Here is a 576,716-nt window from a genome sequence, read left to right as displayed (position 1 = left end):
GACAACTGGCAGTGGATGCACTAATAAAACTGATGATACTATTTATGTAAGGCTTTCTGTCTTCCAAGCTTTGCATAAATTACCTCAGTAATTACTACAACAACCTTGTACAGTAGGGTAGCATCATTCTCTCCATATTGCAAATCAGAATGGGTGGGTGAGGTTTAAACATACTGTCTAACAAACAAACAAAACATACGACCTAAGGCCAGACAGTGTTTTTTTAAAAATTGAGATGAGATTTGTATCAGTAATCTCTGGATTGTAGCTCATTTGTTTAACCCGTCTGCTGTACGACTAGCTGTATGATGAGTTGTTTTCAGGACTGCAACTCTACTTTTCCTTTTGCACACCTATTAATTTAATTTGGATATGCAGGCATTTGATAACGTTATTTCTATAATAATGTTCACTATGCAGATTAAACAATAAAATAGCTGCTCGGTAACATAGTCAATGATTTATGGTTGCATAAATGAGAACCTGATAGCTTGACACATATTGAAATGTTTGGAGTAACCTTGAAGATGTTCAAAAAATTGGACTTCAAAACTAGTAAAGAATGATTTCCAGGAGTCAAATCCTATACACCAATGCCCTGGAGGAGTCACAGTAAAAGTTATTTTCTGTCCTTAACAAGTACAAGCTCACAGGTACAAGATCATGGGGGAAAGGCAGACATCTATTCATGTTTCATGAATCTTAAGTCCAATGATTCTGTTTAATTTTTCCCCACTCTATACATTTGTTTTCAATTGAAAGCAGTCCACTCCATTGTCACAGTAGTAGCTACATGATTTATTGGGGCAGGAGTTACTATAACATCAGCTTGTAATGACATACTGTCATTTAATAATAAATAATAAATAATATTATTTTTTTACTTATACCCCACCCTTCCTGGTTTAAAAACCGGCTCAGGGCAGCTAACAGCAAATGTGAAACATTGATTAAAATGTGACTTAAAAACACCATAAAACAGCATAAAATACAACATAAAATGCTCTCCAGGGCTAACTGGCTAAGGTGGTCCTACTAGGGCCAGCAAGGAGACCAGGGAAGAATTTAAATATGGTGTCCCAGAAAGGGTTTCTTCATAGAAAAGGGAAAAGGGAATAGAAGATCAGGCTAATTCAAATTGAAGGCCAGGCAGAATGGCTCTGTCGTACAGGCCCTGCGAAAGGAGATCAAGTCCTGCAGGGCCCTAGTTTCGTGGGACAGAGCATTCCACCAGGTTGGAGCCATCACTGAAAAAGCCCTGGCCCTGTGGAGGATAGTTTGACCTTTAAGCTATTATTATTCATGGACCTTAGGGTCCTTTGCGGGACATACCAGGAGAGGCGGTCCTGTAAGTACAAGGGTCCTAGGCTGCATAGGGCTTTTTAAGAACCAAAGAGCTTCACCTGAGTGCTTACTCCAACAATCTGTAGCTGCATGAATGTAGCCTAGTTAACAGATCAGTTATTCTAACAATTAAGTAGAATGGAGGAATAGGATGGATGGATGGATGGATTTAGTTCCCTCTACTCTTATTTCCCTCTCAAAGAGATGATTTGCAGCATCCAACCTCATTAGTGGCCACTGTATGCAAAGACTACCTGCATGCTGTGTTGGATCAGTGCCTATGAATATGGTCTCTTATCACAAGAGCTAGCTAACGATACCATCCTAATCCTATTTGTGGACTTTCCTTCATTGGTCAACTGTCATGGTTGCTTTAGTTGAGATTCCCGCATTGCAGGGGATCCCTCCCAACTCTACACTTCTATGATGCTAAGTTAGGAAGATCAGATGTCTTCCAGTGTCCAGGAAATCAAAATCTAAATTTCTACAACTGGAAAACATCAAATTATTAAATTATAATTTTTTTAATCAATTTTTTTATTGATTTTAACAAATAGAACATATAAAACATACAAAAGAGAACACGCTACAGTACTACAAGTAAGAAAGAAAAAACAAAAATAAAAGCACATATTCTTTCTAAAGTTCATTTTAAATTTCATTGTTAACTGACTTCCTCAAATCCCCTCTAACTGAATTTCATCGTATCACCTTGTAACAGTTCTCCAAAATCATCTTTCTACTACAGTTAACTCCTTCAGTTTACTATATTCATTTCTTTTCTTAGAGCCATATTAGTATACAACATTCTTATTCTAATCCTAGACCTCTTTGATACTTTAAAGTATTTTCTAATTATCTTATATTACAATATTTAGCTAAATAATCTTTAAATTTCTTCCAATCTTCTTAGTGTTCCTCTTCTTTCTGATCTTTCTTTTTTTCTTTCTTTTTTTCGGATTCTTCCAGTCAGGTCTGCCAGCTCCAAAAACTCCAACATTTTCATCTGCCATTTTTCTACCGTTGATATTTCTTGAGATTTTTAGCTAATAGTAGTCTTGCCACTGTAGTGGCATATAAAAATAATCTAACATCTTTTGGGGGCAATTCCAATCCTATTATTCCAAGTAAAAAGGCTTCTGGTTTCTTAACAAATGTATTTTTCAACATTTTTTTTAACTCATTATAAATCTTTTCCCAGAAGTCCTTAACTTTAGGACACGTTCACCATATATGATAAAAGGAGCCTTCTTTTTCTTTACACTTCCAACATAAATTATCATTCATATGATAAATCTTTGCTAATTTTACCGGGGTTAATTACCATCTATACATCATTTTCATAATGTTTTATTTTAGTATCGTACATGCAGTAAACTTAACCCCTTTCTTCCACATCTTTCCCAATCTTCCATCATTATATTGTGTCCCAATTAAATTATTAATTATTGACTTTCATATTCACAAAGTGCAGTGCAATCCTATGTGTACTTACTCAAGATTAAGTGCCACTGTATTTAGTGGCACTTCCTCCCAGGTATGCAATGGCAGGCTAGTTATTCAGTAAGTGTGAATAGCAGACTTGCCCAACCTGGTGCACCCCAAGTGTTTTAGTTTGGGAAATGCTGGTGTATTTTATTTTCCACGTGATGTTAGGCTTCCCTCTGGGCCGTCGCCAATGCGGGCATTAAAGTCCCCACGTAGTAGGATTCGGGCACCTGAGTATTTCACCTTTATCTGCTCTATAAGGCTTGTTAGATCGGTCCAAATCTTCACCACCACAGCTAGGGTATGTGCTGGTGGAAGGTAGATGTTGAAGTATTCATAAAGGAGATCTGACTCCACAACACTGATTTCCCCAGCCAAATCCAGTGAGGTAAAGGTGGTCAGCCCCCCCACTTCCTCATCCTTTTTGATGTCTCTTGACAGCAGGGAGGCTATGCTGAGAGTATCACTGCAAGTGTGGAAGGTTAGCATCTTGCAGCCAGGTTTCTTGTAGGCAGATGATGTCAAAATTCTGCAGAAACGTAAGATCTTTATCTCCTTTCTTGCTGTCCCATCCTGCCAAGTTCCAGGTGAGAATGTTGAGATCTTTCTTGGGTCTACTGAGTCAACAGTGAGAGCTCTCAGGTGGTCTCACTGTGGCACGAGCTCCAGTGTGGGTGCCTGTATCACTGACATTTAATCTTGAGGATGTGAGGTTTTTTGATGCTAGGCTCTTACGGAAATGACTAAATGTCAATTCTCCTTCCCTAGGTGGAGGCTTCTTCCATCCAGGGTGGGAAGTCCTGCCATAGGGATTTGGGTACAATGCTGTATATTTTATTTGCTTGTTAAGACCATTTGAAACAGGCCCAAGACAGACCAGTGGCAGTTGCAGAGTTAGAGAATTTTGTGTACAGATCCTTTGCAGTAAATTGAACAGACCTTCATAGTTAGCAGATGATGCCTTTGTATTGCATATGATTGTAAGTTTGCTCTTGCTCATTAGACTTGACTTATTAGCATTTTAAACACTGTAATTCATTGCTCTATATTTTAGTGAAAACAAAGTTTCATTGGCCATTGTTTTTTCTCATTGCTCATGAGGGGGCACTCTTTATGTTGTTGTTTTTCCCCCACCTACGGAATCAGCCATAAATCATAGGTCATTTTGCAAGGGGGACTTGTCAATGATGCAGAACAACTGCAAAGTGAAAACATTCAGTGTAAATTTAGTCCTGGGATGGCATACCTGTATTATTGATTTGAACTTGTGTCAAAGCAGTTGCCAGGTCAATTTAATATCCCATTCCTGTGATGTTAAGAACAAACTCACTCCTTAATAATACAAGGAGTTAAAGAGATGTCAGTTGGAAATAGCAAAAGAATGAAACAATTTAATTAAGCAATAATGGTGCCGGCATTGGGGTATACAAGGCAATAAACAACCCTTGTGGTTGATTAAATGCTGGAGGGAAGCAGAGGGTGAAATTCGGTGTGTATGGAACACAGTCTGTTTCCTGTTTGCTGTGGATTTTCTGCACCGTTGGCTCACTTGATCTTATTTGAAGTTTTCCTTGGCTGGCCTGTTCTTTTCACAGAAAGGTTATAGATAAAAAAATGTAGAAGTTTGTGTTGCTTTCTGTATAGGCTTTGGATTTGTTCAGATGTTCACCACTGGAAGATCCCATATACAATCATCTAGATCTGGCTCATAACTAGGCTGGGATTGGGAGTGGTTCTGTGCTGCCGTTTATGTGATTGCATTGGGTGCAGGTGTCCTACAGATCAGTTCCAAACATTTGATCCTGGGGTGGTTGCAAGTCTAATGGAGACCTTACACTCTATCACAGCCCATCATGTAATCCATAAATATTCTAGGCAGTTTACAGCAAAAAAGAACAACGCAGTAAAATATCCATTTCAGCCCATTGCAGAAAAAACAACACTAAGCCTTCAGACCCCTCAAGGTGATGGACTGAAATGTGACTTTGGCATGACTTTGTCCAATTTGATGACAGTTCCAAAATTTTGATTTAGATCCCTCCGATGATACCATCACCCAGTTTGACATGACTTTACTCAAGTTGCCTTGACAGTTCCAAACTGCCCTGCTTTGAATAACTCTGAAGATATTGTCAGTGAATTTGGCAAGATGGTGTGATGGGTCCAAACTGTGCTGATTTGGACATGACTGATGGCATTGGTGCCCAGCTTGGTGTTGACTGTACCTGAGAGTGAGGAGCATGTTTTGGTTTATGTCTGGATTTTGTAGGAATCTAGATGGCAGACAAAGCTTTCCTAAATTGCATGGATTCAAATCCCTCTGAAGATACCACCACCTAATTGGGTATGACTTCACCAAATTTGAGGTGATAGTTCCAAACCTGCTGATTTTGATATCTCTGAAGATATCATTGCATCATCCAATTTGGTGTGATGGGTCCAATCTGCAATGATTTGGACATCTCTGATAATGCCTTTGCTCAATTTGGCACGATGGTTTCCAGGAGAAAGAGTGAGTTTTGGTCTACATTTGGATACTGTCAGACAGTGTTTTGAATCAAGATGGCTGACCTAACGATTCCAAACTGCACCTGTCTGGATGCCTCTGAAGATACAGTTACAGCATTTTCATTTCTGATGTTCATTTTTTTGTATGCTATATAGTGTTCTGGCTCACATGTTCAGATAAGGGTTAGGATAAATGAATGGCAGCGCTGTGTTGGGTTCCAAATAAACAACCATCTTGTTGGAGAAGTTTCCATCCCTGCTTTGTGTCTCCTATTTCTCCTGGTTGTTGGAATTACTCAGAAGAGTGCTAAAAAAATGCACTCTTGGAAGCTTGACTTTTTATGTTAATAATGGAGCAGAATTTTCATATATATATATATATATGGTTTTTTTAACATATAATTTCCAACAATCACATAACATAACTTCTTATCTTATACAATATTTTAGATTTCTGTCAACACCTCTGATGATTTTTCGTTCTTTATCACTTATTCTGCATTTCTTAATTTCTCTGTTACTCTTAATTATCATTAACCAATAATTCTCCTCATAGTCTTTTTTTCAATATTTCAAATAATCACTCTTACAAAACTTCTTGCAATCCTACCAGCGTAATCTGTTCATTACAATTACTTTTCAAATAGTTCATAAATTTACTCCAGTCTTCTAAGAATCTCTGTTCCTGCAGGTTTTGAATCCTTCCTGTTAATTTATCCAGTTCTGCATAGTCCATCAATTTCATCTTTCATCGGTAATTCTTCTTGTTTCCATTTTTGTGCCAATAATATTCTTGCTGTTGTCATTGCATATAAAAACAACTTACAATCCTGTCTATTAATATCATCTCCTACAATGCCAAGTAAAAATGCTTCTGGTTTCTTAATAAATGTATATTTCAACATCTTTTTCATCTCTTTATATATCATTTCCTAGATGTTTTTCGGAGCAGAATTTTCTCGTTGGTTCCTAGCAGCCAGAGGTCTTCCATGCCTGATGTGGCTCAAGTTTAGAATTGTTGGAGGATTATTTGTTTTAATCAGAAAAATATTGTGAACTGCCCTGGGATTTTATATGAGGTACAACACCTGAAAATTGGAACAAATAAATAAATGATACTCAAAATGGCTTCTCATCAGTCCTCTTACCAACTTTGCCAGAACCAGCGAGTCATTAAGCTGTCGATTCTTTCAAGCTAGCCATGACATTTTTATCACAACATGGTAATGCCTTGACTAACGTTTGTGATTCCAAAATTCCCCCCGCCCCTCTGATATTTTAACTTCATTTGCTTTCTTCTCACAGCATCAAGATTCATATAGATAACCAGAGGGCAAGGTGACCTGTCAGCCAAACTCACACAATGGTTTTAAATCCTGGACAAGCATTTAGTGCTTAATGTAATGTGTAGGGAAAAGGCACATAGTAATTTAGGACTGGAGAGGAAAAGCATTACATTTCTAAAACATTTTCCCTGAATAAAATGATGAAAGAAGGCCAAGAGTATATATATATATACACACAAACATACACACACCTTAATAACACCTTCCTTGCCTAGGAACATGATTTACAATGAGTTTGCGAGAAGAGTCTGCCCCTATTTCATGTTGAGTTACGGTACACCTTTGCGAGTGGCTGCTAAAAAGGGATGCAGTGGCTGTTGTATGTGTGTTGCGCCGCCACCATTTCCTGTACTGCCACTAAAATTTAAAATGCTGTACATACCAAATAGATCTATAAATTTATATAGTAACTATCCCAACAAATGCAAACTCGTTCTTAGTAACCATAAAATTACCTTCTGTTATCTATCACCTGTGAATTACGGTCTCATCACACACCACAGCCAACCACTGAATTATGCTGCTTCCCTGTGCACTATTTCAACATTTCTTCTGCAGAAGAACTGCAATGTTACAGAGAACAGAGCTAAACAAACAAGCCAGGAAAAAAAAAGCTGAATTTGTTGCACGGTAAATCTGCAGCTATTTTATCAGATTTGCATTTAACATTATTTAGAACACAATCCATATACTAAGCATCTTTATAGCCCTAAATGCAAATCTAGGAATAATAGTCTGATCTTCTGGCAATGTATCTAGATTTGGGTATACAAAATATACTTAATACAAGTCATGGCTTATATCTGCACTAGGAAAATCCTCTGATGCTTAATTTCTCTGTGTGGCTTTAAGTAAGCATAAACATGCTCCCAACTTCCTTGAAAGGAGGAGTATTGAATAAATTTTGTAACTCACTGCCACCAACATGTTAACTCTTCTAAATCAGGACTACTAGCTTACTTATGGTGAAGGGAAACATACCCAGTGTTGGCTGTTTCACTTGAGCTACTGGGGCAAAGCCTTCCCAAGGAGGTTTACCAAGGAGAATATCTAGGAATTCTTAAAAATATATAGCCCCATAATCTCAAAACCACATACTTTTTCTTGTCCCACGCCTCTATTTGAACTCAAAGAAGCTCTGCAGAAATTTCTGTCAACTAGCTGTTCACTAACCAGTCAGGTCTCTGCGTCACTCAGCCAATTCTAATCCAAAAACATAGCTCTGGCAAAGAGGTCCCTCCCGTGTGCCACTGGGCAGAAGAAACCATGTGAAAAATAGAGTATTAGGACGCCAGCTTTTCAGTCCCTGTTTTGCGTGTTCAGACCCAGAGACCTCCCCCCTAAATAAAAACACATTTGACTCAAATTTTAGTTTGTTTTTTGGCAGAATTTAGACCACAACTTTATTAATTACAGAAAGTGAATGGTTGCATAGGCTCTGGTTCGACTAGCTCCCTGCACCCTTGCAGGTAGCACTAACCGAGGGCACCAGCATAGGTCAGCCAAGGGTAAACACCTGGGTAGGCGAAAAGCTGGGGACAGGCTCTGTTCACCACCCAGATGCCCCCTGGACTCAGGCACGGGCACAACGCCTTCTCGGGGGTTTACCAACCCGGTTGAGTCCCTGGATTCCTTTAACGGAATACTCTTCACAAAGGTATGGCAAGACCGTTCCGCCATCCCTATCGCATGAACCAGTGCCTATCTGCAACCTTACAAGTTGTGACGATTTGCTATGCGGCAGGAGATAACCCAAATGGCAACAGCCAATCAGCCAAGTGGGGGAAATTCCTGCCATGCCCCTGTCCCAATGACAGTCTACACACAACGGCATAGCAAGGTCAATTGCAAAAGGCCCTAAAAATAGGGAGAGGTGGGCGGATGTTCAGAATGCACAAGCCGAAAGAGGAAGCTCTGGGTCACGTGCATGGATATAAATAGGTCCCTCAATCCATTTGGACTGCGCCCCATTGGTCGGATTGAACCCAGCATCAAGGGACCTACCAATCAGGTGTTGTGGCTGTCCAATCACCCACCCACAACCAGGAGGTCAGTCTCCAGGTCTCACAGCAACATGTGCCCTCTTTTAGGGAGGACACAATTTCCCCTCCCTCCTGTTGTTATGAGGGCAATTCCTATCTCTGTCAAGGGCAAGTAGGGCTGCTTGAAAAGCAGTCCTTCCTGCCTTCTGGGCATGCTCAGAACCATTTCCTTGAAGACCACACCTCCAAACAGCTCAAACCACACTCTTTGTTGCTAGTCAGGAGAAGGGTGTGGTTGCAATCTTGGCCAGCTTTTCTTTTTAGGATTTGTTAAGAGACAATGGTGGTGGACACAGTGTTAATCTCTTTCTACAATGAATATCTTTTTTGCATTCATTTTTGTCAGTGGGGACAAGGACTGAGGAGAGAAATGGTTGGGTTCTGATCCAGGCCTGTACAACTTGTGATCCACTAAACCAGTGGCTGGTGAGGTGGTGTGGTGGCTGTTAACACTGAGCAACAGCCATGGCAGAGGTGACTCCATGATGTTACAGGCACTGGTTTTATGGAGAATCACTGAAAGGGGGAAGCAAAACCAGCACCATGCTGGCATGCAGTGGTTGAATGCGCAACAGTGCTCCACACAGCCTGCTGTCTGACTTCAGAAAATGACAGAAAGAACAGGGAGTGTTATCAAGCAACTCTCAGGCCACAATACATTGCTGATAAGATTATTTCAGCTTGCTTTGTGCCATTTTTGGTGGGCCTGTTTATGTTACCATGCAAGAGTACTCTGAATGTGTATAATGTGTATAATAATTCAGACGAGCCTAAACCAGATTTTCTGTTAGACCTGAAGTTAGGTGGAAATTGTATTTTCCACAGCTACATCTGAATGCCTTCTTATAAGCTTTCCTTACCTGAGTTTTATGATATATGAAAGATAATGACCAGCATCTGATGCCCCTATTTGCAAATTGACAATCTTGTGTGCTCCCAGTCTTGTTACACCCTTGGCTCACTACAACATAAGCAGAATATGATTCCCAGAATATTCTTAATAAGAACTATGAATCACACCCATTGATTTATCCACATAATCATGCACTTTTTTCTGTTGGACCAGCTACAAGAAAAAGAGAAAGAATGAAAAAAAAGGTCGCAAGCCCTTTGACTTAAGTATTTCTGTAATGGCTGTTAAAATCAATTCTAGCATTAAAGTCTCCACGAATGAACAATGCATTGAGTGGAAAATTGATTATATGGTCAAAGAACAGTCCTTTGTGGCCTCGTTTGCTTTTTCGATTAGTACAGCTGTCATGGCTGTTGTAGGTGGTCCTCAGCATTTTTACAGAACGAAAATAATGTCCTTGACATGTTGTGTTTGCCTAAAGATTAAAAGAGAACCAAACATATGAATTACTTTAAAGTTAACACTTTATTTAGTCAATGGAATTTTAAAGCAATGCCCCGGGCAGAAAGGAAGGGGGAGGTGGAATCTTGCTTTAAAGAAAAATCAATAAACAGATGAAAACAAAATGGGTAATACCCAAAGGCTGTTTGATACATTTTTGTATATGTGAGGTGTGTGTTTGTGAATGCTGAACCAGAGAATGAATTTGTCTGTTTTACGCACTCCATGCTTTTCGGTCTTTCGCCCTACTATGTCTTCCATGTTGATGATGATAAGCTACATTGGTTCATGTTGTTTAGCGGTTTAGTCGTGTCTGACTCTTCGTGACCCCATGGACCAGAGCATGCCAGGCACTCCTGTCTTCCACTGCCTCCCGCAGTTTGGTCAAACTCATGCTGGTAGCTTCGAGAACGCTATCCAACCATCTCATCCTCTGTTGTCCCCTTCTCCTTGTGCCCTCCATCTTTCCCAACATCAGGGTCTTTTCCAGGGAGTCTTCTCTTCTTATGAGGTGGCCAAAATATTGGAGCCTCAGCTTCACGATCTGTCCTTCTAGTGAGCACTCAGGGCTGATTTCCTTAAATATGGATAGGTTTGATCTTCTTGCAGTCCATGGGACTCTCAAGAGTTTCCTCCAGCACCATAATTCAAAAGCATCAATTCTTCAGCGATCAGCCTTCTTTATGGTCCAGCACTACTGGGACTTTCATACATCACTACTGGGAAAACCATAGCTTTAACTATACGGACTTTTGTTGGCAAGGTGATGTCTCTGGTTTTTAAGATGCTGTCGCCTTCAAGGATCACTGTCTTGCTGTGGCAAAGGGGCTTGAATAACTCAGAGAAGCTATGAGCTATGCCATGCAAGGCCACCCAAGATGAACAGGTCATAGTGGAGAGTTTTGATCCACCTGGAGCAGGAACTGGCAAGCCACTCCAGTATCCCTGCCAAGAAAACTCCATGGACAAAGACAACAGACATTGGTTCATACAAAGCAACATTTTGGATTTCAGTCAGAGGGCAATGAAACAAAATGAGTGGGAGAAGGAATGCTTTAAAGGCCCACCCTTCGATTCACAGCAGACCTGCAACTTAAGTGTATATATAATAATAAAAAGGGAGTGGGCACCTGGAGGAAATTTCTAGCAATCCCACCTGCTATTGCACCCAATGTGTTTTGATGGTACTCGATTTTTACTTTAGGCACTATCCTAGCAAAGATTGCATGCTACATGCATCATCCTGAGGTTTGTCAATAGGGCTGCAGCACTGTGATTCAATACTTGGAGCTCACCCATGTCAATTTATACCTGCATGTACACAAAGAGGCATGACAAAACTAGCATGGATTACCATTGGTTCTTTGCCGGGTGTGGGTGTGCGTGCAAGAGAATAAAACTCCCTAGAATCTTGCAGGTGTTGAAAGTAGTCAGATTCTTCATTTCCTAATTTCACAGCAATGCTCTGACTGCCACGGAACACTGATAAATGCAAACATTGAAAATGTTTCTTTCTTTCCAGCTATGCAAGCAATTTAGTCATAATTGAAAGCAGATTTCTTTGTTAAGGCTTTAATGTTTTATTAATTTAATTTTCCACAGTCACATCCCCCTTTTTTATTTTGCTGTTTAGCCTAAATTTCCCTTGATATTTGTAATTATAATGTTTGTTTGGGCTGCAGTATATTGTAAGTCTCAGCCAGCACAACTACCAAAGGAACAACTTTCCCCTTCGTGCCTTACAGAATAAAAACAAATAAAATTTCTAATATTGAAATCCTTGGATTCATTCATTTTTTGAGGTACTGTAAGGACAAGAACTGATTTTGTGTAGCACAGTCTTATGCAAATTTACTCATAAATAGGGAGGGGAGAGAACTTAATTTAGTTTGCATTTTAAAGCAGACCTACCTAATTTGTAGTTTTCAAACCTGTAGCAAACCAAAATTGAACTACCTTTTCAAAATGGGACGTTCTCCGAATTGTGCTCCCCAACCAAAACCTGTTTTTTTCTGGGGGGGAATCGAAGAAAAAATGCACGAAAGAATGCTTATATGGGTAGAAATCAGTGTTTCTTTTCCTAAAAAAATGTTTAGGGGTACTCCACTTTTGACTCAAGAAAATCACCATTTTATAGTTCAAATCAGGAAAAATAAATACAGTAAACTGGCAAAAGTACAAAGATTCACAAAATGTTTAGGGGTATGCATACCCCTGTATCCCCCCAGAAAAAAGCACTGGTAGAAATAATATACAAAACTTCATTTAATATAGGGGAAATTGCATGCAGCTCTGGTTATCTCTGGTCAGTTGGGGCTGACGGAAATTGCAGTCCAACATCACCTGCATGAAGTTGACTAATAGGTATATTTGTAGAGATTACAACTCGCTAAACTCTGCTAGACCATTACCTACATGCGCAAGATAGAGCGCTTGAAAATCAGCCTTTAGTTATGCTTGCCTACTGAAGTTTACATGCTGAGTTAAGGTTCACATTAAAAAAATTAGTAACCTTTTGCTCTTTGTTGTACATACGGTACTTGTCACTGAAAATGGCCTTAGTGACATTTTATCCATTATCACAAGATAGTTGGATGACATCTTGTATGCCTCCTTCCTGCAACTGCTGCAGCCAAGCTGGTGCCAACATATAGCTCTGTTTTCCTTTGGACCACATCAGTAAAGATGAGAGGGGGAGTCTTCTTGTTTGGGCAGCCCAGGACCTCCATACACACTGCCCAGGCTTGCATCCCAGAGATGTCACTTCAGTGCTGCTAACACAGCAAAAACACTGCTGCAAGCAGCAGTTACCAGTTACCAGTCTCCACAGCCACAGCAAGCGCTGTGATTCTCTAGATATTTAACTTCACCTCCAGAGGACCACTCCATTGTTCCCCAAGACAGATGGTGCCAACAACCACCATACCATCCTAGAAACAGATGAGGAAAGATGTACACAAGCATTGGTGCCAACTCCCCGGCGCCCTGGGTGCTCAAGCACCCACAGAATTCCCCATGAAGTGGCTGAGCACCCACAAATTTCGGTGTCCACCAGGACCATGCATGTTGCATGACACCCATGTCCCCAGGCACCCACGGTCGTAGAGCCAAGCTGGCACTCCTGTACACCAGCATTGAAAGGAAGAGCAAAATTTTGAATTGTACTCAAGATTAACAGTAGAATCCTACCTATGTATTGTCAGCAGCAAGCCCCATTGAGTTTAGCAGGACCTACTCCAAGGGAAGTGTATATAGGATTGCATTTTAAATGCTTGTTGCTGTAGTTTAAGAGTATTCATTGTGCATTTCTTAAGTAAGGTAAAGGGTAAAGGGACCTCTGACCGTTAGGTCCAGTCGTGGCCGACTCTGGGGTTGCGACACTCATCTCGCTTTATTGGCCGAGGAGCCGGTGTACAGCTTCCAGGTCATGTGGTCAGCATGACTAAGCCGCTTCTGGCAAACCAGAGCAGCGCACGGAAACGCCTTTACCTTCCCGCCGGAGTGGTACCTATTTATCTACTTGCACTTTGACGTGTTTTCAAACTGCTAGGTTGGCAGGAGCAGGGACCGAACAACCGGAGCTCACCCCATCATGGGGATTCGAACCGCCGACCTTCTGATCAGCAAGTCCTAGGCTCTGTGGTTTAACCCACAGTGCCACCCGCGTCCCTTCATTTCTTAAGTACCTCATAATAATTATAGCTATCTTATTCTATTGTTCTTTTAAGAAAAAGGGTTTGTGCCTTTGACATGCATATAAAGCAGGCCTATTTATTCTGGCTGGTCGCATCATTGCTGCTTACAGGAGGTAGAGAGGGAAGAAGAAGAAGAAGAGAAGAGTTTTGATTTCATATCCTGCTTTATCACTACCCTGAGGAGTCTCAAAGCGGCTAACATTCTCCTTTCCCTTCCTCCCCCACAACAAACGCTCTGTGAGGTGAGTGGGGCTGAGAGACTTCAGAGAAGTGTGACTGTCCCAAGGTCACCCAGCAGCTGCATGTGGAGGAGCAGAGATGCAAACCCAGTTCACCAGATTACAAGACTACCACTCTTAACCACTACACCACACTGGGACAATGTGGCGCCAAAGTCAGTGAAGTGAAGTGCAGAGCTAATTCAGTGCTCTTGCCATCCTCTACTTGACAATATATGTTTAGAGTGGAGAACCAAAGAGCTGGCGAAAGATGCAGTTGCTCCTGAGGTGCACTTGTAACCTGAAACATAGGAGATCTGTGGAAATTAGCATACGTATACTAGTCTTGAGTTCTGCACCTTTTTTCAAGAATGTCAACTTGCCACCTTAAGTCTTGTGGCTTGCTTTTCTCCAAGCAGATCCAGGTAACTTTGCATTTTTCAAAATCTGTCTTGAAAACAGCTTTGGATGTGAGATCCAAAAGGGATCCTCCTTGGAGATCTTCTATTCCTGCTAGCTAAGTGTAACTGGGGCTGTAAATTCCGGGCAAATGTATCGGGGGAGAAAAAAAACTAGTTAAAACCACCCATTAGCAGCAACGAGAAACAAATGGTATACCCTATTAACCTTCTTTAATAGATTCCTGACCCTGGAAACAACTTATTATATAAAAAAACTCACACACACAAAGCCCAACAAAATCATTCAAGTTAATTAGAGAGCTGAGGAAGAAAGAGTTAAAAGATTATATCCCTGTTATGTAATTGCCCTCTGATCATAGAAGCTCGCTTAATTACAAGAAGTCAGTTAAATTTTAAATCTGCCATCAGAAACTCTGGCTCTCCATATTATTTGCCAAGTTGTTAGTTGCTACATTTTCCACAGATGGTTTGGTCTATCGTTAGAGGAGAACCATGGTTCTGTGGGGGCAGCTATGAGGAAGCTCTGCCCATGGGAAATTTGGTTCTGGAGGTGGGAGCTGCGGTTGCGTGTCAGGGTCCCCAAGCCATCCCCCAAATAACTCACAACGCACACTTAATTTTTGTTTAAGGTTTTTGGCATAATTTTGGCCACAACTTTATTTAAATACAAAACCGTGAGTGGTTGTTTAGGCATTGGTTAAGACTATCTGTCCCCCCGCCTGGGGACAGAACTGACTTCCGGGCACCACCGAAAGACAGTGCGGGGGAAAGCAAGTCGGGGAAGAATTGGAGCTGAGTCACAGACCCTCAATTCTCATCCGCATGCTCCCCGAAGGCTTGCCGGCCCTAGTCCCATTCCAGGGATTGGACGAAAAGATGGCAAGCCCCAGGATTCCTTTAACGGAATTCCCTTTCCGCAGCAACCATGGAGGGGCAGGCCCAGCCTATCCTAACCCCTCCTCCACCAATTTATAACCAATGCCTAACCGCCACCTTACAAGTTGTGACGATTTGCTACACAGTAGGCAAAAACCAAATGGCCCAGCCAATCAGCCAGATGGACAAAATTCCTACCAGGCCCCTGCCCCAATGGCAGACGACCCCATGACAGGCATAGCAAGGTCAATGCAACAACCCCTTACTCAAGGGCGTGTGGGCAGGTGATCCGTTGCACGTAGCAAAGAGAAAGCTCCAGGCTGCATGCAGAGTATTTAAACATTTTACCCCTCCCACCAAAATTGCAACATAACTTTTACCCCAGCAACCCAGTGAACCAATTGAGGCATCTAGTCATAAGCCTGCATTTTTTATCAGAGCTTCTATATTTTATCAAGGCTTGTATTTAAAAATGAGCTTAAAAAGATTTTCAAATGTTTCATGCCAGGCAGAAAGAACCTTGGCAAGAGGTTTTTCTCCTAAGACAAGGGGGCCCCATTGATTTATAGTAGAAAAACAATTCTCAAAGTCATAAAAAAGGGAGAATTACATATGCTGCCCTTGCAGACTGAGAAAACACAATTAAAGGCAAGGGTAAATAGTAAAATAATACCAATGTGCCTCTCAGTAAAATGAGCCAGATCTTCTTTCCAAGGTTAAAAAGGCCAAGAGCAATGGAGAGGCATCTAGCTGGCAGAAAAAGAGAGCATTTTAAAGAAATCTTTAAAAGCTGTTTCTTTTTCTTAAACTGAGAGAGTTAAAAAGGTTAAATGTTGGGAAAGGCAACTGGCTTGGCTGGAGAAGAAGCATCTAGCTGGCTGGGAAAGGAGGGGGAAAGGGGGGAGGTGTAAACTGAAGAGGCTTCTTTTTAAAAGCTGTTTTTTACTGAGTTCCTTTTTACTTTACAAAGGCTTTATTCTTTTAAAAGGCTACCTATGATAAGTGAATGAAATATATTAGCTTAAATATATTGGCTTAAATGTAATTATGCAAAGGATTTAAGGAATGCTAGATTCTTATTTCATATGGTTGTAAGAGTTGTATTTATCCTGAAATTAAGTCAGCCACCAGCCTAGCCCCCCTGCTAGACAGAAGACGCCATCCAAGCACTCTCGATATATATGGTTGTCAGGCATTTGTTTAGAAACTTTCAAATGAAGGAAATCTTTCAATATTGATGTGAAACTCGAGATCCTTGACATCTGTTGAACATAAAAATGTAAGATTAAACATTTGTTTTAGAAGGCAATAGGGCAAGGAGGGCAAAGAGGTGAGCTGGTAATTAAGATTCCATGTAAGATATATTATTACTTATTTGTCATTTATATATAGCTCTTTGTCTCCCTTATAAGGGCAAGGAAGTGGGTGTATCTTTTGTGGGTGTATCTTTTGTGATTGGTTCTACCAAACAGCCAATAGGAATTTCAACCAGGCTGATTGGACAGAGGCAGCCACAGGAGGAGCAAAGGGGGCTGGATTAAGGGAATATAAGTGCTGGCCAGGATGGCAAGAGGCCAGGCCAGAGCTTGGTAACCATATACCACTGAGCCTCTCATTTATTTGTCTGACAAATAAATTATTATTTTAATTTCTCTATTGCTGCGTTGAATATTTCATTCCAGCTAAGCGTTAACCACAAGCAGGGTGCTACACAATCACTGCCCCAGGCCATCTTTAGAGACCCTGCCTGGTAACAGAGGGGTGGCTCAGCAGACCCCACCGCAACACGTGCTCTCCATGAGGGAGAACACGCTTTCTGTTAAAGTGGTTGTAAGAGTGCTTTGAGTGTATGCTGTGGATGTGACCACCGCTGTCCAGATGCTGATTCTTGATGGGCAATATTTTAATCAGACTTGGGCTGGCCACCCTTCAAACAGAGGACAATTTCAATTCTTTATTTTATGGAAAAGAATCTTTGTAAGCCGGCAACTCATGAAAATAATCAAGGCAGTATACAGTAAAATTAGAGGACGTTCCCCTGACAACCGTTCAAACATAAGACTGTAAGTTAGGACACCACTTGGCCACCCAATACTGAATGGAGTAATATTTGTCATACCAAATAGCATCTCATGACAACAATGAGTAACACCTGCTGCTTCAGCAGGAAGTATGTCTGATCCATTCCATTGACCCAGAAGGACTACAGAAACATTATTATTATTATTATTATTAAGAATTATTTCAGCAGGCCTTTGAACCCGCGCAGAGCCATCATTATGTTTAGATGCAAGCGTTGCACTTTGCAACACTTTGTTGTTGCTGACAGTGCAAGTTTTGCTGTTCTTCATTTTTGCTTTTACGACTGCAACGGACCACTGTAGGAGTACTGTCAAAAATGGATATAAGTTTAGAAATAATTAAAATAATAAATAAGTGCAAGATAATCATATTGGAAAATCAACAAAAACAGCCACAAGCTTCATTAAACAAGGGAATTAAATGAGGCATTTTAGTTCCGTGGGGAAGAACTGGGTCCCCTCACCGTTCTTCATTATTTTCACCAGGGTTACGCTTATCGCTAAAACAAGTTAATGCAATATAGTTGACTGGGGCAAGCAACATAATGTCCTTCAGCCAAATGATAAAGGTGGAGCTGATATTAAGGTTATGTTAGCCATCACACTGGAGTTCTTCCAAATACAAATCCTTGAGAACGGAGAGGGGGGAGCGTAGGAGAGATCCAGCTGCATTCTGTCCAATTTCTAGATCATGAGTCACTATATAAATTTGTTCATAGAGATGACCCTTCATCACCCTGCTTTTAATATCTCATTATTTTGATGCTACATCTGTTGGCTGCTTATATTTTAATCCATGGTCTGACTCCGACTCTTACTCTGTAAGAATTTATGGGCTTTAATCTTCGTTTATGAGGCTCCATTCCTAAAGCATTTTAAAAGATGTGAGTAAGTCATATCCAAAGGCTCACCTTCTTCGGCTGTTCCATTAACAGTTTCAGAAGTTGCAGGGCCCTAGAGAGAGGCAGTGTCTCTTCCTGGGTCCACCCTTGAGTAGGAAACCTGGGCAGACGCTGTAACATGCTGGTTGGATCTAGTCTTGTAACACACGCCTTGAGAATAACAATATAAAACTTGGGCTTTGCTTTACACTCTGTTTTCTCTGGAACTGCCCACAATTTCTAGAAACCAGCAAAATGCCTTGTAAACAATCGGTGCTAGACAAGTTAATTTCCTTTGTCTGGGAAGTGCTGCAATTCATTTTGGACCTAACTACATGCCCTTGTCAGCATCCCCACTATTAACTACTTTATTTGATTCTGAGCCCTCGCATGATATATGGCATTTGAAGATTTGAAGACCTCCAATCTGAGTAACTTCACCAAGCATTTCCCAAAATGATGGATGAAGTTTGATGCCGCAGTTTATGGCACTTGAAAGCTCTCATGTCTGGTCATCCAAAATCAGAGTAAGTTTTGCGTTATCAGTTTGTCAATATTCTATTTTCAAAACCCTGCTTTGTAAATATTTCCCTATGATAATTCAAAACATATCAAAGGTATTTTGTTTTTTCACTCATATGAGTTCAGTCTTCGGGGTGAAATGCAATCACATTTTCTCCTTACTGTTTCTCCCTTACCTTGCTAAACAGTTCCTTTAATGTGATAGCATTGCCTCTACCTCTTGTCAATTATTTCATGATGGCACCAACAATGTTTGAGAAGCCATACTCAGGATCTATTGGTGTTGATTAGTTGGTCCTTAAAACACTTTAATCACCCAAAACAAATTGGGAGGGGGTTTCTTCTTGAATAACATATATGCAGCAGTTCTAGAAATTGTAAATACAGAAACAGGATGTGGTAACTTTTCTGAAATATGTATAATCAGAATTATATCAGAACTAAAAGGTGTGATTTACTGCATTCGTCTCAGATAGCAATCAGATACTAAAATACCAGCATCTTGTGGATTCCTAACAATATCTATCCATTCATCGATCTAAATGATAAAGGTAGGCCTGAAAAAGTTGTAAAAGATTTAAAGAAAGCAATTTAATTTGGAAAGGGGAATGGAATGCAAAGACATTTTTCGTGAAAGGGCCAGGATTCATAAAAACTGCTTAGGCTTAGGCAACAAATGCACACTAGTGCAACTGAATTTTTGAGTCACCCTAAATAGCTGACAACCACGCCCAGCTGTCTCCCGTCATTACTAACTGCTTTTGAAACTTTTGTAGAAGTAGTTTGCTTTGCAGGGAGCAGAGGGAAGCCACTCTAGAGAAAAGGTTTGCGGAACCAGCTGCACAGTTCTTTGGACTGCGACCATAGATTGGTGGCAGGCAGTGGCCTAGCGTGGGGGGGCCGGGGGGGGCGGCTGCACCGGGCGCAACATCTGGGGGTTAGGGTTAGGGGGCGCAAATCCACAGGTTAGGGGGCGCAAATTACTTGCCTTGCCCCGGGTGCTGACAACCCATGCTACGCCACTGGTGGCAGGGACCCTTCACCCCCCCCCCCAGGCCAAATTAAGCCTCCAAGGTGGCAGGCTGGCTCACAAGGTGGTTTTCAGTCGGCCACACCCACCTGTCACTCGCCTGATGCCATATGATGAAATCAGAGCTCCTGAGTAGCTCTGACCCATGTCTAAAGCAGCATAGCTTGCATTTGGTGCTAAATGTAAACAGAACCCAATGCAAGCCTTGCTGCTAAGGAACAATTAGGAACACCCACTGTTTTCAGTAAGAAGGTAAAAGGTAAAGGGACCCCTGACCGTTAAGTCCAGTCGCAGACGACTCTGGGGTTGCGGCGCTCATCTCGCTTTATTGGCCGAGGGAGCCAGCGAACAGCTTCCGAGTCATGAGGCCAGCATGACTAAGCCGCTTCTGGCAAACCAGAGCAGCGCATGGAAACACTGTTTACCTTCCCGCCAGTGCGGTACCTATTTATCTACTTGCACTTTGACGTGCTTTCAAACTGCTAGGTTGGCAGGAGCAGGGACCGAGCAACGGGAGCTCACCCCGTCACGGGGATTCGAACAGCCGACCTTCTGATCGGCAAGTCCTAGGGGCCCCTCAATATGGGAGGGGTGCTTGGCCCACTGCCCACAAATATTGTGGGGGCCATAGCCCCTTCTGCCCCTTATAGTTGGTCCCCTGGTCCTGTTCTTTTGTTGCCACCTTCTGGATCTCTCATTGGAGGGGGCACACGAAAAGGACCTCAGGTCACAATATTGAAGGGTTCCAGGTAATTGAGATCTAATCACTGAATGGATGCCATGGAATGAAATAGAACACATACACTGGCAGCATTGAACATAAGTAATAGCCCTGCTGCATGAGAACGGAAATTATTTAGTCCGACATCTTGTTTCCTGCAGTAGTCAGCCTATGTGGAAGCAGTGGACAAACTACGTTTGCCTGCTTCAGACAGACCCCTGGCAGCTCCCATCGTGTGACTGTCATGATACTGCCTTCTTAAATGCAGTAACTCGATAGTGTGACCTGGGAGTTTGATGGGTGTGGGTGTGGGTGTGGCTGGAATGTGGTTTGTTTGGTTGTTGTTGTTGTTTTGCTTTTGTTGTTTTTAAGGGATGGCATCCAATTTCGTTGCACTTGTGCAATGTTGCACTTGTGTAATGACAATAAAGAATCTATCTATCTATCTATGTGATTGCTTTAGTGTCTGAACCCCCAGCAGGCCCACAAGCCAAGCAGGAATCATGTGACTGAACAGGTTTCTTTACCCAAGAACTATGCAGTCTCTATGGTTTGTGTAACCATCCATGGTGGTCCTTCTTGAAGCCACCACAGCCTTGGTGAGGCCACATCTGAAGGTTCCACATGGAAGCACTGCATTATAGCACCTCCACACCATAAGCTTGTTGGTGGCCCCAGCCACGCCTTTAGGCAACTCTGTACAGGCCGCCAAAAATCTGAAAAAGCCACAGAATCCCTTTTCTTTTTTTGCTGCTATTGTATGTAGCTATAAGCTGGCACAATTACATCCAAACAATATGTAGGAAATAGTTTTTTGCACATTCCTCTTTTGTTGAGAAAAGGTAAGACTTAGGTGCTGTTAGCAGCAATGCACAAAATATAATTCCACTCTTTCAAAAAACTTTAGTTTCCTTAAGTAACTTACTATGATACAAGTTTCAGCAGATCAGCATAAAATTTTCTTAATTTCATTACAGGCTGTAAATTAAAATTAATGAGGCTGACACCGACAATTAACAATGAAAAATGCAGATTGTTATAATTACTTAAGCAATAACATTGCTTTACATAGAAGACTTAAGGTGCTCCACAAATTATTTACAAGTGTTACATAAAACACAAAAAAATGACAATTTCAATTTATTTTGTCAGTATAAAAAACAAAAATCCTTACTAAAACCTTTCTCATTTGGGAATCTCTCGCCATGCATAATTAAGCAAATTTGATTGCAATTAAGCCTGGCTTCTACAGTGGAGTTTTAATTAATGCAAATCTGGCATCTACATCTATAAGATTAATTTTAGTGAATTAAAAGAAAACAACAAAGCACATTTGAAAGTGCAGTTGCATTGTTGAAAAGAAGGGACTGTAAAAAGCTTGTGTTTTGTTTCTTCACCCTTCCATGTAGCTAGCCTTTGACTGAGCCTTTCAGGAAAAATATTTTATTCAGATTTTGTTTTGTTTTGTTTCTCAATGCTTTATTAAAATGGGATCATCACACGTACACAAAAACGTTTGGAGAGACATCTTAAAATGCAATTATATGCCCTTAGAAGAAGAAACCAAGTGTAATATAGGCTAAGAGGGAGGTCAGCGTTCTCCTTTTATAACAGATCCTTTAAATTTATTGTCAACCCCGAATTGTTATGTTGCTACTGTTGTGTCTCTTCTAGCGTTTGGACACAGGAAGCAGCTGTCGGGGGCAGCCCTGGATTTCTGTGCCCTTTAAAAAGAGAAAGAGCCCTCAGATTCCGGCTCTATCCGCTATTAGACATGAATCGCTAAATGGGACAGTATGGATTGTATCCAATGTTAGTCATACTCAAAGTAAACCTATTGAACTTAATGGACACGATTAGCATAGGTTCATTAATTTTGATGGGTCTGTTCTAAGAAGTACTTCGTTTAATGCAACCCTATTACTCTAAATACTAAGCTCTGGGAGAGGCATACAAGATGTTCCCAACTCACTATGACTCTGAACAAATTATCAAAATGAGGGTGTGGTGTGGCCCGATTTGGCCAGATGTCTTATCACCAGCAATACTGTCAATAAAAAAAAATCCCTCTACCTTTACTATACCTTTAGGCTGATGCTTCTAAAAGAGGATGAAACAGCATGTTTGTAACTGATCGTGTTTCACCAGTTTCTAACTTGTCACTCCTGACTCTCTTTCTCCCTCAACCCAGGAAGTTCTGGTTAGCAATTGTCGATTGTTTTTTCTGTTTCAATTATGGTCTTTCAAGAAAAACAAGTATTTTCACATGGACTGCAAAAAAAGAGCTTCACAGAAACAATGAAATCAACCACTCCATTAATAATTATTTGACATCCCCTCTGAACATACACATTATAATGCTTCACTTTGACATTCCCTCTGAACATACGCATTAGAATACATTTGCAAGGTCCAACTGGCAAATGCAGGCAGTCAGGGAATGTTTGCTTTCGTTTGACTGATTCCAGCTGCAGGAGAGCAGGGCAGTTTGGGCAAGCCTCTTCTCCCTTGGCCAAACCAGCTCCACTGTGTTTCAGACTCATCAAAAGGGTCACGTGTATGACAGTTCCCAACAAACGGTCAAGCCAAAACATGGATTCTTCTTACGGTGCTTTATTCAACAACACAGTCTGTTGGAAGCATCTTAAAATACACTGCATGCAATTCATGCTGAGTTTAGCACTATTAAGTCCAAGTGTCCCATGGACTGCAAGAAGATCAAACCTATCCATTTTGAAGGAAATCAGCCCTGAGTGCTCACTGGAAGGACAGATCATAAAGCTGAGGCTCCAGTACTTTGGCCACCTCATGAGAAGAGAAGACTCTCTGGAAAAGACCCTGATGTTGGGAAAGATGGAGGGCACAAGGAGAAGGGGATGACAGAGGACGAGATGGTTGGACAGTGTTCTCGAAGCTACCAGCATGAGTTTGACCAAACTGTAGGAGGCAGAAGAAGACAGGAGTGCCTGGTGTGCTCTGGTCCATGGGGTCACAAAGAGGCGGACACGACTAAACGACTAAACAACAACAACATGTGTCAGTAACCCTTCCCAGACTCTTTTTTTTTTTTTGCTTTTAAAATGCTTTATTGAAATTACATACAAAAATAAAGAAAACAACATGTAACGAAATTATACATAATAAAGAAAAAAATTGTACTTATTACATTACATCGTATTCTTCTCACAGATCCATTTTCCTGCCAACCCCTCATGTTTATAAACGTTATTTAACCTATCGTACAATTTATTTCATTTTTTAAAAATAATATTTATTAAAGGTTTTTTGGTTACAATATAAAAACACAAACAAGAATATTACATATCATAACATATTTTCTTATTTCCTTTGGACTTCCTCACATCTCTCGCTCCTACGTTCCAAGTTATAAAATTACTCCAGCAATTTATCACCTTGTTTCATCCTTACTGTCTAGTTTCCAATGTTATGTCTCAAATTTTAGATACCTTAATCTTACTCCTTAAAAAATTAAACTTATCCAAATAGTTATCTAAAAAATTGTTTTTTCTTGCATTTAACTTATCTTCCTAATTCACTTCATCTATTTTAATGGTGCCAAGTTGTTTATAATCAAGCATCCTGCTTAGCATTCATACAATTTACAATATTTTTGCAAGTAAATCTTGAATTTTTTCCAATCTTCTTCTACCGTCTCCTCTCCCAGGTCTCGGATTCTGCCCGTCATCTCGGCCAATTCCATATAGTCCATCAGTTGCATCTGCCATTCTTCCAGTGTGGGTAGATCTTGAGTTTTCCAGTGCTTAGCGAGAAGTATCCTTGCTGCTGTTGTAGCATACATAAAAAAGTTCGATCCTTCTTTTGCACACTCTGGCCAACAATACCCAAAAGGAAGGCCTCTGGTTTCTTAGGGAAGGTATACTTAAATACCTTTTTCAGCTCGTTATATATCATTTCCCAGAAAGCCTTCATTCTAGGGCAAGTCCACCAAAGGTGAAAGAACGTTCCTTCATTTTCCTTACACTTCCAACATTTATTATCAGACAAGTGGTATATTTTTGCAAGTTTGACTGGGGTCATGTACCATCTGTATATCATTTTCATTACATTTTCTTTCAAAGCATTACAAGCAGTGAAGTTCAGCCCAGTAGTCCACAATCGTACAATTTATTTCAGTCTTATTATTCATTACATTCATATATACTCTCTTTTCTGGTACTCCTCCAGTGTATCACAGGAGCTATTCTAGAGCTGCCACAGACTTCATACTATTACAATAATCCTTAAGATAATTTTTAGACACACTCCAACTTTTTAAATAAAAGTTTGTTCTGTGCGGTCTCTCAATTTTTCTGTTAATTTAGCCAATTCTGCATACTCCAACAATTTATTTTGCCAATCTAATTTTGTCAGTACTTTATCACTCTTCCAGTTCATAGCTATCAATATTCTCACGGCCACAGCAGCATACAAAAATAATTCCCTCATATTTTGGGGAATGTCATGGCCTACTATTCCCAAAAGGAAGGCTCTGGGTTTGTTTTTTGAAATGATATCTTCTTTAAAAAAAAAAAAAAGATATTTATTAAGGTTTCCAATTTAATACAAAAAAAAGACAACAAAAAACAAATAATGCACAAAAAATAACAAAAATACAAAAATACACAGTTAAAACAAAACAAAACAAATATAATTCCCATTACTTATTTCCATTACCTTATATCTCGGACCTCCTTTCACCTCCCCCCTTTGTATTCCAGTTCAAATTCTTAATTCAGCAAATCCTTATTGTAACTTAATATAACTTATTTTAGCTTGTTACTCAACCTTTGCATTACAGCTGGTAACCACTTAATTTCTGTCCAACATCATTCTAACATTCATTAATTTTACAATATTTCTGTAAGTAGTCTTTAAATTTCCTCCAATCCTTGAAATGATATCTTAAACATTCCCTTAAGCTCATTGTAGCTCATTTTCAAACCTGGGACCCAAAACTGCAGCTCAGTTGATTTTTTAATGGTACTGGAAAAGATGGAATATAACTATGAGCAACAGGCAAACAAGTCTGTGAAACGATGGATTTTATATTTAGGCATTGGAACAGTAAATTTCAGGATAACACCCAGTCATAAACTTCTTTTTCTATACTATAAGGACCTGTTTTCTTGACCTCTCTCCCCCTTGTTTTTGTTCTTGTTTACTCTTTCAATTTATTTTAGCCAAGTTTGCACTCAATTATAAAATATTGGGCATCAGCTATCAGAAGTTGGATCCTCCTATCAGAGGGTCCATGTTGTGCTCGGCCCTGGAACTCTTCCCCAACTGGCTTGTGGGTGGAGGTTGCCCCGCTCCAGCCGGTGGTGCCACAGTTATGCCACTGGCCTTTAGCCAATCAGCAGTGTGGCAAGGTTGGGGGTATTTATTCGGCAGTAGGGACCTCCTTTTATATGCCTGTTGTCTTTGTCCATGGAGTTTTCTTGGCAGGGATACTGGAGTGGCTTGCCGGTTCCTCCTCCAGGTGGATCACGTTTGGTCAAAACTCTCCACTATGACCTGTTCATCTTGGGTGCCCTGCTCGGCATAGTTCATAGCTTCTCTGAGTTCTTCAAGCCCCTTCGCCACGGCAAGGCAGTGATCCATGAAATTTAAAAATTTAAAATTTTATTTAAAATTTTATTTAAAATTTAAAATTTTAAAAGATGATGCTGTTAAGGTGCTACACTCAATATGCCAGCATGTTTGGAAAACTCAGCAGTGGCCAGAAGATTGGAGAAGATCAGTCTACATCCCAATCCCAAAGAAGGGCAGTGCCAAAGAATGCTCCAACTACCGCACAATTGCACTCATTTCACACGCTAGCAAAGTTATGCTTAAAATTCTACAAGGAAGGCTCAAGCAGTATGTGGACCGAGAACTCCCAGAAGTGCAAGCTGGATTTAGATGAGGCAGAGGAACCAGAGACCAAATTGCAAACATGCGCTGGATTATGGAGAAAGCTAGAGAGTTCCAGAAAGACATCTACTTCTGCTTCATTGACTATGCAAAAGCCTTTGACTGTGTCGACCACGGCAAACTATGGCAAGTTCTTAAAGAAATGGGAGTGCCAGATCACCTCATCTGTCTCCTGAGAAATCTCTATGTGGGACAAGAAGCTACAGTTAGAACTGGATATGGAACAACTGATTGGTTCAAAATTGGGAAAGGAGTACGACAAGGCTGTATTTTGTCTCCCTGCTTATTTAACTTATATGCAGAATTCATCATGTGAAAGGCTGGGCTGGATGAATCCCTAGCCGGAATTAAGATTGCCGGAAGAAATATCAACAACCTCAGATATGCAGATGACACAACCTTGATGGCAGAAAGTGAGGAAGAATTAAAGAACCTTTTAATGAGGGTGAAAGAGGAGAGCGCAAAATATGGTCTGAAGCTCAACATCAAAAAAACGAAGATCATGGCCACTGGTCCCATCACCTCCTGGCAAATAGAAGGGGAAGAAATGGAGGTAGTGAGAGATTTTACTTTCTTGGGCTCAATGATCACTGCAGATGGTGAAAGCAGCCACGAAATTAAAAGAAGCCTGCTTCTTGGGAGAAGGGCAATGACAGGCCTAGACAGCATCTTGAGAAGTAGAGACATCACCTTGCCAACAAAGGTTCGTATAGTTAAAGCTATGGTTTTCCCAGTAGTGATGTATGGAAGTGAGAGCTGGACCATAAAGAAGGCTGATCGCCGAAGAATTGATGCTTTTGAATTATGGTGCTGGAGGAGACTCTTGAGAGTCCCATGGACTGCAAGAAGATCCAACCTCTCCATTCTGAAGGAAATCAGCCCTGAGTGCTCACTGGAAGGACAGATCGTGAAGCTGAGGCTCCAGTACTTTGGCCACCTCATGAGAAGAGAAGACTCCCTGGAGAAGACCCTGATGTTGGGAAAGATGGAGGGCACAAGGAGAAGGGGACGGCAGAGGACGAGATGGTTGGATAGTGTTTTCGAGGTTACCAGCATGAGTTTGACCAAACTGCGGGAGGCAGTGGAGGACAGAGGTGCCTGGCGTTCTCTGGTCCATGGGGTCACGAAGAGTCGGACACGACTAAACGACTAAACAACAACAAACAACAACAGGGACCTCCTTTTGCTTTGCACCGCCGAACACCCACCCACCCATTAATTAGGTCATGTTTGGCCTTGCTTTGGACTTCACTTGGTCACCTGTTTTGGAACAGGTAGGAATTTTTTCCAATGTGGCAGATTGGCTGTGGCCACTTGGTTTTTGCCTACCTCTTAGCAATCATCACAACTTGGTAAGGTTTGGCGGTTAGGCATTGGTTTAGCAAAATGTGGGGAGGGGAGGGGCAGCCATCACCTGCCCCTCAATTTGATAGGGTATTCCGTTAAAGGAATCTGGGGGTCTGGATATCGCCCGAAACCCGGGGAGGGGCTAGGGCCATACCAGGACCCCTGGGAACCCCAGGGGTGAGCACCAGTCAATATACATTGATGGAGCTCCCCCTGCTGGTTGTTTACCCTTCCAGGCTTCCCGCAGGGTGGGGCAGGAGCCAGATATAGTTTTGATACCAATGCCTAAGTCAATACCAGTCACACTTGTGTATTTAATAAAGCTGTGGCCAAAATTTGCCCATTAATATTTAAACTAAATTCTGTCTCCACAGTGTCTTTATTTCCAGGGGGGATGGGTTTGGGCATGGCAGCTACCCAATACTACAATATATCAGTTGTCAGATAGCCAGTGCTGGGAAGAAAATAACGGGAGTCAAACACAAATATTAAATTTTTGAGAATAATTATCGTGAACATTTGCATAGGGGAATTTTGAGGAGTAAATCACTTTCATCTCTAATCCAATGTCTCAGCCTCCCAGTTAAAATTTCTGAAGAAGAAGTGGGATACAAATGATAGAAGTATGAGTGACGTTGCCCACTTCTCAAAGTTGGCCCATAAGGCGGGATGGGGATACCAGGAAGTGGCCCACCAGGTCACAAAGTCCCCCATCCCCCCCGTGCTAGAGGGCTGCTAGCTGTAATCCTTAGTATTTTTTAATTCTGTGATACAGTGCTACCTTGGGTTACATACGCTTCAGGTTACATACGCTTCAGGTTACAGACTCCGCTAACCCAGAAATAGTGCTTCAGGTTAAGAACTTTGCTTCAGGATAAGAACAGAAATTGGGCTCTGGCGGCACGGCAACAGCAGGAGGCCCCATTAGCTAAAGTGGTGCTTCAGGTTAAGAACAGTTTCAGGATAAGAACGGACCTCCAGAACGAATTAAGTGAGGTACCACTGTACAGGCATATTCTGTGTCTCAGCCATAGATTTGATTGGGACACTCCAGCAGTCTGACTGTCCTTTGGGTTTAATAATCTTCTCTTCCTTTTTCTTGGCTCAACCACCATCAACATTCTATAATCTCACAGTTTCCTCTCAGGCAGTTGTTTTCCCCGAAATGTAATTGTGTTCTGGTTCACAAACTAACGAACTTTTGCATACCTAGGGCATTTCTCAAATACGTAGAAGCCACTTGTGTATTTTTGGAAGGCTCAAATGTTTCCTTCCAAACATTTGAGTTTTCTAGTTTGAGAGAATGACAGGCTAAACATGTTGTATATGTATTTAAGTCAATGGAGATTTCTTGGGAATCTTTTTGCTGTAATTGTAAATTGTCAGGTTTCAGCTTCTTTCAACCTTGGGTCCCCTGATGTTCTTGAACTACAACTCCCACTATCCCCAGCTAGTCAGGGGTGGTGGGAGTTGTAATCCAATAACATCTGGGGACCCAAGATGGAGAAAGGATGCTCTAATGCCTTTAAACTGAAGATATCCCCCCCCCCTGAAAATGGTTTGATTTTTTTTTTATAGCTACTCACATGTAATGGAGGCAGGTTAATTCCCAGAGTGGCTGGGGAAACCCAGCCAGATGGGCGGGGTACAAATAATAAATTATTATTATTATATTGCTCTGTCAGGCTTTTGAAGTTGTTTAACATTATAAGTGTAAGTGATTTTAATACTCTCTGAACCTCTTAAGAAGCCTGTTTTGGCAGTAAGTGCTATATAATTTATTTATTGTAACAACAATAACAACTGCTGTTGTTTTTAAAATGAGTTTTATTCTGAATTTTTTTTATTATGGCTATGATTTGGTTTGTTTGTGTGTTTTTAATGCTTTGAACATAGTTTGTGAGCTTGTGAAAAGGTGTTTTACATATTTAAAAAATGAATAAAATGCCATTATTAGACACGGAATCTTACCATCAGACTATTAATAAGGCACACTCCAACTGGGTCCCATTCCATTGCTTTCAGATGGGACCTAACAGGAACGTATTTTACTTGGATTGTTCAGATGATGTAGAAGAAGAACAAACAGCAAGTATAACACGTGAGACCGTTTGCCTTACTTGCAATGGAGAGAATTCTCTTCACTTTTCAACCTGAAAAAGAAGCACATTATGATTATAAGACTGGCAGGCATCAAAAATACTAGCTATATTCATGGCTTCTCCCTTGTGCAATTCCAGTTGTTGTTGTTGTTTTTGTTGCTTACCACTCTTCATCAAAAGATCATGGTGGGGGGGAGGGGGAGGTTACAACATAAAAATACAAAATGAGAACACAGCATACATAACAAAACACCCCAATAACCATCCTTCCAATTAACACATTTAAAAGGTCATAGATTGTTGAATTAGCTAAAGGCCTGGGAGAAGGAGAATGTTTTTGTCTGGCATCTAAAGGTGTGGGCTAAGATGTCTTGCCTGAGGCACCAAAAGGTGTTGAGTCAGCCCTGGCAAGAGCTCTCTCCCAGGGCCCAGACAGTGTTTTACCCAGGCATGAATACCCATCCCTGAGGGCACTCAGCAGTATCCACCCACCCCAGAGTGAATATCTTTGGGTGAATATCTCCCAGGTACCCCCAATCCTCATTTTCACAATTATCTTAATTTTCTTCACCAGCCTCTACAGCCTATCAAGTAGACCCAACCGGACAAATCAAGAAGAGTAGCCCGCAGTCCGAAGGAGTCCCATCTACCAAAGATGGCTCAAACCGCCCCCACCCTAATACCCAATCCTTCAAAAAAGACAAGTAGCACAAGCCCACACTACAAAAAGGGTGGGACAGAGGGTGTTACACAAAGAGGGCAGAGGGGAAGGGGCAGAAAGGGATTAAATCCAGACCAGTCCACCGCTTCCTGACTGAGCATTAATAGCCCCAGTGAACACTACTTTTCATACCCTATAGCAGACTCTCCCATCCTAACAGCTTCTTGATGTTGTTGGACTCAAACTATTGTCCATCCCATTTAGAATGGCCAATGTACAAGGATGATAGGACTTGTAACTGCTACCCTGAAATTCTTGCTCTCTCTATTTTATTTTCCTCTCTTTTCATTTGCCCCAAGAAACCCACTTTTTCCTCATGTTTGGTTAGAAGTCAAATGGTTGAATTGTTAGTTTACAGAGGGTGCATAAAAATAGTAAGAATTAGAGGTTCATTAATGCAGATATCTCAGGCCATTACCTGGTTATCCTTACTTTGTATTTAGGTAACTTTTTGATTTTGAACACCCCATCTCCAGAGAAACTTGTAAAAAGTACATGAATACATGCAGAATTGCTGACTGAATGTCAATTTTCTAGCACGCGACCTCTATTGATCATTCATTATTGACATGAAGGTCTCGGGCGTCTTTGCTTTTCTCTCTAAGCTCTTTCTCAGCTAAAATTTCCAAGCGAGAGACCAGTAAGGCCTTGAATAACAGAATGATTCAGGTCTCATAGGATGTTTTACAAAGTACATTGACCTCAGGAAAACATCTGAGGGACATTTTTATAAAGGCTCAACAACTGTTTTAAATGAAAATTTAAAGACAACTGGTAGTTAGGGGTAGAGGGAGGGACAGAAAGCATGGAAATGCTTCATCTGAATGGCATAAGAATGAAAAGGAGATTGCACCCTACAACAATAACAAAGGAGGGGGAGTCTCTTCGCCAAATACAATGTGGAGGGAATAAATTTATAAAAGGTCTGGCAAGCACATGTCTCAGTGTGCAAACAGAGAGAACAAGTGGGGTTTTTTTGTCTACCGGCAAGAAAGATAAAGTCTTGAAGTAATGTTTTCTTTGTTAAGAAAATGATTGGAAAATTAATCCAGTTTTGAATTTCAAAAGCAATTGCCCAAGAAAGACATCCCAAAATAGCTCTCTATTTTAATGGGACTTTTACAAGGCTTTATTTGTTTTAACTCGCCTATGTTTTTAAATGATAGCTAATACTGCTGCTATTTGTAAGTTTTTTGTATTGTGTATTTATGCAGCAGAAGCTGTCTTGAATGGGATTTGCCCCCCCCCCCAAAGACAGCCTATAATATAAGATGCTTTTTACAGTAAGAGTTCTCAGTTCCAGTCTCAGAAGTTTAGCTGAACCCCGTTCAGAACGTGTTCACATATATATGGGACATGTTCTTTTGATCCCCCCTCCCCCCCCCGCTTGGGTCATTTGAATGGAACCAACTGACACCTTGAATTCTGTGAAAGTTGCATGATCCCATATTTTTACATGCAGGCTTTGAAATAGTTTATTTGGGTATGGAGGGGTGACAAATAACACAGTGCACAGAGAATTCTTTGGTCGTAGATCTGGGTTTTTATTTCTGTTCGCTTTGTGCGTGTTAATTAAGTATACACATTCAGGGCTAAGTGCAGAGACAGCTAAATAAACAAATGACACTGTGGAAAGGTCTTTCTGCATACTAATCATATCCTACATCTGCAAGCAAAAGCTCTATAAATCGATTTGCTCTTTCACATCAAAAGACAAACAGTGATGCAAGTCAGCAATTCCTTTGTCAAAGTCACAGACACTGCCGTTCCTCACAAATGCATTTCTCCAGAGCTGGATTCAACCATTTGATGATTAGCATTATTGGCAGCTTTTCAAAGAAGATTCATCAAGCAATTTACAATTGGATTGGTTACCCATTTTTATGATGGTCCTCCATAAAATCAAAGTTTTGTGTTTTTTTTAAAAAAAGAAAAATAGATTGACATTTGAATCCCTCCTTCGAGGACAAGGGAGCCTACAAGAAGGGGAAGATGTACAGATTCTAATTCCAGAGTGTTTCTGTGTCTGCAAATATTGCCGAAGTCAGTGGCTCCCATGATAGCGAGATTAGATATGACTGATAAGGGGAACTGATGCAGAACAGGCTAAGGGCATCCCTGCAATGACTTTTAAATGAGCCCACATTACCCCAAAGTAATTCACCTGGACCGCTAAATGCAAGAGTGTGTGTACGGATATAATTGCTCAGTGGTAAAGGAGAGCTACTCTGCACATGCTCAGAAGTACTCAGCTGCCCTTTCACTCTGCAGATATCCATTCAAATGCATTCCACTTTGGTGTTCTGCATCCACTAGCATTAAATAACAGGTTTTTGGCACTGAATTCCGATGAAAGCTTTTGTCTCTAGTGGGGGCAATATTCGTGGGGAAACTGCAAACTCTCAGGCTCATTTTGGAGCTAAGATGTTTGCAGCAAAGCCGAGGGCACTGCTACAAATAGACAATGTATGGGTTAAGCACCCCCTGTTTCCTAATCAGTACCACACGATTGCCTAGATTTCAGGTTTTTATAGCATAAGCCAATTCATGCAGTGAACAAGCCCAAACATGATGGCCTTGGGGACTGTGTGAAGATGCAAGGAAAGGCTGGTGCCTCCATGTGGAGAGATTTCATGCATTTCCTGCAATCTGTACTGTCATAAAGGTAAAGGTAAAGGGACCCCAACCCCTGACCATTAGGTCCAGTCGTGGCCGATTCTGGGGTTGCGGCGCTCATCTCGCTTTATTGGCCGAGAAAGCCGGCGTACAGCTTCCGGGTCATGTGGCCAGCATGACTAAACTGCTTCTGCCAAACCAGAGCAGTGCACGGAAATGCCGATTACCTTCCCGCCAGAGCGGTACCTATTTATCTACTTGTACTTTAACGTGCTTTCGAACTGCTAGGTTGGCAGGAGCAGGGACCGAGCAATGGGAGCTCACCCCATCGCGGGGATTCGAACCGCCAACCCACAGCGCCACCCGCGTACTGTCATACCAGCTCAAAATTTAGCTCAAAAAGAAGCAGTCTCATCCTGAACACACATACACACACACACAGAGAGGCACTGGTTCATACAACAGCCACCTAAATGTGATCCAAGCTGGGCTAGGAGCCTTCTTGTGGCACCACATGCTTCCAAAGGCCATCATGGGAGTTGCCAGCTATATAACTGCTTGGGTTGCCAGACCCCCAGAGCTGACCTGAAGCCATTCGTGGCTGTGCTATGACATCAAAGGTCCCTCTTATGCCAACCAGCTTGTGGCCCACATTAATAGCATTTTGGCATCTGCCAATAACTCGTTTACTGTCAAAGGCTTAGGTGAATCAACGAAAGAGAGAAAGACACCGTTTGTTTGAATGTTTAAGGAAGAAGCTGTTGTCTTCAGCTGAGAAAAACGAAGCCCATTCTTGGATAAGCGTGTGAATGTGAATACTTTGCATATGTTCTTCTTTAGCTATATGTTCTGGGAGTTTGTTACACATTACAGTGGGGTGATTCAGACCCACAGGATTCCAGAAACTGGCAGAGAGGCATTCAAAATACCAGGAGCAACTTGGGAAACAGGACTTGGATAGACACCCACCCCAGATCGCCAGAGCTCTGACCTCTGAAGGCTTCTTGAGGCCTCCAATCACATGTGAAGCATTCCCAGGCCTCTTGCTAAATAGTCTGAATGAATGACCATGCTAGAAACAAATATGAAAGTGAGGCTGAGTCAAGCAGATGTTCAGAGTCAAAAAGTCTGAGCCAAATAAAAGGGCTCAGTATTGGCACTACCTATTGACCTTGTTTGCTCCTTCTGGAAAGTCAACCCCATTATAAACAGTACATGAGCACTATTTTCCAAACAAATGAGTTTACGGAGAGAGAGATTTCCCCCCAACCTTGACAAATGTTTCTAATTAACTAACACTCTACAGCAGTTTCAGCATTCCCTACTTTAAGACTCGTCTCACCTCATCCCCTATTGTACCCATGTTACATCTTCCTCCTTTAATGGTGTTTAAGCGAAAGGACTCCACAATCATAAATCTTAAAGATCTCTAAAAGAGCAAGCAAAAATACATAAATATATGTAACAGATGCACAATTGCTTCTGTTACATATGGATGGATACATTTATGAACATAGTGCAGTCATAACATTCCCTTGAGCAATCAGATGTTTTTTCACCCAGTACACAAAGTACACTGGCTTCCCTCTCCCATAGACCCTCCAAGTATCCCTATTTTCCAGGGACATCCCTGATTTAGAGAAGCTATCCTGGTTTCTGATTTGATCCTGGAATGTCCCACTTTTCTGTATGTCCCTATTTCCATTGGAGAAATGTTGGAGGATATGGAGTTATCCAACCCCTGTGCCATCTGAAGACAATCCTGTACAGGGAAAGTTTTTTTAAAATGTTTAATGTTTTGTTATGTTTTTATATATGTTGGAAGCTGCCCAGAGTGGCTGGGGCAACCCAGTAAGATGTGTGGGGTATAAAGAGTAAAATTGTCATTATGGAATGGGAAGTACCTATTTTCATCAGAGAAATGTTGGAGGGTGTGCTACCATGTTTTAACAATGCACTGGATTCTGGAGGTGAACCCTAAATCAACCTTAAAAATAAGTCCACAAAGGGTTACTAGCCTAAAACAAAGCACATTGCGCCTATATTTCCCCTAAAAGAGGGAGGATGTCCGGAGTCATTTGTGCAAGTGGTTGTTGCACTAAGTGAAAAGCCTTTTTTAAAAAAATATCCCCTCACCTTCTGAAACATTTTTATGTGACATGAATATGGACATGTAGATTGCACAAAGTGCGTGGAACCTTCTTTTTTTAAAAAAAAAAATCTTGCTTTGCTATTAGAGCTGGCCTTGCTGACATATCTAAAATATATGTTATACCAGTCAGAAGGAGGATTTCAGGACAACTGAACAGCAGTCATGTAATCAATGCAAGGCAATTTTATCAAGCTTTTTTCTGAGTCTAGCTTTTCAGTGAAATATGTATGGATTAATCATTAGATAAAGAAAAAAACAGCATTAAGCTTTTCTGTGCAGGGATCCACTTTTTTAGTCAATATATATCTAGCTAAGGTCAGAAGGTAGTATCTGTTTCTATTTTTAAAGGATCATTTTTTGTTGGTTACATATTTACTGTCACCTTCTTGGCTGATGGGTGGGGGTTATGCATGACCCTTGTTAGGGGATTAATTTTAACTAGCGTTAAGAATATACAGAGGGTTGATATTACAAATGTTTCCATTTCTCTCAAGTGCATACCCTTTCAGCAATTTAGGAAAGGGATTTGCGAACAGCGGCCTGAGCACAGATCCTCATAGAATAGCAGGGTTCGAAGGGACTCTTAGAGACATCTGGTCCAACCCCCTGCCATGCAGGAATCTTATCTAATCATACATGACAGGTAGCCATCCAACCTCTGCTTAAAAACCTCACAGTTCTCAGGACTAGGACTCACCTACAATGCCTCTGACTTAGCAGGATTCAGCTTGTTTCTTGGCCCTTATCTAGCCCATCCCTGCATCTCCACACATTGGTTCAGCTTTGGAGGCCTTTCCTGACTCATATGTAGCAGAGAAATAGAGCTGTGTGTCACTTGCACACCGATGACTCTGCGCCCCACATCTCCTGAGGACTGTCCCCAACAGCTTCATATAGATTTCAAAAAGCACAGGGGGCAAAACAGGGCCCTGAGGCACCCCACAACTGAGTTGCTGCGGTGTCAATGCATAGTTCCTCATGCTATTCTCTGAGACCAATCCTGCAGGTAGGAGCAAAACTGCCACAAACTATGCCTCCTACCTCCATTTTCCCCCCAAAATAATATTTATTACTTTTAAAAGGAAAAAAGACAGAAGAGAAAAAACAAAAGAGAAAAAAAAGACAATACAATACAATATATAAACAATACAAAACACAACCTAAACCCATTAAACTAAACACATTAAACTAAACTGAACCAAACCCACTCCCTAACCCTAACCCTAAATAAAACAAAACAAAAACTATTTTAAAATAATAATAATAATAATACATCCCCCCTTTTCGATACTCTTTCTTTCATTCCCTTGTTTCCTCGACCTCCTCTCACCTCCCTTTTTGTATTCCACTTCTACTAGTTATTTCAGCAAATCCTTTCCATCTTTCTCTATTCTCTATCATATTATAAATAACATATTTTTTTAACCTTATTTTAACATTAAAACTAAAATACTTATATATGCTTAACTCCTTATAACATTTCTGCTAAATCCATAAAATATCAATCCACCAATTTTCTATCACTCATTAATTTTGTGATATTTCTATATATAAACTTTAAATTTTCCAATCTTCTTCCCTCAACTTTCGGATTCTGCCAGTCCTTTCCGTCAATTCCATATGCCTACTACCTCCAACTCAGAGATGGTCCCGGAGAATATTGTAGTCAAAAGCCACTAAAAGATCTACCACACTTCCCCTGTTCTCTGGAAGAAGGCCATCAGTCAGAATGGCCAAGTCTGATTCCCTGCTAAAACCAGGCCTGAATCCAGATTGAAAATTCCGCAAGTGTCTACGAAAAAACTGGACATTCTGTTTTCTCGCAGGAGATCATGGCGGCCATTCTGGGTGCCATGATCTCGCACAATTTCATGCCAAGATTTCACCCCAGAAAAGGTGGCTTTTCTGGGGCAACAGTCTGGGGGCACACATGTTTTGTGGTGGCATGCAAGCATGGCCCTAGAAAAAACTGTGTCTCTTGGGCTCCATGATCTCATGCAGGTCACATGACTCATGCGGGAGCACCGGAGTTAAGTTGATGGAGGGAATGAACCCAGATAATGAGCACCCACACTTTACATTGTGGGTGCCCTTTGCGGGATTGCACATGGCGCTACAGTTCCCAGGGAGCTTACTGGCAAACAGGGGCTGGCTTGCCTCTCAGTGTTAATTTTTGGAGGTTCACGCCAGCCTCAGTAATCAAGTTTCTTGTCGACTCTGGAGATTCATCCTCCCTCCCCTCCCTTTGTTTAATGTTTCTTGTTTGCAGGTTAACTTTTTCTTCCTGTTTAGCAGGCTCTGCTACAGTCTTTGACTGGTTGCTATTGAAGGACCGGGAAGAAATTTTCCTGCATTGGCAGGTTTTGTCTTCCCCACAGCAATTTGTCACAACTTTGGCGGTTATGGCCTGGGGTGGAATCCTTTAGCCTTTTCTTCCCTATAGTGGGGGTGGGGTGGTGACTCACCCTCCTGCAGTGGCGATTCCAGGGTCCCCCTCTTAAACGAGATATATAATGGGTGTCCCTGGCCATACACTGAAAGGTCGTCAGTTAACTGCCCTGCGTGCGGGGATATGGGCTGGGCTGCATGCTACACTTACGTCGCACAAAGCACCCCCATATCCCATTTATGCTGATGAGCTGGGGGGCTGGGAGGGATACATTCCCAAGGCCTAAGCCAAGGTCTTCCTATATTCAGAAGTTTAATAAAGTTGTGGCCTAATTTTAATTCCATATAATGTTCTCAGGGTCTTTATTCCTTCCTTATGATCCCTGGGGGCTGGAGCTGTTGCCGCCTGGTTACGCAAAGCGTGCTCTCCAATAAATGAGAGCACATGTTGCGGTGTGGGCCACCGGGCCAGGCCTCTTGTTGCCAGGCAGGTTAATAGTTGTTGCCTGGCATTGTGATTGGATAACCGGGTTGCTGGGGCAAATTGTATGTTGCAAATTGGGTGGGTAGGACCATAGTCTTTAAATATTGGTGCACTCTGGTTTCTCTTTCTCTTTGCAGAGTGTATCGGATCACCCACCCGCCCGCCCTCTTTCCGGTTGACCTTGCTTTGCCTGTCATGGGGTCGTCTGCCTTGGCGCAGGGGCCTAGTAGAAATTTTGCCATTTGGTGATTGGCTGTGCCGTTTGGTTTTTGCCTACTACTCAGCAATTCGTCACAACTTGTAAGGTTGCGGTTAGGCATTGGTTATAATATGCTGGTGGTGGAGGGGTCAGGATAGGCTGGGCCTGCCCCTCCTATTGCGCTGAAGTGAATTCCGTTAAAGGAATCCTGGGGCTTGCTACGATTTCGTCCAATCCCTGTCATGCGACCAGGGCCGCCCAATCCCTGTCATGGGAATCCCTGTCATGGGACCAGGGCCGGCAAGCTTTCGGGGAGCTGCTTGGGTGAGCGGCGTGGGTCCGACGCTTAGCTCAAATGACCCCCAAGTTTGACTTTCCCTTCTACTGGCTACCAATCGGACCTCGGGATGTCAGTTCTGTCCCAGGCGGGGGGACAGATAGTCATAACCAATGTCTAAACAACCACTCACTGATTTTGTATTTTAATAAAGTTGTGGCCAAAATACTGCCCCAAAACCAAAACTAAATTACGTGTTATGTGTGAAGTTATTTGAGGGGTGGCCTGGGGACCTACACACGCAACTAGTTTTCTCCATGTGTGTCTGCAATTGAACCACCAAGTGGCAGTTGTCCAATACCTCGGGACCCAAGAAGGGTGTTATCTTTCCAAATCTTTGGGAATTATACTGACAGAACTACCCAAACTGTACAGAAACTTATTCATGTACACTACTACAGCGGCAAGAATGTTACTTGCCCAGAAACGGAAAGAAGAAGAAATCCCAGCAAAAGAATAATGAATGCAAAAACTTATGGAATATGCAGAAATGGCGAAACTTGCTGGAAAAATAAAAAAATCAAGATAACTTTTTTTTTTTTTACAAAAGAATGGAAATGGTTTATTGAATATTTACAGACAAATTGTAAACAGATAAGAGCATTGCCAGGATTATTGTAACAACCTGCATTTTCATAAGAGTATATATTTAAAGTAGATGAATAAATGAATTAAGTTTATCTGGATATGCAGAAAATATTAAAAATAAATTTAATGAACCGCAAAAAGAGGGGGAAGGAAGTCAAGTTTTGAAATGTGAAAATGAATGTAAAATGATTGAAATTTATAAACCTGAAAATCATAAATATTTTTTTAAAAAGGAGGGTTTTATCTTTCACAGTGGTGGGGGGCTCCCCCTCAGAGATGCGGGGGTACCTGGTCACCCCCTCAACTTGCACAAACAAGCCAAGACTGGCAAGGGCTGAGAGCGCAAGTAGACAGTTATAAGCACACACCTGCGCAAGTTTCAGTTTCCTGCTCAAGTCTTCCATGCGGTGCCATGCCTGGGTCAGGAGGATAGCCTATCTCGATTTCCTATTCATCAAATGCTATGTTAAAATAGAACAAAATGAAATATTTAACTTCCCTTAATCCCTACCTGTGGGAAACTTGTTTTGTCTTTGTTACACCTGGGGAGGCTCGAGCAGCTGGGAAGCAGCAGCTGCACCACCACGAATGTGCCCAGTCAGGTGTTACCTTCTCCACATGGCTGCATGCCTGGGCACTCCATGTGGAATGACTGGTAGAAGTTTGAATCATCCCTCAGAATGACAGCGTCGGAGAGCGCAAACTCCGGAGCTCTCTTTCTAAATCAGCAATGCCAAACATAAGGTCTGGGGCCATGCCAAACTCTTCGGGGGGTTTCCGTATGTGGTCCACAGATCTGTTCCATACAAATTATTGAACCATTTTCAGACCTACTGTGTGTGTTGAGGTAGGCATGCTTGTTTTGATCACGGGCTTTCATGGGAGAAAGGTTGTTCCTGGGACCTCAGGCTTCAGCAAGACAAGTATGTGTGTGCATAAAACCTTTTGTTTACCATATTGTTGAAGCATTTTAAGAACAGACAACACCCCAGGGCTGCAGGGAATATTTATCTTCCACCCAAAATGTGTGTGTGCGTGTGTGTGTGTGTGATAAATTGACAGTTTGATGCTATGCTGACTTGACAATTTTCAGTGAAAAATTCTGGATTTATTTATTTTAAAAGTAAAATAAAATATCTTTAACTCTTTTTTTTTCATTTTGAAGTGAAATTTGCAGGCAAGATAGCCCCTTCCAAAAGTAAGAATCCTCCCACATTTCAGAACAATAGTTGTAGTATTTCTCCCACAAGGGCAGTCGTTACAGTTTCTGAATAAGAACCACTTGATCTCCCTGAATGTTTTGTGGGGAAACTGCAGACATGAGAAGGGCAACTCTGAATGAGAAATCTGTCAGACTGCAGAGAGATAGGTCCAGGGGCTTTGATGCTAGGCACCTTTGAAGTTGATTTTTGGGTGGGAAGAACTAAGGTTTCACTTTCTGGGTAAAATTGTTCCCTTTGGTAACAGGTTTGACCTGCTGGTCACAAATGAAGCTGTTTCTCCACACACTTCCTGTTTCCCTTCCTGCCATCTTGAGGTTTAGCGTAGAAGCCTAAGTTGCAAAGGAGATTCTTCCAATAAAGTTCCAGGATTGGAGAGTGCTTATAAAATAAGGCCTCTGAATGCAAGCTAGACCTGTCAAGCCTACAGCATTCATTCATTCATTCATTCATTCATTCATTCATTCATTCATTCATGATATCTGGATCGCCAAGGTACCTCAGATCACTTCACAGGTTCCTACTTTAATAATAATAATAATAATAATAATAATAATAATAATAATAATCTTTATTGTCATTGCCCCCTCTCAGGGACAACGAAAATTACTTGGCTGCTCCATCCACCCAGGTAGGGCACTCCACACAAAATCAAAACAACTATAAAAACACTAATTAAAACAATACAGTATAATACAGCAAGGAAGATTAGATGACTTTCAAAGTCCAGGTTTCCCATTCAGGGCCGAGATCGCTCTTGAGAAGAAGCTGTTCTTGAGACGGCTCGTTCTTGTCTTCATCGTCCTGTATCTCCGTCCCGACAGCAGGAGCTCGAAGAGACAGTGACCAGGATGCGATGGATCTTTTACTATGTCCAGTGCCTTCCTATGGCACCTTGTGGCATAAATCTGCTCTAAGGTGGAGAGTGGACAGCCAACAATGCTCTCTGCTGCCTTAACAACTCTGCACAACCCCATCCTGTCCTGGGTAGTACAGCTTCTGTACCACACACATAAGCCATAAGTGAGCACGCTCTCAATGGCACAGTGATAGAAGGCAAGCAGCAGTTTCTGCGGCAGATGGTTTTTCCTTAGGATTCTCAGAAAGTACAGTCTCTGCTGCGCCTTCTTCACAAGCCCCCTTGTGTTGACACTCCAGGACAGATCCTCTTGTAATTCAATACCCAAGAATCTGAACGTTGTTACCCTCTCCACACAGACCCCATCAATCAAAAGTGGCTGGACATTGCTCTTCTGTCTCCTGAAGTCCACCACAAGCTCCTTTGTCTTCCTTGTATTTATGAGCAAGTTGTTAGCTCTGCACCACTCTGTCAGCCGCTCCACCTCATCTCTATAGTCCATTTCACCCTCCCTTTCAGAGATTTGACCTCATAGAGATCCTGCTTCACCTCTGGCAAGTCCAAAATACCTCTGAGCAATTCCATTTCAACTCATGATCCATCTGAATCCAATGCACACATCCTACCATGTATGTCAGCCATCACTCAATGCTTCTGGTTCCAAATAAGAAATTGTAAATAAGTCTAAAATTGCTGCACTCTGTTTAAGGGATAACCACATGATCAAAATGAATAGTTTTAAAACAATCGACAGACATGCAATAAAACTGTTTTTTGAAAATTGCAAACATGTTGAAACAGAAAATTAGGATTTTTAATATAACAGCTAAAATAGCATTTATAATACTGAAAGTATAATAATGACATCTAAATTCAACACTGACTTGCACTGCAATACTTCTGAGGCCCTACCTTTCTTTCTGAGTATGTGATATGAACCATGACATTACAATCTTATAGCTGTAGCAAGAATGAGTTATGTTTGTACTATTTCCCATTCTCATTATATTTTTTGTCACAAAATGAATTAATGTTGTGCCATTTTCTATTCTCATTACAATCTTTTCCTTATGAATGGGGTATCAGAATTTTAATGCCTTTTGTAATCTGTGAATTATAGTAGGATGAGATACTACTGTGACCTTGTTTAATATTTTGCATTTTGACTGGCTGGCCATTACTATAAGACATCCAAGGGGTGAGGTAAAATTATCAGCTAATCAGGTTGTTTTGACAATATCTGATCCAAATGGTTTAGGTGAAGTGAAGAACAAGTCAAAAAGATGAATGCTCGCAGCTCTTCAGAAGGGAGGTGGAAACTCTTTCTTGAGTATTGGAGTATTGGAGTATTCTTGAGTATTGGAAAGTGGATTCAGATAGAACTGGCTAGACTTCACTTCAGGTTACAGAAGATGTAGTTTCATATTCTTTAACCCAGAACAGCCAAAATACATAAGTCTTTCATCCTATTAAATCCAAACAGTCAGGAATGGAGCACACATGGCCAGATGTAAGAAATGATAGAGCTCTTAGGACTGACTCACACATTAAACTAGCCATTATGATATAATCCTCTCACTTGGTAGAGGGATTGCAACTGGAATTCCAAGGGCACCCACACCACCATGATTTTAAAAATCGCTGTGGCCCCCCAAAGTACTGAGACCATGGAAGTGTATCTGTGGTTGGGATGGGGGATAAATTCAATTCAGTTAACATTTAAAGGCAAACCTACCAAATTCACACTTTTCAAAACAATATATGGACTGAAGCGCCCGCTATCCTTTGAAATGGGCACTTCTTGAATTTTGCAATGCATCTTTGCAGTGAAATACTGTGTGCAAGAATGCATTCACTAAAGTACACATAAAATGCATGTATTACTGAACATAACACAAAAATGTGTTTTGTTGTTTCTGTTTGAGCTATTTATTTGTGCTTTTATCGTGCATTTTTATCTTGTGGACAGCCCTGAGATCTTTCGATGGTGATATCTATCTATCTAATAAATAAATCTAATAAAAAATAGGAATGCACTATATTAGGGGGAAATGCTTGCAAAAAATGTGTAGGAGACATTTTTACTAAAACACTGGCAAATTTTCATGAGGATTTCTTTTTTTAAAAAATCACAAATCATTGCAGTAATATGAAGAACTGAATGTAAAATTGAAAAATGAGAAATCTGTAGAATCGAAACTGACAGATTTGTCTATCCATAATCTGTGGATTAACATTTTACACCATACCTTTCTCCATGTGATTTCTATATGTAGGGAATGATGGGGATGGATAACACACCTGAGAGACCTTTAGATTTGGGCCTGCATACAGACACAAGATCTACCCACCCTGGAAGAGTGGCAGATGAAGGTGATGGACTATATGGAATTAGCGGAAATGACTGGCAGAATCCGAGACCTGGGAGAAGAGTTGGTGGAAGAAGATTGGAAGAAATTTAAAGACTACCTGCAGAAATACTGTAAAATTAATGAGTGTTAAAATGATGTTGGATTGAAAATAAGTGGCATTAGCAACAAAGTTAAAAAGAGTATGCAAAAATGAATTGATAATGGGCGAAAATATAGAGTTATAATATGTTAAAATATAGAGTTAAGATAAATGAAAAAGGGTAAGGATTTGCTGATTTGATTATATTAATGGGAATACAAAAAGGGGAGGTGTGAGGAAGTCAAAGAAACAAGCTAATGAGTCTAAAGATTTAAAAAATGGATTTGTTTTAACTTTCTTTTTTCTATTTTTCTAGTTCTCTTGTTTTCTGTATCTTGTATTTTTGTTTCAGAGTTTTTTTTGTTTTTTTTACTATGTATTTTTGTATTTATGACTTTGTAAAACCTTAATAAATATTCTTAAAAAAAAATAATGAAATGGCAACAAGATCACATTTATTCTGAATGTTTGCAAGTGAGGCCAATAAAGGTTTGATGATGATAGTGATGATCTACTTTTGTAACCCAATAAATAATTAATAAAAAGCATTTTAAAAAAAAAGATTTGGGCCTGCATAATTCCATTTTATGTTACCCCAATGCTGTTGTGTTGATCATGTGTGCTAGTTTAATTCTTCTAGAAAACATCATAGATACACTACAGTGGTACCTCTGGTTGTGAACAAGATCCATTCCAGAGGCCCATTCACAACATGAAAAGAACGCAACCCGCAGCGGCACGTCTGTGCACATGCAAGTTGCGATTTGCCGCTTCTGCGCATGCGCATTATGTCACTTTGCACGTCTGCGCATGCGCGAGTGGCCAAACCCGGAAGTAACCCTTTCCGGTACTTCCGGGGTGCTGCGGGACGTAACCTGAAAGAACTTACATGAAGCAGACGTAACATGAGGTATGACTATATCAATTAATTCCAGAAATTACTAATTATATAATGACTTTAGAAAGATGAGGATCTATCAACAAAGCACAGAATCCTTATTTCTTTTATTGACTATAGTGAAGAATAAAGAATGGCAAATAAAGACACTTGCTGCATTTCCATATTCGCTATCTCTGAAGCCATTTCAAGTCATCTATCCAATTTGAATTCCTTGTCTTAGAAGTGAAAATATTTGTTTGTTTCTACAATAAAATGAAACATTTGACTAAGTAATAATCAATCAAACTTTTGCTGCATGTTAAAAATAGACATGCAAGGATGATCACCCCCTTTGTACTCCAGTGGTGCTTATGATTGACAAGTAAATTGGCATACGCCAATCAACATAATTTTGGGATAATGCTATTCACTTCAGTCTTTTTAACAGAAGAAATGTAATTTTAACTTGGGCTTCAAGATAAGTATGCACAACAAGTAATGTTTCACTTAGTTGCTAGTGAAACCCATAACTATGGTAAAGAAATCTGTGCACTATTTGAACACTGATAAGATGAATTTATGAGTAAAATTCAGATGTTTAGTGTGATGTTTAGCATGGAAGAGATGGTTTCCATTCCTACTCCCAGAACTTGAACAATGAGGGAGACACACAAAAAATGGACCGTGAATATTTAAGGTACATTGTATTTACAGATTAAAAGCATATCTTCATAACTAAAAGCCTTTCAGTATTCAGAGAACAGAACAACAGAATGAAAAAGAAGCTCATGCTGTTGTTGTTGTTGTTGTTGTTGTTGTTGTTGTTGTTGTTTTGTTGTTTAGTCGTTTAGTCATGTCCGACTCTTCGTGACCCCATGGACCAGAGCATGCCAGGCACTCCTGTTTTCCACTGCCTCCCGCAGTTTGGTCAAACTTATGCTGGTAGCTTCGAGAACACTGTCCAACCATCTCGTCCTCTGCCGTCCCCTTCTCCTTGTGCCCTCCTGCTCAAGCTGAATGTCCCTGACTAGCTGTCTATGGCAGTGTACAAGGGCAACAATGTATAATTTTTTGTCCTCCGGGTCAGCAAAAATAGGACATATGTCTTTGTAAAACACTATGGCTCCTTGCCCACATGCACTGAAATCACTATGATACCACTTTAACACAGTCATGGCTCCCCTCAAAGAATCCTGGGAACTGTAGTTTGTTAAGGGTGCTGAGAATTGTTGTTGTTTAGTCAAATTCAAATTTATTTATTTACGGCTATTAGCCCATAAAATATGTACAAACATAAAAGCACAGAAGCATAAAAACCAATACATCTAACAACAGAAGGGGAACACCACGATGCAAGGGTGGGTCATTGAGCAGTGACAAGTAACAGCTTGGGGCCCGGAAAGATCCAAGGGACGGTTCACAGAAAAAGGAGAACTGGAGACGAGATCCGTCATGCACTCTCATCATGACTGTCCGATTAGTTTTTGTTGTTGCTGTTGTTTTTTGGTGGTTTTTGTGTGAGAGATAACCGCATTCAGGAATCTCGCCACCTGCAGAGTTACAGAAGGATCTGTATCCTGCAAAAGCAGTGCGGCATGTGACTCAACAGGCCTGCCAACCAAGCGCAGTAAAGCAGGACCCAGGAATTTAGTCCTGGCTATGCTATGTAAGGGACAGTTGAACATTATATGTGGAAGAGATTCAACTGTTTTCCCGTCACACTTGCATAGCGGAGACACCAAACCCTTGGAAAATCTGTAGCTCAACAGGTTCGATGGAAAAACATTGAACCTTGCACAAATAAATGCAAGTCGGTGTGGTACAGATGAAAGAGATGACATGTATGATGGAAGGTCAAGTGGTGGGGTTATTCCGTGATACCTGGGGGAGCAGACACCCCCACCCCTGGAGAGGTTGTGTTGATTTTCAATGTCTGCTAATCTTTGCTCGATAAGGCTTTTGGCTGAGCGTAGGTTCATCTTTAAGGAGTCCGCTGGGGAAATTCCGATGCTCAGAAGTTTGGCATGGATTTTTCCTACCCACGGGTTAACAAAGTCATCCTGCCAGAGGCACTGAAAGAGGTAATGGTCGGGAAGCCTATGCCAGCTGGACAGCCAATAGCCAAAGACTCGCTTCCAGATGACCGTCTCCAATGATGCAATCCTTAACTCCAGATGTATGGCTGCATTGCTCACACACATGGGGAGTTTCAGGAGGCGACGGAGAAACTGATTCTGCAATGTCCCCAGCAATGTTAAATTGGACCCTGGGGCCCAGAGCGGGGCAGCATAACAGAGGGTGGAAACCACTTTTGCGTGGTACACCTTCAATGCAGAAGGGATGTGGGAGGCTCCGTCGGCCGCAAAAAATTGGAGTAGAGTGTAAAGTATTGTTTTCCCTTTGTTCAGTAAATACTGTATCTGTGGCTTCCAGCTTAGGTTGTAGTGAAAAAAGACTCCCAGGTATTTAAATTTGAAAACCTGTTCTAATTGGACTCCATCTAACTTCCAGCTGTAAGTTTTCCAAGACCCGGTAAAGACCAGTACTTTAGATTTTCCATGATTAATTGTCAGGTGGTTGAGTTTGCAATAAGCCACAAAAATCTTTAGAGCTCTGCATAAACCGACTCTAGAGTAGGAAAGGATCGCTGCATCGTCAGCATATAAGAGCAGAGGGCAGCGAAAATCAGCTAGGCGGGGGGCATGAATGTTGGCTTGAGACTCACTCAGAAAGAGCTTCATGTCACTAATAAACAAGTTAAAGAGGAGTGGGGCCAAAATGCAGCCTTGGCGCACTCCTCTATTTATTGGGACCTCATTAGATAGGTTTCCCACCGGTGTAAGTCTCACTCTAGCCGACGACCCGTGGTGTAATTGGGTTATAAACCATAACAGCCTTCTATCTATGCCCCATCTCTCTAATTTCTTCCATAGACAATTTCTTGGGATGTTGTTTAGTCATTTAGTCATGTTCGACTCTTTGTGACCCCATGGACCAGAGCACTCCAGGCACTCCAGTCTTCCACTGCCTCCCACAGTTTGGTCAGACTCATGTTTGTAGCTTCGAGAACACCATCCAACCATCTCGTCCTCTGTCGTCCCCTTCTCCTTGTGCCCTCCATCTTTCCCAACATCAGGGTCTTTTCCAGGGAGTCTTCTCTTTTCATGAGGTGGCCAAAATATTGGAGCCTGAGCTTCACGATCTGTCCTTCCAGTGAGCACTCAGGGCTGATTTCCGTCAGAATGGACAGATTTGATCTTCTTGCAGTCCATGGGACTCTCAAGAGTCTCCTCCAGCACCATAATTCAAAAGCATCCATTCTTCAGCCTTCTTTATGGTCCAGCTCTCACTTCCATACATCACTACTGGGAAAACCATAGCTTTAACTATATGGACCTTTGTTGGCAAGGTGATGTCTTTGCTTTTTAAAGAAGTTCATTTGGAACATTTAAAGTTATATGGGATGGGTGTGTCTAGATTGACAGGTAGTAAACCAACACCGAGAGATAGAGATGGGGGGGTGGGATCATGCGTCTAGTGCTGCCTCCAAGTCATGCAGCTCCTGGTAGCCCAACAGAAACCCCATTTAGTAACAGGGAAGGGCTGACTTGGCATACAGTTTGTTGCCTTCTGAGCTGAATACACTTTCATCCTATGACAGCATCAGGCTACCAATGCTATTTCAAAGGGTCCCCTCTCATAGCCTCTTCCAGGCTTAGGAAGAGCAGCAACAGCCCTGCTGCTAAAAGGGGTTTGGATCTGGTGTAACTTTAAGCCAGTTTAGCTTATACTGGCTTGCTTTACAGCAGCTTCTTGTGAACAGGATTGCTCCCTAAGTCTGGACCCAACACATTTATTGCCTTCCGAGTATTTTACTGTACAAGGTGGGGTATAGATATTTTAAATAAATAACAAACACTTATACATTTAGAACTGGTTTGCACAGGTTGGGATTTCACAAGTCAAATGTATATATAGCCATTGAAACATGTATTGTGGAATGCCATTTCTCTCCAGTAACCCCATCTTCCACTAGTTGAATGAACCAAGTATGATCTCCTGCCCCATCCTTCTCCAACTACTCTATAAGGGAAAGTCATTCTCTGGATGGTCCATCTTTCAACCATAATGAGGGTTGTCTTAAATGTGATAAGGGTCACGCACTGTGGCTGCAAACCTATACCTCCTTATAATTTAATACCTATGTTTGCTTTTAAAGTTTCACCGTGTTTTAATGATCATTATTTTAATGTATATTCCTTTTGGGGGCTTTTAGCTATGTTTTATTATGTACAAGGCTTACAAAGCTCTTTGATGAAGAGGTTTATAAATCTTCTTAAATAAATAGAGGTTTGCGGTATACAACTAAAACCATAAGATCTAGACTGCATGCTAAAACCATAATTTATTGCGCTGTAATTTCATGTATTGTCCAGAATGAAACTGGCTTGATCTAGAAGTCAGCAAGTGAGGCTTCAGACACCAGTGAAAATGGCAAATAATCTGTACCTCAAGACTTATAAAAAGAAAAGAAAGTGAAGAACCTGTTACCGGCACACACACACACACACACACACACAAAATATTCAGGCATTACTACAACTTCCTGCGGGTGTGAGTGTGCAACAACATAAAGCTGTTCAAGGAAAAAGATTGGTGCATGAAGTGAAGAAGTAGAAGAACTTCCTCTGTTAAAGCTGCAGGGGGGAATTTAGGTTAGCACAAAGCTATTATACATTCTGGAACTTGGCCAGGTCTGACACCCCCGATCAAGAAATGTGCAATCATCCCAGATGATTCTCTGCCAAAAACACTACAAAGCGCAAGGCTCATTTTCAATGCTCCTGTGAACAGCATTTTGCTACCTATGGTTTTTTTTTTCCTTTCCCTGTTCTTTCCAAGGCTCCTGGAAAATTCTCCGTAACTGCTTTTAAGACATTTCCCCTAGTGCAGATCTTTTTTTTTTTTAAGTACATGTTCTGAACAGCTCTGACAGCCTCTTCAGCAAAAGAGCTCGGATTGTCAGCCATTGATGCAAAAAACCTGAATGTGCTTTGACACCCCGGAATAAGCTTCTGGCAATGTTATGTCTTTCTTTTTTAGATGTTTGGATAAATCACACAGCTCAAAAAACTGCATCATACATTATGCCTAAGTTATAAACAAATGCTGCTGAGGTAAGGATATTTCTCCAGTCCACTGTATTCCGCTCGCTCCTTTGAATTTCTGGATGTCACTCGAATACATCAGTGAAATGTTTGCTCGGGGCTTGGATACGCATTCCAAATGGATGGCTGACGTTCTTCCTTGAGAATCACCAACCTAAAATAAATGTCTACATACCTCCCAGCTGAGTTCTTGAAAACACCTCCATTTTTTGTACACGGTTGGAATTGTTCCATTCCCAAACCCATCAGAAGAAAGTGAAAGAGAAAAAAGAAAAAGAAAAGAAAGATACTCCAACTCACACCACTCAGAGAAACAAAACTTCAACTTTGTGGTAAAGCTAAGAGCCAGCCCACAAATGCATGCTTGCTGTTCGATTACTGCGGCATCAAGGAATTCTTGCAGTATCTTGCATGTGCATGTCAGGCAATCATCACTTTTGTCTCACCACATTTTGCCTCCCACACAAGGTTTTGTAATGTTAACAGTTCACACAATCAGCTGAGCATTGCCAAGTACTGAGTGAGTGGTTTTTCTTTCTTTTTTTATCTCATTGTTATTCCGCTTTGGTATATACTAATAGCAAAGTGCTCTAAATATTTTAAAATAATTATAACATCATCAAAGTCCAAGTCATATGCATGCATGTGTGAAATAGCAACCATCACTCCTTTTGTGATGTACAGGTTAAGATTTTGATTACTACTACTACTACTACTACTAGTGAGAGCTGGACCATAAAGAAGGCTGATCGCTGAAGAATTGATGCTTTTGAATTATGGTGCTGGAGGAGACTCTTGAGAGTCCCATGGACTGCAAGAGGATCAAACCTATCCATTCTGAAGGAAATCAGCCCTGAGTGCTCACTGGAAGGACAGATCCTAAAGCTGAGGCTCCAATACTTTGGCCACCTCATGAGAAGAGAAGACTCCCTGGAAAAGACCCTGATGTTGGGAAAGATGGAGAGCACAAGGAGAAGGGGACGACGGGGGACGAGATGGTTGGACAGTGTTCTCGAAGCTACAAGCATGAGTTTGACCAAGCTGCGGGAGGCAGTGGAAGACAGGAGTGCCTGGCGTGCTCTGGTCCATGGACCCTGGTGGAGGATAATTTGACTTCCTTAGGACCCGGGACCTCTAAACTATGATTAATCATGGACCTTAAGGTCCTCTGTGGGGCAGACCGGGAGAGGTGGTCCCGTAAATACGAGGGTGCTCTGCATTCTTCAGAAGAGCCTAGCGATAAAAAAAGAACAAGCACCAGGTTCCTTCTGAGCATGCGAGGTGACTACAGCACCAACTGACCCCACAATTAGACCTAACAATGATTTCAGTGGTTCTACTGACTTAGTTGAACACCACCCAAGGGTTTTAAAAACACATAGCCATCTGGTTGACCACTATGAGAATTGGATGGTGGAGTATACGAGCCACTAGCCTGATCCCGCAGTCTCTACTTATGTTCTTACACATAGTTTGAGCTGAATATATTGTTACATGCTCTTCATTTCTTGAGTTGGGACCATTATCACGGGCACTGCTTCCTTAAGCTTGGGTCACTCTGGAAGGAAATGTCCCTAGAGATTTGTGCCATTTTTGTCATATTTGGATGAATTCATAAATATACATGTTGAGCATAGATCAGGGGTCAGCAAACTTTTTCAGCAGGGGGCCAGTCCACTGTCCCTCAGACCTTGGGGGGGGGGGCGGACTCTATTTTGAAGGGGGGAGAATGAACAAATTCCTATGTTCGAGAGATAAATAACAAATGAACAAGTTCCTATGCCCCAAATAACCCAGAGGTGCATTTTAAATAAAATGACACATTCTAATGTAAAAACACGCTGATTCCCAGACTGTCCATGGGCCGGATTGAGAAGGCGATTGGGCTGGATCCGGCCCCCAAGTCTTAGTTTGCCCACCCATGGCATAGATGGAAGCAGACAGCACAGCACTCCCAGATCTGCTGCCCAGCACCACACTCCTTCGTCCACAGATGCCTTCGTCCTTTTAGCGCAAAGCTCTGTTCTCTGTTCTCTGTTCTCTGTCCCTGTTTTGCTTAAAACTGCAGCTTATTTGTTCTTTTACACAAAAGCAGATTTAGATTTCACTACCCAACCTTTAGGGGAAAGGAGATCTCACCCCTGAAAGAAAGGCAAGCACCCATCCGAGCAATTACCATATTTTTTGCTCTGTAAGACTCACTTTTCTCCTCCTAAAAAGTAAGGGGAAATGTGTGTGCGTCTTATGGGGCGAATGCAGGCTGCGCAGCTATCCCAGAAGCCAGAACAGCAAGAGGGATTGCTGCTTTCACTGCGCAGCGATTCCTCTTGCTGTTCTGGCTTCTGAGATTCAGAATTTTTTTTTTTTCTTGTTTTCCTCCTCCAAAAACTAGGTGCGTCTTGTGGTCTGGTGCGTCTTATAGAGTGAAAAATACGGTACCTAAAAATCTTCTCAACAGTACCAAAAGGTAGAGTCAATAAACAGGATAGCTGTTTAAAACGGTAAGCATTGTTATTTGGAGGGGGGGAAAGTGCATATACCGAGTTCTATGCTGAAACATTAGAAGTCCTCCCATCATAACCTCTGCTCATTACAGATGCAGACAATGTGCCAAGAACAACTTTGGGAGGTTGCATTCCCCCCCCCCCCCGTCCTGATACCATAACAAGTATGGGAAGGAGTGTGGGTTTTCTCCCCCCCCCCCATAAAAATTACTGGTTTAAAAACAGGTTTTGATTTAATATTTGAAGATAGAGTTAACCTCCTGCTGTGCTTTAAGCATTTGAAAACCCGCTGTAAAGTGGCATTTCAAAGGCAGTCTTATATTGAATTCCGTTTGCAATATTCATATCTAATTGTTGTAGGGCCCGTTGTTCTATTAATAAGTGCCAGAATAACAATGCCATTTGTGTGTGCGTGCACTTTCGTTTGTTTTTAGACTTTCTAAAAGGACATTGTAGCCGCAAAGGCTTTCTTCAAAGGAAGGGGCGAAAATTACATCGGCAGCTGATAAACTCCGACAGCTTTCAAGAAATCCCTGTGTATATCATTACTATGGGCACAATTAATCTGAGTGTTACTCTGCGAAGACATTCCAAGTGTAAATATGTTCTCATTTTAAGATTGTCTGGTTAGATTTTCCAATTCCTGCCTTTATATGGGGAAGAACATTGGCTTTTGAATAGGAAAATAAAATACGTTTTCTTTCTAACAATCTTCAGGGTTCTGTCTCCACACACACACACACACACACACCCGCGCAATTGTCTCTCCGCTCCAGCAGAGGTAATGCAATGAAGTATTTCATATGACTTCAGCTCTGTTGTTGAATGATTTAAAACCATTCTCCCATTGTAACTCTCCTGTTCTGCATTTTTATGTTTAGTGATTGTGTTTAGCAATATTGCTGAAAATATCTGGAGAGCAATCATATGGAAAAGATACTGGCTACTTTCTTTTGTTGGATTGCTTTTATCTGGCATAAAACTATTAGGCATACAGTCATTATGAATCATTAATAGCATGACAGCAAAGTTGACTGCAGTGGGAAATATCAAGTCAGTTTTATTATTCATTAATATATTCCAGAAGGAGCTAACTTTCCAGAGAAAGAACAGACATCCAAATTATAATATTTCATCCTTATGAATGTGAAAGTGTAGTTATGTTTTATCAGCATTTTTGTTGTTATTGTTGTTGGGCAAACTTTTATTGAATTATGTTGTTCCTAGATACTGACTTCTGTATATTTGCTGATTAGGTTCACCCTATTGAAAAATCCTTCATTCATTTTTGCAGATTTGCTGGCAGAATGGTCAAACAAATGCTACTTGAAAGTGGGTTTCACTTGTGGTGATCTTTCTAGAGTTTCCTCAGGCCTCAGTTCTGAACTTGTCCTCAACAAAGGCATGAAACCCCAAAGCTGATTGAGATTATTGTTATATACCTTCAACTGCCACTTTCCTTATCAATACATTGCCTATTGATGTCACTGTTACTGTGTTCTAGATGCAGATGTTCATGAGCTGGCGTGTTCTTTTTTTTTAAGAATGGCTGCCATCTGTAAACAAAATGGCAGCATCCATTGAGGAGCAGGTAATGGAGGTCCTGACCCATGTACCAATGTGCTTTTCTTCCAACTACACATGTTGATCTTGTCACATCCTACCTTCTCAGCTTCATACATGGTCCGTTTAGCAGAGTGGCTGTAACTTTGGGCTGGAAAGGCATCAGGTGGTTGGTTTCCATCCATTGTGTCAACTTATTGCTGTTTTTTTCCTGGCTGGGCTTTCAGTGGTGCTGAAGAAAACAGTGCATCTACATTTGGGAGGGGAGTTTTGTGTCGTCTCCTTCCTGATTCCCTCTTTCTTCTTCCTGTTACCACCCCCTCAGAGCCATCTGGATCACTAAGACTGGATATTGACTGCCATAACTGCAGAGGGTGAGGTTTATCAGTCACAATGAGCTGGAAACAGGTGGTATTAGAAAAAGATTGGGGACTCTGTGCCCCTACTGATAGGTAGTGGAATTTGGGGACAGGGGAGGATGATACTTTGCCACAGTACATGTGACTTCTCATGAACAAACCAAAGCCCAACGCTCCAAGTGCTACAATTCAGTGGTGGTCAAAGTGACTAGAAAGCAGAGGTGGGAAATGGGATTTGTCTGGCAAACTGGATCCTTATCTTTCCTACCTAGGTAAAGGTAAAGGTACCCCTGCCCATACGGGCCAGTCTTGACAGACTCTGGGGTTGTGCGCCCATCTCACTTAGGAGGCCAGGGGCCAGCGCTGTCCGGAGACACTTCCGGGTCACGTGGCCAGCGTGACATCGCTGCTCTGGCGAGCCAGAGCCGCACACGGAAACGCCGTTTACCTTCCCGCTGGTAAGCGGTCCCTATTTATCTACTTGCACCCGGAGGTGCTTTCGAACTGCTAGGTTGGCAGGCGCTGGGACCGAGCAGCGGGAGCGCACCCCGCCGCAGGGATTCGAACCGCCGATCTTTCGATCGGCAAGCCCTAGGCACTGAGGCTTTAACCCACAGCGCCACCTGCGTCTTTCCTACCTACCATGGGCCAATTTGAGAGGTACGTGGGGATGCCCATGTGCCAGTCACCTGACACCACAATGGCATCAGGTGACCTGTTTTGGCTGTGCAGTTTGAAACCAAACTGTGAGGGCAAGGGCACTGTGTTTTGTGTGCCACAACAATCAGGTGGTAGTTTGGTATGTGCAAAGTGGGTCACGCAGCACCATGCAATCGCTGGCGGTCAGCTGGTGGTTGACTCTTGAAAAGCACCGTGCACAGAGCTTTGCAGATACTGCCAGTCAGTTTGTCCACCATCCTCAGAAGTGCAGCAGGTGTCAGTGCAGAAGAAGACATTCTTTCTGGCTGTCCCCAAACTGTGAAATTCCCTCCCCAGAGATGCACCTAGCATCTTCATTATGTCACCTGAGATAGACCAATAGATCGATCAATATATAGTCCCATCCTATATCCTTGATTGTAATTTGTTTTAACTAGGACTTTGTGCTGAAGGGTAGGTAAGAAATCTTAATCAGAATAAATTAAATAAACAAAAACAGGAAGGAAATGCAAGCCAACATATAGAAGGAAAGGGTAAGTGGTTTTTCAGATACACATACTTCAGCTTGGTTTCAGACTTAATTATAGCTGAGCACAGGGACTTGTGGGGTGGAGCCAAAGGCCTTGGGGAGAAAGTGGGGCTTGAGGAAGGATTTGAAAGAAGTAAGAGAAGTGGGACAGTGAGTGAGAAAGGGGGATATCTTGAGAAAGCAGGAAACTGTTGGGTGGCTGTTGTTGGTGGAGTTGAACTAGAGAAGGGTACAAACAGGCATGTATTTTGGAGTATAAGAGTAGAGAGAAAAGGAAGGCAAGGGATGGAGAGTTTTGAATACACAGATGAGGATCATGGGCACAATCTGGGAGCAGAGAAATAGGCTAATGATGACAGTGATAAGTCTAGATAATGATTCACCAGAGTGGTGCATGCTCTGGTTATCTCCCGCTTGGACTGCTGCAACGCGCTCTACGTGGGGCTACCTTTGAAGGTGACCCGGAAACTGCAATTAATCCAGAATGCGGCAGCTAGACTGGTGACTGGGAGTGGCCTCCGGGACCACATAACACTGGTTCGGAGAGATCTGCATTGGCTCCCATTACGTTTCCGAGCACAATTCAAAGTGTTGGTGCTGACCTTTAAAGCCCTAAATGGCCTCGGTCCTGTACACCTGAAGGAGCATCTCCACCCCCATCGTTCAGCCCGGACACTGAGATCCAACGCCGAGGGCCTTCTGGCGGTTCCCTCATTGCGAGAAGTGAGGCTACAGGGAACCAGACAGAGGGCCTTCTCGGTAGTGGCGCCCGCCCTGTGGAATGCCCTCCCATCAGATGTCAAAGAGAATAACAACTACCAGACTTTCAGAAGACATCTTAAGGCAGCCCTATTCAGGAAAGTTTTTAATATTTTACACTGTACTGTTTTTAACACTTGATTGGGAGCCGCCCAGAGTGGCTGGGGAAACTCAGCCAGATGGGCGGGGTATAAATAATATATGATGATGATGATGATGATGATGATGATTGAGAAAGCTTTAGTGGATATTGCCTCATCAGGTCAACTTTAAAAGTAAAAAAGTTTTATTTTTGACTGACAACAAGTGACAATAAAAATACGTAACAAAAAATGCAGATTCAGACACTTGCATAAAATGCAAAGGTTAATTGAGAAAAAAATAGAATATTAAACAGCTGGCTAGCTTGTCTTGTGCCACCAACACACAATATCTTTCCAGACACAATCAGGTAGCAAGCATCATTCTTCACAGCGCTTGAGTATCCAGTACCAATTAATCAGTTCAGAGCTATCCCTTATTACAAATAAGGCCCCAGCCCAGTTCTTGAGATTAATGGTTCCATCTTGTACTGGAACAAACTTATTATAATAAAGTAGATAGAATGAATTAGAACAGATAAAACAGCAGACAAGACATATTTCTGGTGAAGAAGGAAGCTAAAGCAGCTAGTATAATATACTATAATATAATGAGGCAGATTGTAATAGTTCTCATATATATTACATGGGGGTGTACATGAGAAACAAATAAATAAATACCAAATTCTAACACTTGGAAATAAGGCAAGTCTGGAAACCTAAGACGATCTATAGGATCATCTGGCTTACAGATAATGCTAAGTCATGGCTTAAAAACAAAACCATGACTTAACATCTTAAGTAAGATTTGTTTTTGTTTTTGCCAACAGATCATGACCTGAAGCCATGGTTAATTGCTGGTCCCTGATACAACTTGTTTATGTAGCACACACAGTATTACATCTAAATACAGCTAATGACTATGATTATATTAACTGAGATTCCTGTATTGCAGAGGGTTGGACTAGATGACTCTTGTGTCCCTTTAGACTCTACGATTCTATGATTCTATGACTCCCTAGGTTTTCCTTGTTCGTTCATATCCCTCTCTTTTCTGTGCCACTCATCACCATTCTATTGTTGGACCCCATTAATCAGACAACTTAGTTTTCACCCCTTCATGGATCACTGCCTTGCTGTGGTAAAGCGGCTTGAATAACTCAGAGAAGCTATGAGCTATGCCATGCAGGGCCACCCAAGATGGACAGGTCATAGTGGAGAGTTTTGACCAAACGTGATCTACCTGGAGCAGGAACCGGCGAACCACTCCAGTATTCCTGCCAAGAAAACTCCATGGACAAAGACAACAAGCATAAAAAAGTTATGATGCTGGAAGATGAGCCCCTCAGGTCAGAAGGCGTCCAACATGCTACTGAGGAAGAGCGGAGGACAAGTTCAAGTAGATTCAGAGCTGACGAAGCGGCTGGGCCAAAGCCGAAAGGTCACTCAGTTGCAGATATGCCTGGAAGTGAAAGGAGAGTCCAATGCTGTAAAGAAAAATATTGCATAGGAACCTGGAATGTAAGAACCATGAACCTTGGTAAGTTGGATGTGGTCAAAAATGAGATGGCAAGAAAAATTGATGCTTTTGAATTATGGTGCTGGAGGAGACTCTTGAGAGTCCCATGGACTGCAAGAAGATCAAACCTCTCCATTCTGAAGGAAATCAGCCCTGAGTGCTCACTGGAAGGACAGATCGTGAAGCTGAGGCTCCAATACTTTGGCCACCTCATGAGAAGAGAAGACTCCCTGGAAAAGACCCTGATGTTTGGAAAGATGGAGGGCACAAGGAGAAGGGGACAACAGAGGATGAGATGGTTGGACAGTGTTCTTGAAGCTACCAGCATGAGTTTGACCAAACTGTGGGAGGCATTGGAAGACAGGAGTGCCTGGCGTGCACTGGTCCATGGGGTCACAAAGAGTCAGACATGACTAAACGACTAAACAACAACAAGAGTTACCGTATTTTTTGCTCTATAAGACTCACCTTTTCCCTCCTAAAGAGTAAGGGGAAATGTGTGTGCGTCTTATGGAGCGAATGCAGGCTGTGCGGCTATCCCAGAAGCCAGAACAGCAAGAGGGATTGCTGCTTTTACTGCGCAGCGATCCCTCTTGCTGTTCTGGCTTCTGAGATTCAGAATTATTTTTTTCTTGTTTTCCTCCTCCAAAAACTAGGTGCGTCTTATGGTCTGGTGCATCTTATAGAGCGGAAAATACGGTAGTTTTCACAAGGTAGTGAGTGCCATCCAGGTGTTGTTGGATTCCAACACCCAGGACCCCAACCCCTCTTGCCAATCCTCAGGGTGATATGAATTGGAACCCAACAACATCTGGTGTTATGAATCCAAAGGACCAAACTGTGATGTCATTAGCAATATCATTAAGCAAGACTAAGGGTTCAAAGTCGCTAACTGGGCTCTTAGAACATATGACTCATCAAGTCAATACAGCCCACCAGCCAATAAATCAGGGGTGGAGAGCCTGTGTCTTCCAGATGTTGTTGGACGCCAACTGCCATCAGACCCAGACACCATGGCCAATGGCCAGGGATGATGGGAATTGTAGTCCAACAACATCTGGAGGGCTACAAGTTCCCTACCTCTTGCTGCTCTATACATTTGTTTTTGCTGCCTGCTTGGGATTGCAACTACTTGCCAAGCACTAAGCAGGTCACAGTCCATGTCTAGTAAGTTGCATTCATTAGCCGAGCAGGTCTCACCAGTCATCCTTCACCTGTTTCTTCTTAACATTTCCTTCATTGTGCTGCACTAACTGCAAGCATTTCAGCCTTGACAGCTACTTTAATGCTCAACAACAATGGAATATTTCATTTCTGTACGTTTACTTATCTGGTTAAAATTCTTATTTGCTTGTAAAATACTAGAAAAGTCTTTTAATCATTGGCTGTCAAAATGTCACAATGGATTTTTACATCAAAAACAGGTAGTCAAGCTGATTTCTTTTTTTTAAGGAAGGCAAGGTGTGTTTTCAGACTGATGACTCAAGCAACAAAATGTATACTCTGTTCCTGAGAAAACAAGAGTAATTGGTAATATTTAAGTAGACCTTGATTGTTCTCTATGGGTCCAGTGTGCAATTTACAGAGGGAGTTAGGCTAAGCAAAAAAGACAAAAGCTATTTCAAGACCTGAGAGGAAGGTAGACTTGAAGGAGGAGTTGTTTAGGATCATGTCCTGAAGGAAACCCATCAAAAAAGATGAAAGGATGTTTGAGACAGTTGGTGCCATAGGTGCTGGGGAAAGACAGAGATGAAAGATCTGCATGGAGATTGTGTAGGAGAATGAAAAAAAGATACAGAAATCGTGTTTCTTTTTCCACATTAAAATACCCCTCCCCCCAACTAAAACCTTACTTTGAGACAAACTAACTATGTGACTTATTGGTGGGGATTTTTTTGCCTAGATGGTAGTGTGAAATGTTGGGTACATCTTGAAAACAGCCATATCCTAGACACCCCACTAAATATTTAAATTCTTTGTCATTGCTTGAGCAAGTCCTTGAAAAGAGATGATGGCAAATCCCTTCATTTTGTGTGTGTTAAAAGTGTTGGCGTTGCAACAATGCAACTCACCTCTAATGCTGCTATGTTTTCATGGGACTTTTATAGCAAATATATGCAAGTACACTGAAAAGGGACTTTTACAAACAAGAGAGGCCCTTCACAAAAGCAGAAGTGAGAAGGAGAGATTGGGCAATTTACCACTCTCCTGCATTTTATTGCAGCAGATATTTCGCCATAGGCCTGTAATTAAGGAGCAAGCCCTTCAACCATTTACAATATTTGAGTCCATCATAATGGCTGCCAAGGACAGAATGAAAGATCTGGTCTCTCAAATCAATCAAACCAATGCTGGTTGATGAAAAGTGGGGGAACAAAGGAGGTGTCCAACAAGTTGGGGAGAGGGATTGGGGTCAGGTGTAGGGAGGATCAGGACTGGGAAGGTGTAGGGAGGATCAGGACTCACTATTGGTTTCAGCATCAAATCAAATCAAATTAAGGAAGGTAGGCTCAAACTCATTTGAAGATTATGTGAAAGATTATGTCTAAAACAGATCCTGATTTGTCGCCTCATTGCTGGAAAAGTTCCTTAGTGCCTGGTACATACTATCACATGTGGTGGTCCTGTTCATGGGCTCAGACGTTTTGTAATGTTACTTTTGATGAAATTCAGAAAAACCAGCAACCAACTGCTGGACAGGACCCCACAATTAGCCATGATGAATCTTTTCATGAATCAAAACAAGGGCCCTGATGGTGATAATAAATGCATAGCATATTATCTGCTTGTGGCTGCACATCTCACGTTTGCTAAGCACTGGAAAAACCTGCAAGGTTTTGATTCCCTGTTGGTATCAGAAGGTGTGGTACATAGCACACACAGAGAAACTCCTACTTAAAATGAGAGTTATTAAAGATTTTTCCGAGACTGATAAATTTATTAAAACCTGCTTTGTTTAACATCTTATGCATACATAAAGGAGAATAATATCATTCCTCCATCTCTGATCTCTGTCTGCCTCTGTCTGGAATTCATAAAGCATTTTCCTCTTTTGCCTTCTTATATTGTTTATACATTGTCATTTCAACCTTAGGAAGAACAAAGCCTTGAATCCACTACTGCAATCTCTGTTTCTATACTTGAATCCATACTCATATTATTTACACTTTTTTGCTGCTCTTGCTGCTGTCTTGGGATCACTGTTCAGTTTTTTTTGGGGGGGGTGAGGGTTCTGTGTTTTTGTTGATGTTTCCTTTTGTCTGTAACAGGTCATTAAAAAAACACAACTATGAAAACACTCACCTCAACACACAAACTTTCTGGATGTTCCATGAGCCACATGGCTAAATTCCTCAAATTCTATTTTCTCCTAGTATACAAGAAACACCATTGAAATAATTCTCCTCACCCTTTATTATTTGTTTTTATAGGCCACTCATGCCCAGGGGCCCCTGAACATGTAACAAAATATAACTCTAAAATATAGCTCCTGCTATTTTTTTTTTAATAGCAGCATGCCCCAATTAATTCTCCATTTAATTAATTTTATTTTACATAGCTTTGAATCTAGTTTCATGATTTTATGTAGGACAGGTTGTTCCTGAAGAAAATAAAAATGGCATTCTACCAATGAAAAAGCACTTATTTCTGAACTTACTTGTTCTGCAGTAGGAAGATAGCATCCCACCTAGAGGTTTTTCCTACGCAATCCCATTGGAACACAGTGGTACCTCTAGTTATGATCTTAATTCGTTTTGGAGTTTCGTTCTTAACCTGAAACTGTTCTTAATCTGAGGCGTGCTTTTGCTGATGGGGCCTCTTGCTGCCGCTGCAACGCCGGCACACGATTTCCGTTCTCATCCTGGGGCAAAGTTCTCAACTCGGGGTAACTCTTCCAGGTTAGTGGAGTTTGTAACCTGAAGAGTTTGTAACTCGAGGTACCACTGTAAAAGGGACCTGCCAAAGAAAAATAGCACATTCCCATTCATTTCATTCAGGGTTGTGGAAGAAGACATCCCTGTGGATTGTGCTTAAATTGACTGCTTAATTGAGATTTACAGTATTTCCTATCCCAGTGGTTTGAGCGGTAGATGCAAATTCCCTGCTCTGCCTGGCGCCAGTATTGGTGAGCAGGGCAATGGCACTCACCACACACACACACACACACACACACACACACCACAGTGCTGCTGCTGCGTACTGAAGAAGAGGTGTGGGGGGAGTAATGTTGGCATTTCATTATCATTTAATTCCTTTACACTCACATATGTGTTTGTGTCTGCCAACATCTGAAACTTAATGCATCTGATGAAATGGAGTCTCCTCCATGAAAGCTTATGCCGTGATAAAATGTATTTGTCTTTAAGATGTTACAAGACTCTTTGTTGGTTTTGCTGCAACAGTTGAACACCTCCTAACTGCAATGCTATCTGAGACAGTGATGCTGCAGTAATCTATGCTCTGGCAGTTTCAAAACTGGGTTACTGCAATGCACTTTATGTGGGGTGGCCTTTGAAGATGGTTTAGAAACTGTAGCTAGTACAGAATGCAGCTGTGCAATTGGTGATAAGCTTGATCACACAACACCAAACGTTGCACAACTGCACTGGTCCCAATCCAATTCAAAGTGCTGGTTTTGACTGATAATTTTGTTTTTTTTAAAAAAACATTTTTTATTGCTTTTTAGAAATACAGAAAAAAGAATAAAGGGTGGTTATAAGAAGATAGGGTATAAGTAACAAGTTTCCATATTCTTTTTCCATCTATTCTATAGGACTTCCCCACATCCTCCGAACCCTGCGTTCTCTGTCTTATAAAGCATCAGCAATTTGTTAACTTATTTCAAAACTTATTGTAACTTCCATTTTATCATGTTCCCTATTTTCAATTTTACTGTAGCTCAATTCTTATATGTTTTATATTAAACACAATAAAGTTATTTCATTATTTTATCTCTGAATTCTTGTGTCTTAATTTTCATTTCATTAACTTACATTTGCTGAAGCTAGAATTTCCTGAAAGGTGCATTTTTTAACATTCATACAGCTTATAATGTTTTTTCAAATAGTCCTTAAACTTTTCCCAGTCCTCCTCAGTTGTTTCTTCTCCCACGTCTCGGATTCTGCCAGTCATTTCAGCCAGCTCCATATAGTCCATCAACTGCGACTGCCATTCCTCCAGCGTGGGCAAATCTTGTGTCTTCCAATATTTTGCAATCAGGATCCTTGCTGCTGTGGTAGCATACATAAAAAAGGTTCTGTCCTTCTTAAGCACTCTCTGATCCACCATGCCCAGGAGGAAGGCCTCTGGTTTCTTGGGTAAGGTAAATCTAAGTACCTTTTTTAGTTCATTATGGATCATTTCCCAGAAGGCCTTCACTTTCGGGCAGGTCCACCAGAGATGAAAGAATGTCCCTTCCGCCTCTCCACATTTCCAACATTTGTTGTCAGACAGATGATATATCTTGGCTAACTTGACTGGGGTCATGTACCACCGGTATACCATTTTCATAATATTTTCCTTCAAGGCAGTGCAAGCCGTGAATTTCAAACCGGTGTTCCATAACCTTTCCCAGTCTGCAAACATAATGTTATGCCCCACATCCTGAGCCCATTTTATCATGGCGGATTTGACTGTCTCATCCTGTGTATTCCACTTAAGCAGCAAGTTATACATTCTCGAAAGTAGCTTACTTTTTGGCTCTAACAATTCAATCTCCAGTTTCGATTTTTCCACCTGGAATCCAACTTTTTTATCTATTTTAAATACCTCTTGAATTTGCGCATAGTGCAGCCAATCTCGTACCTTAGTTTTCAATTTCTCCAAACTTAGCAGCCTCCAATTGTCTCCAGTTTTTTCAATTATTTCCCAATATTTAGGCCAATGGGCCTCCATGTTGGGTCTCTTACGTGCCTTGGCCTCCACCGGTGAGAGCCACCTCGGAGTTTTACTCTCCAATAAGTCTTTGTATTTTATCCAGACCCTCCAAATTGCTCTTCTAACAATATGGTTTTTAAACAATTTGTGCACTTTAACCTTGTCATACCACAAATATGCATGCCACCCAAACGCATTGTCAAACCCTTCCAGATCCAGGACGTCAGTGTTCTCCAATAAAATCCAATCTTTCAACCAGCAGAAGGCTGCAGATTCATAATATAGCCTCAAGTCTGGCAGGGCAAATCCCCCTCTTTCTTTCGCATCAGTTAATATCTTAAACTTTATTCGGGGCTTTTTGCCCTGCCAAACGAACTTAGAGATATCCTTCTGCCACTTTCCAAAACATTCCACCTTGTCCACGATCTGTAGGGCCTGAAACAAAAATAACATTTTCGGCAATACATTCATCTTTACAGCAGCTATTCGGCCTAACAAGGAGAGTTTCAATCTTGACCATATTTCCAAGTCTCTTTTAATTTCTGACCAACATTTCTCATAGTTATCTTTAAACAAATTCAAATTTTTGGAGGTCAAGTACACCCCTAGGTATTTTACCTTTTTAACCACATTCAGCTCCATTTCTTTGGAGAACTCATCTGTTTCTGTAACTGTCAAATTTTTTGCTAAAACCTTAGTTTTTTGCTTATTTAACTTAAACCCCGCCACCCGACCAAAATCAGAAATTAATTCTAACACTCTTTTAGTGCTGGAGACTGGTTCCTGAAGTGTTAATACCAAGTCGTCTGCAAATGCTTTCAATTTATATTGTTTCACTCCGACCTCGATTCCCTGAACCAACCGGTCCTTTCTAATCATATTTAGCAACACCTCCAGAACCGAAATAAACAATAGGGGGGATAGAGGGCACCCCTGTCGTGTCCCTTTTTCAATATTAAACTCCTCTGTCACCACATTGTTTACTATCAATTTAGCTTTTTGTTCTGTATAGATTGCTTCTATACCATTTTCGAACCCCCGCCCCACTCCCATCCCTTCCAAATTTTTCTTCATAAACATCCAAGAAATATTATCAAAGGCCTTCTCTGCATCAACAAAGATCAAAACCGCTCTCGTGTTCAGATTTGTTTGTAGAAGTTCTAAAATGTCAATGATGTTTCTTGTGTTATCAAACAAATGCCTACCAGGGAGAAAGCCAGCCTGGTCCTTGTGAATCACTTCATTTAGTACTTTTTTAAGTCTATTTGCCAAGATATCAGCAAAAATTTTGTAATCCACATTTAGGAGTGAAATGGGGCGGTAGTTCTTAAGTTGGGTCTTTTCAGTCTCTGATTTAGGTATCAATGTGATGAAAGCTTCTTTCCACGTTTCCGGTGCCCTCCTTCCCTCCATTATCTGGTTACAAACCTCCATCAAAGGTTGTATCAAATCGTCCTTTAAAACTTTATAGTATTTGGAGGTTAAGCCATCCGGGCCTGGAGACTTGCCAAGTTGAAGATTTTGAATGGCACTTTCAATTTCTTGCAGTGTAATGTTACAGTTCAGGTTTGTTCTCATTTCCAGGGGTATTTTTTGTAATCCATTAGTTTTAAGAAATTGATCTACCTCTGGGGCTTTTTGCGGCCCTTGTGTATAAAGTTCTTTGAAGTACCTCTGGAAGCACTTTCTGATTTCCTCGGGTTTCTGAACCATTCTCCCTTCGATCTCTAGATTTGTAACCGTATTAAGCTTTTGTCTCTTTTTCAACTGCCAGGCTAGCAGTTTCCCACACTTATTCGCCGATTCGAAGGATCTTTGTTTCATTTGTTTAATTTTCCATTCCACCTCTTGGTTTATCAATTTTGAATATTGCGCCTGGAAAAATTTCACTTCTCTTAACACATCCTTCGACTTAGGCCTAGATCTTAATTTTTTCTCTCCTTCTCTTATTTTCTCCAATATCTTCTCCTTCTTTTCATTCCAGAGCCTTTTCTTAATTGTGTTTTGTTGTATTAGAAACCCTCTCATAACTGCCTTACTTGCGTCCCAGATTGTTCTTTTTTCCACGGTGGTATTTAAATTTATCTCAAAATAGTCCTTTAAGGTTTTTTGGGCCTTCTTCCCAATCTCCTGATCTCTTAATAAGGTGTCATTCATTTTCCATCTGAAGGTACCGGTTGTGTTAAGTCTCAATTCCACTTTCAAAGCACTATGGTCGGAGCAGGTTTTTGGGCAGATTTCCACTTTTCTAGTCTTAGGTGCCAGTCCTCTAGTTGTCCAGATTTGGTCGATTCGTGTCCATGTCAGATGAGCTTCAGAAAAGAAAGTCCCTTCTTTCCCTAGAGGGTTCTTAACCCTCCAAATGTCCACTAAGTCCATATTGTCTGTCATTTCAAAAAAAGTTTTGGGTAGTCTGCCGTCTTTCGATATGTTAGCACTTTGTGACTTATCCATATGTACAGACACAACCCCATTCATATCACCCAGCATAATGATGTTGCTATAGTCCAAATAATCCAGCATGGTCTCATGCAGCTTCCTGAAGAATTCCGACTTTCCCTCATTTGGAGCATATATTCCTAATATCAAAATTTTTTCTCCTTGTGTCTGTATTTCAATCGCCAAAATTCGGCCATATTCATCTTTGAATAAAAATTTCGGTGACAGGCTCTCCTTTGCGTAAATCACCACTCCTCTCTTCTTAACTTTGTCCGAAGAAATAAATTCTTGGCCTAGTCTTTTGTTAATTAACACTTTTCTATGGAGCCTTGTCACATGTGTTTCCTGTAGGCAGATAACGTCCAATTGTTCCTTTTTCAAAATGTGAAAGACTTTCCTTCTTTTTTCCGGGGAGTTTCCGCCATTTATATTCCAACTAAGAAGCTGCAGAGACATCCTGAATCAGTTGACGGGTTCTACAATGGGGTATCTAAGCTTCCTCCCGATCCCGGGGGAGGTAATGCTGGTCTTGGTCCTGGTGGTATAACTCTTGGAGATGGTCCCGGTGGTGGTGGAGGCCAAGAAGCTGCGGCTCCTTTTTGCAGGTCCTCCTCGTGGTCGTGTAGGAACTTCTGCTGGTCTTCAGGTGATTTAATCTTTATTTTCCTTCCTTTGTAAGTAAATGAAAGTCCTTGTGGAAACTCCCACCTGTAAGGAATTCCGTTGTGTCTCAACAATTTGGTCAAATCTATATAGGTAGTCCTAAGTTCCAAGAGATATTTGGGTATATCTCTGTAAATTTCGGCCCTTTTACCTTCTACCTCCAAAGATTTCTTAAAATGTAGGCCTAGTATCTTATCCCTTTCTTCTCTTGATCTCAGAGCAACCAAACAGTCTCTGGGCTTATCTTTCTTTACTGATTTTCCCAGTCTAAAGGCTGTCACAATTTTAAAGTCCTTTTCTTCCTCAATTTCCCAGAATTTGGTGAACAAAAGTGTCAAAAATCCCTCTAGATTATTTTGTTCCAATTCCGGGATAGCCCTTATCCTGAGATTACTATCTTTGCTCTTCAATTCAACCAATGCCAGGTAGGCTTGTTGTTCCCCTACCTGCCTTCTCAAAGGTCTTACCTCTCCTTTAATTTCATCCACCTTTAAGTTCGCCTGTTCTGCTTTTTGGTTGGCTTCCACAGCTAATTTAAAGTTTTCAGCCGTAGCTCCTTGCAATTTCTCAATTGCCTGAGTGTGCTGCGAAACCTGTTCAGTTAATTTGCCAATAGAGGATGTAGCTTGGTCAATCTTTGATGTTTGATTGTCCACTTTTTGATTTAAGACTGCCAATTGTTCCAAAATTTGTTTTAAAACTGTTTCAGATCCTCCAGTTGCCATGTCTTCTGCAGCAGGCTGCACTAGTTCCACCTCCTGTGCTGTCAGCACAGTTGGGACAGATGATCTGCGATGATGAGTTAAAGTTGTTTGCAAGAGTTGCCCAGATTTTTTCTCTTTTTCTTTATCTTTAGCTTTAGCTGCTCTTGTTCTCCCTGTGCCGCTCATTCCACACCTGCCTCTGTTCAAGGTCAAATGGTCTTTTGTCCCATGAGAAAAACAAGTCCCAAATATAAATAAAAAAACCACAAAAGGTTTCAATAAAGCTCAGTTCCCATGCAACTATGTTTCCACAGTCCTATAGGGGGAGTACTCCAAAGCTTCGAAAAAGAAAGGAACTATTTTCCGCCATTGAAGTTCCTCAATTCCCCATATTGAGATTAGTAATTCCCAAACACGAAAGGAAGGTTTCCAGGACTTCTAGTCTTTTAAAATCCAGCCATAAAGTATCAATACAGGTCCATGTAACAATGTTTAATATTAGTATCTCAGTCTATGCAACAATTTCGATCTCTGCAACAATGTCGTCAGTTTGACAGCAGTTTGACAGTTCTTTTTCTATGCACTGGCAGCCCGGTGACGGGGTTATCTCTTTCAGCCCCGTTTAGCCCAGAAATTGGAGGATAATTCTAACGAATAAAAGTCTATACAACCCACAGTTCTTTCCTTTTTGGCTTCAAAATACAGAGTCTCTCAATGCACCCTTTCTTCCACTTTAACAATCCCTTTTTAAATACTTCAGCTCGTTTCCGAGCCCTTGCTTTGATCTAATTAGCAGAGTCGGGAGGCGGACTTCCTGTTACTCGCCTCCCGCTTTCGGCCGAATTTCTTCAATTAAGTTGGAAAATTTAGGACCCTTACTCACGGGTATGTTGCTCCAATTCCGATAATTTCAAGAAGAAAGGTCAGCGCTCATCAGCAGCAGCAGCGCGGCTTTGCTTCCACGAAAAGAGCGATGAACTCACAGCGCCGCTCCCCCTTTCACGTTCCGGAGCCTCTTACGAGGCTCCTTCCCCGCTTCTGGGGGGGCTCCAGGCGCCCGCCGAGTCCCACGGCCGCAGGCTCACTCTGCCTGCGGTTTTTCTTGATGGGTCTCCGCTTTGCCGCAGCGGACGACCCTTTTTCGCGGAGCCCCTCTTCACAGCGCAAAGAGGACCGCCATTGCTGTTTCGCGCCGCCTCCGGAAGTCTCTTGACTGATAATTTTGAACTGTAACATCCTGAACCGTTCAGGACCCTAATGTTTTTGGAAGCATCTCTTTCGATATGAATCTACTTGGGGCATTTGGTCTTAACTGAGGGAGGCTTGGTGGGTGGGGAAAAGAGGCCTTTTTAAGTGTGGCTCCCCACTTGGAGAATGTTCTTCCCAATGAGGGCCACCTAACGTCATTATTAACATTTCTTCAGCACCAAGTAAAAACCTACCTTGTCTCCCAGGCTTTTGATGGATGGCGTTCTGTTGTTATTGATTAAATGTTTCCCACAGAGGGGATTTTCTGCTGTTTTGTAATAGTTGAATTGTAATGCATTATTGTTTGGTTTCATGCTGTGACTTCGCCTTTCAATTTTCTGTAAGTCGGGGACTCTGCTTCTTTTGCATTAAGCAACTAACAAATTGCATATATAAAATAAGTATAGCGGCAGAAGTAGAAACTGGAAACAGGCCTGAAAATTACCTCTGTCTAGAGGATACAAGAATGAGGGCCCCAGTTTATAAATAAGTGCCATTAAAACTGCTCCTGTTTCAAGATTATTTCGGATGCTGCTTGTGGTAGTTTGTAGGTCAGATCCATGACAAGGTAAAGCAAGCTAATTGTTCTCCTTTTCAGCTTCGACTTAGTCTGGGCACTGACTGGATATCAAGTCCAATTTGGAACACCAGACTTGTCTGCCCTGGGTAGAGAATGGTTTTCTTTTACATAGAATCATAGATTGTAGAGTTGGAAGGGACCACGGGTGTCATATAATAATAATATTATTATTATAATTTATTATTTCTACCCCACCCATCTAACTGGGTTTCCCCAACCGCTCTGGGCAGCTCCCAACAGAATATTAAAAACAGAATAAAACTTCAAACATGAAAAACTTCCCCATACAGGACTGCCTTCAGATGTCCTCTAAAAGTCAGAGAATTATTTATCTCCTTGACATCTGGTGGGAGGGAGTTCCACAGGGCGGGTGCCACTACCGAGAAGGCCCTCTGCCTGGTTCCCTGTAACCTCACTTCTCGCAGTGAGGGAACTGCCAGAAGGCCCTCGGAGCTGGACCTCAGTGTCTGGGCTGAACGTTGGGGGTGGAGACAGGTCATCTAGTCTAACAACCTGCAATGTAAGAACCTTTTACCCAACATGAGTCCTGAACCCACAACCCTGTGATTAAGAGTCTCGTGCTCTACCAACTGAGCTATCCCAGCTTGTTCATGTGTAAAGGTCTATGGGGCCTGGGCCAGAGATTCCTAAGAGACCCACACATATAGCATCATTTTGCATAATAAAAATTGGTCAGCTGTTTAGGGCACATTTCTCCTAATATACACACTTCACATGAACCTTTGCTTCATATAAACATTTTTGCAAGCCATATTTTTTGTATTTTTGTATGCTGTTTTTATTAATATATGCATTTATGTTGAGGGAGCTGCATGACAAAATTCAGAAGAGCAGGGCTCCATTTTGGCCCATAGCACCACCCCTCCCCTGTATGCATGCAAGATGGATTGTACCACCTGTTAAATCAGGGTCAACCAGTTCTGGATGTAAGAAGTTCAAAATGGACATAACTGTTAAGAGCATAATTTTGCCCTAAGTTTAATAGAGCCATCCCCTCTGCCCCCAGTGCCAATCCATGCTGCGGTGAGTGCCTGCAATGTAGAACACACAATGAGGAGTGTATATTGAGCAATGGGTATTATTTTCTTTCTTGCATCTTTTTTTAGTGGCCATGTGTTCTTTAAAGAGCTTCATCGGGATTGTAAAAACAAAAATGAAATTTGCATTCTTTCTCCCTCCCTCTTGCCCCTTTTGCCCTTTCTCTCTCTCACACACACCTTTACGTTCATATGCTTTTATGATCCTGGAGGATTCCTGTTCTTGTTTTTTCAGATCACTGAGGAATGCAGTGCTTCTAAGATCCTCAGAGTGGAGCTCAGCCACAGCCTACCAAAAAATTCCACTCACAGCAACAGCACCTTGGTGCAAGGTCACTCTCCCTCCCTCCCTAGTTCCTCCCCCCCCCCCTGCACTTCTTTTATCCCACTGGGAATTTAACAATACAGTCTTGAGTAGAGTCTTCAGACTATACCATTAGCTTATTGAGTAACTGCACCTGCGTTTAAACTTTAATGATGCATTTTTAATATGATAAATGTATTATACTTCAATGGTTTTATATTCAGGTCGAATAAACTATGAGTTTTTGTTACTCTTCAGAACCTACTTTTCAAAAGACTAGACTTATAATTGTTTAGCATGGATAACCGCAGATGGGGGTCGGTGCTTCTAAGAAAAGCAATAGTTCTGTGCCAGCAGTGCAAGCTACCAGTTGTTGAGGGTGGGTTTAATTGTGTGTTGTTTTCCTTTTAATTTGGCGCTTGTTTTGTCTTCAGTAAAATGCAAACGAGCTTTTTCAACAGAACAGAATTGTAATTGTGGCTGGTAGTAGGAAAATAGCTTGTGGGCTGTAACATGCAGCCGTGCCTTGTGGTTGCTGGGTGTAGTGCAGGGATGGGAATGGTGTTGGACCTCAACTCCCATCAGCCTCAGCCTGGATGGCGATTGATCTGAGATGATGGGAGTTGTAGTCCGTCAACATTGGCAAGACCTCACATTTCCCCATCCCTGGAGTAGCAGAGTCAACTGCTTTGTGGATGAAACTGTTGATGCAATAAGAATTCCTGGATGTCAAATCCAAGTGCTCTTGGGTGACAGAACCCCGGCAGAGATTTAAAGCCGCAAAATATGTAGCAAAGTAATGTGTGGAAATATAAGTGGTTAGAGCTTTAAAATATGTCATTCTAAGTCAGTTCCAGAATTTCCCTCTTCCCTCAGCATAGGTAAAGGCCACATGTTTGGTAAGCTGATAACTGGTTTACTTACAAACTCTAAAAGGTCAGATTCATGTGCTTTTCCATACATCGGTCAGGAAAGTTGCACAGACAGTAAAATGTAGCTTAGTTACAAAGTGGTAAAAGTTCCTAGATTGTTGGTATAGGAACTCAAGAGTGGCTGGTGAGAGCCATGTGGTTGAGCTGGAGCAACCAGCATAAATCTTTTCACATGCTGAGTTTCTCAGGCAGACTGGGAGAAAACAATAGGGTTTGATTACCTATTTCCTCCCAAGGTGAGGAGAAGAGACATAGCTAAGTCTTGCAGGGCAGCTTACTCTATGGTATTAACTCCTTCATGCATTAATTGGACTTAAGCATGTTGCTTATATGAGGCTGGTTATCCCACAGAAACAACGTAGACTAGAGCTAGGGATGGGCAAATCTGCCAATTTTGGTTTCTCTATTTGTCATTTTTCCAATGTTAAATTCAGTTCTTCATATTTCCACACCAGTTTGTGTTTTGGTTTTTAGTCATCGTGAAAATTCACCAGCATTTTAATACAAATTTCTCCTACTATGCACCTGTTTGTGCACAATTTTGCCTAGCATACTAATTTTCATGCCTAAAATTATTCCTGCTTGTATGTTACATTTGCTAATATTTGCATCATTACATGCGTTTTAGCCAAATATAAGCATTTTTGGCTAGAGAACTGCATTACAAAATTCAGAGAAGTACAAATTTGGAAGGATTGCTGTGTTTCAGTTTGCATCTTGTTTCAGAAATCTCAAATTAGGTAGATTCACCTTTAAATGCAAACAGAATTTAATTTCTCCCACACATCTAATTAGAGCAGGAGAGATAATCTGCATCAAACACTGAGGAGGAGAAGCAGAACAACCAAACCTTGTTAAAGTAAGTTTAGGCAGGTCTAACCAAGGAAGCAATGCTATTATTATAATGAATTAAATCTGTATACCACCCTTCATCCAGATCTCAGGATGATTCAGAAGATAAAAACACAAAATACATACAGTGGTACCTCGGGTTACATACGCTTCAGGTTACGTACGCTTCAGGTTACAGACTCTGCTAACCCAGAAATAGTGCTTCAGTTTAAGAACTTTGCTTCAGGATAAGAACAGAAATTGTGCAGCGGCAGTACAGCGGCAGCAGGAGGCCCCATTAGCTAAAGTGGTGCTTCAGGTTAAGAACAGTTTCAGGTTAAGTACAGACATCTGGAATGAATTAAGTACCGTATTTTTCGCACCTAGTTTTTTGGGGGGAGGGAATAAAGGGGGGGAAATTATTTTCCCCCCAGGCACGGGGCTGGGGTGGGGGAGGCCCGCCCGAGCTTCCCCCGACCCCAGCCCCCAAACAGGCAGCTCTCTGCAAGCTGTGGGAGCCCAGCACTGGCTCCCGCTGCTTGCTGAGAGGTCCGCGAAGCCTGGACGCGCTGAGCTCAGCACGCGCAGGCTTCAGCATGCAGGCAACTCTCCGCAAGCAGTGGGAGCGTTCCCGCTGCTTGCAGAGAGGTCTGCGAAGCCTGAAGAGCTAGAGGGGTCGGTGTGCACCGACCCCTCTCGCTCTCCAGGCTTCACTGAAAGCCTGCATTCGCCCCATAGGACGCACACACATTTCCCCTTCATTTTTGGAGGGGAAAAGGTGCGTCCTATAGGGCGAAAAATACGGTACTTAACCTGAGGTACCACTGTAATAGAAACAAGTGCAAGAACAGAACAGAACAAACCATAACCCCGTACCTCACCCCCTCTCACAAACACATTTAAAAGGGTATAGGGTGTTAATCAGCCAAAGGCCTAGTTGAAGATGAACATTTTTGCCTGGCAAATGAAGTTGTATAATGAAGGTGCCAGCTGAGCCTCCCTGAGGAGAGCATTCCACAGATGGGCAGCTGCTGCAAAAAAAGAACCGTTCTCATGTTGCCGCCCTCTGGACCTCTCTTGGAGGAGGCACATGAAGAAGGGCCTCGGAGCATGACCTCAGGGTCCAGGTGAGTTCAGATGAAGGGAAGTGGTCCTTGAGGTATTGCGGTCCTGATCTGTGTAGGTAAAAAAACAGCACTTTGAATTAGGCCCGGAAACTTAATGGCAGCCAATGCAGTTGAGCCAGGATCAGCGTATTAAGTTCAAACTGTCTTGTCCCGATGAGCAACCCGGCTGCCAAATTGTGCACCAGCTGAAGTTTCCAAACCATATTCAGAGACAGCCCTACTTATAATGTGTTATAGTAATCTAACCTGGAGGTTATGAGAGCATAGACAACAGAGGTTAGGCCAGGTATAGGCAAACTCGACCCTCCAGATGTTTGGGGACTACAACTCCCATCATCCCTAGCTAACAGGACCAGTGGTCAGGGATGATGGGAGTTGTAGTCCCAAAACAGCTGGAGGGCCAAGTTTGCCTATGCCTGGGTTAGGCTATCCCTGTCCCAATAGGGGTGCAACTGGGCCATCACTTGGAGCTGATGTAAGGCATTCAGTGCTACTGAGCCACCTGAAGTCTCAAGCAACAGCAAAGGATCCTGGAGTACTCCCAAGCTGCGTACCTGCTGTTTCTTTTTTTTATTATTAATTTTTTAAGAAAGTTTTTCTTTTACAAATTATTTGAACACAATCATATTCCATATGTTACAGATTTTTGACTTCCCCCCGCTCCCCCCGCAATCCTCATACTTTTGTATTTATTCCGCATTTCCTTTATAATTATATTGCCAGTTTATAAATCTTTACAGCTCTTTTCCCTTTTACAATACCCTTTCTCATTCACAAAGCCTCTTTAAATCCAACTAGCGTTGTCTGCTCATCACAAATGTTTTCCAGATAAATCGTAAACTTTCTCCAGTCCTGAGTGAACTTGTGGTCTTTCTGATATCTAATTTTCCCTGTCAATTTATCTAGTTCAGCAAAATCCATCAGTTTCCGCCTCCATTCTTCCAGTGTTGGTAGTTCCTCTTGTTTCCATTTTTGGGCCATTAAAATTCTTGCCGCAGTCACTGCATATTGAAAAAGTTTATAGTCACTTCTATTAATTTCTCTTCCTGTAATTCCTAACAAAAAGGCTTCTGGTTTCTTCACAAACGTATATTTAAACATCTTTTTCAATTCATTATATATCTTTTCCCAGAAACCCTTTACTTTCTTGCACTCCCACCACATATGGTAAAACGACCCTTCCCTTTCTTTACATTTCCAACATTTATTACATGTTTTATACATTTTTGCAAGTTTAACGGGAGTGATATACTATCTATATACCATTTTCATAATGTTTTCCTTTATCGTCATACATGCAGTGAATTTCATATTTTCCTTCCATACTTTCTCCCAATCTGCTAATTGTATATTATAACCAAAGTCTCTGGCCCAATGTATCATAACTGCTTTAACTTCTTCGTCCTTTGTTTACCATTCCAATAGCATTTTATACATTTTTGACAATACCTTATAATCGTTATTTATTATCTCTTTTTGAAATCTAGACTCTCCTTCAATATATCTCCTCTGTTTACAATCCTTTTTAAACATTTCATTTGTTTGAAAATAGTGCAACCAATCATATACATATTTTTTGACTTGTTCATATGGCTTCATTTTCCATTTCCCCCCTTCTTTAATTACAATATCTCCATAAGTCATCCAATCCTCTCTCATATTTGTCTTTTTAACACTCATGACCTCCAGTGGGGATAACCAATGAGGTACATTCGGTTCCAAAATATTTTGGTACCTGTCCCATATTTCTATTAGGGCACCTCTAAAAATATGATTGACAAACCCTTTATGGGCTTTCTTCTTCCCCGACCATAGATAAGCGTGCCAACCAAACCTATTATCAAAGCCTTCAAGATCCAATAACACCCCCAATTCCTCCGAAAAACCCGGGATTCCCCAAGAGGGAAAATCCCCGCTTGCGCTCGGATCACTGTCAACCGGAAGCATGCGTACCTGCTGTTTCAGAGGGAGTATAATCCCATGCAGAGCAGGTGATATCCTACCCATCTGGTCTAGGGAACCACCCACTAACACCCACTAGCTCTGGATGTTGAAAATAATGTAATGCAAGTGAGGTTCTGATGACATTTCAAAACTATCTAGACTGTAGAATTACAATCGGTTCTGAAGAACCCAAGAGTTCTGAATAAATAATATCTGTTATATCTTCTAGCAAGGTTGTGTTCAGGAATAAGAACATTCCATTAAGACTGAGGCGATCTGTACAAAGTTGAAGGCAGCATTTTTACTTTTACTGAGTGCTAGAGTGGGGAAGATTGAAAATGTTGATAGTTGTGTGTTTGTATGTGTGTGAGAGTGTCTGTATGAGTATGTGTTAGAGAGAGGGGGGGATTGCTGCATCTATATGTGTACATGTGTGCCTGTCAAGTTCATGGTGTGTAACATGGTGACATTTCAGTGTGCATGGCAATGCAGTGTGTGTGCAGAATTTCAGCACTGGAGTAGCAAGTAGAAAGGCAGGCCTTGGTCTATGCCGCAGCAGGCCCTCAAACCCTCATGGCCTTATCTAGGTGGTCTGCAAGCCTAGACTGCCTGTGTTAGTTGTGAGATGTGTGTCACAGGCTGGCCGCCTGTGGCCCGTGAAGAGATCCAGAAGGAGGCTGAAAAATCAAAAGCTGTTGTGTTAATGACAGACTCCATGTGTCTGCTGTAAAAGTAAAGTTAACCAGGCAGGACTCCCCGGAAATGTACTTTCTATCCAATTTTTAAAAACCAGTTACTTCTAACTTTATGCAAGTCTCTCCTTGATTAATATAAGTTGCTGTTGTACAAGAGTGTGCATGTTGAGAGAGTGAGCATTTTCTGTTGAACTCAAAGAGTGCTTGATGTCCCACTAAAGACAAACAATTACCTTCAAATTAGGAAAGCTGACAGAGGATCGATACAGTATCTCCTGAATTATCGCCAGGAAACAGCCCACTGCAATCAACTGGCTACTGAGTGCTACCAATTCTACATACCAGTATTTCCTTGACATTAAGACTTTAGTCTTTTTGTTTTCAGAAGTGCGGAAGAAGGATAACAGCTGTAACATGGATTAGGTTTGAAGTGGCATTGGTTCAATGTAGTTTCATGGCTCCCAAACTAAGCTGTGCAGCAACACAGCCTGTGGATTATAAAATAAGGTGGTGGGCAGATGTACAAATTAACAGATGTGCGAGTGTCACTTTTTTAAAAAAACCAAATGGAGAGCAGCCCTCCTGAAGCATTAGAGAAGGATCAAGACTGAAAACAAAACCAGAAACCTATGTTAAGTTATGTAAATTGTGAAACCACAAGGAGTGAAACTCACACCATTGGTGAAGAATTTGTCGTTACTTCTGTTTAAAGCTTGTATCTGTATTCAGCTTAAGACAACGCTGGGATCATCCGCACACACACACTTCATGGAAGTATATCTAATATTCGAGCTGGTATTCCATTCAGGTTCAAACTTTATTAGTTTGAAAATAGAAATCACAGTTTGAAATGGCATATGTTTCTAGAATGGGGCACCTCCAGATGTCATAATCTCCAGCCATGCTAGCTAGGGTTCTGAAAGTGAAAAAGGAGGATATATATATCTATTTGGAAGTATCATTATGCTTTGTGCAAAGCAGTTACTCTTTCCTTGTGCTGATGGGATGGGATGCAACTAAGGTTAGCTCAGAGTAGACCTATTGAAATTAATGGAGCAAACTTAGTCATGTCCATTCATTTCAGTGGATCTACTCTGAGTAAAACCTAGTTAAATGCCACCCATGATTTGTGGTCGTGATGCTATTGCGGAGGGTAATGTGCAATCCAGCTCTCAATATTGTCTGTGCCTGTAAAAGTTTCGGGTCAGACATACAGTCATACCTCATGTTATGGACACTTCATGTTACGTCTTTTCAGGTTGCATCCTGCAGTGACCTGGAAGTACCGGCAAGGGTTACTTCTGGGTTTCGCCACTCATGCATGTGCAGAAGCACTAAATCATGCTTTGCGCATGCACACAAGTGCCAAATCATGCCGCACACCTGCGCAGATACGGCGCTTCAGGTTGCACTCTTTCCAGGTTGTGAACAGGCTTCCAGTACGGATCCTGATCGCAACGAGAGGTACCACTGTATTGCATTGTTTACACTCAGTTTGTGCCCTGTAACTTCCTATTGAAATCCTGTAACTTTTTTTTATCACAATTTTTTGTCATTGTTCTGCATTGCAGAACAACTAACAAAGCAGAATGATGTGTGGACTGTCAAGAGTATATCCACCACTAACACGCTATAGCAATGAATGCCATGTTGCAAAATACACCCACAAATAAAACCTGCAGGGACCTAGTTTTAGACTGGTGTGGCAAGATACGCTATTTATTTTAACTAGTGCAGGAATATAAAACTTTCTGCTGTTCACTCACAGCTGTATCCAGGTACACTGCCCCACCTAGAGAAGGAGGGCTTGGTGGTGGGCTTCTTAATTTGTTAACATGGTAGCTTCCATTTAAAGAATGACTAGCTCAGTCGGTGGAGCATGAGACTCCTAATTTCAGGCTCATGGGTTTGAGCCCCACATTGGGCAAAAGATTCCTGCATTGCAGGGGTTGGACTAGATGACTCTTGTGGTCCCTTGCAAACTTACAATTCTGTGAAAGTTTGATTTAAGGACAGAGACAACACTGGTTAAAAGAAATCCAAGGCGTGCAAAGTGGTAGTAATGCTCCAAACTTCACCCACCATTGATGTTAAGAGAAACTATCCCCTCCCCAATACAATAAGAAAGGGCCAAACCTGGACTAAGACCTCATTGGAAGATGAGTGGTTAAAGTTCGCTGGTTCTGGAAGGATCTTTTGGAAAAGTCCCGTACGCTCAGAGACTTTGCATTAGGGGAAATAGGAAGCCCTGAATACTTATTTTTTAGATGTCCTTTTTATGATGAGGCACATCGAGATACCATCAACCCCCATCTGGTGAGGCTCGCTGACCTTCCGGACAAGCCTAAACCATAGCTGTCAACTTTTCTCTTTTCTTGCGAGGAATCCTATTCGGAATAAGGGAATTTCCCTTTTAAAAGGGCAAACTGTTAAGTTGTGGGTGAACATATCAGACAACACAGCGATTCTTCAAACAGCTCTTGTTTATTCACAGGCCAGGACAGAACTGAACTGAAGGGTTCAGTCAGCCTGCTTATATAGAGCTCCAGTACAATGTAACTGTAACAATTTTGTAAAACTATCCAATCACTGAATGTCACTTTTGATCCCTTATTTGCATAACTATTTACAGTATCCCCCAGCTGGCCCAGGGTGAGAACTTCAGTACATAACAGAAACATTGACAGCTATGGCCTAAACTCAATTTTCTCCTCTTAGGGAAAAATCACAAGATGACCCGAATAGTCGCCAGATTCTGCATGCAGATTTGTAGGCATAGAACACTCCCTGGAACAAATAGATCGCTAGGAAAACTGCCATAGCCGGCCTCCTGGGTGTCCCAGAGGCAATCTGTATATTAGTTTAACCTTAGGTCTTTTTGTGTTCATGCGACTATTTTGATTTTAATCTATAAGCTGTTATTGTATATTGTTTTCTTTTTTTATAATATTTTTATTAAGTTTATGAAATACTGAAAAAAAGAATAGAAGACAGATATAAGAAATAAAATAAAAAAGTTACAAATTTCCATGTTCTTTTTTTCCAGCAAGTCTAGTGGACTTCCCCGCATCCTCCAAACCCTGCATTCTCTGTGATACAGAACATCAGCAATTTGTTAACTTGTTTCAATACTTATTGTATCCTTCATTTTATCATGTTACCTAATTTCAAAGATGTTATAACCCAAATCTTATACATTTTCGTTTAAACACAATAAAGTTATTTCATTATTCTACCTCTGACTTCTTGTACCTTAATTTCCATTTCATTAATTTACAATTGCTGAAGCTAGAGTTTCCTAGAGGGTGCATTTTTTAACATTCGTACAGCTTATAATGTTTTTTCAAATAGTCCTTAAATTTTTTCCAGTCCTCCTCAATTGTTTCTTCTCCCAAGTCTCGGATTCTGCCAGTCATTTCGGCCAGTTCCATGTAGTCCATCAACTGCGTGTGCCATTCCTCCAGCGTGGGTAGATCTTGTGTCTTCCAATACTTTGCAATCAGGATCCTTGCTGCTGTAGTGGCATACATAAAAAAAGTTCTATCTTTCTTAAACACTCTCTGGTCCACCATGCCCAGAAGAAAGGCCTCCGGTTTCTTAGGTAAGGTAAATCTAAGTACCTTTTTTAGTTCATTATGAATCATCTCCCAAAAGGCCTTCACTTTCGGGCAAGTCCACCAGAGGTGAAAGAATGTCCCTTCCGCCTCTTTACATTTCCAACATTTATTGTCAGACAGGTGATATATCTTAGCAAGCTTGACTGGGGTCATGTACCACCGGTATACCATTTTCATAATGTTTTCCTTCAAGGCACTACATGCCGTAAATTTCATTCCGGTGTTCCATAACCTTTCCCAGTCTTCAAACATAATGTTATGCCCCAAATCCTGCGCCCATTTTATCATGGCGGATTTGACTGTCTCATCCTGAGTATTCCATTTAAGCAGCAAGTTATACATTCTCGAAAGTAGTTTATTTTTTGGCTCTAACAGTTCTGTCTCTAGTTTCGATTTTTCCACCTGGAATCCAACCTTCTTGTCCACTTTAAAAACCTCCTGAATTTGTGCATAGTGCAACCAATCTCGCACCTTGTTTTTTAGTTTTTCCAAGCTCTGCAACCTCCAATTGTCTCCAATTTTTTCAATTATTTCCCAATATTTAGGCCAGTAGGCCTCCATGTTAAGTCTCTTACGTGCCTTGGCCTCCACCGGTGAGAGCCACCTCGGAGTCTTACTCTCCAATAAGTCTTTATATTTTGTCCAGACCATCAAAATTGTTCTTCTGACAATGTGGTTTTTAAACAATTTGTGCACTTTAACCTTGTCATACCACAAATATGCATGCCACCCAAAAGCATTGTCAAACCCTTCCAGATCTAGGACATCAGTGTTCTCCAATAAGATCCAATCTTTCAACCAGCAGAAGGCTGCAGATTCATAATATAACCTCAAGTCTGGCAGGGCAAATCCCCCTCTTTCTTTCGCATCAGTTAATATTTTAAACTTTATTCGGGGCTTTTTGCCCTGCCAAACAAACTTGGAAATATCCTTCTGCCACTTTCCAAAACATTCCACCTTGTCCACGATCTGTAGGGCCTGAAACAAAAATAACATTTTCGGCAATACATTCATCTTTATAGCTGCTATTCGGCCCAACAAGGAAAGTTTCAATCTTGACCATGTTTCCAAATCTCTTTTGATTTCTGACCAACATTTCTCGTAATTATCTTTAAACAAATTCAAATTTTTGGAGGTCAGATACACCCCTAGGTATTTTACTTTTTTAACCACATTTAGTTCTGTTTCTTTCAGGAACTCATCTGTTTCTGTAGTTGTCAAATTTTTTGCTAGAACCTTAGTTTTTTGCTTGTTCAGCTTAAATCCCGCCACCCGACCAAAGTCAGAAATTAATTCTAACACTCTTTTAGTACTAGAGACTGGCTCCTGTAATGTTAATACCAAGTCATCTGCAAATGCTTTCAATTTATATTGTTTCACTCCGACCTCAATTCCTTGTACCGACCAGTCCTTTCTAATCATGTTCAATAGCACCTCCAGAACTGAAATAAACAGTAGGGGGGATAGGGGGCACCCCTGCCGTGTCCCTTTTTCAATTTTAAACTCCTCTGTCACCACATTGTTTACTATCAATTTAGCTTTTTGTTCTGAATATATTGCTTCTATTCCATTTTCAAACCCCCGCCCCACTCCCATCCCTTCCAAATTTTTCTTCATAAACATCCAAGAGATATTGTCAAAGGCTTTCTCCGCATCAATAAAGATTAAAACCGCTCTAGTGTTAAGATTTGTTTGTAGAAGTTCCAAAATGTCAATAATGTTTCTTGTGTTGTCAAACAAATGCCTACCGGGGAGAAAGCCGGCCTGGTCCTTATGTATCACTTCATTAAGTACTTTTTTAAACCTACTTGCCAAAATGTCCGCAAAAATTTTATAATCCACATTTAGGAGTGAGATGGGGCGGTAGTTCTTAAGCTGGGTCTTTTCAGTTTCTAGTTTAGGTATCAATGTGATGAAAGCTTCTTTCCACGTTTCCGGTGCCTTCCTCCCCTCCATAATCTGGTTGCAGACCTCCAACAGAGGTTGTATCAAATAGTCTTTCAAAACCTTATAATATTTGGAGGTAAGTCCATCGGGGCCTGGAGATTTGCCTAATTGAAGGTTCTGAATGGCACTTTCAATTTCTTGCTGTGTGATATTACTATTCAGGGTTGTTCTCATTTCCTGAGGTATTTTTTGTAATCCATTAGTTTTGAGGAATTGATCCACCTCCGAATCTTTCTGCGGCCCTTGTAAATAAAGTTCTTTGAAATATCTCTGGAAGCACTTTCTAATTTCCTCGGGTTTCTGAACCATTCTCCCTTCAATCTCTAGATTTGTAACTGTATTAAGTTTTTGTCTCTTTTTCAACTGCCATGCTAGCAGTTTCCCACACTTGTTTGCTGATTCAAAAGATCTTTGTTTCATTTGTTTAATTTTCCATTCCACCTCTTGGTTTATCAATTTCCAATATTGTGCTTGGAAAAATTTCACTTCTCTCAGCACTTCCTTCGACTTGGGCCTAGATCTTAATTTTTTCTCTCCATCTCTTATTTTTTCCAATATCTTCTCCTTCTTTTCATTCCAGAACTTTTTCTTAATCGTGTTTTGTTGTATTAGAAACCCGCTCATAACTGCTTTACTTGCGTCCCAGATTGTTCTTTTTTCCACAGTGGTATTTAAGTTTATCTCAAAATAGTCCTTTAAAGTTTTTTGGGCCTTCTTAACAATCTTCTCGTCCCTTAGTAAGGTGTCATTCATTTTCCATCTAAAGGATCCGGTTGTGTTTAGTCTCAGTTCCACTTTCAGAGCATTATGGTTGGAGCAGGTTTTTGGGCAGATTTCCACCTTTCTAGTCTTGGGTGCCAGTCCTCTAGTTACCCACATTTGGTCGATTCGTGTCCATGTCAGATGAGCTTCAGAAAAGAAAGTTCCTTCTTTTCCTAGGGGGTTCTTAACCCTCCATATGTCAATTAAGTCCATATTGTCAGTCATTTCAAAAAAAGTTTTAGGTAGTCTGCCGTCTTTCGTTATGTTAGCACTTTGCGACTTATCCATATTTACAGACACAACCCCATTCATATCGCCCAACATAATGATGTTGTTATAGTCTAGATAGTCCAGCATAATCTCGTGCAGCTTCCTGAAGAATTCCGATTTTCCTTCATTTGGGGCATATATTCCTAATATCAAAAATTTTTCTCCTTGTATCTGGATTTCAATCGCCAAAATTCTGCCATGTTCATCTTTAAATAAAAATTTCGGTGACAGGCTCTCCTTTGCATATATCACCACTCCTCTTTACTTGACTTTATCCGAAGAAATAAATTCTTGGCCTAATCTTTTGTTAATTAGCACTTTTCTGTGGAGCCTTGTCACATGAGTTTCTTGCAAGCAAATAATGTCAAATTGTTCTTTTTTCAAAATATGAAATACTTTTCTTCTTTTTTCCGGAGAATTTCCGCCATTTATATTCCAACTAAGAAGCTGCAGAGACATCCTGGTCTAATTAGTGGGTCCTACAGTGGGGTGTCTAGGTTTCCCTCCGATCCCGGAGGTGTTAGTGCTGGTCCAGATCCAGACGGTGTAGGTTTTGGTGATGGTCCCGGTGGTGGAGGTGGCCAAGAAGCTGCAGCTCCTTTCTGGAGGTCCTCCTTGTGGTCGTGTAGGAACTTCTGCTGGTCCTCAGGTGTTTTAATTCTTACTTTCCTTCCTTTGTAAGTAAATGATAGTCCTTGCGGAAACTCCCACCTATAAGGGATTGCGTTGTGTCTCAGCAATTTGGTCAGGTCTATATAGGTGGTCCTAAGATCCAAAAGATGTTTGGGTATATCTCTATAAATTTCAGCCTTTTTACCTTCTATCTCCAAAGATTTTTTAAAATGTAGGCCTAATATCTTGTCTCTTTCCTCTCTTGATCTCAAAATAACCAAACAGTCTCTGGACTTATCTTTCTTTATCAATCTTCCCAGTCTAAAAGCCGTCACAATTTTAAAATCCTTGTCTTCCTCAATTCCCCAGAATTTGGAGAACCAAAGTGTCAAAAATCCCTCTAGATTTCCTACCTCCAATTCTGGGATGGCCCTTAACCTGAGATTATTTTCCTTACTTTTCAGTTCAACCAATGACAGGTAGGCTTGTTGTTCCCCTACCTGTCTTTTCAGAGGCCTTACTTCCCCCTTGATCTCATCAACCTTTTTGTTCGCCTGTTCTGCTTTTTGGTTGGCTTCCACAGCTAGTTTATAATTTTCAGCCGTAGCTCCTTGCAGTTTCTCAATTGCCTGAGTATGCTGGGAAACCTGATCAGATAATTTACTAATAGAGGATGTAGCTTGATCAATTTTTGATGATTGATTGTCCACTTTTTGATTTAAAATTGCCAGTTGTTCCAAAATTTGTTTCAGGACTGTTTCAGATCCTCCAGTTGCCATGTCCTCTGCAGCAGGCTGTTCAACTTCCACCTCCTGTGCTGTCAGCACAGTTGGGACAGATGATCTACGTTGATGAGTTAAGGTTGTTTGAACAAGTTGCACAGATTTCTTTTCTTTTTCTTTAGCTTTGGCTGCTCTTGTTCTCCCTGAGCCGCTCATTCCACACCTGCCTCTGTTCAAGGTCAAATTGTCTTTTATTCCATGAGAAAGACAAATCCAGAGTGTAAACAATTAAATCACAGAAAGTCTCAATAAAATACAGTTCCCAGGCCTCTATATCTCCACAATCCTCTGGGGGGGGGGGGTGTTTCAAAGTTTCAAGGAAGGAGAGAACTCTTTTCCGCCATTGAAGTTCCTATATTCCCCATATTAAGTCTTTGTAATTCCAGAGCACAAAAGAAAGGTTCCCCAGGCTTTCTATTTCTTGAAAAAGGGCCACAAGGTGTCAAGAAGGGTCCCAGCAACAATGTTTAAGTGTTAGTATCTCAGTCTATGTAACAGTTTAAACTCCAGCAACAGTATTAGCAGTTTGACAGTTCTCTTTTACGCGCTGACAGTCCGACAACTGGGTTGTCCCTTTTAACTCCGCATAGCTCAAAAATAGGAAGAAAGTTCCAAGAATAGAGTCCACAAGTTTTACTAAAAATTTCCCTCTTGTCTTTTCAATACAAAGTCTATCAATGCACCTTTGTTCTGCTTTTACGATCCCTTTTGAACGCTTCAGCACACTTCTAAGCCGTTGCTTTGATCTAGTTAGCAAGATCGGGAGACGGACTTCCTGTTACTCGCCTCCCGTTTTCAGCCAAATTCCACAAATTTAGTCCAATATTTAGTACCCCTTACTCACGGGTATGTTACAGCCAATTCCGGTGTTTTCAAGAAGAAAGGTCAGCGCTCATCGGCAGCAGCAGCGCGGCTTTGCTTCCACGAAAAGAGCGATGAACTCACAGCGCCGCTCCCCCTTTCACGTTCCGGAGCCCCTTCCGAGGTTCCTTCTTCGTTTCTGGGGGGGCTTTTGGCGCCCGCCGAGTCCCACAGCCACAGGCTCGCTCTGCCTGTGGTTTTTCTTAGTGGGTCTCCGCTTTGCCGCAGCGGACGACCCTTTTTCGCGGAGCCCCTCTTCACAAAGTAAAGAGGACCGCCATTGCCGTTTTGCGCCGCCTCCGGAAGTTTTCAATGTCTATTTCACTCTTGTGAAAGCAGTCTCAGTTGTGCTTCTTGGGCTGGTCTTTGACCGTAATAATAAATTATTACTATATTACTTCCTATGGATGGTTAAAGCCCCTCTACTGTCCACAGCAAGGTCCTGATTCAAATCTCACGACCACCACCTTATGCTGGCTGTTTGTGAAAGAGAAACAGAATTGCTTGTCTACGGAGCAGGTGTACTGGGATTTTGCTCTAATTTTATTAATCTATATGCATCTATTGAAACTGTTGTGTCCTCTTCGGCCACTGCAAACAGCAAACATTGCCTACCAACTTCATCTAAAACATTTGTGAAGAAGCTTATTAAATCTCAAGGGACTAGATAAAATAAGGCTCCAAAGGCAGCGATCTCGCTTCTAGTTTGAAGCTGGTTGTCACAGAGCCAGTGGGATCGCACCTTCACATTCAAGTATAAAAATGCTTGTTTGGTGTTCTGATCAAATGGAGGTGTTTGACTATAAAGTCAGGTGCTGAGCTGAATGTGTAATTCTTGGAACACTGTGTCATAATAGCTTTATGTCGATTAGGTTATTTCTACGTATACTTTTAAAAATATCACTGTCATCGCTCATTGGGCTTCTCGTGCGTCTTTTGGACAGCGAACTGCCAGGCACCTGCAAACGCCAGCAACTTGAGACAATTTGTTTTGGCAAAAGGTCATGATGCAGAAAATTTTCTGTAAGATGTGGCAAGTCCGATTTCATGTATAGCATCCTCACTGGGGGCTGGGGCAAAGGCGGCTGGCTGTTTCTAAGTCACTTGTCAAAGATACAGCAAGAGAGACACATACACACATCAAGTCGTTCCCTTAATCAAAGCGCTCAGACCAATCTCAGACATTTCTTTACAATCATTGAAGCAAATTAAAGTCAGGCTGGAGGCTGGTGTGCTCCTTTTTTAAAAACAACAACAACAACACAGTCACTCTGCATAAGCTTGCAGTCAGATCCCAACGCAGTTAATTAAAATAGTATTTCTCTAAGCTGTTTAAAGCATATTAAAGGACAGCATGCAGTATAGCGTCTTGCTAGAGAATAGCACATGGTTGCCATTTATGGACTCCTTTTCAGAATCTTTAAAACTAAAAATAAAATAAGGAAATATACAAATCAAAGAAAGATATAAGTTACATATTGCTTCACATACTTCACATGCTTTACTAGCCATGTGGCATTCTCCTATTTACTACTGAATAAATGCTGAATATAATAAAACAGTTAACTAATAGCAAGCAGTGCTAAGTCCTGGCCTGTCTTAGGCCTCTGCTGAACTGTAGGGGTAGTTCTGTAAAAACAAGTTAGCATCTTTCTTGACCAGACTGTAGGGATGTGGGACAAATTAAGTTCACATTCAAAGGCGAACCTACCCTGGCTCTTGCTGCCAGATGAAGACCTTGAATTCCTAGCTCAGAACAGCCATTGGAACACTGTGCCATGCCACACTGATGACACACAGCTGCGCAAGTCTTGGACCAGTGCCTGAATTCAGTGGCAGATTCAATGAGGGCCAATAAACTGAGTTTGATTCCGGGGATGGCAGAAGCTCTGTCGATAGGTGGCTCCTGTGTGCTGAAGATAAGGCAATTACCTGTTCTGAACAGGGTTGCACTCCCTCTGAAGGAGCAAGTATGTAACTTGTGCCTTTTACAGAATGCCTTTTACAGCTGGTGCAGAATGCAGTGCCTAGATGGACGACACTATGTGGCACCTCTGCTATAACATCTGCACTGGCCACCCAAAGGCCTCCAGGGCAGGTTCACGGTTCTTTTATTAAAATACAAAGTTGGGTCCTTAACTCTTGTATCCCAGATCAATCACCAAGATCATATAAGGGAGCACTGCCAGTTGCTTCATATATCAAAAGCCTGACTGGCTTCAACTAGACATTAGTCAACAAACAGTGATTTGAATGCATTATAAACATGCAACACCAGATGGTGCTGGAGAGCAAAAAAAATTATTTGTGATTTTCCATAGCGTTTTTTTCTTTTGTTATAACAATTTAATTTCTGACTTGATATGAATGAATGAACTTTATTACGGTCTCAGACCAGGATTAAAAAAATCATATAGATAAAATAGCAGTTAGGATTTTTTAAACCGATAATTGTTAGAGCAAATGAGGACAAGGAAACAGGCATAGGATAAAACATCTGGATAAAATACAAGATTAAACACGGATAATGGATGGATAAAAAACTGATAATTAAAACAGATAAGAACTAAAAACAAACAAGGACATGCGGTTAAAACAACTGTAAGAGCAAAAGAACTAAAAGACTCACAGTTAAAACAACTATAAGAGGCTGCAGAGTAGAAGCCTCTTAAACAGAGGACACTCACAACATTAGAAACTAGTTTCTAATTTCTGACTTATTTATAGTGTGTGTTTTTTCCTCTGTGTAGATCCACCCTTAGAGTCACTGGCCCCATGCTGCAGAATACTATTTCATCAGTGGTTCAGCAGGAATCCTTGCTGCTAACTTTTGGATGTCTCTTGCAGACTTTTTTATACTCATAGGCCTATTCAGTTGTTTAAAGCCTCTCAAGAGAAGCCGGTTGTTCTTATGATTATTTTGAACTGTTTTATTCTACTTGTATATACTGTTGAACATTGCTGTGATATTTTATATGAGTGAGTGATTTATACATATTTTTTATTATAGATAAAAATATACATAGTTATGGAAGATTAGGGAGTAGTTTCCTAAATGGGCAATTGGCTTACTATTGTTATTTATTAAATTTGTATCTCAAAACATAAAGACAATAAAATATGGCTTTTCACTCCGCAAGCTAAATCCTTCCATCAAACATATTGCGAGTCATCCTCCAGAGAACTCCATGTGTCTTTTGACTGCTGATTCTTGCAGTGGTGATATCTACTCCGACCATCAATTGTCCATTCAGCAAAAGGACCTTTATGCCCCTTCCTCTTCTTCCAGACTCTCTGTTTTTCACCATAGTCCCCAAGTGAGTTGGAGAGTTAGCCACAATGTTTGTGGCAGAATATTAACTTTGGGGGGCATAGAAGAAAAGGGGGACTATTTTGCAGTTTGAGTTTTCAGTAGAGGAAGCGGGGAAAGGGCCCGATTCAACTAAATAGCTGTGCTTGCCCCACCCAACTGGCTCGGGGACGTCAGGATCGCACCCAGAAGAGCACACAGGAAGGAGAGGGGAGATCATTCCATCAGGCCAGCAGAAATCTTTATGCTGGTGGAGCAATTTCTTTAGTGCTGCTTTGGTGTAGGACCAGCATCAAATACCACCAAAGGAGTGGAGAAAACTATACATCAGCTGGAGATGCACACCTCAGTATAGAATTGCTCTCTTTCGAAGCAAAACATAATCCTGAGGCAGACTGCACAATCCCCACAACAAGTTCCTTAAGTGCTGTATTTGTATATTTCTAAATGAATAGATGTTGCAGAAAGGAAAACCTTGAGTCTCCAGGGATCACTTGTTAAAAGGAAAGAAACCCATTAAGTGCTGCCCCTATAGGTCTCACTACTCAGAGAAGCAGTAGGCTCCATTACCAAATGAAGCTGGCTTTCCCAAGTCAGACCACCAATCTCTTTAGCTCATGGGTAGGCAAACTAAGGCCCAGGGGCCGGATCCGGCCCAATCATCTTCTCAATCTGGCCTATGGACAGTCCAGGAATCAGTGTGTTTTTATATGATTAGAATGTGTCCTTTTGTTTAAAATGCACCTCTGGGTTATTTGTGAGGCCTGCCAAGTGTTTTTACATGAGTAGAACGTGTGATGTTGTTGTTTAGTCATTTAGTCGTGTCCGACTCTTCGTGACCCCATGGACCAGAGAATGCCAGGCACTCCTGTCTTCTACTGCCTCCTGCAGTTTGATCAAACTCATGCTGGTAGCTTCAAGAACACTGTCCAACCATCTCGTCCTCTGTCGTCCCCTTCTCCTTGTGCCGTCCATCTTTCCCAACATCAGAGTCTTTTCCAGGGAGTCTTCTCTTCTCATGAGGTGGCCAAAGTACTGTAGCCTCAGCTTCACAATCTGTCCTTCCAGTGAGCGTAGAATGTGTGCTTTCATTTAAAATGCATCTCTGGATTATTTGTGGGGCATAGGCATTCATTCATTCCCCCCCCCAAAAAAAAAATTTTTAAAAATAGTCCAGCACCCCACAAGGTCTGAGGGACAGTGGACCGGCCCCCTGCTGAAAAAGTTTGCTGACCCCTGCTTTAGCTCAGTATTGCCTAGTAATAGCTGTAGTTTTCCTGGCTACCTCAAGTCCTTTGAAGAGGTCAGGGACTGAACCCAGAGCCTAATGCAAGTAAGGTATGTACTCCACCACTAAACTACAGCTGTTCCAGCAACACACACACCCCAGTCATGCAGCTAATGTGTCCTTACTTGGGTACAAGGCTTTGTCAGTAAACCAAACTCGTAAGTACAACAAATGTGTGTGTTAACAGCTCCCCTTTCTTCCTTACAGCAGAGCTGAAGGCTAAAGTTTGTCTCCTTGGTGCTCTGATAGTTGTTTCGTTCAAGGGCAGTTGCATTAGGCTTCTCTCACCTTAATGCTGTTCCACAGACAGCAGCTATAGCGTGATGGAAAATTCCACACAAGTTTAGTCTCAAATCTAATAATATATAATAGAGCAAGCAGTTATTGGCAGGAAGGAGAAACACACAGGAGATTCTGCAATACAAGGTTGAACTGCATGAACATTTCAAGGGGAAGCAACTTCACTTCACTAAGGTTTTCATACTGGTCATTTTAAGGGAACTGTCAAGACCACACACTTTTTGTCCGGGTTCCTTTATAGGAAATAAATATCACGACAAGTCTTGCTCTCAAGGGAACTAAATAAGATACAAAATACCAATCTTATGCTTTAGCAGTAGGCTCTTCATATCATTTACTGTCTTCAGACACTGTTTGTTTATTTTTATTTTTTATACTGCTCTTCCTCTAACCAGGAGTATACAACAATAAAGTCCTAATTCATACCATCTAATCAGCAGCAACAACATATACAGTGGTACCTCAGGTTAAGTACTTAATTCGTTCCAGAGGTCCGTACTTAACCTAAAACTGTTCTTAACCTGAAGCACCACTTTAGCTAACCACAAGCAGCTCAATGAGGACTGAGTAGGCTCTGTAGTTGTGGAATGCTGACTGGCGGCTGCAGAAGCAGAAAATGGCTGGAAAGAGAAATGAAATGGGAGTTGTGGTTCGAGGACCCGACCCCCGCAATGTGGAAAGAATACACACGGACACGTGATATAAGGTTAATGGGCAAGGAAAGGCCACAACTTTATTGATTACCGCAGTGAAAAGGTATTGGCTTAGGCATTGGATTTGAACAAGTGGGTTTATTCACCAGGGGGTGGAGCCAGTTGATGCCGATCCAACTATAGGCTCACCCCTAATGTCACCGAGGGTCGTGCCATGGCCTCCTGCCAAGCAGGCATCGGACAGAATACACGACCGCCAGATTCCTTTAACGGAATACCCCTAAAAATTGAAGGCATAGGCGATGGCCACACCTAGCTCTTCGACACAGCACAACACATTATTCCAATGCCTAACCTACCCACCAATACCACAAAAAGTTGTGACGATTGCTACGAGGTAGGCGAAAAAACCAAAAAGGCCTAATGCCAAATGGAAAAACTCCTACCAGGCCCCCTAGACAACCAGGGCGACCAACCTAAGGTCCATAGCAAGGCCAGTGACCAAGCCCTAACTAAAAGGGAGTGGAGGGTGGGTGACTCGTGGTGAGAGGACGAAGAATGAGGCCGGGCGAAGGCTGCCGCCACAGCAAAAGGCTGCTGAACACGCCCCCCCCCCCAGGCACCTGGTTGGATGCCTGCTGAGGGGCGTGGGCGCCAGCCAGGTGAGGTGAAGGCAGGGGGCTAACGCCCCCTGCTAGGGGCGGAGCTCGGGCTCCCGCCCACAACCACTCCCCTCTCTTGCAGGGAGGAGAGTCTTTGCTGGAATGGAATTCCCAACAGGCAGCACTTTATACTGCAACATTGTGTTGCAAGTCCCTCTTGTTTGCTAATATACAGTAAGCCTGGAACTTAGGTGCATTTAACCTGTGTGCATTCAGCTTCACACACATAGCAAAAACATTAAAAAGGGGGCAAAGTTCTGTGAAAAATGACTTCGGCAGTTCCACTCGCCATTGAACACAACGTGTTTTGCCTACAGCGGTACCTCAGGTTAAATACTTCATTCATTCCAGAGGTCCATTCTTTTTTTTATTTATTTATTTAAAAAAAATATGTATTTATACAACAAGAAAAAACAAGAAAACACACACACACAAACACAAAACACAAGTACCAAATTACACACAAATTACAAAAATAACCATAGACACATAATTTTCTTGGCAAACAATAAAACATCTATTGGTCTTAACACTAAAGACCCAACTTCCCGTCTATTCCATATTTCAAGTTCAAATTACTTATTGCCAATACACATTTTTTTTTTCATAATTAAACTTATTCTCAATAAATCTAATTTCTTCTCTATACCTAGCAACTATTACTGAAGTTCCTCGAACAGAATTTAAACTACTATATTTATTTTTCAGATATTCTTTGAAAACCTCCCATTTAGAAACAAATTCCTGTTTGGATTTATTCTTTATTTTTTCTGATAAACCATCTAATTCAGCATATTCTGTCAGCTTTTGGATCCAATCTTGTATAGAGGGGATTTCATTACTCTTCCATTTTGCTGCGATCAAAACTCTTGCTGTCGCCGTCGCATATAAAAAGATACCCTTCCTCTTTTGTGGAATATCCAAATCTGTTATTCCCAGGAGGTAGGCCTCTGGTTTTTTATTGAATGAGATCTTTAGCATTTTTTGCAGTTCTACATGTATACTCTCCCAGAATACCTGTATTTTCCTACATGTCCACCACATATGGTAGAATGTTCCTGAGTCTCCGCATCTCCAACAATTACTTGACACATTTTTATACATTTTTGAGAGTTTCCATGGTGTTAGATACAATTGATGTTGCATTTTTTGAAAGTTCTCTCTAATCGTGTAACAATTTGTGAATTTCCAATTGATCTTCCATAAATTTTCCCATTGGGCCATGGTTATTGAATGGCCAAAATCCTGAGACCACCTCACCATTGCCACTGTTACCTCCTCCACTTTAGCTAATGGAGCCTCCTGGTGCCGCCGCGCCGCCAGAGCACGATTTCTGTTCTCATCCTGAAGCAAAGTTCTTAACATGAGGTACTATTTCTGGGTTAGCGGAGTCTGTAACCTGAAGCTTATGTAACCTGAAGCATATGTAACCCGAGGTACCACTGTATCTGTAATACCACTCACATAACCAACTTCAGCTACGACCCAAAAGTCTGTAGAAATAGAAATGTTTTCAGCTGTCACCCAAATGTATTAAAGTAAGGTTACCAGATTTTTTTCAAAGAACCCAGGGACACTTTTTAAAAAAAAAGAGGGGGGAAATTTTTTAAAAAGCAGGCTTGGGTCAGGCCTGGGCTCAGCCACGTGTCCTTGCCCTCCCAGTGCTCTGCTACCTCTCCTCCTTGGCGGCAGTGGTGCAGCAAGGTCAGGGCTCCCCTCTTTTTTCTCCTTCCTCTTTCTCTCTCTTCCTTCTCCTTCTCCTCTCCTCCTTACTGCATCAGCTTCAGGGGGTTTACTGGCCCCGGAGCACCGCTGGGCAGTTGGCCGGGTGGCCAGGTGCTCTTGCTCCCGGCTTGATTTGGGTTGCGGGAGGGGGGTCAGTGGTTCCCCTAGTTGACACACTGAGCATCCCTGGATCCCCCTTGGCAGTGGCAGCAGCAGCCTCAGCAGCCCAGAGCCAGCCTGGTAGCACAGTTGGCTCTGGCTGGCTTCAGGAGCTGCTCGCTGCCATGGCACCCGCCATTTTGCCTCACCAGAAGTCCCCATATGATGTGTCTTGTGCCATTGAACCTATCACACAACATTCATTCCCTACTAATAAATCTACAACACTTAAAATATAAATCCGGGGACATTCCGGGGACGGATTTTGTCTGGGGACAGATTTGTAAATCCGGGGACTGTCTGGTAACCGTAATCTAAACTGGGGACCAACAAGCTGTCACCTGGGAGGGTGTCACCAAGAATGCCCCGCCTTGTTCCATAGATGGCTTTCACCCCATAGTAGCAGCAAATCCTGTGGAACAATTGTGTTCTAATAGGCTGCCTGCCACTTGCAATTTAGAAACATTACATTAGGAAAGTTACAACTACACATTCAGTGGGGCCTAAGGTTGCTGCAGTGGAGGAAAAGGATATCGGTGGCTACTAGTCATGATGTCTATGTTCTAACCTTGTCTGTTGAAGGCTAAGACCTCTGAATGTTGCTGGGAATGACAAGTTATGCTCCGTCCAGCTGGTTGGCTAGTGTGAGAAGAGATTGTTGGACTAGATGGACCTTTGGCCTGATCTTGCAGGGATGTTATTATGCTCTTAGTATGGCCCAACATGGCCACTGTGTAAAACTGGCTCCTATAATAATGGGAGATAACCCAAGCTAGTTTGGGTGCCACAGTCCTTCATGGATCAATTCTAATAAATTCATATATGAGAAATCCAGAAGGCATGAAGTAACCAACTGCTCCATAGTAATCACATTTGGAAGGTTCAGTGATTGAATTTGTATAGTCTGAAGAATATAAATACTGTCAACACAAATGCAGCATGATCCATGGAATAATATAAATTAACACTTGGCTTTACATTTGGTTCAGACTCTAGACATGCCTACTCAGAAGTAAATCTCTTTTTTTTGTTTAAAGTAGCAGGACTGCAGCCTTGGCTTTCGGGTGAAAAAGGGGCAAAGCTTAAACTTCAGCGATCCATTATATTTAAAGGTAAAGGGACCCCTGACCATTAGGTCCAGTCGTGGCCGACTCTGGGGTTGCGGCGCTCATCTCGCTTTATTGGCCGAGGGAGCCGGTGTACAGCTTCCGGGGATTTGAACCGCCAACCTTCTGATCAGCAAGTCCTAGGGTCTGTGGTTTAACCCACAGTGCCACCCACGTCCTCCATTATATTTAAAGGTAGTTTATCAGATAATGGTATCAAATCATTTTAACATTGGACCAACTGATAGATGGGAAAGATGAATTTTATACTTTTGCTATTTTAAGACAAAAATATCATCTATCAGATGCAGCCCAATGGCAATATCTTCAATTACAACATTTCCTAACAAGTGTGTTTGGGCCGTCAGCCCTTTCAGCTTCCGAGATACCTGAGATATTGGGGCAATTGAACAACTCATTCAAAAATAAAAAGGGAGCAATTACTTTTTATAGATATCTATTAACAATACACAAGTTCAATATGCAGACTATAAGAGATGATTGGAATAAAGAATTGGAACTTTCATTATTACCCAGACAGTGGGAAAATGCATTAGCTTCAATACCTAAGGTGTCATTAGATTTAAAATAAGGACTAATACAACAGAAAATAATATTTAGAGTTTATTGGACCCATTTACGGTTGTATAAAAAAGGCTTAGCTCAGTGTTGGAGATGTGGCAAGGATAACACCTTTCGGAAACACATGTTTGAACAGTGTTCTTTACTTAACAAGTTTTGAGAGAGAGTGCTGGACTGTGTAACTATGACTGTGCAGAAAAAGTTAAAATCTTTCAGCGGATAGTATTTTATTGAACTATATACCTGCAGTGTGGAAATTATCAACGGGACAACAGGAATGGATTTTCCATGCCCTAATGGTGGCTAAGAGATTGATATTGAGGAATTGGAAAAATAAACATATGATACCCTTCAAATCAATGGACTGGTGATATGACATCACTAGCAATTTATGAACAGACTGCTTACAGGCACAGACTCTGTATGGGTAAATATGATAACATTTGCAATGAGTTTATACAAAATGTAGTAGGCTATTAATATTTACATAAGCACTAGGACAATAACACTATACCAATTTATAAAAGAATGTATAGGAATATCATTGATTATCTTTTTTGCACATTTTCTCTTTATTATTGTTGTTTCCCTCCCTCCCACTTTTCATTCTTTTTTTCCGTATCACTTTATTTCTTTTAACTGAAATCACCTTGACAGTGAGTTTTGAATGTGAAACTGCACATGCTCAACAGCATTTTAATTTTTGTTTATCAAGGTTAGCGCAATGCTTTTTGTGTGCTCTGCAGAAAGTTGTAAAATTCTAAAGGTTCAGAGTAGTTTTTGTAGTCCACAAAAGTTTACGCCACAATAACTTGTATTAGTCTTTAAGACACCTCAAGATTTATTGTGTGGTATCTCACTTCATGTGTTAATTTTTGGGAGAATTTTGGGAATCATACTCCCAAACGCCCTAATCCAGGAGTGGAAGTGTAAGCAGATTTCTCTGTGTGGCAGTAGCCCCCTAAATCATCAGTGATTCGTCGGCTGCTAAGAGAATAATCAGAAAGATGTGGGAGGGGTGTCTTATGGTTTTAAAGGAGAGACCATATGGACGAAAAATGTATACTGGTGCTGCCAGTAACTAACGGAAGAGGCAACTAAAGGAACAGATGGGAAGATAGAGAGGCAATAATAACAAACAATAAAACAGAGAACAGGCATGCTGGAGGGAACATGAGAAGAGAGAAACAGAGAAAACAAACTCCAGTAAATATGGAAATAACAGAAAATAATGAGACACGTCTGGGTATTTCTAGGATATGCAAGGAGTTATGATAAAGATAAAATCACTAGTGAGAGGAAGTTGGACTGGACCTCAAGCTAGCAAGAGTTTATTCTTTCAGCATAGTCTGTGGTTGTACACGAGATAAGATTCCATTCAATCACATCATAGTTACACTTGTTGTATTAGGGCTGATCATTGAAGGATAATATGCCCTAAATGGGAGATTACCAGCAACCACACGTAACCATCTCTGAGCTCTTGGATGGAAGAGCAGAGAGAGAGAAAAAAAAATAAGGAAATGTGTATAGATGGGTATTTATTTGTTAGCATACATGCAAATCGTGTTACTACCAAAACAAAGTGTTGAGAGGAGTAGTCCTGACCATTCAAATCAATGATATTTGCTTCCAAATTCCAATAAAATGTGGTTAGGATCGAGCTGTGATCCCCTGAGTGCTGGAAGCAGCAAAGCCAATCAATTGGATCTCACTGAATATTTATTTTAGCTCTTGCCTTTACATAGTAATAATCAACATAAGAAGATTTCATAAATGCTTTACTGTGACTTTGATGATGGCCGTAAATCATGATAATAGATTCTTACATAGTAACATTCATTGGGATGGGACAGAGGAGTAGTAGTAGTACTACCACTACGACTTGATTTTTCTTATGTTATTATGTAAAGCTTCATGTACACAGACATGCACAGCTTGCGATTTATCCAGCCGATTCAGGCTTGTGGATCGCCCTTAGATCTCCTGCTTTTTACAGTCTGCCTGGGGACGGGGGCTCAAAGAAGCAGGGAAGGTTGGCCAGTATTCAAGCAAGCTACAAAACATGGTTGATGAACTACATTTGACTTGGTTGGTTGCAAGTTGTAGAGGCCCAAGTTGGATCTAGAAAAATATAAATAACAATATTGATGATGTCACGTAGCGTGTGGGAGATAGGGGAGGTTAAATATAGATGACTCTACTCTTGACCTCTCCATCTATCCTAACATATGTAATGTTCATTTAATTCTCATTCCCTTGGATTATATCTAGGGGTTTTAAAATCTTGGCTTGCTTCCAAAGACTCCTGGCTACCAGCATGTCATCTACTGCATTTCTGAGGCAGATGATTACCAGCAGGCAGTGCAGTGAAATTTCAATGTTATCTAATGGACAATGCAATGTCATTAGAAGTGCTGACTGTTTTCCAGTATTTGCAATGCTTCAGTCACAGTTAATACAGAGAGAGCTAACAGCAACTGCAAAATGTTACAAAGAATATCTGTTGGAGACATCAGCTTCTTTTACAAATTGGGCCTGAAACATGTTAAATCACGATTTTTAGAGCTGAAATGGCAAAATGACCCCACTCTGGTGATTACTGAAAATATAACAGAAAGCAAAATGACATATCGTATTAGAGAGGAGGAGGAGATGTGATACTCATGAGTTTTACACTTGTTTAATGTTTTATTCTTGATATCTTTATGTGATCTACACTGCAATTGCTTGATGAAGAAAGGGCTAAAAATTATATTCATATAATAGAAAATATATTGGATTGTATCATGAGTATGTCATACTGAGAGTACAGCTACTGCAATAAAGGTAAAGGTAAAGGTACCCCTGCCCGTACGGGCCAGTCTTGACAGACTCTGGGGTTGTGCGCCCATCTCACTCAAGAGGCCAGGGGCCAGCGCTGTCCGGAGACCCTTCCGGTCACGTGGCCAGCGTGACAAAGCTGCATCTGGCGAGCCAGAGCCGCACACGGAAACGCCGTTTACCTTCCCGCTGGTAAGCGGTCCCTATTTATCTACTTGCACCCGGAGGTGCTTTCGAACTGCTAGGTTGGCAGGCACTGGGACCGAGCAGCGGGAGCGCACCCCGCCGCAGGGATTCGAACCGCCGACCTTTCGATCGGCAAGTCCTAGGCGCTGAGGCTTTAACCCACAGCGCCACCTGCGTCCCACAGCTACTGCAATAGATGGACTTAAATTAGGAATTACTAAAGTTCATTGATTTCAATTTTAGGCTGCAATCCTAACCCTACTTTTATGGGATTAAGCCCCACTGAATTCAATAGGACTGGCTGTTTTGTAGATACAGTATTAGGACTGTGCTGTTAAGTCAGATAAACTCTATATTCTCTGCCTGTATCTCCCTGTCTGTGTATGTATCTGTCTATCAATAGACAGATAATACATTTAACAGCATTCTTAGGAATGTGTGGGTGTGTGCATCTCAAATCCTAAGAGTACAGTTAAACTCATTAAAGAAGAAATGAAGTTAAAGAAACTGGCCTCTCTTTCTCTGTGTGTGTGTCTCTCTCTCTTTTTCTTTTTACATTCCCAGTAGAGTTCATTTCTACTTCAACAACTAAGCCAAGGTCACATTTAACTCACTTCAATTTCACCCAGTGCACAAGCTAATGTCAATAGTACAGCTGCCACGCAGAGCTAAAGACTGATGGTTAGACAAAGCCATTTACACAAGGCTGGGTCTTTCATCTTCTCTCAGCTAGTGACATAAGAAAGCACTGAGGTTATTCTCAACTAGAGACTAAAACTGGCATATTAGAAAAAATGTTATTCTCCTTAGCTGTCACACAAAGGATCTGAAGAAATGTAGAAATGTTTCCCCCCCCCCCTTGGTCATCTAGGGAGATCACAAAGTGACTCTAATAGCCTTCACTCTGAAATTTTCACATGGTTTAAGTGATTGCCAAGTCTGATATTTTCCATTTACACTTCATTGCCATCAGAAAAAGAAAAAAAAATCAATATACCTACCTACTCAAGTGTGTCACAGGATGAGCTTATAAAAGAAGACATCAGTCTTTTTAGGGCATGAAAAATATACTTATTCAAATATATCTTATTTAAAATGACATAAATTGCAGAGGTTAGTCAAGATTCGATTTCCTCTAAAATATAAGGCTTTAAAAGTATTCCCTGACTTGACAAGGAATAAAAATCCTTCATGTTATTGATATATACAAATGCTCTTGTTTTATGCTATTAAGTTAGCCCCTCTATGGTATACACTGTCTAAGTGACTCTTTGCAAATTCCACACGAGAAATGATAACGTAACATATTACCACATATTCAGAATTTGGTGTTCAGCCAAAACATTGAAATAGTGGTGTGTGTCCCCCTATTCCTTATTTTTAATTATATATTTTTTTAAAAAAACATTTTTCTCTCTCTCATTGGTTCTACTAAAATATCAAAAAGGATGTGATATTATATAACTTAAATGATTTTCATCCTATTTTCCTCCAGTAATTACATTTACAGTGGTACCTTGGGTTAAGTACTTAATTCGTTCTGGAGGTCCGTGCTTAACCTGAAACTGTTCTTAACCTGAAGCACCACTTTAGCTAATGGGGCCTCCTGCTGCCACCACACCGCCAGAGCACGATTTCTGTTCCCATCCTGAAACAAAGTTCTTAACCCAAGGTACTATTTCTGGGTTAGCGGAGTCTGTAACCTGAAGCGTCTGTAACCTGAGGTACCACTGTATTACCTATGAATTCAGTGCTCAACACAACTGCATAAATCCCTTTGTCTTAGGCGGAGACTGATAGCAATTAGATGACTATCACAGTTAACAAGAGATTTATGGCAAAATTAATTGGCTTATTGCTTTTATTCTTTTCGTGCCATTCTTCAGATTTCTATAAACCATTTTGCTTGCCCACTTAATTCTTGCCATGATGCAGGGCTTGCTCACCCATGAGGCAAGGTGAGGCAATCGCCTCAGGCGGCAGGATCTATTGGGCAACAGATCCCAATGTCAGTCTGTCTTCCACCTTTGTTCCTGATGTAGATCTTCCCTCACATTCCCAGGAGGGGAGGGGAGAACCATTTTGGGGTCCATCTCAGGTACCAAAATGTGTTGGGGCAGCCCTGTCATGGAGCAAAATCCAACTGCAATAGATTGTGCTTACACAAAATGTGTTTGCAGTTTAAACAGTTACTTATACTAACCAGAATATTGGTAGCCATCAATGGCGGTCAGTAATCATGATTTATATCAGCTCAATGTTGTGAAGGATACTACCAGTTTTTTATAGCTGGCAAGTAACCAGGCTATCACAAAATTAGTTGAGAATAGTTGAAAACATTGCAACTTAAATTAGTCATAACTCCTATTCCATTGTTCTCAATGGGGCTAAGTTGCAACTAAAGATTGCTCATCATGTCCACAATTTTAACCTCTACTCCATTGCAACATGATGCGCCCAACCCAGATAAACTGATCAACCGTCACAGGTACCACAAGCTTCTTTGGTAATAAAAGAACAAAAGGAAAAGAAAATATTAACAATGTTGTTAAAAGGAAACAAAATAAACAGGTGGGAAAGAGTAATTGGAAAACTGTGGGGAAATGGTATTTGATGTGGACTCTACTTCTGAGATTTCACCAGCCATTGCTCACATATTTGCACTCATATATTTGCTACTATAAGAACAACAAACTTTTTTAAAAGATGCAATACTTAGAAAGCTGGATTCTGGTGAATTGTAGAATGTTACCATATCATAAGCGTCTATACATATATGGGACTTAAGAATTTCATGTCAGTAGTCTTGATTGCGATATAGGTAAAGGGTAAAGGCCCCCCTGGCCATTAGGTCCAGTCGTGACCGACTCTGGGGTTGCGGCACTCATCTCGCTTTATTGGCCAAGGGAGCCGGCGTACAGCTTCCGGGTCATGTGGCCAGCATGACTAAGCCGCTTCTGGCGAACCAGAGCAGCGCACGAAAACGCTGTTTACCTTCCCACCAGAGCGGGAATTTATCTACTTGCACTTTGACGTGCTTTCGAACTGCTAGGTTGGCAGGAGCAGGGACTGAGCAATGGGAGCTCACCCCATCGCGGGGATTTGAACCGCCAACCTTCTGATCGGCAAGCCCTAGGCTCTGTGGTTTAACCCACAGCACCACCTGCATCCCAACATTTGCGATATACATGTGTGTATTATATGCATTATACCATACTTGTGCCATCTGGGAGAAATGCTCCCATTTCCCAGTTATACAATGTTGTTCTCTGTCCCTATTTCCATCTGAGGAATGTTGTGGGGTATGGACTAGAGGCACCCAAGCTGTCCATCATACACAAAGGATCATGTCAACTGGGCCTGAAAAGACACATCAACGCATTGTGTTGTTTCCTATATCAGATTCCCAGATACTCATGAAAGGTTCCAGAGTACCATAAATGGTGGGGGAAATAGACCTCTTCTCCCAGGTATTTGATTAATTAAACAATCTGGGCCCTTTTAAACTGGGGAGGGGGTATTGCTTGGTTTGTTGTTATGTTATGTATTTTTCTGTTTTTATACTGTAAATTGCCCTGTGATCCAGAGTATATAAATATTACAAGAATAACAACAACAACCTGGTGAAACTTTTTTTTAATAAAAAAGAAAAACCCTCAAAGTGAAGTGATTCAGTTAGTAGATGGATCAAGTAAAGTCGGTTAATCAGTGGAAGCTAATTTTAATCTGTTAAATGGTGATGCTGTGAGTTAGAAGCACACTTGTTCACTGTTGGGGCTATTTTGATGTAATGACATGAAGAGAAAAATATTAAAGATGATCTTCCCTTCCAACAATGAATGGTAAGGGTTTCTTTATTATTAAATCATAAGGCATCTCAAGTTTCCTTCAGCGTTAAAAGGCAACTCTTTTGTGTATGATAATATGCAAATAGTAGTAGAGTGGCCAATAGACTAAACCACAAATCAGAAAGCTTTTTGTTCAAGCTCTGCTTCTCCATGAATTCACAAGATGGTTTTTGGGAAGCTATTCTCTCTCAGCCCCCAGTCCTGCAATAAGAGGCTAATGATGCTGGCCTACCTGTTCCTTGCTACAATAGTATGTTACCCCAGCAGAGATATAATGTCACAAAACATGCAGCAAAAGAAAGCGTGGAAATACAGACTGTTAGACCTTTAAAATATGCCCTTCCAAATTAGTTCCAAAATTTACCTCTTCCTCAAGGACAGGAAAAGACCACACATTTGGTAAGTTTAAAAAAATGGTTTACTCACAAACTCTTCAAAGGTCAGGTTCATGTGCTTCAGAAAAGTTGCACAGGCAGTAAAACCTATTTACAAAGTAGTGAAAGCTCCAAAATTATTGGTATAGAAACACAAGAGTGGCTGATGAGAACCATGCAGATGAGCTAGAGCGACCTCTTCACACACTGAGCTTCTGAGGTAGACTGGAGGGGAACAATAGGCTTCCTTACCTATTTCCTCCCAAGATTAAAGGAACATGCCTAGGCTAAGCCTGGGAGGACAGCTTACTCTAAGATATTAACGCCTTCATGCATTAATTAAACTTAAGCATGTTGGTTATATGAGGCTGGTTGTCCTACAGTTACTTGGCTGGCAAGGAATTTATTTTTTAAAACACTTATATACCACTCTCCACCTCCTCCCCGACCCCAAAACCCAATGGGAGTTCACAATGCTAAGCACACCGTAAAAACAAAGTAGCAGTGCATATTTTGTGTTTAAGGAATACATCATCTGTCAATCCTGACGCTAGAGCTTTCTTCAGTGAAAGTGGAGAGCGAACTACTCAATACTTCCCTACTAGTATTGCAACTAGCCTGATATTGAGTAGTGCCTCCCCTTTTCTCCTAGAGAAGCTGCTCCATTTATAGATTCTGGGCAGTTAGGGGCTTAGCTTTGGCAGCGGCAGCAGATCTTATGCTAAATGATACCTCCTTCTTTCTCCTCTTGCTTTCCAAAAGTATGATATCTTAATTATGATTTTAGAAGCCTATCTGGACCAGTTGGAGAGGAAAATGGGGGGGGGGGGTAGTTAGTCTTCATGCTCACCCTATCCACATGTTCATGGTGACACACTAACCATACAATGCCTAAGCCATCCCCCCCAGTTACAAGTATTTCAAGGTCAATTTATCAATTTAACAGCTTCATCTTCTTAATCACTAAACTTCTGTCTCTTTGAGCCTGTGCTGAAAGACTCTGGCTGCTAATTAAAATGGAGCTTTACTAGCAAGTACACAAATTAGATCCTGTCAGTAAGTTTATTCTAACTATTGGTCATTTCTAAATGCCTTTTTAATCCCCTAATTTTTACATTAAAATTCAAAAGCCTAACAATCTTAATCACCCCTACATCAAATTCATCATTAAGAACAGGAAGCCAGATGGTATAATTTTGATTTACCGGACTTCAGCGTGAATTAATGTACTGAGTGCCGATAATGAATACATCAAACCTGATATTGCAGAAACCTATGAATCTGGCATGTTAAATTAATAACACACTTTGCACAATGAAAGCATGTAAGCTCATATAAAACTGAGGAGTAATGGTCCCTTTTATTTTAAATGGTCTTTATTAGCCATCCATTTTTAACTCTTAACAAAAAAGAAAAAGAAAAAGAAGAACATTTGTTTAGTTATCTTCTATCCATTTTGCTTTGAGTACAACTTTGAACTGAATGAAGACCGCAAACAAGGAAAGATGAACTTTCAATCTATTGGTGTTTAATGATGGAATGCATGAAGGTCTGGATTGTAAATGAGCGATTTTCCTGCATAAGATGTCATATGACATCAGAGGTGTCAAACTGATTTCTTGGAAGCCTTGAGAGGTTCCTTGGAAACTTAACAAGGGTTCCTCAATGAGATCAGTAATGGAAAAGAGCTTTCTGTGTAAGACATCTTGACTACCACTATCAATCTTCTATTGATCTGCTGGAGATGTGTACAGGGATGCAGTTTCACTTTGTGCAGGGCATCAGTGAAAAATCCAGTGCTGTGGGTGAATTGCTTTTTCATCTTAAAATTTCCTGCAACACACAGTTCCTTAGCAGTAGAGATGGAGAAGAAATCCACGTGGTCTACATGTTAAAGAGCATCTATCAACTGAATTACATACTTCTCTGAATTTTGCAACGCAGATTGGACTCAAAACATTTTATATTACTTATTAAAAAATTATATATAGTGCTTGGTTGTAAAAGCTACAGGGAACCAGGCAGAGGGCCTTCTCGGTAGTGGCGCCCGCCCTGTGGAACGCCCTTCCAGCAGATGTCAAAGCGATAAACAACTACTTGACATTCAGAAGACATCTTAAGGCAGCCCTGTTCAGGGAAGTTTTTAACGTGTGATATTTTACTGTATTTTTGGTTTCTATGGAAGCCGCCCAGGGTGGCTGGGGAGGTCCAGCCAGATGGGCGGGGTATAAATTATTATTATTATTATTATTATTATTATTATTATTATTATAGCAGTGGCCCTCAAAGTAGTTCACAAAAACCCGAAGACAGTACAGGAAAAATAACAATTTGGTAGTGGTTTTAAGTCAGAAAAAGTGTATAGGCGAATTTATAGATTTCACACCTCTCTAGCCTATTTCATTTCATTTTCATTTCACTTTTAATTTGTATACCACCTTTCTCTATTGCTATACACAAGGCAGTTTACAAGCTGAAGAAGCAACAAAATAGACAGCAAAGATCACATACCTAATAACAATCTGATCCAATACAAAAAAAACATAATAGAAACATAACTTTAAAGTAAACAACTTATATCAAATAAAGCACTATTCAATAATCCATTAGAATGTAATAGTAAACAGTAAAATTAAATATCAGCAAATAATAATTAAACAGTTTACACTAAAGTTTACAATAAAGAAGTACTAAGCTATCATCAATAAAAATAACAGTAAGTCACAATGCATAGTGGAAGACAGAAGTGCCTGTCGTGCTCTGGTCCAGGGGGTCACGAAGAGTCGGACATGACTAAACGACTAAACAACAACACAATGCATAAATACCACAAAACATACAAAACCATGTAAAAGGATCAAATTGGGAAACAATTTTTATATATTGCTGAGCTCCTCTTCTCTCTTCGCAGCTGCTTCTGCAGTTATCAAAGTCATGGTCTGGGAAAGGTTCCTAGGGCTGATAGGTGGGGCAAGGCAAGTGGGAAAAGCCATGGCCTGATGGCCAGCACCAAGTTTCTCCCCCCTCACAGGTCTTCCTCTGGAAACAGCTCTCTTATGAAGACTATTCAAAGACTATCCAGAGGCACAGGATCTCCCAATATTACATCTGTTCCACTGAGGGTCAAGGGATGGTACTTGTATAGTTTCGTTCATTTGCTTTTCAGTCACCTGAGCCACTGCTATACATTTCAAGCCCACTCTACTTGGAGCAAGTTCAGGCTTTTCAGTAAGTGGTGAAAGGTGGGGGAATGACTGATATGCATCCTTGTAAGTGTTCATTGAAGCCGAGCTCACAGATATCTCCCGTGGCAGTAAAATTCGTTTTTCTTGCATGTTACATTGAATGCATGGCAGACTGATGCACCTTGACAGTTCTTCCTGGAACATGCAAACCAGTTCTTGGACAATCAGAGACATCAGAGGTTGTTTCAGACACATGATTCATTGGAAGGGTCCCCCCAACCCACGCAACAATATTTATTGACATGGCCGAGAGCCCCGTGGAGGTTTCGACACAGAACTTCACTCACTGCCTTGGTCACTCTCTCTCTCAGCGAGCAAAAAAGATACCTCAGTTGAGAAACTCGTTCCTCCTTTCTTGGATATTATTTGATGCAGTCAGCTGCTCAGAGGTGACAACAGAATTGATGGAAGAGGCCCTGATTAACCAGGGGCACATTTCCCCCTCTAAAGTAAGAGTGGCATTATCCACTTGATCATCAAAGATATATAGGGAGTTGTTATCTCAGGATCACATAAACAAGCTCTAAGCCAAAGTCCTTTCCCAGTGCCACTCTAGGAACTTGAGGAGAATAAGTTGGTCCCAGTTGCAAATATTTTTACTCTGAAATCTCTAGATGTAGCTCATTTGACAAACCTATTATAAAATGAATAAATGTAGCTCTGTGTGATTTGTCCATTGTCAACATGTTAACACACTTTACTTGAAGGTAGATTGATGAAGGGTGCTTGAAGGAGTTTACCCTCCTGATTTAAAGAATAGAAAATCATTTTTTTCCAGCACATTTTTTCTTTTTTCTTTTTTGTCCCCTTTAGAAGTTCACAAGAGTAGATATACAATTATACCCGACTTGCTGATGCAAAGGAACTAAGCATTTAGTTTCTTGTCACTGTCTCTGAAATTCCTAAAGGTACAATTAGCATTTCATTTGACATAATGTTGAAAGGTTCATAGATTGATCTTCCCTAAAATGCAGCAAGAATTTTTTGAAATGCAAATTTTGACATTTATTAACTTTTATTCCAGATCTGTTTATAGACTGTAAAACTGTGCATACATTTAACTCGAAGAAGCTAAAAGGACAATGTTTAGGTGGATACTCTGTGTTATAATAAAAGTCTATTTTATTGTTTCAACAATGAAATTTTTATTATCCGAGATTTATGATATCAGCACAGCAGTTTTTTACTGCATGATTCACAGTGTTTTTATAGATGTATATTCAACAAAACAAGGAAAGAAATTGGACTGCAGTGTTCACTCTCAGGAGTGCTTTTCCCCATTGAAATAATGTCAGCAGTTTTCCACCTTCAAAGCCCTGTGTTTTCAAATCAATTAACAATTCTAATTGTGCAGGAACACTTGTTCACTTCGCTGTGCGAATGGGACAGGAAGCTTTATTTCCATTCTTCGCCTGAAACGAAGACTCTAATCTTCTGAACCACATTTAACATTAAAAAGTGCATACCTTTAAAAGGTTAGACAGCTTTCCAACACTGTCAGTCATAAATATTATTCCCTCTATGTGGTCCACATTCATTTCCTTTCCTAGTTTTCTTTATTTCGGAAGCCTTTTCAGAAAGGTGGAGCAAGAGTAATCCTCTGTGTCAGCAAAGTCCCCTTAGGAGTCAATTGGATTTTTAAAAGAATCCTATTTTTATCTCGCAGGACAGCTATAAAAAGGGCAGCTTTTGTAAAATAGTAAAGCCAACGCTAGCTTTGACTCAACTAGCACATTGTAGAAAATTGTTCTGCAGACCTAGGAATGCAGTCAGTGAGGTGCAGTGGATGGTTTGAAGAGCAAGATTCTCAAACATGGCAGCTTCCAGATGTTACTGGATTGCAAGCCACACCCGCCTTGCCACGCTGGCTGACTTATGGGAGTTGGGAGTCCAACAACAACTGGAGGAAACTGCTATAGAGTATTAGATTTGGATTGGAGATGGCTCAGATGCCTACTAAGGATTTTCACTGTCTGGGCAAGTTCTACTCTTTTTGCCTAACCTACCCCACAAGGATGTTGGGATGATGGAAGCTACACGCCAGTTATTTGAAGGATCAGTGCTATACCAATGGGATAAATAAACCTGGGGTTCTATCTGCTACTGCAACAGATTTCCACTTGCTGAATGGAACTTTCCCCATCTCTTCCCTTCAGCCCCCCATGCTCCCTCCAGATGTACTTAAGGGTGTTGGAGGCCACTGTAAAGGCAGCATTATGGGGAAATATCTGGCCTCCAAGCACCACGACGCAGCTGTTGCTCCCACTGTGGCACCTGCAGTGGTGATGCATTCCTTAGAGGCCAGATCAGCTGCCCCTGTGGATTCCGCCGTCTGAGGCAATTGCTTCACTTTGCCTCATGGGAGGACTGGCTCCGCCAAAAGCATCCACCCAAATGGCAAGCCAGATCCACCCCAATAGCAGGCAGGGCAGATCTTTGCAGGTCTGTAGCAAACGCACTACAGACACATGCATCATTCCTCATCATCATAGTATTAAAATGCAAGTTTGCATTGGGTGTGTTTGTTCTCTTACAGCACGACAGTTACAATCTGTCTGGAAATTCCACAACCTAAATGGTTCTGCAGTAATAAGAAAAAGTCTGAATCAGAAACCCAATGGGCTGAAGCTGTTTGGGTCGTGTCAGGGAACTGCCATCGGAGCCAGAAGTGGAGGGAAGGCTCCAGAGGGATGCCGGAGAGGGTCCCAGTAGGGAGAGAGGCAGCCCATCTGCTGGGGAAGGAAATCAGTGTAGCACCAGTGGAGAAGGGGGGCAGAAGGGGGAATCAGCAAGGAGGCTCCAGGACTCCTCGCCGAAGACCAGCGGGGAGAGCACGGGTCATCCGCTGCCCACACCCTCCCTGCGCAGAAGACTTCCGCGCAGGGAGAGTAGGAGGAGACTTGGCGTCAAAGAACTTCTTTGCTGGAAGAAGTTCAAGAAACTCCCACGGACGGATTCTGCCAGCGATTGAGACAGCCACGGGTGAGTGGCTGTCCAGACAGAAAGGGTTCACCCAGGTAGCCCAGCCAGGTGTGGCGACGATTTACGCATGAGCAACCCCTAGAACCATTACAGGTCGGCTTGAAGTGAGGGAATATGGTGCAGGAATCAGAGTTAAGGTTTAAACATCTCTTCTTTTTCTTGTTATGGCTCTTTCCTAAGTTTCTTCTCCTGAAGCAGCTCGGATTGAAAATATAAAAGGTGCTGGAGCACATGTTCAACATGTAGTAGCTTGTTAGCTTGCAGCTGTTCCTTTCAACTTCTAAAATATTTCTGTTCTAGTAATTGTTATGTGTCTTATGATGAAATGTACAGATAAAGGGCAGCATTATTTTTTACTTTTAAAAATTTATTTTCTTGGGCCTAGTTTCAAGAATGTCAGTCTTTTATAGGTATAAATGATATTTGTTGGAAATAATAACACTTAAAAAAAACTAAACTAAACTACTATTTATTCTTCCAACAGTGATACAGGATTTCAAATGCAATATTTATTCTCCCCCCCGACTCTCTCACACACATTATTTATTATGGTTTCCTGTAACTAAGATGTGGTTTATAATCATAGGATGCACCTTTCCTTATTGAGATTATTTTAATCAAGGAGTTTCATCAGAAAGTCAAGTTTTTCCTCTGTTGCTTCCTGCACAAGAGTTTTTAACATCTGACGTCTGATTTTTCCACAATAGCCATCTCCAACAAAGATTAAAGCAATCTGCCACAAAATTCTCAACAATAGGGAAGAATATTAGATTCTTTCCCGGTGGTTATGTACATTCTTCAGTTCTGTGTGAGCAAAGTCTAAGTGCAGAATTCAGCACTCAGAAGCATCTCAGAAATCCTCCCCCACCCCTGAAACAGAGTTCTAGTCCTGAAACTATACGGGTTAAAATGTGTGACTAACAGCCTGTTGAAATCAACACAGAGCAGAGCACTGTAAGATTTCCAAGGATTGGAGGTGGAGCATCCGTCTTCATTGTCCTTCCTCTTACACACACCCCTATAAATTATTCAAAATTTTAAAAATCCTGATGCTTTGCATATTTATGCAGGTCACTGAATCCTGCATTTCCTTGTGCAGAATTTGGGCTACTAGCAACCAGGTGCTCTTGAACGAAAAACCATGTTGTATTTAGATCAGCACCAGATACAGTAATGTAGTGTTTTCTCTCTCATTATTGGATTACTACTGCATCTTTCCAGAATAACTCTAAATATAATCAGGCTCCGTAATGTATTCAGCCTGGAATTATCATGTGTGTGGCAGAAGTGCAGAATCTTCACACCTGTCATTTCTGGCTGATTTTCAAACATTGCGCCGCAAGTGTCAGGAAATGACCTGCCAGTCTGTGCTGATGATTAAGGTCCCCTTTGGGTTCTTCTGTGGCTTTTTAAAGAGTGTTTATCCTTAAAGTGCTATTGTCTGTATGAATCTGCCCATCTCTTACCATGTGAAAGGCTTGTTTTGTGAATGAGGTATGAAATAAAAAGCTTTGGGGATTATGGCACAGCTTAGTCTGTCTTGTGAATAGTCTCCAAACATCGAGACGTTTGAGTAGACAAAGAAAGCGGCTTAATTACAATCGGATGCTAGCAAGGAGGGTCAAAGCCTTGGACTGGTGCCACCTGTTGTTACCATAAAATATCGTTCACATAAGCAGGCTGTTGATTGCAAAAGAAAGTAACATTTCCCCATTAATGCAGCTGAGTTCCACAAATAATTGACTGGTACTCACTGTGAGATACTGAGGTGGATGTGGCTAAGTTTAAACCTTATTTCTAGTCCTAATTTTATCACATGAATTTCTATCCTCCATTGCTTTGGGGTAGACTCAAATGACCCCCGTTTTCACCACGATGTGATGCTAGCAATAGGGAGCCATATGAAACCTGGTATTGTGAACACTGCCTGTCACAAATGATGTTAAGAGGAACATAAAGCATATGCTGAAACCATTCATATTTGCCAGGGACAACCCCTACTCTCAAGTATCTGTCCTTGGAAATCACTTTCCTTTTTGGCAAACACTGAGGGTGCATTTTAATGTTGTTGTTGTTTTTAAAAGACATGATTACTGAGCACACACACAAATAGTAGTACTGGCCTGTGGGAGCCTGCGTGGTTTTCTACAGTCTTCCATGCTGTTTGGACTCACAGCTGTCCATGGAAGCACAGGTCAAATCTGTGTCCAGGGCAGCTGTTTACCAGCTCCATCTGGTACGTAGGCTGAGACCCTATCTGCCTGCGGACTGTCTCGCCAGAGTGGTGCATGCTCTGGTTATCTCCCGCTTGGACTACTGCAATGCACTCTACGTGGGGCTACCTTTGAAGGTGACTCGGAAACTACAACTAATCCAGAATGCGGCAGCTAGACTGGTGACTGAGAGTGGCCGCTGAGACCATATAACACCGGTCTTGAAAGACCTACATTGGCTCCCAGTACGTTTCCGAGCACAATTCAAAGTGTTGGTGCTGACCTTTAAAGCCCTAAACGGCCTCGGTCCAGTATACCTGAAGGAGCGTCTCCTTCCCCATCATTCTGCCCGGACGCTGAGGTCCAGCGCCGAGGGCCTTCTGGTGGTTCCCTCATTGTGAGAAGCAAAGCTACAGGGAACCAGGCAGAGGGCCTTCTCGGTAGTGGCGCCCGCCCTGTGGAACGCCCTTCCAGCAGATGTCAAAGCGATAAACAACTACCTGACATTCAGAAAACATCTGAAGGCAGCCCTGTTTAGGGAAGTTTTTAACGTGTGATATTTTACTGTATTTTTAGTTTTTATGGAAGCCGCCCAGAGTGGCTGGGGAGGCCCAGCCAGATGGGCGGGGTATAAATAATAAATTATTATTATTATTATTATTATTATTATTATTATTATTATTATTATTATTATTTAGCATCTCCATGAAACCCTTGGAAGAGGCTGTCAAGGTATATAGGCCTGGGTGTTATTAAGATGCAGGTGAACCCTCTGGCCAAGAATATGTTTTGCATGCAAGAGGCTTTGAGTCTGACCTGGTATCTCCAGGTACTGCTGGAAAAGACCCGTTTGAGACCATAGAGCAGTGGAGGGGAACCATTTTCAGCCTGAGAGCTGTATTTCGTCATGGAGAATCATCTGACATCCCATATGCCAGTGGTGGGTTAGATCAGAAGCAAAAGCAGCTGCATAAATGACAAGCAGCCCATGGGGGTTGTTTAACCAGCCCATGGACCCCTGCCGCCCGCTCAGTCGGCTCCTGTGCACCGCGCTAAACAGGCACGGAGCAGAGCAGGGACTGCCTTCCGCGATGCTGGCTGGCTTCCCATTGGCTGCAGGAAGGTCCTGCAGCCAGTGGGAAGCTGCATGCGCCTCCTCTGTGCTGGAAGGAGTGCCAGAAATAGCGTTTGCGCATGTGTGCGCATGCACACTCCAGCCTACCGCGGCATCTGCCGGACCATGAACCAGTCCAAGCCACAAAAACTTTGCCAACCCCTGCCTTTGAACAGTACACAATGTTCCAGCCACAGAAATGTCAGAGGTTTCTGCACAAACCTCCATCCCGGTTAACAAGAGGCATTATTACACCTCAAGGACCCATTCCTGCAGAAGCATCTGAGAAGGGCACAGAGGAGGGGTGGTGAGGGGTGTGGCCTGGGGAAAATGCTAAGGGCCAGACAAAGATGCCTAGAGGGCCGCATTCACTACCCTTGCCCTAGAGAACCATTGCCAGTTACCACAGAGCGAAATGGACTAAGACTCTGTATGGAGCCCGGGTTCACCTGTCTTTGTTCTTTTCATCAAATTTCAAGGAGGCTGGTTAGATAGGGATCCACTAATGTAACTGGAACATAGTTATGGATTAGACATGGGAAAATAAAATGATGCTTAATCCGGTCATGCTGCTATTCAATAGAAAATATAATCTGGGATTAGGAATATATCCTATTCTGAATTGGGTTGCATTCCCCTTAAAGCAGGCATGTCCAAAGTCCATTTGGAGGGCCTAATCCGGCCCGCTGGTCGGTTTGATCTGGCCCTAAAAAAAGTTCAACAAACTTTGGGGTAAAATCATGAAAAAAGCTCAACAACGTCAATCCTCAAAAAGGGTTAACAACTTTGGTTGGCCCTTTGGTTGGCCCTCACGGCCCTTCACTTCATCAAATCTGGCCCTCTTTGAAAAAAGTTTGGACACCACTGCATTTAAAGGATCAGGTCTGGAGTCTGACTCATCTGTCCCCCTGAATGTTCAGGCTGATAGTGAGGCTGGCAGTGAATCTGCACAGCTTTGGCTTGTGCACTAGCTGTGCCCTTTCCTGAAGAAAAAATGAAGATCTAGCCACCATCACACAAGTCTTGGTCAAATCCAGATTGGGTTACTGCAGCGTGATCTACATGGACCAGCCCTTTAAAAAGGATTCAGAAACTTTAGCCAAAGCAAAATGCAATGAGGATGCTATCTGAAATCCACTTCACAGAGCTTATTACTCTGTTATTTGAGCTGCAATGGCTTCTGGTATAATTTAAGGTCCTGCTAATTACCTATTAAGCATTAAATGGTTTGAGGACAGTCAGTTTATCTGGAGGACCATCTTCTCCCACATGAGTTTGCCCTCCCTTTATGGTCATCAGTAGAAGCCTTGCTCCGTGTCCCCTTGCCTACAGAGACACAATTAACCCTCACTGACATTTCAAAGGCACGTAGCAAACTACTCCTGTGTTGAAAGAAGCTGAATGTGGATTGAAAGTGGTAGCACGGGAGCGTACGTGGTGCCAGCCAGTTGTTCTTGGAGTCCAGCTCAAATCAGACCCAGTCACCATGGCTAGCTGACAATCATCATGGATAATGTGTGTTGTGCAATACCTGGAGGACACAGATTGCCCACTTCTGAACTAGCACCATCTGTGGAGTTAATAATGGTCAAGGACCATCATCTACATTTGTGAAATCTATCACAAAATGTTTCCTATATCATACATCTTCTTGGTTGAAAGTAGAATGCTTGAATATCTATAGCTATGTACCTATATATCTATATGGAAGTTATTCATAAATGGGATCTTGTTCTCCCCCAAACCTGGATCCCCATAAGTTTAATAATCTTCTTGTTCCCCTGCCATTGGCCCCATCTGACTCAATGTTTTGACTATATGATCTAGACCATGATTCACTGAACTGAAAATTTCAAGAAAAGATGGCTTTGAATCGTTGTGCATGGGAGTGAAACAGTTGGCTTTTTCTTTTTGTCTAGCAAACAACTTTGTGGGGGTAAGGAAGAATTTCTTTACAGAGAACAAAGAAGGTGCACAATTTTGTTCCCCTTGTAAGCTGTGAATTATAGAGTAGCTGAATAATGTTGCATTTATAGCATTGAGCACTTGAATGATTTTTATATTTCATCTTTGTGACACAAGGAGCATTGTTCTCACGTAAAATTCTTTGTAAAAGACTTCCCCTGGAAGACATTTGGTGATTAGACCCAACTTGTTTTTCTATGTCACTGCAAAGACAAAGCAAATGCTGATTAAAGCAATTAAAAGTTTCCTTTGTTTGCCAAAAGAGATGTACTCAGATAATGCCTTTTTTGTTTGTAGACATCTTAATAAGCACTAGCAGGCTGAAATGAAATCTGTCATCAGTTATATTCATATTTTCCTCCCTTAGACTTAACTGTCTGCTTTACGTACAGATTAAGGGCAAAATGTTTCTCAAAGCTCCTTGAACGGTTCCCATTTCTTCTTGCAAAACTTTAACTTAAGAAATCACATTGACAGGATTGGTGCGACGAGATTATGCACAATATGCAAACCCAGTTCTGAGGGTCAGGATAATGTAACCAAGAAATGGAACCAAGTTACAATTATACAGGTGAAGGGTTTTGCATATGATATGGGGCTGGCTTAGTACTCCAAGGATTGTGGTGAAGTTGAGAGACAGATTCTGGTATGCTCAGTGGCAGGAACACACTTCAGAGGTATCAATAAAAGTGTTCCGTCACTCCTATTTCATAGAATAAGCAAAATTTATTTATTCCTCTGTGTGAGAGACTATTGTAGGCATGAGGTTAAGGGTTAACACACATCCACAAGTGTGGATAACCCAGCAAAGGTTCCTAAACCTCTCAGCAGTACGTATATGAACATACATGAGTTCTGGCTGCATACATGTGAGTCCCGTAGAAGCACACACTTGTAACAACTGGCAGCATCTCTCCAGTTTCCTAGAGAAGCCCTACCCAGCCTTACCTTCAGATGCTGAAGACTGAACCTGGGACCTTTCACAAGCAAAACAGATGCTCTACCACTGACCTACAGCCCTTCCCCAAGCAATCTGTACACCAGAAAAAGAATAATGATTGCTGCTTCGCACATGCGCGCACATGACTTGAATCTTCATTATTTGATGATGTTATCAAACCACAAGCTCAGGTTCAGATATAATACTCAGCCAAACCATGGCTTAGCTTAAGGTAGCATGGCGACCGCAGGGATAAAGCAGTTGTATTTCTTTTTCTGTGGATGTCTGCATATTCATGCACTCCCACTTAGACATGGTTTGGCTTAGTATTACATGTGAATCAGCCAGTGTTTGATAAGAGAAATTAATAGTCAACTGTGTAAAGTTTATATTAATTGATTGATCTAATAAAAACCATCCATTTAAATTTTTGTGAGTAAATTTTGCCAGGAAATAAATAAAATTGAAATGTGATGAAATATGATTTAAACTCTAGTGTGTAACCACTTAATTAAGCTACTGTCTAAGCACAATTTTACTTAGCATCAGATGCAAATGTATGGTTGAATGAACTTTTGTATGGAGCCAACAAAAAGGGCAACCTAGTCAGATGGGCAGGGTATAAATAGTAAAATTATGATTAGTATTATTGTTATTATTGTGGAATAGGACACCCCTATTTTCATTGGGGAAACTTTGGACAGTATGTAGCTTGTGTCCTTGTTTACCTTAACTTAAGAAAAGTATAATTCTTTCAGTGCAGTGCCAGAAAGAGAGGACAATGGGAATAAGATGAATGTTTCAGCTCTCTGATTTTGATAGCGATAATGATGGCAGTGCATAACAGAAAGGAATGTGATCTGGTTCAGTCACCCACACAGTGCTACTTGCACAGAACGGAGAACTCATCCTCTACCTACTGTGATTCACATCTGCACAATAGTCTGTTTCTTTTTATAAGCACCATTTTTTACCTTTTATTATTCAATAAAAAAAGATTTCTCATCTCATTTTACTTGAGAAAGTTAAGGCCAGCCACCAGAAGGTGGGCTGTCTTCTTCCCCCTGACCATGAGATGCGTCATTACCACTGACCTCGCCACTTCTCCTAAATAGCCAGAGAAGGGCAACAAAAATTGTCAATTAGATTTGCAGTCTGCGGGAGTCAGCCTCACTTGCACTTGCCTGCATAATCATGCATATCTTTCTTCTATATCAGGAGTTGTTCAAGCCTATAATAACTAGGGTTCAACAAGTCTGAAATGCTTTCCCTTGCCAATGATATGGAAATTGTTGATTTGCTACAGATTACTCAGGATCCTGGCAGAATGTCACACCTCTGAGAGCTCAAGATGAGTGGCCCGCAAACAGGGAATAGCGGGAAGAATATTAGCATTAAGCAGAGCATAATATTGTAATATTTTCGAAGGTAAGAGCATGGTAATTTATTATCATACACACCACTAACTCATAACCTCTGCTGATGGGAGGCCACTGCCTGGAACAGGAAGTAATCAAAAGGTCAACCTGGGGTCTGTGGGCAGAGCTTTGCAGGGAAACAGCAAGCTAGACTGATCAGGCTTTCAATGGCTTCAAGCTTGCAGTGACAAGCAATGCCCCGCCATTTCTACATATCTCACTGAATTCACCTTTTCACAGCACATACTTCGGAATAGATATATAAATACAGGCATGCAGCCCAGCATGCTCACCTTGGATCAATCATGGCCTCAACTCCTGGAGAAACGAAGACTTGGCTGAAAATTTAACAGACAGTTGTATTTATCTCCATTTTCAGTAAAATCTAACTGTAAACTAACAAGGGACTCAGGAAGCAGCCTTATACAGAGTCAGACCATTGACCCATCCAACTCAACATTGCCAACGCCAAGGACTTGTCTGTGCTTACCATTAATACCAGTATAGCTGCTGTTTGGGTTCAACATTTTTAAAGTGAATTTTGAGATTATTATATTTCTACCGCCCTATACCCAGAGGTCAGAGTTGCGAACATGTGCATGGGGATAGCTCTTTCAGCTGTTTCTATATAACACCCAACTATATTTATGCTTAAACCAAACCAGGAGAGCCACCTGAAGTCTTGCACTAGTGCTTGGGGGCCATCATGGGTTGGGTGCAGGGCCGTACTAGGGGATGGTGAGGTGGGCTCCCACCAGGGGTCCAAAATCAACTTAAAATATATCCATAAATAACGTCTATAAATAAAAATATTGATTATTGCCTCGTAAAAAAAGAGGGTGATTTGAATTGGTGAGGGGGGCTGGAGGAGAGGCGGAAAGAAGAGCCAATTTGTCCCTGGCTAGGGGGCGCAATCTAGACGGTTTTGCCAGGGGCGCAAGATCACCTAGCTATGGCTCTGGTTGGATGTGGACCAATAAGCTGAAGCTGACCCCTGAAAAGACAGAGGCATTATGCATCCAGAGTTCTCTTGTCTGAGAGGTGAGCAGATGCCCTGGATGGGATTGTACTCCCCCAGAAGGAGCAGGCAGGTCTGTAGTTATGGATCGGTAACTCATGAAAGGCTGGGAAGCAAACAGTAGGAATAAACTGATGAACTCACAATGGAGTGGCATAAGAAGAGAGGTCCTGAGGACCTCTGCTTTTAACTTATTCAGAAATGAACTGGAACTACAGGTGAGCAGTGAGTTGGCCAAATTTTCCGACGGCACCAAATTGTTCAGGGTAGTAAAAACAAAAAGTGGTTGTGAGGAGCTCCAAAAGGAACCCTCCAGACTGAGTGAATGGGTATTAAAATGTAGAATGTGCTTCAAGTGTAAAGTCATGCATCCTAACTTCCCATATATGCTAATGGAGTCTGAACTGGCAGTGAGTGACCAGGAAAGAGATCTTGGGGAAACTTGAGGAAAACGTTGGCACAGTGTGCGTCAGCTGTGGATAAAGCAAATTCAATGTTAGGGATCATTAGGAACGGGATTGAAAATAAAGCTGCCAATATCATGCTGCTGCTATACAAATCTATGGTGCGAGCACAATGGAAATACTATTTACGGTTCTGGTCACTGCACCTCAGAAAGGATATTGAACAGCTAGGAAAGGTACAGAAAAAGATCAACCAAAATGATTGAGAAGCTAGAATGATTCCCATATGAATCAAGATTACATTTGGGAATTTTTACTTGAGAAAAAAATGGGTTTAAAAAGGATATTGACAAGCTGGAACATGTGCAGAGGAGAGCAACCAAGATGATCAAGGTGCTGAAAACCAAGCCTTCTGCTTTAGTTGAAATTCCTGCATTGCAGGGGGTTGGACTAGATGACCCTGAGAGTCCCTTCCAACTCTACTATTCTATGACCCTTTCAATTATAGTAGTAATGGCGAACAACTTGGAGAACTTTAAATGGGAAATAGACAAATTCCTGGGGGATAAAACTTTCCATGGTTACTGTAATGGTTATATGGGGTTGCTCGTGCGTAAGTTGCCGCCACTCCTGGCTAGGTGGCCTAGTTAAACCTTTCCTGGCTGGACAGCCCCTCACTTCGTGGCTGTTCAGTCGCTGGCAGAATCCGACAGTGGGTGTTTCTTAAACCTTTTCCAACATAAAAGTTGTTTGACGCCCAGTCTCCTCCTACTCTCCCTGCGCGGAGGTCTTCTGCGCAGGGAGGGCGTGGGTAGCGGAGGACCTGTGCTCTCCCCGCTGGTGTCCAGTGAAGAGTCTCTGAGCCTGCTCTCTGCTTCCCCCATTGGCCCCCCTCCATCCCTGGTGTTGCGCTGATTTTCTTCCCCAAAAAGGAGACCTGCCTCTCTCCCTACTTGGCCCCTCTCCAGCATCGTCGTGGAGCCTCGCCTCCTCCTCTCGTTCCGATGGCAGTTCCCTGACAGTTACTAATCATGAAGCTTGTGTACTACCTCCAGTATTTATTCTAGGTAGCTATTTAAAATATTACCTTTGAAGTATCTATCAAAATACCAGCACTGGAAGAGGTATGCCTGTGAATACCAGTTTCTGGGGAACATGAATGAGGAGAGTGCTGCTCCACTCAGCTCCCACTTGTGGGCTTCCCACAAGCTTGCAGGTGCATACGAAGTGGGGGGCAGAGGGGGCGGTCTGCCCCAGGTGCCACTCTAGGGGGTGACAAGATGGCCCCTACCTCCCCCCAGTTGTAGAGCAGCCAAGGGCGCACAAAGTCCCTAGAGGCTGCCACACATGCACACTCCGTACGGGATGCAGCACATGCACACCCCATACGGGACGCTGCATATGTGCAGTCTGTACAGATGTCACACGTGCATTACTGGGTGGTTCGTCCCACCCTGGGTGCAGGAGAGGGTTCCTCCGCCACTGGCAAGTTGCCCTCTCTTAGAGCTGGACAAGATGGGCGATGCCTCTAGTCTGATCCAGCACTATCCCATGGCTACCCTTGGGTGATTGGCTGTGGTTGGGATTTGTTTTATTTTTGTGCTGATTCTTTGGAATGTTGAAGGGACCTCAAATCTGAACACTGGGTGCCCCTAGGTTGCTGAGGGAGAGCTCTGTGGGCACGACGGGACACCTCAGAGTCACATCTCTGATTCCAGACTGGAGACTTGTCCCTTGTCATCATAGGCCAAGCCTGAATCTAATGTACTTTGATACACAGAATGTTGTTAAAGAATCAGGTGCAAGATGGGGCGGGGAATGGTCTTCCACCATAGCTATCTCAGACATCATTCATGCCTGAGTTTTCAATTTTCCCAAGGGGAACTTCAAAAGCTGCAGGATTACTGGGCTTATAAAACAAAGTTTCATCCTTCGGAGTCTTCTAAGAACCTCATCTAACTTCAGCATATAAAACTCTGGCCCTTGTATTTATACTAAAATGAAAGAATATATTGTCTGCACACATTATTTTATTGTTTAAATGGTTCTCGTTCATGTTTCATTTCAATAATATTTCCCCAGCTTGTAAAGCTTATGTTACGTTGAGCTCCTCTTTAAATTCACAATGCATAAAACTGCCAGGTGGCCTAATAGCAGAGTGCATTAACAGATTGAACTATAAATCAGATGGCTGGGTTCACATACTGTAAAAATACCACAATTTTCTTCCAGATCAAAGTTTGTACACTTATTTTATCAGGCGCTAAGACTGAACTCAAAATATTCCACCCCCCACCTCAAATGCCACAGTCAGAATGCAATCATTTATACAGCAGTTATACCTAGAAGACAAAGAAAAAGAAGCAACTCTTCACATTTTTCTACCATTTTTTTTAAAAATAAGCCATTCATTTTCCATAGGATAGAATACTGATTCAGAGAACCACAGTAGCAATGTAGGTTGTATGCTGATTAATGAATCTTAGTGAAAATATTTAGTGAAAAATATTGAATACCGCCAGCAGTAGTACGTAACCTGTCTATGAGATTATGCACACACATCCTTCCAAAAGGACCAAGCTTCTCAACACCCAAAACAGCAGATCCACATGCAGATATATAATTTAAGGTATGAATTACATTTACTCCACTGACACTAAATCTGAACAAGTAAAATAAGAATAGACATGTAAAAGTCATGGAGAAATGATTAAAAAGATATTACTCTGTTCATCAATTTAGCCTGATTTTGTTCATGATTTAGATTATTGAGCCCAACTGACATCAATGGTATCACAATTCTATGCATGTGATGATTTAGCACTTAAATAACAAAAAGGATATTATTCTGTCATTTTCTGTTTTGTCCTTCTCCCTTTCTCTTCTTTATTCTCAGTTTTCTTCTTATGTCCTTCCCAGCAACTGGTAGTACCTGCACAAGCTGGGCTCACCTGGTGAAAGCGGTGGTTATGCACCATTACTTCCTTCCACAGTTGACATGGAGCATATACTTGTAATTAGGAAATTGGCCTTTTAAAGTGGCAGGTGGCAGAGAGTGTAAGCTGCCTATATTGTTGTACTTCCAGGGAAAACCTCATGTGTGACTCTCATTCTCTGTCCTTCCTGAAGGCAAATGTGTGCTTTGAACTTCTACCTTAACCCTGAAGGCCCTGGTTCAACACAGAATGTGGCCATGGCTTGGGGCCACTTCCTGTGCTCAGCTTTGCCTACGGAAAAAGCACATACAGTGGAACCTCGGATTACAAACACCTCGGGTTACAAACACTTCGGGTTACAGACTCCACCAACCCAGAAGTAGTACCTTACGTTAGGAACCTTACCTCAGGATGAGAACAGAAATTGTGTGCAGCAGGAGGCCCCATTAGCTAAAGAGGACACACATTAGCCTCAAGTTAAGAATGGTCTCAGGTTAAGAACAGACCTCCGGAACGAATTAAGTTCGTAACCAGAGATACCACTGTACAAGACTCAAATCCCTGCCACTACTTGCTTGGTTGACTGGCACAGTTAGTGGATGGCACAGTTATTGAGTTGCAGTTGTTTTATTATGTCCCATTCTAATCAGCTGAGGACAAGCAGTTATGTTTTTCCAGTTGTAGATTACTCCAGAAAATGAATGTTTAATCATTCAGCCTTGGTTCAGCATTTTTGGGAGTCTCACTGTGAGATGCTAACTTCTATAGAGAAGTGACACGCCTTCAAAGCCTTGTCCAGACATTACGTCCTTGTTTTTCATGCCAAAGTGTGTACTAAGTGCCCCAAATAATAGTGCACCCCAGAAGCACAAAGGTCTTGTGTTGAAATGTCTTTGTTTCTTTTTGCTTATTGTTTCAAGCTAATGTCTGCCATTCTGTGTGGGTGTTTATTCAGCTTCATTTAATTTCTTATTATGTCTTGCTTTTTTGTCAATAGTGCATTTGGAAAGCATATTTTCACTGCCTTGCACAATAAGCTTCTTGTTGCTGATGCCCTGACAGAAATTGAGATATTGATGTAAAGCTGTAGCTATTGATCCAACTTTGTTTCTTGGCTGTAGTCAGATGCCGAGCTTAGTAGTTTACAGAATTCTGCTCTTGCCACTGTCTTGCGGGGGAAAGGAGACGGACAGGAGAAACTCTCTGGCGATGCAAAACCAGCCATAAAAAATATACCATATGTCAGGTGTCAAATCAGACTTTGCATCCAGAGTTGCGCAACCATGGCAAAAATGATGAACTATCAGAATGCCAGAAATAATTACTCTGATACAGTAATCATTTCATTGTTGAAGGAAGTCATTTCCTCTGTTTGTGATTTGAGTCTTCCTGTGTTAATGGATCCAGAGCCAAAGCTTGCCACCCATGCACATTAGCAGACCTAGAGTAACCCCATGGGGGGAAATGGCAAGGTTTGGCTGGAAAAGGAGAGGACACACCAGTGGCGTAGCGTGGGGGGTGCAGGGGGGCCGGCCGCACCGGGTGCAACATCTGGGGGTTAGGGGGCGCAAATCCACGGGTTAGGGGGCGCAAATCCACAGATTAGGGGGCGCAAATTACTTGCCTTGCTCCGGGTGCTGACAACCCACACTACGCCACTGGGACACACACACTGATAAGTCTACCACATAGATCGGCAAACTAAGGCCCGGGGGCTGGATCCGGCCCAGTTGCCTTCTGGTTCTGGCCCACAGACGGTCAGGGAATCACCTCGTGGATTGGCGTGGATCTGATCGTTCGGGCTGCGCCAGCACACGCGTTCAGCGGCGCCTCCTTCCTCCCTCCACATGGCTTCTTCTCATCCTGCCTAGAGCCGAGAGAAAGGGGGCTGGGATTTGTTGGTGCCAGTAGCAGTGTTAGCGCTTGAGCGGCCGCCATTGTAAGCAGGCTCAATTTGGGCTTTGTTGCTGCCAGCCCCTCTCCGGAGACCTTTTGCGCACCTCTCAACGTCCTGCTGCTGCCAGCCCCTGCCACTCGCAAGACACAGGTAAGCAGCCACCAGGACTCATCCAGTGCTGTGGAGAAGGGAGGGGAGAGTCGGGGTTGTGGCTTACCTGAGCAGAATGTGTCCTTTTATTTAAAATGCATCTCTGGGTTATTTGTGGGAATTCGTTCATATTTCCCCCCAAAAAATATAGTCCGGCCCCCCACAAGGTCTGAGGGACAGTGGACCGGCCCCCTGCTGAAAAAGTTTGCCGACCCCTGGTCTACCGCATTGGTCTGAACATAAGCCACACCCCTAAAAATCTCTTCAGTCACAGCATCTCTACCTCTAAGAGTGTGATTATAGGCTGCTCTCAGGTTTTATACAAGTCAGATTTGGAAAGATAGTGTGGCCTGAATTCAGACAATACGGTATGCAGAAAGAATCATCACCTTGTCTGGATAGAGAGGCCATTTCCTCATCACTCTAAGAAGCTATTTTAAAATGTCCCCAAGGACAGGACAGGAGAGCTACCCATAAAAATCAATGGAGAAACCCAAGATTTTGATGTAGGTGGACTGGAACACCCCAGGCACCCAAAAATAAAAATGAGGGTTGGGGGTGGAACGATGAAGAAAGCAAGTCAATGAGGACTGAGCATGCCCAACAGGGGAAGAATGGGATATCAGGCGGCCAAAAGAAATTGAATGACTGGAAAACTGAATTAAGTGCTTCATGCTGCAGCAACTTTGTTGCAGGACCCTGCTTGTCTGTCATGGATAACCTTTACATTATTCTACACTATGAGATCCTGACTCAGCAGCAGGCTTATAAACAAAGACTCTCCTCCCTGCAAGAGAGGGGAGTGGTTGTGGCCGGGAGCCGGACTCCGCCTCAAGCAGGGGGCGTTTGCCCCCTGCCTCCCACTCACCTGGCTGGCGCCCACGCCCTCGGCCAGGCATCCAACCAGGTGCCTTCAAGGGGGGGCGTGTACAGCAGCCTAAATTGCTGCAGTGCCAGCCTCCAGCCCTCACTTTTCGTCATCCCGTCGCAAATCACCCACCCTCCACTCCCCTAGAGCAGGGTTCCAGTTTTCTTTTGGCCTTGCTATGGACCTTAGGTTGGTCGCCCTGGTTGTTCGGGGGGCCTGGTAGGAATTTTTCCATTTGGCATTAGGCTTTTTGGTTTTTTCGCCTACCTCGTAGCAATTGTCACAACTTTCGTGGTATTAGTGGGTAAGTTAGGCATTGGAATAATGTGGTGTGGTGTGTCGAAGGGCTAGGTGTGGCCATCGCCTGCGCCTTCAATTTTTGGGTATCCCGTTAAAGGAATCTGGCGGTCGTGTATTCTGTCCGATGCCTGCGTGGCGGGAGGCCATGGCACGACCCTTGGTGACATCAGGGGAGAGCTTATAGTTGGATTAGCATCAACAGGCTCCACCTACTGGTGAATAAACCCCCCCTTGTTTTTTAGACTCACCCCTCTCCGAGTGGGTGGAGTCAGCTGACGTAATCCAATGCCTAAGCCAATACCTTTTCACTTGCTGTAATCAATAAAGTTGTGGCCTTTTCTTGCCCATTAACCTTATATCACGTGTCCTTGTGTTTCATTCCACTGCGCAGGGTACGGGTCCTCGAACCACAATAGCCTCATAGAAGGGCTATACAGGCAAATTATTAAAATAACTGAAAGTTGCCTTGATTTTATGGAGAAGGAAAGAGCAAGGCTATTTTAAATAAATAAACGTTGGTATTCTATTTCTCCAATGAAAATGTTGTTTCGTTTCAGAAAGAAAATCAGGATTTTACAAAACGCACTTACGCTTTTGGAAGGTCAATATAGTGAAAAGTCAAAAGTGCAAAAATGAACCAGGCTGAACTTGCTTTTCAGTCAAACTGGCATCACTCAAACTTTCCTGCTTGCTTGATCATGTTTCAAGTTTTGTTTTATGTAAGAATGCCCTCTATGAGATTTGGGTAGGCCAGTATTGCACAACTTAAGAACACAGACGAGTGTAGTAAGTCATGAAGCTGAAAAGCAGAAACTAAGGATCTAATTTATTCCAAAACATTGCTCAGCAGTTTAACAACCACACTCATTGTTATAATTAGAACATTTGTATAATATTTAAAGGCTCCACTCCAATCCCATTAAAGAGTATTTCCACTGAAATTAGCTGGTCTTTTGAAATAACCAAGACAAATCTAGTAGAGCGGGGGGGGGATTGACTATATTAAATATAACAGAATAAAAATTAAGATTCAGGGCTCCATATACACAGCCAGTTTACATATTAATTATCTGCTTATATATCCTAGTTGTTTTGTCCTGTTAGACTCATGCTCCTATCAAGCCACCTATGAACAAGTTAGTTCTAATGTTGGTAATAATTGTCGTGCTAGATAGCCCCAGATAGAACAGTATCATGCCACTTTAAACAGTTATGGCTTCCCCCAAAGAATTCTGGGAATGGTAGTTTGTTAAGGGTGCTGAGTTGTTAGGAGTTACAATTACCACAGTTTCCTGAGGGAATTACACTGGGAACTATAGCGCTGTAAGGGGATAGGGGTTCCCAGCCAGTGGTGGAAGAACCCTCTCTGGCACCCAGGGCGGGGCAGCCCGTACAGAGTGCGTATGTGCGGCACATGTGCAGTCCAAACAGAATGCCACACATGCACACTCCGTACGGGCTGCCACTTACGCATGGCGGCTGTACGAGCTGCCGCGTGAGCGACATCCCGTACGGAGTGTGCATGTGCGGCAGCCCATACAGATGCCATACAAGTGGACTCCCGTACAGAGTGCACACACGTGGCATCGCATACAGTCGCCATGTGAGAGGTAACCCGTATGGACGCCCATATGGACGGCATGTGAGAGCGGCAGCCCATACGGACACCATGCGAGCAGCACCCTTACAGACTGCGTGCGCCCTTGGCCGCTCTACAGCTGGGGGGAGGCAGGGGCGATCTTGTCAACACCCCCCCCAGAGTGGCACGTGGGGCAGCCTGCCCCCTCCGCTCCCCCTTCCTACACCCCTGTTCCCAGCCACTCTCAGCACCCTTAACTAACTTCTGTTCCCAGTTTGCGTAGCACAGGTTCTGTGGCAGCTCCACATCAAAATGGCCCCCTCTGCAATGCCCTCGCTTCGTTATAGGTTGTGTTTTACCCAACCCCACAAAATGGCAACTGCATGGATATGTAGCAATGGCGACTGCATGGATACATTGTATCAGACTGCATGGATACATTGTATCAGAGATTACAGAAGGGAAGGAATTAAAAAAAAATCAGCTTCATCTAATGATAACTGGGGAATAAATGTGGATTTAAATGAAGTTCGTTCCAGAGGAAATGTGGTGGTATTAATTGCTAGGCATTGTGCAGTTGGGGCCTGCAGACAGATCAAATTTATTTAGTTGGCTTCCCTTTTGTGCTAAAGCCATTTTTTTCTCATCCATGTGTCATAGAGAAGCTACTAATGTCTTGTTTTACCCAAATTCCATAGGGAATAAGCCTTTGGTTGCCTCTGCATTAGCCCTTTTCTCTGAAATTGCCTTTGTTCAGTCACTGTTTGCAGAGCATACAGACAATGCCCTATTAGTAATTTCTTGTCAGTTGTTTTATACGGCAAAACACCAATGCAAATATTGTGATTTTAAAGACAAATTCAAAATATAATGGGTGGAAATCAGTAAGGACTCCCTCTGGAAGCTAGCACAGGACAATTAAAATAAAGGCTGTTGAAGGGAAATCACTCGCTATTCCCACAACTGGGATCAATAGGATGCATAAAACTGGCTGAACCAGGAAGCAATAAACATTTATTTGAACTTGCTGGAGGCCTTTGCTGAATGGAACTTACCTGTGAGTTGACATTATTGAAGGATCTTGATTAGGAGCAGGATCTGGCCCAATTGCCTTCTAAATCCGGCCCGGGGATGGTCCAGGAATCAGCATGTTTTTACATGAGTAGAATGTGTGCTTTTATTTACAATGCATCTCTGGGTTATTTGTGGGACACAGGAATTTGTTCTTTTTTTTTTCTTTCCCAAAATCTAGTCCGGCCCTCCACAAGGTCTGAGGGACTGTGGACCGGCCCCCTGCTGAAAATGTTTGCTGACCCCTGACCTTGATCATCGGCACAGGCACGGCTACTGAACGTAATGCTTTGTTAAATGCTGTGTGGTCATAGCTCAGTGGCAGAGATTCGCATATGTGGTGTCCCTGATCCTACTCTGGCACCTCTGAATAAGGCTGGGACTGTCCCCAACTGATACCTGGTAAACTGCTGCCAGTGAGCATTTTGCACAACTGTGCCGTGGATTCCGGGAACCTGGAAGCAGCGGCCACTTCACCTCACTTTTCCAGCAGGGGGTCCACCATCCAAGTCAGCCGCCTCAGTCCGCCTCATGGACCAGCCGGGCCCAAATTGGACCAATAATATAAACCACCTTCCCAATTCTGCTTCCAGCTCATTGAGGAAGAGTGATTTCAGCAATTCAGGTATGGAGTACTATGTATTATCTACATGACATCTGAGTGAATCTTACTTTTCAGTTCCATGGATTTACTATATTAAGAATGTCCTTCTAAAACTGAAATGGCTAGTATGGCAGCCTCCATGCAAGTAGCACACTCTGATCTGGGAGCCCTCCCATTAATCCCAATTGCACGGGTGATGAATGTGCAGAGCCAAAGTACTATATATGTGACTAAAAGCTTTCTGGCCCTAGTGTTGCTTGACATGAAAAGTAATAGAGTAGTGAATATCCTTGGTTACAATTTTGTTCTTCCATGAAGTTACTAGTTGATATAAAAGCCACTATATAATTTCAGCTTAAGTCCCCCTGCCCCCCCCCCCACAACAATATGCAGAATAATAAAACAAGCCTACGTTAACCTAGCCTGGTAGCAGGGATTGCCAAGTCTGTCAATTTTGCTTTCTTTTGGTTTCTCATTTTTCCAGTTTTCCATGTTTCCACATCAGTTTGCAATTAAAAAAAAAAAAACTCATGAAAATTCATCCGGATTCTCCCAAAATATGCAATTTTATTTTTTATTTTTTACTATTTTTATAGAAATATGCAATTTTCTATGCAATTTTGCCTAGCATGCACGCATCTACAAGCCATTTTCCTAATAAAGTGCATTTTGTATGTTATGTTCACTAATATATCTATTGCAATCACCAGAAGCAGCTGTTGGAGAATTGCACAGCAAACGTCAGAGAAGGGTGGATTGTGAAGAATGACCATAATCTTGTTTCAGATAATGTAACTTAGGTAGATTCAACTTAAGGTGCAAACTGAGCCGAATTTGTCCCCCTCCCCTACCTGCAAGGTTGTTGTAAGAACTGTTGTAAGAACTGAATACTTGAAATGCACTAAATAATAAAGTATCACTACCATCTACAAGAACTAAGCAGTGACTTTGGTTTATATGACTCCATTTTCACTTATATCACACAGAGAGAAAGAGCTCAGTGTAGCTTGCATAGTGCTTCAAAAAGGGATGCTGTTTCTGTTTCCTAGACATATTTTCCTCCCTCAGGTAACAATTTTCCTTTTACCCCAAATTTCTCATCCAATGCCACCTTTGCTTGTAGAACCTGTTATTACGAATTGCTTGACATTTTTTGAAAAAGGAAGCGTTCTACTTCCTTCAAATTTGCCTAGTTAAATATTATCCAGCATTTGACCTCTAAAAGTGAGGTTTCAATTTGCTTAACTGAGATGAAATTGTACATTGCCCTATTTGATTCTTCCATACTGTATATTTATCTATTATTAGCAAGACATTTTACCCACATAATGTGAGCGGCTGTGTCACACAGACCTCATGCTTACGAAAAGTAATTAGCACTTAATGAAAACAACTGGCTTGTTATAGAGAGGAAAGCTCCCAGGAAAGGAGACAGAAAGCACAGCAAAGCCCTAAAGACTTTTATTTCAGTAGTGAGGGTCCCCCCCCTCCCCGCTTTAACAATCTAGTACAATTGTGGAGAGCTGCAGATAAATATTTGAATAAGTGTAGGAGTGTATGTAGCAATTCTAAGTGCATCCATCTTCCTGATATCTGTATCAATCAGTAATTCTACAGATGGATTGTATATAAAAATGTACATGAATTTGATATGCTATCTTTGATCTTGGCCTATTTTAATCTTACCATCGATCCATAAAACTTTTGCTGAAATGCCTCCAAGACAACTCTTGTTAAGCAGTTCTTAAAATATTTGTTTTCTCCATCTATTTCAGGACAGTGTACACATCACACTCTAACCTGTCACATAGCAATGCTCTCCACAAAATGCTTTCATGACTTATTCCGCTGCTGTCAGGCCAAGCGGCTGTTCAACGGAAGGTGACAGTAATCTGTAGCCAGCAAGAACAGGTCACCTGGAAACTTTTATGAGGGGACAGGGACTGTCATCTGACCCACTTTGGTCTATTGGTGATAGCTGAATCCTTGTAGATTTCTCCTTTAGAAAGCTGTACTCCACTACAGCAACTATCATCACAACCAAGTCCTATCTTCCAGGCCCCAAATTAGTAGCATCTTCCAATAGTGTTTTCCTCCACCCATCAACTGCCTTGTGTCATTCTTTCTAGATTGCTCTACTTTTCCTCCCAAACTTTCAGCTTACCTTCCTCAGACAACTCCAATCTCCTACATTACATGCAGTGATGCCTGACAAACTGAATAGTACACATATGTGGCAGGCTGCAAGATCAAAGCATATTTTTCCAGTATTGCCACCCTCTTTATTTGTGATCCATCTCTGTGGTTGTTCACAGGGACCCGGATTCATGAGAGTTCCCATTCATGAGAAGGAACTCTTGCATGCATCTGTAATAATAATAATAATAATAAATTTTATTTATATCCCGCCCTCCCCAGCCGAAGCCGGGCTCAGGGCGGCTAACAACACTAAAACAGTACAACATTATAAAAACATTATAAAAAGTAATTAAAATCAAAATTGATGGCAACCATAAAATAAAGTTTTGTAAAGATTGCCAAAGGAGGGAGTCAGGCTGCGCCCTGACCAAAGGCCAGGTGGAACAGCTCTGTCTTGCAGGCCCTGTGGAAAGATGTCAAGTCCTGCAGGGCCCTTGTCTCTTGTGACAGAGCGTTCCACCAGGTTGGAGCCGCAGCCGAAAAAGCCCTGGCTCTAGTTGAGGCCAGCCTAACCTCTCTGTGGCCTGGGACCTTCAAGGTGTTTTTATTTGAAGACCGTAAGTTCCTCTGTGGGGCATACCAGGAGAGGCGGTCCCGTAGGTACGAGGGTCCTAGGCCATATAGGGCTTTGAAGGTTAAAACCAGCACCTTAAACCTGATCCTGTACTCCACCAGGAGCCAGTGCAGCTGGTATAGCACCGGATGAATGTGATCTCTAAGCAAAGACCCCGTAAGGAGTCTCGCTGAGGCATTCTGCACCCGCTGGAGTTTCTGGGTCAGTCTCAAGGGCAGCCCCACGTAGAGCGAGTTACAATAATCCAGTCTGGAGGTGACCGTCACGTGGATCACAGTGGCTAGGTCAGGGCGAGAGAGGTAAGGAGCCAACTGCTTAGCTTGGCGGAGATGAAAAAATGTCGCCTTTGTTATAGCTGCAATCTGCGCCTCCATGGAGAGGGAGGTATCGAAGATTACACCCAAACTCTTAACAGACGGTGCTGGCACTAATTGCACCCCCGCAAGAGATGGGAGTTGTCCCCTCAATCCCATGTCGTCCCGTCCCAGCCAGAGGACCTCTGTCTTCGAAGGATTTAACTTCAACCGGCTCCCACGAAACCATCCAGCCACAGCCTCCAAGCATCTGATCAGTGTGTCTGGGGCCGAGTCAGGGTGGCCGTCCATCAACAGATAGAGTTGGGTGTCATCAGCATACTGATGGCAGCCCAGCCCAAAACTCCGGACAAGCTGGGCGAGGGGGCGCATAAAGATGTTAAAAAGCATTGGGGAGAGTATTGCACCCTGGGGCACTCCACACACCAAGGAGTGGCGGGATGACAATTCCCCCCCAAGCGCCACCCTCTGTCCCCGACCAGAGAGAAACGAGCGCAGCCATTGAAGGACTGTGCCCTGGATCCCCACGTCGGCAAGGCGGTGGTCCAGGAGTTCGTGATCGACCATATCGAAGGCTGCTGACAGGTCTAGAAGAATCAGCAGCCCCGACCCGCCTCGATCCAGCTGCCTGCGGAGATCATCTGTTAGGGCGACCAGAGCCGTCTCGGTCCCATGACCAGCGCGGAAGCCGGACTGGAATGGATCCTGTACATGCACAGATGACCCTTCAACCTGGTCCTGAACTTTCAGAGGCTGTGCAGGCTGCACATCGCCACTGCCACATTTCCCTGTCATGCTTTTGATAAATTGCAGAAGTGTTGTGTGTATGCTCCTTGTAGCATCACATAACTCCTGAATTAAAACGAGCTTCCACCAACTTATCACCACCAACAGTACTTTTCTATCAGAAACAATTGATGAAAAATCAAGTGATATGCTCTGCAAGTATTGGTCCAGTTGACTATCGTGAAACTAAATATACAGTACATACAGAAATTGAGCAGCCTATGTAATGAAAAGATGTATCCATTTTAGACATTCATTTGTGATCGTACGAGCTGTAGATATGTATCTCATGAATAAAAAAAAGTTGAAGCTATTTTTAAAAGTAAAATCCTATTTGCTCATGTTTAAGATTTTCTGAGCTCCTCGCCTCTCTTTTTAATTAAACTTGTTGGCTCAGAGCCTTACTCATTGTCAAGAAGTACCGTTGATGTGTGAATCGCTAGCTGTTTGCTGTCTGACACATCTGACTCTGTTGAAAAATTAATGCATGCAAGTTGTCAGCAGTGTAGAACTGGACAAATCAAACTAGCAGATGCTCTATCTGGATCCTGAGCTAGATGTTGCATGGAGTAAGTACTGCCTACTCTTATGCACTGTGCTTGCAGACAACTGAGAAATAGTATTTCTCACAAAAAGAGTTGCTATGAGACCCCTATTGCCCTCACAGAACTACAGTTCCCAGAATGGTTTAACAAGCAATCCCTCTCCCCAGGGAACTGTGGGAATTGTAGCTCTGGGATGAAATAAGGATCTGCTATCAACCCTCAGGAACCTTTACAAACTACATCTCCTAGAATTCTTTGGGGTAAGCTGCAACTGTTTAAAGTGGCATGGTGCTGCTTTGCTTGTATAGTGCAGACGGGTCCCAAGAAATCTGTATGAGCAGAAGCACAAAATCATCACTGGATATACAGCCCTATGAAAAGAAACCACGAACAATTCCCTGCTTTTCTATTCCCCATGTAAACAACTGAGCGAGAATGGCTTCCATTTCACTCCTTTCTAATTAAGCCAGTGGCCTGGGTTGCAAGAACATAAGAAGGGTCTTGTGGGATCTGACCAATGGCCCATTTCCTCCAGCATCCTGTTCTCTCAGCGGTCAAGCAGGTGAGGAGCCCGGAAGCAGGACCCGAGAGCAACAGCATTCTTCCCACATACAATTCCCAACAACTGACATTCAGAGCCAACAGTGGCAGCTGAAGCTAGCCATTGTGGTTAGCAACCATGGATAACTTGATTCTTCATGGATAACTTCATCCTCCTTTAAAGCCATTGAAATTGGTGGACCGCTCCTTCTTACAGAAGTGAATTCCATTGTTTAACTATGTGCTGTGTGAGGATGTACTTTATTTTCTCTGTCCTGAATCTTCCAATCTAGGGGGAAAGGTGCTGGTATTCACCATGAAGGGACGCGGGTGGCGCTGGGGGTTAGACCACAGAGCCTAGGACTTGCCGATCAGAAGGTCGGCAGTTCGAATCCCCGCGACAGGGTGAGCTCCCATTGCTCAGTCCCAGCTCCTGCCCACCTAGCAGTTCAAAAGCACATTGTGCAAATAGATAAATAGGTACCGCTCCGGCAGGAAGGTAAACGGCGTTTCCGTGCGCTGCTCTGGTTCGCCAGAAGCGGCTTAGTCATGCTGGCCACATGACCCGGAAGCTGTACGCCGGCTCCCTCGGCCACTAAAGCGAGATCAGCGCCGCAACCCCAGAGTCGGTCATGACTGGACCTAATGGTCAGGGTCCCTTTACCTTTTATTCACCATGAAATACCCTTCTTGGCTGATTGGCTGTGGCGGCTGCCAGGTGGGCAGTACTGTGGGCTGGGCTCAGTGTGAGGCAAGTGCCTGCTGAGCACTCGGAGCTGGGCTCACCACTGTCAGGAAACATGGGCCTCCACCTCTGCATCATCCACGAGTCCTATGAGGAAGCCCAGGCACTGGTGCCACTGCCGCTGCAGACCTGGCCAGCCTGCTGCCCACTGAGCACCTTCCGATGGCCTCGGAGCCTGACAGCTTCCTGCAGCTGCGCCGCCACAAGACGAGGATGGGAATGAAGCGCCACTACCGGGACTGGCAGTGCCCTGGGGCCTGATGCCACGAGCATGAGAGAAAAGGTGAACCCTCCTCACATGCTCACTTTAGAAGCCAAGATGGGGGGTGCCGGTACTGCATTCTGGTGAGTTCCACCAGAAAAAAGCACTGCTTCCAACATTCAGCTTCCTTGGGTGTCCCCTAGTATTATGAGAGGGAGAAAAACTTTTCCCTAGCTTCTTTCTCCATTCCATGCAAACTTTTATACACCCCTACCACATCTCCCCGCCTCGCTTTCTCTAAACTAAAAAGCCCCAAATGTTGTGCCTTTTCCTTATAGGAAAGTTGCCCCATTCTCTTTTCTATATACATACATACATTGTTTTACAATTTAAAATACTTATTTAAACATCCTTAAAATATCAACGACTTCCCTTCTTCTCTTTCCATGGTTCATTTTGCATATAATAAATCCCTTCATATTTTACAAGAAACATTCAGTATTCCATTATTACATCCATCAAAACTCTTGGATTTATCTTAATGCTGCCAATGTTTTCAAGTATACACAGTTTAATCCCATATATTCAATAAACATTTTCCAGTCTTCTCTAAACGTATGTTCTTCTTGTTCTCTTATTCTACTATAGAGAATAAGTAGTAGAACATATTCTACTATATGTTAAGTTTGCAAGCTTATTCTGCGTATTCTGTCAGCTTAAGTTGCCATTCTTTTTTAGTTGGGAACTTGCTTGTTTTCCATTTGGGGGCTGATAAAACACAGGCTGTAGTAGTGGCATACATAAATAACCTTTTTTGACACCTGGGAATTTCAGTCTGAATTATCCCCAACAAAAAGGACTCTCTTTTTTTGGAAAAGTACTTTAAACATTTATTTCCCAATACTCTTTTACCCTTTTATAAGTCCACCAGCTCCATCCCTTTGAACTGCCCTGTGCTGAACTCTTCCCAGCTCTACATGATCCTTTTTGAGGTGAGGGGACCAGAACTGTCTTTCAAGTGCAGCTGCACCACAGATTTGCATAACGGCATTATGATATTGACACTTGTATTTTCCTTTCCTTTCCTAATGATCCCAAGCATGGAACTTGCCTTTTTCACAGCTGCTGCACACTGAGTCAACATCTTCGTGAAGTTAACCACTGCAAATCCAAGTGATCATTCCAGTTCAGTGACTGCCAGTTCAGAACTGACAAATGTATTAAGATTTTTTTCACTGCAATTTGCATCACTTTACACTTATTTTCCATTTTTTTCTGCCTGTTCACGCAGTTTGGAGAGATCCTTTCGGAGATCTTTCCAATCTCTCTGTTCTAACCACCCTGAACAAGTCAGTATCACCAGCACACTTGTCCAGCTCAGCCTTAATTCTAAACAATTTATGAATTAGTTAAAAAGCACAGGCCCCAATCACATTCTCCTTCTTTTCATTTGGAGGACTGTCCACTTATTGCGTGGACAGGCGGAGTCCCCAGATCCCGCGCGGTCCCCCCGTCATGTGGAATAACGACTCAAGACAACGTGCTATGGGATTAAATTGGCCACAACTTTATTAAATTTCAAATGTGGGTAGACCTTGGCTCAGGCATTGGGCGTTCTCCCTCCCCAGTCCCCAGCCGGGGACCTAGGGAGCATCAGGGTTATCCAGTGGGGGGGGGATGGGCCAGCTCTGGAGAACATATGTTCAAGCAGAGATAGCCGCCCCCGTTACGCCGCCGCCGCAGGGGAGAGCAATGACGGCCTTTCAGCGTACGGTCAAAGCCTCCCTTCAGAAAACCCCTTTAACGGGGAACCCTGGTATCGCCACCGCAAAGAGGAAGATGGACTAAAGGATTCCGCCCAAGGCCTGATACCGCCAAAGTTGTGACGTTTTGCTACGGGAAAGGCGAAACCTGCCAATGCAGGGGAATTCCTTTCCGGCCCTTTAACAGCGACCTTAACGTAGCAGTGCCCGCATACCTGTGAAGAAAAGTTAACCTGCAAAACCTGTGAAGAAAAGTTAACCTGCAAAATAAGACATTAACTGAGGGTGGGTAGGGTGGGAGAAGCTCTGGAGCCAAGTCAGGATTCCCAGGTAAGATCCTCCCTCTATTGTGTCCCTCCCCTACCTGGCCTGGTCTCCTTGGCAACGCTTCCCCCAGGTGGGATTGGACAACTGACTGAGGTAGGCGGAGACCTCCAGGTATCCCACCTGAGGGAAGGCAAAGCCAAGCCTATGCTGTTGGAGCCGCTCCTGATCTAGGGGCTGCATGCGTCCACGCAAAGGGCGCCCCCCGTTTTAAGCGGGGAGCGGTCATTCCTACTCTCTGCTTCCTGCTAATTTGCCAGTTACTGATTCACAAGAGGACCTCTCCACTTACTCCATGACTGATAAGCTTACTGAGGAGCCTTTGGTGAGGTACTTTGTCAAAAGCATTTTTGAAAGTCTAAGTACACAGTGTCAACTGGATCAACTCTATCTGTATGATTGTTGACACTCTCAAACTCTAATAGGCTACTAAGTCTCACTGAACACAGTGGCACTTGCTTCCAAATAAACATACAGTGGTACCTCGGGTTAAGAACTTAATTCATTCTGGAGGTCTGTTCTTAACCTGAAGCACCAGTTTAGCTAATGGGGCCTCCCGCTGCCACCGCACTGTCAGAGCACGATTTCTGTTCTCATCCTGAAGCAAAGTTCTTAACCTGAGGCAACATTTCTGGGTTAACGGAGTCTGTAACCTGAAGCGTATGTAACCTGAAGCGTATGTAACCCAAGGTACCACTATATATCACATTGCACCTCGTTTTTTCAAGGCTGCCATCCTATGCTAGGGTTGCCATGTGTCCTCTTTTTCCAGGACACATCCTCTTTTTTAGGGGTAGAAAGTCTGTCCGGGCAGATTTTTTAAATTTGCCAAAATGTCTCTGGCTACACTTTCTGGATGAGGCATTGACATAACTGGTGGTTGAAGACTTGCTTTCCTCTTCTCTCCTCCTGCCCCCCTCAGCAATATATCGCAGCTTCTATAACCTACATATGGTAGGGGTATTTGAAGCAAGAGTCGTCATAGCGTACTGCTTTTTGCTCTTCAAAATATGGCAACTCTATCTATGCACATTTTGTCAAAGTGCAAGTAGATAAATAGATACCACTCCAGCGGGAAGGTAAACGGCGTTACCGTGCACTGCTCTCATTCGCCAGAAGCTGCCTAGTCATGCTGGCCACGTGACCCGGAAGCTGTCTGCAGACAAACACCCGTTCCCTCGGCCTATAGAGTGAGATGAGCGCACAACCCCCGAGTCATTCGCAACTGGACCAAACTGTCAGGGGTACCTTTACCTTTAAGGCTTATTTCAGAGTAAATATGCATAGGTTCGGACCCTCGGTGTTTTTCTTCCTGCTAGATTAAGAAAAGTTTTTTCTTCTGATACGTGCATTGTGATCTACAATATATACAGAACTTACATTCTCGGAGGGTATGTAAAAACCAAATGTGCTATTTTTGTAGTCAGCTTTGTACAATCGTTCTGCAGGTATGGTGAACTGACTTTCTCTGAGGTAGAAGTCATCTCATTGATTGTCTCGAGTAAAAGCAAATGGCTCATGCATCTTTTGTACAATATAACAAATGTCCTTTTGCATTATAATTGAATGGTGATTGTTGTGTTCAATCAATGGGAAAGGTTAAAGGAGCTCCTCTGCCAGCATTTTTAATGGAGAAGTCGATTAAGATTCACTTTAATCATTCTGGCTGCCTTGGAATTAAAGCAACAAAGACCATCAATGGTACTATAATTACCAGGCCTTCTGTAGGTTTACACTGCTCTTTATGCAATAATAAATTTTCCTATAATGCACAATGTGACCAGGTTAACTTGCTTTGTTTGCAAAGCTAAATATTTCCCTTAATTGTATTGTGGATGAGAAAGTCTTGTGATTAAGCTTATATAATTCAGCTGAATTATAAAAAGAAGCCCTCTGCACTGAAGGAATGAGCCGAATCAGCAGGGTACTTGGCGTTAAATAGTTTTAGTGCTGTGGCCTTAACCCTAGGACACCAGTGGCATATTTCACTTTATTGAACAAGGGGGCCAGCATCTCTCTCAGGCAACTCCAAAGGGTCAAATATATTATTCTAATCCCTGTTCAAAACAGAGAAAAGGTTATTGTGCAGAACAGTTTGCCACACTGCGGTGAATGAAAAATTCACATCAGGGAGATGGGTACAAATCTCTTTTAGACATGGCCTTTAAAAAGCTCCCCAAATGGAATACTTAAGTGGCCCCTGGTAATTTTTAAAAACCCCTGAAATTGATCTCATTTATTAATTAGTCTGGACCTTTAAAGGTCTTACCATAAATAGCAGCAACATTTGAAAACATGTATATCAAAGAGTAATTACAACGTGATCCAGACCACATTCATATACAGGTGTTTCAACGCACACCTCAGTTTACAGAAGGCTAATATTTGTAAACAACTCTGTCATTCTTCCAGTCATAGTCTTGTCATATATTGCTTGCATTTGGACGGAAAGGAAACTGGTCCAAATAATATAATTAGGGCAAGTGTATGCATGGTATCTATGGGGGACTTATAAGTTGTTGTAACACACCTTATACAGCCAAAGCACAAATCCCTACTCAAATCCCTACTTATTTTTAGCACTGTAAATTGTAGGACTAGTAATCAGCCACCATTCATGTGTTTGAATGCCATGGTATATTTTTCTCAAATTCTGAACACCCTCCATTTTAATGGGTGCACAGTCCTACCAGCATATTCTTACAATCTAGAAAATCAATCCTCAGTTATAAAAACAAGGCTCCTGGGATTCAACTCCGTTTCACATTTTTCTTTCTTTCTAACACAGAGATCATAACCGTCTATCCTACAGACAGTTGACATGGTCTGCAAATTAAATTCCATGTTTATATGTGGAATAGATTTAGGTTGCTGATCCACTAGTGCAACAGGCATAATTGTTCCATTTTTAGTAGATTTCGGTCTATGGAGTTTGGTAGCAAAGCCCAAATTATTCTTTAAAAAAAGAAGCAGCAGAAGCTTCAAATCTGATATGAAAAGGCCTGATGTCAAGATCCAAAAATTCCAGTTCTGTGTGCCCATGATGGCTCTGTGTGTCTTAGAGGGACAGTCCCCTTCACCATAGGACTAACAAATGTCAAAACACAGGGCACAGTTTGTGATGATTTGCAGTAGTACATTATCACAGTCTACTGTTCAAAGTAAGCAAGGTTTTTTAAAAACTCACCAGTGCAATCAAATCTTTAGGCACTGAAATGGCATTTCAGTGGCTGGGGAAACCCAGCCAGATGGGTGAGGTAATAATAATAATAATAATAATAATAATAATAATAATAATAATGTATAGCCCACAGCTTTTCTTTCAGTCGGAACTCAGTCCCAGCACCCCTCTGGTGGGCACCATTGCCATTATAAGAGAACAAGGAAGACATTCTGGCACCTCCTTTTCTAGAAAAAGAGCATTGGCCTGGAGTGGAGCCATATTTGAGTGTTGATACCTCAGGATATTAGCACTAGTCATAACTGTGTAACACATCTTATTCCTATTAGCACTGGCGGAGGAAAGAGGGAGGGGGGTATCATCGCAGCCGCCCCCCGGACACATGCTGTACACCCCCACCGTGCCGGGCAACATGCATCCGCGGGCAGCATGCCACGCCCCAAGGATGCATGTCACACCCCCGTGGACGGCATGCCATGCCCCCGTCAGTGACATGCCACACCCCCAGGGCATGTGCCATGCCCCGGGATGTGCGCCAGCCATGCCTCCACCTGCTCTCTGCCCCCGGTGCTGGAGCATGCAGCTTCGCCATTGCCTATTAGAAGTGAATCTAGAAATCCACTGCCTATGAAATGTTTTCTAGGGTGGTAGAGAGAATGGAGGCTTATTTTGAGGGCACCTGAGGCACTGACACACCAACTCCAGTCTGCCTTGTATGTTACTTGCAGACAGTCCAGGAGAGTAGCACTGCACCGTCTCGGAACTGCTCTTGTAGGAGTCAGTAGAGAAGAGAATGGGGACAAAACTGCAATCAGTCACCTATGTATCACTTCCTCCAGCTCCACCTACTGTTTGGGCCCCATGCTTTCCGCCCCACCAGCCCCAATGGGCCACCAGCTACCTAAGGACTGAGAAGAGGTGTAATATAATTTCACCTCAGGAATGCTGAAATAAAGCTTTCCAGTAAGATATTGTTATTCTGGCTAGTGTATTATGTAGTGGTTACCATGGACTCAGCTATGCAGCTGCAAATATAATATTTTAAGTGTGTTTTAAGTGCATTGTACAAATGTGACACTAGATGGCGATGGTAAGTTTATGGCAAATTCAATATATTTTTCAAAACTTTTTTTTTAAAGCATTTTCACAGTGTTTTTTAATATGTGTCTAGATTTCACCTATGTTGGACTAGAACTGAGGAGTTCCAGGTTCAAATGAAGCTCACCCCAGCTAGGAGTCATTTTGTCTTTGCCTAAGCCACTTTACAGGATTTGTCTGATGAAAAGATGGAGAGAGATAGAGAACTAGGTATACCAGCCTAAGCTCCTTGGAAAAGGGGCAGGTTGTAAATGTAATATATTAATTATGTGTGGTTATTCAGAAGCATGACTGATAAATTCCCCGAGCGGAAATGTTAGTAGTTGCTGCTATAAGATTAAAAAATAATAATACTACTTTTCAAAGTTATGGGGATCTGGAAAGTTGAAAACCTTGCAATGGAAATGTTGAAGAAAATTCACTGAAACAGCAATATCACCAAATTTGGTCATCACACCTAGTTTGGGAAAATCAGATTATTCTCCCCAGTTGTAGCCACTGAAGTTGTCCTTCACTCCAGTACAAAGTCTGATCAGGATAGATTAAAAAATGATGCAATAACACAATTGCCCACTTGAGAATGGGGGTGACGATCTTTTGAGTTTTAGAAATTACTATGTGAATCCGCCACATTTTGATGCCACTGCAAAATACATAGAGAATTTAGGAATAGTTGTCATCACCACAATGACATATATAAGCAGGAGGAAACTACTATTTCTGCATGGTTATTTGTGAGAAAGGTGTGCCAAAGTCCTGTGGCACGTTAAAAAATGAAGGTTGCATTCCAGGGCAGGCTTACGTGGGAGGAAGACCCATTGCACATAATAGGATTTACTTCTGATCAAGCATGCTTATTATTTTATTTTGGCATGAGCTTTCGTGGACTTTTCATCAGATGCATGAAGTGTTAGCTTCAAATCACACACACACACACACACACACACAGATAGATAGATATAGAGATGTATACAGACACATACATTCAGAGAGATATCGAGGGGGGAAATTAAACACAAGGACTTTTAAATAAATGCAATTAGACTTCAGAGGCTGGATACATGAAGGCCAACTATGAATTACACAGACCAAAGATAACTATTACCAGGGAGTCTTATCTGTGCATATGGCTTAGGGCTGGCCCCACACATGCCTGTACATAGCGTGTTGTCTCATCTCTGCTTGACGTATCTTCTGATGGCTCAGGGGCTAAGTAGACACCACATTTGTCAAACTGGGAAGCAGAGTTGATTGTGCCCTTCTGTGCATGTAGCAAAGGAAAAATAAAGAACAAAAAAAGCCACTCCATATTCGGAGGGGGGGTGAATTAGAGAAAAACATTGTTGAGATTATAATTACCACAAGACAATTTTTAAAAAATGAAAATCACTAAGTTTCTGTCTCCAAAGAGTTAAAGACAAATGTCTAATTAACTATTTATTAAAATTTTATGATTGAATTTCCCAAGTATATCAATACAGAGAGAACATTATTGATATTAGGATCATGTGTTTAGGTTTTTTAAGGGGTTTTTTTGGGGGGGGGACCCTGCATGAACTAAGGAGCTTGACATAGAAGGTTCCGATTTTCCATGTACACATTACTGAGAGAAATCTCTGTGCAATTTAAAAATAAGATAGACTAATCTGTTTGAGTGCCTACTGGCTTGTAAGCAGAAACGAGCTGAGGATGCCAGAATGGAAATCATATGGGCCTAGAATTCCCCTTCTGTTGACCACAGAAGGCATCAGCATAATCTATCAAGAGCAGAATGTGTGCCATACTTTGTTCATTAGCATTTAAAGAGGCTGTTTGGCATGAGACAACAAATACAATTCTTACAAGAAGTTGGCAGCAGCAGGTTTGTCACTTAATGACAATCCACAGCTTTTTCAAATAACACGCTAAGCGCTGCCGGTGCGAAGGCTGGAATCTTTGCAGTATCTTTTCTGCAATCTTACCCTCAGGTCTGCACCAGGTTTTGCGTTGTGGCAACCAACTTATAGAGAAATCAACACAGCCTGCGCGGGAAATAAAAATAGATTTCTTGGCAGCTCGTCAAGTAATTGGAACCAAATTAGAAGCTATGTGGGTGTTATCTAAAATGCCTTCATGTTTCCCCCCAAACACCAGAATGAGCATCATGTCTACAACCTAGAGACCCGAGTGTTGGCAGAGAAGAAGCAGAGCACTGAGACTGTGGCAAGACACAGCAGCAGCCAACATTTTTATAGACTGTGAGCCAAATTTTGGTACTTGGTACCATGTCTGTGTGTATGGGGGTGGGGGGAACAAAGGCTCATTATGATTTCTGACAAGAAGAGATGGAAATAGTGCCTTCCAGTAGGGTTGGAATATTTTTTTTTCAAACCAAAGGCCACTTTACCTTCCGGATAACCTGGGCCACAGGCCTTCTGGTGTGCAAGGCCAGAGGTAAATGTGGGCAGAACAATGAATGCAATGTTTACTTTTGTTCAGTAGAATATTTTTCCACAACCTGGCACACCCCAGGCTGTGGAATGTGTCATGTTGTGGAAAAATAATCTACTGAACAAAAGTAAACATTGCATTCCTTGAGCCAAGGAAGAAAGAGGCATTCTCATAATTCAAGGACACATTCCATAGTGCACCCGTAGCAGCAAAACTAGACATCCTCCTCTGCCCGCCCCCCCCCCCCCCAATGAAACATATCTTTCCTGGTCTCTACAGCACAGCAAGCACTGTAAACTTGCCAACGGTTTTACTTTACTCCCGATGACACACTCACTCTTGCATAGCTGTCAAGTTACAGATTTGAAAATAAGGGACCAGCAGCCTTGAAAATAAGGGACCAGCAGCCAAAATAAGGGACCTGCAGCCTCACCTGTTCCAGGCACTCCAATCTTCCTGTCCTCCTGTAGTCTGGTCAAACTCATGCTGGGTAGCTTCGAGAACACTGTCCAACCAACTTTGTAACCGGAGGTTCAACTGAATAGAATCTGAATCACATGCACCACAAGGCCTATGCAGCCTCAACTTAAGATGGCTCCCCGGCCTGGCTTTGCACTGCAAAGTTTGCAGCAGCACGTGCAACAAAATGGCATCCAGCATTCAAAAACTCCTCAGCTTGCATTAACTAGCAACACACAAGGCATGCAAGCTCCACCCCCAGTCGTTCTTAGACTTCTTATTGGGTGAACAACACAGCCAAGCAACACAGTTGGAGCCTCCCTCCTTCTTGGCTGGCACGGAGGGAGGGGGAGGAGCTGCTTCCTTTGAAATTTAAGGGACATCATTTAAGGGACATTTAAGGGACATCCATCAATAAGGGACAGCAGCGGGACATGGCGCTGGAATAAGGGACTGTCCCTTCAAATAAGGGACACTTGCCAGCTATGCTCTTGCATTGTCTCTCAAGGCAGATGGATGCCATCAGTCTGTGTGTGACTGAGAAGGGGTAGTCTAGGAAGAATTGCAAGCACCAGGCAGAGAGGTGTGGAAAGCTTCATTCGATCCTTGGGCCTGTGGCATCAAAGCTTGCCTTCACTTTGTTTACCATGGTGTTTTCAAGCATGCCCACTGAATTTGCAAACAGCTCAAATTTTACTGGACAATCTCTATATCAATCACCTATAAAACATTATAGGTGATATACAGTAGTCTTGATATTCAAATTAAGAGCTAAGAATCTGTATTGTTCATGCTACTAACGCCCATGTATTTCACCTGAACTTAAATCCACTTTCCAAACAATCATCTGTAAACTAAAATCTAAGCTAAAAATAAACCTATAACATCACAACTCTTCTATAATTTTTTCTTGGTGTTCTTTGTTTACTGAGCAATGTTTCAGAATAAGTACAAAATCTCTGGAAATTTTATCTGCTTACATGTTCTCAGGCTTTAGTCTTATGCTCACTAGGTCAGGCAGGCAGGCAGGGGATGACTCCAAACTTCAGTGTTGCAAAAGCATGGCAAGTTTTCTGGTTCTCCAGAACTCTTCACCAGGCAAGATGTTACACAAAGCTGCAGGGAAGAGGGGCGAGAAAAATAATAATAAGCAAAGAAGTGAAAAATAGTGATTATCTGTTGCTGCAACCAGCTTGTAGGTCATCTAATAGACTCCAGATATCAGGTTATCCACCGAACATTCTGGGATAAAGACGGAATAGCTGCTCTATCCATGAGAAATCTGGCTTGTAACCCAGATCTGAATAAGTTCCATTGAACTCAATGGAGCTTACCTCTGGGTAGCCATGTACAGCATTGCACTGCACATCAGTTTGAGGTATCTCCCTGCTTGTTTTCTTCTCAGTGAAAAAGAGCACAACTAGCCGATTAAAACTGCGTACAAACATCTCTTATGTACAGTCCTCTTGAAAAGGACAGCTCAATTTTGGTATTTTGAAAAGTTGTTTACACCCTACAATATGCACAGGTCAATAATAATTTGTAAATAATATGAAGGGGTGGTGCGATCTGCACAAAGAAGAGACTGGGTCCTTTTTTATTACTTTTTTCTTGCTGTTGTGACGTGGGGTGTGTGATTTCAGCTCTCTTGACATAATATGCTGGAGACAGTTCTCTAGTAACACTTCTTTATTAAAGCAAACAAGACTGAGACCTGAGGAGGGGAGAGCTACATTTATAGAGACAGGGAACTAGCTAGAAAGGATACATTTTGGAGAGAACAATATCAGGCAATCACAGTCCTGCCTTTTGGAGGAAACCAATAAGACAGAGGATCCAAATACAGCAGCTTAAATGAACTAATAGTAGCTGTACCCTCTGGAACCAAAAGGCAGTTACTTTACCCTAATGCAAATACAGACAATAATAATACAGATATAAAATCCTTTGACTCGATACACAACACTTGCTATTATGGTTGCTAGTTTTAATAATTGTAGGGATCCCCAAAGAGCTGAAAGGCAAGATATAAATATATGAAATGAATGAGTAACAAATAATGTTTGGATAAAACAGTTTGCTTCCTTCATTGAGGCAGGTGGAGCTTGCCACAAATTCCAGCAGAGAACAGCCCCTTCATCTATCTACAAAAGTCTAGAGACATGCTATACAAGAGCATGTTCTAGAACAAAAGCTTTCCATTCACAGATGTGCTGTTCCCAATTTAGCAGAAGAACATTGGAAGAAAAACCCAGAATAGCTCCTCTGTTTGCACAAGCGCATCCTCAAGACCTTTTTAAACCATTCCCGCCCCCATTTCCCCTCCAAAGTGTTTCTTTTCTCTTTTTTCCAAAAAATCAGTGAGCAGTGTATGAAAACAAAAAATCCACGTGGGTTCTACTGGTGCTATTTTTCTAGAAAAAGAGGTGCCAAAACTCACCACGAATGCCTCTCTTGTCCTCTTATAATGGCAATGGCATCTACCTGAGTTCCAGTGAGTTCCGGCTGAAAACAAAGCCCTGGCCTCTGTCCTAAGATATGTTGCATTAAATCAGTTCATTTACTCCTCACCTTATAAAGAAAGAATTAGTAGAGTTTTATAGTCCATTCTGATGGCCAGATGGCTACAGAGACCTTCAAAGCTCACCTGAGATCAATCACTCCTTCCTTTTAAATGGAAAACTCGCAGCGTGTTATTCCAGTTCATGTAAGAGATTGGCTGATAACATGGAAGCAGTCGCCCAACATTACTGTGGCCATCAAGTTAGTCGTGGTCATTTTTTGCTAGCTGATCATTCCAAAATAAAATGTGTGTTCATCATGTGCCCCCATGTACCTTTCTGTTTTCAAGAAATGATAAGGATTCATATCCTGAAAACATCATTAAAATGTTGTACTAATGAAATCAAAGTTATAGCATCATTCAGGCATTGGCTCTCTGTTTGTCTGTTGTGGTCTCTGTGGTTCATTTGTTTTTCCAATTAATATTTAATTCAAGTTCATTACCTTGTTTATAGTGTGTTGGTTAAAGGAATTCAGAGAACAGGGGACCATGATGAAATAAAATCCTCACATAAAAAAAAAATTACAGGACCAAACTATGAGGCATAAGCAATAATATTGTGACTTTGTTTATAATAAACACTTTAAAAGACTGATATTTTCTCTCATAAATACTCTAAGTAGGATGATCTATGAGATTCCTAATTTATTCTTGTTTAAAATTTAACCATGCTTTTTTAAAGCATATCAATTTTGTTAATACCATGTAATTAAAACATGTCAGTGCACAGCAAGTTTTAGTCTAAATTAATGACTATGAGAATTATTTTAATTAAATAACCAATTATAGAAAAATCGCAAGCATGAGAGCTGACATTTAAATGAATTTCATTTAAATTGCTTCTTAACATTGTTCTATCTAGGACACTAATGCAAAATGAACTATTGTATCAACATAGATTATCACTATTTTTTGCATGCACATAATGTATTCATAGTCAATCACTGGAACAAAGCAGAATATTTTTGTATTGATCTGAAGCTTCTATTAAGAAAATAAAACAAAATGAGCTCAGCAGAAGCAGAAAAAACATCATAATTCTCCTATCCATCCTTCTGCATCTCCCTTATTTTAATATAATATTTGTTTCCTCTGTTCTGCTTGAATTTGTATCTTCAGGATGTTTCAGAATGAATAGTTAAATGGTCTCTGTTACCTGGAGAGTCTCCAACCTGCTTATTTCATCCATAAAACATCATTGAGAATGGTAGGTTTTTTTTGTTGTTGGCTACTGAAAATAAATGGAGCAACCCAGGGCTGGACTAAGCTGAGTAAATTACACAATGCGGTCTTCATTGTAGGTCCATGCCATGCATCATCCTGAGGCCTAATTATATGAAGCTTTCCTATTCTGATAGATATGCAACTTCTCTTTATGCCTTGCATTATTAAAATGAAATTTAATTGTATTAAAACTATTTCCTAAAGTCCAAGCAATGGGAGCAACATACACGTTGCTCCTGTAAGAAACACAGACAGCACCGTAATCATATTAGAACCCTGGCTCAGCTAACACGTCTCACTAGACCATGGTTTGAGCTAAGCATAATTTAGAACCAAAACCACAGGTTGAGCTTCCCAGGGTACTACAAACATACTATGGCTTAAAGCTGCTTGCCTCTCTTTCCTCAGGAACATGACTCTGCATGGTGCAGCAACCTCTGGAGGTGCTGATGGCTGTGACTATATTTTGTTAATTCAGGTAACATGCCAAAATAAGTTAGTAATCCGTGGCTTGCATTTCCGATTTAAATTATAGTTATTCTTTCTAAATTTGCACCAATACGTTTGCACATGCAGTTTGTTTGTGGATTAAGACCCCTTTAGTTGCCTTTTGGAGCAATGCAGAAGTGGCCAACATAATGAACAGATTCAAAGTACAGTGGTATCTCGGGTTACAGACGCTTCAGGTTACAGACGCTTCAGGTTACAGACACTTCCGCTAACCCGGAAGTAGTACCTCGGGTTAAGAACTTTACCTCAGGATGAGAACAGAAATTGTGTGGCAGCGGCACGGCAGCAGCAGGAGGCCCCATTAGCTAAAGTGGTACCTCAGGTTAAGAACAGTTTCAGGTTAAGAACAGACCGCCAGAACGAATTAACTTGAGGAACCACTGTAATCCTTAGATCTATTGCTGAAACTTTCCCTCGGATTATCCTTCCTGTAGCTTTAAAGCAGAACAGGAAAAAGAGGCTCCTTGCATTTTCTTTTCATTGATTACCCCGTAATGTTATGTATAAATAATGTATCTGACAGTGTGGCAGTCCACTTGGGATATTATGGCATTTACTACAAAATAGAATGCAGAATGCAACTGAGCAGCAACAGCAAATTAAGCATCTTTCCTTGGAAACTTTAGCATTTTTATTAGGCGATAAACATCACAGTGAGGGGATGAGGGAAGCAAATGTAGGTATTTTCAACAATATTAACCTTAATCTAGTGTTATCTAGAGGGACAACATAATATTTTATATTCTTTAAACCACATTGTAAAACTCTCTTCAGAGCAGACTAATACCAATCTTGCACTCTTTCCCTTGAATGTCTCCCCAGAGATGGGCAGCAGCGTAAATCCCTGTGTATAGTAAATATTTTTAAATATTTAATTTTTTATGACTTTTATTGGCTAAATCTGAAACCACTCATATTATTATCAGGAAATATCCCTACAGAGTGGTTTTCTCTTCAATTGCTCAAAATGACTCCATGCTGGGTGCACTGATCAGCTTCAAGCTTACATGATTCAGCCACGCATGCACCCATGTTTGAAGCAAGAATAGCACAAGTGTGGTCATACACACAGGGTCCCTACAATGAAGACTATTCGTATTGAGAGACAGGGTTCAACAGGGGACAGGAACTTGATATGAAGAGCAGTGGGTGCCCAACAGCCTGTCTAGAAAATACTGGCACCATATTCCTGCTACTGCAGAACAACAACAACACACAGGTGGGCAGCTTGCAGCTGCGGGTCAACTTCATTTTATACCAAAACCTCCTCAAGCTGCCCTATTCTTTCATGCTATCAGAATCGTTTCCTTCCTGTTCATTCTTCCTTTCAGCCCCTACACCCAGAAAGACGAAGCAGAACAACTTATTAAGTTGTTTTAAAAAGGTGGTATTTATTAAAATATAATGAATTAGAGGGTCTACGATTAGTCAAATAATTATGTGCAGGCAGGGGGAATCAATGATGACACAAGAGGGAAATGTGCCTCTCACATGCACCCAAACATGTAAGCTAGCAATTTATTTGCTCCCCCGCCAGGGACTGGAAGAAGTCTCCCTCCTTGCTAAAAAGGTAAAAGGTAAAGGACCCCTGACAATTAAGTCCATTCACAAACGACTCTGGGGTTGCAGCGCTCATCTCGCTTTACTGGCTGAGGGAGCCGATGTTCGTCCGCAGACAGTTTTTCCGGGTCATGTGGCCAGCATGACTATCAGCTTCTGGCGAAACCAGAGCAGCACACAGAAACGCTGTTGACCTTCCCGCCAGATTGGTACCTATTTATCTACTTGCACTTTGATGTGCTTTCGAACTGCTAGGTTGGCAGGAGCAGGGACCGAGCAACGGGAGCTCACCCCATCGCGGGGATTCGAACTGCCAACCTTCTGATCAGCAAGCTCTAGGCTCAGTGGTTTAGACCACAGCACCACCCGCTTAGTGAGGGTAATTGACACACAACCTTGGCCCCACAATTTAGCATTTACCATTATACATAGGCCTAAGGGGACCCGCAATTACCTCCAAGCCTCAAGCTATGGTTGGCATCTGAAGAGTGCACCTTACCCCCATAATGCCTTAGGGTGGCAGTGAACTGAGGTATTACCTTTTCCTTACCTTCCCACACTAAATGCCTCAAGAGGCAACCAGCTTGTGCTGGTTCACCTTCGCCAACCAAACCCAAGAGCTCTCTGCAGGAAAGGTGAACCCCACCAGGCTAATTAAGGGTGGTAGTAGTGGTGATATTGTGCTTCATCCTATTATGAGCTTAATCCTGATGCTAAGACATCCCTTCTAATATCAATCTTCTTGGGAGAAGTCTCCCCTTGCCAGCACCATCTCTCCAAAAGTTCAGACCATACAACATCCACCCCTGGAGCCAGTCACAAATCCAGTGAAGGTCTCCCATGAGAGACCACTTGATGAACACATACTTGCCTATTTTGTTTTTTTTACCACAGTAACGCCCTGTCAACTGGGTGCAGAGGGAACACACACTTAAACCTTCATCACATGTGATGGTCCACATATCAGATACTTTGAATATTCGCAAGGGAAGCAGAGGTAAGATCCCTTTACAACAGGCATCCCCAATCTCGGCCCTCCGCTGTTTTGGGACTACAGTTCCTATCATCCCTGACCACTGGTCCTGTTAGTTAGGGATGATGGGAGTTGTAGTCCCAAAATAGCTGGAGGGCCGAGTTTAGAACATTTGTCATGTGTGAGATGTCCCTTTCATCTGGAATGAGTGTTGTTAATACAAGATTGAAAGTGGAAGAGAGTAATTTTCAAATCAGATTTATGTTCTAGTCAATGCAGGTTTTACATTTGAATTACTGGCATGGGAAGTGCAAAACTATCCTCAAAGGCAATTGAATGGAACAAAGGAAGTATATGTGGCAAACAAATGACTCCCAGAGCCACTGGCAAGGGAATATACGTAGCTCTTTGTTTACCACATGGTTATGGCAAATAGCAGAGATTACTGTAGTTTCATCCAAGCACTCACACCAAGGTTTAGATATATAATTGAGCTTTCCCGTGTTGATCTGGTTTTTCTAAACAAACAATGAGAATGTTGGCATTGTGCCCCTGTGTCCTCACAGATGAGGCCTGCTGCAGAGGAGGATAAAAGAGACCATAACTTGCCTCACCAGCGATGGCAAGGCCATCCATGTGTGATGTGTATGTTTTAAGTATATTTTTATGGTCATTTTAAATAAAGAGATCCATTCACAACAAGTGTCATTCTTTACCATAGCAGATTAAAGAAGAAAGGTGGAAATTTAGGGTACCCTCTAGTGTGGCTAGGGACGCGGGTGGCGCTGTGGGTTAAACCACAGAGCCTAGGACTTGCCAATCAGATGGGTGGTAAGCTCCCATTGCTCTGTCCCAGCATCTGTCAACCTAGCAGTTCAAAAGCACACCAGTGCAAGTAGATAAATAGGTACTGTTGTGGCAGGAAGATAAATGGCATTTCCGCGTGCTCTGGTTTCTGTTATGGTGTCCCGTTGCACCAGAAGTGGTTTAGTCATGATGGCCACATGACTCGGAAAACTGTCTGCGGACAAACGCTGGCTCCCTTGAACTGAAAGCGAGATGAGCACCACGCCCCCTAGTTGCCTTTGACTGGACTTAACCATCCATGGGTCCAGTCCAATATACTGCATATTTTATATTACATTGTTTTATAGATAATTGCTTTATTGCACACTGCCTTGGTATAATTTTAATGAGACAATACATTCATATTTTAAATAAACAAACAGCTTTATATTGGACTAAATACATTATCATTTACCTTAAGACCAGTAAGATCTGTAGAACAAAATTACATCATGGATTAGCTCTCTCTGTGTGTGGTTATTAAATGGATTAGGATTCCTTGAAGGGGAATGAGAAGTGTTTTATTTGTTTGTCCGGACATCTAGAATAAATCCTAAAGCCAAAATCCTGCACAGATTGAAGTGTGCTTAATCCCACTGAAAACAGTGGATTTAAGGATTTAACTCCACTTTTGATTGTGGCTGTCACTGTGCTCATGGTAACAATGCATTTTCTGAACCACAGTAAATAACATGCTCTCAAAGGAAATTATTTGTTTACGGTTTCAATAATTTTTGATCTTCAATCTCAGCATCAGCTAGCATGGTGCACCAGTGGAGTCCAAACAGCCACGATGCTTTTGGGAGGTTGCCTCTAAGGCAGTCCACCACTCCAGCTCAATCTACTTGCTGTAGTAACACAGACAAGCCCAGACTGGTATCCTGAAAAAATTTACTCCAGGACACACTCTGAAGACAACGTTACAGAATGCTACTTATTGCCACTTCCAGCTTCCAGATGCATCTACTCCAGCAAAATATCTACAGTCTATCCTGAGCAATCATATACTGTACTTCGCTTTCACATGCCTCAGGGGCTAGGCAAGTCCTTGCTTAAAAATAGTGCCCCAGCCTAAAGCAATTGCTGACCAACAACATCAGCCATATAACAGAAACGTAAATACAGGGCCTTACAACAGACTCAGTTGCCATCCAGACCCCATGCAAGGCCCAACTGTGTCAACAACAACAACAACAACATGAAGGATCAAGTCACCTGCCCGTCTTCCAATGTGATATATGCTATTATCTGCTCCCAATCCCCATCTACATCCTACACAAGGCCTACATAAAAGAATATTCAGACACAAATTTGACATTAGAATTGTGACAGAGTATTTAGAATTAGCCAAATTGACAGATATAATAAGACAAAAACCAAAAAGTGAAATGAAAAAGGAATGGGAATGCCTAAATGAATACCTTCAAAGCCAAGGTTCGAGGACAGAAATCTGGCTGAGTCTGGAATAACCTTGTGAAGTCAAAGGATAAGAAAGAGGGATTTATATCTAGATGCTAGGATAGAGATGATCAGGAAAACAGGAAGAGACAATGAAAGGTAAAGGAGGTGCTGTGGGATTGGTGGAAGTCAATGTTTGTTTTTCTTTTTAGTGTCTATATGATTAACTTGTAATATATGGATTTGGGTTTTTTGTTTGCTGGTTTTTGTGTTTTGTGTATTGTTATTTTTCGATTTTTTGTGTTGTTGTGTGGAAAATACTAATAATTAAAAAAAAATTAAGAAGAATATACAGACACAAATTTGACATTAGAATTGTGACTGAAAAAGAATTCAGCATACTCAGATAGTCTGTTCCTGACCTTAAAGTGGCTATCGTTGAACAAAGAAATTTTGGAGGGAGGCTACAATTTGAAGATAATTTATCAATACATTTTGTTCTATTCATTTGAGTCTGAACTGAGACAATGGTTTCCTATCCCTCTACCGAGGTTAACTGGTAGCATTGCTAAGACAGTGGTATCATCATCTGTTGTGTTTACAATGCATACATTTAAGCACTAATGAAACTGCCATTTAACTCCAACTCTACATTGTTTTTCTTTCACATCCATGTGAAGATTGCACTTCATGAATCTTATGAAGTGGACTCTGGCTAATAAGAACTGTCTCCATCATAAATATGTTGGTCTTTAGGGTACCACAAGGCTCTTGGGTTTTGCTGCAACCGATTAACATAGCTACACTACTGAAAATTCTACACACTGCTGTTTGTTTTTTTCCTCATTGGTAATAAACTATACCTTAAACAAGGGTCTTTTCTCTTTGCTTCTTAGCAAAATTATCTTTTCTGCATCGATAGATTTTCCAGTGGATAGGTCAAGTTCTCTTAAACTCAAATCCACTCCTCAGGAAAATCAGAAATGCTTCTTGGGTGCAAAATAAAAGACTCTGGTACCAAATGGAACTTGTCTGCATGCAGCAAACAGCAGCAGACTCCAACCGTAATAATAATAATAAAAGCTATCAATTAATTTTGTTGTAACTGTATGCACCTGTGAACAACTGCTTAATTAAAGAAGCAAACAGAAATCTCTCACAATAATGCTTCAAATTACTTGCATTTATGTGACTCAATTAGCTGGAGTGGATAAATACAATTGGAAGGCTGCCATGTGGACGTTCAGAAAGAAAGGAAAGGCGCAACTGGGGAGACACAAAAGCAACAAAGAAGATACAGACTGACAAACATGAATAGTTTTCTAACATCTTCCTCCTGTCAGCTGCTCCGCTGGAAAATAAGTAGGAAGGGCGGAGCATGGCTGATGTACCAAGTGCAAAGCTACAACCTGTGGCACTTGCACTGGTAATGTGAATGAATTGTCTAGGAGGCAGGGATGTCGGAGAATTCCAACGAAAACAGAAGCAGAAGTTGCTGGTCTTCGCTTATTTGTCCCATGTCAGGAATGGGAATCAATGCAGCAGATATTATCAGAATTCGCTGTCGCCGTTGCTTTCGGTCTGCAAATGATACATGATTAGTTACATTCCACTCCTCCATTTTCATTGCATATCTCTTTGCCCTGAAATGAACGGGGTGGGATAACATAATGACGACATAATTTAACTAACTACATTGTAAATTGCATAATTTCACAGCAGCAGACAGTGAGGCAGATAGCATCGTTTTCGGTGAAAAGCAAACTGCAGCAGAATAGGAACAGTGCTGCGTTCAGCAAATACAAGGCAGGACAGTAAACAGTGCCTTCTTTCATCCCTGTGAGGAGGAGATTGTACGGGTGAAACACTACAAGTTCATTGCTTTATTTATTTATTTTAAACATTCATACCCCAACCTTCTGGCATAAAAGCACCACTCAGGGGGACATAGCATTTGAAGCTACAGTATCATAAAAAAACAACAAAATATAAAACCATCAGCCAAGAAGGCAGAATCAACTGCTCAAACCAAACATCAAAACGTTACACGCTGTGGAAAACAAGGCTTGTTGCCAGCAAATGTTCCTTAATAATGCCCAGGTGTAACACAGCATACAACAGCAGCAATGCAAAGCTAATAGAAGGTACAGATTTGGGCCCATCAGTCGCTTTCATTACAGCTTGCCTGTACACTGCAGTCATTTGCCAAAGATGATTATGAGGAAAGCTTCACCTATTGACATTCTGCTGGTAAGAGACCCTTCTCTGTGTGCCTCTTCTGTGAGAGGTAACACAATAATGGGATTTTTCTGCAGTGGCTCCCAATACGCAGAATGCTCTCCCCAGGGACGTTCACCTGGCACCTTCATAGGGTTGTAATATTTCAAAAAGTAAAAACCAGGACACCACGAAAGTTTTTTTTAGGAAACCCCCAAAATTGTTGAGCTTTTCTTTACAAAAACACCCCAAAAACCCCTGTGATTTTCCAATTGATTTGCTTAAGATCCAGGAAAGCGCCACTTTTTGGAAATTCCCCATGGATGACTATATTCCACCTTTGAAATCCCGGTATTGTCTGGACATATGGCAGCCCTATTATACATCTTAGGCACCAGGCAAAAATGTTTCTCTTCAACCAGGCCTTTGGCTGACTAACATCCTAAAGGTAAAGGGACCCCTGACCATTAGGTCCAGTCATGGCTGACTCTGGGGTTACGGCGCTCATCTTGCTTTATTGGCCGAGGGAGCCGGCGTACATCTTCCGGGTCATGTGGCCAGCATGACTAAGCCACTTCTGGCGAACCAGAGCGGTGCACGGAAACGCCGTTTACCTTCCTGCCAGATTTATCCTACCTATTTATCTACTTGCACTTTGACGTGCTTTCGAACTGCTAGGTTGGCAGCAGCAGGGACCGAGCAACGGGAGCTCACCCCGTCGCAGGGATTCAAACCGCCAACCTTCTGATCGGCAAGTCCTAGGCTCTGTGGTTGAACCCACAGCGCCACCCACGTCCCATAACTAACAGCCTACAGCCTTTTAAATGTGTTGGGGGGAATTATTAGTCTGTTTAGTTTTGGTCCTGTTTTTATTATGTATTTTGTGTTTTTATCTTGTATTTTTATGCTGTGAACAGCTCTTAGATCTACGAATGAAGGCTAGTATATATATATATATATATATAGTACCAGACCAAGACAGGTGGCCAGATTTTTTTAAAAAAATACATCCTATACTTCAGCATAGCAGCTTGTAAGATCCTTGGGGGGGGGGGATATTGAGGAAGGACTTTTTATGAATGAAAAAGTTTATTTGGATGAACTTGAACTGAGCTAGGTTGTTTTATAAAATGACATTCTGGACCTGGAACTGGCTCCTTTTTGGACAGGATGAGCATGAAATAACTCCTTCTTAAAATGAACTTTCCAAGCACTGGCCCTGAAATAGGACCTTATCTCTCATGAATCAAAGCAATGGATGAGTAGCTCAACCAACAGCGGTTGGGAAACCATAAATCTACCCAGAGCCTCTAGGTGGAGAAGTTGGCCACTCATTTCCAGAGATTTCATCACCATCCCATGATAAATTCCTTCCGTGCTTGACAATGAAAATTGGTCCAGAGCAAGCTGCCTTTGCTAGTTTAGCAACCATTTAACTCGGTTTGAATTAAGACTCTGAGATTACTTGAATGGTGTAGATATGTAGAAATGGGGGAAGAATTGATACTATGTTCTGCCCTTACAATAAAGCCCTGATGGGGCTAAGTGTCTGATGTGGTGTTTCTTGTCTCTCACCCAATCATCTTTTCCTTTCCATTTCTAAAATAATATATATTTTTGCCAATTTTGCTCACCCTGGAATTAATTCCTATTAAGAGTACATAACTCCATTCTGACATCTACAATCGTTAATGGGGCTTTGTCAAAAGGAGAGGTCATCTTGGCTGTTTGAAGGATGTTCTGGTTTCAGAACACATTCCTTCCGCAAAGAAGCTTCCATGCCATTCTTACTGTTCTTTAGATGAACAAAGAAAGAAGAAAACAAAACAAAAAACAAAACAAACAAAAACTTTGATGCCATGTCAAGCTGTGATGGGATAAGTTTTGTGCTTTCTTTTTTTGATGTCTTGCCTTGCCTTCCTGGTCTTTATTATTTAAATGTCTTGTTAGAATTTCTATGAGGAGCTGAAGTACAGGGGAAATACCCAAATTGCTTGTAATACAGCCTGCACTTTGGAGTTTGCTACTCCCAATATTACTTTTTGATTCATGTGGCATATCTTCGGTTTTGAAGTTGTGTTGCAGGTGCTTGAAATTGGACTCGAACGAGCACTGTTATTCTCATTGTTTGGAAAACAAAAATGTACCTCTGATAATTTTTGTCTTTGATTACCACTTCTTCAAAGGGTTTTAAGCAGCATGAAAGCCTTTGAAATTTTTAGAACGAAAGAGACATGAGAGTTATTCTGTATGCACCAGATAAACAGATGTCTCAGCTTTCAAACTAAACGTAGAGGATAGAATCACACGCTTCATCCGAAATAACTAACTAGGCTCACAATGCACTGCATTTGACTAATGTGCAGCGCGAGAAATAATAGTGCCATGCAACTTTCACTTGTCTAAATATCTGTAGAATAACATCTCAGAGAAGATCACAGTAATAGTAAACAAAATATGATAAACTCCCAGAAAGGGGGAGAAGGAGAGAATGCATTCTCAGTTCAGTCTCATTACAGGAACACATAAGTACATTTAGAAATGTGTTTGTAAACAACCAAGACGCACCGAGTTCTTGAGGTCTCATTGTGACTTCCCAGATTAATAATGTCAACCGCCATTCGGGCTTTCAGTGAATCTGATTCCATAATGGATTAGCGCTCAAAAGTTCTAAAAGAAATCCTGCACAAAGACTAATGAGAAGACCGGGGGGCTGGAGAGGAAGACATAACTTGAAAGGGTTGTGAGCAGCAGAGAAAACATCACGGCAAAAACACACACACAGGCAGCTTGCAAATCTGATCTCTTTGTCTTTCTTCCATCGAGTGCTGCTCTCTGATTCGAACACGGAGCACAAAGCAGTGAAAGGAGCAACAACCAAGGACAGAGGAGAAAAGGGACAAGCGGCAGGGAGGTTGACACTGGATTCAGAGAAGGAACCTCCCCCTTTGCTTTCCCCCTCCTCGGTTTAATTCAACGAAAAATAAAGGAATAATAAGAGGGGACCCATGAGATGGTCATGAAGACTACCTGTCCCCTCCTTTCCATCCAAGAAAAGATGCAGCTGTGAACCATAGCTGGAATCAATCCAAATAAGGTATCCCATGGCAGGAAAAACATGAGGCTGTACAACTTTTGGTTCACCAAATCATATAGCACTCAGCAGCTAAGTACGGAGGCCTCCTTTGCAGTTCAATAAACCTGTCTTTGCTGCTCACCTGGGACTGCAAAATATGGGAACAACCAAACACATGACAGCATTTACCGTATTTTTCGCCCTATAGGACACACCGGCCCATAGGACGCACCTAGATTTGCGGGGGGGGGGGAATAAAGGGGGGATTATTATTTTTTCCCAGGTGCGGGGCTTGGGCGGGGGAAGCCTGAGCTTCCCCCGACCCCAGCCCCCAGAATGGGACCCAGAAGGATGCCGAAGCTGCGTGCAGCTTTGGCATCGCTCTGGGAGCTTGCGGGGCTGGCTCTCCCGCTGTCCCCCGAGTTTGCGGGGCTGGCGAAGGGGAGAAGCAGGCTTCTCCCCCCCGCCAGCCTTCTAACCAAGTCGGGGGATAGCAGGATGGTGGTGTTCCGCCTCCCGCTGTCCCCCGAGCTTGTGGGGCTGGCGGTGGGGCTCTCCTGAAGCCTGGAGAGAGAGGGGGATCGGTGCGCACTGACCCCTCTCGCTCTCCAGGCTTCAGCGAAAGCCTGCATTCGCCCCATAGGACACACACACATTTCCCCTTCATTTTTGGAGGGGGAAAAGTGCGTCCTATAGGGCGAAAAATACGGTATATAAACACCTCATATAAAGGCATTTATATGCATGCTTTTCCCTAGTAAAGAGAGACCAATGACCCGAGTCAACAGAAGCTTCAGGTGTTCTCTAGAGTGCTTGTTGTGATGCAGTGTGGTATAGTGGTTTGCATGGTGGACTAGGACCTGGGAGACCAGGGTTCAAATCCTCACTTGGCCATGACACTCACTGGGAGACCTTGGGCCTGTCACTGCTGCTCATCCTAACTTACCTCACAGGGTTATTGTGGGGATTAAATGGTGGGGGGTGGATCTTGAGCTCCTTAGCGGAAAGGGTGAAACTGAAAGGTGATACATAAAATAAAATAATAAAGATTCATTAGGAACTGTGCATTGGGATAGCTCATTAAGCTGTAGAAAAGATATCCTCTCTCACCATAGTGTATCTTCTTACTCATATTGGGGGGGGGGGGGAGTGGCAAAAAAATTAACCAGTTTCTACTGTACTAAATAAGCTTTTGTTGAGCCTGTAGTCCTGGAATCAGCTCAACTGCAGTAGAGATTGTGAGTGACAGACTTGGAAGATAGTAATGTCTCAGTGAGACCATTCAAGATGGAAGACATCATAAAATCCAGCATGGGCTGGAGCCACCATCTGACAAAGGTGCTTCCAGATGGGCGTTCATTGTGGGATGGGTGCTTCTCAAGCATGATCTTTTTCCCCCCACTGCATCCACATGATGTTGATGTCATGAAAATGTCACCCTGTACTTTCTCCCCAATTTAATCTGAGTTTGCTCTTTCAGAAGGCCCCATGTGCACACCTTAGCATCTCCAGGTAGGGGATTGGGCAAGACTCCCTGTCTGAAACCCTGGACACCCACTGCCATTCAATGTAAATCATTCTGAGCTAGGTGGGCCAATAGTCTGGTTATAATATATAATATAATATAATATAATATAATATAATATAATATAATATAATATAATATAATATAATATAATATAATATAATATAATATAATATTTTTACCTCGCCCATCTGGCTGGGTTTCCCCAGCCACTCTGGGCGACTCCCAACAGAATATTAAAAACATGATAAAACATCAAACATTAAAAACTTCCCTAAACAGGGTTGCCTTCAGATGTCTTCTAAAAGTCAGAAAGTTGTTTATTTCCTTGACATCTGATGGGAGGGCGTGCCACAGGGCAGGCGCCAACACCGAGAAGGCCCTTTGCCTGGTTCCCTGTAACCTCACTTCTCACAGTGAGGGAACTGCCAGAAGGCTCAGTGGAGCTCAGTGTCTGGGCTGAACAATGGGGGGTGGAGACGTTCCTTCAGGTATACTGGGCCAAGGCCGTTTAGGGCTTTAAACATCAGCACCAACACTTTGAACACTTTGAATTGTGCTCAGAAACACACTGGGAGTCAATGTAGGTCTTTCAGGACCAATGTTATATGGTCTCAGTGGCCATTCCCAGTCACCAGTCTAGCTGCCGCATTCTGGATTAATTGTAGTTTCTGGGTCACCTTCAAAGGTAGCCCCATGTAGAGTGCATTGTGGGAGATAACCAGAGCATGCACCACTCAGGCAAGACAGTCCATGGGCAGATAGTCTCAGCCTGCGTACCAGATGGAGCTGGTAGACAGCTGCCCTGGACACAGAATTGACCTGCACCTCCATGGACAGCTGTGAGTCCAAAATGACTCCTAGGCTGCACACCTGGTCCTTCAGGGGCACAGTTGCCCCAATCAGGACCAGGGAACCTGCCACACCTGCCCACCCCCTGTCTCCAAAAAGGAGTACTTCTGTCTTGTGAGGATTCAACCTCAATCTGTTAGCTGCCATCCATCCTCCAACCGCCTCCAGACACTCACCCAGGAGTGTGACTTCAGTAAAAGGCAGCTTCCTATGTTCCTAATTGTTGGCAACACGCCATTTGTGATATCTGAGAGATACATTATTAAGTTTCCATCTGGAAGCACCCCACAAGTTGCTATTAACTCCCCTGTGAAATCTGTGGGCCTTAGCTCACTGAACACTGGGCTAGATTGTGGCCTAGCACTGGCTAGCACCCATGAGATGGTTTAGCCAGGCTTCCTTAAACTCGGCCCTCCAGATGTTTTCGGCCTACAACTCCCATGATCCCTAGCTAGCAGGACCAGTGGTCAGGGATGATGGGAATTGTAGTCTCAAAGCATCTGGAGGGCCAAGTTTGAGGAGGCTGAGAGAGTGCTTTGCCTGAGCCTGCTCAAAAGCTTTATGGGTAAGCATGAATTTGAACCCTGGTCTTCCTGATCCAAGTGCAGCATTCTAGCCAATAGGGCACACTACCTTTTATCCTCTTCCAGGATGCCAGCACGTACTTTCAAGAAGCCTTTTAAAAATTAGCAGCAAATCTGCTCTCTCTATGCAAACAGAACTGATAGCAAATAACTGCACATAAATTCCTATTTGTCAAAAATGAAACTGTTATGTTGCCATAAAAATCAATGTTTGTTCAATTATTATCTTTGCGCAGTACAGTACATTGCAGCATAGTTTCTCATTAGATTAAATCAAAACTGCTTTTAAATACCATTTTACCAGCTGTTGCTGGATAAAGGGTGAAATGAACAGTTTGTAGCAGCAAATGTTTCGATTTTTTGGCATGCCTTCTTGCCAATGTTACTACAGCTGTGGCTGATGTTTATAAATACCCTCAGCAGTTATTTTTCTGTTTTATTGAAATCTTGGTTTTCCCCAACTCATCGTCCTGTATCTGCACCAGAATAAATGGTCCCATCGCTAGCAAAAGCAATCAGAAATCAGAAATGAATTCCTAACAATTTCTCAGCCATTTAATTTTCAATGTGGTCAGTTCCAAAAAATCTACCTCAGCTGTCAGGGATGAAAATGTTGATAGAGGATGAGACTCTTGATCTCAGGGCTGTGGGTTCGAGCCCCATGTTGGGCAAAAGATTCCTGGATGGCAGAGGGTTGGACTAGGTGACTCTTGTGGTCCCTTCAACTCTACAATTCTATGATCTTATGATACTATGAACTGTGAGTTTCACAAGTTTTTCTCCACTTTGCATCAATACATGAACATACACTATACAAAAATGCAGAGAAAAATACTGAATGTTGTATTGCATCTGTATGATAGACAGTTTTTTTGTATGGGGAACCTTTTCATTTAGAGCAGCCTTTCTCAACCTGTGCGTCCCCAGATGTTGTTGAACTACAACTCCCATCACCTCTAGCTAGCAAGGCCAGAGCTCAGGGATGATGGGAGTTGTAGTCCAACAACATCTGGGGACCCACAGGTTGAGAACAGCTGATTTAGAACGATGTGATACTTTTCATGTTCTAAATTTCGCTGCTTCTAGGTATAGTTTTTCATGCACACTCAACCATGTATTTGCAAATTACCCAAAGGGATATTTGGGGGGGGGGTTAATTGTATAGTCTAAAAAATTAAAACTTTCCCTCCTTCTGCTGGTGTTTGCCCTGCTTTCTCACAGTGGCTTGTTTGCTGACTAGGGGTGGTTGGAAGACAGAGAAGCTCTGTAGGGAAGGACGGAAAATAGCAGAGGAGACATTGAAGGAAATGAAGAAATGAGATAACAGGCTAATATAGTGTTAACAACAACAATAACAACAACAACAATACCCCGCCCATCTGGCTGGGTTTCCCCAGCCACTCTGGGTGACTTACAGCATATCTAAAAACATAATAAAAACATCAAACATTAATGATAATAATGATCACAATGATGATCATCATCATCAAATTCAAGATAATAAGGAGAAGGAGAAGAGAAAAAAAGCTGTTATAGAAGGAAAACTGAAAGGGAGGAAAGTTTAAAGAAATTGGCTGTTTTGCTGGGAGAGGAATAAGATACAAGCTGAGTGTGAAAGAAGAATGGAGAAAAAAATTACCAGGGATGGATAAACTCTGAAACACATGGGCGTGGGAAAGCAAAAATATAAAAGAAACAAACCTTCCCCACTTAGAGCCTCTGATTGAGCAAATGTCTGTACTTCACATGAGAAAAGCTGAGCTATGGAACACTTTGCCACAAGGAAAGTGCTGTGCCACAGATAGATTAGATATCAGGGAGTGGGAGGGAAATGATGTCAGTAAATGCCAGCTGATTATTACCAAACCCTGATTCCATCTGCCAGCATTTTGTGAATGGCTCTGCCCCTGCACCAGCATTTTGTGACAGGTGAGCCTCAGTAATTTTCAGCCATCTCATGTGGGCCCTGGAGGTAGAAAGCTTGAGAAGCCCTATAATATAGCCTAAAGCCAGAGGCAACTCAAGTCATTTTGTTGTTGTTTAGTTGTTTAGTTGTGTCTGACTCTTCGTGACCCTATGGACCAGAGCACACCAGGCACTCCTGTCTTCCACTGCCTCCCGCAGTTTGATCAGAATCATGTTTGTAGCTTCAAGAACACTGTCCAACCATCTCATCCTCTGTTGTCCTCTTCTCCTTGTGCCCTCCATCTTTCCCAACATCCGGGTCTTTTCCAGGGAGTCTTCTCTTCTCATGAGGTGGCCAAAGTCTTGGAGCCTCAGCTTCACGATCTGTCCTTCCAGTGAGCACTCAGGGCTGATTTCCTTAAGAATGGATACGTTTCATCTTCTTGCAGTCCATGGGACTCTCAAGAGTCTCCTCCAGCACCATAATTCAAAAGCATCAATTCTTCGGCGATCAGCCTTCTTGATGGTCCAGCTCTCACTTCCATACACCACTACTGGGAAAACCATGGCTTTAACTATACGGACCTTTGTTGGCAAGGTGATGTCTCTGCTTTTTAAGATGCTCAAGTCATTTTACTATGTGGTAAACGTCCTCGCTCGAAGGCAAGGTACACATAGTCTAAAAAGAAGCATCCATTTTGCTTTTAAAGCAATTGGTGCTCACAAAGTGGTCCTCGGTTTGAGGAGAGTGTCAGGTGCAGGATTGTCCATCTCTGACAATTAGAGGATCTTGGTTCCCCACTCCTGGTTTAAGATCCATTTTGACAGATCATCATCCTGCATTGGAGAATCAAATAAAATCTTTTAATAGCAAGTTGCAACATTGTACTCCTTAGAGGAAATTTGGCATTTGGAGGGAGCAAATTAATTAATTTAGATTGAGAGGGGAAATGTCGCCTTTCACATTAATATCATATTCTGCACAGCCTAAATGGAAATTGAGATTTGTTTTTCAAGAACAGTGGGTTTCAAACTTCCTGCCGTTAGGGAAGCCTTTCCATGGTGGTTTGTCTGCTGAAGTTCCCCCTGAGCATCTGCTACAGTAACCCAGATCTCCGTAGAGAAGCCTGGTGGTGTGTGGAGTAACTTGTCAAGTCTACTGGATTGCATAGTCCTTCAGTGAAAGCAAGCACTTATGTAGGGGATTGTTTAGAAGTTAGTAAGTTTGTTTTCAGGTTTCATTTCCCAGTCTGCCCTACTTTTCCATATCCCACTTTGCCATTAGTTTGCTGTCGCTACACTTTGTGTTACTGCTTTGTTTACTTCATGCAAAACGCTCCACATTATTTAGCAACTGGATTCAAATCCATTCAGTTCTGCAGCATAGAAGGGATCCCAACCATTTATTTATTATTATTTTTTTATAATATCACACTGTTCTAGTTTCCTGTCTTAAGTCTTGTATTCCTTTTCCTTTCACTTATAAACACCCCTTTTTTCTTGCCCTATTATAAAAGATGCAAAAATAGTCAAATAAAAATTTGTAAAACAAAAAAGGGTAAAAGACTCTAATGATTCCCAGTAGGGTTTTTATATTTAAAAGTTCTGTGCAATTGCCAATAGCATACTTTATTACACTGAATGCTTGTGATTTTGCTAAAAATGTAGGGCCTATATAATGGAGCTAGATTCTGAATGCTGCAATTCATAACTCATGCCCTAGAACTCATGCACTTGTCCATAAGAATGGATGAGGTGAACATTTGGCTTATAGAGTATGGCAGGCAATGATCTTCACTAAAACTGATCACAGACAGGTTGCCAGGAAGGCTCAGGTCTGCATCCTGATTGGGTGACACCAGATGGGCACAAGCTGCTAGAAAGAATGTGTGTATTGCACCATAGAATAATAATAATAATAATAATAATAATAATAATAATAATTTTTATTTATACCCCGCCCTCGCCAGCCAAGGCTGGGCTCAGGGCAGCTAACAAGCAATAATAAAAACAAGTTGAATGAATACAACTTAAAAACAATATTAAAATACAACATTAAAATATTGAAACATTAAAATATTAAAATGCAGCCTCATCACAAGAGGAGAATGGAAAAAGAAAAAAGAAAGAGGGGGAGGTAATCAAATGGGCTCCAAGCCAAAGGCCAGGCGGAACAACTCTGTCTTACAGGCCCTGCGGAAAGAAATTAGATCCTGCAGGGCCCTGGTCTCATGAGGCAGAGTGTTCCACCAGGCCGGAGCCAGAGTTGAAAAGGCCCTGGCTCTGGTTGAGGCCAATCTAACTTCCTTAGGGCCGGGGCCACTAGGGTGTTGCTATTTATGGACCTTGAGGCTCTCCGTGGGGCATACCGGGAGAGGCGGTCCCGTAGGTACGAGGGTCCTAGGCCGTGAAGGACCATATAAGCGAATATGGTCCCACTACTGCATCAAGTATTGGGACAAAACCATTTATTCTATTCTGCTTTCCTATCTTCTCCTGCCCTGCCACTTGGAGAAGGGCTGTAGCAAAGTGGTAGAGCATCTACCTTGCAAGGAAAAGGTTCCAGGTTCAGTCCCCAGCATCTCTAGGTAGGACTGGGAGAGAACCTTGTCTGAAATCTTAGCGAGACACTGCCAGTCAGCTCAGGTGATACAGAGTTAGATAGACCAATAGTCTGACAAGGCACCTTCCTATGTTTCGCTTATTTTATCCACACCTTCTTCTAAAGCCTTATGTCAGCCCATACTAGGGAGCCATTGACTTACTAAGACCCAACTGATTTACTATGGATGCTCACTGTAGGAATTGCGACGAAGGGGAAATGCCATAAAACACTTCTATACTATTCTGGACCGTGACATGAGTTATCTTTGCCCAAGCATCACTGTATATTCAGTAGGCATCTTCCCCACCTCTTTCCTTTAGTCCATTTTCATTCCTGCTCAAAGTCCCATTTTCATTGTTTGCTAAACACACCTGTGCAAATACTCTGACTACACCTATGCAAATATCAAACAGAGCAATGGCAATAACTTAAGGTCATTGGTGTGTGGTACGTTGTTTGTGCAATCATGAGCACAACTTTTGAAAAAAAATGAATCATTTGATTCATGAAAGAAGGAATGCCGGCGAGAAGACTAAATGGTGAAAGTAAAGGAGGCAGCTTTTCAGAAGTTAGAATTACTGAGCAACAGGACTCCTATCAGCTCATAATTACAAGCAGTAGGGAGCCTCCAGACCTGCTGTCCTATCAAAAGGAACAGCTGAAGTCCAGTTGTACCTTGTGTGGACACGGCAGTACAGTACAACGTAGCCTGATATACAGTAACGCAAGCTTTTAACATTTGCTGACAGCAGGCCACAGGAGCGGTGCTGTCCAGGCAGGTGCAGGGAGCAAATCAGCACAAAACAGCGTTAAGCTAAAGTTGTAGATGCATTACTAAGCAGGAGGGGGAATCAAGTCTCAGCAAAAATACTTGCCGTACACTTATTTATAGAGAGTTCCCCCCCCCCCATGATTAAAAAAAGGCTTAGTGTGGTTTACTGACAGGGCCAGTCTTACAATTAGGCAGAGTGAGGCAATTGCTTCAGGCAGCAGATGCTGTAGGGTGGCAGCTTCAGCCCTTCCTGAGCTCTTGGTCATTCTGCTCTGTTGGAAGACAGAGGTATGTAGGCCACATGGCATGGCCTGGGGCCCCCAAACTAGCCTCAGGTCCAGTGGAGGACAGTATCCCCTCACTACTGTTGAGGCAAGTCAGCTTGCGCACATGCAGTGCTGTAGACCAGTGTTTTTCAACCACTGTTCCGCGGCACACTAGTGTGCCATGAGATGTTGCCTGGTGTGCCGTGGGAAAAATTGAAAAATTCGAAAGATTTTTTTAAAAGTCAAATTTTCGCCCACTAGGCGGGCGCCGGACTGTGTCCACCCTATTTTCCATCCGTCCTGGGTGGGGATCAGATCGGATGGGATCGGATGAGAGTGGACAGGCGGTCCGCTCTCATCTGATTCCCCATAGAGAGCAGCAGGGCTCTGACATCTCCCTCTCCGCACACAGTGCGGGGACGGAGCTGTCATCCGCCGGCTCAGCGGGGATCGGTGGATCGATCCCCGCTGAGCAGAGAACAGTCCGCAACGTTTTTGTTTGCCATTAAAGAAAAAAATATTAAACATTTTCTAATGGTGGTGTGCCTTGTGATTTTTTTCATGAAACAAGTGTGCCTTTGCCCAAAAAAGGTTGAAAAACACTGCTGTAGACAGCAAAATGGCTTGGGCCTGCCAGGTCAATAAAAACAAGACTTACTTCAGGCTTACAAGGAAAAAAAGAAATGACAAAAAAGGGAAAACAGATTTAGAGGAAGGAGGAAATAAGCATGTTTATGAGCCAGATTTTAGTAACAAATTCTTCTAATGACCAGCCAGGATGGAAACAAAAGGGAGTCAGCTGCTCTGGTGAATTGTATGGAAGTCCTCAATGTGGTTGTCAAATGGATGAGGGCCCAATCATGGAGGACTTACAAAGAGCCATTCTAAGTTTTGCAGAGAAGAAAGATGCAAAAAAGGGAGAAGTAAACCTGCTCTATCACATAACCATGTTCTTTTATTTCAAGTTATGACTTTTGCAGATGAAAAATGCATATGACTGCCCCCATAGCATCATAGGCACAAATTATTATGCACAATAAAAAGGATGTCTGGAGGGACCCTAACCTTTGCAGTCAAATTTGGGTGGAACAACTAAGATGTTATTCCCAGACAGCATTTGGAAGAGGGAGTGTTTCAGATGTGCAGTCTGTTTAAAACATTTGTACAAAGAAGGCAGCATCTTTCGCTTGGGATCTTTCGCTTGGAATGCACTTTGAGATGATACGCTTAGAAGGACACCTCCACATTCCACATTAGGAAGTCTGGTGCCAGGTTCTATTAGAGCTGAAGCCTTAGAACACGGGCGCTGGAACTGAGTACATAACTAAGACATAACTTCCATCCAGCTCTTCTAAGTGCTTTTCCCAGTACATTGCTCAAGATTTCACTCCATGACTGGCCCTACCTAATCAGGCGATAATAAGACCTTCCAGCTTTTCCATTGCGGCTAAATGCAGATTTTAAAAGTCATTCTTGTGAGTGTGAAATACTTGGTAGGCATGAGGAACAGTGTGCAGAGAAGAGCGTGCATAGCTCTGACATTTCAGACAGTGACTGTGGACTTTCTAGAGGGGAGATACTTCAAAACCAGATGTTAAGGCTCGGCTGGTATTTGTGGCTCTAGTGAAATTGAGGAGCTTCTTCATTACCCACTAGAATACAGTTAGTGAGCGTTAGTGAATCCAGCAAAGAACATCTGTTTTCTGTTGGGAAGTGACAATAAATTTGATGCACAGTCAGTGGCCTCTATTACCACTGCAACAATGAAGTATCATAAGAACTTTATGAAACATCATGGCCCAAGTTAGCATTAGGCAGCTGCAGATGTACTGTATTTTTCGCTCCATAAGATGGACTTTTTTCCTCCTAAAAAGTAAGGGGAAATGTCTGTGCGTCTTATGGAGCGAATGTGTGGTCCCTGGAGCCAAATCGCCCAAGTGTGGCACGCTCCTAGGCTGCTCTTTGGGGCTGGGGGGTGGAGCCACGCTGCTCTGCTGGCAGCCTCCTCTTTCCCCTGAAGCCCCGGGAAGGTTTTGGAGCAGCAGGCAAGCTGTACACCATTGCCCCGTGCTCCTGGGCTGCTCTTTGGGGGCGGGGAGCCATGCTCCTGTCCAGCTTTGCTGCTTTAAAGTGAATTTACCGTCTCTCAGTGCCTCCTAATTCAGCTGCAAAGGCTTGATTGCCTAACTGGATTCCGAGCTCCATTTGAAGTTTAAAAATACTAAGTTTGGGGATTTCTTCAAGTAGCAGTTTTGCGGAACTAGTCATAAATACATGCAAAAAATCTCCGCAAACCAGTAATAGTCAGCTCAGCAAAAACCGAGCAGGCATCTGGTTCAGTAACTGTTTAAACTGCACAACTATACAGTGGTGCCCCGCAAGATGAATGCCTCGCAAGACGAAAAACCCGCTAGACGAAAGGGTTTTCCGTTTTTCGATGCGCTTCGCAAGACGAATTTTCCTATGGGCTTGCTTCGCAAGACGAAAACGTCTTGCGAGTCTTGCGATTTTTTCGCTCCCCCCCCCTTTTTCTAAGCCGCTAAGCCGCTAATAGCCTTTTAGCCGCTAAGCCGCTAAGCCTTTAATAGCCGCTAAGCCGCTAATAGTGCTAATCCACTATGCCGCTAATAGGGTTGCTTCGCAAGACAAAAAAACCGCTAGACGAAGAGACTCGCGGAACGGATTATTATCGTCTTGTGAGGCACCACTGTAACCGGATATCCTGTGTGTTTGTGTGTGGACCATGTTCCTCGCAGCTAATCTTTATTGCGGAAAAGAGGCACTAATTTTCCACTCCAAATCTATAATTCACTATACAAATTCTTACAAGTACAGTCCACCTATACCAAACCAAAACCATTGTGTTCTCTTGGTATTGAATGGAAGCTATTTATCTGCCCTCTTTTCCTCCTCTGCTCTTTGTTCAATCACTCCATTTCCCACTCTTTGAATCTTCCTTTCAAAACAACCATGCCTGTTTTGAGAAAACTTCACAGATTTAGGAACTGGAGCGCAATCATTTGATCTCTTTGCTGTTCCTCCATACTCCAAGCACTTCTCGTTTGCACAGCCCTGCCTGGTTTCTCTCCCTGACTATTACCATTCCTGATTAATAACAGTAAAATGCTCAAATTTTAGTTTATGTGGCCACTGCCAATACTGACTTCCCAGTGATAATGAAAACAGCTACATTGTAATGCAATGTCTATCCTTTTTCCATTCTCTTCATTATATACCGTGGCTCGTTTTAAAGCAGCAAAGCGGACAGGAGCCACCTGCTTTGCTGTTTTAAATAGTTTAATACAACATTTGATTCAGAATTTTTTTCCTTGTTTTCCTGCTCTAAAACCTAGGTGCGTCTTATGGAGAGAAAAATACGGTATATGACAATCTTGCAGAGAAATATGTAAACAAGGCCTCACTGAATGTTGGGTTTACTTGAAGGGCATCCCCACTAAATCCACACATGGAAGCAAAAATTCATTATGTTTATTCACTCAAGGGCAGTAAAAGGAAAGAAGGAAGCTTCATATCACTTATAGTGCATTTAATCCTGGTCAGCATTCCTGGAATGGTCTTGAGTGTAAAGCACTTTAATGGACACTAGTGTAAGCAAAACGTGAGTGTATAAATGGCATCTTAAATGGGCATCCATGGTGGGCAGTAATCTCCTACGTGATGCCCGTATAGACAAAAGGTGGCCTAGAGCAGCGGGGAGACTCTTTGGAAAGGTGTGTCATCTGCTGAAATTGAGATCACAGCCCAAGGGAATTTGCAAAATATCAACATGATATATGTACGTTGTGGATTTTATGCTTCCTGCCTCTAATCAGAGGCATCGTTCGTTTTGCCACAATGGCCCAAAAGGGTAACGAGAGAAATCTGGTAGGTGTATAGCGATGCCCTGCTCAAGTAATAATACAGTTGGGTTTGCCACTTAAGAGTGCTGACTTTCCCTTCTCTTAAAAGCTCCCTGCTAGTGTTTATCATTAGAGCTGCCTTCACCTCCCTCATCTCTACTGACTGAAGCTTCCCCATGACAGTTTCCATACCCAGCATATTGCACTGTCTAGCATAAAGGAGATCTGTCAACAAAGACCTTGTGACTTCTCAAGGCCAGCTTGAAACTGAACTAATAATTTTTTATTGTTATTTCTTGCTGCCCTCTTCTTTTTGTTTGTTGCTCCTCTTAGACCTTCCATTAAGCTTTCATTACACTGGCTGGAGACTCATGAACATAATAAACGGCGATAGTTTGTTTTTTTTAAAAAAAAATCTTTTTAATACAACTTGTGTTCCAGATCATGTTATCCCAGACTTGACAATAACATTTGTTTTTGAACATTTTACATTCCAAGGCAAATTATTTAACATGTACATTCTCACCAAGGATAGTTTTAAGACAACTAAGCCAACAAAGTCATCCAGTTATCCTGCAGTAAAGGGCTATTGGGATGAAAGTGCAAATAAATTTAAGCCAGTGTTATAGACCAGGAAACAGTATTTTGACTGAGGCTAGGAAGTCACTAGGAATAATAGGTGGTATTCAACCCAGTTTTCATCAGAGTAGACCCACTGAAATGAATGAATGCGGCTAAGCTAGGTTCATTAATTTCAGTGGGTCTACTCTGATGCAAGATGTAGTTGAATACCACCGAAAATCTCCTAGGGGGCACATTCAAACTTCCTAGAGAACCATTCATAGTTTAATATGTGTATTGTAACGGGCCATTTTAACCACTTTTTATGTCAGGCCCAAAATCATATCATCAGTGTCAAAGCTCACAAGCGATCTTTGGTTCCTAGGCCACAACTGAAGGAGAGCAAGAGAAAGTAAATGAAACAGCTTCATTAATTAATAAATCGTGTCCTCCCTAAAAGAGGGCATGTATTGTGGTGAGATCTGGAGACTGACCTCTTGGTTGTGGGTGGGTCCATTGGATAGCCACAACACCTGATTGGTAGGTCCCTCAATGCTGGGTGTCAATCTGGCCAATGGAGTTGCAGTCTAAACAGATGGAAGGGCCTATATAAACCTATGCATGTGACCCAGAGCTTCCACTTTCGGCTCGTGCATCAGAACACCCGCCTACCTCTCCCTAATTTTAGGGCCTTTTGCGACTGGCCTTGCTATGCCGTCGTGTGTCGTCTGTCTTTGGGACAGGGGCACGGCAGGAATTTTCCCACTTGGCTGATTGGCTGTTGCCATTTGGGTTTTGCCTGCTGCGTAACAAATCATCACAACTTGTAAGGTTGCGGATAGGCACTGGTTCAGGTGATAGGGATGGGAGAACGGTCTCGCCATCCCTATGTGAAGGGTATTTCATTAAAGGAATATAGGGGCTCAACTTGGTTTGGCCAACCCCCCAAAAGGGGTTGTGCCCCTGCCTGAGTCCGGGGGAGCATCTGGGGAGTGAACAGAGTCTGTTCCCAGGCTTTTCACCTGCCTCAGGTGTTCACCCTTGGCTGACCTATGATAGAGCTCTGGGTCAGCGCTACCTGCAAGGGTGCAGGGAGCTAGTCAAACTAGAGCCTATGCAACCACTCACTTTTCTGTAATCAATATAGTTCTGGCCTAAATTTTGCCAAAAACCAAAACTAAAATGTGAGTCAAATGTGTCTTTATTTAGGAGGGAGGTCTCTGGGTCTGAACACGCAAATGAATCACTTCTCTGACAAAATGATAAAATTTATTCTTAAATATTATCAATTTTTTGAAATCCCTAAACAATCTCTATATTTTGTTCCCTGAAACTGAACTAGGAATCTTGTTGTATATATTCCACATACACATCCTACTTTAAAAGTGAGCATGTAGCATACAGACTACTGTTCTACTATGTTAAATCATGCATTTGGTTGTTTCCATTTGCGCGGCATCAAAGCAGGCTGAAATCCAATTGAAAAGTTTCTTTAGACAGCCATTGTACAGGAACATGATGTCAATATTAATAAAGCCTGAATTTCCCCTTGGCTCACTTCTTACAGATAAGCTTTTCAATAATACACTGCTTGCACCAAAGGTCTGATGGGACTGGGAATAGTAAAAAACACTAATAAAAGAATGTTGAATGTTTTTATATTAAATTTCCCCACAGGCAAACTGAAAAGCCTACTTAGAGGACGCCAATCAACATGGCACTTATTAAATGTAACAAGAGTCCTGTTACAACAGATCTTTAAAGCCCCTAAAAACGAATTGGAAAATAAAGACAAAAGACAATTACAAATGCATTTTTAGTTGCAAGCCCTGGACACCCCACCTGATACCCAATAACGTGAAACTCTGTTCTTTGATCTTCAAAAACAGTGTGAGGTGTGTTTTTTTGTTTTTTGTTGAATCAGCCTACAGCTATATTTGAATTCCGCTTAGCTATATCAGTAGAGAATTTTGCTCCTTGTGTTTCTAGAAGTTATCTTTGAAAGAGAATGTCGGATCCGAGATATATTTATTTAGGATTAATGTAGCTTTCAAAAAGTTGAAAAACACATCGCACAGCATCTTGCAAGGTTTAGGAAATGAATAAAATATCAAACTGTTTCTATCTAAAGGAAAGGAGGGTGGGAAGAATTATCACAATTTTGTTGCCTGTCTCACAAAACATTCCCAACCATCAGATCTACCTTTTCGTGACAAACTACCCATAAGAAGGCTGCTATTCTCTTCCAAAACTTCTAAATCTCATCTATGGCATTATTCTTGTTGCTGCTTTTGCTGTTTTTCTCTGGTCATTATTATTCAAAAGCTAAAATAAAGAATTTATTACTTGTCTCAAGTTTCTGAAATAGTGTTGTTGGCTGTGGCGGCTGGTACTCATCAGGACTGGTAGGGCAAAAGGCAGGAGGACCAACAGTAGGTGGAGCTAGAGCCACTTCCAGACAGAGTCACTTCCTGGGTTGGTTGTAAGGAAGGAGGCAGACAGGTGAGGGCAGACTGAGCCTGGTGGGGCAGCAACCCAAATGGAGCAGCTTCCAGCCGGTTGTAAACATTGAAGTTAAGCTTAGCAAGAACTCAGCCAAGGCTCCCAAGCTCTCCATCTCAGCAAGAAAAATTAAATCAGAATATAATCAAAGGAAAGGAAAGAAAAACCTAATTGTTTTGTTATGGAACTTATTTCCAAGTAGCTACGCTTAGGAGTTTAGTGGAGCTTTTCATCATACATTAAAGAAAATGGCGAACTCAACTTGGGGAGGCACCATAGCTCAGTTGTAAAGCACCTGCCAGTGTACACAGAAGGCCCCAGGTTCAATTCTTGGTAAAAAGGTAAAGGTAAAGGTACCCCTGACAGTTACGTCCAGTCATGAACAACTCTGGGGTTGCGGCGCTCATCTCTCTTTACAGGCCGAGGGAGCCGATGTTTGTCCACAGACAGTTTTTCTGGGTCATGTGGCCAGCATGATTAAGCCACTTCTGGCGAAACCAGAGCAGCGCATGGAAACGCCGTTTACCTTCCCGCCGGAGCAGTACCTATTTATCTACTTGCACTTTGATATGTTTTTGAACTGCTAGGCTGGCAGGAGCAGGGACCGAGCAATGGGAGCTCACCCCATCGTGGGGATTTGAACTACCGACCTTCCAATCGACAAGCCCAAGGCTCAGTGGTTTAGACTACAGCACCACCCGCGTCCCATTCAATTCTTGGTAGCCCCAGTTAAAAAAGGATCAGGGACCAGGTCCAATAACAAGTGGTGTGAAAGACCACACCCTCTAACCCTAGACAGCTACTGTCAGTCAATTTTTGACAGATAGTCTGAAATGATATAAGGCAGCTTGCTAGGTTCTTAGTTATAGTCATTGATCATAAGGTGATCATTCACCAAATGGAAATTTACCATAGTGTTGCACGTGCCCTGCCCCCACCCCGGTGGAAATAATAGTAGCTTTGAGAGAAAGCTTCAGTCGGGAAAACAAAGTGGTAGAAACACGTCCTCCACACAGTGCCACCCCCCTGATAAAATAGCCAGCTTGGATGTTTTTCATTAAAGAGAGGGGGGGGAGACTGGGATCTCCAATCATGGATCTCTGGCATGTATCAAATGAAGCATGGTCCTTTCTTTTTGAATAAAGAGAAAAGTAACAAATATCTCTAGCTTTTACAGCTCTAATTTTAGTGACCCTTTTCCAAACTTAACAACACTGAATTCAAAGGATCATATCAAAGTTTTCAAAGCTCTTAGGAGTATGTTGCATTTTTTAAAAGATCAACGACTTTTCTTGTTGTCTTAGCAGAAAAGGGGGTTAGACGTTAAGATGAGTTTCCTAGGGGGAAGTTGATGAAGTCAACAATCATCGTCACAGCCAGGCAGGCATAGAACTCCTCGCTAATGTCACACAATTAGCATGTTAGTCAATTGCACATAAGCCACAGGGACACATCAGAAGACAATCTGTGAAGTCAAATTAAAAACCCAAAGGTAGGTTTCAGATACGGAATGGGCAAAGGCAGTTTAGTGCCCTTATTTTAGCTGATTTAGTGTTACAACTTTTCTGCTACAGAAAAGTGACTTTATTAATCAGGGAAATGGAACAGATATTAGGCACACCTATCAAGTCCTCGTGGACCACCTAGCCCCATGTTAACAAACCTGGACCCTGCGATCATCACCTGAGGCCCTTCTTGATGTGTCTCCTCTGCAAGAGGCCAAGAGTATGGCAACACAAGAAAGGGCCTTTTCTGCAGTGGCCCCCTGTTTGTGGAACGCTCTCTCCAGGGAGGCTCACCTGGAACCTTCATTACATTACATTACATTACATTACATTACATTACATAGGCGCCACGCAAAAACATTGTTTAATCACAAAGGCCTGGGAGAAGAACAATCTATGGCCTTTCGAACTATGAGGGTGGTTATTGCTTTTGTTTGTTACTCTGTTGTGTATTACACAACATTATCTGTGATCTTCAGATGAAAGGTGGTATAGAATTTTAATAAATAAACCAGGCAGCCCTGTATCGGGGCAGTTTAATGTTTGATATTTTACAGCAGTTTTATTATGTTGGAATAATAATAATAATAATAATAATAATGTTGTACTGTTTTAGTGTTGTTAGCCGCCCTGAGCCCGGCTTCGGCTGGGGAGGGCGGGATATAAATAAAATTTATTATTATTATTATTATTATTATTATTATTATTATTAATAATAATAATAAATGTCAATTATAAGAAAAAATATTTTCTGTTGATTTGCTTTGGTGAAGCTGCCTGATACATGGGATTAGTTATATATGATTATGTATCCCATGCTTTTAAAAAAAAGAAATAAAGAAAATAGCAGAATAGCAGCAGCCATAGACTGGCTGGATTCTGAGGAATGGGGGAGTGCCAGCAGGGGAAACCCCTAGGGATCCCCAGGGGAAGAAGCCTCAGAGCCTGGGGATTGGTGGTGGGACGATGAGTGGTCAGAGGGAGAAGACTGGGAGGAGAAGGTGTCAGAAGCTGAAGAGGTAACAGGGCTTGGTGAGTGGGGAGAGTCTGTGGCAGAGAGAAGTCAGGAACCAGAGGAAGAAGTGGAGGCTGGAGAGGAGAAGGGGCAAGAGGCAGAGATGAGTCAGGCTGGTGAAGAAGCCAGGGGGTCTCCTGCTGCTGCTGCAACAAGCTTCCCTCCTCCTTGGTCTCCCAGAACCCGGAGAGGCATGAAATGAGAGGAGCAAAGGCAGGCACGGTGACTCAATCTCAGATTGCTTGGGAAGAACCCGGGAGAGGAAGAGACTTGGACAACTGTGGGAAGGTGGGGACCTTTGGTCCCTACAACTGCTTCATAAGGGCAAGATCCACCACGGTGAGTTGCTGTGCTCACTAGGCCTGGCCTCCTGGGTCAACCTTGTTTCACTGAATAAAAAGTTAATTTCACTGATGCTGTATGATTTATTGCTTACCTGCTCCTGACACACACTCCTGACAGCAGCTATCCTTGATAGTCCAGGGTTCAGGTTTGTGTGGAGAGCCTACACAAGACCAAACATGTCGGGGGCAGTGAGGTCAGGCACAGAGAGGTGGGGCTAATCTGGAGCAAGGTGTCATCATGTGAATGACCCTTAGTTCTGTTTCTCCATACCATCTGAGTCAGGTGAAGCAATGTTGGCGCTTTATCAGTGTCCGGGAGCAATAACGGGATGCATCAGGACTAATACAGTGAAGGTGAAGCCTGACAAGATGGAGGTGCTGCTGTTTTTTGTTGATTTCTGGGTCTGGGAATTAGGAAGGCAACCTGTTCTGGTTGAGGTTGCCTTCCCAAAAGATCATGTGCATGGATCTTTGGGTACTCTGAGATTTTACTCTGTCTCTAGAAGCCCATGTGGCCTAAGTATCAAGGGGTGCCTTTTTTCCAGCTGCAGCTGCTTTACTCTCTATGTCCATTCTTGAAAAAAATGAAAGCCCGATCCCAGTGATCACACTGGTAGCCTGCTGCTTAAAGGTACCCCTGCCCGTATGGGCCAGTCGTGACCGACTCTAGGGTTGCGTGCTCATCTCGCTCAAGAGGCCGGGAGCCGGCGGCGTCCAAAGACACTTCCGGGTCACGTGGGCAGCGTGACGAAGCTGCAACTGGCGAGCCAGCACCAGTGCCGCACACAGAAACACCGTTTACCTTCCCGCTATAAAGCGGTACCTATTTATCTACTTGCACTTAAGAGTGCTTTCGAACTGCTAGGTGGGCAGGAGCTGGGACCGAACGACGGGAGCTCACCCCGCCGCGGGGATTCAAACCGCCGACCTTACGATCAGCAAGTCCTAGGCACTGAGGTTTTACCCACAGCGCCACCCGCGTCCCTTAGCCTGCTGCTTGGACCACCGCAATTTGCTCTATAAAGGTAAAGGTAAAGGTACCCCTGCCCGTACAAGCCAGTCTTGACAGACTCTAGGGTTGTGCGCTCATCTCACTCTATAGGCCGAGAGCCAGCGCTGTCCGCAGACACTTTCGGGTCACGTGGCCAGCGTGACAAGCTGCATCTGGCGAGCCAGCGCAGCACACAGAACGCCGTTTACCTTCCCACTGGTAAGCGGTCCCTATTTATCTACTTGCACCCGAGGGTGCTTTCGAACTGCTAGGTTGGCAGGCGCTGGGACCAAACGACGGGAGCGCACCCCGCCGCGGGGATTCGAACCGCCGACCATGTGATCGGCAAGTCCTAGGCACTGAGGTTTAACCCACAGTGCCACCCGCGTCCCAATTTGCTCTATAAGAGTCCTCAAATATGGTCTATCTGGAAAACGCAATAGGGTTTTTACTGAATGGAAAAACTCTGAATCCATCCAAATAGCCATGCTGTCTAGTTAACAAAATGCATGATAATTGGTTTAACGTTTCCAGTTGTGTCAATACTAGTCTGGTCTTACATGACCACAAATTGAAAAGATATTCAGTGCATTTTATTTTTCCTATCATCCTTACGTTAATTTCTTTTTAAATTTAAACTCCAATTGTTTAATAGGGAATGAATATAACGGCACATATTTCTTTTGCTAATAAATGGCCAATCATTTGTTCACTCGCTTATTAATTGTTATAAGATTAATCATGATGAACTAATGCAGTATTAATATCCATATAATTTGTGCATCCATAGTCATTTCACTGCAATATGATGATTAACTAATTCAACATTATCTATTTTTGTAAAAAATATGGCTCAGAACGACGGATACCCTGCAAAATGAGGTTAGATTTGTGGGGCGGACTCTTTCCACTTAGTTTTCATTAATTTTTTCCTTTTCCCTGGTTATGGACAAAACCTAGCACTGACTCTAGAGGGCTTACCACTAATTTGACTTACCTGAAAATCCCTTAACTTTTCAAGGGCGACATCCTCTTCAATCAGTGTCTGTGTTTCCTGTAGGTTTCCTCTAGGCTCAACAGAACTCTTATTTCCCCTCTCCTTTGCCCATGTACATGGATGGATGAATGCACATGGAGTTTGTGTAAGGTGCCATTGGGATGAATGGGATACTCACATTTTCCCATCCAGCCTTCCCCTCATGCTCCAGAAAACAGCTTGTTCATTTATTTATTTCAATCATTTATATACTGCTTAATTACAATAGTCTCTAAGCTGTATTAAAGTGAGAAGAAGGGCTTGGCAGAGATACGGGAAGCATTGATAGACTTCCTGGGCTCCCACATATGTAGGAGAGAGCAAGGAAGCTGGGCTGGGCTGAGCTTGTGGTAGTCTCCATGTACTGCTGTAACCCAGCCAATCAATCAGAACGCATGTTTATTGAGCAATAAGTCTGTCTATGTTCAATTGAGCTTACTTCCCAGGTAGTCTTATTGCTAAGTTCTACCACATCCCCAGTTGAATGATCAGATATATTTTTAATCTCTAGAGATGGTTCAACCTGTATACATGTTTCTCTTTCACCTTTTTGATGTTGAACGCCAGCAATCTGGTTCGATTTTGGCTCAAGTGGAGCATGGCCCACCTTGTCTCAAAGCATTCCACAGAGGATCTAACCTCCTCCTCCTGACACCACTGTTCTGTCCTGAGAGTGAAACTCCTCAGCTCTACCTCTCTAGTTGGCTCTGCACATGGAACATTCCGGAGACAGCTACCCTGGAAATCAAGGAGAGCCTCACAAGACTAGAACACAGGGTAACCCAATGAAGCTACATTGTGGGAAATTCAGGATAAATGCTTCCATACATGCTGCACAGTTAAACTATGGAATTCGCTGCACAACATGTAGTATTATTCAAATTCAAGGAGGATGAACCTGGCTGAACATGGTCGTGTGACTTGATCTTAAGAAGCCAAACAGTTCAGTCTGAGTTTGTTATGATATAAACATAACTGGTTTAAAATAAAATAAAAACACACAATAGTGGTCATAGGGAATGGTCACTGCTGTGCACCTGACCTCCCAGCAGTGGAGTCACCACCATTTAACATGCAAGACTGTGGGGTCAACAGCACTGTGCAAGTGCACCATGGGGAGTGTCAGATTGGTTCCACTGGTGGGCCTGCACAGCACCTACATCTCCATTGCTTCCCCTCTCCTCCTCTCCCTCCCAGTAAGTGGCAGAAACTCTACTGCCAGGGGGTCAGCCACACAACACCACCCCTCCCTGCTGCCCACTACTGCTAAAAACCAAAGGCCACCCTAATCCAAATTAAAAGAAACAGCATCCCTTATGCCTGAATTGATATAGGTAAAGGTAAAGGTAAAGGGACCCCTGACCATTAGGTTCAGTCATGGCCAACTCTGGGGTTGCGGTGCTCATCTCGATTTATTGGCCGAGGGAGCCGGCATACAGCTTCCGGGTCATGTGGACAGCATGACTAAGCCGCTTCTGGTGAACCGGAGCAGCACATGGAAACGCCCTTTACCTTCTCGCCGGAGCGATACCTGTTTATCTACTTGCACTTTGACGTACTTTCAAACTGCTAGGTTGGTAGGAGCTGGGACCAAGCAGCGGGAGCTCACTCCATCGCAGGGATTCGAACCGACGACCTTCTGATTGACAAGTCCTAGGCTCTGTGGTTTAACCCACAACGCCCTTTGAATTGATATACTTTAACTACACATTACAACAAACATATGGCTGATACTTTCCCACGAATCCTCCCCAAGTTCTCTTGGTGACATGTAATTGAAAAAGGACATGGGATAGGACATCATCATTCTTGGAGTTCCCACAAGCTAGCGCCATCTCATTGGTGGAGGCCAGAAAACAGAGTGTGATGGTGTCATATCATACATCTTTGTTACCATGGACAAGTGGAGGGGAGACACAGGACAGAAACAGCCATGCATTCTTCACACACACTCTCATACATAGGGCTGATTCTTCTTGAATGTTTGGCTGTTTGGTCATCCTAAAGTGCCTGTTCTTCTGAAGCAGAAGTAAAACATCTTTGTATGCCAATCACTCGAAGGTTGCAGAGGTAATGGAGACATTTGCAGATGTACAAATGAATTTGAAAAAAGCTTCCTAAATATTCCTAGCTGTAACATCACATAAAAACAAGGATGCAGACATAAACTCAGGACTGCAAACCCTCTTATTAAAATAGTCAGACTATCCAAATTCTGAAACAGACTTTTGTTTCTCAACTGACAGCTGCAATGATTCTGATCAGTAATCAAGACTGCAGGCTGTTGGCTGATGCTGAAGTTAAATGTCTGTGACAGCCCTAACAGCAGTGATGGATGGCTCTGGATCTGCTAAGCTGACAAAATGCCAAAAGGCTTAAGACGGTTGGTTGTCACTAAAAATGGGCAACACAGGACATGGCATTTGAAGACTTTACATGACATAACGTGAAGCGATAGTCAGCAGTGAACCCTGGATATGTGATATTAATGGGGTTAAGCTTACCATCTGCCTGCTTCTTTTGTTGAGCTACTATCAATGGAGATGAAAAGTTGATAATAACTACATGGGGTCAGACAAATAACCTAACTAGCTGGATAAACTGCAATACTGGCCAGCACCAGATGCTACAGAGGAAGTCAAAAGCCGCAGGGTCTTTTCACATTTCAACCACAGGACGAAAAGCCACATGACTTAATGACACGGATCCATCTCTTGTCATTCAATCATGATATCAGACTTTAGAAATAAAAGATGGGATTACATTCCATCATCAATTTGGCATTGAGAGACAAATGACCTTTCCATCATGATTTTTTTTTAAAAAAAGCAAACTATCAGTGCATTGTCTAATTTCTCATATTGTAGAGTTCCACATGTTAACTTCAAACACTGTTTCCTCTTTGTTTTTTAAATCATCTACTCCTAGCTAATCTCACCCAGTGTTCTTTAGTTTAGTTAAGAGATGCCAAACTGCCACGCTGTGTATAGAAACATGTTATACAACACTTAGGCTGTGTACACACTACACCTTTAAGTTAAAAGGGTAAAGGACCCCTGGACACTTAAGTCCAGTCAAAGGCGACTATGGGGTGTGGTGCTCATCTCACTTCACCGGGGAAGCCTGTCCACAGAACAGCTTTCCAAGACATGTGGCCAGCATGACTAAACTCCTTCTGATGTAACAGAACACCGTGACAAAACCCAGAGCGCACAGAAACACTGTTTACCTTCCCGCTGCAGCGGTACCTATTTATCTACTTGCACTGGTGTGCTTTCAAACTGCTAGGCTGGCATAAACTGGGACTTCTAGGCACTGTAGTTCCCCCTTCTCAGAATTAGAATTCCCAGCAACCCTTAACAAACTACATTACCTAGATTTTTTTACAGAAAGAATGTGCTTTGAATGAGCTTTAAAGGCATAGAGGGACGCAGGTGGCGCTGTGGGTTAAACCACAGAGCCTAGGACTTGCCGATCAGAAGGTCGGCAGTTTGAATCCCCGCGACGGAATGAGCTCCTGTTGCTCGGTCTCTGCTCCTGCCCACCTAGCAGTTCGAAAGCACGTCAAAGTGCAAGTAGATAAATAGGCACCGCTCCGGCGGGAAGGTAAACGGTGTTTCCATGCACTGCTCTGGTTCACCAGAAGTGGCTTAGTCATGCTGGCCACATGACCCGGAAGCTGAACGCCGGCTCCCTCAGCCAATAAAGTGTCGCAAGCCCAGAGTCGTCCATGACTGGACCTAATGGTCAGGGGTCCCTTTACCCTTTACCTTACTGTATGTACAAAGCCTCACTTGGGTCACACAGATTTCATTCAAGACTTAAACGAAAGCACACCATGAGTAGATGTGCAGGAAAAAGCAAAAGAGCTAGTAGCTCCCCCCAAAAAGGACAAATGTTCTTCACCATGAGCAATGGCTATCAAACGCCCATACCCAGCTGCACATGGCTGGTAGGCAATAAGCAAGTTTAGGATTGGCCACAGGGCAAGTTGGGAAGCCATTCCTACCACTTTCCCCCACAAATACCCTTCAGAACCAACCAGAAGGGACAACTCTAGAAAGTTCTGCCATTTATTCATTTTTATTTTTAGACAAGTTTGCCAGCTTGGTGCTCCAATCACCAGGGTGCCAAGGAAGGCCTTCAGGAATGCCATGGCAATTCCAAATACAGGCCATAGAAAAAACAACAACCAAAGCATGGGCATAGTGAGCATGTGACTCACCTCTGATGATGTCACAGGAACTATCCAATAGATGAAGGGCTGCCCTATTTTGCTGCCTGAGGTGAAAGGCAGATTGAATTTCCCCAATCAATGTACGCAAGTTAACAAGGCATGCAGTTGACTACTTCAGCACTGGCAATGGAACACGATCCTCCGTCACAACTGAGGCAGGAGCAGACCTTGCTAATATGCCACCCTGTGTGAGGCCATTTGATGCTCTCCCCCCAGCCCTCATGGCGCTGGCTTAAGCCGGGCTTTGGGAGGGGGCGCAAGGCTCTGACAGGGTCCTAGAGCCCTGCTACATCCTTCCCAAAACTTTGGAGTTGAAGAAAACGAAGAAGAAAAAAAGAAGAAAAGGATGAGGAAGAGGAAGAGGAAGAGGAGGAGTTTGGATTTGATATCCTGCTTTACCAATACCCTAAGGAGTCTCAAAGTGGCTAAAATTCTCCTTTCCCTTCCTCCCCCACAACAAACACTCTGTGAGGTGAGTGGGGCTGAGAGACTTCAGAGAAGTGTGACTAGCCCAAGATCACCCAGCAGCTGCATGTGGAGGAGCAGGGAAGCGAACCCGGTTCCCCAGATTACGAGTCCACCGCTCTTAACCACTACACCACACTGGCTCTCTAGGACCCTGTCAGAGCCTTCACGCCACCTTCCTGAAACCAGACCTGCGCTTACTAGGCTTTCAGGAGGTGCCCTCCTCAGCTGCTCCTCAGGGTAGGCCATGTGGCTGGTACAGCTCTGTCCACTCTCTGACCCTCACAGTTGCCTCATTCTGCCTAACTTTGAATAAGAGAAATGTCTATACATTTTGTTTCACAACAATACTCTGTGATTGCTTGGAACAAGTCTTGCCACGGTTTTGAATGCAAAATAAAGAAGATAAATCAAGGAGCCATAAGCTACAAACTTAGATTTTTTTAAAAAATGAAAATAGCAGGTAGCATTAAAAGAACTGCAGAAAGGTGATAGCGGCAATGTGTCTGCATTGATTTTTGTGTTTAGTATTTATTAAAACGCTCTGGAGGATACAAATTATCTCCTTCCCAAATACTTGGCATTTATTATTGCTTCATTTACCTCAAAATGATAACTGCAGACACTTAGAGGAACAGATCCATGCGTTGTCTCATTTCATTGCAATCTCCTCATCTGAGGTAAGTGACTCTGTAACATTATTCTGGCACTTCTTTTAAAAGCTGTATATATTGTTAATCACAAGTTCTCAGTGTTCTCATCTTTAACAATCTGTCTTCAGAAGAGAATAATTTCCTAACCCTGGAGAAAGCATATGCAGACCTGCACAGCTTGGGCAACCAAGGAGAACACAGCACACTGCCATGTTGGGTGGCCTCCCAAGGGCTTGACAATTCCACCCCGTGTTTTGCAGTCCCAAGCAGAAAGCAGAAATAGAAGGTATACTGCATTCCTAGCAGGCTAACTATCACACTTAGCTGTGTTTGGTTTGGTAACTCTCAAGTTGTACAGGCCTAGTATTACAGCAGTTCATGCCCAGAGGGCATTTCACAAGGCCATATCCAGCCCTTGCCAAGGATTTGTTGTTGTTGTTTAGTCGTGTCCGACTCTTCGTGACCCCCTGGACCAGAGCACGCCAGGCACTCCTGTCTTCCACTGCCTCCCGCAGTTTGGTCAAACTCATGCTGGTAACCTCGAAAACACTATCCAACCATCTCGTCCTCTGTCGTCCCCTTCTCCTTGTGCTCTCCATCTTTCCCAGCATCAGGGTCTTTTCCAAGGAGTCTTGTCTTCTCATGAGGTGGCCAAAGTATTGGAGCCTCAGCTTCATGATCTGTCCTTCCAGTGAGCACTCAGGGCTGATTTCCTTCAGAATGGATTGGTTTGATCTTCTTGCAGTCCATGGGACTCTCAAGAGTCTCCTCCAGCACCAGAATTCAAAAGCATCAATTCTTCAGCGATCAGCCTTCTTGATGGTCCAGCTCTCACTTCCATACATCACTACTGGGAAAACCATTGCTTTAACTATACGGACCTTTGTTGGCAAAGTGATGTCTCTACTTTTTAAGATTAGGCACTGACATTTAATTATTTTTTCCTTTGACTACCCCATTGCTGCAACTTTCCCCTTACACCCCTACTATTTTTATAGAAAAAGAAGTGCTGGAACTCACCATGAACGCCTCCCTTGTTCTCTTGTAATGGCAATGACGCCCCCCTGAGAGAAGCCAGAATTGAGTTCCAGCTGAAAAAGACCCTTACTACTTACAGATAGGTAGCCGTGTTGGTCTGCCATAGTCAAAATATCTGAAGAAGTGTGCATGCACATGAAAGCTCATACCTAGAACTAACTTAGTTGGTCTTTAAGGTGCTACTAGAAGGAATTTTTTGTTTTGTCCTTACTACTTAGTAACTTTTTGGCTTGTCCTAATAATGGCACTGCTTTGCTATGAGACCAACACAGCTGCAACCATTTTACAAGCAGAGCAACTCACTTTAAATTTTTTTATTTTTCTGGCGCTTTTCATTGCAAAACCATGAATTATCTCTCCAAAACCTATTTGTCCTGTAAGGTCACACATGACAGACAAAATAGCTGTGTGCCTTTCTCCCTCGGCGTGTATGAACTAGAAATTTGCTCACATATATTATGGGCCTATAAATTCTTACTTATCCTCAGCCCTTACTCACTTTCGCCATGGGATCAATGTCCCTGATTATGATCGTGCTTTGCTCCTCCCACCAGCTGTACCTCCCTCTTCCCTGATATTGCTGTATGTAAGTACTTTCTATAAAACATTTTTTATTTGGGGGTAGAATTGAATGAAATTTACAGACAAGGCCAATCCTCTAGTGCAGTGTTGGCCAAACTTGGCCCTCCAGCTGTTTTGGGACTACAACTCCCATCATCCCTAGCTAACAGGACCAGTGGTCAGGGGTGATGGGAATTGTAGTCCCAAAACAGCTGGAGGGCCAAGTTTGGCCATGCCTGGGCTAGATGATCCTAGAGATTCCAGCTCTATGATTCTATGACATTATTTTCTTTTTCATCAGACACTTCTCTGCAGCATCTTTTTGATAGCTGACTCACCAAGGGAAAACAAAGCCACCTCATACAGATCCTGCTTCTCCTCTGACAAGCCAAAAATCCCTCTCTAGTAAGAGGCCACCTTAAGAGGCAGTGTGGTAGAGACAGAATAGTATCAGTGGCAGATTTTGGGCTCTCAAATCTCAGAGGTGGCCTGTGCAATGCTAAAAAATTTGGAGGGGTGCCTCTCATGCTCTGTTCTACAGCATTGGTATAGCGCCCCCTGCAGCATGGTTCTCAATGCAACTGAACCGGTTGTGCTCCCCTAAAACAGCCTCTGATAATATAGACTCACCTATGACCCAGGAAGCCTTTCCTACAAATGTCATGTCAGTCATGGGTTCAGTCAATGGTCTTAGCCACAATATCCTCAGGCTGCCCTGCTCTCCCAGATTACATGAGAAGCACAGTTAACTCTCTCTTTCTCTCCCTCAAAAATGTGGTACCTGAATGCTCACTACTGGTGCTATTAGTGCTGTTATTCCATATGGAGGTCATGCTGAGTGCCAAGAGCATTTTTCAGGCAGGTGAGAGTAGACAAAATGATGCTCAGCTCAATCATTTATTCTAGGATGGTCTGCTAGTTGTGCCAGATCAGGCACAGGAGACTGGGCCTCCCCCAGTGCTCTTACTACTTTCTGGAAAAGTCCCCTTCAGACATGAAGTGACACTGAGCCACAGAAGAATTACAAGAGAAAGGGCAGACTCCATAAGGAGCTTCTCCTGCGTGTGGTGTAATTTTTATTTGTTTGGTTTTGGGGGAATTTGTGTTTGTTTTTAAGCAAGAGAGCAACTGGGCAAATTGGGCCCTCTATTTTTTATTTTTTAAAAATACAAAGTTCTCAGCTTGATCCCTTTCTTCCAATTTTCATTTGTTATCAGTTGAGGCTGAGACTAAGCATTACATACCCGTATTTTTCGCTCCATAAGACGCACCTGACCATAAGACGCACCTAGTTTTTAGAGGAGGAAAACAAGAAAAAATATTCTGAACAAAACAGTGGGTGTATGATTTTTGTGGTTCATGCTGTGGCCACAGACATGTGATCTGATGGTGAATTTGGGGTGACCCAATGCAAAAAATCCTGAGGATGCATGTGGATCCGTGCTTTGTAACCACGTTTTTGCGCCATTGTGGCCCCACATAACAGTGGGTGCGTGATTTTTTTTGGTGCAGGCTGTAGCCATGGACATGCTATGTGATCTGATGGTGAATTTGGGATGACCCAATGCAAAAATCCTGAAGATCTATGGGCTTTTAACTCCCCCCCCCCGGCAGTCTCCGCTAGTGTCCCTTATCTCTCTTTCGATCCCACTGATCAGCTGTTTCCGTTCAACACTCCCTTCCCTCGTTTGCCTTAGTGTCTTTTCCTTAGCTGGAGCAGTTTTTTGCTCCTCCTTTTCTTCTAATTTCTTTCCTTATTGCTTTAGTCTTCCTATTTCCCCCCTTTGTAAGTTTGCTGTCTTTACCTCCCCACTCCAGGCAGCCTCCTTTATCTCTAGCGTCCCTTATCTCTCTCCTTGATTGGCAAATGATCAGCGGCTTTGTTTCAACGCCCACTTCCCTCTTTCAAAAAAAAAAAGCATGATCTGCTTTTTGCCCCTGGACAATTCAGCTCTAGGGACCACGCATTCGCTCCATAAGAAGCACAGACATTTCCCCTTACTTTTTAGGAAGAAAAAAGTGTGTCTTATGGAGCGAAAAATACGGTATGTCACAGCTGCACATTGTATCATCTCATTCTTGAAACTTTTAAGTAACACAAAACGCACATGATCATGTCATCATGCTCCATGTTTCCCTGCTTTCACTCCATTGACTGTGCATTGCCAATGTATAGAATACCAGAGCCCAATCATGTCAAGTCACGCATGCTGTATTCCTAAACATTACCCAGGAGAAGGTGAGCCAAGATGTGAGGTTGCTGCTTTCAGCACTATCAACACATCTTCAATAACATCTCATTCTGGCCTCACTCTAAATAACTTTGCTGTAACCTAATGCTGGCATTTCCAAAACAAACTTTTGATTGGCTTTATTGTACTTTCATATGTTTGCTTTCATTTATTAAAGACTCTAAACTGGATTCCTGATGTCCCAGTGTTGCAAAATCCCTTTAGCTCAGAAAATATTTACCCACCTCATACCAATATTGTGTAAATAATTGTAATAGTTACATATTTAAAGTGTGGAATCTGAGTCCATGTTCTATTGGCTGAGCCAGCCAACATGACCTATTCAAGTAACATTTATATGGAGTGAGAATTCACATCTTACTTGCTCTGTAGAATCAATACAAAGGGGGAATCTTCAACTGGGAACTAACTTGTTCATATTTTAATTGTTTCTTTCCGTTGCAGCATTCATTGGCCATCATTTATCTAATTACCCAGCAGTTTTCTTGATAATCCCATTTTCTCCTCTCTAGAAAAAAAATAGCATATAATTAACATTTCAAGATGCTCTCAGTCAAATGGGGTCATAGCTAAGCATGGCTGTCCTTTCTGTGTACAAGGGTGGGGTTGCTGTGCACAAGAGATACGGTAGTCACAAGCCCCTGGTCACTGGGTGTACTAGGAAGGAGCAGGCCCACCAAACACTGAGACACAACAAAAAGGAGGGAGGAAATGAAGTAGGTAAGGACAAAAAGGTATGCAATGTTCACTACATTGCTGCATCTTTAAGTGAAGGAGCAATGGGGGGGGGGGGTTACAGAATTTGCTAGCATAGGAGCTCCAATCTGGATCAGGACTTTAGCAAGCAGGAGACTTTAATGCTTATTCCTGAGTCAGAATGCAGGGAGGGATGTGCCTGAAATTTGAACTGGGGGAGAGGACTCCCATCTCCTTTGGGGGCTAGAGCAGAAATCCCAGCAAGATAGCAGAGGAACAGATCTCATCAGGATAAAGTGAGATTTCAGCTTGATGTCTTGGCTGTTGGTATACAGAAGGGATGTGGGACCTGTGGCCCTCTATTCAGATGCTCTTGGACTCCCAGTCCCCATGAACCCCAGCCAGCATGGCCAATGGGTCAGAGATGCTGAAAGTTGTCGTCCAGGAACATCTGGAGGGCCACAGGTGATTCACCTCTGTCCTAAACCATAGTTAACTTTTAACCACAGTTCACAGGCCATGTTCTCACCCTTGTGGGTATTCGACAAGAGGATAAAGAAGGGTGACACATAAGCCTGTGGTACATGAATGTAATATAAAAAAATGGTTTAGCTGCTTCAGTTCAGTACTATTTCTGAACCTAGCCATAAACTTCTCTGCCAGTCAACTAGTGTAGAAGATTTGGGAAGTTCTCTAGGGTACACGTATTCCATTGTCATTTTAAATAGTTGCAAACCAACCTGAGTGATGCATAGGCACAAGAAGGGAGGATTTAATTTTTTGTATAAAATTTTATATACATAAAAAAATAGATAAACTGCTAGCGTTCTCCTCCAAAGCATCCTCTGAGCTTGCTTTCTGTTTTCTTTTCTTCCATGCTTGGAAAGCCCCATGGGTTGTTGTTGTTGTTGTTTAGTTGTTTAGTCGTCTCCGATTCTTCGTGACCCCATGGACCAGAGCACGCCAGGCACTCCTGTCTTCCACTGCCTCCCGCAGTTTGGTCAAACTCATGTTGGTAGCTTCAAGAACACTGTCCAACCATCTCGTCCTCTTTTGTCACCTTCTCCTTGTGCCCTCAATCTTTCCCAACATCAGGGTCTTTTCCAGGGAGTCTTCTCTTCTCGTGAGGTGGCCAAAGTACTGGAGCCTCAGCTTCAGGATCTGTCCTTCCAGTGAGCACTCAGGGCTGATTTCCTTAAGAATGGATAGGTTTGATCTTCTTGCAGTCCATGGGACTCTCAAGAGTCTCCTCCAGCACCATAATCCAAAAGCATCAATTCTTCGGCAATCAGCCTTCTTTATGGTCCAACTCTCACTTCCATACATCACTACTGGGAAAACCAGAGCTTTATCTATACGGGGGGACAGCTGGAAAACTGGAAGAGATGGTCTCCCTCCCCACACGCACTGACATGCCCCTGCTTGGGTAGCTGCTTTAGATTTAAATAAGAAGAAAAGAAAACGCCAAGGAAAAGTGGTGACCTTTGCCCTGCATGAGCTGAGAAAGCACCCAAGGACTAGTGGAGGACTTTGGGCTCTCAGATTTCAATGGCACCCTCTCACGCTTCATTCTACAGCATTGTTGTGGTGCTTCCTATAGCACCCAAAACCTGCCTCTGCCTAGGACATACCCAACACTCTGCTGCATGAGAGAGAGCCAACTGCTCCTTTAGCAAAGTTTTGCTGATCTTCTCATTGAGGAACCTCTGAAAAGCTTCTGAGGAGAGGATCCCTCTGGTTCCCTAGAGGGAAGTGTGGTGACTACTCTTGTAGAGTAAATTGTACGAGATCACTGTTAAATTACAGGTAAAATTGGAGCTGCACTGGCTTAATTTCTGCATAAAAATAAATTATAGCATTTTTATACCTTTATAGCTACCCAGAATTGTCTATTTTTCTTTGAATCTGAAATACATGAGGCAGATATCCTTAGAGAGAAATCTGTTATGCTCTGGTAGCGGATTCTGTTTTACAGTGTGCAGACATTCAGACTGAAACACATATATAAAATTTAACTATAAATGTAATTGCTGTAAATAATGTTTTATCAAATTTATAGTTATTAAAGCTTCCCTTAAGATTTAAAGGTTTGGCTAGGATACACTGTTTCTCACTGTTCTCTAGTTAGAATACCACCACCATGAATATTGCAAGGCAAATACTTCATTCTAAGCTTCCTTTTCTATCCTTGGCATGCCTATAAACGTCATCATGTAGAAATATTAGCATCTGTTGGCTCTCAGTATAAAATCTAAAGATACAATGACAATTATATGCAAGCGAGATAGAGCAACTGTAGTGTGGCCATGTGTCCTCTTTTTCCAGGACACGTCCTCTTTTTCAGGGGTAAAATTTCTGTCTGGGTGGATTTTTTAAATTTGCCCTGGCTATAATTTCTGGATGAGACTTAGACACTTAGACCACTTTCCTCCTCTTCTCCTGCCCCCCTCACCAATATATCACAGCTTATATAGCCTAAATATAGGAGGGGTATTTAAAATGAGAGTTGTCATAGTGTCCTCTGTTTTGCTTTTTAGAATATGGCAGCCCTAGTAGGGTGATGGTGAGGAGAATGAGCTGTATGGCAGGAAGTAGTTTCAAATTTCAGCTCAGACTTGACCTGATTAACTGGCCTGAGGAAAGGTACAAGCTCTCAGCCCTTAGCCTTCATCTCTGACTGCCCTGTCCTCCAGAATTGCTAGGATTGCTAAGGGCCAAATGCAATGAGTGGGAACTTTTTTGTTACATGCATATTAGCTGCAGAGAACCATCCACAGCTGGAAGGGGGCATTTAACGCTTTCTCTTCCTGTCCCAACACAAATCAACCCTCTGAAACTGCTATTTCAAGTGAAACCGCCAATGAGAATTTTCCTTATGATGCACAGGGCAGTTTAAGAGATGCAATTTGGCAGCCCAGGGCAGGGGGTGGGGTAGCAGGGCCAGATTAAGGCCAGTGTGGTGTAGTGGTTAAGAGCAGTGGACTTGTAATCTGGTGAACCGGGTTTGATTCCCCGCTGCTCCACCTGCAGCTGCTGGGTGACCTTGGGCCAGTCACACTTCTTTGAAGTCTCTCAGCCTCACTCACCTCACAGAGTGTTTGTTGTTGGGGAGGAAGGGAAAGGAGACTCCTTAGGGTAGTGATAAAGCGGGATATCAAATCCAAACTCTTCTTCTTCTTCTTCTTCAGAAACCCTAAACACTGACATGATTATGGTGCCTCCCATATGTAATTCAAAATAAAAGTAATACTAAACTGTGCAATGAAATTGTGGAGTAGAGTGTAAGGAAGTTGTGGTTTTCCCCCCCATGATGCTTTTTCTTTGAAATATCAAACGGCCAATTCTTTATATATAAAAAAAACCTATTTCTTTTGTGAGGATGCTCATAATTTGCTGCTGCTTAGTCTGCCTATTGGTTAAACCAACATGTGGGGGGGGGAGGCTGTAATGGGGAGGCGGGAAGAGTTGACCCCACCTCCATACCCTAAGGGTGCTCAGGTTTTTCTGGGGCTGCCACTTTCACAACAAAAAATGTGTACGCTAATTGCACTGACACAACAAATGCTATATCTAGTTTGCCCCTGATATAACATATGGATAGAGTTTTGTTTGTAAATTAGTAGATAGGTCGACTGAAAGATTCAATGGGGGACAATTAATACATCATATTGCGGTAGTCTGTGTACATTCTAACATAAGAAAAGTGCTGCTGAATCAGATCAGTACCCCAACTAATCCAACATCCCACAAGCCTTTTCCTCCGTTAATTTATCTAATTTTTAGTCATCCAAGTGAGTGGCCATTATTGCATCTATAGGGAGAGAATGCCATAGTTTAACTATATGTTGTGTGAAGAAATACCTTTTTTGCCTGTCCTGATATGAAATTTCCTTCACTGATTAGCAGAGTATTGCAAGGAGAAATCTAAATGTTGTGGAGTGGTTTTTCTTAATCCATTCTCTCTTGGGCTGGTGCCCAGTCTTTTCAATGCCACAAAACTCTGAATTACTCTGAACTTTGCAAACAGCTTGCCTGTAGTTGCTAAGAGTCTAGCAGTGCATGGATTTGGGGGGGGGGGTCAACCTTTTCCACTTTTTGCTGAGCTCCACTTTGATCTAAATTTCAAATATTGTATAAAATATACTGCTAATGTTTCAGAAACATGTTCTAGGAAGACAAAATGAGCTAGAATACCCTGGACAGCTGGCAATTTCTCTATAATGTTTTTAAAGCTTTTTTAAAAATTTTGAAGACAAAATACTAAAAAATAATGTAACAGCATAAGAAGAGGGGAACAGATGATACATTGAGATAGATGATAGATAGATAGAAAGATGATGATAGATAGATAGATAGATAGATAGATAGATAGATAGATAGATAGATGATAGATGATAGATAGATGATAGATAGATAGATAGATAGATAGATAGATAGATAGATAGATAGATAGATAGATGATAGATAGATGATAGATGATAGATAGATAGATAGATAGATAGATAGAGATGATAGATAGATAGATAGATAGATAGATAGATAGATAGATAGAGATAGATAGATAGATGATAGATAGATAGATGATAGATAGATAGATAGATAGATAGATAGATAGATAGATAGATAGATAGATGATAGATGATAGATAGATAGATGATAGATAGATAGATGATAGATAGATAGATAGATAGATAGATAGATAGATAGATAGATAGATAGATAGATAGATAGAGATAGATAGATAGATATAGATAGATAGATAGATAGATAGATGATAGATAGATAGATAGATGAGAGAGAGAGAGAGAGAGAGAGAGAGAGAGAGAGAGAGAGAGAGAGATCCTACACAGAACCAATTATGTCGCCTGCTGGATTGCCAACTCAGGGCCTAACTGAACATGATGGTAAATGTGTTACTGGCACCACTTTTTTTGTTTATTCAAGAGTAATGGCAAGGACCAATTCCCCGCCCCCATTTCCTTATGGGCTGTAGCACCCACAGAGTGAATTTTGTGAATTGCAACACAAGGGACTGAAATTTTCATTGCGATTATGGCTGGGAAGGGTTACAAATTCCCCACGTGCCATTTCATTAGATCTCATTTTGAGAAAGGTGTGGGTGTGGTTTTTTAAGTATTAAGCTTTTTTGTCTCATCTAGGTCTTTTTTGAATTATAGTAAATATGGCGCCAGAGATCCACAATTAGGATCTTCTGTGCGTTTGGGTTTGGGTTTGGGGGAGTAGGGAAGTGGTGCTCCAGAACAGGGTGTTCAGCCTTTTTTTCTCCCTGATCTAAATTTCAACCACCGGGGCAGGTAGGGGAAACAGGAAGGGCATCATCAATACTATTTATCAGTCTACTTATCAATGCTGGAGGCATTGTTGCGCTAACCTGGTGAGCACGTAAACCTGAGCACTGAGCAGTTTTCTATCTTTCACAGAATTCCAAAACATGTTGAGGGATGCTCAGAAAGTAATAGAAATAGCAATGGCAATAATAATAGTGAGAACTACTCTGAGACTCAATGAACATTGGGCACAACCTAGAAGTCTCTCCTGATGAATTGCCATCAGCTATATATATTGAAAATGCATCACTCTGTTCCAGGACTCTTGCCAGCAACGCAGCAAAGAAGCAGCGTTATGTGCAAATTACTCCTCTTAACCTTGAGGGCTCTCATACAAGTCTTTCTTGTAGGATCAGGGCTATTCATACATGCAAGTTGTTTGTTTGTTTGTTTGTTTGTTTGTTTGTTTGTTTGTTTGTTTGTTTAGAGAGTCCACACCACATTGGGGGCATAAAATTGCCAGCCCATGTCATCCTCACCCATTTAATCCAGATTTGCCCTCTCCTGGGGAAGTCTCTCTCTCTCTCTCTCACCCACACATACACACACACCAATGACCTGTTTGAAATATCTCAGTGACCTCTCCTCTGCTAATTAAGGGCAATAATAATCACTTCCTCTGCCTCCTTGAGTTTCCCATCCTCTATAAACTATGCATATTACTGAGATGCATCATGGAGGCATTGTGGGAGTACACATCATCATCGTCATTTTATTATTTATACCCCACCCATCTGACTGGGTGCCCCGGCCGCTCTGGGAGGCTTCCAACATAATAAAAACACAACAATCAAGACAGGAGGAGCACCACTGGCTAGGTGAATCTTGACCTTAGGTACATTTTTCAGCTCATAGCTGGCAAAAAAACGCTGATCCATTAACTAGACAAAGGCTGAAAGCCAAGCTCATTGTTGTCATTCGTAGCAATCCAGATGTTTTATACTGCTTGCCAATTAAAAGGCAGGCCTTTTGTTGTATGCTTTACACCCAAGTTCCCTCCCATCTCTGATGCAAGCTCTGCGGTGTGACCACATGCTCCAAGGTCACTTACTGAGATAGTTTCATACCCAGAGTGCCTCAAAAATGCTTGTGCACTACTACTTTGGGCCTGAAATGCAACAGAGTAGGAACAGAAATGTAAGGCCAAATTACATGGGTACCTAATACATAGCAGGCCGCTACATATATTGACTTTTCTTAACTACAGTGGTACCTCAGTTTAAGAACAGTCCTGTTTACGAATGATTCAGTTTACAAACAACACTAAACCAGAAGTAGTGTCCCGGTTTGAGAACTTTACCTCAGTCTAAGAACAGAATATGAACGATGACTCAGCCATCCCGGTGATTACCTCTTGATGGTTCCTTTCCCAGGTGGTTTCCTGGACAGGGAAAGCTGAGTCCAGCTATTTAAAGTCTAACTTTCAGGTCAACTCTCCAAGCATTTATTAATTCTAACTTTTATTAGACCCAAGAATTTAGACGGGTCTGCCCCCCCCCCAATTCATAACATCACCCCGCTCTTATAAACAGACATCTGACCACAGATGGCCAATAACAGAAAGAAGAAAAGCAAAACAAATACAGCTCTCCTGTAAAAAGACATAACAGCAAAGTTAGTAAAGAACTCACTGTCATCATCGCCCTTGAGCCAGTGTACCAACTGGACTCATGCACTACAGCCCAGACTGGGCTAGGCGAGCTGGGTAGCACTGCCAGAGACCTCCTTTCCCACAGGAACAGGTCACAGTGCTGTGGACTCACAGCTTGGAGCTGAGAGCACCGGATTCACTGTCTCAATAATACAGTCGTTGCGCAGCAGCGTTTTGCAGAGTCTTGCAGAGTATAAACCACTTGGAGAGCAGCTCTGTAAAATATCCTCCTTTATTCTATAACTACAGCTATAATACAAGACTATATGCAGAGCTAAATATTCTGAGCATAAATCAATGCTATATTCTGAGTGCCTGCAGCTGCTCTTAGCAGCAATCTTATCTATAAACACGATCTCTTGCACTCTCTCTCCGACACACTGACTGACTCTCTCTCACACAGAGATTCACTCACTTGGCTAATTAAGTAGAGAGCAGTACATTGCTCCTCCTCTCTGTAGAGTCAGCAGAGACCTCAGGAGATGATCAGGAGATTCTTGGGTATGGGAGGGGTGAAATAAGGGGTGAAATAATAAGATTAACCCAACTCAATATAATATCAGTTTCTTCCTTTTTAATAATTTCCAGGCGCTGAGGTCTCCCTCTTCTGCTTGCATTCTGCACCCCAAAACAGCTTACGCAGTTACGAGTTTCTGACATGTTTAAGGCAGGGTGCCAGCCCTGGTACCAGAGGTGCATCATCCAATGGCCTTGCGCCCCCTCCCCCTTTTGTTCCTGTAGCACAAAGCAGTTTTTAGAAACACACACAAAACTTTCAGAGTAATTCCCAAGCATCATTAAAAGAGTTCCCATCACTTTTGTTGTTGTTGTTGTTTAGTCGTTTAGTCGCATCCGACTCTTCGTGACCCAATGGACCAGAGCACGCCAGGCACTTCTGTCTTCCACTGCCTCTCACAGTTTGGTCAAACTCATGCTGATAGCTTCGACAAACCTATCCAACCATCTTGTCCTCTGTCGTCCCCTTCTCCTTGTGCCCTCCATCTTTCCCAACATCAGGGTCTTTTCCAGGGAATCTTCTCTTCTCATGAGGTGGCCAAAGTATTGGAGCCTCAGCTTCAGGACCTGTCCTTCCAGTGAGCACGCAGGGCTGATTTCCTTAAGAATGGAGAGGTTTGATCTTCTTGCAGTCCATGGGACTCTCAAGAGTCTCCTCCAGCACCATAATTCAAAAGCATCCATTCTTCGGCGATTAGCCTTCTTTATGTTCCAGCTTTCACTTCCATACATCACTACTGGGAAAACCATGGTTTTAACTATATGGACCTTTGTTGGCAAGGTGATATCTCTGCTTTTTAAGATGCTGTCTAGGTTTGTCATTGCTTTTCTCCCAAGAAGCAGGCGTCTTTTAATTTTGTGGCTGCTGTCACCATCTGCAGTGATCATGGAGCCCAAGAAAGTAAAATCTCTCACTGCCTCCATTTCTTCCCCTTCTATTTGCCATTCCCATCACTAAAAGCATGCAAAAAAGCCCACAGAACAATGGCATAAAAATGACAAAACTTCCAAGAAGGATCCTTATAGTAGATCAGTACACAGTCCCAGAAGGCATAAACACCACACCAGGCAACTGCCTACATAGTCCTTATCTTGGGATTTTCAGAGAATTCTCAGTTCAAGTAAATCAGCAACTGCTTCAGGGCTCCAGACTCACACCCCAGTCCCAAAACAGTTCCTGCAGCTGTTTTTCAAGGCACAATTCCAGGATCAAACTTCTCCTCACTGACACACTGGGGGTCCTCTTCATATGTCTTCCTCTTGGCCCAGTCTACTTCATCTCCTGCCCTGAACTGCCGATCAAAGTCCTGCCACTGGTCTTTGTCTGGGAGAACCCTCTTCAGAACCAACTGGCCCAGCCCACCCAATATGCCCCTTCGATATGAGGTCCGCCTCCTGGGGTATGATAGGTCACCAGACCCCACTGGTTAGCCATAGATTTCATTTGATCCTTGTCTCTGTCCTTCAATCATTTCAGTGCTTGAATTACTTTTTGTGATCGCCACCTAAGCTAACAGAAGGGGGTGATTTGGCTAAGATGTGGGGGGAGGAAACCTCCTTCCTACCCACATAATTTCAATACTCATGTGTTTCATAATCCAGGCAGTTTTCAAACTGCGTGAGAAAAACTGAAGAAAACCACTGTGATATTACTCTGTGATTTCTAAAACGCAGTGGAATTGTTAGCTAATTTGCTTTTTATAAAAAGCTATCAGAGAGGCTTATGTTTTTCTTGGAGCCAACCTGAAAATACTGTGAGTCAATCTTTATTCCAGCCTGACTCAGTGAGCACGGCCCTCCTGACAAAACAATTCTTTGTTTTCTAGCTGTAATAAAGCCTACATTGCATTACTCATTTGTGGTATTAAGAAACACTGATAATTGCCTTTTATAGTTTTTCAAGCTTCACAGTTTGGCAAACCTATAATTGAAAAGCTGGATTTTGCAATCAAAAAGCTTAATGCAGGCAGTGTTGCTATGCAAAAGTAGAAGAATGTACTCCTTCTTTAGCTTATTAATTTTCAAATAATGCTTCGGGGCTTGTTGTGATAGACCTTTACAAAGTAGTAAATACAGAGATATTCAGACTTTCTGGGTTGAAAACTAATTACCATTATAAATTTAAGCATTTTTGCTCATTATTTCTGAAAATCAAACAGCTCCAAATACAATATTTCATATTAAATAAAATGTGCATTCAACCTTGGGATGTCTTACAAACCTCAATGATTCTTAAAAGTGTGTGTGTGTGTGTGTGTGTGTGTGTGTGTGTTGTATTTGTTTGCATGAAACACAAATGGAATAATCAGAAATTGGTGGGTAGAAAGAACAGATAGATAGTACCTTTTTGACAGGCCACACCTCAGCCATCTGAAATTTGAAAGACCAAAGTCTACCCCTGACCTCTGGGAAATGTTGTAGAATGCAAGACGTGTATTTATCATTCTCAGTTAGATGTAGAACGTTCCATCATTAAGCAGACTGATCAGACTGCAGGAGGAGGATAATGGGGACCAGAATGGGAGCTTATGTGAGCATAACCAATAATAGGAAGTGGGGCTTTCAATGGCAGCATGGAACATGACTAAAAAAACCAAAAACAAAATGAACAAGCCATACAGACATGCAGCTTCTTCTTATCATCATCCTCCAACAATACCCATTTGTGGGGCAGGATTTGCAGCGGCAGCCAAGGAACTGTCTATTCCTGCAGGCCCTTCTAAAATAATGTTGACGATGCATCTGTTTTGCTCCTCCTGAACTGTTTTGCTCGCACAGAAAGCGAATGACCAGGATGCTACGAAGGGATGGGAAGCAATCTACTGTGTTTGGGGGACCACATGACCTTTTACCTGAGGGGAGGGGGAGGGAGAGAGAGAGAGAGGCCCTGTTACCCATAGGAAAAACAGTAAGGAAAATAAATGGTCTTATGGTATCAGCAGGCTGTCATTCTGCAGGTATGTCACACAGCTGCTTAGGGTTAGGATGTATTGCCCAGTAACATTTTCCTGGGCCAGCTGGCTTTGCCCCACCTTCCTTCCCTCTTTCTCCCTTCAATTCTTTTTCTCCCTAGCGTTCTCACTCCATGTGTATACTTGCATAGTATACAGTGGTACCTTGGTTTAAGAACAGCTTAGTTTATGAACAACTTGGATTAAGAACTCTGCAAGTAGGTGTTTTGGTTTGTGAACTTTGCCTTGGAATAAGAACATGTTTCACTTCCTGTTGAGTGTGTTCCATTTGTAAATCGAGTCCCCCACTGCTATGGGAAAGGACGTCTTGGTTTAAGAACACTTTCATTTAAGAACAGACTTCTGGAACGGGTTAAGTTCATAAACCAAGGTACCACTGTACTTGCCTCTGTCCTCATCCTCATCTGAATTCTTACCTGAAGACTCTTCCTCTTTTCCATGTTCCCATCAGTATTCATCAGCTATGTGCTATTACTGTGGCTATGTCAGCGAAATGCCCAAGAAAGGGTTTTTTATAACAGCTGTATCCACATTAGGGTTTTCTGCTTCAACTGATGTTTAGGAATCTGGGGTACAATTTGTGCACAAGACCCAAAGAGGGCCAATTTGAATATGATATGCAAATTCAGGGCTCCATCCAGGGCTCCACCAAGCACTTTTCAGCCCCACTGATTAATTGGAGATGGGGAGGGTGATTGAACCATTTGCCTTACTCTCCTCCTGAATGAGAGTCAGCTTTGTGCCCATACCTTTGCATAGTCATCTTTCCTTTACGCAAAGGAATAATTTCTCCCCCCACACACACACTTAGATGACTCATTTAAAAAGCAGGAAAAGGGTATTAACCTCAGCCATTCATTTAGCAAGGCCATTGTGCAGAAGGTTTTAGGCCATGTGATCATGAGTCAACCTGAGTGCATGTTACCACCAAGGGTTGTAATAAATAATAGCTGCCGTTTTGCGGCATCAGATGTAGTTAAGAATGCAAAGCAGTTTAAATTTATAACCCCTTCAAGCCATGTGTGAATATGATGATGATGATGAAGTGTTTGTCTGGCAGCTTCCCCACAGCTTCATCAAGACCGGGGCTTTGTTGAGACCTACCTGGATGAAGTGCACTTTGGAGATGAAACACACAAGGCTCTTTTTTGGCTGGGAAAGGCAGCCGAAAGAGTACTTTCTCATGGAGAAAATATACACCCACCTTTTTGATGTCAGTGGCTGGGAAATGCTTTCTCTTTCCGCCCCCCCTCCCAAATCTCGCTGTTCCTCACCTTCAGTTATTCTGCACACTGTTGAGAGCAATATTCACAGTTCATCAACAACCACAAAGTGTTTTGTTTGCATCCAAACAGCTGGCCACAGGACTGAACTTCAGAAGCGCAACAGGATCCGAAGCATGTTTACTCAGAAGCAACCCTCTTTAAGTTTAGTGGCACATATGTCATAAGAAGGGACGTGGGTGGCACTGTGGGTTAAACCACAGAGCCTAGGACTTGCCGATCAGAAGGTCAACGGTTCAAATACCAGTGACGGGGTGTGCTCCCATTGCTCGGTCCCTGCTCCTGCCAACCTAGCAGTTCAAAAGCACGTCAAAGTGCAAGTAGATAAATAGGTATTGCTCCGGCGGGAAGGTAAACGGTGTTTCTGTGCGCTGCTCTGGTTCGCCAGAAGCGGTTTAGTCATGCTGGCCACAGGACCCGGAAGCTGTATGCCGGCTCCCTTGGCCAATAAAGCAAGATAAGCGCTGGAACCCCAGAGTCGGCCATGACTGGACCTAATGGTCAGGGGTCCCTTTACCCTTTACCTATGTTATAAGAATGCTTAGGATTGCATTTCAGGGTCAGGTGATGTTCAAGTTGCTGCTGTGGAAGTGGTATGAAATCTGGAAACAATGTTGTACAGCCCAATTGCTCACACTTTCTACTTGTAATAGGGTACACAATGCTTGAGCTTCTTCAACCTTAAGGATATTTGAAGGATCCCACAGGACTATTCACCTCAGAGCCATTCCTAAGACATTCTTCTGCTTCCAGCAGAGTACCAAGTGGCATACACTCCTCCAGGGGTGCTAACTTAAATAAAATATGGGGGTCAGGTAAGCCCTGCCCCAAATAATTGATCACAGAGACTGTAATGAGCATCCTTGTGTAAGTATTGGATGCAGTCTCAAGCATCAGTGGAAAACAGGCCCATCAGGCAGTCCTGACTAACATTTCATGCAAACTGAGGGTGGATTCTAAACTTCATCCATGGCAGGCAAAGCCATGTGGAAATAGTTCCCTGCAAAGCAGCAAGTTTGAAAATCAATAAACTGCTGGGTATCTTCTGCAAGGTGTTCTTGACACAATAATAGTGCACCAGTGGAGCACAATTCAAAGTGTTGGTGCTGACCTTTAAAGCCCTGAAAGGCCTTGGTCCAGTATACCTGAAGGAGCGTCTCCACCTCCACCATTCTGCCCGGACACTGAGGTCCAGCGCCGAGGGCCTTCTGGCGGTTCCCTCACCGTGAGAAGCCAAGTTACAGGGAACCAGGCAGAGGGCCTTCTCAGTAGTGGCGCCCGCCCTGTGGAACGCCCTCCCACCAGATGTCAAAGAGAAAAACAACTACCAAACTTTTAGAAGACATCTGAAGGCAGCCCTGTTTAGGGAAGCTTTTAATGTTTAATAGGTTATTGTATTTTAGTGTTTTGTTGGATGCCGCCCAGAGTGGCTGGGGAAACCCAGCCAGATGTGTGGGGTATAAATAAATTATTATTATTATTATTATTATTTCATAGAACTGTAAAGCTGGAAGGCACCCCAAGTGTCATCTAGTCCAGCCCCCCCCCCTGCAAAGCAGAAATCACTACTAAAGGATCCCTGACAGACAGCCATCCAACTTCTGTTTAAGAGCTTCCAATGACTTTTGAATCCTTATTTCATGGGTCAATATTTCTCAGAAGATCTTTCATTAGTAGAACAGATGGATTTGCATTGTCAGAGTTACTCAGTTATGCAGACAATTTTAGATAAAGTGTAGATGCCTCAACAAACACTGTGGCTTCCCTTTATCACATACACAGCCCAACAAGACAATGACAAAAATCCACCAACAACATACAAATCAGTATGGCTAACCTGATCCAAAACACCCATCCACCCCACTCACACATGAAAACAAAGATCACCACAGCTAATCACAAACAAACAACCATACCCTAGGCCAACCCCAACCTCTCTCACCACCAAAGATACAAAGGGAACAGCAGAGAACCAGCACAAGCGACGCTGACACAAAACCCCACATATATTAAGTAAAATCTTTAAGAAAATCTTTAAGAAAAAGAAAGAAAACCAAACAAACACTGTGACAACTCAAGAAAGGTGGCCCTGTATTCAGGAAAACTTGGAAGTGTCTCCATCCTAACAGGAAATGAATTAAGAATAAATATGATCTTCCTTCGCCCGGCCTGCATATATAGTATAAATGTATGTCACACTAACAGTTAATCAAAAACTAAATCTGAGCAAGTCAAGGCACTTTTCATCATTATACAAACTCACACCCGTATATTTAAAATTCAGTTCCAGCTCTCGTGCTCTATGGCTGATAAACTACAATTTATCTTGTATTGGAAATTCATAACATACTTTTCTTAGCTATTGGATTGCAAACAGAGGTCATATAATCTGAAATAGATTTTTTTAATGTAATCAAGAATGTGAAAGTCAGCTTTAGACACATTTACAGGTTGGCTCTTTAGAATCAATTACGCCCTCCAAGGTGCTGCATGAGGTACTAGCACATTCTTTCAGTTGTCATAAAAGTGTGTGCATGGGGGAAAAATAATGATAAAGATTGAAAGAGTTTCTTTTCTTCTTCAAAAGAAATCAGGAGCCAAACATTGACTTGAATCACACAGCTGCTGTTAAAGCTGTGCCTTCATTGTTCTCCCCGTCCACAAGATCTAGGAGAACAGATCTATGTCATGGGGCAATGGTACCCTGTGTTGGTTCCCGTATCTTTTACTGCCAGCGGGAGGGGTGGGGAAACATAGAAGGTCATCATGTCACAACATGAAGCCAGTTATGTTAGATGGTTGTATTTATTTTTTTTAATAATATTTTATTAAGTTTTAGAAATAACAACAAACAGAAAAAAGAAAAAACACATACAGAAAAATATGAAATTACAAAATACAAAAAATACAAACATTTAACTTATAAAAAAATAGAAAAAAGCAGAAAAAAGAAAAAAAACTCACTAAAAAGAAAACACAAAAATCCCTTTTTTTTAATTTCTCCTCTTTGATTCACTTATTTTCCTGACTTCCTCACATCTCCCTTTTTTGTATCCCTTTTAAAAATTATTTCAGCAAATTCAGATCCAATTAATTTATCTATTATCAATCAATCCAATCTTATTTTTAACCTTGTTGCTAGAATTCCTTCAGCTCATTTCAATGTCATCAACATTCAAAAATTTTACAATGTTTCTGTAGATAAATTTTAAATTTCCTCCAATCTTCTTCCACCAACTCTTCTCCCTGGTCTCGGATTCTGCCAGTCATTTCCGCCATTTCCATGTAGTCCATTACTTGCATCTGCCATTCTTCCAGAGTGGGTAGGTCTTGTGTCTTATGTTAGATGGTTGTAAACAGGATGCAGGAGATAGATGCAGACGTGCCTGTTGTTTTGGTAAAAAGCTACTTGTTAAATGTCACAAATTTTAACATGGGAATCTTTAAGTGTGCAACATCCAAGTCTTGAAAATCTGAGCCTTATATATCTCCACCCTTTCACATAGCGCCCTTTAGCCATCCTTTGGACCTCCTGGGAAACTCAACAAACCTGCTGAATCTGGAAATGGGTGTGGAGACTGAATGAACCTGGGCCAGGATGGTTCATCTCTGTGAACAATCCAACATTCTAGTTACTATTTCTCATTATTTGGCCCTCGATAGGCATTCTCGGCCAGGTTGTTGATAATGGGGTAACAGTAAGGACGGATCGACGGTCCACTGGCATTTCATTTGGAAGAGTGAGACTATGTGGCTAGGCAAGAGGTTTAATAAATTTACAGCTCACAAATGGGTGAAATAGCATTTTCTATTTCTCAGTGGACCATGTACATTAATACTTTTGAAGTTATTTAACTCCATCATATGCAGAGAGCCCTATCTAGCAAAGTATATCAGCTGTGTGTTTATGCTGATGTAATGAAATTGTGCCAACTGATTTTTTTAAAAAATTGTTGATGAATAACCTGCCTTTTAATATATTAATCTATTAAATAGTCAGCTTTAAATATATTTACATATTTCCAAAACATCAATATATTCTTTTTTTTTATATGTAAGGTAAAATACAATTTACTAAAATTTTATTAGAAGCAAAGGCCATTTTTAATATATTTTTTATCCCGTTACAGTAACTGAGCAGAATTAGAACAGTACCCTCAACTTTCAGTTCCACCAATTAAAAATGACCTGTACCAATCAATCAACAAAAGCATTAGTTGATTAACCTACCAGTTAAACAGGTTATAGGTTGCAGCCCTGAATTAAATCATTGCTGAAGATCACACAGAGCTGTACTTTGAAAGGCTACCCACTTTTTCCGCTAGGCTCGTTAATAGCTAGCATTATAAATTAAAGGTGGAGAATTCCCAAAATAATTAGCAACATCCCTAGAGACCTTGTGAATTAGCTGGTCTTCTTCTGTGGGCGCGCAAACAAAAGCAATTTCTTAGTGAGCAATACATCTGCCCAGTGGGACTGATAATAAATCCACATTGTGGTAAACTTTTCAAGTGCACAGGCTGAGAACTGACTTCTTGAAACACGTAGCTTTTTGAATTCTCCCCGCAGAAATTATTTTGCTAATGTTCATAATTCTCTCAGGGCTTCTAATCCATTTGCTGCTTCTGAAATCAGCAACGAGTGGCTCTCTAGGAAAAGTACAGAACTTTGGGGCTTTGTTTTTTTGGCTTGACAACATGTCAAATCTAATTTCATTAAGCACTTCTTTGTGCTCAAGGTTGCTTTCTCACAGGTAGAAAAATCATTGGTCTTTGAGCAGTTGACACAGCCATCCTTAAATGTCTAACTAAGAGATATTAAAATATAAAACTTTTCCTGTCTGTTTGGTTTTGTATAAGCCAAATGCTTAAAACCAAGGTAGGAATAGCTGCTACCTGGGAACATTTACATCTGCAGCCCTACAGAGGGCGCCTTTAGCTCATCAGAACTGATGGGCAGTGAATTGATGTTTCTAATCAGACAAATATCTGAATCCTCTCTGCAGTAGTTTCCTAGAAATATTGCGACTACATAACTTTACTTATTTTAAATATATAGAATAATTATTGTCTTTATAATAGGAACCAATGGCAATTTAAGGCTCCATGTTATGTCAGATTATTATTAATGCTTATTTAACTGTCCATAAATGTGGCAATGCCATAATGGCATAGACAATTGCAAATGTGGTTCAAAGACAGAGAGTTAATTATTTTTTAAAAAATTGAAGTATTTATTTATATAAACTATGTTTGGGGCAACAAATAAAGATGTCCGAAAGTTTTCAGTAAAAAAATACAAATGGTGGAAATGGTGGATGCTTGAAAAACCTGTAGCAGAGTAGGAAATCTATGAACAATTTCAATGAGATGAATTCAATTGAACTGAACTTGTTTCTGAACTGCATGCTGAAAAGACAGAGAAATCCAGGTGAATATATAGTATACCTCCAACATTGCCCTACACATTATGCAAACTGCATTCACCTGCATAAAAAGCAAGTCTAAAGCAGAGACATAGTTAAAGCTATGGTTTTCCCAGTAGTGATGTATGGAAGTGAGAGCTGGACCATAAAGAAGGCTGATTGCCAAAGAATTGATGTTTTTGAATTATGGTGCTGGAGGAGACTCTTGAGAGTCCCATGGACTGCAAGAAGATCAAACCTATCCATTCTGAAGGAAATCAGCCCTGAGTGCTCCCTGGAAGGACAGATCCTGAAGCTGAGGCTCCAATACTTTGACCACCTCATGAGAAAAGAAGACTCCCTGGAAAAGACCCTGATGTTGGGAAAGATGGAGGGCACAAGGAGAAGGGGACGACAGAGGACGAGATGGTGGGACAGTGTTATAGAAGCTACTAACATGAGTTTGACCAAACTGTGGGAGGCAGTGGAAGACAGGAGGGCCTGGCGTGCTCTGGCCCAGGGGGTTACAAAGAGTCGGACACGACTCAACGACTAAACAACAAAGAGTGAGAGACTAGGGTTCTAAGAACTTTTCCCATTGTGAGACTTTTGTGGGTGAGCTGAGAATTTGTTCGGCCTCTGGGAGAGAACCCGGAGGCTGAGAGGAAGGGTGTGAAAATGAATTTATATATTGGTTTATCTTTATTAGTAACTTTGTATTAATGTGACTTTTTTACATGTAACTGTGTATTTTTGTAATACTTTCCTTAAGTTGCTTCACTTTTCATACACCACTTAGAGATAGGTCTAATATATTAAGTGGTATGGAAATTAAATCATCAAAATTAATTAACAAATGTAATTTTGGGCACAATCTTCCCACTTTAAAGATACATTTGTTTTAGTGGAGGAGGTAAATACACACTCCGACTGAAAACAGTGAGAATTCAGAGTATATAATTTTGGCTAGAACATACACATCAGTGGTGTGTGGTCAGTGGACTAGGGGGACAAGGCTAGTCTCCTAAATGTTCCTGGTAAATTAGAGTATTAAAGAATTAAAGCTTGGCACCTTCTTCCCAAAGCCCTGAAGGCTTCTGCCCAGCTTAGGAAGGCATGATGCTCATGTGTGTGACGTCGGGGCATCATGACATCACATGTGTGACGTTGTCCCCACCCTAATCGCCATCAGAAACTGGTGCCTCTGGCCCTAACGTTCCCCTACACACACACAAAAATCACAACTAGCCCACTGATACACATTGTTTTCCAATTCTATCATATTTTAATTGTGAGCGCCCCACTTCCAAGACATGTTACTGGAACTGTGAACATTTCATTCTGAGTTTTCAATTAAAATGCCACTTATATGTTTATGTCCTAATTGATGTCTTCACTATACTAATTTTACATCACGTACTGTTCAGAATGAATACTACTCAAAAAGGCATTTGAATGATGCTGTTAGAATTCCTACTCCATTATTGCAGTCATAGGATTGTTCTCTATCACATGACGGTATATGTTTTGACTCCACAGAGTGTGAAGTGACAGAGACAGAATGTTTGTGTTACTGTGTTCCGTGAAGTGGGACTATTGTCCTTTGTTTTTTCTCTTTGCTGCCTGATGCTAGAGAGAGAGGGTACCATGTTGCAGTGCTCCATGTGTGTTTATATGTAAATAAAGTAGACAAGTCAAAATGCTGAGTTGCTGAGGTCTCTTACGCGAACTGCGCAGACTCTGCGGATCCCTAAGTGTGCCGGTGTCCGTTGGCATCGGTCGCTGTGATGTTCGGACAGAAGAAAGCTTTTGAAGCTCCTGAACGAACATCCAGGAGGAAGGGAACATGCCAGTCGGGCATGGGTCTCTGCCAGGGTCCTACTCGAGTGTAGGCTGAGCTCCTGACAGATGCAACGTTAGGTTTATTAGCCAGTACAGATGTAACTTGTGAACAGTGTTTCTTGTGTCTCTGGAAATGATCCCAGCCAGATGACATGGTTCTAGTCTAAGGACGGAGCCCAGGAGCACCAGGTTAAACAAGTGCACTCGTACTAGTTCAGGATTCTGGAAGCAAAGACAGGTCAAGCAGGGATTAAGCTCCAGCAAGGCAAGGTCAAACAAAGTGGAGGGTAGGCTGAGAAAAGAAAAGGCGAGGTTGGACAAACAGACAAGTGAGGTGTGCAGAACTTTGGATAGCTCCAAGCAGAGCCTGTGTTGGAATTCAAACATGGTAGACTTGTTTCTTACACCAAGTCGAGTCTGGTCCTCAAATAGGGCTGAAGCTTCTACTGAGCAATTAGCTCCACCCCTCATTAATAGAGCCTCTACACTTAAAGGAGCCCAGCCTTTTGGGGAGAATTTAGAGTTCTAGTATGACCTCCAAGTTGCAGCCTAAGAAATCAAAAGCAGCTCTTCAGGCTAAGACTACTCAGAAGGCAAGAACCTCGAAGGCTGGCTTTGAGGGAGATTTCCCCCGCCTGCCTGAGTTGTCACTGAATACATGGCCTTTTCCAAAGAACATGGGAATCAGAGCCCTAGATCATGCCAAAATGGACCACAAAACATATAAGTAATGCTCTCATACCCAAGCATATTCACTTGGAAGCAAGTTTAAATGAAAGCAATGGGGGATTACATCTTGTTAAACATGGTTATGATGCTGCTAGCATTTCTGTGAGTCTTCATTACTGCCTGTAACACATTTGCAAGGACATATCAGAATTAAGTTAGGAGTTTGACCTTCACTTCAGATTTTTACCATCTTTTCTGTTAGATATCTGACGTTGACCAGAAGAAAAATACTTAAAAAGAAGAAATTTGCTATTTACTAATGAAGAATCTAAACATCAGTCCTCGGTCAAATGCATATGATCTTAACAGATGCGACAAATTTTCCTGAAGCCATTCAGAACTGTTTATAACAGAGCAATATAGGATTTATGATATACCTTTTTGTGGATTTCCAGTGTTAAAATGTGCCTCAGTAACAGAATAAGAATACTGCTTATGTTAATGTATTCAAATGCCCAAGATACTACAGACCAATTAAGCTGTTTTATTGTCAGTCACCATGTCTGAGATTATGCCACTTCCTTCCACAGTTCCCAATCAATTGTTTTCAGAGTCTATTACTTTCCTTTGGCCTGAAACTTAGCATTCAGTCTCTTTTTCTAATAAACTGTGCTTTCACATTATTTAATGCCTTGTCTGAAATAACCAATCATTAAGCATAAATCTGCAAGAAACTTGGCATAGCCTTTGGGGGCTTAGTGAGAATGACTAGAAAGCAGAAATTGTGTTATAGAAGCAAAAAGCTAACAGCTGATGGCCTCAGAATCTTCTAGGCAGGTGATGGCCTTGAAGATATGTCAGAATTGTGTAAGATGCTTGACTATGAGGGAGGGGGGAGGAAGCCAAACAGAGAAATTTAGGGGAGTAAGAAATTGGGGGTTATATTACTCTCATATTTGTATTACTGAATTATGCTGATGCGAACTGTCTTTCTAAAGAAATAAACAAATGAAGATGGTATATAAGTGTTAAAAATAAGCTGATAAAAGTTACTTTCTTTCCAGAAAGTTAAAGGACCACTGCCAATCTGCCTCATGGTGGTGCTTGATTTAATGTCTTGACTCCACGGGAGGAAGAGTGGGATGTGAGGTTTGTTAATTCATCTTCTGCCCTGCAGTCCTCTGTACCTCCCAAAACTTTGTGTGATGGGTGGCAGATGGGATGGAGGGAAAAGTGGGTGCCAGCAAGCATTGCCTCTTCCTCTGGGAAAATCCTTCACATTCCATTTCACAAATGGAAGGAGCCCTTATGTAAGTGGATGGACAAACCCATTGCCATCCAGTTTTTAGCAATGAAGATCTGATCTAGCTTATGTTAGCTATGTGTATTGTTGCAATTCAATCCTAAACCCACATACTAACTAATGGTGGGTGACTTATGCCAGAGCATGGATGGGGCACAGAGGAGTGCCACCCTCTTTGTTTTTCTGGATCTCTTGGTGGTATTTTGTACCATCAACCATGGTATCCTTCTGGCTCATCTATGGAGGTTGGGTTTGGCACCACTGTTTCAGAGTAGTTCTGACCATTCCTTGCTCAGCATTCTTCGATGATGCTGGGAGACTCTTGCTTTTCCTCATGCCCATTGGCTAGCAGGGTGCCATGGGTCTCTATATTGTCCCTTGTGCTTTCTAACATATATGTAAATAAATCCACATGAAACCACTGGCTCTGTATTTCTGGTATCAGGTAGGCTGTTGAAACACAAAACTGGTACCTTGAAGTAGCTCTGGAATGGATGGAGGCAATTAAGCCTAGACAAGGTGGAGGTGTTAAGGGTTGGGAGGTTCTAGAAGGAAGATTACAACTGGCATTAGATGATGTATCACTCCCCTAAAAGACTAAGACCATAGTCTGGGAGTGCTCCTGGATTCAGCACTGACTAGAAAAAAACCCAGGTGGCAATGATGTTTTCCATCAGCTTTGGCTGGTATGACAACTGTGGTCCTTTCTGGAGAGGGCAGGCCTAGGTGGAATCTACACACATCTAAAAAAAAAACACGCTGTGAATTTTGTTGTGTTATTGAAATACTTAGTTTGTTCTTAAATTAGTGGTTGTTAATTTTCTTGGTTTTAGTAGTAGTTATTCCCCCCCCAAAAAAACTTGTAGCTTTTAATGTTTGTAGGTTGCTTTGAAATGGATTTTGTCTGTAAAAGGAGAATATAAATTCATTAAGATAAAATATTTTATCTTAATGAACTTATATGCTCCTTTTACAGGCAAAATCCATTTAAAGGAAGTGAAACACATTTGGGAGCAGATATCCTTAGGGTTGCATTGCATGTATCACTGAAACTACGGTAACTTTCATTGTAATTCTCCAGGTGCAATGCTTAGTGGAGGCACGCCGTGTACGTACAAAAGAGAAATTGACACCTGAACGATAGCAGTATGGGGAATAGCTGAGTCTCCACCAGGAGGGAATTTCTCATTTGAGGTGCCACCACTAAGAAGGCTATGCTTCATGTCACCACCCCATGGGCCATGCCTGGAGCAAGGGGGTATCATAAGCTGATCCCAAAGCACAGGATAGAAGGTCCTGAGAAGACGCTCTTTTAAGTACTTGGGTCCCAATCCAATCGAAAGGAGAAGTCCTTTTCTACAGCAGTGTCCCAATTATGGAATGCCCTTCACAAAGACATATGCTTGGCACTGACCTTACAATCTTATTGGCAGCAGGTTCAGACATTTTTATGAACTCTGGCATTCTAAAATCTACATTTAGTTTTTATAGCTTTTGCCGCTTCACAGTTGTGATTGCTATATCTATACTTCATGTGAACAAATGCCCATGCCTATTGTTTTTAGCATTATGGGATCCAATGAATGAAGGTGGTTTAGAAATATTTAAAATAAACAAATAAGATAATAAAATAATTTAGTCGTGACTTCCTTAAGTCTCATTGGTTTCTGAATTTTACAGCTGGAATACAGCAAATTACTCAGTCACATTCTGTTCATTTAAAGTCTGTCGTCCAAGCTCCAATAAACTCAGCGATACTTTCTTCTGAATAAGCATGCATAGAATCAGATTACATGTCACAGTGGGAGAGATCAGCACTTGCTTTAAATCTCTCCTATTGAAATCAGTGCAATTCAGAGCGTTTAACTTATTTCTGAAAGTTGCACTCCTAGCTACACATATTGAACAGGAAACAGGCAATAAAAAGAAATGGCAATAAACTGCATTGAACTAGGATTGGGCTCATTGCTCAGAAATACAGCACATTGTTTCCAACGGACTTGCTCTGTTTCCAAGTAATAATCATGCAGCTTAATGTGTGTTTACTCAGAAGCAAGTTGCTTGAAGTCTTAATTTGCATGGCAAATCAAGGAGTTGCTACTAGTATATAAAGCTCTGAATGACTTGAAGCACAAGTACTTAAAAGAGCGCCTTCCCAGGACCTACAGGCTCATGCTTTGATATAAGGATGAGGCCCTGCTTATGGTATCCCCACCCAAGACATGGCCCATGTATTGGTACTTGAAGCAGGGCCTTCTCAGTGGTGGCACCCCAGTTAGGGAATTCCTTCTCCGTGGAGAATTTGCTGTCTCCCACCCTGCTGTCATTCAGTTGATAGCTTATTGTTTTATGTTGATTACCTGTTTATGGTTTTATTTGTTACTGCCTTCAGCTTCTACTGACGGAAGAGTGGGATATAAAAACAAATTAAGAGTAATAATGGTGGTAATAACATCAAGGTCAAAATCTCAAACTACAATCCTGTGCAAAGTTATCTGGGATTAAGCCCCCTGGAGCACAGTGGGATTTACTTCCAAGCAGGGGTGACAACTTGAAAAAAAAATGGGGGTGGGGCAGGTAAACCCTACCCCACATAACTGATCACAGGACATGGTGCACATGCACCATTTGAATGGCAATGCCCATTAACTTTGTGGAGCCTGGCCCCCTCAGATATTTTGCTGGGGGCCTGAATGGACCTTGACCCCTAGCAGTTGGCTACTTTGCTTCCAAGTCAATATGTATAGGATTGCAATGTTATAATGTCTGTGGACAAATGCCGGCTCACTCGACCTGAAAGCGAGATGAGAGCCACACCCCATAGTCACCCTAGACTGGACTTAACCATCCAGGAGTCTTTTACCTAATGCAATCCTATACATTGCTTATTGAGGTCAATGGGTCTTACTCCCAGGTAAATGGGTATAGGATCACAACCTTCATCACTTAAACTCAAGGGAGTTCTGACAAATGGGCTGTTAAGAGCACTACGCCTTTTGGTGAAATTTAGCACACACCAGCCGAAAGTGAAGCATTTTCAAATACAATGCATTTCAGTGAAGAGATTCACAGTGCATTCCTATGCCCCATTGAGTGTAAGGCCCACTGAGCTTTCTTTAGAGGAAACGTGTATATAGAATTGTGCTGGAAATGCTTGCTAGACTCTCTCCCAATTACCTTTTATTTCCTTTAGGCAACTCAACTACATTACTGACAAGATGCAGCACTCTTCATCATGTTCGCTTGCACTGCTTCAGTCTGGCCCCTTGATGCTAACTTCAGAATGAGTACCATTTATTACAGTAGCACCTAGTACTTCCACATACGTGTCCTTTGGATCGCAGCCTCAGTATATATACCCACTGTTAAGCTGCCTTTTGTTTTCTGCCGTTTCTGGAAGAAGCTGAGCGTTATGGGTCACTGGATAAGCAAGCAATCAAACACTTCTCATATAAATTACTGGTCCCTTTCCAAGTGCAACTGTTCAAAGAATAATATACCATTTTACAACTTGAGGTTCGGGGTAGCAAAGTCATTGCATTCCATTGCTTAAAAAAAAAAGAGTGCTCAGGAAATGAGTAAAAAAAGTAAGACAAAACAGTAAGAGGCTTTATGGAGAGACAAGCTGCAATAACTTTTGAAGTTTTTGAACCCATCATCGCCAAATGATTTCAAGTTTGTTTTGCGGAGTTTATTCTGGCAGAGCTTCCTTTTTTCAGCCATCCCAGATGACAAATCCATTCTTTGACATGCAAGAAAGAAACTTTCAATCAAGAGCCCAATTACGTGTGCACAAATCCCATTGATTTCAAATGAGTTTAAAGGCCGGCCCTTGAACAATGAGCTGCAACTGAAGCCACAGTCCAAAGCCATTAGTTTTTAAAGGGAGCTTTCTTGTGTGTGCCTTAAATCAGGTTGGGCTCCAATCAGACTTCAATGTGATGGGTGAATCTAGATTGGCTAGAATGCACACACAATTCTTCTTCCACGTACTGTTCTGCTTTTAAATCCTATTTACGTGTAGCCTAAATTGAGAAAGAAGCTCAAACACACTTTACCTTCCCGTATCTGTATATTCGCTACCTCTGTCTTATGAAGGAGAGTTTTTATGGGACATTAAGCCCCATGGATTCCAGTCTAATTTATTTACAGCTAAGGCTGCAATCCTATGCATCCTAACTTGGGTGTATAAACCCCTCTTGCTTCCAAGTAAATGGGCTGTATCTATTTTACTTAGTGCAGACCCAAAAAAATTAATCAAAACAACTAACTTAGGTCCATTAATTTAAATGGAGTGCTTTGAGTGGTGCTGCATACAACCCAATTAAGGTCCCCCCCCCAGTAGACCCCATTGATAGTCATAGTTGGGTCCATTCATTTCAATAGGCCTACTCTGAGTAAAAACACCCATTATTTTAAAGTATGACCGGCATGTGTGCTTAGGGAGTAATACACATGAAATTTATCCATGAAATGGATATTCAGCCAACAACAGGCCAATTCCATGTATCGGATTAAGCCTATGGAAATTTCTTGTGTGTAAAAGAGAGTTCCCCGTGTTTTGAGATCTGGCTGTTCCTTAAGTGCATGAGTTTGGGTGATTTCAACGGAGCTTGCTCCAAGCAAGTATCTTTGCCTTGGGTGCACCATTATAACTGAGTGGAAATGGCTGGTTAAGCTTCTCTGCAAATCACAAGAAACAATGTAGAGCTGAACATGTCACACTCATATTCTGGGAAGTAACCACACTGACCTCAATGGGACTCACTCCCTTATAAGTGTTCCTAGGGTTGCGGTTCAGACCACAAAGGTACAATGCTGAACACACTACGTGGTGTCCTTTGGACTCCACCGGACTTCCTTGCGAGGAGGCGTGCTTAGGATGGCGTCTCTGCGTGGGTGCTGGGAAATCGCCACCCACCCCCCCACTTAGCAGCAAAAGGGCTTGATTTTCCAAGCTCCCCCCTCCCCCTTCTCTCTCTCTCTCTCTCTCTCTCTCTCTTTCAACTGCAATGGGTATTGTTTTGTGAAACTGATTCTTATCGTCCCATGGGGTATTGTGTTTCCACAGTGGCTCTTTAAAAAAAGAAAAATACAACCCAGCCCAGCGCAGGGACTTGCTTTGAAGTTGAGCTGTGTCACTCCATTTTCATGTGTGAATAACTGCAAAGAATCGAGATGACCCAAAGCCCGGCAGGTTTTACATCATTTGATTCGCCCTCGCCGGGCGGGGTGTTGCAGGAGCAGGGAGAGCATTGGTTCCCCCGGCCGTGGTTGTTAAAAAACTCCTTTTTTAAAAAACTAGAAACGTGCCCATCATCACCAACCTAGTTCCTTAGCTTGCTCTGCCACCTCTTCCCAGCTCTGCCTCACCCTGCAATCACTCCGAGTTACATCATAATTAAATTCCTGCTCCCGGATCCCATGTGAGGCATGCTAAATGAGGAGCAAAATAGAATTTTTAAGTAATTTGTTTGTATTCTCGTCTGGAAAAAAAGAGGAGCTGGGAAAAGGGGGGGAGAGATTGGAAATTAACAGCGTGGCTAGTTTGAGTTTACTGTTAAAGCCTGGAGAGCGAGAGATTGCTTTGCAAACATTACAGTTATTATGTCTGCAGTTGGTACTCTGGGTATAAATTATTGATCAACCATCTTATTTTTCTTTCTACTTAATGGATATTATAGCATAGCCGTTTACAACGCTATGGTTAAGATGGTGTCAGCACTTCCATTACAATACCTCTCATCACCCCCCCCCCCCCGCCACGCTTTGCTTTGCTTTTTTGTTTTTTGCAAAGGGTTTATATAAGTCTCTCATAATATAAATCTCTATCCAGGTCTGAAACTTCTCCAACGAGGTTTTAAAGGGGGGGGGAGAGCAGGAGAAGAAGTGGCGACGAGGAGAAGCACTCTTTTATTAAATAAAACGTTGAGTTAATGTTGGGCATCAGCTGAAAGCCTCCCTCCTCCCGTTTGTCATGTGGCAGCAGCGGCGTTTTGCAAGCCCTGGTGAAAAGCCTCCCCAGTGCGCGTTTTGAGAAGGGAAACAATTAGCTTCGGAGCAGTTCAGTCGTTTGACTGCCAGCCATTCTTCCCCGGCAGAAATCTGGTTTACCTCTGGAGTTCCATAGCACGTTTCTTCCCGCAGATTAAGACACCGCAAACTGTTGCGTCATTTGGGGGGGAGGGGGCGAGCCGTGGAAGTTGATCTGCAAAGCGGTGGGGGTTTTGTTTCCTAAAAAAGACTTTGAGGTTCATTCAAGGGGGAGGGGAGAGGGTGATCCTCGTCGTCAGACAAGGAAGGAGGAAAACAAAAGAGGCAGGAGAGGAGAAAGAGAGGCCTGCCTGGACTGCGATCTTAAATACACTTTCTTGGAAAGCAAATGGAACTGAACTTGCGCAAATGCACCTGCGCGCCGTCGGTACGCAAAGGAGCCCCAACCCCCCCCCCAAAAAAACTATTCTTTATCTTTACTTCTCACCTTTTAGTTTCAAACGTATTAGGGTGCTTTGCAAGAGCTAAATCTTACTAAGATCAATAAACATGAATTAGTTACTCCAAACCACACGTTCTAGATCTGCCCCATGTGCATGAAAATGAGGATTTCTCCCAAGGGTCTTTTGCGTGGAGCGATTACTCGCTTCCACTCCTTACAACCACACTCTTTACTCTGGGAGTTACTCCGGATTTAAAAAGAAGGTGTGCATGTGCGCGTCTCAAGAATCTGGCGCTGCTCTAGGGGCAAACGAGACATCCTTTATAAGGGGACGGGGCAAAAAAAAATGAGGAAAAGATTTGCGTTTGAAAGATTCCCATGGGTAAGGAGAGGCGAGTTTCTTCCCAGATTGAAACGCAACTGGGCACAAATCCGACGGACTTCAAGTGACCCTCGTTCCAAACGAGGTGTGATCCGGATGTCGGGCATTAACTAGCAGGATAAGTGGATTAGAAGCGGGCGCGTCGGGGCCAAGGGTGCGCCGCCCCTGTGGCGAAAGAAACCGCGGACCAGTCCGGATTTCCTCGCACTGGAGCCGCGGCAAACTTCTCAGCCCTGGCGCGCCGAGCGAAGCGCAGGGAGCGAGCCAGAAACGTCGCCCTTGCGCGCTCCCCGGTGCAATCTTTCCTGCTCCATCTCCTGTCCTCGGGGGAGCCGGAGACCGCCTGCCCCTCGTGGCATCCCAGTTGGGCATCCTTGAGTCCGTGGCCATCGCGGAAGAGACGCAGAGCGATGCAAGCCTCGCATCTCTGCCCTCTCCGCTCAGCCTGAACTGATGCCATCTGCCGAACGTGTGCGCTGTGGAGTCGAGGGATGTCCCTTTTACTTTCCCCTTTAAAGAGGCATGTTTAAAAATCCCCACTCGGCTGTAAAGAGCGGCGTCAGGGAGCGCCTTAAGGCACCTCTCCGGTCAGCAGCGAGCAGCTCCGTCCGCGCGCCCTTGCGCGCTCCGGAGAGGTAAAGCTCGCTCGGCGCCTCCGTCGCCCAGCCGCACCGCTTCCCTGCGTGGATGGTCGCATATAGAGATGGTCCCGGGCATGTCCTGCGCCGCAGGAAGGGTGCGGACGCTGCAAGAAGCAGCAGCGTGGTGCGCACCGAGTAGGTTTTTTTGGAGATCAATATATCCGCGCTACTTCCCGCGCGTAAAATAAAGTTCCCTGACATAAAGCGCAGCATCTAAGGTTCGCTCGAGAAAGAAGTTGGGGGGGGGGGGGACAGCAGAATCAGAACTGGGCTGGGGGGAGGCTGGGTGAATAGCCGGAAGCTTAGGGCAAATCCCTTGCAGCATGGAGATTTCCTAAACACGACGCTCAAAAAGTTTCAAGGACCAGAGCCAAAGGAGAGCTCATTCAGACGACCACTTCCAACACGTGCAGGCCATTGATGCGTGGCTGAAAGACTTCTGACGGCTATGTAAGTTAACACAAATGACCCGGGCGAGGATGAACCCCGCGGAATCGTTTGATCGTCTGTATGAGCTCGGAACCAGGGCCTCGACGTGAGGAAGGGTCGTTTCTGAATTGGGCTTCCCCAGATTCGTCCACGCAGCAACCCGCTTCGCACCTAAGGAAAGCTTACTCGCGAGGAAGCCCAACCGAGTTCAAAGGAACTTGCTCCTCGGCAAGAGCTGCGAGCTTTCAAAGGGCCGGGGCTCTAAGCTTCCTGCTACCAAAGGCGCTGAAAAGACTGAACTCCCCTCTGCCACGTCCAATTCGCAGTTTACATCCACTTCGAGGAGCTTCCGGCCTGCCGGAACTTTAACACGACGTGTCTGCTCCAGCTCCTGGAGGCTTTTCCGCCCTGCAAACCATCTCTAAGGCTGCAATCCTAAACAGACATTGAAACCCACCGGGATCCCCTTCAGATTAAACATGGTGTTTAGGATTGCGCTGCGCATTTATTTGGCACCACTTTTCGTTTGAGCCAAGGATCCGCATTTGCGCTGGGGCCTCCGGGCTTGCGTGTGTGTGTGTGTGTGTGTGTGTGTGTGTGTGTGTGTGTGTGTGTTTGCTTGCTTCAAATGATCTATAACGCCGATTGTTCCAAAGCGGATGCTGTTTGTGTCCAGCCTGTTTGTGGCGGGGGTGCTAATGCACTGTTTGATCGACTGACTTCGCAGTCATAACAATCTGGCAGTCTGGCCATAAGGAGTGGGCTTCAATTGATTTGCGTGAAGTCTGGAAACTCCACTGTTACTGGTCTCTCTCTCTCTCTCTCTCTCTCTCTCTCTCTCTCTCTCTCTCCTTTAGCCCTGGGGGCATTATATACGATCTCCGTTGGAGATGTGAGTTTTCCTCCCCAACAGCTCTCTCCCTTTTTAAATAATATACATATATATATATTTATTTTCTCCTTCAGCAGGAGATTGATGGAGACGCTTGCGAAGCACCCTGGGCCCGCTGCCCTTACTAAAAATAATTCCAAAGCAGCCTAAAAGTCGTTTCAGATTCTTCCCCTGGCATCTCTCCTCCGCCAGCCCCCCCACCCCCCCCTGCAAAATCAAACCTTTTTGCTTTCAATTAGAATAAACATAATTAGAGAGCCGCCGTGCCTTGAATGGCAACCAGCCCTTTTGTATTTGTATTAAGCGTGTTATCTAGTCGTCCTGTCAGCGACGAGAAGCCTCGGTGTATTTATAGAAGGGGAAGGCGGGGCTTGGTTCACCACCGCCGTGTTAGAAGTTCGAAGCCCAGCGGCTGCCGCCTCCGCAGAGTCGGGCTCTCCAAAGGAGGCGCACAAAATCACAGGATTGTACAGTTGGAGGGGACTCCCCTGGTCATCTAGTCCAACCCCTTGCGAGGCAGGAATTCGACATATCAGAAGCAAAGAAAATAAAAAACAACAACATGCGTCTATCTTTTAAAATTACAATTTTAAAAAATAAAAATACTACAATTAATTCACAATCCACAGGGTATCTCGTTAAGTCGTTTAAACCGCCCGCCCAGATACTCCCATTTCTCAAGATGGGACACGATCCAGCCCATCCCGCAGAATCCCTGATAATACACAGAAGCAGCATGTGGGAAAGGCAAGTTGCTTTGGCTGGATCGTGCCCACTTGTGGGACAACCCGGAAACTTGCATGCCAACTTTGTCCTGCACTTTGCCCAGTGCAGGGGGTCTACCTTACTGAGGCTACTCTGGAGTAAACGGTGGTTGGCGTTGCATCGCCTCTTTCCTTCCTAACTTCGCACTCCTCTCTGACTCACGAAGGCGCACGATGGGAACGCAGAATAAATACATCCGCTCTCTTTTTAAGGGCTATTGATCACAGGGCAAGATTCATGAGTCCGTCCCCCCAGTTTTGAGAAATGGCTGGGTAAAGATCGGTCAATAGGCAGGAGGAAGGGGGCGAAGCATAATGGGGTCATTGTATTTCTCAGGAAAGGAGGGGAGTCGAAATAAACAGGGAGAGAAAGTATATGGTAATGAATTTAAGATGGGGACCCGTCTTCCCCATCTCTGATGAGCTTAAATATTTCTTTCTCACTAACGACAGAGGAGGAAAGAAAGGAAGAAGTTGGAGAGGCGTGAGGAGGGGTGGGGAAGAGAGAGCCAGGAGGAAATTGCGCCCCCGTTTATCTGCTGTCACTCAGGTGCGGTTAGAGCACTTAACGCGCGTCGTCTAAAGCGCATCTTACGCGTCTCCCCGCGGCCCTGGGCTTCGTAAAGCAGCGCACTCTGGAGCAGGTGTTTTGGAAAGTAATAAATTAGGATCACTATCTATTCATCTGACTGTTTCCAGTGCGCATTGTTTATTCATCGAAAGGGTCAGAGGGAGTGATGGAGGGTGGGGGGGAGAGGGGGGGGAGAGATTCTGCCCTCAACAAGCTGCGAGGAATAGAAGAGAAATCCTGCTTCAAACAATATTCCAGGAAAGAAATTAAAGACTTCTTAATTAGTGCAGCAATTAAGCTTTCTTGGTCGCATTTTAATCAGCAGAGGCCCTATCAAAGGACAAACAGAACGATTTGCAGGTCTTTGAATTTTAAACAGTCTTATTGATTTCAACACCATAAGTCTCCTACTTGACACACACGGAGAAAGTTCCCTTCTCACTTGGGCTACTTGGGAGTAAGGCGGACGCGCGAGGGATGCGCCTGCTGAGGAGGGAGAGAGCAGGGAAGGGGAACCCTATTTTGAAGGGGCCGATGGGTAACAATAATTATAATGATAATAATAAATGAGCCTCGCCATGTTTTAAGGGGCGCCGCATATCCACGCAATGTTCTTGGTGGGTTTTGCGCTGCGTTAGCCTCTTAGTCCTAAACGCGCGCACTTGTGTCGAGACTGGACCAGTTTTGGAAGTCCGTGGACAAAAGGTCGTGGGAATGGCGTTTAGGTCCCGTGTGTCCAAGGCCGACCCTCCCACCCCCGATCCAGTAGTTTGCTGAGGAGTGCAGACTCCACGCATGAAGCTTCAAGAGAGCTTTGTTGGAGCTCTTCCTCCATTTCTTGGTTGTGTTCCCTTGGCAGCTTCAGGACTCTGGAGACCAAAGTTACTCGACTCACTCCGAGAACAGGAAGGTGAAGCGAGAAGAGAAGTCGCCCCTGGAAGAGAAAGAGTTACTGGGCTCGGGACTCGCAATTCACGTGTGTCCACTTTGCGCAGATTAAAAAAGCACCAGTGGTTGCGCGCGAGACAAGCCTTTCACACCAACTGCAGGATACTTTGATGTGCCCGAACCTGTGTAAGAACCATTTATTTCTGCGGCTCTTATTTGCAAGGAACGATGCTCAGGATTGTACCCGCAATCCTATTTATATGCATATTTCGGAATGAGTTGTGTTAAAGTGCCCTTGCTTCCTCATAGGTGTTCAACAACATATGTGCAACCACAATCAACAAAAATTCACGTCTTTAGTCATACTTTAGCATTTATTTATTTATTTGTTCAGGTGGACTCCTTGAGGCAAATACATCTTTTCTTTCCAATGGTTGCACTGGAATCAGAAAGAGGCAAATACAGAGTCTTAATTTTATGAAGGCAGGCTCAGCTATTATAGTTAACAGTCTTGTCATTGCAAAAGCAAGCTTGTTTGGCTTTTCCTTGTGCTTTTGATACCCAATATTCCAGCCTTGAAATTATGACCCATTTCTTCAGTTTAAAGAAAGTTTTAAAAGAGGTGCCTTAGAAACAGCAGGCCATGTTTTAAGAACACACCTTTTATTAATTAACCTGAAAAGCGAAGGTGCCCACTTCACACCACGTGTCTGTCTTGAGACACCTGTCACATGTTTAAATATCTGTTATTTAATATTCCTTTCTAAAGCTTGTTACAAACACTGGTGTTTCCATTCATTGAACAGACCAGGATGTAAATCTTAACTACCACTGATTTTCAGTATTGTGTAGGACAAGTTAATACCTTGTACTTGTGTAGTACTTGGACAGCCTTCACAACTCAAATCCTGTGGCTGCAATCTGTGGCTGTGACTCAGAAGTAAGTCCCCCTGAACACAGGAGGGCTTAGAGTAAACATATATATGACTGAGCTGTACGCCATTAACTTTTACAGCAACCCTGTAAGGTAGGTCAGAATGATTGTTTCAACACTGTAGACCTCCCATAGTGAAATCGGTGAGGCTTATATAAACTGATTGCAGGTTCTCAATTCCACTGGACTTGCTGTCATGCAAAGGTGTAAAGAAAGCAGCCAAAATAATTTAACGCCTACAAAACACCCATGGATTTAAATACTTTATTGCTATTGGTACTCACGTACTTTAAAAGGACCACTCTTCTCCTCTCCAAGATATTTTAATCAATTATTTGTCCTTAAGTGAAGATTATGGAACATACATATGAAATAATACACATAGAAAATGGTTCTGTAATCAGACTGCAGTTGCTGCTTAAGATCTTTTGTACTCCTAAGCCAATTTATCAGCATGACACATTGATTTCAATACAACTTAGTATAAAGAACACATATCTATTTCCTATACAAGTATGACTTCCATGTAGGAAAAGCCATATGCAAATGTATGTGCACTTTTCATTTGTGCTAACATAAATTTGTTATCCGGGGAAACTGTAGTTAGCCACAGAATCTCAAATGTGTGCACAACCCATGCGGCAAAGCGGACATAGGCAGACTGAGGAATATACAGGTATGAACCAGGCACACAGGCCTCGTTCATATTTCCATATTCCTCACAAAATAACTGCAGGCAGCCTCAAGTGGTGCATTGCATGTGTGAATGAGTCTTCACATATCAAGCAACACAGGTAGATCTTTCAAATCATCTCAAATGCAGTGCTTTTCAATGGTATCAGTTCACAATATATTGAGCCAGGAGTCACATAGGGGTGGTTTAGGCTGAGATCCTAAACTCACTTACCTGGGACAGATAGGTAGCCGTGTTGGTCTGCCATAGTCAAAACAAAAAAAATTCCTTCCAGTAGCACCTTAAAGACCAACTAAGTCAGTTCTTTTTGGTATCTGAAGAAGTGTGCATGCACACGAAAGCTCATACCAAGAACTGACTTAGTTGGTCTTTAAGGTGCTACTGGAAGGAATTTTTTTTGTTTTCACTTACCTGGGAGTAAGTCCCATTCAAAACAATAGATTTTACTTCTGAATAAATGCATATGGGTCACCATGCTTATTCAGCCAGCCCTGTTGTAGGATATTTTGTATGATGGGAAGTAGGCCCAAACTTTAGGAATAAGTTGGAATCAGTGCATTTTCAAATGACACATGGTACAACCCAATACTTTATATATGTTCTGCTCCCCAAAGGGGGGGGATCTCAAATATTGGGAAAGTGTACATACACCTATAAATGACATTTATACATGAGTCTGAAATCACCCATGGTGACATTATGTGGTATTGGACATACTCCCCACCAGGAAAAGGATGTTAAATGCTGGTATGAGCCTGAGTTCTCAATATGAGGAAGCATGCAATCTACAGTAGATGCTTTCTGGTGAAGTGAACCAGCCTTCAGCCAAGACATTGCAACCACTGCTTGAACAGTAGTACAGTATTATGCCAATAAGGAAAACAACCTTTCAAGCATCTCTCAATGATTTCAACCTTAGCTGAAAATGGGAAGCCTGAGGGGTGGCTCCTGGCTTTATTTTCCGAATGTTTCCTAGAGATCATCTTCAGCCACACATTTTGCCTTTTAAAATGTGTCATCCAGCTTCAGGAAAATGCTTTTCCCCCCCAGCGGAGTCTCCTTCTCAGTAGGTCCCAAAATTGTTTAGCAGAGAGCAAGCTCTTTACTACGCAGCCTGCTTGTGGCGCTTTTAATAGCCATAAACAATTGGGCCCTAAGAGAAGAATTGATTCTCCTTTCAGACTTGTGAAAGAGAAGGCTCCGAGCGGTGTCACCCCCACTACTTCCCTGCCCTTATTGGCTTCGCCACCCGCGTGGCAAAGCTCCAGCGGACTCCACTAAGCAGAAGAGCGCAGGCCAAGGGCCCCCGTCATTCATCGACTGCAGGTCGGGCGCAAAAGCAGCAGCAGCAGCAGCAGCAGCAGCAGCGCGCTTCCCAAGTGCAGAGCTCTGCCAGATCTGCTTGAGAGTGGAAGAGCGAGAGGTGTGTCCACGAGACCGGGCGCGCGATCCAAGCGAAGCGCAAGGCCCCTTGCCATCCCCGTCGCATCAATGGGGCGAGCGAGATGCAAGCACGTGCGCAGCCTTCCGCTGAGCACCAGCAAGGGCTCACCGGCCAGAGCCTTAGTTTTGAGCGCATCGCACGCCAGATCGTTGACTCCCGTTTGCGCCTGGCAGAGCAAGTCATATAAAACACGCAGGCTTCCTTCTAGTCCGATTCCGCGCAGGTTGACTCCCAAGTAATACACGGCGCCGCTCCTTCCAAAGAGATCTCAGCCCAGATCATGCGGCGGTGCTACCTGTTGATGGCACAGCGCCGTCTGTATAGACTTCGCTCCGCTTAGGAAACGTTTGCAAAGTTACTTCACCTCTAGTTCAAAGCAGCGCTCGGTAATTCCTTTCTGTCCCCCCCCCCCCCCCCGCGGCAATAATAGGGACACAAGACAAACAGAGGAGCCGTCAAAATACAGGCGAAGAAAGAGACAGGCACACATTCAAATCGGAAGTTCTGTACTTCTGAAAACGCCTCGGTTTAAAGGAAGAGGGGGGGATATGGGGGGGGGGAGAGACTCGCTGGTTCAGTTTATTGGCGAACATCTGCCCCCTTCTATATGTCTACCCCGCCAGCTTTTGTGCTTTGAGAATCCCTTCCCACAACATATGTTATTTCTCAACTGCATTAAATGTAAGTACCTTGGGCTCTTTGATCCATAAATGCCTATTATTTCCCGGAAATGCTATATATATATCTGTAGTTCTATCCCCTTCTTTCTTCTCCGTGCGCTTCGCGTTTCATCCCAGCCCTTCGCACAACAAAGCGCTCTAAGGAGCGGTAATTATGACGCTTCCCTTCCCACTCCGTTAATAAACAAATATGCAACTTCCAGCCTCTTCCCCCCCCAACTCGCTCTCTGCAATTGTTTACTATCTTCAAAGGACTGGAGTGTACAAATTAAAGCATGTTATCCCCCCCCCCCACTCCGATCCTTCCACCTCGCTTTTGCAACGGGGTTTTGTTTTTGCAAGTAAGTCCTAAGTGGCACTTAGGGAAACAGGAGCGATGTTGCTTCGCGCGCTACTTTCCCCTTACTTAAAGAAAATTAAAAATCTTTTGGGCCCTTCGTGTCTTGCACCAACCGCTTGTCCCTGGATCAATTTTAGAGCGCGTTCTCCATCAAACTCGTGTTGACAAGCGTGTTGCTTCTCTTTCTCCCACCCCACCCCCCACGTACCGTTGGGGGAGGGGCGGGAGAAAGCGGGGGGGGGGCGAGTGGGAATTGGAAAATTACAGAGCTCACCTCTGATGGGATGAAACGTGAAACATGCAATCTAACGGTTTCTGGAGAGGAGGAGGAGGAGAGATCTCCCCGTGCATCTCGCTTTCCCTCTCCCTTTGGCTCTTGGCTTCCTGGTTGGATAATTTAGGTTAATGCCCGCCGCCGCGCGGGTGCGGGAGAGGCTGGGGCGCGCTTCAAAGGGGCATTTCAAGTTGCCGGAGCTCCGCCCCTTTCCCTGTACCGTGTGACAACAACAACTCGTCCACGTCCAGAGAAGCGAGGAGAAGAGGCTGGCAGCCGCGGGAGCAGCAGCAGCAGCAGCAGCAGCAGCAGCAGCAGCAGCAGCAGCCGGCGCTTCGCTCCAGCCTCCCGCGCGCACCTCCGCCTTCCTCCTCCTTTTGCTCCGCGTCCCGGCGAGAGCGAGCTCACAGCTCCAGCCCCGCACCGGCAGCCCGCCTCCTTCCTCTTTTTAACTAGGTGCTAGTGAGGAAGAGGGGAGGGGGGGGCGGAGAAGAAGAAGAAGAACAAGCAGAAGCAGCAGCAGCGAGAGAAGAGACGCACCACAAACCGAGCCGCCTTCTCCCCTGGCGCGCCTCCTCCTCCTCCTCCTCCTGCGCCACCACTTTCCAAAGCGGACTTCTCCTTCCTTCGCCTCACAGTTGCTGCCGGGACGCTCCCCCCCCGCCGCCGCCTCTTTCCTCTCTCTCTTTCTGCGCCCCCCACGCGCACTTTTCCCGCTCCCCTCCGCCCCCAAACATGGCTTTTTAAACCCTCTCCACGGTGCGCGCGAGGGAGCCAACTTTCCTCCCTTTCCCCCCTCCGCGCACAAACAAGCACAACTGCCGCCTCGTTCTCCTCTCCGTTTATTTTGCGCCCCCTGCCCACTTTTCCGTGAAGGGGGTGGGGTGGGGGTCGGGCTGAGGCTTCTGCTGCTCTCGCCTCGCCGCCTCATGCGGCCATGGCCGCCCCGGCTCCCCTGATCCCGCCGGCGCAGCTGGTGCCCCCTCAGCCGCCCATCTCCACCTCGGCCGCCTGCACCGCCACCACCAGCACCAGCACCTCGTCGGCCGCCTCCCCGCCGGCCGCAGCGGCCTCGGCGGTAGCAGCGGCGGCGGCCTCGTCGGGGGCGGCCAGCCTGTTCCGGACGGAGCCCGTCGCGGCGGCGGCGGCGTCCGCCACAGCCGCCTCCAGCAACGGAGGCGGGGAGAGCAATGGCAGCGCCAGCTTGGGCACCGGCAGCGCTTCCAGCGGAGGAGCCTCCAGCGCAGGCGGAGGCGGCGGCGGCCCCCCGCCTGCGCCCAGCGCGGGCACCTCTGCCGGCGTCGGCGTGCCGGGCAAGCCGGTGTACTCGACCCCTTCCCCGGTGGAGAACACGCCTCAGAACAACGAGTGCAAGATGGTGGACCTCCGGGGCGCCAAGGTGGCCTCGTTCACGGTGGAGGGCTGCGAGCTGATCTGCCTGCCTCAGGCCTTCGACCTCTTCCTCAAGCACCTGGTGGGCGGCTTGCACACCGTCTACACCAAGCTCAAGCGCCTGGAGATCACGCCCGTCGTCTGCAACGTGGAGCAGGTCCGGATCCTCAGGGGCCTGGGCGCCATCCAGCCCGGCGTCAACCGCTGCAAGCTCATCTCCAGGAAGGATTTCGAGACCCTCTACAACGACTGCACCAACGCAAGGTAAGCGCGTGCAGAAAAGGCGGAATAAAAGCGAAAAAGGCGGCGAAAGGGGGGTGGGAAATAGCGTGCGCCCCTCTGGCGCGCTTTGCGCAGCTTCTAAAAACACCCCGCCGAGCTCCTCTCTCTAATAAATACACACACACACTCGTGCTCAGAGCGCCTCTAGGGCGATCTCTGCCTCTTCTGCTGCTGCATGTAAACACGTGCAGCTCAGCCCTGAACATGTTTGGCTCAAAAGTTCAGCGGGACTTACAGACCGGTTTATGTGGAAGTGACCCTCCACTTTAGTTTGCTGGGGCTTGCTCCCAGGTAAGTGGGTGCCGAAGTGCAGTTCTGCTCCCTTGGAAGCAAGCTCAGGATTGGAGCCTTACTAAAATGAAATGGAAACCTGACCCTTTTCTGTTGCCACTTTGAAGTCTCCCGCCCCCCTCTGTCAATCTCCTTTGGAAGGGATGAGACACTTTTTAATATAGAGGTGAGCACACAGGCCCAGTGTTTAGTTGGCAGATGCCCAGGGTTCCAACAGATGCATGGAAGTCCAAGTTCCTTGCCCCCAGATATTGCACAAGTGTTGTCACTGGGTGGGGGAAGCAAGACACCTGCACAAGGGCACCTTTTCAATCCAGTTTGCAGCTGTTGAGGAAGGCACACTCCAAATAAGGCACGCAATAGGACTTGGGAATCTTCACACACTGACAAAAAGTTTCAGAACTGAGTCCTTTAAGCTGTGACAACACTTCATCCCATCCTTATCAGTAAGACATTACTAATCTTCTGACTGTAAAGGCTTTTATTAAAAGCCTCAAATCTTCTTCAATTTTTGCAACCTGATCTTTGCCCATTTTTCTAGTAAAGAAGTAGATTAGCCAGAGAGCAAGGAGAATGGAGCGAGGGGTGGGTGGGTGGGGGGTTTGTTTATTTCAGGGCACCCATATGCACTTTCCCATCCTATGCACCCATGCCTAGAAATATAAGTATCTTTTGAAAAGCACCAGTAGCACTGCTGACAGGCAGTGTAAGCAGGCCTTACTGATGCCAGTGTTTCACAACACAGAGAACCATTTAACTGTGGTGTTGATTTGAGTTAAGGACTGATAGGAGTTAAGTAGTAACTTAGACATAATAAATAACCCTCTCTAGTCAGGTTTTAAAAAGTAGGACTTTGTGTACTGCTTTGATGCATGCTTATGCAGAGTGAAGACTTAATTTTGAGTGACGCTGGACAAACCATCGTTATTAGGATGTGTGATTTATTTATTCAGAATAAGACCCACCAGATAGGCATAGGTTTATGGGAAGCTCTGAGCGAATACCATTTTTTCTGCAGACAATTGCCATCCTATACTTTTTTCAGGTTGCTTTGCTTGTGCAAACATAGCTGATGACACGACACCCTGGGCAGTTGGAAATAGAGAAAGGACCTTTGTAGTAGCAAAGTGGATTTGACTGAAGAGGGAGCTGTAGTGGAAGAACTGAATTTAAAACATGAGGGCAAAAGAATGCTCATAGAGACACCATGATTTGAAAGAAATCAGCAAGAAAAAGTGTGATATAAATCAAGTCTATATTTTTCTAATTTACACATTTTCTCACTAAGCATGCATAGTACCTGGGAGCATGATCCAGAGTCTGATCATACAATTCACATGCCTTTCTCATAATATGTCTCTATTTATAGATGGGGAGCAAGCATGCTATTTATAATTTATAATGGGTTCTCTCTTTACATATGTAAGGATGCTAAGCAAAACCACTTACTTGGAGACTTAAGTGCCAACTACTTTCCACAAGCCAGGTAGTCATTGGGCAGAAAGGTTTCTCCATGAAATAGAAATAAAAGGTTGTTCAGTTCACAGTCTAAATAGTCCTAATTTTCATATTAGTTTCTGCCATATAAAAAGTGGCACATATTTTTGCCCTGATTCAATTTTAAGATAAAGAATGTGCACTTGGAATGTGCATATTGGTATTCAATTCAGATTTGATTTTAAACTAGTTTCAGTATAACTGAATCAAATGAAAAAAGTCAGTTGTGGGTTTCTTGAGTTGGTGATCAGATGAGTTATCCTTCTACAACTAAATGGTCACATGTATGCACACACAACAAAACCTTCTTTCCAAGTTTAACATCTCTAAAACATGCTGAAATTCTGTAGTAAAAAGCAGGAACATTTTGTCCTGATACATCTTTAGCTCTTCTGAATAAAAAGGAAATTTAAAGGTTCTCTTAAAGGAAAGATGCTTGGGAAGGTATATTGTAAAATGGGCCTTGTCTTTTTAGTTCTTCTTAGCAGATTTGTTTTGTTTAATATAGCCCTGTAGTCTTTAGTTAACTTGTGGAAGAAAACAATTGGGAAATATCCATTTCCAGTAGGTGCATTTTTTTGGTCTAATTATTTGAATTGCACGTAAATGAGACAGTTCTCTTTCCTCATTATTTTGCTGGTTAAAACTTCGTATGACTCAAAAGTCGTATGAGCAGAAGTTTGCCCAACACGAACCTACAAGTTTTTTTAAAAGCTTTTCCTATGGAACCTGTGTGTGTGTGTGTGTGTGTGTGTGTAGAGACAGTGCTGTTAAACCAGAAAAAGTTTTCCAAGTGCGAAGTAATTACATAAATTTTGTCTAGAAGTGCACATTTACCTCTTCTCTCGCCACCAGACTTTTCATACCACAGTTGTTCTTTAGACATCTGCAGATAGCCCAGAACCCAACCTTGTTTCAGAGTTTAGGAATTAGGTAGTGAAGAAGATACCCCTCTCCTCCACTGGAGATTATTCTACTGAGGAAAGAAGAGAGGATAGGATTTGCTTGGCACAAGAGGCGAGTGGGTGGGGCTGGGGGAGGAAAGGAAGGGGGATGAAATCTGTCAAAAGAGGACATTCCTATTGTTGAAAATAACAAACCCCTTTAGAACAGAAAGTTCAAGTCTGAGGGCATTAGCACTGATTCTGTTAGTTTTAGGATTCAGGGGTTGGAACTGGGGCGCAGACTCCTGATACGGTTCAAAACAAAAAAAAATAACAATATGGAAACAGTTGTGTGTGAATAGCAGTGTGGTTGGGAGACTTGATTTCTCAGCTGAGAATCCTGAGACTTTTTCAGACAGCTGCGTGTGAAACTTTAGATCAGGTTTTCTAAATCGTTTCCAGTTAACGCTTTCCCCTCTTTGAAGATGTAGAATTTCTACACTTTAATATTTTATTCTTATATTGGGGGTTATTACGATGCAGCAGTACGTTTAGAGTTAACTCCTCTGACTTCTCATCTTGTCATGTTACTGTGCTTCGTATGGCTGTGTTTTCTTCCTCACTGAATTAAGTTAGAATAGTAGAGACACTTTTTAAAGGGAGAGGCAAAGAGCACAGTAGGGAACCCCCTTCCCATTTTTACACTAAAAATTGAGAGGTTAGAATGCTCAGCTGGTTAAATCAAATATCCTAGACATAAGTGAAACATCACAACATTAGCAGTGCAATCCGGGGCATGTCTCCTCAGAAGTAATCTCCATTGGGTTCCAAGACTTCCAGAAAAGTGTGCATAGGATTGTAGCCTAACAGGTGTAAGCAACATTGTTTGTGAGTCTATATATGTTTGTGGGTCAAGTCCCTGGACTTCCACATACCTGCAACATGATTTTGGAACAAGCAGCACAATCCTATGTAAGTTTTCTCCAAGTTCCAGTGAGGTGTTCTGAGGATTGCAGCCAAAAAGGAGGTGGCTTACTGCCTCTTTCTGTGATTTTGAGTGCTTGTTTTATTGTAAGTCAGCATGGCGAAGGATTAATTTCAATAAGAGTGAAGCTGATAAACCGTCGCTTCTGTAAGCTAAGCAAATAAGTTTATTGAAAAACCCTTCCGTAAACATGTACAAATGAAGCAGTATTTTTCAAAACTTCAAGGGCAAACGGTTGCCTCATCAATTTGTGGTACTGTTTTTTTTAAAATTAATTTCTCGCTTTTTGTTACTTTTCATTTGCACACAAACATCCCTGCCTATCTACGTTCCTTTTGGAAACTAGATGTCTCTCATCACTGAGTTATCTAAAATACATTTTTATGTTAAAAAAAAGCATTTATGAGTGAGATAAAATGTAACTTCAAAGCAAATATGTTATTGTTATGTACACATCTCAGCAAGCTGACAACCTTGGTCAACACCTTTTTTGGGTGGCTGTGGTTGGAAGGAGTTGATGATGCTAACCATTTAGTCAAGGCTAATATACTGTTTAATCAAATGATATTTCAAAAAAGCTATTAATTTGTTGTGAATAATAAACCAATTTGGTTTCCCTTAATAAGTTTTGATTCATTAGTCATCAGTTGCTGTGAAGTACTTAAATCAACTTATCTGTATGAAAAGCGACATCTTTTTAAAAAGAGAAGCCATGTGGCTTATAAAGAAAGTGTCTGATTTACAACGTCTTATTTACGCAAAGTGCTTGTACTTCCCTGAATTGTCTGCGCTGTAATATATTGCTTTCTTTTAGAAAGGACATAAGGCTATTTTCTGAATATTATTAACAGATGTGGATTAGAAAAATAATGGCATTTTAACATAGATTTCTGAATTGCAGTGTATTTCCTAGACAAATATTTCCATGATGCCAACTAGGCATTAAGTTTCTTGTCTTAATGTGCCTCTGAACTGTATGCCCTTTGGCTCTAGACACTTGTATGATTCTACGTAGTAGTTTAGTCCCAAAAAATAGTGCAAAGATCATTTTCCGTAGATTAGGTTTCTGTCAGAGGCTGTTGTTAAGGGCAGAACAATTTTTTTTTAATGTAAGCAAGGGATGATGATATGAATGCATATTGTGCATTCCGAATAATATTGGAGCAGAATAGAGTTGGCTTTGGTCAATTAAAAATGTATAGGAACTAAGAAATGACCAGCAACAGAACAGGTAGGAAACAGTGATGAAAAATCAGACTAGAAGGTGGCAAATATCAAATGGTCAGATCAGTCAACAGAGCACACATGGTAAAAGCACTTAGATTTAAGCCAGTTTACAGCCTAGTACTAAGTAGGCTTACTTGGAAACATGTTCCACCGAGTTCAAAAGGGACTTTTACTCTATGTAAGCAAGGGTGCTTAGAATTGTATTCCTAAGGATACCATCAGTCTCCGTACAAGTTAAGTTCCTAAATCCAAATTCTCTGATTTAATTAGTTTGTGGGTTGAGGCTGGCTGTCAGCTTTCATGAGTGATGACTGAAACAAACGCCAATGTTTTGCAGCTAGGCTTAATTCTCTGGCTGCTAGATTTACTAATTCATTTCAGAACTCTTGGTGTTTTCTCCTAAAACATAATCATCTTCATCTTTAGCAACCCTTTGGTTGGCATAGCTTTTGGATGAGGCCCTGTGTGAATATGGATCTGTTCCCTAACCTTTTGCTGATCTTACAAGATGCTATTCAATGGGTACACCGACAGGCAAAGTAAAAGTGAAGAATTGCTAGTGACGTTCGCAAGTTCTTTTTGTAGGAATGAGAACTAATGGCTTTTGGAGTACAGCATACCAGGAGGTCACACACAAATAGGTCTGTCTTCCCAAAGCTTTGCTGGAAAAAAATATGCAAGAGGAGCCAATATTAGATAATATTTCTTTTCTGCATGACACACTTTAGTGAATTTTCCCACTTTTTTATTTAAAAGTTAGATCCCCCCTCTATATAAATAGTACAGTCAAATGTATATAATTCATGGAATGGGCATTTTATCCTGCAGCACACTTGCTTAAAAATTGTGTGTGTTCCAAGATTTACGACGACCTTAAAGGGCAGCATTTAAAGGATAATAATGATTTCAAAACACTTGCTTTCTAAAATATAGAGTATAGAAATGCTTTGTCATCAGAATCACAATTCCTGACAGTACTTGTAGGCTTGGATCCAGACGAGTTTAAAGTAGATCCATTGAAATTATTTTATTCACTTATACTTCATGTTAGATATCAAACTTAAGTCCCATTGATTTCAAGGGTTCTACTCTCAGTATGATGAGAGTCTGGATCCAACTGATAGTACAGTAGGTGCTATATAATTTCCCCCCGTATTGCACAACACTTATGGATGCAGAATACAGAGAAGTGTATGTGATTATAATGTTAATCAAATATTTGATTTTCACGTTGATATTTAGTCTTTTCCTAGTTTGTACTTACCAGATTGCAGTGATGTAAATATTCTTTGTTTGAGAGACTTGGTTGCAGAATTCCTTTTTGACTCACTCAGGTGATTAGCTTAAATTATATGGTTTATAGCCATCATTTTGCAAGTAGAAATAGCTATATTTATTAATAATGACACCAGCTTGTTATACAAATGGGAGTTATTGCTTGCTTATATTTACAGTTATTATTTTTAAAAAGCAAATTTAATTCTGTGAAACTGCTACAACCTAATATATTTACAAGAAATAAGAGACACACAGTTGCTTGTTACTTATAAATTCTTGCTTTAACTTCTCATGCAAATCTCAACGCCACATTGCACTTCATATTTGTAAATCTCATGATATTTTTACAGGGCAAGATATCTACTTGTGTTACTAAAAGTTATTTAATAATACTGACTTCTAATGAATGTAGATTTATTGATATTGAAGGCCATTGATATTTAGGTCAAATATGAAATGCAGTAGACTGCAAATGACAATGCAACAATCTTGTGCATTAAAATGTTGAGGCAAATAATAACACTTCTAGTTCTATTTTTGATTGTGGGAAATCAAAATATTCAGATCTCCGATATGTGGAATTTACCTTGCATAATTTTGCAGTAAATTTTTGCACTACTTGAATGTTTACATAATCAGTGAGGATAAATTGTGTGGCATATATTCTGAAATAGCTGTCAACAGAAGTTTGTTTTCTGCTATTTAATATTGGTCTTGTCCTTTTTTTGTTAGTGCTTTAATATATCACTCAAAATTCCTCTGATTCATTGTCTGAAATGTGTTGCATATGTGTCATGCATGGTTTGTAACGTATGACAGAAGTGGAGAAATTGCATCATCTAAGATTGGTTGCATTTCCTTTGGAGCTATTGTATTGATTTATAAACTTACCATAGCAATGGCTAGGTCAGGTAAGTGTGATTCTTGAACACACATGCAAGACTGGTTTTTTAAAAAAATGCAAATATTTCTCTCTGAAGGTGAGGATGTAGGGGAAATGTTGAATTCCACACAAGAAAATTAGTTAGTTAGAAATAACAGGAACAAGTCAGTCCAAAATCTCAAACATTCAACTGTCAGTTTTAAGCCACAGGGCCGATACAAATGTTATGTTCAAATTGGCTTTGTTCATCATTAGTTATTTAAAGCATATAACTTTTTTCATCTGCTTTACATTGTAATAGTGATTTTAAAATGCTTACATGCATATCTTTGGCCGGCAAGTCCTGTTCATGGACAGATCCTCACCCTCCAAAAATAATCTCTACTTTTCCATACTGAAACAGCAATATAATGTGGGCTGAGAAAACAAAAAAACTGATGACAGGTTTTAAGTTGCCTAAATACATGCCTATGTGACAAAGAGTAATTTACAAAAAGTCAATATCTGCCAGGCAACAAATCTAGATATTTCTTGAGGGCCTATTACAAATAAGCTTCTCTTTCTCCCTCCCTCCCTCCCTCCCTCCCTCCCTCCCTCCCTCCCTCCAGTGTTTTATCAAAGTGAGTTTACGGAACTCGACTATATCCTATGAATGCTCATTTGAGTGTTCTTTTTTTTTAAAATGAATGCTCATATCATAATACTGATACATTTTCTGTTCATAAGCCTGACTCATTCCTGTTAAATTTAGACTTAATTCCTATTTAACTGTACATTGTGTCAACTGTGCTGTAATCTTTGTTATGGATTTTGTGAAGAATGGAGAATATGTGAAAAAGCCTGCTATGCTATAAATGCATATAGTACCTGGAAGTAAGTCCCGTTGCACTCAGTGGAACTTAACTCCTGAATAGACATGTATCGGATTGTACTGTAATCGTGTTTTCTAGGTTAAGTCAGGCTCCATATTTCCAGCCCTGTTAGAAATGACAGGTGTTTTTGTGTGTGTGTGTGTGCTAACAATAGATTTCTACGCATATGTGAAGCATTGCAGAACTGCAGTGATGGTGTAACTTTCATCTGATGATGTGTCTTTAATATTTTCAGAAGTTTTTGAATGGTTTGTTAGCAGGACTGTGATATCCTTTCACTGGCATTGGTCAAACCTAATATTAACTATTCCTTTTTAAATGAGTTTGCTGTAATATAAGCAGATCTTTGGTTCCAAACTTAATGGGACATGGAATGGTCTTCAACTAGATTTCACTCAGAGTAGACCCATTGAAATTCATGAACACAGCTAAGTTGGGTCATTTAATAATATCAGTAGGTCTTCTCTGAGTAAAACTTGACTAGCATGCATGGGTTGAACCTGTCATTTGGGATCCTTGAATTGTTTACTCTCTTACAGTTCTCACTGGTCTTATTTGGGACATTAAATCCCATTGGAGTCCGTGGAATATTTTTCAACACACTGTCTTGAAGGACCACAGTTTTAAGAAGAAGCCTGCTAGATCAGACCCAAGGCCCATCTGGTCCAGCATTCTCTTCTCACAGTGGCTAACCAGATGCCTATGGGAAGTCTGCAAGAAGTGTTTGAGCCCAACAGCCTCAATTGTGCTCCTCAGTAACTGGCATACAGAGGGAGACGGCCTCTCACCCTGGAGGTAGCACAGAGCCATCCTGGATAGCCATGTCTTCCATGAACTTGTCTAAAGCAGGGGTAGTCACTGTGGTTCTCTTCATCTGTGGTGGGGCTACAACTCCCATCAGCCCCAGCATGGCCAGTTGTCTGGGGTGATGGGAGTCGTCCAACAACATCTGGAGGGCACCGCGTTGGCTACTCTTGGCCCACAGCTTTTAAAGGCATCCAAGTTGGCAGCTACCACTGCACAGCAAATTCTGTCGTTTAGCTACTCTCTGTGTGACTCCTTGTTGCTTCTGCTAAACCTTCCAGCACGGGCCATTGTATGATTCTCCATAAAACATTTCCATGGAAATGAGTATTGCAGACTTCATTGCTATGAACTGAAATTTAATAAACAATAACACGGTGGGTAGGGTTGTTGTTGTTTATGCTTGTTATTATGGTATGTATTCTTGAGTTCTTATATTGTAAACTGCCCTGTGATATTTGGATGAAGGGTGATACACAAATTTTTAATAATAATAATAATATCACTTGTTGTTTGTTTCACCTAAGTGCAGTTGCAGTCTGCCTTGGGTGGGGTGTAGTTTGAAGTTAGTGAAAATGAAGAGAGACATAATTTTTGTTGTAGTAAACATAATTTTAAAGTGACAAAAAGTGTTTACCAGTGAAGAAGCTGGATGCAATTTCCCTGTTGCGTTGTACATTGTTGAGAAAACCCATCTCTTTTAGAGAAGTGATGTTATTCTGTTGCAGAACTTATTTCCCCTTTCCACCTTTAAATGCTAATCTGATTTGGCCTGTGGCAGTATCCATGAAACACGGAGGCAGTTCAGCACCTTTTGGGGCAGGTGTGGCTGGTGCTGCTAAAACCAGCATAATAGTTTGAAGGAATGAACGAGGCTCTTTTGCTTTAGTACACCTCTTGCTGCTTAGCCTTTGCCAAGAGTTATGGTTCACTTGTGTATTCACAACAACTCGCTAAGTAATGTGTTAGGAGAAAGAGGAAACCACAACTGCAGCAAACAATTTAACATATCTGGCAAAGGTTGGATACCTCAGAGTCAAAACCAAAGCAGAATTATGTTTGAAGAGAATGCCAGAATACTTGCTTAAAATTATACATTTGTAAAGACAAATGTTACACATATCTTTAAAGATATGCCACTATTTAAAGGCATGGTAATTAGGTATAGCTAAATATCATTCCTGTTTGTTAATATATTTGATTAGCTTCTAATTGAGAAGAATTTAAAAATACTGTTAGAATAGTTTTGCCTACTTACACATTTGAAAGCTTAAAAATATATACACATACATGCATACATTATTTTATTTGTAAGCCGCCTTTCCCCAGTTCAGACTATGCTCAAACGGCTTACAACATGAAAAAACACATCACTACAACATAACAAAGGTAGCCATAAAGAGTAATTGAAATGCATAACCAAACCGAACGATTTCCACATAAACCACAAGATCTAAAAGAAGCATCAACAACAGCAGCAACCCTTGCGCCCCACTACAAACCCTCTCAAACAATACCCCAGCCCAAGAATCTGTTCAGCCTCCGCTTTTGTAGCTGGCGTCATCCAGGCCTCCACCTTCCCTGGCCAGGTGGAGAAAGTCCTACAAGGCAGGTCTTCCAGGGCTCTCAGCCAAGATGGTTCTTACTGCTATAGAGCTGTGTTTCATAACCCAACTATGGATATTTTTTACAATCTGTTTTAAAAGTTGAATCCATGGTTTGTTTATACTTTATAGCAGTCTTACATAGCCATAGGTTGCTTGCCAACCCCAGCCCCTCCAAGCTAGGTGAGAGCAGCTAGAAACAAAAGACATGTTTGGCTTGTTTGCTTGTCTATCAGACAGCTATTGGCTTGTTGAACAAACCATGGTTAAATAGCTTATTGTTATGTGTGGATGCAGCCATTCTTGTCAAAGGCCATGCAGAGACCCTCTGTCCGGTGGTGCCTGGTCTCATGCAAAAAGAAGGATGCTGCTAAGTGTAATTGTTGCCATACAGAGACAGGATATTTTGTCTATACAGTATTTGAGGACCAGGAATCTTTTGCTAGATGTGGACAAAGCATTCACCCAGTGTGATGGGTCATTACTGCTCAGTCCCTGACCTGCCTGTGTTGACCAGGGAATGTCTGTAGGCGAATTTTCTCATGCTTACTTGAATGTAACAGGGTCCCGATCATGCACAAGGTTTTACTCTAATTCATGGTCTGAGCTGACATGCACAGGTCCTGCCCCCATCCCCATATTTAAACATTGCACGTTCAAGCGAATGCCTAAACATGATTTGGTTTTTGAGCCATTGTTGGAATATATAGTTTGGCGTTACTTAGCATACTGTGTTTACATAATATTCAGAATACCACTTTTTTGCTTAACCACCATCTGCCCAAAATAGCTAAAATAACCTTGCTTGTACGTAGTTGATGCTTATTTGATTTGCTTTCCCTCCTTGCTGCCTCAGATATTTATAACTTTAAAACCTGCTTGTGCATGCCGCAGTGTCAGTGGCATAAGCATCAATGGTTTAGGTCTTGTGAAAGGTTTCACCTCGCCTATATTTTCTTTCTTAGAGCTGGGTAAGATGGCAAATATTGTCTGTTCCAAATGCTGTTTATGACACTTCGTTATAATTGGAGGAGAACCCAGCTCTGACATATGTACAGTACCATTGCTCAGATTGGAAACAAACCAGGTTTTTACAGAGCTTGTTTAAAGTTATGTCTTTCAGAGTACCAAAGAGCAGAAAGCATCACCTGTTGCTTTTCAAGTATTTCCCCTCTTCATTGCAGGTGGCATTATTACTTTTTTAATTATCTTAACCTTATAGAAAACAACAGAAATAGTTGGAAAATTAATTTTCAGTCTATTTTGTAAATTAATTTTAATTATATGCACATACACCATTGCTGCAGGAGGCTTCAGAAGAGCTCAGATTTTTCGGTTGTGTGTTTGTTTAACTCTCCTCTTGGTCTTGCTGGTTAATGCTGAATGAAGGACCACATGGAGTCACAATTAGATTTACTGGGTGCCTCGTATTATTTGATGGTGGGGGGCACTATCTTCTTCTTATGCTAGTATTCCATCCCTGCTCTTCGCACCAAGGTCCAAATAGATGAGTTGCTGAGATAAATATTTTATGGACTCTCGTTGGCTGAATAAGGAGCTAAAGCATGAGCAATAAACATTTTCCTAGTCTTACAGTCCTTCATACATTATGTTATTATATGAATAGGTGTTGGCCGTTTATGTTGTCAGCTTTACCATTGGCTTTATGGGGAAGCTCTTTAGAAACATAGAATGATAGAATTGTGGAGCTGGAAGGAACCATGAGGGTCATCTAACATAACCCCCTCCAATGTAGGAATCTTTTGCCCAACATGGGGCTCAAACCCACGACCCTAAGATTAAGCCTCTGCCTTTTCAGGCTCAACTGTCTGAGCTCTGTCTCTTTTATCCTCGTGTGATACAGTGGTGCCCCGCAAGACGAATGCCTCGCAAGGCGAAAAACCCGCTAGACGAAAGGGTTTTCCGTTTTTCGAGGCGCTTCACAAGACAAATTTTCCTATGGGCTTGCTTCGCAAGACGAAAGCGTCTTGCAAGTCTTGCGAGTTTTTCCCCTCCCCCCTTTTTCTAAGCCGCTAATAGCCACTAAGCCGCTAAGCCGCTAATAGGGATGCTTCGCAAGACGAAAAAACCGCTAGACGAAGAGACTCGCGGAACGGATTATTTTCATCTTGCGAGGCACCACTGTATTTCTAATTCTCAAGAGAATCCCATGGTGAGGGATAGCTAATGCCTGAATAATTCCTAAAGAAAGGCAGTTTGATAAGGAAATGTGACTTTTTGTGATAGCATGCACAGAAGAATTTTCTAGCATCTGCATTGACTGGAGCAGTAAAGGTAAAGGACCCCTGACAGTTAAGTCCATTTGTGAAGGACTCTGGGGTTGCGGCGCTCATCTCACTTTACTGGCCAAGGGAGCCAACGTTTGTCCGCAGACAGTTTTTCCAGGTCATGTGGCCAGCATGACTAAGCCGCTTCTGGCGAACCACAGCAGCGCACGGAAACGCCGTTTACCTTCCCGCCGGAGTGGTACCTGTTTATCTACCGTATTTTTTGCTCTATAAGACTCACTTTTTCCCTCCTAAAAAGTAAGGGGAAATGTGTGTGCGTCTTATGGAGCGAATGCAGGCTGCGCAGCTATCCCAGAAGCCAGAACAGGAAGAGGGATTGCTGCTTTCACTGCACAGCGATCCCTCTTGCTGTTCTGGCTTCTGAGATTCAGAATATTCTTTTTCTTGTTTTCCTCCTCCAAAAACTAGGTGCGTCTTGTGGTCTGGTGTGTCTTATAGAGCGAAAAATACGGTACTTGCACTTTGACATGCTTTCGAATTGCTAGGTGGGCAGGAGCTGGGACCGAACAACGGGAGCTCACCCCATTGCGGAGATTCGAACTACCGACCTTCTGATCAGCAAGCCCTAGGCTCTGTGGTTTAGACCACAGTGCTGCCTGCGTCCTGGAGCAGTATGGCAATGTAAAAAGAAGGCACTACTAGATCAAGGACAACAGGTACAAGCGAATATTTGTTGAAAATCTTGAAAATTGGGATACATTTCAAGATTTAGTATCTTTTTCAAAAGGGAATTATTTTCTCAACAAACCATTATTATCTGTGTATGTATTCTAGTGAGAATGATCTATATTTATGGATAGAAAAGCTAAGGATGCTGTTTTGTTGCCTTGCTCATGAGTGAGATTTGCAGCCTGCAGCAGACAACTCCTCTGTTTGCGTTTACTGTGTTCCGCTGTTATGGCTCCATTAGGCTGTCATGATCTCATGATCTCCCTCTTCTTCTCTCTCAGTCTGCACTCCCTGGCTTTTGCTAACTGTGGTTTACCTTTTGTCTGAACTGGCAAATAAAGGTTAGTATCCTTCCTCCTAAACACAAATGCAGGATTTAAAGGCAGTTTGAAGGCAAGGTGTTAGCCATAGATTGGATGTTGCAAACAACTATGTTTAGTGGAAGGCAAGGAGGGGAGGGTACAGAAGGTAGATTGTTCATAAGCCAGTGGGTGGAAGCACTGTGTTATTGAAACATGGCTTAGTGATAGGCTCAATTCAGACTTTCAGGATTATTACATTTTGCATGAGTGGGTTTTTTTAATATAAAAAAGATTCTTCTTGTGCATGACTGGATCTCCAAAACTTTGCTGCACATATGAATGAAAAAACATTAATACCGATGCAAGGATTTTAATATGAATCTTTGATATACAGTAATGAAAAAGTGGTGACTAGGAGGGACAGTGTTTCAAATAACCCTGTCATCAATTATTGTTACGTTGCTATGAGCAGAGCAAATCTGTTTAGGATGGAGATGTTTAACTAGAATGAAACAATTGTCTTCTCATCTTACCATTTTAGGTTATGCTTCAAAGCATACCACCGTCTTCAAGTGTGCTATGGAAAACAAGGTAGTCAAGGAGATAATTTGTTTTGTCAGAACAAAGTATTTAAAAAGTTAATGGAATATCTATTCCAATAATGCCTGCATTATTGGTGTATGTTCCTGGACACAGGTAGAGGGAGAATTGTAGGCAAACTATATAAATCTGAGAGCTTGAAAGTAAACCACTGGAATTTGAAAGTGAATGACTTCAGCTGGATTGTGCCAGGTGTTTTGAACATCCTCTGTTGCAATTTTCCCATTTGGGAAAAAAAGAGGTGCACCTTCCCTCATCCACATTGCATCGTTGCTGTCCAGGATGAGAGACGTTGGGGAGAGAGGCAGAGACTGATTTTAGTTTTCTGTCTAATGTCTTCTGCTTGGAAATGAGAAGTACCGGTGAGTGTGGGAAGATGGTCCACAGCATAAAGGTATGGTTGGAATTGAGGAGAACTTCCATCCATTATCCTCTTAAATGACTTGAGACCTCCATATCTGAAGAGCATCTCTCCCTGTATCAGCCTACTTGTGGTCCTAGATACCTCTTCTCAGTGTTCTTCCACTGGGAGAGGTGCATTACATGATGACATGGGGCAGGACCTTTTCAGTGGTAGTCCATTTATGGAATGGCCTCTTCCATGAAATATGCCTGGCACCAACACTTGTTTTGGAATCAGTTAAGAGCATGGGCTTCTGTGGGTTTTTAGAATTATTGTTACCACCTGTGTGGTGGCTTCCTGGGGTTTTGTGGTTTAAAGGATGTTGTATTTTTACCTGCTCTTATAAATCGTATTTGAACTGTTCTCATTGTTCTGTTGAAATGCAAGCCACCCTGGGATCATATGATGGACATTCTAAAAAGCCTCTTAACTTCATTTATGTATTTATTTAAGAGGTTTGCAGACATTCTGATTCCTTCTGTCTGCATCTCCCCCTCCCCAAATGAGCAGGACTTTGAAAGTAACCCTGTTTCCAATTATGAAGGGCAGCATAAATGAGCAACTGCAGTGCCATTTACATCAGCGTTACTTAGCTGTGTATATGAGTTGCATCATAGTAATTTACTTTTTCCTGGAATAGAATGCATATAGAATTAAACATCACCAGGATCTGCACTACTGTGCTTCACACTGCCAAAAATCCCAAGGGACAGAAACTTAACCTGCTTTTATAAAACCATAGAATTATACAAATGTTAGGTTCTCCATGGGAATGTAATGAACAACTTAATCCTAAATACAGGAGACCTTTGGGGTTGGATTTGATCAGTCCCTCATGTCACATCTGTTGTCTGCAGTATTCAGTCAATGGGGTATTTTTGGAAACTTCATGGATTATATTTCTAAATATTTATTACTTCCTTCTTCACTGCTGTTATGCTTATATTGTAGGTTAGACAGGCCTTTTTTGCAGAAAAATCCTATGCATGTTTACTCAGAATTTAATGTGACACACTCTCATGTAAGTGTGCTTAATAGAGTTATGAGTTTGTGAGTGCCAGATCACTCTAAATTCCTGGACCCAGTAAGTGTTAGAATTTAATTGAGGCTTGGTGTGTTAAACTGGGTGTCAGACACCTAATCCTAGGACTCAGCAAGTTCTAATCATGCCATACTATCTTCCTGTGTTCAGGTAATCGCTTGGGTGATGGGCCATTAAGAGAACAAAGGAGAGGTGGTTCTGTGTGAGATGGCAACTCTTAACTTGCAGTTAGTGAGAAGGACAAAAATTGTGTGTTGAAAGTATGTAATGTGACCTAGAAGTAAAGCTGCAAGGTGAAAAGCCAGAGAAGTAGAACACAATGTTAGATTTCTGCTTTAATCCAAGGCGTTGGCTATGAAAGAAACAATACCCTTTTGGGGTGTCAATGCTAGGTTAGGGTGGAGCGCAACAGTATTGCAAGCTTAGGCTGCATTCCTGTTTGCACTTACCTTGGAATAAATTTCATTGGAGTAAACATGCTGAGTAAACATGCATAGGATTCCTGAGTTACAATCACCCAAAACCAGGTACAGCTGTGGAACTACACACATATTTCAAAAGAGAAATGTAACATTAGTGTTTTTCTTTCCCTTATGGGTGAAACTGTGGGCAAACATTTTACCTTTCTTTGATTTAAATTTGGTATGGGCAGCAGGCTATCGATTGACCATTCCTTCTTAGTGTATATTGGCAACTGCTAATTTACGCAGGGGTTTGTTTTGAGGTACCGCGTGTTTAAGTGAAGTTGCATATATTTGAATTACCATTGAAAAAGATCGCAAACACCCTATTTTGTCCCTGCCCCACCACGCCCCGTTCTGCCCCTTTTTGTGATTTTTTGGGTCACTTCTGGGTTTGGCGCGATGTGCATGTCCACAGTCACACACATATTGGGCATAAAAGTGTGAGGGACTGCTATTATTATGATTATTATTATATATGCTTTTTACCATGTTTTTATTCAATTTTTATCATTGGTGTTTTGTAATGTGATGTTGTACACCACCCTGAGATCTTTTGAAAAAGGGCAGTATATAAATTGAAACAATACTAATAATAGTCATTGGGCTTGACTTGAGTATGGTGATAACGTAGAACTTTTCACAGAGTGAACTGCTGTGCCTGGGCACAACAGCTGGTGCATCCTGTCACTTGTTGGTGCAGCAAAAATTGGGTTGTGTCATATGCTGGAATGGTTTTAGAGCTGAATATGTGAATTAAAAATAGATTATATAACTCGCATAAGCCATGTCTTTAGTTAAATTGCTTGTAAAACTAAAAAATAAGTTGTACTTGTAATTTCGTCACAGAGCTGTTGAAACTCCCAACAAAAATGCATGCTTAGTCGCTCTGGAACTTAAGTTGGGAGCACAATTCTTCACTCATATATGACCCAAGATGTTGATGGAGTAAGAAGTACTGCTCTCAGAGGAACCCCATCCTTGATGTTTCCCCATGAGTTTTTACTCTTAGAGTGCCTCCTGATTGGAGGGAAACAAACCCAGCGCAGAGACACAGTAGGAAGCCTCCTCTGGTGGCAGGGAATTCTGATGTAGCTCTGCATCGGGTGCAGTTAGATCAATAACTTTGGTTGCAAAGTTTCAGCCGAATTATCTGACCCAAGCAGAGTGTGATTGGAATGAAATAATGCCAGAACAATGACTCATGCAGAGAGATTGCTGACACCCTCCTCCCTGGGTGGAGTCTTTAACCTCATGCAGGCCCTTTAATTCATTTCATGTGTGTCCAGCTCACGTCTTATACTGGTCTCAGAAACTCATTTGCAAAAAAGTGATGCAAAAAAAGTATTGTTAGCAGTTATTACTCAGACCATGTTTTTCTACTACAATTGAGTCAACAGTAAATACCAGGACACTTGTGGAACCATTGTAGATTATTGAATTTACTGTATGTTAAAGATGAATTCTGTGTCATCTTTGGGAGGGATGAGTTGTGGTGAGGAAAGAGAGTGTTGGTTTGTGTGTTTGTTTTTTAAAGGGGGCATGACAGTGAGGCTGTTTGTTTTTGACAAAAGTTGTTTGTGATTTCAGGTACTCATGGGAAATCTCTTGATCAGATTCACATCTGTTCCTGTCAAAGTGGGTGCTAAGATACCGGTCACCCAGCAACCATGTCCAAGAGGGAATTGGGCCGATAATAACTTCAAAAAGGAATGACAGATGCTAGATTAGGATGAAAGACAAAACGCATGAAAAATGAGCTTGTTAGAATAAAAAATTTGTTCAAGCACCTTCATGCAAATTAAATGAATATTGAACATTTGCATGCAGTAATTCCTACTTTTTTGTTGATTGAGAAGAAATAGATATGGTGCCTCTCTAAGACTCTAACATGTAATTTTTAGTACCAATTATCATACAAAGCTGTACCTTTCTGAAATACCCTCCAGATTAGTCACTTGGATGCTTAACTGTATTCCACATGCAATCCCATTATTTTGTAATGTGCATAAATCTTTTAAAGATATGTTGTATTTATTTTAATAGTAAAACAAACAAGTAGTCCTATTTTAATTAAAATATTTAGGGTTTAGGATGCTTTGGCTCATTGGTTCTTCGATGTTATTAACATTTGAAAAAGATCACAGAAACTAAGATCGAATGCCATGGTTTCCTAATGAATGGTCAAATAGCATTCCATTAGAATATATTTTTATTTGAGTAAAATGAGAACATAGTCACTTCCTCATCTTGTGGGTATTAGGATAGATGGTTTTAAGCTAGCGGTTTTATTATTGAAACATTCATATGACAACCAGAATTTAGAAAAGGGCTGATAAAATGTCCTGATTGAGAGAGTATTCTGTGTCTTGGTTTAGCAGTGTCTAATGTGGTCACGTACAGAAATTGATTTTCTTCAGAAATTAATTAATTTTTCATATCGCCCTAAGCTGCAGTTAAAAAGAGTGCATACTTGTCTGTTTTTTGCAGAAATATTGCCTAATCATATTAATACCATTGCCCCAAGGATGAAAAGATAATTGTACAAATGCATTTGGAAATATGTATCACTGAGTATTTATGATTAAATTATGCAAATGACCCAGCTCTCATCCTTTCCAGACCCAGATTGTCTAATTAGGATTGATATGCTGAATAGATGTTCCAGAATTTGAATACAAGCATGTCCAAAGAGCAGAAAATTGGAAATGACAAGGCTGAAATGTTGAGGAAAGTGTCTTTTCCTTTTATACTTTACTAATGTGGTGATAGCAGTTGCCGTTTTTCCTTTGGCTATATTGTGTGACTCATCTGTCCTACAAGAAAGAAAGAAGCCAGAAAGAAAATGCAACTTTCTCAAATAACCCTTTATTTTTTAAATAATACAGCATTCTGTCCTAGTTATTTTTCTCTTCCTTCTGATGTTGGAACGTGTTTACATATATTAGAATTTTGTTGCTCTTTACAGAAATATAGGCTTTCTCTTGGCTTTTCCAGTGTTTCCTACTTGCTTATATTTAAATTTCATTACTGCTTCTAATGTGGAAGTGATGGCTACAGTTCCAGTATTGATTTCTTAAGAGACTTTACTCTTCAAATTGTTAATATTATTTGGACTAGCTATGTCATCTTGCAATTCCATCTTGCAATTCCATTTTGCAACTTCCCCCTTTGTGCAAAAAAAAGAAGAAGAAGAAACAAACAAAACTTTCAGTAGTTTTTTAATAGTAGACGATTTCTGGCAACATGCACAATACTGAAATCCTACAGAGTGACTTGTATTTATTTGCAAATGCTTTTGTTATTCTTATGAAGCGCCACATCAGGGAAGGCTAGAGTGTAGCAGCGAGTGAGCTGATAGTACTTCGGCCATCATTAGCAGCCGGAGTCACTCTGTCTGAACTCTGTAGGTTTTGTTCGCCCATCTGCAGGATGATGGATTGCTGTGTTTAATACATTTCAGCTTTTGTCTGTCTTAGTGTGGATAGACAGCATTATCAATGATTTCAGTGGTGATTAGCGATCCGTCGCTGCCTTTTCCAATTGGCCAGATAGTCCCCAGGAGTGTTTCATGCAATAACTTACCATGCAATTGTGTAGTTCAGCTTAAAAAAATGGATGGCTAATTCCATTTTTAAAAAGGCAAACAATATTTTAAACCCATCAAGAGCAATTGAAACTGCAGCTGGCACCTCAAAGCAAAACTGCACAAGGTGAAATTATGGAATGCTCATGGATCTTATCTAAATATTTATCTTGTTTCACAGTAAAAGATGAAATTCTGTGTCACTTCTTAAAGAAGCCGGGATATATTTTTGTGAATGCATTCCATAGGGTGTAATGTCATCATTTATGCTCCTGTTTGTATTGGAACATTTTAGCTACTGGTGATGTAGCTGGAGTGCAATGCAAGGGTTGTATTAAAGCAATAAAATAGAACATGACATGTGTCATCAGAAGATTTGCTAAGCCCCTGAGTGTATTGTGATTCAGAACTCTAAGGGGCTGAAAGATTCTAGCCACCAGAAAAAGTTGTTATATACCAGCAACACACGCCTGGAGTGTCTTCATTATAATTTTTGAACAGTACAGTGGTTGTTTTGATTTTATATTTAAGTGCATAAAGATGATATGGAAGTTAGACATTTTATGAATTACGTGTGTTAACCACTAACACAGAGAACTGCATTCCAAAATCAGAATTTTAGATTGTAGTTTACAGTGCAGTTGGCTTTCAAGAATGGCCTGATGACCCAGTTTGGCCTCCTGTGGAGTGCTTGTCTGCTGTTACAGAGCTGGTTGCTGATCACTTTTATTGTATTTGAATGGTGTGGGGATGGAAAACTTGAATATCGGGAGATATTGAGTGTTTTGTGTGAAGGAAATGGGAAAAAACCTCAAAGCTTAGGAGTGAGGTTGAAGAGCTAATATATAGTCAGTTGGATCAATTGCTTGTATCTATGCTGCTGTTATCCACTGTGCAGCTTATTTTTATTTGTTTATTGGGGGACATGTCTTCACTTCTGGTTGTGGCCTTTTTTCAGCTTTCCCGGCTTTGTCCATGTGTGCTAATCTGTGACTGAAAATCTCAGGAAGGCCTTCTTGCTCCTTCATAGAAGGCCTAGGCAGTGACAATCTTCATAAGTAAGAGAAGAGTAATTAAATACCAGCTGAGGACATGGGGGCAGGAGAGAGCTGGCAGTGTGTCTGGAAGAGTGTTTTATCCCCCCCCCCTTTTTAATCTGCTCCACTGTTTCAAGCTATCTTAATTTTAATGATTTTTTTAATGATATAAAGTTGCCTTCATGGTACATGGCTTCAGAGTGCTTACTTGCCATATACAAGGATCACAGGAACTTTGAACTTTCTAGAAGTCTGAAGTTTAAAAAGAGCAATAATTTTGACATGTTTGCAAGAGTTATTTTATTTGCAGTGCTGCATCTGGCCCAAAGAGACCAGCTGTGAGGATGGTGGACCTTGCGTTAGTTTAGACGAAATATCTGTGAAAAAGAACTTGAGTTTCTTACAGATAAAAAGTATAAAACTAAAAAGGGATTCAACTGTGCTGCCTACAGTGAAAGAAAGCAATCCTTTGACAACTGGATTTTTGTCACTGACATCAGAAATCTTACGCAGGGTAAAATTCAGGCCTTATATTTGAAGTAGTAATCTTATTTGACCACACTGCCACAAGCAATGCAAACAGCATGGCTGATACTTCCAAGTATATGTTTTTAATCAAGATTAATGGAAGATTTAAAAGTTTGAATGCTCCCCTCACCAATCTTCTCCAGACTTTCTCCCCGACTTTCTCCCTCTCAGGTCCTTATTGTGCAAACCACATTTCGTTCAGTTCTGTGTGCTTTGTAGAGACAGAGGTGTTCTGTCTTCATTTGGACTTAAAATAAGACCTAACATTTCACTATTCTGTATGGAAGTCTGCCAGGGATTGGTTGTTAGGCGCCATTGGTGACTAGGAATTGTAAACTTCGCATGAGTACATTATATTTACCACATAAATGGAAATTCTGGAAAGGGCCACATTTTATTCTTATTTTTTATTTAATTTATTTATTAGATTTATCCTGCCCTTCATCACAAGATCTCAGGGTGGTTCACAAGATAAAAAAGCACAAGTAAACAGTTAAAAGCAACACGTAAAAGTAGCCCAGTGCAAACTTAGTGGTGTGGTTAAAAATATTTTGTGTGCAATGACACCCAAATACTTCCTTTTGGGTTCATCTGTAGATTATATGGAGTAAACAAACAAACATTATCTGTTCAAGAAACTTCAAGAAATAATAGTTTAGTCCAAGGGAAAGGAAGTAATAATTGTATGTCTCTCTGTGTGTGACTTCTGAGCTACTAATAAATTCAGTGGTATTGCAATTCATAACACTATATAACATTTTTTTTTTTTGCACTAGCTCAACTTTTCATCAAATTTCTTGTTTTAATGAGGTGCCAAAATACTAGTATTACATAATAGCAGAATGCAAGACTGCTTTAACGGCTTGCCAGAGGGCAGCTAGCCCTGTCCATGTGAAAGTAGTTTTGGGAAGCTCCTCCAGTGCAGCTCTTATGGGAACCACTGTGCTAATCCTATTGGAATGTAGCAATTATCACCTACCATATAGGTGTTAAACTCTGAATTTAACAGGGATTAACACCTCACGCCCCTTTCTGGGGCCAACCACATAACTACATCTCATTGGTTTTGTACTCACTATAGGAAATGAAGAAGTGACTAGTTTCTGCTCTTTTGCTCCTAGGTGTGCATTAGTCTTGAGGCCGAATATAGTCTCTAAGAGAGCTGAAAGTGACCTGACAGATGCTTTGGTCTCCGAATCTGTATACACACTCTTCTCCAACTGTCAAACAGGTGTTGCAGAAGTTTAAAGGTAAAGGGACCCCTGACCATTAAGTCCAGCCACGGACGACTCTGGGGTTGCGGCGCTCATCTTGCTTTACTGGCCGAGGGAGCCAGTGTACAGCTTCCGGGTCATGTGGCCAGCATGACTAAGCCGCTTCTGGCGAACCAGAGCAGCGCATGGACATGCCATTTACCTTCCCGCTGGAGCAGTACCTATTTATCTACTTGCACTTTGACGTGCTTTCGAACTGCTAGGTTGGCAGGAGCAGAGACCGAGTAACAGGAGCTCATCCTGTCGCAGGGATTTGAACTGCCAACCTTCCAATCGGCAAGCCCTAGGCTCTGTGGTTTAGACCACAGCGCCATCCACGTTGCAGAAGTTAGGACAATAAAACCCCCCAAAGAGAAACAGTTTCCCAGAGGCAAAAAAGTGAGGTGTATGTTTTGTCTTTGAATGTTCTCTCTTTCAAAACATCTTCAGGTCTCTTATAAAACTAGTCTTTCTTAAGCTTTCTATAAAATTTGGTTTTCTTTCAGACTACCAAGAGTGTTTGCTGTTAGCCTTGATTGGCATAAAACCAAGAGGGTTTGGTGTGAACCTCTCCTGATAGAACAGGCAATTATTATGGCCTTTTAGAAGGCATTAAGACTGTCTTCCACCTTTTGAGATGCACTTTTCAAACACTGAAAAAGCAAAAGCAAAAGTGTGGTTAGTTTTCAAAGTCTCTTCTCACACCTTGGCCTGCTGCTCCCCCCCCAACTTAGTGTTCCTGTACTTTGAGCTTTTGTTCTTGGAATGAAACCAGTTTCTCAAGAAGTTATTTCTGGTTGCAAAAAATATGCAACAGATTTAGATTGTGTGTGGACTTCATAGAAAAAAACAAGTACTCAGTCTCCATTGTTTCTATAATAAAACATCATGTATAGGCAGCCTCAATCCGATTAAGGATGTTTCATAAAATGGTTTTGGTTGACCTTACAACTCGTCCTATATAAAATACAATATTTTTGTGCTCAGTATTGCTAATGGTGGAGAGCAATAACCATTTTAAATTTTAAAGAAAGTAAGAGGTTAAACATTCTGAAAACTTAAGGTCCTTGTTAGAATGAGTATTCTCAATATTTAATGAATTGCTAAAATATTAATTCATTTAGTGCATCTTTGGTGTTAATGGTTTGTAGATTTTTATGGGGCATTTTCAGCTGCACTGGTTAACAGCTTAATTTTCTATATTAAGATGAGAATATTATATACCATTAAATGTCCACTGTGGAAAAGAAAGTGCTTTCTATTGTTGAAAGTGACATTCATCTAGTATTTATAGTGCATGCATAGAATCTAGTATTTATGTAGATAGATATTCAACAATGGGCTTGAAGCCAACTGTCATGGAAAGATTTAGAGATTTGGTTCAGAGGGGCAGAAGCATGATACTGTTCTAAGATAACTGTGGTGGTGTTTTTTTGTTTTGTTTTTTTGGCTGGCAGAGCTTAACATTTTGGGATTTATTTATTTATTGGAGATTTTATTTCATCAACCTTCTTGCAGATAAGGCGTTTGTGTTTGTAGAGATACATCTTACTAAAAAATGGGGCTAAAAAATAAATGGAATTTAATTTGAGATGCCAAGTTGCCTTTATTATTGAATTGTTTGTGGTCTTGGCAGTATAATGGATCCTATTCCAAAGAACAGCAGCTCCTCTTTTGTCAGCAGGATTTATGATGATGTCTTGCCGTTTTTGTAAATTATGTAACACTCACTGTTCCTCCTTTGTTATACAGTGAAAATTAGTAGGTTGTTTTAATTATTTGATGGATTCTCATTCTCATTCATTCTTCTCTCTAGCTGGTATTTGTTTTCATAATAATATGATTTCTGCCATTCTTTAGGAGAGCGAAAAGTCTCTCTGGATTTTCTTTAATGTGTTTTTCAGCTTTAAAAAAAATGAAATAGAAATATATCCCTTAAAATTTCCCCCCGGTATTGAAAATATCTACCTATCTATCTACCTATCTATATCTTGTCTTTAGAAATAATCCAAACATTTCTTAATGTGATCCTTAGTCATTGGCTGTGGACCGTTTATTGAGGGCCCATTCACACATTTAATAATGGCAAATCCTCACTTTGATTGCCGGCGTATGATCAGTGTTATGAAAAGCTTTTTAAAACATACTCAATTTTTTAACGTTTTAGGTGTATGTGTTTGGTTAACGTGAAAAGTGCAACTTTTGTGAAAAGGCCCTCAGACTACACTTTAAGGGGGGGAGTAAACACAGCTTGTATACTCAACAAGCACAAATAGAAGACTCATACTTTCACAATTGCGAGACTCCAGAAGTATTATGTTTCCCTTATTACAGAGCTGGGCAACCTGTGCCCCCCATCCTATTTTCAAAAGCCTTCTTCAAACCATACCTTCAGACAAACTGGCAGGAGCAATTTCTTCCTTCTGCAGTTTATGTCTCCTGGAGCCATGGGGTGGAGCCGAACACTCTCTGAAAATTGAGGGGGCCCGGCCCCCTCAAAAAATACCTTCAGGGGACCCAAATCTGCCTTGGCCCCTAGGAGTTGGCTCCTATGTACCACCCTTTTGGATAGCTTAATTTTTAACAGCAACAACAACAACACATTATTTATACCCTGCCCACTCTGGGCGGCTTCCAGCAGAATATTAAAATACAATGATTCATCAGATGTTAAAAGCTTCCCTAAACAGGGCTGCCTTCAGATCTCTTCTAAAAGTCAGCGTAAAATTTATGCTGGATTGCCAGGACACATGACCAAGCTGAATGGTCAGAGGATCCAGCCTTAGTTGTCTGCATCCTGGAACAGCCTTTTTTCAGGACTTGGGCTAGGATAAGAGCTGCCAAGCTCGGCTCAGCCAGCTGGGTCCTGGCTGAACCAGAATGGGGGATACAGCCAGTGTTTCTCTTGCTGAGTGAAAGATGACGGAGTTAAGCTGGTGAAGCCCAGCTATGCCAGAAACCTCCTGGCTATGCTGAAGATCTACTGGATCTTCACCCCCTCATCTGGGTAGATCTTTCTTGGATTGTTCCCATAGAAAGTGTAACGTAATAGTTCTACAGTGCTGAGTCATTCAGTTTTGGTTACACAATATTTTCTGAATCTTGTGGTAAAATCAAGACACATAGGTTGAAAAACGAAATTATAGGTCTGAATGCTTTATAGGTCTGAATGAATTATAGGTTGAATGCATAGGTGTGCATTCTGAGTTTCCTAAATTTCCCTAAATGCTGCCTCAAGGCAACTAGAAGCAAACGTCATTGAGTTCAGTGGGACTTGCTTCCAGGTAAATGTGCATAGGACTGCAGTCTGAAACCTTTACATCAGCTTAGTTTGAATTGCAGATCTTTATAAATCTATATTGCTCAAAGCCAGGATATTCATTGAAAAACTTGAAATCATTAGACTGGTGATGAATATGAAGTACGTTCTGTAGGATTTTGTTTTATTCTTTAGTATTACAAGAGTACATAAGTCCATATAATGATAACTGCCCTGTCCTTTGGCTGCAGTGTGTATTATATTGTTTAATTTTCCTTATTAATTGATGGTACATTATATACTCAGGCATAACCACCCTAATCTTGCTTTTAATGAGTTGCTAATAACAGGAACCTAGGAAGAATTGATGCTTTTGAATTATGGTGCTGGAGGAGACTCTTGAGAGTCCCATGGACTGCAAGAAGATCAAACCTCTCCATTCTGAAGGAAATCAGAGTGCTCACTGGAAGGACAGATCCTGAAGCTGAGGCTCCAATATTTTGGCCACCTCATGAGAAGAGAAGATTCCCTGGAAAAGACCCTGATGTTGGGAAAGATGGAGGGCACAAGGAGAAGGGGACGACAGAGGACAAGATGGTTGGACAGTGGGAGGCAGTGGAAGACAGGAGTGCCTGGCGTGCTCTGGTCCATGGGGTCACGAAGAGTCGGACGCGACTAAACAACCAGACTAAACAAAGGAACAGAAATAAGACTGAATGCAAGGCATATTCACAAAAGTGTGTGTGTCTGTCTTCCTCTTCCTCTTCCAATTGTAGTGTATCCCATTCCACATTCCATTTCATTACAGAGAGTTCATTCCATGGGGAATTGTGTTGGGGGGGTGACTCCAAAAATTTGAAACTTACTGAAGTTGTGAGTGCAGTTTTTCAAAGTTTATTGTGTGGAGGGCATATGCTTCAATACCAGCTACTGCGGAGCCTTCCATCTCTTGTTCTCTTAAAAAAACGCACTTCAACTTGCTGACCTTAAGATCCTGGCAGGATTTGGGTGACTGGTGATAGCAGAATTATACATTTTTTTAAAGTCAGAAAAGAGAGTAAAAACACAACTGAATAGCTGTAGACTGATCATCATTGGCCGGGACAGCTGAATGGTGATGTCATACTCTTGTCAAGCCAAAGTTTTTAGTTTCTACTGTTGCTGGGCAAACTTTACAGTATGTTTTCTTTAAAACATTTTTTGTTCCTTTGCCTGTCAGTGCTGTTATGGGGCTGATACTAAAATCACGAGAGTTGGAAGAAACAAACTTTGCAAATATGGGGGGAAATTGCTGGGACACTGAAAGTTTTCTGTGTACAGTATCTGTTTAACAAATGATGTGCCTCTTTGGTTTACACTCACTGAGGAACTGCAGGAATTATGGCACCAAAATTTGCTACAGTCTTGTAAAAATAATGGAGATGGCCAGACTTTTACAGACCAAAGGAAAGGGGAATAAACCTTCCCTGCAGTTGACTGACCACATGTCCTGCATTTATTAGTTGACTTGCAATAAAAGTTAAAACAAGGAAACTAAGTAGATATCACAATGGGATATCCTTCTATTTGAGGGGTGCCTGGCTCCTTTCTTGACTATTATTAAATGGGCCTTAAAGACATGGCTGTTTCTTATAGCTTTTAATTGATGCTGGTTTCATATTTTATTTTTTGGAGCGTTGAGTACTTTAAGTCATAAGTTTATTATTACTGACACTTTAGTTTTGAAATATTTAAAGGTGTTGTTTTAGTAAACTGCAATGTGTGTGAGTGTGATGTTTTGCAAACTTTCTTGAGAATATTTTTACCTTTAAAAGTGGTATTAAAATTAATCTAAAAAGACATGGCAGATGTGGGAATGGGTTGGGAGACCCTCTGGAGCAGATTTGGAAGGGGAAGTCTTGCAGTTGCAGATGCAATCTTCTGACTGTCATAGAAGAGTAGCTTCTCCTTTCTGGGATCTGTGACAGTTCTGGGGTGTCTTTACCTTGGTAAAGGGTAGTCCCCCCCCCCCCCGAACCATTCTTCTCCATATCAGATCCAAACACAGCCAGTGAGAGTGTGCAGGTAAGGAAGAGAGGGCAGCTCCTATCACAAGGTTCTTCCCCCAGACAGCTGACTTAATGGCAGTTCAGATTCCTAGGCTGTGTGTCTCTTTGTGTACCAAACCTTCTATATAGGCTAACATTCAATCAGCTGAAATTTAGCAAAGTCCCTCCCCGCCCCCCTGGCCCCATTAAGGAGCCCTTCATTAGGGAGTTCAGACCTTGTAAAACATTTGCTTTGAGCCATCAGCGGAGGTGTATCACAGTGGCTTGTTAAGTTAAGCTGTACGATAGCTGAAGTTGTTAAATGAAATCAAAACAGTTTGGGAAAGAGCACAGATCCTTTGCAAAGCTATTTTGAGGCAAGGGGAGCTTGAGGTGTGCTGAAGGATATGGAAAATCTAGTCTGTATTCTAAAGCCCGGGTGTTGGGCCTGGACAGGAGTTGTGAGTTGATGTGAGTTGTAGCCACCAACATCTGGAGGGCACCATGTTGTTCATTTGTTTGTTGATGACATTTGTATGTCATCCGATAACACAAGTTTTATGAGCAGTTTCCAAAATAACAAAAGCAAATAAATAATACGAAACTGATACTTGCACACGTGGTTCCTTTCTCAGCCAGGGTTATGGGCATCCAATTAGATCAGGATGATAGTACAGTATGTTAATAAATGCAGCTTTATTTGCATTCCTTTTAAGGTATCCAAGAGGAATGCTGTTTATTTAGTATCAGTACAGTTAAAAACAATTTTTCTAAAAAAAACACACAACGCCATAGGATCATGTTTGATACTCCTTTCATTATACCATTTCAAGTACACAGTGAATAAGGTCCTATGTGAATGTCACCCATCATGAAAATAGATTTAATCCAATTTAAGGGGTGAAAGGCAGCAATAATCTGTTATCGTACTCGTGATTTGGTTGCTGTCTGGTCACATCACTGGACCATGTTTTTTATGAGCTCCTGGCATATCAAACACACAACAGCAACTTATTAGTAGAATAAATTTGTAGGAAACATACCCAGTCCAAGGTATTGCAAGAGGTGCTCAGCTGGGTGATTACTATTCCATGAAAGGTTGTTGCTTTTACTTCACCTTGAAAATAATCAAATCTGTGGTTAGTTACACACTGAGTATGCTCATTGATATTTATCATTAAGTGGTGCTTGACATCTGATTGGAGCAAGGTGAAAAATCTTAAACAATTACTAATGTTCAGATCTGTGTGCTAGGAGATGAGAGCAAAACAGAGAAATATACCAGTCAGGGAACAGTGTCTTATGTAGAATCTCTTCAAGAGCACGCATTTTCAATTCAATGCCGAAAATTTCTCTTTGACAATGTCATTTCCCTTTGCACTTTTTGAGTATATAGAAATAATGGCTAAAGATAAAAATTAGGTAAATAGAAATGAATTAAATGTAATGGACTTTCTGTCACTTTGTAATAAAGGTTGCAATTGGAATCAATAACTTGCATCCCAGTTCTAAACCCATATATGTGGAAACATGTATTGTATTCCCAAATAAGTGGGTGTAGGAGTATTAAATGATATTTAATACATGATGTTAAAAAAATTTAAAAGCCTTATTTGCCTCTTATCTTCACTATAAAATAACTTAATTATCTATATGTATAATATGTGCTTTTTTTAAAAAAGAAAACTTACAGCACTGGAGGATACAGAGAGAAAAGGGATAAAGGGGAGATTCTGTATGTATTCGGTATGTGTTGAGGGTTCTGTCGAGGTCCAGTTTTCTAATAACATGGTGCACAAATAACTGGAAATATACATAGGGATATACATGTGCTCTGCTAGGGCACAGGTATAATGTAGATATTGCCCACCTGACCACTTTTTTTAAAGGTGATGCCATCACATACACTGAGACGCATTCAGTGCTGTCGCTCTGCTGGTGAAAGGGATTTCCTTTTCATCTCCAGGCCCCTCCAGCCCCTGCATACCCTCGAAATCAACTCCGGGAGTTGGGGGCCCTCTGGAGCACATTGGGGGGGGGGGAAATGTAGGGGAAAAGGGCAAATAGAAGTCTTGCTGTGCCAACTGAATCCAACTTGTGCAACAGCATTGGATATAATAATAGTAATAATAGTAATAGTAATAATAATATAATAGTACCCCAACCATTCTGGGGAGCTTACAGTTTTAGGGAGAGGGCCACACATAGGTCATTTAAAAAAAATGTGACAGGAAATTTCATTATAACTAGGTTTCTGTCCATGCTCATATTAGTTAGAAACGGTGCACAAAAATAATTGTTGAAGAACTTTTCTTGTTTTCACTTGTGCTTGGAAATTAGTTGCAAGAAAGACCTGGTTCGGATGTCATAGTCTTATCTTTTAAATCATCGTGTGTTTTTAGGATTGGAAATAAATAATGAACTTCTTTCTTCTATTTCTGACCTTAGTTTTACTGTAGCCTTCCAATCAGACAAACTGGAGTTAGCAGCAATTTCCAAAGCATGGTTTGAAGTTGGTGTGCAAACTATGTTTTGGAGGTAGTGCTATCCAGTTGTCTGATTCGGATGTTATGGTAAATTATGTTTGAAAGAAAGCTGGAAATGGAAGAAGAAACTAGAATATGGTAGGGATAAGAGAATGTGCAAGACCTTGTGATTTCATCATCACAATGGCTTACATTAGATTTGTGGAACTTGTGGCACTCCAGGGATGTTAGACTCCCAACTCCTATCATTCCCAACCAGCATGACCAGTGGTCAGGGTTGATGGGAGCTTTAGCCCATCAGCATCTGAAGGACCAAAGGCTACCAGAGCATTTTCTACACTGAATCAAATATGTAATGCTTTAAGAATGGTCAAGTTAGTTTGATGTTTTTGGAAAGAAATAATGAATATTCTCATTTTATCTAAATTTGTTCAGCAGCCATTAAAAATGGGCAGGGGATAAATTTGTCCATGTGTTCTGCTGAAAAGAATTAAAACAAAAGAAAGGCACCTGTAGTGCTACCCTTTTTGTCTTGTCTTACATAGATTCATACATTTAAATGTGTTCTGTTCAAGCCAAATAAGTAGCCTTTCTTTTATCATAGTACTTATTTATTTAGATTTTTTTAAAAAAAGAATGTGCATGCAATGGTAGAACTAAAGGTAAAGGTAAAGGGACCCCTGACCGTTATGTCCAGTCGTGACCGACTCTGGGGTTGCAGTACTCATCTTGCTTTATTGGCCGAGGGAGCCAGTAAAGCTTCCGGGTCATGTGGCCAGCATGACTAAGCCGCTTCTGGTGAACCAGAGCAGTGCATGGAAACGCCATTTACGTTCCCACCTATTTATCTGCTGTCACTTTGATGTGCTTTCAAACTGCTAGGTGGGTAGGAGCTGGGACCAAACAACGGGAGCTCACCCCACCACGGGGATTCGGACCGCCGACCTTCTGATCGGCAAGTCCTAGGCTCTGTGGTTTAACCCACAGCGCCACCTGTTGTTATGCTACAAATAACATCAATGAGATACATCAAAATTAGCTTTTAAAAATAAATTTCTTTAAATTGCTGTCTTTTTTTATCATTGGAAGCGGGGAGATTTTGCTTTTGAATCAGATGAATATTTTGTAAATATTCTTGCCCAGTGTGTATGGGCTTACACCAAAAAATTATATTATTTAAATGTTTAATATTTAACTGTAAGCTGATCACATCTGAAGATATGGATACATCACAGAAGGGAATGCCATTTAAATCCATAATTTGCCACCCCACCAGTTACCTCTCCAAGGTCAACCTGTGTAATTCAGAGCACTGTGTGCCAGATCAGAGGGAAATGCTTTTCAGGCAAGTTCTTGATCAAAACATATGCTGCAGGGGTGTAGGACCTCTGTTCGAGATCTTTGACCTAAATGACTTCCTTTGTCCAAACGTCGTAGTCCTTCTGGTACATTTGTCAATGGCCAGCAATGTGTGAAGGCTTCGCATGCATTGAAGGTACTGGATATTCTTGTGCTGCATTTCTGAGGTGCTTTAATTACCTTGGAAGCACAGCAGGATTGCATAATTGATCCCATTACACCCCAGCTTGGAGCTGGGTAAGGAAGCAGGGGATTATCAGTGATATAGTCCTGTACTGCGGCACAGGAAAGCCTGACCCAGTGTGGAGAGACAAGGTCCTGCTGGCAAGCCAAAGGTTGAGACTGAGTCCCAGCAAATATTTGTGGGCTCCTGCTGGATGCACTGCATGCAGAGTTTCATGCCACTGTGCATGTTATTGGATAGTGACTGCAATGGGTGCTGTGCCTATTGTTGACGAAGCTGTGAACCCTCGGCTCTTGATCACTCCATGGCTTCTGGGTCTTCCATCATCTACACATTGCATTTTATGCACGGAAATCTCTATTTTGCCCATTCTTAGTGTTTCTTTTTCTCTGAGGTCATCCATTTAATTATTCCTAATTTATCCATCCATCCATCCATCCATCCAGTTTAACTATATTTACTACATATTAGCTGTATTAATTACTTGATTTATTACCTGTTCCTCACCCTTCATGTTTCTAGTACATTCCAGTATCTATGCTATATAGTTTGTAAAAAAAAGAAAACAGGAAGGGCCCATTCAAGGTACTTACAGACTTTCTCTGATTCTGTGCCATATATTCCTTACCAAACTGTGATCTCAGTGTATGTGTTAGTTGGGGAAAGGTTGAAGAAGTCACTGAAGAAATGTATAAACGATTGAGGTAACAGTATCCTCAGGGAGATTTCACTGCTCTAATTGATAGTTTTCCCTGAGATTTTGCTCATCCTATTAAACAAGTCCTTAGAGGAGCAAAACATTAGGTTGACTCCTTGAGAGCAAAGGACAGTCTGACTTATTTACTGTGATTATCAATTGCCCTTTTCTTCATGGAAGGAAATACTTTTCCACCTTTCTGAAACTGCTTGTAATGATGAGTAAGACAGTAAAGAATAGCCTACTTAAGTTCTGAACATTAGATGGGAATTTGGGAAACTTGAATGTCGTATTTCTTCTACTGAACTTGTGAAGGGTGCAGAGAAGCAAGTAACTAAACTGTTGTGCGTTGCAGAACCGGTTCTAAGCCATATTTCTAAATACATGATGCAAATTCTTTAGGGTAAATTGCAGAGGCTGAAATTTATTGGTTTTACTACCTTGTTACTTAAAAGGCGCATTACCTTGTTAGTTAGAGTGCATAAAGCTCATGCTGGAGAGATGAGATGAGGTGCTAGCTTTGACCTCCTCTCCTCCACCCCACAAAAGCTCCATCACCATTGCTTTCCATGAGTTGGAAGCCTACTCTACTTGTGTGGGCTCCCAGTGCAATTTAGAATCTTGTAGGAGATTCTAAATCGCATGGGGAGTCTTTATGAATAGAAAAGCCTTCCAGGTTCAGAAGCTACCCTCTAACTTGGGTAGGGTCACGGGGGGTGCAAGCTAGAGCTAGTGAGTCGTCCCCCCCCCCCACTCTTATCACCTAAGGGCTACTGGCTAAAATCATTCTGTGATATTTTGCAATCTAACATATGGTCTTAGAAATGATACAGTGGCTACTTGTTCTGCATGTTGGTGGGGTTTTTTAATGAGACAGGATTATATCAAGAAATCTTAGCTGCTGATGGCACCTATAATGCTCGTAGTCTTCCAGATCTTGACATTTCTGGTGCTTTCTTACACCTTCACCGTGGTTTCAGGTCCCATTCAAAGCATAGCATCATGCTTTGGTTTGAAGTTAATTACAGCTGGCAACACCATTCTTTTTTATTATTTTATTATTTGCTTTTTATTGAAATTTTCCACAGAAAACAAAGGCATATAGCAAAACAAAAAGAAGAAGAAAGAAAAAAGACAAACAAACAAAAGTAAAAATAAACACTCTTATCAGTCAATGTTAAGTATCCTCCACTTATTTACATTGCGTTAACACGCATCTTGACCTCCCTCCTATCCTGCTACGGTTTTCTTACATTTTTTCTTCTCCTGCAGTTTCTATATCTGAAATTTACGCATAACAAGGTTTATGTTAGACCTACTGTAGTTTTTAATATGCTACAATTACTTTCAATATACGTCACAAATTTACTCCACTCTTCAATAAACTTTGTCTCTTTTTGATATCTGATTTTGTTTGTCATTCTTGCTAATTCTGCATATTCAAATAATTTTGTTTGCCAATCCGTGATCATGGGAATCTTGACTGATTTCCATTTTTGAGTTACAGATAGGTAGCCGTGTTGGTCTGCCATAGTCAAAACAAAAAAAATTCCTTCCAGTAGCACACGAAAGCTCATACCAAGAACTAACTTAGTTGGTCTTTAAGGTGCTACTGGAAGGATTTTTTTGTTTTTTCCATTTTTGAGTTATCAGTATCCTAGCTGCCGTTGTTGTGTACTGAAATAAATTCTGGTCTTTTCTTTCAATTTCATCCCCAATTATTCCTAAGAGGAATGCCTCTGGTTTTTTTAAGAAGGTGTACCTAAAGATTTTTTTTTTTTATTCATTATATATGAGCTCCCAAAACTTTTTAATTTTGTCACCCGCCCACCACATGTGGTAAAAATCCCCCTCCTTCTGCTTACATCTCCAGCACACTTTATTTCCACTTTTATACATTTTATCCAATTTTACCGGTGTGATGTACCAACGATACATCATTTTCTCTAAATTTTCCCTTAGTGTGACACACACTGTAAATTTCATTCCTCTATTCCATAACCTCTCCCACTTGTCGTACTCTATATTATGTCCAACGTCCATGGCCCATTTTATCATTACCTCCTTTACTACTTCATCTTTTGTGTCCCATTCTAACAACAGATTATACATCTTGGCTAAAAGTTTAGTTTTCCCTTCTAATACTTCTGTCTGGTATCTAGATTTTTTCTCATTCATCCCCATTTTTTGTCCTCATTCCAAAGTGCATTTATCTGATGGTATTGCAACCAGCCTGTTAATCTGTCTTTCAGTTCATCATATGATTTAATCTTCCAACCTTTTTCCGCTTTAATCAATATGTCTTCATATGTTAGCCTTTTCTCTTCCATGTTCACCTTTTTTATTGTTAAGATATCTGTCGGGGATAACCACCAAGAAGTGTTCTTTTCTAAAAGTTTCTTCGTTTTTTCCAAAATTTCAAGCAATGCTCCTCTGAAAATATGATTGGAAAATCCTTTATAGACCTTCCCTTTGTTGAGCCACAAGTAAGCATGCCAACCATATCTATTGTTAAAGCCTTCTAAGTCTAACAAATCCAAATTCTCCAGAGTGATCCATTCTTTAAGCCAACACAGGCTGGAAGCCTCATAATATAATTTTAGGTTTGGCACGGCAAAGCCCCCTCTTTCTCTCCTATCTGTTAGTATTTGAAACTTAATTCTTGGCCTTTTTGCCTGCCATATAAATTTCGAAAGACTTTTTTTGCCATTCCTTAAAGATCGAAGATCCCCTAATTACCGGGATAGTTTGAAATAAGAACAGCATTTTTGGGAGGATATTCATCTTGATTGCTGCCATCCTTCCAGACTATAGCACCGGCATTCTTGAAGATGGAGCCCTGGATAGCTCCAGAAGAAGAAGAAGGTTGTATGTGTGGAGGTGGGTTTGGGGGTGTTTAGCTTTATAACCTTTGCTAGCAAAGTAATGCATTTTTATCTGCAGAACTGTAGGTTAAACCAGAAGGGATACCAAAACATGACTCAGCCAAAAATATTTATAAGGTGGGGTCAGGTCGTCAAGTTTTAAGAACAAAAGGGGTGTGCAGGTAAAAAGTACTTCCACCATCTTGTGGCTTATCTCCACGCATTCTATTTCCCCTGGTACTTTTTGTCCCAGATGAAATCCCTTGGGGAAATTCATCTGCAGAGAAACAGACTGCACAGGGTTATGTTGCTCTTAAAATTGGACCCTGAGCCCCATCAGACTGATATTTAAAGAGGTGGGCTGTCTCTTGTCTTGTTTCGTTTGGCTCTGTGAATCAAGGTGCACATGGGTGCACACCTTGTGCTCAGCAGTACTTTGGCGATCGTGAAAGTTTCTTGCAAAATGCTGCTGGCTTTATCTCTATGCAGAACATTTACACTGAGGCTTCTCTGTGCATTCCTGACCTTGGGAAGAAGGGTCGTGTTGATTAAAAAGAAGAAGAAGAGAAGTAATTCTATGTATAAATGTAGCCCCAGAAATCATGGGCAACTAAAAGATTGAACTGAAAATGTGTGTGTGATTACACACACACACACACACACACACACACACACACACACAGAGAGAGTTTTTCTTTCTATAACATAATCTTTATTATTATTTGAACTGGAAAGTGTGTGGTGTTGCCTTGGAAATAAATAGAGAAGCTCTTTTCTATATATAATGTAGTATCCTAGTTGGATGGCATCAGTAAATGACCTTAAAATAATTTAAAGTGTTGTGCTTCTTTATTTGGGCCAATAGGGTACATAAACAGATGTCTGCAGTATTTGAGAACACCTAGAGGTGACTATGACAGAACTCTCTGTGTATATGTATAAACATTTTTTTCCCCAATTTACATGTTTAAAAAGGCAGGTATTGGATAAACAGTATTTGGGAGTTTTGTAGTAACTGCATAGTTTGGGAGTGTGTATAACCGCAGCAATATGTTGGCCTATATATTTATATAAAAAAAAATAGAAACTTGGTGTGCAGCAAGCCAGTGATTTGATCAGATGCTTAGAAGACAATGTGTTTGTTCTTTTTGTTGCAAGGCAATCCAATTCATTCTTCTTCTATTTAGTTTAGCTTCTTTTGTCAGTCCCCAAACTAATGAGAATGGTTTACAATGGTCCTTTGCTGTCTAAACACCAAGCACATAAACGCTTTTCAATGGGGGAAAAACGCACAAGAAATGTGCCCAGAGATAATGCGTAGCCTGAGAAATACTTGTCTGCTGACAGCTATCCAACAGTGTTGTCACAGCAGGAAGACATCAGTTGAAGAAACAGATAGCGACCTAAAAAAAAGAAAGAAAGTCTGGTCAGCAGTGTGGACAGGGTTTCACAAGATTATAAATCACCCCAGGGTCGCTCTGTTCCCACCATAAAGAGAGCATGGTCGTTTTATTGTAATCTAATAAGTGATGGGAGCAAAGGACAGCTCCAGTGTGTGCCTGGAAAAAAAAATCTTGATTACAGTTTGAAAACTATACAGTTTCCCTTGCCATTGAAGTGCAGATTATAGGGGTTAAGGCCATTCTAGGATTGGATTACCTCTTTATAGCTGTATGTTATTCCCCTTGTTCATGAATCAGAAAGTACTTAAATTAAACTGAACGTTGGGGAGTAATCCTAACATGTATGAGTTTGGTGGCAGAAAATTAATCACTATTTAGTGACAGATTGTTAGCCATATAAGTCCTTCAGCCGGTGACTGAGCATTGGTCTTCCACATGGTGAGCTGGGAAGTAGCAGAAAATGCTTATTTCTTTGTGAGTTAGCGGGTGGGGGAATCCTTTCAATTCATGTTAGCATGCATGTTCATGCGTGAAAGAGTTAGATTTTAAAATATTGCGGTATAAACTGAATACTGAAAGGGCAGCACCTAGCAAAAAATTAAGGCAACGGTGCAAACATATTCTAGAATTAACTTCCATTGATAGTTGGGGTCAAATATACTGTGACAATGCTGAAAAAATTCATATGAAAATTCATAAAATGAAAACATTCATTTTAATGGAAGTTATTGTCTACTGTATGTACCAGGAATTCTTCAGCCACAATGAGGCTAGAATTTGTAAATTTCATGCCCTAAATTCCCACCCTAAATCTAGGCTAAAATAGATTTTGAGGTCTGTTCCATCCCTATTGGAATGACTGAAGAAACTGAAAAAACAACAACCATGCACATAAGATGCTGAGGATTGAAGTGACCCTGCAAAATGCTGTTTAATTAGTTAATTAGATCATCAAATGACCAGCCCAGAACCTGTTCTTTCCATTTCTAGTGAGCATAAAAATTCCAATATTTTCATAATATACAAAATGCTCATTTTCATTAATATCACTTCAAATGCAAACTGCACCCTTACTTCAGCAAATGTCCAAGCTTAATGGCAACACATTATCAAGGACCTTTAAATGACCCCCTTTATCTCTTCACAGGAAGGTGTTTGCAAAACGTGTTGTTGAAGGTTGTCTGCAGTCTTTTATACCCACCATTCCGACTAGGAACTCACAACCTCAGCCAGACCATGGTTGGGAAAGAAACAAAACATTTACCGGGTTCTGGATGAAATGTAACAACAGATAAGTTTTTCATGGGTGTTCCATGAGCCAAGGAAGTAGCTTAGAAAAATGTGACTCTGATTGGCACATTGAAAACCAACCAACCAGAAATTTCCCCAGAGTTCCTTGCCCACCAATCTTCTCTTTATCTGAAAATAATACAATAGACAGTTAAAGAAATTACGATTTGACACTTGTAAGATAAGTGTGAAGGGAAGCAAGGACAGTGGTGATCCCTTCTGTGATTCTGCAGACTCAGTTCTAAGTCTGTGATCATTCTTTATTATATTAAGTCTAAATGTTTAGTGTGGACAACAACGCGAAGCCCCCCCCCCCCCCGTACTCACAAAATTTATACAGTAGTGCCCCGCAAGACGAACGCCTCGCAAGACGGAAAACCCGCTAGACGAAAGGGTTTTCCGTTTTGGAGGCGCTTCGCAAAATGAATTTCCCTATGGGGTTGCTTCGCAAGACGAAAAAATCTTGCGAGTCCCCGCGGGTTTTTTCTGCTCCCCCCCCCCTTTTCCTAAGCCGCTAAGCCGCTTAACAGCTGATCCGCTGATAAGCCGCTTAACAGCTGATCGCTAGAAGCCGCTAGACCGCTGTAGCACTAATCCGCTAAGCTGTCAATGGGCTTGCTTCGCAAGATGAAAAAACCGCTAGACGAAGAGAATCACAGAACAGATTCTTTTCGTCTTGCGAGGCACCACTGTATTGTATATATTTTTTTGTAGCAGATACTTACCGCGTTTACATCTCTACAAAGTGATAAAGTACTATGTACTCTAGTGGTGCTATGTAAGAACAAACACACAAACAATACACTTTTTACTATTTTCTTTCCTTCTGAGAGTAAAATTTACACTTGTTCCCAATTTGTTTGTGTTCGGCATATTTCTGGATGTTTGAAGTGGGTGGTAGTATTGAGCAACTTAAAAGGGAATATGTTGAATTGAGAAGCAAGTGCCTGAATGTTTGCTGAAGAAAATAGATCCTGCCAATAGGTTCAATGTCAGATTGCTTATCTGCAAAAATAAAATAAAATTTTAAAGTGCTTTCAAGAATGAGAGAGCTGACAAAAGCTTCCATACTTTCCTCATTTACTTCTTTTCAGAACCATCCCCACCCACTTGAAGAAGGTAAAAATGGAACAAAATCAGAGTTTATATTATTTTCAGTATTTTCCCCAGCCATTTTCCATCTCTGCTTATTGGAAAAAATGAACACCAGACCTGTTGAGGGCTTAGGTGCAGATCTTTTGAAAGTGAATTCTGACACTGATGAGTTTCATGTATGGAGGTTTCCTCTGCCTTTGCCTTTGCCTAATAGTCTGTCTTCTTTAGCCAAGTTCAGAACTGTGTAAAGTAATGGAGTAGTTATGAAAACTTCTGCATGAAAACTTGGATATGCAGAATTCTATCCAACATTTGGCAACAATCTAGGATATTCTCACAGATACTCCCCAGCAATGCATTCATCTCAGTCATACTTGGACACTCTTTTATTTCCCTGAACACCTCCCTGTGTCACATCTTGTGCAGTGTACCATATACAGAATTGGAGAATATTGCAGATGAGGAGAATTTTGAAGAAAAGGTAGTGAACGATGAATTAAAGATTATGCTGAAATCCTCTTCTCATCTCTCCACAAAGACAGCGTGAAATCTCTGGGTTATCTATAGAGTACCTAAATTTTTCCTAAATGAAAGGATCTATATACCAATCTCATGTGAAATCTTGGTAGCATCCTGTTACTTATTTCTCCACTGCCTGTGCTGTGGGAAGAAGAAAACAATGTTGGCTGGAAACTTGAAAACCAGTATTTGAGGGTCATGGGTAAATATATTGGCTTGGATCCTGAGTTTGATTCTGTGAACAGAACACAAAGTATACAAATGGAACAGTTTTCCCCCACCTGCACCCCCAATGGATCTTACTTGGGTGACTTGTAGGGTATATGTTGTGTGGGGCTGCAGATGGAGGAGTTACTTGGTAGAAGTCACCCCCCACTTTACATGAGTGGAAGAGCAAGAGTCCCTAAACTTTGGGGCCCATGGGAACATTTGGAACTTGTTTGTTTGCTGTAGGGAATTTTGCTAGTCATCTAATGGCTGCTATGGTTCTTGGGAGGCATGCTAAGTCACAAATTGTTGGGAGCCCTACATGGATGTCTGTCCATCCACAAGTTCTCCATGCTGTGTTTGTATTTCTGGAAGGAAGGTGATCAGGCAAGGCAGCTATCTAGAAGGAGGGCGAAATAACACAGACCCCCCAGAAAGAAAGGTGTGGAAACAAACAGACTCATAGACAGGATTAATCCTGGTGGACGGCAGGAGAAGTAATCACAGATCACCAGAGAGGAGAAGGTAACAGAAAAGCACAGACTCCCAGAGAAACAGATGCTTATCATGAGCCACTTGGGGCACAATTCACTGTGGTAGAGTGACGTATAAATAATCCAAGGTGACTAGTGGGCCAAAGCCACTCCCAAATCTGTGATGTTGGGAGAAGGAAGTCTTGCTTTCTTAATACAAACGTCTTTTTAAAAACAACTGTAGCTCTTTCTACCATGAGTTTCACAAGACCTCTGTTGCCTGTAGCAGAGGTGGGTTGGTCTGAGTTTGGAGACACCCCTCCACCAAATAATCACATAGTTCAGAGGAAGGGGACTCTGCCTATAACCAAGAGTTATATAACTATTCCAAAGAGCAGATATATAGCCACCATTAATGGTAAAGAGTATTGTCGATGTACCAAAAGTTTACTTTGAACAGTGTTTTTTGAGCTGTGTTAGCTAGCGTTACTCATGTTCTAAATCTATTTGCTGTATGAAGTTCAGAGAAAACAGGTGACTCTTAAAATCCACACAAGCCACCTGAAGGCTGCTCATTCATTACCTTAAAAAGCCCAGTCACTCTCTACACGGTTTACTCCTGCTGCAGTTCTTTCATCAAAGCCTAATGGTTTGTTTCAAATAATCAAAGTAGAGTTTATATCACTGTCCTCAGGTGTAACTATTTTGTTTCCAGGAGAGCATTATACCACATACCGATGTCACAAGCAATAAATCAAATGATTTCCCCCTCCCCCTCAGCCTTAGCCAATCTTGTTCATATTTCTAGAACCGCAGCATTTGTGGCTTTTGGGAGGGGGTGGAGAATGTGCACAGAAAACATTGTACATGAAACGACACTTCCATGCACCCCTTTTAAACGCCAACAAATAAACCAAATTTATGTGTGCATTGCCCTGAATAAAGTGTTTGTGCTGCTGTCTGAGAGGAAGCCATTCATTTTTTAAAAAATCAGTGCACTGTTGTTGTTTTGCACCAAATCTCAAGCCTTTCTTTTCATGGAGCAGCTTTTTTTTTGGGATCCATATTCACTCCAAAAATACAGTTTTAAATCAACCTTCTAAACAAGCCAGAAGGTTTTAGGCAACATTATGCCCCAGGTTATGTTTTGGATGACTTCAAATCATTGGAGCCGCCAGAATGAAAAAGCCAAGATGGAAATCCAGCCTTGCGCCATATTTTCTACTAAACTTGTACATTCTACTTGCACAACATGGTTCTCAGCAGTGTTGCACCCTATTATGTTGGTCATTTTGGATTGGCATGGGAATGACTCTGAAGCTATTATTCCCTTCACCAAAGGAGACCTGGAATGTCACGTAGGAAATGCCTGCTATGTACAAAGTACACTGGGAAATGAAACTCGTCTGACTATCAATCATGTCTCATTTTCAGTTAATGGAATGACACAGATATCAGCAGTAGGAGATTTTTGTCAGTCCTATTAAGCACAGGGTGAGAGTTGCCTATATTACAGCTTAAGGGGGTAACAGGGGAATAAATGACACACAGGACAAAAGGCTTTCTTTACTGCAGCGACTGAACTAATATAAGTGTTAAGTACAATCACCATCAATACCCTGTGGCAAACAGTCAATACTCACCTTGACAAGTTTTCCTTGTTCAAACCAAAAGCCTAGTTTTATGGATCCCTACTGACATAGGATGCAAATATAATACTACATATGCAAGTTTCAAACAGTACCATCCCATGAAAAACAGCTGGTACAACAAAGATTTCCATTTTTATTCATTTACCTTGTAGAGTTTGAAATGCAATATAAATTATGACTGAAGCAAGAAGCCAGCCACACTGTATTCCTTTGCACAATGATCCATCTGCTCCTTAAAAACCCAAACTTGGTGATTCATCCAAGTCTGACAGGGTTTATCTCAAGAAGGCAGGGTCTATTCTACCAGCATGCACTACCAGACAAAGCAGAGCAGATAAAGTTGTGAAATTAAATATGGCTTGTAAATTTGCCGTAAAGATGATTATGTCTTATTGAACTTCCTCCTACAGATTTAATGCTCTATAAACCTGAGGTAAAAACAGAAAAAGCAAGAAAAGTATCTTTTCAGGGGAGACAAATGCAAAAGGTTTCCTATAAGAAACTTTCCTCAGTATCTAATGGGCAGCATTGAAGTCTAAAACATTGTTTTTTTTTAAATGTACAAATATCAAGTGTGCAGTTCAAATAACCCCATCGGCTGTAGACTAGGGGTCAGCAAACTTTTTCAGCAGGGGGATGGTCCACCGTCCCTCAGACCTTGTGGGGGGGGCCAGACTATATATATATATTTTGGGGGGAATGAACGAATTCCTATGCCGCACAAATAACCCAGAGATGCATTTTAAATAAAAGGACACATTCTACTCATGTGAAAACACGGTGATTCCTGGACTGTCTGCTGGCCAAATTTAGAAGGCGATTGGGCTGGATCCGGCCCCCGGGCCTTAGTTTGTCTACCCATGCTGTAGACTATCAAAGCTTTCTGTATCACAAAGCTATCCTCAATACAATTTGTAAGTTAAGCTGAATAACTTAGATTGGGTGTTCCCCATGTGCGGCGATGGGCACAAAGGCAGCCCAGAAAGTCTCCCTGGGTCTCCAAGAAGCCTCTGCATCCTCTTCTCCATTCGCTGGGGGGTTGGGTGGTGTGCAGTCTTCTTTCTGACAGCCGAAGGGAGCCCCACATCTTCGTCCTACAGAGTAGATAGCTAGCACTGGTGGTTTTTGTCATTGGCAGTCGCTAGTGGTAAGCTCCAAAATGGGGTGGAGTCAAGATGCCAGAGACTGCAGATTCCCTGAGTGGTCCAGTGCTCAGCCCCCTCAGCTGAGCAGTAACTCCCCCTCCAAGAAAAATATTCCCCCTTCCACCAGGCTGGCATGAGTGCAACACACTGCTCTGTTCTGCTGTTCCTCGGCTGCTTTTAGGATTGCGTTATAATACTCAAAATAATCCACTTTGTATGGTTTCCCAAATCTTTTTCTGCCATGTGTTAAACCTTAGCTCTTTGCATGGGGCTTCATTTAAAGATGAAAAAAAGAATAATGAGGAAGAGCCGCCTTAAGCTGACTCTTGGACATATACAGCACAATCCTCTGCATGTTTATCCAGAAGCAAATCATACTGCGTCCGGTAGGATTTATTCACTAGTAAATGTGCTTAGCGTTGCAGCCTAAAATAAAAGTGTGAATCCAGCCAATGTGAAACGTTAGATTCAAGTAGTAATAGTTAACATTTACAATAAACATTAAATTATTATTTAGAATCCATTGCGTATTCTTATTCCAACATGAGGATCAATATTTTAATTCAGAAAAGAGGACTGTAAATTGACATGTTATTCTCTATTCATAGTAATTCTGGTTTTGGAAGTTGCAGTGTAACTGAACTTCAGCGTCAGAACAAAGTAACTCAAGCTGTAGGTATGTATACCTGCCAACCAAGAATAACAGCCCACATATCTGATCAAGTGGATTCTAGTTGTCAACAACAACAACAACAACAACAACAACAACAACATTTTCTTAGAGCAAAATAGTGGCCATTTACATACATTTCCCCAACTGTCCACTACATTTTCTCTTTCTTTCAGTATAGTCCCAATTTTCTCCATGGATACCATAGTTAGTTGTTACTTGGTTGTTGAAGAATCAATTTCATACTCACTTCTTGAAAGCTATAAGTGTTTTATCTGGGATTGTCAAAGCTATGTAGGTGTGGCCCTGATGACTCCCTGACAGGGAGGGTCCTGGAAGCTTACGTAAGTTATTCCAGGCTTTGCAAAGGAAAAGCAGGATGCAAATGAGCCCTGCTCAAGCTTGTTGGCTACCAGCTCTGTAGGTTAGCCATCTTGGGCCTATTATTCCCTGAGAACAGCATAGTGCTGGATTTAATTGCGAAGCCTCAGGCAGTGGACAGAGTGTATGTTCATTTTCTTAGCTCCTTTGGTTTTACATGTTCAGATGTTTGAGCTGTCTCTGCCAGCTGTCATTCCACAAGCTGCTGGTTCCTTTTCCACAGACCAGCTGCTTCCCAGTGGTCGGAAAAGGAAGAAGCTACCCCCTCAACATCTTGCCATTATATAATGCACCACACAGACCACATCAGGTGTATGCTTTTAATTGAAGATACACTGGGGTGTACAGTCAAGAAACAGAAAATGGATAACAAGAACAATTAAAATACTGTTCTAATGATACTTATAACTCAGGTGGGGAACAGAAAATGAGGCAGTTGTGAAGTAGTGAAGGTGCGTAGAGCAGTGTTCCACATGGCTTGTTTTTGCTGTGAAGACAACATTTGTGTTAGAAGACCCAGACCAAAATTACTGAATTAGATTTTTGTTTTTTGGAATGCTCAGCATTGTTTTGCATAGAAAAACCCACATGATAATTTACAGTTGGGCCAAATCTTTATTGGAACCAGCGAAAACGTCACAGAACTGTGGCAAGTTTCACATTCTCCAGAATTCTTGCTTGGGAGAGATGCTATGCAAAGCACGGGATAAGAATAATGAGCTCGTCAAAGGAGCTGTGGACTCAAAAAGGTTGAAAACCTCTGCCCTATGGAAAGGAGTTCCAAGAACTGAGGAAGAGTGACTGTGATTTACTATTTCATAATCTCAAGGACATGGGATGAGACAGCCTCCAAATAATTTGGTTATACCAGTCGAAGTGTAGCCACCTTGAACCATCTCAGATATTACATGGCAGCAAACCCAGATTTGTCACCACCTGCTCAGTTAATAGAGATAAGTAGCTGATCTCTCTGACAATAAACTTGTAGGATCTACACGGACTTACTTCGGTTTGTTACATGTAGTCTTTAATATCTTGTATCCAGAATCTATCAGGTTGGTTATGGGAATTCTGTAAACTGCATGAATTCCTTACTTATTAGTGGTCTGTGCATAACATTCATTGGGGCAAAAGGCAGGATTTCCTGTTTCCTCCCCAAGAATGGCTCACCAGATTTCTTTCTTTTTTGTTAGGTAGAAATAATTTTATGAATGTTAATAGCAAGATTGTTGTAAAATTTTACATTTCTTATAGACTATTAGCTATTTCTTCAATACTAAAAACTTTTAAAAGGAAGAACTGTTTTTTATTCACCTCTAAAATGTGGTGTCTAAAAGTGACAGGTTAATTTCAGATTCAGATTTGATTGAGCATATGCCTTTTTCATGCTTAAGAGAACTAAAATAGAGCTGTCTTTAGAAATTGGTATATTAGGAAAATGAATTCTAATCAAGGGGAAAAACCCTTTCCCCATACTTGTGTATTTCTAATCATTGTTAGATTTTTCTCCACAGAATACGGTACTTTTCTTGACAAATGTTTAGAATTAACAGAACATTTAATTCATACACTTGGTGTGAAATATGCTGTAATATATTTTACAAAAAATAAATTCTAATAGACATGTTAGTTGTACTGTATAGCATATCTTTAAAATAACAATTCTAAGTATGAGTGTACTGCTAATGAAAGAATCCAATAATAGTAATAGTAAACAATTACTTTGGCCTACATACTAAAGTAATGTGAATTAAAAATGTGCAGGATAATCATTGTTACTGGGTCACTGTGAAAATGCACCTCAATTATACTTGGATATCTCTGAAATAGTACAATAAATTCCACTTACATGTGAAACATTATTATTAGATGTTTGTGTGTGGGGGGGGAACTGTGGTTAATTTGCAACATCTCCATGATATTCTGATGGTTAAGGTTACTGAAAGGTAAAGGGACTGCTGACCATTAGGTCCAGTCGTGGCCGACTCTGGGGTTGCGGCGCTCATCTCGCTTTATTGGCCGAAGGAGCCAGTGTACAGCTTCCGGGTCATGTGGCCAACATGACCACTGTATACATCACTTAATACGGACAAATATTAGTTTTCACCTGCGAATCTGTTTGTTAATTACTAAAGCCTGCAAACTGCATTCAGAGCTTGGAAGGTAATTCCCAGCTTTTCATCTAACTAATGAAAGTGTAAACAAGTGTTGATTTCACATGGTTAGGAGACTTTATCTAATGTTAACTATCACTATTAATGAAGATGGTGCTACTGATGTGGGTATGCTTACCTGTCCTTACCTATATGTCTCCTTTGTGGGGAATGCACTTTGTTTAAGCAAGAGCTTTCATGAAACTTGCACTTTCTTTATATGTCTTTGATACATGTGTACCATGGGTGCTGTTTTCCTGAAAGTTTTGCTTTAGAAGTATATCATATTTATAATAATAATAATTTTTTATTTATACCCCGCCCTCCCCAGCCAAGGCCGGGCTCAGAGTGGCTTACAAGCAATAATAAAAACAAGATGAATGATTACAAACTTAAAAACAAAAATAAAACACAACAATTAAAATAATGGAACATTAAAATATTAAAATGTAGCCTCATCGCAGGAGGAGAAGGAAAAGAAGGGGAAAAAAGAGAGAGGGGGGGGGGAGGGAGGGAATCGAAGTGGCTCCAAGCCAAAGGCCAGGCGGAACAACTCTGTCTTACAGGCCCTGCGGAAAGAAATCAGATCCTGCAGGGCCCTGGTCTCATGAGGCAGAGCGTTCCACCAGGCCGGAGCCAGAGTTGAAAAGGCCCTGGCTCTAGCTGAGGCTAATCTGACTTCCTTAGGGCCCGGGACCACTAGGGTGTTGTTATTTATGGACCTTGAGGCTCTCCGTGGGCTAGTAACTGCATTATTTCACACATGGTGCATCTGTAACAGAGGAGGAGAGCACTGTTAATTCGGTGCATTAAAATAAAGGGGGAAATTTTTTTAGACTTGGTGATAACACTGAATAACCACTTTTGGATTTTATCCTCAAGCATACATCCTGCAAGAGTGTTTGAAAGCAACAGAACCTGCCTTTGCCACTTGTACAGCCTCACTTTAAGGAATATTTGGACATTAGCATAAAGGTTGTACATGTTATACAAAGTATAATTAATGAAGCTTTGATCCCCCCCAAATGTCAACTAGCTTGCTAAGTGTCATAACAAAGTGTCAAGCATCTGGTATACAGTTAATTTGTAGTCATTAACTGCATATTGTTGATGTGACAGTTTGTTAGCAAAGCAAGCTTTGACAGTTTGCATTTTGTTATTGATTGACACCTACAGACCTCCCTCCCCATGTAGTTTACATTCCTTATGAGTCTTTTCTCAGTCTTGCATTTTCACTTTTAGCTAATTAGTCTTATTTGGCACCCTGGCCTCTCACCCTTTCCCTGCAACATTCCCTGTGTTAGATAAAGGGTGAGTAAATTTCTGAAAATGGTCAGTGGGAGGTCTTAGCCTCCTTTGGAATATTTCCTGCATTCGGAAATTGTGTCTTGGTCTGTTTATGTGGGATTATAAGAACATTTACCATAGAGCTATGAACCAACAAGCCAAACTCAAGCCCATAGAAAGCTATAGATGTCTAACTCTATATTGGATTATGGTTCTTACATTGCGTACTGAAATATCATAGCAGAGAACACATTTTTATGATAGAATGCATGACAGAAGTTCAGATAATGCTAAATTCTTGTACAGTCATATAGCTTACAGCTTTAGCTCTTTAGTTATATTTTGCATCAAGGCAATTAATTTTCCAGACACATTGGGAATACAGTGTTGTGCAAGCTTCACCTTGCACCTCACCTATGTAAAGTTGGCAAGTTTTTTTAAATATATACATCATATATATATATATATGTATATATACGCATGTATAATATATAAACTATTTATTTATTTATTTATTTATTTATTTATTTATTTATTTATTTATTTATTTATTTATGGTTACTCCTAAAGTTTTGTTTCATATCAGTGTAGGGAAGACGCTCTGCTAAAATTCGTCTCTGGAGCCATAAAAATGTCCAGTAAGCTAAATACAGAAGCAAGAGTGTAATACATATTCAAGTCTTATCTGACCTCACACTAATGGAGGATATAAACTGGAGTAATTCTGTAGAAGTCAAAGACATTGAGGTTTTCCACAGTGTTTGTAATATCTCATTGGTATCTAAGACTTTCTTGCTTATAATAGCAGTCTGAGGTTTAATACCTGAACAGTATTGAATAATTGAAATTGATAATTAGAACCCTAAAGTTCAGTATGTACGTTTTTGACAGCGGAATGGAGTTGAATATAAGAATGTTGTTTGCATGCACTGTACTGAAACTCAAGCACTTTCAATAATCTGGGTTGTACTGATGTACCTTGCTGCTTTTCTAGACTTACTTATTAATAGAAAAAAAATGTTCCTGGATTTAGGCTAATCTTTAGATCTCTTGATGCTGTGGGTCATTGTACTGGCAAATTGTGTAGTTTTAGACCTTTAAGTACCTATTGCCCTGACAAAGGCACATACAGCTTTTGCATCAGGTGAGGCACCACATCTGAGATTTCTAGCATTAAGTGATCTTCTCTTTCCAGTAACATTATTTTTTGTACCTTCAAAATGGGTTTATTTGAATGTATATATATTATTAAAAGGTAGAATAAATACATTACCGTATGTTCCGGCGTACAAGACGACTTTTTATCCCTGGAAAATCACCCCAAAAGTCGGGGGTCGTCTTATACGCCGGGTATACGCGTTGGGGAGGAGGGGAGGGAGCCGGTGAGCAGAGGCGCCCTTTCTGCCGTCGCTCCTCCTCCCGCCCCACAGAAGGGATGCGAAAGTCCTTCCGAGCGCGGCGCTCACCCGCCTGCCTGCCGCCGCCGTGGGAGCCGGATCTGGCCCCACCGTGGCCGCGCAGTGCTTCGCTTGGGTTGCGGGCGCCTTGAAGAGCTGCCACGGCGAGGTGGTGCGCCCCTTCTGCTGTCGCTCCACCTCCCTTCCCACAGAAGGGGACATGGAAAGTCCTTTCCAGCACAACGCTAACCCGCCCGCCCAACGCCTCGCCTCGGGCTGCTGCTGCTGCGACGGCAGAGGCAGCGGAGGGGTGCGTGCTCGGCCCCTGGCGGCGCTCAAACTCTATAACTCTAAAATTGAACAGCAATAGTTGGGGGTTGTCTTATACACCCAGTCGCCTAATACGCCAGAATCTACGGTAAATCATTTTCAGAGCAATCCCAACTGTCTTTGTGCTGAGTTGCCCTTCCACTCATTCCTACGACTCTTAATTGTCTACCTCCTGATTGCCATAGAGGAGCTCCCTCTTCTACCTGCTGAAGTTGTGGGGAAGGCGTGGGGCTGAGCTGGCCCAGGATCCGTCAGATTCCGAGCTGGCCTGCTGCTGTAATGTGAAAGCATCAGGACCAATCTGGGTGTCCAGTCTCAGCAGCAGTTGTAGGCTGGTGCACCACCTTCTGCCATGGTCCTGCATCTCTGGAAAGCTCCACTAGGCCGAGAGGTGAGTGGGGGAGAGTTAGGATTCTTACATGGTTGTTTAGAGCATCATAATGGGGTTCCCACACTTGCCACTGTGAATAGGGCCACGTGAATAACATGATTCTGAGGTATGTGCACACTTGAGAATATCTCATATATACAGTCTTGGGGCTTTGGGGGAGGCTTTTTACATAAGGAATTTTTCATTCCTTGTATCACCTGATGTGGTAAACTTTGATATGGTCTTATTCTGAGACTCCTATTTCTCTAGATTAACTGGCTCCAATCATAATTATTGACTGGAGAACCAAAAGCCTGAAGTAAACTAAGGCTGCAGTTGTATACACAATTACCTGGTGGATAAGTTACATTGAACCCAATGAGACTTACTTCTGAGTAGGCATATATAGGATTGCACTGTAAGGGATCATTTTCTTAAGATCTTCATAACCCTTGATGTAGGAGAGGAACGTTTGGTTTGATGCTGAAGACATTTAAGACAACTAGGTAAATATTTTGGGATTTTAATCTTTTGAATCTGGGATGTAATGGTCATGTGTAGTTGAACAAAGTGTTCTTAAATAAATGAACTTATTTACAGTTGCAATATGCATTTAGAATTGAAATGAACTATTATACAGGATGACAATTCGCTAGTAGACTAAAGCAAAAGACTGAGGCAATGTAAGAGGTAGAAATACTGGTAAGATTCTGTTTTGGTTACTTCTCAGAATTCAGTTTATAGCAGCAAGAGGACAACAGGGAATTCGGTGCGAATAACTGCCAGCTACTTAGTGCCCATTGTGTGGTCCTGGTTGTCACCATTGTCGTCATCGTTTCTAGAACCTTGTGAGGGGAAAAGATATTTCCCAGTGCATAAAGACTGGATAGCTAGCAAAAAATACACTTTCAACATTTATAACTAAAAACCAGCACATTGCTGCAAACTTTTGGCAACGATGTTTTGGCATTAATCCTTGCATTCCTTAGGCCAATCATGGTTAGTTTCAAAAAGTGGAAAGAGGGAAATTTGCATAGAGTAAGAGTAGAGTCAGGAGAGAGAGTGTCAGTCTGTGACGTGGTTGCAGTTGCCTATCAAGAATATTATGTCTGCATAATAACACAATCCTAAGTATGCAGCTTCACTTTGCATTCTTTGCCTTGCCTCTATTTAATGTTTTCCTAGTTACTTTAAATAAGGATGCTTGTCTCCACAATTTTGGCAATTTTTTTCCATAGACAAATGGAAATAATCCTTTCTCCAACACAAATTAAAATATCTAGAATTCATTTCTAATCCCACCATTTTATTATCTTGCTTACTTTTGTAAAAAAAAATCATAGTAGCCTTACATTTTAATCAAATGTGGATTATCACAAAGTCATTTACAGATCACTGTGAGACAGAAGGCATTAATATATTGCAGAACTGTTGGTTAGTATTCCATATCTTTCCCCACTAAATAACTTTGTAAGGGGCAATTTTGTATTCCTTATTGTTAGCTACAAGCCATTTTGGATCCTTACTTTTATGTTTGCATTAGTCTCTAGTTCTTATACAGCTTTTAATTGTTAGATGTTAAGTTCTGCAATTGAAATTTACCCTTTCCACTGGGAGGATTGAAATTTATTATCCAAAGAGCACAAAAATTTAAGATTCAATTCCCAAAGCTGAGAAGGTCATGATACTTTAGCCACAATTAATGAAACTTTTACTTTGAATAATGAAGGATGATTTCTACTCCATTAAAGTGGACACACTAGGAAGTTCTAAATGGCATTTAACCTATCAGCCTTTTTCTGTGCAAACAAGTGTAAGGAATTATAAACTGTTATAAGTCACACTGGAATTAATAGGATTTATTTCTAAGATAATGAGCATAGGATTGGAATCTTAAAAAAAGCTGTTGTGCTTAGAAGTACAGTCAATGCTTCACTGATCAGATTATTCTACGATCTATCACAATTGCTCCGTTTGGTAATTTTTTATATATACCAGAAGCATGCAGTGAAGGAATGCACTTAATTCATATCTGCATGTGAAGTACATTTCCTCTTCCCTCGCCCTAGTTACAATGCTGCAGTGCTGTCTACTACTAGAATAACCCTTCTAGGTGTAAATGTTATAGGTGTAACATCTAGTGCAGCAGCCCCAAGATTCAGCTTGGACCTTTATTTGGACCTTTGGGAAACAGCCTGCCTCAGTCTGAGGTGCTTTGTAGGCTACCTGATTTGACACTGGGTTCACCTGAGTTTCCTTCGTTTTCATTCTCCAGTCTACTACTGGTAAATAAAAAATGGCTGTAACTTTCCCCTCATTTAACAGAAATGGGTGAAATTTGCTGGTATACTAACTAGGGTAGCCATATTTTGAAGAGGGGGAAAGAGGACACACTTGCTGTCTTCAACTTTTAACTATGGATCACTATGACAACTCTACCCATGAAAAAGAGGATATGTCCTGGAAAAAGAGGACATATGGCAACCCTGAAATTCCTGAGTAGATCAAGCACACCAGATTACATACCAATAGGCCCAGGGGCTTTTGTGCTGGACACCTTTAAGGCTTTTTTCCTTTTTTAAAAAAGTAAATGGCTCAAACCTTTTAAAAGTTTGGGAGAAATTGGATAAAATTTGAAGGCACAGTATCCCCTTGTGAAGTAATGAATCATGCAAGGTCTCAGAAGGATTTCTGTAGTGGGTTTCTGGCAGGGTGGACTAGGAATCACTTAATTCTCCATGCTTTTTGTGAGCTGTTGATTTGAATTGCAGACCTCAGGGAGGTGTTCTTGGGAAAGTAATGTGCAGAATATTCAAATAGGTCCAGGGGCTCTTGTGCTAGATACTTTGGATGTTGGGGTGGAAGGAAGTAAAAGGGATTTGCTTTCCGAATAAATTTCTCTCTGATTACAAGCTAGACTTTTCAGGAGGTGTAGCCTGTCCTGGGGGCAAAATAGGTTGCATTGTGGCAGTGGTGAATTCTGGTGAGATCTAATGCACTCTACAGGTTCTGGTGGTGGATGAGTGGGGTGCTGGCAGGGGCGCTGCTTTTGGCCTGCACCTCTCAATGTGGCTGCTTCACCTTGCCTCATGGGCAGGGCAGCCCTGCCTACCAGTTAAGGCGGAGCTCTCCCTTCTCCTACTCCTCTCCCCATCCTGGCTTCTTCCTTAAACTTACGGACATATATTTTGTTGCTGCAAAGTTGCTAATTCCCCAAAAAGCACTGGAATTATAGAATGTTGATAGAATTGTTGCCTCCCTCCCTCTCCTCTTCTGATCCTGGTACATAGTTCTAAGCAGTGCTTTTTCCCCTAAAATAATGTTTAGGGGTACTTCCATTTTCCTACTCATATTGAAATACTGCCCCTCAATCTAAATGTTTAGAGGTATGCGTCCCCCCAGAAAAAGCACTAGTTATAATCCAATGTAGTAGTTTTGTTCTACTCTGTCCCATTCCCCCCGCACATGACATCTTGGATCAATTCTCATATGAAATTATGATAAAGAAATTACAAGAGTCTTCAGACTGTAATATTATATTCATTTCTATTTATAATGCTTTACAACTCTATAAAATACCCCCCTCCTCTTACAATACAGTGGCAGGTTGATTTCTGTTGAGTTCTAGATTCCTTGCTAAGATAATATTAAAACCAGGGTCACATGTACACTGTTAGCTCCTACACTATACCTACTCATATAATTTATTTCTGTCTTTCGTAACGTTTGGATATTTTCACATGCCAGGCTTAAATAAACTGATGCTTGACTCTGGGCGTATTGTAGACATTGCAATTAAACTGCTGAGAATGTGCAACTGATTTCTCTTCCGAAGTCTGTTTTGCATTAACAGAATTCACACATGGGAGAAAAAGCATAAGACAGGCTCTTTAGTGCTCCTTTTGAAAATAATATTTGATTTTGAAGTTTATGTACAACAACGAAACTAACTTGAATAAGAGGATTTCCGCAACTATTTATTTAGATAATTTGTATCCTGCCTTTCCAAATAGTTCAAGCAGCTAAGAAAAAAAATGGTAAACAATACAGATAGGGATGAAAATTGCAATAAAATTCAATTGAGTACAGTGGAATACAATTACTTAAAAGAGAGAGAGAGGCCAAAAACCCCCAGAAGCTATAAAAACAGCAGCAAGAAAACCCCTGTCTGTTAAAGTTCACTAAAATCACTAACAGCTGAAAGCCTTCATAAAAAAGAAGATCTTCACAGTGCAGTGGAAAATCATGAATGAAGGGGAAGGTGGATAAGAGAATTCCAAGACCAAGGCTTGGCTACTGAAAAGGCCTTTCTCAGGTCATAGTTGTTTTGGAGCACACATCAAAATGTTCGTATTTTCCATCACTATGGGCAGAATCCAACCAGACCAAAGCAACTTTAAGGATATGGCCCTCTGCACAGTTTAAGTGTGACTTACATCTGAGTTTTTGTTGTAGGCCCTGTTGATTTCAATGGAAAACAACAGGAATAGTATTCAACTGTGTTTTACTCAGAGTAGACTAATTGAAATCAATGGACTTAACTTAGTCGCGTTCATCAATTTCATGGGTTCTACTCTGAGCAAGATATAGTGTAATGCCACTCAAAGTTTTTCAGTTGTACTCATTAAATAGATCATTTCACCTGGGCCATATTAATAGATGCAAGGTTATTTTCTGTTTGGAAATTATTTCCAATAATATCTGTACTTTGCAAATGTCAGCACAGTCAGAATGTTTATGATATGAACAATATTTTCCAATATATTGGATACTAATGTTACTGATATTAGTGTTAATGTGATAAATCTTTTCTGCTCTGGAAACAAAGTATTTAGTGAAAAATATGATTCAGTTCTTGGATCTCCCTAGTTTAAAACATTTTCCTAAAACAGTCCTTAAAGAAAAAAAGGACTATGACACAGCAAATGAAATGCATTGATTTTAATAGCTAAAGCACAAATACTTATTATATAAAACCTAAAATTAAGATAATTCAGCAGTGCAAAATATTATCCTTGATGGGCGCTGGTAAGTACAGATTTATCTGCCCAAAACTTCAATTTCATTTTTGTTATTAAGAACACTGAATATTAAAAGAAAATCCTTTTGAATATTTGTTTTACAGCGGGCAATAGGAAAGGATTAAAATACCTTAATCAGACTGGGGGGGGGGGGAGAGGCTTTGGCCACTTGATTAGGGCTGATTTCCACCATCTGCTTATACTTACTGAGGATCTAGCCCTGGGTGAACACTAATTTGTGCACTTCCTAGAAATTGAAATCTCTCAGCAAGCAAATTAACAAGAGCAGGGATTCAGCAATAATGGAGCTTCTCAGCTTTTGTTTCCCTGACAGATGGACAGGGGTGCACTCAAATTGAATTCAGCTTTAATTGCATTGTGCCATTTAAAATTTTATCTGCTCCACAGATTTTGTTTACAGGTTTCGGGATTCCAGACCTTTGGAAATATTGCCCCCCCCTCCTGCTCTAGCTGTGTGAAAGACCCCTGTAATTCGCTATGAGTACTATCTGATGATTGTTCCTGATTTTCATATCTCCAAATTGTGACTTCTATTTTTAAACAGCTGCAAAACCAAAATGGTTCCTGTCTGTACGGTTTTAAGTTTGGAATGGAGAGAGGTGTAAATGATGTTTGCTCACTGTGTGCCTTTTCCTCTAATCAGTAGAACTCTTTGGAAACAGATACATTTGAAAATAAGGCCAGAACTGTGGAGGCACATCTCTGATTGGTTTATTTCCTATGAAGGCATTGTAAATTGTCAATCATTAGTCTGTCACCTTGAGCGGTACATGCCTGAGATTAAGAGATAAACTTAGAGTGAACGAATAATTATATTGTAAAGATTTATTTTAGCTTCTGTTTGTCTTGGGTTGTACAGAATGTGCTAACTCCCCCCACCCGGCCATGAAATATTAATAGATTGTTTACTTATGCCCTAATACTTTTTTGTGATCTTAATTCTGGATATTTTGCCATTTTACTTTTGAAAAGTTTTCCCAATAAACCTGGGACTCTGATGCCTCTGAGCATAATCCGGACAAAGTTAACGCCATATTCAACGGGAGACTGATAAGTATATTGTCTTTTCTCCCTCTTTTGCACTGAGATTTGACTTTTTAACTGTGAGAAAGCCACCTTCATTTTTCACACTCTGCTTAGTCTGAATACTGCTTCAAATGTGAGGTTTTTTTTCCATGTCTCAGTTCAAACACCGAGTTAAATCCTGGTTTGATTGTATAAACCTAACCGGGCAATTGTGGCTTGGAGCTGCTTATCTGCTTCCATCTGTTCAGTAGTCCTGTCTTGAGGTGGAATGCCCTCTGGAGGAGATCGAGTACAGGCCATAACGGTGGCTTGTAAATTTAGTCCACATGTCGAGCCAGATCTACCACAAGCTATGGTTAGCAAATCCACTTCAAACAATGGCTTCCGAATCTGGTTTCCTGGCCTATTGCAGATTTATGGCTCCTCAGTTTAGGTATCAAACTACTTCACATAATAACAGCAGCAGCAACCACCACCTTAGGGGTTTTTTTTAGCCATCCAGGAAATGATCTTGATTTTTGGGAAGCAGACTGCTCTGTAGGAAGATCTGGCAGCAGAGAAGGCCTTTCTCAGAGGACACCAGGGAGGGCCATGCCCGGCATTTTATCCTTGCAACAGAATGTGAGGTAACCTAGGTGGAGAGATAATGACAGCTCAATCTCAGTGCATGTCATGGTTTGTGGAGGATTTGAATACAGGACTTTTATTTTTATTGTGTTACTCCACATGGGCTGTCAGTTGTCCAGAAGATAAATGAATAGCCCAAGGAGAGCAACCTGCAGCTCTAACCCAATTTAATGTAGATGTCCATCGGGTTTCCCCAAACTCCCCCATTTCTTCCTTTTTCTTGGGTTCCTTATTTTTCCAGGGCTTTAAAAAAACAACACGTTTTCCCATACCTTTGTATTGTTTCAGAACAACGGAGAGCATTTGATAAAAATAGATTGATTCTTTTTCAAACAACGTTGTTTTCTGGTTATATGGCTTTGGGAAAAGCTTTCTCCCATCCCAGTTGCCTGAGAACAAGTTGGTAGGCTTCTGCAATGTATGTATGTGCATTTATACTAAAGTCAGAAAGGAATTGCTTTCAGTTTTTTTCCAGAACAGTAGCACATACTCATTTAAGAAGAACTCTGTTAAACCCAGTGGGGATGACTTCTGAGTAGACCTGAATACCGCTGGGAATTCTAATCTGAGATTGTCATGGTGAAAACAGAAGGAGTGTAGTCTTTCTTTTGGATTAGTTAATCCAAAACACTTTTATTTCTGGATTTTTAGTTAATCCAGAACACCCATCACTTGCGTGAGGTCCCAAGGGGAAAAGGTTGCTCATTGCTGACATTATCTACAAAGGTTCTCTTAGAGCTGGCTTAATGTAACCACGCCATATTCTGTGTGGGTAGCATATATCCCATACTTTATATCTGAGTCCATGTTATAACCCTCACATTTAGGATTGAAAGAAAACAATGCAGATATTAGATACGTGTGTGTGTGTGTGTATGTGTGTGTGTGTGTGAGAGAGAGAGAGAGAGAGAGAGAGAGAGAGAGAGAGAGAAGAGATTCCCTCTCCAACTTAATGGAGAATTAGAAGCTCACATTTTTCATTACTAATATTGGGCTGTAGATAATTGAACTAGGGGCATAGAAACAAAGCTGAGGAAGTCAGAATACAAGATAAAAAGGGATACTCTTGGAGCTGCAGCAAAACTTGAATTATTTCTCTTGAAAGGTCTCTCTCACTGTATGTTAGTGCTCTTTGAGCCAGTTTGGACATAATGCTAAAGCAGGGGTCAGCAAACCTTTTCAGCAGGGGGCAGGTCCACTGTCCCTCAGACCTTGGGGGGGGGGGCAGACTATATTTTGAAAAAAATAACAATGAACGAATTCCTATGGCCCACAAATAACCCAGTGATGCATTTTAAATAAAAGCACACATTCTACTCATGTAAAAACACCAGGCAGCCCCACAAATAACCCAGAGATGCATTTTAAATAAAAGGAGATATTCTACTCATGTAAAAACACACTGATTCCTGGACCGTCGGCGAGCTGGATTTAGAAGGCCATTGGGCCGGATCCGGCCCCTGGGCCTTAATTTGCCAACCCATGTGCTAAAGGATGGTTTAATGTGATGTCAGTGAGCATTTACCCTCCTAATCTGGCATGACCATGACGAAGGAATTCACAGTATTTTGCTTCTTTTTATTTATCTCAGCAGGCTGTGCCCTATTGAACCCATCCAAACTGTGGTTGATCTTAACTCTGCTCAATGGAAATGAACCAACTTTAAGGCATAGTTTATGAAGCTGACTTATTTCAACTAATGGTAGTTAGGATTATCCAGTTTAGGGTTTGGATGACAATCTAAAGTGCTGCCAGTGTGAGCTAGAGGGGACTAGTTAGAAACAACAGTGCATTCTTTGCTATTTTTCATATTTCTGGTTTCTATTTTAAAACATTAAGCTGCTGCTATAAACTCTTGTCTAAACTCTTGTCCTTTTTTTGAGAATGGATTTTTATGGCTGGAAACTAAATTAGGTTTTTTTTATTTAAATGGAACTGTATACCCACGAATTCCTCCCCCTCTTCTCTTGGCAGCCTTGGTCACTTGTAGTTAATTAAGATTTCAGACATGAAGTTGCCAATCAAGATAGCAAATGTACTTCCCTCTCCTGTTTTCACAAGCAGGCACCTAGAGATTCAGTACATTGCCTTGGTAGCTGGTATGTGATATCTCTCTCTAGTTTATAGCGTGGTACAATGATGCCATTGCCCCATGTGGCAAATGGTGTAAGCTATTGTAAAACTGTTTGTCTATGTGATTAAGACATTGCAGCAGTGTGCAGCACCATCCAATTACTTTTTTAATTTAATTATGCTAGGAAAAAAGAGAATAGCATAATAGAAAGTCTTGTCATAGGGAATATGTAAAATGTAAATTGAAGAGCCATGAACATTTCATGCATTGGCAGTCTGATTTGTTCTTATTTTCAACTTGTTATGAGGAGTGAGTTTCTTAAATGCAATAAAACAAGACATAGCAGCATTTAGTAATTACTTAGTTCTACATCAAAATAATTATATACAGTGTGTGTTTGTAGCTACTCTGAAACCAGAATACTTCGGGGCCCATATCAATTTTGTCTTTTAGACAGTGTAAATAAAGCTGAATCTTCAACTTTCAAATTAAAACTGATAACCTTGGGCAATCAGGGCTTTTATAAAAAAAGAAGGGGGGGGGGACTTTAGCTTGCCTTGGAACAGGTTGTGTCTCTGGAATGCTTCTGGGACTAAAGAGATCAATTAAGTGTGTATAAACAAACAGTTGGAAAAAAGCTACTAAAACAACAGAGGAGAAATCTCTCTATTGGGCTCCAGGGGCCTGGGGGAGAGAAGTTTCATTAACTGGATCTGAAGTCCTATGGCCCTCTATAAACAGGCATTAATTAAAGAATGTAAAAAATAAAGTTTCAGACCTTGCAATATGTTAATGATCATATGATTCAGGGCCTGGGAAGGAGAAGAGCAGCAGAGGTCATAAAATAAGCATGAAGCATTTAATATGAGTGCTTGGCAGGGATTTCTGCAAATTAGTTGGTTATTTGCTGGTCCAAAGCAAATTAAGGTGATTTTGCTTCACTTGCTAATTTTTTATGTGCATGCTTGGCAAAATGTTTTTCACAAATGGATGAAGGTTATTGTTAATTGCATAATGAGAAATATTAACATATTTAAATAAGCCAGCATATTCTGTCATAGGATGCTAACATAGTTTTTAAAAATATGCCTGCCTCAATAAACTTCCCCTTTTGCTGCATGACAAAGATTATTGGGCTTAAATTTTTTTTTCTAAAAAAAAAAAGACCTTGGACTGTTAATCTGTTTAGTAACTGGAGCCATTTGTTTCAAATCAGAATTTTAATAATTTACACATCTTGACATAAAAAGACTTTCTTATTTTAATAGCCACTCCATTCGAAACCCTTAAAAGGACCCTTACAATAAGGGTGGAGAGAAGGTAGAACTCAAGATCATTGGCAAGGGCTTCAGATTTTCAGTTGACTAGCAAAAAGCATTTGAAAAGCTCCCCCGCCCCCTCCAAAAAGCAGAGTGCTGAAAAAGAATGCTTGGAAGAAAACCAGAAATTGATTTGTTGGTGAAAGGACTTATGAGCTTGGCTCTGGTACTGGTCACAAATTCCTGGGCTGAGCATGTGCTCAGCGTCTCCCTGTCACTTAATTCTTAGCTTATTCTGCCCACCTGAGCCACTGTTTTACATATAGCTCTGGATAGAAAGCCTCAGTATTTTAGTAGAGGTCTAAGTAGTAGATCCCAAGGGTCTGAAGTCTTTTCACTCTGTCTTCTAGTTCTTAAACTGATAATTTATAGATCATAGACTCCCTTACTTTTTATTTTTGGTAATGGTATTCTTATAGGACAGTTCTGTTTATGTTCATTCAAAAGTAAATCCTGTTGTGTTCAATAGAAACTGGGTATAGAATTGCATCCAAAAATATTTACGTAAATTTATGTTGCCTTCCTTTTTAAGCTGTTTCCTATGGTGCACACCTCTGTGTCCGTCTATCTGAAATGGTGAAACCACATTCCATTTACTAGTTCATATTGTCTAGTTGCTGTTGCTTTGCTTGTCCCTTGGGCGAGTAGGATAAACAAAACAGGAGGCTTTGGTTTCACGTTATGTCCAAACCAGGGATTGTTTCTCCTTCACAGTGGTGGACCTCGATATCTCAAATTTCAGCAGCGCCCTGTTCAACACCAGAATCTGGCCCACTTGCCTCCTGCCTTCCATTGGATGTCATAGTTGCCGTGCCTGCTTTGGCACCCCATGCTTGGTGCAAAAGATTTGCCTTTGTGCTTAACATAACATAGTCACTAGCCAACTTAAAGCAATGGTTTATTGTTGACTTGCTGAAACTTGTTAGGAAGAATCATTAGAAAGTAATGGGAAGAAAAGTTTTCCTAAATTTGCTTATCTTGCCTATGCCAGCTGGGGGAGGAACAAACTGGGAATGATCAGGCAACATGCTTGTTCCTGGTAAATCACAATGCCAGAAAGTCTGATTCGTGATGATGAGTGAACATGGCTGATGAAAGAAAACACCATCAGAACAATTCTAAGCCCAGAATTCCTAAAACCCCAGAGAGTGCTTCCAGACAGGTTTTTTAACAAGGATTGTTGCTCCTCATACATGCAAGTTCTTTTACAGCATCCACACAACATCGTTGTCAACCAGATGTCAGCCTGCATCTCCACCCTCACCCCCCAGTTAGTCTGGATTCAATATGGTAGAAATCCACAAAGTTAAAAAACAAACAAACTGTTGTCAGTGACCTGTTTGTGGTCTCAAAGACCTACCTGCAGTATTAAGCCCCATTTTGGAAACACTTATAGCCCATTTTTGAGTCAAGAAAAATTAAAACCATCAGCTTAGAAAAATTATGGGCTCATGCAGTCATTAGCATCTGTGGCACCTTAGTGCTCCTTAGTCCAGTCAAAATTAAGCTAATTTCCATTGCAGTTGCAGTGATTAAACTTCCTGGGTAGTTTTATTGCTTAGGTTACTCTGCAAGGTGCCATACAAGTTGATTAGGTGGTATTCAGTGTAAGTTCCACTCAGAGTAGATCCACTGCAATTAAGAGACATGACTAATTTAGGGTCGATAGGTCCGTGTGGTCATGAAGAGTTGGACATGACTAAACCACTAAGCAACAACAAGAAGTTTCAGTGCGTCTGCTGTGGGTAATACTTAATTGAATGCAACCCATAACAATAAGAGCAACCTTTGGGCAAAACAGGTGATTCTGGAGATCTTGTAGAACACAAGAATCTAAAATGCCGTTTGAAGGTTTCTTACTTCATATTTTATCTGCCATGTAAGTTTTTTTTTAAAAAAAACCATTTTGAATATAACCCTTTTCAAATTTGTAGTGTAGTAATTATCAGGAAAGTGTGATGCTCTTAAGATTACACTTGTCTCCAGTATAGTCAATATTCTTAAACTGGAGTTGCCACATAAATATTCAGAAAAATGATACCGAGTCACAAAGTTCCAAGGTAATGTTTGCAAAGTAGCACTTTACAGATGGGAGGGACAGGAGAGGGAAGCTACTGTTGACTTTGTCCTGTTACAGCAATTTTAGATGGACAAATTGCAGTTGAGGAAATTTCATGACTCGGTAAAATGAGCAATGATGACATCTGTGGATGCAGGTCTGTTCATATCTTTGCAGAGCCTTTAGGGAAATAAATATCTCGGAACATTCGGTGAAGTGAAGCTCACTCAATAAATCAACCTGACACAATAACACTTCTGGCACATGAGCTTTGCTTTCTCCTCAGCACCACCTACCCCTCTGTGTTCCTGAGCTACCAAATGGTGTCTCCCCACAGGCCTCTAAATCAAATTGGTGCACACAAATACAGTGAGAATTTATTGGGAATTGGTTTTGTTTGGCAAAAACATTACTTATTAGATGAACTGAGATGATAATACATTTTGACCCTTTAAGTACTGAACCGTTTTAGACATCTTGATACAAGTAAAGAAGACTCATGGAAACTGCCTACTTAACTTTAAGCAGGGAAAAAACCAAACCTTTTTTCACTGCCTCTGCCTCCCAGTAAGTAGTTGCACTGCTCCAATGTAGAGAGACCAATAGTACTTTGCAGTCTATACGTAGTCTACAAATTGGGAACCAGCTTTGAAAACGAACACTTCCTTTTTCTTCCTCCCTAGTCTGCCACAAACCAATTTTCTTTCACTATGTAACCTTAACTGTGGATGAATTTTACATACATACTGGTGTTCCATCTTAGCTTAGGTCCGAAAGCAGTGTTGGACGTGGATTTCCAGATGCTTGTTACAACAATTCATAATTAGCACTGGCAAATGATTGGAGGGTGAAATTCATCAGAGTTTGGGTAGGGGAGGGAATATCTTCCCAATGCTGATTTTCTATTTATAAATCATCGTTGGCAGATCTATTGGCACCTGCTTAAACAACATTCGTTTGCAATTGTGTTCAAATGAGAGTTTATCTAGTTATGTTTAAAACATGGAACATATTTTAAAATTACGTTACCTGACTACTATGCCTATATATCTTTATCTTTCTATCCACACATTATGGTAAAATACAGTCTTCACAAAATAGTTGTAAGCAGAGAGATTCTCCCTTATTAACTCTATTCCTGGCCAGCAATGCTCTGTGTGACCATAGGCCAAAGAGGGGCTACCGTACATCTGCTGGCAAACTGCTGTGCAGTGATGACATCACACGTATTTCCATGGAGACAGAACATTTAAAGCTATCTCTTCTTCATTTTCATACTTAACAAAAATGGTCCCGACTGATTAGCTCTTGATGTAAACCTGGATTGACTCTGGATTTATTTTATAACAATTAAAAGTACTTTTACAGGATTTAAAATAAACGTCGTAATAGCTTCTCACTAGGACCTGGCAGATATTCTTAAAAAAAAACACACCATGCAGCAGTGAGTGCGTGACCACCTAGGCAACTGTTTTGTGATCACCTAGCAGTAAGCGCTTTGAGATAAATTTATCCAGAGCAGATTTATAAAGTTTTTAGTGGGATTTAACCCAGATTAGCTAATTTTAATACTACGAAGAGCATCCCTAGTATGTTCTAGAGAAGAAACAGTGCCCCTTCAAAGCTAGAAGCATGCCCCACGGTGACAACCTAATGTAACCGATCAAATTTTGGGCTAATGAACCTTGGCCGGTGACCTTTCATGTAGTGATGGATCACATATGCCAAAGCTAAACTATCTACAAAATTACTGCAATGTTAAAGCTTCAACTAGGAGCTTCATTTGTTTTTCTTCTGGTTAAAAAAAAAAGTCTGTTTGAAATCCTATTTGCCCCTTATCTCTGTTTGTTCAGTTGTTTTTAATATCACGTACTGAAAGAATTTCAATAGCTGTTTCACCATGAAGTCATTTGTTATCCTTCAGCGGGTCTTTGCCTTCTGAATTGTAAAGTAGGCCTTCACTATTTGCATCCTCCAGATGGAGCAGCATATAAACACTCCCAGATATTTCTAGTAAGTATGAAAAAAAACAACCATCTCATTTGTCCTTTCTGTGAATAAATAAGAGAGTGTCAAATTTTATAGACTAATAAATTTGTACGCTGGGAGTGACATTGAATCTCTCATGGCCTGCAATGTCAGAGACCCTGAGAGAGACGATCTTTTTTTGTTTTGTTTTCAAATGTATACTAAGTCAAGTAGAGGTTCAATAAAAAGCCAGGGAATTTGATTGTGTTGTTTGTCCGCCCAGTAGACTAATTCAGTTGCAATTTGCCATGAGGAAATACAATTTACATTTTTCCCAGGGTTGCATAAGCAATCACAAAGATAGTCACGAAAGAAGAATGGAAGGAATGGGTAAGAAGCACTTTAAAGCCATATTTTATATGTACTTAAAAGAAAATAACACTTTCACACCGAAAATGATTTTTGCGCTTCTGGCCTTCTATATAATGCAGTATGTCATATAAGCCAGAGTTGTCAGGGAAAATCCACCAGAAAGCTTATCCTGTGTACATGCCATTGAAATGAATGGGTTCCCCCCCCCCAGTTTTCTTCATTTCAGTTGGGTTTCAGAGGAAAAGTTCCTTAGTGGTTTGTTTATTTGTTTGTTTGTTTGTTTGTTTGTTTGCTTGGCATTCTCAACATTGTACTGTCTGGTGTTGTTGAATGGGCCTTTTTCTTTTTCAACACCTTTTTTTTAATACCAAAAGAACACGCAGCAAATACACGCTCATTTTCATTGCAATATTAAATCCCCCCAAATATTATAGCCCCACGGTCCTTCTGCATTTGATTGCAATCTCTTCTCCATCTCCTACTTAACAGAGTAACAGTTAAGATGGGTTTTAGAAAAATGAAAAATAAAATCCTGACTGTGTTTTTAATAAATTCCTAAGAAGCAACTTTTCTGAGGAACTACTCCAAGATATAGTGTATTTTTGGTAGCTCTCTATGAAATTTTTGTTTGGAAAGGGTCTATTCATTTCCATTAACCAAATTTTTGGGTAACTGCTTCACATAGCAAATTTCAGCTATGTTGAACTGACCGCGGAGCCTTGATTATATATATAACTGTTACTTAGAAGTAGCCTCTAAGGTGGTTTCCTGATTGGTTGGGTCATGAAAGTCCAGTTCTTAGAGTGGAAATCTGTACCTGACAAAAATGACTAGAGAATCCACAATTCCACTATACATTCTTCCATGCACAGTATATTTTTGCAGAGTACATATCCATGAGTTGCTACAGGGGCACCATTTGAGCATTTTTATTTTTTTGCAAGGGCAAGGGATGTCTGGTAAAGGCCTGTTCTTTGATGTATATGCACTAAAAGAAGCATATTTTTAAAACATTTTTATTCCCTCCTAACCAGAGATTTAGATTTTTATGTAGAATAATCTCACTTCAGTAGCACAGAGTGAGTAAGTTGAAAACCGCCCGCCAGCTAATTTCACCATTGAATCTCTATCCATTGCCCCCAGGTGACTCCAGGAAGTGCTTCTACCTCTGTCATTATTCACTGACCACAAAACATTCTACAAAGGACATCAATAAATTATATCTAATATTTATTTTCTTTGCATAGTAATTAGAGAGGAATGAGGCAAACTCATAGTATCCAGCACTGAATTGATTTGTGAAAATGTATTTTGATGACTGAAGTTCTAAGCTTACCAAAATGAAATATTTGAGAAAGAAATATTTGAAATCAATATTATGAAATCTTCTGAAATTGTTATATAGCAACAAAGAGACTCAATAAAACAAATTAAAATGCAAAGTATAAGCAACAGTGTTGTATCTCTATTAGCAGTGGTTGCTTTGTCATCCAAGACAGAGAGTAGACATTTCTCTGATAATATCTCAGATTGTGATACCGTCATAGAATCATAGAGTTGAAAGGGACCCACTAGGATCAGCTAGTCCAACTCCCTGCAGTGCTTGAACCCACAACCTTGAGATTAAAAGTCTCATGCTCTACTAACAGCTACCCCAGCTTGGATTTTGTTCGCTTGTAAAGGTCTATGTGGCCTAGGCCAGAGATTCTTAAGAAACATCATCTCCCACACATAACGGCATCATTTTGCAATTTTTAACAACAGTGCACACTTCATAGGGACTTTCATTTAAGAGACACATTTTTGCAAGCAGTGTTCTTCTGCATGCTTTTTTAAAAATACGGTCATACCTCAGGTTAAATATGCTTCACGTTGAGTGCTTTCGAGTTGCGCTCCTCGGCAACCCGGAAGTAACAGAGTGCGTTACTTCTGGGTTTCGCCGCTTGCGCATGCGCAGACGCTCAAAATGACGTCATGCGCAGAAGCGGCGAAAAGTGACGCGCGCATGCGCAGACGCACCATCGCTAGTTACGTTTACCTCTAGATGCGAACGGGGCTCTGGAACGGATCCTGTTCGTATCTAGAGGTACCACTGTATAAGCATTTTTGTTTGTGGGGGAGGAGGAACTGCATCGCAAAATTCAGAAGAGCAGGGCTCCATTTTGGCCCATGGCACTGCCCCTCCCCCATATGCATGCAAGATGGATTGTACCATATATTATATCCAAAACTTAGTGCCCTTGATTCAACAAGTTCAAAATGGGCATAACTGTTAAAATCATAATTTTGCCCTAAGTTTAATAGAGCCATTCCTTCTGCCGCAGCATGCCAATCCACACAGTGGTGAGTGCCTGCAAGGTAGTGCATACATGCGTGTTTTCTCTTGGTCATATGTACGCCATGCACAAATTCTTGTCTGAGAAGTTTTGCTTGAGTATCATAAAGTTACACAAAGTTTGTGCTTTATAGTACAATCCATCCCAGTGCTTCAGTGTATGAGGAAGTGTGATGGCCTGGGATTCCGATTCAGAGGCTGAACCAAAGGAATCCCAGCCTGCACAAGAGTTCCCACCTCCAGGGCCGGCTGAACTGGGGCAGGTCCTTGATTCTGAAGCGCCTGCACCTGTGCTGGATCCTCAGGAGCAGGCACCAGGTGATCCCACTCTGGCTCCAGAGGTGGTTGAGGACTCAGTGCCTACAGGTGAGTCTCCCCCTGGGCCCAGTAACCCTTTAGCCTCTCCTGAACTGCAGAGGCTCAGGGCAGAGAGGTGAAGGGAACTGGTTTCTCCCAGGAGGAGTGCTCACCTTAAGGCCAAGAGAGGCGGGTCTCCTAGGGGCCGGGACCGCCCCTGGCCTCAGAACAGATAAAGGCCAGTCGGTCCGGTCCCAGGTTGTGGGAGCAACGTCGTTGTTGAGTACCTGTACCTGCCCGGACCCAGACCTGACTCTCCAGTGCTCCTGTCCCCGTCCGGCTTCCTGCTTCAGACCTCGCCCCGCTCCTTGTGGACTGATTCCAGGCTAGTGACCCAGGACCGGACTTTTACTACGCCAACGGTAACCTTCCCCCTGGGATCAGCACAGGAAGGATGTCAGGGTAATCCATGATTCCCCATGATGTAAAGAGCTGCACCGAGCTTCGGCCTTGCATGCTCTCCTCTTCCCCTCAAGCATGACTGTGGAGAGGAGATATAGAAGCTTTCGCTTCCATTTAAATGAATCATGGCTTTCCATGTCACCCAAGTCTGGAAAACTGCAGTTAACTTTTACTACTGCTAGTTACAAACAAGCCAACTTAGTGACTGAAACTGGCTTGCTTCCACGAACAGTTGTTAAGATTAACCACAGTTTACAGGTCCAGGTGACACACTTGAGTTGAGTGAAATAAGTATTTGATCCCTTTGCAAAAGATGACTTGGTACTTGGTGGCAAAACCCTTGTTGGCAATTACAGAGGTCAGACGTTTCTTGTAGGTGGCCACCAGGTTTGCACACATCTCAGGAGGTATTTTGTCCTACTCCTCTTTGCAGATCCTCTCCAAGTCAGTAAGATTCCAAGGCTGATGTGTAGCTACTTGAACCTTCAGGTCCCTCCACAGATTTTCAATGGGATTAAGGTCTGGAGACTGGCTAGGCCACTCCAGGACCTTAATGGGCTTCTTCTTGAGCTACTCCTTTGTTGCCTTGGCCGTGTGTTTTGGGTCATTGTCATATTGGAATACCCATCCTCGACCCATTTTCAATGCCCTGGCTGAGGGAAGGAGGTTTCTCACCCAAGATTTGACGATACATGGTCCCGTCCATCGTCCCTTCAGTGTGGTGAAGGTGTCCTGTCCCCTTAGGAGAAAAGCACCCCCAAAGCATAATATGTCCCCCTCCATGTTTAATGGTGGGGATGGTGTTCTTGGGGTCATAGGCAGCATTCTTCCTCCTCCCAACACCGTGAGTTGAGTTGATGCCAAAGAGCTCGATTTTGGTCTCATCTGACCACAACACTTTCACCCAGTTCTCCTCTGGGTCATTCAGATGTGCATTGGCAAACTGCAGATGGGCCTGTCCATGTGCTGTCTTGAGCAAGGAGACCTTGCAGTCTCACAGTCCTTCACGGCATAGTGTGTTACCAACTGTTATCATGGTGACTATGGTCCCAGCTGCCCTGAGATCATTGCCCCTCATGTAGTTCTGGGCTGCTTCATCACCGTTCTCCTGAGCATTGCAACTCCACGAGATGAGATCTTTCATGGAGCCCCAGACCGAGGGAGGTTGGCAGTTCTTTTGTGTTTCTTTCATTTGCGAATTATTGCACCAACTGTTGTCACCTTCTCACCAAGCTGCTTGGCAATAGTCTTGTAGCCCAGTCCAGCCTTGTGCAGGTCTACAATCTTGTCCCTGACATGCTTGGACAGCTCTTTGGTCTTGGTCATGGTGGCTACTTTGGAATCTGCTGGATTGATTGCTTCTGTCGACAGGTGTCTTTTGTACAGGTACTATAACAAGCAGGGATTATAGGTAAGACCTCTCCCTTGCATCAGGTGCTTCTAATCTCAGCTCGTTACATACAGTGAAGATACCAGGTAGCCTGACATCTGGCTGGTTGATAGGGGATCAAATACTTATTTCACTCATTATAATGCACATCAATCTCTGACTTTTGTCTTCTGGGTTTCTGGGGGTTTTCCTGTTGTTATTCTGTCTCTCACAGCTACAGTAGTTTACTGTAGCTGTGAGAGACAGAGTAACAACAGGAAAACCTGCTTAGATACATAAAGGGGGCCACATCGGTGTACGGCACGTCACATACTGGAACTCCGATTTCAAATTGATTAACCAGTATTGAATCTGACTAAGAATTAGAAACAACCACCTTGCCATCGTTTCGTTAGTCTGTTATTCTTAACAGATCCTACTAAGTTCATTAATATGGGTACAACTCAGGTAACCATCTGCTTAAATCATTATCATTGAAATCATTGAAAGCACTTAACTTTAGCTCAGTTTCTAAATTATTAGTTATTAGTGATCAAGCTAGAGGGTTATGCTGGAAGAGCTGTGTGTGCTTTGGGCCTTTAACAAGCAAGTTTTGTTTCCTCCCGAGAGGAAAACAATATGTCCCAAATGCTTCCTTGATCCATGTTCACAGCCCCTTTTTTCAAGGCAGTTCCTTCACCTCGTTTTTCATTCCAGAACACTTATAGTCTCTTACTTGAAATTCCTTCTAAAATTACTGTTGTGAAGATTTTGACTCGGCCCCTTATACCAAATGAAATCAAGATGAAAAAAAGAAAAAGATTGCATTTTCTTAAAATTGTCCTCCTCCTTCCTGTCTCCCTTGTTCATATTCCTTGTTTCCTCCACAAAGTTTAGACTGTAAGCACCTTCAGGCATTGGACTTGCCTTTTGCTTCCATTCCTCTGTTAAACACAATGCCACTTCCGACATCAGGAGGAGGGGGTTTTGCGGTTCTCACGACCCATTCACACTCTCGCGGGGCTGACTACAGCCCCGCGAGAACAGGGGAATCCCGGGATCATTAGTATGCCTTATTCATCGCGCCAGCCAATCGGCTGGCGGCGGGGGCGAGGCGAGTAAGGGGCATTTAAGGTCGGGATAGCCCATACTCGCCCCTTTCTTTCCTTCCAGCAGCTGCGGTTTCCCTCCCTCCCACCCTTTAGGTTCTAAGCTGGACTTTGCTATGGGCCTCGGCTGGTCGCCGCAAGGGGCCTGGTAGGAATTTTTCCATTTGGCTAATTGGCTATATTTTGGAAGCCACTTGGTTTTTTCGCCTACCTCGTAGCAAACGTCACAACTTCTTGGTTTTGGCGGTTAGGCATTGGCAGGGGTATTGTTATGCAAATGAGATGGGGGGAGGAACGCCATCACCTCCCCCAAAATGCTGAAGGGTAGTTCGTTAAAGGACTCCGGGGGGCGTCACCTCGTCCGAAACCTATGGAGGTTAGGGCTTAAAGCGCGCTCCCGAGTGGTAACCCCTTGGGGAGCGCCTAGGGATGTGCATCTCGGGGGCTCCCCCTGTTGGTGCTTAACCCTTCCCGGTTATACCGGTTAGTCTGATAGGGCCAATGCCTAAAGCCAATACCGCTCTTACCTGTAATCAATGAAGTTGTGGCCATTTTTCGCCCATTAACCTAAATTCCGTGTCCTGTGTCTTTATTTATTCCATTCAGTGGGAGGGGGCGGGAATAGACACGCAAGGCATGTTTATTGTACAACAACAACAACAATAACAACAACAGTGTGTTGTTATTCTTTGCGTGAAGTAAGATAAATCTAATGCATAAATCTGAAATGGTGGTTGAAGGATCTCGCCCTGCCAAAGCTTTCTTTTCCATTCTAAGTGAAGTGGTCCACAATTTCACTTGCTTCCTGTTTCCAACATAGGGTGATATCCAGTATTGTATGAACCATTCTCAGAGTAGAACCATTGAAATAAATATCTGCATTGTATCTAGATGTCCATTAAATCCCAGGAGCTGTAATAGGATATAAGTAGAATGGTGAATATTAAGAATTTTTTTAATATATAAGAAAGTTATTGGCTTGATGTAAAAAGTGGGAATGTTGTTTTGTTTAAAAGAGCTATTTATGCACCTAAGTGATTGCTATCCTTGGGGGAGAACTATGAAGCAAGGGAGATTTATTTGTGGGGGGAGGATGTGTGTGCTGTTTCAAGTTGGTGCTAAGAGTTGGTGCTCTGTGTGTGTGTGTGTGTGTGTGTGCCTATGTTTGCATTTTGTATATAATTTGTGAGCGTGTATATATGACTTACATGCCACTCAGTTAATGGAAGCACCCGTCCTTATGCTAGTTGTATGTAGTGCTTTTCTCTTTATGCTTCTGAAAACGCCAGCAATTTCTTCAGTCACTCCTAAGCCCTCTTTATCTCTTTTTAATGTAAGTGCACTGAAGTTTTCCCTTTTGTTTGCTGCCCTTCCATTATTTACTTTGATCCTCTGTGAGAAAATCTGAAAGTGTGTTGTCCTAAATGCTAGCTTTTCACCAAAAAGATTTGAGGCCTTGTCCCTCATGTGGAAGAAAAAAGCTCTTGTGTGAAGATGCGGGTTTTGTTTAGTTCTCTATCCCTGGTGGGAGCCTTAATTGCATTTCTCTCTCACACACAGAGGCTGGCTGCTGAGTGCCTTCCCTCCCCGCTGATGCCGGAGTTTTCAAGCTCTATTACACTATGGCAGTGAAAATTCCTTGGTCTAAGTTAAAGAGTCTGTTTATTATTTTATTTTTAAGAGATTTTAAAGTATTGTCAATTCACCATTCACAGTAATTGCAACTAACAGTTGGCTAGCTTAATTCCCACCCTTCCTCTTTCTTCCTAGATGTTTCTACAAGTTTTATAACTTCCTATAAATTTGCATCCTGTTCAATTTAGGATCCTAAATTTCATGGATTACTTCCTAGGCTAATAAACATAATGTTAAACAGGACGTATTACCTGTTAAACAGAAATATGTATTAACAATTTGGAATGGATTAATGTACAGCTGGCCTTGCGTTACTTTCTTTTGTTGGGTATATTTTGATCTTCTAAAGCAAAACTTCCTTAGTTTTGACCCTAAATGGTCTCTCAGAATCTCTCAGTCATTACCAAAATATGGTAGATATTAGGAGATGGGCACTTTGAAGAAATATTTTAAAAGATATCTCAGAAAGTATTTCTATATACTGTACATTGTGGAAAATTTCTGAATTTCTATACAGAAATTCTATACTTAATTCGTTCTAGAGGTCCGTTCTTAACCTGAAACTGTTCTTAACCTGAAGCACCACTTTAGCTAATGGTGCCTCCTGCTGCCGCCACGCCGCCGGAGCACGATTTCTGTTTTCATCCTGAAGCAAAGTTCTTAACATGAGGTAATATTTCTGGGTTAGTGGAGTCTGTAACCTGAAGCATATGTAACCTGAAGCGTATGTAACCCGAGGTACCACTGTACTGTTAATGCTTGCTGTTGATCGAGCACCAATATGAATGATTCATAATGTTAAGATCTCAGTTCAAAATCGGAGTAGACACTTACTTTTCTAAAGTTCTGGGTTAGCTGCCCAAGAAATGCTAGTTTCAATAAGATTAATTAATTTCCCTTGCAAATTCCTACTTTCCAGCCAAAGCCTGAACATAATTTTCACTGTAGTTGCTTCCAGAGATAGCAAGGCCAGGTGAACAAGGGTGGAAGGATTAGCAAGTGCCCTTCAAATGGAACGGGCGCCTGTACCAATACTGACACTTTCACATCATGGCACATATGTGTCATAGTACTTAGTAGTGGGTGGGGATAAAAAGTTGGGGTCAGTGAGTAGCCGGATGAACATCAGCTTTTGTATGCTGGATCTTAAACCAATTCAGGCATTTTGAGTCTTTGTCGGTTGTCAGTAGTTCCCACTGAGCTCTATGGAACAAAGTAAACTAGCTGTTGAGGTACAGTTGGGTGGGGGGGGGGGACCTGAAATCCTGCCTCCCTCACAATGCTAGGGTTACCAGTGCTCTACCTTCTGTGTAATCACAGAATTGTTGGGTTCGAAGGGGCCACAAGGGTCATCTAGTCTAACTGCCTGCAATTCAGGAATCTTCTGCCCAGTGTGGGTCTAGAACTCTCAACCCTGATATTAAGAATCTCATGCTGCACTGACTAAGCCATCTGATTCATCTTCACTCATGGGTGGTGGCAGGAGCACTGCGTATGAGGTAATGTTGCAGTGGAAACTGAACCTCTTATACCAGTCCTCACAGTGGTCCGGCGTCAGCCAGCAGGGACTTCGTGAAAGATGCTAAATTTCTCTTGAGTCCTATTCCTCCACTCAACCTTAATGAATGGCATATTGTTAGTTCTATGATAAAAATGACTTTTTATGTAGGCCAGTGCTGGGCCTAGAATGAAGCTTTTTAGAATGCAGTCAAGCCAGTGTATGCTGTAGCTAAAATAAATCCATGAAATTGATCATTTTATTCTGTTCATTTGTTGCTTTCATATGATGCCTGTATGGTATATTTTTAGAATCTCTTAAAAATCGGAGGGGCTTTGAGCGGAGGCTATTGAAAGGGAATGCATTTAGTTAGTACAACCTCTGCGGTGTAGAGTTGTCATTCTGCCTAGGTGCTAAAAAAGTTCCAAGGCATTGGGACATGATTTTGACCGCATAGGGAAACCAGGGAGCAAGGCACAAAGGTTGGGTGAACTGGGTCACATTTTATTTCTTTGACACACCAGATCTGTAGAAGGGAACCAATATTCAGGATGCTAATTATGCATAGCAAACTGGATGAGCCAGTGCTTCCAAGTGTAAACAGTAGCTTTTCATACACTCTTTTCCTGAAGTCCCACCATTTCAAGGGAGTAGGAAGGCCTTGCTGTTACATTCCCTCCTGGGGTCCCACAACTCAGTGCAGATGTTATGGGTTGGCCTCAGAGATGCTCCTTGCTCTGTTAGCGGGTTCCTGAAGGCAGTTCTCAGAACTGTATCCTTTACCCTTAAAAGTCCCTAAGGGTGCTCACCAACACTATCCAGCCAGGCCTGTCAACTGACATGAGAAGAAAAAAAATCCTACTTGGCACCCCAAAGGTGACTGAATAAAGGGTGAGAGGATGGATGCCACAATGACCACATCACATGGTTCAGGCTTAAGTAGTCCAACATCAAACCCCGTCTCCCGTGATGCCAGCACAGCATGCATATGTACACATGAAACCAGATGTCAGGCTTCCCTTTCCTAAGTGGCAAAGGCCTCTGTAGTTGTCTTTGGTGTGGTGGCAGCAGGATTCCTTCCTTCTTCTATCTGTTGGAGCAGGCAGTTCTAGTCTTGCATTGTAGTTGGTGGTGAGAATAAAGATAATTGTTTATTTGATCGGTGCATGTTGCACTGTATATGCCTGGCCATCAGTCGTCAGTTGATACCCACTGAAGCTGATGGGAACACGGCAGAGGGCAACTAACAGCAGATGGTGCTGGGGCAGTCCCAGCAAGGGCGCACAATTGACACAGATACACACTGTCTATTGGAGAGAAAAAATTGTCATCCAGACTCCAGCCCTCTAGAATGCATACATTTTACTATTGTTTCTGTTCAGAATGGCCTTCAAATTCCATTCTTTATGCTGCTAGATAAAAATACAGAAATGACAAGTGTCATATTTATATGTAGTTTCATGGTTTAGAGCTATAACATTGCTCACTTAATACTGGAAAAATTAAGAGAAATGTGGAGTAAGAAATATTTTGGATTCTTCATTATGACTTAAGTTGGCATTCACCTGACTTCAGACAGAATAAATTAGGAGTCTATTCAAAGTTATTAATTGGAAAGGGGCCCAACTGCATGGTTACTTTTTTTTTTTTAATCCTCAGAGGTAACACTAAACAAATTCATGAAACCTGGTAAAGACCAGGACATCCTTATTCTTGGAAGATCCATATAGTGATTCTGCATTACAGAAGAGGAAAGAATTTGGATTGATTCCATTACTGTGGTTGTGCTTGGGCATCCACAGATAATTGAAAAATCCATGAATGTTTAATAAAACATTCTGCTAAATTCTTGTCTGGAAATGTTAATCTCTCATATACAGGAAAGACAGTGCTATATCGTCCAATATGCCCCAATCCATATATGTGTGTTCAAATCCCATACTCAACCATAAAGTTCGTTGGGTGACCTTAAGTTCAGTTATCATTTATTTATTTACTTATTAAATTCACTTGCCTGGTTTGGAAGTAATGTGATACCATAGTTTAGTGTTACAAGAACGAGTCTAGCGTCACCTAGGCTCACTAGCTCACATTCCCTTTTCCTTCAGACTCGTCTACCTCAAAGGGATGTTAGAATAAAAGTGGGGGAGGAGAATGCTTTGAACTCTTTGGAGGAAATATATAGGATATACCTGAAATAGCAAAATTACAAATATTACTTTTTCCCTGTGTTTAAGCAACATTCATATCCATCATGGTTTTTTGTTCTCCTTGTTTCTTGCTTTGATATATTCAAAACTCACTTCCTCTTCTCTCAGACTTAAAATAGCTGAACTTTATTGTAGTTTACACTCATATATAAACACAAATTTTAAAAGCTAAAGTTACTGAGTACAATGCAGCTAGAGTTAAGCACTTTTTCATGGCTGTGCTTAAAATGCTTAAGTGCCAAGCACTTTGGTTAAGTCTTGTAATAATGATAGGAGCTGTGATCTGAAGTCATACATATACGGTTTTCTTCTGAAAATCGAGTTTATTATTCTGGGATAGTTCCCCTCTCCCTTTTCTTGATACTACAGGAATGTGTAAAATTGGGGAGTCAGAAGAGACTGGATATTAAATCTAAGATCATAGGGCTGCATATATCCTTAGGCTAGAAAAGTTTTTTCCTCTCCTCTTTGTTGTTGTTTCCTTCCTTGTTGTAAGCATTAGCATTTGAAAATCTTTGCTGATTGCATTGAAGTTGCTTCTGCTGAGTCAGGTCATCCAGCATTTTTGAAACTCTGGACACCCATGTTACTAAAACCAGTGCTTATTAGAATTTTAATTTAACGCCAAATTCTCACACTACAAAGGGAGTTGGGTAGAAACTACTTGGTAGGTATATAATAAAGTGCTCTTGTATTTTTAATTTTTTAATCCCAACATAGGTACACCCTAAGTAGATAGAAAAATACAGTAATGACCTGTCTGTTTCTGCACTCAGTTCAAAATTATGGTCATGAGTTTTAAGCTTTCCTTCCAGCACTGTGCAGTGAAGGGCAAGAGACCGCCCCCCCCCCACCTGCAGAGGAGTATGGGGTATATTTCTGCTTGGCCACTGTGAGAACAGAATGATAGATTAGATGGGTCATTTGCCTGATTCAACATGCTCTTCTGTTCTCTCTGTTGCTGTATATACATGTCTTCCTGTTTGTATGCCTGCCAGTGTGGATGCAAGAGGCAGCGGATGCATGCCAACCATTCCAGCCTTGGTGATGCCCACTTTTGCTTGTTCATGCCCTTCACTGGCATGTGGCCCTAGCAGGGTAGGCCAACAAAAATGAAGCCTTCAGGACAAAAAGAGATAGTTCTAGAGAGCTTCCTAGCAGCATTCTACTAACAACTGAGAGTTTGATAGTTATGGGCCTTATCATGTTCCTAAATCCTGATTGGTTTTCTGCCCCGTGGGGCCAGACTTGCCCATTTTCTAATGGTCTTGTTCTGCTACCCAAAGACTTTCCCTTTTGGCAAGCCTTTGGCTTACCAAATATTTTAATCTTCGGGGTTTTCTTGTCTGTGTATCTTGTATAGCTTTCTTTTTGGTTGTGATTATTTTGTATTGCCCTATAAATATTGTTTCAGTTGGTTCTTGAACTTGTAAATTACATTGAAAACTTTTTAGTGGAAAGACACATCAGAAATATTTAAGATAAACAAATAAAAGGATACTTATGAAGGGAAGTTCATTAGTTTCCCAGAAGACTTTGTGTTGAACACCCTTCGCCTGTAACTTATTTCAAAAGTGGCTTTTCAAGTTGTGTGTAAGGCTGCAGAGTTGTACTGCACACACTTGGGCCTGGTTCACATGTTACATAGAACCATAGTTAAAATAAACTATGGCTTGATATAAAAGAACTAGTGTGTGCTGTTCAGAAGTCCATGATTCACTAAGAAGAAAACCAGAATCTGGCTTAATATTTTCTGAAAACCTAGGCCCATGGTTTGTTCTCATCAAACAAACCACAAGCAGAAACAAAAGGGGAAGAACAAAATGTGGATATTTGAGTCATGTGCATGAACAGACTGCTCCTGCATATAGTTAATTTTAACTATGGTTTAATGTAATGTGTTAGCTAAGCCTCTGTGTAACTATCTAAAACATAGGTACAAGTTATAAAACTAGAGGATAATTCTCACACCGTGAAAAAAAAAATCATAAGACCTCACCCAGCTGCAAGTATGTCCATTGGTCCAAAGAACCACACCACTAGTTATGTGCATCCAAAAGACTTTTGCTCTCTGTCCAAAATGGCTTCACACCAGCTGAACCTTTAGAAAGCAGTTTTTTTATACCTGGCAGGATTGTATGTCATGGACTGGTTGGATGCAGAGGATTGGTAGGAGGCACAATCTGGGGAACCTCAAGGGAACCCCCAGGAGAAGCTAGGGGACCAATGGTGGAATGATGATAAGTGGTCAGAGGGAGAAGAGAGAGCAGACTGGGAAGAGGATTTGTCAGAAGCTGAAGAAACAACAGGGTTTAGTGAGAAGCAGCAGCTGGGGCAGAGAGGTCCTGATTCAGAGGCTGGAGAAGAGGAGGACCAGGAGACAGAGATGAGGTCAGCTGCTGAAGAGTCCAGGGAGTCTCCCTCTCCTGCTGTGGCCAGTTCCCCTCCCCCCTGGTCTCCCAGAACATGAAGAGAAATGAAAAGAGCAGGGGAGAGATTGGTAGTGCACAGACACAGTCTGATTGCTTGGAAGAAACCTTGGAGAGGAGGGGACTTAGGCAGTTTGGGAGGGCGGGGACCTTCTTTCCTTGCAACTCCCTCATTGGACTAAGATGTACTGGGAAGAGTTGAGATTGCTAGGCCTGTGCTGTTTTTGTTTCTTATTGGGTACACTTAAAAGTAGGTCTTAGCATACCAGTCATGAAATACATTCTATTGTCGTATTGAAGTTTAGAAAGGGTTATAGCTTTTGATCCACGTGTCATTGATGAAAATTGCTAGTTATCACATCTGCTGCCTGAGAATACAACAATGGGTCCAGGGCCACTCCTAGTCTATAAACTTATATTACCAGGAACAGCAAAACATCAATTATTTAAGATTATATCTTCTTTTCCGTTTACAAGATTGCCGTTCTCAAACATGTTCATTTGCTGGATAAGCATAGACACAGCAGCAGGCAGGCTCCAGATTTGGATGAACGTGAGAGATCTGGGTTCTATCAGCAATGAATGCTAGGGCCATTGTAAGATGTTGCCCAGCATCTTCATATACACACAAAGTTCGGTGGGTGAATGAATGGGCAAGATAGACCACGGAAAAAAACACCATGTTCACCTTGGGCAGCAATCCTATAAAACGTGCTTGGTCTTCCAGCTAGACCTTTTCGTCTTAACGATGAAATGTATTGGAGAGCCCACAAAAATATCTGTTACAGCCAAGGTACTTATGGCTATTAGTCTCTCAGCAAAGACTGTCAGCAAGAGTCACAAATACATTATTGGTGCACTGTCCATATTGAAAACCAGGCACACATGGCTTGAGAAAGCCAGTAACACTCAGGTTCGTCTGACTTGCACAGCAGCCAGGTTCTTCACAAATGAAAGGCAGGAAATGATGTGATTAGTGAAAGTCAACTCAGGTTTTGATTTATTTTTGACAGCAGATTTGAGCTGTCACCTGAGAAGATGTTCCGATTTCAGCCAGATAAGGATACAAATTTTCCCAGATGACTTTCACCAGGTAAGATGGATAGGACTCCAACTTAGTGGAACACACCGTTGAAAGTGATTTGGATAAAAGAAGAGTCTAAGTCTCTGATCCCTTGAACTGTGATGCTGCCTCTAAGTTGCTCTGAGAACAGTTATTTTTGACTGCCAAGTAGGTAGCATTCACATCACAGCAGATTTGAGATGGTTCTGTGACCTGTTTTACATGTAATGTGAAACTATGGTTTAGGATGAACAAGTAGGGGTGTTGGTGCCGTGAGAAAATTGTGGCCACTTAGCTCGTTCCCCACTGCTGCCATGCTACCAGGAACCAAGTTATGCTTTGGTCTACTGTTACATCTGAACCCAAGCTTGTCCTTTGTCTCGCTCCAAGCAAACCAGGAGTAGTAACCAAGGCTTCTGTTAAAGCTGGTAGCTAGGTTCATGTGGGAGGAGGCTGTCCTCCTTATGTAGTCTCAACCCAGCACCTTGAATTGGGACCAAAAGCAAATCACAAGCAATTTAACAAGATAGTGTGATAAGGTCAGAAAAGCAGACGTCAGAATTCATTCTTGCCATAGCTGTGGTTTCCAAACTCCTTTCAAGCCCAATGTAGAATATGTTGCAGGAATCTAATCTGCAAGTGACTAAGGCTCATGTAACTGGTCAGACCTGCTTACTCCAGGAATGGGTCTTTCTTTTTGCACCCATGTTTACTGTATGTTGTGGACGCGGGTGGTGCTGTGGGTTAAACCACAGAGCCTAGGACTTGCCGATCAGAAGGTCGGCGGTTCGAATCCCCGCAATGGGGTGAGCTTCCATTGCTCAGTCCCTGCTCCTGCCAACCTAGCAGTTCGAAAACACGTTAAAGTTCAAGTAGATAAATAGGTACCGCTCCGGTGGGAAGGTAAATGGCGTTTCCATGCGCTGCTCTGGTTCACCAGAAGCGGCTTAGTCATGCTGGCCACATGACCCGGAAGCTGTACGCCGGCTCCCTCGGCCAATAAAACGAGATGAGCGCCGCAACCCCAGAGTCGGTCACGACTGGACCTAATGGTTAGGGGTCCCTTTACCTTTTTACCTTACTGTATGTTGTCCAGGACTGATCATTCATGGTAAGCCAGCAATTTCCCAGGATTAAGGGTGTCTTGATGAAAAACATTGAGCTTGGCAAAGCAAAACTGGTAGAAATATGGTCAGGACAGAATTTCCTTGTTTAAACTTTGGTATATAGAATTGTCGCTCACGAATTGGTTACTAAAGCCTAATTCACACAAACAGCTGATGGTGGTGGCTGTACTGCTTAAGAATCACTGAAGTGCTTGACACTGCATGAAGTTAAGCCTCCTTTGGGTGAAAATGGGAATGGACAAGAGTTGTGTATAAATCAATGTGTCTGTTACATTATAAACACTGAATTTAAACCAGCTCCTTGGAACTATGTATAGGTTAGGCTCATAAAGAAAAACATTTTCCCCATTAAAGGCAACCTCTGCCAGAGACCCTGAGAAGTAAATTAAAGACATGTAAGTGATGGTTAAAATCTGGAGTGACAGGTATTTTTCCCTTTTGTACTTAGAACCTCTGACATGATGCAATGAAAAATGATTAGGGCTTTAGCTTGCAAGAGACGTATAGAAACCTGCATTGCACGCAGGCCTTTTTTCATAGTTTAGTTTGTAACACAAACTGGTTTTGATAGGAACGTCATTTTGCTCTGTGAACAGAAAATGTGCAGTTGTAGACTACTGGCGTGCTTTTGAAGAGTTAGCACTTTATAAGGGCTAATGTTATCAGCATGTTAAATACTATCTTTAGATTCTAGTTGTGTTGAGCCTACAGTAATCCATCAACATTCCGTGGAGAACTTTAGTGAAGAAAAGGTGCTGCCCCAATAGTCACAACTGCACACGTGGAACACGGGGGCAACAATTTTTCCGCCTTGTCAGTGACCATGCGGATGATGTTATGTCACGACCCAGCGTTGTTCTTGGGGGCATTCTGTTACTTAAAAGTTGCTACAACTTTTTAAAGTAGGGTCCAGCATTTACCCTCTCTTGTAGGCTTTGCAAACCGGATGCTGTCTAGGTGTTTTGAATGAAAACTTTCGTTAGCCACAAGCAGCACCCAGCTGGGGAAGGTTGTTTACTTAGATGATAGCAACGTTCCGGAGCTCCATTCGTATCTAGAAGCAAACGTAACTAGTGATGGCACGTCTGCGTACGCACGTGTCACTTTTCGCCGCTTCTGCGCATGCGCGTGACGTCATTTTGAGCATCTGCGCATGCGCAAGCGGCAAAACCCGGAAGTAACGCACTCCTTTACTTCTGGGTCGCTGCGGAGCGCAACTCGAACGTGCTCAGCCGGAAGCGCATTCAACCCGAGGTATGACTCTCTCTCTGTGTGTATATATTTCTGCCTCCTGCTACTCAATAAACAGTACTGTATTACCAAAGTTTGAAACGTTTTGTTTCAAACATACTGGCCCATTTTAGACGATGGCTGGCACCAGAGATCAGTAACAGCATCCACTTTCTAGACTCCTTTTGATGAAGAGCCATGCAGGTGAGAAACAGTGCATACTATTTTGAACCTGCGCAAGTGCATGATCTATACTGACCGTGCCTTTCGCAGAATGCTAACGTACTGAATGCTGATTGGGAGCACCCTGAACGCTGATATACTCCATTCTCTTGTGAGAATTCCTTCGTCAGTTCCATTTCCAGCTTCAACCATGGGATAGCATTACAAATACATATTTTGGCAGGAATCAGCTGCACCAGCGAGCAGTGACTACATGTCCAACTTTCAGAAGGGATTGGCTCTACTTAGGAGCTCAGATAGGGGACACTAGAATGTAGCCAATCCCAGCGGGGCTTGCATTTGATGCCAGATTTGGAAAGTGGTGAACACAAGCCTAATCTGGCAAGGAACAATCTGGAGCACACTATAAGGCTTCCAGTTTTTCCTTTGCATCCAAGTCTTTGTACAGCTCACACGTAATGTCATACGTTGTCAGGTGTGGCTTGGTGAAAACAGCATCTCCAGGGCCAAATTAAAAACTCTGTTGGGTATAAGTGGGCCTGTGTGCCAGAGGTTCCCTATGCTCTGACACTCCTGAGTCTCAGAAAAATAATGATCCATTCTTTCCCGTATTTCAGTGTTTGCATATTTCTTCTTCATCATCACCAAGTATTTTATTTTAAAAAAAACTGTGTTTGAATTGCATCTGTTTGAATTGTAATTGTGACTGTCTGGAAGAATAGAACTTTAGTGGCCTCCCCTGCCCCCATATTGCTAAAATGGCAATACCTTCCTTGGTGTGATAGATTCTGTTAATGTTGCAGCCAAAAGACCAGTTTGAATGCATCTGAGCTAACCTGCTGGTGTCAAATGTATTAGGCATTTGTATAAAACTGTGCATAACATTCAACTGTAGAGTAAAAAAATCCATTCTGCACGGACTGAGCTGAAATATTTCTGTAGGGTGCTAGGCTGAGACTCTGCACCATCCTTTGGCTGGGGCCCTAGATAAAGATAGTAGACTCTATTTATAGTTAATAGCTATTTAGAAAAAAAGGAAAGATTTGTGTGTGTTATTTGTGTAACATTTTCATTGGTTTACCCTAAAGATATATACTAGATGATAATAAAGTAATAAAAGATTGTTTTCACAGCTGTTTGTCTTTGATTACAGATTTCTTTGAAGTACTGCAATAAGACAGACTTTGAACCTGGAAAGAGATCAAATAATGAATTGTTCTGCTTTGTGAAGCTTAAGAAGGGATTTTATTGTTGAAACATATAGTGCAACATATTTTTTTTCTTACAGTTAAATAATGGTTGAAAGTACTATGAGATCATTACAGATGGACTAGATTAAAGGGCTTGAGGCCAAACATTAGGAAATGCTGAAGAAGAAAAGATAGTTTTGTAAAATTTGCAATTGCTAAATATTTTTGTTTTCTTTTAAGTCAAAATGAAAGTTCAAGAGAGTCAATATTTTAGCATTCTTGTAAGAAATTAAACTAATAATTGAGCAAGTGGCTCATCTGGGAATTTTTAAAAGCACATATAATTCCATTTCAGTTTGTACTTAACTTGACAACATACACAATAGTGCATTTAGCTGTAAGTATCAAAGAGAAAAAAACAGAAGTATTAAAATGTGCTTTGGATGAAAAGAATAGTATGCTTTGGGATGTGATTAATTTATTTTATTGACATCCTGGCTTTCCTCAAAGAATTCGAGGGGAAGTCTGGGTTGGCTCACATCATCTTATGCTTGCAACCAACCCTTCAAAGTAGGCTGGACTATGAAGTAATTAACAACATGCAGTGACAAAAGTGAGAGTGAGTTGTACATATTTCTTCTTTCTCTCAAAGAACACCCATATAATTATATCCAATATACTGTAATTATGCATTATTTGATGAATTCATCTGGTATATCAACATATAAAATGTTGATAGAATTCATCTGGTATATCAACATATAAAATGTTAAGATACCAGAGCTTGTTGTGCTGCCTTTAGTACTTTAGGCTACTTGTATGTAAGCAATTCAACGTAATAAAGCAGAAAAACATTCTTCAGGTTCACAGTTTATTACAATATATTTGGTTACTGCAAGTTACAGTGGAGTATTTCATCAAACAGTATTATATTTTGGGCAGGCAGAATAACATTAAACTCTCTCTCTGTATATCTCTCTGTGTGTGCATATAGGAATCCATTAAACATCTGTGTTTAGCGTAACATTCCCATGAATATAGCTGTTGTGTTATTTAGAGCAAACTTTTTGCATGTATACAATAGAGAAACCTTTCAAGGAATGGTTTCAATGGCAGCATCAGACAAAGGAATATTGTAACTTTAGAGATTTTTATGATGAAGGTGTGTTTTAAGAGATGTCACTTTGATATTTTTACATTATGTCCTACATTTGTCAGCTAAAACCAGGATATTGCCTCAATGAGAAAAAAGCATGTTCTGCACTTGTCAAAAGGCAGTAAGTAATGATTAAAATAGCAGTGTGAAACGCTAGGAGATTAAAGTGATGCTAATGATAAGTGAGAGAAGAAAAGGGCAAGCTATATTTTAATCCCTGAGAGAATGGTTAATGACTTCTATTGCCTGAGATTAAACTAAACCTGTCTCATCAGCTTTTTCTGCCTGGTGAAAAAAAAGCTCTCTGCACTTTAATTTATTAAAGTCTTTTAAGGAAGCACATTGATCCACAGAGGTTAAACTTTAAAAAACTGTGCAAAACACACACACTAAAATGCTTCAACAAAAGTGTTTCTTTGTTGCTTTAGCCATACTCATGGCTTTATAAAGACTGCATTGTCTATGGTTTGGTGCATTTAATTAAGGGATATTAATTACTTAAAGGAAAGGTTTGTCCCTTTTAGAAAGCACTTTTATATTTCTCTTGAAGGGAAAGTAGCAAGTGAACTATAGCAGGGATCAGCATATTTGAACATGTCAAATTTCATTGCTAATTGCCGTGTGCTCTGTTCAGCACTGTGATAGGTGGGAACAACTAGGAAATCTTTCCACAAATATATCTACTTTTATAGCATAATGCAATCAATCTGTTTTAATAGATTATTACTAATCTGTTTTTGAATGACCTTTCACAACTTCAGCTATAAAATATTAGCCAATTCTACATGTCACACTAAGCCAAACCATGGTTATGTGTGAATGCATGGGCTCGGGGAGAGAAGATTGCAGCCTCTTTGCTTCTTACCAATCACGTTGCTGCTGTGCAGTGCCGAGCCATATCCTGGCTCAGTGTGCCAACTAATTCCAGCCTTGTGGTTTAGCTCTCGGGGACAAAGCATGCACGGTCAACTGTAGTACACAACTTGGTTACTGCTAATAGTACGTTAGCAGTACTATTAGTACTGCAGGAGAAAACTAAACCATGATCCCGGGTGTGGAGGAGACACTTAAGTCAAGCCATGGTTTATCTCATTGCAGTGGAAAAGCAGAACAACAAGGGAAGAGTAAAGCAGCTACAACTTCTCTTTGGGAGCCCACACACTTGTGTGTTTGCTAAGCCATGGGTTGTCTTAACATGACACACAAACCAGGCTGGTGCATCACAAAGTTGCCTTGGAACTATATGAGTAATACTTTATGAACTAAGCTAGCTGATGAATTTTGCCAAGTGGGATGGTGACTGTTAAAAATGATGATAAATTCCTAACCAGGTATTAAGTTGGAAAGGAAGATTATGCCGGCTAATATGGAGACTGCATACTGACCTTCAGCATTGTCCCACAAAAATCAATTTCACGTTAGGCTTCAGGAATCCTTGGATCAGATTCCCATCTGGAGTGGAAGGATCTGAGGTGGTGGGCTTCTGTCTTTTTAATAGCAGGTTCACCTTTTCTCACTCCCATATAATGAGTTGCACCTGCTGTAACACCTTCCTGTATATTGCTATTACAAGTATAGGAGGTGACTCCCCCTTATCCCTTCTTGTTTGCTTGCATCAGAAGGAGCCATATCCATTGCTGCTGGTTGTACTTTTACGCAGTTCAGCTAGGAAACCAATTTCAAATCTCACTGCAGCTGCATGGGGACTCACTCAGATGGGTGCAACTTGACCCGGCAGCAGACATGCTGTTAGTGCATGCATGAATCAGTTTCAGGTAAGCCTGTGAGGAACAGAGACAGAAATTTGAAGGTCAGCCTCTAGATTGCATTTTATTGTAATAGAAGAAAGCGTTCTGTTGCAGGTTTGAACACACCTCCAGATAGTCTCCAGAAGTGGTGAAAGAAGAGCATAGAGGCTTTGTACTGACTCCCCACCCTTCTGGGTTTTTAAAATTAAATATGTAAATACATGTTCTGCCTGTGTTTCACAAGAACCTATTTCTTTCCCCCTCCCCTCCCCTTTAGAGGCAGAGGGAAATGTGGGGGGAGAATACACATAATTATCTATGCTTGTTTTCTTAATACTTCTGTGGTACGTCTAACATATCTCAGACTGAAGTCTCAATGCGATATTTTAAAATTATCTCACTACCTAAAATGGGCATAAACTTGAAAGCTGCATTAGTGAATTTTGGATTGTTTTCTGTCTGCTTTGGTTTATGAGTAGGCGGCTCCTGATTTGAAGCTACTGTACCTTCTGTATTTAAGTATAAATAGAGCCTATTTCAAATCTTTCATTTGTGATTGTTGTAATCCAGGTTATTCTGTTTAAAACTTGTTTTTTTTTTAAAGCATAACTTGTTGGGTAAGTGAGTTTAAACTTGATTCATTCTTTGATGTTAATGAAACACCAATTTATCGGAAGGCCCTGCAGCCCTAATGAGCAGTTTCTTTAAAAAGCACATTTAATCAAGGTTTATTTTTAACTTGTTTAAACAGATCTAATAGTTTGTGCTGATTTCATTTCAGTATAATAATTGCTAGCAATCCTATTAGTAAGTCATGGAACATGGAAGTTAACACAAATTCCATTCTAATGAGGAAAGTAGAGCAGCGAAAACCCTCCTGGCCAAGGAAGGGTTCATGCTAGGAGTGGAGTGACAGAAGCCCTTGGACATTCTGCTGACAATGGATTATTTTTGTTTTTATAGGGATGTCAGGCATGAGTGGTTAGTATTTAAGTGGGTTTTATTGTTCGTTAGAAGTGAAGCAGCCATACTTACTATGTTGTACAAGTGAAGCTGAGCAAAGTTAAATTTTGATGTTAGGAAAATATAATGGACCTCTAAGAAAAAGCCAGATTTGCTTTCCTTGTTCTGCATTTTCTAATTTGTATTACATTGGTTGGGTGGGGGTTGTGTAGTGTATATATGTGTGTAACTTATCGGTATTCTATATTTTGCTCTGAATCAGGATTTCAGGAATGTATTAAGTAAGGAATTCCATGAGGTAACAGTTGGGAAGTACAACTTTTGCTGCTTCATCGAAGGATCACCGGCAGGAAGTGTCAACAGAATATAGGAGTAGAAGTTTAGAAGTATAAGAAGAGAAGAGAACTGGGCTGTAGGATGGGGCCCCAGTGAAGCCAGTTAGACGTGTATGATTTGACAGGGCTTTTTAAAATTTCCAGTGCAGTTGGGAGAAAGAGTTCAGTCTGACTGGGCTGTAAAAAAACAGCTCAACAACAAAAAACATCCCTGACTTTACCAGTGTAGGCACTCTGCTGTTGCCTTGGGGGGTTGGGATGAAGATGCACCCCTTTTCATTTATCTTTGGGTTTAACATAGGGTGTATCAGAATTGAAAACATTTTAATTCTCATTCACGTCCATCCCCTGCCCTGCCCTGTCCCACCTCATGTAGCCATCAGAACTGTAGTTCTGTAGGGGAAGCCAACTCCCTTACTGCGATATAATTTTGGAGGTTCTTTCAGAGACTACAGCTAAACTGGAATAGATTAATAGATAGAAATGTCCATGCTATGTAAATAGTTAATCTCTGAGGCAGGTTGTGTGTGTGATTGTCTTTGTGCATGTTATCCATTCTCTTTGGGTTAAACAATACTTCCCCAAAGCTGATTTCCTAATGGCATAAAATATTTTTATTGTACAGTATGGGAAGAACATGGTATCAACTGCAAGTACAATTTGTGCACAGTTGTTAGTCTGCAATCTCCACTGAAGGTCCACCTTCCTTTTTATCAGCCTTTGAAACACAGTGTCATTGTGTTTGAACACCTAGCCACTCCAATGTGAATCTGAGAACTAGGAAACTGGGAATATTTCTGTGCATAGGATTGTGTGTACACACACTATGACTCATTTATTTTTTATTTAAAAATTGGTTCATTTGATGATAAAGCCATGAAAATGGTAAGCAAGAAAGAAGAAGCGCTTACATTAGTGTTATTGAAAAATGTGGTGGTAGAGTACACATACTTCTGCAGGGAAGCACACGTCTATGTCACAGATATAGAGTGAGGCAAGAACAGTAACTGGCTGTCAATTAGTTTCTGGACTCAATTCGAAGCACTGGTGCTAACCTATAAAGCCTTAAACGGCTCAGGATATCACTAAGGATCGTCTCTACCCATATGAACTGACCCCGGACCCATTTGAGGCCCGTCACTGAGAGGTTTGGAGGATGACAACACAAGAATGGTCCTTTTCTGTAGTGGCTCACTGTTTGTGAAATGCTTTTCCCAGAGAGGCTTGCCTGCTGCCATCATTGTATATCTTTAGGCACCAGTCAAAAAAATTCCTCTTTACCTAGGTCTTTCGGCCATTAAACAATCCATGGTTGTCCCTTTAGAAGTGGGAGGATTGTTATTATGAGTTTTCCTTAGATTGTTTAATTGTTACTGTTTTGTTATGTAAGTTATGTGGTACGCTGCCCTAGGATCTTTGGATATAGGGTGGTATATAATTTGAGTAAATGATGATGATGTAAAACATCATGGTGAATGACGCCCTAAATATACCCTTAGTGTAAGCTTTGTTTTGTTCTACTATTCTTGGTAAACATTAAGGACATTTGAGGCTGCTTTCAGGTCAACCTGTTCTTCCATATAGCCCAGTATTCTCTGACTGGCAGTGACAATCAGAGTCTTCAGCAGAGGCATTTCACACCAGCTACTATCTAGTCCTTTGAACTGGAGATGGCAGGGATTGAAGCTTCTGCATACAAAGTATTTGCTGTGCCCCTAAACTACAGGCCATTTCATTTGGACGATTCCTTAAGAGTGGATAGGATATACTAGAAATAGAAAAGACCACCAGGGTTTGTGTAAAGCTGATCAATTCATTCCATAGGTTTGGTGGATAAGACAACTGTGATAATGGCTAATGAGATATTTTGGGACAATGGGCAAGTACACAAATCTAGCTGTTCCTCATATGCATAAAGTGACTTGGGGTGCACACACACAGCCAAAGTCCACATTCACTGTTGCACTATGACCCAATTATACTGTAAACCACCCTGTGATCCATGGATAAGGGCGGTATGTAAACAAACAAATGTTCTCTCTGCGTAAGCATTGCAACTTGACAGACAGAATGATCCCACCTCTTCTCCCCCTGTTCTGGGTGTTCTCCCACCCCCCTTTGGGGAGGAGAGGGAGCGGAAGCCCCTTTGCTGAAGCAGAAGTCCTTCTTCTGGGCTTCCGCTGACGGGGCTCATTAGGCGAATCTTGCTCAGTGCAACATGTCATGCATACAGTTGTTTCCCTTGTTTTATTTCCCTGCAGAAGCCCATTAACTGCATGTCTGTATCTGTGCCGCCTGGAAGGGGTACAAGCAAAGGGAGAAGACTACCAGGCATGCCCTAAGCACAATAGGAGACTGATATGGCAAAAGTGCCAAAGCAAACAGACTCGGGAGGTTGCAGATCTGCCGGCATTATACCTGCTTTGCCTGGTAATCTCTATTCTAGAGACTGGGCACCAAACCAGAATTATATGATTTGGCCTTGGCTGGCTGATTTTCTCCCCAAAGGAATAACTGGTGCAAGGAAGCCTGAGCCTGTGACGTGGGAGGAAAAGGGGATTTATCTCTGCAGATCATAATCCAGTGGAGCTTTCCTTTGATTGTGAATAGCAGGTGTGGAGTGGGGAGGAGAGAGGAGGAGGAAGATTCCATAAGGACTGCAGTAGAGGCAAAGGTTTAAAATTCCACCTCCCACACTATGGTCCCACTCTCCCATGCCAGCCAAGTAATGATAAACTATGTACCAAACAAAATCCCGAGTGTGGGTAGACAAATGACTGAGATTAGGCATGTAACACACAAACACACATATGCACATACATCCCATGCCACAATTATGTTCTTTACTCAGCCAGTGCCTTCACATGCATTGATGTTCTACCTCCATGTACAGTACTCAGTTTCATGATAAATGTATGCAGTGGCCTTGTGTCAATTATTTTGATGCATTGGAGTAAAAATATAATTCAATGCACATGGCTACATAAATCCACCTGAAGCTTAAAAATAATGCTGATTAGTATCAACACTGTTACTTAGCAGTATTTCGTACTGTAAATACAAAGAAAAACAGTAAAATAAGTTGGAACTCATCTGTTCACTGACAAATGCATGCTCTAATAAATAATGTCGTCTGGTTGAAGTCTCTTTTTTCTGCCGTAGAAAAACAAATTCATATTATTTGTACTTAATGCTGATACACTCTGCTCTCTGAATACTAAGTTGCTATGTATTTACAAATGTGAAAGAACCTGTGGTCCTTTTATGCATCAGGTCGTCATAGAAACTAATTAACTTTCATTTCTGTGTCAGGGTAAAGTACTGTAATACAGATGTAAATTGTAGTTCAGGAATTATTTGAATGAAACTAGAAGGAGGGAAGCATCAAAGTCCTTTTAAAAAACCCAGTAGAAATGAGAAATGCACAACACATCATAGCACACAATGCATCACAACATAATAAAATGCTAATAAGGTGGCAGAAAGAGGATGCTCTACATCAATATGGTACTTGTGGTAAATATGTAGAAAGGAGTTCTTATGTGTGCAGTCCACAAGATAGTACAATTACAGCAGTTGGAATTATTCAGCTGATAAATCAGTTCCAGAAGCTCTGATTCAGAGGATTAAGAAGTAGGTGTGTAATAAGGTGAGATGCACATACTGTCCATGAGCCAAGCTACCATGTAACCAAGACCATGGGGGGTTAGAATCATTTTTCTTACAGAGCAGTTCTCCATACTGCATGGCAAGCTGCTCTTGAACCTCTTGGAGGCCAGAGCTCTATCAAGAGGTTAAAAGCTAAGGAGTGACAAAAGAAGACAGAGAGGAGAAAGTTACAGTAGTCAAGAGATGAGGCAGGATCAGTGTGTGAACCATAATTTTGACCAAAACCTGGTGCAGAGATTGGAGCCAGAGTTGGAACAGCAGCTGATGCAAGTGCTGAGATAGGGAGATCTAGGACTGATCCATGGAGTTATGGAACAGAAGCATTAATCAGCCGAAAAGGGAGCTTTTAGGCCAGGAAAATCCAGAAGAAAGCAGATGAAAAGGTTCTCTACGAAAACACTGAGTGAGAGATGTCACCAGAGTTAGCATTTCCTTGACCCAACTTCACTTCAAACCAAATGCCCCTAAGACTAAATAGTAAATTGCATTTTTGTCCTGTATTTCCTCCGAGTATCTCAGAGCAGTATAAATAGTATCCCCTCTGATTTTGTCCTCGGAAGAACTTTGTACAGAAAGTTAGGCTGAGAGAAGTAGACCTGTCCAATACAGTGACTGAATAGGATTTGAATCTGGATCTTTCCAGAACGTTCCTGACATGATGGCTGAAATTACACCACCCTAACTCCTCTTCCACTCCCACCTACATGTTTTCACCTTCTTGTTTCTGCTGTAGCAGCTGGTGTAGCTGCAGGAAGTGAGGGGAATTTAGAATTCTCAGGAAGAAAACTTTCTCCAGTATCCTTCATAATTCCCTGATTCAAATCAAGCCTAGGGAAATTTGCCTAGGGAAAGTCACCTCCTACTATTAGGAATAGAACCCAAGGACAGCGGGCTGAAAACCTAGGCCATGAAAGGAGTCAATTAGGAGAGAGTGATCAGTTTTACAAAAAACAACCTGGAGTTTTAGGAAGGATGCCAATGGAGATAATGGGTGATTGTGGTGAGGACTGTTACTTTTGCATGTGTAGGGAACACAAACCAGATTGAAAGTGGGGGTTAGAAACACAGTTCAATTCACCCTACACAGTGGGTGGGCGAGTTAGACCTAAGGCAAAGGTCAAGAGAAGGTCAGGTAGAGAAAGCAGGAGGCAGCTAGGTCAGATCTCTGACAGTAATATTGAAATCTACAAGAAGTATGCTTGAAGTATGCTTAAGGAACTCATGATGACTCAGTAGAGTATGAGACTCTTAATCTCAGAGTTGTGGATTCAAGCCCCACGTTGGGCAAAAGATTCCTGCTCTCCAGAAGTTTGGATTATACCCTCCAGGTCTCTTTCAACTCCACAATTCTAAGAATGGGGACATGGAGTATGGTGAGAAGGTGGCCCATGTTTCAGGACTGAAACAAAAGTTGAGAGGGTGCCAGGGAGGTGCAGAAGGGAGTAGAGGCTGATGTTTGAGAAGAGATCTGTTCGTGGTGGGGTGGGGAGGATGTTGGGTTGAGCTTGCAGCGGTTTTTAAAATTTATTTTTACAAGGGTCAATACCACTTCCAAGACCTTTAGCATGACGCATGCAGGAGAAATGATGCCAAAGAAGAGAACAGCAATAACTGCAGTGTCAGAGGCAGAGAGCCTGATTTTGTTGAGGGCAAGGGTTGGGATTGAGAGAGAAAAGGTTGGTGGAGGTTGATTGCTCTCTGTGCGGAGGAGAAAGGAGAGGGGAGCCATTGAATGGGCATGAGATTGGAGCAGAGTGCGAGTACATGTCGTTATGCTGAATGCAAACCACGAGAAATTTAGGGATGGTGCAGGGTTGGGTAGACTAGTACGCCCGAGGAATAAAAAAAGGTCTCATAGAAATAGATGGAAGTTTTGGGAGTCATAGATACAGTGAAGTCAATCTCCTGGAGTATGTGGACCTCTCAGTAGTTGTCTCTTTTAGGAAGGCGTACCTCAAGGTAGTTACAAGAGTTAAATAGGTGGCGTGGAAGGAGCAGCGGCTAGCAACTGCAAGCTACTTTCTTCTTGATGCCTTCTCACTGCAGAGTCCAAGGTCTGAAATCTCTGGGTCGCAAACAAGAGATGTTCTTTAGTAGTGTTTTGACAGCTGCCCAAGACTGGGTTGAGAGACAGTGACAGCAGACAACGTCTTCTTCGCATTCCAGAATAAAAGGAACGAGGGCAGGAGAGACCAGATGTTAGTTTATTGAGAATTTAAGAAGTTCCTTGCTGGATGAGACGAAAGGGCTACCCTGATCAACGCAATTGTTCCAATCTGTAACCAACTAAGTGGCTTTGAAAACCGTTCATGGCATGACGATTATGGTTATCGCCTGTTAACCAATCAGCTTTTGGTGAATTTTGTTTCCAACTGCATTCTTAGCTCAGTTCTGTGTGGATTTGCTTTTACTGTGTCGCTGCAAAATCTGGTAGAGGTGTTACTCAAACCAGCAACAAGAGCATTATTTTTGCTTTATATTAGTCAAGCAACCAAGATTAGAATAAATAAGTTTAATGAAGTTGTTTTTATCAGCAGTTTTTAGCCAAGAGGGGTATCTGGGAGTGGATGAGGCACATATCTGCCTAGACCATGTGGGTGAAGCATGAATTACAGCTCATGTTCATTTTCAGATTGGTATAGATGTGAAGTGACTTTAATAATTATAAATACAAACACTTGGAAAATACATTGTGGTGCACGAAGCCACAAGGATTATGTTGAAACTTCCCATAAGGCTATTTAACAGATTTCCCCCCTGCAGTAAAATCCTTTTTCACCTGATTTATAGCATTTGCGACTCTGAGCCCCTGTATTTTCTCTGAACAAGTTGCACAGTGCACATAGTAGACAAAGTGTTAAAGAGCTAGGAAAATATTATTTCATCACTCCTGTTCCATTAGAATTCACTTGGGTGGCTGAGAAAATGGTTTATGGATTAGAGAAAGAAGAACAAGCTAAAACATTTCATACCTTCATCTCTGATAAATTCCCCAAACTCATTTTTCGCATCTGAGCTATAAATAACAACCATACTTTTTGCTAAAAAGAGCTTTTTTCCTATCCTAGGTCTTTTGTCTTGGAGATGAATGCTATAATAAATTTGCAGTCTTGGGGGGAGCATTGCTTGAACAATAACAGCAAGGTTTACAACTGTTGCTTGTATTATGAGGCAGATAAAAAACAACTGTGGAGCTTGATCTTTGTCACAGAAATGGATTAAGATTTCAACCTTCAGCTTGGGTCAAGTGTATGATCTTGCCCAAAGCATCCTGCAATTTAAACACTGTATGTGTGATTCTATTCTTAACCCCAATTCTCCCCTCTTTACATTCTCCCAAGATGCAAAAGTTTTGTGGTTTTCTGCATGGAATCAAGGGCAGAAATGTCATATAAAATTAAGAAATCTGTTTTGGGGGTACGTCTTTTCATTACTAAGCTGGCTGTAGATCAACTATACTTGGTGACTCTTGGTGACACTTCATTGGATAAGTGCTAAGGAAATGCTTGGAAATTTATTCTAGATTTTTCAGTAGACATGTTAGTAAATAGACTGCTATCTTCTCCCAGGTTTGGTGTTTTCACATGTCAGGAAATAGGCTTTTGGGAACCCTCTGTTGGACAGAACCAGGCCAATTTTGTTATGTGCAAGTGCACCTTCGAAAACATGGTTTAACAGGACAGTCGTATGCATTTCTACTAAATGCAAGCAAGCTTCATAGAGTTTGCTCCCAGATATGTGTAGATAGCATAGTTACTCTTTTTCTTTTTAGCAGTAGTTAGTTCAGCATCTGCTCTTTCATTATAATTGCATAATATTTCCTTTAAAGATTAAACAATAACTTTCGTTTTCATGTTTAACAAATATAGGCAAACATCTTGACTTTGTGTGTTAATAAACAAATTAATTTTTCATCATCACCAGATTCATTTTTGTGAACCAAAATACTTTATCTGTGCAGTAAAAAAGATGGTATAAAACTATACTGTATAATTCAGATCCTCTTGTATTTGGCATATATATATATATATATATATATATATATATATATATATATGAAAAAACACAATACAATCTTAGCATCAAAGATCACATGGGATAGCTAAAGTTCCCCAAATATAGGGAAGGGAGGGATCTGTGTATTTACTATGGAGCAGTGATTTGAAAAATTGATATTTTTAGTGAACTGTTTTCACATTTACTTGATTTCTGAAGAACTCCTGAGTGAGGTAAAGTATACCAACAGTATCTTCTGAGGCAGAATTGTTTTTCATGAAGCTTTGGTCAGACCTGCTAAAAAATGTCCATGGACTTAAGAGTATACCCCCTATAAGAAGAGCCAATGGCCCATACAGTCCACAGTGGCCAACCATATGCACGTGGGAAGCCCCAAGCAGGGCATGAAACATCCAGCATTGTAGACAGTGCCTCAGAGGCGAGGACTTGTAATGGTGGGGAAACTGTCTTTGGGTGATTAAATATTACAATTTTTCCACACTGCTGTACCTGATATGCAACCAAATTCTCCATACTGATGCAAACAACCAAACCGTTCCAGTATGACAAGATCACCATGGGATAGCTTGGTCACCTGTGTGAACTCCTTCATAGAAGCATATCTTTTTAATGAGGGGCTATCCCCCACCTTTTTCAAAGAAGCTTTTTATTGAAAGTTTGCAACATAGAATATAGAAAAAGTCAAACTAGTCTGAAGAAAAAGAATAACGAGAAACCAAAATAAGAAGAATCAGAAAGTGCAGAGACGAGAAGGAGAAAGAATAAATACAAAGGCCATTCATCACATTTATATCATATCCTTTATCCATACACAGAAAGATAGATCCTCCCAGATCCCACCTAGGAGCAGGGACCACTGTCTTTCAACTGTCACCTCCCTGTGTAGGTCCTTGATCCTTCCCAGTTTATATCACCATACGCACTTCTGGGAATAGCACTAGAATCTGAAACATATAACCCTGATTTAAGCCCCAGTATCCTTCATCAGAGACAACATCTTGCTGACAAAGGTCTGTATAGTTAAAGCTATGGTTTTCCCAGTAGTGATGTATGGAAGTGAAAGCTGGACCATAAAGAAGGCTGATTGCCGAAGAATTGATGCTTTTGAATTCTGGTGCTGGAGGAGACTCTTGAGAGTCCCATGGACTGCAAGGAGATCAAACCTCTCCATTCTGAAGGAAATCAGCCCTGAGTGCTCACTGGAAGGACAGATCGTGAAGCTGAGGCTCCAATACTTTGGCCACCTCATGAGAAGAGAAGACCCTGGAAAAGACCCTGATGTTGGGAAAGATGGAGGGCACAAGGAGAAGGGAACGACAGAGGACGAGATGGTTGGACAGTGTTCTCAAAGCTACTAACATGAGTTTAACCAAACTGCGGGAGGCAGTAGAAGACAGGAGTGTCTGGCGTGCTCTGGTCCATGGGGTCACGAAGAGTCGGACACAACTCAGTGACTAAACAACAATACTATGAGTAAAACTTAGTTGACTGCCACTCCTGTGTTTTTGGCCAAGTAGAGGTAGTTTTATGAAGCAGCTCATTCATTCCTTCTTAGTCACAGACCTCTAAGTGTCCTCAACTCAGGAAATGTTTGGGGCATTCAGCACCTCAAATTGTCAGTCAAGCCAATTTGAAGTGCCCATTAATCAATTAGTTATGAACTTCATCTTTATGCCTTGAGACAGTTAATATGTCAGGTCTTTTGTAGTGTCGCTGAAGCTGCACATTCTTTGTGAAATACTAATAGAACTTGGCTATTAGGATGGGCATGAAACAAAAAATTATCTTTCCATGAAAACTGAAGATACAAAGATAGGTGACAAGGAACTGCCATGGTGACATTTGTATTATGCCTTTTGAAGTGCACTGTCATCTTACATATGTATGGCAATAATATTTGGAAAGAATGTTAAGTCCCAGATAGCACTGAGCATTTTTAATGAGCATAACATATGTAGCGTTTGTGAAACTTAACGTGGGACTTGTATTTGCAAACTTAACTTTGGAATACACATCAAATATGATTATAGTCCAACATACTACCTCACAGTGGCAGTTAATACATCCGAATGCCAAGAACAGGGGGAGCCAATCTGATGCCCTCCAGAAGTTCAGGACTACAGGAGCTGGCCTAGAAAACAAACAATGAGAGCTAAGTTATTTCTGTCCTCCTTGAGACCTTCGTATCTGGCCATGGTCTCATCAAAAAGCAATTTTTATACCTAAAGGCACCTATCCGATGACTCGTTTACTGAACATTGTATGAATATTCTAGTATTAATTATTGTCACGAATGCTCATGTAAGCAGGTCTACAAGCATGTATTAGATATTTGCCTGTTATTAAATGTGTTAATGTGCAGCAATACTGATGGATTTGTAGAATTAGGGAGTTGCCTTATTATAATCATTAAATATTAATTACATTTGTTACACCATACACAAAGAACTGTCTCAAAATGACCATCTTAAAAGCCATGTTTAAAATGATTTATGATAAACAGTTCCTAAAATTCTCATCCAACAACACAATAAGAAAGATGAATTGACTTATTTACTGATTTGTTCCATTGCAGTGGGAGGCCCTCCCCAGCCCATGCATTACTACATCTTGTCACTAATTCATGGAAAGAGGTGACTAATATGTCCCATGGTTATAAAAGTTTATTCATACTGAAAGTGGTTTTGTTTCAGAGGTCAATAAAAAAATCTCTTAGGGATCTCTGAGTCTTAAAAGGAAGATTACATTGTTTTAAAGTCTGGAAGAGTTCTGTTGTGTTGCTTTTAAGTCTGTGTAACCAGACTCTGTGTAATTTTATACCTTTAATCAAGATTTAATCCCCAAGTCCCCTAATCGCACAAAACCACAAACATCAGAAATATAGCTAGTTTCTTATTTTAACACCATTATCCCCTTAAAGAAAACACCCTTCTCCAGCACACTATAATAAACTTATTATGTGATTCAATTTGGAATTTTGCATTGTTATCAGGTGATATCCAATATTGTGCAAGCAAATTTCCACCCATGCAAAAGGATGTTCTCTTCTTCTTCTCCCCATGCAACTCTCACCCCCAAATCTTCTTTCAAGAAGTGATATCTGAAGGAAGTGTGCATGCACACGAAAGCTCATACCAAGAACAAACTTAGTTGGTCACTAAGGTGCTATTGGACAATTTTTTTTATTCTTTTTATATATTTCTTCTTTCAAGAGTCTTCCTCCCCCAAGGTGGGGGAATAGAAGAAGAAGGGGAAGTTTCATTGTGCTACGGGAAATCTCTTGGTGGGTGGACCCAGTTGGATCTTTCTTTGTGGTAGTAGTGGTCTATTTTTTTATAGGCTGTTCCTGCCTATCAAGTGCTTTCCTACCATAAAATGCCTACAAATAAAATTTAGGAGGAGTTTTCTTTATCTACCAAAATGTGTTCTTATGCCATGTGATTAAAAAAACCTAACCACTTGATGCAATTGCTGGTCTATATTAGGCCTCGTACATGCATTTAACCTTCTCAATACTAGGTTGTTGATAGGCTTGTTTCCATCAGTCAGTTTCTGCTTATACTCCCTCCCCTCAATTCCTTTTGCACCGGGACAAGACACACCACTTGCTGCAAAGCAAGGAGGAGTGCAAAGAGAGCTGCAGCTCCCTATCTCTTCCCACCCCTCCATGGCTGTTGGAGAGAGGAGGAATGGCGAGGGCTAAGGGAGCCATTTTTGTATTACTATAGCAGATAGTCCTCTGTCCTTTCCTTTAGATGGTGGCAACATGTTCTGTGACATTGCCACTTTTGAGATCTTGCTTCATTAGATTGGGTGACTGTTTATTTGAAATTGTAATGAAATATTTACTTTATAGAGCTATAAGGATTAGCTGAGATAATTGAGTGAGGTTGATTTGGAGCTTTCAGTGTAATAGGTGCCCCCCCTTCCCCTTGTTTGAATACAGAGCTCTGCCAGGATGAATGAGGGAGCGAGTGTGTTTCTGCCTGTCACTTTCTCTCTATATATGTTGCTTTTTCTCCTGGAGATAAGTGGGGCCTAATGCTGAACAAATACTGGAAATCAGAAGCTACTGAGAATCATTCGCTTCCCTCTTTCCCATGGCAGCATGATAGACACTCAGTCAAAGAGTCTCCCCCCCTCCTCTCCGCAGAGCAACCATTTTGTCACCACAAGCAAATCCAATTGAAAAGTCCCTTCGACCGGAGGGGAGAAAACTCCAGTTGTCAGAATCAGCAAACAGAATGAAAAGAACCGAGAGGAGTAAATTGGCACCTGGTGAAGCCGTGGCTGTTTGTGATAGGCTGCTGCATTGTGTTGGGTAGACATTCAAGCATTTTCAGATATAATGGAAGAAATTAATGCAAATGAGTGAATGGAATGAAATGTATTTTAATGCAGATTTGAGGGACTCTCGCAAACTGCTTGATAACAAGTCACTGTTAGAAAAGGCCTACATTGTGAGGATTCATTTTCCCCCCATTTCTTCTCACTAGTGGCTCATAAGGGCCCTTTTGTTCTCTAAGTAAACTCTTTCTAAACTATTGACATTGCTCATTTATGTGAATTTCAGATGCCCCCCTCCCCTTCTGACAAAGTAGCCTTGGGTGATCTGGGAAAACGTTAATTGCAAGAGGACAAGGAAACTGGTTGAAACAAGAAATTCAATCATTAAGTGTAATGTTGCAGTTGTCCATGCCTCATTATAACATGCACACAAGGCAATAAAATGCATGTTTCACAAACAAATCTTTTAACAAGTCTAGTTCAAGAGCCTCCAGCTTTGCATCCCTTTCTGTCTTTTAGTCTTTGGTCATGATCACAAATAAACGTTAGATGCCCTGTGCAGTCCTTCAGAATTATTTTAGAGTCCTGTAGATTTCAGTAAAAGCAAGCTTTTCATATTCTGGAATCATTATTTTGCCCATTCACTTTAGTAGTTTGCTGCTTAGAAGAGAATGCTTCGGTTCTTTTGCTTGTTTTATTATTGCATGGATGCTTGACAACAACAAACAAGATAGAGCAATGTTCTGTGGAAATTTTGGTTGTGTGTGTGTGTGTGTATTTCATTTCACCAAAACATTAAATAGATTTTCACTCATCTGTGCTCTCCTTTCTTTGCTTTTTGTGGGAATTAAAAGCATTTTATCTGGCTTCATTGAGTTTAGTGTGTTGTGGGGAGAGAACAGCTAAACAGAAAAGATCTTCCTGGGTATCTGTAGCTTTAGAGCTAAGAGACCCAGGAGTAAAGCAGTTAGAAGGGAAAGAGGTAACAGATTCAGCATTGTCCAAAAGTTCCAGACCAGTGATTAATGTGTAAGATAATGGACTTGGGAAATGAGTAAACACTCCCGTACTCCCTGCTTTGTGCTTGAATGACTTGATGACAAGGGCAGAACAAGGTGAGAATTTAAACAGAACTATAGGAAAAAAGAGACAAAGACTAGCAACAAGCAAGCCAAAGTGGGAGTTTACTGGTTTGTGCTGCTGAAACGTATAAAACACTTATTTAAACTTTTGAAATGGATTTATTTAATACTGTTATCCTTAGGTGGGCTCATTTTTTAAGGAAAGAAAAATTAAAGATTGACTTGGTTTGGATAAAACATTAGGGCTGTCAAGCGTTTGTTTTACACACTTAGTGCAACTGCACTTTGCCTTTCAACCCATCTACTCAAGGGATGTTTATAAAAACACTACTTTTAAAATTGATTGTTATTCAGAACTGAATAACCAAATAATGTAATTTAATGTAAGACCACCATAAGTATCATTGGCAGAATGCAGATGCTAGTACCCAGAAAAATAAATGAGTAAATGATATTCTGTTATCTAAACCCACATATTTATAGACCTTGAGATAGATACATATTGAAGTAGTTTGAGTTAGGTGAGACTTCAGTAAACAAAAGTTAACTGTTGGAATGAAAGGTGGTCTTAATATTTTCTTTTTCAGTTCCTATCACAGTGAAATAGGCTAAAAAAAAACAAGTGTGCCTTTGTAATAATTGTATTTTCATTGATTAAAATTGTTCGCTACCTATTAATCAATGAAATCAATGGGTGATATCAAACCCATATTCCCAGTAGACCTGTTGAGGCCAGTTGACAAGTATGCTGATTTTAGTGAGTATATTCTTGAGTGTCACCCAATTGTTTAATAATGTACAATTACACATTATAGTCTAGTAGTAATAAAAGTTTAAAATAGCAACATGTAAAACTTCAAAGTAACTGTCACATGGGTTCTTTACTTTGGCATCTTAATTAGATATGCTTCCTGAGAACATTCAAAATAAAATTATATATGTGTGCTCTTCATTTGGATTCTAAATACAGTAACAAATAAGAATTAAAGATTTTTACACAAAGGTCTCTGATTCTAAATCAGCCAGGCCAATCCTGCTGGATCATCTCAAAGGCCTATCTAGTCCAGCATCAGATTCACAACAGTGACTAACCTACCGGAAGTCCCAGAGCAAGAGCACTTACCTCATTTGTGATTCACAGTCACTGGTATTTGAAGGTATAATGCTTCCAGCATTGGAGGTAGAATATAGCCATTATGGCTAGTAGCCATTGATAGCCTTATTATCCACGAATTTGTGTAAACCTCTTTTAGAGCCATCCTTGTTGGTGGCCATCACTACGTTTTGTGGTAGTGAAATCCATGGTTTAACTGGGCACTCTTATGAAGAACTATCTCCTTTTGACTGTTCTTAATATTCCAACATTCAGAGAGCTTGTTTGAGATCCAATTTCTCTGATGAAACGACATACTTTTGTGGTATTTTGTAACATTCATGTTTGTATGTGGCAATAGTTATTGATAATATTCCTACTTTGTAACAATGTACACCAGTCTTGACGAACCTTATGCTCTCCAGATGTTTTGGACTACAATTCTCATCAGCTCCAGCTAGCTGCTGCTTCTTTGGCGATCATTCGTGGCTGAGTAAGATAGTCTTTCATGAGTCCATAAGTGAGTCCAACAGTGAGTCCATAAGTGGCTGTGGAGGCCCATTCTGGATCCACATGTCCTTCCACTGTGGAGACATAGGTTTCCGGGCGGGAGTTGATCACAGTGAGGGTTTGCCAAATGTGCCTTCTTTCCCTTTTGTCCTGAGTCTGAGCATCTTTAAAGCCCATGATGCCTTTGTTAAAGACTGTTCTCCAAATGACTTGGACTGCTTTGGGTATGACCCACTTCACCTCTGGTCCAGATCAGAACCTCACTTCAGAAAACCTGAGGCTTCCCATTGACTTACATGGGTAAAATGGAACAACTGCTAAAACTTTTACTTTTGGGCAGAACTTGATGGAATGTGCAGATGTATTAGCCCTTCCATGGGGAGTATTAGTGGTTTTGAGTCAGGGGGATAGATTCCGTCCCTCCTCCATGGCTTTTGGGGGTAATTTGTATGAAAATAGCAGACGTGATCCTTGATAACCTGTGAAATTTAAGAGAAGTCGGTGTTCAGGAATTATGATAAATTAAAAAGATGTTGAGGCTTAGTTTTTGTTTCTTGCTCAGTTGACACTAACTGTTCCTTCGACATCTGCTTTTCGTAAATTTTATGAAATAAATAAATAAAATCCTTCCCCAAAGCTCTGTGATTGGATATAAATAGGAGAGTCTTGATAAGTTTATTTCTGATTGCAAGCTGGAGCTCTGAGGCAGAAAACTAAAGCCCTTTCTCACTTAACCCTGTTTTTCCTTGTACGGAGAACTTGGAGAGGAAATCTTATCTATTTTTAAACAAACAATCTAACACTGCATTCTTCAGATCTTAAATACTGAGGCTTAGGAGCAGCCTGATTTATTTTGGTTGATTTCTGGGAAAGCCTGTTCCACCTTGGACAAAGCCGGAATTGCCCCTAAGCAGTATACTGTTACCAGCCACCCCAATCTCTGCCCAGCAGTAGCAAGAATCCAGGGGTCTTGGCACTTAACCAGGGCTTGTGTTCCTTCGGAATGAGACATGGCTGAGATACATGGATTTATTTACGCATATAGACACCTTAGCATTGATGTAGAGAGGGGCAGAACATTGCACATCAAGAGTGTTTCTTGTTGCTTCTCTTATAGTCTCAGGCAGCTTGAGAAGAAGCCAGCCATGCTCTCCGCATCCTCCTCCAGCCAGTTCCACATGGAGTTCTAGCCCCTCCCCTCATCTTCCCCCCCAAACCTTGCTCCAAATGGAACTCAAGCCTTATGTAAAAAAATAATAATGCATTTTTTGCCCCCTGTAACCCTGGAAACTTCCCCCTCCCAACTCTGCTGTTGTCTTCTGCTAACTAACATACAGCTGGGACAGGAGCTCGACCCCCACTCTTGTCTTGACACTGAATGTGTCATCTTTTGTCAGAATCATGACTCTGATATCACCTGCCTTTGTTTTGTGATGGCACCTCTCTGAGGAAGCTGGCGTGACTTATTGTTTAGGCCAGGCATAGGCAGATTCGGCCCTCCAGATGTTTTGGGACTACAACTCCCACCATCCCTGAGCACTGGTCCTGTTAGCTATGGGTGATGGGAGTTGTAGTCCCAAAACATCTGGAGGGCCACGTTTGCCTATGCCTGGTTTAGGCCTTGCAAAATCCATGGATCAAGCACCACATTTACTAATTTCAGAAATTATAAGGAGACCCTTTCCCCCCTGCAAACCTGTAACAATCCTATGCTTCTAGCTTTGGACTTTTTGCCAAGCAGGTACATTGCCTTAGTAGCAGGAGATTCCCCACATAATCCCCAGCTGATTCAGAAGGTCAGGGAAGCTTTAGCATATCTTTCATCTCCAGCTCAGATGACATATGTGTTTGCTTGTTCTCTAGTCTATCTAGGTGCTTAAATTATGACCTCTCTAATGCCAGTCAGAGAGTGTACCAAAGAGCAATTCTGCTATTGAGAGGGAGGAAAGCATTTCTACTCGCTTTCTACTTTCTACCAAAGCTAGCAAGTGAAGAATGGAAGTCATATTTTGATGTGCATAAAGTATTAGGCCTTCCTTATATACATTTTTGCACTAGCATGACTATATCCCTAAGCATCGTTATGTGTTTGCTGATATTGTACTCAAACTGTAGGAACAGAAGAATTAACATGTTAGAAAATAAATATTCAATATTTATTATTTGCACGGTAATGACCATACAAGAGGATGTGGTACTACGTTTTCTTAGATTCTTATTCGCAGCTTGGTTCTTTAAATTGCTGCTTCACAAAAAAGGGGATATAGATTGATTCTCAAATATTTGGAACATACACGCTGCACAACTTTAGACCAGCAAATGTTCAAATGTATATACCAGAATGGAGTTAATCATTGTGTTCATAGCATACATTGGCAGGTAATTCAGGTATAAAAAGAGATATCTGCACAGAAGCTCACAATCTTATTGCTTTAAGCCACTACATGCTCAAACAGATGTTGAAGCAAAGATTAGCTCTCTCTTTCCTTTGCATGTGCTAGTGTACAAACCTTTTAAAGGCATCTATGAATTATTGCTTTGGTTCAGCATGAGTGCAGTAAGAAGAAATGTACCTCATCTGTAATACACTGTGTAGACTAATATCAGCTCCTTTTTTCTTATATTGCAGTGAGATATTGATCTGGTAAAATGGTACCATATTGGAGCTGTCTGTTGTGGTATTCATCATGCTGTCACATCCCTAGTGCCTTGGAGTTATTGAAAAGTGCAATTGAGGGAGTTCTGTCATTTTGTGTTGCAATCTATTCATAAGAAAGTTTGCTAAAACATTACATGCTGTATTTTGGTTTGTGTATTTCTCTAGTTAAGACGGATTCCAGCTTTTGTATGACAAACAAAACCTTTTCCGTTTAGCAGGCGCTGGCTTTAATAGGCTTGGTTTAACGAGTCTCAGTATTGCATCTTTGTATAACATTGTTCTTTTGTCAGTGCTCACACCTGCTGCCTTTGCTGATGATGATGCATTTGGGCTCTCTCCTCTGGGAGTAATAAATCTGAGAGCTGTGGCTTCATTGCCCTTATGCTTTTATCTGATAGCTGGGAGAAGGTAAACGATGAACTTTTACATGTAGAAAGCTTTTAGTTTCTTCTCACACCAAAGTATCAGTTAATGTTAAAAGAGCTTTCAAAAACACAGAGAGATACTGTCAATCTGTCCTCAGTAGAATAAATAGTTTGAATGAATTATTTTTCTTTTGCAGTCTTTATGGCAACCTGATAGAGAATTTAGAAGGGTATAATATTTTGTTTTGTGCAAGTGTGAAAGAAGGATTTAATTATATAAGTAACTTGTGCCAGCTAGTTATGTTTCTGTTGGGCTGGGGAGTCCCTTGCATCTGCCCTTCATTTTTATTGCTTCAGATCAAACTCGGTAACATTCCTCCCAAATGTAAATTAGAAATACGCACATTAAAATGTTTGGCTTTCTTAATTTGAAACCCACAATAAGCGCAAAAAGCAACAGAAAGTTTGTGGGTCTCCAAAATGTGGAGCAACTGTAAGCAGATGCTTTGAGGTGTCTAGAGCTTCATCTAGATACCGCACTGTGCAGTACTGAAAGCAGATCACTTTGGGACACAGAAACATTGTACTATTTCTCCCAAACCCATCCTGCTAACTCAGAAATATGTTGTGCTGTGCTGAATGATTCTTACCCCAAGTAAACCTTCAGAAGGGTCCTTAGCTCATTGGTAGAGTGTATGCTTTCATGCAAAATATAAGAATGCAGAAGTTCCCAGGTTCTCTAGGTTCATCTGCAGGTAGGACTAGGGAAGGCTCTGGAGAATCAGTTTATAAAATCAGTTTATAAAATACTGAACTAGATAGACCGATAGTCTGTCTCAAAATAAGAAAGTTTTATTTCTTCTCATCCTTCCTATATATACATTTGCAAATATCTATCTATCATCTATCTATCTATCTATCATCTATCTATCTATCATCTATCTATCTATCTATCTATCTATCTATCTATCTATCATCATCTATCTATCTATCTATCTATCTATCTATCTATCTATCTATCTATCATCTATCTATCTATCATCATCTTATTTGAAGTGAAAATCTAGAAAAGCCTTTCACTATGAGCTTTCCTATACAGGATTTGAATATTGAAATATTACAATATATACCTGTAACATCTCTTAAGCAGCCATTCGCTGTCTACTTACACCAATATACCGGTAACTCCAGAATTTAGGTGAGTCTCCTATAAAAGTGGTAATGGCATTTCTTCTTAATATGAGTTTACATTATATTTATATAGTTTTATAGAAATGAAGCTTCATTATACTGAGTCAGACCATTGGTCTATCTAATCTAATCTTGACTGGCAATGGATTTCCAAAATCTCATCTTTCCACCACCCTTCAACTTGCGTTTCCTTGAACTGGTGTTCTCAAAAGCGGAATCTGACACCTTTTGACAGAGATGCACACTGTTTATCTCTGTTCATAGCATGACAGAAGCTTTGAAAGGTGCTTTTGGTGTTGGAAGTAACCAAAATATGAATGGGGTTTTTTTAATTCTAAACCATCACAACCACCCCAGTATCCTGCATTGTGTAGTCACAGTCTTAATTTCACCCATTTCCTGGAAGTAAATCTTTTAGAAACAATAGAAAGTTTAGATTAAGATTGGAGGTATCTGTCCAGAAGAACTGAGTTGATATTCTGTAGTGATGTGTGAATCAGAAGCTAGAGCTGTAATTTATGGCTAGTCTGCTTGTGATCTACTATCTGTGCCATTCCTTGTACAGTGTATCATTGCAGAGCCATTAATGTGTTTAGCCCTACTACGCGAGTATCCTTGCGTGTATCCTATTCCTTAATAGCTGCCACACATTTGTCCCAAAGAGGAAAAGTGAAGTCCTGCATTGCATCTAGTCTCTAGATTTACTACTTCTGAAGTATGGTACTTGCTGAAGTCAAACAATTTTCTGCCCTAATTTGGACCAGAAGTTTCACCCTGGTGTAGGACTGTGACAGTGAGAAGAGCCAAAGCATGTCTTCGCATCCAAAATACCTTATGTTGTATCTGCTTAAAGAGATTAAATATATCTCACAACCACACCCATCTTCCTCCTACATTGCTGTTGTTTTGCCTCTCATTTTGCTGGGCTACCTGTTAAGGGTTATTAGTTCTAGGGAAGTTTTACACATGAATATTCGTTGCTGTCCCTCAGGGAGATAGGTTGGGCAAACTAGTTATGTGAAAGCCCCAGTTCTCATTAGCACCTTTATGGTTCAGGGTTGAAAAGCTTAACTTGTGGCTAACACTGATCCTCACATCAATAACTTGGGTTCTTTTGCATCAAGTGTGCTTTACTATGACCCTCCCGATGTTGTTAGATAGCAGCTCCCATCCCCAGCCAGCCTGATGCAAGTTGGGGTCCAACATCTGGAATGCGATAGGTTCCCCATCCCTGCTGTATACAGTGCTGAGATCTGAAATAATCCCAACACTGGAACACTACATGAGCAATGTACGCTCTTGATGACTTGGAAGACTGTTCAAAGTCTGAGGTTTTGAACAGGGTTGTTCACCTTCTGGAAGGCCATGAGACATATTTTATTGGTGTTCCAGATGCTACTTAGACAGAATTCACTGTGAAGATTTGAACCTATAGAAGCCCTAAACAGCTTTTTGATGGATGGCTAGACTTAATTTTTGTTGTTTGCATCTTTTACTCATAAGAAAAATCAACAAAGAAGAGTATATTTTAATATCACCTTTGCATTACACTTGAATTGCAACATGGAAGAAGGCATTTTGATGGCTATTCCACAGTTATAGAACTCTCTATTCTTTGAAGTTCATCCATTTATAAGAATAAGCATATTCTAACACTGTAAAAACTTGCTATTTCGATGTGGTATTAGATGTTACAGTTAAGCATAATAGGATGGTCATTTACATTTATTTTAGCTACACTGTGGCCACGCCGTTTATTGTCTTGTGGTTCCTTTGATCATGTGCAATGTGGCTTCTTGCTAGAGGAGCTGATTTATTTCTTAGGATATAATCAAGTTGACTTGAATTAATGAAATTCGTCTAACTTCTTGTGATGATCAAGCATGCACTCCCATTTGTCTCTTACAGAGAACTGAGGGAGAGGTGTTCAGCTTGCTATTTACACAGAAGTAGCAGCCACCAGTCCCGATTATTCTATAACTTTGAGCAACACCTGCTGCAGAGCTATGGGAATTTGTTGTAAGGAACTATGCTCCTTAACCACACTTGTCACTGCCAGTTGCACTGAACCCTCTGATTGCCTTTCATCTCAGTTTACCAGTCTATCACATGTGTACAAGCTGGCCAGACAGGGCGAATGAGACAACCAAGAACAAGCTCTAGATTACTCAAGAAATATCCAAATTTATGTGGTTCATTAGGTAATCTGTGGTTGCATGAAAAGATGGCATAAGCAGCTATTCTCCTAAAGAAGTTTGAGTACTTAACAAATAAAATTCCAAGCTATGCTCTGTGTCTTGGGGGGAGGCGCATGATTGCCTCCAGTCTGAGAGGAACTTGTAGATTCACTCGGTCCACACATATTAGTAACTGTAGTTATCACCTAGCAAAGCCAGAAAACTGTCTGAAAATGGTTAAAGCTGGAGATCCTTGCATACTGGGCAGTAAAACAAGCTAGCACTTATGTGCTGGCTTGTTTCGGGGTTTATGAATAATGGGAATCTTCTTCACCTTGCTGGGAAGGAGGAAAGAATCCATGGCAGCAAGTGATTATTATTTATTTTATTTAAAAAGAGGCAGGGGGATCTGGGCTTGGCTCTGCTACAACCTGATTGAAATTTTCACCTAGTCCTGTTGCTATGTTCTCCCTTTAGTTACACTTCTACTTTTTAAAAGAAAAATCTGGACTTAGTGAATATTAACATTAGCATTAAATTCCTTAAGCATCATTTCTGAAGGGAGTCTGTGGCAAAGGAGAGTGAGCATTAAAATGGATGTTTCCTCCTTGCACCATTTTGAGTAGTACAGACTCACCTCTCTTTATCTAATCTACCCACCTGCTAAGTTTTCCATCTTGTCCTGAGAAAACATAGCTGGGTGCAATAATGAAATCATTTCCATGTCCTATAGAGTATTTAAATCAACAAGACCTTCACTTATTAGAAAGGGCAGAAGAATAATGCTTTTGGCAAAGCTGTTATTGTGCAGTTGGTATTCACTCAAAACGACAGAAATGGAGCATCACTGGACTGCACAAACAGTTGCAATTTGATCTGTTGTGCATGATAATAATAATAATAAAAACTCTCCTAGATTCTCCATGCATTTAGGTGCTGTCATAGCTGCTGTTGCTAAATAAGAATGCAGTGTGATGTTATTATAGTAAACAGCACTTAAGCACAGCTGGCAGAATTGATCAGGGCCACATTAGAGTGAACTTCAGCAGATGACTGAGGCAGCAGAAACAATAACTGAATATGCAAACACTTCTTGCAGTGAATCCTTTGGGGACCAGACACCATTATTTTTGACTTTGAACAGGCAAAAGAAGCCGGTTTGTAACCTCCCTCCCATTCTCCCTCCCCCTCCAAAAACATTTCTAGTTATTTTGTAAATATCTGATTGCCATTTACAATAACACTTGATTACAATGGCAAATTCCAGACTTCATTGACTAGTTACCTACCTTAATTATCAGACAGAAAAGAGCATAAATGGCAGATGAAAAGCCTGCAATATTTCACACTAGAACTTTATTGAATAAAGATTTTTTTAAAAAAGAATCAATGCTAATATTCCAACTCTTCCTGTGCAGCCTTCATATGAATTCATGTTTCCTCTTGAAGTGAATCTATTCCAGTTTAATAGGATATTAATAGGTTGATTTTGGGACCATGCACTGTGTTCGTTTACGGTAATAATTCTGTTTTCCAAAATTACATGGAGTAGTTATAACCTCCTTCAAGACATTGGGCTCTCAGAATTTGGAGCATTCTCCCCCCAAAAAACTGTTCTGCAGTTCTGATTTGGACAGCCATTCATAATGACTTCATAGGAGATGCATCATATGTTTATGAGACAATTAAACTATTCACAGTTTTTGTGAGTCTCCTTTGCACTCGGTAAATCTATTGCTTATTAGGAAATTCTGACTCGGTTTTAAAGGCGTTTGCCTTTAAACATGCTAATTTCATTTGTTTCTTTTTCATGCAAAATGTCTGAAACGACAGGAATTTTGTCTGAGCTATAAGACCCTCAAACTATAGGGACATATTTACAAGCCAATAGAATTCAGTGCAAAAAATTTAAACAGTCGTAGAATTGAGAAAGAACCTCATGTATCATCCATTCCATCCATCTGACTGTGAAAGCCAATCTGCCTCAAGTTGCACCGGTTATAGTAGCTGCTTGTCTAGTCCTTTTGTCCTTGGGCAAATAGCTCATAAAGTTGGAAAGAGCATCTATAGCTCTCTAGTTAAATTCTGTGCAGTCGCACGATTTGTTACACAGAGAGCCCAACTAGAAGTTACTTTAATGGTATAGCTAGCACTCGTATTGTTCTCTATAATAAATAAATAAATGCTGTGTTCGGGGGGAGGCTGTAATTATTCTTTTCTAATTCAGTTACACTGTGTGGTGATATCTGTCAGGTTTGTGGCCAGCACCCGATTTAGGGTGATTCGAGTGATTCCCCCCTCACAGGGTGCTGAGCTGAGGGGGCGCAAAATAAATAATGATGACAAACCTATATTTATATGGGTACCTACTGAGAAGAGCCAGAAACCAGCAACTGTGCCAAAAGGAATTATTGTGAAAATAAGAACGAAATTGTTGGGGGGGAGCACATCAAAATTAGTCCTTGCTCAGGAGGCCGCATTAGCTCTGCTCCTGATTGTGGCTGGGCAGGAAAGGCCACATTCCCCCACGTGCAACATGACAGGAGCTACATTAGTGGGCAAAGGTAAGAGTACACATGGGTGAGCCCATGCCCATTAAACTTAATTTTCATAACAAACGAAACTCTCCAGCCTGCCACTCTGTCATGCACTCAACAACTGTATCCCTATTTTTAAATTTTAGTGTTTTGGTTTTTTTTAAGGGTAGGATATCTAAGGTCTTCTGCAGAATAACAACAAAACACCAGGGCTCAGGGCCTTTCACTCCACCTGCCATGGGCACTTGAAGGAAGAGATTGGTTCTGCTTAATATTTTGCCTGTGCATGGACTCCTTTCAGTGTCTAGTCCTCACATTCCCCCCCCCCCCCCGGTACCCTCAAGCTATCGTTCCAAATGGCATGGGAATACCTACATGTTGTTGCTGGGTAGATTTGTATGTGTGTATCCTGTCTGGAAATGAGAAGGTCCCAACAGCCATCACAAGTAGCAATATGGTGAGAATCATTTTCGTAATCACTGTATGGCATTTTTAACAGATTCGAAGATTGCACAGTAGAGCTCTACAACTCATTTATTTTCTCCTGTTGTTGTTACTTGTTATGCAGGTTTCATGGGTTTATAAAGCACAAGAAATTATTGCAAACCTGTTTGAGCAGAGACAATGCTGGGACAAAATAACGTAACAAGCATGCAGAGGTAACAGATATGCAATGTCACCACCTGTGAGGGGGGAAGTACATTAAAAATGGCAGCCTTTTAAAGTTTGTGAACTGTTGCTGGTTATCTATACTCTCTCAAGCAATTGTCTTCCTTGACTCCTGCAAGTGTGGATAAAGAACATTTCTACCTCTACCACTGTGAATTAAAACGAAGTAGTTCCTGCAAATTACAATTTTAATTCATATGCACAAGAGTTTATTTGTCAGTTTAAATTGAGAAAGTTGTTGCAATATCTCTGCCTGCCTTTTAAATAAATAAACAGTTTATGTATCCTGAAAGTTGAACTGTTCTGTCTGGTCAAAGGGAACTTAGATGTTTTGTAATTGGATCAGAGCATTGGTTTATTCATAATATAAATCATGGAAGAGATGCTTAAACATCTCAGTTGGTTTTTCATTAAAGAAATCCAGCACTCATATTACATATTCAGCGTCACTATCATTTGCTTATTTTGGAAGACTCAGCAGTGTCAGCTGATAGTAGGAAGTTTTTCTGGGGTAAAGCAGCGAATTCCTCAACAGTTCATATTCTTGTCAATGTTAGGAAGGTTTTGTTTGATTCTTCTTTATTGAAGTGCTGATTTGCAAAGTCTTATGTCCATTACACCATTTTGTGGTCTAATTCTGAGGACCAGTACAGAACTACTCTATGCAGATAGGGATTTATAAAGGTAAAGGTAAAGGGACCCCTGACCATTAGGTCCAGTTGTGACCGACTCTGGGGTTGTGGCGCTCATCTTGCTTTATTGGCTGAGGGAGCCAGCGTACAGCTTCCGGGTCATGTGGCTAGCATGACTAAGCCGCTTCTGACGAACCAGAGCAGTGCACGGAAACACTGTTTACCTTCCCGTTGGAGCGGTACCTATTTATCTACTTGCACTTTGACGTGCTTTTGAACTGCTAGGTTGGCAGGAGCAGGGACCGAGCAACGGGAGCTCACCCCGTCATGGGGATTCAAACCGCCGACCTTCTGATTGGCAAGTCCTAGGCTCTGTGGTTTAACCCACAGTGCCACCCGCGTCCCTAGGGTTTATACTCTATGCATATATGCATCTACATTAATTTAAATGAACTCAGTTACTGTTTCAGTTCCCCGCCCAAGACGAAAAATTATTTCAGATTGTTTTCTGTCAAAACACGATCCAACATTTTCACTGCTATCAATAGGGTTTTAACAAAGAGATCTATGTAAGTAGATGCTGTTCCAGTTTTGGCAGTGGTGGACAGGGGAAGCTAGCGTCAGAGTGGAGGGGCTGATCACCTGGTGTGCAGGCCTAAATATTTGTCCCTGTTTCCCATTTCAACCCTCCGGCTCCTCCAGATGTTACTGGTAGCTTTTCTGTGAGCCCTCTGATCTGGTGGTGCTGTTATTGAATGCCAGGAAAGCGCATAATAAGACCATGCTAATCCATGACTCGCTTGTGGATTCTGTGATTTTATGATTCTTTGAAGGTGCTGACTTGGCATTTATTACTGAGACTTGAATGAGTGAACTGGGTGGTCTTGACCTAAGTCAGCTGTGTACTTGGTACAACACCAGGCTAGACTAGGGAGAAGGGGGTGTTTCTATTCCTACAAGCAGAGACTTCTTTACTAGAAGACCTCTTGTGATAAGCTTAGAGGGTCTACACCTGGCATTGGGCAAGTGAGATCAGCCACCCTGTTGCCCAGCAGTATCCCTGACTGAGCTGGTGTGGTGTTGGGAGGACCCCAAGACAATAGCATCCACACAGGGGCTGCCATTGGGCCAGCACAGGACTTCATGGCCTTCATGAATATCATGGAGCTGCCTCAAATGGTCATCAGTCCAATACATTTTGTAGGGCACACCCTTGATGTAGTAGTAATACGTTGGGTGGTCCAAAAGTGTGCAAACCACTCCCTTGTCATGGTTGGATCTGGTAGCGACTATTCCCCCCCATACGGTTGATGGGCCCATTCAGAGACTGATGGAAGCTGATGTGTTTTTGAATTGTCTGAGGGGCTTCCTAGTGGAGAAAGCTGATTTTATGCTTTTGAAGCCCTGGTCTTACTACAGAGTAGCAAGATGAAATGGACAGTTGATGTGATTGCTTCTGAACATCCTCTCCAGTGTTGTGGATCCTGAGTGGCTCTTTGATATTCAGGGGAGCTCTGTGGCTGAGTCATTCCCATGTCTGAGAAATTGGTCAGTGGCCTGCCCTAGGTGGGGTTGCGCTCCCTCTGAAGGGGCAGGTACACTGTTTGGGGGCACTTCTGGACCCAGCTTTGGAAGCTTTGATAGCCTTAGTGCACCTGGTGTGACAGCTGTGACAGTTCCTAAACTGGGAGACCACAGTTCAGGCATTGGTGACTTGAGGATTGGATTATTATATCTGGGACTTCCCTTGTGCTTGTGCTTGATCTAGAAACTGCAGTTAGTGGAAAACACTGAAGTGTGGTTGCTAACAGGAGTGAGACTCTGCCAGCAAATAACACCTCTGCTCCTACACTGGTTGCAGATTTGTTACCAGGCAAAGTTCAGTGTGTTACTGCATATAACACTCTTAACACGTTGGGACCAGTTTAGTTGTGCGATCATCTCAGTGCCCACATGGCTGTTTCAATCTACAGAACTAAATCTGTTACAGGTGCCATGTAATATCTGTCAATAATACTTTGTTACTCCCTGCCTATTGCATTAAGGCAGGTGCCTGTTATATTCTTTCCTCCACCTGCTTAAAACATTTTTGATTAGGCAAGCCTATCCAGACATGTAGATGTTTGTGTGTTTTAATCTCTTTCTGGTTTACTGTTGGTTTTAATAGTCTTTTAAATGTTCTAACTATTGTTTTTAACTGTTTCTATTGATAACTTTAATTTATTGTAAGCTGTGTTGTGGTTTTGTTACAATCAAACAGTATGTATGCTAGATAGATAGATCTATCTAGCACTCTGTTGCAGGAGCACAAAACCTGTTGTCCCACCATGCCAAGCTCTTTCCACTAGTCATTCATAAACGTTCCATGAGCAGTAAGATCCTGCAGGTTGTCAAGCTCCATATAGACCACCCCTTTCCTTACCCAAATCCACTTTGAGGATCTCGAGAACCCAGAACAGCATCTTGGGAGAGAGAAGTGGGGATTGTTGTGTCTGGCAAGCAGAAACACTTACATTGTACATCATTCATAATGTTTATTATGACCTAATTTTGGTATTCTAGAGTCCGCTACAGCAGATGTGTCTGGTGACTCTAATACAGGAAAGCTTGTGCCATAATAAATGTGAGGTTGAATAATCCCAAGTCAGCATTATGCTGAGGTGGGGGGGATAGAGACCCCAGAAACCCGCCTGCAGAGTGATTGCCCCATCCTCTTGTTTCACAGGGCAAGAGGTGTGGAGAACAGCCCTTAAAAAAATAATAATTCTGTACTATTGATTGCAGTGGGAGGGAATTAAACACAGTTACAGGCTGGTAGAGAGTTCATAGAATCATAGAATCATAGAGTTGGAAGAGACCACAAGGGCCATCGAGTCCAACCCCCTGCCAAGCAGGAAACAGTAAGAGCTGTTTGACAGTGGAATTTGCTGCCAAGGAGTGTGGTGGAGTCTCCTTCTTTGGAGGTCTTTAAGCAGAGGCTTGACAACCATATGTCAGGAGTGCTCTGATGGTGTTTCCTGCTTGGCAGGGGGTTGGACTCGATGGCCCTTGTGGTCAGGAAGTGCTTCCTAATGTTTAGGTGGAATCTTCTTTCTTGTAGTTTGGATCCATTGCTCCGTGTCCGCTTCTCTGGAGCAGCAGAAAACAACCTCTCTCCCTCCTCTATGTGACATCCTTTTATATATTTGAACATGGCTATCATATCACCCCTTAACCTCCTCTTCTCCAGGCTAAACATGCCCAGCTCCCTTAGCCGTTCCTCATAAGGCATCGTTTCCAGGCCTTTGACCATTTTGGTTGCCCTCCTCTGGACACGTTCCAGTTTGTCAGAGTCCTTCTTGAACTGTGGTGCCCAGAACTGGACACAGTACTCCAGGTGAGGTCTGACCAGAGCAGAATACAGTGGCACTATTACTTCCCTTGATCTAGATGCTATACTCCTATTGATGCAGTTATTCCATTTCTGTGGGCATGTTGGGGAAGCAAAGGCGATTTGTATGTGGTATCCATGCCTGGTATTAATGTGTATCCAATACACCGTTTCCCCTGCTCTGATGGTAGATTATTGCTAGTGGACCATTTATGCCAATTAGTGGATCAAGGGAGCTTTGCACTGGCATGTCAGGCTACGTATCCAGTGATGTAAACAATCCTCCCTTTGTCATTCCTCTTCCTCTGCCAGCACAACATTATTTGCGTCATTTCCTAAGATCCCAAACTTGGCTTTACAGCGGCGTTAGGTTGCTCCCGTAGTCTTTAAGGTTCTCTTTGTTACTTTACATTGGCATTACTTCTGAAAACCCTTCTAAATGCCTTTTAAAAATTAACCGTTCAAGGATCCTTATGAATGCTGAATAAAAAGAGGCTGACGTTTAGTGTTTGACATTTGTCATTTGCTGTTATCTGATAAAAATATATGACAAATGTCAAGCATTGGAACTTTGGATCAGATTTTGAATATTAGCCCTCAAAATGTGTGGGATGGATGAATCGCTTTTAATTAGCCATATGGCCTGCTTTCTCTTCTCTCTCCAGTACTCTCTATCTCCTTTAAGGAGGGTTACTCTTCTGGCTCAGTGGTAAAGCACATCCTTTGCATAAAGAAGTTCCCCAAGTCCAATCCTTAGCATCTCCAGTGAAAAGGCTCAGGTAGCAGGTAATGGGAAGGAACTTCCTTGGGCCTTGACAGAGTTGCTGCTAATCATAGTAGCCAATGTTGTGGGAGAAATAAAGATCGCCTCTCCATACACACTGTCCAGGCTGCATCCCAGAGAGATCACTTCAGTTTTGCTAACACAGCAGAAACAATGCAAGAGGCATCATTTACGAGTTACCAGCCTCTGCAGCCACAGCAGGCACTGTGATTCTCCAGCAGTCTGACTTTGCTGCCAGAGGCGGCGCTCCATTGCCTCTTGAGAGAGACAGATGCCAACAATATGATATCCTCCTTTGATCCTATTCCACGTCTTTTGGCATTTTCAAGTACTGTAGGAGGCGGTTACCAAACATCTGGAGTTTCAAGAGGTTGCTACTATATAGGATGTAGAGAACTGCCATGACTGTTTTCTCCTCTTTCTCGTTTTATTCTAACGCAGTATCTGTTGGCATCACAGGTGGTAAGCGCTGGCAGAAGTAGAGCCAGAATGTGGCCAGAGGAGACGCAGCAGCGGCAGCAGATGGTGCAGTGTCACCAACTGGCCAAGTCACTACTGCACAATGGGATAAAGAGAGGAAAGGGTCCAAGGGGACAGTGAAGTTGGTGTGGTGCAAACACGCCAGCAGGAGTACTGGGTAGACTCCACTTGTGCATTTGCATTGTCCTGACTTGACCCTCTTCCCTTTGACCTAGTATGTGACAGTGACTTGTCTGAAGGAAGGTTAGGTAAGCAGTGTAGCCCCACAGTGTCATACTTTACTGGGAAGCAATGTACTTTGAATCCCGAGGTTTCCAAAAGTTATCAATAAGGAGGCACCTTCCTCCCAATATAGCCACAGAATGTGAAATGCTTGTTGGAAAAAACAACGGGAGTGGAATATCGTGTCTGAAGGTTGGGGTGCTTGGGATCCTGAATTCTTGTTAGGGGGTGAGGACACATTGCAATATTTTGTTGGGGGTCCCAGTTACAGTATTTATTTCGTGTTTGACGCTCTTCTTCCAAGGACTTCCTGATAGCATATGTAAGGCATTTTATCTTTGCAATAACAACGTAAACTGGCCTGAGATTACCCATTGAGCTTCATGGCAAGTAAGGATTTTAGCTGAGTTTCTCTGGTCCAAGTTCCATTATACTACATGGGCTTCCCGCAAATATCACACAAACTAACTACATAATTCACACCCAAAATCTATACATTAAAGGCATTCTTTCCATGAAATATTGAAGGAACTCCTGGTTATAAAGGATAAATATATTTCTGTTTTTAGTTTGCTGTTGCAGTCTCATTCACGCAGGTATGAACCCAGTAAGCACAGACACACTGTGCAGAAACATTTTTAGAAGATCTCAGTGTTTTCTTTGCAGCCCAAACAGTGGTGCAACTATTGTTTGAAGTCTGAGAAGCCAGAACTCGTCCACAGCCCAACTACACAACCACATTACAAATTCTGCCGCAACTCATTAGCGAATACCTATTTTCAATCAGATTGTGTAATAATACTCATGGGAAAAAAGCTCTGCGGCAATAAATTTTATTAAAAGAATTTTTAAAAATGTTTATTGAAGACCAATATGCATGGTACGTTTGTGATTTAGACTTATGAACACATGGGGACCCTGAATGTGAATAGAGAAAGTAAGTTACAATTTCTGGGCTTTTAACATTACTTTCCGTCTTAATATTACTTTCCTCCTGTCTAGATTGATGGATGGTTTTGGCTTGCCTTTTAAAGGATCTAATATTTATTTATTTTATGATTATCAGTCAACCAGCCAACCAATCAATCATGACACATTTGTGAGTGGAAAGGAATTTTTCTGTGTGACATGCTAGCTGATGGTTACTTTGTGTTGTGAGCTTTCAGAGGCAATGCCCACGCCATACTGCTGAGTATAGATCCTTTGCTTGAGTCACATGGGCCTGTTTCAAGAAGCTTGTCACTTACGGATGAATCTTCGGCGTGATAAGGTCTGGCCACTCCAAAATGTATTTCTGCATCTTGCGGCAATCTGAGTGATGCTGGAAAGTTTTAGTTCTTAATTTAGTCAGAGCAAATACACTGTATATAAAAGCAGGTTGCAACTCCCTTCTAGTTCCATAATTACTTACAATGGTTTAACTTGCGCACATTCATCAGGGGTGGTAGATATCGGTTGGGGAGGGGCAACTTTGGCAGTCTCACGTGCCGTTGCACCCAGTGTGTTTTGACTATATAGTTTTCACTATATGCATTTTTAGCTTTAGGTAAGGTAAAGGGTAAAGGGACCCCTGACCATTAGGTCCAGTCATGGCTGACTCTGGGGTTGCGACACTCATCTCGCTTTATTGGCCGAGGGAGCCGGCGTACAGCTGGTCATGTGGCCAGCATGACTAAGCCGCTTCTGGCGAACCAGAGCAATGCACGGAAGCGCCGTTTACCTTCCCGCTGGAACGGTACCTATTTATCTACTTGCACTTTAATGTGCTTTCGAACTGCTAGGTTGGCAGGAGCAGGGACCAAGGAACAGGAGCTCACCCCATCACAGGGATTCAAACCGCCGACCTTCTGATCGGCAAGCCCTAGGCTCTGTGGTTTAACCCACAGCACCACCAGGTACAATTCCCTAAATTTAACCCCAACTTAAGTTGCAGGCTTACTATAAATGGTTACTTGAGAAGGGACCTTGCTCCATCTACTCCATTCATCAACTTGCTATTGCAGTAGCCCCAGGAATGGAGAGAGAGAGAGAGAAGGTATACATACATGCACATTACATACAGAATAAACATTCTCATAACTCTTCTTCCTTTCCCAAAATCTCATGACCAAATATGTAAATTATATAAATAATAATATATGACCATCTTTGAAAGAAGCACCCAGTGCTCCCAGTATCATTGAATATTCTAGTACAGTGGTGCCCCGCAAGACGAATGCCTCGCTAAACGAAAAACCCGCAAGACGAAAGGGTTTTCCGATTTTTTAGCGGCTTCGCAAGACAAATTTCCCTATGGGCTTGCTTCGCAAGACGAAAGCCCATAGGGAAATCTCTGGGGACAGCGGGGAAGCGCAGCGCGCCTTCTCCTCTGTTCCCGGACCTGTCCTAAGGCTTGCGGTGGGAGGTCCGGGAACAGAGGGGAAGGTGCGCAGCGCTTCTCCTCTGTTCCCGGGGCTTGCGGTGGGAGGAGGCTTTTTCCTCCCCACCGCCAACATTCAGAACAGCCTTCTGCATGTTGGCGGTGGGGAGGAAAGCCCTCCTCCCACCGCAAGCCTTCAGGACAGGTCCGGGAACAGAGGGGAAGGTGCGCAGCGCTTCTCCTCTGTTCCCGGGGCTTGCGGTGGGAGGAGGGTTTTTCCTCCCCACCGCCAACATTCAGAACAGCATTCTGCATGTTGGTGGTGGGGAGGAAAGCCCTCCTCCCACCGCAAGCCTTCAGGACAGGTCCGGGAACAGAGGGGAAGGTGCGCAGCGCTTCTCCTCTGTTCCCGGGGCTTGCGGTGGGAGGAGGGTTTTTCCTCCCCACCGCCAACATTCAGAACAGCATTCTGCATGTTAGCGGTGGGGAGGAAAGCCCTCCTCCCACCGCAAGACTTCAGGACAGGCCCGGGAACAGAAGGGAAGGTGCGCAGCGCTTCTCCTCTGTTCCCGGACCTGTCTTGAAGACTTGCGGTGGGAGGAAGGTTTTCCTCCCCACCGCCAACATTCAGAAGGCTGTTCTGAAGGCTGGCGGTGGGGAGGAAAGCCCTTCTCCCCCGCCAGCCTTCAGAAGAGTTCCCGCCTAGGCTGCGGATAGCAGCCTGCTGCCCCGCGCGAGGGGCGCTCTTAAGCAGAGCGCCCCTCGCGCGGGGCAGCAGGCTGCTATCCGCAGCTTGGAGAGCCCTCTGGACCTCTTCTGAAGGCTGGAGGGGGGCAAAAGTCTTTGTCCCCCATGCCTGCCTTCCCGGGGGCTTTTAAATCGCCCCGGGACAGCGGAGAATTCATCCGCTGTCCCGGGGCGATTTTAAAATGCTGGCGGGCGGCAGCGCTGCCGCCCGCCAGCATTTTAAGATCGCCCCGGACAGCGGAGAAGTCCTCCGCTGTCCCGGGGTTTTTAAAATGCTGGGGGACGGCAGCGAAGGCTTCGCTGGCGCCCGCCAGCATTTTAAAATCACCCCAGGACAGCGGAGAAGTCTCCGCTGTCCCGGGAAGGCAGGCGGGGGAAAACAAATACTTCCCCCCCCCGCCGGCCTTCAGAAGAGGTCGGGGGACAGACTGTCCCCGGACCTGGTCTGAAGGCGGTTTCCATAGGAACGCATTGATTGATTTTCAATGCATTCCTATGGGAAACCGTGCTTCGCAAGACGAAAAACTCGCAAGACGAAAAGACTTGCGGAACGAATTAATTTCGTCTTGCGAGGCACCACTGTACAGTGGTACCTCAGGTTACAGACGCTTCAGGTTACAGACTCCGCTAACCCAGAAATAGTACCTCAGGTTAAGAACTTTGCTTCAGGATGAAAACAGAAATCGTGCTCTTGCGGCGCGGCGGCAGCGGGAGTCCCCATTAGCTAAAGTGGTACCTCAGGTTAAGAACAGTTTCAGGTTAAGAACTGACCTCCAGAACGAATTACGTTCTTAACCTGAGGTGCCACTGTATTGATAGGAGTAGTATTGTATTTTGAGGACCAGAGCTTTCTACAGCAATGAAAATTTAATGTAAATTGTTACCTTATCTTACCATAAATTTGTTCAACAGATTATTATTTTTTGGAAATGTAACCTAGGCTAAAGAAAGCATTAGAATTGGGCTCTATAAGTTGTCATACACTTGCATTTTGGAAGATTTTGCTTAGTCAAAAATGTTTTTCATCTTGAATGCCTTAAAGGGTTTAATCTGAACTTGGACTCAACAGGTCTCATCCCAGAAACCTCCCTTAATCCTACTGAAATCAATGGAAGAATGGAGTCACAACTAATTTAAATGCCTGTTGTCAGCAAGACTTTAGGTGCAGCTAAGAGCTGTATAATTATTGAACTTGGGAGAGGCCTCAGCCTTGGAAGCTGTAAAATAATAAGAGAATACCTATGTTTGTATGTGTGCACATGCTCACAAGGTGCTTTCCCCCATCACTGAATAATCACAGTTGGTCCCCAGGTCAAGAAAGAGATTTCAGAAGGCAGTTTTCATTTTGATAATTGAGCACTATATCTGAAGCAGCCCGGAGACCATTTTGAGTGATGCTTACATAAATTAAGAAGTGTAACTGTATTTGGTCTTTCCTCTGGGTTGCATAGGGCAAACCCTTTACTCCTCTTGAATCAGGAAAGCATATGTTGGGTGGTGCTGTTCTTAGTTTATAAGCAAAGAAGAGCAGCAACTGCATTTTAGCAGCCTTTCATTTCTCAGTAAATATATTGAGGTAGCCAGTCATTTTGCAGAGCTTGATATAGCAAAATTGAACAGGTGGTTTGGGTTGAGGAAATAAAATAAGCAATATTATTATAGACGGGGAAATTCTTTTCTTGTTACATGTTACTTGAGTAGAGTTAAACAGACAGCTCATGCTGAGAAACTTGAAACTAGAAGAAAGCAACAGTTAAAAAAAGACAGACAATAAATAGAGTGGTAATTCATGGATGGACCTCAGTGGTTTACAATAGAGCAGCGTATTCAGGCAAAGGGAAGAGGGGCCATAAAGAGTTGTTCGGATGTGTTTGCTTTAATTTGGAGCCCTGTTTTCCAAACCAAGCATAGTGATGACTTCATTTCTCTGATTAAAGTTAGTCATGTGTTTATTGTTCCAGGGTTAGTTAAAGTTATTCACTTGGGGTTATGTTAGCAATTATGTTTAGATTGAAAGCTCTCTTCTGTTTTACTGATGTTTTAAAGAGGAAAACTGGAGGAGGGGAAAGCATATTGATTGTTGTGCAATGCAATAGTCCAGCCACAGTTTTCCAGCAGAAGCCCAGGCCAGAGGAAGCCCATGCTTTGATATCTTCGGAGCAGAAATGAGTAATAATCTATTAGAAAGTTAATATCAGAACATTTGTTTTCAATACGCAGGCCATATGGTGTAAGAATCTTTTGTGTTTCAGTCTACACTCCAAGCCAAAGGCCTCCTAGCATAATTTGGTTGTGGTGGGTAATCCAAATCACTGTTAACTTAGATTGTGAGGTTTTAGTAGTAATTGTGAAATATGATAAAATATGCCTCAAGAGTTGTAGAGAAAGTTTATTATTGCAAGCTGTGGATGCAATCCTGCTTACATCTCATTCACTTTAATAGTATTTAAGCAGGATAGTAGCCCGTATATACATTTCCCTCCCCTTTTGGACAATATCTCATGATCAAGAAAGTTAATACGTCAGTAGTTTGTTTCATGTTACCTTTCAGCCATTTAATGGACAATTTACAATGAGCCAGTATATTACAAATCTAAGCAATGATTTTATGCATAGCTGATACACTCATTTATTTTAATTTTGAGACATCCAGATATGAAGGAATGTTCTGCATTAAATTCAACATCTGATCACATGCATGCTGAAAAGTACCAAGAGACTGATCTTGCAAGGACTCTGTTACTTCCTAGTTGTGCCACACAAATTAAATTGAACTCCTTCGAGACCACAGTTGAATTAACACAGCTTGCTTTTTGTACAGCGAAAACAAACTAATCTATACTTCTGCTTTTCTTAAAACTTTAGCAAAACTTATAGATAAGAATGAAACATGTCCTGTTTTACTTAAAATAGTATTTTAAAAGCTTTTCCATCAGTTATGTTTCCCCATGCATTTAAAATATTTGCAAAGCTTCCTAACCTTTTGCAAGAATATTTTTCTTTATTTCATCTTGTAAAGAAGAAGTATTTCTAATAAACAAATTAAAAAGTGGTATAAACCATAGTTGACTAACAAAAAGTGTGGAAAATTGGTTTCAGCACCTTCTAGCCTTTCTTTTTTAATATAGAACAAGCAATCATGCCATATCATTAGCAAACAAATAATAATCACCGAGACACCAAGTGGTATTAAAAGACAAGAAGATTTTGCGATGAAGACAGGAGAAATAATAGAAAATTGCAAAAGGTCTGTTGTTGCATCTTGTAAGGAATAGCTAGAAAATTAGATTAATCAAGGAGCAGACATTTGGAAGAAAGTTTGTGCGAATGCCTGACAGTCTTGCTCTTTCCCCTCATTTCAAATGTTGGCAGGGTAGCAGGCAGCTCCAAGGGAAATGTGCTCCTTTCATACTTGAGTAATTGATGAATTGTATGCAATATGCAAATGAGAATCCATAAATCTTATGAATGACAGCTTAATTTATGTGAGCCTTAATGAATGCAGGATTAGATTTTAATTAAATATCCTCAAAGGCACCCTGAGTAGTCGGGGTTTTTAGGCCTTTTTTATTATTATTTGAAGACTCTTTCCCTCCCCCCATTCAGTTGCATATTATAAAAGCGGAAAATCAGGCATAAGAACTTTGGAGGAATGTTTTACGTTTTAACGATAAGCATTGTACCGTTTTTGTACAGCAAACAGTTCTTCGGTTGATAATAAGCATTTAACCAAAATATCTACAGATCTTTTTATACTTCCTACACATTTTGCCAGATTTGATTATCTTTAATTGCTGTTGGCTGCTAATATTTTTGAGCTATTTTTAATTAAATGGAAAGTTCTTAAAACTTTTGGGGAAAGTGTACTACCACGAAAGAGTTTATTAATATCTGATCTGGCTGTATCAATGTTTTCCATGCTGAATCCAGACCTCCTAAAGCAAGGGCTTCTCATATTTTCTCTCTTATTTCTATTTTTACCTGAATGCATAATGAGAAAAAGAAATAGGAAAAAATCAGTTTTGAGCAGTAAATCTAGTCTTTTAAAGTAGTTAAAGTGGATCCACTCAGGAACCCAAGAGGAAACCAGACGGGATATACATTAAACTATATTTAAAAGACACAGATATTGGGTAGTTTTCAACTAAACATTTTATGCTAGCGCAATGACTTTTAGCTCTGATATTTAACTTCCCTGCCCTCTTCTTCCCCCACCTTCCTCCCAGGTGTTCTCCATAGGGTTGTGGGAACCCCTGGAGTAGATTTAGGGGCAGTGAGGGCACACAAGCAGAGGAGAGAGCAGGGAAGCAACGTTGCACAACAAAACGTTGATGCGTCAATGCAACTGAATAAAACATTGTAAAACTATTGAACGGGCATCATAAGCAAAAGCACAAAGCTGCACAAACGTAGTTTTATCATTACAGTGACGTGGTAAGTCTCATGCCCTCTGTATCACAATGTGTCCCTGTGGTCACATGGTAAAATTCTGGTTGTCTGAGAGGCGTGAGATGGTCCATAGCATGTATTTTGCTTGCAGAAGGTCCCATGTTAAATCGCCTGACCATCTCCAGTGAGAAGACTCTTAAGTAGTAAATCTGGAAAAAACATACTTTCACAAGATACTGGTGAGTCACTGCCAGTTAGAATAATTTGTACAGTACAAGTTGTAGTGGTCTAAATGGGTCTGTGGTCTGATTCATCACAGATCTGTTTCATGTATTCATATTAGCCAGAAAGCTCTGATTGTGGTATTAATAACCATATGTGAAATGTGAAAACAAAAGATGCTTTGTCAGTATTAATAAAGAAACTACAGTCTAAAATCGTGACTATTTGGGGCACAATTCAGCCAGTGTCAAACACTTTGAAATGGCATCGATCTTGATTGGAGAAATTCATTATCCATCAACAGAAAAACTCAGTAGCGGTTAGCGGGGCGGAAGAGGGTGGTGTGGTGCTGCTCACCTTGCTTCTCAACACAGGGGACACTGCTGATAAATGGAGGGGAAAGGATGAGGTGAGATAGTGGGAAGGTCAGCATGGTATGGGTGCAGTGGCAGGGTCAAGAGATTGCCGCTGTGTTTGCACTGTGTTGAGTCATCACTGTTTCACCCCTCTCCCTCTTCTTACTGGCAGCAAGATTCATGTTGGGAAGCCAAAAAGCAACACCAACCCAACCCTGGTGAGATATTGGAAAAAAACGACTTTACCAATCTCGTATTGGAGTCAAATGTATTTCAGGAAAGCCATACAGCTATAATTCCTGATGGAAGTTTTGGACAAGGGCAATATTTCCATTTTTTTAAATTAAAAACACACACACACACACGCGCGCACATAACCCCAATGTATTTATTGAGACCTCCTGCTTTCCAGTAAATCAATATAGTTACAGATTGGAGTCCATTGCACCCAATGATAAGGTAAAGGTAAAGGGACCCCTGACCATTAGTGATATAAAGTGCAAAAACCTACAAAAAATACCTACAAAAAATCTGCTTGGCAGGGGGTTGGACTCGATGGCCCTTGTGGTCTCTTCCAACTCTATGATTCTATGATAGTATGTAATGTCTCATTGACAATACACAGGTTTTTTTCCTTTAAGAAAAAGATTGTGACGTTAAAATAAATATAACAGAATTATAACAGCTACACAAGTGCAGTGATTGTAAGCTGTGAACCTACTAGAAACAGCATGACAAAAACCCACAGAGATTGCATAGCACATGCTACCTGAGCAGCCTATGTGCAGCTACCGCAATTCACAACTGCATGACTAGGACACGAAACGCATCATTGCGCTGTGATTGTCTGTCGTTGGGGCAACCGCAGAGATGACACCTTCCTTTTTCCTTGGTGTTAGCAATGCCAGCTCCCTACCAGCTATGTGGCTGTCCTATTTGATGTCCCTGGGAAGCTGGCTATACGTCTAGACTCAATCGCAAGTCAGGATTTGATGAACTCCAGATCGAGGTCTCCTAAGGAAGCGACATCATTTTGGATGCTCACAGCATCGTGGGTCGATTATGTGTTTGAAAGTGTTTGTGGAGATCATCAGGTCATATGTGTCCTCACCACCCTTAGTTTCATTATAATAAAGATTTCCATCTTGTTAATAATAATAATAATAATAATAACAACTTTCTGTGCCACCCTTCATCCAAGGATCACAGGGTGGTTTACAATATAAAACACAAAAAATACAAAGTAGTAATGAACAAAAACAATACCCCTCACCCCCATTGGTCTGAGAGTTCTGCATCTTTTTGGAGGATCACCATGTTGATAAACTGATCGCACAAGCTTGCCTCTTGCATTGGTAGTTTGGCATTGAAATTGATAATCAGATGAGAACTTTATTGATTATTTTGAATTATTTATAGATTATTTTGAAGAAGGCCAGAGGGATCACATTGTTTTCTGAACTGGGGGTGGGGGTGGGGAGTGCTCACCTAAAGAAAGGGTAGCCAGTGTCATGCCCTCCGGAAGTTCTTGGATTATATCTCCCATCAGTGCCAATCCTGACCAGCAAGCTTAATGGTCAGAGATGATGGGACATGTAGTTCAACAACTACTCGTCGGGGGCGGGACTGGGACTGGACCACAATGGCTAGCCCTGATTTATATGAGCACTTTTGGCTAGCCCTGATCTAAAGGTCCTTGAATGAGATTTGCTGTGGCTACCTGTTGAAGTGAGGGTTCTGGTTTCTTTCAAACATTTGTAAAAGGTACTGAAGGTATCCATTTTCCAAAAAGCCACAAATCTGTAAAATTAATGCAAAATTATAAATATAATTAGGGGGAAGGCAGTTTTGCTGGGTCACAGAAATTTTTCTACCTGGGAAAAAAACATTTAAGCATTTCAGGTTTATAAAATGGGAGGGGGGTACTCTTCACCCCTGATACTATTTGCAGTGACTTTAGGGAGGCAAGAAATTTGTTTATTATGCAAAAAGACAAAATACTGATTTTTTCAACATCTGTTCTCTTTTCTTACATGTAAAAGGACTACACACTTGGAGCCATGATGGCTAATAGCTTTGATCAGCAGTTTGTGGGGTCACTTTGCTGCAAGAAGAAATATATTTCTCCCCAGAAATCCCTTAAATATAATGTAACAATTCACACCTCATAAGAACTACCTCAGGGATCAGCAAACTTTTTCAGCAGGGGGCTGGTCCACTGTCCCTCAGACCTTGTGGGGGGCTGGACTGTATTTTGAAAAGAAAAAAAAGAACAAATTCCTATGCCCCACAAATAACCCAGATATGCATTTTAAATAAAAGCACACATTCTACTCATGTAAAAACACGCTGATTACTCGACCGTCCATGGGCTGGATTTAGAAGGTGAATGGGCTGGATCTGGCCCCTGGGCCTTAGTTTGCCTACCTATGCACTACCTGGAATATGGAGTTGTGGAAAAACTATTTGACTATTTTCAGTGCTGTTGGGGTATGTTGGATCTCATCTCTTGACAACGGGTTTTGTTCTTGAAGTAAGTAAATGAGAAAGGGGCCGAACTTTGGCTGGATCATGCCCCAGAAATATTGCTGCAACTTCTAAAATTTGTTAGATGCCACACGCCAATGCAAGCAAATTGTGGATTTAGATCAGACTACAAGAAAACATGAGCTGATGGAATAATTAGATTGTAAAACATGATGCACTTTAATAATATCTGCAAACATATTATTAGAGTAATGTTCTTTGGCTGAGCTTCTGTGAAATCCCAAATGCATCATGTCTCCACAGGAAAAAAATTGAGATTGGAAGAAGGAGCAGCAAAAATGCACTGTGTGTGTGTGTGTGTGTGTGTGTGTGTTTGTGTAAGAGAGAGGGAGGGGGAGGGAGAGAGGGAAAACCAGCCTTTAAAATAGTGTTTGAGGCACACCACCCTTTTTGCCAGGTAAGCTGGGTGACCAAGCCCAGGTGACCAAGCCCAGTAGGCATAGGCTCCAGCCTAATATCTGTTTCTGGTTCCCATTCCTGCTGTGCCTCCCCCACTTTTCAAGGCGTGCACCAACTTAAGATCTCCTGGGTTCCTGATGAGCCAGGATAGCATAGATGTGCCAGAGGGATAAAATGTTGCTTGGCTCTTCAGTGATTTAGAAACTGTGATTGTGACGGTACCAACCGAGGCATCCAATGAAATGTTGACCCTGGTGTTATGGGATCATTTCCAGGTGATGCAGCCTTTGGAGGTGGACAGTATCCTGACCACCTGCTCATTAGATCCTTGTCCATCGTGGCTTATTAAAGCTAACTGGGGTGACGTGAATAGGTGAAAGGCGTGGGAAACACATCCTTGTGTGGGAGCAGTGGTGCCCACGGTTTTTAAAGAGGAAGTGGTGAATCCACTCCTCAAAAAGCCCATCCTAGACCCAGTGGAGTGAAAGAACTATAGCCCCTTTCTTGGCAAAGGTGGTGGAGAGGGTGGTTTTGGAGCAACTTTGGGTATTCTTGGAAGAGACATCTTATCTAGACCCGCTACAATCTGGGTTCCGATCTGTTTTCAGAACTGAATTAGCCTATGTCTCCTAATTTGGCCAATATAGAATATACATCACGCTTCAGCATTCTGAAGACAGCCAAAGTTCACCCGAGGCACCTTGATTTTATTTTTGTTTTTATTCCCATAGTTTATTTTGCTTTATTCATGACTGTCAACTTCAGGCAGAGGAATAAACACACAAAGGATGTCTTCTGGAGTAACATTTTTAAAAACACACACGCAGAGGAAGCAGAAATCCATTACCCTGTGTTCGATTCCTTTTAAAAAATGTTACTTTGGAGCTTGCCCAAGTTTGACGGCTTATATTAGTGTTTATACTACATTACAGTATATTAGGGTAAACAGATCATAAGTATAAGTGATAGGAGGAAAGGTTTCAACCATTAGTTGAGTCATGGGTGCAATCAGCATGTAGTAATTATACATGTAATTTGGCACTTAAACGACCCTCACAATACCTACTGTATACAGAAGCTAGTCTGTGTCAAAGGGGGAAAGATAGAATGATGAAAAATTGTTAGAAGGAATATGGTAACCTGTCCCAGAGATGTACCAATGACACATTTTCTGAAATAATCCTATTTTGCTTTCATGTTTGTTTTTCTGTAGCAGTGTCAAATAAGCAACCATTCTTAACGAATTTAAGAATATAATCATGTCCAGTAGCCTAGTGTGGAAGGAAAATGTTGAGTTCGTTCAAAATAAATACAATCAAAATCTTAACTCATAATGAACTTTCAGTATTCTCTTCAGTGTAGTGCATATGTACCACTTAAGAGCCACTGATATTCGGCTTCTTCTTTGGAGAGGCCTGTACATTCAGGCCAGTTCAGACGGGGTCTGAAATCCTGAAACAGAACCAGCACTATGTTTTGGAAGCCTAGCATACAGTAAGGGTTTTGTGTGCTCCATATTAATGTGATATATGTTTATCTGCAGTAAGGTAACCGAAATCCTGCATGAAGAAAAGCTTAATTCTGTGATTTGTTAAAAAAGAAGAAGCAGCAAATAAATAGTTTCTATAAAATATGCATTTTCACTATAGTGCATAATTCATTCTGCATTGACTAGTTGAAGGCAGGGGCCTAGGCAGGTTTCACCAGGCAATTTCCATATATTTTTACACTTTTCCTGTTGCCATAAATTGACGTCCGATGGTTGTCACCAGATTCCACAAAGGCTAGAAATGTGGACATGAGGGTTTTAAAATAAGTAAGTACCGTATTTTTTGCACCATAACACTCACTTTTTTCATCCTAGAAAGTATGGGGAAATGTCTGTGTGTGTTACGGAGTGAATGCCTACGGATGACAGGGGGATCTGCTGCAGTCATGAGCAGAGGATCCATGGTTCCCCTTCCTTCCCTCCTCCGTGGCTTGCTTTGAAACAGCAAAGCGGGAGAAGAGCCGCTAGGGGGGAGGAGAGAGGGACAGAGAGCCTGCTTGCTTTAAAGGAGCAAAGCAGGAGAGGAGAGGTGCCTTCTCCTCTTATACCCCTCTTCTGCATTATTAACAGCATCCTTCTCCACCCACCCCACGCGTGTTCCTTGTCCCTTGAGTGCTTTTCCTTCCCTCCCCACTTAAAACGGGGTTACACAGCACAGATCCACATGGATCCTCAGGATTTTTGCATTGGGCTACCCCAAACTCACCGTCAGATCACATGTCTGTGGCCACAGCATGAACCACAAAAATCATACATCCGCTGTTTCATTTAGAATATTTTTTTTATTGTTTTCCTTCTCTAAAAACTATGTGTGTGTTATGGTCGGGTGCGTGTTATAGAGCGAAAAAGTGGTCATTGGATGTTGAGCAATATTGAGCAGAGGTTAGAATAAGAGAGATGTACTCAAATGTGCGTCGTTAGCTGTGTTGAGCCATGTGACTTGGGCTTCAGGTTGGCTTGTTCATGCCCTTCATATCCTGCAAGGCTCTCTACTTCCACCATAGCTCTATTCGGAGGCGTAGGAAGGGGGGGGCGGGCTGCTCCGGGTGTCATCTCTGAGGGGGTGACATTTGGTGTGCAGCCCTCCTGCAACTCCCAAGCCTACCTGAGCCGTCGGGGGAAGTGGGGGAGCTACGCTGCTCCCAGGCTGCTGGAGGAGGCGGGCAGGCAGGGAGAGGACGGGAAGGAGGCAGGCGAGCAAAGAAGCAGAGGGAGGAGGGAAGGAGAGAAGCAAAAGCTCCCCCAACTTGGGACCCAAACCCTGGAACTCACGGGAGGAGAGGTGGGGTGGGAGAACAAAGTTAGGGGGGATTTTTTTTAAGTGCTTCTGCTCACAGTGTTAAGTAAATAAACCAGAAAATACCAAAGTATCTTATTTTTCCTCCTTTTAATAATTTCAAGGGGGGGGGGGGAGAGTGATAAAACAAAAAAATCTGCACTGGGTACCACCTGACCTTGCTATGCCTCTGGCTGTGTTGCTGCTCTTCCCTCCCTCCCACTGCTTCTTTCCCCCCTCTGTTGACAAAGTGGTTGCAGCAGAAGGACCCATTTCTAAGAGCAAGGCATGGAAAACTACCATTTTCCCTATAGCAAGAAGGGAGCGGTGGGGAGGGAGAGACAAGGGGTTGCCATGAAGAAGGAAGCGGGAAGAGAGGAGGTGGCAGCAAAGGGGCTCAGACTGCTGTATTTCCCCAGCCAATTCCCAGCTCCTTCATAGAATCATTGAGAATCATCTACTCCAAACCCCTGAAATGCGGGAATATGTGTCCTCTTACGGGGATCGAACCTGCAACTTTGGCTTTATCAGCACCACACACTAACCGACTGAGCTGCCCAAGTCAGCTGATGCACTTCCCGTTCATACATTTTATTTTAGCATGGAAATGTTTTAGAAACAGATCCTTTGTAACTATTTCCGCTTTCACGGGGCCTAAAAGCCTAGAGACCGTGTGATCTTTACAACTGGGATTCTTGGTCAGCCCTTCTTGCTCCAGCTCATCGCCTTTCCCCCCAGGTTTCTTTTCCCCCAACCCTTGTTACATATCATTAGCAGTGTTTGTTACAATGTAGGGCATTTATAGCAGGAAACAGCTGTGGAATAGTAATAAAAAATAGTTTTCATAAGAGTTTTTCATTATCTCGCACCACTATATGATAAGTCACATTTATCTGGGAATAATAGTAACGTTCTGACAGGTGTAAAGGATAGCTGATTGATATAAACTCAGTATGAAAATGAACCTTTTGATAAAGTCATCTTAGTTAAAACTGATAAGTAAAGTACAGAGAACATAAGTGTCTGCTATTATGTATCATTTTATTGCCTTTATGTTGATCTTGATCTTTTAAGTGGATACTAAAAGATGAGTGAATGTAGGCATTTGTATAATGCACTGTTAACAGAGCATAATCTTTATATCAAGGACAATTTAGCAGGAACAGGGGCTCACGTTTCGTTAAGCTGCAGACACCATCCAGTTGGCAAAATATAAAATTTAGCAGAGTTGTGCCCTTTGGTATGCAAAATGATTATTTCTTAAAAGGAATGTTGCAATGAATGGTGTTCATCCGCAACCAACTAAAAATGTTTCTCACAGCAGGAATATTTTTTATGGAAAACCAGATTTGTCTCTTGCATCAACCAAGGTGAGGTATTATGTAGTGGGTTTTGGTCTGAGTGCTTCTCTTCGAAATCCCCTCGTTTTTTCTTCTTCAAAACATATTTTTTAAAAAAATATTACACTGGAGGCATTTCAACATAGCCTTCATCATTTATATATAAAGCAGTTTTTTGCCCCCATGAATGTTTGTCTTCTATTACAGCATAATTTTTTTGAGTTAATTTTTCAGCTATCCAAGTTTGTTCATAGCCCTTGTTCATATCATTTCATCTTAAAGTATAATCCTATACATGTCTTCTCAGAAGTAAGCAACACTGTGTTCAGTGTGACTTACTCTCAGGTAAGGCAACTGCTGGGAACATTTTTAAATAGGACATTAAAACAATACTAGACTATTTCAAAACAATTCAAAACTGTTATTTGGGTACCTGATTGGGAACTTGCAGCATATAGGGATATCTAATCTGTTTGTGCACGTACACAAGGAAAATCTGTTTCACATGATGAAATTAAAAAATTGAGAAAAGGCATTTTGGTAGCAAAGATACAAAAGAGAATCCAATTTACTGAATTAGAAAACCAGCCATCTTGTTATACAGATATTAGTATGTTATTTTACTTTTTTTGTAGGTTGTTTGCTGTATACTAACTAGTGATAATTTAGCTAAAGTGGGGAGAAAGAGAGAGAAACGAAAGTTTTTTTAAAAAATTAAACATAATCTAAGGCTCTGTCTGCTAAATAGGAATTAATTGTAGTGATTGGGTCAGTAATTAGGATCGCTGGTTGATCATCTTAAGAGGATAGTAAGGTGAACTGGGCCAAAGTTCCAGCCTAATCCTTATTATATTATATTAGCTATAGAGCATTTTTACAAAAATATTTACAGGTCCTAGCAATATCTAAGAGACCTTGTTTTCTTTTCTGGTCACCACCTCAGCAAACTAATCAATGAGGCATGAACTGCTATCTGCAGTGCAAGAAATGAAAAATAAACCAGAGATAATCCTTCAGTTAAAAGGTTATTCTGTGCGATAAAAGCTATTTTGTTAATTTATTTACTTACTGGTACAGTGAGATAAAGTGAGGGAACAATTAGGGAATTCAAGTTGAAAGGATTTAAAAGGGCAATGACAACTTAATATTTTAGGTTATTTTACAGCATCCAGAAATATCTTTCTAAAACTAAAAATATCTGCAATGGGATTAGCACTGGGTTTTAATTAATTTCTCTCTCGTTTTTCAAAGTGCAGTTCTTTGCCATTAAAATCTTAGCATAGACCTTTTTTTCTGAATAAACAGTAGTTCAAAGGTGCCTTTGGTTTTATACTGTGGTTTTGTTATTTCAATTAAGATGTCTATTTCTGCCACAAAGCTCTGGAATATATTTCATTTCTCTCTCTCTTAAGATGTAAATACTCATTGTAGAATGCAGTTTTAGAACTTTTAATTCTTAGGAAGTAAACAGATGTCTCGGCAAACCATTAGTAATTGTCCAGGTTTGGATTGTTGAAATAAATAAACAGAATGTTAACTTTGATCAATGGTCAAAGTCACTTGAAACTAGAGGTGTAAAACATTTTATTTCATATTTGGTTGGCAGTGTAGCAAAAGCCAGTATATTTCAAAATGTTTAAAGGTGAAAAATTTTGTGTGGGTACAGACCTGTTGTCCTAAGGTTGATTGTAACATTGGGAATTACCGTATTTTTCGCTCTATAACACGCACCTGATCATAACACGCACATCGCTTTTAGAGGAGGAAAACAAGGGGAAAAACATTCTGAATGAAACAGTGGATGTATCATTTTTGGGCTTCATGCTGTGGCCACAGACATGTGATCTGATGGTGAATTTGGGGTGACCCAATGCAAAAATCCTGAGAATTCCTGTGGATCCATGCTTTGTAACCATGTTTTTGCACCATTGCAGCCCCAGGCAACAGTGGGTGCGTGATTTTTTTGGTGCAGGCTGTAGCCATGGACATGCTATGTGATTTGATGGTGAATTTGGGGTGACCCAATGCAAAGATCCTGAGAATCCCTGTGGATCCATGCTTTGTAACCTCATTTTTGCACCATTGCAGCCCCAGGCAACAGTGGGTGTGTGATTTTTTTGGTGCAGGCTGTAGCCATGGACATGCTATGTGATCTGATGGTGAATTTGGGGTGACCCAATGCAAAGATCCTGAGGATCCATGTGGATCCATGCTTTTTAACCACGTTTTTGCACCATTGCAGCCCCAGGCAACAGTGGGTGCGTGATTTTGGGGGGGCAGGCTGTAGCCATGGACATGCTATGTGATCTGATGGTGAATTTGGGGTGACCCAATGCAAAGATCCTGAGGATCCATGTGGATCTATGCTTTGTAACCACATTTTAAGTGGGGAGCGAAGGAAAAACAAAGAAGGGACATGAGAGGGGTGTGCAGAGAAGCAGCTGGCTAAGAATGCAGGAGAGGGATTTAACGGAGGGAGGAAAGAAAGGCAAAAGTTTTCCCCCACCCAAGCCAGCCATATCTCTCTCTCTCCCTCCCTCCCCCCCTCTCTCTCCCTCCCCCTCCCCCCCCTCTCCCCCAGCAGCACCGGAGCACAGAGAGGAATTCCCCTCTGCTTGCCTGGAGGGGAGGGGCTTTCCCTGCTCTTTGTTCTGTTTCAGCAAACACAGCAACGAAACAGAGGAGGGTGGGCAGTAAGACCCTGAGGCAGAATGCAGGAAAGCAGCCACTTCCTCTTTTCAAGTTTCCCTTCTAGGAGACGCGCGATTTGATTTTTGCCTGCTTTTTCGGCTCCAGGGACCACACATTCGTTCTATAACACGCACAGACATTTCCCCTTCTTTTTTAGGAGAAAAAATCTGCGTGTTATAGAGGGAAAAATACGGTAATTCTATGTATCTTTGTCTGCCTATTGGAGACTAGAAAGATATTCTTCTCATCTTCTTAATAGTTTTTGCTTTATCCAGATCAACTATTACCTCAGCCAAGGTAGAGAGAGGAAGCACTTCCATGTTTTGCGATTCTGAGGTAACATTCAAACCAAGAAGTTGGGGCTCGCCTTGAAGTTAAATGCCTGAGGTGTCCCCACATCTGCAGCAATGTCTGAATTTTTCTCCAATAATTCTCTTTTAAGTGGAAGAATATTTAGTAATGAAGGTGGAGGGAGTTTTTTATTTTGTCTTTGGGGCTGAGGAATTGGTGGTTACCCAGAAACATAATGAGGTGGTTCATATTGTGGTTCATTTAAGTGCCTTTTAGATGAGGTGCAATTTCCGTTTTAACTGCAAAGTAAGATACATCTCAGCACTCACAAGTAAAAACAGCTTAGTGGCACAGAAAAGTATATTAATTGGTTAATATTCCACTCTAAACAAGAGACAACAGTAGTGAAATTGTTCAGAATCTGCTTACTGATTCCAGAACTATTTCCTTCCTTTTTGTCTAAATAGCAGCCGATTCTTTAAATATTTACTTAGAGTAGATGACTTTTCCCCCTTCATGGATCACTGCCTTGCCGTGGCGAAGGGGCTTGAAGAACTCAGAGAAGCTATGAACTATGCCGAGCAGGGCACCCAAGATGAACAGGTCATAGTGGAGAGTTTTGACCAAACGTGATCCACCTGGAGGAGGAACCGGCAAGCCACTCCAGTATCCCTGCCAAGAAAACTCCATGGACAAAGACAACAGGCATATAAAAGATATGACGCTGGAAGATGAGCCCCTCAGGTCGGAAGGCGTCCAACATGCTACTGGGGAAGAGCGGAGGGCAAGTACAAGTAGATCCAGAGCTGATGAAGCGGCTGGGCCAAAGCCGAAAGGACGCTCAGTTGCGGATATGCCTGGAAGCAAAAGGAAAGTCCAATGCTGTAAAGAAAAATATTGCATAGGAACCTGGAATGTAAGAACCATGAACCTGGGTAAGTTGGAGGTGGTCAAAAATGAGATGGCAAGAATAAATATTGACATCCTGGGCATCAGTGAACTAAAATGGACGGGAATGGGTGAATTCAGTTCGGATGACCATCATATCTACTACTGTGGGCAAGAAACCCATAAAAGAAATGGAGTGGCCCTCATAGTCAACAAAAGAGTGGTGAAAGCTGTACTGGGATGCAATCTCAAAAATGATAGAATGATCTCGATACGAATCCAAGGCAGACCTTTTAACATCACAGTAATCCAAGTTTATGCACCAACTACTTGTGCTGAAGAAACTGAAATTGACCAATTCTATGAAGACTTACAAGACCTTATAGAAGTGACACCAAAGAAGGATGTTCTTCTCATTATAGGGGATTGGAATGCTAAAGTAGGGAGTCAAGAGATAAAAGGAACAACTGGCAAGTTTGGCCTTGGAGATCAAAACGAAGCAGGGCAAAGGCTAATAGAGTTCTGTCAAGAGAACAAGCTGGTCATCACAAACACGCTTTTCCAGCAACACAAGAGACGACTCTACACATGGACATCACCAGATGGGCAGCATCGAAATCAGATTGATTATATTCTCTGCAGCCAAAGATGGAGAAGCTCTATACAGTCAGCAAAAACAAGACCTGGAGCTGACTGTGGCTCAGATCATCAGCTTCTTATAGCAAAATTCAAGCTTAAACTGAAGAAAGTAGGAAAAACCACTGGGCCGGTAAGATACAATCTAAGTCAAATCCCTTATGAATACACAGTGGAAGTGAGGAACAGGTTTAAGGATTTAGATTTGGTGGACAGAATGCCTGAAGAACTATGGATGGAGGCTCGTAACATTATACAGGAGGCAGCAACGAAAACCATCCCAATGAAAAGGAAATGCAAGAAAGCAAAGTGGCTGTCCAATGAGGCCTTACAAATAGCGGGGGAGAGAAGGCAAGCAAAATGCGAGGGAGATGGTGGAAGATACAGGAAATTGAATGCAGATTTCCAAAGAATAGCAAGGAGAGACAAGAAGACCTTCTTAAACGAGCAATGCAAAGAAATAGAGGAAAGCAATAGAATGGGAAGAACCAGAGATCTGTTCAAGAAAATTGGAGATATGAAAGGAACATTTCGTACAAAGATTTCCACAATAAAGGACAAAAGTGGAAAGGACCTAACAGAAGCAGAAGACATCAAGAAGAGGTGGCAAGAATACACAGAGGAATTATACCAGAAAGAAATGGATGTCTCGTATACCCCAGGTAGTGTGGTTGCTGACCTTGAGCCAGACATCCTGGAAAGTGAAGTCAAATGGGCCTTAGAAAGCACTGCAAATAACAAGGCCAGTGGAAGTGATGGCATTCCAGCTGAACTATTTAAAATTTTAAAAGATGATGCTGTTAAGGTGCTACACTCAATATGCCAGCAAGTTTGGAAAACTCAGCAGTGGCCAGAGGATTGGAGAAGATCAGTCTACATCCCAATCCCAAAGAAGGGCAGTGCCAAAGAATGCTCCAACTACCGCACAATTGCACTCATTTCACACGCTAGCAAGGTTATGCTTAAAATTCTACAAGGAAGGCTCAAGCAGTATGTGGACCGAGAACTCCCAGAAGTGCAAACTGGATTTAGAAGAGGCAGAGGAACCAGAGACCAAATTGCAAACATGCGCTGGATTATGGAGAAAGCTAGAGAGTTCCAGAAAGACATCTACTTCTGCTTCATTGACTATGCAAAAGCTTTTGACTGTGTCGACCACGGCAAACTATGGCAAGTTCTTAAAGAAATGGGAGTGCCAGATCACCTCATCTGTCTCCTGAGAAATCTCTATGTGGGACAAGAAGCTACAGTTAGAACTGGATATGGAACAACTGATTGGTTCAAAATTGGGAAAGGAGTACGACAAGGCTGTATTTTGTCTCCCTGCTTATTTAACTTATATGCAGAATTCATCATGCGAAAGGCTGGGCTGGATGAATCCCTAGCCGGAATTAAGATTGCCGGAAGAAATATCAACAACCTCAGATATGCAGATGACACAACCTTGATGGCAGAAAGTGAGGAGGAATTAAAGAACCTTTTAATGAGGGTGAAAGAGGAGAGCGCAAAATATGGCCTGAAGCTCAACATCAAAAAAACGAAGATCATGGCCACTGGTCCCATCACCTCCTGGCAAATAGAAGGGGAAGAAATGGAGGTAGTGAGAGATTTTACTTTCTTGGGCTCAATGATCACTGCAGATGGTGACAGCAGCCACGAAATTAAAAGACGCCTGCTTCTTGGGAGAAGGGCAATGACAGGCCTAGACAGCATCTTGAGAAGTAGAGACATCACCTTGCCAACAAAGGTTCGTATAGTTAAAGCTATGGTTTTCCCAGTAGTGATGTATGGAAGTGAGAGCTGGATCATAAAGAAGGCTGATCGCCGAAGAATTGATGCTTTTGAATTATGGTGCTGGAGGAGACTCTTGAGAGTCCCATGGACTGCAAGAAGATCAAACCTCTCCATACTGAAGGAAATCAACCCTGAGTGCTCACTGGAAGGACAGATTGTGAAGCTGAGGCTCCAGTACTTTGGCCACCTCATGAGAAGAGAAGACTCCCTGGAGAAGACCCTGATGTTGGGAAAGATGGAGGGCACAAGGAGAAGGGGACGGCAGAGGACGAGATGGTTGGATAGTGTTTTCGAGGTTACCAGCATGAGTTTGAGCAAACTGCGGGAGGCAGTGGAGGACAGAGGTGCCTGGCGTTCTCTGGTCCATGGGGTCACGAAGAGTCGGACACGACTAAACGACTAAACAACAACAACAACAGATGACTTTTCATGTTTATTTCTTTCTTTTAGCTACTGCCACCTAGAGCTGGGCTGAATTTCTAGAGGTGGCCCAAGAACTAGAACTGAGTTTATTTTACCCCATATTTACTCATTGTTTCAATTTGTGGGTTGCAGCAGCTTCGGACAGTTTTCTGGACTGGGACCTGTTCAGGGCCAACCCCCCCAAAAACCAGATTTCTCACTGGTTTGCACAGTTATGAAGCCAATCTTCCCAGGCTCCTCATAGCTGAACTCTCTTGCATTTGGCTGGTAATTTATTGCCTTTCTCATTAGTGATCAAGCGATAATAAGGCATAAAACGGATCTTGCCGAAAGAATTCAGTAAACTTTTTTGCATGGACCCATTAGCGCAAATCTGCTTCCAACATTTCCCATACATTTAATAGGATGCATGTTTCCCATGAGATGATGGAACATCCTAAAATGTTTGAATGCAAACAGTACACAACTCAGGGGCAGCTGTTCATGTTAAACATGTAATCTGGCTCTTTGGGATGGAACAGCAGCAAGCATCTCTTCCTTATTGTCCTTATAGCATTCCCCACCCCACCACGCTCTGCTGCCGGGCAAAATGGGAGTTGAATTCAACAACCACATACCTCTGCCTGGGGAAGGTGGACCAATCTGTTTCTGATTCATGTCAGTTTCACGTGTATCGATAAGTCCATTCCATTTGCGTTGACCTGTAAATTACTTTTTTTTTAGAAAACAAACACAGTACACATTTCTAAATGTACACATGCACACATTTCTAAAGGCATTTGGGTATATTTTTTGTGCTAAGAACTGTTCAGCAACATTCAGAGAAGTGCAAAATCTGAATGGTAGTTTTATTCCAATCTGCATATTTACCCAGGAGAGGCAAAATAGGTTCTATCAAAATACCTCTATCACTGCACTACCGATGCTACTTTATCACTGTATCTATATGATAAGAACTGACTGAGCAAGGTCACAAAGGGCAGCTTACTACTCTTACTACTGACTATTCTCAATGAGTGACTTTCTTTTGAAGTGAACTTTCCTTCCTTCCTTTCTTCCTTGGTGGCATTGTGCAAATGTACAGTGGTACCTCCAGTTACGAACGCGATCCGTTCCGGAGCCCCTGCTGTATCCCGAAAATTCTATAATTGGAGGACCGCTTCTGCGCATGCGTGAGCAGCAAACCCACTTCCAGGTTTGATGAGTTCGCAGCCTGAAAGTTACGTTACCCGAGGGTCCACTGTAATTGTGAATGGAACAGAGGGCAAAGGAAGGAGATGAGACCACCCCATGGACCAGTTTTGAGAAAGATGTCATTAAACATATTTATAAATTACATAGAATTTTGGCTTGGCACCAAGCCAGCCAAGTTGGTACATGACACACCCATGTTTTTTTAGGAAGTCTAAATATCCAAGTGGACTGAAGAGCTTCCAACTGGATAAATTGGCAAAAAAACACACCAAAAAAACAAACAAAACAAATCCTAATATAATTGAATGTAAATTTTCATCCACTGAGGCAAAAGAAATCTTCCCCTGCATGTGTACAAGGACTAATCAGGAAGGAAATCATGGGCTCAAACATCAGCTTCGGAAAAAGGATAGACCTTTTATTTAGAAGACTTAGATGTGGATCTGAATGTGGATCACTTATTAACATTGCAGGGCTAATCCTGGCCTTCTGGATATGACTGCAGGCATCCTTTCCCTGTTGCCTTCTCTTGTTGTTGTTGTTGTTGTTTAGTCGTTTAGTCGTGTCCAACTCTTCGTGACCCCATGGACCAGAGCATGCCAGGCACTTCTGTCTTCCACTGCCTCCCGCAGTTTGGTCAGACTCATGTTTGTAGCTTCGAAGACACTATTCAACCATCTCGTCCTCTGTCGTCCCCTTCTCCTTGTGCCCTCCATCTTTCCCAACATCAGGGTCTTTTCCAGGGAGTCTTCTCTTCTCATGAGGTGGCCAAAGTATTGGAGCCTCAGCTTCACGATCTGTCCTTCCAGTGAGCACTCAGGGCTGATTTCCTTAATAATGGATTGGTTTGTTGTTCTTGCAGTCCATGGGACTCTCAAGAGTTCATGGGACTCTCAAGTTGCCTTCTCACCGCCTGCTAAATACCTTTTTCTTTGAACAAGCCTTGTTGAGCTCTTTCCCACTGTTCATCTGAATTGGCATTGTTTCCAAGATGTTTTAAAGAAGTTTTAAGTTTTTATTACTTGTTGTTAGCCACCCTGGGTTAGTTTGGGAGGAAGAGCAGAATATAAATGTAATAAATAAAATAAAAATCATTTGATGTACACCCCCAGATATTGCACTCATGGCTGCAGGCAACTAAAGTTGGGTATAGTGTTCTCATATCTAAAATGACTATCCAGTGGATTATTTTTTAACTACATGCTTCTAGCAGTTATGTTTGGTGTTACACTTTAAAGTTTCTTAAGTGTGATATAAAAACACCTACACTGGCAATTTCTTAAATTATTGTGAAACTAGGTTTGATGTTTTTTCGTTGTTCTTAAAAACAAATCAGAACTCCATTAATTACTTTTCTCACTCATGTAAATGAAGCAACCCAGACTGTCCCTGTTTCCAGTCTCCCATGCAGCCCAGTCTCATATTGACTCTGCCTCTGTTCTGGCTCCTTGCTTCCAGCCTGAAGAGGTAGGAAGCATTGCAATGGAAGGAATTGCAACATATCAGCTGCCAGCTGCATACCTGTATTGTCCAGGAGCCAATCTCTCTCCATATGGCAAAGCACAAGTCTCATCTGTAGGGGCAGGCAGGAAGTGAGCCCAGTTTGTACATCATTGCCAGAGCTTCAGAGTTTTAAGTCTCGACCTCTATCTTAAGGTGGAAAGCTAAGAAGGAATAGTTTATTTAAAACAATTTTTTTTGGGGCCATTAAAATGGCCTTTCAGTGCACTACGGACTTTCTGAAAGAAGCCACTGCTGTATATTAAGATTAATGTAGGGGGTAAAATTACTATACCTGGCTCTTTCAAGAGTTCAGAAGGAAGACTTGATAATTTAATTACATGCCTTATTCGCACGCAAGCACATGTGATCCTGGTCTTGCTGAAACCATTTGGTTGGTAGTGATTCATCCAATAGCCTTTTGGGTTTGTGTGGGTGGGGAGGAAATCTTGTCTCCGGTTATATATTGTTAACCGTGCTATAATTACTAAAACATATTAGTACAGCCACATAGTGTTGGGGTGTATTCATGCTGTTTTTGAACAATAGAGGGTAGATAGCAAGAAAAGCTTTCCTTTGCGCAGGTTTTATGAGATCCTGAAATTAGTATTACAATGGGGTGTGTATAATTCTGTTGAATCTGATTACTTTAGCAGCAGCAGTGGGGTTGATAGTATCAAGTTCCAGCTTGCAGTGGAGGGTCAGCATGGACCCAGGCCATTAAAGGACAAAAGTTCAGGGAAAGTTCATTTCTATTGTTTAGCCATGGTTACAGAACAAAACAAAACAAAATTTCTGCATTTGAAACATATTGCTTTTTTGGACTTTGGAGGTAATCTGGTCTTTTATTCCACCCCCCTCCCCATTGAACACAGAAATATAAACCTTGTGATTATCTTTAGTGTAAACAAAAGAATATTCTCTGATCACTGTTAAAGTAAAACACAGATGTTCTGTGTTGACTGCTGATGTCATTAAGCAAAATGTTTATATTCATTTAATTTGATCTACTAAACTGTTAGTATTTAAACTATTACTAGGTCAGTAAAAAAAAAAACTTTCATAGGAACCACAGAAATCAAAATTTTATGTTTTGAAAATGTTGTGTTTACTGAAGGCACAATTAATCTCTTAAAATCAAAGCATTAATTTTTTAAAAAATGTGACCTCTTTATTAGGAACTACAAATCTATGGTAAAAAAGGTAAAGGTAAAGGGACCCCTGACAGTTAGGTCCACTCGCGAACGACTCTGGCACTCATCTCATTTTACTGGCCGAGGGAGCCGACGTTTGTCTGCAGACAGTTTTTCCGGGTCATGTGGCCAGCATGACTAAGCCGCTTCTGGCGAACCAGAGCAGCGCACGGAAATGCTGTTTACCTTCCCGTTGGAGCAGTACCTATTTATCTACTTGCACTTGTCGTTTATCTACTTGCACAGCTGAGATGGGAATCAGCTGGCTGAGCCATTGATCTGCAGCATCCTAAAGCTGCTCATCCCAGTGGATCTTGCCATAGCTTTACCCTCTAAATCAGGCATGTCCAACCAGTATACAGCCGAAGGAATGCATTTCTGAGCAGGACCTGGTTTTCCAAGTTCTGCTGGGACAAGGAGCAAGAGAACAGTGACCCACTGTGTGTCCCAGTCCATCCCATACTTTAAATATCACTGCACATTGAATACATTCTGAACATACACACGCAGCCCATGTGATGATTGTAGATCTTCATGAAATAAAGTGTTTTTCATATTGCTAATATAAGTAAAACAGGTCAAACCTCCAGCCCAATTTTCCCAGTTAATGGGGGAAGATCAGGGAAACCCCCCAAGCTTTGGGGGGTTTTTTTTTGCCAGTATTGTCAGCAGAAAGTCAAATACAAGCCAGGTCACTGAACAGCAACTGCTTTTGTTTAATGATGTAATATGGGAAAAAATGTGAAGGTCATATAAATGAAACATTTCTTTTTTAAAAAAGAAGAACAAGAGTGTCCTGCTTGTGAACTGTGTTATCTAAAAATATGGTATTTGTGCCTCTGTTGACATAAATAACTGGTTATCTTAGTAGTGACTTGCGAAAACTCTTGGGTGCAGTGTTTCTTCTCCCAGGAACAAATAACCAACCAACCAACCCACCCCAGACCTTACAGTAAATTCGAAATACATGAAGATATAGTATATGTTAACAACTTGAGGATATTAGGGAATATAATATATTTATTCTCTCTGACTAGATAGCTTATGCAAAATGCCATCAATTGTTGTTATTATTACTACTTTGTTGAAGTGTGGGTGTTTCAGTGATTCCTATATATTTTGAAAAGTTCCACAGATGGTAATATCTTGTGTGTCAAGTTATATTCATCTTTCTGGGCCATTATACAGTGGTACCTCGGGTTAAGTACTTAATTCGTTCCGGAGGTCCGTACTTAACCTGAAACTGTTCTTAACCTGAAGCACCACTTTAGCTAATGGGGCCTCCTGCTGGAGCATGATTTCTGTTCTCAACCTGAAGCAAAGTTCTTAACCTGAAGCACTATTTCTGGGTTAGCGGAGTCTGTAACCTGAAGCGTATGTAACCTGAGGTACCACTGTGTATATATATATATATATATATATAGAGAGAGAGAGAGAGAGAGAGAGTGAGTGTGTGTGTTTTGGGTGGGTCCAGGGGATGATGTCTGCTGCTCTGAGAGAGGTAGTAGTGTGGCCCTTCCTGAAGAGGATGTCCCTGAACTTGGTAATGTATGAGAACTACCATCCAGTCACTAATATCACCTTCCTGTATAAAGTGTGGTGACCAGTCATCTTCCAATGTTCTTGGAGGAAATGCATTATGTAAACTCATTCCAGTGTACATTCAGCTCAGGATTTTAGACCAAAACAGCCTTGGTTGCTCTGAAAGCAGAACTGTTCCAGTAGACAGATAGGGACAATAGGACCATGTTAGTTTTTCTGGGTTTCTCAGTAGCTATTGATGTCATCAACCCCATGGTATCTTACTGGACAACCTCTGCATGATGAGAGTTGGGTGCAAGGTTGTGGTAGTTTTTCTCATATCCGCAAGGCGAGTTGCAGAATATAGTTTTGGAATACTTCTGCTCTGCCCCATAATTGTTGTTCGGTAAAGGCTGTAGCGTTCCATCTTGTCTCTGATACCCGATTAGAACATTGGGTTAGAACATCATTGGTTTTGAAATTGAGTGCTTTCAGTACACTGATGACACTCAACTCTATTTGTCTTTGTTATGTGTTTCAGGTGAGGTTGTGCAGGTGCTGGACTGTTGTTGGGACCTGTAATGGGCTGGATAAAAGCCAGCAGACTTATTCCCAACAAGAGTCTTGATGATTCCACTCTCTGGAAATTTGATAGGCAATCTACCAGAGACAGGGTTGCATTTCCTCTCAATGAGTGTAGTCTGGGACTACTCTAGATCTATCTTTCTTACTGGAGGCCAATCAGTGGCTCCTGTTGATTTTGAAGTTCTTTTTGGCTCCTAAGCTATGACTGTTCTTGGATAAGGAAAGCTTGGCCACAGTATTTCATGCTTGGATTACCTCAGGGCACTCTGTGTGGGGCTGCCCTTGAAGAAGGCACAAAACATAACACCGGCCCTGAAAGACCTACTTTGGCTCACAGTACTTTTCCAGGCACAATTCAAAGTGTTGGTGCTGACCTTTAAAGCCCTAAATGGCCTCAGCCCAGTATATTTGAAGGAGCGTCTCCACCCCCATCGTTCAGCCTGGACACTGAGGTCCAGCTCCGAGGGCCTTCTTGCAGTTCCCTCACTGCAATAAGTGAGGCTACAGGGAACTAGGCAGAGAGCCCTCGCAGTAGTGGCGCCCACCCTGTGGAATGCCCTCCCATTAGATGTCAAGGAAATAAACAAGTATCTGACTTTTAGAAGACATCTGAAGGCAGCCCTGTTTAGGGAAGCTTTTAATATTTGATGAATTATTGTATTTTAATATTCTGCTGGAAGCCGCCCAGAGTGGCTGGGTATAGATAGGCGGGGTATTATTATTATTATTATTATTATCATCATTATTATCATTATTATCATTATTAATTTGCAGCTAGTGCGGAATGCAAGGCATACAAATAATACATCTAATAGGAACCATTTTATAGCGGTCCTAGAGGAACTGGACTGGCTGCCAATATACTTTGGTCTGATTTCAAAGTCTTGGTAATGACTTGCAAAGCCCAAACACCTTAGGGCCAAGAGGGAGTATTCTTTTTACCATATTGTCTTGCCCAAGAGTTAAGATCTGGTTTTGAGGAGCCCCCTTTGAGAGCTGTATGATAGATGAGGATGAAGGAGAGGATCTTTAGCCCTGTAGTGTCCTGGTTATGGAACCCCTTAAAAGTGGGGGTTTTGGGTGCCAAGTTGTAACCTGGCTGCTTTTGCTGGAGTTTCAGTAATGCTAATCATAGCCTGGAGTGCGAACTACCTGGTTTATAGTAGCTTGTTGTGTGATTGATTTTTCTCAGTCATATATGATTTAGTTTTGCTCATGGAAGGCTCTAAAACAGGATGCAAAGGAGCTGTTCTTGGATAAGAAAGTGCATTGTGTATGCGGATCCAACGCAGTACATTTATTTTCATTGTGGTGATACAGAACATGCCCAAGAACAGTGAGTATATTTAGCACAGTGCTTGAAGTACAGCAAAAAACAAATTGATTCTCATGTGCTCCCCGCCCCAGAAAGTTTAGAAAATAAGGGTGGTTTTTGTGTGTGTGAGAGAAGAACCCCCCACCCCACGTCCAACCAAACAAAAATCTTGTGGCTTTATATTAATAATGACCTCAATTCAGGTCATTAACTTGGGAATTAATGACCAGTTAAGGTTAATGGCCCAAGGTCTTGAGTCATTAAACTCCAAGGAAATGCCCCGTACTTTGATCGTTATTCGTTTATTAGGGATGGATTGTAGTTTTTTAAAAAGTAGGTTTCTGAAAACACAAAGATGATCTAATGCTCACAGTGAAGGCAGGCATTGTGTTACATATGTCTTACATCTAGAAATGGACATAAATAAGACGTTTCTGGTATTACCATCTTTTGGAATACTCTGCAGTGTGTACATTCTAATTATTTGCTGCTTTGAAGTCAACCCTAAAAAAAGTCTCGTAAGAAGTAGAACTAGATGGATGAGGTAATATTTCATCCACAGTCAACAAATTAGAATTTAGTGTGTCCTGTATGTGTTTATGTGTGTGTGCCTGCATGGTATGTATTTATTTATCTATCACATTCTTACTCTGCCAGAATTACAGGTTGGAGGATGTGAGGTTATTTCTATCTTACCTGTGAGGTGGTAACACTGAATAGCTGAATGGGAATTTGAAATTTAGCTTCCCACATCCAAGTCCAGCCCTCTAACCTTTACTTCTTCCATGCAGAAAAGTGCCACAGTGAAAATGATGCCTATCATATAAACATAATTGATATTTGGAGCTGACTTAACAAACCACTATTACCTGTGGGGTGTGTGTGTGTGTAATTCTTCTTTGCAAAAACAAGGCCTAGAAACGTAAGGTGTAGGGTCTCATATTAAATTCAACAGTGGAGCTTTATGAAAATGATCCATAGATGGTATTCAGCTCCGAGTAGATTGGCTCAAATGTATAATGCGGAATTGGATTTGTGTTGGAAATGTAAAGAAGTAGAAGAAACCTTTTTTCATGTGTGGTGGGCATGCAAAATTGTAAAAGAAAATTGGGAAATGATATATAATGAGATGAAAAAAGTGTTTAAAACATTTCCAAAACAAAAAAACAAAACCCCCCATTTTTGTTAGGAATTAGCCAGACAGAGATTCCCAGGAGTCAGAAAAATATATGCAATAACAGTGGCTCAGATCTTGCTGGCCCAAAAATGGAAAGTGCATAGGTTCCCAGCAAGGAGGATTGGCAGCTTAAGATGTTAGAATATGCAGAGTTAGCGGGTGTAACAAGTAGAATAAGAGAACTAAAACAGGTATTTAAGAAGCAGTGGAATTTTTTGATGAGTATGGTATAATGAAAAAAACGGTGTGCAGTTGAAAAGGCTGGCAATATTAAGGTAAATTTGACTGTATAATAAATAATAAATACTGAAGTGATGTAAGATAAATGTTCGGTGTAATAAAAATAAGTTTAAATAAATAAATAATTTAAATAAACAAATTCAACAGCAGAATTTTGAGTTCAATGGAATTTTTTTTATATAACAGCAGCTGTTGTTGTTTAACTGTTGGGATTCCCTTTTTAATCAAAAGAGCTTGTAGGCAGCAAAAAAGCTTCTTTAAAATTTCCTTGTCCCATAATAGGGACTTTAATCTGAAGAACCCCCATTAAAACCCTTCTTCCAACTTGCTGACCATACTACCCTACTCTTCAAAAGTGCCTCAGAAGGTATTTTTTTAACATACTTGGGTACTGCTCCGTAAATTCACGTAGAAAGAACAACCCTGCTATGCATACAGATCCTTTGTACTTTAACGTTCAAGTATGGTTTTCACGGGACTCGGGTGGCGCTGTGGGTTAAACCCTAGAGCCTAGGGCTTGCCAATCAGAAGGTCGGCGGTTCAGATCCCTGCGGCGGGGTGAGCTCCCGTTGCTCGGTCCCTGCTCCTGCCAAACTAGCAGTTTGAAAGCACGTCAAGGTGCAAGTAGATAAATAGGTACTGCTCTGGCGGGAAGGTAAACGGCGTTTCTGTGCACTGCTCTGGTTCGCCCGAAGCGGCTTAGTCATGCTGGCCACGTGACCTGGAAGCTGTACTCTGGCTCCCTCGGTCAATAAAGCGAGATGAGTGCTGCAACCCCAGAGTCGGCCACGGCTGGACCTAATGGTCAGGGGTCCCTTTACCTTATGGTTTTCACATCCACTTTTGATGTTTCTCCTTGTTGCCTTTTAACTGTGTGAAATCCCATTCAATGACAGGAGCAGGCTGCTCATCCTGCCTGTGGCATAGGGAACACTCCTAGTCCTTCCTTATGGATTGTCCATAGTTTAGCACAGTAGACTTCAGGTAGGAGCCTCTCACATAGCTGTTTGCTTTTAGGTTTCCATGAGATTGGCAATTCCAATCTGGTATTATTGTGTGAAGGGTCTATTGTACAGGCACCAGAAAGTAACCTCACCTTCGTTTTTCTGTGGTGAACATTTCTTCTGAATGGGGTCCCAAAATAGTGGGATCTGTGTATTTATTATTATATTCTAGTAAATCAAAATCTAAAGGCTTTCAGAGTTAGGGAATGTGTACAATCCATTCACATAGAACAGATGTAAGGTGCCAGGACTGCAATTTTTCAAGGATGCCTTACAAACAATTCAAAGCCTTTTCTGAATAATGTGCCTTATTTAAAGCAAGATTTTTTTGCTTTTAAATAGAATAAGGGTTAAATGATAACTTGACTTATCTTTTACGTGACAAAAAATAAAGAAATTGCAAGACCTTTTCACATATTAGATATGTATTGTCATTTATCATCTAGATATCAGGGTAGTAGTGCGAAGTAATAAAACATATCATCGAAAAATGTGCTATAGGTCTGAATCACTCTTTCATTCCACCTCCCAGCTAACTGTAGTATTAAATCAAACAAGCAGAACATTTCCTTAGGCAGCCATTGCCTTTTAATTTCCTGAAGAACCTTAAAATATCATTCATTACAAGTACTACACATATTTGGTTTTTAAAAGTCTCATAAATCAATAGCAGGCTGACTGTAATAATTATTACAAGTTAGTGCATAATTTTCATGCTGAAGGCTGCATGCAGAACTTTAGCATATGCAAACGAGGCAATTCAAACTGTGTATAGATATTAATATGAAGAAGCAGGTAACGAGGTGCAGGCTATGAATTATGCATCAAGCGCGGCTGATCTTCAATGAGGAAAATGAATTCAGCATGTAATCTAATTAGTGATGGAAGTCTATTACATCTAACTGCAAAAGCAACCGTCCTTGAAACAAATTTATTTACAGTCCATGTTACCAATTGAAACAACTTTGAAATGATGTGTAAGACAACAGCTTAATTGTAAAGTTGTGTTTTTTTTTTGTTTGGTTCCCCCCCTTTCAGTTCCAGACCTGGTCGGCCTCCTAAGCGGACTCAAAGTGTCACCTCTCCAGAGAATTCACATATCATGCCGCATTCTGTCCCTGGTCTTATGTCTCCGGGAATCATCCCACCAACAGGTAGGAAATTTGTACTCTATGGTGTGGTAACCGCATCCCTTAATTCCATAGGACGTCCATGCATTATTTTAAAATACACCATCATTTTGTACTGCTCTGCAATAATTTCCTGACGAATGAAAACTTTTATTAGCTAATGGGTGTGTAATATGTTGCATGTCCATGTGAGCAGGAACTCTGTACCCCAGCCCCCAGAATGTTGCAGAGACCTCCTCCTTCCCTTCAACTGCCTATGAAGCCAGCTTGTTGTCCCTTTACATGGATCATATATAACTCATAATTAAAATGCATATGCTGCTGTCATTATGTGGTTTTATATGATACAACACCAAAATGGAAATAAAACTCATTTCCAGTAAATCAATTCCTATATTGTTTTTGTTACAACCATGCTATTTTGGCTGCAACAGCTACATCTCATCCTTTTACTAGCCATTTCTATCCAGGTGGCATCTTGTTGCCAGAATTCCTTTTCTTGGCTTTGATCCTGAGAAATGTGAATAGGAGAAGACGTTTCCATCCAACCTTCCTCCTCCTCCTCCTCTCTCAAAGTCTCCCCTGGACATTGGAGGAACTTTCCTGAATTATGTGGGATGGCGTAAGAGGGACGTTAGCCAAAACTGGGTGGAGTTACGTTGAACAACTGGATCTTTTTAATAATGGAAAACAGCTCTTTCACCAAGGTCCGTGGGGTCTGCTCTCCAGTTCTATTCCTTGAAGGACCCTATAGCTTCCCTCATCTGGGCACTGCTTTGAGGAGACCTGTGCAGATCCAGAATGAAGGGGAAAAAATCTGCATTACATAAGCTGTAGAAGAGGAAAGGTGGTTTGCCCAAAATGTATTAAAAACAAAACACAGATTTAAAATTGACACAAAAATGTATTTTCCTGAGGTGAATATAGTACTATGGCCCCCTTGAGATAGTAAAAATGAAATAGGCCATCAATATGGTTTTAGTTGTTGTAATGGTTCTAGGGGTTGCTCGTGCATAAATCGACGCCACACCTGGCTGGGTTACCTGGGTGAACCCTTTCTGTCCGGACAGCCACTCACCCGTGGCTGTTTCAATTGCTAGCAGAATCCGTCAGTGGGCGTTTCTTGAACTTCTTCCAGCAAAGAAGCTCTTTGACGCCTAGTCGCCGCCTACTCTCCCTGCCCGGAAGCCTTCTGCGCAGGGAGGGTGTGGGCAGCGGAGGACCCGTGCTCTCCCTGCTGGTCTCCGGCGAGGAGTCATGGAGCCACCTCGCTGATTCCCCCATCTGCCCCCCTTCTCCACTGGTGCTACGCTGAATTCCTTCCCCAGAAGATGGGCTGCTTCTCTCCCTCCCGGGAGGCTCTCCGGAACCCCTCTGGAGCCCTCCCTCTCCCTCTGGCTCCGATGCCAGTTCCCTGACAGTTGTGTACACCTCAGATAGATGACTAGGTTTGGTGTAAAGAGACCAAGGTTTAAATCTCTAGGCAATTGTGAAGCATTGGTCTGTTACTCTCTTTCAGCCTCGCCTACCTTTCAAGGCTGTTGTGTGAGTATAGAATGGTCAGGAGCTTATTGAAGAGGGGACAGGATAAATGGGTAAAAATGCAGATTAATGCAAGAAAACAGGAAAGAACAGAAGGTGTACATAGGCTAGAATAAAAGGTGGAGGAACCCGGATGCATCAAGGAGAATTAAGGATAAGAAGAGATGAACACACGCAAATGCAAATTTGTATACAGTCCTTAGGTTTCATTTCAGGAGAATGATGAGGGCTACTGGAGCCAAAGGATCAATGGAAATGTTCGAATATAATGATGGATTTTGAAAGATGTGTTAAAGAATTCCAGGCACAGCAGACATCAAGGTTCTAGGAGTATTAGACGGGATAATTTTCTTTTCACTGTTTTTTCCTTCCTATTCTCTCACTTTATGTTTACCTCTTCATTCCTTGTCTTCTAATGGTTTAGTGCTTTTTATTGTAGTAATTTGCAAGGGTTTGAGGAGAGCTGGAGGGATGGGGCTTTCCTATGAAATACTATCATTTTTCTATGCATTTGTTGATTTTTCATGCATTGTCTGTATTAATTGTAAACATTGTGGTGGTGTTTGGTTTTAAAGGAGCACACACACACAAAGAACAAAAGGATGGGGGAAGAAAAAGAGAGAGAGATTGAGGGAACATCTTCAAAAGTGCAACTGTTTTGTGTCTAATGTCAGATAATCTCCTTATCTCTTGGAACTCTTCTTTTAATAAATGATTAATTGTTGGATAAGTGCTTAGCTGACCTGAATGCACTGTTCTTAAAACTGGAAGTGTTGTCCGCTGTCTGTGATGGAGCACAGTAAGTGCTTCTTTGTTTCTCTTTAAAATAAAACCTTTTTTTTTACAGGGACTTTTAAATTATTTTTACCAGATTCATTCAAAATATACAGATGCACAAAATAACGAAGGCTAAAGAAATGCAGGCAGAACTGATTTTTCATGCTAGCCCTCTGCTTATGTTGCACTGGAATGCAAAGCCACACTGAATAGCATTATACTATTATTTATTACATTTGTTAGTTGCTTTATCCTGCCTAAGGCAACCCAAAGTGACTTGCAACCAACCAACCAACCAAAACCTCCACAGAGGTGGATTAAGAACAGTTTAAGGAACTTGGAAACAGGATAGCAGTTTGTGTATCAAGGCAAGCTTTTTCTGAAGACATTGTCTACATTGCAGCACAATTGTTTGCAGTGTTTAACCAAAATTAAGTCCCACTGTGTTAAGTGGTGCTTAAGTCTAGATAATAATGTATCTGATTGCAGGCTTTGCTCTTTCAGCTTTTCCTTGGCTGTTATCCCTACTGTACCCCCGCCCACTGGAGGATTGCTCAGTACTTAATTTTGGATATACAGAAATCAAGCCTATTGATCATGTCAGTTACATTGGTCACATCTCCCCGCTCCAGATGGAGTACAGCTGAGGTTGATAGAATGTATTGCCCTTAGGTGACATGATTATCATACCTTTCATAGCTCAGTCATTAGCCTGAGACACTTAATCTCAGGATCGTGTGTTAGAGTTCCTTGTCGGACAAAATAATTCTGCCTTGGAGTGGGTTGGACTAGATCAGTGTTTCCCAACCTTTTTCTGACTGCGGCCCCTTTTGACCCTGTTTTCTTCCTGTGCCCCCGCCCCCGGATGTAGCCAAGTGGGTGGGGCAGAGCTGCCCCCCAATAAGAAAAAAACCAATACAAATCAATACAAATCTGCGGTTCTGCCACTCTAATTAAAGCCTGCCCCCCTAACAAAAATCCTGGATACGCCCATGCCCCCCATCCTACCTACGGAATAAAGGTAGCTATTTAAAAGTTTTGTTTCTAAATAGCACATGTTTTAAAATATTTTTATAATTTATACAAAATACAATTACATAAAATTATATGACCATAATCAAACATTGTTGAAGCAGAAAAACAGAACCATAGTACTTGAAGGGACACCAAGGGTCATGTTCCTAGTGCAACCCCCTGCAATGTAGGAAACTCAGTTAAAGCATCCCTGACAGGTGGCAGTCCAAGCTCTGCTTAGAAACCTCCAAGGAAGGAGAGTCCAGAACTTCCCGAGGGAGATCCATCTTCCATGTATTATAAAAAGTACACAACACTTATTTGACTCCAGTTATCTGACACAGAGGAGGAAACCTACAGATACAGGTCAAAAGGCACACAGCGAGTTCTGTATATATGGGAGAAGTTTAAAAAGCAAGTGGTCCTCACTGACCTGCTGCAAAAATGTCTTGTAATCCGGAGAAGCCCTGGCTGCCTAGATAAAATGCTATAGCACAACACACCCTTACCTGGGAGCAAAGCTCCCTGAACTCATTGCAGCTATCTTCTGAGTTATTTACTTAGTTATTTACTAGATGCAAGTCAGCAGCACAAGACGACCCCACTAGGCTAGGACCTCGGGCGGATTTCACCCTGTGCCTTGCAGAGCCCGGTCGATGCTGCCGATGGGCCCTGCGCCCCTTGGCAACATCCGAAGGCCCTGATCGGCTAGGCACGGGTAGATTGAACCCTGCACCTTGCAGAGTCAGGCCCAGGCTGTCACCGGGCCCAGCACTAACGGCAGCAGTAACAAGCAGCTTTCGCTTGCCCTACCCATTGCCACTCCACCATCACACTTAACCTGACCTGGGGGTTCTGGATCATAGGCTCCACTGGTCAAAACGGGAGCCTCAGTGATCGCCCTCTCCCACCGGAAACAAACCAGGATCACTAAAGAAGACAACATATGTGACAAAATTGGGTCCTGGTGGGCCACTCTCTTATTTGCTTGTGATTGGCCAAACGGATAGCCAGCCAATCAAGATTTTTTAAATACAAAAAATATAAATATAAAAAATGATTCCCCCCTTCACTTCTCACTTCCCCCTGTGGCCCCCTAGCCTCATGCTGTGACCTCCATTTATGTGATTTTCACCTGGGGGGCCCTTGGAACATCCTAGGGGCCCCAGGGGGTCATATGGCCCGTGGTTGGGAAACACTGGGCTAGATGACCCTCATAGTCCCTTCCAGTTCTACAGTTCTATACTGCTGTCTATGAATTATAAGTCAATAGGAGACTGCTGGATGACCTAAAATTTTTTGGCCTGTAAACACATAATTTTTTTTGCTGCAGGAAATGAACCAAAAAAATATTTATTTGTGTTTTCTTATTCCAAGCGCATTTACTCTGTTTTGGGAGGAGTTTCTAATACAAATAAATAAACACTTCACTACTATTGCGTTTCAGCTTTTTTGTGGCTTTGGTAAAAGGAAATATTTAAGATGATGAATGCAACAGAATTATGCGTAGTGTAAGAATTTAGAAATGTGCAAGGCAGCCCAAACACAAATATCTTGTCAAAAAAAGTTTAAATTTTAAAAGTATGTAGATTATTTCCAGTAAATAACTAAAGTGAAAAGCTTAATAATATTTCATTTCTGACCTGATGAGTAAATGTTTACTTTAGGGGTGGGAAACATCTAGACTATGGGCCAGGCCTGTCAGAGGCCTGCAAAGCCTATCCCCCCAAAGCATGCCCACCTTCCCTTTATGACACCAGGCCTGGGACATCTACAGATGCAGCTGCCAATGCACAATCATAAGGCTTAAAGGGTATTACCCGTTGTACATTGTCTCTACCAGTGCCCCTGCAGGTTTTGGCTCTAAAACCAAAGTCTCAGGTGGCTTAAAGGCTCTTTTGTAAGTGCCTCTTGTTGCTTTGAAGTCCTAACTTCAGGACTAAAAAGTTACCTGATGTCATGGTGTTGTCAGGTGATTAACTGGTGGACAGCCCCACCCAGCTGTCAAATTTGGCCTGTGAGGCTGGGATCTGATACCTTCCTTACCTGACGTCCATACCTGGCATGCGGAGCCAGAAAGGTCCCCCACGCCAATTTACACGGCTTTGCATTCTGTTTCTGATCCTGTGGTGGTTTGGCCTAGTAAGCAGACTATATGCAACGAGACAGAAGCAGCTGTTCCTAAGCAAGAGCATCGTGGCTGTCGCAGATCCCATAAATCTCATTGGTTTTTATTTATTTATAAAAGTATTTATATACTGACAATTCATACAATGTAACTTGGCAGTGTGCAGTAGTATATGCAACAGAATATAACATACCGTCAAAATAGTAAATCATTATCAACACAATAACTGGCTGATTAAAAAATGTAAACACAGGCCTATCAAGAGACACCTGAAAATAAAAAAATAAGGGTGTCTGTTGATTTTCTGCTGGAAGAGTGTCCCAAAGTGTGGGACCGGTGAGACGAAATCCCTAACTTCTGTTGGCGGCTAGCCTGGTCTCAGTAACAATTCTGTATGATCTGTGGTCTAGCTGGCTTGGGAGGTCCTTAAGCTACCAGCAAGAGGATAATGGAAGGTTAAAAGGTTAAATATTTTACATAAGTTACATATGATTGACGTGTGATGAATGCAGCAGTTTGTAACTACAGAGTTCTTTGTGAATAGCAGGTAATCTCACCAAGATACAGAACAAAGACTTTCCACTGGAAACTTGCAATATTGATGGCAGGTATCGAATAAGGGAGCTGAAGTATTTCCTGAATCTTCGTGGTACACATTGATGGATTTTGTGCATTGGTACACATTTTTGTTGATATGGTGTTATTGATATAGCTTTTTTTTCTTGGAAGTGAGTGGAGAAATAGGCACTTCTGGATCAATGCTAGCAATCCAGATTCTACAGTTTGTAGCATGGCAGCAGGACAATACTTAGTTCTGTGCAGCAACAGATACTTAAATTGAATAATTAGCTAATGGTTTATTCACAAATACTTGCCCTTTGAATGATTTCCTTCTCTTTTCTGAGCTGCTTTGAGGAGGCCTACCTAGAGCAATGATGGACAGAAACACAAGGGGTGGACTCCGTGCGCTCTGGCACTTGTCACGGTGTCCCGTTGCTCCAGAAGCAGTTTAGTCCTGCTGGCCACATGACCCGGAAAGCTGTCTGTGGACAAATGCCAGATCCCTTGGCCTGAAAGCGAGATGAGAGTTGCAACCCCATAGTCGCCTTTGACTGGTCTTAACCATCCAGGGGTCCTTTACCTTTTACCTTTAGTATTTATATACAGTCTGAAAGTGAAGCTTTTCAGATATGTGAAAGGCTGGCTCAAATTTAATTCTGAAGCCTGGAAAAGACCCCAATAAGCTGATTTTTGTATTTGATGGCAACATATTATGCAGGATATGGCATCGTCTGCCGGCATTTAGAAGAGCTTTGTGCTATATTGCTAAATCAACTAATTTATTTAATTCAACTAGTTTCTAATAGATTTACTTATTTTTGTGAATTAAATTTATATGACTGATATTATGGAACAGGGGCTCATGATGTTTTATAATTTCTAGAGTTCAGTAGATATTCACTCCTCTTCCACGTGAATAAACCTGTTCCAGGAAGTTGCCCTGAGCAACCTGGCATTTCATCCTTGTCTGTGAATCACAGCTATTCTCCTCATTCTTCAAATGGGCACACTAACTCACATGTGTAATTCATCCATTTTTTTGACATCCATATCTATGACGTTTTCATTAATAATCATTACAAATTTCATTGGACTCAGATTTACACCTATTTAATCCTAGCATAAGTTCCAAACACAGGTTTTGCTATTTAAGTCATAAATTTGGAAGGGATATGCATATGAACTCACTTCTATGCATTACCCTTCTAACCTTCGGGATTTGTTTAACAAACCGGAACATAAATCCAAACCATTGGAGACATAAAGGAAAATTAATTGGGGCTCTTATATTTCCTCTTGGAGGTCTCTTCCACTATCATCCCTTATTTTCTTTCCTTCATTCTTACTCTCTGAGGCCTTCATTCCCTTTGGCTGAGAACTCTTAACCAACCTTTTAAAAATGTAGTCCTATCTGAGAGTAGAAGCATACAGTTTGAAATATGACCATTTTTAATTATCTTTCTTTTATTGCATATGATGAAATGGGCTTTAGTCCATGAAAGCTTATGCTGCAGTAAATTTGTTAGTCTTTAAGGTACCGCACGACTTTTCGTTGATTTCTCTGCAGCAGACTTAACACAGCTCCTTCTGTGAATTTCTTTTCTGTTTTATTTAACTTTATTTGCCCATGTTCAATTGATACACAGCTCTGAGCATCTCTCTCTCTCCCTCTCTGATAAAAATCTGTTTTAAATATTCCTGTAATTTTTGTGGGTTTTGGTAATTTCAAAAAGGAAGATCTGGTGTGGCACAATACATGGAAAAGATAAACATGACATTAGCATAATACCATTGCATTGTTTATGAAGCCTTGTGATGCATACTTATGATCAGCTTTTGCAAGTAAACTGAAAGCAAATTCATGTCCTTCATAGTCTAAACGCCTAGAAATTAAATACAGGAATATATCTACCCTCTAACGTCTATCTATCTAATGTTAGTTTTAGTAAGAGGGATCAGATATTCAGTTAGCAGAACCATTCCCCCCTGCTTTGTTTGGAAACTTTTCTTTAGTTTGCTTTCCTTCTTCTTTATGGTTTTGTGTCCTCTTGGCTAACTGCTCTCTGTATTCGATTCTGCTCCACTGGCTCCTTTGAAGTTATTTATGATTTAATTGTATTTATTCACTTAACACAGATCCATCTGTGTCCCATTCCCAATAGAAGGGTTTTCATTTCATCTCTGTCACTAAATGCTAACGTCTCATGCATTTCTTACCTCTACAAGCCTTTTACAGTGTCGTTCCTATGGTAACTTAATGTGATTCCTTTTAACAGAGCTTACAGTATAATCACTAGAGTTTTTATTTGTAGTGCAGAGGTTCTTTTTTGTTTGTGTGTTTTGTTTTTGTTTGCTGCCTTGTATCTGTGATTGTAAATTGCTTTATAATCCTATTCTAATGAACACTACACAGTTGATGTCTGTTTCTACTTCAGGCATGGCTTGGAAATGTTTCATCTGCTTTTCGTTTGTGTTTGTTGACAACATGGTGGTGAAAAGGGTTGCTTCTTAAATCCACAGCAAACCTTTTGATGAAAACCATTGATTTGCCCACTTCTCCACCTTCATATATAAATGCAGCTAGCAGTCTAATATAGAGTCTAGTTTAGCATTCACTAAACTAGGAGAAGCCTTGCGCCCACTCCTTTTCACTCCCTTACTAACTCTTATTGTCCCTGTCATGGTTTGCAAATCCAAGTCAAACCATGGTAGTTCAAAATGAAAATAACAATCAGATCATAACAACAAACAACTTAACAGGAGCTCTGAGCCCAGCAACTTGCGTCATTTCAAGAAGGTCATCAAATCAGTTCCTTGTTCCAACAAAGTAAGATTTCCCAAAATTAATTACCTATGGCTTAGCAGCACCACATATATGCGCAGACCCCCAAGAGAGGAGCTTGTGGGTGCTTTGCACCTCTCTGGTCCTTTGCGCAGCTGCTTCGCAAGTCATTGGAAATTAGGCTTGTGGTTTAAGCTCTGTCCTCATGAACCACGGGCTGTTGTTTTGTTGCTAGTGTGTTTGGCATAGTGTGGTGTGCAAACGAAGCTGTTTAGTTTTTAGTTCCACAATGAAATTGAGTTATGTTAGCAAGAATATTCCCGAATGACCTTAATTCCATCTCTTTTGGGTTAATTGTTTGATCCAGTTTGAAGAGACAACTTTTTCCATATTCCACTTCTTCATACTATCATGGACACCTAATCTCCAGAGATTCCCTAAATAACCAAGATACCCATGCCTTCAAAATATTTTTGAGTCTTAAGAGAATTGGTGGACCAGACCCTGTTAATTCACGGCATTAGTTACCCCTGCCAAATGATGGTACATGTTCATGCCTCATTCATTGCCTGTATAGCGACCGGTGCCAAGAAGCATATTCAAAAGGAATATTTTGTAATGTGCAGGTCTAAAAATTGGCATTCTCCTTTAATTCTGTAGAACTGTGTAAATTTAAAATGATTACCATACAATAGCAGCTAGTCAGAAGTCACAAACTGATTGGAGTTTTTAATATATATATATATATATATTGAGGTCAAGCAAGATCAAAATTCCATTTGATTGCAATTGCCTTTCTACTTTCTTAAAAAAAACATTTAAACTAACACTGTTGATATCCATTTTTTTATATAGACCTGTTCACTAGCCAATAGTATTAGTCATCCAACACACATCATATGGATTAATGGATAAGAATTTTCTGGCATCTTACTGCTAACAGTTTGATACCAGCTGATCATTTTTCAATTACACTTATTTTTTAATCTCTAAATTTAATCTATTCAAATGATAAGCAAGTTTGAGATTTCAGCAAGTCCTGTTGCTTATCAATAGATCATCCAGATAAAACTCTTAGATCTCACAATTCTGCTTTAAGAACAAGGTTGCAGTCCTGTGTGCATCCATCTTGGAACAGACCCACAACTACATGGGGGCATTTTGGGGCTCCCCGCTAGTATAAAAGTAGCAGACCCCAGTCAGAAGCTCATCCGATCCCCTGTAATGTTGGTGAGGGCTAGCTAATGTTTCAATGGCAACTGGGTTGTCTTCATTATTGAAGAAGAAGAAGAAGAAGAAGAAGAAGAAGAAGAAGAAGAAGAATTGATTTCCCTTCCTCCCCCACAAGGTGAGTGGGGCTGAGAGTCTTCAGAGAAGTGTGACTGGCCCAAGGTCACCCAGCAGCTGCAGGTGGAGGAGCGGAGACGCGAACCTGGTTCACCAGATTACAAGACTACTGCTCTTAACCACCTCGATGCAGAGTCCCTGCATCTAGTCCTTGAGGTGCTTGGAGCAGCAACTAAGATCACTCTTCAAATTGATTCCGTTTGGGCTGGCTGGGCAGGCAGGGAGGAAGAATGGCCTTGACGCTGTTTCCCTTCCTCCAATCCCAGAGGTCCTTGAACTGCTGCTGCTGTTTTCAGTTGTCATGCAAAAGAACAGGAAGCAGCTGGCAGCACCGGGTCCCCCTTGCTATGGATGCTTTTAGTTGAAAGGGAACAAACCAAAGAAGAATCTCATCACACAGTATAACACTCCACCCCACCCTCCATAGAAGGGAATTGTGCTCCTTTATAATTTTTATATTTTATATATACATGTCTATCCAGAACCAAGTCCCACTGAGTTTGTGGGCCTTACTACCAAATAAGTGAGTGCATTATCGCATTCAGCCTGATGTAATGTTGAAATCTCTGGAAATACCATTGAGGGTACACAGGATTTTTGTGATTTTTCTCCTTTGGACTTTGTTTTTCCTTCTGAGCAGTTATCAGCATTTATGGGATGATAATATTGTTTGTTGTGTGGATGCAGGTTCTTTGACATTCCTAGATGAGTTAACCAGAAGCTGCTTGTATTTCAATTCAAGGGTCGATTGGCCAGAATTAAACGAATTCAGGCCTAAGTAGTATTTCAAAATACACCAGACTTAAAATATATTAATCTTTCATTGCTTTATTTCAGCTGTTAAGAATAGCTGCATGTGTGCTTGGATGATGATCTTGGGAAAATTTGTACGTCTGCAGGATCCTGGGGGAGAGAAAGACTTACTGGAAATTAGTAGATTGAGAGATAATTTAACAGGAGTCAATGTGGGTAATAAATTTAAGGTAAATTGATTTTTGGGCGGTGTGCCTATTGTTTAATAGTAGTTCTGATATATTATATTCTTTTGTAAGAATAGCTCAGTTGTAGCAGTTTGCAATATGTGTGTGAAATAAAGGGATTTCAGAATGGTGTGTACACTATTCATGTGTATTATATTGTGCCCATTGGTTACTGGTCCTGTCTGGAACTTATGCTCAAAGGACTGTATTGTAAATTCAATTAAATAATGATGGCAAGACAGCAATCTAGTCAACAGTAGCAGTGGACATTGAATAGTTTTTCATAATATTTGGGAAACAATGAATATTAATATTTTTTAAGTCACTCCAAGCTAAGAAGGTTCAGAAAATGCAACTTTGTTAATCATACATTTTACTTTGCTAATATACTAGTGGTGGTTCAAGAAGAACATGAGAAACTACAATGAACTCTCTCCCTGCCCCCCCTTCACGCAGATTTGAGTAAATTTTGTAGAAACAAAGATGAACGCGTAACTCCATTTGCTATATCTCATTTGCTTTTCTAATTTGTAACAAATTACCTATGCTTGTGACAGCTGAAGAAATCTTTAATGTACCACAGTGCTTTGGTGTGTAAAAGGCGAACAGTTTCAGTTACATTATATTATATATATAAGCTGGCAGTAACACAATCACTTCTTTGGCTAGATTGCTTTTTACTTTATTCGTTGTGTGTTTTGAGACCCTTAATGCATGTTTTCCTACTGCGTTCCATGGAGAAATCAAATTGGTTCCATGGTACATAAATGTTTTATGCAATATTCCATAGAGAACATTAAATAAGAATAAAGAAGCCTTGACCTCTGGCACCTACACCCATTTCTTATGTCAAATGGGGAGATGCTGAAAGCTCTCTGTGCTTGTAAGCCTTCTATCTTGCTGTGACCCTCCTTAACGTTAAGCAGGTGACTCGATTAAACATAAATCAGGCATAAAATGCCCTGCGTGAAGCAGCACAGTGAATCAAGCAAATTATCAAATGGCAAAACTCATTTTGTGCTGAGGGCAATGTAAGCTGCCAGCATTTATACATCAAAACTTCACTCAATGTAAGATTGATTTTATTTTATTTTGTTTATTTTAATTCCCTATAGCGAGCTGTGTTAGCCCTGTAAAATGCTGCCTGCATCATTAGGCTCCTAAGAAATGCTTTTTAGCAAGGGGATGGAGCTCAAGCTTACAACAAATGTAATCCATCTAAGAGCTCGTGCACCATAGTACTCTATAACTGGTTGTGGAAGAGCAGGTCATTTTTCTTTTTCTTTTGGTTGCAATTGCGCTGAAATATAAGTGCCTGTGACTATATAGATTTTCTTTGTCTATCGACTCTATCAAAAATAAGACCACCAAAGGGATAATGTAATAGAATCGAAGTACTGGTAGCATCCAGGATATTTTTCCAGTTGCAGTTGAGATGTTTGGATTAAGGTGTATAAGCCCAGTCTTAAGACTGAAATGAATTTTTATGTAAGATGATACATGTCTTCCTTTCACAGTTGCTTTTTATGCTGCTTTAAAACATGTCAAAATAATCCCCAACAGAGGAATCTAAAAGGAATGTCAGCTCTGTGGTTATGTAAATCGAATCGAGTGCTTTACAGCAGGTTTAAGATTTTTATAACTCAGAAGTTGTTAACAGCCAGCTGGTTTGTATCTGTTTTTTATGGTTATTCTTGTCATATGCAGCCTCCACAATTTTTAATTATATTTTATGGTATCTGTTTTCCCTCCTCTTGAATCCCACAGCCACTGTTCGCTATAGAAGATATTTTCCATGGGGAAGAGAGCAAGCATTGGTTTGGGACTTCATCATTAGAAACTCTGTTGTATAATTACTCCAGGTTCTTGGTAATGGAGTCCATGGGCAATGGAATTATGTAGGAAATGTGTAGGTTGGTATTGCAGAGAGAAACCTCTAGTACTTGGTATATTCTGTCAATAAGTTTTGAACACAAGTATAGCTAGAATCATGCAACTGTTGTCCTCCCTATTAAGATAGCTGATTTGCAAATTTATTGATGTTTCATCATGCAAATTAACTTTTGCTTTACAGTTCAATATATTATTTTTGGGGGGCATTATTGTCTTCAAGAGATTTGATTACATCAAAGTTTGAAATCACCATTTGTTTTACATGCTTCTCAGATCCTGTGTTCATAATACAATTAAAATAATGGCAGTAGTGGAACAGATTAGTCCCCTCATCCCCCAGAAAAAAAACTCTATACAAGTGTTCTCAGAAGTTAGCTCCATTGGTTTCAGTGGGACTTACTCCCAGGTGCATGTGTATAGGATTGTAGCCATAGATTTATGGCTCTTAACTGTAGTTACTTTTAAGTCTGTAAAGGATTATTTTTAGAAAAATTTATAAAGTATTTCCCCCCCCCCCACAATAATTCTCCAAATACTGATTTTAAAAAGAAAATTTATGATTTTTTTGAAAGCACAGATTAATTCATTAACAAGAATATTTTTAGTTGCATACCCCCACACCATCTCAGCGCTATACTCAGCTCAATAAAATAAAATGTTTCGGATGCTCTTTAAAGAAATCACCTCCCATGGGATCAAAAAGTTTATCTCACTTGACATATGTTTGCTTGAATTGTCACTAAATGAATTTTGTAGATCAGTCCTGCCAGAACAATCAAGAAGAACCTACCAGCGATGGCTATGATCCTGCACTTATACTAGACCATGTTATCTATGGGGTTTTCACACGGTGCAGTGTTTTCAGCCAATGTCATCTGAAGAAGGCATTTCCACAGAGCATAGCAGAAACAATATCAGCTTCTGCTGTATAGTCAAGGAATTGATTCGTGTAATCCAATTTCATTACTTTAACAGGCAAAAATCCATATAGGTATTATCATCAAACTTAATATCTACAGACATTATGGCTCTGTAAAGGGCTACTTCTATTACAGTATATTATAATATTTAAGCAGTTCACTGTTAGGAAGTGTTTGTTTTCGCCTACTTACTCTTCAGTGTCTAAAAGAACTGAATTGAAGAATAAATACGCTCCCAACCCTCCCCTCCTGTTCTGTATAATCCAGGACAACAATCTGCAGCCTGCTGATTTGGGAATAAGTGCACAGAAAGAACTTTACTCAAAGTAGTTGTTGCTTGGTAGTGTGTGGAGCTTTATTTATTTAGGAATTTCTTCCCTACCCTTCACCATTCAGTCACTGGGCAGTGGACAACAGATTAAAGCATATCAATACACATTCTAAAACCGAGTAAAACATTACTGCAAAATAAACTTGGCTTAAACTAAAATAAGCGAACAACATAAAATAGTAGAGTGTACAGTGCAAAGCTAAACTCAGACAGAATGCACCCCTTTACTTCCAAAAGCCTGAAAAAAATGCATCTATCTTCACCCACCACCCAAAAAAGTAAAGTGTTGAGCTGAGACATACCTCAGTGGAGGAATCGTTCCAAAGTTTTGGAGTGCTGCAGATAAAGTCCTACTCTTGGCCCAGACTCAGCTGCCCTCATCCTTGGCCAGGACCACCAGGAGAATCTCATGGGTAGGCAAACAAAGGCCTGGGGGCTGGATCCGGCCCAATCGCCTTCTCAATCCAGCCTGCAGACGGTCCAGGAATCAGCGTGCTTTTATTTAAAATGCATCTCTGGGTTATTTGTGGGGTATAGGAATTCGTTCGTCTCCCCCCCCCTCAAAATATAGTCAGGCCCCCCACAAGGTCTGAGGGAGAGTAGACCGGCTCCCTGCTGAAAAAGTTTGCTGACCCCTGATCTTAAAGATTGGACAGGATGGTAGGGCAGAAGTCACCCTCTAAGATATTTGGGTCTTGGGCCGTTCAGAACTTAAAATGTTAGCATTAGAGCCTTAAATCGGCTGTTAACAACGATACACATTCTCTATCTCCGTCACACACATGCTTCACCTAGGGGTAATTATCTTTCCCACATTCTGGGATATATGGCAGTAGCTCCAGTATAAGGATTTTGGTAATGAACCAATCTGATCCTATTATTCATGCATGAAATATATGAAGTGAGAATTTACAGTCCCCTTACTTAAATGTGAAAGATATGAAACTATAAGCCCACACAGTAACTATCTAACCTGCTTATTACCACTTGTATGTAATGTCCAAAATCAAATGTTATATGCATATTAACAGACATCTCCAACTTTTGAATTGCCTTCAGGATTTAAGGTGGGTGAAATATTTAGTTTCCCAGCAAGAACTTCAGTTAAAAAAGTTAAGGAACTCCATACATATGAAATGTCTTTGGTCTTAATTGCCTCAAGACACTTTGGCATCTGAGGTAAAAATAAAGGATAAACCATCAGAAAGCAGATTGCATTATTAGTTTCCTCTGTCAAAGCCCATTGATTACAGCAGGTAGTCTGTTGATGTCAAGATGTTGTTGGACCAGACTGCAATTTTCCTCGTCTCCATCTAGCATGAACAATGATCAGGGATTATGGAAGTTGTGGTCCAGCCACATCTGGAGAACAACAGATACCTCACCACCAGATTACATTTTAGCTGGGATAGGGGCTCTTGTTCTGAATTTGCAACAGTGAACAACATTTTGAAGCACTGATGTGAAATTCCTTGGCTCTTAACCAGTGTGTGCCCAACTATATATCAACTTGAACAAAGCTATGAGGACAAATGTCATCAAACAAGTATTCTCTAATATGGTGCCCACCATATTTTTTTTTGAATACTTCCATCCCAGATCTCTGGCATGGTAGTTGTAGTCCCAAACATCTAGGGGGCACCAGGTTGGGCAAGACTGATCTAGAGAGTTGACATCAAGTTAGACCTCTTTCAGTTTAGCCAGGTTTTTTTACCTGCCCCAGGCGTGATGTCATAAATGGGCGTGGCTTGGCTAAAATTACCTGAGGGCTGGAGCTTTCTCACCCTTGTATTAGCAGAATCAGCTCTATCTTATATATGTGGGATATCTATCCCACTCTTGTATTATCAGAATCAGCTCTATCTTATATATGTGGGAATTACTTTTAAAGTCTGCGCATGAATACAGTTGTAGTCACACAATGGCAGCCTATTTGTAAAAATATTTAGCATTTGAACAGTATTATTCCATAGCAGTTTGCAAATTCTTATAAGAACCCAGGAATTCAGTGACTCTCTTTAACTTTTTACCTATTCCAAGATAAGAAGGATGAAATGTGAGGAGAGATGTAAAACCTGAGAAACCTGAGAAACTAGAGCCACAGAAATTATGGCTACTGGGACAAGGATGGAAAGTTAGCAATATTCTCATTTTATCTAAAAAAAAAAAAAAACTGCTTTAAGAAGCTATGTTCACTTGTTCCAACTCTCTCCCTTCCCTAAATGACACTTTAATTCAGTGTGTTTATCATGCTTCAGCTTTTCTTACTCCCAATTATGAGTTGTTATAACACAGGGAACAAATTGGATAATCAATGCACAGCAGGGGAAAAAGGCAGATAAAAACAAAACATATCATTTAATCACAGAGGAACAACTTTGGTTTTTGTTGAGTAACTTACAAAGCAATCTTGGATTCCCCAGCACATCTGCAGCCCCGTTGGCCAGCGTGGAAGGAGGGGCAGCTGTTGGGTTTTGTCTCTCTCTCTTTTTTTCCTGTAACGTTTTCAGGTTGGTACAGTGATCACCAAACACCTTCTGCATTTTTTTTGCTGGTTACCACCTGCTTGGACAGAGCATGAACCCTCCGCTATAGCAAAGCCTCCCCCCCCCCCAGCAGTGCACCCTCCTGCCAGAGGAGGCTGGTGTCTTGACTAACAGAATTCGCACTACATCCTATCGTACACATACACAGCACTGGGGGAATAGGATCGTCACTCTAGTGCAAAACTCCACAATAGTTTCATACAGGTATGTGGCTGGGCTGTTCGTGGGAGCAAATGGGGCCCGGTAGAAATTGCACTAGTTACACACACCTGCCCAATTGGTCCCAGGGCTTTCCAGAATACTACTCCTGCTTTCAGCTCAACTCCTCTTCATTGTCTTTCTCCTCACCCTCTTCATGGTTTAACATTGTTCTGCCACTCGCCTTTCCCTTTGACCTGTCCTCATGAGAGCAAGGCATTCTGGGTGAGGTAGCCCAGAGGAAGGGAGAGGGTGCCAGTGCCATGCTAGCAGTGGCAAAACTATTTTGTGTTTGTGAGTGTGTGTCTATGTGAGGTCTTCCAAAACATGAGACCATGGAAGCTCACCATGATTTTGCCCGAGGGGCGGAACTGGTATGGGAAAGTTCTAGGATGTGATATGAATGCAGTCTCTGATACCTTATAAAATCCATAAGCCACATAGCAAGCTGTATAGCAAACCATTGCTTGCTTAACCATGTATCTTACCTAGAGGCAACTTTGAAGCTGCCAAAACAATTGCTGATATTATCCATCCAGAAACCAAATGCTGCAATAAAATATATATTCTATGATTTTGCATCTGGGTCTGGAGATTTATAAGCACAGACTGGGAGGAGGGAGTGAATATTTTAGACCGTGTTTTTTAGAAGGGATCCTTCTACCACAGTTCTTAAAAATAACAGTCATTTTCACTGACATATCTCACTACTTGTTTTCTAGAAGAAGCAACTGTAGGTCACTTCCAAAGTCCCAACACTCCCCCCCCCCCGCAGTGTCTGACCACACACAGTCTGAGTTTAGTATAAATAAGGCCCCCGCCCCCCCTCAAGCTATTACTTTTTGGTTTATCTTCAGTTACGCTGAAAAAGTAATAGGAAGCAATGCAAACCATAATTCAGACGGCTAATGCTATAAACTTATATGAGAAAGAAGGTGTACCTCTTAGCTCTCTTTACAAACGATGTCTGATCTTTCGCTGTCCTTTAACAGGCGTTTTCATTTGTTTGGTTAGATGTACATCCTTTCTTTAGGCCATCAGTGTTCTCTCTTGCAATGTTAAATGTAACATTCCTTTAAAAAAAAAATCAATTGTGCCTTATCAATGCTGCAAAGAGGAAAATGTGAATTGTAGAATGCATCAGCACATATCCAAGGTTAATTTCCTCTCCAGAAAAAGGATGATTTACTGAATAGGAAGCCATCTGTGTAATATATTTTCCTGTGGGTCTATAATCACCATAGGTTTTCCAAGATTAAAAAAAAGGTATGTCAAGTGTTATTCTACAAAGTTGGCGTAAACTAGGCAGGGCACCACGATTCTAATTTCAGTAGAGAAAATAGGCAAATAGATTTCATTAGTGGGTAGGAAGATTTTATCAAGTGCTGAGGACTGTTCTTGGATAAGAAAACCCAACGCTGCATTTGTTCAGTGTTCATTGCGGTTATTTTTTATACCTCACAATAATTATAGTAATGCTATCAATCTAGGATAAAGTCACACTTTGAGGTGGAAAAATGCTAGTATTTGTTCTTTTGGTGTACACAGTTATTATATGGGGTAAGTATCAATGTTGGGTCTCCTTTCCCCTGCAGCGGATTTTGGCGGCCTGGGGAACTACAGGGGGAGGAGGAAAAGGGAAAGTCCCATTGCATGAGCACAAATCTGTTGCGCGTTTGTGTAAATGTTTTTGAAAGACACTCATAATTAATATATTTATAATAACATTCTTGTGCACGTCTGTACAGAGGCAAGCCTCTTTGAGTTCAGTGGACCTTACTCTTGGGTATCTCGTTGTTTAGGGAAGCTTTTAATGTTTGATGGACTATTCTATTTTAATATTTTGTTGGAAGCTGCCCAGAGTGGCTGGGGAAACCAGATGGGCGGGGTATAAATAACTACTACTACTACTACTACTACTACTACTACTACTACTATATCTTTAAAATGGTTTCTAACCTTAGTTACCTACTGTATAAAACTATTGAATTCGTGCCACTGAGGAATGAAAACAGGCAGTCCGAAATAGTGGAGTGAAAATTGCTCGAGTAGGTGTGCCTTCATCCATAAAAGAGTTTCTGTATCTTCAAATAAGACAATTTCCACTTGCTTTTGATTTTTAAATGAAAAATCCTACACCTAACATATCCCTGTTCAGTCTCAATCCCTAAAATAAAGGCATGTTCTCTATTTCAGTATCCTTACAACCACGATTCTTAAAGGCCTATCAGATCTCATTGCCTTTGAGACATTAAAAACTTACTGAAGCTCCACATCTTAGGCTAACAGGCAACTTTAAAGTTGGGCTGCCACCACCTTTGCAGATTAGCTTGGAAACACTGTGCACTATTCCAGCACCACTGCTACACTGATCTGAACTGTGCTCCAGGCCCAGCCAAGATGCTGGTGCATTTTATTTTGAGAGTTGGCAAGCCCAGCTTCAAGTAATTTCTAAGTCTGCACTACTTCTTGTTATTTTGTTTTCGCTTTATGAGATTGTCCAGCATCTGTACGCATGTTCTAGGGAATTTGGGTTGGGTCAGTTGCGGTAAATGAAAAGCTCCCATTTTGCAGAGTCATTCTAGACTGTGGGGTTGATATTGGAAAGTTAAGCATATTTTTTATCTAGGTGAGTAGACCTTTTCACTTTATATATTTACTTACCAAAAGGGATATGGGTAGCCACTGAGCCTCTTGGGCTTGCTGATCATAAGGTTGGCAGTTTGAATCTGCACGACAGGGTGAGCTCCCGTTACTTTGTCCCAGTTCCTGCCAGCCTAGCAGTTCAGGAGCATACCAGCGCGAGTAGATAAACAGGTACCACTGTGGCAGGAAGGGCCTTTACTTTTACCTTTCACCTCATTTACTTACCAGCCACTTGTGTTTTCAAGGTTGGGGATGTGAAAGGAACAGTGTTATGCATCTTCCAGGCTAGTACACTTGTGCAGCGGTGTTTAGACATTAATTCAGCCAAAGGACCATTGCCTCACATTCTGTGTTAAGCTGTGGATTAGCAGGACTAAAGGGAAAAGCAACAACAAAAGCTCCTGGTGATAGAAAGATTACGATTATTTAGCTTTATTACTTGCAGTCGCAGGCACGAACATGTCCTTTCAGTAATTCTGAATTGTAGCATTGTTACAATTAACTAATTGTGTCCATGTTGCTAAAAGTTGGACTAAATTTAACGGATGAGGATGTGTTAAATGGTTCTGGGGTTATTTATCAGTTTCTGACTGTATTGTATAACTGAAATGCAGGGTGTATGTGTGTGTCTAATTACGCTTATTGGTGATATCTTTTCTACCTCTGTTGTTCAAACATTTCTCCTGTGCGCATATATGCCCACAATATCAGGAAGACTGATCCAGCCCCAAACACCCACTTCATTGCCTAGGCAGCTGCACATGAGTACATTGCCTGTGTAACCTTGTCACAGACCTACAAGGAGGAAGGTACCGTATTTTTTGCTCTATAAGACTCACTTTTCCCCTCCTGAAAAGTAAGGGGAAATGTGTGTGCGTCTTATGGCGCGGCTATCCCAGAAGCCTGAACAGCAAGAGGGATTGCTGCTTTCACTGCACAGCGATCCTTCTTGCTGTTCTGGCTTCTGAGATTCAGAATATATTTTTTCTTGTTTTCCTCCTCCAAAAACTAGGTGCGTCTTGTGGTCTGGTGCGTTTTATAGAGCAAAAAATACGGTACATCCTGACCCAGAAAGAATATGAGGGTGACCCTGCAGAGAAGTGAAACCCTCAGCCTGCAGCAAAATAGGCACAGGGTGTTGGGTATTCAGAGCAGGTATACAAGAGTGACTAACGGTGTGGCCTGTGCAATTCCCTCACCAGAAAACTCGACTGGCTCCCTCTTTGTTGAAAGGGAAAACTTCCTTGTTCCAACAGGATTTGGGGAGCTGACTGCTTTTAATGAAGGGCGAATGCCGTGCTCTTTTTATTGTAATTATTGGTGTGGTTTTTATACACCCTGCAATACAACAATCACGGCTAAAGCATCTCTGGCAGATGGCCACCCAATCCCTGTTTAAAAATCTCCAAGGAAGGAGATCCCTCACCTTTGTCCAAAGCTCTTTTAAAATGTATACTTTTACATATCTTTAATTCTGTTAATGTTTAATTGGTCTTTAATGGGCATTTTTTCCATGTTTTTAGCGTTTTTATTTTTATATGTATAATGCCTTAAGTTTTGTCAGATAATAATAATAATAATAATAATAATAATAATAATAATAATAGCCTGTCCATGCATTAGAAAGAAAAGTTGAAACACTGGAAAGTGTGCCAAAAAAAGGAAAGCCCATTAAGGCTTGACATCAACTTTAACAAACAAACAAACAAACTGTAGCACCAGATAGAGAATATGTTCCTGTGCATGCAGTAGTGAGTGGGTCATGATGATGTTCACCATTCTTTGGAGTTTGTCTTTTAGATGCTTATGGACTCACACATATGTAAAGCTGCTCTGCTACTGGTAGGTGTTATATAATCCCCAAGGAACTATCCACATTTATGACTAAATTATTTGTACTATACCTTGAGCAAGGCCTCGTATTGAAAGCTAAATCCAAGGTGCTGACATGTTTTGATGCACATGGACGAGGTTTGCATGTTATTCTGGGATGTAAGCCGCCAGAGAACTTTTATATTACAGTGTGACATACAAATCCCAGAAATAAATGCTTATTCAGAAGAACACTTGATGAAGGCAAAATGACATTTCCTCTATCTGATACCATGTGCAAACTTATTTGGAATTAAGTCCCAATGAATTCAAGGAAACAGGGACAGAATCAGCCTAAGCCTTCCCTTTTGGAAATGATCCAGTTCTTTGTCTCCATACAGATTGGTAAATGCATCCCTACACATTTTAAGGAATCATGGCTTGAAAAGATCAGTACACAAGATTCATTGTCAGCAAGCAGCATTTCTCTCTTTCAAAAGTTGACCTTTGCTGGTTTTTTAAAATTTTATTTTAAAGATATATCTGTGCTTTTTTATCTTTTTAAAAGCATGCATTTTTGGTTAAGAAATTGAAGATAATTTCTTTGTCCTACTTCTAGGCTGGGGAGGTTCAGATAAAAAAGAATTCCTGTCTTAAAAGTCACACATGGCTGTAATTTAAGTTTTTTTTTTAACCTTCTTGTCCGTAACAGTTGAAAGAAACCTTCAATGAAACTTTATTAACTAGACCAATGCCTGAGGCTATAAAGGTTCATTTATTACCAGTTTCTTGGCTGTTTTTCTTCTTCTATTTTTCGGTTAAACTCATAGCGTAAGATAATACTTCACAAAATTAAACCTTTGACCTTCTGTAGAGTTAAGTCGCCTTTGATTAGATAAAGTAACAATTTATGGTCCAGCTTGAGGTTGCACATGAAATGAATAATGCAACAGACTGAATGAGGACTGAAAATCTATTGCTTTTGAAGAGATGACTGTTAAAAAGAAATCTACACTCTTAATTGAATTGTTTTGATTCTGTACGCACATCTGCAATATTTCAGACTCTTCATAGAAAATGTAGTCTTTTATTTGGTGGTTTCTGTATATTATGTGTAGTTAAAATCTGAGTAAACTTAGTAAACTCCATTGAATCTAATCAGAAAACAAGATACTGCTGAAGGTGTTTTGTTATTTTAAGCAATTGGATAGGTTCCTTTAGACTTTTTTAAATAAAAAAGTGAAAATGAGTGCCACTGATTTTCAGTGCTATTTTCTTACTTCATAATTACCTTTAGGATTGCAGCCTAGCACCGTAATTCTGTGCTTTTATTCAGAAGCAAGCCCACCGAGTCCAATAGTGTACATAAAAGAAAGTGTACATAAGATTACAGCATGAGATTTTTAAAAAAGCAGGGATGCTACAAAAGAAACCCAGGAGCAGCAAGTAAACATCCCTACAACAGAAGATCAGTGTAAGAACATCTCATCATGAACCACTGTGACAATCAATAGGATGTAATTAATAGAAAGGCCTTAAGGGTAGCATATTGGATAGAGAGAAATATGGGATTTGCAAAGTATATATTGAATGGATTAACTCATGTAATTGATGGGGCAGGGCCTTCTTTGTGGTGGTGCTTTGCTTGCGGAACCCTCTGCCCTTGGAAGTGAGTTGAACATCATTGATGCTGAGTTGCCATCTTTTGCTAAAGAGTAATCTATTTACTCAGGCCTTTGGGACAGCTTGATGCTTGTGCTAGGCTATTTATATTAATTTACTTGCTGCTGGACTGTTAGTATGGTATGTAAATTTTGATTTTAATGTTTTATTGATTGTAATGCAGGGCTTCCTAAATTGTGTTCCATGAGCTTCATTCACATGGTCGGGTATGTCCACACTAATTGCACTTTTATCGCTTCTTTTATTTCTTATATTGTATTTTATTGTATGACGATTTGCTTTCCATGAGAATGCAAATTGTAACAATAATATACAATCTAAGAAATAAAAGAAGCGATAAAGATGCAATAAAAAAATCATACAGCATCTAGCACACCACATTACAACAGGTAAAAGTAACACTTAAGTGGTTCACCATGACCATAAGCAATTTTAAAGGGGTCAATGGGAAAAAAGTTTGAGATCCATTATTATAATGGTATGGTTGTATTTTATTGTTTCATGATGTACTGTAAACAGCCGTAGGTTGTTTTGATGAAGAGCAGTCAAGTAAATCATGCAAATGGATAAATATACCGACAGTGAAATCCTAGGCTTGCCATATGTCATGAAAATTCCTGACATGTCCTGGTTCTCGGGTGTAAAAATGGTGCTGGGGAAATGGGATGTATGGCAGTGCGATGGAAAAAGCAGTGGAAACAGCTCAAAGAAGCTCAACAATTTTGAGGACTTCCTACAAAAAGCTCAACAACTTTGCGAGTGTCATGAATTTTACTGTGCAACCCTATGTAGGTGTACTCAGAAGTTACTTATACTGAATTCCTTGGGGCTATGGAAACATGCATAAGATTTCAGCCTAAGCAAATTATGACTATGGGAAGAAAAATGTTCTTAATCTTTAAGAGGTTTACATACTTCTAAATATGGAAGTAAGTTATTAATTTCCATGAAAGTGAATTTATCTTAATATTGATTTGAAAGCAAAGCAAATTGTTTTAAAAATATTTTAAACCTATCAACTTTGATCCAAAGAAAGTTAGTCATGTTGAAATTGCATGGGTTTTTTATTTTTTATGTATTGCATACCACGTGCTGCTGAAACACACATAGATATGTATGTGTCATCATCTGCTTTCGAAAGCAAAATTATTTTGTCTTCTATGGCCTATTTAGATCGTCATTACACAGGGACTACATGGATCCCTAGTTGAATATAAGGTCTCTAGAAGGGTTTTTCAAAGGAAAAAAAATAAGAATTAGTTCCATTTGAATTGCGAAATAATACTGTTATTTCAAAGAAAGTGACATCAAAATCAATTGGACTTGTTGCTATGCAGCATGACTAAATTATCAGGTAGCAACCTGACGAGCTGACTCTGTCCTTTAAAAACTCTGGTTATAGTGGATGCAATTGCTGCAGTAATTGTTTGGTGACTTATATTGGCTTTTATCCCACCTCCTATCCCCAAATTGGCATTCTCATGCCTAGCCATCCCTTAGACCCTGTGCCCATTCTTCTGCCCTGCCTGCTGCGAGACAAAATTAAAACTACTTGCTGCAGCAGGTGGGGCAGAAAATTAGGTAAAGCATCTGACAAAGGAACAGGGTTGAAAAATACTAGATATTCTTTAGCTGCTTTGGGGCTTTTGAAGAGGCTGGATTTCCTCAATGAATATCTGGCAATGATTGAGCAGTTCCATACATTTAGTAACAACAACAAGAACAACAACTTATTATTTATACCCTGCCCATCTGGCTGGGTATCCCCAGGAAAAATTCATTTCTTTGCACAGGGGAGTCTATAGCATCCAGACTAAAAGTTTTCGATTTTGCTTCAACCTTGCACAAATTACAATAATTGGAAGAGATGAAACCAGCGAACTACACTTTCCAACAGTTCACCCCTCCCTGCAAAGTAGGGATGTTCCTGTGATTCGCATTTTAATTTTAAAGAAAACGCCCCACCCACCTCTTCCACTATTACTAATCAGTATTATCTTTACTCCACTTCCAATATGCTATATTATATTTGCTATTTCTGTGACCAGCTATCTCACAGGCAGTTTTAAGTACTCTTTAGTTCGTCTACTTGTCCTAACTACATGTTACACTCACTTTAGAAGCACCTGTATCCTAAAGATTAGTGACAGCTATCAGAAAACAGCCTGTTCCTAGTAAATCAGAACAGTTTAAGCAGATGGGTTGGACTATAACAGTGAAAGCAACAGAAATAGTTCAAAAAGTAGCAGTGGAATTTAACCACTACCACCACCACGATTTTCACCCTGCACCTTCAACGTCATTAATGATGTGATTGACAGGGCTCCCTAGGTGGCTGACTGCAGACTGGTATCAACACTGAGAATGGCTTTCCCTGAGCCCTATACATAGAATCATAGAATACATACTTACTTCAAAGTAAGTACATACATACTTCAAAGAGATTCATTGGGGAGGAGACATTTCCACAGAAGCATGCTTCAGAAAGGCATTATCTTTGTTTCTGGAGACTTTTGTTGGAAGTGAACTTTAGTCGCCAAAACAAAATATTAAAGAAAACCGAACATGATCCCTTTTCAAACTTGATAAATTAGAATCTCAGCACTGAGCCTTCCTAGATGTGTGAGGGAAGAGAAAATTGTTCTGCTGGATAGCACTGTGGTGAAGAAGGGGATTTGTTAGAAGAGCTCATTCAGTGTGTGTTTCTTTAGGTTTTCAGTGTCTGGCTGAGGTTAAGAGCTGAGTTTCTGCTAAGACTTGAAGAGCTTTGAATTGAGTTATAATTCAGGCTCACCCTGCTCTTACAAGACACCTTGAACAGACTTTTCCCGGCGAGTCTATAGGAACTGTCAGCAGTAAGGAAGATTACTTCAGAACCACGATTGTTGAATTGAACTTTACTTTTTGATGTTTTGCTTTTTGAATCAAATTGTTGGACAAGATTAATTGTACACAGTGAGAGCTTTAAATGAATAGCTGTGTTAAAGCATTAAACTTCTAAGTATGTCACATGGGGGGAAAAGCTGGGAGGTTTAATGAATAAATGCATTTAATGCATAAAATGCCTCAGCTAATTTTTTAATTCCTCTACTAACGGTCTTTATTAAAGAAGAAAAAAAAGCACACCGCCCTGTACTTTATTCATCCTTCTGTGGTGGTTGCGGAAATTTCATATTCCTGCGTCTTGCTAATCTCCTGGTTCCACAGAAGTAAACAATAGATTTCATAAATTAAAAATACGCGCTTCAGAACATGTTTCTAAAGATAAAAAACAAGGCTGTAAACATTTATGACTGAAACAAACTAGATTGTTCAAATACTGCCATGATGTATCATGTATATCAATATGGCACTGATATCAGTTAGAATGCAAACAAGGTTTTAAATGATGTGCCCCTTCATTTCAGCTGGAGAATCCACTTTACGCCATCTGCCTATCAGATGGTTAGGAACCAGGACTGCGTATTAATGCCACATGTTCGATTTTTCCTCCCTCTTGTAATGGTTAGATTCATATTGCTAATAGCTGTGCAGGAGCACTGTCGATGAAATTTGTGTGACGCTGGAGTGATGAGATATTTATAAAGTGGCCTGTCTCACTGAATAATCAGCAGGAAGAATGCCAGACATAAACAGCTTATCAATTTCGGAATATTAATGATAACTGCTGCCTGCAACTGCAATAGGCTGACTTTTCTCTCTCTTTTTTTACACACTTGTTTACAATTCTTTGGAACAAATGCTAGGAGAAAACAAGAAATACTTTTTTAAAAATTCAGAGTAGTTATGGGGCTTATCTTAAAATTGCTCTCATATATTGATTTTTCCATCTAATTAAATTAATGGCAAGCAGCACTTATCCAAATGACCTAGAGAACATGAAACAACACAATATGAGTTTGAATAAAAACGGGGGTAATGATTACCTAGCGCACAATCCACAACTTGCCTTTTGTTCCATGCTGGTGTGCTTTTATAGAACTCCTCTATTCCAAATCCAGAAGCTTTGCAACTGGTTGGGCTAGTTAGATTTCCTTCGCTTCAGTTCCACACTACAAGTGCTGCAGTCCTGTATCTTCTGACTATCAAAGCCACACCTGCCAGCCGCATTAGTGTCACAGGACGGCAAATGATTAGTGGGCCATATGGTTTATGGATCTCAGAATTGGCTCAGATTTGCCAGATGTATAGGATAGCAGTACATCCTCCTCTAGCTTTGTAGTGCAACACAGCTTGGGCTGTGTTACAGACTGCTCTGACTATATGTTATGTACAGGGTTCAACACGTTATGAGTGGCATTGATGGCCAACCAAAATGTTGCCCTTTCCGGGACATACCCCTGGCATCATGCTGTATCTTTGAGTCTCAGTGACAAACAGAAGCACCTTTTCCAGGTATTCTTGGGCTCCAGGACATGCTTGTGCAGGGCCTTTCTTTCTAATTCTTCCTCACCGTACAGCACGCAGTGCCTGAAAATCAGCTCTGAATTGTTGGGGGCCTCCATAGTGGGCTTCAGTGTGATATGAAGGGCTACATTTGGAAAGAGAAAATGGCAACCTTATTAGTTAGTAGCAGAAGAACTTTCCACTCAAAGAGTAGAAGACACTTTGGATCCTAGGCACAACATAGACATTTCTCCACACTTGTTTTACTATAGCCATTAAGAGATGGCCAAAACAAGACTGTCTTACAGTGGTAATTTAGTTTTTGTTATTGGCAGAGATTTAGAGGAAGAGTATGATACAAATGAGGAAAGACCACCAAAAACACCTGCTTTGGGGATCCTGCTGTTAGTGAACGGATGGCAGCATTGAAAAAGGTGCACTTAAAGGTTGCAATGAAGCATAAATAAGAAAGTGGTATTGGAGACAGGTATAGCCCAAGCAAATAACTTGGTTTGTGCACAAGTTACAGAATCAAATTTATTTTCGTAACGTGTCTCATGCCTGAGAACAAAATCAGAATTCTTACTGTATTTCTTGGTTTAGAACTAGCATGCACTCTCTTAAGGTAATGAGCCAAAACTTAAATCCACCACTGAGTGGATAAAAACACAAGTTTGACAGCTTTACTAACAGGACTTGACAGAAAAACCATTCCCAGCTTGCAATCTTCTGGACTTTTAAGTTTATTTGGTTACATTTTGGAGAGCTGACTTCTTATTTTTAAAACTCATGCCTTCATTGAGAATTTGGTACTATAAACAAATTTGGAAGAAAATGTAGCACACCAAATTGTGCATTGCTGAATTTTCTTCTTAGTAACTTAGTCAATTCCTTTTGGTGGCAGATGATGCGAAAAGAGTATCAATTTCAATGGAAAGTTGGTAGAAGTTAATTTAGTTCCATTCCTGTCTCTTTTTAGGTCTGACAGCTGCAGCTGCTGCAGCAGCAGCTGCCACCAATGCAGCCATTGCAGAAGCAATGAAGGTGAAAAAAATTAAATTAGAAGCTATGTCGAACTATCATGCCAGTAATAATCAGCACGGAGCAGAGTCTGAGAATGGGGATCTGAATTCTAGTGTGGGTAAGTTTCCGATCTAAAATAGAATTCTTATATAAGTAATACCATAAGAGATAACAAGACTGATTCTTGCATTATTTGTTTTTGCTACTATTGTAAGAATATTACTTTTGCATGTGGTCCTTTGCTGACCCGTTATTATATTATTTAAAAGAAAAACATTTGGATGGTGACTTTTCATTGTTAAACTCTAGGTAGGGTTATATGAAACAGAAAAATATCGCAGTATCCCACTGTCCTACTGGAAGTAAACACTCAACAGCCCAATCCCAGCCAAGTTAAGTCGAGAAATATTTGGTGCAAGGTTGTTTTGGTCTTGATGAATTCAACTGGACCAATGAAATGCAGGCATTAGGCTGCACAGTCTGGTGGGTATTTCCGTCTTCCATTACAAGTGCTGAAAGAGAAATAATGAAGTTTGGAAATACTGGGTTGGATCCAGATGTAGGCATCCCCAGAGTGGACCTAAGCTTGACTAAGTCTGGATCCAACCCACTGTGTATTGAATTTTCATGGATAAATTCCTAAATGATAACTTCTTCTGCCCCCACCATATGTTAAATATTTGGAACCATTAGCACGACTCCCTGTCTAATAAGATGCAGGGTTAACATGATGTGTTTACACATGTCTAAATTTCCTTTGCTAAAATATACTTAAAATTATGGTAGCTTTTAAGGTCATTCCATTGTAATGGCTCCCTTCTGCTCTCTGAGATAAATGTAAGTAAGTGAACTGAAAGCGGAGTTTTAGTGCTGTTAACCATTGTACATGGCAGAGGTCGCGTAGACATAAAGCAGACATGACAATCTAATATATTCCTCTTTTTGTATTCTGCAAATTTTTGAGGTTATTCTTAAGGATGACAACTTGACAACTTTTTTGTTCTGAATCTTCCTGTACATATTTATTATTTAACCCATGCCCAAGAACAAAAGGAACAAATGTGCACATGTCAGCAGATTCCGAGGCCAGTTTTCCCTTCCTTTTTCTGTTAATGTCTCAGCAACCGGGGGTGGGGGGTGGGGCGGGGGGTTGAGGAGCTACAGGTACACTTAGGAAAACTGTTTCGGGAATGGGGAAGATAGATATGAACACAGAAGTTTAATGGTCACCACTAAAAGTGGTCTCAAAGGAGGGTATGTGCTGGGGAGTGGGGCAGGGGAAGCACAAGGCAAAGAAACAAGAATAGTTTTCTTGGCTGAATGAAATGAGCAGGGATTGGTGGCAAGAAGCACAGTACACACCGTATATTTTTCAAAGGGGGAGAACAGGTAGATGCTACCTTTAAGCAATTGAGAAAAGGAGAGGTATGAAGAACGTCTTCTATTTTTTATGTAGCTTGACAAAAGTAAAATGACTTGTTCAAAATGACAGGTTTAGTAGGGCTTGCTTACTTTTTGAGACTATTTAGATTCTAGTAGGAAATATAAAAGGCATTATTGATGGTGCCATTTCTTGCCAGCAGTGCATAGTATTTTGATTAAATGTTAAGCTCTCTTATACTTTCTTTCATATCTCAAAAAGGCATCCATGTTGAGGGTTTTGTAATACATAAATATGGCCATTTAATTAAGTGATAATTCATTTAAAAGGCAGGCAATTGCTCAAAAAGTATTGGTTGACGATTCTAATATTTAGAGATTTTAAGAATGGAACTAAAACTCCAGCATCCTTTCTGGAAGTCTCAATTTCCTTCGTTTTCTCTGTACTTGCCTTTATTTTTCTGAATTAGTTATCACACAGACACACATATATACATGTGTAAGTGTGGCTGATATTTTGGTACTGGTGTTTAAAGTGCCATGCATTTTTGTCCCTATAAATCTGGGTCTGAGGCACACTGAACAGAGTTTTGTTAATAACCTTGGTCTAAATAGCCCCAGGATGAGGTGAGAAGAATGATGATATTGGATTAGGGATCCATAATCTCACTTATCCTCACTTTGGTTCTGGGTTCTGGTTAGCTAAATGATCCTGAACCTGGAACTACAAGCTGGGACAATCGGATGTGATTCCACCTTGTCCCTTCAGCATGAAGCTGGAGATGAATGTTTAGAAATGTGTGGGGTGCCCTCCGCACTCAAGGGGCGTTGTGAACCCAGAACACCTCCTGGTCTGTGTGACAAAGTTGCACATCAAGCTTCTGCCCCACTGGCTCTGAGCTGTGTTGGGGAGGGGGTTGATTTCTCTTATTCTCCCAGCTCCAAGCTTAGAGCTCGAAAGAGCAGCCGGGGATTTCCACCCTGAGATGGTGCTGCCTTTCTGAGCATCAGAATACCTTGGCCGCCTGGAGGAGAAAGGTGTGTGGGTCCTGGTGACAACAAATGTTTCCAGCCAAAAAATTGTCAGCCTCTGTGTTGCATCGTGAATCCAGGTCGAAAACGAATGCAGCATATGGAACAACCCGATAGTCTGTAAGCATGTTCCTATACATCTCTGCCTCCACATATTTTTCCATTTGTAATGTAGAACAGAACAGAGCTTTTGATAGTACCTGGCCTTTGCCTCTGTGCTGCACTTCCTTTTGTCAACTGTGCAATAGATTTGGAGCCTGTCCAGTCCACCTTCTCATGCATCAAACGTATCTAAACCCAAACGCACTGCATGCTTAATCCACATCCATCACTCTTCTCGGATCGGCTTGCACTTTTTTCTTTTTGCTTCTGCTTGGAACTTCTGGGATGAGGATGTTTCTGTCACCATGATACAGCTTGCCCCACCCCCTTGCAGCCCTAAGAATACAAACTAATAATAGAACCAGATCAATCAGTGCTTAACAATGAGACTCTTTTAACGACCCATTGTCACAGTAAACAATGAGAGATCTAGAGGAACCATTATTCTGCACAGTGTCAATGGCACCTGCACTGAACACCCCCCCACAAAAAAACAGGACAGATTTTAAAAGTAAGCTGTACAAATGTCATTGCTAGCTTATTTGGAAGCCATGTTTACAGTACAGTTAGATTTTGATGTTCATATCAATGTGGGTTTTTTTACCCTTGAATCTCTATATTAGAACCATTGAGCATAGTATTCAGATGGCAGTATTTGGATATGGTCTTGTAGAGAGATTAGTAGTTGTGCAAACACAGGAATGATGGGTTAGTTGCATAAGAGCCAACTCCAGTAGGTGGTGGGGGCCAAAGTCAATGAGCAAAGCCAGAGAGAGGCAGCCAGCCAGTCTCTGTGGCGTTGCCTCCGAGAGAGAAGCAGTTCAGCTCCACCCTCCACCGTCACCCTTTGGGAGGTGGCGGATGCAGAAGCAGCATGTTTCTGCCTCCAAGTTCAAGCCCCTCCCCGTGGAAAAGGGTATCTTGCTGGCTGTGGAGAGGAGGAGAAAGAGGAGCCCGCATCCAAATCGTGCCGCAACATGCAGGTGTGTGCATGTGACGTTGCACATCCGCATCGCAGTGGTGGGCCTTCATAATCCTGAGGGCGAGATGGTGCTCCTGGTATATTGCAGGGCACATAATATTCCCTGTGCCTGGCCAGAGACCCACATTGTCTGAGCATACCCCTGCAAACATGCCCAAGCATCCTTCAAAACATTCAGGGGTTCCACAGCAGACAAATCAGTGTGAAAAGTGTTCCCTGAACATAAAATGCTTTGAAAGAGTGGCTTAGTTCAGCAGCCATCCATAACAGCTTCAAGTCTATCCATACATACAAATTCACATCTTTAGCATGTTACTTCTTTAGCAAACGAGGAAGAGCACGTTGCAGTTCCTCTAGACATCAGCAAAACAAAGAAAAACAGATAAGGAGGAGCAAAGTCTGGTGGGAGGTCTGTTCGTTTATTTAAATTTATATACTGCCCTTCATCTGAAGATCTCAGGGAAATTTGCAGCATAAAAACACAAAATAAAAACACAAAATACACAATAAGAGCAACCCCCCCCCCAAACACATTGTGGGATAGAAGGCCTGGTTGAAGAGGAGCATTTTTTCCTGGCACCTAAACATGTATAATGAAGGTGCTAGGTGAGCCTTCATGGGGAGAGAATTCCACAAACAGGAAGCCATTTCTCTGTCCTCGGGTACCCATGGCATTCTAAAATTGCACTGCCTTCTCTACTTTAATCTTGGGTGCTTTTCTCAGACAGTAAACCTGAAGTTGGAGTATTTTAGTATTTTATTTTAGGTACAGCCCTTATTGTAGGTACTCTAAAATAACCATAATCACTATGATCATAGCAGCAACAGGGGAAAAGTCACGAAATAAAATGATCTGAAGGAGGTAAACTACAATTGAAACTAATCATTTATTACTTCTCTTACCTCCCCATTTTTTGTTGCTGCCTTTTAAGCTTTGGGAAACAGGAAATCCACATGGAGGGTTCCAAGTGTGGCTTAAATAAAATATATAGCCGCAGTACCTGTTCTCTCCTTTCCACAATCAGCTAGCATTCTTTTAGTTTAATATTTACTTGCTAAGATGAGATGCTAGTCTGCATGGTGATAAACAGTCTAGTACTGGCATCTGAAGGTGACCTGTCAGTTCATATGGACAAATCTCCTGCTTACTGAAATGTACAAAATAAATCATTAAAGCAGGCAGGTGCTCATTCCCAGTTTTAAATCACCATAGATTTATGATTTGAATTAATGCTTCATTTGGTCATAGAAATAGATGCTTGAGACAAATGATATGCAGTGGTTGGGGCTTCCATACTGTAGCCATCCTAATATTGATTACTGAGATGTCTTTGCAATCTCTTGTTTATATCAAGCACTGTCTTGTGACAGCTTGGCTGATACCAGCTACACTGCAGATAAGAAGGAAAAATGTCCTGGATTCTTTTTAGTGGCAACTTCTCACAGAGCATGCAGCAGAGATAAATTATTTTAGCCTGGTTGTTTAAAGTCACAGCTACATAAGCCAGACATCAAAGCCGTACTATTCTTAAGAGTATGATCTTATAAAGTGATCCGCCCCCCTTTAAGAGCAAGGTCACATTCATATTTAGTAGAAAGCCTTTTATTTCTGTAATTATTTCTCTAATGCAAATGCAAAAATGAGTTTAAAATAAGCTGGCTGGGATCCAAAGAGGTGCAACTCATGTTTTTCCTTAATTGGCCTTACAGAAGGTTGTCCCAGAATAACCCCCCCCCCCAAAAAAAAAATAGGGATAAAATAGCATGAACATGCTGGAGCTGTTCAGGTTTTGGGGAGAATGCTATCTGAAAGGTCAGCCCAAGAACAAAATCTGATGATGTGGATTCTAGCCACTAGTTATATAGATGTCCATTTTTTTTCTTTATTAAAGAAATAGATTATAGATACTCATCCATATATATATGTGTGTGTGCGCGCACAAATCTGTGTGCAGAAGCAAGATTCCACCTGCAGATCACCTTTATGAATGCTAAGCACATGTACAAAAGGTGTAATGTGCTTCATAAAACTCGTATTCATCAAGCAGCATTGTGTTTTCCTTCATGGATCAGGTCTCTGTTTCCATTCTCTAATAGGTGATCAGTGCTGTATCCCTAACAATGCAGATCATCAGTTTGGATGATGGGGGCACTGAATCCCTCCCCTCATATATCCTGTGTCCTTTTTCTAGAAAAAAAAAGGTGCCAGGACTCTCCATGAAGTTGTTACAGTAAAGGCTTATTTTGGCTCTGGCCATGGCACCAACCTCCCCAGCCGCATTGCAGGGGGTTCGACAAGATGACCCTTAAGATCCCTTCCAATCTTGTGATTCCTCAAAGGCCAGGCAGCCAGTTAGTGTTGGCGGTATGGCGTAAGATAGAGCAGTGGTCTGACTCAGTAGAAGGCTGCTTCGTGGGCTTGCTATAGAGGGCCTTCACTTTGAGAGCCAGGACTCTTTAGCTGTGAACTACGAGTCCCTGGTTAGCTTTAGAGAAGCCACAGTTTCTCAGTCTCACTCTCCTCCCCACCCCACTTCCCCAAATCTAAAATACAAAATAATAAATTTGACACCTCTCCTGGCATCGTTGTAAGGATTGCTGAGATAATGGATCTGAAGTGCTTTGAACCATCTGAAGTGCTATATAAATGTTGAGTGCTATGGTGTTTGCATGTAGCTCCTGGGTGGGGACTTCCCATTCACTTCGGCTCTGGAGACAGCTCCATGTTTACATACAATAGATGCCACATGTCCACCACTGTCTATGGCTTTTAAAGAGAATGGGGGTAGCCTTGAACTTAGCCTTGATTCTAAGTACCGGTACACATCATTTTCTCCTTCACAAAGAGCTTCTTATGACACAAAACATGCATTTTTAAATTGAAGCTTTTTCTTGAAGCTGTAGAAGTTGTGTGTTTGTGTGTGTAGATACTACTGTGGCACCTTGGGTTACAAACACTTTGGGTTACAAACTCTGCTAATCCAGAAGTGGTACCTTGGGTTAAGAACTTTGGCAGCGTGGCGGCAGCGTGAGGCCCCATTAGCTAAAGCGTTACCTCAGGTTAAGAACGGTTTCGGGTTAAGAATAGACCTCCGGAACGAATTAAGTTCGTAACCAGAGGTACCACTGTATAATATCAGACTATGTTCATTGGGAAACGGATAGAAATGGAGACCAAAAAGTTATAAGAACGTTTTAAGAAAGCATGCTATACAGGTATGACCTATTTTTGTGGACGGTGGCTTATCAAGATGGAAGGGAAAATCACCCATTTCCCCACTGCTTTAAGCATTAATGTCAGAATAATACTGAGCAAACATTCTAAAGCATTCTCCAAGGATCTGTGAAGAGCCTTTGCCATTACCTAATGACTGAGCCACATATCTTGTAAACAGTGATCAACAATAGTAAATTACTTGCAAAGTAGGAAATGAGTTCATTTACAATATGATCTCAAAACAGATGTTCCAAAAACAAATCTCATTGTTTAAGCTGCAATTATACTTTTTAAAAACTCCTGCTATTATTTCTTTAAGGAAATGAAGCAATCGAAATGACTTTAGTGTTCTCTGTTTCTAAACACATTAGTTAGGAAATGCAAGGGACTTGGATAGAATGATCCATGAGGCAACCACAAGATGTGTTGAAAATGGAGTGGTGTTCTTGACACACCAGACTTCCTTTTTTATCTGCACAAATTTACAACGTTCAAAACAGTAAGAGGCATGTTTACAATAAGTCAAGATCTGTTGCCCGAGAATTTTTTTTTGCCTTCCTTAAACTTATTATATTCTTTGCTCTACAAAACGACAGCGCAAGAGTATCAAAGCAATTGATTAGAAAATATTTGCCTCCAGTGGCTGCCTCTAAGAACAGAACAGTTTAAAATGTAGTCATTTCCTTTCTCTCAATTCATGTGTCTTATTTTAGAAGGAAGAATTAATTTTATGGCTTCGGGGGGGAAAGAAAGTCTTCGAGTCCTTGAGAAAGCAAATATAAGGAAACACATGCAGGCCACTGAGCACAGCTCTGCGGTTGCACATCTGAATCTCTTGCTTGGCAATGTTAATGAACCTCAAATCCTCCCTATAATTAGATGAGGGAATTGCTTATATTTTCAAACAGATGATGCTGCTATAATGAAACGATTGACAGGGAATTTAAGACTGTCTACAGTAGTCATTTGGTTTCTGCGCCCCCCCCCCCCTTCCTTAAGTTGAAAAGGAAGATTGGCTGTAGACTTCGGTCCTAGGGGAGGTAGTAATTTACATAGAATGCTATGACAGGTGTCGTGTACAGTGAGGAAATAAAAAGGAAGAGGAAGAATGATGGGCAGGTACACCACTGATTTTGGGAAGGAGGAGGTGTCCTGTGTGCTTCTTCTGCCTGGGTTCTTTAAAAGGGGCCGAGACTCAGGAGATGGATCCGGATTGAGTGCACAGCTGTAACTGCTGATGAGCTAATTGCTCCTTATCTCTCAGACCCATTCATCTTCATTTTTTACCAATTACTGAGAATTATCTGTGTTCTCAGTTGGATATGAGAGTTAATCCTTTTTGGTTAAGCTGGCAGTACTGTGAGCAGATTCCAAATCGGAGGGTGAAAAAGCCAAAGCGTGCTCTTTCTAAAGTCTCTATTCAATGGCAGTATTGTTACTTTGTAAGATTTTTTTCTGCTGTTGCTTAACATACTTTAACGCCTTTTTCCTCCTGTTGTTTTGAGTATGTACACATACACGTATGCTGCTTTTACATTTCTGGTTTTGCAGGTATTTCGCAAAGGGACAAACACACTGGTTATGCACAGCTCAGTTGCATTTCTGAAAAGTTGCATTGTGCAGAAAAATAGGTGTCTCAAGACAAATGTGAGCCATAGTAGTTAGACATGATATACAAGTGCTTTCTCCTTGTGATAATAAAAATTTAACCTGAAGAATAAGACATTACCCACAAGTTGCTTTAGACATATGACATGCATTTGGCAATCATTCAGACACTCTTTATCACTGTTTTAGGATAAATGGGTAAACCTGCTATCACAAGTCTTTGCAAAGCAGTAGTCAAAACGCCCTAGAGCAGTACATTATGTTTTAAGTGTTTCACTTTCCTGTTAAAAATGCATTTTTGTATTTATTCTGTGGAAATGCCACATTCCCGGGATAGTGCATCAGATAACAGGTTCTTAGACTTTTTAGTATGAAAGGCGCACTTAAGGGACAGAAAAGGAATTTGGCGCAATGAATTTGACGTAAAGAATATTTCGGATGCCAGTACTGTTTCTGGGATTTGTTCCCTTGCATTTCACTGCTGGAAAGTGTGAGGCAGCCACTCTGATGTAATAATTTGAACAGGGATTAGCAAATTTATAAAAGGACTGGCGAAACAGTGGTGTTTTTGTGTTAGATAGTCAATAGCATTTAAAAGAAAAGTGAGATGCCTCCCCAGGTCTAAATTGAGCTTGTAGTGTCAGCAGATTGAAGCTCCAGAAACAATGAATTAATGAATCATAGAATCATAGAGTTGGAAAAGACCACAAGGGCCATCGAGTTCAACCCCCTGCCAAGCAGGAAACACCATCAGAGCACTCCTGACATATGGTTCTCAAGCCTCTGCTTAAAGACCTCCAAAGAAGGAGATTCCACCACACTCCTTGGCAGCAAATTCCACTGTCGAACAGCTCTTACTGTCAGGAAGTTCTTCCTAATGTTTAGGTGGAATCTTCTTTCTTGTAGTTTGGAACCATTGCTCCGTGTCCGCTTCTCTGGAGCAGCAGAAAACAACCTTTCTCTCTCCTCTATGTGACATCCTTTTTTATATTTGAACATGGCTATCATATCACCCCTTAACCTCCTCTTCTCCAGGCTAAACATGCCCAGCTCCCTTAGCCGTTCCTCATAAGGCATCGTTTCCAGGCCTTTGACCATTTTGGTTGCCCTCCTCTGGACACGTTCCAGTTTGTCAGTGTCCTTCTTGAACTGTGGTGCCCAGAACTGGACACAGTACTCCAGGTGAGGTCTGACCAGAGCAGAATACAGTGGCACTATTACTTCCCTTGATCTAGATGCTAGCAGCCCAGAATTGCATTGGCTTTTTTAGCTGCCGCGTCACACTGTTGACTCATGTCAAGTTTGTGGTCAACCAAGACTCCTGACATGTTAAATGACATGTTAAAAATTGGATTTGGCTAAGGCTGCTTCCTGAGGGTTATAATCTAGGGATGTGTGTGTGATTGGGGTGGTGGTGGTGGACTTTAGGCTTTGAAGCAACACATATATTGGTGTACTTACCATAAATCTTTGTATCATTTAATATCAGTACGAAAATAAAGCTTTAGTTTATTTCTGGCCCAAACATATATTTGTAACTCCAGTCATAATGGAGCAAAGAAATGTAACAAGAATGTTTTATGATTTTATTTACAAAATACTCTCTTTATGTTAGATCCAAACACTGCGCTACTTTCATAATTTTTTCATAATTTGCTTCTTCAGCAAGAAATTTGAACCATAGTTTTAGAATTTTTGGTCCATCTACTTTCTTTCATTGTTGTTGTATCCACTGATGTCCTGACAATTATAGCAACATGATATTTTAAGCATGCCATAATAAGAAACGTGACTTAACTAATTGTATTACTTTGATAAATCCTATTAGAGTCTGTGTGATTCTTCTCCGCAAATATAAGGAAGGAAGTGCCCTGAAATAGCTAAATATTTAAACGCTGTAAGCTTCAGTATCACTGCAAATGACAGATGAAATTCTCCATAGGCAGGCCATATAAATCTAACTATCATCTGACAAAGTGGGCTCTGGCCTATGAAAGCTTGCACTGCCATAAAACATAGTATTTAAGATGTCACAGAACTGCTTTTTTTAAAAAAAATGTAACCGACTAACACAACAACCATTAAAGTGTGTAATTCTTCTATAGCTTAAAGGGAGGCGAAAAGGCAAAATACACAGTAGAAACAGTCCAATGTTTCAGGACAAAGTTTCATTCAAATGATACTTTATTAGAAGCTAATGTAAATTTTATTAGTCTTCCAAGAGATTTGCCTCCCTATCCTTAAATAGTAAGTTTATTGCCTTTAATTGGAAGTAGAACTCTTAGGTTTACAGTCTAAACCAAATGATTATAAACCTTCCTTTATACTTAAAGTATTATCATTCCAACAACTTTTCCTGGGTTCAGAGCTTCCCTGGGCTTGAACCACAGTTCAGACATGTGCAAATTCATCCTTGCCCTGCAGCTCTGTGGCCAATGATGTATGTACACATCTTATTGATATTGTTATGTTACTATCTACAAGTCTACTAAAATTTTTGCGGTTGGCTTTGACAATTTTCAGGTTGTAAAACACAAGTTGCAATGAACCAATAAGAAGATGCTCCAAAACTTGCTTTCTCCATATAAGTATTTTCCTTACCAGTAATTATAAATTTGCTGTTGAGTAGACCTGGGTTTCATTTTTTCTCATGTGTTTACAAAAATGTTTATTGTGTGGTACAAATTTGTCAAAATATTGGGTTGGATGAAACGAATCCCAAGTCAAATGCATTAACACTGTGTTGTGCATAAGCACTATTTGAATATTTCATGCAGCAAAGAAAGCCCCAATGCTAGAGTCCAAAAGGTTCCCCATTGAATAGCAAGACTTGCTTTGTACTTGCAGCTTTGGGATTTGCAGTTATTGCAAGCCCTTTCTAGTGGGAAACTGCTTTTGCTCCTGCTTATTTAGCAGATGTGTAAGGAATTTAAACTCTGAGGGAGGAATTCAACTAAGGAGATTGTTCCATTGGCGCAAACCTTTCAGTTTGCCAGATGGGAAGATCTCACCCCTCCCCCATGCGCTGTACTGGGGGTTCCCCGACCCAATTTGAGGGGCGTATGGGGGCATGAAGGGGAGGAGAGGGGAAGAAAAGCCCCATTTCACCAGCAAAAGACCTTCCTCTGGCTTGCAGTAGCATAACTCATTAGTTAACTCTGAACCTAAAAAGTTAAAGGACAATAATCCTTGATATGTAGCCACTTGTGCAATAGAAATCCACTTATGCAGTTGGGTTTCAGTATGAAATATATAGCAGTCTGTGTGGGATGTGTAGAACTGGGGAATTTGGACTCATGAATGTACTGGCCATCATTGCCAGGTGGTAGCCAAGGAGATAAGATTAGCCCAGGTTTCACAGTTTTAAGTGTGCCCACAGAGAATACTAGCAGGATATGTAGGTTGATGATGCCATTGGCACAACTACTACAAGTCATGCATCTCTGCAGAGATGTAGCACGTCACCCTACAAATTCATTTTTTTCTGTATCCCCGCCCCTCAAATAGTGATTTAAGTCACTAAACACACAACTCCCACCTGAACCTTTCCTGGTAGTGGTGACTGAATATCACAGTTTCTGTAGCTGCACCTGTTGCTGCTGACATTTAGTCAGTCATACTATCAGATTTTGGTATTACCTTCATTTCAGTAATGTTGGTCAGCTGGGCTGTTCTCAGATTTATAACATGCCAGAACATTTCTCAAACTACTGTACAGTGAAAAAAAATAGTTGCATTTCCTAGTAGGTTATAGTATTAAAATATTTTTGCAGCTTGTACAACAGTGTACTAGCAAATGTACTACAATTTTACACATAACGAATTGTTATTGTTGCTTGAAATATTTTGGATTAGTTATTATTACATTGTTGAGTAGAAAAAAAGACACTTCTGTTTTCTTTTGTGTGTGTGAGAGAGAGTTGGTGCAGTTTTCTTCCAGTCACCTAAAGTGGGTGAGGATTTAACCTCATTTTTCTAAACTGTTTCGGCTTAGAACTCAACTCAACTCAACTCATATTCTTTGGCAGGGCTCAACAACTTGGCTTCTGATAATGAAGGTAGAAAGATTTTATTTTTAATAAACCTGGCAGCAATCTTATTTTCCCGCGTTATTTGTCATAGCAGTGTACTGGAAGATACTAATTGTGAAATTGTGCCTGGGCATATGGACTTAAGCAACTCCTCCTTTAACAAGTTGCCCCACAATTGGAGGAGCAATCAGAGACTACAAGCTCCCCTTCAACCAAGACTAATCCAACTGCCAAAGTTGTGACATTTGCTATGAGGTAGGCAAAACCATTAGGTTGGAGCCAGTTTGCCGGGTGGACAATTTCCTGCCTGGCACCGAATACACGCCCAACAATGTCATACCAAGGTCAGAATACCCAAGACACAGCATGAACAAAAGGGGGTTGTTGGGTGTAGCATCTGATGAGGGGGACCAGGTGTCGGGAACAGGACAGGCTGTTTTAAATGCCTCGGGAGTGAGCCTGAAGGAAGCCTACCTGCTCCGTCTGGCCTGGAAGGCCCTCCCTCCAAGCCTGCCTGTCATTGGCCAATCATGTAGGCAGGCTTGGATCCAAATCCTGGTTGGTGTGGGGAGCTTCCAAACCCCCTTGCCATCCAGGCAGTCCCAGCAACCTGAACCCATGATGGATCTAGTGGAAGAGGCATCACCAGCCTGCAACGCTGCCTTACCTGGGAAGGGTTAGTGGACTAAAATATGAGTCTTAGAAGGAAGTAGTAGGTAATTAGGAAAGGGACGGCAAGCAAAGGACAGGACAAGGAGGCCTAAAGTGGAAGGTGACCAGCAGTGTAGACTGGTGAGTATGTTCACTAAGCAAAACTCCAAATGACTACTGCTTGGCAACAGAGAGGGAGGGACCATCTTTCGGTAGTTAACTTTCCACACCAGCAGGAGCAGCGGAAGTGGGGGTGTCAAAGTCAGGATTGTGTAAGTGCATGGGGTCTGACTGGGGTGTGTGTGTGTGTCCACTCCCTGATTGGAGCAACTTGTGTCTGTGCCTCCACCTCTCTGCATGAACGTTTAATGAGGATCACCCCTTTGGGGCTCACCCTAGGAAGTTGCTTTTATCTCCACGAAGAGTCTTAATCCAAGACCTGTATCTTTCCTGGGTAGGAAAAATGCCCCAGGGAAGGGAAATTCGATTGTATAAAGGGCTGGCAAGGGAAGTACTACATACTCTGACGCTCTCCTACGTAGTCTGGCTCTCTACTGAAGGTTCCAACTTCCAATGGTTGCTTTTTGGGGGGGGCGGGGAGAGAAAGAATAATGGAACTACAAATCATATGTTGCTTGACACAGTGCCTGCTGTGACTTGCTAGTCCCTGGACCCAGTAGGAAGCTCACAGTAATAAAAATAAATTGTACATGACTTAAATTGTGTTGTGTTCTTATTTGACTCAAAAGTCAAACATTGTCCATATGGCTCTTTTTACTTAGAAAAGTAGCCATTAACTTTGTGGATTTCATAAAGGACAATTGATTTTAGTTATAAGGTTAGAAGTGTGTGTCTTAACATGTTTGAAAATCAGATACCATTTTAACTCATTTCTGTAGGTACCACTAATAATTAGGTACTAATTAATTTATAATTAATCTAGGTACTAATTATGTTTCTTTAAAAGCATTAAAAAATAAAATAAAGTATGATTTCAAGTTTTTTTTAAGGTTTGTGATGCATCACAGAAACTGGTGGTGATGCTCTCTAAATTTCTATTCGGCACTGGGTTTCTTGCAAACATTTCATTAATAATGTTTAGATATTCATTCTATATTATGCACCATGAGTTTAGAAATGCACTCCAGCTTCCCATAAATTGCTCCCTGCCTCTCTCCGGCTTTCCTCATTGTACTTCAGAAGTGTATGCCCAAACTGGGATATCTTTCTTGGTCTTAGATATAGAACCCTTCTTTCTAGGTTCCAGTTCATAATTTGGTGATCTGCACCAGTTTACAGGTTTGCCCTCAGTGGAAATTACATGAAAGGTTTGGACAAGTAATTTTCAAACTGTCTGTTTAATTCAGTATTCTCCGAGAGCAGTTGTGCCACATTTTGCAGGTGCCTTTGACTATAGTTGAATTAGCTATTTTTAAAAACGTTGATGGATAAACATTTTGTATATTCGGGGGAAATGTGTGTGTAGCTTTGACAGCAATGATGTAGGGAGCCGTGACACTTGAAAGACCAAACAGGAAGGGAAGCAGAAAGGTTTAGAATATGGTTTTTCTTAACAGCAGGTTCTAATGGAAACATTGGCCCTTGCATTTATTCAGCACTGAGAGAATTGCTAGTTTGATAATGACTAGGAATGTTGTTATTAAAACAGTGTGTGCAGTTCATTTTCAACAGTTTTGAATTAGAGTCTTCACTAATGAAACGGATACGGTTTCTTTCACAAAGGGCAGATCTGTTAGTTAATATAGCTGCTGCGGTGCCTTGTGGACCATGCCTTTAGCTCTATTTGTATTTCACAGCGTGATAAGCAAAGAGTGTTGATTTTCAAGGATCCTGCTGATGAAAGGTAATGGCATTATTACATCTTTATCTCAAAAAGAGAACTGTGTGGTAAATGATTCTCCCTTTCTTCCTTGCACCTCCCTCCCCTAATTCTCTCTCCGTTTCCTTATGGCACAAAAGATTTCTTGGTTAGAAAATCCCCTTTTTTATTTCTTTAAGTCACTTTAGCCTTGGAAATGATATGTTATTATTTAATGTCTGCACAGCAAGCCTGAGAGCACCTAATAGCGAGTGGATTGGAAGTGAAGGGCCTCCTGCGTGCAGATATGGATCGGCTCAGTCACACGCTGTACCAGCTGTCATCTCGGCCATACTGCTGTGATTTAATTAGTCTGTTTATGTCCTTTCTAATAATATTTCCATCTCTATGAAAGGGCAAATGCGACAGGGACTTCTTTCCCGCTCTCCGGGTTCCACACACTGAGGAATGTGGCCTACATCCGATATGCTAAGATGCAGGATTGAATCACCATTCCTGTCATTTCAAGCTGTTGATAAATTGTTCAGCCAAGAAATGTACTTACTTCCTTGGGGTCATTTTGTGTGCTAGGGCCTATAATCTGCACTGCAAAGGGACGAACGAACGAAAGAGAATACAAAGACAAGGATGTTGTGGTTCTGCATAGGAGACCAAATTCCACTAGCAGGATAGAAATTGTTTTAATCATATCTTCCCCCTATTGGTCATGCAAACGCTTGGAATAATTATTTTTATCCTTCCATCAGAAGAAGCTACAACCGCCGCCTGTTAAATTTCATTAGACCAGCATTGCAATCCTATTACATACCTGCTCAAATGCAAACCCTACTGATTTCAGTGGGACATTCTCCAAAGTCAGCGTGTTTAAGGATTGCAGCCTTAGGGTTAATAGGGAAATAATGGAGTTTAGATGCACTTTCGTTTGACTTCTTGTACATTTTTGCCACTTTGCAAGACCTCAGGTCTAGTATATTTAAACCATAAATATATCAAAATAGAGGGGAAGTGGCCAAGTAGAGGAAGTACTGCCAAAAAAAGAAAAAGGAAAAAAGGTCATTGAGAAGACTCAAAGATGAAGCAGGAAGGCATTTCACTACAGGTTTAGAAACTGGCAGAATGATGTAAGTTGGTAAGTAAACAGAAGTAATAATAATAATTTTACTTAATTGTGGAAAGACCACATCAAATGCCATCTCCCCCTCCCCTTACACCCAGACACCCTTTATCCCATCACTGTAATTCAGTTGTGAATTTAGTTCCCCCATGTTACTACACAAACTATAAAAACGTCAGGCTTGGGTATCAGCGGGTCACTTTCAAGAGTAGTTAAAAAGCCATGGTGTGTATACATGAAACTTCAGAGAGGGAGAGAGCAGAGATAGAATATGTTTGGTTTGATAATATATGTAGATGGCCAAATGCTACAAGTGGTAAATGATCAGAATAAATGGAATTATATATATAGCTTGCATAAACACAGAAATAACTATATCCAGTGACAGGAGCCATTGAAGGTTTCAGAAAGTTAAAACCACTAAGGAATGTCCAGGCCTTTTTTAACCATGGTAACTTGATTTATTCCTAGCTTTTTAGCTACAGTTGTACCTCTGGATGCGAACGGGATCTGTTCTGGAGCCCCGTTTGCATCCTGAAGCGAACGCAACCCGCGTCTGCGTGTGCACAGGTCGCCGCTTCCGCGCATGCGCGTAACGTCATTTTGATCGTCTGCGCATGTGTGAAACCTGCGCATGTTACTTCTGGGTCTCCGCGGAGCGCAACTCAAAAACTCTTTGGTTATTCTTTGGTTATTCTTTGGGACTCACTAAGTTATTAAAGTTACAGTAACTATTTTCATAAGGTATCATTCTCCCCCCATCTCACATATTTTGATTAAAAGTTCCATAAAAGTTACTGCTTAAATTCCACAAAGGGAAATGACATAAACAGCATCACATAGTTCTCTTAGTTGTGTAAATGTGTCCAGCCCGGGTGCATGTGTGCACCGGCACAGTGTATGAATATGCCAGCAGTTATATCAGCCATCATAGGAGCCAACTCCTAGGGGCTGAGTGGTTTTTGCCCACCCCCAAAATAAAATATTTGAGGGGGCTACCCCCCCAGTTGATGGGCATGGCCATTCAAATGGTGTGCATGCACTGCATCATGTGATTGATTATGCAGGGCGGGGCTTACTTGCCTCCATCCAATATTTTATTCAAGTTGTCACCCCTGCCAGCCGTATACAGTAACAATAGCTGTTTACTCTCTTTCCCCTTGAAGGTTGGGCCCAAACTAGACAATACACTAAGTAACTTATTTAAATAGCACCTCTCTCTCTCTTTGTGATCAGAACCAAGAGCTAAGGGAGCGTTGCAGTGTTTTCCTTCCCACAAACTTTAGTCCCATTGAAAGGGGACCCACCCGTTATTCACCCTGAGGAAGAAGATGCCTATATATTAGTTTTTGTTGGGAATTTAACTAGCTTAAACATTTTCCCCTCTCATTCCACATCAGAGATATGAGATGTGGTTACATTTGCTTTTAAGGGTGCTTAAAGAAAATAGATGCATGATGCACTGCAAAAGGCTTGACAACAAGGACAAAACCTAAACATTCCATTAATACTAAATTTTATTTCTGATGTTCCTCGGTGCCAAATCGGCTTTTGATTTTACCCTCATTTCTCCAATATACTTTTGTAGCAAGTACTGAAATACCTTGAGGTGCTGTTCTAAAGAACAATTCAATCAGATGGTTGGCATTGCTTTAGACGTCTCATGGTCTCACATCATGAGCTACCCTCTGGCATTTCCTACAGTTTCCTTATCACTGTCACGGGGGGTGGGGGATGACGGAATCTTATAAATTATATATTCAAAATATGTTTTCCCGGCTTCTGTTTGGTTTTCAGATACACTCAGTGCTCATTCTAGGACATGCTCCCGGGGCCTTTGAAAAGTATCAGAAACTAACACCACTTAACCCACAAGAAATAAGACTGACATTTAAAACTTAGACCACCTTAGGGTTAGGATGAGAAATCAATTTTATGTGCCTATTACTAGTTAATGTTAGCCTCTTCCTTAAAAGTTTGGCTCATATCATATAATTTTATTCGCTTTTTGTAACGCCACGGATGCCAAACCTGTAAAGGGAATTAATTGAAGTCAAGGCCATTTTTGCAACTGTGATTTTAAAAGTTATCCTCCCCTGCTCATGTTCTTTATTTTAGGAGAATAGCTCAGTTAGTCTGGAATTTAATTAGGCTCGTGCCTCTTCATTCACATAGTAAGGTTAGCAATGGATGCAGAGTAGTGACTTCTGGCTTGAGGTCCAGATAAATAATTTGCCTATGCAGTGGTGATCCACTGCCAAACTAGAGCTGTACCACATGCAGTTGCTTCAATAACAAGTCACTTTAATAACTGAAAATGGCTTGTCTTTTGAGCAGGAACAACTGCTGATGCAAATACAATTGATGCTCTCCTCTGGGCATACCTGCCACTTCTTTCTGTGTGTTAGACATAGAATCATAGAATCTTAAGAGTTGGAGAGGTTCCTGAGGGTCCGCTAGTCCAGCCTCCTTCAATGCAGGAATCTCAACTAGACCATACATGACACATGGCCATCCAACCTCTGCTGAAAAACCTCCAGTGAAGGAAAGTCCACCACCTCCCATGGCAGTCTGTTCCACTGTTGAAGTTCTTTCTGATGTTTAGTCGGAATCTCCTTTCTTGTAACTTGAATCCGTTGTCTTAGGAGAAAACAGGCTTGCTTCATCCTCCATGTGACACCTTTTAGATATTTGAAGATGGCTACCATACCTCATCTCAATCTACTCTTTCCTAGGCTAAACATACCCAGTTCCCTCACAATTCCTTGTAAGTCTTGGTTTTCAGATCCTTGGTCATCTTGGTTGCCCTCTCCTGCACACGTTCCAGCTTGTCAAAATCCTCCTTAAGTTGTGGTCCACAGAACTGGATACGGTACTCCATGTGTGGTCTGACCAAATCAGAATAGAGTGGTACTATTACTTCCCTTGACTGGGATTCTATACTTCTGTTGATGCAGCCTAGAGTAGCATTAACTATTTTGCTGCTGCATCACACTGTTGACTCATGTGAAGCTTGTGGTCTACTGAGACCCCTAGATCCTTTTCACATATTTACGCAAGGGAACCAGAAATTGCAGTCAGGTTTGTGGCAGTTGATACATAAAGGTTCATTCATACATGCAAATCTACAAAACACTTGAATAACAGTGACAGCACATTTGGCTTCAAGAAGAATTTAAGAACTAATTGTAATCATAAGCCATAATTCCAACTTTCTTATTCAGTATTTTTATCATGACAGATCTGGTTATCCTCCTGACAACAATATTTTTTACGATAGCAAACAAGTTTTAGTAAATGTTTGATGGTATTTTGTATTTGTAAGATAAACGAATTGTGAGATGTGTGATTGCCTGATGATGTACTCATTTAGTTGTTCTCCCCACCCCACCTTTTACTAATCTCTGTCATGTTGGATTTACAAATGGAACAGAGTGACCTTTGAAACAATGATGGAAACGAAGAGATAAACACAACTTGAAAGGACAAACCAATTAATATAAATGTGTTGCACATAAAACTGATTTGAGTCCATTGCTATCTATGTAAACCTTTTCAATGCTTACGAGAACAAAGGGTAAAGAAATGAGGTGACGTACATATGGTGTATTTTGTTTTTTGTTTTTTTTTAAACAACACTTTTCTGTAGTGTTATAAATTTACTCATCATCTGTGCCTCTCACTGAAGGAAAAGTAAACCTGCATACATGCTCAGTCTCACTTGGGTCCAAAAGATCTCTGGGGGAAAAAAACTTTTGGTAAAATCCCAGGTTTCTGGGCTTCGTGTTTTTAGAGAATTTGAGATCCTATGAATGAAAGTGATGGGGTAACTTATGACTGAAGACCTGCTTTTTCTTCCTTGTGTCTCTCATCCAGAGGCACCTGACCAAATGCCTATGTTGTTGTTGTTTAGTTGTTTAGTCGTGTCTGACTCTTTGTGACCCCATGGACCAGAGCACGCCAGGCACTCCTGTCTTCCACTGCCTCCCGCAATTTGGTCAAACTCATGCTGGTAGCTTCGAGAACACTGTCCAACCATCTCATCCTCTGTCGTCCCCTTCTCCTTGTGCCCTCCATCTTTCCCAACATCATGGTCTTTTCCAGGGAGTCTTCTCTTCTCATGAGGTGGCCAAAGTGTTGGAGCCTCAGCTTCGCAATCTGTCCTTCCAGTGAGCACTCAGGGCTGAATGCCTTCAGAATGGATAGGTTTGATCTTCTTGCAGTCCATGGGACTCTCAAGAGTCTCCTCCAGACCATAATTCAAAAGCATCCATTCTTCGGCGATCAGCCTTCTTTATGGTCCAGCTCTCACTTCCGTACATCACTACTGGGAAAACCATAGCTTTAACTATACGGACCTTTGTTGGCAAGGTGATGTCTCTTATAGAATAATAGAATTGTACAATTTGAAGGGGGGCTCTGAGAATCACCTGTACCAACCCCCTCCAGTGCAAGAATCCTGCCCACAACCGTCGCTAGGCGGGCTCAAACCACCAATGAAAATGCTGTCTATTTTGTGAAACTTGCAGATTTCATTCCCCAGTTGTAGGCTTTTCTCTGAGTTCCCGAACAGTTCAACACTGGGCCCAGATCCTAAGCTTCATTATTTTTATAATATGTAGGATTTTAATTGATTGTCGTTGCTAGAGACATTCATGAAAATGTGCAGGTGTTGTGGCGCTTAGTAGAAAGGAATGCTTCTGCTTCATCCCACTTTATTGTGGTAATGGCATGTTTTTGTGGGGAGGGGGATAAAAATAGCAGATCATTCTTCTGAGTCAGTTCAAGGGCTGGGGAATACCCCCATCTTGCCTGTTCTTGCTAATCTTCATGGTGCCTTAAACCCATTTCTGTAAGTCTCTAACCACGCATAAACACACTCGTCCCCTTTTCTTACTTTGCAAGGACAGCAGGGGCGCATTGGGAAAGGAGAGAACAGAGATATTTTCCCTTCCCTCCATCTCCGATACGTTGTGGATCTGGGCACAAAGCTGGGGGAAACAAGAGAGTCATAGTTCTCCCTTGATATTCATCTTAATTATCCAGATTTCAAGAATGAAAGTATACCGCTCTTTCTGACCACTGTAGCAACTTGGTTTGTGTGTGTGGTGTGGTGTGGTGTGGTGTGGTGTGGTGTGGTGTGGTGTGGTGTGTGTGTGTGTGATGTTATTGCATGAAAGTTGGGCCACTGCAAACTTAGCAGCTCCCGTGTAAATCTTGCTTGACAATCTAAAAATGCTGCTATGAGAGTAGGCTTTATATATATGACAGGACTTCCAGTGGGCAACCAACATATCTTATTTAGCTGTCGGAGCTGCTTAATTTGCATACTTAATTCTATCACAGAGCTTTTCAAACCTACCGTGAAGAAAGCCTTTCTAGATTAACTTGTCTTCTCAGTGGTTCTAGACCACTGCCATGGAATCTCTGCAGGTTACAGAAGATTCCAGAACATGTTCTAGGGTGCACATTCATTTCATGCAAGCTTCTTAGACCATACATGACAATATGACTTTGAACATGCCAACACTCTTCTTCTAATTACGTATTAAAGAGTGATAAAGCAAGTTTCTTGTATATGAAAATTCTGGAATTCATGATCATGTTATCACTACTTGAATTAATTTCCTGAGATTGATCTGCATACCGTCTCTTTTATGAACATTTTACAACTATCTCTTCCTGATTTTTCCCTTTTTCCCTTTTGATGGTTTTAATTGATTTTTTTATGCAGTATAATTTTAAAATAAAATATTCCAATCTCTCATTTTTTTAATGGTGTATTTATTTCTTCTGCAGTTGCCCTGTAATGATAAAACTATTTATCATCCTAAGATCAATACATCTGCCTTGGATGTTCTTGTTTAGGAATTTACAGCATATTTATCTCTTTGCTTCCATCTCTCGCATCTATTTATTTTCTCTTGAAGAATAAAATTTCTGTTCAATGCATCTTATAAACTCTGTGTGCATGTTCTCTTTACAGGCTTAATTACAAAATATGATCAATTTAATAGAAAGGTTTCAAAATATCATTATTGCACTACAAGTAGGAGGGGTGGGGGAAAAGACAAGCTTGACATTTTAAAACACTTGAATTAGACAGAGTTTCACTACTAATTGATTTTTAAAAGAGTTCCCTGGAAAAGTGAACTCTGAAATGTTTGGAAGTGCCTTGGCTGCATTCCAGAACATTTACTACAAAGCATAACTAGACAGTTTTGCTGCCACTGAAAAGATGTGTTCTATGCATAGGCTGTTCCAATTTAGTATCCCAGCTGTACACTAACATATCACGCTTCATACAATTCTTACATTTTTGGGATATTATATATTTCAGGGTTTCAATAGTAGATGCCAGGACTTCATCCAGAGTCCGCTTTCTTTTAAAACAAGATGTAGATTAACCTGCCAAGTCTAAATCCGCAGTGATTTCATTATTTTAAATATATACGCAGCATAGGGTGCTTGCATTTAAACCCTTTGGAACAAAGTCCAGCATACCTGTTCATTTGAGCACATGATCTCAAACAAAAGGGTTAGCATTTCATAATACCACTGTGGCTAACATCAGTCATATTTATTTACTCCAACTGAAATCAGTAAAGTTTTAGGATGCACACCTGTGTTGGATTGTGGCTTTGTGCATGTTAGGCTGAAATCTCCTGCACACTTATTTAGGAGTAAGACTTGTTGAACAACTGTGTCTTCTGAGTAAACATAAATGGGATCATGTGTGGAACTCTGGAGTTTGTTCCTTGGCTAATAAAGACATATTTTTAGACCTTCCCTGCCCCTTCTCCCCCACCTGCTCAGAAAGCTTAATCCAAAAAATAGACCCCTCCCCAAAATGGGTACTCTTGAGGTGGGAGAAATCCCCTTCCCCAAAAAAACACAAAGGGGGATGCATATATACAATAATTTTTAATATACTGTATATGTTCAAAATATCAAGATACGGCATCTGAATCAATTGGAATTAGCAAATGAACGGAGTGTAGGAAATTTCCAGTGATGATTGCCTACATCTTTGATGTTAGTGTAAAGTTACACCAGATGCAAACTCTGTTCAGCGGCATGGCTATTGCTGAATGAGCCGGTCTAAACCTGGTAGAAGGAAAGCGAGTCTTTAAAATACAGTGGTACCTCGCAAGACAAATGCCTCGCAAGACGAAAAACTCGCGAGACGAAAGAGTTTTTCGTTTTTTTAGTTGCTTCGCAAGACGAATTTCCCTATGGGCTTGCTTCGCAAGACAAAAACGTCTTGCAAGTTTGTTTCCTTTGTCTTGCAAGTTTGTTTCCTTTTTCTTAAAACCGTGCATTCGGGGGGTGCAGTTGCGACTTGACTTCGAGGAGCAACTCATAGCACGCGGTGTCGTAGCCTTTTTTGAGGTTTTTGAAGACTTTGGTGATTTTTGAAGCTTTTCCAAAATCCGTGCTTCGCAAGACGAAAAAATCGCAAGATGAAAAAACTCGCAGAACGAATTAATTTCGTCTTGCGAGGTACCACTGTAGTGCTTTGAGTTACGCCACTTTTTTGTTGGCTTAATTTATGTCAGGTCACCAGGTCACATGACCAAGCTGAATGATCCAGCCTCAGCCCTCCTTCTCTGGTCCTTCCACACCATGTCCCTGGAACTCATCTTTTTCAGGGCTTACACCAACTTAAGATCTGCCAGCTGGGTCCGGGGGGAGATACACTGGCATATCTCTGGCTGAGTTTAGGATGAGAGAGTTAAGCCAGGGTAGTCTGGATCCTGCTCATCTAGGTAGATCTTGCTATAGGGTTGCTGCCTTAATGTACTTAATGAGTTAGAAGACACCCAGTTCACAAGCAATTCTTAAATTTCAACCCCAATGCTTCATTCCAGGTTTTGCCCTAGTCTTGAGAAGTCTGCCATTGTAAGCATACTATACCCTAATGATAACATATTTATAGCGAACATTTAAAGCCCCTGATGTGGGGGTTTGCCTAGATGATTTCTACAGTTTAGAATAGCACAGTCTGCGATAAGTCCAGATTAGCACAGTGACATGACATGGCTAGGTAAATGCCATAACTTGGCTCAGCAAAATTTTTCTTTATACTTTTTTTAACCTGCACATCCATGTGGAAGAAGAGCTTTAAGTAACAGCTTCATACAATTAAAATAATTCCCATGGGTTGAGAAGAATGAAGCTATTGCACGAGTGAAACTACTAAAGCTTGTGCGAAAGAACTTCTCCTTCCTCTCTTCCCCTGCTTCCCGCAGGTTTGGGGAAGCCCCAGAGCAGCATTGGGGGGCAGGAGAGGAAGATCGGTTGCATAAGTGGAATAATAATAATAATGATAATTTATTATTTGTACCCCGCCCATCTGGCTGGGTTTCCCCAGCCACTCTGGGCAGCTTCCAACAAAGATGAAAAATACACTAAAATGTCACATATTAAAAACTTCCCTGAACAGGGCTGCCTTCAGATGTCTTCTGAATGTCAGATAGTTGTTTATCGCTTTGACATCTGATGGGAGGGCGTTCCACAGGGCGGGCGCTACTACCGAGAAGGCCCTTTGCCTGGTTCCCTGTAGCTTTGCTTCTCGCAATGAGGGAACCGCCAGAAGGCCCTTGGCACTGGACCTCAGTGTCCGGGCAGAACGATGGGGGAGGAGACGCTCCTTCAGATATACTGGGCCGAGGCCGTTTAGGGCTTTAAAGGTCAGCACCAACACTTTGAATTGTGCTCGGAAACGTACTGTTTCATCCATGCAATGACTTTGTAGGATACAACTCAATATATTCTCTCGATGAGAAATGGAAGTACTGTGGGTCACTGCTATTCATAATGTTTTTTTTTAAATTATTTTTGCTCTGATACAGTTCTATACGTTACCTATTTTCATGCGTTATCATTTTGAGTGGTTAGAATTTTCCTTCAGACCTTTGCTCTGAGCATGCAAAATGCTTCAGGACTGAAGCCTGATTATATGATGCAAGGAATGGTGAGAATACAGACCCCGGTCTACTACAGTTGCCCTATTATGGCTAGAGAAAAATTGGTTATACCATTATTCCGATCACATAAGGGCCACCAGAGGGCCCTTTTTCTGGGGAGGACCTTAGCTGAAATTGGCAGCTGTGGAAATTGGCAGCTCATGTCAGTGCCAGGGCTGTTATATGCATTGAGAAGTTTGAAATACGTTATTTTATTCAGTTACTTACAAATAGCTTTTCACTATTGCTTTCCCCTAAAATTCCAAATAATGTTTGATTTAGAAGGGGTACAGTAAAAAGCTGAAATGTTTTTGCCTGTTTATCAGTGGAAATAAAGTATTATGACTAGGGAAAAATTGGTTGTACCATTATTCCAATCACATAAGGCTCTCTTTAATTGGTCCTTAATAAGCTTGGTTTAACTGGGATTTAAGGCAAGAACAGTGGTCATTAACATTAGCCAGATTAAGACTTTGTTAATTACCGCTGAAAGATAAAGTAGCATGCAATGATGGGGTTTGAAATGAAATATTTTTACACGTAACAGAAAGAGGACTAGATAATTTTGTTAGCTGAAATTAATAAATTATTATCTCTCTGTAATACTGGGAGGAGGAGTTTAAATACAGATTACTGTAGTTAAAAGGTGTATAAAACAGAGGTACCCCTCCTTTTTATTTGATTTCTGTTTACCGTTATTCAACGAAACTAGAAGCCTGAAGTAATCAATAACTCCCTCAGGTCTGCATGGTATCACATGCAAAGTAGTGCTGACAGAGTCTCATACTAATGGGCCTGTGACAGACACCTGTTCATGAGAAGTTTGCACAATTTCTGGCAAAGTTAAGTTAAAAGGGGCAGCTCTTTACATTGGCAAACAGTTCTAGCACCAGAGCAGATTCCTAATGGTCAAATTTCTCACTAAGCTCTTTGAAATTACGAAAGGCTTTGAAAACACAAGGTATTAAATAGAATTTATGTGGGGTGATTTCTGTGTGCACCACACTAACTGGATCTGAGCCCAATGCTCAGCTTACTTGCGCACATTAAGCTTTGCACGTGTGGCAAATAAAATAAAATAAAATAGTGGGCGGGGTTTCAGGAGTAATAATAATAATAATAATAATAATAATAAATTATTTATACCCCATCCATCTGGCTGGGTTTCCCCAGCCACTCTGGGCGGCTTTTAGAAGAATATTAAAATACAGTGATTCATCCAGTATTAAAAGCTTCCCTAAACATACTCCCATCTGTGATGGAACCCAATGTATTTTGACCATACACCATTTTTACTTGGGATGCAATTCCGAGAACGTAACCCCCACATATATGCAGGCTTAATGTATCTCTATCCACAGGACATTTTCAAGCTTATCTGTAGAACCCAGACATAGCTTACTTATTCCTGCCGTAAGTCCGCTTACGATTTCAGGCATTGCAGGCTGGCACCCTCCCCCAACCGTGATTCGATGTGGCCTCTGGAGCTGCCCGGCCAGCAAGGAAACTTAAAGCTCACCTCGCCAGCCGGGCATTGGATCCAGGCCTGCCTGCAAGCTGGGCAATGGCAGGCAGTCCCGGATATTGGACTGGCTCTGGGAGTGGACCTGATGGAGCACGTAGGCTTGTCTCAGGTCCATTCCCGAGGCATTTAAAGCAGCCCGCCGTGGCCCCAGCACTCAGTTCTTCTTTAGATCACGTAAGTGGGGTACCCCCTTTAATGCCCTCTTTGCTACTGTCTCTCCAATCAAGAACAAAAATACTGTACCAAAGATAACCACAACTGGAATTTAAGCTCTGGGGCTGGCAGGAGGCTGCAGGACACATAGGAAAGCATTTCCTGCTGCTGCGCTACCCTGCATATCAGCTGTTAGGCAGGGAGGCTGAGCAGCCTAAACAAAGCCCCGCTCCACCTCCAATCTCTTTTTCTCCCTCCCTGAAGTCTTCTTCGGGCTCTGGGGAGGTTTTCCCCACGAGCCCAAGGACTCTCCAGTTCTTTTCTTCCATTTCCAGCTATGAATGAACTTATTTAATTATCCCCCAGTTCTGCGCATATACGTGATTGTGCATGAGGGGAGGAATGCCTGTATATGTCTTATTGGCTTGTAATCAAATACATTTTAGCTGCTTAGTTATCATAACCATTTTGCAGACTCCATTTCCTCAAGTAGCAAAAGGTTCCAGGGGCAGCCTTTGACAGGGCTGGATTAGTGCGTTGGAGAATAACAGTGCAATCCTATTCATGTTTACTAAGGCGTAAACTAGTGATTTGAAGGAGACTTCAATGCATATGATTTACAAGCTTCAGAGAGTTTTTCTAAGTTTGCAAAGAATTATGTTGAGCATGGGGAGCAGACAGGTACCCAAGCAACAAGGCATATCCCAACTTTTTTGCTTGCCAGCCACTGAAAAAGGTTTGTTTTTTTCCTTTCTGAGTACATTTACACAGCTTCCGCAGTCCCCAGTGAAGCAGGTGGCAATGTCCTGGAGTAGATAGTAATCACCAGCCTACAAAGGTATTTAGCAAGCCTCTTTAACTAGCAAGTTATACAAAAGCACTAAGATACTGAAGAGTTTGTAACAGAAAAATGTCAAAAAGTTCACCAAAGTGCATGATAAAAAGTTTCGTTAAGCTAAAATAATTAGAAAATGGGGTCAGAGAGAAAGGGAAAAATGTAATTCAAAGGTATAGTTATGCATGTCACAAAAACAACAACATTTTGTTTGTTTGCCATCCTGGATACTCTGTTCTTTTAATAATAAATCCAGGCAATGAAATGTTTTATATAGTCAACAGCCATTTTGCAGGGGCTTCTTTCATGATGCATTTCAGAAGCACTAAGTAGTTTCTCCAAAGAAGGTCAACAACAGATCTGCCATACCTAAGGAACCCTTATGTACAGAATAGTACGTACTCTGCTGTAGAACTGATTGTATTCTCCAAGGCTAGCTTGAATGGGTTCATTATGATTCGCATTAAAACTGCAAAGCTGTTCTTATTCTCTTTATTTCTTCCCTGCTTGCAGCCCCTCACAGGGCATAGGGGAATGCAGTAGCCAGCTTTGGTATAAGGAATGCGCTTGAAATGTTCTAAAAGCAAAGTCCCAAATACGGCAAGAATCTGTGTCTAGTTCAGGGATCCTCAGTATATGACCTAGAAAAATATAACATTGAGCCTCATAAGCTTTTTGTTTTATTGGACTATCCTGCACAAGCCATGCAAAGTTTAAGAACTTTTTGGGATGGTGAGGTGGACGTAGGAGGAAGGAGTTATGAAAATGCTCCCTCCCCCCAACACACAGACTTGAGACAGTCCCCAGCAGTTAAAAATGGGCAGAACCATGGAACCAGGAAAATATTTTTCATCCAGCTGACCACTGAGCATATGCACCCCTGAGAGCCAGTGTGGTGTAGTGGTTAAGAGCGGTAGTCTCGTAATCTGGGGAACTGGGTTCGCTTCCCCGCTCCTCCACATGCAGCTGCTGGGTGACCTTGGGCTAGTCACACTTCTCTGAAGTCTCTCAGCCCCACTCACCTCACAGAGTATTTGTTGTGGGGGAGGAAGGGAAAGGAGAATGTTAGCCACTTTGAGACTCCTTCGGGTAGTGATAAAGCGGGATATCAAATCCAAACCCCTTCCAGAGATGAGGAGCCCTGGCAGCGTCATGCAGTGCAATTTTTTGTAGGAGAACAGTTAGGGCCAAGGATGCCAGCTTGTGAAGGGAGTTTTTTTTTGGGGGGGGAGGCTTGATGTTGCACCCGTGAGCATCGCGCCTCCCTCCCTAAGCCGGGCAGAAGCTTCCTGGACTTTGAGAATGAAATATACCTGGAGTCCTGTAGTGATTTCATGCTCTTTATTACAGCTTGTAAAATAGCGATTGAATTGCCCCCCCCCCCAACCCTCAGGCTTTTATATACATTATTTACACAATGAGTCCCGTCTGACTGGCTGATTCTGCTTCCCTCCTGGAGCCTGATTGGTCTTTTCCTGCAAGCCAATCAGTTGTTGCATTCTAGGATCCTACTTGCCTATTGTTCTTGGATCCAAGCTTAGTACATAACAGGGAAGGAGATGTCAGGCCTCTTGAGAGGATGCTGGAGCCCTGTTGCCTTCTTCCCAAAGCTGGGCAGGAGGACTGTTGGACCCTTTAGGGCAGGGGTCAGCAATTCTTTTCAGGAGGGGGCCCGTCCACTGTCCCTCAGACCTTGCGAGGGGCTGTACTATATTTTGGAAGAAAAGAAAACAATTTCCGCCCGCCCGCAAAGAGGCCTGAAGATGCTTTGCTTTAGTTGTCCTAGTTGTTGTCCCAATAGCCACAATTGGGCTTCTCCAGCCAGCCAGGAGCCATGGCGGGGTAGGAGGCTGCGTTGGTCAGTCAAGACAGAAGCAGCGGCCCCGGCGGAGGACCCGCAGATGGAGGTTGGGGAACCGGGGTGTTGCCAGAGCTTTTACCCACCACCTGCTGCTGCTTCCCAAGAAGCACCGTGGAGAAGACAGAGCTGCCCTCCAACCCGCAAGCGGTGGCCGCAGCCACCGCAACAACCCACCTGAACACCATGGGAGGAAGGAATGAAGGGAGGGAGGGAGGCGGTGACAAAGAAAGCGCACAAGGAAGCGGCGTGGTAAAGGGGTGCAGAGAAGGAAGGAAGGGCGGACTGAAGGAGAGGGAGGAGGAGCAGGAGGAAACCGCAGCCGGCAGCCGGCGTCACACTCCTTCACAGCGCTGCCCTGCTGAGGTGGGCAGGCGGGTGAGCCGTCTCCCGCTGTCAACAGCGCCCGGCGTGGGACAAGATTGCTCCGTCCCTGAGGAGAAAAGCGCTGCCGTGTGAGGGAGAGGGAAAGAACACGCGTGCTGGCGATCCATGCGGCGATTCCCGGACCGCCTGAGGGCTGGATCTAGAAGGCAAATTGGGCCTGCGGGCCTTAGTTTGCCAACCCGTGCTTTAGGGGTCTAGCGTAGTCCCCCTAGTCCACTGACCACTCGCCACTGAACCCTAGCTCACTGGTGGAGCACGTGCTTGTATGTAGGAGAGTCAGGTTCACTCCTTGGTATCTCTAGTATAAAACAAGCAGCAGGCAGTAGAAAATACGCTATCTATGGATGTCCTGCAGAGCCAGCTGTCAGTCAGGGTAGACAGTATTGCTCAACATTGACAAATATACCTGGCTTCCGATATGATTTCACTGGCCAGTTGACCAGAATTCATTGGTTCTGAGCCAAGGTAGCTTGTGAGTAAGACGTTTCTGTTGTTTCTTTTCTGTGGTCTGTGGGGCAATCTGCGTTTATATCCACTTTGGTTTTTCAATTTCTGAGTTTTTGTAATTTCTTGGCTTCAGCCTAGAGATGTTTCAAGGTTTAGCAGTATTCCTTGAAGCGTTTGCCTCTTTCCAATACACACTGGAAATATTTCAAGCCCTTGCCACAGCTCTCCCTCAATGAGGAATGAGGCTGAAATGTCACAAATCATACCTAGTTGCTGGAGAAGTTCAAATTGCTGTAAACAGCAGTGCCAAGGGAGCCTTTACCACGCTGCCAAAACCATAATGCAACACTCACAATGAGATCATTGCATCGTAATCCCTTCCTCAAATGTGTTTCCTTTTGTGCTCTGGTCATTCGCAAGTCAGAGCGGGTGGGACTAAGGGCCAGGGACAACCAATTTACAGCACAGTACCCTTCAATGCATCTATGCCACAAGCTCTTGGAGAAGAAATGCCCCTTTATATTAGCCCTTCAAGCGAAATAGGCTTGTTACTTTAAACATTTCCTAGGCTTTAGCTAACTAAAAGCAGCATAGGTATTTTTAAATGTATCTATTGGGCCTGATAAAATTCTACAGGCATAATCAGATTTGTGATACGCAGCCTAATGCCATGATCATGTATACTATCATTTAGTTTAGCCATCTTCTTTTTTGCTTTATTGATTCCCTTAATGTAATTCACTGTGGCACACATCATGAATTAAGAAACCAACCTAGGAGTGTTCTGGATCTGTTGTGCAGTAACTGATACTGTCTTCCAGAATGCCTTGCAAAGTCAGCATAGGAAGATCTCTTATGCCATTGAATGCCCACGTTCAGTCTGGGACACAGTTGTTGAAATGCTCCCACAGAGAACTGATCCCTGCCGTAATTTCATTTCTTTAGCCCCTCTGTCACCACTGTTCAAACAGATTTTGAAGCTCCTTGAATTTTTAGAAAACACCGTAAAGCCTGTGAGAAAAGATGATGGTATCCAGTATACTCAACCATCTCTCTATCGTACCATTTTCAACTTGGTTGGGGGATTTTTTTTCCATTTCTAGTCACTTACATCGAAACCTAATGAAATATGTAAGGATTATCAACCATTTAACCAAAACTTGCCCATCGGTCAAAACAAATATATATATATATATATATATATATAATTATATTATATATATATATTATATATATATAATCCATCCAGTAGCACCTTAGAGACCAACTAAGTTAGTTCTAGGTATGAGCTTTCATGTGCATACACACTTCTTCAGATACACTGAAACAGAAGTCACCAGACCCTTATATATAGTTGCTTCTGTCTGGTGACTTCTGTTTCAGTGTATCTGAAGAAGTGTGCATGCACACGAAAGCGCATCCCAATAATAAACTTAGTTGGTCTCTAAGGTGCTATTGGAAGGAATTTTATTATTTTATTATTTTATTTTATTTATTTTATTTCGTTTCGACTACGGGAGACCAACATGGCTACCTACCTGTAACTTGCCCATCGGTGATCCTCAAATTGCTTTTTTTCACTAGATATATTGCACACCTTCTGCTCAGATGTGGGTTCATGTCTTTATGGATTAAATCAGCATGTTCTGGGAAATATGGAAACAAAGGCTAAAGAATATATTATGGGGATATAGAACAGAAAAATAATGACAAGGACTGCAGAAGGAATTTAGGCAGAGAGAATGCAATTATGCATTTGAAATTTGGCTGGGATATATGGAGTCACACATACACTCCTGTGAAGAATACCAGGGGATATTTAATGACTTCAGCTGTCAAAATCCAATGTTACTTGTTTCTAGGAAGACGCTACCAATAGCGGCACAATGATTCCTGACAGCATGCTGGGGCACCATTTCACGGCAAACTTGAAGGGGATGAGTACCACCTATTGCAATGACTGCTTTCTGTAGCATCTGGTGTTCCTTGGGTACTTTTCAGTGAAAGAATAACTTAGCCCAACCTTGCTTTAGCAAATGAGGTCTGACAAGATCGCAACCCAGGGTTTTATGACTGCGAGTCGAACTGCTGATGCCAGAAGTGTTTCAGCATCAGATACTTCACCAGATATTTTGCAAGTGATGACTGTTCCCCTTCTGGGCTCGCTATCTTCTAAGGAGCTCAGCTGAGCATAAGGGTCTTTGAACGCAGAAAAGGTTGTAAAATGAAATGACAACACTTTTAAGTTAGACAACCAAAATATTGACATGATGTTTTATGTTAAAATGTGCTGGCATGCTAACTAAAAAAAAAAAGTGAAAGGAGTGAATATTAATAACAGGGCAATCCGGGGAAAATGTGACACATGGTGTGTGTTAAGTAACTTTCTTCTCTTATCTTATTTGTTTTTCCTAAGCATGAGGGGAGGACATTATGATTTTCGATTATTTAGGTTTATGACGTGAATTATTTGATATAGATCATATGGTAATGTTACCCCAAACACTCCTTTAAAGATCAGGGTGAGTAGCCATGTTGGCCTGTAGAATATTTTGTGGCAACTTTTGGGGAGCGTGGAGTGATGGTGGCAGGAACTGCCAGGAATTAAGCTTTAGAATTAAGAGTAATTCCGTAGGATAAGCAACTGGAAGCCCAGGGGCTAATCCATCCCTAGGCATCCCATCTGGGTGCCAACCTAGTCCTTGATGTCAACAGTCTTTCCCTGGCAAAGGGCTTTATAACCCCCTCTTGCAAACAGCCACAAAGGCATTGGGAGTGCACTCCCCTTATGCAAATTAGATGCTGGCTTTGTACACAAACTAGGATCCAGGTAAATGGTAATAAACATCAGAGATAACTAAAGGAAGGGTTCAGTAAAAGCCTTGGTTTCAGTCTACATTGGAAAAAAGAGACATCAGCTTGTTTAAAACAAGAACATCAGCTCCACCCTTCAGTTTTTCCTTAGTCCAAAACATCATCCTGTAAAATCAAGATGGATGAATCCCAACTATCCCATTTTTGCCTATTTGCGATGGTTTTCAAGATCCGTGAGCTTTCCCAGGCCTACCTCCTGAGGGCCTTCTATTTGTGCTGGAGACTGAATCTGGTAACCTTGTGTATCTAAAACATGTGCTCTGCCATAAATATATGAGCCCTTCATAAAGCTCTAGTCTAGACCAATATCTATCTTGAATGGCAGTGGCTAACCTCAATCAGGCATCTCTCCCAACTTTTCCTATCCAGATATCTTCTTATCTGGGTTTGCTTGGGATTGAATGGGGGCCTTCTATGCAAAAGGTATGCAGTGCCCCCTCTACCACTGATTTATGCAGATTCCAATAACTGTAGTCTGGGTGCATGGGCTTGTCTAGTTTTTGACTCTAGGGACTCCCTTGAAGGGAGACTCGAGCTTTGCTGATTTTTATTCAAAAAACTGCTTTTTCAGAGATTCATGAGCTGGAATTTGAAAGGAAGTGTATGTATGTCTCTCTCTCCCCCCCCCCCCTTATCTATTTTAGTTGAACATTAAATCTGTGGTCAATGGCATTTAACGTTGGTTGAGCAATGTACAAGGATTGCAGACCCCTCCTGTTTTTGTTTTTGCTCCACAGGAGCAGCAGGAGAGATGCCAGTTTAGTGATGCCTTTCAGTTTTTAGACTTCCTGAAGTAAAGGGATATCAGAGGCATCTGGTAAAAAAAGCTGGTGAAGTGAAATGCCGTTGAGTTAGACCACTACGTGCTTTTCTTTCAACACATACTTAATGAAACAGAGTTAAACATTCCTGGTGAGAAAATTCTTAGAATTTTCTTTGTACATTTCTAAAAAAAGGTTTTGGAATGAATGGAAGACAATACCTTCCAGAGATATATAATGGTTTAAAGCATGGGTAGGCAACCTAAGGCCCAGGGGCCGGATCCGGCCCAATCACCTTCTAAATCCGGCCCACGGACGGTCCGGGAATCAGTGTGTTTTTACATGAGTAGAATGTGTCCTTTTATTTAAAATGCATCTCTGTGTTATTTGTGGGGCATAGGAATTTGTTCATTCCCCCCCCCCCAAAAAAAAAATAGTCCGGCTCCCCACAAGGTCTGAGGTACAGTGAACCGGCCCCCTGCTGAAAAAGTTTGCTGACCCCCGATTTAAAGTACCATTTTCTATTGTCCATATCCGTAGTGTGCTTTTAATTGTTTTACTTTTGAATTCAGCCACATTTACTATATTTTTTGTCTTAATTATAGAAACATTAGCAATCAAATTACGCAATGCCCTCTCTGGTACGGGAGTGGTTATAAATTGAAAAGAACAAAATTTAGGTCTCTGTGCGGCTGATATAATTTTATGCCCCCCCCCCCCCCGCCCCTATCACAGCAGGTAAAATACTATGTTCAGAATTGGAGCGCTTCTCCAGGGTCTCAAAATTGCAAGTTAATTTTCAGAAATCTGAGATAATGTTTTTATCCATACATATACATACAGCATATACTTTTACAGCAACACTGAAGATTCTAATAGCTACAAAACATTTTAGATATATGGGGGTACAAATTGATCAAATTGTATCAGTATAACTATTGCATGGTTGGGAAAGGTATAAATACGGTTGTGGTGCGTTGGAATAAATTGAGATTCTTCATTATGGAGAGGCTGCATCCAAAATGATTGTTTTTCTAGAAAAAGAATTTAAGGAGCTATTATGGAACAAGCCAGATTTGCCATATTCAGTAAAAGAACCCAGTGGTCAACACTGGAGGATACAGAAATTGATGGTGTTCCTACTGGGGTATTAGCATTAATGAAAAATACGCTCCAGTTGTTGAGGTGGTTTACTAACCTCTAGGCACTCATGTCATTTAGAATATGGAGGCAAAAGTTTTAGCCCCAGGTCTATCACCCATAATTCTGATAAAATGCCATATTTTATTTCAAAATAAAAACAGATTAAGTAATGTGAAGGTATGAAAATAATACCAATTCTATTGTTTGAAAGATTATTATAGGAAAGGACATCTTCACGTGTGGATTAGTTTTTACCTACATATCCTTGTGGCAATGAGCCCAAGTAGGATGTGGGAGTCAGAATCATTTTTCTATGTGCATAGTCAAAAATTATATCAGAAAATGTAGAATTAAATACAGATTCCTAGTTCTCAGTTCACTTTTAGTATAAAAATAACAGTTTCACATAGGCTTGAGATTTTACCACAGAAGTACTAAAAAGTTGCAGATTTGGTATGCTTCATTAACTCTTTGCACACAAGATAAAAAGTGCTTTCTGATGAACTGTAAAACCAACTTGGGATCAATTTTCCACAACATAAATTCAACATTCATTCTACTCTTTGATAGCCTAAGATTCAAGCAGCCAGGCAGAGTTTATATCTATCCTTTATCAATAAGCATTTTCTTTACAATTGTTTTAGATTATTCAACCAGTTGAAACCATTTTACAGGTTAACTTTACATAGTCGAAGGTGAGATGATCCGTTTGTTCCTTCATTACTAACAATAACAATCATTATCATTATTTATTAAATTTGAATACAACCCTTCATCCAAAAATCCCATGGCAGTTCACAACAGAAAAATACAAAATGAGAATACAAAATTCATAATAAAACAAAAGCCAGTAACCCCACTCCCACAAACACAGTTAAAAAGCCATAGAATGTTAAGCAGCCGAACAAATGGTTGAAGAAAAACATTTTCACCTGGTGCCTAAAGATACGTAATGAAGGCGCCAGGAGAGCTCCTTGGGGAAAGCATTCCACAAATGGGGAGCCACCACAGAAAAGGCCCATTATCGTGTTGGTACCCTCCAGGCCTCTCGTGGAGGAGACAGATGAAGAAGGGTCTCAGATGATGATCGCAAGGCCCAGGTTGGTTCATATAGGGAGAGGCGGTGTTTTTTAATCTAGCACAACCTTTAGAATTTAAAATTTCTTTGCAGTAATTTTCTGGTGCCATTTCAGGTGCCATCGCCACAGAGCCCTCTCCCCTTTTCCTCCCAAAGGTTCCTGCGTGAAAATAGGGTGTATAAATTGTAGCAAAACCTGTACATGTGTGGAAATTGTGTAGATATCCTAAGAGATAAATGGCATTTAGGGATGAGACTAGCAAGTGCAGTTCTACTGCATCCCTCTCTGTGCATTGACTATATGCAAAATTATTTTCTAAATGTATTTTACACTTCTAGAGAGTAGAAGTGCTCATTCCTTGTGTCAGGGAACTGCCATTGGAGCCAGAGGGAGAGGGAGGGCTCCAGAGGGATTCCAGAGAGCGTCCCGGGAGGGAGAGAAGCAGCCCATCTTCTGGGGAAGGAAATCAGCGTAGCACCAGTGGAGAAGGGGGCAGATGGGGGAATCGGCAAGGTGGCTCCATGACTCCTCGCCGGAGACCAGCGGGGAGAGCACGGGTCCTCCGCTGCCCACACCCTCCCTGCGCAGAAGGCTTCCGCGCAGGGAGAGTAGGCGGCGACTAGGCGTCAAAGAGCTTCTTTGCTGGAAGAAGTTCAAGAAACGCCCACTGACGGATTCTGCTAGCGATTGAGACAGCCACGGGTGAGAGGCTGTCCAGACAGAAAAGGTTCACTCAGGCAACCCAGCCAGGTGTGGCACCGATTTACGCACGAGCAACCCCTAGAACCATTACACCTTGCAACAAATGGAAGCCAAAGTCGGGGCCGATTTGGATCCAGCACAGTCTACACAGTGGTGAGGTGAGGGCCATGCCTAGTCTATGTGCGAATACTAAGGTGTGAGATAGGGAAGCTACACCCTGGCAGGCCCCAACAAAGGTTATATGTGCTCACTGTAATAATTGAAAATTATTACATGCCTATGGGATTTGGCTTGTTAATTACTGAGTATGAGTTCGTTTTTATTAATTATCAATACTTTCCTTCACATCTCAGCGTACCTTATGTACCCTGTCCAGAAATCATGAAAGCAACAGACTTCTTCGACTTGATATTATTTACTGTTCCAATTCACCTTTTGAGGATTAATTCCTTAGATTATTTGGACTACCCAGACTAAAGTTATTTATTTAGAATATTTGGAAGAAAATTAAAATAGGCCCCACATTTAAAAAAAAAACACAATTAAATATACTTCACTGCTTAAATAGATAATGTAGCTAATTACAAAGAAGAAAGGCTGAGTTAAATATCAGGATTTGAAGCAATTTTTATGTCATTAGCCACTGTTGCAAATCCCTCCTCTCAGATCATGAGAGTATAAACCCCACATATTTATATTACAGAGAAATGCAAAATCCATGTTGAATATAGTAGCTCTGGGGACCAGCACAGTAAGTGCTTTGGAGAAATGCAGGCTGACATTATTTCTTTGATTTTCTGTTTAAAATATTTTGCATGCTTAAGCTGCCTTTATCATATATTGTTTTCAGATCCTTGTCGAATCCTTCTGTTGTGTGTGCACTAAGCACAGGCACTGTTAGCACGTCTGAAGTAACATCTGCTGTGTCTTTTTTGTTGCTGGGGTTCATGGTATAATTAGCTCTATATTTCACCAAACACAATTTTGCTCCCATGGCGGACAGAGCAGCATGAAGAAAACATAAATAATTGAAGATTAGAGAAACAGAAGGCAAAGTTGAGGTAGGTGGTTTGGCTGAGAAAAGGGTTAAGGAGAAAAGAAGGTCATCTCATTATGGGGAAAAAGCATTGTTATCAGGACACTTGTAAATGCAGTTGATTTCATCCTAGTGATTAATGCAAAATAGTAGGTTTCCCTACTATTTTCAGCCAAGAAGCATAGACACAATAGTAGCTTTTTATACTTATGTATATTTTTAAAAACAATAATATTTTTAATAATATAAGATTATCCTCTGGCCTGACCCACTAACAGAAAATTAATTGCAAAACAATTTTCCATTTTTTTCTCCATATACTCGGTTGGTTAAAAATGCAACTGTTATATATTATAATGCAAAATTCACACCAGGGCGTGCTCCAGAGAATGGCGAGCTAAAGCAGTTTCTCACATGCTATGCGGCCCGAGAGCCCACTATCCAAATAGCACCATCATTCTGACTTTGCAAATAGTCTCTACGCTATTTTCAGCTTGCAAGTCCTCACCTCTTGCAAGTTAAGAGAGCTTACTGAGGCTCCTTTGCCCAAGAGCTTCTGATACCCTGGAGCTAACACTGGCTTTTGTAATTCTCAAGAGGGCAAGGCATTTTTATTCTCAGTTGCTACTACTCATTGTATACAACAGAAAGATTGCTTTCTTTCTTTTTCTTTTCAAAAGAGTATTCAGGAGCACCATGGTCCTTACCATTAGGCAGGGTGAGGTGGCCCCTTCAGGCAGCAGATTTTGGGTGTCATGAAATAGCTGCTAGTTGGGGCTTGTGGAATTTTCTACAATCCTGAACGATTTGCCTGAGATTAAGTCTATTGAAATCATTCAGATTCAATAATAGTTAACTCAGGTGAATAGCTGTCAACGTTTCCCTTTTTTTAAGGGAAATTCCCTTATTCCGAATAGGATTCCTCACAAGAAAAGGGAAAAGTTGACAGCTATGCAGGTGGTCTAGTACTTATCACTTGATAAACAAGATGGCTCCGCCTACAAATAAAGTATTGGTTTCTACACACTTGGGGGACTTCCCAGATATGCAGAAGTATATAAATTAAAATAAAATACAGCCCATCTATCATCTAACTATCTCCAGGTGGTCCAAGCATGTTCAGTGATCTCTCAGAGCCTTGGAATGTAGAGTGTCACTCTCAAAATAAATAAAAAATGAAAACTGGGAGGGGAGAGCTGGTCTGCCTGAACTCCTAAAAACTGATTGTATCCCAAAGGAGTTCAGGGTTGGTGACTGGAACCCCTAAGAGGAGCATTTCTGTTGGAGCAGTGGTGAGGAAACTTTTCCAAGCTGAGAAAACTTCCTCTTCCTTCTGGGCAGCCTTCTAGGAATCGAATGACAGTGGTTGATGGGACCAGAAGCAAAGGTAGGTAGGTAGCAAGGGATAGGCCCCTTCCCTATGTACAGCAGACTGCATTTCAGCCATGCCAGAATCAAACGTTACAATTCAAGGACTCATTCTATACAGGCAAAAGCATTTGATGGGGGTCATGAACTGGGGAGAGTCTTGGGGGCCGGAGAGAAAGGCTTGGAGGGGCTCTTCTGGCTTGCAGGCTGGAGGTTCCACATCACAGTGTTAGATGGTAAAGAAACATGGCAAAACGTGGGGGATCCAGTTTGTGTCTGGGCTTCTTTAGGTATGCCAGAACTGTACTGCTAATTTTCGTCTTGTGGATAGCACCAAATGGATGACAAGGCTGCCGGAATAACACAGAAAATGTCATTTCCATATTCTTGCTTTCCAGCTACATACAATAAATCATTTTCTTGAAAAGATAATAAAGCACCAACTGAGTGCTGCTTTAATTCACATAGAGAGCGATCGTCAGTACTTTTCTAAAACAATGTAATTAGGAAAAGACTTGATTTGTTAGATGCATTTTTATTTTCTGATTTTATACATCCGACAGCTGTTAAAGAAGTTTTAAAAAGGTTAAGCAGTAGGAAAATATATTCTATTTCCACTTTGCATTTGAAGCAAAAGAAGTAATAAATCACCAGCAATTAACTACACATTTATTAGGTTTGAAGATATCTGCTGTACCATTATATGTGCAGATGACTGTTCACAAGTTTAGGAACTCTGGAGAAGCAAATTTCCCAAAAGCATGGGAAAGGGTCCTTTGTATGAATGTGCAGAGGTGTTTTCAAACCTCCCAGTGAACAGAATGGTACAGATTTGGGACTGGGTTTTCAACTATGATGCCTCCCCGTTCCATGTCCATTACGTGCACCAGACGTGTCGAAAACTCTGGTCAAGTATAGCTGTATACCTACAGCCTTATCACATTCTCACTATATGTTTTTTGTTGCACAGTCAAAACATCCTAGGTGTGATAATTAAAAAATGTGATGCCACAGGTAGCCTTCAAGAGATCTGCTTTTTCTCTATTAGCCTGAGCCTCTCATTTTCAATAATAATAAGCGTTCTGCAGGATGCTGTAAAGGTTGCTGATACAATGTATATAAGACTCTGAACATTTGATGTGTGCCATTTAAATGATAACTTCTGTTATTAAACTGGTTGTAACAACTGAACAAAGTTCTTGCATGCGTAGACTACGCTTCACAGATGTTGTGTTTGTTTTTATTTATAATTCATAATTTGGGCATAACTGAATCATTTTTATGTTGCTAGGACACTCAACAAAATGGATTTTCAGTAGGAAAAAGGCAGTTAGATGTAAGTGCTAAATTTCTTTAAACCACATTTAATGTTATAATACATTTGCCATGGTATTGCTTTTATTGTGTAACAGAAGGTTAAGAGTGTCTTTTGTGTGGTTAGAAGTGTCCTTTTGAATTTTGCCTCCCCCCCCCACCCCTCCATCCCAAAAAACAGTTTATGAAAACTAATCTAGTTTATGTTTCTGCTTTTCATAGGTCTTGGGCTAAACCCAATCTGTCTTTAGTTCCCATTGAGGTAGTAACTCTGTATCTTCATATCCATGCAAAAAGAGTCCTTCTACAGGCAAAAATTACCATGCCAAACAGAAGTTGTGGCTAGAATTCCTCTCCCGGAAATGCCAGTTTTCTACTTGAGTTGGCTTGAAGAACTATTTAATCATGAATTTTAAAAAGGGGGAGGCAACTTTTTTGAAGTGAGGAGTAAAGGGGCCCTGCTCAGTGCTAGTAAAGAGACAGGAATTACAACCTTATGTTTAGCTTGCATCTTAGCTGTCCCAGCCCTGTTTATAGACTTCTGGAGGAGGTAATAATAATTTTAAAAGTTCTTCCAACAGAAAGAACTTAAATGGGTGTATATCAAAAGATGGGATGCGAGACATTTCAGAAGCATAAAAAAGGCACTGGACAGAAGGAATATTGGCATCTGTCTCTAGAGACAATGGAGTGAGCCTCCAGGGGTGAAGTCAAACCGCTGAGTTAGCAGTAGTGAAGTGACTTCTGCAGGGCACAAGGCCCCTCTTGGCCTTGCTGATGTGGTCCAAAGGAAAGCAGAGCAATATGTTTGGCACCAACTTGGCTACAGGAGTTGCTGGAAGGAGGCACACAATGCACCTTCCTACCATCTCAGGGACTCCACTCCAGATTTGTGTAGGGTTTTACTCCTTAGCCTTTTCTTCTGAATATATCCTGCAAGGCAGTAGAGGTTTAGGATCAGAGTTTTCCTTCTGGATGGGCTATCTTCCCAGGCTGATGAGCCCCCATCTGCCCCTCACTTCCCTCAACAGCATGTCTAGAAACCACCTTCTTGAGTAGCATCTTTGCACAGGATGGACCAGATGGGCAAAGGAAGCATGTCTTCTGGTTGCAGAAAGAGAATGACAGAATTGAAAAGGGTATTTTATTGCTGGGGAAGTTTTAGCTTATTGGAGGGCTGGGGCAGGATTTCTCTACAACTTCATATGTTTAAAAAATGCCCTGAGATTAGTGTGAATTCTAGCATTTCCCCTAAATGATAGAAGATTGGCATCTGGAAAGTGCTTATGTAAACAATTTACTTTTAACTAATGCTATCTCCAGTTGAGCTAAATACTACCTTCCCTTCTCTATGCTAAAATATGAAGTGTTGCAATTGCATTTTATTTTATTGCATGTGAAGTTTTCTCTCCCCTTCTAGAATCAAAAGTTTGTACCTCTCATTTAACGTGACCAAATGATGATAATTCATACTCCTTCCCCACCCCACGTCTCTCTGACGCCTTGAGAGATCAGTAGTGAATTGTTATTGCTTAAACATGCCGGAGGAAATGTAGGTTTTGTTGGCTTCTTGCTTAAATAGAGGCGGAGGTTTGTAGACTCAGTAGAATGCCTTCCTTTTGTGGTCTAGCTTTTAGGTCTTTTTGTGTAGTAATAATGTATTGCTGTTGGTGGCAACAGAAAAACGAAACCTGCCCACATTATTTCAGAGTCACTCTACCATTTAGACTTCCATGCTGTTGTAAAAGTTAACTGATGCCTTTTTTTTTTTTTTTTACTTGCCACTTATTTCATCATAATCCCTCACAGATTGACCAAAAGGATGTTTGGTGTTGAGACTTTTTGTGAACTTGTCTGCTAGAACAAATGCAAAAAAATTTAAAAAATTTGGTAGTTTGCTGGTTACAGAGAAGTTGCTAGCTGACATAATCTGTGACCAACAAATGGAAGTGACACAAATCACAGCAAGGACGTTTACAGTGAAGGTGATAGTTCCCAGAAATGCCTTTCTATCTGGCCAGCCATCATCTTGAGACTACTGGTGACCTCATGTACTCCTCATGTGCTCCCCACTTGGCTCTCATAAGGGTGAATTGCCCATGGATACAAGCTGTTAGCTACTAGAGTGCTTCACCGTTAGCAAATATACATACTGTTTTTCGTCACTTGTTGCTAAAAATAAGTACATTCAGTAGAAACCTCTACTTACAGCTCGTACTGTATCAAGTCCATAAATCAATTAATCTGTTTACGGGGTTGCTCCCCCCCCTTTTTTTTGTTAGCTACAAACAGCCCCTCTTTTCTTTCTTTTAAAATATTTGTATTGTTCGGTAAGCCCAAGACATATAAAAGCATTACCAATATTTTCTAATTAATATTTACTCTTTTCTAAAGCTATTATAAGGACACTTAATGCACAGCCTAAAATGAGAGTTGACAATTTCAAGTACAAACCAACCAACATTGTAATAAAATCAATACTTACATTTCCCTCGGGGGCACTATTTACTGTTTGCTGTGCCATTTCCTTAATGGAATAGCAGTTATGTTTGCAGAAACCTTGTAACTACCATCTTTATGTTTTAACTAAAAGCAGCTTTCTTGGAGAAGGTTGGGGGAAAAACAACCTCAAGTTACTATATAAAAATTGCTATGAGCATTTTGTGTATTATTCATAGAAGAACCCAAAGAGAATCACAATTATAATCGGAATGCTTCTGGATGTTCAGCACTGTAAATGAATATTTTGTGCCTTCCCCGGTCAGTATGATTTTAGAATAATATTTATGACACAAATGTACTTCAGCATTTAACACACTATGAATATGCATCTCTTTTAATGTGGTTGATAGTATCCCATCATTAAATTAAGTAAGAAGTATTCACTTTCTTTAACATGACAAATAATAAAATGAATCTTAATAGTTTATATTTTCCATTGCAGTTTTCTTTAATGGATAATAGTGAACCAACAATTAGAATCCTTATGCAATACGTTGCCATCATCATATATTATTTGTTTATTAAGATTATTTATAACCCACCCATCTGTAGTGACCAGGGTGGGATACAGGGCATAATAGAAACAGCCAAACAAAATAATAAAATAATTAGTAGTAAATAATGTCCACATCCAAACAACCAAAATCACAAACAATAAATGATTGTGCCATCGCATAGGAGGGAATGGCTATAGCTGAGTTGTAGAGTACCTGCTTCACATACAGGAGTCCCAGATTCAATTCTTGGCATAAAGGACCCGATGGTGAGCAGGGTGGTGATGCTCACCTGACCTCTGCCCAGTTACATCACTGCTAATAGCAATAGAAAACCAACAACAATAACCATATTAAAATGGATATTTCTTACCCACCTCATTACCAGAAGGTCCCTAGGCAGGTTACAACATTATAAAACACAGCATTTGCTATTCTATAAATCTGCTTACTAGTAAATTCACTTACTTTGTGAAAATCAACATTTTCACCTTTCAAAATGTAGATTTCTTCACGTACATGTTAGGATATAGAGAAAGTATGCATAAATATTCAGAAGGCCAAAGGAAATGTAGCACACCTCCGCAATCTTTTTTGTAAGACCGGATGCATGGTCTTTCTGATGAATGAAGTTCACCACCTCTGAGCCCCTTTCAAGGTAATGAAAATGCCATGTGCTCATCTTTAGCACAGTGTATCAAGACACCACATTTTGCATAGCCAAGGCCTCTGGATTTCCATTTTGGTTTTATCGTTGCAAGGGAGAAAGTTGCACCTTGGCATAATCACTATTCTGACCCCTTTTTTGTACCGTTAATTAGGAAATAGCCTTCCATTTCCTCTGTCTCTTCAAGGTGTTTGATGAGTGCTTTGGGAGAGAGGCCATGGAGATTGCAACGTATGAACTTCACCATAATTGGAGCATTTCCGAGGGACTGTTTTTATAATCCCTTTAGTGATTCCATTCATGGCCCAGCTGACTTCAGCCTTTTTCTTCAAGTAGGTAATTTCTGCTGGGTAAACATTTAGCTCCTTACATATATTCCCTTTGGGTACCAGAGGAGGTCCCCACAATGGCTAAAATGATCTGATCATTCTTAAAAGCAAACTCCAAAGGGGATGGGGTGGCGGCATATGCAGCCCAGAACATCACCCATGACATAGTTGAAGGTCATGATGTGTGAATGCAACCCATTCTTCAGGGTCAACCGCTGGTAGTTCTTGGGCAGCCGGTTGCCCAATGCCATGAGGTGCTTGGACCTGGAGCCATGGCACAAACGCTACCACGTGTACATGGCATCCATGCTTCTTCTCCAGAAGTAGACCACAGAATACACTTTTGCTGGAAATACCTTGTGGTACCACCTCCCTACCCAACTCAGGAGGTAGCGGGCGCAGGGTAGGGGTGCATTTGCATTGCACTGACTTTGCTGCTGCCTCATCCTTCCCTCTCAGAGTGGCAGCAACACAACCAACTAGAGATCAAGTGAGCATTCCTCCCCTCAAATCTGCTACTGCTGGCATATCCAGGTAGCACTGGGAAATATTCAAGAGACCTTTGCACCATACGTACTGTTCTGGTGCTTTAATATATGTTTTAATTTTGGTAAGCTGCTTTGAGACCCATATGTGGTGAAGATAATAATAATAATAATAATAATAATAATAATAATAATAATAAAAAAATAGTGACAGTGTCAAATGACAAGTACCTCCTAAACTGTGTAACTAGTCCTTCAAGGGGAATTCAAGCCTATCCAGAATGGGTTATACACCTAGTTTCCAGATGCAGAAAATGAACTCTCAGGACCTCCATCTTGTCTGCGTTTAGCTTCAGGTTACTGGTGTTTATCCACCCCATTACTAAATCCAAACACCTAGTCAGCACCTACATAGCCTTATCTGACTGGTTTCTCTTCAGCTCACTAAAAACCATTTGATGACCTCACCCAGATGCATCATATGGATGAGATCATGAGGGACAAAATGAAACATTGCAGAGCTCTACATCACAAGTGCCATGGCGTTGATCAAAGGGTCTCCCCACCTTCCATTGCAAATTTCTGAAACTGACCCTGAAGGTAGGAGCAGAGCCACGATACCACCATTTTCCCAGCTCCCACCGAACAGAGTGGATGCAGCAGGATACAATGGCTGATAATATCAAAAGCTCCTAAGAGGTCCAGGAGTATGAACAGCTTTTGCACACACCCTATCTCTCTCAAGATGAAGGTCATGAAATCAGTCCGGTCTAACTGACTTCATCCAATTGTGCTTGGAAATGAACCACCACCTTCTCAAGCATCTTAACCAAAAATTGGACATTAGCAAGCAAAGCAGGTGATAGTTAATACAGTCTCCAAGGTCCTAAGAAGACTTCTTAATGCATTCCCCCTTTCTAGTGGAAGGCTAGAGCTCCTCACTTCCTAGGGTAGTGTATTCCAGAGGATAGTATGGCAAGAAGATGCAAGACTGATGTGTGATGGAGCAAGGGACAGACAATGCAGCAATAGTTTTACAATATTTTGTTTTCATTTTTCTTTGTGTAGTTTTTGTTCAGTGACAAATAAGTTTGTTCTCATCTCTTGATCTTGGTTTGGATTTGTTAGCTTTCCTTCTTAGGCATTGCCATGAGGAGTGTCTTCCATGTCAAATGTAACTTGTCTCTAAGCTAAACCTGCCATTCTCTAAAGCAGTCTGTAGCAACCCTTCCTATCTCCCACGCTTCCTTGTCATTCTAACACAGATGTGTGAATCTTTCTAAGCCTGCAGCTAGAGGACATGATTTAGCCTCTGGCCATTAATGGATTACCCACTACATTAGATCTTTGTCTCATATTGTGGTTGGAATGTAGACGTGATGGTTATAGATGTGATCACCCCCTCAGAGTGAGAGGACAAGAATTGCAGGTGGAGCTAGCAGGGATGTAAGATTGCACTGAATAAGCACAAAAGCAAAGTTTTGGGCAGCCCTTAGGATATCTGTAGGGCACTAAATATGGAGATAATATTGGATCCCAAAGGCCATGTATAATTAACTAGCAACGGCTATCATTATATAAACTTGTAGCTTGTGATATTTTTATCTACAGTGGTACCTTGGGTTACATACACTTCAAGTTACATACGCTTCAGGTTACAGACTTTGCTAACCCAGAAATAGTACCTCGGGTTAAGAACTTTGCTTCAGGATGAGGACAGAAATCGTGCGGCAACAGTGGGAGGCCCCATTAGCTAAAGTGGTGCTTCAGGTTAAGAACAGTTTCAGGTTAAGAATGGACCTCCAGAACAAATTAAGTACTTAACCCAAGGTACCACTGTATTGAATTAGATGTCTTGTATCTTTTTAATAGATGTATTATTTAAAAAGAAGTTTTGCTTAAACCATGTAGCCTTACTTCCATGTGGCACTTTAAGGATTAAGACAGAAATGCTCTCTTAGCTTTCACTAAAACATATCAAATGGTGCATGGCATATTTTTGTTAGATAGGGTCCCTCCTCTCCTTATTCAGAAACTCCTGCTGACTTTAGAAATAGATAATAAAATTTGAATCTGCATGTGTTTTGTTGAAGGCCAGCAGCAAATTTGTTTCATTAATTATAGTCAAAATCACTGGGTGAGCAGCACTATAGACCCATTCAAAGAAACTTATTTTGAAACAGGATATTAGAAGTATACTCCATAGGGCAGCAAAAGTTGCTTTATGTAGTGATGGTAGTATTTTTGGAGTGTGATAAAGCAGAGCTCTTGTCAAATCTAAATCTTTAATAAACATACAAAATGTTGCTCTGCTCTTCACGTTATACTGAGGCTCTGAGCTCTGAGCCTCTTTGTGATTCCTCTTGAAGATCTGATTGTTGAGAATGAGAGTTACATTATTTATATATAAAAAACCACAGTCCCCAGCCACATTATTACGTATGGCACACAATATCTTCCAGACTGTCGCTTTATGTCAAAAGCTTTGAACAGCCTTCCAGTACTTACCAATTGCAGTTGATACAGAATCAGTGCTATATAACAGCTGCAGTAACAAGGTGTTACTGCCTTTACTTTAATCTACCTTTCTCTCTTGCCAGTTTATTATGTTTTGAATTTATGCTTTTTGTAGATCTGTGAGCTATCTTTCTTATGGAAATTAATCTTTTTAGAAGATTTGTGCTCTCATTTTCAAACACTAATACATGCATTCAAGTATCCCATTATTCAGGACCAGCTGGCTTTTTTATCTAGTGATATTTACTTCAAAAAGCCAAGCTAAATGCTATCATAGATTAATTCTAAGGGCACAGGAGAGCTTTTTTGGGGAGAAAAAGAGATTTGGTAATTACTTAGAATATCGCAATAAAATCACAGAACATGTCAAAAATGTGTTATCTAATTTGTCATAATGGAAAACCTAAAAAAAAAGGAGAGAAATTGATAATTCACTGAAGAAAGGCATTCTTTGAAGATTGTGGGTGTGTGGCAGGTGTCGTCATCTCTCTCCCCCCCCCCCCCATAGTCAGAACACATATAAAGTCTAAATCTGTAAAGCTTTATAACAAACTGATTACACATGTAAATAGCATGTGTAGGAGACAGGCAAGGGAATCCAGACATTCATTCTAAGCTACTTTAAGATATATCAAATCAGGCTAAGTTGATAAGACATACTTTTCTATATTCGGGTGAAGGTCCAAAATCTGGTGAATGTTGTTATTCAAAGCTAAATGTTCCCAAAATGAAGGATCACCCATGATTGTCGACATTCATCAAATATTTTGAGTATCATAGGCTCAGTTCAAGCACATCCCTTATCTTTTATACTTATTTTTTGTGGTTCAAAGGAGTAGTAGCTTCAGATGATTACTGACCTATAAGATTGGGGGCAGGGGGTGATGAGATAATCGTGGCTCTCCACCATAATGAGGAAAGCCTAGTATTAACTGAGTGGGATGAAGATAGGAGCAGGCCTCAGTGGGAATAATCACTCAACATAACTTGCATATTTAGCTGTAAAGGTTAGGGCAGATTTTATTTAGAATATTTTAGTATAATATATGTACTGTTATTAGTTTAGTATTTGAGTTTTATTGGCACAGCTGATAGCTATACATTGAGTGTAAATTAAACTGAATGTGATACTCAGAATTTACTTGTATGTGTCTGAAAAGTGGGAAAACATAATCTAGGTTTGGGCATCCACAAAATTCACCTGGACCGTCAGCACTTGGATATTCACAAAATGTTGAACATTTTCTGCAACATAACGCACACGTGTGTGGTTGTATGTAAGCGTAATTGAAGTTGGGAAGCACTGAATTTCAAAAAGGATATTCACCGCTGCAATTTCTTACATAAATCAAACTGGAAATAAGACACATTTTACAATTCAATTTAAGATCCCACTGAGACAATAATGTTGCAAGCTGTGCATTTTGCAAAGTAATATAGTAATGTCTAGTTTGCATTTTTTAAAAACCAAATTAATCACACTTTATTGAATATGTTGAAGCAAACCTAAAATTCATCTATTATTAAAAAATATTGTGCAACAAACACAAACTATATTTTATACATAAAGGACAAACTCATTTATTCATTAGGATAAAACACTTGGAGTTTGCATTTTGTAACTATGAAAGAAATGACATTTGCTACCTTTAGTATTTTGAATATTTAAACACACGTTCAGTACAAAACAGGCTGCTTGAAAAATTGTTCTAATAATATAATGTGTCCAGCAGATCATTCCTGGGCTTGCTTACTCCAACACAGACATTCCATATCACTTTCTGGATCAGGAATATGAGCACAAATCACATGAACACCCCATATGATCATTAGGATGTACATCTCATTGGGAATGTACATCAATGTACTTTGCACTGTTTTCCACAGGATATAAAGTGACATGTGTATCCCCATCCACGTTGTGGCAAAACTGATGGGTACAAGTTAGTTCCATTTGAAGTTCCATTTCAGTGAGACTGAGCCCTGGCTCAGGGCTTGTCATATGAGCTCTTGACCACCTGTCTTCCCTTAGGTATTCTGTATACCAGGTAGAACTGTGTGTCAGACTGGGACTGGGAAGACCTCGGTCCAAATTTTCGCTATCTCAGTCTCGCAGAATGGTCTTGAGGGTGAAGTTCTCTCTGCTGACCCCTAAACATCTAACTTTCTTGGGAGTTAGGTAGTAGTGAGCCCCACACATGCAGGTGGGATATTCTCCCGTAATCTGAATAGTGTTGGGTCTGTATGTTCTGTTGAAATAATTGGGCATTGTGTTTTAGATTCAGGTGACCACACTTAACAATAATTTGAGTAGCCATTTTCCTGGCAAATCAGTTAGCTGGTGTTAACTAAACAACTCAGGATAAAAGACAGCTGAGGAGTATATATAGGACAACCTGGTCAATCTTTAAAGCTACTTTCTCTTAAAAGCTTGTAAAGCTTCCATAAGTGTCAACATACAATTATCACTCAATTATTTCTCATTGATGTGAGCATTTAAGTTGTCTTTGAAAAAAGTATGCTATAAATTGTGAGGGTATTTTTTTTTGATGATACCTTCAGGTACTTCAATTTCCCTGCTAATGTATTTGTAGAAGTTCTGTTCTTTATACTTTGCAACCCTTTTTGTTTTTTTATTCCTCTTAAGAGGATGAAGCAGTTTATGAAGCTCTGAAGCTTGGCTAGGAAAAAAGGACTGTGGACTTTTAATTATTACTGATTGTCACTTGAGATAAAATTTATAGTGTGGGAAGCCACGTCTTAGCGGACTGTGACTCTATTGCATCATGCAGAGTTTTAGTTTACTTGTTAATAATTCACTGATAATAATAATCCACACAATGGAATTGTTGGAATGTCATGCTCAGCCATGTGTGGGGAACCTTTTAGCCCAAGGGGCACATCTTCTTGTAGGGAAATGTTTGGGGACCACGTGCCAATGGTGGGTGGGACCAGAGGAAAACGTAGGTGGAGCAAGTGATGTAATTCTTAACGTTGTGTCCAAACATAAATTTGATTTTTTTATACCTGCATATAAACACAGTGGGGCATGGGTGGCGCTGTGGGTTAAACCACAGAGCCTAGGACTTGCCGACCAAAAGGTCGGCGGTTCGAATTCCCGCGATGGGGTGAGCTCCCGTTCCTCGGTCCCTGCTCCTGGCAACCTAGCAGTTCGAAAGCACGTTAAAGTGCAAGTAGATAAATAGGTACCACTCCGGCGGGAAGGTAAATGGTGTTTCTGTGTGCTGCTCTGGTTCGCCAGAAGCGGCTTAGTCATGCTGGCCACATGATCCGGAAGCTGTACACCGGCTCCCTCGGCCAATAAAGCAAGATGAGCGCCACAACCCCAGAGTCGGTCACGACTGGACCTAATGGTCAGGGGTCCCTTTACCCCTTTACCTTTATAAGCACAGTGATGTGAACAAAATGCTCAAGGAGAGTACATAGGAAAGCCAATGAAGCCTTTGACCTGGGGAGAGGAGATGTTGTCTCAGGACAGGGTGTGGCCTAAGGAGAGTTCAAAGAGAAGCCTGGAGGACAGATATAAGCCCTTAGGTCTGAGGTCAACCACCTCAGTGCTAAACTGTGGTTTTGCATTACATGAGCAAGCCTTTCGCTTGTGAGGTGTCTTCAACCACTCGGTCTCTAGTGTAGCTGTGAGGAGATTTGAACCATTGCATTTCCAATTAGCTGGGGCTTATTATTTTTGTCAAACCTGAAAGCTTGGCTAATCCTAAGTATGGTTTACTTGAGTCCTCTGGGTATAGGGCGGTATAATAATAATAATAATAATAATAATAATAATAATAATAATAATGTAATTTATTTGTACCCCACCCATCTGGTTGGGTTTCCCCAGCCGCTCTGGGCGGCTTCCACAGAGACAAAAAATACACTAAAATGTCACACATTAAAAACTTCAATAATAATAATAATAATAATAATAATAATGATGATGATGATGATGATGATGTCAGGATTCTAACCCAGAGTCAAATTTGGCAAGCTTCCCTAAGTCAGAGTTAAGTCTGACCACAGTTTGTCTGGATTTGGACTTAACACAGAAGTGGAACGGAAGGATCCCAATCTTCTCATGACCATGTGGAGGAAGAGCGCAGACGAATGTGCCCAAGTCTGGATCTAGACACGTCAAAGAAGCGATTCAGTTAAACGTGTTATAAACTCATACAGGGAAATCCAGTAGGGAAAGATGGGACTTCACAGCACCATCTGGTGTCAAAGTGTTATATCCAGTGCTTTTTCTTCTAAAAAAATGTTGAGGGGTACTCTCATTTTGACTCATGAAAATCACCATTTTATAGTTAAAATTGGGGAAAATAAATACAGTAAATGGACAAAAGTACAAAGATTCACAAAATGTTTAGGGGTATGCATACCTCTGCGTACCCCCCACTGCACCCCCCGAAAAAAGCACTGGTTATATCACATATACAATGCATTTGAACACTTTTTTTTAACCAATCTAGCTGAGTCCCAAGTCTCATTCATGAGGCCAGTCTAACTTTTTTTATTTTGTAATAGGGGAGGGCAAGAAATTGCCTAGAAAAAGGCCTCTGTGATTTGCAACCTGCCATTTTGAATGCACCCCACAGTGCATGGCAGTGCGTTGTGGTTTGACAAACTTGATAGTGAAACATCTGCCAATCTGCAATATATGGTTGGTGGGGTGCTTTTCGCTTGATGGGTCACAAGTTGTGAGTGCAATAGGTTCTGAAGGCATCATGCCCTTTATGGAAAAGTAATACCAATGCTGTTGAAGTAATATTCTGTTCTCTTCGGAAGTATTTCCTTAATGCACCATTTCTAGTTTAATCATGCTCTGTATTAAGTAGAACCTTTCATCTGAAGATCTCAAGATGCTTTAGTGAGGTGTAGTCTCTCTTCCATATGGTAACTAATTTCAAACGGTTAAGCTTCAGCACATAAAAGTAAAGTGCTACGCATATTCACATTTTGAGGAAGCAGAACCAAATGTTTGATTTGGATTATTATACTGAAGAAGATCCTTCATTTATTGAGGGACCAAAATGATTAACATTTAGCAGATGGAGTATAGGTATTTTCAGCATAGAATATAATCATACATAGACTATAGTAGGCCAAGGCAATGTTCATATAAAAATACAGAAGATGTATAAAGGCCAAGGGATACCTTATGAGGGAAAACTGAAGTTCCCTTGACTTCATTGGGACCTAAGTTCAGCCACCTTAGTTTAGATCCAAGCCTATGTTAATTAGATTCCAAATGGTTAATGCCTGTAGAAAGATGCAGGTGGAGAATCAGATTAATTACAAATATCTCTGCAATTTAAATTATAACAACCAGAGAATAAGGCATAGGTGAGACGTCCCGGATAATCCCTTAGACAACGACTTGGACACTGAATTTGGCCCCGTTAATCACATTTTCTTTTCTTCCCAGACCAAAAACAAGGAACATTAGTGGGCAAAAATATTACAGGAAAAGGGAAAATAAGACAATACATCTTTTGTTGTTTCTCCAAAGATGGTTTTTTAAAAAATTTTTTAAAAAGCACACACATGCATTATATTTATTTAGTGTTCAACTATTTACACGGAACACAAATAGAGCGATATAGCTATGAGTTTTCCAAGCTGTTCAGTACTTGCTTGCTTTCTGACACCCATATGATTTCAGAAAGTTTTCTTTTTCTTTCATTTTCTTCTTCATAACTAGGCTTGAAGCTTACATTTTCAAGTTTCCATCAGTGGCTGTCAACTCTTTGTAATAAGCTTAAGAGCTTGGACACCTGATATCCCTGGGTGCTGTAGGGCACCCTCTTAGCAGCTGTTTTCTTTATATTGAGAGGAAATTAGGTTTTAGAACCATAAATTAATTAAATTATGCAAAATGCTTCAGCTTCAGCATATTTCCCCTCTCCCCTCCTTACAAAGAAAAAAACCACAAAGCAACAACATAAAAGTTTCACACACAGTCATGCAGTATTTTAATAATACTAACCGTGCATTGGTGCAGAGCAAGAGGCTGCTTTTCTTGTAAGCATGTGTACAAGATGACAGAACAGAAAATGACTAATTGTGTATTGGAACTGGGTTTTTATACACATATAAAAAAAGTTGTGAAAATGTTTTTTTTTTTAAAAAAAAAGTTTTGAAACATATATTGAATTTGCCATAGCTCACCATCGCCATCTAGTGTCAGATTTGTATAATGCACTTTACAACACATTTAACACATTTTATTTGCAGCTGTATAGCTGAGTTCCTGCTGCACATAATAACATTGGCTATAATACAGCATAGAACTAAGCATGCTTAAGCCCTCATTCATTCATTCATTCATTCATTCATTTTGAATGTACTTAACTCTATATAGGATTGTGGTCCATTATATCCACTTTGGTGCAGTTTGAAATGCCATCTCAACTCTGAATGTTTTCCAAGAGTAAATTATTGAGATGCTTAGATAATCTGATAATTATGAAAGACCAATGATTTAATTAATTAAAGGTGAGGTTTAAATAACCTTTTCTAAGAACCTGAAGGGAGAAAAAAGCTATCCTGCTTATGCACAAAACAAAATTGCAAACATTTTGCACAGAAGCAAGTTTCATTCTTTGAGATTAAACACTGTGTGGTGGTTGTGGTGGGAGAGGACAACAAAATGGTTGTTGCCTGTACATTAGCCCACCATCAACTATTTATTCTTGTTTAAGTACAATTCCTTGTCACCAGAGCTACCAAGTGAATGCTTAAATACTAAGCTGAGTTTAAATGAGTAACGAATTTGAATGGTTTGTTTCATTTCTCTGTGATCCATTTGGTTTTTTGGTTTGATATGAATCTATGTGATTAAAAAATTATATCACATTTTGAATTCCCCTTACCCCACTACTGATGACTCCAGAGCCAAATGTCTTCTTATGTAAAACAAGCGTTGCCAACCCGCTCTGTAAGTCCTTCACTGGCACACCTAGGCAGGGGGCCCAGACCGTGTTGTTGTTGTTTAGTCGTTTAGTCGTGTCTGACTCTTCGTGACCCCATGGACCAAAGCATGCCAGGCACTCCTGTCTTCCACTGCCTCCTGCAGTTTGGTCAGACTCATGTTTGTAATTCGCGAACACTATCCAACCATCTTGTCCTCTGTCGTCCCCTTCTCCTTGTGCTCTCCATCTTTCCCAACATCAGGGTCTTTTCCAGGGAGTCTTCTCTTCTCATGAGGTGGCCAAAATACTGGAGCCTTAGCTTCAGGATCTGTCCTTCCAGTGAGCACTCAGGGCTGATTTCCTTAAGAACGGATAGGTTTGATCTTGCAGTCCATGGGACTCTCAGGAGTCTCCTCCAGCAACAGAATTCAAAAGCATCAATTTTTCGGCGATCAGCCTTCTTTATGGTCCAGCTCTCACTTCCATACATCACTACTGGGAAAACCAGAGCTTTTACTATACAGACCTTTGTTGGAAAGGTGATGTCTCTACTTTTTAAGATGCTGTCTAGGTTTGTCATTGCTTTTCTCCCAAGAAGCAGGCGTCTTTTAATTTCGTGGCTGCTGTCACCCAGACCGTGACCTTTCATCAAATAAAAAAAGTAAGTGTCTAGCCCTCCTAGAAAGAAAGTTGTGAAGTAAACTGTGCAGTTACCCTTCTAAATGATTTCTGTGAAAACAAGGTGTCACCCTGGCTTCTCCCACTTGCTGGTATTTTTGACCAATGAGTAAAATCAGAGCTGTGATGGACAAGTGAGTTGTTTGGATGCCAGTGAACAGGAATCTCCGAGGTCTTGAAGAACTGCTGTTTCCCTTTCCCCTCTTAACAGTTTTCCTACTCTTCTCAAATTTTCTAGTTCTTGGAATATCCATAGCTTACCCTTCCTTTCCCCCTAGCAACCAGGATGCATCTTTTCTGTTGGGTTCATCTGAGGTCAGGTAGTCAATAGAAGTTATTTTCTGCAATTACAATTATTTCGGATGCTTTTAAAGAACCCCTCTTCCCCTCAAAAGCAAATGTGAAAATTTTGCAGAGGCATAGGCGTGTCTCTTGCTGTGAAGGAGCTAAAAGCCAAGCATTCATTAAGAATTGACTGTATACGTGTCTGCTGAGAGATAGGTCTCTTCGTGTTTAATAGGAATTACTCCCAGGTAAGTGGGTACAAGATGGCAGCCTAGGCTTTGGTTTTATGGCTGACTCTGGTGGTGGCAGCAGGGGGGTTCTTGTGCCCTTAGCAGAAGTATGACAGGGAAAAATTCAACAGGTCAAACCTTTTCTAATATGGCAATACAATTATGGAAAATGCTTCACCATTACAATGTGCCCTCTGGTCAGGGACGTTTGCTGTCCCCTTATAAGCTGAACGTATGTATGGTGACCTGTGAAGCACACCGATCTAGAATCCTATCTCCAGACTTAGGTACTATTGTTGATCGTCTTCACAAGGTTTGGTGTTGTTTCACCAGCAAATACCGTATTTTTCTGTGTATAAGACTAGATTTCCCCCCTAAAAACAATGTCCAAAATTTGGGTGCGTCTTATATGGGGGCCATATCCCCACATTTTCTTAAATCGGAGTCCCCCAGAATAGGGGGCGTCTTATACATGGGGGCGCCTTATAGATGGAAAAATACGGTATATAATATAAAGTTGCTTGTAGTTTGGGTTGGGATTTTATTTTAACTTTTATTTCACTGTGATTCGTGCACAGGAAATTTTTATCTTTGTCTGAATATGATTAAGGCAAATGGCAAGTCGAAATAAAATTGATGATGATAACTAGTGGAAAATTATAAATATTATAAGCATGATAACACAGGCGGAAGAGGGCAGAGGAAACATGGTGCTTATGTGCTCCCTAATTTAGATAACTAACTGAGGAAAAACAACTATAAATATTTAGTCTATAAACTTGGTCTGAGATCCTAACAATTTCATGCAATAGTTGTCAGGAAAAAACAAACAAACCTTGAATGTATTACAAAGCATACAGGTAGATCTCATATTACGCTGATTCTACGTATGTGATTGCACCTTTACACGGGTTGCAGAAAACAAAATAAAATGAATAAATTGGGGAAAATACTGGAAGGGTCATGCAACATGTCACGGGAGTTCTTGCGCAACCTTCCGGGAGCCTGGAAAGCAAGGCAGGGTGCTCTTTCTGTGGTAGGAAAACACCTTGTGGAATGAGATTTTAAAGCACACACCCCTCACCTTGCTTTCCAGATTCTGGGAAGGTCACCCAAGGGCTCCTAAGCAACCTTCCTAGACCCTGGAAGGCGGCGGGGGGTGGGGCAGAGAGCTATTGACCTTCTGTGGGTGGCAAGGCCCACTCAGCACCGACTTCAGACAGGTAGAGATGGTCACCTGGGGCCATTCCAGGGGTAATTATGGCATGCACTATTTTGCTTATACACACAGTAGCTAGGAATGTAACCCCGACGTAAGATGAGATCTGCCTGTATTTAAAAGTATTTACAGTAGTTCTCTTAATAGTGTATACCGCTCTACAATGAACGTAATTTTCTTTAACTAAACATACAATTAACAGTATCACATTTCATTTGATTTATCTCTCTAGTGCTGCAGTCCTGTGTTCGCTTAGTTAAGGTTAACTCTCACTTAAGTCAGCAGAATGGTCTTCTTAGTAAAGATGCACAAGTTAAATTAAAACAGAACTAAATATTTTTCAGTTTATTGAATATCAGAGCAGCAATATTTCTTGCATGGTAAGGCTCCCATAATTAGAAGGCTTGAAGCAATTATTGTAGCACTTTCTATAGCAGACTGTAACGTATGTAGGAATGAATTTATCACACACAAATACACATATGCTGCCACTAAAGGCACTCATTTAAATGCATGTTATTTTAAAAGTGCGGCATAAACCCATCACCATCTTCTGAATTCCTTGCTGTCTACAAATTCCTTTCTAGTGTTTCTAGTGTTTATTAAGAGTTAAAAGGGGTAAGGGGTATGAGTTGGTAAGATTTTCATTAAAAATAACAGATTGTTCCACCATGTGTAACTTTTCATAGATTACTTGGAGGTTAGTTGGTTGGCATCCATCTGTTTTGGGAGACAAAGAGTGTCCGTTCAGGGTAATGTCAAACCATTGGAGAGTTACAGCACCTAAAGAGATTTTATAAAACTTTTTATAGGATATACAATAACATTAACAGCAACAAAAAACCTCCAGTAAGTTAAATTGAATTAGACTAGGATATATGTTAAAAATAAAATATTTCCAATTCTCCGCCCATGGATCTTCCAAAACTGATCTGACAATTGCAAAAGGAATTAACCTGATCTCCTTGGTTGCAAATTCAGAAGCTTCAATTTTGGAATTATCCTGCATCCCAATAATTTATATTCATTCCCCACAGGAAGCACTGATGGTTCTTGGGATAGAGAGAAACTTCAGTCTCCCCCAACCCAAGGATTGCAGGCCTCTGTTAACCACCCCAGCATGCCTGGACAGCATAACATCCCAGTTAATCATCCTCTTAACCCTCTCCAAAAGAACCCCCTTCTGCCAAATGGTATGGCTTAACATCTTTCCATGTTCATATTCAGACTTTATCAAATTCCTATATTTTACATTAAAGCGTATACTTAAAAATCAACACCAACCCCCTCCCAGCAAACAAAAATTGTGATTTCATACAACGTAATAAAAAAGATGTTTCTTATGGGATCAGACTTTCGGAAATAACGAGTAACGAAAGGGGCAAATGTTTTATTTAACACATTTCAGCGAGGGTTCGACTTGGTTACATAATAAGCAACAAACAACATCCTTCTTTCACTGAAGGCTTAGATGTTCATTATAGTCAGTTGGGTATTGCACTTTACCTCAACATATCTGTGATCTACTTGAGAGCTGATTTAGGCATGCAGATAAATCATGTGGGACAGTGTTGCCGGGACCATACCATTTATGACTGCAGTTTGAGGAATCCACCTGTCAGTGCTTCCTCACATTCAATGTAATTTATTTATTTGGAACTTTTTGTCCTGCTTTCCTCACAGAGTTTCCAAGGACTCCCAAAAGTGAATCATGATGCAGACACTATTCCTTCCATAAATTAAGAGTCAAGTTTTCTCTAGTCTGCTTCTGGTGCTATTATACATTCATGTGTTTCTTCTTTAAGTATTCTGCAGCCAACTTCATCTGCTGCTCAGTGGGTTCAGAGTTGTACCCACACCCACACCCTTTATTTACCTGCTAGGCTCTGGAGGTTCTTCTGGTGGGCATCAGGGCAGCTTCTGAAGCTATGGAAGTCGCCCACTCACCAGCATTGGGTCCTGGCAATTCTCTCCAACCACTTGGTCAGCCAGCATACCCTTAACTAATGTAGGAAAATTAAATTATGGGAACTGGATGGTATTTGGATTTGGACACGTGTAAAGTACTGAACAGATCACATCCCTGCTGTTTATTGAGCAGTCATAATAATAGTAATTTAAAACATGTTTCCTTGTTAGAAGAACATTTGTGAACATTCAATAAATTGAATGAAAATTTGTTGCTTGGTGAATAGTTCATTTGCCTTTGCTTCATGTTAAAAATGTTTGTGATACCCAGCACTTAAAAATCACAAATGTGTTTATTTTGCTTTATTTTGTTCCCCTTAGGCCTGGAGCTCCCTTTTATGATGATGCCCCACCCGCTCATTCCTGTCAGCCTGCCACCAGCATCTGTGACAATGGCAATGAGCCAGATGAACCACCTTAGCACGATTGCAAACATGGCGGCCGCAGCGCAAGTGCAGAGTCCTCCCTCAAGAGTTGAAACGTCTGTTATTAAGGTGACACAGGTTTGGTTGTTGTTGTTGTTGTTTTAAAAAAAGTACTGAGAGTAGCAATGATATCTTTGTTGACTGTTTTCCATTCTTAGACCTACGTTTCCTCAATCATAAAATAAGATTCTCTGACTGGAACAAATCATACTAGCTGGAGACATTCACATACAAAAATACAATGCAGCCAATGTTAATTTAATTCTTCCCTCCTGTGGTTCCAGAGGGCAGCCTTTTTTCAGGGACAGCACCACTTCCTGGTTGGAAGGCAGTGCCAACCTGATTTTATTACATTGAGGAGCTCTGTACCACCCCAGGCTGGCCCTACCTTCCCTGTGGGCTTTGGACTGCTATATTTAGTGGGCTTTTTATTCTTTATTTTATTTTATTTTTTATTCATTTGTAGCCTTTTGTAAAACTCTCTTCCTGTCCTCCATGAGGCCAAGATAGTATGAAAGCAGGTGGCCAAGGCCATTCAGGCTCTTTAGCTTGGATTCCTTTATATCTCTGCCTCCTCTCAACCACTACCCAGGTTGGACAGTCTCATTTTGTCTCCTCTCCAGCTGGGATCTTAGGGAAGGAAGGTATTTAGAGCATCTTTAAAGGCAGCAGTGGGGAAGACTGCATTTAATGGGGTTACAGTAGTTACGCCATAAGGGGAACTGTGATCACAGCAACCTTCTTGGGAAGGTCTTCTTTAGATGTGACCTGAAAGTTACGCCCTTACTAGATGCTACTAACTCTTGTCCTGGCATTACCCCTAAACATTTTGTGAATCTTTGTCCATTTACTGTATTTATTTTTCCCAATTTGAACTATAAAATGGTGATTTTCTTGAGTCAAAATGAGAGTACCCCAAACACTTTTTAAGAAAAGAACGACTGCTGTGACTTATATAAATTCATTAATGGAATTTATAGATCGCTGTTCCCAGGGGATAGGGGTATTATATTAATTGCATCTCACCCAGTTAAACTAAAAATAATTCCTGTTTTTCTCTGTTCACCCTGAGCCTGTTCTCAAAGTTAATTTGGATTTGAAATATCAAAATTTACCCCAAACATGAAAGCATGTAGGGAAACTCTAGAACTGAAGACTAGCTAAAGAGAATGCATGTATTGTATCCACAAGGCAGTCAAAATCTGGATTTGTTTGAAGGTACAGAATGTAATGGAATTGGTTTTGGCCAATGTTTTGCACCAAACTGTGCCATCAGCAGCAGGTGGGAAACATATGCATGATCCTCAGTATGCCAGTTTAAAGCAATTATTCTGCTCATGTCCTGAACTTAAAATGGAACACGTGAAAACTGAAATTGTCCAAAGCATCTCTCTCTCTCTCTTTCTGTCAGATGCTAGATTATGAGATTCGTAAAATGACAAGTCCCTAATTTGTCTCAGTAGGGAAGTTGATATGGAGAGCCCTGCCAGCTTAGATCTGTTCTTGACCTTTCCCCACAATTCACCAAGTTCTCCTGAGCCTGTGTTGTTATCTTAAACTTGTAAAGCTTCAGATGCCATTCCACTGTTAAGCAGTGCTTCATTTCCCAGAGATAAGAAGCTGGTATATTTTTAACTCTTTCAAAATAATGAAATGAATGTTGCAATAAAATCCCTCCGTTTAGAATAAAATAGGAAGAGCAATAAGGTGTCTGTGTGAACAGGATACAAGTGGTTGATATTACATGCCACCTGATGTCTGTGTCCCTTCTGAAATGAGATGTGCATTAGATACCCTTTTTGTAATTGAATGTTGTGATCTGTGAGTTGGAAGAATAAGATCTCAGGAACGAGCAGGGACAACAGACTGTGACAACAGTAAATCGCAGTGAGTGTGACAGCTGTGACCTGAGAATGCTTTAGGCAGGAGATGCCTTTCATCACCTGCCCATGGCTTCAGAAAGCCAAGCTTGTTAGCAGCCTCAGCTTTCCTCAAACAGAAATGTGTGCAAACTCTATAAAGCCACATTAAAATAAACGTTATACTTCAGGGCTGATGGCAGTGTTTGTGGTTACGTCAAGAAGACAGCCATAAAGCAATATCGAAATCTACTCTACATCCATGAAATATACATTGACATATCAAATTGTAATAGAACAGATAAAGAATGCCTAGCACAGTTCTACATTGTTTATGTGACTGGCTTGTACATTTTTTGAAATATAGTAAATTTGGGGGGTGGGACAGAGTGCTGTTTCCGTAGGCATATTCAATGAGAATACATTGCCCTTACACAGCAGAAAATTTATCCCAACTAGTTGCCTCAAACAATGGGATGTGTGTTTGTTTCTGTAATATACATAATATACAAGTTCCTCCTGTGCCTGACATGGTTTTATTTTGGAAGGATTGCTTCACACATTATGTTTAGCATGTGTTTTCTTAAAAATGAAATGCATGCATCAGACATAGGTGTGTAATTGTTAATAAATAACAACACCCTAGTGGTCCCGGGCCCTAAGGAAGTTAGATTGGCTTCGACCAGAGCCAGGGCCTTTTCAACTCTGGCTCCGGCCTGGTGGAACGCTCTGCCTCATGAGACCAGGGCCCTGCAGGATCTGATTTCTTTCCGCAGGGCCTGTAAGACAGAGTTGTTCCGCCTGGCCTTTGGCTTGGAGCCAATTTGATTCCCTCCCCCCCCCCCTTTTCCTTCTCCTCCTGCGATGAGGCTACATTTTAATATTTTAATGTTCCATTATTTTAATTGTTGTGTTTTATTTTTGTTTTTAAGTTTGTAATCATTCATCTTGTTTTTATTATTGCTTGTAAGCCGCTCTGAGCCCGGCCTTGGCTGGGGAGGGCGGGGTATAAATAAATTATTATTATTATTATTATTATTATTATTATTATTATTATTTTAATACACTAGGTATACAAATGGGGCAGTCAGAATTAACCACAGGATTTTGCTTAGATATTTGCGATGGCAAGGGCTCCTTGCTATGTAATACGTGAAGTGCCACTTAAGGTAGGATTCTGGGTACTTTGTTTGTTGGCATTGTCTTGAGAGACAATGGAGTATGCCTCTGGGGGTGAAGTCAAACCACTGGAGAATCACAGTGCCTGTTGTGGCTGCCCAGACTGGTAACTCGTAACTGCTGCCTCTCACATTGTTTTTGCTGTGTTAGCAGCACCAAAGTGACCTCTTTGGGGTGCAAGTCTGGGCAGTGTGTATGGAGCAATATGTTTGGCACCAGTTTGGCTGCAGGACATGCCAGATGGAGATGTACAAGGCACCATCCAACTTGAAATGTGTTTTCTGATATGACACGGAAGCTCAGTTACTCAACAACAAGACAAAGAAACTGGAAAACACAATGGTTTGTGTAACCATAAACAGTTGGTTGGATCCAGACCAACAAATCCTGGTCATGGGCTGCTCCAACTACCTCCCCCCGCCCCCGACTAGTGAGCTATACACCATAGCTATATCAGAGTTGTATCAGACTAAGGTCAGTTTCAGCACTGTTTGTGGGAGCCTTAATCAGGTGTGTCTGTCCAGAGGCTCATGCTATTATTATGTAACCCAACATTGGAGTGAAAATATTGTGGGTGATTTGACCAGGAGTGTAATACTGGCTCCCGGCCCAATCACCCACAATACTTTACCTCCATTATAATGATGCTTGCAGAATAAGAGATGCATGCTTACGTAGTGCCTTGTTCATTGAAAAATGGAGATACTCCCCCCCCCCCCCGCCCAGGGGAGACTGCTAATTACCCTACCAAGCACCACCGTACTTTCTCACCAATGACTATATTGGTTTTGTTTGGGGAGTCACTGTTTCCCAAGGCTCAGGAGTTGATTTTTGAGACTTTATTGTCAGAAGATTCTTCTAAAACGTAAGAGACCTGAAGACATTCTTTCCTGGTAAAGAAATAAGTTGCAGAAGAATTGGCAAATGGCTTTTAATAGCTGACATGTACTGTTTAATATATTACCTTTATTCTCCTCCAGTAGTTAATGGTAGACTGCGGGAGACCAGAGCCATTGATTTTGTTACAGGTGCCAACATAGATTCGACTGGTGTGTGTTGACTTTAGGAAGCCTTTCTAAAACTATTAAATATAAAAGAAAGCTAAGCTAAGCAAACATTAACAAGACATTCTATGTTATTAAATCATTGTACAATTATAGAACTGTAAAATTGCATGAAACAATATGTTATGGTTTGTTGTAAGCCATGAGTTCTATAATTTTGCAAGTGACCTTCTATTTCTTTTTCTTTTTTTACTGAAGCTTATGAATTAATTTAAAATATCCTTATGAGTTCAGTAACTGCCTTCGTTCTGCACTGCTTCCCAAAGTATTTTCCACAGTGTCTCAAATGTCCTCTTATTCACATTTTTTCTTGACATGGATACTGTAGAGCAGTATATTGGGGAATCTTTGGCACCTGGCACTGCCAGGCCTCGGAAATTGGTCCACCAGACTGTTTGTGCCAATTCACACCCACATTTCTCAACACCTGAGGCATAGGTGTGAGGTATGCTGGATGTGCCCAGGCACACCCTAATGTCTCTTTTAAAAAGGGAAAGTTTCTGTAGCCTCAGTGAATCTTTTTGAACTGGCAATGTGAAGGACACCTAGTGTTTGGAAAAGCAGTCAGCACACAGCAGTGCCCTCTCGGCCATGGGTCAGCAAACTTTTTCAGCAGGGGGCTGGTCCACTGTCCCTCAGACCTTGGAGGGCTGGACTGTATTTTGAAAAATAAAATAAATAAAGAACGAATTTCTGTGCCTCACAGGAATTCAGAGATGCATTGTAAATAAAAGCACACATTCTAATGTCAAAACACCAGGCAGGTTCCACAAATAACCCAGAGATGCATTTTAAATAAAAGGACACATTCTACTCATGTAAAAACTTACTGATTCCCGGACCTTCTGCAGGCCAGATTGAGAAGGCGATTGGGCTGCATCCGGCCCCTGGGCCTTAGTTTGCCTATCCATACCCTTCTCTGTATCTGTTTTGTGTGTGCTGCAGCAGCACCGGCAGCAGTGGAAAGTTTGTTATTTTGGTGCGCGCAGCATGTGTGTTTGTGTTTGCTCTCAGTCGCTGACTTTGTGGAGGAGGTCAGCTGGGTGGGGGGAATCGGGTTTGCCTCGGGGGTGACTCAAAAGCCATAAAGCATAAGTAGTGACCAGGGGACATGTGTGTGGCTTCTCGACTGGGATATTTCAAAGCGTGTTCCTGTGTCTCCACCTCTTCTTTTTATCCCCTCCCCCTCTTTGTGTGCATGCATGTGTTTTAGTTTAAACTTAAATTCCCGGGTGCACATCTGCTGTGCTCACCTATGACCTGACATCATATATGAGATCAGGCATGGGAAACTTCCAAATTTTGGAAATTTTGGAAATAAAAATATTGGTGCTTTCTAACTTTGGTGCCTTTTTCTGTCTTTCTGCACATAGCAGCAGAAAAGGCACTGAATTAAAAAGGCAACAAATGTTGGATACAACAGAAGAATAAGGAGAATACTCAGTGAATTTGAGCTGGCCAATGGAAATTATCTCCCTCTGTAAGGGCTTTCTGTGAGCACCAATTAGTTGCACTACGGAATTTTGTTTATTGCATGTTTTAATTTTTGTAAGCCGCTTTGAGACCCAAATCTGGTTTAAAGCAGAGGAGATTGTGTTGGTGATGATTATGACGACAACAGACTTGGATCACAAGTATCCCCCAAGCTATGCAACTTTTCCTTCAAGGGAAATGCAGCCTACCCAGAATGGGCACCAAACAAACATGGTCCTGTATCCCATAATTTGTAAGCCTTAGACTAACAGTCAGTCAGTCTTTAAGATCACTTGGAAGTGAAAGGTAAGGCACTTGTGGCTTTTCTTACCAGTTTGCCAAACTCTTTTGATACACCCTTCCCCACTTGCAATAGTAAACAGGACTCTGTCCCGTACAGCAGGCAGGCGTCAGGTGGCTTAGAGGACCAGAGGAAAAGCAGATCATCGAAGCTGCCATTCATTAGAGCACTCTTGGTTATAATCTGGTAGCAACGCTACCCAAAGCAAATTCAGCAAGTCAGATGAATCTGTCGGAGGGATTTACAGAGGGATTGCTTAGCAGTCAAAGGTGTTTGAGATTTTTTCAAAACTTTCCCCACCATTTGGTCTACAAGAAATTTTTAAAAATATAAATAGCACAGGACTGGAAGAAATCAGAAGCACTGGAAATAGAATTTAATGGATACCATAATTTTCCACAATGCAGGTCCCTAGGTCCATGTATCTAGGCCCATTTGTTATATGTGTGCAAAGGTTATGTGTGATAAACTAATTGACTACATTTTTATTCTTTTTTTCTTTTTATTATATATATTTTTTCTTTTTGCTATATATATTTTTATTCCAGTTTTTAAAAAATGTAAAGTCAATATTTTACTACATCCACCATTTTCCTCATAATTTTCCACAAGAATGACAGTTTTTGCTGTTTTGATAAAGACAGAAAACTGAGAGAGATTGCATATTATTGATTGGAGGAATTATGGAGCAAGAGTATGAAAAAGAGACTTGAGGAATTAATTTAATTAGACTCTTACCTATGCTCAGTTCACTTGCATTTCTACTAAGGTTAAAGGGTGTTTCACAAATGAACTGATAAGCTGAGTTTACAAAGCACTCTCTCATAGACTTCCTCCTGGTTCATCTTATTATATGACAATAATAAAACTCATTATCTCCTTTGTTTCCGTCATAATTGTGTTGTGTTGCCCTATACATTTCTTCTGCTGTCTCCATATTATAATTTGTTCTATAAAGGCATACATAAATATGATAAACAAATTAAACTTTTAAAATAAATTAATTTCCTATGCAACGCTATTCAAATCTTATATGCTCACTGGATTTCACTTTAATGAAGCCCTTCAGAACACAGCAAGCCAAACCGTAAAATTGCCTGGGTTCTTCAAGCATCAGCACTGTAATCCTAAACTTAGCTGTTGGGATCCTGGACAAAAAGGCACTGTGAAAAACAAAATAAATAAGAATCTATGCTAACGTGGTCAAATTTCCTGTAGGGTTGTTTAAAAATAAAAGAAAGCTAACAAGTAGAATATACTTAAATTTCTCTCATTGGCCTGATTCTGGTCACATGGCAGTGAGGTGATAAAGACCATGCAAAACTCTGACCTTGTTTTTTGCATGTGTAGCATGCATTGGGGTTGTATAAATGGGGGCATTAGTTTAAAATTAAAATTCAGATCTGTCGGGTAATTCTGAGTGCTTCTTCATTTTCTAGAAGCATGCTCAGTTAACTTTGCCACGCCATATACCCAAAGAGCTGTTAGATTTGAGCCTTTGTTGTAACCCTCACACAGGCTAATCTAGAGTGGTCCAGCCATGGACAGATTACATCTCCAGTACTTGTCGATTTCTTTGAGGGGTGAGGATCGAAATGCCCATTATTCAGATTACGTTCAGTTTGTGATCTGTGAGTGTGAAATGGCTATGGAAGAAAGCTTGCCTGTGTTTGATAGTTCTAATGGGTACAAGACATGAAGGTTCTGAAAATTAAGATTGCTTTACATGGATTTTTGTTTGTATTTTGTGTTACGCAGGAACGAGTTCCAGACAGCCCTTCCCCTGCTCCATCCCTTGAAGAGGGCCGAAGGCCTGGTAGCCACCCATCCTCTCATCGTAGCAGCAGTGTATCCAGTTCCCCTGCCAGAACTGAAAGTTCTTCAGACAGAATCCGTAAGTTACGTTGTGTCTTCTTTTCCCACTTAAAATGGCCAAGCTGGCTTTAGGTGTTTCGATTTTGCCAACAAAAACTACCTCTCGGTATTCTATCCCCCAGTGTGCTGCATCAGGTGGTATGATGCTGCCATTTACAGAACTGATGGAAACTGGTGACATAGGGGATTAAACATGGAGGTGTGAAGTATAGAAGTGTTTCACAAATAATCAACATTCACTTATCAATCATGCCCAGTTTATGATACGCTAATCTAGAGATGGAAAACCTATTTCCCAGTGGGGTTTCCATAACCCCAGTAGAAAGCTGTTGGGCTTCATTCCACTAGTGGGTGGGGTTTAATATGCACACACGCGCACACACACAGAGAGATAGAGAGAGAGAGATCACGGAGACAAGGCAATATATTTAATTCACAGTAAGGTAAAGGTAAAGGGACCCCTGACCATTAGGTCCAATCGTGACCAACTCTGGGGTTGCGGCGCTCATCTTGCTTTATTGGCCAAGAGAGCAGGCATACAGCTTCCGGGTCCTGTGGCCAGCATGACTAAGCCGCTTCTGGCGAACCAGAGCAGTGCACGGAAATGCCGTTTACCTTCCCGCCGGAGCGGTACCTATTTATCTACTTGCACTTTGATGTGCTTTCAAACTGCTAGGTTGGCAGGAGCAGGGACCGAGCGACAGGAGCTCACCCTGTCACGGGGATTCGAACCACCAACTTTCTGATAGGCAAGTCCTAGGCTCTGTGGTTTAACCCACAGCACCACCCGCGTCCCTTAATTAAACAGTAACTCCACTTAAATTTCACCTTCTGTTTTCTTCATAGCCTTCTTTTTTTGTATAAAATTTATTAAAACGCCAACATCCATTATCTTTTCTAACTGAAAAGGCAAAATCATCATCATCATCTCAGCAGAAGATGCAAATGATACCAATTCAGAGCTGCAACCTCCTTACAGCTATTTAAAATACCAGACTTGAAGATGCAATTGCATCCTGAATTGTATGCATGAAGTTGGAAAAATGCATAAAACGCATGGATGACTTTTCACATATTTTCAGGGAACACCCGTCTGCTGAGACAGTTCGCCCTCTGCTTTGATCTTCTTGCTGCAGATCTTCTTACACAGGAAGGTGATGCAGTCTCACACTTTGCCCAACATTAAAGCCCCTTTGCCTCCTTGCTGAACAGCTGATGGGGGACTGAGAGGGCTGGATGAAATCTGGCTGTGGGCTGAATCTGGCTGCTGGTAAGGGGTTTTCCGCCCTTGCACTAAGCCAAACAAAATATAGCAGTCATAGTATAGGCTACCAAGTGTTTGAAAATACTCTCCCGATTTGTTCATCCCCAGGTAAACCACAAGAAACCAGGAGATTTATCTAGTGCTTGGTGGGTTTCCATATATTTTCAGAGGTCTGCTTAGCAGGTCACAACTTGCGTAAACGTGGGCTAGAACAATTTTAAAGAAACTTTAATACACACTTATATCTTATTGCTGTTATGTTTTACTGCCTTGAAAGAGGCAATGATTTTGACTGCTACTGCCCAGTTGCAAATGCCACCTTTTGAGGGAAGATGTTGAAGAAGTTTGTGGTGGCACAACTGTGAGCACTCCTCCCATGGAACTGATTATTTTGACCTATTTCAGTTCGGGTTCAGACCTGGGTATGGGACTTAATCGGCTTGGTCACCCTTATCGATGACCTTTATTGAGAGACCTTTATTCTTACTTTATCTCTCAGTGACTTCTCATATCATTGACCATGCTCCTGAACGACTTGATGTACTGTTTTACGGTGGTTCTGATCCTGTCCTCAGGATCAGTCTCAGAAATAGTGTTGGGTGATTATTATTTTTCAGCCCACTGGCAGTAATGTTGTGGGGTGTTTCAGGGTATCATGGTATGGAATTGAAGCTTGCATTATGGCAAGGCAGAGGTGTTGTGGCTGAGTCCTGATAATTGGTCAATGGCCTGCTTTGGATGGGGTCGTGCTGTCCCTGAAAGAGGAGGTTCTTAGTCTGGGGGTGTTCCTGGAACTGTCACTTCCTCATAAATAGGCAGAAACTATGTTGTTTGACCAAGCTATCGTGAATTTTATTAGGAGTAATATGTTTCTTTTCTGTTTTTGTTTTATCTGTTTGGTGCTAGCAGCTGTCCATCAGAACGGCTTGTCCATGAACCAGATGTTGATGGGCTTATCACCGAATGTCCTACCTGGTCCAAAAGAAGGTGACCTGGCTGGCCATGATGGCGGACATGATTCTAAAAGAATGCACATGGAGAAAGGTAGGCATTTGTTTTACCTTGCTGTACTGTTGCTTAAAAGGAACAAATATTACACTCCAGGCATCTTTAATACTAGTGATGCTGGTTCTGTGTGTTAATCCTGCTGTTGTTGGTGCTCAAGTGAAAGCACTGATGGAGGGGGAAAGCCAGCTTCCTGTCTCTCCTAGAAGATAACATAATTCCTTTTGTGTGTGGGTGTACATGCTCGTGTAGAACATTAATTATTTTAATAGGGTAAAAATTAAATTGTTGAAATTATTTAATAATGGCACCATAAAGAGGAGGAAAATGATTTAAATCTCTCAATAAAATGCAGATGTGAAAAATGTAGCCCTTATCTGTTCCATTTCTTAGTGCCTGTTCTTTAGAAATATTTTATTAAGAAATTATTTTATATAATTGCTGTGTGTCTGTAGTTGATCAAAGAAACAGTCGCTTAAAGTCAACCACTATGAGATAACTGTTGATGGCCATGTGTGTGGAAGGAAGAGAGACTAAATTACTTAGCTCCTGCAACTGTTAATAGTGTAAAATGAGACTGGCGGATATCATGTAATTTATTTTAAATTTAATCAGCCATCTGACTGAAAGTGTATGAGCTAGATTAATGTCTATTAGTATTTCTATTGATTAGTGTGCCATCTTCTCATTTGGTTTATATAGACTTGCTCAGTACCTTCCTTCGGCACAGGAAACATTAACCAATATTATTATTATTATTTAAATTAGACAAATACAGACTACGATTTTGTGTACCTGATATATAGATATATAGCAAGATCTGTGGAACTGAAGGATAATGAGATAATAGAGGCTCAACTCAAAGGCGACAGCTTGGTGGCAATGCTGGATGAAGCCATAACAGCAAGTGCTATAGTACATCTGCATGGAATTGCTGCAGTAGTAAAGATTTTAAAAGAGGACATATTTTTTGTGGTATCGTTTTAATAGATACAAAAGGTTCCCAGCTCTGTCCTGTGCGACTACTGTGAGATATGGGAAGTGAATTAAAATCTGGACACTTCCATCTCGGACAGGTGGCATCTTTAATAAGATTACACTAAAAATTAATGAGAACAACATTTCTTTTATACAAATCATTAATTTCGGTTCATTGCGCACACAACCTGTTATGGCTTCTTGCATGTGCCCCACTTAGACCCTCCAAACAATATCCATGCTGAGAGTGCAATATGAACAGACCTGTTTTTGAATTTTTTGGGGACTCTTCTCTCTCCATGCCCCTCCTGCAGCCTGTTCAAATTTTTGGTATAAATGTGCATGCATGCCATCTTCTGAAATTTCAGTAGACTCCCTGTGAAACAGTTGGAATTTTTTGCATTATTTCCATTAAAAATGGAACTTGTTAATGGTTCTTAAAAGTGTCCCAAATGTATATCATTTTTCAGTAATGAGCTTAACTAGATGAAATTGCTGAGGGTTCTTTTTCTTCTGCAGTAATTGTTTAGGTCACAGCCTTCTTTTGTCCCCCTTCCTTCATGCAGACACCCCCACACATCCTCTCTCTTTCTAGCTACTGGATTAGTTGTAAATATTCATGGGTTATCTAGATTTATAGGGTACACTAAATTAAAAATTGTTTTCTGTCATGACTGCATTTATCAAATCTCCTGAGCCAGCCCTGCAACTTTTAGGCCAGGCTTACCTGCATTAAAACAAGCAATTTCACTTAGATATTTGCGGAGATAGTAATTATCTGTTTGCATCATTATGGACCTGCAGTTCAGATACGCAATTTTGTTTCTGACCACCTTTAATCACTCAAAATCATTAATCATTATTACAAGTGGAGAAACAAATGCAAACGAAATAGATTCAGGCATTTATATTCTTAGGATGGAAAATGCCTAGTTTGCATCCCTTTTCTATTTTTTTAAAAAATAAAAAAATCATGGAATTTTTGAGCCTTAGTCATTAAGCGTTTGTGTTTTCTTCGAAGACATATTTGTGCTAATCCATCAATCAGAGCTGAAATGACTTTTAATAATTACAACCGTGAGATGTTTCGAAACTTCCTCTTGAAGTTGCCTCTCTCCTACCCCTGCTTCTCCTCCTCCTCCTTTTTAATTCAAGTATTCTTAAATTTCAGAAAAAAGGACAATTTATAATCTGCAGTATGTTAAAAAAAATTGCTTAAGACAGTAGGCATATTAGTGAAATATAGTTCAGGAGAAAAGTATTCTATTATTACCTTCACGTCTTCTGAAGTAGGCAAGATTTGAATGATTTTACTAAAAGGTTTTTTTTCCCCCTTTACATTTAAAATTGTTATTATCCAGTCACACTGAGTCAAAGATACCTGTGGATTTTAACCAGTTAAATAGATTGTTGACAGAAGTGTATTTGTTTCATGATTTTTTTGTTAGTCAATTCCCCTGCAATTAAATCTTAAGTGTATCTCGCTTGATTTGCAACCAGTTCTAGCCTGTTGCTCATATGTACCTGTGACAGATCTCCAAGCTGGGCTGCCCCTGTCATTAGAAAGCATCTCGGGGGCAGATTGTGAGATATGATTGCGGAGCAAGCTGCCAAGTCATATGATCACATAGCTCACCACCATAAGGAGCAGAATCATTTGCTGGGATTCTCGGCCTTAGGGAGTGGCTGGTTTGGGCCCCGCAGGTGGGGCCGTGTTGCACTCCTGACCTGACTTCCCAATGCCCCACATCAAGAGGGGGAGTGGCAAGGCAGTCGGGTGCTAAGAATGGTGCAAGTACAGTAGGGAAGCCAATCCGGCGTTCCCAGCGCTGAGTCCTCACCATGCTGAGCTCCCCACTGACTTCCTCCCTTCCTTCTCAATAACTCACTGCGTTCCACAGCCTTGTGAAATCAGAACAACACAGCCCCATGTGCAATCCCCCCCCCCCCGGCTGCTACCATCCGCCTCGGCCCAAGGATACCTTGGTATAAATGTCCTGCAACGAAGTCGTGTAATCAATTGTCGATGCTGGGAGAATCTTTTAAGAGTTTTATGCATTGCTCCGTGCATTAGAAATGCAATTTATTGTCCTTAAGTTATGTGGCGCTGCCTAAACCACAGAGCCTAGGGCCTTGCCGATTGGAAGGTCGGCGGTTCAAATCCATCCCCACGACGGGGTGAGTTCCTGTTGTTCGGTCCCAGCTCCAGCCCACCTAACAGTTTGAAAGCACGTCAAAGTGCAAGTGGATAAATAGGTACCGCTCTGGCGGGAAGGGAAACAGCGTTTCCGTGCGCTGCTCTGGTTTGCCAGAAGCGACTTAATCATGCTGACCACATGACTTAATCATGCTGACAACTGTGGACAAACACCAGCTCCCTCGGCCTCTAGAGCGAGATGAGCACACAACCCCAGAGTCATCTGCAACTGGACCTAATGGTCAGGGGTACATTTACCTTTTCATGTACTTATTTCCTTTAATTTTTCACTCTTTGGTACACTGTCAGTATCTGCAAAAGTTACTTAAATTAAATATGAAGATTTGTCAGTGGAGACCATGTGCATATTAGACATCAGTAACCGTCAAAACTGCTATCTCCTTTTTAGGTTTCTGGTATAGCTTGTATCAGATAGTACTTAGAGCACAGAGCTGATAATGCCAAGTTCGCAGGTTTGATAACTCTATGAGACAGAATTGCAGGGAGTTGGGCTAGATGATCCTCAGGGTCCCTTCCAACCCCCAAATTCTATGATCCCATGATTTAAAAATACTGCCAGACAGAAAACATGCAGTGCCATAGTGGTGAAATTCTGTCTTTGAAATGTTGAAATAATTTCCAACGAGATGGTTTAGGCGTTGTTGCAAAACATCAGCAAAACAAATGTTCATAGGAGAATGAATATTGGTTCTAAAATGTATAATTTTGAAAATTTCCCCCACCCCATAGTTTTACAGAGATACTGTGCTTAATAGGGTAACAACGCACACACTTTTATCTGCATCTGTTTATATTTCCTCGAATGGCATCAATGGTAAACGAAGCCTGAATGTCACTCTTCACTTTATACTGAATATGCTTGAGATTCTAATCAGAAGGATCTTTCTTAAGCTGAAAATTGTATAATGGTTTAACTTTTAGGTAAAGGGGGGAAAAAGAATATTCACAAACTTACTAACAATTGATATTTAAAGCCAGAACTCAGTGGATTTTTTGTCTTGAGATTTTTTTCTCAACAACCAATAATACGCTGTTATAGACTATTAACAATACTTGATTCAGATGCATCTTACCATAAACCTTCAGTTTAAAATTCAAGAGAATTCCCTTTGTTTACGCAAATAGACCTTATGTGTGCCTAGAGAGGCATAATGAAATTCTACATAACTAAATCAAAATATGTCCTAAGGCAAAAAGTATTCCTGAATACATAAAAAGGAAGAAAAAGAAACTTCAGTTCTTTTAGTGACTTATAACCTCATCCCTTTCTTCCGTTTCCTGTTAAGAATCTCAGCAAACTATTTTGCTACCGTAATATCTCCAACCAATTCAGCGTATCTGCTCACAGTCTTTACTTAGTGAGTAAAGAAAATATTAATAGCGGGATGACTCCAGAAATAACCTTGGAGGTTATTTGAATTAATAAGACAGCTCAGTCTTCTAAATGCATGATAATTACTCTTACCTTGCAGTCCTATCCCAGGGGCTATAGTAAGCATCAGGGTGGAGAATTGGATAACCCCTTCTTCACCTCTGTAGTAACTTCTACACTGTCTACCCTACCATTGGGTCAAATAGAGTGTGGGCCAGGGCTTGACCAAGGGCAGCCTTGGCAGGGAAGACCCAATCATTTCTTTTACCCCCATGCATATTAGACATCAAGCAGGGGGGCGGGGAGGCGGTGAGAGACCTATGTCATGCCAAGAACTGGTGTGGTTCAGTATGCTCCCTTCCCATTGAAAACAATGGCAATCAATGGTTACTACTCTTTGTTACCTACACAACATCTGATTCGATAAGGCATAGGCATTGATTTTATACTTTTTAACAGATGGTACCATCCTCCTCCCTTTTTGATGTGCAAAGCGCTCTTCCTCTGTGAGTCAGGGCTACAGAAAATGAAAACAAGTATCATGAGCAAGGTGGTCATGCCATTTTGCTATCACTGTGATGTGACTATAAAGGTAAAAGGACCCCTGACCATTAGGTCCGGTCGTGGCCGACTCTGGGGTTGCGGTGCTCATCTCCCTTTACTGGCTGAGGGAGCCGGCATACAGCTTCTGGGTCATGTGGCCAGCATGATTAAGCCACTTCTGGCGAACCAGAGCAGCGAACAGAAACGCCATTTACCTTCCTGCTGTTTATCTACTTGCACTTTGACATGCTTTCGAACTGCTAGGTTGGCAGGAGCAGGACCGAGCAACAGGAGCTCACCCTGTCGTGGGGATTTGAACCGCCGACCTTCTGATCGGCAAGTCCTAGGCTCTGTGGTTTAACCCACAGCACCACCCGCATCCCTTATGACGTGACTATATCAAACTTGAAAAAAATTGTTAGCTGGGAGAATACTCCAGACTCCCTGCTGCCATTGCTGGGGCTCTGCAGAGTGACAGAGCCACTGCTGCATTACTGCCCAGCTGCTCAAAGTGGCAGAAGATGGGAGGGCAGGCAGCTATAGCCCGATCCCCACACCAGCTCCAGGCTGGCACAATGATGAGTTCTGCATCAGGCCCAATGCCAGCTAGGAGAGCAGCTCAGGATCTAGTAGATCCCAGGCCAGCTCAGCCCCATGTTCTTAACACCCCATTTCAGGACTTTTGACAAGGCCCCACTGGCGACAATACCACCAGTGGACCACTTGCCCTTTTGGCGAGTGGAAGGGGTCGGTCTTCACCGGTGGAACACTGATGAGAGGATGGCTACCCCATCAGAAGCAAGCAGAAGGATGCCTCTGCTCTGTCCATCCCCCACCCACTCCCGCAGTCTGGCATAAGTGATTTTGGGACTGCAACCTACATTCACAGATGTCCTTTGAACTGCCAAAACCTCATGCTGTATAATTTAAAAACAAACAAACCAGCATGCCTCTAGCTTGCTAACCCCGGCACATTGTTCATCACTCATGGATTGCATTCAAACACAGTTTTGTCCATGTCTTTGTTATGATGAGTTTCTCATGTGTATATGCCACATTCCAGTTCTAAATAAACTATAGAGAGAGAGTTTACACACTAGTTTTGTGTGGCCATGGAAGCCTTGGGCAAAAAAGAGAAAGCGTGGATGGGTGGGACCATAAAAATACAACACAGTTCTCTTCCAGGAGAAGATGTCATGAGTACTAGTGTATATATGGAGAGTTGATACTCAGTTACAGAGCAGGCTGGGGGAAAGATCAGAAAAAAAATCAGCTAGATAGCGCGATATATCTAGATGCTCCCTTCCCACCTTTATAGGTACCTGTGAGCTAGCCACATGGTGGCTGATTTAAATCTCCAGAAGTCTATCCTTCACTCCTGAAGGATTAGCAGTTCATTGCATGCAAGTGGCTTCGTCACAGAAACTGAATCCACTTCTCAGTTGTCTTAAGAGACATTTGGGAGGATGTATTTTCTCAAACAGTTCATTTATGCATCATATTTTTCGGCAGAACCTTTCCGTAGATCTTTAGATTTATTGTAAGGTCTAAATAAATGGCATTCACCAAGAGGAAGTTTTTCATTTGCTTATTCACAGATTTACTGGTAGAAATCGGGTAGATACTCATCTGAACCTAGGCTATGATGAGATAATTAGCTGGATGAATGGTTTTGTGACTCAACACTGTGTGGTATCTGAGTAAGAAGGCAGAATAGCCGCATGCTACAAAGCTCAGTAGATTTCTATCAACTGAATGCTTCTGAATGGGCTTTTAGGAATATGAATTTCAAAAACCACTACAAATTAAACATAACATAACCACACTACAGCAACCCAGTGTCTTCTCCAGAGAAGCTCATTTTTGTAACATATGTGAATGATTTTATTTTTTTTGGGGGGGGGGGATAATTTGTTAGCAAAGGAAAATTCATTTTCAGGAATTGCATCATAGTGGAAATAGGCTTTCTTGAAATGTTCTCTAATGTTTACACTTCCTTACTGTCCTTGCTTGTTCACATTTACACAAACACTACAGCCTTTCACTGGGCTAAATGCTTCCATGCTCTTGTTCCCAATGTTATGTTATGGGTTAAGAAGCACAGTAATAGCTCCCCAGCCTCCCATGCTTGGAGCAGTTTAAATCCCTCCATCAACTTGATGGAATGATTTACTGTATTGTTTCAAGTCGTGTTCTTCCATGTAAAGTTGAGGCGGTGGCTTAACCACACGTAACCAAACCAACTTTTGTTTGTTAATTCACTGTTCAGAATTCCGGGGTCACCCTAATATAAGCCATTTAAATGCATTATCAAATGCAGGTCATTTGCCCTATAGATCATCATTACTATTAACTTTGCACAGGAGCTGTTTCAAAGCCTTTTTGGGAGGTTTCATTTCCCCCTTAAAAGTTCACTTAAATAGCCAGAACTTTTAATTAATGAATGTTGGTCTGTGTTTACAGAAATGCATCTGATAATCAGGCTGTTTTTGCATACTTTGTGAATGAAACTTTTTGAACATTTTTTTGGATCACCATTGTTACTAGTATCTTATGGAACAGGTTCAGAATATTAAGCAAGTACAATTGTTTTAACTACTGTGAAATTGACATATGAAGCTGAAAACCAAAAGTACCTTTCATGGGATTTTAAACACTATTTTCCTCCATATGCCATCCCAATTATTATTTAGATATTACATTCCTAATTTACTGTTAAGGTTGATTAGAATTCAAGCCTCTCAAAAGCATGCACCAAAGGTCTTGGGCTGTGGAAAACATTTTTATAAAATAATCCATTAATGCAGAGGAGTGCAACTAAATTAGTTAGCAATTTGCTGAGCATGAATTAATGAACAGAGCTTCTCCCAGCTCCCAGAGTTGTAATTTTCATAATAACCTCAGACCTTTATTTGGCAGGTTGTTTAGTTTTTTTCGTTTGAAGGTTTTCATTAGTCTAATGAGGACTATGCAAGGGCGAGCAGTCAGCACAATTTACATGGGGAAGCTATCATAATAAATGAAGCAATTTGAATAACACGCAAGGGTTTATGCAACAAGATAAGAAGAGATTGTAGAGCGAGATTTAGAGGTAACCAATACATTAGACCAACTAATAACTGAAGTAATCCCAATAAAAGGCTTAAGCGAAAGGAATGAAATTAATGATATATACAAAACTGTAATGATATGATACATGATTCATTAGATTAATAAAATAAGTGTTCAATTGTTTTTAGTGCTTTTAGCCCAAGCTTTGTTTGTCTTAGGCACTTTAATTAGGATTGTTCACTGGATCCACTTGGCTTAGTTAAGTTTTAGACTATGGCTGTTTTTTAATGATATTTCTTTCTCTTCTTATTTAATCTTTATAGCCCTGATAGTCATTGAATTAATTATATGCAATATATTCTGTATGGAGATGCTTTTTTAAAAGTAATTGCTTACAGCTCTACCTAAGTGGTGATTAAACTTTAGAGATGAATGCAAAATATCTGTTAGTTAATTCTTCAAAAAGCATACTCACGCTTTAAAATTAGGAAAAATAAACTTGGTTTTTTTGTGTCCTTTATTTGACTTTTTTGTTCTGGTAGAATGCACCCTCTGTTTTAAAGCATGCATGCTTTAGAAATATGGGCACATTTATATTTTTAAAAGTTTCCTAAAAGCATTGCTACATATATGTTTGCACACAACTTTCTTCTGTGTAAATGGGTGACTAATGTGCTAAAAGCTAAATATTTTCCTCTTGGTATAGTGATGAGTTTTCCCCTTGAAAGATGTGCATTTTTGTTCCTTTTGCCAACCTTTTTTAAACAAACAAACCTAAACACATATTCCTACTCAGTCATTGAAAAGTCCTTCAGTGGGCCAGCACAATAGATCAAGCCAGCAGAAGTTGTTGTGTTGCCAGACTGAATAGCTGGACGAATTCCCAATCCAGAACATTTGACAAACACCGATGAATGATTTTTTAAAATTTCTGCTTTCCTTTTTTCTCTTGATTCCCATCACTTAACCTTATGACGTGTTTGGGTATATCCAGATTACTAAAAATGCTGAATGCTGAACAGTCGTTAAAGGTCCAACGTTAAAGGTCCAACACTTGAGAGCCTCCGTGCTGCCACCAAACGCCTCCTAAACCTTTAGTTGCAACAATTCCATGCAGATTTCAAAGCAACCAGAACTGCATGCTTATCATGGGATCCATGCTAGCAAAACACCTTGCACTAAGGCTGCTTTGTCATACAGCAGTAAAACATAAACAGTAGAATAATTGGAATCCCGTGGAACTGTGTGAGGGACAAGCGTTAGATCCTATTAAAGGAATTATTTGCCAATAGTGCCATTGGAAGCACCTTGCCGGTAAGTTGTCATATTAACAGTAATGTGTGTCAGATAGAAAGTGCTCGAGAGACTAAGTGGGTGTAACAAAAATGAGAGTGGAACATCAGTCTCTCCCCCCCTCCCAAATGAATGTAACTGGAATAGAGAAAACAATATTAAATTGTCTTACGGTTGCAATCTTATACATGTTTATTGTCAGGTATATATAAGAGTATGTATAACTGCAGGCTTTGTGGTGTAAATGTTATTCTTTATACCAGGGGTAGGCAAACTAAGGCCCGTGGGCCGGATGCGGCCCAATTGCCTTCTCAATCCAGCCCACGGACGGTCCGGGAATCAGTGTGTTTTTACATGAGTAGAATGTATGCTTTTATTTAAAGTGCATCTCTGGGTTATTTGTAGGGCATAGGAATTCATTCATTTTTATTTTTATTTTCAAAATATAGTCCGGCCCACGACTTGGTTTGAGGGGCAGTGGATCGGCCCACAGCTGAAAAAGGTTGCTAACCCCTGCTTTATACTGAGCCACAAATACTTTAATACCAGAATCCTGTACACACTTAACTAGGAGTAAACCTGACTGTCTTCCAATTAGGAATTTGTAGGGCTGTCTGGTTAATGAACCTCTGGGAACAGCAATAATATAAAGCATAATATCCATTGTCTTCGGCCTGTAACCTTTTTCCTGAGTCCCAATCATTGCTTTTTAATGAGTAATTCATAAATCTTATAATAGGCAGTGATGGGTGTGATAACTTTCTCATCTTCTGAAAAACAAAACTGGAAATATAAAATATTTTTTTTAAAAAATCATTCAGTTATTTAAAAAAAGATTGCTGTTTGGCATAGGATCTCTGAATTTGGTCATGATACAGTCAAGGAATCTGATATACTTTATATTTTGTTGCATTGCAGGAATTATGATGTCATGTTTGGTCAGGAGGACACACACACACACACACACACACACACACACACACACTAGCACATGAACCCATAGATAGTGCTGATGTGTAACATGATCAATATCTGATTTTAATGACAGTGAAGCAGCCTGGTGATATCTATTGCCATAATCACCCACATATAATATCCTTCCTAAGCAGTATGTGACAAAAGGCATTTGTAATTATATTTACTTCTGAAAGATTATGGCTCATAGTTAAACCAAGAGAGGCATCCTGTCATTTTCAGAACCCGTTAAATGTGACAGAATCTATTTTTCTGCCAACTTGTGAAGACCAGGCAGAGAGCAAATTTGCTGTGGTCAGCTAAGTGTAACCACTGAGCAGGAAAGTGAATTTAATAATGCATTATTGTTCTTCACTGAAGGTGAACTGTTACAGTGCCTTTGTTATAGCAGACTTTGCCTCTGCTTAGGTTTCCAGATGCCGTGCAGATTACCTGATTAAAATCTCTAATGCATGATAAAATATACCATGTAGGCTTTTATATTAACATAAATGCATCAGTTTTCTGGAGGACTACTGACACTAAAGCTAATTGGAAATATTTACTACTACACTATATAGTGCATATTACAAATAAGGATTTAGTATATAGAAGGCTAAATGATAAAGAACCTTGGATTTACAAGGTTTATAACTACAGTGTGCTTTTTCAGGTAGTAATGTAATGAGAGCAAATCTCAAATGGTTTATGATGGCATTTCAAGCCCTCGCGCCGAGACTCAGTGCTCCTGTTCTATGTTAATCGTAGACAGACATTCTGCACAAGGAAAAAACCATGCTTGTTTGTGATTTTTATTTTTGTTAGCTACTTTTCCTCTTCTTCGATCACCTTATCAAATCCTTAATTATTCCTCCTCAGCTCAAGTCTTCCCCTTTTAAAAGTTAATTATGTTCTACTTCCCACTAAAATCCAAGGATTCACCGTGTGATCATCTGACTTCATATATTTCTCTTTTACTTCTTACATTTGAAAGTCAAATGGATTTCACCCAAGTTAAAATGTGTTGGTTAATAAAGAATTGTACTGTCTCCTGTCCCAGAGTACTGGAAAGATTAATTAGGTAGCAGTAAAGCATTAGGATTATGAGTATATACAGAGTGAAAAAATACCATAAATCTTTTGTGGCATGTTGGGTCTGACTGTAGGGTCTCCTCCACACAAACTGTTGATTTGCTTGCACACAGTTCCCACAGTACCCTTTGCTGAGCATTCGTTCTGATTTGTTTATGGGGAGATTATATCCTGATTTGCTTGTGCAGAGGTTATACATCTTCCCGTGAATCAGTCATTTATCCCATGCTTTTTAGTTCATTTCCCCTTCACTTTCCTAACTGCAAAAACCACAGATTTTTTTTATGGGTTTGTTGCAGTTCAGCAACAGAATGCTGTAATCCAGCACCTACACAGTACTGACAGTCTGGGGTGACCTGGGTCTTGCACTGTTTCCCAGCAGTGATACTTTATCCAGTTCATTGCAAGTCAAGCTACTGTTTAAGAACACAGTTGCATTCACGTGTTTAAAGGCAAGGTAAATTATAGCCTGGAGAAGAGGAGGTTAAGGGGTGATATGATAGCCATGTTCAAATATATAAAAGTATGTCACATAGAGGAGGGAGAAAGGTTGTTTTCTGCTGCTCCAGAGAAGCGGACACGGAGCAATGGATCCAAACTACAAGAAAGAAGATTCCACCTAAACATTAGGAAGAACTTCCTGACAGTAAGAGCTGTTCGACAGTGGAATTTGCTGCCAAGGAGTGTGGTGGAGTCTCCTTCTTTGGAGGTCTTTAAGCAGAGGCTTGACAACCATATGTCAGGAGTGCTCTGATGGTGTTTCCTGCTTGGCAGGGGGTTGGACTCAATGGCCCTTGTGGTCTCTTCCAACTCTATGATTCTATGATTCTATATCATGGAAATGCTTTATCATGTGATGCTTCTGTCCTGTTTCTTCCTGACATGGAGGGCTCAATTTGGTGAAACTATAAGGAAATACAGTAAGATGACAATTTACATGGGGGGTACATTCTGGGGATTGTGCCTAAAGCCAAAATCGTGCATAGTCTAAGCACATTGTATATACACATTGTGTGTAGTTAGAACACAGTGGCAGGTGGAATTGCCAAAATCGTTTCCCCCGGACTTCTGGCCCCTTTTTAATTTTATTTTTTGCCAAGCATGTTAAAGTTAAATGTACGTAAGTTTTGCGCATAGGCAGAATCAAATGAAAATTAATGGAAAGGGTCCCAGCTTTGCTTTCTTACTAACAGTCCAAACACAGAAATGCCTGCTCTTTTCTAAAGAGAACTATAGTCCTTGTTGACTATTGACCTATGCAGAGGTTGTGTGGTACAAAAACAGGGACACACCTTTGCTCTTCACAAGATGCACAATGCAGTATATGATGCTGAAGCCCATATGTGCAAAAACTCATTTTCTGCTGCGATGAATTGCATAAACTGAGTGGCTGCATGTATGTATGGTTCTTCACTGCATATTATATATTTGGTGGAGTGGGGCCCAGTCTCCCACCCACACAGACTGTTACCAATGAAGTTACTCCTTCCTTTCTAACTTACATTTTATTAAGAAGGAAAGGTAAAAATGTGTAAAAGTTTTGCAAAACTGGAATTTGTGTGAATGTGGCCCAACAGTTTGAAAGGGTGATGCTTGGATATTAAGAAGGTCAGGTTTCACCACAATTATAACAGAGGAAAAATAATGAAAGTCTATTCTGACATGATGATGCACATTCTTAACAAGACAGGAAGGGTGTTTGAGTCGGGTTTGAGGTATATTACCTAAGCAATAAACAGAATATATTTGCTCAACATTTGTCTTGCTTCTTGTCTGAGTCTCGTAACCTATAGCAATTAAAATAAAGGGGGCAATGCACAGGCGCCACAGAAAATTAAAACGGTTTAAGTATGCAGTATCTAGGTGTGTTTTTTTTTGTTTTTCCTTTGGAAATACTCTTTTCTTTCTTCTACCACACAATCTGTTTTAATTTTTTATCCAAGCCTGCTATAATAATAGTCATTCCGCTGACTGTGGGGAAGGTGGTTATTACAACCCAGATGCAGTCAATTCTTTAATTTTGCCTGCTGAGAATCAAACTGCTGCTTTTCAGATTGTAAGAGATCTGCACTCCTTGCAAGGCAAGAGGCATTCACTGAACAATTCAAATTAGAATATTTCAAGAAGGCAAGCACATCTCCTCCCACCCACCTTCTGTGTGCTTGTTTGTGTGTGTGCTTGTATTAAAGTTGCGTGCCATACAAGAAGCACCTGTAACGTACAAAGAGAGACAAAAGAAAGTCAGGTAACGAAGAGGCATGGGTTATAAAGGAACAATTAATGTAGACCTGGAACCTGGAATTTGTAAGCAAGGCATGCAAAGCTTTTGGCTTCTTTGTAAACAAGAAAGAAAAGCTTATAGTACCTAACAGAAACAGAATTTATTTCCATATGTACTCTCATAATGCAGTTTATAAGCAGCGTATACTACCTGGTGTTCATTACCCTATGTGAGTTCATGTCAAACAAAGTATCTCAACTTTATAGAAGTCAATGTGGAAAATAGTTGTCTCATCGTTTGTTAAGGTAGACTAACTTGCTCTACAGACAATTATATTTATTTTAACTGGCCTTTTCTTTCTTGCAGCCGAACAAAACAAAGCCATTCCACTTTTAAAACGAAAGCATAAAGGTTAAACAAAGCTGAAGTCTAGCAAACAGCATAGTCCAAATTGTAATATCACCCTGAAATCTTCTGTTTGCTTTACAGACATTACGGCAGTGCAGTGTAAAACTGGTGCAGAACAATTTCTTTATGTATTCTAATCATACTGCTTGGAGGGAGCATATAATCTGAAATTCATTGTTCTCCGTGAGTTCCTGTCGAACAGAGTATCTCAATGTTGTAAAAGACAGAATGGATAAATTGTATCATAATAATTGTATCATAATTTGTTAAAAGTAAAATATCTAATTTACCTTGCAGATAATTACAACTCTTTGAACTAGCCTCTTATTTCTTGCGATTCCCCTGCCCAAGTCACCCTTTAAAACAAAAGCATAAAGGTTAAACAAAGCAGCAATCTAGCAAACAGCCTAGTCCAATTTGTAATCTGACCCTGAGATCTACTGTTTGCTTTTACAGACATTATGGCAGCGCAGCGTAAAACAGGTGCAGAACACTTGATACTATTGCCCCACTATTATACAAATGACTTGATTTTTACTAGGCGCATAGTATTTCCTGTGTTCCCTAAGAAACTCCAGAAACCACAGATTAACAAAGTGGAAAAGCTTCATCGGCTTTTCGGCCATGACCTTGGCAGTGTTACAAGAGGAGGTTGGTGAGGTGTTTCTTGTGCTGAGCACAGATGTAAAGACTCTCTGCTCTCTAGTTTCGTAGAACAATTTGAACTACTCAGGGAAAATTATTATTTTTGCTGCAGCTTTTCTAGCTCTTGATACGCTGGAGGGGAGAGTTAGGAAATTTAGCTAGCTCTAAAGTTTAATAAGCTTTTAAAATGTTTTCTTTTCTCTTTTTACAGTGTGAACATGTTATAATAGATTTATCATTGGTTGTATCTCTCCTGGTTAAATGTTGTGCATCATTCAAGCATCGGGTCTCTTTTGATTAACAAATTTCTTTGAACCAATTAGTCAGGGAAACCAGTAGTGAGTAGGGTTGCCATACTTCAAAAAGTGAAAAGTTGCTTGAGCGGTTTCTGCGAGATCTTAAAAAAGAATAAGTTTTTGAGCTATTTTAAAGAAAACTTGCCAAAATATACAGTCTCCCCCCCCCCCCAATGAATGTAACTGGAATAGAGAAAACAATATTAAATTGTCTTACGGTTGCAATCTTATACATGTTTATTGTCAGGTATATATAAGAGTATGTATAACTGCAGGCTTTGTGGTGTAAATGTTATCCTTTATACCAGGGGTAGGCAAACTAAGGCCTGTGGGCTGGATGCGGCCCAATCGCCTTCTCAATCTAGCCCACGGACGGTCCAGGAAAATATACACTTCCAAAATATACACTTCCGACATTGGATGCCCTTTGTCCAGATTTTCCCAGACATTTCCGCCCAGACACTGTTTTCGACGGCCGAATCCCAGCTATGTAAATTCCGGACATATGGCAACCCTAGTAGTGGAACACTAAACCTACTCAGTGGTTTTATGCTGTCATTGATTTGCAAGGACTTCACTCTAAATATAGCTCACTACATCTTTTCCTCTTCTCATTGTTGCCTACTATGGCTAATACCGGTACTTCTTACCAAACTTTCACAGTGCAAGCCTACTCAGAGGTCTACTCAGAAGCTAACCCGCCTGAGTTCAGTGGGCAGTACTCCTAAGTAAGTGTGTATAGGACTGCAGCATTCAGATCTATGTGGCTCAATAGAATACATAACAAGTCCAGATTAACCATTAGGCTAAAACCTTAGCCCTCCTTAATTTCAAAGCTCAGTCATGGATGATCTTAGGTATGGTTACCAGACGTCCCCGTTTCCCAGGGACAGTTCCCAGGTTTGCGAATAAGTCCCTGGACAAATTCCATCCCCGGAGCGTCCCCGGATTTCATCTAATGTCCTGGGGAAACACAGCAGCGGCAGTCTCAGCAGCCCGGAGCACTTGGCTCTGGCTGGCTTCAGGAGCTGCTCAGAAGTCCCCATATGATGGTGGTGCAGGGGCTCTAAGATGCAGCTTCCGGGCTGCCTCCACCTTCCCTGACCCCAGCAACTAAGCTGTGAAAGGAGGCTTCATGCTGCCTATCGGAGCAGCCTCCTAACTCCTACTTGCGTGCAAGCAGGAGTGGCGTGGGTATCTCTCAGCTGTGAAGGGAGACTTCACGCTGTATCAGAGCTTGTGTGCAAGCAGGAGAGGGCAGGGATCTCTCAGAAAGGCAACGGGAAGCCTCTCTTCCCAGCTGAGGGATCCCTGCCCCCTCCTGCGTACACGCAAGGAGGAGTTGGGATGGGGCTGCTCCGAAAGGCAGTGTGAAACCTCTCTTCCCTCTGCCACCACCATCACTTCAGCATCAATGTCCCGAATGTGTAGTTTGTATCTATGTATATATGTATGTATGTATTTAAAGTGTCCTCAGATTCATTGGAAAAAATCTGGTAACCTTAATTAGGCCAGTCACTCTCCCTTAATCCTAAATTCCTCACACGGTTGTTGCTGTTGAGGATAGCAAGGAAGGAGCAAAATCCATGTGTGGGCGCCATCTTGAGCCTCTTGGAGGAGGAATATAACAAATGGAGCTATTAAAAAAACAAGACAGACTCAATAAGGAAGGTGTAGTCAACCTTCAGTGCTCCATATGTTGCTGAAGTACAATTCCCATAATCCTTAGCAAGCATGGCCAATAGCCAGCAATGGTGGGAGTAGATCAGCAACTTCTGGAGGGCCAAACCACACTTTCAACAAGTCATTTTAAAGTTTAACATGTCAAAACAGTGACTGTCATGTGATGGGGACCAGTAGCAGCTATGTAGTGGGACAAAAATGTGGAGAAGCCCTCCTGACCCTGGTGTGGCTGCAGCCCACCTGGGCCAGGCAGGGTAAAAGGTGTAGCTGTGCAGGTGCTCTGGCTGAGCCAATCCTGTGCAGCCCCAAGCTCACCACTGCCCTTCTCAAATGAGCTGCAGGAATGCCAGCACTGGGAGGGTAGCCACTGTGGACAGCACAGACAATTGCCATCTGTTGAAACAGTGACTGCCATGTGGTGCAATGAACCAGTCGTGCAAGGTAGTCAGGACTTGGAGAATGGCTCTTGAGACAGGATACTCTTCAGGCCTTAAATTATTTAGGCATCAAGAAAAGAAATGACTTCTACTTCCTGCTCCCCTCTCTAGGAAAAAAGAAGCCTCCTCCCGCAGCCAGAGGAAGTAGCTCCCCTGTTGTTTCTATGTGCCTAAAGGTAGTACTTTATAGTATAGTAGGAATTTTGATGGTAAGTGTGTTTTATGTTGAACTGTTGCGCAAGAGTTAGTGGGAGAATTTTCATTTTTGAATGTTCCCCTATATTTGTTGTAACTGCCTGCAACCCTTCATATGTTAGTTTCCTACGTATTTCATATAGGAAGGTTCAGTGGGGAAAGCATGCTTTGTTTGCTTGTTAACATAAGGGAACATTCAAAAACAACATGCTACCTTCAATCTGTGGACTGCCATGTCTTGGGCAACAATAGAGTTCTCTCTTCCATTAGGCCTTTGCTACTTGGTTATTTAGATTATTTGTGTATAAGTCTTTAGAGCTCTCGTTTTACTCCTATCGGTCATCACACTCAGTGCATTGTCAATCACCATGTCAAAGAAAAGGAAAAAGAAAAGAGGCTGGCCAAAAACAGAAGGTCAACAAAAGATTACAGGCCAGATATGTCGCTGAAAGGCACACCCTCCCTTCTAACTTCCTACTAAGTCTAGTGTTGAAGTTGATGCAACAATCAGCAACCATGTACCTGGAGCAGGCTGCTACGACGACAGCAAATGGGGAGGGGCAGCCAATGCCACAGAAGACAGAACCAGGATTCAATATGATATGATCTCAACAGACTGGAAAACAGGACCAAAACTTAAAATGAATTTCAGCAGGAACAAATGTAAGGTTAGGCACCCAAATATGTTGGGTGACATGTGGCTTGCCAGTAGTACATGTGAAAAGGATCTAGAGGTCTTAGTAGACCACAAGCTTAACACGAGTCAACGGTGTGATGCAGCAGCAAAAAAAGCTAATGCTCTTCTAGGCTGTATGAAGAGAAGTATAGGGTCCCGACCAAGGGAAGTAATAGTGCTGCTCTATTCTGCTTGGTCAGACTGCACCTGAAATATTGTGTCCTGTTTGGGGTGCCACAATTTAAGAATATTTACAAGCTGGAAGGAGTGCAGAGGAGGCCGACCAAGCTGATCTGGAAATCAAGCCTTATGAGGAATGGTTGAGGTAATTGGTGTGTTTAGCCTGGATAACAGGAGACTTGAGAGGAGATATTATAGCCATTTTCTAATATCTAAGGAGCTGCTATATTAAGACTAGAACCCAAACCAATGGCTTCAAATTACAAGAAAACGCATTCCAACTAAATATCACGAAGTACTGTCTGATGGTAAGAGCTGTTCAACAGTGGGAGGTTGTGGACTCTCCTTCATCGGAGGTTTTTAAGCAGAGGTTGGATGGCCATCTGTCATTGATGCTTTCGTTGGGATTCCTCATTGCCGGAGTTTGGACTAGATGGCCCTTGGGTCCCTTCCAACTCTACAGTTCTATGATTCCCAGAGATAGTGATTGGAGCAATAATTTTTGATTTTCATATGTTTCTAATGTTTAATGACTTTATTAATTCATTCATGCATTCTCAATATGTAGTACCAACTTTTTAGGCCCTTCCTTCCTTAGGCTGCTCATAGCCATATTCTGGGCCTGCTGCATAAATAGGATTAGATTGCATACCGTATTTTTCGCTCTATAAGACGCACCTTTTCCCTCCTAAAAAGTAAGGGGAAATGTGTGTGCGTCTTATGCAGTGAATGCAGGCTGCACAGCTATCGCTGAAGCCAGAAGAACAAGAGGGATCGCTGCACACCAATCCCTCTTGCTCTTCTGGCTTCAGGGGTAGCCACGCAAAGCCTCTTAAGCGCAACGGGAGCGCTCCTCCCTCTTCGCTTAAGAGGCTTTGCGTTGCTTTTGCGCGGCTATCCCTCTTGCTGTTCTGGCTTCTGGGATTCAAAATATTTTTTTTCTTGTTTTCCTCCTCCAAAAACTAGGTGCGTCTTATGGTCTGGTGCGTCTTATAGAGCGAAAAATACGGTAATTGCTGAATATCATCACACTGCGGTGTTGCTGGTCTTGTTCATTCTATGCGTAAGATGAAAGTTTATTCAGTTCACAATATTTCATTCGTTTCATAAAATGAAGCCACTTGATTGTTAAAAAGAATACACTTTCAGTTAAAGTACTAAAACAGATAAAGTATTTAAAGCAAGTACGCTTAACCCAGTATACCCAATCTCTGGTAGATAAATTTGAACAAAAATTCCCATCGTTTAGAGATGCTAGTGCTGAATGTAAATGTGGCACAATATATTAACAAATAAAAAGGTGTTTGGGGTAACAATTAAGAAAAAAAGATTAAAATGTTATTATAAAAACAAACAAACAGCTAGAATTCTGGGCCTTATTCTGTAGCCTCTGCTGAAGCACCAAGAGCCCTATGTTAGCCAATGATTCCTGAATAAATGTACCTTGAAAAAAACAAAGGCAAATGTTGCAGATAGACTTTTCTGTCTCAAAGTGTGAAAAACTTCCATTTCCCCCAGAGCCCCTTTTCTTTCTTTCATAGAGTCTTTTGGTTACTTCCTAGCTGTTTCTATGCCATTCACTTTCAAGGAATTTGCTTTCAACCTACCACGGTGAGAAAGCTGAAATAACTGCAAGTTATGTGTGTGGTTTTTCTAACTGCTAAAAATTTCCCATGTAGCCAGTCCATGCAAATGAGACAGCGTCACATGTTTCATTTGTTCTTGCATTTACTAGGCTTGCATAACAATTAGAAGATGTATGCTTTGTAGGAGCTGTTTTAAAAATGACCTTAAGATGCTGAGATTTGTTTTGCAAAGGGCATTTGTTCCTTAAAATAATCTCATCGACCCCACTTAACAGACTGTGCGCGACTCTTATTTGCAGTGGCAAAAGAAAACATTCTACCATTCTGCACATTGTCTCAGGTGCTACTTGGCAAAATGGATTATAGTCCTTTAAGGCCAATAGGAGGCAGACTGTACAACAAAAATTGACAGTATTTTGCTTTGAGGAATAGCTCATTCCTTCTGTTGACTCACATACATCCTCCAAGTCTTCAGAAGGTAGAGGCTTATCAATCAATTTATTCTCAGGAAAACATATGGGTCATCCTGAGCAGGTCTTGCTCCCCAAGCCAAGCTTTCTTGATCTTATAATGGGGAAGTGGCATAGCAATTCCACCCTTCACATATTGCACACCGAGCATAAGAAGACCCCTGCTGGATTAGGCCAAAGGGACATGTAATCTAGCAGTGTGTTTTTACCGCAGCCAACCAGGTGGAAGCCAGGAAGCAGAATCAACCCAACAGAACTTCCCCACCTGCAGTTTCCATTGTTCAAGAAAGTACTTCTTCCAGCAGTGGAGGTAGAATATGTAAGCTGTTCCTGCTATCATGCCTTGGGCCCAGTTCTCAAGAATCAACACCTAGGTGCACCTAGGCAACAGAATACTGTCAGCTAGTACCAGCTGGTTCTTGACCATCCCTGAAGCACACTAAGACCATCTCTGTGGCCTCTGAACAATAGGCCTGCTCAACCTTCACAGCCTTCAACTCTTTTAGTCTGTTATCCTGGCTTGATGCCCAGCACCAGAGAAGGCACCTCCAACTGAAAGGTGGCAAAAGATTATACATGTAGATCATTGCTGGATATTCCAGGTAGATAAAACTCTTAGTCCTGTTGTATGATGCTAAGGTTTTGAAGTACCAATATAAGTTTCAGTCGCATGCCATAATTCCTTACTGACTGATGGCATTATAGTATCCATTTTTTATTGTTGGGAAGGTAAAAACAACCCAATAGATAAGATGAACCTTTCACATTTTGCGTGGACTAAAATATTTAAGACGGATTGTTCTCTTTTCCTTTGATTTGCTTTGTTTCCCTCCTCCCTAGAATGGGATGGTGAACTTATAATTAGCTTTATTTCAAGTCATTGTATGTTTAGCTGACCATCAGTCCCGTCATGAAAGTCAACAATAATAAAAATGCAAATCATTGTCAAAGGCATGTGTTGAAGCGAGAGAACATTTCAAAGATGTTTTATCAGCTGTTCATTTTCTTCTGTCAGATGTTGAAATCTTCTACTTTCCATCATATTGCAGGGAAATGCAGTTCTACTGATAGTGTCTACTTGTAGCTAAGCTGTGAAAAAGTCAAAAATTCATTTTGTAAAAGCAGTTATCACACTGAGTGCTGGAGGCCTAGGTTATTGGTCCTTTTTAACAGACCCAAAGATAAGATGTCTAATTTCCTGACCCAGCCTGTTTGGGTATGTTTGTGTATGTGTGGTCTCTGTAACATATTTAATACAAAAAGAAAGTATAGCCTGCTCCCTTTCTTATTCTTATGCTATATAAGGAGGCATTAATAGTTCAATGTCTCCCACAGAATGGCTACAAAATATGTAATGACATTAACATCTAATATTATATCAACTTTTTTGAGCTGTTAACCTCTCTTAACCAGTAAGAAACTTAAGAAACCAATGTTTTTACTGTTGATATAACATGAAAACTGTTTAAATGAAGACATTGACCATATTCCGACACCTTATTCAAATATAGTAGTTGAATGTGATATGATCAAGCTGTAGCAGGCTTGAGCTCACGCTTTCTGCCTCTGCAAAGCAAATTGGGAAGCTTTTCTTCCAGTTTAGAATAGCCACAGTTTATGGTGGTTTCCTGAACCTTCAACTGCACTTAATCTCAACTACGCTTTGTTTGCAACAAGCCACCTTCAAACAGTGGGTTACGGTTAAACAGGCTATAGTTAAGATTAACCACAGTTTAAGGTTCAGACACACTAAACAGTGGTTAACAGGATGTTTCCAATACCATGGCCATAATGGAGGAGAGGGGAAGGAGATGTTCATGAGCCCAAGGGTTGCTGTGGCTCATTCTTTTCAATCTAAGCTATGCTGTGGATCTAGTTTCACAGCAACAGCATTGCTGCTATGTACTGGTGGTAATCCAGCTCTGGCCATTGGTGCACCCAAACCATTTTGCTCCCTTGCTCTGCCCCCCCCCACCCCACCCTGTGTCTTGGTGCATGCCGGGAAGCCAGATCAGCACTTTTTCTCCTCTGCACCAGCTACTCCTGAAGGTTTAATCTGACTGGATTGCAGTCCTGTGGCATGGAAAAAAGTGTGGGGGAGGGCTTTTCTTCTAAATTAATGATTTTGGGGGGAAAACTGAGCTCCGAGTTTAATGCAACAGGTACTCTATGGGTGGTTTTGGAATTATTCCATTGCAAGTTGTTGGCAGTTGAAATTCAGCAAAGATGGTGGGGGCACAAGCTAATAACTCTGGAAGCAGAATTAGGGCTGAATCTCAATACCAGAAACTCAGATGTGTTGGTGTCCTGGGAGAAAGCATTCTCTGTGGCAGCCTCCAAGCTAAGGGACACCCTCTCCACACAGGTGTGCCAAACACCTTCATTATAGAGCTTCCAGATGTCATGGACTGGCTGGGTGGAGAGGAGGGGGAGGCACCAGCTGGGAGACCCCCAAGGCAACCCCCAGGGGAAAAATATATATCTGAGCTGAGCAAAGCCTTTATCTAAGGGGTTGTGGGGCCTTGGCAGCCAAATAGTGCACTGATTCCTATGGCTTTGTGGCTGTGAGAGCTCATGCAAACTTATTTAATTCTAGTCAACATAAAGAAGCAAGTGTCCCATCACACTGAAGAGGAAAAGAATTAGGAAGTCTAGGATCAAAATCTGAAGATTGAGGGGAAAACCACTCACCCTGAACCAGTGGAGCCCACTCCATTATGGGGCAGGTACAAAGTGGTTGTCCACTTCTTTGGGGATAATGGTTCTGGCTTATTTATTTTTTGGAAAGAATTCAGGCAATTTGCAAGTTACTCCAAAGGGAGACTTACAGCTGCTGGTTTGCCAGAGTGATACATGCAAGGACAAATCACTTCTGGGAACTTGGTTATGTAACCATGAATGTGCCATATCAGATATTACTTCCTCCAAGCAACTGTCTCCACAGGACTGTTCTGTGTGGTGGAATTTCAAGCATATGAACCTTGAAGTTTTCAAAGTCCAGCTGCAGGATCTCATCATTTTTAAATCTGTCTTGTAAAGTCATAGAAGCAATCGTCACCCGTGTCCGCTGCATGAAAGGTCTGGAGAGCTGCAACACGAGAATGGGCCCTTTCTGCGGTGGCCCCCCATTTATGGTATGCTCTCCCCAGCGGGGCTCACCTATTTGTAGGCACCAGGCAAAAATATTCCTCTTTACCCAGGCTTTTAGCTAATTAAACAATCTAGCACCTTTTAAACTGGGAGAGTATTTGTTTGTTTTTTTTAATGTATTTTTTGTTTTTGTTTTTTAAACCACCTTGTGAGCGTCCGATTAAAGGCGGTTAAACAAAGAAAGAAACAAAGTCTTCTGACTTTGCTCCCTGGGTATTTCTAGGATAAAAAGCAGAAATGACATAACCTAGAGATAGGCAACATGTTTTTAAACGAAATTTTCCATTATCAATGCAAACAGAAATACAAAGATTTAAATTTCTTATTTTTAATTTTAAACCTGAATCATTTGTTTATTGACTATTCTTGATTCAGGCTCTGTATGCTCATTTTAACAAAAGTCAAATTAACCCCATGATCGCTATTAGAGTATTAAAAAAAATAATTTCCACAAATGATAAAGGAACCACACTAAGCATTCTAGAAGTTACTGCTGGGATGCCTCTAAAAAGTGAAATTATCTCTATTATATTTATTTTCATCAGTGCATGCAGCTTTTATTCAACAATAAATCATATGAAAAAGTTTCTGGTATCTAGGAAAGGCCAATAATGTCTTCAATTACAAGATTTTGAAAAACATAAATGTGTCCCAGCAGTTTCCATTATGAGCCAGGAGAATGACGTGAGGCGATGAAAGCCGAATAAGAAGTTCAAATGTTTTGTGTTTCCTATATTAATAAAACTTATATGAGAAAACAAATTCTACTCATAAGATTTTTGTATCCTTAAAACCTCTAGTCTTGGTATAGAAATGAAGCTACTTGTCTCTAAGTGGTAAAATTCCAAGTACTGTTTAATTCCTTTTAAGTAGTGCTTGTCGAGAAATCTACTTGTCTTCTGAAGAGCTTTTCAGAAAAGATTGTTATAAAATACAAACTACGCTGGAATTAAAAGGTAGCAAGTGAATACATTACTTACATATCCTCCGTAACCTTGACAAAAATGTGGGGTTTTTTTTAAATCAAAGCTTTAAGCACTTGCAAAATGAATCTGATTAGCTGCGAATAACACTAATTTCATTCTGTTCATAAAGCTAGTTTTTCTAAAGTGTCTGAGAAATGAGATACAAATAGAAGATTTCCACAGCATCTGTTTTATTTTAAGGACAGAGAGACCTAAACTTCGCCAATTTTAACTGGTTTAGGCCCTCTTTGAATGTACTTTTTGTCCATGTGCACTTTTAAGGCTGGCTTGATAACAGTATAAAAGGGAGAGGGTGTTTTTCTTTATTATAACCCCCCCCCCCAATAATTGTGTAACTTATTACTTCCTGAGTCGCATCAAACTCTTGACAACAAATCGATTAATCATAAATTAACGGTAAACATTAATTCATGTTGAGGTTCCTAGTGTGTAATCCTTCGTTTTTTAAACATGTATTTGGATATGTATCACATTATTTCCAAGATATTGGGGATAGATAATGAAGCAAATACCAACCATTAGAAAGTGAAAAATACACTTCCTTAAATACCTTTTAAGTATTCAACTAAATTTTACTCAGTGTAGATGTACTGAAGTTAATAAACCTAGTTTGGTCGTGTTAATTAATTTCAGTGGGCCTGTTCTGAATGAAACGTAGTTGAACACCACTCTTTTTTTTTTTAGTTAATACAGAATAGAATTTTTTTTTTAAAAAAAAAGATCTCTCAATAAAAGTGTCAAAAAATTGCTGCAAACTAATTTAGAACCACGGTTCTTATCACAGATATGAATAAAAGCTCAGATTGGAATGTTCTTGTTCTTTGTGAACAAGAATAATATGATATAAAATCGCTTGACAACTTTCACATTTTCCCCTTGAAATGTTTGATTGATTGAAATTGAAGACACCATTTTGAAAGTGAATATAGCAAGGGAACATCCACATAGAGCTGGGGTTTTCTTTTGTTTCCTCTGAAGTTGTTTGCATCCTTGAAGAGCCAATCTGCTTGGTTTAAAAGCAGCTTGCCTCTTCAGTAATAGAATCACTTTAGAGACAGTTCTCACCGTGTGGAGTGTCCTTAACATGCAAACTATTTAGATTTGATTATAGCTCAGTTTCCCAAACAGGCAAATGTTTCAGATGATCTTTGCACTCGACATTCCTTTGTTCTGTGCTTCTTGAGTCATATAAAGATTTCAGAGACATCTAAATGACTATTTGTGTGGGATTAAGCAAGAAAAAAATGTACACCTCTGTAGCTTTTAAAATCACACCATTGCTGAAATTAATATGTATCAACTGGAATTATTATTTCATCACATGCATTTACACACACTAGATTTTTAAAACATTCTGAATAAGAGATTTTCTAAAAGCAGCTAAAAGTCTCTCTTTTTATTTTATTCATTAATGTCCCATTTTCATTTTCATTTCTTTTGTTCCTTTACCACCTTCTTCATCCGGGGAGGAAAAAAAAAAGTAACAGCCAGTGTCGCTTTTGAAATGGAAAAATGGTTTCAAATCATTGGCAAAGCTTAATGACTTCTGACTGCTGAGATATGTTAATTTAAGGCAGACCAAATGTTCCTCAGCTGCAAATATTTGGTGTTGTTCACTGGGAACTGGCAAGATTTATGAGGGCCCAGTGGCAAAGACTGCTTACATGCTTTACATTACAATTGTTTCACATATTAGCTGATAAAAAGGCTGCTTTGCCGGAGTGGGGGGCACCGAAAGAAAAGTTTAAGAGATCTGAAAGCATGTACTGAAGAAATAAAAATCTTAGCTCTGCTTATTTCCTCTTTGTAAACCTCCTTAGAAATAAATTTAATTCCCTCTTTTCATCCAAAATCATAGGATGGCTGAAAGAACTGAAAGCTTGTCATAGAACATTAAATAATCCCAAAGCTTGTGGTTACCAACAGTTGTCCATTTCTCCCTCCTCACTATTCTGGTTAAGCTTCTTTTGGCCATATTGTTTTAATTCCAGTCATATCATATATAAAGAACAACAGCTTTCTTGTGTTCTATCTCTTTTTGCACTACAGAGTAGACCAAGAAAAGGAATCCATTCTATGCAGATGTTACACTGAAGCTGTGCAGATAATGTCTGTCTCAGTTCTTAGTGGCTTCCATTGAATTAAGAAGGGGAAGTGAGTTAACATTCTTCCCACTTGTGGATCCTAGCAACGGATAGTATTATGCTCCGTGAATTTGTCCAAACCTTCTTTTAAAGCCACTACTACTTCTCGAATTCTACACTTTAACTTTGTAGTGTGGAGTGAAATACTGTGCTTTCTTTTGTCTGTCCAACACTCAGATACACCGGAAGGCCCCAAATAGGAAGGAGAAATAGGTTTTGCTCATGGGAAGGTGGAGAACCATCTATTTGACTCAGGGGTGGGCACATTTATAACTAGGGTAGCTTTATTTCTGCCCTCAATGGCTAATGGTTCTGCAATAGACTTCCTGTATTTTTCTGTGTATAAGACTAGGTTTTGGAAGACTGAACAAAATCCAGAGTGAATTTGAAGAGAGAAACTTGGAGAGTTTCAAGCTGAGAGCAGAAGCAGCCAGAGTCCAGAGATGGGACTAGGACCTGGCAGAGCATTGTGGCAGGAGGCACCTGATAAACAAGAAGACTCCATTGGAAGATCTGAAGTCAAAATGTCAGCAGTTGTCCATTCACCTAAAGACAGCCCCTGGCTGATAAGTTGACCAGAGAGAAGACTTCAGTTGAAGTCCTCTGACCAGCTTGTGATTTAACTTGGGTGGAGTTTAATAGGGGACTCTGGCTCATGGTTTAGTGTAGGGGCAAGGACTAGAGCAACTTTATTTAAAGCAACATTATTCATTTTTTTTAAAATACATCTTTAAAGAATTGATTTTCAGACCATCGTTCTGCTCATTCTTTGTTTTTCCCCCCTGTAGGTCATAAAGTATACAAAGGTATTATTTATTTGAAACTTAAATGGCGATAAGAGGATAAGGAAAGCATGTATTTTAAATCAAAGGTATCTGTGGCAGTTATCCTGCATGGGTAATACATGGGTAGGCAAACTGGTCCGGGAATCAGCGTGTTTTTACATGAGTAGACTGTGTGCTTTTATTTAAAATGCATCTCTGGGTTATTTGTGGGGCAAAGGAATTCGTTCATTTCCCCCAAAAAAATATAGTCCAGCCCCCCACAAGGTCTGAGGGACAGTGGACCGGCCCCCTGCTGACCCCTGCTGTAATATAAAGCTGGGGTTGTAAATTAGTAAGCTGCATTATTGGTGGACAGACCCCCTATGATACTTGTTTTACGGTTACGCAAGTGGAGATGGGGTTGTGAAAATGATGTGACGTGTTACATTTCTATTAACAAGTAAAATACCATTCCACAAAACTTTTAATATACATTGATCATTTTGTAATGCCACAAAGGGAAATTTAGGCTTAAAAGTATGAATAAACTTCAGCATTTCCTATCATACATACTTTTTTCATTGTTACATGTGATTTGACTATAGATTGAGACTTTTGTCGTGTCAGACACTTTTCTTGAAGTAAATATGACTCAGATTGCATAAAGCAGTGATGCCCAAACTTGGCCCTCCAGCTGTTTTGGGACTACAATTCCAGTCATCCCTGACCACTGGTCCTGTTGGCTAGGGATGATGGGAGTTGTAGTTCCAAAACAGCTGGAGGGACAAGTTTGGCCATCAATGTCATAAAGCAATTTCCTCCCCCCCGGGGATGTTTCTTAACTTTTGCTAAATGTCAATATTTTTTGTTTTAGAAGACAAGAAGCCTAAAACTAAATTCCATTATCAGCTGGTAGAACCACTTTCATTCACTTTTGAAAGCCCTAATATGAAGCTTGTTTTATAGAATGCCTATGGGCTTTCATTCATTAACAGTTTATATTAAATTTACATCAATGGTTTATATCAAAATTTCACATCAGTTTTGGTTGGTCTTTATAGCATACTGATATAGTGTGCAACTTTAGGATGCAACAGTTTTTACAGAAATTAATAAATAACATCCAGTTGTCAGAAAAGTGGAAGTAGCCTATTTCCCCTTATTTTAGAGGCTCTTGTAAGCATACTGAGGGCCTAATGGATCATAACAGATGCATTATGTTTCAGAGAACCATAGGTTTGTGGAATTCCAAAGAATCAGCAACACAATTCTGCATTATTTTATTAGAAAATTCTATTCTGCTGAGTAAGCTTATCTACTCTTGAGTCTTTTAAAATTGTTCTTGGGTATTTTTGTGCGTCTTTGGACGGATGCAGGACAGGGTACGGGGAGTTGTCTTCCATTTGCTGCTGCGCAGTATAACGTAAAACCTTAAATAGATACTCTTGTAGCAGCCTTCAAAGCTGCAGATGGACAGAATGAAGCCTTTCTAGAACTAGGATGTTCTTCAAAGGATATCAATTACAGCTATCACTGTGCATGGCTGAGCAACATAAGCCCTGCCCAAAGGAGCTTATATTATTTTAGATAGAATTGTGTGAATGCTTGTGCAAAGTGAAATACTATGGGGCTCTAGAAGTGACATAAATTTGCAGTGCATACATCAGTAAGAAGACCACATTAATCCCCATTGGTAAAGAGCTACAACTTGAGATAAAATTCATTTCTTTCAGGGCAGCTTTCTTCTGTGCTGTGTTTTTTAGCATCACAGATGTACCTTTCTAAACACACTTACGTAGGAGTAAGCCCCACTAAGTCATATGCCAGAGTTAGCATGCATACTTATTGGTACTTTTGCAGCCCCCAAGCCAGTTGCCCACTTGATTACACCATTTTTGTACTAATGAATCATGGAAGGATTTGCTTTTTGTATAACCCTACAAGAAGAATAACATTTTAAAATAAACTATCAAGACTGCCTAGCAAAGACAACTGGCATTGCTTGATTTCTCTGCCATGGTCCGTACTGCCATGTTTTTCTTAAGAGTGCGGCCGGAGTGCTCTAGTGATAGAAATAGAGTTTGTCATTCTTAACTTGTAAGCTCAAGAACAGTTTGGGGGCTGCATTGGATGACAAAATAGGTGGCAATTTCTTACATTCTTTTATTTCTGTGGCGGTAACAACCAGAAAGCACAATTCGTGGTATTGAACCAATAAAAGTATATATTTTTTCTGTAATACAAACCAACCACTGTTTTATACAAGCTTGCTAAATAAGTGTGCCTATCCTGCCATCAGTTGATTAGAGAATCAAAATGAGGATGACAGTGTTTTTCTAAAGATTACTTCTTCCAATCCTTCCACCCACAGGCTCCAGAGAAGGCAGTAAATAGTCCATTTTTGTTAATGAAGCTTCACTCATACAGCTGGGATTGTTTAATATTTTACGAGTGTTACTTTGTTTTGCTCTCAACGATCTCAGGCAGTTAAGGATTTATGAATCGTGTTTTTCTCAGCCCATCTGCGGTTTCCTATCTTCTCTGGCCTTGAGAATATGTTTAAATTTATTAAAGCGAAGCAAAGGCTCATTATTTCAAAGGAGAGCCAAAGTGACACAGTGAATTGGTTATTAATGGAAAGGCACTGCCATAGGGCGATTGAAATTTAATGATATCCTACAAGAAAAAAATGAGGGTGTCACTTTCCAAAAAGTCATGCTAAATGCCAGCCTTTTTAAGGTCCTGCCGCTAATTTTATGCCTGCGCACAGTAATGTTTTCAAAAGCGTTTAGGAAACACGGACCAGTGACTGTACTGATTATCCTTTTCACCTTCTCGCCTGCTCCAAATGGGTTTGTGCAGTGAGCGATTTAATCTCTAAATATAGGGAACGTTAAAAAAAAAATAACATTGCTGTTTTTCACAAGCTAAGGGCCTTTTGCAATCCTCCAGAGATGGACTTGCAAATATGCTATCTCCATATGCTCACAGCAAGCTCTCAAACTGGCTCATCACCAAAAAAGCAAAACAGAAAAACTTCAATCCCTCTATTCTTCTCCATCGTTGACATCCAAGAGACATTAAAAGGAGTACACAGAGTACATTTATCTACATTTAAGTGATATATAGCAAAATAAATAACAAGACCATATTGGAAGATTTTGAAAGTTTCCAGGGTTTTTTCCCTCTTGTTTGATATTTGCTTCCTCTTTATAGTTGTGTTTCTTGGTCTAAGCCATATTGATTAGCAGAATATTTTTTTTTACTGTATCTCTCTCCCCATCTTAGAACACCAAATTTGCCAAAATAAGGGTTTTGTTAAAGTTTTATCTAGTTTTTGACTGACAGTAATCTTTCACAGAAATCTGTTTAGTAATAGTTTGAGACATAAAACTCAGAATGACTTGTTGATCATTTATTTATGCATGCCATAGATGTTGTATGTAGATGGGTATTATGTCTGTGTTTATTGTACTGATTTTTGAACAGACTTCCTCTTCTTAGAATGTGATATTGTCTACTGTTTACTTTTTGAGTTTTTACTATGTGTTTTTATACTTAGCTTTACCATTTGAAGTGCTTTTAAGTTAAGAATACAAAAAACAAACACACCTGTATTTATATAAATTGAAAATAACAGCATTCAAGAGGCCTCTTTAGTTATCACATGAGCTTATCTCATCCTTAATCATTATTATGCTCCCTCAATATTCAAAGGAGATACCAGTTTGTGTGTTCTGCCTTCCCTTAGCCCCTTGAAACAAGATTTTATTTGAAATGTAGAATTGTGTCCTGAATGTGAACACCAAATTCAGTCCAATATTTCTGTCTTTGAGGCACATTTTGTCTTACAATAATTTTTTCATCTTCCTCCACCCCCTCGAAAGTGGATATAGAAATTAAACGGATATTTGAACTGGTTGAAATTAAATGGATATTTGTGGAGCATCGTTTCAGCATCTAACATGCCACAACTTACCTTTAAAAAAAGCAAATGGTCAGGTGCATTTAGCGATGCATACCTATTCAAAGGCACCCTAAACCTTTATAATAATAATCATTATGTTGAACCAGGAGGTGTTTCCAAGGAATAATCACGTGTATCTGAAATATATGGGCAGGGAGAATGGGGAGAGCTGCTCTACCCTTGCCAAACAACTTTTGTTGAAAATTTAAGGCAAACCTGGAGACTTCCTGCTGAGAATCTGGCTTACAGTAATGAAGGCCTGAATTTCATAAGATGCTGAATGCAGAGAGTCCACTGGTATGAATGAGAGTTCAGAGTTTGGGGGAACTGGCAGAATCAGTCCTCCTAAACTGTACAGTATTAAACGATTCCATGTTATTGGCTCTCCATTCCCCCCTCTAAATATTAATAATACTAATGACAATAATAGCAGGAAGCGTAGGGTGAGTTATCCCCCCAAAATGTACCAGAAACATTTAATAACGTTGCCATAGATTGGGGCTGTGGATGGTCGTCTAAGCAGAAACGGAACGTATCTTTTAGACGCCATCTACCTCAGACCCCCTCATTCTTCTGTTTTATCTGAAAATGTATCATCCTATAACCTTTCTAAAAAAGACATAAACACTTCAGTTACATATATTTTGATTGTTCCATGACAGTTTACTGGAGGCAGAGCAATGACAGATTTCTTCATTGTCTTTTTTGCCAAAATTTGTCCTTTAAGTCATTTTTGTTGACTGCCCCTTTTAGCAGCTCACCTCACAATGAGAGAGGAGACAATTAATGGGAGGGTGATTTATCACTGCCAAAAACTGTCAAGGACTTCTTATGTAGCTAGAGAAAAAGCAATTTCACATTATGGCATTTCATTCCGAATACATTGTATTTACAGCTCACAGTTTTATTTTCAGAGCCTATTATCAGGTGAAACAGTTGCATCTGAAATGTTGTTTGTGACATAGGTGACCTGTTAGGATTTGATAAGTATTTACGCCAGAGCACCAGGGGCTCACACATCTGCTGTTGGCAGAAGCAATGGAAAAAAATAACCTGGAAATGAGGCGTTTGATTTTTCTGGTTCCTACACTCGAGCATCTGTTGCTATAATTAAGTGGCATTCAGTAATTGCAGAGCAATGGTGAAATAAACATATGCATTCTTGCCAGCTTTTAGGATTTGGTGTCCTTACTGTAGGAGAGACAAGCAAAGTGACTTCAGCAGGAACAAAGGGTTCTGTGACAAAGTTTAAGAATTAACTTTCCTATTGCATAAAAGAAAATCTATGAAGAAGAAGCTGAGGTGGGGGGAGGAAAACGAAAATAGGCATTGGCTGCTTGCCCCAATATATTTAACCATTTAAATGGCAATTATAATGAATATTTGAGCTACACAGTACAAAGGTAAAAGCATATACTGAATTGGGAATATGTTAACATTTTCCTGTTGATTATTCATAAGTACGCTGATAATTTCTGGATGGCATTTTAAATTTTCATTGTGTATACTGCGGAAGGAGCATTTATTAAAGGGAAGGTTTGTAAAGAAGTCCGTTTCTTAAGTCTGATGAATTATTTTTATTTTATTTGTTATCCTGCCCAAGGGAAACCAAGCGACTTACAACCAATAAAATTGGCTTGAAGAGAAGGGCAAAAAACCTTGACATTAAAGACAGCTTTATTCTTGTTTACAGAATGCTTCTATATTGAAAATTCACGCCATAAGTACAACATAACTTTGCGTGTTCCTGTATTTGGTCTTATATTTCATATATAATGTAAAATTTGACTAACGAAACAGTTATTTCCCTGTGAACTAAGCAATTTAGGTCTTAATATGAGGTTGTATCTGATCCACATTCACTGTGAGGCATTAATATCTGCATTAACAACAGTCATTCCCAAAATGGAGGATTGCCATCAGGGACTTGGAATAATGACCAAGTAGTTGGCTAGCTACCATTATCCATAGTAGTAATTGCCTCACAGCAGTGGGGAATTGAATGCAGGCCCTTTCACCTGTTGATTCATGCTCAAGCATTTCCCCGAGTGATCTTGTCTAGTAAGGATAGCGCCATCAACATAGGGGCAGGCTGCTCAGAGATCAGTTCTGGTGGTTGGTGGTGGTGATGTCTGTAATGACAGTGCAAGGTGTGCTGAACACTGCAGGTTAAAGACACAGAAAGCTGCCATGATAGTCTAGTAGCACTGGTTAGAAAAAGAGAGAGTAAACCTGTGTATGGTGATAGGGGTTTGGGTTCTGAGAGTGAGCGGGGACAGTAAGGTGTGTGTCGAGGTCCCCAAGCCACCCCCCAATAACTCACACATCACACATCAATTTTAGTTTGGGTTTTTGGCACAATTTTGGCCACAACTTTATTTAAATACATCCAAGTGAGTGGTTGCTTAGGCATTGGTTCTGACTATCTGTCCTTGCCCAGGGCACAGGACTGACTTCCAGATTCCAGCAGAAGCCAGTCAGGGAAACAATTTTTGGGTAGAAAATGAAGCTGGGCCTCAGTCTCTCACTTCTCACCCTCATGCTTCTGGTGGCTTGCATGGCCCAAGTCCAATGCCAGGGACAAGGACGGAAAGAATGGCAAGCCCCTGGATTCCTTTAATGGAATTCCCTTTCCTCACCACCATTGGAGGGGTAGGCACTTACCCCTCCACCAACCAATTTGAACCAATGCCTAACTGCCAACGTTACAAGTTGTGACGATTTGCTACGCAGTAGGCAAAACCAAATGGCACCAGCCAATCAGCCAAATGGACAAGATTTCTACCAGGCCCCTGCCCCAAGGCAGACGACCTCATGACAGGCATAGCAAGGTCAAGCGAACAACCCCCCCCAATACAGGGAGGGTGGGCGGGTGATCCGGTGCTAGCAGCCAAGAGAACGCTCAAAGTTGAGTGACCAGTATTTAAAACCTCTGACCCCTCCTTCAAAATTGGCAACAAGCAGTTCTCCCCAGCGACCCGATTAACCATTTCACTGCCGATTAACCATTTTCACTGTCCCCCACCTTGTATCCCCCACCGCAACACGCGCTCTCTGCTAGGGAGAACACGCTTTGTGGCACAGCTTGCAACTTCCTGCCCCCAATCTGCTCACATTCAAAGGTAAATCCAATTTAATTCAGTGCAGTTTAATCCCAAATAAATGGGATTAGGACAACGGCTTTAGTCCAAGAAAAGTGAGTACAGGATGCTAGGAAGGACCAAATTCAAAACAGGCTGTGAATTAGACAAATAAACTGCCCCATTCAGCAGCCTTCGAAAAATTAAACCTGTATAGCTCTTAATATTTAGAAAACAGCCATCAACACATTTTAATTGTATCATAAGATGCATGTGCACTTTTATATTTATATAAAATATTATTTGATAGATAAAATGTATAAAATGCTATTTGCATTTTTTTAAAAGCTACACATGCACATTTTGTCATTGTCATTGAAATTGTTTAATGTGTATGCCTACCCAAGTGATGTCTACATATGTTTCTTTGAAATCATGGTCCTCATGCTAGAGGGGCACAAAGAGAGAACAGGGGGCAGGTAGCCACACATTCTACTGAAACCCATAAACTCATATGGTGTGTACAACCCCTGCCCCCCACCCCATTAAATGCAGTGTCTGGGAATCAATAAGAATTAGAAAAAGGCAGCTCTAGAAATTCCTAACTCTGCCTAGTGATGTCTAAAATGGTCACTTGCCAATCACAGCTCAGACTTCAGCCATTGGCTGAAACGCTATCGGATGGGGACTGTCAACCAGGCTAGCCCATTTCACAGATATTGTTTGAGACAGGGAGATGTCACATTTCAGAGCTTAGATTTTTTGAATTGGAGCATGCAGGATTTTCTTTTAAAGCAAGTAAAAGTCTGGGACCCCTACTGGTCTTGGACCCTCCTAAAATCTGAACCATTTGACCTATCTGCTGGTGGCCCTCCCTGGAGATGTTGGAGAATAACTGAGACAATAAAATGCTACATAATTTTACTACTCCAGAGCTGGCATTTAATCTGTTTCCAGGATGATGGTTGGATTATGAGATGATAGAAGGAAATTCATTGCTCTCCTTGGCCCAAAAGAATGACAGGACTCCAAGTTAGATTTCAACTGACAGAACTTCATTAAAGAGCTACACAATTTTAAATGCAGCATTAAGCCTAAAACCCAAGCAAGTGATCTATTGACCATGCTTATGCTAACCTGTTTTTTTTTAAGAAAGTGAGGGATGGGGATACCATTTCAAGGCCTTTTCTCCTCCAATTGTAGGCAATTCCATTCAGACTTAGAGGTAGAACCGTATGTATTCCCTTTTTCTGGGTTAAATTATGTTTTAAACCCCTGCTCTGGTACAACCAAATGATGCTGCAAATAGTAGATTGTTTCCTTTCTTATCCGTGGTCATTTTTAGGCCCTGAACAAATATAAGATCGCCTGAACCTTAAATTCCAGTAAATGCTTGTTGTTCTCTTTGCAGAAGAACCCATCATGATACATGATATTCAGATAGGACACACGCAATTTGTGATAGTTGCAAAGGCTCCAGTCTGAATTAATCAAAGTCGGTAAAGTCAGAATCTCCTAAGCCAGGTATCAAAATATTTCTGCCTTGCCTCTCAAGACTCACAAGGTGGCTAATTTTCAAACAATGAAATAAAATGATAAAGCTTTAAAACAGAATGAAAAAATGTAAATGATAAAATAGACTCTGCAGCAGCAGTGATGGTGGTACCAGACAGACTGAAATGGGTAGGAAGTTTTAAAAGGCAAAAAGCCCTGCTCTACGTACTGCACCCTTGTTGTAGAATGCTACTGGTGCAGTTGAATGTGGTGCCACATACAATAGCCGTCAGATTATTGTACTACGTTTAGGCAACAACGAAAAGTACAGCTTCATCCTCAGTTCTAAAATATCTGTGTCACCTAAACGGTCCTGGTATTTGGGAGATAGCTTCCCAAAGAATGGGGAGAATTTGAAAGCCTTTTATGTTCTTCTAAAAGTAAATACTGAGTAGGAGAAAGTGCTGATGATGATCTCTCCTGTGTGTTTTGGCATAGTCCATAGCAGCTCTGGCAATATAACTATCTGCTTTTCTAGCTGGAGGAGTTGTTTGGGGAAGACAATATGAGATGAAGAGGAAAAGACATAGTGAGCCTTTTTTTAACTGCCCGGCACATGTTGATTAAATTGAGTTCCTAGATGCAGTTTGACTTTCAAAAAGAAGATACAAGTCCCAGTTTTGTTCTTTTTTGCAAGTCTCATGCATCATATGCCTGAGGAGCATTTTCGGATCCACAGTGGAAATTTTGTTGTTAACATCATTTAAGTCAATTATATAAGATTGTATATAATTACATTCCTAATTTACATTGATGCCAGTCAAGCTTAAAAGGAGTTTTTAATAGTTAACTCTTGGCCTGGTTTGCACAGCACAGTGAGCCAAACTTTGGCTGATTGGGACCGTGCAAATGTGTGAACCCCTGGAGAAGATGTCATAACTGCTTTGCTCTTCTCTGGACCTTTGCACGGCTCCTAGGTAAGTTTGGCTTAGCAACCATGAACAGCAGCCAGAGTATGGTTGCATGGTCCCTGTAAGCCATTATTTGGCTTACAATGTCATGTTAACCAGTCCAGTATCACAGATGTGAGCAGCGTAGTTACCTTAACCTGACTCACTATAAGTTTTCATAATAATAAATATGTTAAATAATCATGTGACATGGTCTGGTGACACTGGATAGCTGGCAGGAGCTTGGTTATCATTGGTGGATTCCTATATCATAATTTCTGACCCATGGTGGTATAGAATAGTCTGGTACATATTGCAATCATAGGCCAACAAGAATTTAGCAAGTCCAATTTATTAGCTTTTATTGCATTTGTGCATAATTTTTAAAGAGCAGCCTGAATTTACTATGTACATTCTGGGTGGCTTGGGGGGAGTTGCATGCTGGAACCAGTTTTTGTACGATAAATCACACCTCTCCACAAAAGTAGGCATGTCGCCGACCAGATATGCCACCAATGTAGCAGTGAACCTGCAGATCAGCGATGGATTGGGAATTTACTGGACTCTCTTGTGGCTCCAGAGTTTTCTGCAACAGGACAGGTGATGTCATTAGGGATGGGAGAGTAATTCAGTTTGGTTTGCATTTTAATGGGAACCTACTTGATTATCATTTGCCATCTTCTGAACAGGAGCTCTGAGTTGGTTGAGTTCAGTACGTTTAATAGAATCACCTTCTTTGTCTCATTCCTTACCTTTCTTTAAGGGGAAGAAAGATACCACAAACTTCAGGAATTATCCCCATACAAAGAAGATTCATGCTGCTGTCTACTAAAACTTAGCTGAGGCCAAAAAGTAATTTTAATGGAGATTTTTTACAGCAGTTTCCTAACGCTCTTTTGATCACTGTAGTTAGGGCTCAATTCCAAGACTAGACATAAAACCAGTGACTAATCCACTGAGTCACCCACACAGTGTTGTATATTGTTAATGATCTGTGCTGCCAGGAATTATAGCATTTTTTTGGTTAATATCCCTTATGACAAAGAAACTTTGAGTACACAAAAGACTAATACAACTTTAAGGCATGGTTATGTAAAAATACTGTCAATAAAATACACTGTGATACTGCAGCAACGTCGAATTTTTTATTTATGATTGTAATTGACTGCAGAGAGCCTTAAATCACATATATTTTAAGCTAACGACTAATATTCTAACTTTGGTTGGTTAATGTTTGCAGGGCACTTACAGATGCTAGAATAATCTCTAATGTTTTTGCTCAATCTGCTCTGGAGATGGATGAAATAAATAGTTTAAACTAATTAATGTAACACCAGCTGTTACAAGTGCTTGGCAGACGTCTGTGAGTTTTGATGGGCAGAGAGCGGCTGTTGTACTTGACTTTATTTTAGTACAATGTTGATCACAGTGTAAGCTGGAATAAACGACGAGCCAACGGAAGGAACAGAGGATAAATTTCTCTGTAATGCAAAACAAATATTGCCCTTTTCCGGAAAGCAATTTTTCAGCTATTGAGGGAGTATTAGACCGATCCTTATTATGTCATGTGTGTTCCAACAGCCAACACACTAAACTTGTACAGTTTTAGGGTGCAATAAACCAAAACTCCATCCTTCTTAACTCCCTTATTTGAATTGGTATATGGGAGCAATGTTCAGTAAATTGCAACATCCATGTGCTTTTTACATAGCATTGTATGCTGTTCTGCTGAAACATGATTTTAAAAGTTTAATTGATTTTTGTTTGAAGGTTATTTCTATTAATTACTTTTTATTAATGACAATTATGCAGGCATAGCAAAAAAATTATTTTGAAATATAATGTATTTTGGTTTTTAAAAAGCCTATTTTAAATATTTTGGCTTGTGTATTTTTTGTAGTATTATTCTAGAGAATCTGTACTGGTGTATGATATTTACTAGGGAAGACAGAAATGCTTCACACTAGGATATATGTGATGTGGTATGTCTCATTGATCCTATTTCAATTTAAAATAGTAAAGAAGCATTTGAAATAAATGTTCCCAATCTTTGAATAAAAGCAATATCAACTCAATCAATACTGAATAATTACTACAGATAACGAAAGTTACCTTCTAAAGATTTGAGTGTAGAGTGCTTTTCAATGGCAAAAAACAACCCCGCAACCCATGACTGTTTTCTCTCTATATGTGCCAGCATTAAGATAGCAGTGTCATTGTACAGGTTGTTACCCTGTGAATATATCTAATAAGTTATTATAGTGTGCCGAGCAGATGGCAAGTGTGCTCCTGGAAGAATTGATGGATGGGATATGATGTCATCAATGAGATGACATGGTTCACAAGACACTTGACCTCCAAGAAGAAGTTCTAACTGGTTAGAATTCTAAATGGTGAACTTTAGTGACACTGGCTAAATGGGAAATAAGTGCAATTTGTATTTCTTTATGGTAGTGTTTACCCCCTTCACTGAACTCCACATAATGGGATTTGGTCCCAGAAGATTTCGAGATATTGTTGGAAGGTTTCACCCTGTAACCTTCAAAGGATTTCAAATACAAATGTAAACTTCAACAGAAGAATCACAACAAATACTATTTCTCAAGTCAGAGTCCTATGTGGGCTTTTTTTCAGAAACTTTTTTTTTTTAAATGTAACAACATGGCTCCAAAGAGCATAAGTCTTTAGCTTATGTCTTAAGTAGAATCTATAAATCTGTAAATATACACCTGAACTTTTTGTGACTAATGATGAAACCTGATAAGTAGCATTTACTTCAGAGTAAATATGCAAGGGATTGCATTGTGAAATCACTAGTAAATTCTGATATTGTTTACAATATCACATATTTGAACTCATTATGGAAATAAATGATTACAGCACATGTTTGTGTGCTCACTTTGAACTATTCATTCGATGTGTCATTGGTTCCTACTGTTTTGAAAGCTTTTTGACTGTTTAGGAAGCGGAATTGAAATACTAATACAGTACCACAAAAGGAAGGGTGCAGCTGGAGGGTGCGGAGGACAACAAAAATCTTAAGGATTCAGATGATCTAAATGCTGTGAACTGAAAATAATCAATTTAAGATCTTAGTATCTTTGTAGAGAATTCTTTTGGGAATTTCCCCTTGTAAATATCGTAGTTCCACTTTTTACACAATGCTGCAGCTGCAGTAAAAGTTTTATAAACACGATGTTATAAATTGCTCCCATCTTTGGCTGTAGGACTACTATCTGTAAGTAAAGTGCTTAGGAGTCCTAAATTACTTTAAAATGACAGCAGGGCTTAGGTTGACTTGCAAACGCTATAACAATGAATTAATTTTACAGCAATTACTATGGTAATATGGATTATAATTTAAATTCACAGTCATCTTTTTTGTGAGGGGGATGCAGGAGATTACGTGAAAGCTTTGCTTTAGTTCATCTAATGCTGTTCAGCATGTTGTGTTCTTTGTATTTGTGTGTGTTGTGCACTACTATCCTATAGAATTTTCTGGAAATTATTCATTTGTGCAAAACAATCAGGTGTTGGTGATTTTAGGTTGTTCTCTTAAGCCTTCAGTGCTCAGTTTCTCTTTCTTAGCCAAGGTAGCAGTGAGGGAGGCATGAAGAACTGGTCTGCTTTGAATAAAAGGACATCCATCAGTAAGATAATACTAAAGGCAAAATAAACAAGGTCATCTATAACTTGTCCTGCTTTATGGATGCGGACCATGTGTTGGGAAGCACGATTGTACAATGTTTGGGGCAACTTGGTGGATGAAAAAGATGGTTGCTTGACAGTGTTCTAGGCATGGGGAATAGTATGGCAGAATGTATGGAGAATGGAAATGGAAGAAAAGATAGAGCTGGCAATAAATTGAGGTAGCAAGGAAGAAAGGGTGTCCTGAGATGCAAGTCAGAGGTGGAAAGCTGGATGGCGTATATACTAAGGTTACCAGACGTCCCCGTTTCCCGGGGACAGTCCCTGGATTTACAAATCAGTCCCCTGACAAAATCCTATCATTCCTACTGAAGTTGAAAAGTGTCCCTGGATTCACTGAAAAACATCTGGTAACCTTAGTATATACACTGACACAGCATTTTGACACCTCACATTTAAGGGTTTGGGAAGCAAAGAGATGTCATGGGGTCAAGCAACAGGAGATAGTCTGAACAGACAGAGTGTATAAGCAGCAGGGGTATTCTGAATCAACTTGAAAGGGGGGAAATAGCAGAAGAGAGGAGCGTTCAACAAGGCACTCACAATAGTCTAAACAAAAATTGCTCTGACTATGGGAAGGTGTTTAAGAAGGAAGCTACAGAGATATCTATCAGGCTGATTTTATCATGCCTATAATACTATACCAATGAAAGATGTTGAAGTATGTACTATATCTCACTGTAGGTCATGCTTTATTCATGGAAGGTCCCAGATTGAATATCTAGGCCGGACTGGTTAAGACGCCTGTCTGAAATTCTGGAGATCCACTCATTGTGAATGCAGCCAAAACTGCACTACTTGTTCGAGTGCCTCTTCCTACATTCTTACATCACTTCCTTGAGGTCACAAAAGATTGCTAAATTTGCCACTGGCAATTCTGAGACCATCCTAGGAAGCCACCTGGCCCAAATGCCTCTGGCCAAGATTACCAAACTGCTTAAGTGGTATCCTTAATACAACCCAGCACAGATTAAATGTGTTTAAAATAATTGAACTAAATAGCCTAATTGTGCCAAGTCTGTGCTCTCTTTATGACTAGGGAGTATAAGGGACTAGTAACAAAGAAATGTTTTAAGCAATACAACATCAGTCATACATGAATACAAAGATTCAACTTTTTTTCTGAATAGTGCCATTATAACCTGATATTCTCTACAAACTGGCTTCTGTTAAGGATTTTATTTTCTTCTTTCCCTCCTCTCCCTCCTTGCCTGGATTATGGCAGAATCACATGAGGCTTTAGTGCTATAAGCAATACCAGTATCCCTATCTGGTTGTCATGGTTAAATTAATTTATCAGATGGTCACAGTTCATAGAATATTTCAATGTATTATTAACTTGACAGGTTTGTTTGTCCATTCCACATACCATTTTTTTGTATTGATTATGTGATGAGACCATTTTAGTATATACCGTATTTTTCGCTCTATAACACGCACCTGACCATAACACGCACATCGTTTTTAGAGGAGGAAAACAAGGGAAAAAACATTCTGAATGAAACAGTGGATGTATCATTTTTGTGCTTCATGCTGTGGCCACAGACATGTGATCTGATGGTGAATTTGGGCTGACCCAGTGCAAAGACCCTGAGGATCCATGTGGATCCATGGTTTGTAACCACGTTTTTGCACCATTGCAGCCCCAGGCAACAGTGGGTATGTGATTGGGGGGGGGCAGGCTGTAGCCATGGACATGCTATGTGATCTGATGGTGAATTTGGGGTGACCCAATGCCAAAATCCTGAGAATTCCTGTGGATCCATGCTTTTTAACCACATTTTTGCACCATTGCAGCCCCAGGCAACAGTGGGTGCGTGATTTTGGGGGGGGGGCAGGCTGTAGCCATGGACATGCTATGTGATCTGATGGTGAATTTGGGGTGACCCAATGCCAAAATCCTGAGAATTCCTGTGGATCCATGCTTTTTAACCACATTTTTGCACCATTGCAGCCCCAGGCAACAGTGGGTGCGTGATTTTGGGGGGGCAGGCTGTAGCCATGGACATGCTATGTGATCTGATGGTGAATTTGGGGTGACATAGTGCAAGGATCCTGAGAATCCCTGTGGATCCATGCTTTTTAACCACATTTTTGCACCATTGCAGCCCCAGGCAACAGTGGGTGCGTGATTTTGGGAGGGCAGGCTGTAGCCATGGACATGCTATGTGATCTGATGGTGAATTTGGGGTGACATAGTGCAAGGATCCTGAGAATCCCTGTGGATCCATGTTTTTTAACCACATTTTTGCACCATTGCAGCCCCAGGCAACAGTGGGTGCGTGATTTTTTTGGTGCAGGCTGTAGCCATGGACATTCTATGTGATCTGATGGTGAATTTGGGGTGACCCAATGCAAAGATCCTGAGGATCCATGCTTTGTAACCACATTTTAAGTGGGGAGCGAAGGAAAAACAAAGAAGGGACATTAGAGTGGTGTGCAGAGAAGCAGCTGGCTAAGAATGCAGGAGAGGGATTTAACGGGAGGGAGGAAAGAAAGGCAAAAGTTTCCCCCCACCCAAGCCAGCCATCTCTCTCTCTCTCTCTCTCTCTCTCTCTCTCCCTCCCTCCCCCTCTCTCTCTCCCTCCCCCCTCTCTCTCTCCCTTCCCCCCTCTCTCTCCCTCTCCCCCAGCAGCACCGGAGCTTGCCTGGAGGGGAGGGGCTTTCCCTGCTCTTTGTTCCGTTTCAGCAAACACAGCAACGAAACAGAGGAGGGTGGGCAGTAAGACCCTGAGGCAGAATGCAGGAAAGCAGCCGCTTCCTCTTTTCAGGTTTCGCTTCTTCGTGCAGCGTGCAGCGCCGCGATTTGATTTTTGCATGATTTTTCGGCTCCAGGGACCACACATTCGCTCTATAACACGCACAGACATTTCCCCTTCCTTTTTAGAAGAAAAAATCTGCGTGTTATAGAAGGAAAAATATGGTACCTTTACTAAAAGGGAGGGAGGGAGACTGTGCAGTTCATAAATAGACTTTCTGTGACTCATTCACAAGTAGGGGTGTAAGGATCCAATAAAGTCTGGTCCATCCCAATTCTGCATTGCTTTATTAGTCTTCATTTGCTTTATTAGTTAGTTAAGAGAGTAATCACAGGGATTCTTTGGCTCTGTCACCAGCCTGGGAGCACAGGCTAGCAGCCTTTAAGCAAGGTAGTCAGATTTTATGGTCTTATTTCCAGGTTGTGTTAAACTAGTAACTGCTAAATTTTATACTCTAAATCAATGGATACAAGAACTGTTTACCTTAGAATTGAACTGGGAGCGAGGGGTGTATGGCATAAGTACATTATGTGCAGAGTTGTGAGTGATACAGCTGCTTTCATTCTATAAAATACAGTGGTACCTCGGTTTACAAACAGTCCGGTTTACGAACTATTCGGTTTACGAACTCCGCAAAACCAGAAGTAGTGTTCTGGTTTGCGAACTTTACCTCAGTCTAAGAACGGAATCCGAACGGTGGAAGGGCACCGGCGGCAGGGGGCCTCATTAGGGAAAGCGCACCTTGGTTTAAGAATGGCTTTAAGAATGGACTTCCAGAACGGATTAAGTTCATAAACCGAGGTACCACTGTATCTGTACTAAGTACGGAACTTCTGAACTGGCATTCATACTCAGGTTTTGGTAAACCTTTTAATAAAAGTATTAGAATAATGCTGATCTCTGGGAAGAAATTTCTAGGTGTGAAGAACAGGACCTGAGAATGCAGGTTTACAGTTCCTGCATTTTGTATGTAACTCATAGAGGGCACCATCAGAATGTTTGCGGGTGTATTGCAGCAACTATGACTGAATATTCTCTCTCTCTTTCTCTCTCATATCGAAATATGGGATACTGTTGAGGTTATTTTGGTACCTTGTACAATATATTAAAAATCTGAATATGTAAAGGCATACAGTTGAAAAATCCTGACTTGAAGGCCTGTGTCACAGCAGCAGAAGCAAACACAAACGTTGACTTGAATGGAGAATAATTAAATACGGCGTGAAAGATAGAACTAAAACTTGTGTAGCGTTTTTTTCAGTGAACATCAAGCATGAAAATACCACTGGAAACTTGCTAATGGAAGTATTTTGTCAGCTTGTTTCAGACATTTGATGAATGCACTTGCCACAAAAATCACATCAGGTATAAAACTGCATACTGATTTCATTTTGAATTTTGTTTATGAACACACTGATTAACATTGCTAGTTCCTTTTAGTTTTGGCATATCTGCGAAAGGCGAATAATAAGAGCAAACAATGAAATGAGCACATCACCCTGAGGGCTGTGCGCAATAGGAAGGAATTCTCAGGGAAGTTATTCTCAATAAGACTCACCGGGATGAATGGGAGCTGCGTAAGAGCCCCACTGAGCAAGCCCCATTCATCCCAGTGTTGCTCACGAGAAGAACTTCCCAGTAGATTAATGAACTCTGGCTGTAATCCTAAACATATGTGGGAGCAAGTCCCATTGAATTCAGTGAGACTTAGCTCTGCGTAAACATATTTAGGATTGCACTGTATAACAGAAAACCTTGAGAGTTCAAGTGCTCATGTGTCCAAGAGAGGAATGGATCTCAGCCTTTTGCACCAAGCTTTGACAGATTAGAGAACTGGGCCAAAACAAACAAGATGAATTTTAACAGGGAGAAATGTAAAGTATTGCACTTGGGCAAAAAAAAAAATGAGAGGCACAAATACAAGATGGGTGACACCTGGCTTGAGAGCAGTAAATGTGAAAATGATCTAGGAGTCTTGGTTGACCACAAACTTGACATGAGCCAACAGTGTGACGCGGCAGCTAAAAAAGCCAATGCAATTCTGGGCTGCATCAATAGGAGTATAGCATCTAGATCAAGGGAAGTAATAGTGCCACTGTATTCTGCTCTGGTCAGACCTCACCTGGAGTACTGTGTCCAGTTCTGGGCACCACAGTTCAAGAAGGACACTGACAAACTGGAACGTGTCCAGAGGAGGGCAACCAAAATGGTCAAAGGCCTGGAAACGATGCCTTATGAGGAACGGCTAAGGGAGCTGGGCATGTTTAGCCTGGAGAAGAGGAGGTTAAGGGATGATATGATAGCCATGTTCAAATATATAAAAGGATGTCACATAGAGGAGGGAGAAAGGTTGTTTTCTGCTGCTCCAGAGAAGCGGACACGGAGCAATGGATCCAAACTACAAGAAAGAAGATTCCACCTAAACATTAGGAAGAACTTCCTGACAGTAAGAGCTGTTCGACAGTGGAATTTGCTGCCAAGGAGTGTGGTGGAGTCTCCTTCTTTGGAGGTCTTTAAGCAGAGGCTTGACAACCATATGTCAGGAGTGCGCTGATGGTGTTTCCTGCTTGGCAGGGGGTTGGACTCGATGGCCCTTGTGGTCTCTTCCAACTCTATGATTCTATGATTCTACTATACTCCATGTATTCAGAAAGACATATTGGGTGGGAGTTCCTCTTCACAGGAACCAGGAAGTTGATATAGGGTATCCAAGAGTATGAAGTTAGGCTCAGTCCTGTTGATAAAAATTATTTGGGATTTGGTTATTTCAGGCCTACACAAATTGTGATCTTCCGAAGCGCCTAGTATGGTTGGCAAACTGTGTTCAGTTATGGCGACTCGGGTTGTAATAGTAAATAAACTTGGGTGAAATGTCCTCAAACACACAAGTCTTGCTTATAGAAGGCCAGGAATGAGACTACAGTGCTTTACTCCTTGGAAGTCTTGTTGTACGGATATACACCTTCTAATTTGGATTTATATCTAATTTACACTCACGGTTCCTGATACACACATGGAAACTTGCTTGCTGGTGTGAAGTTCCTCTGGGCTAGGATAACTGTTTTTTAATTGCGTAGACATAGCAAAACGGTATTGGAGCTAATCCGCAGATTGCAGGTCTCAATTAACAACAGGTTCAGAAGCACAATTCCTATACATTTCAGAATGTCACTCCCTAAATAGTCAGACTTGTTATGCTGGTATAAGGGGCTTTCCTCTTAGCACTTTGTCCATTAAGCTAAGTTGTAACAATATAGGAATTTATGTTAATTAATTAAAACCCATGTTTTCTTTCTGATATTCAGAATTTAATATTTGCTACGCAACAGCTTATGTATATTCTAAATATGTCATTTTGATCATTTTTTTTCTACTGAGGTTTGAAACAAAATATTTAACAATTAAGTAAAAACAAAAAAGATCATTTAATATACAAGAGTTTTCACACATTAATATTATATCTTCATCATCTGAGACTTGCAAAATACCAGCTGTTCTACTTGAGGATTTTTTCTCCCTGGGGCTTTGTTTTGGGGCAAATAATTATTCTCTAAGACTGATAATGAAACACATGTCAAAAACCTTACATTTAATATGCACCTAAATCCACAAAAATATGTATATTCCTTATCCTTCACATATAATCTCAAGTACTTAATTACAATTTAAGGAGAAATCAAAGTGGCACTTAGATTCATACATCATAATATTCTAGCTTTTTGTTTGAAACATTCTTACCAACAAATATTCTCTGTATGAACATGCAAGATTACAAATTCTAGGAGTCTTGAGGAAAGGTGATGTGATGGTAAGGCCCTAGGTGAGCAGTTCTGCTCTTCCAGTGACAGTTGTTACTCTTTCCAGGTGTCAAATTTAATGTCTGCCTTATGTGATGTGTGTTTTTGATACTACTGCACCTTGATTTCTTTTCATACTTACAACTTACAGACTTTATATATATAATAATGTTGCATTGTCACTTCTCCAAATAAAATACAAGCCCACAACTTAATGGGCATTTAACATGTGCTAAATGCATGTTCCCACACAAATCACAGAACAATGCTACTGCCCTAATTTCTTCCGCCAGCACATATCTGCATTCAGCCGTATACTGTATACATCAAGAATAAAGAACAATCCACACAGCTGTTTTCCACCTGCTCATACCCTCCAATGTTTTTCGAATGAAAATAGGGATGTCCATTCTTGACTTTGTGCATTAGGGATGTACTATTATAATATCCTGATGTTGGGAAAGATGGAGGGCACAAGGAGAAGGGGACGACAGAGGACAAGATGGTTGGATAGTGTTCTCGAAGCTACCAGCATGAGTTTGACCAAACTGCGGGAGGCAGTGGAAGACAGGAGTGCCTGGCGTGCTCTGGTCCATGGGGTCACGAAGAGTCGGACACGACTAAATGACTAAACAACAACAATTATAATATAAAACAGTTGTTGGCTTCCAAAATAAACATACCAATTTACCCAGTTCCTCAATTAGCCTTCTGAGAGAAGAGGACTTAGAAATCCTATTAAGGCATTGCTCATGTGTAGGACATAAACATGTGGGCCCATGTTTTTAGCCCCAGCCCAACATTATCCCTTTCCCCCCAGTAGCCACATGGTATGCATGGTTGTGTGAGGAGAAATCCCAATGTTCGAGCTCCTGCTCACAAATGATCAGGCGAACCCCTTGCTTGAGAGCAGGAGCTGAGGTGTCAGGCTTTCTGCTCACTTCCCCCCAGTGGTTGTTGGGGAAGAAAGATGTCAGTGGTAGGAGGTGTGGCAGAAATGCGTGAATAGGGTTATAGCAGATTTGTGCGTTGTCCCTTGGATGGGTTTGTTCAAAGAGGTTTAGGCCTTGAGCATCCATTCACTTTAACATAATGTTAACAGCATTGTAATAGAGAGCTCTTGGACATATTTTGAAGTACTTTAATGCTACTGTGAAATGTAGTTGTGTTTTAATTGGCTAATATTTACAGTATGTGTTGTTATTCCCATCTAAAACCTTTCCCCCCTTTCCCCCTCCCTCGGTCATAGCTTATCTCACATCGCCAAATATCCACTCTTCCTGTGTATGATATGTACATTTGTTTTGCTTCAAATACAGTCACATTCAAAGTTTATTTCACATGGGACATAAAGAAAACAAAGTCACTTTATGTCAGATTATTTTTCCTTAAATTAAACATTCATTAAAATAAGTTCAGCTTGAGTTCAAGTCTCTTATTTCTCCACTGTGGTTCAATGAAACCACTGTTAATCAGTAAAAATGGTTTTTAGTCACTGGAATGAATGCAATTCAGTACCATTTTAGGAATGCTTAGGTTATTTTTTGCTTCTGATTGGAGGACAGAATGTAAGAGAACCTTCACAAGCATTGCAGCGAATGTAGCAGAAATGTTCAAAGTTACTAACAATTATGTACTAGTTTAAAGGCTTGTATATACTTGTAGGGTTAACACAAAGCACTAAACGGTGGTTTAGCATGATGTGCTTGAGTCCCTGTGGGTTCAAGTGCTTCCATTTCCTTCAATATGGTGAATAAACCAGAATTCAGTTTCTCCAGGCTCAACCTTACATGTGAACCAGGAATTGTGATTTACAATAAACTCTAGTTTGTTTCAGCAAGCTAGCTTCATAACCCATGGCTTGAAGTTGGTTTTCAGTGAAAGCCAGGGATCTGTGAAAGGGTGGAGGTGGGGTTGTGAGCCAGGCACTTTACACAGGCCCCTTTCTGCTCATTCATTTAGTGTTAAACTATGGCTTCTCACTACATGTCTATGTAGTCATTGACAAAGTGAAGCAAGTATTTTGCAGGAGCATTCAAAGCATGCTGGGGAAAAGCAGGTTTGTGCAATTAAAGTGCTCTGTCACTTTAGCACAACAAACTAATTTTTGCAAAGAAACTGACTGTTTGCAGGTAGGCAAGTGAGAGGAAAATACATTGGAAAATGTGGGACAAATTTATTAATGGGGAAATGTGTAAACATGCTGCAAGCAAATCTGAATGAATGCAGGGTGAATGTTCATTGTAGTATATGAACCCAATAAGCAAAACATAGCAAAGGCTCAATAAAGACCAAGCATACCTAACCCCTGTGTAATGTTTGTACAAGCATATCAGGATAAATGCTGAATAAACCTATTGTATGGAGGAGCCTGTAATGAATCTGTGTGAGCATCCAACTTACAGGGTGACAGATACCACTCTTTCTAATGCATGCCAACGGTATTGTTGCAAAAACATGGCCACAAAGCAACAAGAAGGAGGTACCTGCATGCTTAGGTGATGTATGCTCTAGTACAACAAAATCAGGGCATGGAAGAGGGATTCCAAGAAAGACTTAGAATCCAGTAGTGCAGATGCGGGGCATGCTGGATCCAGACTGCTGCTTTGCCTTTACGATCTGTTCACATCAGAGGCTGTGCGGCAGCTTTCAATAACCAATGCATAAGTTCCTGCCAGAGGCAGGACAAAAGAATTAGGAAGAAAAATGCGAAGAAAGAGGCAAGGCAACAGGCAGAAGGGGGTGCTGGAAGGAGCAAGGAGGAGACAGCAAAGGATAGACAGATGAGAGTGGTGGAAGTGGAGGCAGCTGGGAGTAATTGGAGGATGAATAACAGAACAGAGCTTATTCTTGAGCAAGAGAGTTCTCCTTCTCTCCTTCCACAATGGGGCAACTCCTTACCTCCAAAGTTGGCTGGGGGGGGGGCACTGGGAGAACCCCCCAGCTTGTTGGGGAGGAGAGGGAGGTCGTTCCTCCTGGCAAGCTGCTATGCTTTTATGACACTGAATTCTTCCCTTGATTTTTATACAGTGTTGTGCGGTTTTATCTCATATACAAATCAGGGGCGGGATGCAGGTGGCGCTGTGGGTTAAACAACACAGCCTAGGACTTGCCAATCAGGAGGTTGGCGGTTCGAATCCCCGCGACGGGGTGAGCTCCCGTTGCTCGGTCCCTGCTCCTGCCCACCTAGCAGTTCGAAAGCACGTCAAAGTGCAAGTAGATAGGTACCGCTCTGGTGGGAAGGTAAACTGCGTTTCCGTGCGTTGCTCTGGTTCGCCAGAAGCGGCTTAGTCATGACCCGGAAGCTGTATGCCGGCTCCCTCAGCCAATAAAGCGAGATGAGTGCCGCAACCCCTGAGTCGGCCACGACTTGACCTAATGGTCAGGGGTCCCTTTACCTTTACTTTACAAATCAGGGGCATATGCAGCAACATTTTTTAAAGCCTTTCCTTAGATTGTGGAAGAGAGACAAGGCAACTGCAATATTATGATGAAGTATATACAAAATCTCCTAAGTTGCCAGTGGACCTACACACAGAGTGGAGAAAAAATATGTTAAATGTGTTACTTTCTAAATGTAATCAAAATACGTAACTTTGGGGTGGGTGGGGTTTTTTTGTTTTTAACACTCAGTCTTAATACAGATTCCAGTGGAAATACCTGCATGAATGTTCCCATTCATGAGGCCCCCACTCAAGAGATGATTGGCAATTTTGGGACCAGGAGAGTGGGAGAGATATCTGGAAATGATTCCCCAACATCCAGCATAGTTGTTGGAGCTGACAGCAGCATCCATCTATCCAGCAACGTGTGTGCAGGACCACTGGGTGTGTGTCCCCATAGCTGCTTGCCCCCTTTGTGTGTGTGTGTGTGTGTGTGTGTGTGTGTGTGTCCATGGAAGTTTATTTTTACATGCACTTCCTAAATCAAGGAGATGGTTGATTATGGGTTAACTAATTGAGAATCATCTTCGCATAAAACACACTGCTGCAATATAAAATATGTATCATCCTCGGAAATATTCTATTGTCAATCCAAATAGTGCACAGACTAAAATGAGATAATTGGGAAGGTACCCATAAAGTCAGCCTAAATATATTATCACAAGTATATGTGAGATAATATTTGTTTTAAAAAGATTCTATGGCACTGTAAACTCAGTCTCATTAGAGACTGCATTTAAAAGGCTTATAAAGTTACTCATTAATGTTATCTTGTTGTATCTCCACAGCTTTTTCATTAAAGAAAATTCAGCAGAAAGCATTTTCTCCTGATAGCAGGAACCAATTTGCAATAAATGTTCTGGAAACCACGAGGGAAGCCATTACTGAGGTCTAATAAAAACAGACAAGCGTAACTTGTTCTATATTTTTGTTTCAATCACATACAGATGAGACCCCGCTCTCCACACCAACCGCAAGAGACAGCCTTGACAAACTTTCGCTAACTGGGCATGGGCAGCCGCTACCTCCAGGTTTTCCATCTCCTTTTCTATTTCCTGATGGATTGTCCTCCATAGAAACCCTTCTGACTAACATCCAGGTAGGCCTTCCTTGCAGATCAGCGTAAAACAATACAGATAAAACAGTCAGCGAACTGTCGACATTAATACAATCAGTTGAGCTTTAACTAGTTCATAAGACTGTGGAAAATTCTTTCAGGAATTTAAAGTATTAAAGGCAGCACAGTAATCAAATGAGTTTATAAAACCATCTAAATGCAGTACATAAAATACGGCTTATAATGCTGAACTGATGCAGAGTTAGATGAAAGTGGCTCCAGTATTTTATCTAAAATGCTTTTTCTATTACGCAGTAATGATTTGTAGTGATCTGTTTAACTTTCTTGATGGTGCTAAATAGAGAAAACCTGCTAAAATAAATAGTTATTTTAAACTGAATTAATGCCAAGGTGGAAATGACATGTTAATCTATGGAAAATATGCCTTAATATAAAAGACATTAATAAGAAAAGCATTTCTGTTACAAATAAGCTCATTTCAGTACTATCTTCAAAGAATAGACTTCAAAGGGCATTACAAAATTTTCTGCAGATTTCCTTTGCAGCAGTCAGCTTGTCTATTGTATGTATACTGCAGTCTGACTTGAACATTATTCAGGGTTTTGACTAGCATATTACAGGGCATGCTAGTATGGTTGAGATTAGGTGGAGAAAAAGAAGGGGCTTACCCACAAGTATACTGATCATGCATATGGCTGGTGGAATTTCTGCCACCACTAGGCTCTGTGTTGCATTTATCAACAGCCATGTGCAAAAATAAAAAATGGAGCCTTCTCAATACTCCTTCCAGCTGTGTCTTCTGTGTATAAACCTTCAAGTGGAATCTTTGTGAAAGTTCCTCCCAGTTCAAATAACAGAAGAAACAGTTGTTAGATTAACGAAGAAATAGTAGCATCAATTCCTTCTTTACTCATTTAAGCAGGTTCATTACATTTAGTGCTGAGCTTCCAAGCTTGGTTCAATCTGTTGAACTGTTAGAAACCTGTTCAGCACATCAGGACCTCATTTATGCAGGTAGGCAGGAATATATCTAGAGCATTAGTGTACTCATAAACCACAAAAAAGTCATGTTATCGTTTGTTTATCCAAAAACAGTAGTGTTATTCTAATCATAAATTTAATCAGATTTTCAGATATGGTGAAAAGAAAGCATGTCATGTGCAACTGATAATTTATTGATACATACAGAATATTCCGTGTTTATGTCTCTGGAGCAAGGATAGCAATCATAAGTCTGTTTTATTGCATACCACCATGATATTTTTAATGAGTTGACAGTTTAGAAGTGTATCTATAGAGGTTAAAAAAAGCATAATCTTATTATGTGTGTTCTCAGAAAAAAATCTCATTGGGTTTCATGGGTCTTATTGGAGCCTAAGACCTGCTTCTGAATAAACATGTACAGTGGTGCCTCGCAAGACGAAATTAATTCGTTCCGCAAGTTTTTTCGTCTTGCGAGTTTTTCGTCTTGCAAAGCACGGTTTCCCATAGGAATGCATTAAAAATCAATTAATGCGTTCCTATGGAAACCGCCTTCAGACCAGGTCCGGGACAGTCTGTCCCCCGACCTCTTCTGAAGGCTGGGGGGGGGGGGGACAAGGGCTTTTCTTCCCACCCCCAGCATTTTAAAAAACCCCGGGACAGCATTTTTAAATGCTGGCGGGCGGCAGCGAAGGCAAGTTCTGAGTATGACCTTGCTATGGAAATATTTGGTCACTGTATTGGGGCCAGGGAGGAATTTGCTGCAGAAAAATCAACCTCGTCTGCCACACAGCAATTGTCACAACTTCTTGGAAGATGAGGCATTGCATCCTTAGTCTAGGCGGGGTGGGGGGAATTGGGAACTTTCATGAGACAGGGGAACCCTGTTAAAGGGGTCTAGGGGAAGATGCTTCTGCCTGGAAGCCCAGTCGGGGGGTCAGTGGGCCATGACAACCCCCAAAATGACAATCCTGAAGGCGTCGCCCCGTCTGGGAGAGCCTTAACCCAGGATCGACACTGCAAAACAACCAGCTGTCATGCTGATTGATTCAGGATAAATACCCAAAGCCTACTTACGTATGTAATCAAAAAAGTGGTGGCCTGGCCCCCAATGTTGTTTGGTGGTTCCATGCCAGTAATAGTGCTCTTTTCCACAATGGTCATTTTACAGTATGACAGAAACCTTCCAGTTTACCTGAGGAGGAGCAGCTCAACTGGAAACATGGACCTACCACGATTGCCTCCAGTGTCACTGGGAAAGGAAGGGGTGAGGTGGCTTCAAGGTTGGGGCTGTATGGCTGCACTGGCAGGTCCAATCTGGTGCTCCTGCTGGTTCGCCCCCCCTCCCCCAGTGAACATCCCCCCTCCCCCAGTGAACATCCCCCCACTCCTAGTGAACATCTGTAATACTGCTGCTGGGGTGCTTTTGTTGTAGCTCAGCAATTCAACTAATACTTGCGTCTGAGTATTGGCTGTATTGAAGGCATGGACCCAAGTTCTCCATCCTTTCCTGATCCCTTCCACCTCTGCCTGTGCTAATCAGGCCACAATGTGTCTGAAGGGACAAATATGTGAGTGTTACACACCAGGATCAAATCATGGTTTGTAGCCTTGGCTTGGACTGTTATCCCATATCATAGTTTGCAAGTTCAGATGTCCCTGCAAAATTATGGTTTGATTTGACCAGGAAGCCCTGTTCACCTGAAGTGACAGCCTTTCGTTTATGCACCAAATCATGATTTGAATAATTATTACATATTCAAATGCATCTTCTGTGGTTGATTATGTAGTCTCTGCAGCTCTGTCCGTTTATTAGTAGGAAAACAGGAAAAATTGTATCCATTTTTAAACTAGGGTTGGGTTGCAAGATTTAATCATAGATTAATCAGCTAAAGCTTCAAAAGATTATCTGTGCAAGTTCATTTTAATCAGGGAGGGCAAATTTTAATTGATGGACTGCAAGTTCAGGGCATGCCTGCTCTTTGGAGCCAGGTACTCACTGATATGGCAGACCTGAGCCCGGGGTCTACCTACCTCTTAAGCCTGCTGGAAAAGGCTCACATGATGAAATCCTTGTTCATACGGAGAGTTTTCTTCCACTTTCAAAATTAGCATATCAAGCAGGCTAGGTGAATATCCCTTCTCCTGCACATGTTTAACATTTCTATCTGATTTATTTACAAGAACAAGAATGCCATAATACGAATCCCCAGCAGAAATGTGAAGTCGTATAAATAGGACCTTCTGAAAGGCACCCCCTTCATTTTGTCACCCCATTTGCATGTAGTAAAACAGAGCGGGGATGTTTCAATAGCATTTGGGGAACACATTTTCCCACCCAAATCCCCCAAACAGTAGCATGTGAAGAAAGGGGTTTTGTGGGGGTGGAATTCTAGCTGTCATTTCAAGCCCAATTCTAGGCATATCTCTTGAATTTACCACGCCAACAAGAATTAAGCCTTAATGTTAGTTTCTTATTTTAATGCAAAATGGAAAAAATATAACAAAGTAGTATTTTCCCTTGAGTAGCAACTATTGTTCATTCTACAGTATTTCAGACTTCCTTTGATAGCCTAAAATGCAGTTATATTTAATGTTTTGGCAATTCTTTGCAAATTTATTTAAATCTAAGCAATTAATTAATGGAATAATTGTTTCAAGTCATATAATTGCAAATAGTTGCCCGTACTCTTTTAAACTTAGAGTTGTACATTATGAACCAATCATGAAATAAACAAAGCATTTTAATAATCATAAAAATCAGATGAATTACGTGAACATGAGATTTTAAAATACAAATAGATTTGTTCATGAACAAAATGGTTCTTCAATTAAGAAAAAGTGTGCAAGATGAAGTCATGTATTAAAAAAAACCCAATGATTGCATGTGCACTTGGGAGTTCCTGTACTGCAACAAGATATGAATATTGCAAAATAATTTGCAAGCATTAGATCAAACAAAAGCTGCAATTTAGCACCGACTGTATTCAGTACCTTTTTTATCTGCCTTCTGCAAACATTTATGAGAATGACATTCTCTTCACCAGAATGCTAATGAGAGTGGAAAGTTACAAGTAGTTGGGTACAACTATCTTACTTCCTGTGTATTTATGTTGGTTGGCGTACAAAATAGCCACGTGTGAATTATGACAATGAAGCAGTCAGAGAACAGAGAGTGAACAGAGAGTTCAAAATAACGTTTGGTAAGATGGCAAAAACAAACAATCCATAAGCAGAAGTATTCTCTCTAAAGAGTTTGCTAGGCCATTTAAAATCATGAATTAATCCCCCCCACAAAATAACTGATATAGTAAAATACAAAAGCAGTCATTATTAGTATTATGTATTTTTAAGAATTTATACTCTGCCTCTCAATGTGTTTCCATGGTGGATTACAGCAAATAAAAAATACAGCATATGGGTAGATTTCAATGGGTATTGTTCCACTGACAGAAAATAATGTTTTTAATTGTTTTTAATATTGTTATTGGGTGTTAAAGGAGGGATATAAATAATAAATTATTAAATTATATTATAGTACTTCTGGTAGGGGCACATCGTGCTTCTTCTGGGGTAGTTTATCCACCTTTGGTCCCCACCCTGCACTCAGATCTCACTTGTGGCTTCCAGCATGCGACAGTGGCCGGACGCTAGAATCAGCTTCAGCTGGCCGACTAAACCATTTGAGGGTAGTGGATGGGTCTCAAGTCCTTGGTGAGTTAGGCAGATTGAGCAGACAAGACCAATAGTGGGCCCTACTGTCACTATGACAGTTTCTGCATGTGCAACACATCTAGGAGAAGGAAAACTCTGACCCTAAACTTCTGGAGTAAACCCTACACAAATCTGGAGTGGAGTCTCTAAGACGGTTGGATGGTGCCTTACAGCGCCTCCTTCCAGCTACTCCTGCAGCCAGGTTGGTGCCAAACGTCTTGCTCTGCTTTCCTTTGAACCACATCAGCAAGGCCAAGGGGGCGGGTCTTGTTGTCTGGGCAGCCCAGGACCTCCAGACACACAGCCGAGGCTTGCACCCTGGGCAGTTCACTTCGGTGCTGCTAAGACCATGGTTTGACTTCATCCCCGGAAGTGCACTCCACTGTTTCTCAAGACAGATGGATGGCAACAGTATGGTTTTTAATGTAAACCACCCTGGTACCTTAGGGTGAAGAAGAAGAAGAAGAGTGAAAGGAGAGGGGCTTTTTGGGTGGGGGGGAGTTACAGAAGATTGCAGGTAGTGAAGAAATGGCATAAAACTGCCTCCTTCCATATTCCACTTGCAGTTGGCTTGCATCAACCGTGTAGCACCCATTGGATACTACTCTCTATGTACTTTCTATACTTAAAACTCTTCTATTCCGCCCTTTGAGATTTCTAGGGTAATAGGTAATAAAAACAAAGAAAAAAAACTTTGAAAGGCAGGGATAAAAACAACAATAATAAGGAGAAAATAGATTAAAAGGGTATTTTCCTGATCCCAGGCATCCTATGCATGTTTACATGGGTAGAAGCTCTTGGGTATTATGCCCAGGTAAATTACTAAGATGGTAGCCTAAAAGACATAGGTGTGGGTGCCAGGTGAGTCCCCCTGGGAACTCACCCATTTTTTACACCCTCGTCACTTGAAGTAGCAGAGGCAGCTGAAGGAGGGCCTTTGAAGAATATTTCAGCATGTGGACAAGTAAAGAGTTTTTTTTAAGGAATTAAAAGAAAAAACAATAAAAGCATCGCAAATCAGAAGAGCGGTATAACAGCAGTCAGCAGAGATAAAAGGTGTTTGCCTGGGGCGGAAATGATCTGAAAATGGCAAGGAGGGAACAAGTTCAGATTTATGTTTTTAAAAAAACTCCCCAAATATAGTGAATATTAATTCCTTTAAGCTGTAAGGTGGGAACATGTGAGCAAGTAAAATAAACCCTTTACAGTTGCATAAAGCAGGGAGGAGCATTTGGATAGGAGAAACAGCAAGAGGAAGAGTATACTTAGTGCTTCCCTGTCCTGTGTTTTTCTGCTGCAATTCTGCATTTGCCAGGCTAAAAGCATATCTGAACCTCTCTTTTAGGGCAAAGGGTTTTGGGGAACAGTTGCAGAGCACTTGTTCTGCACTCTTAAGTCACCCTTCTCCCTAAACTGCTTATTCCCAAGTGATTGGCAGATGGGGGGTTGTGATAAGCAGTTGTACATAATATATTGCTCTGCCGTAGGTGCGTAAGAAATACGCTTTTTTATCCTCAGTGCATCCCAGTATGCCCTAGTCGCATTAGGGCACGGCCAGTGGTGGAGCTTCGTGCTCTGGCACCGGTGGGCGTAGAGCAGGCGGGGCTGGCACGTGTCCCGGGGGTGAGGTACTCTGACTGCAGGGGTGTGGCACCCAGCGCAGGGGCAGCCGCGATGGCACCCCACAGGGATTGCACTGCTGGGGATGGTGCGCTCTGTCAGGAGCTCAGCCTACACTTGAGTAGGACCCTGGCAGAGACACATGCCCGACTGGCATGTTCCCTCCCTCCTGGTTGATCGTTCAGGAGCTTCAAAAGCTCTCTTCCGCCCAAACATCACAGCGACCGATGCCAACAGACATCAGCACACTTAGGGATTCGCAGATTCTTCGTAGTTGCATAACAGACCTCAGCAACTCAGTATTTTGGCTAATCTACTTTATTTACATATAAACACACACGGAGCACTGCAACATGGCTCCCTCTCTCTCTAGCATCAGACAGCAAAGAGAAAAAACAAAGGACAATAGTCCCACTTCACGGAACACAGTAACACAAACATCCTGTCTCCGTCACGTCCCACTTTTTGGAGTCAAAACACATGTGATAGACAGCAATACCATGACTGCAATCATAGAGTAGGAATTCTAACACTCCTCTTCCTCCGCCAGTGGGCACCGCATAGCAATTCACATTGAGGCCATATTTGGACTCAAGTGCTGGATTGTACCAATTATTCTGAAAGTGTACCCAATTAAGTAGTTGCATTGAAGGATGAATGAAAGCTATAAACGTGAGTCGGAAAGAAAGTCAAGAAAGAACGGCATTAGACTCTCTTATTATTATTTTTTTTAAAAAAAAAACAAACCTTTTGATCAGCAAGCCCAAGAAGCTCAGTGGTTTACACAGTACACTAGAAAGTTTTCTTAAAAGAATAAGTTTAAAGTTGCGGCTTTTGGTTACGTTAGCTGCTTTCACTTTTCTTTCAGCAGAAGGCATCAACCTCCATTTTTAAATCCCTTTCCTTCCCAATTTGTAATTCCAATTTAAATCCTTTTACTCACGAAATTCCAGAGATTGAAGTCCAATTTTCTTTGGAGGAATTGGCCGCTCGCGATGGCCGGACTCAGAGCTTCATGCTTTGAAGGAAGCGAATTGATTCCCAAGTGCTGCCATCTCCAACCTCGCTTGCACTCGGCGCTCTTTTTAGAGCTTACCGGGGAGTGGGGGAGTCGTTCCCAGCACCCGCAGGAACTCCAGGTCCTCAGAACGCTTGATCTGAGGATTTTTTGGGGTACCGCAGCGTTCTAGCGTTTCTCCCCTGCCTTTAAAGCACCGTTGTCCTTTCCACGAAAAGAACTCCTGTCCGCCGTAATTGGGCTGATTACACTTCACTTTGCGATTTTCGGTGAATGTGCATAGACACCCAAAAAACATGAAACGAATTAAAATAAGCACAAATAAAAGCTCATTTGGCTTCTTTCTACGCATATGGAAGCAAAAACAACGCAGGCAACTTGTGCAACTCTTGTAAAACGTATTGTAAACCACAATAGTTAGTAACATCATTCTGCCCTACTTGTAGGTTCTGGACCTTCTTCCATTTAGATTATTGTAGCTGTAAATACGGCTAAACAGCATGAGTTACTGGTCTATCTCAGTCAGGAATGGCCATAGAAGGCAAACCAGCTGTAAGTGGAAGATTGGCACTACATGCCTCTGATTCCCCTGGCCATCTGGTTACAATGCTGGATGCAGACTATTAATAATAATAATAATAATAATAATAATAATAATAATATCTTTATTGTCATTGCCCCCTCTCACGGACAATGAAATTACTTGGCTGCTCCATCCACCCAGATAGGGCACTCCACTTAAAATCAGAACAACTATAAAAACACTAATTAAAACAATATAATATAATACAGCAAGGAAGATTAGATGACTTCAAAGTCCAGGTTTCCCATTCAGGGCCGAGATCGCTCTGGAGAAGAAGCTGTTCTTGAGACGGCTCGTTCTTGTCATCATCGTCCTGTATCTCCGTCCCGACGGCAGGAGCTCGAAGAGACAGTGACCAGGATGCTGAACCTGGTGCTTCAAGGGGTGTGCACCTGCATAGCCTCACCTCATTTAGATGACAAGGGGAAACAAAGCTGGGTCTCATGCACATATTGGTGGCACCGTACTCCAGATCCAGAGATGAGTTTCGCCTGCTGCTTCATGTAGATATTAAAGAACATGGGGGACAAAATGGAACCTTTTGGCATCTAATGGTACTAGTGTCAGGTGGTCAAGCATAAGTCCCCCAGTGCTACTCTCTGAAACAAGCCCTGCAGGTAGTAGTGAAGCTGCTGTATCTCCAACTTCTCAGCCCAAAGAACAACTCTTAATACAATACCATGGTTAATGATATTGAAAGCTGTTTGGGGTCATGTGCCTTCTGCCTCTGTCCTGCTGAAGGTCATCAATCAGGACAACCAAGACTTTCAGTGCTATAAACCAGACGAAGCCGGATTAGCTGCTGGTAATGTCTCCCCAGTTATTTTGATAGGGTTTCTCTGCATAATCTCTTTCCAGATTGGGATTAGAGAGTTTTGTACAAATGGTTTAAAAGTAATGCCCTGTTATGATACAGCCTTATTACCTTAAAAGAAACCTGACTTTCTTGGTTTTACTACCATTGGTCAACTTCACTGTAAGTGTGTGTCTCCATAAAATAATATATTTCCCTGTGTTGCTGTCCTGGGCAGTAATCCTAGACCCATTAGGCATTTTAAATGCTCTTGAGGTCAGTGAGAGTCAAGCAAACTACCTGCGCACAGTGTTGTAGTCCTAGTTTGCACTGCATTTTCAATGCTTTGGCAGCACATTGATTTAATATCACGGAAGAGGATTAGCCAAAGTGTCTTGTAGAATCTTTTTTCAATGGGTCTAGAGAGAGTTCACACAAATCCAAACAGCCCAGAAATTACTACTATTGTTGATGGCTCAAAGGCATCTGAGGGTCCTAGGGGCTACGTTATTTGCCCCTTCTCTCACGGTGCTACACTGACTAGGAGTTAATACCTATTATTTCAGAGTGCATCACATTAGGATTGCCATTGGCAGCAGTAACATTTTTGCATACGCATCAATTTGGCTCCAAGTGTAATATTTTGGCTGCCCTGCTGATGTGCTGGATATAACTTCTAAAAACGAAAGTTCATTTTCCATAGGTTGTAAGTTGTCCCTAGTGGGTTTCAGAGCCAAAAATGCTAATATTTTTCCAGACATAATGAGCAGCAGTAGACAGTGCATTACCATTAGGAGCATTAGAAGAAAGTGTTTCAAAAATATGTTAGGGGAATAGGGTGGATGAGAAGATATGGTGCTGAGGCCCAATGAAAATGTAACATGCTCTTAGCAGCTTCACACTTTGCAAAGGTGCTTAACATAAAATTACACCCATCAGTGTTGCAGTTTAGCATTATTCTCCATGTTTATCCATGATTGTTTCATATTTAAAGAACAGCAAAATATTGTGTTTTGTCAGCCAAGGACAATAATAGTTTAATAGTAATTTATTTTCCATTGCTACTGATAATACAACCAATCAACACGTTAAGTGGTGCCAACATTGGCATCTTGCTAAATAAATCTCTAGGCTTTGCGCTGCGAGTACATCTTTCAAAGATAAGTCAACAAGAGCAATCAGAGCAGAAAATTAGAATTTGGTATGTTAGAATTAAAATACAGCTAAACTAAAGTTTTAATTGGGGTGATCTAAAAGGGCACTTGATGTAATGATCTCTTTCATTTGTTACTAATTGTTTGTTCCTGATGAAGAAGAAACATGTACATGAATGTTGCTGATTGAGTAAAGATGGCAGTTGCCATAGCAGCTAGGTTTTATTGTTCAACAAGAAGGGATCGTCAAAATGTAAAGGAGGTCTGCTTGTGAGCTTTTGCATTTACTGACACTTTTGCCACTTTTTTTTTTGTTATAATACCACATTGTTTGAAACTACGATCTCAAAAGAGGTCGCTTAAAGAACTAGACTACTGTGTACAGTGCGGCATTTAACCCGGAATGATTTCTGTGTCTTTGTTATTCTAGAAGTAGAATCTCATTTACCTGCGGAGCGCTGAAGGAAGGCTCTCTGGGGTTTCTGAGACAATTCTCTCCCTATCCTACTTGGGAAATACCAGGGACTGAACCTGGGATCTTTTGCATACAAACTATGTCCTCTTCCATTGAGCGATAGCTCCTTCCCATAAAAGCTTGTGGCATGTTTCTATCAGTTGTATGTTTCTATTGATTATATGAATAAAAGCGTCAAGAGGTTTTGTACTATTTCTGTTGTTTCCCTCTCCACAATGCTGCAACTGTGCTATAATTTGATAACATGTTATAATGTACCCACAGGTTACTATTGGGATTTTACATAGCTAACAGACATTGATTGGGTAGCTTAATATTTCAGAAGATTACTCCATTGAACTTTGTCTCCCAACAGGGCCTGTTGAAGGTTGCCATAGACAACGCACGAGCTCAGGAGAAGCAAGTCCAGCTGGAAAAGACAGAGCTGAAAATGGAACTTTTCAGGGAACGAGAACTGAGGGAAACACTTGAAAAACAGTTGGCAGTGGAACAGAAGAACAGAGGTAACGATAATAGAAACATAATAATTTATAGGATTCATGCATTATCTCAGTTTTCCAAAGATACCATGCCACTATTCACATATGACTTAGTTCCCTTGCACAAGAGTAACTGCCAATGATACAACATACGGTTTCGTATAAAGACCCTTTTTATCTTTAAAAGGTTCCACACAGAAAATTACATCGCTTCAATGCTCAGTGCAAAAATTTCACTGTAGGTTTTAACTGTAGAAATTTTTCTTGTCTTCACCACAGTCTTGACAGTAGCAAGGTCAAAAGGAATTCATAATGTTTCAGACAGCATATCGTGAAAATGGATATTTATATTATTTGATGTAGGTCGATTTTAATTCATTGGCTATTTCCAAAACACGTTTCTTAAAAGGGATATTCAAGTGATTCTTACTTAAATTTTATTATTCTACTTTAGGACCTGACATTTGGTAGTTGCCCCTCATAGGTAAAGGGATAAAGTTAGTTTGGAATCATGACACCACAACTGGGGCTAGGTAATCTACATAAAGTTAATGACGAGCAGATTGACATCCCTGGGAAGATTTGTAATGAATCCAGGAGAACTGGATTAATTGCCCAGATGTTCACTGGACAACTGAAAATTAATCATTTCCCCTGGATTAATTATGAATCGGCCAGGCCCCTTTTGTGTCTGATGATATCATCAGGCACTCAAAAGGAACTTGGAGGCTTTCCTGGACTCTTGCTGACCAAATCAGGCCCTCTTCCTTCTCCCCATTCATGTGTTCTCACGGGTGTTGTGCGCTTAGAAAGGAAAAGTACTGCTAGGAATGGTAGAGATTGTCAGGAGGCACTAAGAGTTCCTGCACATAGATGTAGATTCTGGAGCAAAACCCAAAGAAGAAATATTACACCACTTCTGAAAAAAATGAGACTCTATAGGAAGGAAGTATTGCAGTTTGGAGAAGGCCTTACTATGTGCCCTTGCTGTTCAAATTGGGTTGTTTGCTAGCATGGTCAGGAGAATACTGTTAGGTAATCTTAAAAGCAAATCGAGGTTGCAGAGCAGAAACCCTGGGTGGATAACCATAACTCTTTGTTAAACCTCATTCACCATTTTTTTAATAGTGCCAATCTGCTGCTGACATTCTATAGACCCCCTTTCAAGATCATGATAAATTTCAAAATGATTCTAGTTTAAAAGGAGGAAATAGGTTTTAGTAGTATCACATTCCAAAAACATAGTTTAACACACCCACCCAAAAAAACCACTATTGGGATTCATTGGTCCTCACAATGTTAACGAAAGGGAAAGCAAAAGAGAAATAACAACAAAATGCCTGGGTGAAATACTGGGCTCATAGCAAATAATAATAATAATAATAATAATAATAATAATAATAATAATAATAATAATAAATAATATTTATTATTTATACCCTGCCCATTTGGCTGAGTTTCCCCAGCCACTCTGGGCGGCTTCCAATCAAGTGTTAAAAACAATACAACATAAAATATTAAAAACTTCCCTAAAAAGGGCTTTCCTTCACATCCCACAGGGAGGGCGCCACTACCAAGAAGGCCCTCTGTCTGGTTCCCTGTAACCTCACTTCTCGCAAAGAGGGAACTGCCAGAAGGCCCTCGGTGCTGGATCTCAGTGTCCGGGCTGAAAGATGGGGGGTCCAATGTACCCCAATACCTTAAAAGGATTCTCTCCCCCACCCCCAATAACATTAGAAATAATCAGCACACTTGTAAGGCAGCTCAGAACTTCTAAGAAAACCCTGGGGCTTCTCAGTTTGTCACCTGTTCAACATATATGGCAGGGCACACTTGCAATCTAGTCTTGGGCTGAGGGTGGTCTGTATGTTAGGGGATTGAAATTAGGCTGTTATCCACTGCCACTTGAAGTTTGGTGTGACGGAATCAATCCCTCACTGCAGTGATGGGGCTCCTATTAAAATTTTCTGCCCTTGGAAACGGATTCCAAAATGTTCCTGAATGCTTGGGGGGGCGAGGGGGTCATGCAGCCAGTGCTGGGAGTTCTACCGAGGGCCTAATTATGCTATGGGATGGCAAAGCATGGTAGGGCATAGACCCAATTGCACGTTCTCTGAAATTGCAGGGGCCCAGCAGCCCCTAGATTTACCAGAGAGCTACAGGCAATGAAACAGGTGCAGAGATAGCTGGCGCACAAGCGGTACGTGTCTTGTTGCGATAGTGGCTGAACATGCATAAGAGCACATAATCCTGCCTACTGCATGGTGGGAAAGCTGGCAGAGAAGGCCTACTTTGCCACTTCCATTGCTTCCTCAGGTTCCCATTTAGTGGAGGTTTTCCGAGGGATAAGAATCTTGAAGCCCTCGGGGGCCCACTGGATAGTTATGCAAGGCACTTTGAGAACAAAAACACTCATTTCCAAGTAGACTTGAGTGCCACCATTGATCCAATGTCTATCACCATATCCAGTGCACCATCATGTCTGATCAGTTTCAGTTACCTGAGGATGTGGACATGGCTCTTGCCGCTGTGCAGCTTACTCCACACTCTCTCAACCAATGTCCATCACAGCTGGCTTGTGTCAGCTCTGGAGGGTTTACTGGCTAGATCCAGAGTGTGGTGAATGCTTTGCTTTGCGATGGGGTGGTCCCTGATCCCTTGAAGGAGGTGGTGGTTTTTGCCAGAGATTTTTGCCAACTACCACTCAAGTCAGCAATATACTTTTTGGGGGGCAAGGTGGTCATTTCACCTGCAGTTACTGTTGAATCATTCTAGGTTGGCTTCAGGACCAATTTTAGAACAGAATGAGCCCACTCCTGCTTGTGGGGTTAGTTTCAGGCAGTAGCATTGGGTGTCCGTGCCTCTACCGGCTGGCACAGGGAGGTGTTAAAAGGCACCATTCTCCCCTGTTCTATTTTATGCCCAGATAAAGTTGCATGGAGAAGTCATCAGGAAATTTGGGATTCACCAGTATGCTGATCATGCCCAACTATTTCTCTTCAATATCTGATTCAGGAAAGGCACTTCACATCCTAAGCCAGTGCTTGGATGCACTCATAGGCAGGCTGAAGTTACAAAATCCTGACAAGATGGAATTGTGTACAGCTCTGCCTGGGGTTGCACATTTTCTGAAGGAGCAGGTGCATAGTTTAGGGACTGCTCATAGGTCCATCACCGTCAGTAGAGGACCAGGTGAACTCAGTAGCTAAGAGTGCTCATTACCAGATTCAGTTGGCATGCACAACTGTTGCTGGACAGGGATGCCCTGGCCAAGTTGCCGTAGAATTAGAATTCACAATTAGACTACCGTAATGTGCTATATGTTAGGCTGCCCTTGTGTCTGGTTTAGATGCTGCAGCTAGTGTGAAATGCAGCTATTAGGGTGCTTAGGACTCAGCTAAACAACTGCAAATAAAGCCTTTTAAGTGTGTTGTAATGTGCAAATATACAAATGTGACACTAGAGGACAACAGTGAGCTATGTCAAATTCAATGTATTTTTCAAAAAAAAAAAAATTAAGCATTTTCACAGCGTTTTTTATATGTGTGTAGATTTCACCTCTCTGTGTTGAAAGAACTGCACTGGCTTCCTGTGAGCTAATGAGCCAGGTTTAAAGTTTTGCTGACATCTAAATTCTAACCAGCCTGGGACCAGGATATTTGGTGTACTGTTACAAACCAAGCTGATCTTCCAATGAGAACCTGCTGGTTATTCCATGACCACAGGATTGTCACATGGTGGCAGCACAGAAGCAGGTCTTGAAGATGTAGAGACACCTCTACCTCTATGTTTACCAAAGAGAAGGGGAGAAATCTACTCCAGTGCTCTTAAAGTGTTATAACCAGATTATTATTATTTTTAATGGAATTTATGATGCTAAAGTTTTCCCTCTTCTATTTTTAGAAATTGCTGGGGACCCCAGTTACCTTAGGCATATGGTAGTTCCACTTACTGATTCAATAAGGTTCCCCTTCCCACCAATATTTCAAATAGCTACTAGGGTCCACCCAGTTACAACTGAAAGGCTAAATAGAGCTTTTCTCCTTAAATCGGTTTTGATGCTACTGTCCAAAGTATTATGAATATTATGATGATGCATGACCAAAGTAAGCAAACAAAGCACCCCAAAAGTTAAAGTCTTTTGGCACCCTAACAGATCAGATCAATGAAGCTGCCTTCCAGGTAAATGTGTTAAGGATTGATATGTTGGGCTTATAAGCAAACAGCTGAGCTAATGAACTAGTAGTAAAACTTCATGTGCTTTGAACAGCACAGGAACCTTATATAGGGGCATATATACCCTAAGCTGCTTATGAGTTATGCTTCATGACATGTTTACTTGTCTCATTTCCTTTGATTTCCATTCCTATCCTCTAATTAGTGACTGTTTTGACTTTAGACTCTGCTATGATTGTAGTAAAACTAGCATCGTATTTCTGAAGTGGTTAGGTGCACAGCAAAACATTACTTTCTGTGGCTGTGAAATCCACAGCCCTAGCTACAAAGGATAAGCTACAACAGGGGTCTGCAACCTTTAAGACAAAAAGAGCCACTTGGACCCGTTTCCGAAGAAAAAACAACAACTGGGAGCCGCAAAACCATTGCGACATTTAAAACAAATATAACACTGCATACATTGTTTCTTAGCCCAATGTTATCCTCGTCATTATAAAAATAACTTTTTTGACACTTTTTAATTATTTTTTGTTTGACCCCTCAGAATTACTCCTCCTCATAGAAATAAACGTTATATTAACAAGTTACCTTTTTTTGAGTGTGTGTTCTTCACTCCCCTTCAAAACAGTAGCTGCAAATTGCAAAGCAATAGCAGCAAATCAGCCAGCGGCAGCCTGTTGGGGCGGCAGCCTGTTGCCCGAAGCACAGGGAGCCCTCCGGAGGGCTCCCCGTGCTTCAGGCGAGTGTCTGCAAGCCTTGCGCGCCCGGCAGGAGCTCCCGTCGGGCGCGCGAGGCTTGGGGCGGCAGCCTGCCGCCCGAAGCACAGGGAGCCCTCCGGAGGGCTCCCCGTGCTTCGGGCGAGTGTCTGCAAGCCTTGCGTGCCCGGCAGGAGCTCCCGTCGGGCGCGCGAGGCTTGGGGCGGCAGCCTGCCGCCCGAAGCACAGGGAGCCCTCCGGAGGGCTCCCCGTGCTTCGGGCGAGTGTCTGCAAGCCTTGCGCGCCAGGCAGGAGCTCCCGTCGGGCGCGCGAGGCTTGGGGCGGCAGCCTGTTGCCCGAAGCACAGGGAGCCCTCCGGGGAGCGTGCTTCGGGCGAGTGTCTGCAAGCCTTGCGCGCCCGGCAGGAGCTCCCGTCGGGCGCGCGAGGCTTGGGGCGGCAGCCTGCCGCCCGAAGCACGCGGAGCCCTCCGGAGGGCTCCCCGTGCTTCGGGCGAGTGTCTGCAAGCCTTGCGCGCCTGGCAGGAGCTCCCGTCGGGCGCGCGAGGCTTGGGGCGGCAGCCTGCCGCCCAAAGCACAGGGAGCCCTCCGGAGGGCTCCCCGTGCTTCGGGCGAGTGTCTGCAAGCCTTGCGCGCCAGGCAGGAGCTCCCGTCGGGCGCGCGAGGCTTGGGGCGGCAGCCTGTTGCCCGAAGCACAGGGAGCCCTCCGGGGAGCGTGCTTCGGGCGAGTGTCTGCAAGCCTTGCGCGCCCGGCAGGAGCTCCCGTCGGGCGCGCGAGGCTTGGGGCGGCAGCCTGCCGCCCGAAGCACGCGGAGCCCTCCGGAGGGCTCCCCGTGCTTCGGGCGAGTGTCTGCAAGCCTTGCGCGCCTGGCAGGAGCTCCCGTCGGGCGCGCGAGGCTTGGGGCGGCAGCCTGCCGCCCAAAGCACAGGGAGCCCTCCGGAGGGCTCCCCGTGCTTCGGGCGAGTGTCTGCAAGCCTTGCGCGCCTGGCAGGAGCTCCCGTCGGGCGCGCGAGGCTTGGGGCGGCAGCCTGCCGCCCAAAGCACAGGGAGCCCTCCGGAGGGCTCCCCGTGCTTCGGGCGAGTGTCTGCAAGCCTTGCGCGCCTGGCAGGAGCTCCCGTCGGGCGCGCGAGGCTTGGGGCGGCAGCCTGCCGCCCGAAGCACAGGGAGCCCTCCGGAGGGCTCCCCGTGCTTCGGGCGAGTGTCTGCAAGCCTTGCGCGCCCGGCAGGAGCTCCCGTCGGGCGCGCGAGGCTTGGGGCGGCAGCCTGCCGCCCAAAGCACAGGGAGCCCTCCGGAGGGCTCCCCGTGCTTCGGGCGAGTGTCTGCAAGCCTTGCGCGCCTGGCAGGAGCTCCCGTCGGGCGCGCGAGGCTTGGGGCGGCAGCCTGCCGCCCGAAGCACAGGGAGCCCTCCGGAGGGCTCCCCGTGCTTCGGGCGAGTGTCTGCAAGCCTTGCGCGCCCGGCAGGAGCTCCCGTCGGGCGCGCGAGGCTTGGGGCGGCAGCCTGCCGCCCAAAGCACAGAGAGCCCTCCGGAGGGCTCCCCGTGCTTCGGGCGAGTGTCTGCAAGCCTTGCGCGCCTGGCAGGAGCTCCCGTCGGGCGCGCGAGGCTTGGGGCGGCAGCCTGCCGCCCGAAGCACAGGGAGCCCTCCGGAGGGCTCCCCGTGCTTCGGGCGAGTGTCTGCAAGCCTTGCGCGCCCGGCAGGAGCTCCCGTCGGGCGCGCGAGGCTTGGGGCGGGAACAAAGGAAAATGCGCCTCCTCCCCTCGCCTCCACCCCGGAGCCGCGGCAAAGGCGTTAAAGAGCCGCATGCGGCTCCGGAGCCGCAGGTTGCCGACCCCTGAGCTACAACAAACACATAATTCAGAAAGCAACCTGCGCTTTCTATGTATTCATTTAGGTTGTTAACAGTGTGGTTATAATAAAACATTAAACCACAGAGCTGCTCAAGTTGCTTCGACCTCACATTTGAAATATAACAAGAACTTTCTTTGTTTGCCGTATGAATGCTGTTTCTGGCATGGTAGGAATTGCATTCTGGCTTCACACACGTTCTTAAAATGGGTTTGCACCACAAGGACCTCCGAAGTCGGTGCATCTTTAAAAGAGCCCTTATTTTATAAATTCCATCTTCATTGCTGTACAACCGTGCATCTGCCTGATGTTTGACTTGACAATGAGCACTGTCCTGCTGTAGATGTCAGCATGATGTACACTCGCCTCCTGCCTGCTAGAGGGAGGGCGGCAGAGGGCAAGGAAGGCAGCTAATGACACTTGCCCAAAGAGGAGGAGGATGAAGGTTGAAAGTGGAAAGTTAATAGGCTTGGGTACCTTGGAAGGAATTCAAACATGTCACAGCTGAAGAGGAATCTCTGAAAGATTACATGGGCTTGTTTATCCCAGTAGTTTATGCAGATCCAGGACAGAAAATCATCCTGAACTGGAATGCTTCCAGGAGTGAAGCAGTCTGTCACCTGAGCTCAACTCCATTGCAAACTCCACCTTGTGGAAGAGAAAAGAACAAGCAGCTATGAGCATGAAAGGAAATATTATTAACCTGCGAGGAGCTTGCATAATTGAGAAACAAAAATGGCAAGCATGTGAAAGTGTTTGGAAAGGCAGGTTCCAGATGAGATGCTCACATCAGGTGACGCTATGCAGTGTTTTGAAATTTGTAACACATTTGGGTTTTTAAACAAATTCTTTATTTCCTGCTCATTAAAACTGCTTTAAGCCATGGACACCAACCCTAAAGAGCTGGATTGGTGTTTCTGCTTGCATAGATTACAACTTTAGCAGAATGCCATGTAATAATATAATGTCAATCCAGGGAAGATACGGCTCATTATAACTTTTTTTTTTCTGGTGTATAAAACTGGACCATGAAAATTGATCTAAGTGAACTATTAATAAATGATGAGTACATATATGTAATATTTTATATTTAGTATTGTCATAGCTATTAAGAATCTAAAGTAAATAAAGTGTTCAAGTCAAGGTTTTGGGGTTGAACTTGAATAGATTTTTTTCCATGACAGCAATAATTCAGAAAAGGTTAAAGAAGGAAAAGAAAGCCAAGAGGAAATTGCAGGAAGCACTTGAATTTGAAACAAAGAGACGAGAACAAGCGGAACAGACACTGAAGCAGGCAGCTTCCACAGATAATCTCAGGGTCCTAAATGGTAAGAAGCCACCTTTTTGCATTTGTTAAACTAATGCATGGTTCAAGTAGTGTGAAGGAGAAAGGTCATATTGGAAAGAGAGTTGGTGGTTAGTTCCTCCCAACTGCAATAGAGATAAAATAGCAAGCGGTTTTTCCTCTGTATTGCAAATTTTTATTTCTATATTGTTGCGGGGAGGGGAATTAAACCAGATGATTTTATTAAATTAAATGCTTTGAGATGTCAGCTCTCTGTTATTGACTCTGCTTTAAACATCTATTTCTCATTAATCTTGCTCATTGAAAAATTATTGTGCTGGCATCCAGTCATTGTTCAACATTAAAAACAGGGCAAAGGTTGATTGTATTGTAATTCAGGACTGGAGTAACAGGTTGTAAAAAGAGGGCTTTGAGACTCAAGTGAAATATGTGTCAGCCTTACCTTTTTTGTGCTTTTAGACTCTCTGACCCCAGAGATAGAAGCTGACCGCAGTGGGGGCAGAACAGATGCTGAAAGGACAATACAAGGTAGGAATTTGCAAAAGGCTATAAATCTAGATCTTACTATATTAGTTTTTCCTCTGCTCTAGCCCGCTATTCAAGCATGCAGCCTACCATCTGGGCCACATCAAAACAAGTTCATACAAGGTCAAGTTCATCTGGCTTTTTTTTTATAGAAGAGAATTCATTTTGCACTGATAGATTTCCTTTAAATTAGCAGGTCATTTCTGTTTCTATAATGCAATTAAAGATGAATAATTAATTTGCAGAACTGCATTTAGTGTGGGTAAGATGAATATATTTTTAAAGTCTTTGCCACCACATCTTTATTACTGCTTTTTCAGTAAAGGTAGAAACAACAAAAACCTGACTTAACCAGGTAGGTAATCTTCAAGACAGAAACATTACAGCTCAATGACTGGTAAATACTTTGCAATTATCTCAAGGGGGGCAGGCAAATTTTTTATGTAACAGGTCCAAGGAAATCAGCAGCAAACTATGATCCTATACCCCAATAAGTCTCATTTAATTAATTAGTTCTTACATATAACTGATGGTACAACTGCACCCATGTTTGCAAAATATTCCACGGCTAATTATTTTAAGAGATGGATAGATAAATACATTGATAGCAAACACACACAAAATTAATAAAGAGCAAATTCTGAAGGTTGCATTTATTTTATTCTATTTGTGGTTGCTGATGTGCTTACATGAATACTGAGCAGCAAAAAATAGCATTTATTTTCAATTTTAAATGAAGGTACATTCTTCAAAGACAAGACTAAAATGATTAGCTGAAGTAATCTCTCTGAGATGCCTTTCGTTTGCATTTTAAAGTCAATCACTCTAAAAATTTCATTTGCTGTCTTTTAGTCTGCTATTGAATCTCATATCCTAGCTCCTCTAAGGTGTTTTGCCTGCCATTGTACTATAGGAAAATATTCAAAAAGATAATAAGCAACACATTTATTAAATGCACGTCAAAAAATATGGTACAGGAAGCTTATTTTCACACACCAGGAAACTCAACCCAAGAGATGCCATGAATTATTTTGTGAGGTGTGAACTCAATAAAGAAGCAGCGACAGTACTTAGGTAATGAGTGATCACTGATTGGACTATGTAGACTACAAAATCTGAAGTGAGCATAACTTAACTACCTGCTCGTCTACCTAATTGGTGTCTTATTGCCTGAATTCCAGAAAATTTATAAATAACTATATTAGCTCAATGACTCTTCATTTTTTAAAATTCTATTATGTCTGAATGCTCAAAGGACATATTATTATTATTATTATTATTATTATTATTATTATTATTATTATTATTCCCCCTCCCATCTGGCTGGGTTTCCCCAGCCACTCTGGGCAGCTTACAATATATATATAAAAACATAATAAAACATCAAACATTAAAAACTTCCCAATATAGGGCTGCCTTCAGATGTCTTCAAAAAGTTGTGTATTCCTTTATCTCCTTGACATATGAAGGGAGGACGTTCCACAGGGAGGGAATATCATCTCATGAACTTTGTTTCTTGTTCTCCTGTTCCAGGAAAAAAAAAGTTTCAACAAAGAATTAAACATATTGAAACCCATTGACCCCAATTCAGAGAGCGTTAGTCATTCTCTGATCCCACTGAAATCAGAAGGAATTAACTTGTCTCAGTGATTCAGGTGGAACTTAAGCACAAATAACATGCTTTGGTTGTAACTCTTGTGTTTGACTAAGAGTTTTTTAAAATGTCTAAAATACATACAGCAGTTTTGAATTCCCCATTTAGTTATCTTTCCTCTCTGTGTGATGCTCCCTACTTGAAGCCATCTTCACAGCCAACCCCTAAGCATGTTACTTCAGGACCAAATTCAGAGTGGTGTAGTGGTATCTCTGACTACTACTGAGCAGACAGCCTTGGATTTAAATCCTCATTGGGCCATGAAGCCAACTAGTTGGGCCATTCATTATCTCTAAGACTAATCCACCTCACATGGGGCCATTGTGAGGATAAGAGGGAGAACCATATGCACTTTGACAACCAGCATCAATGAATATGATACTCTCCGGCCTTTGACATTAGAAGGATGCTTGGGAGATACCTGACCACATCAGATAGATTTGAAAATGACCTCATGCCTTCTCTAGGTTATTATAATCTAGGAGGCTAGGTCTCTTTGTCATAAATATATTCAGCATGGAATAATGGGACATATATGTTATTTCTCTTGGCTACACATAAATCAGAGTGCTGATAGGACAGCTGCCTATTTACCAAGAGTCATTAATCTTTTGGTTCTGAAATCCTGAGTGTGTTAGAGAAGCTTGTCAAAATGAAGGAGGCTTTTCCTCACCAGTAGGTCTTAAAGATTAGTTCACAGGGAAGAAAATGCTCCTTCAGACGCTAAAGGCCTAGGTTTTAGTGATTTAAAGTTCGTGTTCAACCCCTTGAACTAGAAGCAGTTGCGAACAGCTAGTCAGTGCAAATAAGCTGCGGCAAAGCGGGTTTGATATGAGGCCTGGGTCCAGTTCCTGTCTGGAAACAGGCTGCTGTGTTGTGCTGTACTTGCTGATTCTAGAGATTGCCCCATAAAGAGCACAGAACAATAAATCGAAAGCGGATGTGTTGACGCTTTCGTCGCATTAGGATTAAGTTTGACTGTAGCTATCCTCCTGCAAATTTTTATTTCAACGGGTACATATAGAGCATTACTTAATGTGCCACCCCTTATAGGCAATTGATTGGCTACTGTGAGATACAGGATACTTGACTAGTTATTTTTTGGGTCTGACCCTGCAGGGATCATCTTATGTACTTAACAGGCCACTGCAGCATTTTGATTTTTGCGTTTTCTAATAGCCTGGAAGTTTAAATCCTATTGAGCATTCGTACTGAAGTTGATGCAAGCAGTGACGTGGGCAGTTCTAATTTCTACAACATCGTATAACAGGCAAAGGAAGCATCTCCTTCCATAATGGCTGATTAGATGGCATATAAAAAGGTCACTGACCTTCGTTGGTAGATGGCACCATGCAAATTGCCAACCTCATGTCTGGGGACATACCCAGATACTAGCATAATGACACCAACTATAGCACCAGGCCAGGAATAGACTCTTTCCTCCAAATCCTAGGAGCTGGGAAAATAAATATTATATACAGAGGGGAGGTTCCGTAACCCTGAAGTCAGGCGATATAACCAAGTACTGTAATGTTTCTGAAGCCTCTGTGCTTCAGAACCTTAATCTAGAAGTTGGGTGTTTTCATTAAAGATTGACCAATCATTTTTTTACTTGTCATGTTAATTTTTTTAATGGTATCCTATGTTTTATCATACCTGCATATATTATTGTACGCTGCCTTGATATTTTGTATGAGTGTGCGGTTTATAAATACTTCAGTGAAAAAAAAAGATGTGGGACTACTAATTTCAGGAGACTTGGTGTTTCTTTTCCTCCAGTTGTTCTACTGCTGCACTACTGAGCCATGGTCTGGCTTAGCATGTTGTCCAGACTTGGGCTTGTGGCTTATCTTTCCTAGACAAACCATGAGCTGTAAACCATAGGACAATACAGTGGTGCCTCGCAAGACGAAATTAATCCGTTCCGCGAGTCTCTTCGTCTTGCGGTTTTTTCATCTTGCGAAGCACGGCTATTAGCGGCTTAGCGGCTATTAAAGGCTTAGCGGCTATTAGCGGCTTTAAGAAAAAGGGAAAAAAACTCACAAGAACGAAGCAAGCCCATAGGGAAATTTGTCTTGCAGAACGACTCAAAAGACGGAAAACTCTTTCGTCTAGCGAGTTTTTCGTCTTGCGAGGCATTTGTCTTGCGGGGCACCACTGTATTATATTACAGCTCATGTTTTGGTCTGGGGAGAACTAAACCATGAGCACAGATTTGGACAACATGCTAAGCCAAACCATGGGTTAGCTCAGTGCAGAGCAGCAGCAGAATCACTGGAGAAGAATCAAGTCAGCTACAATATCCTCTCTGGGAGCCTGGCATTACTTGTTCACCCTAAGTCAATATTGCTTAGCATTACAGTGGTACCTCAGGTTAAGAACTTAATTCATTCTGGGGGTCAGTTCTTAACCCGAAACTGTTCTTAACCTGAAACTCCACTTTAGCTAATGGGGCCTCCCGCTGCCGCCACTGCACAATTTCCGTTCTCATCCTGAAGCAAAGTTCTTAACCCAAGGTACTATTTCTGGGTTAGCAGAGTCTGTAACCTGAAGTGTCTGTCACCCGAGGTACCACTATATATGTCATTGAAAGCTAAGAATACTGAAGAATTTAAGTGGTGTCATTTAATTCATATTACATCAAATTTCAGTTATTTGGCCCACAAATTAACCCCTGACAGAGTTATTCTCTTCGTCCCAACCACATGAGAAGGAGTGGAAAGCAAATAGCTTGGCCAACTTTTGCCAACTTCAGTGAATCAAGGAGTTTAGGTGTACGTATTGTACTATTCCTGGCACAAGGAGGAGAAGAGGACTATGTTTTAGACAGGTTGGTTAGAAGCTGTTAACAGGCGGCAGAGGTTCATACCAAACTTTGCCAGGAGCTTCCACTAGCAGACATAAGAATTGCTCAAATAAATCTTCAGCCACTTGACTGAAAGAGTAAACGGAATTGTTTTCTAAACGGATTTGCAGTCCTTTTAATCTATTATTAAACAAGTCTAATGAGTATAATAGTCTGAGTAAATGAGCATTTGTTTGTGTGCAATTCTTCTGCAACATACTTGTCTTATAGTTGAAAGCTTCCCTCTCTTTCCTTTTAAAATAAATAAATTAATAAAACTGACAGTGATATTTATATTGTACAAAGAAACATACTCTAGTTTTGAAAAAGAAAAAGTTTATACGGAACAAATATGCTTAGCAAACCTGACAACCGATAGCCTTTATAATCACAAATAGGCTGCCTGATAGCTGCTCAGTTTGGAGTGTCTTATTACCTACACCTCTTATTTGGAGCAAACACATAGTATTCACAACCTAAGTAAGAAGTCTCTCTATCTTCATGGCAGCAACCTTGTTATACAAGCAAAACTTATCCATCTCACAGAGAAAGCTGAAGATCTTAGCATTCAAATGTTATTTTAAAATAAAGGCAAGTAACTATCAAACCGTGTGTACTAGAATTGGCTTGGCTAGTGAAGCAGAGCTGCAGCAATAGCCTCCCGTCAGCATCACTTGCCAAGAGTGGGAGGACCAAGGTGGTGGCAAGGTCTGGGATTCATGGGCCCACCAGTGAAGCAAATCTGGCCCTCCTACACCAGTATGCCAGTGCATCTCCAACCTTGCCCTGCACCTCCCAACTCCTGGTAAGCTGCAGTGATTCCACTGCCTGGAGGCTATTAGTGAAACTCTACCCTACCCTGATGCGCTTCATTTTCAAAAACTAGTACTTAGGGGTGTAACAACACCCCTAGTGGCCATTCACTTTCAGGAGGACCTCTCCTATTTCCAAATAGCAGCAGCCAGCCACCAGCATGAATGGATGGCTGCTTCAATCATTTGTGGAGCTGTAATTTTTTCAGCCCCTCTGAATTCAGTGACTTATTTTCTGAGTATGCAGAAAATAAGGATTCCACTGCTAGTCCTTTGATATAACAAATAGGATTCCACTGCTAGTCCTTTGATATAACAAATAGTCTTCTATCAGAGAGATCTGAAATGCAAATAATTTGAAGGATCAACCATCCCACTCTAAAGTGGCCATGCTCATACATTCTTAACAACTTTTGAAGCGCAATAATTCACATCAGGTTCCATACCTCAAGTGCAAAGATGCAAAAAGAGAACAGGTGAGCTGAATTGTAAGTATCCCCCCCTTTAATCAAAACAACAACAGTCATTGATTAATTAATGTATAAAATATTTGTAGACCACCACTCATAAAATAAAATCAGGGTAGTGTACAACAATATATATATATATATATATATATGCTTTCGTAGATTTTCACGGGTACAGGAATGCAGGTTTTGGTGTCCTCGGGTGTCTTCCCAACTTTTACACGGGAAGACACCCGAGGACACCAAAACCTGCATATATATATATATATATATATTTGCTTTCGTAGATTTTCACGGGTACAGGAATGCAGGTTTTGGTGTCCTCGGGTGTCTTCCCGTGTAAAAGTTGGGGTGTCTAGGCGACGTTTCGACGAGGTCTCACTCGTCATCTTCAGGCTGGTGCTTTCGGCTTCTTGTTACTGGAACAGAGCGGGATCTCAATGTTTGAGTTCCTATAAATACTGTAGAGGGGGTGTGGTGTCTAGCCTCCAATGTTCTGGGCAGAGAGGAAGTTCCCAGGCTAGTGTGCCTTTTCTTCTTTTGTTCCTTAATTACTTGAGAGATACCTTGAGTGATTTCTTGAGTGATATCCTGAGTACCACTTAGGTGGGTCATTAGGTGTGGATTAGTTGCTAAAGTCTTTGTGTCTTGACCTCTTGAACTTTGTGAAGAGTTTTCCTGAGAAGATGGCTGTATTGCACTTAGTTGTGCTTTGGCTTGGCTTCGTGTATAGGGGCGAGCTGTGGTTTTGTGGCTTGTGTCAGCCAGATCTGTGTAGGGATTGCAGGGGGGTGCAGCATCCGGAGGTGCCACCATGGATTGGCTACTGGATGGTGTCAGTAATTCATCTGTGGAGAGGGTCTGGGTTTGGGTCTGGTGTGGTTGATTGGTGTTGGCGTTCTGTGTGCCTCTGGATCTGGTGTCAGTTTTTGTGGAGAGGGCTAATTTCCAGATGTCTGGCAAGCGGGATGTGTCGTCACGCTTGTTCATGTTGTGAGGGTGTTTCTCTATCTCGATGGCTTCCATGATTATTCTCTTGTGGTGATGTTCCGTGTTAAAGAGCAATTTGGAATCTGCAAAATTAATTTCGTGTCCTGTTTCTTTCATGTGTTGGAAAAGAGAGGAAGTTTTTTCTTCATTTTTGACGGCATTCTTGTGTTCTGCGATACGTGCATTTATTCGTCTGTTTGTTTGTCCAATGTACGTGGCTGGGCAGACTTTGCAGGATATTTCATAGATCCCTTGGTTTTCCAACTGGATTTTATCCTTGGGGTTTCTGAGGATATTGGCTATTTTTTTGGTTGGTGCAAAAGGCTGTTTTGATATTGTGTTTATGGAGGATTTTGCTAATTTTATCTGTAGTGCCCTTGATATAAGGAAGGAGGGCCATGCCATTGTTTTCTTCTGTGTCTTGGTTTTTGGGGGGTGTTTCCTTTTGGATTAGCTTCGTAATCCTGTTTTGCTGGTATCCATTGGCAATTAACACATTTGAGAGATTCTGTAACTCAGTTGTCAAGTGGTCTTTGTCAGCCAGGCGTTTGGTTCTGGAGATGAGAGTCTTGGCTACGGAGTTTATTTGTGCAGGGTGGTGGTGTGATTGTGCATGTAAGTAGCGGTTGGTGTGTGTTTTTTTCTGGTAGATAGTGTGTCCTAGGGAGCCATCAGGTTTTTTGTAGATTAGGACGTCAAGGAAGGGAAGTTGGTTGTTGGCTTCTATTTCCATAGTGAATTGTATTTTGGGGTGTAAGTTGTTGAGATGTGTGAGGAAGCTATCCAGTTTTTCCTTCCCGTGTGGCCAAATTACAAAGGTGTCGTCAACATATCTGAGCCAAAGTTTGGGTTTGTGTTCTGACTTGTCTAAAGCATTGGTTTCAAAGTGTTCCATGTACAGGTTTGCGATGACCGGTGAGAGGGGTGATCCCATAGGTGCTCCTTCTATCTGTTTGTATCTTTGTCCATTGTGGATGAAGTACGTGTTGGTTAGGCAGTGGTTGGTCAGGTCCAAGATGTATTCGGGGGGATTGTATTTGTTTTGAATAGCTGTCAAGGCTTCATTAATGGGCACTTGTGTGAAGAGAGATACAACATCGAAGCTCACAAGTAGGTCATTAGGATGTAGGTTTTGCTTCTTTATTGTTTCTATGAACTGGAAGGAGTTTGGTACGTGTGAAGAGATGGATTCTGCATAGGGCTGAAGTTGCTTGGCGAGAAATTTAGCGAGATTTTGTAGAGGTGAGCCTATGGAGCTGACTATTGGTCTGAGTGGTGTTCCTTCTTTGTGTATCTTGGGGAGGCCGTAGAGTTTGGGGCATCTGGATGATTTTTCTCTGGGGATGATTCTTAGCTGGATTTCTTCACTGATAGGAGAGGCTTTTATTTTGGATTTGGTGGTTTTTTCCAGATAGGTGGTGGGATCTGTTTTTATAGGTTTGTAGGCAGGATCTTGGAGTAGCTTTGATAGTTTTGCTTGGTAGTCCGATGTGTTCATCACCACTGTGGCATTACCTTTGTCTGCTGGGAGAATGATTATGTTGTTGTCTTTCCTCAGGTTGGTGAGTGCTTTCTGTTCTTCTTTGTGTAAATTGCTTCTGGGTGGTTTGCTGGAGCAGAGGATGTTGGTGACTTCAAGTCTGATTTTATTGGCTTCATCTGGGTTGAATTTGGTTAGGCTAGCTTCGACTCCGCATATGATGTTTTCCGTGGGGATGCGTCTCGGGGCGACTGCAAAGTTGAAACCTTTGGAGCCAATCCATGGTGGCACCTCCGGATGCTGCACCCCCCTGCAATCCCTACACAGATCTGGCTGACACAAGCCACAAAACCACAGCTCGCCCCTATACACGAAGCCAAGCCAAAGCACAACTAAGTGCAATACAGCCATCTTCTCAGGAAAACTCTTCACAAAGTTCAAGAGGTCAAGACACAAAGACTTTAGCAACTAATCCACACCTAATGACCCACCTAAGTGGTACTCAGGATATCACTCAAGAAATCACTCAAGGTATCTCTCAAGTAATTAAGGAACAAAAGAAGAAAAGGCACACTAGCCTGGGAACTTCCTCTCTGCCCAGAACATTGGAGGCTAGACACCACACCCCCTCTACAGTATTTATAGGAACTCAAACATTGAGATCCCGCTCTGTTCCAGTAACAAGAAGCCGAAAGCACCAGCCTGAAGATGACGAGTGAGACCTCGTCGAAACGTCGCCTAGACACCCCAACTTTTACACGGGAAGACACCCGAGGACACCAAAACCTGCATATATATATATATATATATATACACACACACACAGTGGTACCTCGACTTGCGGACGGGATCCATTCCGGAGCTCTGGTTGGATCCTGAGATTTCCACAACTGGAGGGAACGCTTCTGCGCATGCGTGTGTGGTGAAACACTTCCGGGTTTGTCGCTTTCTCAGCCCGAAGCTTACGCTACCCAAGGGTAACATAAGCCGAGGTGCTACTCTGTGTGTGTGTGTACACACTTTTACTATGATACTATGTTAATATGATACATACTTTTAATATGATGCAGGCCATCATTCTTTGCATACCATTTTTAAATGAAAAGTCAGAACAAGCTAATGCTAATATGAGGTGTGGGGTTTTTTTACAAAAAAAAAATGAGGTGGCAATTATATAATGAACTATGAGTTTATCAAAGGGAAGGCAAGAGAGTACATTGAACAAAATGTTACTCTGAACTCAGATTTTTAATGATTTGACTCCCTGCTTTGATGGATATTAGGACTCTGGGAAAAGAGGATTTATAAGGCAATAAAATGTAGATGAGATAAACAGTAACACTCATTCTTAGTTTCCTTTCCTTCTCACCAAGAAAGGGGGGTGCCTTTGGGGGAAATCACAGTGTGCCTTAGCGCTAGACCTCTGATCTTTGTTTCATATTTGAAGGCTTCAGTTTCTCCTTATAGTCTCTGTGGGCCTTGACATCCTTTCACCAGCCCATCATAAGACTTCTTTAGCTGCAACAGAACCAACTACTGCAGGGGTCTTAGAATTGTAGTTGGGAGGGACCCCAAGACTCATCTAGTCCAACCCCCTGCAATGCAGGAATCACCCCCCCTGCAAAAAATTATGCTGTTGTTGTCTGACAACAGTATTCCCCAGTACCAGGGAAAAGAGACAAAATGGCCAAGCCATACTCCCCATACAGATGCTGACCACATATTCTCTCTCTCTCTCTCTCTCTCTTTCACACACACACACCACATACTCCTCTTCCTCTCTCTCTCTCTCTCTCTGCCCAAGAGAAAGCAACCCTCCCTCCAAAAAAAAGTCCCTTGAAAGGTCAAAAGAATTGACTGCTGCCTGCTTCATGGGACTGGTAGGCAACAAAGCTGAGTAAATGGGGCTGTCCCCATTGGTCTGCCCTAGCCGCCTGCAGCTCTGAGTGAGGAATTGTAGCTCTTTTCTAGAAAACGTTATTTGTATTAATTCTAGCAGTTGCCTTATGCTTACCTGTTTTGTTTTGGGGCTATGTTGAACGCTTTTAAAAGGTTCAGAACGGAGACAGAAACTAATAGCACAGTCTATGGCCTTGAAACATTCTCTGGTTCGTCTGTCTCTTTTATAATTGATACCCAAATAGACAGTAGGAAAACATGCACTAATTATGTACTCTCATACTGCATTTGTTTTTCCTCAACCAAGAATAAACAGTGGAATTCTACTGCAGTGCACAGAAACTAAACAATAATAAATTTGCTTCCTGTCGCTTGGCAGCTTTTCAGCCCAAGCTAATCAATTAAAGACAACTTTGATTAAGTTAAACAAAAGGTGGTATTGATTGCCGGCAGTAACCTATAAATAGGCTATTGTTTCATAGTGTTCATAGGTCATTGTTAGCTACACCTTTAAACTAAACAGTCATTCTATTTATCACCTAAGAAAGCAAACTTAAAGCATGCTAACTTAGTCATTTCACTTTCTTTCAAAATAATTTCTAAAATTGCAGGCATAAATGTTTCACAGTTAGCCCAACCTGCATCTTGTTTTATAACTTGGCTTTCCTAGAGATGCATGAAATTAAATACCTTTTCCTCTTGTGAAATAAATGATTAATCTACTGAAAGCTTTTCTCAAACATGGTATTCTTAAACAATTTTCAAATAACCAACGTGTAAAATGAATACAAAAGCATGGGCAAAATCAAGTGGAATGTATGTTGGTCACACCATGCATTTCATAAGGAGAACTATTGGTCCTATACTTGCTCACCTAGGACACAGCCCAGGATTGGACTCTAAGAGACTTATTTCTGAGTAGATATGCCTATGTTAGCACTGCTGATCACTGTATTAGGAGTTGTTATATAACTTGTGACAAATATTATTTGTACATCCATATCATTCATTCGCCAATTTCAAAAGGAGGATAGATTTGCAGGTTGTTTTCTGTATTGTGCTCATTAAACATTAGTCTCTCTGGGCATGTAGGATACTCAGCCTTCTGATGTCAAGACATTTTGATCCTTCCATTCAAACACATAGAATTCAATTTCTTTGGATACAGGTTGAAACAGTACTCCCTCCTATGTTCAGGATTGCAGCCAGCCATTCTTTCCAAGCAGGGTGTTTCACTTTCCCCATAATCTTTATTTCATTTTTCTTTTCTAATCGTCACTCTACATCCAAAGTCTATTGACCATGTTTGGTCCTCACTGGGCTGTTATTTTTATCCCTATTTTTACAATGAACAATGTTAGAAAACACTTCAAGTTTTCAACAGAAAAGCTAAAACAAAAAAATTCCTTCCAGTAGCACCTTAAAGACCAACTAAGTTAGTTCTTGGTATGAGCTTTTGTGTGCATGCACACTTCTTCAGTATTCTTCAGTATCTGAAGAAGTGTGCATGCACACGAAAGCTCATACCAAGAACTAACTTAGTTGGTCTTTAAGGTGCTACTGGAAGGAATTTTTTTGTTTTGACTATGGCAGACCAACACGGCTACCTATCTGTAACTGGAACAGAAAAGCTAGTTGTTGAGGTCCCAAGCATGACAATTTTGGACAAAAAGAACTGTTTCTCCCATTAAAAAATCAGTGACAACTTTATATAGTTTGGCTGATCTGAACTTGAATAATCCTCAGCCTCTTTTACCTTCCACTGTCACCTTGGTGATACAGAAATACTACATCCATGATCCCAACACCCTTGATCCCATGAGTAGAAGTGATGGATATGTTGTGACATTGCCATCCACTGCTCACATTTTGTCAGCATTAAGCTTCAGGTTTCTTCAGTGCCTTCTGAACTTTGCAGTGCAGTCATGTCAGTAGGTGAATCATGTGGGGAGGATTTCGAGAGGAAAGGCTGAAAAAGAGATATTACAAGCAATACATGAAAACTGCCTTGGACCAGGCTGATCTAAGCTTTCATGGCAACCAAGAGAGGAGATACCAGTACAGCATTTATAGGGAGCCTATGGCCCTTCAGATGTTGCTGGATGGAGCTTTCCACCAACCCTGGTGGCCATTGATCCAGATGGCTGGAGCTGATGAGAATTGGGAATTGCAACAACTTACAGAGGGCCAAAGGCTCTCCACCTTGCAGTACAGTAGCAGTTTCCTGTTCTAAGGCTGCTCAGCTTTGCGTGGCTTGTAAGTAAGGAAATTCATGACCCGATTACTTCAAAGAAGGTTGGAAAAAATACTTCAGTGAACAAAAGGATTTCTTAACCTCTGTAGGTGACTGGTGAATCATTAGCTGAGGAACTCATCAAAATACTGACTCATAAATCTGTCAAGCTCTGGCTTAAAGCTAATTGCATTTCTTTTCTTTCTGTTGCTTACTGGGTGCTTTTAAAAGTTCCCTGATTATTATAAACTTATCACCTGCATTTATTTAAGTCCAGTTTGTATCTCCCCCAATCAATTATTTCGTATGCATTAATTGGCTATTATAGATAAAGGTATTCTTTATCGGGGGGGCGGGGTATTTTCTTAGATTTCAAGTTCACTGTTTATTTGTTATAGCATTTGGAGTAGCTTCTCATGGAAACTGTTGGTACAATAGCCATACACCTGAGTTGTGTGGCTACTTCCCTCAGACATAACCATGTGTATGTTTTTAGTTTTACACCACTTTATATCAAACATCCAAAGAGATGTACAACCGTAAAACAGATCAACATAAACAAATAACGCTTCGGTCTCCCTTCCCTGGGGGGGTGGTCTGTATGAATCTGTATTTTATTCTGAATCCATGTCGGACTGCAATAAAGATTATTATTATAACCGTAAAACAACAGAACCACAGAACTCATAAGAACCTCAATAAGTAATATTGGTAATTGCATTAAAACATCAAGCAGAGGTTATAATAGCTGGTCGTATGTGCAAGAATCAAGAAACACCTGGATAAACAGGTACGTTTAACAGGCACACATCATATTTTTGGGCCCACATAGACTACTATGGTAAAGGCCATTTCTCCAGTGTTTTGGGGATGGATTTCCGAAGGTGTGGTACCACCAAAAGAGCCTCTGCTGACCTCAGTGTGCAGACAAATCTATATGAGAGAAGACCGTCTCCCAGGTAGCCTGGCCCCAAGTGGTTTAGGGCTTCATGAACAATAGCACCTTAAGCATGTGTCTGAAACTGTCTAAGCCATAGGGCTTGAATATGGAGACAGATAATTTCAATGCTAAGTGCCATAGGAACTGCAGCAGAAAATGCTGATCATAGGAACTGTCACTAACAGGGTCACTATTTTCTAACATCGCCTTTTACTGCTTTATTTGTAACCCGAGTAAGCTCGCTTTTTCACTATTTGCTCCATGAGAGAATCCTTACCTGCTCCTATGGGCAACAAGCATTAATATGTAAAGCAGCAGAAAATTTACTTTCCTGAGTACCTGCCTGTTTAAAGACTCAGTAAGGAGAAAACTTTTATGCTATCAAATATAAAAGAGGGCATTAGGGAAACTTTTGATAGGCTAATGCTACTTCTACCACAGCTTAAATGACAGTATAAGCACATTATGCATTATCGCCTACCATATCCCATAAAATTTGATTTAAATAAACAATGCAGAAACCACAGTCGGGATTTACCAGTATGTTTTTATTTGTGTGGGGTGAGGTATGTTGCCTGAGAGGAAGGAAAGAGGGAGGGGACAATTCACACTTTAAAACAGAAAGATGAAATCCTGCACACATTTACCTTTGAGTAAATCTCATTGAACACAATAGGATTTACTTCTCTGAAAACATACATTTTCAATCATAAATCCTTTTGGAAAATGGAATTGAAGAATCAGATCTACTGCATGCTTTTAGAAAATTTCCAAAAGGGAAAATAAATACTACGGGGATTTTTAAAGGTTTTAGAAATGCAGTTTCTTGCATTATTCTGACTCCTGTGGCTAGGGAGAGAATGCAGATTTACCACAATAATGTTGGTTTTTTTATTTCTACTGTTCAAACCATATTAATGAGAACATCATTTTGGAGAACTAATTATTTCTATTTGTCTTGTGTCACACTTTCTAATTCCCCTATATTAGCACAGCCAAAGCAAATTAATTGCTTTTTCAGCAGTTGAACCTTGTCCAAGAATGAGCTCACATTCTCTTTCAGTTTCCCAGTTCCTCGAAGTGCATTGTGTCAAAATTTTCTCTTGATACTGAACATAACCCAAAGAGTATCTGTTCAGATTCTGGTTGCTGCTCACTTGATGAAATTTATAAATTTAAGTGACCCACCAGGAAAGATAAAGTTCTTAGCTGCAAGATTATACATCAGAACAGTTAAAGTGAAATTAAAATTAAATGAATGAATCTCACTGAAGCAAAAAAAAGCAGTAATTAATGGTTCCCTTAATTGTCTTCATAAAATATTTGCATGGGTCTAATTTGCATAATTTGCATGTATTAATTAATCTTTCAAAGGAATTTTGTGCTGAGAGAAGCCAAAAATTCTCTTTGTTTTATTTAACATCTAATGAAATATTTATCTTCTTTAATGAACTTCTCATCTTCATTAAAATAAAAGTTGTGCAAGTTTGTATGTTTTAAATGTTTTTATAATTGAAGTGTTCAGAAAAATCTCTTTAGGCTCACAACATCCGAAAACACACACACGTTATTATATATTCTGAGTCACTTGGGCCGCAGGAACATTTTTAAAAATAAAGATGCAATCCTGCTTCTATTCAAATCAATGACAATGCTGCAAAGTAAAAATATTGTGCTAAATGTTTTCCCAAAATTTTCTTGCTCTATCAAATGTTACAAGTTCATTTTTCCTGAACTGTGGTCCCTCTTTAGGAATTAACTGAAATCAATACAATGATTTTTGTGAATATAGTTGCAAGACCTATCTTTTTATCTCCTGTAAAACATAACCAGAAGGGGAAAACAGAACGAACAGAATTGAAATACCAAATACAGAGGATAGCCAGCTACATGTATTCTAATAGAATAAACAGCTTTAAACATCATGATTGCAAGGATAGGTCATAATCAAGTGCAGTAAAAGCATTCATTTAAAGTAATGGTACCACCGTCTTGTATGGAGGAGAATTCAAAAGATGAGCCCATGCTGAATATTAAAGCTGTAGTGTTAAAATCAGAATAGGAGAGCATTAGGAGATGAAATGTGATGAAGTGCTTTGCAGAAAGCAATTTCTATAAAAGTTATGGATCTAAAAGGACAGTGATTAGTCTTTCAGAGGCAAAGGTTAAGGCTATTACTTGAGAAGGGGGCCACCTATATCCCAAGGTAATGTATCAAGTAGTTAATATTGTAGCGGATAGTAATGGAGGAAAGCAAAGAGATGGTTACAATGCAAAATTGCTGCTATACAAAATTTAACATAGTGCATAATAAGATTTATGAACTGGAGATTCATTTTTCAAGGATAAGTACAACGCTGTAAGAATAATAAACCCATACTTGAACTATGCAAACAGTTGTAGGTTTGGAGGACAATGAAAACAAGTTGCTTCAATAGAGGTGCGCAACAAGATTTGTGCCCCATATGGAAATGCCTCCCACACGTTGACTGGTTAAAATTCTTGCTCGGAGAGTTCGAAAACTCAGAAATTAGTAGAGCGGCATGTTAAAAACAGATGGCAGACCCGTCTTGTTGTTGAACAAATATGGCACAGAAGCAGGCTCTCTGTAAGAACACCTTTGAGAGAGTGGCACTTGTAAATAGAAAGAGATTTTAAATTGTCCCTAGGAACAAATAATTCGCTTTAGAAAGAGCTTTTCCTTTACCTATTATGCATGCTCTTGTCTGTATATGAAGCAGAGAATTATATAGACTATCTACACAGAAATTTTCTAATACAAGTAAGTGGAGTCGTTAAATGAAGATAGGGACAGTAAAGCACAAATAGCTGCAGGTATTGTAAAAGAACGGAACTACCACAAACTAAAAAGCATCTCTCTTATTTATCTATCACATTTTTCTCCTCTAACCCTTGCACCCACTAATCTCAATATTTGCCACAGGGCCAGGCCCACTGCACACATTAAAAATGCAGGCGTACAGATAAAAGTGTAACATGCCAATCAAGCAAACATAAGAAGCAAGGAAAATACATTACAGTTGAGATTGTTATTAGTACAGATGAAAGTTAATGGTGGGCCCCAGCTCCTCAGAGGCTGGAGACTAATATTCAGTGGACATCTTTTCAGTGTTTTGCAAGAGTTAAAGGGAGCAGCCCAGTGCACAGGAACCTGATGTAAAGCAAATTGGTGTCAGTTAAAAGGTAAAGGTACCCCTGCCCGTACGGGCCAGTCGTGTCCGACTCTAGGGTTGTACGCCCATCTCACTTAAGAGGCCGGGGGCCAGCGCTGTCCGGAGACACTTCCAGGTCACGTGGCCAGCGTGACGAAGCTGCTCTGGCAAGCCGGCACCAGCGCAGCACACGGAAACGCCGTTTACCTTCCCACTATAAAGCGGTACCTATTTATCTACTTGCACTTAGGGGTGCTTTCGAACTGCTAGGTGGGCAAGAGCTGGGACCGAAAGACGGGAGCTCACCCCGCCGCGGGGATTCGAACCGCCAACCATGCGATCGGCAAGCCCTAGGCACTGAGGTTTTACCCACAGCGCCACCTGCGTCCCTCAGTCAGTTAAACTAGCATAAACTTATACCAGATCCAAATCCCATTTAGGAAGCAGCAGCTGCCTAAACCTAAGCCTAAGCAACCCCAGAAGCTCAACAACGATGGGTAATCCCCCCCAAAAAAGCTCAACAACTCTGGGCCAATTTGAGTCCTCCAAAATAGGGGGCATCTTATACAGTGGTACCTCGGGTTACAGAGGCTTCAGGTTAGAGACTCCGCTAACCCAGAAATAGTACCTCGGGTTAAGAACTTTGCTTCAGGATGGGAACAGAAATTGTGCTTTGGCGGCACGGCAGCGGGAGGCCCCATTAACTAAAGTGGTGCTTCAGGTTAAGAAGTTTCAGGTTAAGAACGGACCTCCAGAAGTTCTTAACCCGAGGTACCACTGTACATGGGGGTGTCTTATACATGGAAAAGTACGGCCTGGTTTAGCAAAGCTGAGCCGCAAGCCAGTTGGCTGAGCTGAAGCTCTGCTGCATCCTAAGCTACTCATCCCAGCAGGTCTTGCCATCAGATTGCCTGCCACCTAAGTCTGAATTGTTAAACCTGCGATCCTATCAATACACTTACTTGGGAATAGATACCATTGAACTCAGTGGGACTTACCGTATTTTTCTGTGTATAACACGCCCCTGTGTATAAGACACCCCCTATTAATGAATGTTAGAAGGATGTTGGAATGAAGTTATGTGGTTTTAGCAGAAATGGTATAAAGGTTTAGGAAAAAACAGACTGTTAAATTGTGAAAGGAGGGAAAGTAGAGTTACATTATATTAAGATAAATTACAGGACAAAAATTGGAAAAGATGGAAAGGATTTGCTGAAATAGTTATCCGAACTAGTATACAAAAAAAGGGAGGTGTGAGGAGGTCAAGGAAACAAGCAAATGAAAGATAAGTTATGGGAAGGTTTGATGTGTTTTTTAATTGTCTCTATTTTTCTGTTCTTTTTTTTTCTTTTTCCCCCCTTCTTTTTCCTTATTGTGATGTGCTGTTTTGTTTTTGTTTAATATGGTGTTTTTACTTTTTCTTTTGTAACTTTTAAAACTTTAACAAATATTATTTTCAAAAAATAAAATAAAATAAATAAGACAGCCCCTATTTTGGGGGGTTCAAAATTAAGAAAATGGGGGGAGATAACTCCCGTGTATAAGACTACCCCTCCTTTTTTAACATTATTTTTTAGTAAAACAAACAAACAACCTAGTCTTATACACGGAAAAGTAGGGTACTTCTGAGGAAATGAATAGATTGCACTGTATAAACAGTTTTCAATGGCAAGAACTCCTTGAAAACTACCGTAAAATAGGTCTTAAAATGGAAATACCCTAGAGGACAATCCTATGCTCTGTATGCTTCACACTTATTAGATGTATAACATTATTATTGCAGTTACACTCCCTAAAAATGGACACTTGCCATAGAAGCAATATCTTGTCAAGCAAAAGGAGGAGGCACCAAAGGAATTGCTATAGCAGACTGCATTCTTGAATTTTTGTTGTTGTTTATAGTAATCCCGAAATTCTTTAAATCACTCATCATAGAATTTCTGTTTACTTACATCATCAAAGAAGTGATTCTGTCTTTATTGACGTGTCAGATGTGCTAGGTACTCAGGGCTAGCATACAATACCAGGCTTAGTTTAGTTTTTAAAGCATTTTCTCTGCCTGTCGTTTAATCATTGGTATTTCACCTTCAGATTCTAACTGTTGGCTAGCCTGGTCATATTATGGCCCAGCTAAGCTGCAACTAAAGGAAAGAACACATTAAAAGCTACACTGAAGACAATTTATTGCCTAATGCATTTAAAGTAGTTTCAAAGAGAAACCAAAACTGTTTCCCACAACATCATTATTTTGACTAAATCAGAGCTGCCCACAGGAAGAATTGAAATATTCTAAACATGTTAGGCAATAAATTGTCTTATGTGCACCACTGAGGTCTCTTCCCCCCCTTGCTTTCTTTTTTCTTTTTAATGTTTGCATTTATAAACAAATTGGGCCATTGCCATGCATCTTTTTTGCATCATTGTAAGCTAGTCCTGGGTTCAGCTATCAGTGCAATACTAGCCCAGTTATAGTTAAATGATATTGAAGGAGCAATCATTTGGCCACAGGGATGAGCGAGTTTGTATCCAGCAGATCAGCCTGGAGGTTCTTGCTACAGCTGGGCTATGTCACTTTAACTCCTCCATACATGCCCCAGCTGGAAATATGTTGGTTTATCTCCCCCATCCCATCTCAGAAAGGACCAAGCTGGCTAAGCCAAGCCCAGCAGATTTTAAGTCCTGAAAAGAAACATTTGGCGGGGGGGAGAGGCGGGGGGGGGGGGGCGCTCAGGACCAGAGGAGAGGAGTCTTAGGCTTGATCCTAAGTCATTCAGCTCAGTCACATGACTTGGAAACCCAGCATAAATTTAAAAGGGTACTGTAGATTTCGGTGTAAAAGATGACTTTTTAACCCTGGAAAAGAGGTTAAAATGTTGGGGGTCGTCTTATATGCCAGGTGTGGCTGCAGTGGGCGGCAGGCTCCACGCCGGGAGGAAGCTGCCCAGCGATGCTAAGCCAGCTTTGCTGGGCGGCTTCCTCCTGGCGCGGAGTGGAGCCCACTGCCCAGCCAAGCTGCCGAAGCGTATAAGGTCAAAGGTAAAGGGACCCCTGACCATTAGGTCCAGTTGTGACCGACTCTGGGGTTGTGGCACTCATCTCGCTTTATTGGCCGAGGGAACCTGCGTACAGCTTCCGGGTCACATGGCCAGCATGACTAAGCCGCTTCTGGCGAACCAGAGCAGTGCACGGAAATGCCGTTTACCTTCCCGCCAGAGCGGTACCTATTTATCTACTTGTACTTTGAGATGCTTTCGAACTGCTAGGTTGGCAGGAGCAGGGACTGAGCAACGGGAGCTCACCCCATCGTGGGGATTCGAACCGCCAACCTTCTGTTCAGCAAGTCCTAGGCTCTGTGGTTTAACCCACAGCGCCACCCGGGTCCCCGAAACGTATAAGACCCCCCAAATTGGTGCTGCCAATTTGGGGGTTCGTCTTATACGCCCAGTCACCTAATACACCGGAATCTACGGTAATAACTCAAACACTTTTAAAGTCCTCCCAGGCATAGAGAGGCTCAGCCAGCAGTAGCCCTGTAGCTGAACGGAGTTTGGATCTGGTGCAACTTTACACTGGCTTCATCTAGACCAGCTTGCTTAACATCAACACACTCACCAAAGACCATGGCAACTTCTTCATCTCTCAAAACATCAGCTCATTCCTAGTAATACAGCTCTTGTGGTTTCTGATAAGCTTGGCCTTATTTTCCATTATTCTTTTGGTTAATCACCAGTACCTGAGTGTCATTTTCTAAGGATGGCAAATTGCCACGACTAAAATGTATGTTGCAGAATTCAGGTTGCCATTTCATAACATTATCATACAGCATATCTCTCTCTCTCTCTCTCTCTCTCTCTCTCTCTCTCTCTCTCTCTCTTTTAAGATTTAAGATCACCAACAAACACCCACCAACAAAACATCAAATCTTATTACATATATCATACAGCATCTCTAAATAAGCATCACGGCAGTTAATAACAGCACTCATTCCCTTGCTACGGCAATGAAGGATAAAAATCACATGCTCATCTGTGAGAGCAAAACCTATCCTCCATTCTGAGACACTGGGTAGCCTGGCTCTCACTGACAGGGATACAGTTTGTTCAGCATTTTTTTCTGTTATGTTCTTGCCATCCTAGAATCATAGAATCATAGAGTTGGAAGAGACCACAAGGGCCATCGAGTCCAACCCCCTGCCAAGCAGGAAACACCATCAGATATTATATCGGAACTAGTATAGAAAAACATCCATAGCATAATAGCATAGGTTGTGATGGAAGGTATCATATAAGGTATCATATAAGGGATAGCAAAACTGGCCTTGGAATATGAGACACCTGAGGTTTTGACTTCTTTATTTCCCTTATTATAAACAATCAGTGGGAAAACACAAACAAACAACAACAAAATAACTCTCTGCATTAAGAGAGGTGTGCTTTTCATTCCTTTGCACTAGAAACAACAGTGTGCAACAAGTCTTTTCCAGGATTCATACTTAATTTTTGTTTTTATTGTATTCAGCAATACTGTTGTCTTTTGGCTGCTCTATAGATATGACATTGGAGTCATTGTAGATATTACAGTTCTGGCTTCTTCTGGGCACATGGCATATACAATGCAATTCGTATTGCTATGGACACTTTCCTGGAAGTAAGCTCCAGAGAACACACTGGACTTTTCATCTGAGTAAATGTTTTGATTATTTATGTAAGGTAATTTGTTGTCTTCAACCAAGGGTCCCAGGGCAGCACAAAATAAACATTAAAATCAAAATAAATAGTAAAAGTTTAGAAGAAAATATCCAAACAACATCATAAAACCAATAACGCTGTAAATTGGGTGAACTCTTAGCAGACTAAGAGTGACAAGTGAAGCAAGATAGGGAACAGTGGTAGTTACTTTCTTATGCCCATTTCCAAATTCCTACACTATCCTGAAGTTGGTTACAGCTATATATTCTCTTTAGAGGAAAAATTGGTGACATGAAGCACGTAGCCTCCTTACCCTAGGATTCTTCAAATGACAAGAAAGGGATGTTCCTCACAGTGAGAGAAGTCATACCTTTGTTGGCTCTGTGTGTGTGTGTGTGTGTGTGTGTGTGTGTAATAGCAGTTGATGCAAAATGATGGAACTTTTTTCAGAATCTTTGCCTATGTACTGTACAGTCCTCCCAGATCTAGGCCTTATTGTTATCAGTCTGAAGGCTGAGGGAAGGAGGAATGTATCATCACTATATCAACAATGGGGGGGGGGTCATTCCCCCTTCCACTACCCTTACCATTTGAAGTGAATGCATTATTTTTCTAAACTATTTGCTTATGCGCATATGTATATAAATGCATAAAGCAAATGGTTTGGAAAATACGTAAATGGAAAGCTCCCTTGCAGTTCAAAGCAGGGAGGACAAGACTCTCAAGAGTGTGTGCCATCAGGCAGACATTTTCCAATCTCATTTCCCCCCTTCCTCATAAGGTCCTTCAGACTACAAGAGAGGAAAGCCTTCGCTGTTCAAAGTACTGACAGGGAAATTGGCAATGTAACGCAGATAGACAACATATGCATTTGCATGTGTGTTGGAGATGCATCTGTTTTACCTCATTGCAAACTGGATGAGAAGGGGGAGAGAGAGATGTGCAATTGTAGCTAATAAATGGCAAGCCCAGTCATGACATAAGTTAATTCCATTCATGTTACAAGCTCTAGTGACGGACATTAAAAGCATTGCAGATAGTAACCATGGTCGCAAGCCATCACTTTATTGTGGGAAGAATGCTTCACGTTACTGTATCCCATTGTAAAATCTAATCGGAGATGCACTGTGTTGCTATTAGCTATGTATCCTTATGGTCTGCTCTACATCAGTTTCCATAGTTGTTCTAAAAGGTGCAATGGAATCGTCTTAAAGTTTCTATGTCAAGTTTGGCAGATTTATGTTTCTGCACGTATTTCTTGCTCTCTGGCGTCAAACGAGGCAGAAAAAGTCTAAAAGATATTCTCTCCACTATATACAGCTACGAATACTTACTCCCTGAGATCTACATAGGAGTTTGTGTTTCCTTTAGGTCTCTAATTTCAGAGGGCTGGATCCAGGTAATGGGTCCTGCTAGCAGAAGTCCACACAAGGACTTCCACTGGAGCAACTGAGGTTATCTCCCTCTCTGCTCCCACTTGGAAAAAGTTATCACATTCACCTAAGAAACAACTTTGTTCTCACTATTTCTTTGCACAAAGCCATAATTGTCACCTTTCTGCTGTCAACAAATTCATTTCTTGCCATCACAATATCTTTTGAATCAACATTCATTCAGCAATACCAGAATGGTCTTTTGCCACTTCTGCCCAACGAATGCAGTTTGCACGTTGGGAACTATATGTATTTTAACTGGGAACATGACTACTACCAATTCCAAATGAACCCACTTCTTGCGGAATTTCTGTACAATTAGTCAACTGATGGAAGCAAAGCAAATTGAACCCAGTAAGAGATAAAAGGATCACAAGCCGATTATAATTAGCAATGACTTCCTAGTCTAGTATGTCTGACTCCGACATTTGTTTATTTTTTCCCTTGTTTTCCTCTTTTCCCACCCCTCCTGCTTCTTCTCCTAATAGAAGTGACCGGAATGCAGTGCTTTAGAAATTCAGGTTCAGTGATTGTAAGTAACTAGTTCTTTTGTTTCTCATTTTCCGGGAAGTGCTGTTGTTCTGTTGAAACAGATAAAAACAAGTGATAGCCAAGTTCACCAGGCAGCAGAAAAATTCTCTTTTTAATATATTGTCACATCTTCAAAACCATTGTCACCCATGGTCCAAGAACCTGTTTAAAAATATGAAGAACGTATTTGTGACCCAGCCTAACACTGGGAAGAGGACAGTTGCACAGTTCATGGGGAAGTTTTTTAAATTAGCACTGGAGCTGGAAATACAGCTGTGTGGACCATGCCTGGTGTTTTTTGTGAACTCTGACAAGGCAAGGTATGAGTTATCACCAGGAGTATTCAGCACAGTATCTTCAGCAAGATTCCAGCATATTCTGCTTTACAAAATATTAAGGCCATTGGATTCATTTAGCACCCCTATCTGAAGATTTATTTTTTCAGCTTAATTACATGAGGCCTGTTGTTCACATACAGATTTGTGGCCAGAGATCTACAGTGTGTTTATTTTGTCTGGTCTCCCAATCCTTACCTAGCCCCTCACTAGGTAGGGGATAAACTAGGCTCGGTCCCTGGTATTTCTAGCTAATAATTTTGTAGGGTTGGAAAAATACCTTCTCTGACTCCCAGGAAGTGACCAACACCTGGAGGAGACAGCGCTAGATGAAACAATAATCTGACTCAGTATGAAACAACCTTATATGTACCAGCTAGGACTTCAAACTGCCATAACAAAGGATTGGCATGTACAGGATTGTCAAGCAAAAATTGTTGAAGACAATGTTTAGAAATTCCACAGTTATAATCTCTTCCATTTCAAAATTTCTGAATATGTATCAACTTCACTTTAAACACGTCCCCAAAGGATTCGTTGTGTAACAGCATTTACATCTTAAACAAGATATATGAGGGCAAGTTTTTTGTGTGTGTGTTTTTAAAACACCCTAATAAGCTACTTCCTAGTGTGTGTTTTGGATAAGGGTTACAGTTTGTCTAAGATCCCTTCCATCTGTTGGATTTTCCAGTTCTGCTTTATCAAACATTGCATGAATCATCCCCCATTTGTTTGTCTTTGTCTCCTTTTTATTGTTCTTGTTCCTTTCCCTTCAATTATTAAAACACCATGTTGAATGGAAGGTTAGGATTACACTGCGATTCACACTTGCCCTATCTTATTAAAACAAATAAACCCAGCAGTTATATAATTTAAAACTGCTTGAGCTGTGGATCAGAGATGCTTTTATCAACATTGGGATGAAGGGGTTGTGTGCGTTTGGGCACAGCTGTTCTTTGAAAAATGGCAAACCTCATTAGATTACAGGTGCCTACAAAAAAAAAAATCTGAGGAAACAAAATAGCTGCCATTTTTCAATAAGAGTTTCTTCCTAACAGGAAATGCACATTGATTACATCCTTTAACGTACGTGAGCAGGTTTGTTTTTATTCAGAGAAAAAACATTCCATTTTATTTGATGTATATTTCATCAGCCCAGTGAAGCTAAGGAGACCTATCTGCATGGAAACATACAGGCTTCCCTTGATGCAAGGTGCTTTGCAAGGATGCTTTGCAGAGTTACACATGTAAAGAGTTGCTGTACATTCATCCACTAACTGCAGGCACATCAGCGCATGAGGATGAGGAGCAAGGTTCTGAAGTTAGGTCCCTCCTGCTCCTCCTCCACATCAATTTTCTATGCTAAAAAGCTGACAAAGGCCATTCTTTTGATATATCCAGTGGAAGTCCTAGCTGCAATAGACTAGCAACTGAACAAAACCAGGGCTGGCTACCTGGTGCACAGGTTGTCAAGCTTTAGGGCTAAGACCCAAGGCTTTTTTAATTGCCCCAATTTTGGGCAGCAGGTGGCGCTGTGGGTTAAAGCCTCAGCGCCTAGGACTTGCCGATCGAAAGGTCGGCGGTTCGAATCCCTGCGGCGGGGTGCGCTCCCGCTGCTCGGTCCCAGTGCCGGCCAACCTAGCAGTTCGAAAGCACCTCCGGGTGCAAGTAGATAAATAGGGACCGCTTACCAGCGGGAAGGTAAACGGCGTTTCCGTGTGCGGTTCTGGCTCGCCAGAGCAGCGATGTCACGCTGGCCACGTGACCCGGACGTGTCTCCGGACAGTGCTGGCCCCTGGCCTCTTGAGTGAGATGGGCGCACAACCCCAGAGTCTGTCAAGACTGGCCCGTACGGGCAGGGGTACCTTTACCTTTACCTTTTATATTGATTTTAGCAACTATTTATTTATTTTATGCTGCTCTGTGGTTCTTGGCTTGGGATTATTTGTTTTATTCTTTCATTTCTATTTTGACACCACTTTGAAAAGTCACATTTAAAGGAGGCGTAACATTACTTTTTAAAATGGAATAGCAAAGTAAATAGAGCTACGGGGACATTTCATTGATCCTGAAATATGCAAGCTCCCCCTAACATGTTCCTATCCACCCAGATCAGTCCCTCGCACACGACGCTTGCACTGTTTACCTGGCAATGGTGAAATGCCACTGGTGGATTGCTACTGTTGTCACACAGAAAGGGAAAATTATGCTCCCAGCAGCAGAGCAAATGAACGATGATGGGAGGCTGAGAAAAGCAAAGGATTTGAGCTCTTAATCATTAATGTGGCTGATTTGTGGCAGATGGGACATATTTTATAGCACACCATTCAAATAAATTAATCAGGACATATTTATATTATGAAGGAGTCTTAACATAGGCTGGAATCAAAACCTTCACGTAAAGCTGCTTTATTATTATTATTATTATTATTATTATTATTATTATTATTTTCTTAAGTTTACAAAAATATGTGCAGTCTCTTTTTTCATTTCTACCTACAGCTTTTTAAAAGTGAGTTCAGACATGCTGCCATTGCAAATGCTTTTAATGTTATGATTCACAGATAAACGGGTTGACAGTGATATTTACCCGCAGTGTCAGGCCTGAGCAACTTGTGACGAGATGCAGCTCACCAACCAAACATGCACCGTGGTCTGCTAGCTGCTTGACAGTTCACCCATTTATATGTAGTCTCAGGCAAATAACCCAAACAGCAAGTTTTTCAGTCCTCTCTAGTGGCTGACTTCGCATTGCTGGTGGACTATCTTGAACCGTCACAGGTTGAGCAGGCCTGATCTATGCTCATTATATTATGTAGCAAGCATATGCCTTTTTTTGGAAGGGAAGGGAAACCAGTCCTACATAAATATTGGCAAACACCGTCTTTCAGAATGTGCCCTGCTGTTTCCCCCTCTTTGACATTCATGGTGGAAAAGGCCTCGCGTAGCAGGCTTTGAAAAATATACTCACTCTTCCTGCAGATTTAGAAGCTTCTGTCCTGACAAAAGATACAAACAGTTCCTTGAGACCCAGTACAGATAAATAAAACATAATGGACTGAATGTAGACTACCTTTAACCCGTAGGTACAGGAATAACAGCCAATGCCTGTTCTAGATAACCAAAATTCTGATAAATACTATACAGTCTCCAACAGTTGTTTCTGGGCAGCAGTAAAGAACGGCTTTGTTCTATTCTATTCACGCAGGAGAATTATATCTTCTAAAGCAAAAGCTGGTCCAGAAAGCCTTTATTTTCAGCTTCATATTTTAAACAAACAATGTAACCCCTCCAGTTTTAATACTTCCCAGACTAGCTTTGATAGGTTTATGGATTTCCCCCCACTCAAATCCTTGAAAATATTTTTGCCCCTTTATTTGGGGAAGCATAGTGTTTATCTAAAAGCTTTGCAGCATCAGTTTTCAGTTTTAGATCCCTTCTCAGAAGGAACAAATGAAGGCAACAGGGCTTGTCAAAATGTGAGCCGAAGAAGCAGCCAGGGTGGTAGACCACTGCTGGAGAGCTGAGAGGAGCTTTCAGATGGTTGAGGGTGGCAGTAATACATGAAGGAGCAAAATGGATGGAGGGTCTGTTTCTCTGAAAGTGGGTGAGGAAAAGGAGTGAGAAGGACAGACAAGAAATCCAGTCTGTGACAATGTCAATAAGGAAGCATTGCTAAGACAAGCCAGCTGCAGTAAGGAAAAAGGATGCATTGAAAATATAGGCGAGGAGGCGTTGTAACTTCTGTTTGCTTGGATTCCTCCCTCCCACAAGCTGAATGAAATGAAATCTGTTTTTTAAAAAATACTTCAAAAGCCTTACATCTTGGAGTGCTTTTTAAAATTAAAGCACCAGCAGTATCTGGCAGGGGAGAAATGCACAACTTTTTGACTAAAACCTCTCCCTATTCTGAGATTATGAATTTTCAGTCTAATAGTTTTGTTAACGTGAAACGGATCCATCAGCAGTTACAGATGCGGATTGGTGCATCGAGCCGCAACCTCAGACTCCTGAATGTATCACTAAGAGCACTTTCTGATCAAACATAAGTCAGTATTACACCAATCAGCTGTTTAGCAGGGATGGGGAAAGAGGACTCAACCCATCCTTACACAGCTCTTTCTCTACAATTTATTGGTGGGATTACGGCTTTGATTACTGAGATTCTTACCACAACATTAATTTGCGTATGCCATTTCTCATCCAGTTAGGGTTATGTATATGCATAATGGAATAGGTAAAAATGGATGATCTTTTATTTTTTAAAATGATTCCCCCCCCCCCCCCGTTCAATCAGATTTTTTATATGTTTTCTGTATATCCCTGGGATGATCATTTATTGCATGGCACCTACCTGGGTGTTGTTGTATCTTCCTTTTTTTGTACGTGCTTTTTAACAAGCACAGTTCTGTAATTGATATTTATGAATAGGCAGGCCCCTTCTTTTGACATACATACAGAGAAAACTATGAAATCAGCTATGTACCATATAAAATTTGCTAAAATTAATAAAAAAGTTATTCTATAGATTGAGAAACCTGTGCCCTCCTAGGTAGATTTGATGCTACAGTGGTAAGTTAAGATGTAGAAATATGCATAACTGGCTAGGAAATATATCAAATACCCACAAGAAACATGTTTTAAATCTGTCATTTAAGCCTGTTTTGGGGTGGCTTAAATCACATTGATTTAAATCAGTCCATCCTGGTTTGGAAGCAGAGTGTAAGTCCTTCAAAAGGGGGGGGGGGGGACTTTCTTGGTTTACTGTTACATTTATAGTCTGGTTTGTACACCAAAATAGACAATGTTGAAAAAGTGGCATATACGCAATGAAAACAGACTGGGTGCAAATCCAAGTCACCTAAATCCGATTCCATAACCTTATCTACCAGGAAATGGTTACTTTCTCTAGAGAAGACACAGAATTGGGGAGAGATACCAGCTCCTCTGCTTTTTGTCTTTTTCTGGCATAAAACTGCAACCCACAATGCAATTCTTTGTGCTTCTGAATCAGGTTAACTTTCCCCTAGGAGGGGGAAAAATGGGGGGGGGGCTGGGTTAAATGTTACAATGTTAGTGCTGATTTCATGCATGGTGGTCCTCTCATGTTCCATACTTCATAAATATCCCTTTTGTATTTGAAAGCCAAAGGTGGAGAAGAATATATACATATATTAATGACAATTAACATAGAGAGCAAAAATTCTAGAATCATGGAATCTATTAAATATTTTGTTCTTTCCTGATGTTCTGTATTCACATCTACAAGTGGACATGGGCATTTTGTTGTATGTACATTGAACAATACACCTAAAATCCAAATAATGACCATAAGCTAGCATCTCCATGGACAGGGAGTTGCAGGTACAAGAAAAACATCTTTCAACTCGGCAGTAGCACCCTGACAGTCTGCTTCATCCTTGGTTGTATCCAGTGATTCCACTCCTCTGAGTGGGCTACTAGCCTGATTATTAGGAATAACGCTCTGGCTGGTTCACTGTATTCACGACAGGGAAGAGTGTACTATTAGGTACCATCCCTGATTAGTAAGACTGGGTGGGACAGACCAGGCCAGCTCATCCTCCCTTTTCCTCACTTGTCACCCCGTCCTCATTGTCTTTTGTCCTTCAGAACTTCTCCTGCATCATGATCTGCATTTTTTGGTAAGAGCACGTAGGACCTATGAATAGTATTGCTCCTGCCATAGCAAAGTAATTTCCTTTAGCACAGTTAAATGTTAAACAAAATCCACAGGAGGCCCCGTAGTTTCTCCCAGTGTTATAATAGTTATATGAATGCAGCCTCTTTTACAACTTCAGTCACTTAGAAAGCGTTGTAGCAGTCAGACTGGAGAAGTTTTGAGGAGATATCGCCGGACTTGAAGTTGCTTAGCAGGAAATGTTATCAGCATTACAAGGTGAAATATGCTTTCAGAGAGCAATGTTCAAAGCACTTTCAAACTTTTTTTGTATTATTTATATTTTAGATGGAAGACTTTATTTGAAAACTACTGTCATGTACTGAACATATCCAGATGAAGACCTGTGTGCTACAGTTTAAAGAACTCTGCAGCGAGACATTTGCCAGTTTGCAAGTTCTGCAAAAACAAAGGTGCTTTTCAGGCAACTTGGCCACTTCATGTATCCGTGTGCAGAGGTTTTATAACTTTTCGAAAGGGCATCTTCCGTGGGTTTCCTGGGACTTCTCCCCGTGTTGCAGAGAATGTTTGTACAACTTATGTAGCACACTTCTTCAACAGCCAGCTAACAAGAAATTTGCCTATGGACACTTCCTTGTACAGAACAGCCAGAGTAGGACCTCGACTCTCCTCCGATTCTTTGAGCACATCAAACAAAACTTCCACAGTGCCCACTTTTAAAAGACTATTATGTAAACCAGCAAGACAGTATAGAAGCGAATCTTTCCAAAAGAGGCATAAGAAAATTCCGAAAAACATAAACTAGGAACAGACAAACAAAAGAGTTACACCAACACCACCCCCTTCGATTCTAGGACAGAGTATTGTTTCATTTAAAGACCTATTTCCCCAATATCCTTTTCAAAAGACCAACACATTACAAGAAGTCAAAACAATTTTATCTTGGGTGGAAAAAAAGAAGTACAGAATGTAAACAAAGTAATTTTTACTGTTTGCAATAGTCTCTCTAAGTAAAGATTAAAGATCTGTTATAATTTCTGATTCTAACCTGGCAGTAGTTTGGGAGGGGGAGTGACAAGATGTTGCTTCTTATTGAAACTGTTGGTCAAATGTACAGTTATATAATCACAAACCACACACAGAAGGTATTATGTATGCCGTAGAATACTAGATTTTAGGAAAACAACCATTTTAGATAATATGTTTTTGTCACCCTGTTGGTCCAAACGACACCTTTCTGATTTTAACGCATGCAGGCATGTAAATATTTGTCCTGAAGTCACAGTATTAACGAACGGGATCTGGGGGTGACAGCCACTTTTATTTGTATATTGGTCAGTGCTGTGAGGCAGCACTTTTAAGAGTAAATTGTGGCTCAAGAGCAAGTCAACCCGCCAGAAATATTTTTGTATGTTAATGTCATATTACGTCAAATTTGCTGGGGAGGGGGAAACCTCAGAGGCTAAACAGACACTTGATGTTATCAGTCCAATACCACGTAGAGCTAAGTGATAAAGTTGAAGTCTTTTGTCCTTCCTGCCTGCCTTGTCTTAAGCAAGGCTGGCTGTGTGTTATTTTTACTGTCTTTATAAATGCTATGATATCTGTTCTCCACCTTTGTGCTCATAACTGGAAGCAAGCTGTGACACAGTGCTTATTACATCCTAAATTATCTTCTTTACTCCAAGTTACCCCTTTAAAGACTGCTTTGTTGACTAACGGCCACCCTTTGCGCTCACATTCTTCCTCTTCAATGTTTATACGCATACGTTTTATATAAAAACGTAATCGGAACCACTGATGTGTAAAATGTCTCACCTGAAGTAATGCTGACTGTCAAAACAACACCACTGTCCAAATTTAAATAATTCTGGTTTTGGTGGTTTTTAAATTCTTATTTTGCCATGGTAATAGTGTTTCGGAATGGGTTTTCTGTGGCCTGTTTTTGGTCTCTCGTGATTTTACATCGAGAAATAAAACCATTTCACCCCATGGAATTAAAAGAGGCATTAGGGACCATTTTGTCATTCAAACATTGTTACAGGATACTTCACAATAGATATGTTAATAATAATAAAAAGACTACAGTGGTTCTCCCCCCCCCCCGAAGTGCAGTCTTTAAAGGGTTAACAGCTGTCATTAGATGGACTTTGTGGCAAACTGTTAAATTATTTATATGAGAGAAAAGAGGGGTGTTTTTTGTTAATTAAAAAAAAAATCTACAAATGAAATCTGTAGAATCTCTATCATTGCTCCTGCTCCTTGCAGAGTGTACCTGTAAGTAGGCTTAATCGTTCATAAAGTGTATACTTTCCAGACTCTTTGGGTATGCATCATCGTTTGGTTTGGTACCTACATAAAGGAAATGCTAAGGATAATGAGGAAAAGAAGTATATCTTACTAAAAACAAGTGTAAATATTACAGTTCGTTAAATGCTACCGTATGATGAATTTGGGTTCCTTTTCCCCCCTTTAGTTACACACAAAGGTTTTTCCTTTTGCCTAGATTATGAAGAAATGTTGTGTTCATGTTATTGTTTAAATGCTTTTTTGTAATCTTAAGAGATATTAATGTCTAGTTGTTCTATATTATAACCACCTTTGCGCTCTATGCAAGCCCTTGGAACAGAACATTCTCATCTTCATGTAGGACCTATGAAAATTGTCTATTTTTATCTATATATTTAAAGTTTTCTAAAAATGAGAAAAAAATTATTATGAATTTTGTTGTACAAAATCTGTACAAAAATCTGTTTTTACATCATAATGCAAGAATTGGAAAATTTTTCTATGGTAGCCTAGTTATTTGAGCCTGGTTTCAATGTGAGAACCACGTTTACTGGTATTGTATTTAATTTTTCTCTTTTTTCCCCTCCTCCTTTTCAACAATCTGCTAATAAAACTGTCTGAAATCTGCCTGTGACTTTATTTACAGTTCATCTTTATTAAATTTTGTGAAATGTGTAACATCAGACAAATATTTACTTTCTAATGGGAGGCATCTTAAAACAACATAAGTCAGCTCTTTGCAATGTGAGAACAATGCTGAATGATTTTATTTAACATGCAACCGCTTCTACCTCTAATATGAATTACTGTGGTGAAGAGGAAAAAAACACATCATAAAAGCACACTGTGTGGTTATTGTTTAACAAGCAGATTTTCCATATTTTGTTTCTTGCCAGCTAAGCAAACTGCCCCCATCTGCATGATTTATTTATGTACATTTCTCAGTTTATGAAGCTGTTATTTGTACCTTTTCCCCCTTTATATTGTGATATTCCCAGGATTCTTATTTTACAAAGCTTTGTGCTGAATAATGTAAAGTGCACACATTGATGGAACAAAACATGTTATTTCCATAACTACAAGAGTGTGGAAGATTTTTTTTTTTTTCTCTAACCCACTTTCTTGTTCCTCTCTCTCTCTCTGTCAAATACCCATCAAGTTCTGCAAAATACTTAGAAACTTTTAAAATCTTAATGCACTTCCTCACTTAAACTGAAAACATTTTAAACATTTAAAAAGACCTTAAGAGAAGATCCACACTGCAGTCTCAACATATATGTTAAGTGAACAAGATGGGTCTTGCTTTTGTGTTGCTGCTTTCAGAGAGGGATATAGTCAAAATATGATTAAGTTTATATTCAAACATTTCTGTAAGAGTGTTAACACTCCTCCTGCTCATTTAGATATTTTATCCATTTGGATAGAAAGTTCCCTGATGTAGCAGAGTAATGCCATGTGAATACTTGCCTTTTATCACTCTTAACAGAAAGGATTGGTTGCAAATCATATGCGTGAAGAGTGGTAGGCTTGTCACAGCTGTGTTTTTTTCATATGGGAAGGAACATTTAACATGTGAGGCTGCTGTATTTTCACAATGGCAGGGCTTGCTTGAAATTTGAAAACAAACAAGATTAGTCCAGCTAGATGAGATTGTTTCATTAGCCTGACGTTCCAGGTCCCGACTGGCAAAATTTCGCCTCATAACTTTGCTTTCTATTCACTAACAATCATTTCTATTGTCTCAGGAAAGCATCCCTTCCCAGCTTCAGGAAAACATCTAGATGAGTTAGCAATTGCAAGCAGCATACATAAGTAACACTTTTCTCGTGTTGTTCCTCTCAACCATACCAGAAAGATGACAAGGAAAATGTCACCAATCCCTACCCTCATCTCATACCTATTTGTATGTCCAGCAACCACATAATTTCACTCTAATGTCATATTTAACAGGGTTGGAAATTGAAAGATGGTAGAGCCAAGTAGCTATAGAATATATATATATATAGATAGATAGATATAGATATAGAATATATCTATAGATATATTCTATATAGATATAGATATAGAATATCTATAGATATCTATATCTATAGATATAGATATAGAATATATATATATATATATTCAGAAAATCAGGAGGAATCAGAATGAAATCGAGGGCAGAAAGTATCTGGTAATCATGAGTAGATAAAGCACACCAAACTTAGGTTCTAAAACATTTTATTTTGTGTGAGTTTGGTCACACAAAACAAACAAATGGCAAAGTTCACTAAATACAAATTATTCCTGACTGGGTCAAGCAAAGAGTCAGTTTTAGATTGGGGTGTGTGTGTCCAAGGATGCCCTTCTTTTTCCCCTGCCCCTTTCTCTGAGTGATGCCATGCCACCGCTGCCCACTGACTTGTCCTTTTCCTCTGGCACCAATATGGGAGCAGCTGACCAGAGGGACAGCAACAGGAAACTGGCAGCTCTCTTGCCACTATTTCCACACTTGGAGAGGGCAGGTGAAGAGGCAGTGATAGCAAGGAGGAGGAGGAAGAAGTTACATCTAGGAGGATCCTTAGAGAGAGAGAGAGAGAGAGAGAGAGAGAGAGAGAGAGAGAGAGAGAGAGAAGTTGCTCAGCTAACAATGGCAAGACTCTTTGGGTGCCCAGCGATGCCAGTTCTACTCCTTGTGCAACTTACTCTGCGGCTTCAACAAATTAGCCTTAGTTAACACTTATATTAGGCCTTCCTCCTTCATATATTTATTCACAAT

General features: G+C 41.4%; 1 protein-coding gene and 3 long non-coding RNA genes across 14 annotated transcripts; 2 read left to right on the top strand and 2 right to left on the bottom strand.

Annotated features, from left to right (window-relative positions):
• Positions 1 to 219,847: 219,847 nt before the first annotated feature.
• Positions 219,848 to 221,252, bottom strand: LOC310844111. Its single transcript, XR_014563945.1, has 2 exons — positions 220,703 to 221,252; positions 219,848 to 220,504 (listed from the first exon to the last, which is right to left on the bottom strand). It is a non-coding gene; the product is annotated as an uncharacterized lncRNA (long non-coding RNA).
• A 455-nt stretch (positions 221,253 to 221,707) lies between these two features.
• Positions 221,708 to 574,585, top strand: DACH1 (dachshund family transcription factor 1). Of its 11 annotated transcripts, none has more exons than XM_083737810.1 (14): positions 221,708 to 224,685; positions 373,711 to 373,826; positions 402,328 to 402,489; positions 460,152 to 460,307; positions 461,404 to 461,576; positions 469,142 to 469,277; positions 470,341 to 470,412; positions 471,432 to 471,566; positions 523,015 to 523,166; positions 533,839 to 533,986; positions 541,884 to 542,027; positions 542,465 to 542,533; positions 565,633 to 565,676; positions 571,997 to 574,585. In XM_083737810.1, exons 1-14 carry the CDS (start codon positions 223,967 to 223,969, stop codon positions 572,012 to 572,014), a joined length of 2,244 nt encoding a protein of 747 aa, XP_083593936.1. In that variant the 5' UTR covers positions 221,708 to 223,966; the 3' UTR covers positions 572,015 to 574,585. The 11 variants fall into 11 exon arrangements, with proteins under 11 accessions (XP_083593936.1, XP_083593939.1, XP_083593942.1 ...); XM_083737816.1 differs by lacking the exon at positions 460,152 to 460,307 and adding an exon at positions 442,757 to 442,801 and having other exon boundaries at positions 221,709 to 224,685; XM_083737813.1 differs by lacking the exon at positions 565,633 to 565,676.
• LOC310844134 lies at positions 288,277 to 294,236 on the top strand. Its single transcript, XR_014563972.1, has 3 exons — positions 288,277 to 290,796; positions 291,055 to 291,456; positions 292,035 to 294,236. It is a non-coding gene; the product is annotated as an uncharacterized lncRNA (long non-coding RNA).
• LOC310844120 lies at positions 373,847 to 379,213 on the bottom strand. Its single transcript, XR_014563956.1, has 3 exons — positions 378,956 to 379,213; positions 377,977 to 378,065; positions 373,847 to 374,588 (listed from the first exon to the last, which is right to left on the bottom strand). It is a non-coding gene; the product is annotated as an uncharacterized lncRNA (long non-coding RNA).
• Positions 574,586 to 576,716: the final 2,131 nt, after the last annotated feature.

This window comes from Podarcis gaigeae (assembly GCF_964106915.1).
Source record: "Podarcis gaigeae genome assembly, chromosome: 4".
NCBI lineage: Eukaryota > Metazoa > Chordata > Lepidosauria > Squamata > Lacertidae > Podarcis > Podarcis gaigeae.
This window is presented reverse-complemented; position numbering and strand designations above follow the sequence as displayed.

What these genes read in the sequence shown, in the direction of transcription:
- DACH1 (XM_083737810.1), top strand. Translation starts at nt 223,967, where the DNA reads ATGGCCGCCCCGGCTCCCCTGATCCCGCCGGCGCAGCTGGTGCCCCCT. An exon ending in AGTGGAACAGAAGAACAGAG is followed by an intron (nt 533,987 to 541,883) that starts GTAACGATAATA and finishes TTTCCATGACAG; the next exon opens with CAATAATTCAGAAAAGGTTA. An exon ending in TGCTGAAAGGACAATACAAG is followed by an intron (nt 542,534 to 565,632) that starts GTAGGAATTTGC and finishes TTCTCCTAATAG; the next exon opens with AAGTGACCGGAATGCAGTGC.